This window comes from Corythoichthys intestinalis, chromosome 12, assembly GCF_030265065.1.
Source record: "Corythoichthys intestinalis isolate RoL2023-P3 chromosome 12, ASM3026506v1, whole genome shotgun sequence".
Lineage (NCBI taxonomy): Eukaryota > Metazoa > Chordata > Actinopteri > Syngnathiformes > Syngnathidae > Corythoichthys > Corythoichthys intestinalis.
This window is the reverse complement of record NC_080406.1, coordinates 40,652,980-41,229,695: the sequence shown is the minus strand read 5'-3', so window position 1 is coordinate 41,229,695 and position 576,716 is coordinate 40,652,980. Positions and strand designations below refer to the sequence as shown.

The 576,716-nt window shown below is 38.2% G+C and overlaps 6 protein-coding genes and 2 long non-coding RNA genes across 21 annotated transcripts; 6 read left to right on the top strand and 2 right to left on the bottom strand.

Moving 5' to 3' along the window:
- The first annotated feature begins 36,561 nt into the window (after window positions 1–36,561).
- On the top strand, window positions 36,562–49,420 carry LOC130927519 (uncharacterized). Its single transcript, XR_009066448.1, has 3 exons — window positions 36,562–36,640; window positions 38,258–38,349; window positions 49,313–49,420. It is a non-coding gene; the product is annotated as an uncharacterized LOC130927519 (long non-coding RNA).
- Window positions 49,421–70,721: 21,301 nt separating this feature from the next.
- Window positions 70,722–77,651, bottom strand: LOC130927517 (syntaxin-19-like). 2 transcript variants are annotated; one of them, XM_057853408.1, is made up of 6 exons: window positions 77,372–77,651; window positions 76,268–76,383; window positions 75,637–75,890; window positions 73,488–73,724; window positions 72,906–73,118; window positions 70,722–72,137 (listed from the first exon to the last, which is right to left on the bottom strand). In XM_057853408.1, the coding sequence occupies exons 3-6, from the start codon at window positions 75,859–75,861 to the stop codon at window positions 71,901–71,903; spliced, it is 912 nt and encodes a 303-aa protein (XP_057709391.1). In that variant the 5' UTR covers window positions 75,862–75,890; window positions 76,268–76,383; window positions 77,372–77,651; the 3' UTR covers window positions 70,722–71,900. The 2 variants fall into 2 exon arrangements, with proteins under 2 accessions (XP_057709391.1, XP_057709390.1); XM_057853407.1 differs by lacking the exon at window positions 76,268–76,383 and having other exon boundaries at window positions 77,372–77,649.
- Window positions 77,652–128,767: 51,116 nt separating this feature from the next.
- On the top strand, window positions 128,768–228,436 carry LOC130927076 (uncharacterized). Of its 2 annotated transcripts, none has more exons than XR_009066346.1 (4): window positions 128,768–128,891; window positions 215,925–215,990; window positions 218,319–218,471; window positions 228,358–228,436. It is a non-coding gene; the product is annotated as an uncharacterized LOC130927076 (long non-coding RNA). The 2 variants fall into 2 exon arrangements; XR_009066347.1 differs by lacking the exons at window positions 215,925–215,990; window positions 218,319–218,471; window positions 228,358–228,436 and adding exons at window positions 180,155–180,191; window positions 180,688–180,740; window positions 180,805–182,093 and having other exon boundaries at window positions 128,820–128,891.
- A 127-nt stretch (window positions 228,437–228,563) lies between these two features.
- Window positions 228,564–483,564, top strand: LOC130927075 (ephrin type-A receptor 6-like). Its single transcript, XM_057852597.1, has 17 exons — window positions 228,564–229,218; window positions 252,041–252,105; window positions 290,673–291,336; window positions 369,504–369,659; window positions 376,958–377,293; window positions 452,633–452,757; window positions 453,144–453,306; window positions 459,452–459,560; window positions 464,281–464,351; window positions 467,516–467,641; window positions 471,541–471,726; window positions 476,413–476,474; window positions 476,735–476,944; window positions 477,034–477,183; window positions 479,935–480,128; window positions 480,389–480,538; window positions 482,158–483,564. The coding sequence occupies exons 1-17, from the start codon at window positions 229,140–229,142 to the stop codon at window positions 482,270–482,272; spliced, it is 2,961 nt and encodes a 986-aa protein (XP_057708580.1). The 5' UTR covers window positions 228,564–229,139; the 3' UTR covers window positions 482,273–483,564.
- Window positions 483,565–486,446: 2,882 nt separating this feature from the next.
- Window positions 486,447–489,434, top strand: LOC130927115 (ADP-ribosylation factor-like protein 6). 3 transcript variants are annotated; one of them, XM_057852687.1, is made up of 9 exons: window positions 486,474–486,962; window positions 487,066–487,116; window positions 487,203–487,264; window positions 487,366–487,434; window positions 487,505–487,599; window positions 487,954–488,083; window positions 488,368–488,423; window positions 488,550–488,562; window positions 488,784–489,336. In XM_057852687.1, exons 1-9 carry the CDS (start codon window positions 486,840–486,842, stop codon window positions 488,815–488,817), a joined length of 633 nt encoding a protein of 210 aa, XP_057708670.1. In that variant the 5' UTR covers window positions 486,474–486,839; the 3' UTR covers window positions 488,818–489,336. The 3 variants fall into 3 exon arrangements, with proteins under 3 accessions (XP_057708672.1, XP_057708670.1, XP_057708671.1); XM_057852689.1 differs by lacking the exon at window positions 487,066–487,116 and having other exon boundaries at window positions 486,447–486,962; window positions 488,784–489,434; XM_057852688.1 differs by lacking the exon at window positions 488,550–488,562 and having other exon boundaries at window positions 486,475–486,962.
- LOC130927113 (F-box only protein 47-like) lies at window positions 488,928–495,887 on the bottom strand. Of its 4 annotated transcripts, XM_057852676.1 has the most exons (12): window positions 495,600–495,887; window positions 495,424–495,484; window positions 495,166–495,316; window positions 493,245–493,406; window positions 491,937–492,013; window positions 491,773–491,847; window positions 491,584–491,695; window positions 491,294–491,467; window positions 491,082–491,231; window positions 490,802–490,944; window positions 489,587–489,746; window positions 488,928–489,507 (listed from the first exon to the last, which is right to left on the bottom strand). In XM_057852676.1, exons 3-12 carry the CDS (start codon window positions 495,308–495,310, stop codon window positions 489,407–489,409), a joined length of 1,299 nt encoding a protein of 432 aa, XP_057708659.1. In that variant the 5' UTR covers window positions 495,311–495,316; window positions 495,424–495,484; window positions 495,600–495,887; the 3' UTR covers window positions 488,928–489,406. The 4 variants fall into 4 exon arrangements, with proteins under 4 accessions (XP_057708659.1, XP_057708660.1, XP_057708663.1 ...); XM_057852677.1 differs by having other exon boundaries at window positions 495,424–495,887; XM_057852680.1 differs by lacking the exon at window positions 493,245–493,406.
- LOC130927114 (claudin-14-like) lies at window positions 494,053–506,609 on the top strand. Of its 6 annotated transcripts, none has more exons than XM_057852683.1 (7): window positions 494,053–495,283; window positions 501,384–501,502; window positions 502,067–502,171; window positions 502,364–502,462; window positions 503,910–504,113; window positions 504,916–505,177; window positions 505,250–506,609. In XM_057852683.1, exons 6-7 carry the CDS (start codon window positions 504,944–504,946, stop codon window positions 505,751–505,753), a joined length of 738 nt encoding a protein of 245 aa, XP_057708666.1. In that variant the 5' UTR covers window positions 494,053–495,283; window positions 501,384–501,502; window positions 502,067–502,171; window positions 502,364–502,462; window positions 503,910–504,113; window positions 504,916–504,943; the 3' UTR covers window positions 505,754–506,609. The 6 variants fall into 6 exon arrangements, with proteins under 6 accessions (XP_057708666.1, XP_057708667.1, XP_057708665.1 ...); XM_057852684.1 differs by having other exon boundaries at window positions 494,053–498,547; window positions 502,087–502,171; XM_057852682.1 differs by having other exon boundaries at window positions 494,053–498,547.
- On the top strand, window positions 506,602–522,481 carry LOC130927112 (high-affinity choline transporter 1-like). 2 transcript variants are annotated; one of them, XM_057852674.1, is made up of 9 exons: window positions 506,602–508,796; window positions 510,202–510,421; window positions 510,493–510,606; window positions 517,754–517,909; window positions 518,138–518,286; window positions 518,383–518,526; window positions 518,667–518,820; window positions 520,677–520,894; window positions 521,114–522,481. In XM_057852674.1, exons 2-9 carry the CDS (start codon window positions 510,238–510,240, stop codon window positions 521,762–521,764), a joined length of 1,770 nt encoding a protein of 589 aa, XP_057708657.1. In that variant the 5' UTR covers window positions 506,602–508,796; window positions 510,202–510,237; the 3' UTR covers window positions 521,765–522,481. The 2 variants fall into 2 exon arrangements, with proteins under 2 accessions (XP_057708657.1, XP_057708658.1); XM_057852675.1 differs by lacking the exon at window positions 506,602–508,796 and having other exon boundaries at window positions 509,866–510,421.
- The last annotated feature ends 54,235 nt before the right edge of the window (window positions 522,482–576,716 follow it).

Below are 576,716 nucleotides of genomic sequence, written 5' to 3'. Positions count from 1 at the left end.
TAGTTTCATCATATACATAATCCAAAAAACATATCATCAAATGGATAAAATTTTAGTGACATGCAGCACACACATGCAAATGCGAGTAAGTCATGCTGCTAACATAGCAGGCATCGCTAACATCAACATCACATTGGGTCATGAGAAATATAGCTTTGTTTGTTGGATGGGGGAGGGATTACCATTACTGATTTGCTAGCTACTGTTTACTCCACTTATAAGGAAAATGCCAACTCAAGCTACACTAGGACAGATAATTTTCTCCAGGGTATTTTGCCACTATGTATATACCTGTCCACACTTATGTTTAAGGTGCGTTTAAGGCCCCCCCGCTTCTGCCTGCATTTGCGCAAACTACGCATGCATAGAAAGGAGCAGCCTCATATGTTATGTCATCACCCGCGCGGTTTACTTCTGAACTGAAAACTCATTACTCGCCGGCGGCAAATTTCCAAATTACTACCCCTCACTGTTTTTTTCTCATGAACGCAATTGAACGCATCACAGAAGAGCAAGAGTGAAGGAAGACCACGCTTGGCTTTTACGAGCAGTCGCCGAGTTGTGATTGAAATAAATCTTTCGAAAACAACAAAAGCCTGACATTGTTACTTGGGATGTTATAATCGATGCTCAGTTGCGCTCTTACCACTTGGAAAATAACAAATACAAGCATATGGTGTGGCACTGTGTATATTTCCTGGAAGCTGTAACCAGGAGTGCTTGTGCATAACAGTGGCGATCCTGGAAGTGGCAACAGTTTTGACAGGCAAAAATGTCATGGAAAAAAACTGATCGCGCACCTCTTTGACTAGGGGTACCACGGAGGTCACTTTTTGGGGTTTAATTTTCCTCTACGCATTTTTATATACTCATGTTCGGTTGGCATTGATTCGGGAGGGGCCAGCCCCACAGCTGGCTGATCGGAGACAATGCGGGAGACGAGCTCTGTAAAAAAACACTCATCTTCGCGTCATCCAGGAATGGAAAACCACAAATGGGCACTGAATTGTAACATGTTATTGAGACGTAGTTTGAAGGTTGAAAAAAATGTGTGGAAAAGAAAACAGCAGGAATGCCACGTCGTGATCGTTCGCCTCCGTTGTTTACAATGCCGTCATGCCGCACTAAAAATGGCATGATGTCAATATCTTAGGATCCGATCGTTGTACGGAGACAGCAGTCCATATTAGGCGGCAGGTAATGTTACCTGGCTATATTATCCGTATAACAACTAATCCAGATAATAGGTATACTAGTGTAACTGACATAGCGTATAGACCCTACTCACATGACGTCACAACCACGCCTCCGCGCCATATTGTCCATCAACTCGTCGTGTTGACGCATTACCGCTACGTAAATTCCTCCTATTATGGCGTGTTTTTCTGCTGGTTAACATTAATAATCAAAATAGTGAAGGTGTGTGTGGCGGTTGGTTGCAATAACAGAGAAGAGAGACTTAAAGTTATACCGTATTCCGAGAGACCCGGAGAGGAGAGCGAGATGGACTGCTGCAATTTGACGAGAAAACTGGGCTCCAAACGATTACCATGGATTATGTAGTAGTCATTTTATATCTGGTAAGATGCATTTAATATATATTTAGAGGGTTTTGGGCTGACAACCACAATTAAGATCATTGCGAGGCTAATCGCCGACAACATACAGTTTCAAATTCAAGATGCTTATTTCTTCCACCATCATTACATTTTGAATAATATTTAGCTGGTACCAAGTGACAGAAACTGGCCTCGTCTACGGATCATCAGTTAAACAGGTATGTCCAAACCTTTTGCAAAGGGGGCCAGATTTGGTGTGGTAAAAATGCGGGGGGCTACCTTGGCTGATTTACATAGAACAATATATTTAAACAAATTTTAGCAAGCCCTTCTGTGTGTCATATTTGCTTTATTATTTTTTTTAGTTCATAATTTCAACAGTCTCATCTTTGTGGCGTTCTCTTTCGACACTCGGGCTCTTGCGAAATACTGCTGCTGTGAAATTAAACTAGCTTCAAGTTGCTATAATTTCTCGCTGCGTATCTTACCTGTAAAGTTGTCGTACATGTCAGCGTGTCTTGTTCGGTAATATCATTATCGCGTCACATCGAACTCTTTGAAAACAGCGACTGTCTCTTTGCAAATGAGGCAGACACAGTTGTTGCGTGTTTTATTGAAGATATAGTCCAATATCCACCTATCCTTGAAGCGTCAGCCATCGCAGTCAACTTTTTTTTTTATTGATTGTCGCCATTTTAGAAAATTGGAAGTAAAGGGTCACACGGGGTAATGTTGCTTAGAGTGCTGCTCTTAAAGTTTTTCAAACTTTCGCGAGAATAGGCTGATTTTGTGTGGACAAGTTAGCTGTTATGCAACGCATCCAATGAGTTTACAGCGTCTGAAAGCACCGGGGCTTCATGAATTGCACTATAAATTGCACGACAAATTGAAACCATTGAGAATACGGATAAACAATGACGGACAATATGGCGGCCGGATACAGCGACACGTCATTCTGTGACGTTGGTGAGTAGGGTCTATAGTCCAACTACACGTTTAAGGCCATTATCTGTCCTAGTGTAGACGTAGCCTCATTAACTTCCCTTTGAATGAGGGGCTGGGAGAGACTGAATTATAGCAGTCAGTCCTCCCAGTTACATTGGACAGAATGTCTATCGCCGTAAATGGCACTAAAAGATGAGCAATCACAGCCAATCCTCCCAGTTAAACATTTGGTCAACTAGGTGGCTATATTGGAGTTGTGAATTGAAATAAGTTCTTTTTTAGACACGGGGCACAAAAGTCTTTTGAGGCCTCATGCTCCATCTCTGCAGTCCTTCCTCCAATCCCTATTGAACCTAGAGTCTCCAGCTGCGTGCAGCTGCCCAACACCACGTTAAAAACACATAGCACTCCACTGAGCTCCTCGCCAAACCGCAGTGTGGACCCAACTTTAGATGTAGACTCTAAAGTGGGTTACAGCACAGAACTGCAATGTCATATTTTACTCATCTTTGTTACACAACTTGTATTTCTGTTTACTGACATTATCGGACAAAACGTGAATGTTAACACAAAGAGAATTTTTTTTGTGTACTCGTGTACAGTATGCTGCAAGAATGCTCCCTGTGGTGTGCTCGTCCCCTAAGCTGTCAAAATTCTGTCTTCATCATACACACACACAGACACACGCAAAGATGAATGTTAGCTTTGTACTGTCTGTGCTCTCAAAGGAACCTAAGCACACACTGGCTCCTCGATCATTTTATCACCAAAGTCACACGAAGTGCTGCCCTTACAGCTCACGCACTTACAGAGGTCCCAGGACTGGCGTGCTTACACTGCCTTCTTGTCAACTTAACAAATGATGGTAGCGCAAAAATAAGTGGAAATATAATCACAACGAATTCCTCTGCATCCTTGGTGGCATGAGGAGGAGAAAACATTGTTTGTTCCTGAAATATGAAGTCCACGTCAATCTGTAGTATGTCACCAAATCAGGATTGTCATTGATTAATTACCTCAAACATTGCAAATTGCTGGATATTAGCAAAACATCATGGACATTTTTATCCTTCTACATTTGTGGCTCCATTTATATCAGCTTCATTTCCATTGCTCCTGTTCAAAAAAAAACAACATTTCGGAATGAAAAACTGGAAATGATAACACCTGGATTTCGAACAAGACAACAACAACAAAATACAGTGGTACCTCTACTTGCAAAATTAAATGGTTCTTGAAGTAGTTTTGTAACTTGAAAATTCTGTAAGTTGAAATGCATTTTCCATGTAAATGTCCCAATCCATTCCAAGCCCCCCAAAATTCAGACATAGATCTTTTATAATGCATAAAAATGCATCAAAACATGTAACAAGTACATGTTACAATTAGATAATTGCACAATAAAGATGAGATTAGAGTTGTACATAATGTAAAAAAATAAGAATAAAGTATAAAAGTTGATACACTCATGTGAAGCTGTCGGAACACGAGGGGTAAATGACAGGGACGTTTAGATACACACATCCACATACAGTAGATGACCTTCTCAGCCAATTGGATGCCAGGAATGCTATGCATTAGCCAATGGCAGAGCATTTATAAGTGTGTTACGTTTAGTAAACTCTGGGGGCTGCAATTACCATTCATACTGTATTTTTGCCTTTCGTATCCTGAAATTAATTTCGTAACAAGAGGCTATATTTTATTGTTGAGGCGTCTTAACCTGAACTTTCTGTATGTAGAGACGTTCGTAAGTAGAGGTACCACTTTACATAAACAGCCGCAAAATGTTTTCGCGCTTTCATGCGGAGGTTTTTCTGATAAAAGGCTTTTCGTCAAAAATAGGATTCAATGGAAACACTCATAAGTCGCAATTTTACTTTGCTAAAAATTTTTAAATGTCACACTTTATAAATGAAAAAACTGAAACGCTGTTATTGATGAACAAGATCTCCAATAGTCTTCTCGTCTAACATCAGTGACCTCCAATGATTGTGAGCTACCAAAAATATTGGTCTCATTGTTTAGTGCAATAATTTTATGATTTAGATTGAAAATTGTTTATTAAATGTTTATTCAAAGTAAACATATAGCCAATTAAAATAAAACAAAACTTTAATCTCCATATGCAGACACCTAAAAACAGCTCAGTAATTATTCAATCCTATTGGTGCTGACGCCCTACTAAGCCTACAAAATGTTGCCGTTACATCATCCGTTGTAAAACCAGTCAGGAAATAGTGCAGTAGCTAAAATGAAGATCAAGGTGAATATCTGTCTTCGTGCTTCTATTACAGTTCTGTCTGCTAATGTTAATGACGATGGAAGCAAAACTGAATGTCGGGCCCACAGCTGTTAACACCATTGTGCCTTTTAGAGCGCATCGATTTTCAGCGAAAGCTGAATGATACATCGCTCTGATGTCAGCACTTTGCCAACCCCAATATTCTCGCACTTCATTGCTTCTCATCTCACGTCACCTTACTTCAACTCGCCTCCTCCTAAGGTTTTGCCTTAATTTACAGCTAAACCCCCCACACCCACTCACTATTCCTCCATAGCTGTTGCATAAATGGCGGAGATAAGTGAAATGCTGTCTTTCATTCACAGTCAATTCTATTTTAATTCTCTCCTGTTCTTCCTCTCGTTTTCCATCACATACCTCTTTTCTCTCACTTTCTATTTCTTTCTCATTCTTCAGGTTCTCCTTTCATGCACATATTAAAGTCATACATCACCAGGTTCAAGCCCCACATGTGAGAACCAGTGACAGACTGATTTACTGCTGGGTTTCCGCTGTGTCTCTGAGTTTTTTGATTAGGGTCAAGTGCCAGGGATACAGGGACACACTTCTTGACAAGGCCTGTCTGTTGCCACCGGTGAATCTAGCACCTTTTTGACACCCCCAGCTCAACCTTTGAGAATTTCAAGGCCACCTGTTAATGTTACTTTTTACTCAAACGGCAGAGTTGTAGAGTTTCCGGTAAACAGTTTACCATCTGCTACATGGCCTAAGGGATATAGTGGTGATTCTGGCAGCGGGGAACTTTCGGGACCTTTTATGCCTGCAGAGAAGGACTATGAAATTATGGATTATAAAATGTATTGTAAATGCCCAAAAAAATTAATAATATCATCACCGTATTTTCTACACTATAAAACCACCTAAAATCTTCAATTTTCTCAAAAGCAGACGGTGCGCCATATAATCTGATGCGCCTTATAGACAAGTTTCCTTATGTCTGCAAGAAACTTCCGTTTTAGAATTTCTCCATCCAAAACAACAAAGGAGCTGGAGTAACATTACCCATCAAAATCTCTTAAAAAGACAATTTGGAAATACCACATCCATCTGCCATCATCACGACAGGGTAGGACAACATGTTCACGAAGACAGACGTGGAACCAAGATTGTGCCACCACAAAAACCAGGTGTTTTTGTAGCCATGTTGTCACTGTGTTATGGAAGGCATGTTCTTCCTATCCCTGCATTTTCATTTGTCCGGTGCTCACAAAATACTAAAGCTAAAATCTTGCGCATGAAACGACTTGCAGCCTTTGATATTGTTATTACGATGATGATTGTAATGCTGATGATCTTTAATAGTTACTACAACTACTCTATCTGCTGCTAGCCTGTTGCTAATCAGTAGATGTAGGGTGGCACAATTATGTCAACGCATAAATGCAAGTCATAGAAGTTTTTGTTGGTTTGTTTACAGGTGGAAAACGCTGTTAGGCAAAATAAGATAAGTTGATGTGCCTCACAGCAACACTTACTGTACGTTGATGGACATATATCGAGACTACATCATTCTACCTGGGAGCGGCTGAGAGGCAGGGGCCAGAGGCGGTGGCTCGCCTTGCGGCTGACCGTCAGCTCGATCCCGAGATCCAACTACAAGCTTTCTAACTGCAGCAACTTTTAGATACGCTATTGGAGCTGGAATTACCGAGGACAGCAGGAGAACGCCTGTCTGGAGGCCGCAATCTCGGATGAAAGTTTGGCGAGGCTCCGGAGCTCTGCTGTCTGATATCACATTCTTGTATGCTATTTTTCTAATAATTTTACAAATTCAGATTTATTGACCTGTTTTGCACATGCACCAATGGTTTTAAATAAAACAAGAAATGGAATCATGTTGTCAAAATGTTTTATTGCGATCAATATTGACAATAAATAAGAATGACATAGTATTTTTGTTTATATGTACATACCTTGTAGTATTTCCTTGTAACAACAAAATCCGTGTCAGCCCTTCTGCATTCAGCAAATGTAATATAATTTGTCATTTTACCTCATTTTGGTCACTCAAGTGGCCAGCGTATTAATCTATACCTCACATCAACACCGGCTGAGAGGTTGTTTTAATTTTGTCTACGAATGATCAACGAAGTGATAAGAACAATCATACTATCTCATCTATGTCTCATCTACATCGTACTGAATCAATTTTTGAAGATTCCGTGGTTTCCTCTGGCTTGATTTTGCAGTTCTATCTTCGTCAACACACTGCTAACTTCAACCGCAACTCATGAGGTCGTTTCCAAACTAGAAGTTCGAAGCATAAATTTTCAAAGATGGCGCCACCCATATTTCGCTCAGGAAACTTGTCTGTAAATTGATCAATATCATGTCATAATGGTTAATCATGGCATGACATTCCCTTTAATGCAACACCATCTAGTGGATGTATAACGCACCCCAAACCACCACCACCACCACTACTACTACTACTATCACTACTACTACTACTGCTGCACCTTATAATGCGGTGCGTCCTATATATGAAAAAAAAAAAAAAAAAATAGGCCATTCAATGTAGGTGTGCGTTATACTGCCTTATTTCAAATTCACTTTACTGAGATCACAGCACACGTTACAATACAACAACATCCAAATAAAGATCGAATATTGACAATGAGTTTCTGAAAACTGCAGCATAGCCCAGGTGTTAGACTCTACCTCTGCTCTATTAGTTCTGGTCCATACTGTTGTCCATGATGATTTTATTGACAATGGTGACGGAGATGAAGCTCACGGTTCGCTACTTAATTTTGGACTATATTGAAATAAAAATAAAAAATACTGCAAGACTTTTAAAGTATTAGTTTTAATAGGTACACTCTGGAATGGTCTGCAGCCACTTTTAAGAAAAGTAGCTTTATCTTTTATTATATTTATCAGAATCATTTTAACCTTGATCACTTAACACCATCATGTCACGAAGTCAGAAAAACATTCATGGGATGTTTAGTAGATTGATTTTGAACATTCAAATTGAATTGTGAATAAAGGAAATTGCAATCTGCATTCAATGGGTGTGGCACAGTCCAGTCAGGTGTGTGCTGTGCAAAGAAGTGAGGAATGTCTAGTCTAGTATTAAAATTCAACTGAATTTATGGTTGTTTTAACCTCTCAAACTCATAAATTATGCAACAAGACATATTTTCAACTGTTCACATGTGGGACTACATGCCAAATTAGGACATTTACAATGCATTCCAGTCATTTTCATGAAATCCAATTCATCACAATTAAGTCTCATGGGACGTCACCATCAAAATCCGGAATTTGAAACCTTTCATGCTTTTCATTTCAGTTATTAATAAATCCAAGTTTTCGACCAATTGCCATAATTTTTTATACCCTAAAACGTAGAATGTTCGTCATTTTTAAATGAATGTAAACAAGCCAGTTGTGCAATTTTTAGTCATGGAGCAGTTGAGTAAGTCCCTCTTCGCAGAAGAAACATGAAGTATATTTCATGTTAACAGCATTCGGGCCAGGAACCATGACCTAACCCCAACAGTGAACACGACACCAGATCACAGCACTAGCAACTAAGACAACAGAGAAAACAACAAATGACACAATCCCGCGTGCTGCCGAGGCTCCAAGGTCTGCATGCATGAATGCTTACACATAGCGCGTGAAGCAAGATTTCTATCACTTCTTCTTCTAGACACCCCTCCCCTTTGTCTCTCCTCCCTTATGAGTTTTCATGTCTGCAAAGGAGACATGACAAGCTCTTTCCGGCCTTTCCCCAAAGTGAGCCAGTTCATTTACCACAGTGCCTCTGTCAGCCAGCCAATCAGTCAATCAGCTGCACCGCACTAGTCCTGCAGGAATGTCGAGGATGAGTCCAGACCTTACTTAGAACCTTACTCCTTTTATTTGCAATGCAATCCTGCTTAGAAGGAGAATGTGGATGGACCGAGGAATATACCATAAAGCATGTCCTGGGCAAAGTTATAGAATAATTGTGCCTAACATTAGTCATGAATCAAAACTTTTGTTAGAATAGAGTTTGATAGAGGTCAAGGGACTTTTTTTTGCAATTTAACTCAGACTTCCATTGAATGAACATTCTTTCATTTGATGCCAGACATCCCACTTTAAATGAATCATATGTCTACCAGCGACAAACTAATTTAAGGTGCGTATGACACCAAAAAGCATGTTTATTTCATATTTCACGCGGTGTTTCATGCTCCTGAATGAAATGGACCGCTTGGATGTGTGTGGAAGTGATTGTTTTATATATTCAACTTTTGAATCCCTTGCCATGAAAATGAATTACTTCGGGCTCCAGTCTCAGATTTAGGACGAATGCGAATGTGACGTCACCCGGGTCAGCATCTCGCACTACAGCATTGCTTTATAGCATGCAGATGGACTGCAGATTCAGCTGATTTTGCAGATTAATTAATTTATTTTTTGCATGACGCCAGCCAAACGGCTGCAGGCTTTTGTAGCTACACCAGGGAGAGGCGTGTGAGCCTTCTGGGTTTCAGAAAGTTCCCGTTCACCCTGAGATCAACCAAAACAAGTGTGTGACATCTGTGGGACCATTGGACTTAAGAGGAAGTAAGTAAACATCGTGTTTTGTATTATGTCAAATACTGGGACATGGCACACGTTTTAATACGGAGGTGGCTTGCATTTTGTGGCTGACATGCTCCTTGTCCACCAAAAATGCCACTCGGCCAACGACCGGCGGCTTGTCGTACATCCCCCCGCCGGGAGAGTGCTATACTCAGCTTATTGCCCTCTTCGGGTGCCCGGGTGTTCTGTCAAATTTTCCACCCTATCAGAAATTGCAACTGTGTTAAAAACAGAAGCGAATACAGCAATTACAAAGTAAACACAACAAACTTTCTTTAAATAAAGGACTATTTACTCACGTTTGGTCATGAACGGACATGTAGAAAAGCTCTCGTCAGAAAAATCCTGTCATGTTAGCTGCTCTCTCACTGTTTACGTCTTTGCCGTGTAGTTAAGCATTAATTTACGCCATATGTTGTCCACGTGGCAGCTACGCGCTCCTCCGACATCGGTCAGTTTGTCCGGAGGTAATTCTTCAACTGCTTCCCCGGCAAACATGCTCTCCTGCCCGCAGCAGGGACGATCTGTAAATTGCTTGCCGCCGGGCGGGTTGCCGATCGGCGAAGACAATCGACAACCCCTCCGCCAGGTAGTTTTGAGTGATTTTTCACTTCGAAAGCCGAAATTAGATCTTGGAAACATCACTCGGTTCGGGTTAGCATGTCGGCTAGCTGTCACACCTCCTGGTTTGTTTACGCTTCCCTAAGCCGGGGCAGGGAAATGACAAAAAACTCTGGTGGTATAAAATATGGTTTGGGAGGTGCAAGAAGTGGACAGTTTTCACCATTATCAAGTAATTTTGCCATGTCGTACTAAATAATTGCATTTTTAATATTTCATATTCCATTTAGCACAAGACTGTTATTTGTCTTGACCAAACCATTTATTTAGAAATTGGGGACAAATACTTCGATAAAAAGAATATCCTGTAAAAATATTGGAGACTGAAACAATGACATTTTGCGGCTCTCTTCGTCACATTTTCCTCGTTCTGAATAATTCCCCCTCAATGGGCTGAATTGTAAATCAGATGAAACCGAGACCCTGCTGAAGTCATCCTCCTGTAGGGGACGCAAGAGCCCTATAATGGTAGGCGTGGCTAAACAGCTAATTAAAAGTAATTTCTCATCATCTGCACTTTGCCAAATAGGTGTATATAGTCGAATCGTCTCAAAATATGATTCTAATTCACATTAAATGCTATCATTTATCCTATTGTACACACTTTAAATTCAAAGCAGAAGAATGAAAAGAGCAACATGCTTGGACATCTATCATCCTCAGTGGCACTGACAGAGGTTCAAGGTGATAATAAGTTATAATAGTTTGGGAATTTGTTTTATGGTTTGGTTTTATTTAATTTTATAATTCATAATTTCGTATGCTTTCGTTAACAATAGAAAGCATGGTCCACATGTGTGGACACTTGGTCTCAATTATGATTATTTATTTATTTATTTATTTATTTATTTATTATCATTATTATTATTTTTGCTAGTAGTAATGATTCTTCCTATATTTTTCAATATTGTTATATTTTGTATGAAGTAATAAATGTATAAAGTAGTCTTAAAAATTCTAAATTAATAAAAGTAAAAAATTAAAACATAAATACACTGTGGTTAGGGTCTTGCTAACAGTCTATAGTTGTTTTTTTGTCTTTTTAATTTCATAGCATGTGAAAGTGTGACCCTTAAAGGGTTAATCGTTTCTACTTTCATTGGGAATAAACATTTTGTGCAATAGATCATATTACTTTTAATACATAACTGATCGAAAACAAATGGTGTATACTTTATCTAGTTGAGAATGTTGTATATAGGCTTGTGTTTGTTGGCTCTGCTTCTCCCTCCAATGCGAAATATATTTACAGGGAAAAATAAAGCTATTTACTTTCATGCTAATTCTGCCTGACATGTACAATTACCACTGTGTTTGGTTACAGCAAGGCCAGCTTTTACGGTCCTGTTGACTGTCAAATTTGGTTAAGTCTTTTTTTAAGCCTCGGCTTTCCTTTCATGGGAACCATCATGTTTGGTTATTTCTGGGTGTGTGCGTGTGTGCATCCAAGGAACATCCCCATTAATGTTTATCCTTAAATGTGCAGAGTAGGGAGAAAGCTGTATGTAGTTGTGACAATTTCTTTGTTTAGAATCATTATTTACTTGCGGAGTACTTTACTTCCATTACATTTAAGCAAATTATTTTACTTTTCTTAGCTGATTGGTTGTCAGAAACCTTAGGGTTATCTATTATGTTCTCACACAAATTTCTTGCCATTAGTGCTCAAGTATGAGGTTTTTACACCTACAGTATGAACAAATTAGTCTTTAAACATAACATGAATCCATTTGGAATGCATGAAAAAGCTGGAATACCTTGATAAGAACCATTCAAGCACGTTAGCAGACATGCTAACCACTGCGTCATGCTGGTTCCCTCATGGTTCTAATAAAAGTCACTTTAAATGTGGGGATTTTTGTTGTTTGTCAGTTGCCAAAACAAAATGACCACAAAAAAAGCAGCTGATTCGAAACGCTACTTTTACTCAAGAAGAAATATGACAAGTTCTGGAACCAACATAAGGTATGATTTGATGCTGCATTACTCTGTATTTCTCATGTAGCAATTAAAATAGATTACACAACTTGTGTCTCGATAATCTAAACAATTATTTTCTTTAGAATAAAGTTCACATAAACGTTGCGGGTAGAAAAGTAAAAGTAAATATAATTCTGGTTAGCTGAGAAGACCACTAAATCTTCATATTTTGAGAAGGTTAGAAAACATCGTGACATACTGTAGGTCAAAGTTCCGACAACGTAAACGTTAAACTTTTGGCTCACAGTTATGCGACTCAACCAAACAACCTCCCCTGCCTGGGTTGCTCAAAATTGAATTATTAGCTAAAGCTTGAGAGCATCTGTCATTTGAACATAAATATTATATTTATGACACCACTCACCTTTCCCCCAATGCAAATGTCAAGCTCACTTTTGAATTTATGACATTACGTTCAAAGCTTTTCCACATATTCTTTCACGCACCTTTTCTTTAAGTAATATGTATCATCCATGCAGCCACTGAACCAAGATACAGTAGTGCTGACTCCTAAATAATAAGTTTTAAGTCTTCATGGTGGTTCAACACTAATAAAAGCCTCGTGCATCTGTAAATAGAGTTTTCAGGAATTCAAAAGCCTGGTGAAAAAGGATGGCTTTTATTGCTACAGACACAAATGGTTGAGTTGTTCCCTCGCAGATATTATCATAAAGGGGAAATGACATTAACAAGCCGACCAATATCATCTGGCTTTTTATGCATTCTGAATCCCACTCGCTCTCCAATTACAGCCAGCCAAACAGTTCAGGGAAGTGGCTGTTGAAATTCACTAATGGCATGAATGAAGAGCATGCAGGGGACACACTGTATAGACAGACAGATAAAGTCATGAGGGCTGTCAGACATGTCACTATTGATTTTGTAAAATGACACTATTTCCTAATGGAGGCATTATGTTGTTAATAGTGAATTATAGCAGGCTGTTGTATGATGAAAGCTAACATTTAGGTAGTATGGAATCATTTTTACCTCGTTGATTGCAGACATACAGTATAATCCGGTATAACAAGTATAGTTCGTGTAGCCATTGTACATGGAATACATTACTGCACATACGAGTTTGTTGGTTTTGTTGATTTAGTTTTTCTCAATTGCTTTGGTCAGATCAGAATTGAAATTCTCAAAACTACTTGTTCAATCCTCTCAACATGTCGCAAAAGTAGCAAAACAACAAGAATTATCCGCAAAAGCCAGTTTTCTGTGCAAAATACAAATATGTCTATCGCTCAAAAATACATTTCTGTGTCAATTAACATGTCAGGGCTGTCAGAATGAGAAGTCCTCGTTTCATTGTGTACAGACAAGACAGTCAAATTGCTTAGTCATGCTCTCAATTGAACACTTACTCTGGTGGAAAGCTCTGATGCCAAATATGGAGTACGTAAGTTTTGATGAAAATTGCATGTTTCACCTTTGTGTGTGGGATATTGATTGCAAGAGACTGCACAAGATTCAGTTCACACTTTTACTGATTTTACAACCTTTACAGATCATGTCATTGCAATACAGAAAGCAAAAGACAGCACTGCGTATCACAAAGAAATTTAAGCAAAATTAGAAGACAATCGGCACAACTAAACTTCAAATGCTGTCAGGATTATTTACCCATTCTTTCTACACATATTGACATTCCTCTCTGTTTGGCCTCAAGTTTTCATCCACGTCAGAACGCATGTCCTCTCTTCCTATACAGTGTGGACAGAATCTTCTTGAATGCCTTACCCAGCTTCTGCAGGCATCTGCTGTGATGACACTGCTTGCTGCATTCATTGCATCCAGGAGAGTCATCTGATTGTGAGGCTGGCGATCATACATTTGCCATCTCCATGTGGAGAAAAAAATCTATGGGATTCAGGAATGGAATATAGTAGTAGAAACTTCATCACCATTCTGTTGTGGGTTGCAAACCATTCCCTGATTATGTTGCCGTGGTGGAAACTCACAATGTCCTATTATTATTAAATAATATTATATGAATATTATAATATTATTATTATTATTTAAAAAATTGGCAGATTAAAATAAGTTACGTAAAATAAGTAATGACAATTCTCAGATATAACACACATTTTGACATATTCTGACAACATGTTCACTCATTTTGTATGTAAAGGCTTATGCAATGAAGTAATGACTAGATGTTGTGGGTGGTGAGATTATTCAATAGAGACCCATGATAATCCATTTTGACCATCATGGCAGATGCAACTGATAATGTAGGAATCAGCAGAGTATTGTACAAAATCATTTGCATGGATGCACACAAACATCTGCAACTTGCTCAAAGCAATGAGAAACTGCTTTTTTGATGTGCACTAGCGATGCGATGTTGTGAGGATTGAACAAGTACTTTTGAGAATTGCAAGTCTGATTTGAGAAACGTACCAAAGCAATTTAGAAAAACTGCAATTATATCAGGGTATTTTATGTATATTAGGGCAACTTAAAATAAATCAAAGAATACAAATTTTATCAGTTAATAACAATGTCAAAGGATAAACAACATACCATTTGCAATCCTAATTATTGAGTTGACATGACAATGTTCAAATTATATTTTGTGTGAATTAGGATGAATGTATCCGGTCATATCAATTAATTGAAGTTGTCCATATAAAAATCCAACTTTCTTTGCAATCCTATGTGCTCTTAACCGGTGTAATTACCAGTGGTTGAGTGTGCAATTTTTCTGTTTTTGCAGTTGTGCTTCAATAAAAACTTAAAGTATCCTGACTTAATAATAAAAAAAAGTATTGTACATACATACGATAATTATTTTGACAATATATTGAACTGTTCTAAACTGAGATTTACCATTGATGACCAAGCAAATCACATACTGCATTATCCAAGCTACAAGTCACACTTTTTTCGTGGTTTGACTGGTCGTGTGATTTATAGTCACGTATGACCTGTGTTATATTAACCATTTAACTTGTTCTCAATTTTATTGTTATTACTATAGTGTAAAATGTTTGTTCTTGGTCGCTGATAACTCCCCTATAAACCCCCAAAAAGAAAGTCATATTCCAGTGTGAGTTATATGTTTGTTTGTTTTTTCTCTTGTGTTTGAGACTTTTGCTAATGTGCAATTTATAATCCAAAAATATACTAGATTAAATTAGGGTAATTGAAAAGGGAGACAAAAATAGACTAGGAAAGTCCTTATGTTTGAATGTGAGTGTGAATGATTGTTTGTCGATAAACATTATGTGCCATGTGATTGGCTATGGACGGGTGTACCCCATGCTGGGAAAAGGTCCAGTTTATCCTCAACCGTACTAAGAACTAGCAGTCTAGAAAATAGATGGATGGTTAATTTTCCAATAGTCAAGCATTGCTTTTAAGTATCAAAGTACTGTGCAACAGTGCAAAACCTAAACACATCACATATGTAAATCAATTTTGAATTTACTAAATTACATCCTATAAAGCCTTGCAGGATAAAAGGCTTTGCATCTTATGGTCGAGTGAACAAAAGACAAGTGTTCTGACGAGGAGTGAGCTGAGGGGCCAGACGCTGGATGTTGACGTTACATTCCAGCTTGGAGAAAATCTTGGCACACTCACATGGCACGCTGCCCACTTTCTTGTACTATAGAGGTATAGCTATCAAAGGCCTGATAATGATGTGATGGTCTACTAGTGCTTCAGCGTCGATGGATGGAAAATGTGAGGAGAGATCAGAGTAAAGGTTCAGTGTGATCAAACGCAATCCTCCAAAATGCTCCAAATCCTCCTCTTTCCCCTTCCTTCCGCAGAAGGTGGAGAGATCAGAATTTTTTTCTTTTTTTTTCTCTAGGTTTAACAGCTTCATTTAGATCCCTCGGTTATTGTCAAACGTATAAGTTATAGGAAGTGAATAGCAAAAGAGATGAGCATTTCATCCTAGCCGGAAAGTCTTCATCACATGTCCAGCTGACATCATAAATTGGAAGGAAAGTTGTCAGCATATGAGGAATATATCTGTAGAGTAGGTGGTGTGAAGGTCAACACTGGTTGTTCATCATGCATGACTTGCATAGTGGTTGGACATACAGTACAAATGCATCAGTAAGAAAATAAATAAATAAATAAAAACGAAAATCATAAGAACAAATGTGTGATTACAGGTTAGTGGGGCTTGGTGTTTGTTGAAAGATTCTCCTTCCTTTTTTTTATTATTAGTTTTTACCAAACCATGGTTAACTATTGTGGGAAAGTAAATCAAATTTGAGCATGAACATTGATGGTTGCGATTCGCCTACGAAGACCATAAAATTTAAAAAAGTTGAAGTTGTATGCATGGAATGGTGAATACATCTGGAACCTGGACTCTGGGAACATGTGTTAATTGCAAGGTGGGAAAGATTTTTCTATGGGGTATAGTATGTCTCATAATCAGAACTTATAATTATAGAAATTAGTTATAGTCATGAGTCATGATGATACAATCATGATCTACAGTATATAATTGGCCTCTATATTTTAGGCAAAAAAATGTTTAACAAACAAAAGGCCAAATTTTGGACACATTTTCCCATGAGAAAATTGATTTACTGCTAAAATAATGATGAACAAAATGCTTTTTTTCATTCATGGTTGCCAACATGCAGTACAATATATTATAATTTACCATTTATAATTCCATCACTCATGTGGTGTTCATGGACAACTAAATAATGTTGATTATTCTAGGCCTAGATGATGTCGAGATTGGTAGAACAATAGCACATATCATATGCAAAGAACTGGACACAAGTGTTTTAACCCAGTTCGGATGCAATCATCTAAATAGAAGTCCTAGCAGTATGTCAGACTCGGGGCTTAAATTGACGCTCCTCAAATTTCAAACTGTTTCGGTCACTTCTGCCGGGTATGAAAATCTCAACTGACAGTCAAAATCACAATCTGGATGAGATCAGCAAGTACTCATTAGAGCAAAGACCATCTGTTTACATCCAGGTAGGCCACGTTGCTTTGAGTCAGGCTCACCCAACATGTACAACCGGTCAGAAAAAGTCCTATCATACTTAAATCTAAAATGGCTGTTTTGCTAACTGCCTCTGTTAAGTTTAAATGTCACAAAGCAATGAATTAATTGCACTTTAAGTAACAGAAATGATTTGTATGTGTTCATAAGTGATGAAATGTGTGAAGAGTAGCACAGCCGCTAGATACAGTCTGATCACTAATGGCTTTGCAAGTGTTGCTCGGCTCCCAGCCCTGAGAGTGTGTCACATCGAAAGAATGATTGTTCTCTTTCTTGTTGGGTCGCAACCATTGGTGCAGTGGGATATTCTGCAAATCAAGTTAACGTAATTTACAAAGAAAAATATTCCTAGAGGGTATTCCCTGAAAAGAATGCAGTCGATTGTTCTTGTTCTCTCTCACCAATAACACTTGCTACTTTACTCCCGAATTCTACTTTATGGCAAGTCACTATTAGATGAAAAGTTCATATAAATTTGAGCAAAAATGCAATTATTTTACTTGTTTATCCGTAGATATTTGATCTCAATCTTGATTCAAGAATTGTCCTTAATCAAATTTACTGTAGGTGGAGAGGCTTAAAAATGTAAGACTAAGTCTAAACAGACTCCCTACCCGTTTAGAAACCACCCAACAATCTTTTATTTTATTGTAAAATTACTTTATTGTTAATGTAAAGTAGTAATCTATTTCTGTTCCAATTTAAGTTTTAGTTACGTGCAATCATACACTGGCCAATAGGTAGCGCATATTGTAACTGTAATTGACTCACTGCAGAGGGAGAAAACCTGTCCAAAATATGATCTTTATTCAGGTATTAGGTAATATCGCACAGGGTGTCAGCACACAAACCAACAAAATAATGCAGTACATAAGAAAACATAGGAAGAAAAAGAAAGAAGAAAAGAGAAAAACATCAAGAAGGCACAAACTATCAGTGCACAATAAACAGGCTTTTAAGCCAATGGCACCACATGCTTGACCTATATCCAAGGCTATTTGTAGGGTCTATTTTTTTTATCAGAATGTTATTTTCAAATTCATTTAATTGACACATGAAGTTATACAGCAAATTTCTTAATAATAAAAATAAATAAAAAAGGGTAATCCTGAACTAATAAATAATTGACTGGCGCTGTACTATTTTGGCACATAGAAAAACAGCCTCAAGACATCATTATTGACAAGTTTCCGAGGTAGCTCTGCTTTAGTTCCGCTGCTCGTAACTTCTGTTTTTACAATTTATCCACCCAAAACAACGGCGGAGCTGGAGTAACATTAATCACAAAAATCCCTTAAAAAAGACAATTTGGAAATACCACTTCCATCTGCCATCATCACGACAGGGGAGGACAACATGTTTATGAAGGCAGATGTGGAACCAAGCTCGTGCCACCACAAAGACAGGGTGTTTTTGTAGCAATATTGCCGCTGTGTTGTGGAACGTATGTTTTTCCTATCCCAGCATTTTTAAGTGTCCGGTGCTCAGAAGATACTAAAGCTAAAATCTTGCGCTTGACATAACTTGTTGCTTTTGATATTGTAATTAAGAATGATTTTAATTATGATCTTTAATAATATTTACTACAACTACTACTGTACAGCTATGGCTGCTACACATGCTATTTGCTGCCAGCCTGTTGCTAATCAGTACATGTAGGATGTCAACGCATAAATGCAAGTGATACACGTTTTTTGTTTGTTTGTTTACAGGTGGAAAACACTGTTAGGCAAGGGAGGACAAGTTGACGGGCCTCAAAACAACACTTAGTGTACATTGATGGACATATATCGAGACTAAATGCATTCTATCCGGGGGCGGCCGAGAGGTTGGGGCTGGGAGACGGTGGCTTGCCTCGCGGCGAACCGTCAGCTTGATCCTGAGATCCAACTACGAGCCTTTTAACTGCAGCAAGTTAAGATACACTATTCAAGCTAGAATTACCGAGGACAGCAGGAGAAAGCCCGTCTGGAGGCCGCCAAGGGTGATGTCGGGTGAAAGTTTGGCGAGGCTCCCTTAGGCTTCTGTCTGATATCACATTCAAGTATGCTCCACCTTCGTTAGTATTTTTCTAATAATTTTATAAATCGTGATTTATTGATGTTTTGCACAATCACCATTTTAAATAAAACAAGAAATGGAATCATGTTGTCCAAATGTTTTATTGCGATCAATATCTGCAATAAAAAAGAATGACATACTATTTTTGGTTTATATGTACGTGCCTTGTAGTATTTCCTTGTTACAACAAAATCAGTTTCAGCCCTTCTGCATTCACCAAATCCAATACTATTTATAATTTCACCTCATTTTGGTCTCTCAAGTGGCCGGCGTAATCAATCTACACTTCAGGTCAACACAGGCTTACAGGTTGTTATAATTTTTTCCACGAATGATCAACGAAGAACAATCATACAATCTTTAAGGTACAGTGTATCACAAAACTGAATACACCCCTCGCATTTCTCCAGATATTTAAGTATATCTTTTCATGGACAACACTGACAAAATGACACTGTATATCTATAGGTTTAAATCACATCCTTAACTTCCTGTCTGCAGCTGGTTTTGATTTAAGGCGTATGGCGAGATAGATTCACACTTGCGCTTCGAAGCTGGACACTTTTCAAAGCATTCCACTTCAAACCATATATATAGGTGCTTCCAGGAGTTCATGCACAGCACAGAAAGTTTCGGAGTCTTATCTACCTCGTGCTAAATCCCATTTTTGGAGATTCCGTGGGTTCCTCTGGTTTGATTTTGCCGTTTTAACTTTGTCAACACACTGCTTACTTCAACCGCAATTCATGTTGCCCTTTCTAAACCGGAGGTTCAGAGCAGACATTTTCCAAGATGGCATCGCCCATGTTTTGCTCAGGAAACTTTTCTGTAATCTACATTTAGCCTCTTCATGGATTTGGCCAAGTACCTGGTCCAGAGGTGAGCAGTGTAAAAGGCTGTGCAGTACGCCCTAAACAGTGAGGTTTGTGTGAAGGTAGCACAGCTTTATAGCTAACATGTGTGCACTCTATATTGTGTCATCTATGGAAATTATTTCGATTATACTGATATTTTTAAAATGTGAAAGAAAGAAAACATTCAGTTCTTTGTTTGATGTTAACACATCTTTGCAGCTAAACACATGTGTGCTCCCATCTTCACCACAGATTAAGCGATATACGCATGATGATGTGATGGGATGTCTCCCAAGTACTTAAAAGTTCCATATGACAAATGGAATTATTGTCTTTATGCGAATAATCAAGATTTACCAGAGCCTGTCCGAATATAAGTTGGCCAAATACAGCAGACATTAAGCAGGCAGTTGTCTTATTCCCTTACTGCATTATTCTCAAAACACAGTTAATTCCCCTTTGGCGTAATTGCATGTAAAATCCATTATCATCAGAGTTCACGCTAATCATATTGTGAGACTGGGCTAATGAGTAATTGTTGAACTTTCTGGTCAATATGTGGAGATGCAATCCTGGCACTACCACGGCTGCAGCTGCTTCCCCTTCTCCTGCTTGACCCCCACCCTCGAACCACTACAGATTGCTTTTCACTCAGCCCTGGAGTGGAATATAGAGGAGAGTTAAGTTCTTTTAGATGACATAGAATTTTATTCTTGTTACCGTACCTTGAGAGTTGGCAGTTCACTCTTGGAGATGAAAAATTGACTTCGGCATGGCTCGTACTGAGAGAGAGAAAGAAAGAGAAATACAAGCAAGTAGATTCAGGGGAGAGGGAGGGAAAAAGAAAGTGGAGTGAGAGTGGGATGTAGAGTTTCGTGTTTAAGAGTCAAAGTAGAGACAGCTGTCATGGAGTAGCTAGCACTTTGGAAACAGCCTCATCAGTCAAACAGAGCTGCACCTGCACCAATGTTTGCATGTGTCGCATGGGTGTGTATCGGCACATTTGTGTTAAGATAAATGATAGCGCAGAGTGGACTTTATTTATGTTACTAAGTGTTCAATTTAGGTCTGTTTCATGCCTTTTATTGTACTTGAAAATTCCCGGGCCTCCAAGTTTCTGGTTCCAAAATGACCTCTTTAACCATCTGACTAATGGACAGACTTACTTTATTGAGGCAATTCAACTTGGATGTTTGTGTGCTAACCATCTGACATCTCCTCATCCAACCATACTTGTCCCTTGGATAAAAAAAAAAACAACCCACACTGCTAAGTGAAAATGAATTATCCCTTCAGGGATTAGAATTAATTAAAATATGTTAGGTTGTCAAACTGCGCAAATGTAAACAATCTATTTTTCCATTATTAGTGTTGATTAGCTGTGCATATAGCGGTTTTCAATTTACTTGTGGGATTCACACATTCCAATAAAGAAAAAAACACAAGGAACGAGGCACATAAAAATGCCAATGAATGTCAAAAGCCAACAAAGCACAACGTGAATGTCCACAAGTAGATTTTGACGACATTTTATTGTCATACCCCAACAATTTGGTAGCTTTTAAGTAAAACTTTACACACATCTCTTGCCATCTGCCCCTAATGAATGTGGATTAACTAGCGTTCTGTTAATACCAGAGTTGAACTACAAACCACTAAACACTGCAATGTAATTCCTTGCTTAAACTAGTTCCAGGCCTGAGATGTACATGTGCAATTCCGCTCAGTCAGAATAAAATGTATCATATTACAAGAAGCAATCGCCATTTAACTACATGAATTGCTTGTTTAACCCTTTAGAGGGCACCAATTTAACTCATTGCCTGTCACTGACAGCGTTTGATGTCCAATCCATTTTGACTGGGAGAGGCTGGCAGCAAATGATCGCTGAATAATCACATCTGTAGTGGGGGGCAAATAGGTGGAAGTCAATCCGCAAGTAGAGTGCTGGCATAAAAACATGCCCTGGTCTGACCCTTGAAACTGAGTACTTCCAACATCACGGATCAGGAAATACTGAAAAAAATTGTTTTGACCTCTGCTGCCTCAATCATCCTCTTCTTTGCTGTCAGGTTTCATGTGAAATTAATAGGGTGCACTGTGATATAATGAAAGAACATGTAAGACTTATAAAAATAGCCATTCATTCTTAATCCATACTGCTTATCCTCACACTGGGGTGCTGGGGCCCATTCCAGCTGGCTATAGGGTACACCTAAGGGTGAAAGTGGGCCGTTCCGGTAAAAGATTCGGGGCCTGAATGGGTCGGAACGATTCTTTGATCCCGAAAATGTTACGGCAACTGTCAAAACCCTATGCTAAAAAAAATAAAATAAAATAAACTTGCCAGGCTGCCACACATGCATCTCATCTCCAAAAGGAAAAAAAGAAACAAGAAAACAAACATAATGTCTCTTTTCATTTTTATGCTGATGACCTGCAGTTGTATCTGCCCATGAGACCGAACAAACAAACTGCTCTCACTAAATTGATCAAGTGCATATCTGATGTGAAGCAGTGCCTAGCACAAAAATTCTTACAATTTAAAAAGAGCAAAACCAATTTATTACTTTTGGCACACCTAATATGATGAATGCCCTTAATCCCAACTCTGGCTCCCATTTTTAAGACACACGTTAAAAATCTCCGAGTGATATCTGATAGCAGGCTCGACTTTGAGAAACATTACTTCTGCTGTAAGAGCAAGTTTTTTCCAGCTCCGTCTCTTGGCCAGCTTCTTTGAGAAGTTCTGATGTCGAAACTTACACAGTTGGGAGACTGATCTTTTGCGGTTGCTGCCCCCAGGTTGTGGAATAGCCTTCCCCCTGAAATCCGCACCACTACGAGTCTAGGACTTTTTAAGTCTCAGTTAAACACACACCTTTTTAGACTCGCTTTTCCCCCAGATTAGGGTAGCCTGGTTTTATTTCTTAAGGGTTTTGAATGTTTTCGGATTTTAACTGTCTTATTGTTTTATTTTCTGTCTGACTTTTATCGCTTTGCGCTGTTTTTGTTTTATTTATTTTTTCTTAATGTCATTGTATAATACTATCCTGCCTTTTATTTATCATGAGCCATGTTTGTCTTTGCTGTAAAGCAATTCGAGGACCTTTCGGGTTTTTTAACGGGCTATATAAATAATTTTGATTGATTTGATTGAATCTACCAACGTCAGATTTACATACACAAGTGTTATTAACAACAGCATTATAATGTGCTACTGTAGTGTAATCCATTTTCACCGATATTTATCATTTATTTATTCCAAGGACGGTACAAATCTCTCCCCAGCCGCAACAGTTATCTGAGTCTGACGAGTTGCGTGCATGTGCACATGCGCGCAGCAAGCCACCCTGAACTCAGTTGTCCATTCAAAAATCAGTTCAGAAAATCAGTTTTTCATGTATGCTTTGTGATAGTATGTGTAATGCATTAGCTTAATGCATGTGTAAAACCATTTTTTGTGTTTATGTATTATAATTAACTGTGCCAAAAGCATTTTAGTCTGCATTTCAACTATTTTTAGGAGGTTTGTGAAAAAAAATCTGGCTCTGTGGCAACCTTCATGTCAGGGAGTTCTAGCAAGAAATTCGAGCTACTCATCCTACCACGGTGCTGGGTAATGACTGCCAGTTGGGGATCTGGCAGTCACAGTATTTGGGCGGTAGGTGGGTCCCACATTTTTCTCTATGGCGTGGCTCCCGAGGCGAGGCCTCCTCTTTGACTGGGCTGCCGGTGGCTTCTTGGCGCTCTCCGGCTTACGCCTTCCCCTCTCTTTTCTGCCGGGGTAACCCCGGAGGGTCGGTGGGGTGTCGCCCACTCCGGGTGGGGATCCTGTTCTGCCCCGGGCCTGGTGGGTCATTGGGGTCGCACGGTGTGCTGTGTCGGTTGTGGGGTTGCAGAGGTGGCTGGTGAGGAGGGGTGGCTGGACGGTGGTGGAGGCGGGCGTGGGCGGCGGTGGCGCATCCCCTCAACCCTGGGCCCTGGGGGGATGGCGCCAGCCTCCTTGCTGGAGCTGCAGGAGGAGTAATGGGCTGTGCTGGCTTACACCCCTGATTGGCTGTGGAGGGGCCGTGGCCCTAGGGCGGTCCCCGCGCAGCATTTCAACTTGTCTGCAAGATTATCACACCCTGATGATATTCACACATGACTAAGTGCAATTAGAAACGCTCAAGTGGAGAGAATGTCGGTGCCAGGATTAGCGCTCAGGCAGCATAGAATAGAACATATCCACATGTACAAGTGATTTGCATATTACTGGGTTCTACACCTCACATTGCTGATTTGTGTATGCTCCAACCCGCCTAATCACATCTCTCTCTGACACACCCACCCCCTCTTTCTCCTCGGCCCCCGCATGGTGTCCATGGGAAATTTAATTAGCTAACGATAGCACCACAATATTCATAGGTAGTGTAGGCGTTCAATGTAGTATTTCTGGTTGTTTTTTGTTCTTGTCCTCCTTTGTCTCCGTCTCTGTCTCTCCTCTTCTATTTTCCTTTCTGTCCCCCTCATAACCCCTTCGCTGCTTCCTCCTAATAAACGAAGCACAATGAATAATCACAACAGGAATTTATCATACTCCCATATGATACATTAAAACTGTTCAGATCAAAAGGACACTCAAATTCCCATTCTCATGTCATCATTCGTGTCAAATCAGATGAACAGGAAAGGTAAAAAATAAATTAAAAAATAAATTAAAAAATTAAAAATTTCTACCCGCTTTCACCCCTGGGTACACCCTGAACTGCCAGCCAATTTTGGACAATATAGTAACGGAAATAGTAATTAGTTAGACTGTATATGTAGAGAAGAGTTGTTGTTTTTTTTTTTTTTTAATTTAAAGTAGAACTTTTGCAATAAGAAAACACTACATTATGTCCCAAAGTTGGAAAATAAGACCAAAAAAAGTCAATTAGAAGTTTACCACTTGACTTTTAATGACAAAAAAACATATTGCCCATAGTAACTGTCACAACTGAACAGATGGTGTCTTTGTTTAACTGTATTGGATATCTTTTTTATTGGAAAGAAACTAAACTATGTATTGCTAAGGATTGTGTTAAGGCTGGATAAATTGTCCCCTTGGCTCACATAAAGGGATCGCACGGTGGATTAAAGGGCTCTATAGACCTGGTGTTAATGTTTAATGCATGCCACAGGGCTGCCTATGCGTATTACAGATGGGTCAAAGCAACTGTTGTGTTTCAGAAGGAGTGCTGTTTGAATGGCCTTTATACTGTACTTCGTGCTGGAAGGTTATATGACTATTGCACACAGTGGTGTCTGAGGCGGCTGGCATGATGTCTTATGTGTGAAGAGCCGGCTTGCTATGGTCATTAAGAGTCTTTGCTGATATGCGTTTGATCTTTAAGGCACGCTACGAAGGGCACTTGAGGATTTGTGACACGGATATGAGGTCAGTTGCTAGTATGAGGCATGATAGTAACCCTCGCTAACAAATCTATGATACCGTATAGCCAGTTGGTTCCCTATCACAGTTAACTATATCTCTTGCATTAGGAATGGACAGAACTACAACTTCAAGACAACACACACAGATTAAAAGCATTTTAACATTTTGTGTTATAGATCTTATAGAGTGAAGCTGAAGCAGTACTTCATAACATTGCAGTCAAATAACAAGCATAGATTTGAAAATACAAAATGCAAATAGTCTTTAAGCATAGTCATTACCCAAACATTTCCGAGTATGAATTCATGAAACTATTCCCCTCTAATGGAAAAGAAAAGCAATGCATTAGTTGAATGATATTAATGATGTTTGTTTGAGCAAATACCAGAACATGAACAAAATTGAAAACATTCCATTCAGAGTTGTATGTTTAGTGCGAACTGCCATTAGGTGATTTGACAATGTTTCCAAATATGTCACAAATGGCTTGTGTTTGTTATGGGACAAATCCTTGGCTCAATAAATGACTGTCATATGATTCATTGAGGTAATAAATGAAGGACCACCAGGCTAGAAACTAGTCAACAAGGTCCCTATGTACAGTGACTACATGAGATACATCATTGTTTAAATAGGAATATTTTTTAATTATTATTATTTTGGAAGACATTACATTTTGCTTGGACAAGAGACTAACATTCCTGATGAATTGTGCTATTGCAATCTCCTGGTGTTGTTGCATTGTGTATTTCTTTCTTTTTTCTTTTTTAAATTTTTTTTAAATCCTTAAGTCTTTTACTTAGTATTCTTTTATCTGGATCTCACTGGCCGACTCACAGCTTTATGTGCTACATTTGCAAAATCTTATCAAAGAAGAAAAGTGCTATCAAAAATTGTCTTTCAAAATGTAATAGTACTCCGAATTCTTGACGTCAAAGATTTGTTAATGAATATCCTTAATATAAAATATCTACATTAGGTTTGTGCCGTTTTGAAGTTTACCATGGTTATTTATGAGTGACGGTTAAAAACAATATAACGATTAGTAATTTGCTATTTTTTAACATTTATTTATATTGGTTCGCTTTTTATAGTTTTGTTACCATTTGTTTATTCTTATACAGTATACAGTGGTACCTGGACATACGATTGCATCGACATCCGATATTCCGATTCTTTTGAAATCCGATGTAAAGTTTGACTCGTCATTTGTCTCGACATATGACAACATGCTCAAAATACGAAGATTTAAGACAGCGTCGCAATTTCATTGTTTTCCCCGCAAGACGGACGCACGGCAGATTTTCTTATGAAAGAAATCAACATGGGTTTCAAGAAGGTTAGTGCAGTGGTGAAAAGAGGGAAAAGGTGACGCTTACCATTGAAATTAAGATGGAAATGATAGAAAAATATGTGCGCGGTGTGCCCGACAGTGGACTGGCTTGACAATACGGGCGGAATATGTCTACGATCTCGACGTTCCTCCTCCTACCTCCGTTCGCCAAATTTTATAAGTTAAGGTGATTATTAATATTGTAACATCGGCAAAGAAATCGCTGGATTCTTCAGGTTTATCATAATATATTTCAGAACTTGTGCAACACAACACGGCTACTGTCCGCCTTGCCGACACCAACGACAACATGAGAAGAGAAAGTAAAAACTCTACCACACCTCTCTCTCTCTGTCGTCAGTCACACGGTGCATTTAGGAACAGCATGTAAATCACAACCGTCACATTAGAACCTGATTTGTTGCATCATTATTATTACTATTATTATTCCAATTTCTATTCATAATTTATTTGTTTTTCTATGTGTAATTGCTATTTGTAATTATTCCAGCATTATTTATTAAGGATTTAGCATAACTTTTTGGACTGTGGAACGCATAAATCAAATTATAATGTATTGTTATGGGAGAATGACCATGACCATTTCGACTTACAAGCCAGGTCCTTGAATGAATTAAATTCGTATGTAGAGGTACCGCTGTATATATATAAAACATAAAAAAAAAAAAAAATCACAACTGCAATCTTAATACCATGATATAATATTTTTGCTCAAGGTTATTCTACCATCAGCATCTGATAACGTCCCATGCCTAATCTACATACAGTATTGTTGTTGTAGCTGTAAATTACTAGCCTTCCATTTACTTTCATCATTTCTTATTGATTTTTGTGGCAAATCATTCCTCTTGTATTTTGAATTAATTAAGAAGAGAAGAGCACATAGTATTTAATTACTTTTTTTGTTTTTGGATTCCCAAAAACTAATAATTTCAAGTCAAAGTGCTTTTTGTTCTTTTCCACCTCTGCCTTACTCGGTGGGTAGAGACAACAGAGTGGAAGAACCAAACGAGCACGATGTGCATCAGCTAACCTCAAAGGACCGAAACCAGGGACCTAAATATACAAACTAATCACCAGACAAGAGACAGCTGAAAAGGATCTGATTGGCTGATGTATGAAGCGCATGATAAACAACACCAGGTGAAACAGACAATCAGCGAGCAACACAAGGAAAACATGGCGTAAAATCCAAGCAGAACAAAACAAGATAGGAAACCAGTAATAGTCCCACACAAAACAGCATTTAATCCTATTGGTCAGATAAACATGATGAACAAACAACTGCTATTTAATGTAATGTCACGTTAATCCTTTTGAGCTTGGACTATAAAATCTACCAACACTGCTGTCTGTTCTGTTGTGTATTACTGTCCATGTGGCTTCTTAAAAACTTTGTGGATGTTTGCCCTGGCTTATATCATCCTCACCTCCACTTTTTTGCCACACGTTTGTACCTTTAACATTAATGTGTGACTGTCATAAATATATCATCCGTTCATAAACAGTATTAAAGATTACTGTAGAAAATAACATTTTGTTACAATGAGTCGGACGTCACTATTTTATTTATTTTTATTTTCAAATAATATTACCCAAATGTTTTGATAAGAATTTGACCCACTTAAGTTCAAACTTGCCCACATTTTTAAGCTCCAGTGGTGCTGACCGTTGACCTTAATAGGGGTTGTTGAGTAAAAAAATATTTATAATTTCAACACTGCAAATCTTCAGTCATCTGGCACTATAACAACTTAAAGTGAAAAGCAAAACTACATTTATTGCGTTTAATATTTCAAAGACACATAAAAACATGATCTTTGATGATGTCAGTGACATAGGTGCACGGAAACCCATTCCCCCCTACATGCCTCCCACAATGTCCTCGAACATCGCTCCTCAGATCCAGAACTATCACTAAATCATGACTAATCCAAAGTACAGGGCTCGATGGTGGGATAGTGAGGCAATGCGAGCCCCTGCTGACCTCTTTGGAGCAGCACTGTCCCGTGTATCAGTAAATCAGTCCGCCAACGCTTTCCCAAGGCTGCTGAGACTCTGAAGGTCAGTAACGGGAGGATATGACCTAAGAGGTTGTATAGGCCACAGGGAAAGTAGTTAAGAATCCAGAATCCCACTGAGAGACAGCGTAAGAGAGAGACAGATACAAGAAAGAGATATGGCACGTGAGCCAAGGACAAAGATGAGAGCTAGACATAGGAATGAACTTGTGGAAAAAAACATCCTAAAAAAAAAAAAAGGCATCCTACTGTGGGTCCGGTATATAAACACCCACAAACATGGAGGGTAATTTTGGTTATCATCATTTTACTACCCACAGGTCTTGTCACCACTGACACAGATGTCTTTCTGGCCAATTGTACAATGTAAACTGTGTTGTAAGTCAATCACAATTACTTGTTGGGATTTTTTTTTTTTTTTTTTTTGGTGGTAGTATCATTTTTATCACACTAAAGAGTGCATGGCTGTTAACTCATTAGTAATGTTAAGTAGTGAGTAATTTATAAAGTAAGTACAGTGGTATGAAAAAGAACCTGAACCATTTCTGCATAAAATCACCATCAAATGTGATCTGATCTTTGTCAAAATCAAACAGATGTAAAAACAGGGTCTGCTTTAACTAAAACCACCAAAACATTTATAGGCTTTCATATTTTAATGTGGATAGCATGCAATGACAGAAGGGGTAAAAATAAGTAAGCGAACCCTCTGCCTAAGACGACTTGAAGAGCAATTGAAAGCAATTTTTTCCCAAATGATTTAAGTCAGGTGTGTGCCCAATCACTGATTAGTGGTGTAACCCTTTAACACCTAAGCCTATTTTGGCCAAATTTGCATGCATTTGATGTTGCCTTTATATTTCAAAGAAAAAAATGTTCACAATGGCCAAGTTGGGTCCTTTTTTTCAGGACACCTTGAACTTCATGTCCAAATTGTTGTTTTCTTCACTGACCAATTATAATCATCATTTTGGACCCAAAAAGACAAAAATATCATTAAATCTTTTTTCAAAATTTGTAATGTTGATGTCCCACTGACAACCAAACATGCTCGACCAACCGTTTTGAAGCTTGATAATATTTATTCAACTTGTAAGGATAAACATTCAATCGAAAAAAATAAGATTGAATAGTTTTATGTTTGACAATTCAACACAAACAGCAGGTATGGTCATAGGCGTTTTTGGCCTTTACACATACTATGGTCAAAACAGGTTATATACAATGCAAAATAGTAAGAAAAGAATATATATATATCATCTAACACAAAAAGGGTTTGGAGGATATCTTTGTGAAGTTAGGTTTTGTACCCATCACCTTATCAAAAATATATACGTATATGCAATCAAGCTTCTCGAACACACATCTATATAAAAATTGAAAAGATTTTAGTGAAGAAAAAATATATATAACATTGAAAAAAAAGTATTTTCAAAAATATTGACAAGTACTTCAGCTCAATTCAAATTTTTCAGGAACACGTCCCAATAAAGTTTTTTTTTTTTTTTTTTTTTTTTTCCACACTTAATAAAGCTTCTTCTTGAACAGGTCACGGAGCTGCATCACACACAACGTCACACAGCCTACTCTTTCGCCGTTTGGCGCTGCTGTCACTTCTACTCGCCGAAATGGTGACTCATCTGAAGAAAACAACGACAAATACGGCTCGTCTTGTTCCTTGAGTTAATGAAATAATGCATTAGCTTGCACTAAATTTAGTTTTACATTCATTCTGCATGTTTTAATCCAACCGGCCGTTGCTTGCTTCACATGCCTCCCTTTCCTTGGTTCCTTCCTTTTCCTTAGTTGGCGCCTCGCTCGGAAATTTATTAAAAATGTTCAGCCTTCTTGACATCACAACGGCTCTTGGGATATGTAGTCTTTTGTGCTGCTTTCTGTTTTGAAAAAGGACAAGAAATGATGGAAATATGGAGATAGATACATGGTCCATGCAGCGTTTTAATGCATATTTATGAGTGCAATAAAGCTATAAAACTCAAATGACATTATCTCCCGTTTTACTTGGTCGATTGATTTCAAATAAAAACTGGTGTGGACATCAACTTCCGCACTTTCAAATGAGACCAACCAGCAGCACGTGGGTGACGTAATTACAGCGTGACGAAGCTTCAAAGACGATATGCGTAAACGCGTCGCTGCCGACACATTCGGTGTTAAAGGGTTAAAGCTGCCCTGCCCACCATAAAACACACACCTGGTAAGAAATGTCTTGATGAGAAGCATTGTCGGATGTGCATCACGGCTAGGTCAAAAGAGCTGTCTGAGGACCTGCGATCAAGGATTTTGATTTGTATGAAACTGGGAAAGGATGCAAAATCATCTCTAAAAGTCTGGATGTTCATCAGTCAACACTCAGAGATGTTGTCTACAAATGATGAAAGTTTGGCACTGTAGCTTCTCTCTCAAGGACTGACTGTCCACCGAAGATGACGCCAAGAGTTCAGCGCAGAATACTCAGAGAGGTAAAAAAACAACCCTAGAGTGTCTGCTAAAGAGTTACAGAAATCCCTGACACAGTTTAATATACAGTACATGTGCACAATTACTATTTGTAAAACAATTGTCAAGAATTGTTTCTTCGTCTGTCTTTGATGGGGGCAGACGTGCTTTTCTTCCCTTCTGCTGCTTGCTGTTATCTTCTTCTGCGTCAGTCAGTCTGTTTGCTTTTTTGTATTTTCTCTGTGGATCAACTCACTGGTCTCTCATACAAAAATGGATCTGATTAGTTGGTCCATCAGCGCAATTGACAAGATTTTTCATAAAAAAAACAGTGCACCAGGAGAGCTGTCTTACCCGGACGGCACCTTCACCGCTGGTTACATGAGAGGTTCATCACTGGAAATCAGTGGGTCTTACTGTCCTGTCTGTGGGTGAAGATATCGAGGATATTTGGCTGTTTGGCGTGATGGTTGTGGGGTTCCTTCTGCTTGGCTTAGGAGGTGTCCTGGTCTACCAAAAAGTTTCAAGGATGGCAGCTTTCAAGGAAATCAACAAATTGACCACGGATCAAACGGTGCGATTCAAGGCATTGGAAGATCGCGTCGAGGCTCGGACCAAGAACTGGCTCCATGGACTCACGGTTTGGTCTGAGGATGGGTGAGAAAAGTGGATACTATCTTGCTCCAGGTGACGGAACTGTCAGGGCAGGTGACTGAACTGTCGAGGCAGACCGCGACTATTGGCAATGACTTAAGGGACCTGAGATCTCGCCTACGCCATGAGGAGCGCGAATTTGACTGAAGACCAACCATATATACATATTAACATATTAAATTACATATTCGGCTTAATTTGATGATAATTTTCCTTTCCCTCCCCGAACTCCCTTATCTTACCCCACCCCTCCCTTCTCCTGGGGAGAGCCACGCAGATGTTCCTATCTTTTGCAATTGATCTCTTCCCAAGGCCGGTTGCAGGGCTCTGAGACTCTTATTTGTCTACAGACACGTACAAATACTGATACACTTGCGCACACACACTCTCACACATAACCCACCCCCCCTTCAGTCTGCCACCGCCTTTTTCTCACTATCACTGATCCCCCCCCTCCTCCCTCCTGCCATGACTGGTAGTTCTCCTTTTTTTCATACAAAAAATCCCTGCACATGACCTGTGCATTGTGTCATACCCATGCAATGTTGTATGATATATGTGTGTCTACTTGTAACTTGCTCTGTAATTTCTGAAGAAGAGAGAGAACAAAGTGTGCAGCGGCCCGATGCTCACTCATCAAACGGAATTTCGTTGCATCTGTTGTCATCTTGTGAGAGCTGGTGTCAATGACAATTAAATCTCTGAATCTGAAGAAAGGTGTTCATGGGAGGACTACACGGAGGAAGCCACTGTAGTCAAAAAAAAAAAAAAATGTTGGTCGTTTAATGTTAGCAAAAGGGCCTTGGCCACAGAAGTTTTGGCAAAATATTTTGTGGACTGAAAAAAAACAAAGTTAAATTGTTTGGGAGTAACACACAAGGTCATGTGTGGAGGAAAAATGTAATACAGTAGCTGACCAACATCAACACCTCATCCACGTCGTGACGCATGGTAGAGGGAGCATCATGATTTGGGGCTGTTTCGCTACCTCAGGGCCTGGACAACTTGCAATCATTAATGGAAGAATCAATTCAAAAGTTTGTCAAGATGTTTTGCAGGAAAACCTGAGGCCGTCTGTCAGACAGTTGAAGCTAAAAAGAGGAAGGATGCTGCAACAAGACAATGATCCAAAACACAGTAGTAAATCAACTTCAGAATGGTTTGGGAAGAACAAAATACATGTTCTGGAGTGGCCAAGTCAAAGTCCAGACTTGAACCCCCATTAAGATGCTGTGGTATGACCTAAAGACAGTGATTCATGCCAGACATCCCAGGAATCTGCTGAACTACAGCAGTTCTGTAGAGAAGAATGGGCCCAGATTAGTCCTGATCGATGTACCAGACTGATCTGCAGCTACAGGAAGCGTCTGGTTGAAGTTATTGCTGCCAAAGGGGGAGGGCACAAAATATTAAAGGTGACGGTTCACTTACTTATTTTTCCCCCTTCTGTCATTGTTTGCATACTATCCTCATTAAAATGTGAAAACAAATAAATGTTTGGGTGGTTTTAGTTAAAGAGGGCACTGTTTTTTTATCTGTGTGATTTTTATAATTATTATTATTCATTATTATTATTATTATTATTATTCATTATTATTTTTAAGATCACATTTGATGGTGCTTTTATGCAGAAATGTGAGAAATTCCAAAAGGTTCAGATACTTTTTCATACCACTGTAATTCAGGGGTTCACAAGATTGTTGACCCATCAAAGCTTAATTGTGCATTAACAAGAAATTATGTTTTCTGCTTTGCTGAAATAGATTTCCGGCTATGGGTTTTGGCATATCTTTGACATGATATAAGATCATTTTTTTCAATGGTTTAGAAAACATGCACAGTTTGAATTTAGTCTAGCTAAATGCTAACTGTTCCGTCAGTTTCCAATTCAAAATTGTGCACAAAACACATTTTAAAAATCTTTCTTAAAATGGAGAAATTTGGACAATCACCAATGTAAAAGAAGCAGGATTTTTTTCATTTTTACATCCATCATTTGCCTGTAGAACTCATTGAGGTTGTAGGTATCTGCAGCCTATTCTGTTTGACTTAACGAGAGAAGAGAAAGTCATTTAATGAACAAATGGTATTTTAATATTTTGAACTCAGCTTTCAACTTCTACTCCACTTTTGTTTACTTTGGATTCATTGAGACCATCTATAACAAATGGTTATCAACCAATGGCTATTCAACGATCCATTCAACACCCCCAAAATCCACCCTTTATTTTTCCCAACTTTTCCATTTGTGCATTTTCTCTCTTTGTTTATATAGCAGTGGAGCAGTTAAACCAGATCGACCCGCATAGCAACCAGCTAAGAGAACAGATGTGTTCCCAGATCTCGGAGCCATGTCTCATATGAAATAAATCTTCTTCCGAATTGTGCGTCTGCCATTTCACTGTCAGTATTTCCAGAAGATATGCAGTGTAAGATCCTGTCCTGGTCTAATGTGTATTTCCAGTGTCACTATGGAACTACGTCTGAATAAATAAACAATTGCGAAAGCATGAACGTGTCTCTCCAAAGGAAAAATAGCATTGCCAGGGGGCACAGATAACCAAAATGTATATTTGGAGGGGAACAAATATTTTTCTATTTAAGTCGCACAGTTCAAAATACTGAAGGATTCCGTAAAGGTTAGAATTACTGCTCTCTTGGTGGTCTATGTGTGTTCATAATAATTTCACAGTTGTTCTAGATGTGCTGCTTCATGATCAGTACCGGCCTCAGAAAGTATTCATTGCAAGCTGAATTTTATGATTGTTTACGTGAAATCATCTTTTGGGATATAGTACTGACCTTAAATCGAGTCCAACAAAATATTATGAATCCTTCCTGAGGCCATGTGTATGCCAATGCCAGATGTAACAAAATTTCCCAGAGGCATTCCTCAGATATCAAGTTTCTATGAACCAAGCAACCTATGGGAGAATAAGCTAAAAACAAAAACACTTTGCTGCTGGCTAGAAGGCATAAACACTTCATTTAACGATTATTTGCTTGGTTATTTGAAACAACAATAGATGAAAGTCTCCTTTTAAGACAATGGAGATAGGCAAAATGGGCAACCACCAGAGCAAAAAGAAATAAAAATAACATTCATAAAACACCAGCTGTGCCTGTCTCTCATTAGTTTTGGGGTTGCTGTTAAAATTGTAGCATTTATTCTTATCATTTTGTGGCAAAGAAACGTGGCAGACGGTTTTTGTGCCTTGAAATAATACAAATAATTAATAAACTAGTAATTAGATGTTTTTTGGAACAAGTAGTATTTAAAATAGTCCACCAACACACACACATACCACACTCATAATTCAGAGTGAGGACACTTCTGGCTCAAGAGTGAGGTGAAAATGCTATTTTCTTCTCATCTGAGATTTCATCCAAGGTTAGCGGAGTGAGAAAGAGTTTACCACATGATGTGTTATTACTCTGCCCCACAGTTACACTCTCGCCGAAAAGGTGGAATATTGAGTTCTCTACCTGTCTTTCTTCCACTGGGGAGTTTTGATACCCTAAAACAGGTGAAGTGATCTTTTTTGTGGACCACATTGTAGTTAGGGTTTGCTTCGGAGGGCCATTATGTTGGCCAACCCATATGAATATTTAACTTATTTGTCTTCCATTGGGCAGCACTAGACATCCAATTCATTTTGACTGACTTGACTACCGTAACTTTCGCACTATAAGGCACATCTGACACGAAAATGACATTTGTTCATAGATAAGCTGGACTATATGCTGCAGCTGTCCTCACTGTATTATGGGATATTTATACCAAAAGATATTAACACTTTATTTGACAGCTCATCATACGACTGTCATAAGACCAAATGAACCACCATGAACAACATGGTGCTTCAAGAATCTTCATTTGACCATCATTGCTCCCCTGGGGGAGAAAGTCAACCTCTGCTGCCACCTGCTGTTAACACTGTTGTTGTCCAACATGCCTCATAGCATGCATTGCAGCGCTACAGATATACATATATAACAATCAAAATTCATGTTCCGTGCTAATTATTTCTTCAGTTACTGATCCAGTTTTTTCCATTAATTGCTAGTTATGGTATTTGGTAAAACTTTATTTGACAGTGGCACAATAAGACTGTCATTTGACAATCATAATTATGATATGACACTGTCATAAGCATCAATGAATGCTGATATCAGATGTCATTTGGTGTAATCCGGCAAATTATTTCACTTTTGAATTAATGTAAAAGTGCTGAGCTGGACATAAATGGAGTTAGCGACATACTTTGCCAGATGACACTTAATGACAGTTGTCATTAGCATTCAGTAATGCCCATGATAGTGTCAAATAAAGTGTTATCTATTAATTTACCTATCAAGTTACTGATTATTAGGAAAAAAGTAGCGGCTTATAGTCCGAAAATTACGGTAATTGATTAGCAAATAAACTGTTATCCATTTTAATCGTCAGTAAACTGCTTAGACATTGTCGACCTTAAAACAGTTCAAAGTTTTTTCTGTATTTGAGCCCCTTAAAAATTTTTTGGGGTCATTTTTATTTCTGTCATGGTTTTAGTTTGGTTCTGTGCCCTAGTGTGTCCTGTCAATGTGATTACCCATTGATTTAACCTGCCATGGCCTGTTCCTTGTGTGTTGACCAATCCGCTGTATCTTGTGTGACCCACCTGTTCTTCATTGTTTCGTTACCCCTTCTATGTGAATTTAAGCTCCCTGTTTTCTTTCAGTCCTTGTTGCGTCATTGTCAATTTATTGTCTGTCCCAGTGTCTATTGCAGTGTCTAAGCCCTTCGTATTCCTGTGCTCTCGTACTGCTTGGTTTCTGATTTTCAAAGTAAGTTTTAATGAGCATCTTTGCTTTTAGGCTCCCATTGTCTTTTGTTTATACTTTGTTTTTGTTAACTTCAATTAAAGCATTTTTTTAGTTATATCCACCACCGTACCTTGCTTCCCTGTTGTTTTCCTGCAATTGGGTCCACCTCACCTGCCCGCCTAATTTTTCCCCCCCATAAAAAAGTGGTGGGGAAACAGTACTTTTTATATACTGTTTTTAATTTAAAAAAAAAAAAAAAAGTATTTTTTCCTTATTTGTTTCATTTAATCCTTTATTTGTCTTAGTCAAGTTTATTTAAAAAGAAAAAAACTAATCGTTGAAGATTTTTATTATTTTTTTTCCATTTCATTTCAACAGGGAAAGTCCATATTTTATTTTTCTAAATTTGTACTTACAATATTTTGTTACAAAGGGGAGAAAAAGTTTTGGATTATGTACATTTTACATTTTATCTTTGCAAAAACATGCATGTGATTTACTTACATAGGCCAAACAAAATTTTTGGGGGGGTATGATTATTCACCACACCGCCTGTAATACGTAGACGTCGGACAAAGTGGAATGTGAATGAATTCTGAACGGGATATTTGCCCTTTTTTGTGGCTTTGAATTATGGCTCAGGTGTAACATGATTCATGTAGACTACCAAAGAAAATGGACATGTAGTTGGATTAAAATGATTGATTAAACATGGCAAAAATAATATGTAATATATGTATATGGACCAGGGAGGGTATCCATGTACAGTACAGATTTGGGACCATGCCTTAAGCTTGGAAAGAGAATGAAACGGTAACCCTTTTGGCATTAAGGAGATTCAACAAAGCACAGGACTTTCTATTTTTAAGAAAAGACTATCTTGACCAGCCAACTACCTGTAGGGAGTGCAGATAGAGACAGATGGGAAGATGGAGGGTATAAAATCAATAAACACTCAACATAGAGCCAAATGCAATAAAATGGGAACTATGAGAGGAGTAAATGCATTCATAAGAAATACGCCTGGAAATAATGTGTTCTGTTTAACTCTCTGGCTGCGATTGACGGCGATAGACGTCCAATCCAATTGAAGTGGGCTTGCAGCAAATGAAAAGATGTTCAGTCACTGCTACCCTTGCTAACCAATGGATTGGATGTGTACTACAAATAAAATTATTAAAATTTACGGCAAGAGGAAAAGAGCCACTTGATTGGACGTTTATCGTAGTCATTGGTAGCCAAAAACTTTTATTTTTATTTTATTTTTTTGGTCAAAACCATCCCTATAAACACAGATGAGAACTGTAATATGCATGCCAGTCCATTAGTTGGTGCTAAGTCAAGAAATATGTACCAGCTGCATGTCCTAGAGAAAACTTTAAAACCCTTCGTGGGTGTACTGCTTGATGTTTGTTTGATGTATAAGATGACTTTGGCAAGCAACCTGACCCATATGTGCGTACTTCACTATGTGTGAGACTACATAAGCACTACTACAAGACTGTGCCCCATCATTATGCCAGTTTTGAGTGTAACCATGCATGCCAAGACTGAACGTTTTTCCATCCAGGATGTTCTTTCAGGTGAAAAAAAAAAATCCCAGTTTTAACAGTTTGTTTTTTCATCATATATGTCCAGTGTTTATCTGTGGATTTTGCATGTTCTTCCCGTGTCTGCGTGGGTTTTCTCCCGGTGTCCTTGTCTCCTCCCACTTCCCAAAAGCAATCATGGTAAGTGGATCAAACATACTTACGTATGCATGACTGTGAGTGTGGAAAACAGTGGTTGACTTAGTTTTTACACATGCAATGGTTTAGAAAGGTGTATTTACTTTACGATTTTATTTTACATAAAATGGAAAGGAATCAGGACTTAAACCTCAGAAGTCCCACTTGATTTTCGTCTTTTCACTGGAGTTCAAATAAAAGTCGAGTTATTGTTCCGCTGCCACAAGTGTGCTTAAAATTGAAATTTTATCCTGAAAATTGCAATGGTTTATTCATTTTCTTTCTGATCAAATAGTCTCTTCTGTTGGACTGAAGGGTAACCTTTTTTTTTTTTTTTTTTTTTTTTTTTTTTTTAACGTCCATCATTGCTTCAATATTCCTCTTACAAACTCCATTACATATTTGCTCTGGAAACTTTAATCATAACTGAGTGTGTGGTTTTGCAATTTCGTAATGTGAGGAGACTTGACTGCAAAGCTGCAGTCAGTCAAAAATTATTATTTAGCCGACAACTGATCCTATGAATCATGAGCAATTTGTTGTCCCTTGGCGGTTTGATGACCCTTATTCCTTCATTGGTGTGTGGAGTTTAATGTCTTCACACAGCAGTCTAGTCTCTGTAGGTGACTCAACATGTGTGGAGCATCTCACCGATAACAAAGAGGTTAATTAGTTCATTAAAAATACATGCACCCCCCCCCCCCCCACACACACACACAGATATAGTTCAAATGCCTTCATCTTTAACCTATTGGTTGCCCTGAATGATCACGGCTACGCTTCCCAGTCAAAATGGATTGGAAATCTAGTGCCGTCAGTGGCAGTGAAAGATGAGCATTTACAGCCAGTCCTTCCAGTTTAAATGAATTGGGCGTCTACCATCGTTAATGACAGCCAAAGAGTTAAAAGGTTAGAAACCCCCTTGATCTAAGCATTTAAGCGGAATCGTGTTCATTAAAGGGAAGACACACAGAATTTTATTTTTCCTAATGTGTAAGTGTTGAAAATTTTAAAAAAGGACACCATTTCCTGGAACTACGCAAAATAGCTATCATCAGATATTCTTAAATGTGAATATTAATTTAGCCAATCGACTGACACTATTAGAGTGTATCAGATTTTCCCGCTTATTCGTCACACATTGGCTACCCTCTGTCTCACAAGTGATTACTGGGATAAAAACAAGCTTTAATGGACCCAGGAAGTGAAATGGGCTTCATCTGAATCTCAGAGAAATGTGGACAACAGCAACAGATTGGACGTAAAGTGAAAATGTAAAGAGTGTATGCCTATTTTTTTACAATAGCTACTTTTGACCTGTTTTGCGTGAATCACAGTTTATGTGCTGAACACGCATCGCGTGACTGATGTCGTACTTGTTACACAATGACGGCCCTCATAAGCGATGTCATTTTTGGGATTTAAACATTAGTTTCTTCATTATCAGAGGTCTACACGATTTGCGTACTTACCATATTTTCCACAATATAAGGCGCACCTTCAATAAACGGCCTATTTTAAAACTGTTTTCATTTAAATGGCGCACCACATTATTAAGGGGCATTAGTAGTCATGATTGGGGTTGTGTTATGCATCCACCAGATGAAGCTGCCCTAAAAGGAATGTCATGCCATGATTAGCCAATATTGATCGGAAAATACGGTAAGTACTTTGTGCAACTGTCTTTTACCTGTTGGCAGGGGTGTCCACACTATAGAGCTCTACACGATTTGCATACTTAAGTACTTTGTGCAACCGTCTTTCACCTAATGGTCAATCATGGGTTGTGTATTGCTTTAAGGAACTATTTAAACTATGGTTTTAATTTTGTTTTAGGTTTTCAAACATAATGCAGCCCGCTGCCCAGTTTTTATTGGTCTGCAGCAAATCATGAAAATATCATGAACAAAACTTGAGTTCTGCCTTGTTTCACTTCTCAGCTTTAACACTAAATGTAGAGAGTCACTCAGTTTCTTTCACCTAACCTAACAAGGCAAACTTCAATGAACAAATTTGTCTTTTTAGACACTTTGTCCTACCTTGGCTGATGGCCTATACTGTATACGGTACTTCAATGACCATATTAATGGGTTTTCATATCAGAACATTAAAAAGTGATATCCACTGTATTGAGTACCTGTGATTGGCTGGTTCAGGGTGTACACCGCTTCCTGCATTGGCTCCGGCACTCCCACGACTCTTGTGAGGATAAGCAGTTCGAAAGATGAATGAATGGATGGATGTAGTGAGTAGTGTATTTTATGTCTTAGTCACATTTTTCAACTAGAAAAAAAACTCGTAGCTAGAGTGTGTTTCATCCTTTTGTTGTGATAAATAATACTAACGCAAGCACATTCGACTTATCAGATCCAAGTGTGCCTGATAGCATACATGGTGCTTATTCAAGCGTAAGCAAAATTATTTAAAAGTGTCAAGATGAGGCACCAAGGCATGGATGATGACATATACTGTAAGAGTTTCTAACTCAGGTTTGTTGTTTGTTGACCATGTCACAGTCCTATACATTACATTTGTTCTGTGCTGGTTGTTAGGTTGAATTAAAAAGTATTACCGATAAAATTGACAAAAGAGCTGTAAATTAGAAAAGAAGAATTTGTAATTGGAGAATTATTCATTTTTTAAATTCTTTGTCAGTTTTTGCAGTTAGATAAAAATATTGCTGCTCCTTCCTTAATACACAAGAAAATTGTGTTAGATTGATCATTATACACGCTAATCAACTCTTTCAGTGCCATTGACGATGGCGTCATGTGGCTCATTTCATCCTGTTATGTGAATTTATACTTGTTCTTCACTAGTAAACATCTAATTGTTCTAATCTATTCGTTCATTCACTGCTATTTCTCCCAATTCAAATGTATTAGACGTCTATGACTGTCAATAACACTAAAAGAGTTAATAAACACTATTATCTCACTTTAATCCAAAGCAGGATGTGGGGTAACAAGCTTTCAGTTATATTTAGGTTTAAAGAGCATACGACACGAGAAAAAAAGTCTTAAATGGCATTATTATGTGAATTAGAATCATATTTTGAGACGATTCGACTATATACAACAATTTAGCAAAGCGCAGATGACGAGAAATTTGTCTTTTAATCTGCCAGTTAGCCACGCCTACCATTATAGGGCTTTAGCGTCCCCAACAGGTGGATGACGTCAGCGGTAGACTGGGCTCATCGGTTTTACTATTCAGCCTATTGAGGGGGAATTGTTCAGAACGAGGAAAACGCGACGAAGAGAGCCGCAAAATGTCATTGTTTCAGTCTCTCTACTCCAATATTTTTACAGGATATTCTTTTTATCCAAGTATTTTTCCCCAATAGTTATATAAATGGCTTGAGAAGGACCAGTCAGCCCGTCGAGGGGGAACTATTCACAACGAGGAAAACGCGATGAAGAGAGCTGCAAAATGTCATTGTTTCTGTCTCTTTACTTCAATATTTTTACAGGATATTCTTTTTATCCAAGTATTTTCCCCAATTGCTAAATAAATGGCAAATAACAGTCTTGTGCTAAATGGAATATGAAATAATAAAAATTCATTTATTCAAGACGACATGGCAAAATTACTCCATAAAATGGTCAAAACTGTCGACTTCACCTTTACTGTCGCACCTCCCGAACGATATTTTATGACACCTAAATCGGACATATGTGTTTGACGTATATGTTTCCCTTCCCCGGCTTCGGCGAATGTAAACAAACCAGAAGGAGTGACAGCTAGCCGACATGCTAACCCGAACCGAGTGATGTTTCAAAGTCTTCGAAGCGGAAAATCACACATAACTAGCCTGGATTATTTGACATGACGACCCGGTTGTCGATTGTCTTTGCGGATCGGCATACCGCCCGGCGGAGAGCAATTTACAGTTCGTTCCCGGAGGAGGGTGGCTGGAGTTGTTGTGCAGCTAACGTGCTGCTAATGAGCATGAGGAGAGCTTTTTACATGCCTATCAATGATCAAACGTAAGTAGTCCTTTATTTAAAGGAAGTTTGTAGTGTTTACTTCGCTGTATTCGTATTTGACATAATACAAAACAAGATGTTTACTCTCTTCCTCGTAAGTCCAATGGTCCCACAGTAAATATCCACAGTGAATGGGAACCTTTTGAAACTCCAAAAAGGCACATACGCCTCTCCCGCATACAGAATGATTTTTCTGCAGCCGTTTGGCTGGCGTGATGCGAAAAATAAATGTATTAATCCGCAAAATCAGCTGAATCCTTCGTCCTCATACACAACAGTACACTGCATAGTAAAGAGGACGTCTTCTACCGTACACGTCACAGCGCCCTCCTCCTCAATGCAAGACCGAAGCCGGAAGTCACTCATTTTCATGGCGCGGGATTAAAAAAACTAAATAAATATAGTGATCGCTTCCACACACATCCAAGCGGTCCATATTATTCAGGGGCATAAAATACCCCGTGTATTATGAAATAAACATGCTTTTTCGTGTCACATGCACTTTAAAGTTAAAATGGTTAAAAGTAGAATATTTTGCATTTCTATTTGAAGCCATGCATAAGGCAAAATTGCTGAAGTATTATGTATTGCACATCATTGTCTAGTTTTATTCCATTCTGTCTCAAATTTTAATATGGAGGAACACTATAGTTTACCTTCTGCATGCTCAATCAGAAGTGTTGACAGTTTCTATTTTCACACTTTGTGGAAAGCGATTCTCAATGAAACACGTCTAAGCAATTGTTTTATTAGCAAGAACCTTTGGACCGGTTAGTGTATCTAGTGTCAAATAATACAGTTGAAGATAAATGATAATGTACTGTAGGTTTCCATCCAAACACATGGATTTGAAGGTAGGAATTGAGAGGAAAGACAACTATCTTTTTTTTTTTTTTTTACATTTCATTCAACCGCTATGAGTCACAACATTAGTAATAGATCCCTCTCTTTGGGAATTATTTGCTAGAATAATGATTTCTGCTGTATATTTACATATTTTCAAAATGTGGGTTTCAAATGACAACCAAATCCTTTAATTCATAACCTTGCAGTGTTTTATGTGTTCTACTTTTTAGATGTCATACAAATGAGGTGAAGTGGAGGACTGGGTTTTGTCAATTTTAACACAGAAATGTTTATTGTTTAAATGTATGTAGAAAAGTTCACTTGGACTTTTGTTTGGATCTTCTATGACTGATGTTTGGCAAGAAAGAGCACTGAGTGAAGATGTAGGCCAGGAACGTCAAACCGGTGGAACCAGGGGCTAGATTGTGTCATTCTGTGTGGCCTGCGAAAGTAAGTCATATGCATACTAAGGTTCTATGACAGCAAGTGACTTTAAAATGATAGCAGACCATATTTTGTACACAAATCCACCCAAACTCACATCAAAGGTTTAATGATTAAATTAGATCCTAATTAGTCATCAGCTCTCAACCTCCTTGCCCTTGCCCATTAAAAATATCCAAACAGAAGATGTTGTCACAACAGGAATGAACAGCATATTTTTGAAGTCTTTTAGCATGCTATTTTCTTGTTGCGGCGTAACCTTTCTGTCATTCTGTCAATATGTACCACCTAGCACAGCACTAGAAAGCTAGACATGATTATCAATTGTGGTTGTGATGTAAAAATTGGAATTACTGAAAAAACTCGACTTTCCCTGATGCATTGTTTTGAGTGGAATAACTATGATATGATAAAAAGAAAAAAAGAAAAAAACGGCTAGATTTGAGAGCCAAATTTTTCTACATGTAAAATTACATTAGTGCAGTCACTATCATGCATTGTGCAATACATTTTTACAATAATCTTAAAGGGACTATAAAGAGTTTGTCACTTTTATATTCGCGACTTCTAACTGCGGACTAAAACGAAACTGCCACCCGTGTCACCCTCATGCATGGCGGGCATGCTTGTACCAGCACAAACATAAAGCAATAAGCGTTTGGCCCATTAGCTCAGCACCAGAAATGTAAAAATAGCAAACGTGATTGTTTACTGATAGTAACAAGTGTTTTTGCTAAGCGGAGACGAGGCGAAGGCTCAGTCAAACAGTGCTGTTGCCGCGGGGGCTTGCATGGACATGCAAAGATGAGCAAAGATGTGCGTTAGCACAGACTGTTAGACTTGAAACGCTCTCTATTGAAGGAAAGAAAAATACTTTATGTGGCAGTCTCAGTTAAAATGTCAGGGCTCTGTGTACTCATCTGGGCACTGGTGGAGCATGCATGGAATAGAAAAGTATTTTAAATTGATTCTGTATGGGCCTTTTAAGACATTTGTTTTAATTGTGGTCCTACAGGAGGTGTTTTTGAATTTTCATCAAGAAAAGTGTTTTCATTTTTTTACCTATTAATTTCTCCCCCATTTTATCACAAAACTTTAATTTTCTTTGTTTTTTAATTAAATCCCAAAACATAAAAATGAATACTAAGAGCAAGTTTATGTTAAAAAGCTGAATGGATAAAACATAAAAAATAAATAAATAAAACATAATAAAAAAAATAAAACTGATAAAAGACGATATGCTTTTCCTTTTTTCAATTAAAAGAAAACACATTTTAATTAAAAAAAAAGACAAGTATTTATTTTTTTCCTTTTTTAACAAAAAAGATAATAAAAAATGCTCTAATAGGCTCTAAAAAATAATTTTGAAAATTTTTAGGTCAACAATGTCTCTATACAATGCAGAAAACTATGAAAAAATAGCTGTCAGTTCATTCGCTAAACACGTAATTGACGATTAGTCAGCTAACCCTGGCAGCCTCAATTTCACTGCCATTGATGGTACTAGTTGCATCAGTGCCTCTCTATTTCATATATTTTTAATAAATGTTTTTTAACACAATACTTGAACCTGAAGCTACCTCTCTCTGATATAAGCCATTAAATGGATATTACAGTTTAGAAATACTGATGAGAGATGAGAAAAGATTAAGTTAAATGAGCTTTTTCTAATTAAAGCCAAAAATTGGAATACTGCTCTCAGTGGTATACTCTGGCTCCCCCCTTGCTTCTGCCCACTTCTATTCTTTTCACACACAATGGTGGCGCAGAGTGTGAGCAGCAGGGCAGTAGGTCTCAAAGGCTTAATCTTGCTGCTTGCAAGGTACAGCCATAAAACTGACAGTCTAACTAATTATCCCTAAAATTACAACATCTTAATGTTCATGCTCATAGCCTTGTTGTGTGTATGTCTATGTGTGTGCATGTTATGAGGAACTGTTCATTAAGCAAGCAGCTGGAGATGGTCCCCTGCATGTACAGTAGAGTGGAGAACAGATGCGTTGTACCTCATTGTTCAGGTTCTTCGGCTTTATTAACATTAACCAAACAAAGAAACAAGCAGGAAGACCTTTTTTCAAAATATGTTGACATATTGTGAGCAGAAAAATACATTTTTTTAACACATTTATACCCCAAAACTTTAGTTTGTTGCCAGGTAGTTTTCTGACCCTTCGTGTTTTCATAGCTGAGATATCGTACCCTTATGTGAACCTGTGAAGGTATGTTTTAGCTTTAGTTTTCTATGACAGTCGATAGGCAATATGATAAGAACTGCACAAATAGTATTTACTACTGATTCACATCTGTGCTAAGATACAAATGCCCTGTCGGAAAGCAGACACAAGATTACTACAATAACATAAGATTTACTCTAATCTCATTCTGCTCCTGACAAAATATCACAATGATATGCCACGGCCGACCTGGTTCAAAATATCACAATGATATGCCACGGCCGACCTGGTTGTGATCATTACAAAAAAAAAAAAAAAATGTCAGACACTTTGGGTTTAGTCAGAGCATCACAGATCTACTGATGTATTATGTTTAAAAACACTGACCACTTCATGTTGTAAAAATATTAAGATTTTTATACATACTATATCTCTTTTTCATTTTACAGTGGTATAAAAAAGTATCTGAACCTTTTGAAATTTCTCACATTTCTGCATAAAATCACCATCAAATGTGATCTGCTCTTTGTCAAAATCACACAGATGAAAAAAAGTGCTTTAAAATCACCCAAACATTTATGGGTTTTCATGTTTTAAAGAGGATAGTATGCAAACAATGACAGAAGGTGGGAAAAATAAGTAAGTGAACAATCACATTTAATATTTTGTGGAACCCACTTTTTCAGCAATAAATTCAACTAGACGCTTCCTGTAGCTGCAGATCAGTCTGGCACACCGATCAGGACTAATCTTGGCACATTGTTCTATACAAAACTGCTGTAGTTCAGTCAGATTCCTGGGATGTATGGCATCTTTAGGTCACACAACAGCAGCTCAATGGGGTTCAAGTCTGGACTATGACTTGGCCACTCCAGAAGGTGTATTTTGTTCTTCTGAAACTATTCTGAAGTTGATTACCTTCTGTGTTTTGGATTATTGTCTTGTTGCAGCATCCATTCTCTTTTTAGCTTCAACTGTATGACAGACGACCTCAGGTTTTCCTGCAAAACTTCCTGATAAACTTTTGAATTCAATACATTCTTCCATTAATGATAGCAAATTGTCCAGGCCGTGAGTTAGCAAAATAGTCCGAAATCATTATGCTCCCTCAACCATGCTTCACGGTGGGGATGAGGTGTTGATGTTGTTGAGCTGTTCCATTTTTACTCCACACATGATGTTGTGTGTGTTGTGTGATGAAACTTTGGTTTCATTGTTCCACAAAATATTTTGCCAAAACTTCTGTGAAGTGTCCAAGTGCCTTTTTGCGAACATTAAATGAGCAACAATGTTTTTTTTTTTAGACAGCAGTGGCGTCCTCCATGGAGTCCTCCCATGAACACAATTCTTGGCCATATTTTTACATATAGTTGATGTGTGAGATATTGGACTGTGCCAGTGATTTCTGCAAGTCTTTAGCAGACACTCTAGGGTTCATTTTTGCCTCTCTGAGTATTCTGTGCTGAACTCTTGATGCCATCTTTGGTGGATGGCCACTCCTTGGGAGAGAAGCAACAGTGCCCAACTCTCTCCATTTGTAGACAACTTCTCTGACTGTCAAATGATGAACATCCAGACTTTTAGAGAGGGTTTTGTATCCTTTCCCAGCTTTATACAAATCAACAATCCTTCCGTCTTAAAACAGCTCTTTATACTGAGCCATGATGCACATCAGATGCTTCTCATCAAGACAATTCTTACCAGGTGTGTGTTTTATACTGGGCAAGACAGCTTTAAACCACTAATTAGTGAAGGGGCACACACCTGACTAAAATTTTTTGGTAAAAATTGGTTTTAATTGCTATTTAACTCTCCTGAGACAGAAGGTTCACTTACTTATTTTCCCACCTTCTGTCATTGTTTGCATGCTATCCTCATTAAAATATGAAAACCTATAAATGTTTGGGTGGTTTTAGTTAAAGCAGACAGTGTTTTTACATCTGTGTTATTTTGAAAAAGATCAGATCACATTTGATGGTGATTCTATGCAGAAATGTGAGAAATTCCAAAATGTTCAGAGACTTTCTCATACCACTGTGTGTCAATCTTGTTTTAATCAACATTTTATTAATTGATAATTGTATTTACGTCGACCAGTGACAAGCACATTTTAAATTCACCGCTGAAGGATGAAAGGAGCCACATGATTTGACGTCCATCCTTGTCAATGGTGCTGAAAAAGTTAAACAAATCCATTTTGAAAATATATTCACTGTAACAAGGCATTATTTTAATACACTGCAATTATGGATAATAAAGTGCTTACTGGAACATGGAAATTTTCATCTCAAATTTTTATTTTTCACTCAAAGCAGAAACTGTCACACTATTCTAGTAATGTCCTGAAGTCATTTAATGGCCCAGTTTGTTGGTGATTTCATTGAGCGTATGAATACTTAATAAGAATCAAATAAGGTTTAGGGGCAGATTTCTTTTGAAATTCCATCTCATTCCCCAAGAATTTTTTTTGTAAAATACTGTGCCTGAAGACAAATTAATCTGTCAGTGTGTAACTTGTATACTGTGGAAAAGAGAGAGTTGTGAATACACTCAAGATTGAAAAGAATAATGGTAGATTGAAAATAGATGGACATGTGATTGATGGATTTCAGGGGCCAGTAGAGGAGGACCACTGTCTTCAACAATGTTATTGCCATGGATGTGCCATTTCATTTTCTGGGAAAAGTGGTTCAACTAGCAAGTGAGATCATTCTGTAGAATAAAAGATAGAAATGTATCAGATGACGTGAGAAAATGTATTTGACTTTTTTTTTTTGTCTTTTGTTTTTTTTCGCTCTCAGAGTTTACTAGGTGTGTTATAGTGACACCGGGCCATTGTCGACTCTCAGCTCAAACAGTGTGTTTGACAGAGGTTTTGGGCAGAAATGGTCTCTTTGTGAATCTCGACAACCTAAGCCAGTGAAGTAAATGAATGTGGGAGCAGGTGGTTGGACAGCAAGATGAGGATGATTTGTTACAGGTGTGTGGTCGAATGTCTTGCTGTCATCATCACATTCTGTGGATGACATGGCACCATCTTTTGTTGACACGTCCTCTGACCAGAAGAAAGGGCAAGGAGAGGGCATGAAAAAAATTGTGTGAAATAGAAAATTACAATTTCCTTTACACTGGTCCTCACAGTGTTGGGGGGGAAAGTAGGAGGGCCCGTGCACATTCCCGAGTAAAATCCCCCCATCCCGTTATTAAGGCTGCATCATCACACGAGTGGTTAGATCAAGAAGCAAACATATAAGACTGAGTTGATTTACTGAATTTATTAAACAAAAAGAGCAAGCATTGAAAAAAAACACACAAAAAGAGTGGGGGGAAAAAAGTAACAACAGCACGAAAAAATAAAAATTTACACATGACAAAGGAAACCTACTAGAACAGGACATACAGTGTGCTTACAATAAATAAAATATGGATTAACTAACGGCAGGATTGAATAACACTGCAATGCACAAGAAAGTAGCAAACTGCAAACTCATCCTCATCTTCCTGTCTTCGCAGCATCTAAAATATCCTGCTTGAAGAATAATCAGCAGCAGGTGCTAAGCAGATCCAACCTGCTTACACACTACAAGGAACTTCAAGACAAAAGAAAAAATACACATCTACACACAGGAAATGAGGGGGAAAAAAGCAGGATGTGATGCGCATTCCCTGAAAATTCGTATAAAATGATGTAACCTAATGGATCAGTAATTTTTGCTACATTTTAATTTATTGGCTGCCATTGATGGCAACAAACGTTCAATCCATTTGTACTTAGCAGTGACATAAAAAGTCTACACAGCCCTGTCCAAATGCAGAATTTATGTAATTTAAAAAACAATAATTTCTAAACTTTTTCCACCATTAATTTGACCTACAACCTGTACAATTCAATCTATATTTTGATAACTTCTTATTATATAGAACTAATTTGATTAATTACATAAAGATGTGATCATGCTCATAATGCAGGGTAGGGCCTTAACACATCATCACATAGCTCTTATTAATTAAGTGAGTGAAAATGCTAGCTAATCTAATTATATGCATTAACATTTTCCAATGTCTGAGCGAGTGCAGGCACATTGTTGAAAGCTCTGATGGGGTTTGCATCTGCTGTGTGCTTTATGAAACACTTTGGCTGTCTGACCTCAACTGATTTGCTGTGACATCTGGATGCAATATGAGCTCAGAAGCATATAAACTGTATACCGTATACAGTACAAGTAAATATACATGAGCAGACAAAAAAAGAATATGAGCAAACAATTTAAACTTTTTTAATTATACAATTGTTGCTGCTTGTAAATGTTTGTAAATATGCTGATTCACAAAATCAATTCTACAAACAGTGGACCGGAATCTAAATTTGACAAGGTCAACTTTTGACTTGGGAAAAGACACAATTTTTAACAGATATTCCCAACTTTAAATAATGAAAACAAATTTGATTTATTCAAGGACTTTATTAGTTAAGTAGTTAACTCTAATACAAAGCCAATTGTCATTCAAGAACAACACAAATTTAAATACATAGGCACTAAAAAAAAAACAAACTATTATTAGTTTCACTTTTTAAAATTATTTTATTATTAATTCATTGGCTCCCAATTGACGGTGATGGGTTTTTTTTATACATTGACTACGCAGTAATTTTGTTTGTTGTTGTTACAACACTCAAACTAAGGAACCACATCAACAACTTTCCAAGTTATCTACTGGCTTTAATGTCCAGTTAGGGGCTTTGTAATGAATTGATCATGATTCATCGCATATTAGTTGAATTACTATTTTTGTCCCAAATTATTAAAAGCTACATTTTTTTCAACTGGAAGGATTTTCGTGGATGGATGAATAAAATTGCATGTCAATTCAAAACAATGGACAAGCAATCTGAGTAATTAACAATTATCTGTATTTAACGTGCCGTTTTTGAACTTTCTCTTTCCTCAGAGGATGCCCTAAACCAACAAAGTGCACATATTTCTTTTTTTCATATAAGACTCAGAAAAATGAATGATTATTTGAGGGGCCTAAAGCTCCTGATTAAGAAAGTAAGAAAAAAAATGGGTGTGAATTAAAAATTACTAACACATTATACTGTACATTTTTAGCAAGTTTTTTTTTTTTTTCTATTTTCTATATATGGCATAAAAATCTCAGGTGACTTGAAGTTCTGCTCTGAGACCCCCAATTTCAAAATTGTCTCATCTGCATGTGTGATACATAATTGGAAAGCTTAAAATCTCAATTTTTCTGGATGAAGAAAATTTTTGAACAGGAGGGCATTTAAAAAAAAAAAAAAAATTAAACCTCTAAACCCAAACTCGAGGTGAAAGCATGAGAGAGCATAATTAAAGACGCCATGATATTAATGCGATATTATTGCATGCTTACCTTGTTTTGAGCCAAAGACTCCATGTATCATGTCTCACCAAGTGTCAAGACACAGTTGTGAATGGCCACAGCTGGACTTTTTGGGTATTTTATAGGTGAAACATGATAATATAACAAGGGTCGCAATGCAGAAATAGCAGACATCAAGGAGTGGTCAAGATTTTCTTTTTTAAATATATACCTTTTTAAACTTTTTGTTTCCCAAATTTTTCTTTTTTGGGATCAATTATTTATCATCTAAAATATCGGGGGAAATGCGACAGTAACAAAAAAAAAAATAATAATAAAAAAAAAATACAAATAAGCGAGTTATGAGGTAGATATCCATGACCTATTTAAAGACACTATTTTTTCATTGTGACGTAATTTTTTTTTAAAAGTTTAAAATATGCGAGGGAATAATTTTATTTTTTTTAAATACTAAAAATTAGACATTAATTAAGGATTCTAAGATAAAAATGATAGATATTTTAAATGATAAATATAATTTTTTTTATGGCTGGGTTGAAACAAAAGTGGTTGCACGGTGTCTGTAAAGCAGACAAATCATCAAAAAAAGTTCTGGGGCTTAACGCGCAATGAAACTGCTAAGGCAGCATATAGACATATTGTTCTATCAAACACAACAGTTCTTTTGGCTTAAAATACAGTTTATTTCAAAAAGTGGTGCAAGAGCAGAAACTGCTTTTTCAGCTTTGTGTTTTTTGCCATAATCCATGTACAGTATAATTATATATATATATATGTATATATATATATATATATAATAAAATGTGCTTATTTGAACTAATGTGCAAACCAATTTATCAAGTGTACCAGAAATGTTTGCACTGATAAAGGTTCCATGTTTGGAACATAACCTGCAATTAAAATACCTTATTTTCTTTTGTAATTGATTAATCATATTTAATTAGTTCAAGTCCCACTCCTAGTTTGTTTATTTATTAATTTATTTATTTATAAATTACCTAATTGGTTGCCATTGACGGCAATAGGAGTCTAATCAAATTGGACTGGAAATAGCACTGAGCACTGGCATAGTCAATAGCACTGAGACATGATAATTCAATGCCAACCAAACTCAAGTTTACATTGGTATTTTAGTTTTGTTTTTAACAGAAATATGGCAAATTATCACAGATCACACAATAAAGACTAACTTGTTTTGATTGTATTTAGATTTCAAAACAAAAATGCAGTCTTGTGTAATAAATCTAAACTTAATTAAATGTGCACACACACGAGCAGATAAATTGATTACCTGCACTTCTAATGGTTTTAATTAATGGAAGAAGCAGCAGCTTCACACTCCCCATACGATTCCAGGCCACTGGTGTCTCTTCATCCATCAGTGGGAAGTAGACGCCCAACTGCGGTATTCCGTGACATCAGGGCTGTTTCCTGTCAAAACACACCTACAAGATCTCTTTCACTCCATTGCCGTGCAGTGTTTCAGAGCTTTATTGTCTCAAGCCGCTGCTATTTGGCTTTTTTTTCTTTTTAAGGAATTTAACTTTGAAATCTGTTTCTCACACCTCCTTTTATTGTTAATCCTATCTCAAGCTTGTGCATATCTGACCAATCTGATCTGCAGGGATAAAAGCACACATGGCGCATTTCACGTTTAAATCCAATCAACATGTCTGAACGAACGTTTTGTTGTGATGTTTTATTTCTATTTTGAGAGAAGCATTTCATTTTAAACCTCAGCAGCTGGCATCTACTTAAAGTGGTATAGTGATATCAACAAGACATGCTTTAATCAGAAGACCACCAATCTGCTATGTTACTGACCCAGAGTGCATGAAGCAGCTTTCCTGCTCTGCTTTTTTTGTGGTAAAGGGATACTTTACACACATTGTGGTTGCAAACCAAAGTTAGACAACAACTTTCAAGGATGGTAGCTTAGTAAGCAATCAGACAGTAAGTATTTGGCTTTTCAAAATGAAGTGGTGATCACTGAGAATCAGTTTGGAATCATTGGAATGCAGCACCTTATTCATTTCTTTTGTGCATTTGTTTAAATTTATTTTATTAAATCCTGGTCATATTGTATTGTCCTATTGTAAGATTATATATACATATGTATGTATGTACAGTGCCTTGCAAAAGTATTCGGCCCCCTTGAATCTTGCAACCTTTCACCACATTTCAGGCTTCAAACATAAAGATATGAAATTTAATTTTTTTTGTCAAGAATCAACAACAAGTGGGACACAATCGTGAAGTGGAACAACATTTATTGGATAATTTAAACTTTTTTAACAAATAAAAAACTGAAAAGTGGGGCGTGCAATATTATTCGGCCCCTTTACTTTCAGTGCAGCAAACTCACTCCAAAAGTTCAGTGAGGATCTCTGAATGATCCAATGTTGTCCTAAATGACCGATGATGATAAATAGAATCCAAATGTGTGTAATCAGGTCTCCGTATAAATGCACCTGCTCTGTGATAGTCTCAGGGTTCTGTTTAAAGTGCAGAGAGCATTATGAAAACCAAGGAACACACCAGGCAGGTCCGAGATACTGTTGTGGAGAAGTTTAAAGCTGGATTTGGATACAAAAAGATTTCCCAAGCTTTAAACATCTCAAGGAGCACTGTGCAAGCCATCATATTGAAATGGAAGGAGCATCAGACCACTGCAAATCTACCAAGACCCGGCCGTCCTTCCAAACTTTCTTCTCAAACAAGGAGAAAACTGATCAGAGATGCAGCCAAGAGGCCCATGATCACTCTGGATGAACTGCAGAGATCTACAGCTGAGGTGGGAGAGTCTGTCCATAGGACAACAATCAGTCGTACACTGCACAAATCTGGCCTTTATGGAAGAGTGGCAAGAAGAAAGCCATTTCTCAAAGATATCCATAAAAAGTCTCGTTTAAAGTTTGCCACAAGCCACCTGGGAGACACACCAAACATGTGGAAGAAGGTGCTCTGGTCAGATGAAACCAAAATTGAACTTTTTGGCCACAATGCAAAACGATATGTTTGGCGTAAAAGCAACACAGCTCATCACCCTGAACACACCATCCCCAGTGTCAAACATGGTGGTGGCAGCATCATGGTTTGGGCCTGCTTTTCTTCAGCAGGGACAGGGAAGATGGTTAAAATTGACGGGAAGATGGATGCAGCCAAATACAGGAACATTCTGGAAGAAAACCTGTTGGTATCTGCACAAGACCTGAGACTGGGACGGAGATTTATCTTCCAACAGGACAATGATCCAAAACATAAAGCCAAATCTACAATGGAATGGTTCAAAAATAAACGTATCCAGGTGTTAGAATGGCCAAGTCAAAGTCCAGACCTGAATCCAATCGAGAATCTGTGGAAAGAGCTGAAGACTGCTGTTCACAAACACTCTCCATCCAACCTCACTGAGCTCGAGCTGTTTTTCAAGGAAGAATGGGCAAGAATGTCAGTCTCTCGATGTGCAATACTGATAGAAACATACCCCAAGCGACTTGCAGCTGTAAATGGAGCAAAAGGTGGCGCTACAAAGTATTAACGCAAGGGGGCCGAATAATATTGCACGCCCCACTTTTCAGTTTTTTATTTGTCAAAAAAGTTTAAATTATCCAATAAATGCTGTTCCACTTCACGATTGTGTCCCACTTGTTGTTGATTCTTGACAAAAAAATAAAAATTTTATATCTTTATGTTTGAAGCCTGAAATGTGGCGAAAGGTTGCAAGGTTCAAGGTGGCCGAATACATTTGCAAGGCACTGTATGTGTGTATGTAATATTTACTGTATATATATATATCTTTATGATTATACAATAGGACCAGGATTTATAAATTGTATATATACACCGGTATATATATTTATATGGGGGAAAACACTCAGGTGACTTGAAGTTCCGCTCTGAGACCCCCAATTTGGCCAAATTTAAAAATTGTCCGATATGCACGTGTGATACATCATTGGGATGCTTAAAATCTCAATTATCTGGGGGAAGAAAAATTTTGGACAGGAGGTCATTTAAAAAAAAAAAAAAAAAAAAATTTAAACAGCAAAACCCTATATGGAGGTAAGAGCATGCGAGAGCAGAATTACAGACGCCATGACTTTAACTAGATATTGTCGCATACTTACCTTGTTTCGATCCAAAAACTCCATGTCGCATGTTTCACTGAGTGTCAAGACACAGCTGTGAATGGGCACATCTGGATTTTTGGGGGTACTTTATGGGTGAAACATGATAACATAACAAGGGTCGCGATGCAGAAATCAAAGACATCAAGGAGTGGTCGAGATTTTTTTTTTTCATATATTTACCCTTTTACAATTTTTTCAATTTTTCTTTGTTTGGATCGATTATTTATCACCTAACATATCGGGGAAAATGCGACAGTAACAGAAAAAATACAATTTAGCAATAGTTATGAAGTAGATATCCATGACTTTTTTACAGACACCATTATTTTCATTGTGACGTAATTTGTTTAAAAGTTTTAAATATGCGAGTGAATAATTTGCAAAAACTGAAAAAAAAAAAAAAAAAAAAAAACCTTTAAAAGGGCAAATACTCGTATTTGAAAAAGAAAATCTCGACCACTCCTTGATGTCTGCTATTTCTGCCTTGCAACCCTTGTTATATTACCGTGTTTCACCCATAAAATCCCCAAAAAGTCCAGCTGTGGCCATTCACAGCGGTGTCTTGACACTCAGTGATACATGCTACACTTTTTGGATCGAAATCAGGTAAGTACACAATAATATCTCGTTAAAATCATGGTGTCTTTAATTATGCTCTCTCATGCTCTCACCTTGAGTTCGGGTTTAGGGGTTTATTTATTATTTTTTTTTAAATAAACTCTTGTTCCAAATTTTTTCTTCCACCAGAAAATTCAGATTTTAAGCTTGCCAATGATGTATTACAGATGCATATAGGACAATTTTGAAATTTGGCCAAATTGGGGGTCTCAGAGCGGAACTTCAAGCATCCTGAGTGTTTTCTGCCAATATGTATTTTACTTCTACACTAAAAATGTATTCCCCCTCAGTTATGCGCCCACAGATATTTGTCCCAACAGTAAACTCACTATGGTAACAGCCTTATTTATTGTACTTATTTTAATTTTTCATTTTACTATTATCAGCCTCTCTGTGACCAAGGAAGATTTTTAGAATGATGCTTTTTTTTTTTATTTATTTTTTTTTTTTTTTTGGGGGGGGGGGGGTTGTTAAAAATAACTCTAAATAGTTGTTCCGCTTCCCCACTGAGACATGCCTACATCCGTTTAGTCTGTGGTGTCTACATTGTTTATTTGTCTAGAGGAGGAAGGTGACAACAATGATAATGTACAATGGCTTTGAGTATTGTATTTCTCAGATGACTAATGCTCTGATTGAGCATCCTGAATTCTCAGCTGCCATCTACCCAAAAGCCAAATGTAAACTTTTCTGACTCGGGACACAGATGAATCATAACCCTTTTGATATGTATCCAGGCCAGTTGTTTAACTGCAAAGTACTTTTTTTTTTTTTTTTTTTTTTCTGGAGCGGGGCACTAAGACGAAGGCGTGCTTACAATGCCTTCCAGCATTATGTGATGCACAGACAGCAGTATATTCCCCCGATTTTAATATATTCCGCGTATAAGTAAGAAAAAAAAAACATATAACTGCTTCAACCTCAAACTAATTACAAGTCGTAGTCTTTTGTGTCAACTCTCAAATAGTATTATTGTTTCCAAAGATAAATCCAACAAACAATATTCATTAAAACATGTCCCAGACTGACAGTGTATGTTCTAGAGAATATATGAAGTGGAAACACAACAATCCACGGAGAAGAAGAGCACACATAGCCCAAAAGACAATCATAATGTCTATATCCATCACTGAGACAAAAACCAGCACACTTCATGCTTCGGAGGCTTTAAGTGCTTCTGTATGGCAGGTACAACAATGATGCACAATAGTGTTCCAAAGGACATATTAATAAGGAAATATTCTGTGGCTCGCAACCTTCTTGCAGTTAAAATTGCCTAGGAGATTTTTTTTAAGTTGTTTCTCTGGGGGGGCAAAAAACAACACAATACACTCATTACGTCCTAAATAAAAATAAATTAAACTGAACTACCATATTATTTTTGTATTTTAGTTTTTTTTCTCTTTTTGCATCTTTTCTTCAAAATATGGTCTTGACAATTTTATGCAAATTTGCTTAGGGTTGCATACAGGAAGTAAAATATATCCCACTTCAAATTGTGTGTAAATCTGTCTCGGCTCACAGCTGGACACATGATAGCAATTCCTTGTCTAAGGCCGAATAGAACCTTTTTACATCATGCCTGTCAACCCTGCTAATATTTCTCTCACCCTAGCTGTCTGTCTATTAATACCGTTCTCTCCCACTTTTTCTTCATCTTTATCTCTCTATCAAACTGTGAGACAGTCTCCAGCTTTGCCTTACGTGACTGGGGCTCATATCAGGGAGAATAATTTATAAAAACATGAATAAGAAATGAGGTGGCGTTTCCAATGATTCAAATCTGGAATGGAAACAGTCTGAAATATTTGGACAGAGGTGGATTGAGTTGTCCGTGTTCACTAGTCTGTTGTTAGCAAACGTGTCAGTAAAACCAGCTGTCAGAAATACCCATGAGTAACAGGAGGTAGAAAGAGGATAGAAAGGAAAAAAATGTAAGGTGAGGGAAAAATATGGACAGAGGCAAAAAATAAGGTCTGTTTCAATGGATTATATGCTAATGAGTATTTTTAATTCATTCTGTCAAAAGTTTTACATTAAAGGAATTGAACATTGGTGTCCTATTTACACCTATACTGTATTTACATTTAAAATCTTTGTCTTAATCTAAACTGCTGACTCCTCGGCCATATGTTTTTTTTAGGATCGATACCATTACCGATTATTTGTAGTTATAGGAGCCGATCACTGTTTTTTGGAGTCAATATTCATTTGCAGTAAAAGTGTAAAAATTGGCACGAAAAGGATGAATAATGCAAACACTGAACTTCATTGAAATGCCTAAAGCATCTTTATTGAATCATATAAATAGAAAATAATAGCTCAAGAAGTCCCTGAATTTCCTACACTCAGAAACATCTCTTACAAAGTTGAATAAAAAGTTAAATAAATAGCTCTCTGATTTTTTTCCACAGCAAAGAAAGCCCTGATGACCTTGTGTAAGTATCCTTGAGCAAGATCCTAAACCCTAATTTGCTCCTGGTGCTGCGTCACCAGTAGGTAGATGAGGATATAGTGTGAGGCAGTACAAAGGTACAGTAACTCCATTTACCATTACCATTTAGCCAATCAGAGGATGGGGTGAATACAAGTGCAGGAGGGTGAGGTGTGGCTGCATCTGAGTCGAAATAAGCCTGTTTAAAATTGATTTTTCATATCGGCCGGTCGGAATAAAAAATAAGAATAAAAAAAGCCAAATACCGATATACGTCAAATTTTCAAATATTGGTACCGATAACTGGCCCGGCGGATAATCGGTCTATCTCTACTCCTGTGGCCCAATAAACAGAGTTCCGTTCAACCGTGTGTTTTTTGACCTGTTCAGCTGTTTGACACAGAGAATGGAAGTGTCCGGTTGGTCTGAACAATTTTAATGTTTCACATTGAGAGTATGACATACTTCCATTGTGATCATTCAACATACCTCATTTATTATGACAAAGCAGCGAACAGGAAGGGGTTATGGGGGAACAGAAAAAAAAAAGAAACACAAGAAAAGAAAGAAAAGCAACAACAAGAAACACATTGAACGTCTACACTAACTAATAATATGTTGGTGCTATCGTCAGCTAGATGTATTTCCCGTTGACACCATGTGGGTGGGCCTGTTGACCAGGGAACGAAGGGGAGGGGGGGTGGGGGAGACTATAAAATAAGTGACTGGGAGGGGTAGAGTGTACACAAATCAGCGCTGTGATCTGAACCCAGTAATCGTGTGAATATCATCCTTTACCTGATGTAAGCAGAAAATGGTGGAAGCTTGACACAAGCTTGATGTGAGGAAGCATGAGCAAATTTGTGCAAAGATGTGTATAGTGAACATGGCAATCAGATTATATCAATCTACAGAAAAACAACTATTTCTGTGTTAATTTATTACCACTAGATTCATAGGATATATATTTTCAAGTAATTTTAAGAAATATTTTCATTAATTAACCCTTTAACACCTGACATGTTGGCGGAGACACGTTTACCTATATCATCTTTGAAGCCTGCTCATGCTGCTGTTATGTCACCCACGTGCCACTGGTTGGTCTCGTTTGAAAGTGCGGAATTTGAGGTCCACACCCATGTTTACTTTAGTCAATCGACCAAGTAAAAAAGGAAATAATATCAAATGAGTTTTATAGTTTTATTTCCCTCATTAATAAACATAGAAACGCTACATGGACCATTTGTTTATGTTAATATTTCCATCTTTTCTTGCCCGTTTTCAAAACAGAAAGCACCACTAAAAACTACATATCTCAGAGCCATTGTGAGTTCACGTAGGAAGAAGGTTATCCGAAAAACTTTTAATATACTGCCGAGCGAGGCACCACCTAAAGAAAGGGAGGTGAAGTAGTGAGCGACGGCCAGTTCGATTGAGCGAGTGACTAATCAAAAACTGATTTTAACGCAAGCAAATACATTATTTAATCAACTTGAGGAAGAGGATGGGCCAGATTTATTGTCGCTTTCTTTGGATGAGTCGGTGAGTGAGAAGAGTGACAGCAGAACGCAAAGGACGGAAGAAATGACACCCCCTGGAAGTGTAAGCTGTGTAAACGCCCCGTGTCTAGTTCCATGATGAAACTAAGGCTAGGTTCATACTACAGGTCTTGGGCTACGTTCATACTACAGGTCTTAATGCACGAATCCGATTTTTTCATGTTTTTCCAACTCAAGTGAGGCATTAACTTGACGACCTGAACGTGACAAGTCGCACAGAACTGGACCATTTCAAATGCGATCTGGGTCACTTTCGTATGTGGTTCAAATCCGATCTGGGCCACATTTTTCCAGACTGTCGCGGCGGTCTGTACTGTCCAGTCTCTCAAATCGGAATCATCAAAAAGCGAGAGGGACGCTACGATAGCGGTGCAGCTGTGCGTTATTAGCGCCTAGCTTGCCTTGAACACGGCTTTTTAGGAAGTGCCGGACTTGACAACAGTCATAAAAAAAAATAAAAATGGGTTGAGGATAAGCCTGAGAATGATCGGTTTTCTGTCTGCTCCATATAAGCAATATTTCAACATTGTTTACACGGCCGAGAGTCGGGGCAAACTTCCCGTATGTGTGTGCAACATGCACGGACAGTGCGTGCATGCTATCGATCCATATACTTTGAATATAAGCCTAAACTGGGATTATTTATGTCTGTTATTTATGTCCTCTTTTTAAAAAGCAAAATATGATATCCCTGGAATGACGGATGACAGCCAGCATATGTGGTCATTTGTTTTGATGCTTCTGTGCATGCGGGTCGTCTAGCTCAGCGCGTGTCGGACTGCGAATTAGTGCGCATGCGTAATACTTGAATGGTCTCAATGGACAAAGGCAGTGAACGGGCACGCCAAAAAAACAAATATGACAAACAATCGGATCTGTGCATTAAGACCTGTAATATGAACCTAGCCTTGATGCACGAGTCCGATTTTTTCGTGTTTTTCCGACTCGAGTCGAGCATTAACTTGAAGGTCTGAACGGGACAAGTGAAGTGGACCGTTTTAAATCCAATCTGGGTCACTTTCGTATGTGGTTCAAATCCGATCTGGGCCACATTTTTTCAGAATGTGACCGGCGGTCTGAACTGTCAAGACTCCCAAATCGGATTTCATGCAGCAATTACGCCTGCAAAGAGCAAGAGGCACGGAGGACGGCAGCCACGTAGGCATTAGCGCCTAGCTTGAACTCTGCTTTTAAGCACGAAACGGGCTTGACCACAGTCATAAAAAAATAAAATGAAGAAAATAATAAGCTTTACAATTTTCGATTTTCATTCTGTGCGCCGAATGAGCAATATTGGCCGAGTCGAGGCAAACTGACGCACCCACGTCATTTCACGCACACACGTCAAGGCTCATGTGTGTGCGTGTATGCGTTCTATCAGTCCATATAAACTTTGAATATAAGACTAAACGGGGATTATTAACGTCTGTTATTTGTGTCCTCTTTTTGGAAATCAAAATATGATCACTCTGGAATGACATACCACTAGCATGTGTGGTCATTTGTTTTGATGCTTCTGCACATGCGGGTCTCTTTACTGAGCGCATCATGGACTGCGAATTAGTGCGCATGCGAAATACTTGAACGGTCCCAATGGACAAAGGCAGTCTGAACGGGCACGCCAAAAAAACGGATATGGCAAAAAATCGGATTTGTGCATTAAGACCTGTAGTATGAACCTAGCCTAAGTGGCATGCCTGCAGAAATTGAACTGAACCGGTTTACTGTAAATATTTTTGGTACTTTTTTTCAATGTTATATTTTTTTCACAGTCATTCTTTTCAATGTGTATATAGATGTGTGTGTTCCAGAAACTTGGTTGGATGTATGATTCTTTAATGATGGGTGCAATACCTAACCTCACAAAAAGATATCCTGCAAACCCTTTTGTGTTAGATGGTATATAAAAATATATATACAGTATGTTCACTATTTTGCACTGTTGGTTTACTCTATATAACCTGTTTTAATCATAGTATGTAGAAAAGACAAAAACGCCTAAATGACCATACCTGCTGTTTCTGTTGAATCATCAAGTATAAAACTATTCAGTCTCATTTTTTTCTGTTGCATGTATATCCTAGTAAGGTAAATACATATTATCAAGCTTCAAAACGGTTGGTTGTCAATGGGGCATCAACATTACAAATTTGGACAAAAAAGTTTGGGAATTTTTCGTCTTTTTGTGTCCAAAATGTTGATTATAATTGGTCAGTGAAGAAAACAACAATTTGGACATGAAGGTTATGGTGTCCTGAAAAAAGGGACCCAACCAGGCCATAGTGAACAATTCTTTCAACATCAAAGGCATGCAAATTCGGACAAAATAGCCCCAGGTGTTAAAGGGTTAACTAATTTAGATTTTTTTTTTTGTTTGTTTATCAATATGTTGTTCGTTAAGAAATTCTTCTGTCATCTGTCGAACAACTCTAAAAACAAGCATGTCAGTGTCGTTTGGAGACTCGAGGGATAAAAAGATGATGCTCAAAGATATCATTGCTCTCATGACTCAACTGTCAGGACAATTCATCATTTCAAACGTACTTAATTTTATTTATTGCCTTCGTAGTGAAACAGAGAGACTTGGGGAGAGACTGACTTTTTTAGATTTCGCCATGGGGTAGGAAGAAACAGCCACTGAGGACAGTTATGATATTCTGGAACTACAGTTTTTACGAAGGGGTTACTTCAGTGGTATGTGCATCAATGACCTTTCAGATGAAGCCATTTGGATATTATCTCTCTGATTGAGTCTGTTAAAAGTATTTTTAAAAAGAACCATATATTGAGTGATAGAAAGTAATCATCAGCTGACTCCCACAGGATGGTACAGTTGCTCCTCTGTATCAGCACATATTTCAGTAACTCTGCATGCCATAGTGTCATTTGTGAGGGGGATGGATTTCAGCACCTGTGTAGGATCATTCTATCATAGTGACCTCCTTAGATGGTACAGTGGACTAAACCTTTCTCCATTCGTGAACAGCTGTCAGCATAGAGATGTCATACAAAAGCTTATATTACTTTTGTAATTGTTCTGTATTACCAAATAGCTGGTGTGATTGAACATTTGGTGTGATCTTTGATATGCTAAAATATAACATTTACATACTATAAAACAGACATGAGACACGTACCCTCACTTAGTACAGCACACAGTACATTCTAATCAGGAGAGGTATGGAAAAAACATGTATGGCTAACTCAGTCATCAAAATTGCACTTCCATACAGCAGGTTTTATACAAGACTACCGGAGATTTGTTTCAAGCGTTTTTCTCACAACTGCTTCTGTTTATTGACTGCTAATGAGAAGATGGAAATTCTTATTGTTCACATGCAAGCGCCTAGTTGATTTAGAATCTCAAAAAGTGCAACTTATCCGAAGTGATAGTGATGAATGTCGTATCCGAAAAGATGTTTCCCCTCACTGTGGGATTGCTGACAAGATAGATTATATCCCATCACGTAGTTCCTGATGTCCACTGTGAAGAAAAGTAACACTGTCTCTAAAAGCCCTTAAAACCATCATCTGAAGAATGTTGCTGTATCGGAAAACCATCTGTTCTTTCGTCAAAAAGTCCTAAGAGTATTTATGAATGCTGTGGCAGCTGTGTTATTTTGATATCATGGGCTGATGTCTGTATTTTCTTCCACGGGATTCCTCCGTATGGATTTCATCCAGCATCCATGCAAACCAGGACAGTCACAGCAACTTCAGTGGGGAGGAACTAAGTGGCGTGCAAGTGAAAATGTCCCGAGGAAAAAGAACAATGAGACTGGATTTACACTATGCACTTGTGAATATACAACACCATGTAGAAATGAAATTGGGCGCCAAGACAGATTCTCTGGACAATCTAAGAAATACTTCAGAAAAAATATATGCAGTTATTTTTTTTTTTTTTGCAACTGGCCCAAATCTGCGTCAATCATCCAGAATTGCTCGACTAAGTGTCACTCTTGAATAGAATAAAATATATTACAAATAGCTAAACAGCTAAGTTATACAAGAGCTAATTAGCTAGCAGCCAACTAACTCACATTTTTGACAGCAAAAAGGTGCAGTATTGTGTGTGCTGCATTGTCACATGCATGCAATATAAATCCACCCTATCTAATGAGTCTGCACTTACTGTAAAATTATTTCATTCAAGCCACATTTCTTCCACCATTTTTAAAACTCTCAACCGATTGAAATTCTTAGTCGTCACACAACATGGCTATTTATTTCATTTCCCATAACTGTGCTGTTCACTGAATGCATTAAGTCGAATTATAGCTTTCAGTCATCTAGTGGAATCCCTCCCTTTTCCAATTCCTTCCTCTACGCGGAATGGCAATTTATATTCCATTTATTTGACTTTTTTTTTTTTTTTTTAAATATATATAATCTCATTAACTGACTAAGAAAGAGCCCCCCTCAGAAAAAAAAAACAAAAAACATTGTAAATAGAATTGCTGGCTCTGGATAAAACCTAATGTATTCACGATTAGTCCTTTTTTCTTCCGCACTTCCATCTCCCAAACACAGCTCAGTTAAATGTGTCAGGAGTCACTATGAAGGTGAACCTTCTCCATAAACGTACCCCAATCATCATAGACACGACTGAATGCAGTACAAAGCCAAAATGAATTTATAATAATGATTATTATAAAAATTGCAACTACATATAGAAAAGCTCAATACGTATCCCATCAATTTTGTTCATTAAATAGGGTCTACTTTATTTAACCCTTTTTTATACGGCAATTGACTATTTTTAGGAAGTGGGGATTGGGGGGGGAAACAAAACCATGGCGTCCATAAAATATGTATTATCTACTACGCATAGGCGGAATTTGACTTTTGGGGCAGGGGGCACAACATGTTGATGACCCCGAAACGCAGTGTCAGCAGTAAAATTAACTTACAAGAATATTTATAATAAGTTGAAAATTAGCATTTTTTTGTCTCTCATCATTTTTGAGTCAAATTGTACATCAGACTGCTTAGGACAGCTATAATTTTCACCAAGACTGTCATCCATTGACTATGGTACGCCCGCCGGTGGTGGCTCTGTTGTACAGTTAGCGTTAGTTGGGCAAATTGAAACTCTGCTCAGGATCTTGGCGGTGCTCTCTGGCGTTTCATGGGCCACATGTTCAATCCTTGGTTCTTGCTCAGTAGTTGTTGTCGCTTTTGAAAGCTTAGGTTTGAAAAAATTACGTATATTCATCTTGCTTCTTCGGTCCTCAGGTGGTTTTGGCTAAGCAAAGCAAATGACTGTCTGAGGTCTAAGTCACATGATCTGTTCAAAAAATAATTTTGACCCATTATAATTTTTTTTTTTTTTTGGTTCATTTCATTCATTTTTGTTGTTTGTTTTATTGCTTTACAACTTTTATAGACACTATTTTACCGGAAAATTTAAAAATCATATATAGGAAATTCAATAAATGCAATGACACTTTTCTGCCACCAGGGGGATGAATGCGCCCCCTTAAACTCTGCGTATGGTAGTACGGCTAAATACCTAAGTTAGCTGCGATTTACTTTACGTAGCACTGAACCACCTTCATAAATGAACACATAAATATGGAGCTACAACAAAGTATTATTAAAAATATGTGTATTAATTTTAATTTGATGTAGATGTGCCAAAAGATAAGGATTTTCTTACTAATGAAAGTGATTCTAAAATACAGCCTGACAAGATGCTTTCAGTAATGTTCATTTTAACGGCGGCGACGAAGCATTATCTACGGTATATAGAAATTAATTTAGCCACACAGCATCCATACATATTGCGTAATGAAAAGATGTAAAATAAAAAAACTTTAATCATGTAATATAATGAATTTTTCCTAGTAATATTAAGACTTTAATTTCGTAATATTACGTAAAGTTACGTAACGTTATTTGTTTCTCGTAAAATTATGAAAAAAATTCATGTAACATCCCAACTTTTTTCTCATAAATTTATCTAAAATAACGTAATATTAATTATGTTAATCTTGTAATATTACAACATAAGACTTTATTTTCGTAATATTGTGACTTTTTTCATAATATGGTGATTTTTATTTTCTGTAATAATGCAATATATGACTATTGTTGTAATAGTATTTTAACATTAGAACTTTATTTTCGAAATCCTTTTTTTTTTTTTTTTTTTTTTTTGCGCTGATACTATTTAATAACACTCAAAAGTTGTTGGTTTTTTTTTTCCATAGTAGTTAACCCATTGCATGCCATAGTTAAGATGAACATCCAATTCTTTAAATCAGGGATTACTGGCTGTGAATCTTTCAGTTCCATTGATGTCAATGAACGTTAGATCCAATATGACTGGGTCCCGGTCAAAATGGATTCGACTACCGCCGTCAATGGAAGAAAATGAGTTAAATGAGTATACTATAAAAGCTAATAGTTGTATTTTAAGTCGGAAACAAAATCAACTAAATTTCGTAATATCGATGTTTTGTTGTAATACTCACTTAAGCAAAACCATCTGTATGGTTTGATCTCTTGGAAGAATGCAAAGAGCCACAATTTAAAAAAGTATTTTCCTTGAAGACAGTCTTCATCAGCAGTGGCATTAATGACAATTAAGCTGACTCAACAAAATGCAGCAATACATTTTGAAATGATCTACAATATGAGAAGCTTCTCACAGTTTTATTGCTAGTTTGTTTTAGATATAGGTTGCCCATATTCTTTTAGTTATTAACGCCCCTATTTGTTCAACCAAATCAAGCCTCTGTTGATTTGGGGCAAACGAAGCAGTGGTTGTGTGAGACAAACAAAAATCTGGCCAGTAGTCAGGAGCTTTATGAAGACCCTGAGGTGGTTCCCGACTGGAGCCAAGCCACTGTAATCCATTACACTGTGACACTTAGTTGGGGCAGACTCAATTCCCATGCTGTAGGTCATATTTCACTAGAAACACACTTCACAACACAAAGATTATGAATCAATTGTTATTTAAAGAGTTCTCTGCACACAGTTACTAACATGTTCACTTCTGACCACATTTCATATGTATTCTTTTTTTTTTTTTTTTTTTTTTTTTAAGTGTTTCTTCTTTTTGAATCACTGTAAATACTTTGCTTAACATGTCACTCTTATTTTATTGGTTTACTCGCCTGAATGTGACTGGGAGAAGTCAAATAATATTTGAGGCTGAGAGTTCTCTTTTTTTTTTTGAATAGGAATATATTTAATAGCCATTAGAAAATGTGTCATCTACTCTACTGAAAGGCTAAGATTAAAATAAAGGCAAAACAGAATCATTATCTTTTTAAATATGTATTTATTTGTAAATATACATTATTTATTTACATTTTTTAATAAAAACAAAAAAGAGTGAAAAATTGTAAATAATTTCTTTTTAACAACAACAACAAAAAAACAGTTAATATATCTTTATTTGAAAATTTTAAAATGTATTTCTACTTTTAAAAAAAGGAAGGAAAAAATTCAATTCAAGATTCTGTGATTTCTGTACTACAACAAAATCATATACCGTCATTTTCGGACTGTAAGGCGCACCTGGCTATAAGCCGCCACCCACCAAATTTTACATGAAAATGGCATTTGTTCATAGATAAGTCGGACTGGACTACAAGCCACAGCTGTCCGGACTATATCATGGGATGTTTACACCAAAAGATAATAAAACGTAACACTTTATTTGACTGCGGCATCATAAGACTGTAATAATTTTGACTTGACACTGTCATGGGCATTAATGAATGCTTATGACAGATGTCCCTGAGTGTCATCCAGCAAATTATCTCACTTAAGCTGGACATCAATGAAGTTAGTGACAAAATTTCCTGGATGACACTGAATGACATTTGCCATGAGCATTCACTGATGCCCAAAGAGTCATGTCAAAATTGTGACGGTCTTATGACAGTCTTTTGAACAAACCAAGTTACCTATGAACCCAAATAAATTAACAAATAAGCCACATTGGACTATAAGCCACGGGTCCAAAACGAGGGAAAAAGTAGTCGGGGTTTTTTGCGTAAAACATGAATTTGATGCACATTTTACCTTTGTGGGCCTCAAAAAGCGATGTGTTGGGCCAGATATGGCCCCTGGGCCACCAGTTTGACACATATACCATAGAGTATCACAGTTTTGTAATGTGACGTGCTGGTTAAAGATATTTCATACTGTCTGGCCGAGCCAGGCAATTTGATACGCACATTCATGCACACAATACAATATATCTTAATGTTAACAAGACAATTACATTTGACTTGTAGACTACACACAACTTTCCACTTTTGATTATGATAGCAGGAATTGTGCTGAATGCACTTACCGTATCTACACTGGACCGACCGCACACGGTTTCCCTTCTCAGTTATCCAATCGAGTAAATAAAATTATAAAACTTTGGGAGCCATCTAATCAATTTCTGTGGGATTTGTCGACAGGGCAAAGTAGAACATGGAGTCAAGATCATATTTCGTGTTACACTGACTGGACTAAGCCGAGACAACATCATCTTATTTGCTCATAATAGCTTGTGAGCCATTTCACAAGGTCAAAATAATGACTTACCAAGACAAAAACGCATAATGCATTTATTTATTGTCTTTCAATTAAGGTCTTTTGGAAAATAAAGAGAGATTTTGTATTTTTACATCTGCTTATACATGCAGTATGTGTAAAGTGCATGCTAATTGCATTGCAGAGAAAATTACCTATCAGAGACCAGCAATTCATTTTTCCACCTTCATAAAGTGAGACTCCGTCCTCAGCGGCGAATTTGTTCCTCCGCATGTCAGTTAATTTTCACCTCACCTCTGGCCCAATGTGTGTCACAGATGTTTGCATAACACATGTTTAGGAAAGGCCCATAATAATTATTGGATATTAGCTCCCTCTACTGGACACATATCTTTCTTATGAGCAACCACTGAAGCATAGGGGACTGTGTGGGGGTTTCTAAAATTTTATATAGAGATACATTTCCAAAACAAAAGCTTTGTGTTCAGACATTTGAGTATTGAATAAAATGTTATATGACAGTTAACATTTCCAGAACCATAATATAAAACTGTATTTTATGTATATTCCCTGATTCATCCAATGCTCAGAATAATTCATCGTAGAGAAAGGTTTGAGCAAAAGCATTTTTTTTTTTTTTTTTAAGTGTGTGTGTGTGTGGGGGGGGGGGGGGTGCGTGGGGTGTTAAAATAAAACACATGATTCATATTCATTTATTGTGTCTTAACAAGTCAGACATTTCTTTTTTTTCTCTTTGTTATCAATGTATTTCAACGTAAAATAAACAAATGTAGTTGTCAAATTTAACCGTCTTAATTTGATGTGATTATGAATAGGATAAAACCTAAACGTCAGACTATAACAGGATACTGTAGTGGGGGGTTGAATAATTTTGAACTTAACTGACATATAGCCATTTGAACAGTTGTAATGGGTTTGGCCGCCAACGAGCAGAGCAAATTAGCAAGGTATTTTCAGTAGTGCTATGTTTGCTGCCACCGGGTTTTGTTGTGAGAGTAACTGTATGAAAGTTAATGATTTTTTGAACAACACCTTCACAGTCGTCATGTATTTAGCATAAATACTGGGAACTTCTCATAAGAATAGGGTAAAAACTAATAGAAAACAATGGGCACTATATGATACAAACATTTTCAATCTTTTAGTTTGATTCTAATGGATGTAAAACAGGCACTAATGTCATCTCAGTGTCTCGGTGGTAAAATAATAAAATTGAGACTAGTGGATGTTAAAGTGGCAAGTGGTGGGAAGACAATTGTGTTTCTGTGTGGATGAAACTGACTGATGGCTTTTGGGTTCTCATAGTCATACAATAACAATTGTTCCATACATAGTTTCAAATTTATTTCCAGCTATAAAACTTAATAACTAGTTTTAATAAATAAGACTGACATTCTGAATTCCAACTAAAGTGGTTGTTCCCAATCCAAGTGGTTTAAAGTAGTAAGTACACAAATCAAACTGTTGTCTGCATTTAAACAGGCGAGCCAATGAATACATTCAACTGGTAATTATGTAAGTGAACACTGGATGGCATTGTTGCTGCTCTAAATCCTGCTTTCCCTGTGAGGTCATGCAGCACACCATGGTAGGCGGCATAATAATATAATGTCATTTCCTTTCTATTTTACGCCTTACATACTTGGGACATTCATGTTTTTTTTTCTTTCAAAATGTCACTGCAATCAGTGGAAGGCTCAGGAAAAACACACCGTTTTATGACGGTGCTGAAATGCCAGTAAACATCTCACAGAAATCCCACCTGTTTCCTCTACTAGACCCAGGGGATGATTGTAAATTACAAGACCACCCCCACCCACACAAAAAACATTGATATGTAGTGTTTATTAGATGGCATGTGAATGGCCAATATCTGGTAGAAATGTCAAAGTGTCGTTTTAAATGTCAATCCTGCCAGTCTGCCCTAACATTTATGCTTTTCAAGCTTAAATTGAAATATGTTTAAAACAAAAAAAAAAAGCGCCATGTTTTATGTATTTTTTTTATTTTCAAGTGCACATCTTTACCCCGAGTTAACGGTTCTATTTGCACAGATGGTCTCGTGGGAACACAAAACACATTTGATTTCGTAATTGTTGAAAATCCTGTTTTTCCCGTCTCTCATTGCCACACCCAAGTTATCTGAGACACTAGACTCAGGGTATTGCTCATTTTTGTTTGGTTTACCATGAGAGGGGTGTATCTATCCATTGTTAAGAGTCAATTTATAAATATTTGCCATAAATTATTTTATACATATACATATAGAAATTCAGTATGCGTCTTGCTTGTTTTTTTTTTTTTTTTTTTTTTTAATCTATTTTTATTTAGTTTTGGCATCCAGATGAACATACACTTAAAGAGCAGCCCAACTTTTAATTACGTTGGTCAATATATGATAAATTTGAATCCATGATATTTTTTGTCTTTTTCCCTATAGCATAATCTAAATCAAATTACCATATTTTTCGGAATATAAAGACAAAGCGTACCAGACTATAAAGTTCACCGTCAAAGAACATGTTTATTTTCATACATGAAGTGCACCATATTACAAGTTCCATTTGTCATTTGTTCTTTATCTGTTGTCTTTCATTTATTTATTATTTGAATTCTGGGTTTGATGAATGTGTGTCTTGAGCACATAATTGGAGCCGTATAATCCTGTAAGCTCGTACAAATTAGGTTCAAGGTCATTGAACACAACCAGAATTCGTAAAGTGCACTGGACCATAAAGTCCACTGACAATTTTGGGGAAAAATCTGATTTTAAGTGTGCCTTATATTCCGAAAAAAATACAGAAAGCCATGCAAGGTTCCAGCGGCAACAATCTTAAATCATACACTATCTATAAATTGTGCAAATAAATAACATTTAAACATTTTTAAGTCAAATGTAAAAATAAGATGACCCTTTTTGTCGGGTTCCACTGGACTGAAATGTTCAATCCATTGCACAAAAGCTAATTCTGTTGATTTATGATGGACAAAAAAAAATTAATTCCTAATCCTAACAATATCAAATTTGAGCTTTAGCAAAGTGCTTTGTCACAAAAAAAAAAAAGCGCGTGTTCGAAAAAAACTTTCAAACAATGGCGAATGGAATGTGTGTTGAAGCAATGACAGTTGCAGAGGTAGAAGTCTTGTTTATGACCTCTCTCAGATGACAGTGAAGGTCTCCAATACACAGTCATGTTGGTGAAGAGCACTCAGTGAACTGTCTCTTCCAATAGCAGTCACTTCACACTCTCTTCAAAGAAATAAGTGCCTCAAATATCAATTCCTGGCCTCCCCCTTAATTGTTTTCTATGCTCTGCTGAATCTGTCTTCGCCGTTGCCGTGTTCAACAGCAAGAATTGCGGTACCATAACCTTCACTTTAATGGCACTCGATTCCAATGTTGTTTACTTCCAACAGGTAAGGGAGACACTTTAAATACCAGCCTCTAGATTCCAATTCGCCGAACTTTAAAAGCAGCATTTCCAGGGAGGGCAACAACAGCAGCAGAGCCGACGAAGGGGGTTCTTTTTTTTGTACCTGGCGGCCAACTTGAACTTCTCATTAGAAGCTGCCACATAGTCCTGGGTCCGTTCCACATTGGTCTGGATGTGCTCAATGTGGGTCCCTTGTTCCTCCACCAACATAAAAATATCCATGAAGAGGTCCTTCATCTCCATCATGTTGCTTTCAAGGCTCAAGAGTTCCTGAAGAATATTAGCACGTAACAGTGTCAGTTAGAATCAGGAAGTGTAAATTAATTAAACATGTTTTAGATAAGAATCCATTTGAACTGGGATGGCTGGAATTGAATGTTCATTTTTTTGTGGCATTGATGGCGATAGACGTTCAATTCCTTTTGACTGGGAGGGACTGCCTGGGATCGAACGATCGCTCTAAGCTCCTCCCAGTCAAAATGGATTGGCCGTCTATGGCCGTCAATGGCAGCCAATAAGTTAATTATTTAAATAACTGTAATAAGGAAACATACAGTATTTAACAAAACAAAACAACGAAAACTAGAATTCAAAGAACATTTATGGAGCGATTTGTCTGGTTAATTCCGATAACGAATGAGACTCCGGCATGCTAACTAGCTATGTGGCCCCGTGCGGTCGGCGTCCAGCTTTTTAGAGGGACAAGTGGCGCTTATTGTTAACTAATACAAATAAAAACCATATTAAAAAGAACAACTATATTTAAATAAATAAATAAATAAAACAAATTAAATCTCCTATTCCATTTCACATTACAAACATATCCTGCAAGTTTGATAATACCCCACCTCCTGTTAAAACTAGGTTTTATTGGGGGTAGGAGGTTGTTTTTCCTTAATTTCAGTGTTATAAGTGGTAATATGTCTATACTGTATGGTTAATGGAAAAACACTTCATTTTTAGAGCATACCTGGTTTGCCTGTCACTGATAATGGTGATAATAGTAAATGTAGGGTGCGAAGAAGTCGTTACTCTCACCTTGTGCCTCTGTTCAATCTCTGACAATTGGGACCGAGTGATTTTGACATCATTTAGCAGGTTTTCATTGAAAACTTCCCATTTTCCCGTGGCAACCATCTCATTCACCTCCTCTTCCGTCACATCCTTTCCCGAGACTTCTAGCTGCCGGATAATGAAGTGCTTGCAGCGCTCCTGCTTGGTCAACAGTCCTTCATTATACTGCCGCATTACCTGCATAAATATGACAGAATTAAAAGAAAAAAAAAGATTTTAAAAATGAGGAGGAAGGAAATTAACGAAGACATTTGGGTCCTATCTTAATCTCTTTTGTAGCCCTGGGCAGAAAAACAGTAATAAAGTGAATACATAGTGTAAATAAAAGTGATTGCCCAGTTTGGTTGTAACAACTTTAGTATTCCATGCTGAAAATCTATCTTTTTTTATCTTTGATTTATGCTACCCTCTTCACAAAATGGTATAAAAAGTAGCTAAAGATGTATTTTTTGGGGCTGAGACACAGTTTAGTCAAATCTTTTTGACGTCATGTACGAACAGAAAATAAGTTTCAAAAGCAAACAAAGGCCAGTCTCATTTCCCCACCTGCTGGAATTTGAGGTAGACTGATGTATGCTGAGAGCGTTGTATTCTTGTTGTAACAGCAGTAGGACCGTGCTGCTCTTCTGTTTTTTGCACTTGTTTGGAAAGCTTGTCCAGACGTCGGTGGAGGCTCTCAGCTTGGAGCTTGATGTCCCTCGTTATGCTGCTCTCTTTTTTCATTATACTGAAACGGCGCATAGTTGCAACCAACATCTTTTGTTGTTGGCCGAATTTAAGGACCTAGTTGAGATCAGAGATTAACAACTATAAGACATATCTTTTGATGAAGACCAGTACAATATCAAATATTTTTTGGCCGTGTATTGTTTACAGTGTCATTTATTCATGACAGTGATGTCTAATGGAAGGTAGAATAAATAAATGCTTTTCGATTATGAGCAATTAACCTGTGTGTTGACATAAGTGCCATTTATACGATACAATACGTCCAGCGTTTAATCACACAACTCCATATTTTACAATGATTTACATATATTTTTATTTCCGTATTCTGTACACTATTATTGCTATAATTTATTTACATGACGCAGACCCTTTTTTCAATTTCTCCCCCTAATCTTCATGGTTGGGCCAAAAATTCAAGCTCACTGAGAAAAAAAAGCCCCATTCATTTCCAATGGCAAAAAAACATCAATTTTCAAATTGCTACTTGTCCTAATTTTTTTTTTTTTCTGGGGGGGGGGGGATGGGGCAAAAATTCCCATAATTTACACATCAAAACATTCACAAAATAAATGCACGCAAAAGTCATTAGATAGTTTTGAGCAAAAATGTAAGATTCTGCCAAAATCTGACAAAACCTTCCCCATGTAGCTCCAAAGACGTGTCCATTCAGTTTCAAATGGCCCGAAATACGACGTAAGTGACCTAGAAAGGAACAGGAAGCGATTGCAATGCCCCTAAATGTACAGGGAATGATTCAAAAGTACCCTAAATTTAACAAGGGTAGCACTTCATAATAACTAACCGTTATAACTAATTAATACATCGTTACTAAACTGTGAAAAAATGTTTTTTTTTACTGTACGTGTTAACAGCTTGCTGTGATGTATGGATCTTAAATGTCCCTCATAAATTCAGTTTATCCCGTGTTAAGCACTAAAGGTGTCACAAACTCATGGGTTTTTACTAGTATTTTGTTGTTCTGCCATGTGTTGTATTAGTATATGTTTTTCTATATATTATACAAAATGTTCAACATTTCATCTTCTGTGTTTCTTAGGTATGTACAGCATACAGAAAGGCGTACATTTTAAAATATCACATCAGATTTCTCTCCCTTGAACTTGTTCAAGCTAATAGATGTTCTTTAAAATTCAATTGATGGTTAGCAAACTTTTGATGATTGATCTGTAAAGTGTGAGTTAATATAATATGTATCGTTATAAGCTTATATATGTTACTGGGATTTTATTTTTGATCTGTAAAGTGTGAGTTAATATATTATGTATAGTTATAAGCTTATAGATGCTATTGGGACATTATTCTCAAGTAGCACTTATTCCTCATTCACTAACAATTAAGAAATGAGGAGTAGTTGCAACTTTGGAACAACGTCCCAATAACATGAATTAACTATCAACTGATACTTAATAAGTCATTAGTTAGTAAGCTACCAATAACTTGTTTATGGTATTACTAATTTATAAAGTGTAGGTATAAATCATTGACATAGTTTACAAGTCCTGTATTACTCATTAACCATCAGTTTATTTATGACATATTAACTATGTATAATGCATAATTATAAATGCTTAACAAATTGTTAAGAAACACTTCACAAATCAACAATATATCATTAACAGTTTACTAATGATCTATTAACTAGTTATAACGAATAGTTATTATAAAGTGTACCCAAGAGTGTGACCCACAATGAAGTAATTGCCTGCCATTGATAACGGTAGTCATCAAATTCATTTTAACTGGGAAGACTGGCTGTTAATGCTCATCTTTCACTACAATTGACTGCTGAAGATGACCCATTTATTTGGACTGGGAGGGGTGAATCAACAATCATTCGTTTGCCCCAGGATTGGACTTCTCGCACCATCAATGGCAGCCAATGAGCTAAAAAACCTATTCCAAATGCTGCCTTGGCTCAAGGTTGAAAACCACAGCTCTTACTAACCTCGATTTCCAGTGCAACAATATCATTTCGGATTTGCTGAACTTCCGATAGAAAGTTGTCAATGACTGGCTCCTCCTCAAATATCACGGCCTCAGGTGTTATGACCCCGACGACCACAGACTTGTCAGTGCCATCTTCCTCCTCGGACAGAGGGTTAAAACTTATGCTTCCTGAATCAGGAGAATTCTGAGTTCTCTCCAGTAACTCTTTCAAGCGGTCTTTCATTGTGTCGGAAGGCTGGCCATGGATTGTTCCTGAGAGAAAAGAATGAGCTTTTGTCACTTTGTAATTTGATACTTTCTTCTTTAGGAGGACGTCCGATAAGGTGGCTCTTTTCATGCTTCTGTGGTAAAGTTTAATTTTTTTGTTACCAGTAGATATCCATTCCATTTAAACTGGGAGGGGTAGCAGTGATTGAACAAATGTTAATTCGTCAGCATTTCCAGTTCAAATGGCTTGGACGTCCATTCCTGTCAGTCAGACTATAAATATTCTATACATCTATATAATATTCAGATCTATACATGTAAGTTAATTTTTACCCATTTTCCCAAAAGACTTGTGTGGTTATCTAGCTAGAAAAAAAACAGTATTCATACTGCAACTTTGAAAACTTCAAAAAGCAACCTACTTATTTGCTTTGTGTTGTTCAACAATCTTGGAAATGTTATAACTCTTAAGAGCTGATATGCACATCTTGAAAATGGCAATATCTGCTGAAACTTGAAGTAAACACAAGAGGCACTCCTGTTTCCAACAAAGATCCAGTATTAGATTTGCAGAATTCATTTGAAAGGTGAAGTGCATTGCATTCAAGCATTTAATTAACCATGGCAGATTGAGAATCAGATTTTTAAAGGCAAGGGAGAACAAGTGTTGGTTTCTTATTTACATTTTGGATGGATTTTGAGCAGCAAATATTGTCAAAACGCATGCTATAACATTGTGAGATTGTGTATTCCTTGTAAAAGAAACAAGAAGAAGGCAGTCAATCTTATCGCACAACACTTGATTAACTGTGCGTGGGTCTAAAGAGAATTTAGGGAATTCCGCGATTGGAATTTTTCCCAAAAAGTTGTAGTTAGGCTATGTTAACAAATGGTTGTAGTGAAAAGAACCAGATAAGCTCTTAGTAGCTTATCAGAGCTTAAAGAGCATAGTGTAATTCATAGGTTTTGAGTCGAAAATCTCCTTCCCCTCCCTTTCCTTTCCTGTTTTTCTCTCATGCTAACAGAGAAGAGCCGATTAAGAAAATTATTCAGAGGATTTGGACACACATTCGCTTGTGCTTCTGCGTAAAACCTGAAAGAAAGTGATAGTTTGTTTCACTTGGGGAATTATTTCTGTAACTAAACATTGTCTGTAAAACAGAACTTCATTCTTGTTATACTGTGATGCAATATTCCTCAATTTTACAAAGGTAGAAGAGCTCCCTCCTCTCCCCTGTCTACCTGGTTGCAAACTTTATATGGATAGTTATGCTTGTGTAAGTGTGTAGTTTACAATGGCTTACACACTTCATATTCTTTTCAGATTGATAAACAAAAACTAAAGTGTACTTTTTCTGTTAAGAGTAAACACAAAATGTTTATGCTTTCTGAGTAAAAGACGAAAACTACATGTATATAGGTACTGTATGTATGTATGTACAGTATATATGTATGGACTGTATGTTTGTACAGTATGTATAGGTGTATGTATCTATAATTAAATCTGAACAGATGGTTATATTTACCTTTAGGCAGTCAGTATTCCATTTCAAGAACCCATTAAAATTGTCCTACCGAAAGATGTCGGAAAATATAATCCATAGTTAACACTCTAGGATGAAGTCATCTTTTATCCGTCATGTTTGATCCCTCGATAGCAGCCACCAGCTGCTCTGTAACACTCATAGGAAAAGTTACACTCACAAGCTGTGGAAGTTTTGAGGAAGTTGTTTGGAGTCTTCCTCAAGCACCTCCCTTCCTATTGAGGAAGGTCAGGATAGAACCACTAGGAAAGGGGAAAACTGCAGGCTTATTTGCCTATCTAAAGAAACAACAGATGACGTGATTACCTTCAGTTAAGGAACGGGATGAAAAAACATGGAGAGGAAAAGGAACTTCTAATCCCTCCCCTTATTTCTGGTCACGTAAATAGAGCACAGCAAATACAAGTAATGTGTACTTTGCTGGAGCCAAACAATAGGACTTCGGTGTCAAGCAGGGCGTTAGGTTTCTGATGCACAAAGTTGATTTCTATGTGAGATGTCTGAGTTCGCGGGATAAGCCCTCTGGGTCTGGGGTATTGTACTCCTTAGGCTCCAGTAAGTCCACTGAGTACTTTTGACAGATTTCAACTGACAAGCTCCCCAAAACCTCTGTGCCTTTTCAGCACGGGAAGCGACACACTCGGCTAAGCTGCTCCAAGGAGGGTGTCATGAGTTTGTGGATGAGATGAGTTTCGGGAGGTCAACAGTTCTGTCTGGGTCACGTTAAACTTTGAAGGCCGCTTGCAATATTTCATTTTTTTCCCCAGCCCACTGTGTGTTCATAACCTTGCAGCAACCGTGTTGTTGGTGTGGTTGCTAAATATGCCTCTGAGGCAGAACATAGGTTAAAGGGTCATAGAGTTAATTAACCTTAATGCATATTTTAGTCTGACTCTGAGGCCTGATTTACATTTTTTGCATCATAGTAGGTTGGCTTAATTGATTAATTTTTTGCCAGCACAATACGGACCAATTAAAACCTTTAAAACTTTAGAAATCATCATTTAGTTCATTTCTAGTGGGTGGCAACATTTGGCTTCAGTATGACAATTAAAAGACACATTAAATATATGATGACTCTGCCAAATGATGCAGGTGAAGATTAATTCCGCTATACCTCTGTGCATGTAATTAGCTTGTGTTGTTATGTAAACCATGAGTCAGTCATCCCTAAAGGCAAGATATTATGACAACAAAGCAAAACCAGTTTTCTGAGTTTCAAAATGTACTCTCATCAGCATCGTACGCTCTACATTGAATGCAAACCGTTTGCTCATGCCATGAGTCATCTCATGTGATCATCATTGAAAATGTATAAATTAGTAATTCAAATAATAACGCAATAAAGTAGCGTCAAAACCAGGGTTACAAAATGAGACTACTGTATGTATATTGTTGTTTTGTTTACTATTTCAAGAAAAAGTCAAGGTAATGCCAAAAAAGGAAGTGAACCACTCAACACAAATCCATTCACAAAATCCAGCCTAAGGACAATCTCTGATTATCTATTTTCCCACAAGGCTAGTTTGTTTAAATACACTGCTCAATAACCACGTTGCCACAACACTGTAAAAAGGTCAATGATGTCAACAGTGTATTTACATCTTCTAACAACTCATGTATCACTGCCACTGTAGAACAACAAATAATGTTTCTCTGGAAAAAGTGTTTTGTTTACCCCACCAATTTAGTGATGCATTTTCAAAATTGAAGTAAGATTGAATTAACAAAGAAATAATGGAAATAAGCAGTTCATTGGGATTCATTTCTTAAAGTAAGAAGCAATCAGGAAAATGTGTATTATTTTAAGTGCACTGAGTGCTTGAGAAAACATTGTATTACTGGATTTTACATTGTATGACACAATAGCAGACTAAGTGCGGTACATAATCTTACACAAAACGAACATTGAAGTATTGCATTTCAAATAACATTAGATTATACGATGTGAGATTAAAAATATAATATGTATTGCATGTTTTATACAGAACATGATGCAAAAAGATGGCATTATGGGACTCAAACTCTTAAACCTCATCTAAGTGTCATATGATGAGAGTAGGATGTTAGGGGAGATAAATGAGTAAGGTGCTATAGCTGGTTGGAGGGGCAAGGATAATGAGGACAAAGTCACCATCATTAAGCCAATGAGAGAGATTGATACTGAGGTTGTGGCCTTGCCTGGTAAAATGAAGAATTAAGAATCTGTAGAAATCCCTGTGTGTAATTTGAATTCATGGTTAATACAATGTAACTCTTTATAGGGCACCCACTGAAATCATTGGCTGCCATTGATGGCGCTAGACGTCCAATTTATTTTGACTGGGAGAGGGTGGTACTTTGCAACCACCCTAAGTTTGACTATATTTGAACAAACATTTTACTTTATATTTCTATTCATTCACAAAAATATACAAAAATAATTTTCAATAACAAAAAATATAACACAAATATAAAAACTGGTGCCCTTTCCACACATTGTATGTAGACATCACATTTTGTATACCAAGTGTTAATATTGCGGCATAAAGACCCAAAATATATATTTTTTTAATCATGAAAAACAGGCCCTTGGCCTATGAAGGTTCAAGCAAGGTAATCTTTGTTTTGCTGCCCATGTTACTATGCTAGAACACGGAGCATCTATTATGAGCAGCCTCTTTTCGTGAGAAAAGTAACCAAAACATTTTGTTGAGTGGATTTTAGGCGGAAGTTTTTCATGTAAACTCAGACAGGACAGGGTTAGTCTGTGAAAATAGGGGGCATGCACACACGCACACTCTTCTACAGGTATATACATAATGATCCGGAATTCTTTGAAAACTATGCATTAAATGCACATAAACCTAACCATAAGACTGGAGTTGAAATTACAACATTCTTCATTTCCACACTATGGCAATGACACGTTAATGGCAAGAAGGAAGAAAAGGGGGATGTCATGGAGACAGGTTAGTGGTGCAATTGAGCATCCCTGCATATCCCGAAGTAACACACATACATACACAAACAAGCTCATACTCATCTCCCACCAGCCGGCCAACCCTAATCGAGATAGAGGCAGATCGAAATGCCTCCAGATGACAAGTTGCGAATGGATTGGCTTCCATGCCCTTGTCATGTTGCTCCATCTGCACCAAACAGAGAGGAAGACAGATGGAGCCCATGGCAGAAGGCTGGGTGGTAAAGGAAGACAGGTAGGAGAAGGCAAAGTAATGCAACAAACAGACCAAAACAGTTTCCTCAAAATAATCCATTCATGCACGAATTAAGTTTTAGTTATTTATTCTTAGCGCTTTCACATGTGGGGTTCCTCAAGGGTCCATTCTCAGACAGTTTCTATTTAACATCTATAGTATATGCTTCCTTTAGCTCAGCTCAGATAATGGAACAGTGCATCTTCTATCACACCTATGCAGATGACACACAACTCTATATTTCAATATCCCCACATGACTATAGTCCCTTCGTCTCACTGAGAAAATGTATTCATCAAATCAATACATGTATGCGCTAGACTTTGCTCCGGTTAAATGCAAAAAAGACAGAAGTGATCATTATTGAGCCAAAAAAGGAAAGGGCAAAAATCAGTATTCACCCTAGCACAATGTCACTTACAGCTACAGAGCATCTTGGCATAGTTACTGACTCGGACCTAAACTTCGACAACCATCTAAAGTTTGTCATTAAATCTGCCTATTACCACCGAAAAAAATATAAGCCGAATAGAAATCAGTCAGGAAGCTGCAGCTGCCAGAGTCCGTATACAGTGGCGGACTTGGCAATTTTGGGGCCTATGGCGAACATATCCAGGGGCCCCCTTCATGGATCAGGGGTTAAAAAGGTGAGAAGGGTACGGAGGAAATATGTTATGGTACACTAGGGCTGTCCTAAACAACAATGTTTCTCCTTATTAGTCAGCCGACTAGTTTTACGATTAATCAACTGATCTAATAATTTTGTTTTTTTAGTAATTCAGCAATGAGATTTTTGTTGACGCTTATTAATTCACAAAACTATTTTGGAACACTTAAATTCTTTATTAAAGTACAAATAATCATGTAAATATCTATAATTAATCACAAACAATGAGGTTAAATGCTGATAGCATTTACTAGTGCAAAAGAATGGAAAGTAAACAGATTCAGAACACTGACTTTGCCTTTCCAACATTATTAAAAGAAAAAAAAAAATTATAGCAATATTATTATAGTATACCACTATATATAATAATAGTATAATACTTATAATAATTATTTATTGCCAATCATACTTGTCGTGAAAAGTGTCATTTGAAAGCTATTCTTAGTGTAGAATCTGTATTATGTAGTCTTTACTCAACATATTATAATATTAATTCTGAAGTAATATGGGATTAACTCCAGAAATCATTATTTATATGACGAACATGACGTGCTTTTGCTGTTAACCAGCTGTTGAGTGTTATTGTATAACTGATTGGAACTGTACTACATTGTTTCGCCACAGGGTGTGCTGTCGTGTATTTTATGTTCGGTGTGAAGAAGAAGAAAGTTAAAAGAGGCATTAAAAGCCTGTTGTCTACTTCTCCCTCACTGCACTTTGGCTCTCCTGGGGAGCACGTTCGCTCATGTGTTCGAAATAAATGATAGTCGACGTGCAAAGTAGCAAGTGAGCTGTAAAAATAGCGAGCTTAGTGGCGTGAAAACTGCGGGAGAGCTAAGTGAAGCTAACGAACAGCTAAGCGGAGCTAAGCGATGCTAAATGGAGCTAAATGAAGCTAAGCGACTGATACTCAGTCCGTCATCATGGAACAGTCCATTGTAGTGTGTGTGTGGGGGGAGAGATAATATAAATGCATCATTCAAATGGCTTTCTTTTTGGGTTTGTTATTTGTTTGTTTGGTATGCTGACATAATTATACATGATGAATAGTTGGGGTGCAGCTGGCTCCGGTGGCCCAAGCCGTTACTCGTTGGGGCAAGGGCACCTGGTTGGGGGCCCCCTACTAGTTGGGGGCCTAAGGCGATCATCTACTTCGCCTGAATAGTAGATCTGCCTATGTCCGTATAATATAATTATGGAATTGTTAAAATGGCCGCATGTGAATCAAAGGACGGACTATAAAATACCACTGCTGGTCCACAAAACACTGTATGGCCTTGGACCAAATACATTCTCAGTTTGACTCCTTCAAAGCATCACCTAGAACCGGTCTGCTGTGTGTTCCAAAAACAAGAACCAAGCCGGATGAGGCAGCATTCAGTTACTACGCTCCTCACCTCTGGATCAAGTTATCTGACTGTCTGAAGTATGTTTAAACTGTTAGCTCCTTTAAATCAGGGCTAAAACCTCTATTGTTTTGATTTTTGATATTGGATCGGGATGGGCAAATGAGGGATTCACCCCTCTCAATCAAAACGGATTGGACGTCTGACGCCGACAATGGCAATGAAACATGAGCATTCATAGCCTTTCTTCCTGGTTTAAAAGAACTGGACGTTTACCATCAGTGGCATGCTATGAGTTACATGTTATTAAAAAACAAAGCAAATTTAGAGTGTTATTTGGGGTCGTAACCAATTCTTATTTCTGTTTTTCTTCAAACTGATTTAATTAATTTAGTTTTGTATTATTATATTATTTTTCAATTTTTCATTCATTCATCTTCTGAAATGCTTCTCTTAACGATGGTTGCAGGGTATTTACAATTAAAAAGATAATTTGAAAATACAATAATGATTAATGATGTAAAAACATGTATACATTCATAAAATAATAATAGCTAACATTTTTATTTTATTTTTTTCCAAAAAACCAAAAGTAGTCACTTGCCTAAGCGGTGGAGCGAGAAGTAGGGCGCTGAGGCTGCTGCAGCACCCCCGAGTGTTGTAGTGAAAAAAAAACAAACAAACATTTTTGTAGATCAGTTTTGTCAAAACAAATAATATAAAAAAACACATTGAAACAATAGTTTATTTAACTTTGGGATTAAATATACAGTATATGTTGAAAAAGGTTTTGTTTGTTAACCTGACACCTTGCTTGCCATCGGGTCACATTGAATAAGGCGCTAGTGGAACGGAAAAGAGAACTGTTGACAGAGGAGGCGTTAACATGGAGCAAAAACATTTTTTTTTCTTTATAAAAGCAGTGAAATCTTCCAAAATTCAATTCGATGTCAAAAATGAAGATGAGTACAATCATAGTTCTATAATAATGCCCAGCGAGGAAAAGTTAGCTGCAGATTTAGACCGTGGGGTTCAGAAAGGAAATCTATCTTTAGTGTCTTCAAATAGGTAAGACATGGTTGCATTGTAGAAATATTTTTATTAGGGCTGTCAAAATTATCGCGTTAACGGGCGGTAATTAATTTTTTTAATTAATCAAGTTAAAATATTTGATGCAATTAATGCACATGCCCCGCTCAAACAGATTAAAATGACAATGTCATGTCCATTTGTTGCTTGTGTTGTTTTGTGTTTTGTGGCCCTCTGCTGGCGCTTGGGTGCGATTGATTTTATGGGTTTCAACACCATCCATGAGCATTGTGTAATTATTGACATCAACAATGGCAAGCTACTAGTTTATTTTTTGTTTGAAAATTTTACAAATGTTATTAAAACGAAAACATTAAGAGGGGTTTTAATATAAAATTTCTATAACTTGTACTAACATTTATCTTTTAAGAACTACAAGTCTTTCTATCCATGGATCGCTTTAACAGAATGTTAATAATGTTAATGCCATCTTGTTGATTTATTGTTATAACAAACAAATACAGTACTTATGTACAGTATGTTGAATGTATATATCCATCTTATCTTTCCATTCCAACAATAATTTACAGAAAAATATGGCATATTTTATAGATGGTTTGAATTGTGATTAATTACGATTAATTAATTTTTAAGCTGTGATTAACTCGATTAAAATTTTTAACCATTTGACAGCTCTAATTTTTATTTGTTGTTGCTGTTGAGCTTCTGTCATGTAGAGCGCTGTTGTTTATTTGTGTGCGATTGACCTGTGAACTTTTAATTTTCAAATGTGTTTGTGTGTCATTGCGCTTTCTAGCTCCGGGGATTTGCATTATAATACACAGGTACTATTATTTCCAATACAAAAGCTCCAACTCACACTGTACGTGAAATTGAATACTGTCTTTGCAGTAGCCTAGTAGTAGTATGTAAACTATCCAGCATGCGTGTGTACAGCCATTATGCGCGCTTTGTATGAGGAAAACGCGCTAGCATGAAATATTTTGACAAAAATGGCTGTTTTTGGATGAGAAAATCTAAAAAAGATACTCAGCATCCCCTGCTGCGGTGACTTCCTGTGCCCCTGTACCCAAGAACAAAAAAGTTTTATTTTCTTTTAAATGACCAAAAATAGTCACTTGCTCTACAAAGTGATAACAGTCTGAAGTGTCAAATTTTGAATCACTGTACATTTAAATGGGTTAAAAGACATATAAATGAATCATTGTTATTGTTATTTATTTGTTATCGTAACATAGTGGTGTGAAATTGGAAACCTGGATCATGAACTTTGCATTAAAAATGTGTCACTTACCTGTGCTAATTTGATCATTACCAGCTTCCTGTGTAAACATGTTCTGTTTAATCCATTTAAAAAAATTGCGGGAAATAACATAGAGCTGATAAAACCTTTATGTAGGTAATTTACTGTTGGACCAGTGTATTTTCTGCAAGGTGATGTGGTGGCAAATGCTGAAAGGCAGGTTAATGTTGTTTCCCCTCTCAGGCGGATTAATCACCTACCTACTACCTGCCAACATAATCTTTGTCAGGAGATAGGGAGACTCTGCCAACTGCTAAACTGCGAGACAGCAGGGGTAAGAGAGAGAGATGGCAGGGAAGAGAAATTAACCACATTAATTCTCTTCATACTTTCCATAAACAGTTTTGTCATCTTTGCTTTGTTATAACGCCAGTCTTTCTTTTCACCTGTCTCTGTAGGAATAGATATTTTATTATTTGCAAAACCAAAGCAAAAGTTTTGAACAGTGTGGGGAATTTTTTTGTTTTGTTTTGTTTTGTTTTGTTCCTTTTCGATTTATTGTAGGACATATCACAATAACAATACAATATTGAATCGTGTTCTAAATATTGTGCATGTTAGTGTTTTTCTTGTTGCCTTTCATTGAGCTTTCCAATAATCTACTCTACATGATGAACAGATTGGAGGTCAGATATTGGGATAGAAAAAGTGAATGCCAAGCACAGGCTTTCTAAGACTACATGAAATTGAGATCGAAGCCATCCCATTTGTTCCTGTTAGCTGGGCGTCTCTCATTGACATCTGCTGATGGGAGTTTGTCTTGCACGATGTCCTTCATTTCACCTCCCGAGGTCTCTCTCATTATTCCCTCCCCTATCCTTTCTTCCATACGCCTTTTCCTATGTTGAGATCATAAATTGCTGAATAGAAAGTCTTGTTTCCAGACCGTTAAACGCACCAGCCAATGCCAAGGGCCTTCCATCCCCTGTTGCTCCTTTGAAGGCACTTAGGTGAAAGGAAAAATTGCCTTCGTCACAGTGCAACTTCACCTATATTTGTATGTATCATTCGAGGAGAAAAACTAAACCTAAGCCTAACCAACATCCCTTCTCAAGGCCATATGCCACTGTTACATCTGCTGAGCAAGAAGGCCTGATGTATTGATTATATTCCGTAGTTTAAATTCTTCGGATTCATTGGCCTTCTGTTGTCTAATAAGCTCTTTGTCTACAAATGAGAGCACCAAACTATACCTCAAATTGTTGACATATTTATGATGTAATTCTATGTGTCCATCCATTTTCTTTGGCGCTTGTCCTTATTAGATATGTGGCTGAGTTAGTCCATCCTGGGTTGGAGCCCATCCCAGTTTGAGAATTGAACCAATCCTTCTGCGTAGGAGTGTGTGTCACTTGCCAACAATCAAACTATTGGCAGTTGAAAAACTCATCTTTGATACAGCAGCAGTTGTCAGAGTGCTCAAGAAATAGAGTTGAGTTGACTTCAGATAAGAGGTAGGGTATACATTTGAATGGTCTCCAACCAATTCCAAGATAGTTACACTTTGGGCAAACAACCATTTTCAATTCGACAACTTTGGGCTGTCTAGATTCTTCAGTTAACATTTGCAATATATATACAGTGGGGAGTGTATCAAATACTTGTTCTCCCCACTGTATATATATATATATATATATATATATATATATATATATATATATATATATATATATTAGGGCTGTCAAAATTATCGCGTTAACGCGCAGTAATTAATTTTTTTAATTAATCACGTTAAAATATTTGACGCAATTAACACACATGTCCCGCTCAGACAGTATTCTTCCTTTTGGTAAGTTTTACAGCAAGGCTTTTTGTGCTGTCCAACAGCGAACTCTTGTGGTCGCTTTGCGACATGGTTTATTGTTTTCTTGCCAGTTCAATATGGCTGCACGACGTCTCGGGCTGACGCCTACGTTGTAATGTTGTGCTTATATGATCCTTGGACAAGATTTCTCCGTAAGTATGGTTTTTGTAAAGAATGTACATATTATGTTAGTAAGCGAAATGTTATATTTTTTTGTATGAGACGCTTTTTGTTTGTTTAGTGAACCTGTATAGCGTGCTAAGCTAACGTTGTTGCTAATGCAATGCTTGTGTACTTTTTTTTTGTAGTTTTACGATGGTCTAAAGAGGACAATGGTTTGAGGCCATTTTATTAATAAATCAGACGAAAAAGGAAGAAGTCTAATTATTAAGGCGTCGTTCACTTGCTGTCTAGCTTTGGAAAAAGTAGACGCTTCGGAGTGAGGACAGCATAGACAGATTTAAATGACAGTAGAGTGAAATGCCCACTACAGTCCTTATGTACCTTATGCTGAATGTATATATCCATCTTGTGTCTTATCTTTCCATTCCAACAATTTATTTTACAGAATATATATATAATTTACAGAAAAATATGGCATATTTTATAGATGGTTTGAATTGCGATTAATTGCGATTAATTACGATTAATTAATTTTTAAGCTGTAATTAACTCGATTAAAAATTTTAATCGTTTGACAGCCCTAATATATATATATATATAGATGGATAGACGATAGAAGTTACAATTGAGTTACAAATTCTTTGATTTCTACAACATGTAGTGTTTTGTGTCTTTCTATGTCAAATCCTGAACATACAGAATAACCAATGGGTTATAGTATATCTAGGTTTTATATAGGTTTTAATGCACAAATCCGATTTTTTCGTGTTTTTCCCACACGAGTGAGGCATAAAAGTGGACCATTTCAAATCCTTTCGTATGTGGTTTAAATCCGATCTGGGCCACATTTTTCCAGAATGTGGCGGCGGTCTGAAATCTCAAGTCTCCCAAATCAGAATTCATGCAGCAATTACATCAACAAAGAGCAGTGTTGTTAATAATGGTGTTAGAGTATAACGGCGTTACTAACGGCGTTATTTTTTTTTTTAGTAGTGAGTAATCTAATTAATGACTTTACTCATTTTGGCAACGCCGTTACCGTTACTGAGGATGTAAATGTGTGCATTACTATGCGTCACTACGCTGGTTGAATGACGTGAGAAAAGTCTCACGGACTCACGGAGACAGGAGTTATGACACCGTTGCAAACGTGATGCTAGGTGGCTCCAATAATACCTGACTGTAGCCAATAGCCTACAAACTACGCCCACATGACGTGACGGTAGATATCACATGTACGTATATAGAGCTAGATGACACACATGGCTGCATTAGCACATGTATAGAGAACTAGTTGTGAAATGATAGACTCGCCGGCGTTGGTAAACAGCCGCCATCTTAAAGCAGTAGACTTCTCAGGAATGCTCTGTTGTAGAGAACCTTCGTAGCGAACCTAAGTAACTTTTTATCTAAAATACTCCTAAATCGGCAAAATCTTGACTTGAATCTATCTTTAAATGATGTAACATTTTAAAACTTTCACATATTGAAAGTAGACAGAAGGGAACTTATGGATTAACAGGAGCAATTTTAAAACTTTAACAGTTGATTCACAACATTAAATGACTTTCAAGCATAACAAAGCTGACTGATTTTTTTTTTTTTTTTTGAAAAAAAATCATGAAAGGTAACACCAGTTACTTTGTCAAGTAACTTATTACTCTTACATTCAGGTAACTGAGTTACTAACTCAATTACTTTTTGGGAGACGTAATTAGGAACTGTAAATACTTTTTCAGAGTAAGATTAACAACACTGGCAAGAGCAAGAGCGGCAGGCGGGATGGCAGCGATGTAGCTGTGCATTAGCTTTAGCCAGTGCTTAATTTTTAAATCATGAGATACCAGAATGCAAAGTACATATGACAGCGAAGGGATGACGAGACAGGCACAGGTGATGGAACATACGCAGAAAATAGTGCTGAAAACAACACGCAAATGACCACTTGCCATGCTGTGGGACTTACAAGCCTCAATTTCAGATAATGACCATGGTATAAATGTTATGACAACAATTTACAATTATTTAGGCTATCCTCTGCACAGTACGGGCAATTGCCCACATACCCACAGGTGGGACTTACAGTACACAGTCAGCAATTGGTTTCTCAACAGGTCTAACTTGTAAAACATAAAAAAAAAATAAATGAATAAAAAATAAATTTGAGATTACAATAAATAACACAAACCCATTTTTTTGCAAGTTTTATCCCGTCTTCTCTGGCCCCAAAGTTCCCACCGCTAAGCATGATCGCTTCAGCTGCCCTCATCGCCGGTTGTTGCTTTTCCGACTCATTTTCAACCATCTCCCTTTTTTTTGAGAAAGGACAGTAAATTCAACTGTCTTTTTGACATGCTGAAATACCGTTTGATCCTGGCTGCTTGCTCCTCAGATGCCGCAAATTTCCCAATTTTTTATTTTTATTTTTTTTCTTATGTCAGGGGCGTGATTTATTGGTCCAGTTTTTCAGTGCATCAGCAAATCTCCGACTCTTTCAAATGACGTTAAATTTTTATAAACACCATTGTTATAGACAACCCCAACGGGCCCCTGTCCCGTTTCAGTGTGACCAGCATTGCCAATTTGGCGTAGAAGAAGAAGTGGGCGAGCGTAAGGGGGAGAAAGAGGGAGCGAAAAGGAGAGTTGCGCGGAAACGCAGTGTTGACTTGCTAAGTGTCCCCAGCTGGTGTTCGTTTAGTTAATAAAAGTCTCCAGCGAACAGCCATCCGAGGCGTCTCTGTGTTTTTATACACTACACAACTCCCCGAAAGAAGAACCGGACGTAGGATCGACGGCGAACGAGCCACGGAAATCGCCGGTCCACATATTATTATTACATTATTTTCTATATACGAGAGGTGCAGGATCTGCCCAAATAAGTCACGGAACAAAGGGAATAAATTAACCCCTGGCGTTAACGCTTAGCTTGAACTCGGCTTCTACACAGGAGGCGGGCTTGAATGAAGAAAAGGATAGGCTCGATTATGCTAGATTTTCTTTCTGTGCGCCAAATGAGCAATATTTCAGTATTGCTTACATGGCCGAGTCGGGGCAAACTGACGTACACACGTAAGGCTTATGTGCGTGTGTCATGCACGCACAGTGCGTGTATGCGTTCTATCAGTCCATATAAGCTTTGAATATAAGACTCAACAGGGATTATTAATGTCTGTTATTTACTTCCTCTTTTTGGAAATCAAATTAATGATCACCCTGAATGACATACAGCCAGCATGTGTAGTTATTTGTAGGGCTGACGAACGACTAAAATTTTTAATCGAGTTAATTACAGCTTAAAAATTAATTAATCGTAATTAATCGCAATTCAAACCATCTATAAAATATGCCATATTTTTCTGTAAATTATTGTTGGAATGGAAAGATAAGACATAAGATGGATATATACATTCAACATACGGTACATAAGGACTGTATTTGTTTATTATAACAATAAATCAACAAGATGGCATTAACATGATTACCATTCTGTTAAAGCGATCCATGGATAGAAAGATAGAAAGAAAAATGTTAGTACAATTTATAGAAATTTTATATTAAAACCCCTCTTAATGTTTTCGTTTTAATAAAATTTGTAAAATTTTCAATCAAAATATAACTAGTAGCCCGCCATTGTTGATGTCAATAATTACTTACACAATGCTCATGGGTGCTGAATCCTATGAAATCAGTCGCACCCAAGCGCCAGCAGAGGGCGGCAAAACTCCATAACAACAAGTGAGCGTTTCACTGTACTGTCATTTAAATCTGTCTGAGCGGGACATCTGCGTTAATTGCGTCAAATATTTTAACATGATTAATTTAAAAAATGAATTAATGCCCGTTAACGCGATAATTTTGACAGCCCTAGTTATTTGTTTTGATGGTTCTGCTCAAACGGGTAAGTTTGCTCAGCGCGTGTCAGACTGTGAATTAGTGTGCATGCGTAATAATTGAAAGGGATCAATAGACAAAGGCAGTCTGAACGGGCAAGCCGAAAAAAAAACAAAAAAACTTATATGACAACAAATCGGATTTGTGCATTAAGACCTGCAGTATGAACCTAGCCTTAGTGCACAACAGTCGAACATTGTGAATCACTGCAGGCAGAGAACATACAAATGACCGATGAAGCATGAGCTTGGTGCAAATGTATGCTGAAATCATCTTTACATGTCTTTGACTAACAGGTGTGTGGCACATCACGACTCAACAATGAAAACAGAGAGGATGGAAATGCCAATCATTTGTCAAGTTTTTTGGGGGTTTTGTGAATAGTTATGAAAATGACCTAGTAAAACAATCTAAGTATGCCTTTTTGGGACTCTTTGCTCGCATCATCAACTTTTGTTTTGAGTAGAAAAAGATGCATAGCTGTTTTGTGTGTAGGTGTTGATTTTTAGGTGTGTGCAGTTTATTTGACCACACAATGCAATCTCTTTCTAAAATGAAGATTACTTCTCTAAGTCAAAGGAAGAGTGGTGTATTATTCCATTTAAGTTTAATGTGCCAGCTCTATTTAGATCTATTTACACCTCTCTGCATAAAACCAACTGAAAAATGATTCATACATTTTCTTTCAACTCTAGCACAGAAACACCTCAGTCTGTGTTTTCTATGGCTTTTCAAATCCCACAGATAGAGTACATTGTCTTTAAGCCTATTTTAATATTATCCCCCAAATAAAAAGGACTTCTGTTTGTATGTACCCTAGATTTGTATATCATCATGGCTTCTTCATTCACATGCCTTAGCTGTCCTGATTTGAAGACTGCTGGTGGTGGATTGTTGCTGTTCTTTTTGTTTTCAAGTAATCCTTTAAACCCTGTAGATGGTTTCTCACTGGGAAAAAAAATATTCTATGTTCCCCAAAAGAATAGTGGGTGAAATACAAATGTGTTCTAGGTCCTGTCAAAGCCTGGTAGAAATACTCATCAAGTCATGCCTTGAGGCTATTTATGCTTTTTCTAAGCTTGGCAGCAGAATGTCTGCAGTTCTGTGATTATTGATATGTTATTCTGTTGGAGTAAGTTGTCATGACCTGTACATGAACTCCTATACAAGACAGGTGAAGAAGACAATTGTTTGAAAGTGTTAACCTCAATTGAATACAAGTACCAGAAGACATTATCTGACAGTTAAAAATATTAATTTTAGTTTGCATCGAACGTTTAGAAAACAGCTAATTATTGAGGTTCTTTTAATAGTCAAACTCTATTCAAATGTACAGGACATATATTCCTTTTGTAGGATCATGTAAATTCACCTGCCCGAGTTTGAGCAAAGCAGTTTCATTTTCACTCCCAGAGGAATTACTCATTTCCTTTCAATGATCGGCCCACAGCTGTCATAAATTCTAGCGAAGAGTCTATTAAATTCATGTAGGACACAGGTAATTTAATTCATAAGACAGACAAGATTACATCAGAGTTGTAATAGCCTAATGATGAAGCATGGTGTTTGAGTTTCAGTTAATAGGATTGCTTAATAGATGACAGAGGCCAAACTATCACCCACTAGGCTACTAAGGAAACACAAGACATTTCCAATCATCTCCCGCCAGCATAAGAGCCAGGTCTAAGATTTACTGTCTGATTACAAAGGCTGGGAATTGCAATGCGACTGATACTTGCTGCAGTTCTCCCCAGGTGCTATATGAAGCGGTGGCAGGTGTGTGTATGTGAAAGAAAGACTAAACGATTTAGAACTAAAATCAGAAAGAAAGAAAAAACAGCCTTGTTGTGCCTTTAGGTGTACAATGGCTGTGGTCACTAGGGTTTTGTCTCCAAAGTTATTACTTTTCTACCATTGATCATAGACTCGCTTTACTTATTTTTGGAGGGGAGATTGGGTAGACCTGTTTTTTGTTTGTTAAAATTGAAACGCAAACTCTACGTAAACTCCCTGGTCATTGCTTTATACAAGGGGTGTCAAACTGGTGGCCCAGGGGCCAAATCCAGAGTGCAGGATTTTGTGTGCTCCGCAAATCTAAATAACTTGCATCAACTTCATGTTTTTCACGAGCATAAAAAAAAATATTTAAAAGTTGTTGTAGTAATATCAAAGAGAATATTTACTTTTTCCCCCAATTTAAACAAAATAATAGAATAAAATAAAACATAAAGAGAACAGTTAGTGTTTTTCCTTTGTTTTTAGTATGAAGATTTAAAAAAAAAAAAGAATACCAATTTTCCTCTTGCTTGAAAAATGGTGATAAATAAAATGAAAGAAATTGATAAATAAATACAGTAGTATGAAAAGTATCTGAACCTTTTGGAATTCCTCGCATTACTGCATAAAATCACCATCAACTGTTATCTGATCTTTGTCAAAAGTCACACAGATGTAAAAACAGTGTCTGCTTTAACTAAAACCACCCAAACATTTAGGCCTATAGGCAGGGGTGCACATATTTTTTTTGCCCAGGTTCTCAGAGGAGGACCTGGAGATGTGACTTGGTCCTCATTGAGCTTGAGAGCCGACCCGCCTGATGCGATAAAATTATGACAAGCTTTACTTAGAGCCAATTAACTTTAATTAATTACATTAAAAATTAATGCTTGATTAACATCAACTGGCACAACAAAATTGCCATTTGTTAGGTTTTGTGTTGGTTTCTCCTAGTGTGACTTGTCCCTTTGATTACCCATTGCTCTCACCTGTGTGTGATTTCCCAGTGTATTCTGCAATCTGCATCCACCTGTGTTACCCAGCTGTTCCTCGTCTCGTTACCCCTTGTCTGCGTATATAATGACCCAGTTTCTTGTCACTCCTTGTTGCGTCATTGTCTATGTCTGTCCTTGCCAAAGTCAAGACCCGTCCAAGCCCTCGCGTACCTGTCCATCCGTTTACGTAAGTTTTGTTGATCCATAGTCCTTTTGTTTAAACTTTGTGATTTTTGTTAGTTATTATTAAAACGTTTTTTTGAGTTCACTGCCTCCTGCCTTGCATTTTTGTTTCACTGATTTTGGGTCCACACAACCTGCCTTCCCGCGCATTCCCTGACAGAATGACGCAACCACTAGTGGACCCAGCGGGAAACAACCGGCACCAGCATGCTCGCCGACGGCTTTCTGCCCGTTCCCCTGATTTTGTGTTCCCTCGGCACTTTTTTTTAAACTCTGATTCTGACTCAGACCCGGATTTTGATTTTACACCTTCCGTTTCCCCAGAGTATTTTTCTTACCACCCTCCGCACTCTGTGTCCCATTCGGAGCTCGTCGCCAAGGACTCCTACCTGGGGTCTCGTTGGGCCATCTATCGTGGACCACCCTGGCGTGATCTGAGGAGTCGCCCAGGCTCATTGCGGCCTAATGGGGCTATTGTGCAGCCCCTGCCACCTGAAGGCGCTCGCCAAAAGCCTCGGCGTGGTCGTCGACGCCGACGGTGTGCGGCGGTGCTGACGTCATGGCTTCCCGAGGCTCCCGCACCGACTCCCCGCAGTCAAGTTCCTCCAGTGCCGACTCCCCGCAGTCAAGTTCATCCCGCGCCGGCTCCCCGCAGTCAAGTGCCACCCGCGCCGGCTCCCCGCAGTCAAGTGCCACCCGCGCCGGCTCCCCGCAGTCAAGTGGCTCCCGCGCCGACTCCCCGCAGTCAAGTGACTCCCGCGCCGACTCCCCGCAGTCAAGTGCCACCCGCGCCGACTCCCCGCAGTCTTGTGCTCCCGCCAGCAGTCTCCTGCGACTCCGGTGCTGTTCCGCCAGCAGTCTACTGCAACTCCGCTGCTGTTCCGCCAGCAGTCTCCTGCGACTCCGCTGCTGTTCCGCCAGCAGTCTCCTGCGACTCCGCTGCTGTCCCGCCAGCAGTCTCCTGCGACTCCGCTGCTGTCCCGCCAGCAGACTCCTGCGACTCCGCTGCTGTCCCGCCAGCAGACTCCTGCGACTCCGCTGCTGTCCCGCCAGCAGCAGACGACGACGACTCCAACGCTGTCCCGCCAGCAGCAGAAGACGACGACGACCCAGACGCTGTCCCGCCAGCAGCAGCAGACGACGACGACTCAGACGCTGTCCCGCCAGCAGCAGCAGACGACGACGACTCAGACGCTGTCCCGCCAGCAGACGACGACGACTCTGTTCCTGGTCCGCCCGACTCCGACGACGACTCTGTTCCTGGTCCGCCCGACCACGACTCTGTTCCTGGTCCGCCCGACTCCGACCACGACTGCGTGCCTGACTCCCTTCACGATGACGACAACGTTGCACCCCGCTTCCTGCCGCGGCTTGGCGGCACGAATGTCAGAGTCCTTCCTCGCTCGGGGCGCCCGCCTGATCAACCCGTGCGGTCGCCCAACGTCTGGCGCCCCAAGCGCCCGCCTGATCAGCCCGTGCGGTCGCCCAACATCTGGCGCCCCGGACGCCCGCCTGATCGACCCGTGCGCTCGCCCCATGTCTGGCGTCCTGGACGCCCGCCTGACTAGCCCCTACGGGTTGATGTTGCTCCCTCCTCCGGGCAACCTTCTGCCCACCGTGTTTGGACTTTTTTTTTTTTCCTTGAGGACGTCTGGGATCCGTCCTTTGAGGGGGGGGTACTGTTAGGTTTTGTGTTGGTTTCTCCTAGTGTGACTTGTCCCTGTGATTACCCATTGCTCTCACCTGTGTGTGTTTTCCCAGTGTATCCTGCAATCTGCATCCACTTGTGTTACCCAGCTGTTCCTCGTCTCGTTACCCCTTGTCTGCGTATATAATGACCCAGTTTCTTGTCACTCCTTGTTGCGTCATTGTCTATGTCTGTCCTTGCCAAAGTCAAGACCCGCCCAAGCCCTCGAGTACCTGTCCATCCGTTTACGTAAGTTTTGTTGATCCATAGTCCTTTTGTTTAATCTTTGTGATTTTTGTTAGTTATTATTAAAACGTTTTTTTGAGTTCACTGCTTTTGGGTCCACACAACCTGCCTTCCCACGCATTCCCTGACAGCCATTACTTTAAAGTGAAATGTAAAGAAATAAACATAAAAGCACCAATCCAAAATAAAGGGCATTATGCGGCTCCCACATTAACTCCAAGCGTTTGTAAAAGTGGGATGTCCTCCTCATAAGACCTCATTGAACGTGCATGTTTAGCTTTGTAAAATGCGAACAAAAACACGTTTGTCAGTGCATGGCGCTGTTTTCATTACCTTTATTCCGCCACTTGTCCATAGGGCGAGTGGGGTCCTGTCTGACATCGATAGTTTGCTTAATTGCCACATGCTCTGTTTTTTTCGTGCTTTTCAAAGTTTGGATGGCTGAAATTCCTTGACCCTACATAAAATGCTCTGCTCTTATCAGCAACATTGGGATTCTCACGGCACATTTTGTAAGCATTTCCGTGCGAGCATCATTTACTTCTAGCCACGGTACCTCCTGCAGCCACTTTTCAGCAAAAGTCATTTTTTTCCCGGTAGCTCCGGTGACGTCTCTGTCTTCTGTCTGTCTTTTGACGGGGGTGGGGGAACACGAAATAATTACTCAGTAGGGCCTGCCTCTTCGACATTTTGAGAAGTTATTTTCTCGTATCCGCCACAAATACAGTGGTCAGCCATCGGTACGCAAAAGCGTATAGAAGCCGTTGAGGGCCAGCGCGTTTGTCTACGTCCAGTACGCATGCGCGCATGCGGACCACTTATATGCACCCCTGCCTATAGGTGTTCAGATTTAAATGACGGTAGTATGCAAACAATGACAGAAGGGGGAAAAATAAGTAAGTGAACCCTCTGCCTAAGGAGACAAAAAGAGCAATTGATACCAATTTTTACCAAACATTTTAAGTCAGGTGTGTGCCTAATCATTGATGAGCGGTTTCAAGCTGACCTGCTCACTATAAAACACAAACCTGGTAAGAAATGTCTTAATGAGCAGCATTGGTTGATTGTTGATTTGTATAAAGCTGCGAAAGGATACAAAACCATCTCTAAAAGTCTGGATGTTCATCCACCAACAGTCAGAGAAAATGTCTACAAATGGAGAGAGTTTGCCAATGTTTCTTCTCGCCCAAGGAGTGGCCGTCCACCAAAGATGACGCCAAGAGTTCAGCGCAGAATACTTAGAGAGGTAAAAAAGAACCCTAGAGTGTCTGCAAAAGACTTACAGAAATCACTGGCACAGTGCACACATAAACCACATGTAAAACTATGGCCAAGAATGGTGTTCATAGGAGGACTCCACGGAGGAAGCCACTGCTCTCTAAAAAAAAAAAAAAAAAAAAAAAAAAAAAACCATTGTCGCTAGTTTATTGTTGACAAAATATTTTGCGGACTGATGAAATCAAAGTTGAATTGTTTGGGACTAACACACGTCATGTGTGGAGGAAAAATGGAACAGCTCACCAATATCAACATGTCATCCCCACCGTGAAGCATGGTGGAGGGAGCATCATGATTTGGGGCTGTTTTGCTCCTTTAGTCCCTGGACAACTTGCAATCATTAATGGAAAAATCAATTCAAAAGTTGATCTGGATGATTTGCAGGAAAACCTGAGGCCGTCTGTTAAACAGTTGAAGCTAAAAAGAGGATGGATGCTGCAACAAGACATTGATCCAAAACACAGAAGTAAATCAACTTCAGAATGGTTTGGGAAGAGCAAAATACACGTTCTGGAGTGGCCAAGTCAAAGTCCAGACTTGAACTCAATTGAGATACTATTGCATGACCTAAAGACAGCGATTCATGCCAGACATTCCAGGAATCTGACTGAACTACTGCAGTTTTGTAGTGAAGAATAGGCCAAGATTAGGCCTGATCGATGTACCAGACTGATCTGCAGCTACAGGAAGTGTCTGGTTGAAGTGCATCCAAAGGCGGTGCCACAAAATATTTAATGTGATGGTTCACTTACTTTTTTTTCCCCCTTCTGTCATTGTTTGCATACTACCGTAATTAAAATCTGAACCCCTACAAATGTTTGAGTGTTTTAGTTAAAACAGACACTGTTTTTTCATCAGTGTGATTTTGACTAATACCAGATCGCATTTGATGGTGATTTTATGCAGAAATGGGAGAAATTCCAAAAGGTTCAGATACTTTTTCATACCACTGTACATGAAAATAGAATATTTAAATTTGCAACTAATATTACTACTGTGAATTCTAATAATGACTATTAGACACACTGTTGAGTTGTTACTATGTTGATAGTATTCCATTTAATAGTACCTTCTCATTTGGCATCAGTTGCCCAAACACAGCTCTAAATACCAATAAAGCTAATGAGAATGATGCAGCTTCTATTTCAGCAGGATGATGAGCCTCGTTTTGGTGTCCTCTGTCTGAACCCTCTGTTTATCTCTGTACATTTCAAAGGAAGCAAGAGCTGCTGATTTGCATAATCTAGACCGTATTGGGCATGTGCTACTGTATTGGCAAGTGCGTTGACTTTTTTCTTGCATTCCCAAATCTAATTATCCCTTCTGGCCTAGGGACAAGGCCCACTCACTGGGCATGAGAAAGAAGTTGCTCACAAATGAAAATGAAACCGATATAAAGGCATTCGGTGTTTGCACAGGTTTTATCAGAACTAGGTCACTATTTTTAACAGTTCTATCCAGTTTTGCAAGAGTCAAAAGACACTTGCCTGTGTGCTAACAACTTTCTTTCCACAGATGGGGATGCCAATAGTTAGCGACCCAACGTACGACGGTTAGAAAAAAAGTGCCCAGATGCAAAGTCATTAACTAAAACCTACCAGATGGTCTTACCACGTAAGTAAGTAAATGTGATGCTTTTCAAAAACAGTCAAACGCTATTCTGTGCTGTGTCAAAGTTACAACTTAAAGTGCTAGGTATAGAACTTCCACTCAAAGAACTTGTAAAAGGGGACCCTACAGACGAAGTAAGTGCAAACTGGCAGAGACAGATATATGGTTAGTCATCCTTAAGCTGGAGCTTGGCAGCGATCCGACACACATGAGAGCTTCTTGAGAACAAAGTCCTATGCTTAGGTATGCAGATCAATTCCTACCTCTTTTTTCCTTCATCATAGCCTCCCTGTCATTAAAACTTTTAATTGACTCATTTGAACCTGCTCATGCACTGCCTCATTTGAGACATGCCTCCACCATGGAACAGATTGTCTCAGCAATGGCGCGTTCACTCACCGACAGGCCAAATCACAGTGCCTCATTCTTTCTTTAGTAAGCTATCATCATTTTTTTTTTTTTTTTTTTGTTTTGAATAGCATATTTTTTATTCCTGTCATTATTAAATTTATATGAACAAGGAATTTCGTATCAAGGTGGGAGTTTTTAAAATACCACTGGTTTCGGTCCTGTGTAAACTCGATAGATATATATTGAATATATGTATTTCTATTTTAAAGCAACACTATGTAATTTTTCAACATTTATAAAAAAATATTTTCATAACATTTGTGATGATATGTCGATTGACAACTAGTTGTCACCTCATATATATCTTGAGGGTGTCTGTGGCAGGAACCCTGACACACAAAAGAACTACAAATGCGCTGACTGCTTTGCGGTATACCTCACTTCTCCCTTTCCCCATACATTATAAAGATGGAAGTCGATATGAACGCTTTCGTGCAAAATCTGTAAAGATGGCAGTGCAACAAAAGAGACGAAAAAGTTTTGTCTGAGGAGGACAAAGGGATAAAAGGACACTCAAAAATAAAAATTGGCATGACGCCCCAACCAACCGAACTCGTCAGCGCTGACTAGTTCAGGTGGAGAGGGGGTTAGACACACGGTTGCTAACCATCATATGCTATAGACCCCAATCATGTGACGTCACAACTACGCCCCCCTGTCTGGTGCCGCCATATTGTCCGTCAGCTCATCGTGTTTACATATTACCGCTACGTACATTCCTCCTATTACTGCATGTTTTTCTGCTTGTCTAAGGAATCACCGCCTAGTAAACGAACCCACAAACCTTCCTGACAATCGTTAACATTGATTAATCAAAATAGTGAAGGTATGTGTGGCGGCTGGTTGCAGTAACAGAGAAGATAAACGGTCATTTTGTTGCTGTGTGCCCATTGTTAAAAGGGCAAATCTCAAAAGCAGCACGGTTTCTTTTATCTCGATCCATGATGCGTTTGTGTCGACAGCCGTTAGACAGCGGCGAAAACATCAATATGATGCCAACACGATCACAGACATCATTAGACGGAGACTACGAAGCACGTCGCCACAGTCGCGCAGCAAGAAGGTGAGCACAACAACAGGTGTTGTGCCGAAAAATAGCCGCCCTGCGGGAAATGTCCCCCCTGACGGGAGCGTCCACACGGAAACGACTTTCTTGTACCGTGAATATGTATTATTTTACTCTGCTTGAACTAATAAATGTCATACATGTGTGATTGTCATTGGGATATGGTCGTGAAAACCTGTAGACTAATACATTTCTGTTCAAAGATGGTTATGTGGCCCAGTCCACGATTTGTTACTAAAATACAGTACTAATATTTTGTGTAATTTAATTATTTAAAACTGAACTTACAGTCGTAAATCCATTACTGTAATGCGTCCATGAAAACATTTGATGTTTTCACGTCAATAAAGCCTTATAAATAAGCGCTCCCGTCAGGGGGGACATTTCACGCGGGGCAGCTATTTTTCGGCATACACCGGCCCGTTGTCGGTCATTTCATTTTACAATCGTGACAACGGTGATGCTCAGCTGACCAAATTTCGGTTTAGATTCGGGCTGGTGCCGATTTTGGGTACCCGACTCCTCATCGTGACATAAACTGGAGTATGATTGGAAATTTTGTGGTCTCAGGAAGAGCTCTTGACGCACAGGACGGCGGGAGGAAACATCGGTTTGGGCATCAAATATGGATCTGGCGACTGGATCGACCGAAGCTTTTCCAAAAACAGCTTTTATGCAACTCATCCAATGACTTTACAGTGTCTGAAAGCACCGGGGCTTCTGTAATTTGCAAGTGAATCCACCTTTAGAAACTACAAACAATGACAATACGGACACACAATGACGGACAATATGGCGGCACACTACAGCGATCACGTGATTGTGTGACGGATGATTGGGGTCTATAGACAAGTTTCCTGAGCGAAACATGGGCGGCGCCATCTTTGATAATTTCTGCTCTGAACTTCCGGTTTCGACGGAACAACATGAAGTGTGGTTGAAGTAAGCAGTGTGTTGACAAAGTTAAAACTGCTAAATCAAACCAGAGGAACCCATCAAATATCCAAAAATTGATTCAGCACGACGTAGATGAGACTGAGGCTTTCTGTGCTGTGCGTGAACTCCTGGAAGCGCCTATATATATGGTTGGAAGTGGAATGTTTTCAACAGCATCCAGCTTCAAAGCACCAGTGTGGATCTACCTCGCCATACTGTACGCCTTAAATCGAAACCAGCTGCAGACAATAAGTTAAGGATGTGCTTTAAACCAAGGATCTACCTAAAAGATGTATGTTTTTTCTTATCAGTTCGTTGATCATTCATGGACAAAATTATAACATGTCAGCCTGTGATGACGTGAGGTTTAGATTGGTACGCCTCCACTTGAGTGACCAAAATGAGGTGAAATTACAAATAAAATTACAGTTGCAGTATGCAGAACGGATGACACAGATTTTGTTGTTAAAAGGAAATAATACAAGGTATTTATATATGAACAAAATAGTGTCATTCTTTTTTATTACAGATATTCATCGCGATAAAACATTTGGACAACCTGATTGCATTTCTTGTTTTATTTAAAATGATTGGTGCATGTGCAAAACAGGTCAATAAATGCCAATTTATACAAATTATTAGAAAAATATTAACAAAGGTGGAACATAAGTCTAGCCTTTTATCATCAAAGTAGAACGTACGTAGTCTCAATATACTGTATGTCCATCGATGTACAGTTGTTGTGAGGCACATCGAGTGGTCTTCCCTGGCCAAACAGCGTTTTCCACATGGAAACAAATGAACAAAAAACTTAACACTTGCTTTTATGCGTTTACATAATTGTGCCATCCTACACGTACAGATTAGCAACAGGCTAGCAGCAGATAGCATGTGCTGCAGCCACAACAGCACAGTAGTTGTGGTAAATAAAATCAAACACTATCATAATTACAATGATTATCGTAATAACATTCTCAAAGACAACTAGTCGTTTAATGTGCAAGATTTTAGATTTAGTATTTTTTTAGCATCAGACGTATGAAATTGCAGGGATAGGAAGAACATACCTTCCATAACACCAGTGGCAACATGGCTACATAAGCACCCGATCTTTGTGGTGGCACGGGCTTGGTTTCACATCTGCCTTTATGAACATGTTGTCCTCCTACATCGTGATGATGGCAGATGGATGCGGTACAGTATTTCCAAATTGTCTTTTTTGAGGGATTTTGATGAGTAATGTTGCTCCAGTTCCACTGTTGTTTCGGATGGAGAAACTGTAAAACAGAAGTCGTGAGCAGAAATGCGGAAGTACCTCGGACACTTGTCTATTATTTAGCCACAATTAGATTCATTACCTCATTGCTATTCATCCTCCACACAGCCGCTGGAAACAGAAATGTCGTTTAATTCATCTGTGGACGACCAGTAGATCAGGATTTTCACAACACTATGTGCTCATACGATGGTCCTCACGGGAAACACAGTCTTCCTTAAGACAAAACACTACCACTTTAGTCCACCGGTGTCGCTACAATCAAACAAAACTGAAAAGTTTCATAGTGTTGCTTTAAATAGGTGTTGTAAGTAACTGTTATTTATTAATGATTATTTAGTATAAGGAGTTTGCATGTTCTCCCCGTGCCTGCGTGGGTTTCCTCCGGGAACTCCGGTTTCCTCCCACATCCCAAAAACATGCATGGTAGGCTGATTGAACACTCTAAATTGTCCGTAGGTATGAGTGTGTGAGTGAATGGTTGTATGTCTCCTTGTGCCCTGCGATTGGCTGGCAACCAGTTCAGGGTGTCCCCCTGCCTACTGCCCGTAGTTGGCTGGGATAGGCTCCAGCACCTCCGCGACCCTTGTGAGGAAAAGCGGCATGGAAAATGAATGAATGAATGAATATTTAGTATAATTATGACTTCATATAGGATTGACACATTTAAATTATGTTATTCTGGACATGTTTGCCCCTCTCTCATGTCTATGGTTATCTTTTTGTCTTTGATACTTGATATGTCTACTTTTCCTGATACATTCTAGCCTGGCGGCCCACCAGGCGTATGAAGGGTGAAACCCCACATAATTGATACAAGCCCATGTTCCATTTTTTTTGCAGTCACCAAACGTCCATCTTTCCTTTTTGTGCCCGGCATCTCCTTCATTAATAAAGGCTTAATCAAAATCACAATTCCTTTATGTAAATAATAACCTTTTGGAGCTGTCAAGAAATTAAATATCTCAACATACACCACAGAAGCAGGTCAGTGGAAGCGAGTGGCCAGTTGTTAAGTGTCCAAATTGTAATCCATCACAGACTGACTGTCTTGGCAAAGGCTTTGTCAGCCATCATTATACTAACATTTTACTATAACGCTGTGCGAGGTAGCTGCTTATAGTACTTTTCCCTTAATAAACCTTTAAATCAGTTGTGTTTAAAGAAAATATGACTGGCCCTTGACAGTCATGGTTATCTTACGCCTTTATATTTTCTCTGACCAACCATTTTCACAATGGTTTCTTTGCATTTTGGTAGCAACAATGAGACTTTCCAGCGCCCCCTGAGTGTCAGAGTTCAAAATGCTAACCTGAAAGTGAATGTGTCAGCATGTAATTTGACAGGGATTTCATGCATGCTCCAGTGAAAAATGCCCTCACTTGATAGAAATAGAAATATGTAAATTGTTCTTTCGAGGGATAAGCAATGCAAATGTTTTACTCATACAAAGGTAAAACAATATTTTTTATGATAATAGATACTGTAAATAATAACACCTGTGTCTATGTGTATGTTTGATGAAAAAAAAAAAAACTAATTGGTTGTCAGAATGATAAATTAGAATCATGTCCACGATAATTGTGCTTGAGAATAGCCTTATGAAAGCATTGCCTACTTAATGTATCAGCGAATTTATGAAGATCTTGTTAAGAGCATAGGCCAGTGTGATCATTGGATAGCCTTAAAGCAGACGAAATCCATAGAAACAAGAAGTCTTGGAGCCATTTTCATACCTTCTGCTCCTCCTTTGCAACCTGGACTTCGCACCAGAGATTAGTTTCCCCTGAGTCGTCTTCACTGCAGGAAAATGGCCTCATTAACTGCCAGTGAAGCCACATCGAGGGCAGTCTCACTCTCTCTGCGATTAGGCTGCACAAGGCCCTTAATCTGCCCTGTGCATAATGGACACTGGCTGTGAAATTGAAACTGTCCACGGTACAGTAGGTCAACTGTTGTGTAATATAAAGAACATCATTGTTATTGAGGGAATTATAAATATTTTTTTAATTGTACTACACTGTAATGGCAGCCTAGGGGCCAAATCCGGCCAGCTTGATGATTTTTTTTTTTTTTTTTTTTTTGTGGCCCATGAAAGTAAATCATGTGTATCCACTTTGTTTTTTTGTTTTTTTTCTCGCTAAAATCAAATTTATGTCAACATTGCATGCTTAAAAAAAAAATCTTAGAATATTTGTCAATTCCCCCTTTTTTAACTTAAACAAAAGAATAAAATTGGAAAAAAGAGAATATCTCTTGATTTTTGTCCTTTGTTTTTATTGATATAAAATAAAATGCATTTTTACCAATTATCCTTTGACTCCTTGACCAAATATTGTAAATAATAAAAAAAGAAAAAGTCAATATAAAAAGTCAATATGTACATTTTCCCATATTTCATCAAAACATCAACAATTTTAAAAATACATTTAAAAAGTTAATGTATTGTTTGCCATATCTTTAAATAAATAAATAAATAAATAAATAAAAATGAATGAAAACAATTTTGAGGTCCACAATGTCTCTAAACAATTTATTGAATATCAAAATACATGATAATTCATTTGTTATTTTAATCGTGGCAGCTCTACTTTGCATGCTATTGAAGGCACATGCAATCCATTTTGACATTCTATCCAAGGGCGTAGGTTTAAATAGGGACGGTATGGAAAAAAACTACCAACTTTTCAGGATCCTCAAATTGTCCCCACCAACTTTTAAGCAACCCTATTTGCAATATATAATGAGTACAGTTATATAGGTCAATTAAGATTTTCTTCCCATATGTTGTAATGATAGAATTGACCCTACCATTATTAAGTGAATTATTGTCATTATTTTCAGACTTACATTTACCCCTTTTTCAGTTGATGAATGAGCCAGTCCATGTTTTTTTTTCTCAAACGCACATTTGATTGGCTGATGACTTGACACCCCCCCACGCGCACTCTCACAGTACAGAATTACGTTACAAGTCGACATGCCACCTCCTCCGCCCGCTCCGAAAAGGAGGGGTATGTGAAGGTTTTTTTTTTTTTGACTAGCAGCCGCTGTACATAAAATGGAAAATCAATGTTGTGAAGGTGGGAAACGCACCACCAATTTTGCTTGGCTACTGAAAGTCCGACCTGCATCACAGTTTAGCATTACCGTTCCATCAAACTGTGTGAACTTGCTAACTAGAGTAGGAAGCTGCTTCAGAAGTGTCCTCCTGAATGTGTATTCTACTATGCTAACGTTAATTAAACTGAGAAATATACTGAACTCTGCTCAGCTTTTAGAAATGTAGTTGACCAAGGTTTACCCCCTTCTTCCTAGTTTTTATTTTTATTTTGCCTTTGTGGTCTTAAAGTGCGTATTACACCAAAAAGCATGTTTATTTCATATTTCACACTGTGTTTTATGCTCCTGAATGAAATGTGGAAGCGATCGTCTTAGGGCCCAAATATACCAGATGCATGATCGTTGCGGTTCCGGACCGGTTCAGTGTTGACTGCGTGCCACGCAGTACGTCAAAAACAGGTAAATAATACCGGCTGCGCACGGCTGCGGTCCGCCAACTCCGTTCCCTCGTGAGCGCTCGTGTGATCGCGCGCTGTAATGTGCCATTTAAAACAACGAAAAACACACGCGTCTATACTCATCAGAGAAGCAGAGAGAGAGCACATTTTTTCTTAATTTGCATATTGATATTTTAGTCTGTCTTTTATGTCTGTCTCTTAATTCCAGATTGACTGCATCATGTTGAGATCAGGGCTCCGTGTGTGGGGGGTAGGGGGGAGGAGCCCTATTTTGACCTTGGTTGTGTTGGTGGGTTTATATTTTTGTGCACTTTTAGAATTTATGGCACATAACATCTCACAGCGCTGTTATAAAAAACTGTTAAATAATCTGTAATATTTATAAAATGGATAGCGAATTATATACTACATGAACTAAAAAAGAGCGTACTTGTAATAATGGAGCTAGTCCGGGGGCAATCCGGAGCACTGACGCGGCCGGTATATGTTGAACAATAGGATATAATGGGAACGGATTGGCTCCAGCGCTATTTTTTACCGGAGTCGGACCGGAACCGCAATGATCATGCATCTGGTGTATTTGGGCCCATATATATTCAATTTTTGAATCCCGCGCCAATAAAATGAGTTACTTCCGGCTCCAGTTTTGGGTTTAGGACGAATGCGAATGTGACGTCACCATCAGCATCTAACAATACAGTATTGCTTTGTAGTATGCAGATTCAGTTTATTTTGCGGAATAATTTTTCGCCACGCCAGCCAAACGACTGGAGGCTTTTGTAGCTGCACCAGGGATAGGCATGTGAGCCTTTTTGGGATTCAGAAAGTTCCCGTTCACTTCGAGATCGTCAAAAACAAGTGTGCGACAACTGTGGGACCATTGGACTTACGACGAAATGAGGAATTTTTTAATATGGAGGTGGCTTGCACTTTGTGCCTGACATGCTCCTTTTCCACCGAGAATTCTACTCTGCTGACGACTGGTGGCTTGTCGCACATCCCCCCCCCGCCGGCAGAGCGCTATACTCGGCTTATTGTCCTCCTCGTGTGCCCGGTGTTCTGTCAAATTTTCCACCCAAACAGAAATTGCAACTTTGTGTTAAAAATGGCCGCGAATACAGCGATTACAAAGTAAATACTACAAAGTTTCTTTAAATAAAGGAATATTTACTTATTTTTGATTATGGATGAACATGTTCATTTTTTTGTTTGACTGTGTTGTGGACAAAAGTAGTAGTGTTTTTTCCTGAAGGAAGGCTCCATTTTTTATTTATTTATTTATTTATTTTGTATATTTGTTTTTTGTTATTTTTGCATTCCTGGATAGTTAAGAGATGATTAACAATTTTGTATTTCTTTGTATGTTAATGCATTAATTTGTGTTCAAATATTGCAATTTAAATTTGCTAATAAAATCCAGACATTTATTCTGGAAGTTTTCTAAATGTTTCTTTAGAAGAAGAAAATTTTTCGACTAGATTTTAGAAAAATTATCAGATTAAGACCTTATACTGTAAATTTGCAGTGGTAAAGTTAGTATAAGTCAATACAAATTTATTTTGCATTAATCATTTAGTCCATCAATTAATTAGGTTCTTATTGGTGAGAAACGTAGACCGTAGTTCATTCAGTCTGTTTGGTCTTATTAATGTCCCGTCCCATGCAAAAAGTATACATGCAGGTTGTGCTGTTATATCGTCCCTACCAATATTGAAACCAAACCTACGCCCTTGGCAATCCATTTTGACTGGAAGGGGAGAATGAACATTGGCTGGAACATTGGTATCACACTGTCAAATGAGTTGAATATACTATATTTATAATGGTTGACCAACATAATGGCCCTCCGAAGGAAACCCAAACAGCAATGTTGCTCCTGACAAAGATAAGTTTGACACCTCTGTTGCACTTCATACAGGACTTCCATGATTTAAATGAAGGACACAAGTTGAGATACTTAGTGTATCTTCACAATCACAATCCTCTTAGAGTAAAATATCCTTAGGCCTTGACAGTAATGTGCAGCATGCTGTGATCCAAACTTATCAGATAATAGTTCGTTTATGCCCCCTGAATCCTTGTGCCTTTCCAGATTGCTTAATTTGTCAACATGCCTTGGCCTTGCATACAATGCATAATTATAAAATGATTAATGTGTGCAGCACATTGCCCTATAGAACCTTCCTCGATGTGATAAAATACTGCGAAAGTTATTGGGCTGTTGAAGATGGTTCTTCAGGTTGTGTCACTCTGTATAGCAGTGACAGATTTGCTGTTGATCACCAGAAGAGTCTTACTCTCTCGATCAGAGTGCATCACAACGGTCACACTGCGTGATCGCAGATGAGTTATTGACCTCCCATAAAACAAAGGCTTCAGAGCAACGGCAGCAATACATCACATGCTCTGTGAACGATGATAAAAATCTTGCAAGACTTGGATGAATTAAGTCAAAGTCAAACTTCCATTTAGCTTTGGTAAATCATCCCTCGTTAATCTAATTCAAAATGTATGTGAACACCAAATACATGAAGAAATCAACGACTAATTTATAAAATACCAGGGTAGTGGTTGATTTGTTGAGATTTCACCTTTGTCGCCATTGGCTGCCGTTGATGGTGCTAGAAATCCAATCAGCTTTACCTGGGAGGTTAAAATGAACGAATGTGTTGCTGGCCACATTGTAGTTAAGGTTTACTTTAGCAGGCCAATCCATATAAATACAGATTTAACTCATTTGGCTGCTTTTGACAGTGAGAGACATCGAATCCATTGTGACTACAAGGGGGGAAAAACATTTGTTTATTCCCCCCTCCTAGTTAAAATGGACTGGACATCTAATGCCACCAATGACAGCTAAATGAGGGCTGCCAAGTTCATGTGAATATTCTATAAGCAGATGTCTTCGATTTTGATAGTCAGTAAACCTTTCAAAACAGGGGTGTCCAAACTATTCGCTACAGGGCGGCAGCGAGTGCTGGATTTCATTCCAACAAAACAAGATAACACTTTTTCACCAATCTGGTGATTTACAAGTTGGGCTGTTCGATTTTGCCAAACAAGAAAATCTCAATTATTTTCTCCCCAATCCGATTTTCTGATATCGATTACGATTTCTTAGCAAAATAAAAATAATGACAAAGCATTTGGGATGTCTTTTAATTAATTTTTTTTTTTTATTAGAACTGAAAGTGCCAGTGACTTTAACTTTAATACATACAGAACAATCCCTTGGGATTAAAGTATTTTATTTATACAACAGACACAGACAGCAGCTTTTTTCTTAATTAAAGTGATAACGAAAGAAAAAAGTGCATATACCATTTTAAACAAAATTAAACGTGAGAACGGGTAGTCAGTCAGTCAGTCTGTAAACCAAATAGTCTGTCAGCAAGTCAGTCTGCCGACCAGATAGCTAGCCAATCACTGCAAAACTGTCACTCAATAATAACAATATGCAAGGTGGCAGTCACCTTGTCTATACAAACACAAATATGCACCCGAGTGAAGGTAACAAACAGAATGATCCCTCAGGTTTATGAGCACCTTATCTTTACAAAAGACGTCAGGTCAAACACATTAGTGGGCCCATGAACAATGTGCATGTAGATTCAATTTTTAAAATGTAGACCTATTCATTTTGCCAAAATATGTTATCATATTAAAACAAAAAACAAGTAGCAGCAATCTTGACAGGAAAATGAGACAGAGGGACAGACACGCATATATGTTCATACTTGTTTTATAGTGCAATATGAACTCAGCCAGACGTGGCGCTATATCAATGTATGTCGTTGTGTTGTACATGAAAGTGTGCAGATGAAGTAAATGAGGAAGTGCTGGACATTTCAAGGATGCATGTTTTATTTGACAATCCACTGCAATCCTTCTATATGTACAACAATACTTTAAGTACATCATGAGATAATACCGTATTGGCCTGAATATAAGATGGCCCTGATTATCATCTAGCATCGTGAATGGGTATAATGTCTAGACCCCAAATATAAGATGACTCCCACTCTCTCAGTCTTATTTTAATGCAAAAAAACACCGTCTTATATTCGGGTCAATACGGTACACTTTGTGTCCAAAGTTGGCTGGGCAAAAGTAGCAAAATTGCCGGTAACCATGGTTGTTGTTGTTCTTGCTTAGATGGCGCACTCTCGTGGGAAGAAACGGAAATGCAGAGGAAACTACTGTGGCTAAAATAAGCCAAAATGGTGGGGTTTTGAAAATCGAATATACCGATTTGAAGAGTTTTAACATTGTTTTAACCAGAAAAATTGTTTTCGGTTCAAAATCAATTAAACCTTACTTACAAGTCTAATCAGTTGATTGCAGTTAGGTGCTGCTTGTTTTAGCAGAAACGTCAATGGTTAAACTGTCTGTGCCGATTGGAAGGAACAAAAACCAGGACCCACAGTGGCTCTTGAGGACCAGTGTAGATACACGATCCGCTCAGGGTGCACTATCTGCTCGGAGGGCCTATGCCTGTTGATGAAATCACAGCACCACTCATGTAGCATTTAGGGAAGGTGGGAAGTCAGAATTTTTCAACCTCCGACCAGGATGAATATACTGTAATTGGAACGCCACTCAAACTGTATGGGAGAGGAAGTCGGGGGAAAAAAATTACCACTTCACGAGTTGCTTTAACATGGTGTCATTCGACAAAATCGCACTCAAGACAACGTATTGATGACGCAATAATGACGTTAAATTAAGTTTTTTTGAGGCGCCATGTTTTTTATCCTCATACAGTAAATTAGCTTAATGAATTGATATTTTTTATATTGCCTTTCAGCAGGGTTGTAACTAAAGAAGTCCGGTACAGTGTGTGCAATTAATCTCATCCGTAATTTTTCCACCACTTGTCGACCGCTTATGATAAGGCAGGTTTGCTGGAGGTCAAAATGTCTTTAAATGGCCAAGATAAAAAACAACTAATTGTCGCGCTCAATCATCTTTGTTGTTTATATTTGCTTGGAACGCTTTGAGGTCGCAACTGGGACCATCCGAGTGGGATCAGTCCGACTACCCACCTTCCTTAAATGCAGCAAAAGTGTTCGGGTTGGTTTTCTATTGTGTCAGTCATGGACAATTTATATGAAGAAAAAATTTCCTTATTCAAGGTAAGTAACATACAACATCAGTATTGATGCCAAAAGCAAGCAAGCAAAAATAAACAAATAAATAAAGTAAAAAAAAAACCAAGACATTAAAAGGGTTGTGTCTGACGCAGGGTCAAAGGCCAGTGAATAAAACTGTTTTTTTTTTTTTTTTTTTTTTTTTTTAAACTTGTTTTCGAGATGGACGGTGGTGGGCCCTGATATTTAATGTCTGAGAGACAGGTGTGCACACATGTTTGCTCCTTTCTTTAACTTTCACATTTAATTGTTAAAAATCATCTCTGTGTGTGATCATCAATCGCTTTACATACACATTTTAAAACTGGCACTTTTAAGCGAATGCATTGCTACGACTCAAGAATACTACACACTTTTAAACAGGCATTTAACAGGAGAGCACGGCTCTGGGCGTGCATTTCGACTCTTCGGCCAATTATATCGCGGGAATAACCGAACGTCACTGTAAAGCATAGGCCCACCCGAGCAGATTGTGCACCTCTGGTTTGGACACCACTAGTTTAGAGATATTTTTTAACCTCTTATTAACAATTTTTTTCCATTGTTTTTTCTGGAAGAAAATGTATGAAACAGTGAATAATCTTTTTCAGTTTATTTTTAAATTGTTTTCACTTTTATTTCTTTATTTTTGAAAAGTCAAACATTGACTTTTTTTTTTTTTTTTCATTTTTAGCTATTATTTGCAATTTAAAAAAGAAAAAGGCAAAAATCAAGATATGTTTTCATTTTTTCAATTTTAGAAAAAACAAAGGAGAAAACCAAATATTCTGTTTTTTTTTTTTTATTATTTTTTTTTTTGTTAAAAAAAAAAAAAAAAAAGGTAGCAGTTATACGATTTTTGGACTATTGCAATTTTACATTTTATTGCAGCGAAAAACAAATTGATGCACCTGATTAGCGCTCATGGGCCACCAAAAATGATGCCTCGGGGCATTTTGTCCCCCGGGTTGCCAATTTGCCACCCCTGTTTTAAGTGAATGTGTAAAAAAAGGCATACACTGGCATAGAAAATGTCTTCCATGGAAAAATGAATGTGATATATGACCCAGGGTTATGTGTGAAAGATGGAAATGACGGGACAAATAAAAATGCCAGCCCCTCCATAGACACCATGACTGCATACATATAAATAAAGTTAACCAGGTCCATGAATCATCTAAGTATAGGACCTGAAGCCCTGCTTCGTTTACTCCTCACTGCCTTGACGAACGGCAATAACAGCTGCAAGACAGTGATCAATCTGTATTACATTTACAAACTACTAAAACAACACTCACCTTTTCTCCTTGTCACACAGTACAAAGCATGGTGGCTTGGTGCTGTAGCTAGGAACAGAAAGCATTAAACTAAAAGGTCATCGCTCAGTTATTAGGCATGGCGCTGTTTGCTAATAGCCCGGCCCAGAGAGGCAGCTATTGATCAGGACCTGTCCCCGCTCCAACAGGGAGGATTACACACATTTCATTTGTTCTATCTAATTGAGCAGGGTTCACCTTGTGGGGAGTCCTAGCACATGTACACACGCAAAGCACCTACAAGCTTGGTTTAATCCTAACGTGTGTATCCACGTGTATTTACATGTATACACAAACATACACATCCAATGAACACTATCAACAGCGGAAGAATTTTTTTTTTTTCTTTCAGTAATATTTGTTACCGCAGAGAAACTGTATAATTCTCAATAAATAATCACATGTTCCTTATTGTATAAATATTAGTTTATTTTATGTATAAACAGTGGTAATATAATCATAAACACATGCACCACTGTGTTGAAGGGATAATGGCACTGCCGTTGTTAGGCCTATTTTAGGGGGGCTTCAGACCCCAATAAAATATTTAACCCATTTGTAGACAGTGGTCACTACAGTAAAAAGCTATTCAAAAGTTGGCACTTAATATTTATTTATTATTATTATTTTTTTTTTAATTGAATGCTTTATTTTGGATATATGCAAATGAAAAACCCATTGAACTGTCTGATTTTCTTATGGCTAATGTTAAGAATGTGGATTAGAGACAGCCAAATTTATTAGTTTAGAGACAGGCAAAATGGATTGGATGTCTACAGCTGTCAAATGATGGCCAACATAATGGTCCTCTGAAGGAAAGCCTAACAACAATGTAGCAAATGACAAAGAAGAGTTTGATACCTCTGACTTAGAATATAAATTCTCAGTAATGGAACAGTAACAATGGTTATTTTGTTTTACAGGTTAACAAAGTGTGACTCTTTGAGGCTAACGTAATACCAGGCCGAAGTTTGAAATTCAAAAAAACTCCCACTTCTTTTTCTTGATCATCCAATTCACACGTCTCTCTGGATACTCTCTGTGTGAGCACTTTGCATAACGCAGCAGATGCACATCTCCATTATGGACCCCTGACTGAGCCACTTCCACAGTCTGTCCATCAAACTCTTGTTCTCTCTGATTCGCTGGCTGCTGCTGGGATGACAGAGGACAGTGAGGGCTGCAGTCCCCCTGCAGTGAACTCTTCTGCTTCCAGTCAAACTGACACTTAGTGATGGTGTAAAACCTGCATTTATCTTGAGGATAAGTCTCTGAAATGTGTTCATCGCTGCGAATCCAAGAAGTGTTAGTTCACAAAGGTTGAATGGAATGCAACCGAACTCCTTCTCGGTCGTTGAATGCATTTCACCTTTTATTCAATATACTGTCTGGATTTGATCCTTTTTTTGGTCATTTCTTTATCTCATTGGCTGCCATTGATGGCGCTAGACATCTAAACCATTTTGACTGGGAGGGACGAATGAACAAATGACCGTTTATTTCTGTTTTTTATTTTTTAAGCTTTTATTCAGTTGAGGCCATGTCTACACAGAGCAGGGTATTTTGCAAAAAGAAGAACTTTTTTTTTTTATCATCCACATGCACACGCATTCTTATGGACATTGATAATAAGGGTTCTTGAAAAAACCCCTACCAAAGTGAATATGTTCGAATTCTGCATTTGTATTGCCATTATATGAACACTAAAACGAAGATTTAACTGTGGAAACGTAACTGTCTGCGACCAATGTTTACATTTAGAGTCAACATGGACCCTTTCGCAGTGGGTTAAGAACGAATTATTAGACAGGGTCTTTTGCATCCATTTGTTTACAAACTCTAGCATTGCTCCATATTGAGGAACACATGTGAAGGACGGGATTATGGACAAATATTTTACGCGCATTGGTATGACTGTTCTTAAAAGCGAATATTTGCGGGTGGCTGTGGATGCCTTTTTTTTTTTTTTTTTTTTTTAAACAAATGTACTGGTGTAGGCGTGATTATTTTTTCAGGACGTAAAAAAAAAAAAAAAAAAAAAAAAACTGCTAGATTTAGACCTGGCCCAATGAAATTTAAAAAGACACAATATGTCTGACCAATTGATTGCAAACCAACCTCAGATGTGAGAGTTTTTTTTTTTTTTTTTTTTTTTTTTTTGGTGTGTGTTGTAGAATGATCCACAGATGGTCATTTTTTTTTGTATTTAGCTGTTTTGGTCATTGCTTTCCAGAGTTTAAAGTATTTTTCTCAGGAACATCTGTTTTGTGCAATATGCAAATTAACCATTTTTGTTTTGATCCAAAGTTGTTGCTCTCCAATGCCATGCATAGCATTTATATAGACGTTTCTGTGACTCTCCAGTGTAGAAGTTTCATGATGTCTTTTGGGTGAACCAGAATTTGTCTGAAAATGTGACTAGATTTCATTGCTTGGGATTTTGTAGTAGTAGAAGATCCTCTGTGTTTTCTCAGAAAACCCACAGGAACCACAACATTATTATTTTTGCAACATTTGGGAAGTTTGTGACCGAATCAACCCAGGAGACTGGGCTATTGTTTGGAACCTGATGATGAATTTGCATTCAATAAGGTTGAGACTTGATGTATATGTCATTACGGTGCAAATTACTGTTGATTACAAATGGCTATGTGAATTCTAAGACAACCAGAACACATACATTTTACAAGGTATATTGTAATTTATTTTTAAAATAATGTATCAACTTTGATTCTAATTCATTTAAATTATATACACACATTCATGCACATTTGTCTCTCCAGAAAGGGTACAGTATACATTCAGTCATTCATTCATTCATTTTCCATGCCGCTTTTCCTCATGAGGGTCGCGGAGGTGCTGGAGCCTAGCCCAGCTAACTACAGGCAGTAGGCAGGGGACACCCTGAACTGGTTGCCAGCCAATCGCAGGGTACAGTGTACAGTGGGGCAAATAAGTATTTAGTCAACCACCAATTGTGCAAGTTCTCCAACTTGAAAAGATTAGAGAGGCCTGTATTTGTTAACATGGGTAAACCTCAACCATTAGAGACAGAATGTGGAAAAAAAAAAGAAAATCACATTGCTTGATTTTTAAAGAATTTATTTCCAAATTAGAGTGGAAATAAGTATTTGGTCACCTACAAACAAGATTTCTGGCTGTCAAAGAGGTCTAACTTTTTCTAACGAGGTTTAACGAGGCTCCGCTCGTTACCTGTATTAATGGCACCTTTTTTAACTCATTATCGGTATAAAAGACACCTGTCCAGAACCTCAGTCATTCTCACTTCAAACTCCACTATGGTCAAGACCAAAGAGCTGCCGAAGGACACCAGAGGCAAAATCAGCCTGGTGCATAGACCTGCACCAGGCTGGGAAGACTGAAAGTGCAAGAGGTAAAACGCTTGGTGTAAAGAACTCAACTTGGAAGACATACCACTGATTATCTCCCTCGATCTGGGGCTCCATGCAAGATCTCACCCCGTGGCATCAAAATAATAACAAGAACGGTGAACAAAAATCCCAGAACCACACGGGGGGACTGTTAGGTCTAAACTCACTTTTGTAATTAATTAAAGACCTAGACAAGGACGGGAGAAGGATCAGACCAGGAACGGAGATAAGTTTTCACCGGCGGCCACCAGGGAGAGAGCTGACAGTGCTGTACGTTTACTGCAAAGTCAGTGAGTCTCTCTCAGCCCCTTCCCAGGGGTTGCGCCTTTTATTGACAAAGTGGGAGAGCATCAACACACATGCGTAAGTTTTACATTCCGAGAAATAGCTGTTTTCTTGAGAAATGGGTGCGGGCAGTTATTTGTTTCATTTTACTGAAATGTGCCCCACTGGGTCATGCTGACATCTGTTAAGTTTCATATTCTTTCTTTTGTAAGGCCTTAACGGCTGTTAAGTAAGACAGTAGTTATAGCTATTAGTTTTAAACACACATTATTAACCTTAGCATGCAAAAGCATTAAAGCACATCTTACAGGGACCTAGTGAATGACCTACAAAGAGCTGGGACCACAGTAACAAAGGCTTCTATCAGTAACACAATGCGCCCCCAGGGACTCAAATCCTGCACTGCCAGACGCGTCCCCCTGCTGAAGAAAGTACACGTCCAGGCCCGTCTACGGTTCGCTAGAGAGCATTTGGATGATCCAGAAGAGGACTGGGAGAATGTGTTATGGTCAGATGAAACCAAAATAGAACTTTTTGGTAGAAACACAGGTTCTCATGTTTGGAGGAGAAAGAATGCTGAATTGCATCCGAAGAACACCATACCCACTCTGAAGCATAGGGGTGGAAACATCATGCTTTGGGGCTGTTTTTCTGCAAAGGGACCAGGACGACTGATCTGTGTAAAAGAAAAATGAATGGGCCCATGTATCGAGAGATTTTGAGTGAAAATCTCCTTCCATCAGCAAGGACATTGAAGCTGAGACGTGGCTGGGTCATTAAGCATGACAATGATCCCAAACACACAGCCAGGGCAACGAAGGAGTGGCTTCGTAAGAAGCATTTCAAGGTTCTGGAGTGCCCTAGCCAGTCTCCAGATCTCAACCCCATAGAAAATCTGTGGAGGGAGTTGAAAGTTTGTGTTGCCCAACGACAGCCCCAAAACATCACTGCTCTAGAGGAGATCTGCATGGAGGAATGGGCCAAAATACCAGCAACAGTGTGTGAAAGCTTGTGAAGAGTTACAGAAAACGTTTGGCCTCCGTTATTGCCAAAAAAAGGGTACATAACAAAGTATTGAGATGAACTTTTGGTATTGACCAAAAACTTATTTTCCACCATGATTTGCAAATAAATTCTTTAAAAATCAAACAATGTGATTTTCTGTTTTTTTTCCACATTCTGTCTCTCATGGTTGAGGTTTACGCATGTTGACAATTATAGGCCTCTCGAATATTTTCAAGTGGGAGAACTTGCACAATTAGTGGTTGACTGAATACTTATTTGCCCCACTGTAGGAAAAGTACATCTTAAAATTAAAAAATAACTAAGTTACAATGTTTTTTTTTTTTTTTTTTTCATTTATTTATCCTTTATGCAGAAGCCACTTTTCACAAAGCAAACGAAAAGCAAAAACACAACTGGCAAGGATGAAGTATGTGATTAGAGTTGACATACACCCCTGAGATGATGGCAGGTAAACAGCTCTTTTCCAACATAGTTAAAATGTGTTAAATCAGCATTGTTGCTGGAGGGATGCCTTGGGTTGTTTTCTATTTTGTAGCATGAAATGAAAAGTAAGTAGGCTTGGGCATATCAGAAGGGAGCTAAACAAAACCAATCACAAATGCAAGCTGACCAATTAAGTAAAATATTTAAGTAAGACAAAAAGAGTGAGCGGCTCAACACATTCTCATTGTCTGGTGTTTAAATACGTACTTATAAAATATGTCTACTGTGGATATTTCTCTCCTGCAGGACAAACCTAACCTTTTTCCATTATGTTATATTGCATAATGATATACAAATTGAAGAAACATCCAATTCCATAACAGCACTAAAAACAAAACAGCTTTTGCATTGAAATTGGTTTGATGTTGAAAACACGATAGTAATAAAAGTAAAAAAGGGCCAAGATCCACAAATAAAACCCCAAACACAGCTGTGATAATCAATTGCAAATGTGTGAGTGCGCTTGTCTGTCGGAAGCAACAACCAGTGAATTGAAAGAGTGTCAGCTCAGCTGTAGTTTCAGCAGATGGGGAGGAAAAAGCAATGATAACACAGCTGGTTCTGTGCTGCAGCTCTCATTGATCACTAGAAAGTGCGGCATCATTTGTCCTGCAAGAGTCCTCTGTACATCATCCTACCTTGAGTTTACAGATGAAGATTTTAAAAAAAAGATCTTCTGATTAATATGTCAGCACTTTTTAATTGCTGTCGCACAGACTCCAGCTGCAGTTTAAAGGCACCATTCAAAGCAAACCACTTATCAGTGTGTAAAAAAAATGTATTGGGCAAATGTACAAGTGTATTAGGAAGTGGATCATATTTTTAGCTACTGTATTTAGATTAATCTGAGGCTCTTATTTCAGTGCCAAACGCTTATAAAAAATCTAAACATGTTTTTTCAATAAATGGCTCCTGGTTTCTTTTAAAGTATGGTGGCTGGTTTGTTCCTGTGGCCATGGTGTTGCCTGGTGGCAGAAACAATAATTTGTGTCTGATTTATATCATACATTTTGCTATTTTGAAGGTATTTCTTGACCAATCACTTAAAAAACAGCTGTAACACCTCTGCCAAAAATGCACCCTCCCGCCAGGTTTTACGACCATACTACTAGAGCCGGGTATACTGACAGATTCTGTGAATTATAGAATGATGATGAAGAAAACTTGAGCAAGTCATTTATGGCAACCTTCTTCATAAGTTACACATAAATCCCCCCGAATCCTGTCACCACTACTGCAGACAGAGTTGAGAAAATATCTTAAAGGATAGAAAGACATGTAGTTCTTAAAAGATAAATGTTGGTACTGTAGTTATGTTACAGTTATAATAATTTGATATTAAAACCCCTCTTAATGTTCTCTCTTTAATAAAATTTGTAAAATTAAAAAAAAAAACAAAAAAAAAACTAGTAGATCGCTATTGTTGTTGACATCACAGGGCGGTGACGTCACATGGCCACGCTGCCGTACTTCACAGTGTCACTCTTTAAATATGTAAGGTAGTGAAATAAATACACCACAAGGTGTCAATGGCGAGTTTTGAATTAATAAGAGCTCAAGCCAATTAGTGTGCTTTGTCCCTCGACTGACGCCGTAGTTTTCTGTTTAGTGCGGGTCCATTGTGATTTTGTTCATTTAAGTGTTGTCTTCACAACAAACAAGACTCTGCACAATGGCTCCCATTATCATAGTTTGTCTATTGTGACTAAATATTGCCATCCAGTGTATTTTTCGAGCTAAACGAGTTGCTAAAGTGTTTAAATAGAGTCTGACCAAAGTTTGAGTAAGTTTTATGTGTATTTTGCATATCTATTTTGATTGTGAATTTGTGACTGCCAGTTCTCTTTCCATTGTTGTTCAACTGTGTGAGATAGGGCCTCATTGATAAAGACTGAAGCACTTTTTGTGAACATTATTTTTTGACAGATATGAATATTATTTTTGTTGCATTTTCACTATATGATACTTATGTTTTCTGTTTGTTGTGAAGGATTTGCCGAAGCTTATGCCAATAAACGTGGTCCGAGCTATGAATCTGTGTCCACTCTCCTTTCTCTCTGCCTTACACCCCACTGTGGACTAAAGGAAAACTACGGCGTCGGTGAAGGGACAAAACGCACTTATTGGCTTGAGACCTAATTAATTTAAAACTCGCCCTTGACACCTCGTGGCGTACTTTAATCACTACCTTACATAATTTAAGAGTGACACTTTTTTTTTAAAGAGTGACACGTCGAATTCCGGCATCGTGGCCATGTGACATCACCGCCCTGCGATGTCAACAACAATGGCGACCTACGAGTTAAAATAATTATAAAATGTTATTGAAACGAAAACATTAAGAGGGGTTTTACTATCAAATTATTATAACTCGTACTTAAATGTATTTTTTAAGAACTATATGTCCTTCTATCGGTGGTTCCCTTTAAAATCATAAATGATGCATTTAGAATGGCCAACTGAATTTCTGCCTTCAGCACAAAGGTCAAGTGACATACACTCGGTTTGTTTTTCACTGTCAAACATCTTATATAAGTCTGAAGGCGTTGTGAAGCAGAAAACTCACCAAAATGTACAGGCGTACAGCTATCTATCTCGCAAACGGTCCCGAATGATTTTTCGCCTCACAGATATCTCCAGTGTGCAGCTATTTTAAAACACAGCCAGACGCCAAGTGACAAATACATCAAAACAAAATTCAGACAAAACATGACTGAACAATATTGTGAAATTGTTGTTGAGATCTTGGAAAGAAAATAGATGAAAAATATGGTATCAGAAAATTAATAGGAGCACTTATATTTCAAATGAAAATTTATACTGTATTTAACCGTTACTGGCACTCTTTTGATAGCAGGCTGATTGTAAATCATATTCAAGTACCCTGATTTGCCAACTTAAGTTTGACATTCGAAATGCTTCAACCAGTTTGCATGTTCTTAACTGCTCTTCACTATGTGAGTCATCAGAATAACCCCACTGTAAGGTCTTTTTGAACGGGTTATTTTAGAAATGTTCACACTGAATAGTTCTGACCTAACACCTCGGATGTTTGAGATGCTTTTTCCCAGCAAGAAATTTTGGGACTCATTCCCACAGCTGCTCCATTTTGAACATGCACGCCCCCATCCGTTCCACTTTCCCCCCACTGTTTCTCTGTATATTTGTTCTCACAGTCCGAGGGCATGCAGCTTGGGTTAATTAGAAATTCTCCACAGGAGGGAATGTGATTGTGAATCATTTGTATAGGACATGTCATAAACTAGCAACCTGTATCCTCAAAACTGCCTTTACGTCCAGCAAGTGTGTACGTATTGTTAGATAAATGAGACCTCCTCACAAATTGACATGATCTATGATCCCATGAAAAGCACAAATGGCCTGAAAAATTATATCCACTTCGAAGCTGTGTAGGAGGAAAATTGTACTTATTGTTCTAAAATCAGCAAAGTGACAGATGGTGTAGTAAATGTATGAATGCATTATCAGGTCTGCGGCTGGAGCAATGGTACACTGGATGTGAAACAAATTGTTCAGTCATACAATCACACAAAGCATTTGTTTTCGATTAGTCCTCTTAACCCTTTATATGGCACTCATTTAAAGGAGCCATATGTAAGATTGGTAGCCAAAAATGGCACTGCAGCCAGGCTCAATATACAGGTAGTCCCCGGGTTTCGACATACTCGGCTTATGTGATTTTGACTTTATGAAACTGGAGTCTCGTCCTCCATTTTGTCTCCAGTCGTACCTTACTCTACCTCAAAGTATCTTATTTGTTACTCTACTTTAATAACATGACGCGTTCTGTCTTCACTAAGTGTGAAGTTGTTCAACTCAACAGACAGCAAACAAGGCAGTTGTGGTTTTTGAAGCTTTTGACTTTCTTCACTTTTGACAATTTGTGAAGCTGTAACACACATGTGTACACTCATGTTCAAAACGACATGTATTTTAACAATAAAACACTTGACACAAAACAACTGGTGTGCAAACGTCCATCTAGTCCAATCAGTATGTAGATTTAGTAGATTAAATTAGCCTAATTTAACTAACATAAGTCCACTATCTTAAATGCTACAAATGCTAATATATTTTAAAATTCTCATAGCAAATCACTCACACACAAATCCACAAACTGTAGGTCTAAACTGAATTACAAATTCATAAACAAAAATATATTAGCTGAAACAACTTACAGCCAGTCCTTTATCCATGTCAGATGAGTCTTCTGCTCAGTCATAAGGTGACAGCCCAGCCAGACCCAGTGTTGCCGCAAGAGGGCAATGTATCCTCCATCATTAAACAAAATAAAATAGTTTTAGACTTATTGGATAGTTATTTTGGGATTCAGGGGTATTTAAACAGTTAATGTCGCCAGCGTAGGAAAGCAACTCGTTTGTAACCCGGGGAACTACCTGTATTGACATGCTGTAACACGTGGTAGGTAGGATGCGTGCATAAAAGTAACAAAAAGGGGACAAGATGCCATTTATGCACATTTATTAAAGAAAATAAATATATCTACTTTGACCACTCGTCACTCGGAAGCTCAGCGGTATGCACACACGCGCTTCCAGACAAGCTCCAACATAAAGGTAAGCAGCAAATATTCAACATAAATAAAGCAGCGCCACCGCGTGGTGGATGTCAGGAGGAACATCACTTAAGGAGGTGACTGTTACAATGCACAACATCCAGTGATGGGATTTTTGGCTCTTTTCTGTGATCTGGTTCATTTGGATCGGTTCAGTGAAAAGAGCCGACCCTTTTTGGCTCTCAAACGGCTCTTTTAACTTTAGCTTTTCTTTTAAATATTTATGATAAATTTAGCATATATTTTGATAAATGACTTGGTGAACTAAATATTGCACTCTACTGACTGCAAATAGCAACAATTATCAAGCAAAGAAAAGGGTTATTACTTATTTTATTGAACATTAAAAAGGCTCCAAACAAGAAACAAGCAAAAAAAAAAAAAAAACTTCAACAACAAACATGCTGCATCATAACAAAAATAGTGAGTAGTAACTGCAACAGCAGCAGCAAAAAAAAAAAAAAAAAAAATGCTACTCCTTGCTTTATTTTAAATTTGCATTCAAGAAAACTAAATACTTTAACTTGGACGGGCTGATCTGGCTCCTTCTCTCAGTAATTATGAAAATGTCTCCAAATGTTACTGTGTTTTCGGCTCGTCTTGAAGGCCTAGAAACCGCGTTCATGTGTTGTCCTTTCCACCTCCTGTGTCTGTCTGTGGCTGCGCAGACGCGACGGCGCTTGTGCTCAGCGTGCACTCCCTGCAGTATCTAGTACCAAGCCCCTCCCCCCACCCCTTTCTCTTCCTGTCTCCCTCTCTGACCACGGCAGCTGAGCCACTGCCAAACATCGCTTCAGACACGTGAAAAAGAGAGAGAGGGAGGGAGGGAGAGAGAGAGGGGGGGGGGGGGTGACAGAGCCAGCTCTCGAGGGAGGGTGCCGGCTCTCATCGTTCACTTCAAAGAGCCGGCTCTTTGTACTGGCTCGTTCGCGACCGACACATCACTAACAACATCTCCTTCCCCTTTGGGCTCCTAGATAAGCACTTCGCAATGGAGACTCCAGCTGCTTTAATGTACCAATTTTGCATTTCAATCAGAAAAGACAAAGGCTAGCCAAAATTATATTATGTTAGCAATGAAACCAATGGTCATGTGAACATACAGCATCTGCAGTCTACAACCTATGACTATTACATATCAAAGATTAAATGAGTACTCGCCACATTTTTCAAAAACATGGGTTTCAAATTGTGACATGGGTAAGTTGGTGAACGAATAAATGGTCATTTTAGTGAGGTAGGAGTTATAATACAAACAAATTAAAAAACATTACAAGAGGTACAATTACAGGTTAGGTTCTATTGTAATTATGGGAGGGGAACTACCTACTATTTCAATTACTGGCTAAATATGTACATGCGCAAAGACACTATCTTTGCCCTAATCAATGGATCCACATGCTAAACAACAAGCACAAACATGCCGACTGTGTGTTCATATTCCAAATGACCAGACGTGAAAGTAATAAAGGAAAACTCGAAAGTTGATTGGTGGAAGGTGGGACATGCATTGGAAACACAGAATCAAAACAATAACAACTTAAAGTAACACTCGGTAGCTTTTCGGTTTTGGTCAATTATAGCGACGCAAGTGGACAAAAGCTGTAGTGTTTTGCCTAAAGCAAGACTGCGTTTCCCATGAGGATCACCGCACAGTATTGTAAAATCCTGATCTCCTTGTCGCCTACAGAGGGATTAAATGACATTTCTGTTTTCAGTGGCTGTGTCAACGATGAATACTAATGAGGTAATGAAACCTGTTGTGGCTAAACAATAGCATATGAAGATGTTGAATATAAGAAACGAGATTGTACCATATTCCCCCACCGGGCCTCAGACCCCCACTAGAATGTGAGAGCCGGGCCAGTGTGTATTCTTGAGTGTCCTTTTATCCTAATAGCCTCCCCTTTTTTGTTCTTTGTCTCCTCGGACAAAGCTTTTTGTCTTTTGTCGCTCTTCCATCGTCGTAGAATTCACGCGAAAGCGTTAGCATCGACTACCGTCTTGATAACGAATGGGGAAAGGGGGAAGTGATGTATGCCGTAAATCAGTCAGCACATTTTTTTATGTGGCAGGGCTCCTGCCACCCTCCTCAAAGTTAATTAGTGCCGGTGAAAGCGATACGGACCCCCTCGAGATATAAAAGAGGTGTCATTCAACCAGTTTTCTGTTGTCATATCATCACAAATGTTATGAAAATATTTAAAGGTTGAAAAGTTACCTAGTGTTGCTTTAAACATGCTGAGTATCGACTTTTTAAAATAGTAAAATATTAACTTAACCATTGAGAACCGTTTTAGAAGTATTGCTGAAATACATGTTGCTTTAATGCCTATTGAAAAATTAGGGCCATTTAATGAATAATTGAAATGCAGTTCATGGCTCCTTTAACTCATTGCCTGCCATTGATAGTGCTAGACGTCTAATCCATTTTGACTGGGAGGACAGGCAGCGATTATTGGATTCATTGGATTCCTCCAATATTTTTTGCAGTGTTTGGCCTCTGGTTTTAACATATTACAGTACTGACCACACACAGTTGTTGACAAAGAGGACGCGCAAGTAGAGCATGTGGATAAATCAGTAGTGACTCCTGAATGTCAGTCGGCAGAATCATTTAACACACCGGTGTCAAACTTGCGGCCATTTTGTGTGGCCGACGAAAGGAAATCATGTTTCATTTGTCCCGCTATGGATATAAGAGACTAATTTAAAAATAAAATGTTTTTATTTTTAAATCAAATAAATATACATTTAAAATAATACAATACAAGAAGAATAATCACAGTCCTCCCCCATTTTTAAAGATTTTTTTTTAGATTAAAAATGTTAAATCAATAAATAAACAAAAGGTAAAATATGAAAAGTAGCGCAGTGTTTAAAAAATAAAAGTGAACTGGTATCATGCACCAAAGTTCACGGCGAATCGATTTTAGTAGGGTCACTATTTTACCATAGTTCTGCATGAGGAAAGCTATTGACTGCGGAGGGCGCAGTGGGGGGGCTGCATTAAAGAGAGGCGATGAGTGTGTCTGTCTCGTTATGATGGATGTTTGTGGGCTGCGGAGGAGCTAATTGGACCTTGATGAGACTGGTGTTGCAGAGAGAAAATTTACCAGGCTAAATTAGCACATTAGCAGGGTTAATCAATGCGTGAAGAGAGGTGTACTATTTCCCTATCATAAGTTCTATCTCTTTCTGTTTTCATTAATGTCTTTGTTTAACTGGCTGCCATTGACAGCACGAGATGGCTAATCCATTTTGACTTGGAGCATGTTCATTCACTGCCAACCTTCTCAGTTGAAATGGATTGGACTTTTGGTGTAATTAATGGCACTGAAACGTGAGAATTTACTGTATGTCCTCTCATTTTAGAAAAACAGGATGTCTGTTAATGTCACTAGAAGGCAATGAGTTAATCACCTTATTTGAGACAATTTGTAGGAGCCTCTAGACAGAAAACATACTGTACTTGTCAACCTGAGGCCATTGGCAATCTTACAAATAGTGAAGTATGCCCTCACAAATTAATGACTAATCTTACAACGTTATATATACCGTGCAATATGAAACAAAAATGAAATTCAATTTTCAAAATAATATGAATTTATTGGTAATATTGTAACATATAACCTGGTGTAGTCAAAGAACAATACCTTCAGCTATATCATGATTACTAAAATTTAACAGTTACTTATGTTATAAATGTATGTAGCACTTTTGGCAATTTCTATCATTTCTTTTTATTGCTGCACTTAATGGCACTTCAGCTTGCAATTCAGTTTGACTTGAAGGTAGTCGTTAGTGTGTCCAATTATAAATTAAAAAGGTCAATTACTTTTTGGGATAAGTAATTTGTAACTGTAATTAATTACTTTTTTAAAGTACGATTAACACACTGATTGTGATCAATATCTGCAATTATAAAAAAGAATGACATACTATTTTCGTTCATATGTACATACCTTGTAGTATTTCTTTGTAACAACAAAATCCTTGTCAGCCCTTCTGCATTCGGTAAATGTAATATAATTTGTAATTTCACCTCATTTTGGTCACTCAAGTGGCCGCCGTATCAATCTACACCTCACGTCAACACAGGCTGACAGGTTGTTATAATTTTGTCCACAAATGATCAACGAAGTGATAAGAACAATCATACAATCCCATCTACGTCATGCTGAATCCATTTTTGGAGATTCCGTGGGTTTCTCTGTTTTAACTTCCTCAACACACTGCTAACTTCAACCGCAACTCATGAGGTTTTTTCTAAACTGGAAGTTTGAACCAGATATTTTCCAAGACGGCACGGCCCTTATCTCGCTCAGGAAACGTGTCTATACATTTCAGTAAGTTTCAGTGTTGTGTATTGAAAATCCTGTATTCACATAGCTACTCATGATTGACACAGTCAGAGACATGTAAAAAGAAGATAATTATTGCAATAGTGTATTAATCCAAGAGTATTTGCTTTTATTAATCAGACTGATTAGACAAAGTCTTAGTCAAAGTCATTTGGGACACCTTCCAGTCGAAGTGGCCCACGAAAGGACATCATGTTCCTAATGCAGTCACAATAAATGAACATTCTGGTAAATACAGTAAATAACGCCTGCAACAGAGCTAATTAAAAAAAAAAAAAAAAAAAAAAAAACTTTATATAGGATATTGTTCAAATGTGTAGATGCATTCTACCTCATTTGCCTGATTGGTGTTTACTTGTCCAATTATGAACTGCCTTGTATGTTAATGTCAAGCTCCAGATGTCTAAATTTGTTGTTAATTTTGCTAGTTTATTTAACATCACGACATTTTCAAATAAACAGCTGGTCGATAATATTCCATTTAAACCTAGATCACTTTACTGTACTGACGTTTTTATTTGATGCGCATTACACAGACGTTTGCCATAGTAAATAATGAGCGCATGGTTATATGCATGGTTCATATATTATACATTTAATATATGATGAGTCAAATAATAGGGATAATGAAAACCTAAAGCGGTCCGTAAAACACGAGACAAGAGCTTCTGCAGTCTTTTAGTAAAAGAAATGAAACCAGAGTGGCCTTGCTCTTCACCATTGTCTCTACTGAGCCACCCAATAGTGTTGCAGTATTCTGATTTAAACTCTGCCTGAACCTTGAATTTAAATTCTTTTGAAATCCTCGGGAGCCCTGTCATACAATTTTAAATATGCCTATACTATAATAGCCGACTTTCATGTCAATCTGCATATCCTCTTTCCTGCCCACAGTGGCCCGTTTCATGAATAGATTTTGCTGAATATTCCATTTATTTCACACTTATTCATTGACTTTCTTTAATATTTGTACTATATGCGTATGCGAACTTAATATGGCAGGTAAGCATTTTCAGTTTAAAATACTTCATTTGAGTGTAGTCTACCTTCTGTGGTCTGTTCCAACTGTTCTCCGAAGATTATTAATTACAGTATAGAGGCTCATTTCCAGATTGTACTGGCAATAGTTTGCTCAAGCATTGTCAATATTCTTCAATTATATTATTTATTTAGTTTTTTTTTTTTTTTTCGGTAAAATTTGTAATAGTATAATTACTGATTTCTTTCATTTTTTTGCAACGCATTGTCTGCCTTGAAACACTTTTCTGGGGCATTAATTCTGGCCTTTTCCTAAACAATTTGAGAACGATCAGTAAAGAGCTGACACATATGTTTAGCTTGAATGCAGCTATTTGCAGTACCTTGATATGCAAATTTCAAAAGATGAGGAAGCATGCCCCTGGACTCTGCTAGCTTTCCGTAATCCTTAACTTCTTGCTTCAGACACTTTTTTCCAACCTCTTGTGCCTGCCTCGACTGTTTTATTCCCAAATGTGGATCAATTAGCCACATCAAAAAAAGCCTTCATCATTCTGAGGAACCATTGTTTGCCCTTCGGGAGTAACCTCAGAATTGAGGTGGACGGGTTGACCACGGATACGACATTTCTAAAAAGACATCGGTGAAAATCTGAGATGAAAAACGCGACTCCTTCGAGACTTTACACTTTTTTATTCTTATATAAAGACTGGTGTGAGTGAAAGTTTTTAGTTCAAGGTCTCCTTTATTTTCAATGTGCATACATTTATCATTAATATATAAATATTTCAATGTTTTTTTAACATAAATACCAGTTGTCGCTTATTTGCATCATTTATAGAAATATCTGTATTTTAGTATAAATATTTTATTTCCATGTATTATTATTTCATTCAACCTTTTCGATTTAGTATCTAACTGAAGGCAAAAACACAAGTAAAATATTTTTCAAATCTTAAATTTTGGCATCATGGGTCCATAAACAATTGATAAAATATGTTAATTTTCCAAGGAAATATTTATTGAGGGCAATAGAAGTCTGACCCATTTGAAATTGGAAGGTTGGCAGTGAGTGACATTCACTGCCAACCCTCCCACTTCAAATAGATTGGACGTCTGGAAGAGATAAACTCAATAAAATCCCTAGCAAAGGGATGAAAATTCAAAATATACACATGATTGGGTGTCTGAAATTTAAAATCAATATTTTCAAAAGCCTTTTCATAACAATACAAAGAATTGAAAATGAAGACAATTGTTTAAACGTTCAAAAAAATAACATTGTCCTGTAAATTTGTTTAGCAATGTACTGTATCAATTGGCCTGTCGCGATTGGCTGCAACTGCACTCACCACTTTTTTAGGTTGACCGTTGTATGAACCAGCTGCTTTTCATTTGCATAATATGGATGACAGCTCATCAGTGCACCAGCTTGGTAAGCCCTCTATTTCCATCCTAGTCTCTCCCACTTGCTGTCTTTGCTGCTGTCTCCTTGTTGATTCTCTCACACTGTCTCTGTCCTTACTGAGGGACGGTATAATGGCTGTGTTGGGTCCCTCATCCAGGTAGGAAGTATTTATTTGCGGTTTTAAGTCTGCACATTTTTCACACAGAGGACTACTTTAGGAAATGTAGGGAATAATTAAAAAACGAGGTTCATGTTGTGCAAGAGCTTCAGTCCAATCTTTAGACACCTTTGCAGGCAAAGACGACCTAAATCCCAGTGTGCTCACACTCCCCCATTTAGTCATTTAAATTGTAAACTTGTTGTTCGATACGTCAGTTGTAAATTTGTTTCAAAGATATGTTAAAAATGTTGAGGAAAACCTAGTAGAAAAGAGTCAAAAATTAAAATAACATGAAAATAAGTATTTCACGATCTAAATATATATGGCGGAAAACACTCAGGTGACTTGAAGTTCTGCTCTGAGACCCCCAATTTGGCCAAATTTCTGAATTTTCCGATATGCACGTGTGATACATCTTTGGAAAGCTTAAAATCTCAATTTTTTTTTTTTTTTTTTTTTTTGGGGGGGGGGGTTATCAAACATTTGAACAGGAGGGCATTTAAAATAATAATAATAATAATAATAAAAAATTTAAAAAATTTTTTTTTTAATTTAAAATTTAAAAACGAAACCGTAACTGGAGGTGAGAGCATAAGACAGCATAATTAAAGACGCCATCATTTTAATGAGCTATTATCGCGTACTTACCTTGTTTCAATCCAAAAACTCCATGTAGCATGTATCACTGAGTGTCAAGACACAGCTGTGAATGGCCGCAGCCGGATTTTTTAGGATTTCATTGGTGAAACATGGTAATATAACAAGAGTCGCGATGTAGAAATCGCAGACATCAAGGAATGGTCGAGATTTTCTTTTTCATATACTTACCCTTTTAAACTTTTTTGTTTGTTTGTCTGTTTGTTTGTTTGGATCGATTATTTATCATATCGGGGAAAATGCGACAGTCACAAAACAAAATACAATTAAGTGATAATTATGAGGTAGATATCCGTGACTTATTTACAGATACCATTTTTTTTTTTTTTATTGTGACATAATTTGTTTAAAAATTTAAAATATGTGACTGAATATTTTTTTTTTTTAACTAAATATTAGACATCATTTCATGATTCTAAGCTAAAAATGACAGACATTTTGAATAATAAATATAATTACTTCTTTTTATGGCTGGGTTGAAACAAAAGCAGTTGCGTGATGTCTGTAAACGGGGGATTCCAGGGTAAAATGGACAAATTAAAAATAGTTCGGGGGCTTAATGCGCCATGAATCTGCTATGTCAGCATATGAACATATTGTTCCATCAAACAACAGTTCTTTTGGGTTAAAACACAGCAGTTTATTTTAAAGAGGGGTGCAAGAGCAGAAACTGCTTTTTCAGTCTTGTCTGTGTTTTCTGATATATATTTTTTTTTAATTATTAAATTTATTAAGATCATGGAAGCTTCCACTTGGGGAAAATATATACATACAGTATATCCTGTATATACAGTACATAATATAATAAAAATATACAGTACTGTGCAAAAGTTTTAGGCAGGTGTCCTGCCTAAAACTTTTGCACAGTACTGTATATATATTTTTTTTTACATAACATTTATTAGTCAAAATATATGATGCGGATAAAATGGTCAATGGCATTTCACTTGTACTTTTCAATATTCCGCGTATTCATAACACTTCAACAGTCTTCGTATTTGCCTCCTGATAAATGTTTAATGAGCTACTTTTGGCTCATTTTCTTGCTTCAAGACACTTTGATATGCTGTCACTGAGCCTGAAGGTTGAGGGATCAATCCTCAGCCTGATCTTAATAGTAAGTCTTTAATTTGGAAAAAAAAAAAAGTTTTAAAGTATTTTATGTGACTAACAGTTACAAAGTAAAACAAATTATTGGAGGAAAATGAATTACTGTACATTATTAGTGGTTGTATTATCAGTAGGCATACTTAAAATGAGGTATTACCACAATATTCCATAGTGATTCAGTTTTGTTTTGTCCTGGGAGTATACTGTATTAAGTTTTACATGTTTATATTATGTTAAAATATTATTATTTTGATGTACTGCTATGTTTTGCGTATGGTAAAATATGAACACAAAATTGGTTATTTTATCATCTCCCAAATCTAACAGCTGTAATGGCACATTGCAATAAATCAATAAATTTAAAAATAAATAAATAAATAAATAAAACACCACAGTGTATGAAAATAATGCATGCAAGTAAGTCTATTGTTTAAATTATCCCTAATTCATTCTAATGAGGTTGAGCAATTATTTGTGATTTCAATGTTTCTATTCCCAATGCTGCACCTTCCAGTGACTGTATTAGTAGACAGTGTAAGTGTGCACTTTTATCTCGTAGGTGGATTTGTTGCATCAACGCTAACACCATAATTTAAAGCTATTGCACTTATCTGTCTTTAATAACAGTAGGTTGCTCTAAAGATCAAGCTTCCCATTGGTTAAAATGCATTTTATACAGTAAACACAGTGTGAAAATACACACACCACTATAATCTTATAAATGTGACATAGAAAACTTCAATATTTCCCTTTATCCTCCAATTTCCCCGACTTCATATTCCTCGCACAACCTCTCTTCAACCCCCTCTTTTGACTCATTCTTCCATTCTTTCCATCAAATCGAATTGATTTTAACCCTCCTGAGCATTCAAGTTGATTGACAAGTGGGAATTAGGCACGTGTAAACACTTCAGGCATCCATTTGCATCCCATCATCCCTGGCACCACGATCTCAAACATTCTCCACCCACACTGGCCCATCACCTATTTTCTGCTGTTTTCAACATTTTTCCCTGTTTGAGGAAGAAAAACAAAGATAAATGTTTGACTATTACAAACACACACAAATTATGTTTGACTGGAACAGGGGATTTAACCCTTTATAAGGAATTTATCAGATTGGCTGCCATTGACGTCCGATCCATTGTGGGATGAAAGCCCTGTTTATGGCACTTAAAAATTGCAGCCAGTTTGCCCAGTTTAAATGCATTGGATGTCTATCGTTGTCAATCATTAATAGTAAATGATATGTTAATAGCTTATTTATCAACTTAAAAGTGTTATTGGGTGCCATAACCAGAGTATATTTCTATTTTTGTTTTGTTTTTGCCAACATTTTATTGATTTAGAATTGTGTAACTGTAAAATACATTTATTTATATAGCCATTTACAGAATTCTAAACTAATAATTGAGACCTGGTGTCCACATGTGAGGGCATCACATTTTGGGTCATGTTGGCCACACTTAACGTTTAATATTATGGCCCTTATGACGCAAAATGTGATGTCCCCATACTGTAAGTGTATTCCAATTCTTTTGTAAGGCTTTTGAATACGGAAAACACTCGGGTGAATTGAAGTTCCGCTAACTGGAGGTGAGAGCATGAGAGAGCATAAGACACCATGACTTTAAAGAGATATTATCGCGTACCTCTTTTCGATCCAAAAACTCCATGTAGAATGTATCACTGAGTATCAAGACATGGCTGTGAATGGCCACATCAGGACTTTTGGGGGATTTTATGGGTAAAACACAGTAATATAACAAGTGTATATGCAGAAATTGCAGATATCAAGGAGTGGTCGAGAGTTTCTTTTTCAAATATTTACCCTTTTAAATGTTTTTGGATTGATTTTTTTTATCATCCAAAATACCCGGGAAAATGCGACGGTAGATAGATAGTTATGAGGTAGATATCCGCGACCTATCAAGAGACACTATTATTTTTATATTGTGATGTCATTTGTTCAAGTTTAAAATATGCGAGTGAATGATTTTATAAAGTTTTTTTTTTTTTTTTTTTTTACTAAATATTAGACATTAATTAACGATTCCAAGCTTAAAAAGGATGGACATTTCAGATAATAAATATAATTGCCTTTTTATGGCTAGGTTGGAACAAAAGTGGTTGTGCGGTGTCTGTAAACGGGGTCTCTAGGGTAAAACGGACAAATTAAAAAGAGTTTGGGGGCTTTATGCGCCATGAAACTGCTATGGCAGCATTTAGACATATTTTGCTATCAAACACAGCAGTTATTTTGGCTTAAAATACAGCAGTCTATTTTAAATAGGGTTGCAAGAGCAGAAACTGCTTTTTCAGCCTTATCTGTTCTTCCCGCCATAGATATACTAGTATATATATAATTATAAACTTACAAAAAATAGTTAGTCACTCTATAAAGGGTTAACTCTGTTGACATTTATTGTGTTTTGAAGTCAAAATAAATAGAATATTGCTGTTGAGAACACTGTATAATAGATTGCTTCCAATGTTGTGACCACAAAATGTGTGCAAATATGATGCAGACAAATTATGCACGATATGAACTCTAAACACAGCTACTTCTTCAGTAGCATCTGGATATGCGAATCATCCTGTTAATGAGGCGAGTTCCTAAAAAGTGAGAATTGGCTGAAAAATTAGGCCAGCTGAGTGCTAATGAGAATCCGACGTTCAACTTTTGACATTGGTTTTCTAGTTATCCATCAACATAAATAGGACAGTTATGTCCGACTGCTTCTGAACCCACTAGTGGATTAATTCTGTAGATTTGCATTTAATTGCGGTGAATTATATTTAATTAATAATAGCACTAGTAGATCATATTTTAGTACTCATTATTTTGTCAGCCGTTATCATTAGCTTACCCATGCAGAGGTCAGGAAAATATTGTGGGAATGAGCGAGGAAGGCGCGGTGATGAAATCAAAGCGATGTTCATTAAGTTTCTGTATCTTTCCAAAGCACTGAATCCCTCTCGCGCGAGAATGTATTTGCCAATCTTTCAAAAAAAGAAAATGAAAATGTCCACTTCAATGCATTTTGTGGTCGTAGCAATGTCTCCATTTTTGCACTGCACAAAGGTTGCTAATTTCAGCCTTATCAGGTTGATGTGTAAATCACGCTCTGGCACTCACATTTTTTTTCTCTGATACATTCCTTAATTGAACTCAAGGGATTAATAATTCCGGCTCTCACTATGACCAACTTTTTAAGAGTCCGGGTAGCTCCAAGTCCGAGCACGTTCTAATGACTGACAACCGAGCAGCAGCTAATGCAAATTAGACAGTGGTACTAGAGATGAACCCATGCGTCTGTCTTGGTGAATTTACACCACCGGTGCTCACAGTTTTCATTTTCAAATGTCCTTCTGAGGGTGTTGAAATATGTCAGAGGATTTATGTAAGTGAAAAATGTAGTTAACTTTATTTTATTGGGCAACTTGTTGACAACCTGCAGTTGGTAGCATCATGTTTTTACAGTCATCTGAACAAAATTCTATTCACATCAAAGTCTCATGGTGTGCGTCTCATAAACTTGACTATAAGGTAAACAAAGAGACAGAAGATTCGCATCCCTTTTCTGGCAAATGCGTGTTTAGACTGAGAACGTCTTGTTCTTAATGATATTCATATTTTATCATACTTTTAAATACATTTGTGAAATTATTTACAAATATACCTTCACCTCAGAAACATTTACTTCAAGGTTTGCACCACAAAGCTGTGTTTGAACTTGTTTTTGCATGCAGACCCATCCAAGTTTTTCAGCAGCATTCATAAGTGTCAAATATCAACTGGTAAAGGTAAAAAAAACCTCAGGAATACTAGCGCCAATTTTTCAGGAATGAACAAAGGTTTCAGAGCTCTGTTCAATTGAATATTGCATGATTGTTCAGATTTTTTTATTTTATGTTTATAAGTATATAGCGGAAAACTTGAAGTTCCGCTCTGAGACCCCCAATTTGTCCAAATGTCAAAATTGTCCTTATATGCATGTGAGATACATCATTGGAAAGCTTAAAAGCTCAATTTTCTGGGGAAAGAAAATTTTTGAACAGGAGGGCATTTAGAAAAAAAAAAAAAAAAAAATGTTTTTTGAACCCTAAACCCGAACTCGAGGTGAAAGCATGAGAGAGCAAAAGTAAAGACACCATGATTTTAACGAGATATTATCGCATACTTACCTTGTGTTGATCAAAAACTCATGTCTCACCAAGTGTCAAGACACAGCTATGAATGTCCGCAGCTGGATTTCTGGGGGATTTTATGGGTGAAACACAGTAATATAACAAGGGTCACAATGCAGAAATCGCAGACATCATGGAGTGGTTGAGATTTTCAAATATTTACCCTTTTAAACATGTTTTTTTTATTTTTCTTTGTTAGGATCGATTATTTATCATCTGAAATATTGGGGAAAATGCGACAGTAACAAAAAAATACAATTAAGTGAAGGTTATGAGGTAGATATCCGTGACCTATTTACAGACACTATTTTTTCATTGTGACGTAATTCATTTAAAAGTTTAAAATATGCGAGTGAATAATTTTATTGTCTCTTTTTTTTTTTTTTTTTTTAGAACTAAATATTAGACATCAATTAATGATTCTAGACTAAAAATGATAGACATTTTGAAAAATGAATAAAATTACTTTTTTTTATGGCTAGGTTGAAACAAAAGCAGTTGCGCAGTGTGTCTGTAAACGCTGGTCTCCAGGGTAAAACAGAAAAATTAAAATAGTTCGGGGGCTTAATGCGCCATGAAACTGCTATGGCAGCATATGGCTTATAATACAGAAATGTATTTTAAAGAGGGGTGCAAGAGCAGAAACTGCTTTTTCAGCCTTGTCTGTGTTTTCCGCCATATACCGGTACATATTTTTACATCTTGTCAGATTTAATTTTCTCTGATTTTTTTTGCTCTTAAATTGCTTTGAATATCTGCTGTTTTCAAAAGCTCACCCGCAGCAAAATAAGGACAGCTGAGGGCCTCAAGATTTTTAACATAAGTGTCTGTTTCGGTGCAATGAGTCACAAATGCCAGCCAAGCTTGATGACTTGCTCTGGGGAACCTCCTCAAGGCTTCAAAAGTATACTTCTGCCCAAAAGCAGTCCTGCTGTGAATGTGAAACGCAGGGACCATCCTGCAAGGCAAAAGCTGTTAGAAGTGTGAATGGTGCACAGTCATCAGTTATGAATTTATGAATAAATTTTGAAATGCATTAACTCATCTGTGTGGACAAAAGAAATTGCAGGATGTAGTTGAGGAAAGTCTGCTTCCTGCCAACTCCCATGCACCCTTGAGCAATACTTTGCTGAAAGTTTCTCTTAGCAGTCTGCATGCATATATTGGTGTGGTGTGCAAACAATAAAGATGTAATTTACAGCAGAGTTTTAATTGAATTACCACATTCAGTGGAGCAATTAAATGTATTAATTTAAAAAAAAAAAAAACTAAATAATAATGAATAAAACATTTGCATACTGCTGAATGCAGTGTTTTTCCTGCCCAGGGCATTTATTTACAATACTTTACAAGCTTGTGTTTTTTGTTGAAAATCCAGCATTACATTCCAACTCTCATCCCATGCGGAACAACAAGCATCATCACATCTGCACTTATGAGCCACTTAACGAAAATAACTATCTGCTCTAACAAGGATGATTGCAACCAAAAAATAGCCCCCTTGTGTATCATCTGCAATGTAAAGCTGCCATCTTATTGTCAACAGATGGCTCACAATACCCGATCTAGATAAATAGCAATTGCTCTGCCCCATCTGGTTTCTCCTGCTTACATTATTTTTGATGACATACACTCTCTCTTTGCGAGATGTCTCGACATCCATTTTGTTGCAAAAACACAACAATGTCACTAAGCAGTTTCAGTCTCCATTTTTTTTTTTTTTTTTTGTATCACGTATCATGTCAGATGAAAATCAGTACAACGTGGAGATTCTTTACGATGATTGTTGTTGACTGATGGCATCGAAATGTGTGTCTCTGTAAAAGTCGGAGCTATGACGAATCTTTGGGCTGCGTTCAGACTGCAGGCATATCTGATTCCTGATTTTGTCCTCAAATCTGATTTTTATGGCTGCCTGTTCACATTTTTAGCAAGAGTCCAAACAGGAATTGGGCCTGTTTAGACTGGGCCACATTACTGACCCATCTGACGGGCTGCTGTTGCAGCGAGGACGTCATCCATTGTTGTGTCATGCTTGATGTTAAAATATTGCGACAGTGGCAACAAACACCCAACGTATCTACGAGGTAGGAAACCAACGTTACTAAACCATTATATTAGCCAGTATTCGGCAGTTTACCTAGCTAAAAAACATTGATATTACTTAGGTTCCCTGCATTCCCATCATTTATATGCCCCTCCTCGCTGTCCTAAAAATAGAAAAATACAATGTTTACTATTTTTATTTTGTTTACTATTTTACTTGTTTTTTTTTTTTGTTTTTTGTTTTTTACCAAAAAAATGGATGTTCACCTAATTTTCCCCCACCTAATTGTTCTTTTTTCATATCAAAAATTGTAAATAAATGAAAGATAAAAAATAAGAAAAATATTAGAATATATTGAAAGAATATTTACATTTTTCATTTTTTGTATTTAGCAATCACAAAATAATAATAAAACAAATCCTTTGTTTGTGATATATGTCCAGTCATGTGGCTCTTTTCACTAGCAGACGTCCAATCCATTTGAACTGGGAGTAGAGGCAAAAGAACATTTGTTCGAGAATCTCAACAAAGACCACAAACTTTTAGATATTGTTCGCCTACCAATCTTGAAACTGTGACTGAAATGTTGCGTGATTGCTCATAATCTGATAAAAACTAAGAACCATCAATATGTCATATGCTACCCTGATGTTTCTCAAGTACTCGGAAGCAGAAAGTGGATGTATTAGAGTTCAGTAGTGAAGGCAATCGCTAATAAAGGTTTACATGTGCTACCTGGGCTTCTTTTTTTTTTTTCATCATTTCATGGATGACTGGGTAAGATGGGTAAGCATTGTACAGGTACAGTTAGATAGGCACACATTAGCTAAACTAACCATTGAAGCAGTTGTGTTTATAGCAACACAAAAGCTAGTTGCATTAACAAAAGCATTTGTTAGTGTTCAAGCAGAAACCTGATATCATTTGAACATACAAACACACAAGGGACACAAATGGACCTGTTTTATGGGAGTGTCCCCACCGAGCATTAATGAGGGGTCATAAACCCTGAGAAACCTCTATCTTCCAGAGTCCAGGGTCAGATCATCCAGTCTTAAAACCATGAATTATACATCAGTCTATCTGTCTGGCAGGTATAAATATTTCTGTTCCATTCTGACTGAAGTATTGTGATACAAGGTCACAGTCCTTCCACAGAGTCCCAACACAGTTTGACATCGGTGGGAATGATGATTGGCAGGGTAATGGGATACGAGGTGAAGCGCAGTAGGATTCCTATTAGGCACGCAGAATGATGTCCGACTGCAGAGGAAGGATAGATGCTGGGTGTGTATTTGTGTGCATGCGTGTGCCCAGAGTTTGTGTTTGGAGGTAGCTATTGTGAAATGAACTTATGACTGCTCTTCAGCATGACAGCCTTTTTATTAGTTTGAATGCAGCATAGGGTTGAAAATTCATTATACAGTAACAGTATATTCCTTGATTGACTTTCAAAATAATTTTTAAGAAGTGATATGGCTTACCTTTAACTTTTTGTTTTGTAATCATTTCAACTGTAAAGTCAGAATATGACTGTTATGTTGTGAGTGTTACGAGTCATTAGCAGTTCAAAGATAAATCAGGCCAGAGATGTTATGTGTTATGATGTACAAAATAAATAAAGATCTTAATGTAAGGCTATATGTACACTAGGAGGGACACATTTTTTGCCTTGTAATTCGCAAAATATTTTATACCTGACCGCACAACGGAAGGGCACTTGCAGTTATACAGACTACGCTTACGCAATAAAGAGCATTCTTGGGTGTGACATCATCGTTCACGCGGGTCACCCTGAACCGGAAGCTTAGAGTTTTTCGACGTTGTTCGATGTTTTCTCTGGACATATTCAAGTGTAAAATTTACAAGTTTTTTTCAGTTGTAAAAAGAGAAGCAGGAAAGCTGTGTCTGTACCATTCACTTCCATTGTTTACGATGCCGTAATGCCACACAAGAAAATGGCGATGGCATAGCATGACGTCACTTCCGTTGGCTCAAAATTTTACATGGTTAGCCGGTGGCTACACAAGACCGCATATCTGCCGTTTAAGAAATTAGCTGGCTCGCTAGCTCGTGTAATAAAATATTGGACAAGAGGTACATTAGTGTAGCCGACATGCCGTATAGTATAATAAATTGAACATTTAAAGTACCTGTAACACAAAAAAGCATGTTTATTTCATATTACACATGGTATTTTATGCTCCTGAATGAAATGGACCGCTTGGATTTGTGTAGAAGCGATCGATATCTTTATTCAATTTTTTTAATCCCTCACCATGAAAATGAGTGACTTCCGGCTCCAGTCCCGGGTTGAGAAAGAAGGCAAATGTGACGTCAGTGGTAGAGATTATCTTCACAATACAGCCATTACTAAATAGCATGCAGAAAGACTGCAGATTCAGATGTTTTTTTTTTTTTTTTTGCGTCACGCCAGCCCATTGTACTGCAGGATTTTATTGCTACACCAGGGAGAGTGGTGTGAGGCTTTTTGGATTTTCAAAAGATCCTTGTTCAATGCATTGGCCAAAACAAGCCCAACAACCGAGGAACCATTGAACGGAAAAGGAAGTGAGTCAGCTTCGTGTATTATGTCAAATACTGGGATCATGGCAAAAAGGAGGTGGCTTGTATTTTGTGGGTGATATACTCCTCCTGTTTTGTTGACATTTTCGGCGTTTCCCTTCTCTCCCTGGCGACAAGCCGTAACTTGCTCGTCACCGGCGACTGGCCGATCGGTGAAGACAATCAACCCCGCCACCCTGTGTGACATGAGTTGGGGTAGTTTTGTATGATTTTTCGTGTTTGAAAGGCGTGAAAAAGACTTGGAAAAGCCGCTCGGTTCGGGTTATCATGTCGGCTAGCTGTCTTGACTCCTGTTTTGTTTACGCTCTTTCCTCAGTCTCCGAAGCTGGGGCAGGAAAATGACAAGCCGGACAAACTCCGGTGGCATAAAATACCGTCAGGAGGTGCAAGAAGTCTGCAGTTTTGACCATTGTGCAGTAATTTTGCCCTCTCATACTGAATGCATTTTTAATATTTCATATTCCATTTAGCCCTAGACTGTTATTTGTCATGACCATATCGTTTACTTAGCAAATGGGGAAAAATACTTTGGTAAAAAGAATGTCCTGTAAAAATATTGGAGTAGAGAGATTGAAACAATGACATTTTGCTGCTGTCTGTCACGTTTTCGTCATTCTTAATCTTCCCTCTCAGTGGGCTGAATTCTAAATCTGCTGAAATCGTGACCCTGCCGAGATCATCATTCAGCTGGGGACGCTAGAGCGCTATAATGACAGGCGGGGCGAAACAGCCGATTAAAAGACTAATTTCTCGTCATCTGCGCTTTGCCAAATTGTTGTATGTAGTAGAATTGTCTCAAAATATAATTTTAATTCACATAATAATGCTATTTAAGATTTTTTTTATTTTTATCCTGTCACAGGCACTTAAAGGCCATTATCAGTCCTAGTGTAGATGTAGCCTAAAACCCTCTGACCAGTGCACGCTGCAGATTGGAAAAGTTTTTTTCATAATGACATTTTTCATTAGTTGGTCTCTTTCCATCCTCCCTGCACTTCAAACATTAACGTTTGCAGCAATCTGACACCTTCCTTAGGTCTGAGAAGAGACCAAAGGCCTTTGTTTCAACCCATGAGGTCAAAAACAGGTCAAGCCAAAAAAGGATCAAAGCATGTGTTCCCAGGCAGTGAAGGGGAACCGTTCCCTTTGATCGCCACCTTGCTGTGGACAGCACAGGGAACGGCTGCTTCTGACTTCAGACCACTGTTTACTTTACCTAAAATGTACTTTTCTTGAAGGCCATTTTATAAACACCGCGTAAAAGGATGAAATGTGCTTAAAGGCTTTTCGCATGATTGGATTAAACAAGATAGATAAAATGTTTTTAAATTCACAGCTTCTTTTAGAATATAATATGCTTTTAACATACTTTTTTCCCACAGCTTCAACTACAAACTGCATTCCCTTAAATTCCATTAAAAGACCGAGAAATGCGGATAATAAGCCAAAATGCCAAAGAACCATTAGCAGAGGACTATAACACTGATAAACATCCAATGGTATGTTACAGCATTTGAAGAATTTAGGCTATCCAAACAATCTTGTTTATGTTACGATCTTCACCATTACCATTTAAGCTGATCATTGTCTCTGCTCAGGATTATAGGATACAGTAAATATACTGTGTATATTCATTCATTCATTTTCCATGCCGCTTTTCCTCACGAGGGTCGCAGAGGTGCTGGAGCCAATCCCAGGTAACTATGGGCAGTAGGCAGGGGACACCCTGAATTGGTTGCCAGCCAATCGCAGGGCACAAGGAGACATACAACCATTGTATATATAATATGTGTGTGTGTATATACACAGTGCTACCTCTACATACAGAAATTTCGGGTTAAGACATCCCTCAACGGGATAATTTGGCTTCTTGTTATGAAAGAAATTTCAGGATAAGAAAGGAAAAAATGGCTGGTGCTCGCAGCTCCCAGAGTTTACCAACGTAACATACTTATAGCTGCTCTGCCATTGGCTATTGCCTAGCATCTTCCTGGCATCCAATTGGCTAAGAGGGACCTCTACTGTATGACTATACTCCAGCATCCTCTTCATTCTGCCCTCGTGTTCAGACACCTTTGAGTGTATTAACATTTTTTTTTTTTTTTTTAATTTTATGTTTATTGTGCAATAATTTTAACATGTACTTGTTACATGTTTTGATGCATTTTCATGCATTGTGCTAGATTTACGTCTGAATGTTGGTGGTCTTGGAAGGGATTAGGGCATTTATATGCTAAACGTGTGTCTACTTACAGAATTTACAGGTTACAACTTCCAGAACCAATTAATTTTAAAAGGAAAGGTACCACTTTATTTTTTTAAGCATGTGCTCCTTTCACCTATCTTTTTTTTTTTCTTCTTCTTCCCAGATAAGATTTGTGAATTGTCTGCCTCAATCGACTATAAGTCTGTAAGAGGACACTTCATGTCTACCTGATAGCTTGCGCCCAGTATTCAGGTGACAAATGATGTCACATGTACTTCGCATGATTGCACAGTCATGGTCAGTGTCAAGTTCCATCATCTGGTTCAGATTTTCTGGAGGTATTACTTTTAAACCATAGCTCAAAAAGTTTGCCTTGCTGAGCTGAGTTGCCCTATTAAAGCCTAATTAACATTTGTTAACAGTCCCATTTATTTATAAAGTATTAAAAATAACATTGTCACAGACTTGGAAAAGTTCTCTTTTTAGTGAAGCTCTTTGGCATTTTCCCTTCAAAGCTCAAAACAATGTACCTAAAAATGTTAATCCAACTGCTACTTTACATTACACTGGCATTGGTCATTGACATGAGTCATTTTGCAAAAGAAGAATCTCATTCCAAATGAGTCATAGGTCAAGATTGTGCGCCATCAAAATGTAATGCACTTTCAGTCAAAACATGCAGGTTAAACAAAAGAAAAATGGTAATCATGACTCTTTACGCGTAAAGTAAGGGAAAAAAACCGAATAATTAATACAGCCTTGAAATACAGTTTTATGTGTACTGTGACTACACTCGTCACTCAAAACACTCATCTCAAATGCAAATACATTATGAAAAATTATTTCATGTTAATTGAAGTGGTAAAATGTTTTCAGTGTCATTTTATTTTTGTCAAATCTTCGCATCAGGTTTTCATTTCATCTCATCAGACTACAGGACATGGTTCCAGTAATCCATGTGCTTTGTTGACATGTCTTCAGCAAACTGTTTGCGGGCTTTCTTGTGTACCGTCTTCAGAAGAGGCTTCCTCCCGGGGTGACAGCCATGCTCACCAATTTGATGTAGAGTGCGGCGTATGGTCTGAGCATTAACAGGCTGACCCCACACCTCTTCAATCTCTGCAGCAATGCTGACAGCACTTCTGTAACAAGTCACATGACATTTTGGAGAGAAAATGACAAGCAGTACTCAATTTTGTTGCCAGGGGTTTAGGTATTAATGGCTATATTTTGAGTTATTTTGAGGGGGAAAATAAATGAACTCTATTATATAAGCTGCACACAGACTACTTTTCATTGTGTCAAAGTGTCAGTTTGTCAGTGTTGTTCCATGAAAAGATATGCTTAAATATCTGCAGAAATGCGAGGGGTTTACTGACGTTTGTGAAACACTGTATATGCAGCGCCATACCATATGCTTTTATTTGTTATTTTCCAAGTGGTGAGAGCGCAACTGAGCATCGATTGTGACATCCCAAGTAATGATGTCAGGCTTTCGTTGTTTTATAAAGCTTTATTTCAATCACAACTTCAAAACAAAAGCCGAGCGTGCTCTCCCTTCACTTTCGCTCCTGCGTGATGCGTTCAATTGCATTCACGAAAAAACAGTGATCACAAAATAATGACAGTCTAGACGGTGTAGTAATTTTGAAATTTGCCGCCGGCGAGTGAGGAGTTTCCTGTTCAGAGGTAAACCGCGCGGGCGATTACATAACATATGAGGCTGCTCCTTTCTACGTATGCCTAGTTTGCGCAAATGCAGGGATACAATGCAGAAGCGGGAGGGATTAAACGCACCATAAACGTAGTGTGGACGGGTATAAAAATAGTCAGCAAAATATCCCAGAGAAAATTATCTGTCCTAGTGTAGACGTAGCCTTAGTAACTGATTACTTTCTTTCATTAACGAGCAATCTAACGTGTTCAATTTTCCAAGCCAGTAATCTGATTAAAGTTAGTTTCCTTAGTGCCTGTGCATTACTATTTTTGTTGCCTCATAATGTATGTAGAATGAAGAAAACTGTAGCCATGTACGAAGAGCATTTGGATATAAAATATTGAATGCTAACAGTAAAAGGCAGGAGGTATACCACAAACTGCTGCATTTGCTCACTGGAAATACAGCCATTACTTCACATATCCGTCCAGTAGGGATGACAAAAATATCTCTGTGCGTTGCAAACTTTGCGTTGGCTCAAAAAGACTGTCGACTGCTAAAAACTCGACATCCAAATCAACAAGGAAGCACTTGGAATTACAGCACAACACAACAAAACTCGAAACAAAGCCTACAGGTGGCGAGACAGCCAGCACTTCTACAGTTTGTAACCAGCCTTTATGTACATTTTATAGTTTGTAATCATAGGTGGAGTTTTACTTTTGTGGGGCTGGGGGCAAAACATGTTGATGACTCTGAAACAAAAGTCAAAAGTTTGCACACACTTCATCATTTTTGCGTCTTATATATTTTGACTACTATTGTAAATTCTTACTAAAGATATCCAAACTATGAACAAAGATGTGGAATCGCAAAAAAAAAGTGAAATGACTGAAACGGGTTTTACGTTCTACATTCTTCAAAGTATCCACCCAACTTTCTCTCTCGCTCTCTCTCTCTCTCTCTCTCTCTCTCTCTCTCTCTCTCTCTCTCTCTCTCTCTCTCTCTCTCTCTCCTCTCTCTCTCTCTCTCTCTCTCTCTCTCTCTCTCTCTCTCTCTCTCTCTCTCTCTCTCTCCTCTCTCTCTCTCTCTCTCTCTCTCTCTCTCTCTCTCTCTCTCTCTCTCTCTCTCTCTCTCTCTCTCTCTCTCTCTCTCTCTCTCTCTCTCTCTCTCTCTCTCTCTCTCTCTCTCTCTCTCTCTATATATATATAAAATTACTCACCGGCCACTTTATTAGGTACACCATGCGAGTAACGGGTTGGACCCACTTTTGCCTTCAGAACTGCCTCAATTCTCCGTGGCATAGATTCAACAAGGTGCTGGAAGCCTTCCTCAGAGAGTTTGGTCCATATTGACATGATGGCATCACACTGTTGGTGCAGATTTGTCGGCTGCACATCCATGATGTGAATCTCCCATTCCACCACATCCCAAAGATGCTGTATTGGATTGAGATCTGGTGACTGTGGAGACCCTTGAGTACAGTGAACTCATTTTCATGTTCAAGAAACCAGTCAGAGATGATTCCAGCTTTATGACATGGTGCATTATCCTGCTGAAAGTAGCCATCAGAAGTTGGATACATTGTGGTCATAAAGGGATGGACATGGTCAGCAACAATACTCAGGTAGGCTGTGGCCTTCCAACGATGCTCAATTGGTACCAAGGGGCCCAAAGAGTGTCAAGAAAATATTCCCCACACCATTACACCACCACCAGCAGCCTGAACCGTTGATACAAGGCAGGATGGATCCATGGTTTCATGTTGTTGACGCCAAATTCTGACCCTACCATCCAAATGTCACAGCAGAAATCGAGACTCATCAGACCAGGCAACGTTTTTCCAATCTTCTATTGTCCAACTTCGATGAGCTTGTGCAAACTGTAGCCTCAGTTTCCTGTTCTTAGCTGAAAGGAGTGGCACCCGGCGTGGTCTTCTGCTGCTGTAGCGCATCTGCTTTAAAGTTCGACGTACTGTGCGTTCAGAGATGCTCTTCTGCCTACCTTGGTTGTAACTGGTGGTTGAGTCACTGTTGCCTTTCTATCAGCTTGAACCAGTCTGGCCATTCTCCTCTGACCTCTGGCATTAACAAGGCATTTCTGCCCACATAACTGCCTCTCACTGGATGTTTTTTCTTTTTCGGACCATTCTCTGTAAACCCTAGAGATGGTTGTGTGTGAAAATCCCAGGAGATCAGCAGTTTCTGAAATACTCAGACCAGCCCTTCTGGCACCAACAACCATGCTGCGTTCAAAGTCACTCAAATCACCTTTCTCCCCCATACTGATGCTCGGGTTGAATTGCAGGAGATTGTCTTAAACCATGTCTATATGTGATTGGCTGATTAGACACTAAGTGTTAACGAGCAATTGGACAGGTGTACCTAATAAAGTGGCCGGTGTATATATATATATATCTACAGGTCCTTCTCAAAAAATTTGCATATTGTGATAAAGTTAATTATTTTCTGAAATGTACTGCTAAACATTAGACTGTAATATATTTTAGATTCATTACACACAACTGAAGTAGTTCAAGCCTTTTATTGTTTTAATATTGATGATTTTGGCCAAAAAGTCAAGAAAAAACAAAAATCCCCATCTCAAAAAATTAGCATATCATGAAAAGGTACTCTAAAGAAGCTACTAACCTAATCATCTGAATCAACGAATTACCTTGCAAAAGATTCCTGAGGCTTTTAAAAACTCCCAGCCTGGTTCATTACTCAAAACTGCAATCATGGACAAGACTGCCTGTTAGGGAGCATGAGAAGGAGAGGATCCCGGTGCAGACAAACAGGACTTGTGATGAGCAATGATTTATTAGCGACACCAAGGAAAAAGTGTTGTTGTAGCTTGCTCTGTTCGGGGTGGCTGAGCCGGCGTGAAGGCGAGGGAGCTCGGAGGGAGGCAGACGTGGAATCCGACAAGGGGCGCGCAGAGAACAGGTCCTGGGGCGAGAGAAAAAGCAAGTCGTGAGCCGGTGATCAGAGAGCGTATCAAAGTAATGCGAGAAACAACTGACGGTGGAACCAGACGAGTTGATCGGGCGACGTGGTGGTGCGTCTGCTGGGCTTTTAAAGCTGGCTGATGTTAACCGCTCTCAGCTGGCCGCTCCACCCGTCTGACCTGTAATCAGCCCAACTCCCCTCACCTGAGGAAGGCCTCAGGAAGAAGGAGTGGAGGCCCTAACACTGCCGACCTGAATGCTGTCCAGAGGGCCATCATTGACACCCTCCAGCAAGAGGCTAAGACACAGAAAGAAATTTAAGCTGTTCCCAGACTGCTGTATCAAGGCACCTCAGTGGGAAGTCTGTGGGAAGGAAAAAGTGTGGCAGGAAACGCTGCACAACCTGAAAAAGATTGTGGAGAAGGGCAGATTCCAGACCTTGGGGGACCTGCAGAAACAGTGGACTGAGTCTGGAGTAGAAACATCCAGAGCCACCGTGCACAGGCGTGTGCTAGAAATGGGCTACAGGTGCCGCATTCCCCAGGTCAAGCCACTTTTGAACCTGAAACAGCGCCAAAAGTGCCTGACATGGGCTACAGAGAATCAGCACTTGACTGTTGCAATGATCTAATGAATGATCTAATAAATCTAAAATATATGAAAGTCTAATATTTATCAGTACATTACAGAAAATAATGAACTAATTCACAATATGCTAATTTTTTTAGAAGGACCTGTATATACACATCTTAACACTGTTCGTGTTTAATCAACTGTTCAAGCTCAGTTGTTGTTGGTAGCGTTTGAAAGCTTAGGTTTAAAGAAATTCTAAATTTCCATCTGGCCTCCTCAGGTGTAGTTTTGGCTAAGCAAAGCAAAGGATAGTCTCTAAGGTGCTAGTCACATGATCTGTTCGCAAAATGATTTTGACGCATTATGAAATACGTTGTAGGATTCTTGTTCATATATTATTGTTTTATAACTATTATAGACATTTTAACAGCTAGGTCTTTATTTTAAAGGGGAAGTTCAGAATTTTTGACATTAGGCTTAATCTTGGAGTTTAATTAATTGGTTTATTGGTATATTTATATTAATTGGTATATTTATTTATTATAGGTTATTGGTTTAATTGGTCGTTGGAGTTAATTAGAACAAATTTCGTGCAGTTAGTCAGTTATTTGTCAGTTTCAGGGCTCCGGAGGGGCTAAGCTAACGCGAGTCAATGGTGGTTGAAATCAACTCCATCAACTAATTAAACCCCTGCTATCTTAAAGATTAAGCCTTATGTGAAAAATTCAATTACATGCGATGACATTTTTCTGTTCATTTTTATGTTGAGACAGCAAAAGGAGAAAAATTGTTAAAAAATAAGTTATAAGTTACTTTTGAAGTAATTTAGTTACTATGATAATAAAGTAATCAGTAAAGTAACTACTAGTAGATTACTTTTTTGAGGTGTAATCCGTAATTAAATGACTGTTTTAAGTAACCCATGAGAACACTGCTGATTAGTTAGCATTCTGGTTTGGTTCCATCTGTGTCAAATCATGGTGGCTGGAAATGGCGCTCGGTTTTGTCATGTTTGCTGTCGTGGTGATTGTTTTGTTTTCATGTTTCATTTTTAGTTGGATTATTACTTTGGAGGGATAAAAGTATCACCATATAATTTTTCTTCCCTGTTCACTTTTTTATTAGTGATGGCCAAATGAAACTGTGTGGAAACACCCCTTCTATTACTCGGAACAAGCCTCGTCGCATCGGCACTTTGCCTCTCATCACATTTTTTTGGGCACGTCGCGTAGCACACGCACTTTGACCGATTCTCACAATAACAACTTTTAAATGTTCTGAAATGAACGCGGTACAGGCTCTTTCGATTTTGTCCCTAACGTTTACGGGTATGGCAAAAATGTTGGTGGGGTAGGGTTTCAGCCATAAAAAATGTTCCAGCTATTTGGCAAAAATATTGAAGTTTTTACATTTCTAAATTTTTCTTGTCCATATTTTTTTTCAATACACATAATTTACACAACAACAAAAAAAATCAGAAAATCAAGGCACAAAAAATTTGCAGTTTTTGCCAAAACATACAGGTAGTCAGTGACATCTGGAATGCACCAAACTGTGCTGGAATTCACCGCAAATCATCAGGAAGAGACCTGTATGTGCCCTACATTTAACAAGGAAGTGACCCAAAATTAATTAATTGCCTGCTAGTGACAATGACAGAAATCCAATTCATTTCAAATGAGAGGACTATGAATGCTCATCTTTCAGTGTCATTGAGGGCGCTAGATGTCCAATCCATTTTTAACTGGGAGGAGCAACTAAACAAATGCTCATTCGCCCTTCCCAGTCAAAAATGAATTGGACCTCTAGTGCTGTCACTTGCAGCCAATGACTTAAAGAGGAAGTGACCCGAAAATGCCTAAAATAGGTAGTAACCCATGGGAGAAAGAGCGAAAAACCCCTGCGTAATTTCTCCAGAAATTGCATCTTCTAGTATAGCACCATAAATCTTATATTTTTACCATTTTAGTCTTGTAAATAGATTTTTTATGATACGATGCTATTTGTTATATTATGCCTGCTTGCAAGCACTTGGTCCTCCACCTTTTCCCTCCAATACTACAAAAAAAAGTAAGTTCTGTGACAAAAAAAAGACATCATGGCACTCTATCATGTGAAGACGTCACCAGATAGAATGTAAATAATCCAACAGTTCAAATATTATACTTACGTAACACAAAAGATTACATTGTGATGTTCCCTTTCGAACCGTACACTGTCATCGAGAATCAGTACAATACTCTACTGCAGGGGTGTCCAAACTTTTTGCAAAGGGGGCCAGATTTGGCGCGGTAAAAATGTGGGGGCTGACGTCCTTTACGTAGAACAATATATTTAAGCAAAATTTAGCTAGCAATTCAGTGTGTCACATTTGCTTTATTAATTTTTCTTAATTAATCATTTCAACAATCTTCCAACTAGCCTTTGTGGCGTTCTCTTTCGACTCTTGGGTTCTTGCAAAATACTACTGCTGTGAAATTAAACTTGCTTTAAGTTGCTTCAATTTCTCACTGCGTATCTTCCCTGTAATCTTGTCGTACATGTCAGCATGTCTTGTTTGGTAATATCGCCTCACATTGAAAACTTTAAAAAAAAGCAATTGTCTCTTTGCAAATGAGGCAAGACACAGTTGTTGCGTATTTTAGTGAAGAAATAGTCCAATTTCCACCTATCCGTGAAGCGTCGGCCGTCACTACTTTCTTTTTTGTTGTTGATTGTCGCCATTTTAGAAAATGGAAGTAATGGGTCACACGGAGTAATGTTGCTCAGCCCTTAAATACCTGCAACATGAAGCAATTATCAGAGAATCCCAAAATTTGAAAAATAAAGTCCTAATGAAACCTTTTTTTCAAGCGCTCTAATATCTATAACCCATGCTAAATCATGTTTTTTTTTCATGGAACCTGCAGATGCATGTGTTGACTTGCATCCATCATTTTATTTTTCAAAAAGAAATGTCAAAATTCTAAATCTCAAAATCATGAAATTTTAAGTGTATCAAATGTGATACATTTGGCGATAAAGGGTTAAAGTGCTGCTGCCTTTTAGTGGGTAAATGAGGAGCAGCATTTTGTGTGTAAGCTACTTCGTATGCTGGTTGCAGTACTGCTGACCAATTTATCAAGTCTGTGTGCGGGCCAGACGTTATTGATTTTATGACAGAGGCTGGGGGCCGGATGAAATTTGACCACGAGCCGCATTTGGCCCCCGGGCCGGACTTTGGACATGTCTGCTCTACTGTCATGCATGACATACTAATGAAGAATACAGTAGTACTTATTGTTGTACTTCTTTACGTCACCTTGTGACATGATGCATTATCATTCAAATTCCGTTGAAGGAAATGGAATTTATGCCTGTTAGTATATTGCTCCAGCAGTTATTGTGAAATCCAGTAATATGTTTATTCTTCAAAGTCTTCTAATACAGTAGCTTTTGATGCCAATTAAAGTTTTTCCATTAGTTTCCATTATAATGTTATCCTATTACATGGTTTAGATAATTCGGGTGTACAGATTGTTAGTTTGACTATAAACATCTAAAACGTATACCGTTTATATATCTGGGAACGTATACATATTCATTAATTAATTCATTACTTTATTAAAAAGGTTTGAAAATACAAAATAAAGATTGGTATAGCATCTTCGGAGTGCAGCTAATTCAAACCTAGGCTGTGTGTCTCGAGTGCCACCCTTCCATTTTTCCAGGTTGTATTCATTCACACCCAATTCACACATCAGAAACAGTTGTTTTGCTTGCACCAGCACTGTCACAATCAGAAAGTGTGACACTGAAGGAGAGGTGAGGCCAGAGTCCCAAAGATGGAGGAGAAACCTTGTTAAATTACTTTTTGCCACACAAGTGTCCACCATGTTTTTTGTGTGTCTTGTACAAGATTCATGTCGCGACTATTGCTGGTGTTTACAGATTTGCATGTCGCTGCCTTGCTGTCTATGTCCTTTATTAAAAAAAAAAAAAAAAAAAAAAAAAACTCAAGTAAATTACATTTCTCAACTGATTGAGTCAGTTATACATATTGAAGTTCTAATAGGTAACATGCTGAAGCTGCTTAGATCTTTAAAAACAAAAATTCTGAGAGTAAATTAATTATGCATGCATACTTCCCACAGGACTCCTTTCGAACTGACACATTTGTACAGCCTCCTGAGGACAATTTTCTCAAAGCGAACACTTTACAAGTGTTGATTTAGGAAGAGGGATATAACTCCAAAGCTTTTTAAAATGACTGCTTACAAGGATCATAATTCAAGTGTTGACAATTACTGTGTGCCAATTATTAATCATTATATACAGTTTTATTTTAATTTAAAATATATTCACATCTGTAAGTGAGTGAATTTTTCAAAAATCAGGTTTGGAAAAACCATGGACACTAGATAAAGTTAACTGCAAAACATTATTAGACGTGTACAATGATCAACTTGTTTCATGTGCAGAAAGGACTAATACTTGAAGTGTAATTTCCTTTTGAATCACTGAGCAATGTACTATAATGACAAATTGAAGGAAATGGATACATGGATTAAGACTGTCATCCGAAGTTAAAATTGAACCCTTCATTCAATTTGCATTTATATTAGGAATAATATAACAAGACACCTTTCTTAGTTTTAAATCAGGTTTTTAGAAAGTCTGTGTCATCTTATTTGGCAAAGTCCAGTACGGGCTTGAGACACTTTTTGGGCTAAACATAAAATACACTATCATCAAGTCAAATGAATGTATCTGTATACAGTATGTATACACTTTACATTATGTACAGTATGTATACAGTATATACTGTTTTGTTTTTGTTTTTTTGTCACCTGAATGGTTTCAAAATACATAGCTTAATTGCTTGATCATTAACCACGTTGAGATGTCTCCCGCTCTAGTTTTTTTCTATACTCTTTCCACCTATCTGCACACATCTGTCTCTCAGGCTTCACATGAGTGACTGAGTTGAAAGTGCAAATTATCCTCTCAGCATGTCCTTGCCCTTGTAGCCCATTTATTTGATTTCATCCTCCCATTCCTGCCTCTTTGACTTCACTCATTTTTCTCTTTCCAATTCAATGTTTTTTTTCCCCCTCGTAACAATGAACTGATTTATTTTCGGGACGTTTACATAGTGACGCTGCGACACCAAGACGCAACAAATGCGGAATGGCCTCTCTTTTACATGGTGACGGTGAAAACGGAAGGCGAAGACGCAAACTTTTGATTATGGCCTCCAAAGTGGAAAGATTCAATTGCGGGGATTGCTCCGCCACCATATGCATGGAATACTCTTGCTCCGATGACGGCAACATTCACATACATTACTTTGGCGTGTGCAGTTTCTGCTAGTAAACATTCAAAATGGCAAACATGGTGGCTTCGCGGCTTTAAAGTTTTTATAATATTTTTAATTTAAATATATTTTATATGCCTTTTAATGCAAAAGAAGAAAAACGCATGGACGCCATTCCTTCAAGTGTTTTGTTTTTTTTTTTTTTTGTGACAAGCAATGTCATACAATCATTTAAACACACAAAAAATATGAGATAAAAATTAAATATACAGGGAAAACAGTGAATAAAACTACAAAATATAACGGTAGGGGGAGGAAAAAAAAAACAACAACATTGCTTCGAGTGGGTGGCCGTGTTGTCTCCCTGGCTGAGGAGGTTGTTGTCAAAGAAGTACATCATTGGCTGTCGCTTTGTAAAACTACACTGTCATCTAGGGCCTGGCATGAATACATCGTTTTTATGCGGAATTGCATCATCGTTCGAATGGAGACAGAACCATGTAAATGCAAACATGACAATTTTCCGTATTCTTGGAGCGTCACCTTGTAAACGGCCCCTTAGTATCACTGGGATAAGGTTTCGTCAGTAGATTGGTTAGCACTCATCGCTTGTCACTCTGCTGAAAATGCATAGATATACCAATCAAATGGTTTAATTACTTATTAAATTGCTATTAGGATTTTTTTTTTTTTTTTTTTAAGGATCTTGTTTAACCTTTTATAGGCAAGTGAATATTTTAACGAAAGACTTGTAGTTCTTAAAATATAAATGTTTGAATTAGTTATAATAATTTGATACTAAAACCCCTCTTCATGTTTTCATTTTTATAAAAATTGTGTAACTAGTAGGTCGCCATTGTTGTTGACGCCACAATGCATTGTGGGCGGTGACGTCAACGGGCGGTTCTGCCGGGCTTTTAGTGTATGACTAGCGACATAAACGTCATCTGTTCAACCCTTTCAATTTGAACCTAGGACAAAAATAATGAGCATGAAAGCACTGTTATTTCACTAATGAGTAGCAAAAGCAAAATAAACTGGAAAGACGGAATGAGACGAGAGTAGACAAAACCGGTGTTCTGTCACAATGTCCTACACCGACGAAACATCTACAAAAGGCAAAATTGACACCCAAAGTATACCGTGCGCTTTCAGCTTATTTTGTTTAGATGCATACAGACAGAACGTACTAAAAATGCCTAAGAAAATGCTTAAACGTAGTAATATAAAATAAGAGACTAAATACGCGACATGACTGTGGTCAACAAATCAGCAATCTGCTTTAAAGCTACCATTAAGAAAACAATGCTTAATTGAATGAGATGGAATCACATGCAAAAAGTATTTTGGGGCAATGAAAATAAAATAATCATGATTTAATAAAAATAATAATAAAATAACAAAAAATAGTAAGTACTCTTTTGACTGATGTGCGCATTTGTAGACGTCTCGCCACGTAGGAAGGAATTGCAGAACACCAGTAGTGTTCGTCTAGTGACAGTGACAGTTGCAGATGCCGCACTGTTGCTGCATGCATGTAGCGTTCAAGACCGCACTGTTTAGTAAAATTAACTAACACTACAAGGACCATGTTATTTTTTTACATCAATAGTATATGTATTGTTTATTGATCTATTGGTTGCAATCAGTAACAAATTCTCAGATGAAAACCAAAAAAATCTGTTACGGTCCGCGAATGCAGAAGCAAGCAGAGAACAATAACAGAGGGATTGCGTAAACGGGTTTATTAAACACAAAAAAAACATGCGATCGTGAAAAGGGAGACAAAATAATGGTCCGTGACAGTAGGTCTGGATGAATGAAAAAATAAAAAATCAAGGGAAAATTTGTGGTGAGAGGCACACGAACGGAAAAACCAAGGCAAGGATGCAATTCGCAACGAAGGGGTCAAGAATACAAACTGTGAAATGGCAGCAAGTCACTATCTCAGTTAGCTGCCTAGGATCGGTTTAAAGACATTGCTGATGAGCTGGAATTGGATGCAGGTACAATGTCAGGAACTCCTCCCACAGCTCTGTCACAAAACAATATGGCAAGCAGCAGAATGTGACAAAATCATCCCGGTCATCATACTAGCTTTGCTTGTATAGAGCACAGTTATTCTTCCAGTCCAGCCTAACCGCATCATCACCCAAAGTGTGCATTGTGCATGTAAAACATGGCGCCCTCTGTAGGCCAAATCATGTACTAAATATTATAGATTTTTTTTAATCAATGGCAATAATACAACCCCTAGCAAAAAGTATGGAATCACCAGTCTCGGACGAGCACTCACTCAGACATTTTATCATGTAGAACAAACTCGGATAAAAAGCTTGAAAAAATAAGGAATTAGTTCAAAGGTGCAACTCGTTGGCATTCAGAAACACTAAAAGAATAAAAAAACATTGTGGTGGTTAGTAAGTGTTAATTTTATAGAGCAAGTGCAGGGAAATATATATGGAAATTACTCTATTCTGAGGAAAAAATATGGAATCATGAGAAACAATAAATAACAATCAAAACACATCTCTAGTATTTAGTTGCACCACCTCAAGAGTCTAGAATCTGTATTGGACAAGGTGATGATGCTGGAACTGTTTGGTGCTGTTCCAGTGGGATTTACAAAGATAACTGCCTGGAAAAGATTCTCTCAGTCCTTGATGATATGGGGCTGCGTGTCAGGCAAAGGCACTGGGGAGATGGCTGTGGTTAGTTTACAAGTTTACAATGACATTTTAGACAGCTTTCTTGTCCCTTCAATTGAAAATACAGTATGTTTGTCATTTTCCAAGATGACATTGCATCATGCCACAGAGCGAAAACTGTTAAAGCATTCCTTGGAGAAAGACTCATCCAGTCAATGTCATGGCCTGCAAGTAGCCCAGATCTCAACCCTATTGATAACCTGTGGTGGAAATTGAAAAAAATGGTCCACGACAAGGCTCCGACCTGCAAGGATGATCTGTCAACTGCAATCAAAGAGAGTTGGCACCAAATTGATGAAGAATACTCAAGTCCATGCCTCAGAGACTGCAAAGTGTTGAACTAATTCATTATTTTTTCAAGCTTTTTATCTGAGTTTGTTCAGCTTGATAAAATGTCTGACTGAGTGCTTGTCCAAGACTGATGATTCCATAGTTTTTTCTAGGGGTTGTATGTGTTTTTTCTAATAACATATTTTAGTAAAATAGAAAAATTGTGACTTATTAGAGCCAAAAGGTCTTTAAGTCCATGGTTCCCTTTAAGGTAGTTAAACACATATATTTTAAATAACCAACATTTTTATATTATATCTATAATTATGAGTGGGACTTGATTTAAAATTTAAATAATTGGTGGCTTGTAGTGAATTATTCCAGATTAATCACATTTTAATTTCATAGCAATATCTTTCCCCAAAAAACTACAATTCTTTATTATTTTGAAAGGATTTCACTGTGCAATACTACTTGAGTACAAAAGATCTGATGTTGAAGTGCCAAATATTTAAATGGTCAAAAACTTGCCATTAACAATGACAGATGTCCAATTCATTTGAACTGCAAGCACTAGCTGAGGAAGCTTATCATTCAGTGCCATTGACGGCAATAGACGTCCAATCGATTTTGACTTAACTGCCACCGTCTCTGAGTCAAAATGGATTGGGGCGTTCAATGTCGTCCATGGCAGACAGTGAATTAAATTAGTGCCCTACATAGAGTTAATGCATACTAGATTTTTCACGGCCACCAATTAAGATTTAATTTCTGCAGCTATTATATTTAATTATTTCCACGTTGAAAAGCAAATCCTGTTTTCAAAATATAATGAATACAGTTGTTTGTTATTTTTTTGCCGATGGCGTTGTTGCTTTCTTCTGTGTAGAATATAGTGAGCTGTTGGCATGGTTGCTTATTAAGTTATGGCAAGTCTGTGTTCCCTTTGTTTGATTATACTTTCCAATCACACAAAATAACATTTGTGTTGTTTATTAGTTTATCGTTAGACAGAGGGAGCCAGTCATTTATTGTGTGATGTTTAGCCTAATAGAAGAAACTGCCATGGGGAGGAGACTGCTTACACTCATTAGCATTGCTGTCACTGTCGCCACTCGAATAATTACTCACATTTTTATACCACGCTGTGCCTATTTCTAGCAGTTACCTGAGTTACCTTCAGCAATGTACTGTAATGCAAGTCAGGGCTGTCGAACACAGTGAGTCAGGACAGATTAACTGGCACGCAAGAGTCCTTTTTCAGTAGCGGTTCCCTTTGGAGACCGGCAATTTGAAGATGTGGGGGGGTGTCAATCATTTCTTATTCCTTTTTTATTGTCGGCTTCTATTAATGTTGAAGTTTCAGCATTAATCTTTGTGCCTGTGTTCTAGATTCTAGATTTATGAATATCAAGCCACCATTTACCCAACATTGACAAATACTGTTCACCTCACTCAGTTGCAGTTATGGCCCCACGACATTTGTATGATGTTTTTTTTGTTGTTGTCATTTGCCATTTTGTTTAGAACTGCGTCCGTAAAAAATATATTGTATTAAGATGGAGGTAGCATTTGACTTTCCCATAACTGTATGGCTCTTTTTTAACGGGTGGGCGAGCTTTTCCAGATATTGTTTTGTGAGGCTAGCGCTGTGCATTCTTAGTTTTTGTAATCTGACATTTCTAGTATGCGTGTTCTCAATTGTTATGGGATAATTGGTTGGCCCTGATGTGCAGTTTGCACTAAATGCATCCCTCTGTGAATACAAATGTGGCATTTGCAGTATGAGAAAACATGCAAACAGAGAGGCGCTGTTCTAAAGTGTGTTATATACTGTTGTAGAAGGCAAAAAAAAAACAAATCAAGTCTTTTTAATAGGACATTGCTAATACTGTATATGTGATTGATTACAATAATGTCTCACTGCAGAAATGAAAACAAGTTAAACTACTAAAAAACAGTGAATATTTGACAGTTAAATTAAAAAAAAAAAAGACACTTATTTAACCCATTGGCTGTCATAGACAGCGCTAAACCTCCAACCATATTTGACTGGTGGGCTAGTAGCGTTAGAATGCTGTCCACTGCACTGAAAGATGAGCATTCAGTCCCCTTTACCAGTTAAATAAATTGGACCACTAACCATGTCAATGGCTGGCAATTAGTTAAATACTATGTAGAAAAGAAAGAAAAAAAAAAACAACTTAAACTTAATGTGTTACTGGGGGTCATAAGCCGAGTGTAATTCTGGTTTTATTCATTGAACTAATTGTATTAATTTGGTTGTTATTAAAATTTTATTAATGTGTAATTTTATTAAAAATACATACCAATAATGAAAATAACATTTTAATTGAAACGTGGTGTTTACATATGAGGAAACATACAAATATAGACATTTTGTGGAAACACTTTATAATAGCCATTATAACTAGTTAATAGCACATTAGCAAACTTATGAAATGGTCTATTGCTGATTTGTGAAGTGTTTTAAAAGTTTGTTAAGCATTAATATTGATGGCTTATACATGGGTAATATGTCATAAAGAAACTGATGGTTAATTCGTAATAAATGACTTGTAAGCTATACTGTATGTCAATGATTTATACCTGCACCTTATAAATAACTAATATACCATTAACGAGCTATTAGTTGTTTACTAACTAATGACCTTTTAAGTATGGCTGCATCTTATAAATTAGTAATATACCATTAACGAGCTATTAGTAGTTTACTAACTAATGACTTATTAAGTAACAGTTGACATTTATGTTATTGGGACGTTATTCTAAAGTTGCAACTACTCCTCAAATCCTAATTGTTTGTGAATGAGGAATAAGTGCTACTTTAGAATGATGTCCCAATAACATACATATGCTTATAACTTTGTAACTATACTGAATATATTAACTCACACTTAACAAATCAGTTGTTAACAGTTTGCTGACCATCTACTAAACTTTAAAGAACGGCAAATAGGTTGAACAAGTTCAAGGTACAGAAATTTGATGAGATATGTACAATATTAAATTTTTGTACCTCAATATTACTCCACCCATAGGCCTTTCTGTGTTCTCTACAGAGAAACACCAAAGATGAAATGTTGAACATTTTGTTTAATGCTTAGAAACACACACATTGCGCCATCACATGGCAAACCAACAAAATACTAGTATAAATCCATGAGTTTGTGACACTTTTTGTGCTAAACACAGGATAAACTGAATTTATGAGGGGCATTTAACGTCCATACATCACAGCAAACTGTTAACAAACACTTAGCAAGTCAACAATAAATAATTTATTAAATTTTCATAATGATGTATTACCTTGTTATAATGGATAGTTATTATAAAGTGTTACCCATGTTGTCATTATTAATTTATAATTACATTTATTTTTAAAAATGCATATTACATGTAATTTTCCACCTACTGTCGCATAATATCAGTTGGACAACAGGCTACACGAAGCAAGGACAAAATCCAGGTAATCAAAGGGTTTGTGAAGTATGTCAAATAGTGAAAAAGAGTAACAAAATAACAATTTAAAAAATTAATTAAAAAAAAAAAAAAAAAAGACTGGTCTTTGCAATCTACTTCTGGGTCACTTTTGAATGCCAAACATTGCGATAAATTTTAGAAAGTGACACAAGTGTGCATGGCGTGTAAAATGGGCATCTTTTGAAGCAACTATATTACGTTATATGTAACAACAGCAAAAGCCTCATTTCTGCTTTGACATGTTTACCACCTTACCGCAAAAAGATGGATGTGTTTTATTACTGTAGCTCTTTGAAATTTACATTGTTGTGTTTTCATGCAGCCTTGTTTGGAAACATGCAATAGGTAGGCCATTAACATTGGCAGCAAGGAGAAAAGTGAAAGTAGAAAAATGACAGTGGGTGAGTAAAACAGGCCACCAAGGTCGTCTAAGGAAAAGCAAGGAGAGGTCAATGCAGGGTCTCAGAAGGCCCGGCGGCCATGGATGTTTCTCTGTGAGGACAGTCGCTGATAGGACGCAGGTAGCTCATACCATGCTGAGGTTTAAGGGGGCACCAAGATAACAGCCTGCCGATAGCATGAAGCAACTCAGCCGGACTGCAGATAAGAAGCAAGGACTTGTTGCCCTCGACTGTAACAAGACTTTTATTTATTTATTTTTTAAAAGAATTTCTGCAGTGCCAGCATCATCAACATTATGGGTGTTTTATTAACCTTAAAGATAAATTTACTGCTAAGAGCTATGTGCAGTGCATGTATCAAATATATTTTTGTGAGCGTGTGACATGTATGCCATGATTGATGAATCGTGTACTCCAAAGAATAATTTTACAGTACTAGTTACACCTGATGTATAATTTACTGCAGTGCAAAGGCTTCAGGGAGGTGAGTCACGCAATGGGGAAAGTATGCAAACCAAGGGCGTAGGTTTGCATAGGGACCGTAGGGACATAACACTACCAACATTTCAGGATGCTCAAATTTTCCCCGCCAACTTTTAAGCAAACTTATTTGCATTGTACGTTTCATTAGTTCAGTTAAGTAGGGAATTTAGATTGTCTTCACATATGTTGTAAGGATAGAATTGCCCCCTACCATTTTAACCCTTAAATACCTGCAACATGAAGCAATTATCAGATAATCCCAAAATTTGAAAAATAAGGTCCAAATGAAACTTTTTTTTCAAATTTGTAAAAAGAAAAGTCAAAATGAATAAGTGTAATAAGGGCTCTAATATCTATAACTCTTGCTAAATCCTGTTTTCTTTTTCTCATGGAACCTGCAGATGCATGTGTTGACTTGCATCCATTATTTTTTTTCAAAAAGAAATGTCAAAATCTGAATTAGTCTCAAAATCATGAAATTTTAGGTGTATCAAATGTGATATATTTGGCAATAAAGGGTTGAAGTGAATTATTTTCATCAAGTTCAGACTTCCATTTATCGCTTTTTACTTGCTGAATGTGCCGGTCCATTTTTTTCCCCCTCAAATGCACATTTGATTGGCTGATGACATGACCCCCTGCCACACAGACACACGCACACTCACACAACCTCCACCCCCTTCAAAGAGGAGAGATATTATAATTGTTTTTCTCGATCAGCAAAAACCACTACAAGTAATATAAAAAGACATCAAAGTGGGGGAAACACCACTGATTTTGCTACTAAAAGTCAGAATGGCATCAGAGTTAGCATAGCATTAATCTGTGTAACCTGCAGAACTACTGCGATCAGGCCAGCCTCCACAATGAACAACGAAGTCAAGCTAGCGACCCTCATTTGGATCATTGTTTGCATTATTTGCATTACAGTAATGCAATGCGATGGCTTCAGAGAGCAAGTTCCAAGAACGGGTCCACTTCAGTGGGACACTGACATGAACATGAACTGACATGGGGAAAAAAAATGAAATTAAATCACCGGTAGGATTTTGTATACTTTGGATACCAAATGTTGCTAAATGTATATGAAAGTAGGCTTAATATTTTATTTAATGCCTTTATTACTAAAAAAAAAAAAAAAAAAAAAAAAAAATCCACAAAATATTTTTTTTTTTCATTTGCACCCTCTGATAGTAAAATTTAAAAAATGGCAAAAATTCTAGCTATAAATGTTTGCATTTTAAATACAATCACATTATTTTCCATCTCTATTTATTGATGTCATATAAAGGAGATCAAAAATTTCACCACTTATCAAGTCTACAGATGTTTTAGTCATTAGGGGATTGTTGTTGGGTTTTTCCTTTTTTTTTTTTAATCTTATGACAAGCATTCAGCAAGACTGATGGAGATCTGTGGTCATATGTATCATATTTTTCTGACTATAAGGTGCACCACCAAAGTATATATATATATATTTTTTTTTTTACATAAAGCACACCTTAGTATAAGACATTATTGCATCAGTGTATTTCATTTGTTCTCTTTCCCCTAAATTTTAATGTTTTTATCTATTAAAATGATTTACATTGTTTTAATGATTGTTTTGATAAAATATGAACGTGTGTCTTGAGCACATTACTGAAGCTTTATAATATAATAGTTATTCTACCACTAATAGGTTTGAGATCATTAAGCACAACCAGAAGTCCAGATTATGAGGTGCAAACAATTTTTACTAGGAAATAAATAAATAAATAAATAAACATTGTTGCACCTTATAGTCCAATATATTATGCTGTATTATTATTATTTATTATATCTAATACGGTACTGTATATAATTTACTTACAGTATACCTGTATGCACGGGAATGATATTAATAATGAATAAATAGTTCAAACTGTTCCTCCTATGCTAAAATCATGGAAATGCACAAAAACTTAATACTGCAATTTTGGATTGTTTTAACACTATAGGGCAAACCTGACTATAAGCCACGAATTGTATATAAACCAGACTGGATTTTAAGTTTTATTTGTCCACAATGTAGTATGGGATAATTACAACAAAGAAACAGCTGTAAAAATCCAAACTATAAACCACAGGGCTCAAAGGGGGGCTAAAAGTAACCTCTTATAACCTGAAAATTACAGAAATAATACTTGGTAGGATATAGAAATTAAAGTTTAGTTAAAACAAGGCAAACCTATTCTTTGATCAGCTAGAAAAGCAAACGGCACAACAGTGTTGTTTCTGTCATTGATGAAGAAAACAAAAATATTTTGTCAACGAACACTTTTTTTCATGAAGACGACGAGACGATAATGGGCTAAGAATGTGTTTTGGAAGACTGAAACATAACGAGATTGATGCCATTCTTTGACAAGACGGGAACTTGACAAAAATGCGCAAACGTTTCCGTCACATGTTCAAAATGTGTGACATTTTATGTGCAGTTTGCCTGCATTGTAGCGGTGTCTATTTGTGTCACTCATGTGAAGTGCTGCGCCCCCCCACCTCCGACGCACCAATGTGTGATCTCCAGTCTCCATGCAGGCTTGCACACACAGTAAGATGTGTTTTCTTATCTTGGCCAGAGAGACGATGCAATGTTGCTTTAGCCTTTAAGGTCTGTGCTGAGTAATCATCACACACTAAATTTAAGTCGTAGCGTTAGCATAGCATCCCGTTTGTGTTTAAACTCCCGGACAACTGTTTTGTTTTTTTTGTTTTTTTTTACATAGAGTTCCTGGTGTCTAAGTGGGTATAATTCATTGAAAAGAATGTATTTTTCCTGCTTAGTGTGGACTATCACCAAGTGGGTATTGTCCTTGTAGACCAGGTTTATCCAACTCCAGTCCTCCAGAGCCCCTTTCCAGCTTGTTTTCCATGTATCCCTCCTTTAACACACCTGAATCAAATGATCAGCAAGCTCTGCAGGAGCCTGATAACGATCCTGATTATTTGAGTCAGGTGTGTTGGAGAAGGGAGAAATGGAAAGCAAGCTGGATAGGGCCTCTCGAGGCCCGGAGTTGGATAGTCCTGTTGTAGACGCTACAATATGTGCTCGTCTGTCAATATTCATTCAACATAGTTGGAAACATTGATTCATTTATTTTTGGAGTAATTTTTTAATTTTTATTTTACAGGCAAAAACTTATATTAAACGTCGACTAAAACTAGATGAAATTACATATTTATATATATATATTACACATATTTTGAGATGACTAAAATAGGACTAATAAAATTAAAACGGCTGCCAAAAACAACACTGTGCCACAAAAACAGTAGGTCAATAGAGAACAAATAAGATTTTTAACTCATGGGTGCCATTGACTGTGATCGAGGAACCAGAGTTGCTTTAACAAGAGCTCTTTTCACAATAACTACACCGTAACCAACAAATTGCCACTCATAACACTCAAACTAAGGACTGTAACTAAGGAAACGGATGAACAACCTTCCTACTGTCTGATCAGCTTCAGCATATTTTCATAAATTAACATTGGCTCGCAAACACCTTCCAGTACAAATGGAATGGAAAGCTATCGCCTTTGATAGAACTGAAACATAATCATCCAATATCAGCCCTCCCAGTTTAAATAGATTTGACGTCTACCGCTATCTAAAGCTATGACTATCTCAATATGTGTCACAAAAACTCATTTGCTGGCCTTAAGATTTGTTCACGTCGATGTATTCATCCTATGACCAACTTCTCCTTTTTGTTCCTCCTCATTCATGCTGAAAGCAATTTATCCATTACTTTTGTCACTTCTCTCACGCTGCCTCTCCCTGGAGTCACCTTTACTCCTCCTCTTCATCCTCATCCTCCTTCTCTGTTGTGTTTTATGACTGAAAGCTGTTATTCCACTTGACTGCAAACTGACTCCTCTCCGTACTATTTCATTCATCAGAATAATTAAAGCGGAACATTGGTTTCCCAGGTGATAATTAGGGTTTGATGAGTGAACCCGAACGGCACCAGGACAAGACGGCTTGATTACTCTCATTTGCTGGTGTCTGTGATATCGCAGGGTTATTATCCATCGTCTTGTCAAGCAGCAGATGACGAAAACAGCCATGAAATGGAGAAAGGTTAACAGTCAAGAGATGTGTGCAGATGGATGATATGAAGAATAGTTTGCTCACTTGTAGTTGGGGGAATGTTTTTGGTTAGTTACATCAGCATTACATTCCCTTTCCTGCAGAGCTTCAGGAAAAACAATTCTGTCCTTTCTACGAACTTGTCAGCACAATTAAAAATGTATTGTTTCCACTTCATTTTATAGTCTGTTGATTAATTAGCTTTATTAATATGTATACTGTTCACAACTCAATTTGAAAGCCAATTAAAGATTTATTAGTTCAACCTCAGAAAGCCAGACATTTATTTTTAAGAATAAGATCAAGTCAAACTTGATTTTACTGTTAAACTATTATTTCCCTAACAGCAACAACTGTAGAAACATGCAAAATTATTAAAATTTCATTGCATAAAAAATGTAAGAAGACAAAAACAAAAATAAAATAAACACTATAAAAATCTTGATTATTCCAATCTAATCTTTTTTTCAAGCTGTTAGTGCGAAAATTTAAAGACGAACACAATCACAGTGTGCATGATATCATATGTATGCTAACACGCTAAAAACACACACATAGAGGAAGAATTGTTCGATTCTCCTGTTCTATTTACCTCTACTTCACTTCACTTACTTAAACGCTGACATTCTTTACACTCCACACTCCTCTGGGGCGATTTGCCTTGCTATTCCAGCCATCCTTTCCGCCACCATGTCACAAGCATTCCATGGAGTCAACCCCAACACATGCCAACTAGGCTACACGTCATCACGTGCAATGAGTAAAAATGTACAGTATTTCTTCAACATTGATGTTCTGCTAGGTGGACAGTAAATTGATCTGATGACTCATTCAACCAATAAAAGGCTTACATCATTACTAGGGGTGCACGATATCCATTTTTGAAACGGATACCGATATAGATAACTTCCTGCTCCTCAAAGCCGATACCGATATCAATAACCGATAATAAATATATAATTTTTAAAATGTATAACCTGAGTTTTTGAACATCTGGAGGTTTTAAAAAAATAAATTGTAGTGGTGGATTCAACATAGATTTGCCTTTGATCTCATCAGATTTTTCATAATGACATGAACAAAACAGTGCGTTTCACTTCTGCACTGCCCGACAGCCAGCTAAGAACGAATGCACTTCCATAAACCACAAGGCTTGGTCTTTTCTTGCTTTTATGGGAAGACACTCGTCTTAATATTGTGAAAGTACAACAGAAACATACACATATTCAATACTCAATATACAACAAACTGCCCAATACACTTATATACACAGCTATTATATGTATACCATAGCACACTAGCTTGAGCTACTAAAGCATTGGCTGGCTTCTATCACACAACTTATGAAGTCCTGTACATATGACCCTTCACCACAGAAGTAAACATATTTTGCACATCCATATGTAATAGTAAACATAAAATACTTACATATATTTCCGAGGCGGAAACGTAACAGAAAGCATTCACGACTGTCAATGCTACCGCTAGACACCGCAATGTGTAAGTGATTGAACCAAACTATTGCAACAAAAAATAGGTGCATTGAATTATTCTGACCAGCAGGTGGGAGCAATGCCCCGCAAATGGTCAACTGATTTCCCATACCATTGTGTAAACTGCAAAGCCAGAACAGTACATATTATCGGTCCTATTATAAATGTTATTGGGTTTATCGGGATGACGTCATAATTCCTATTATCGAACCGATAATTATTGGGCCCCAGTAATTATTATTAGTGCTGCTATATGACAATTGTTTTAAAATTGTATAAAATGTTAGTGTTGTCAGTATTACTTGGTAACGCGTTACTGTAATCTGATTACTTTCTTTCAGTAACGAGTAATCTAACGCGTTCATTTTTCCAAACGAGTTATTAAAGTTTCCTAGTGTCTGTGCGTTACTATTTTGTTATTGCCTCATAATGTATGTAGAGTGAAGAATATTGTAGTCATGTACGAAGAGCATTTTGAATGAATGAATGCTAGAAAGGTAGCCGGTACATGTTTCCATGGTAACCATTCGTCTTCTACTTGCCATTTGGCCTCAAGTCGCAGTGCTCAGTGTTGTGGGACTGAGAAAGGCGTGGGCAAAGCACATTCGAGCCGAGTGTTGAGATGTGCAAGGGAATGTTGATCTATGTACATCCATAACTGAAGGTGAGTATTTTTCCGTCATTCTGGAGGAGATCAGCAAAATATTGGACCCCTACATGCGCGGGCGTTTCGTAGCTTTGCCGTTGCAACGGCGGGCAGTCATAGCTACAAGTTGGCAAGCTTTGTTTACATCATATTCATGTTGCACATTTATGCCGTAAGGTCATGTGTTCGTTTAGCATCTATGTGATGTGTTGTAAGTCCGACTGAGTGTAAAGTGCTTCGTTGCTGCCACGTTTTGTGGCCAAATTGACCGCGTGTGTGTACGGCGTACTTCCGGGTTGAGCGCGCACATCCGCGCCCACCCCCGCCTTTGTGTTTATTGCACTATGCAATTCTTTTTATTTTGTTGATTATTGTGAGGTCAATTTGCATTGTTTTACATTGGAACTGATATGCTGTTAACCTAATCCCAAATTCAGAATTTTTTAAATTAGGCTTAATCCTCGAGTTGGCGGGGTTTAATTAGTCGGTGGAGTTGATTTCAACAAATTACATGCAGTATGTCAGTTATTTGTTAGTTTCAGAGCTCCGGAGGGGCTAAGCTAGCGCGAGTCAATGGTGGTTAAAATCAACTCCATCGTCTAATTAAACCTCGCCAACTCGAAAATTAAGCTTTATGTGAAAAATTCTGATCTTCCCCTTTGAATTCAATTATCGGAAAGTCAATTACATGCAATGACATTTTTCAATTGTCATTCTTATTTTGTGGCTACAAAGGGAGAAAAATTGGTCGAAAGCAACTGATAAATTACTTTTCAAATAACTTACTTACTTTGATAATGACGTAATGAGAATGGTATATTAGGAAAGTCAATTACATGCGATGAGATTTTTCTGTAATTCTTATATTGCGGCGACAAAGGGAGAAAAATTCGTAAAAAGTAACTGATAAATTACTTTTAAAGCAACTTATTTACTTTGATAATGAAGTAATCAGTAACGTAACTGAACTACTTTTCTGAGGCGTAGTAATCAGCAGTGTTGTTAATAACAGCGTTAGAATATAACGGTGTTACTAACGGTGATATTTTTTTCAGTAGTGATTTCTTAATTAGTAGTAATTAATTTTAATTAATTATCTTGGCAACACTGTTACCGTTAATGAGGATGGAAAGATGTGTGTTACTATGCGTTACTGTGTTGGTTGAATGATTGAATGCGAGAAAAGTCTGAGGGAGACGGACTCACGGAGAAGACAGAGCAATGTAGGAGTGGTGAGGAGGCAAGGGAGTTGTGACGCCGATGCAAACGCGATGCTAGGTGGCTCCAATAATACCTGACTGTAGCCGATAGCCTACAAACTACGCCCACATGATGCTATGGTAGATATCACATATATATAGAACTAGATGCATTGATAAACGGCCGCCATCTTAAAGCAGTAGACTTCTTAGGAAGGCTCTGTTGTAGAGAACCTTCCTAGTAAACCTAAGTAACTTTTTATCTAAAATACTCCTAGACCAGCAAAATCTTGACTGTAATCTACCTTTAAATGATGAAACAGTTTTAAAAATTTCACATGTCGAAAGTAGACAGAAGGTAACTAATGCAATAACGGGAGCAATTTTAACAACTTCAACGTTTGATTCACAACATTAAATGACTTCCAAATATAGCAAAGGTTACTATCTAGTTATCACAATATCCGCATAACCGCATTAACCATCAAAGTGAAGTCTAACTGTAACTGTAGTCTTGAAACAAATCTGAATAAGGAAAAACATTGCAATAAAATAATGCAAACTGGTTAAACTAGTAGCTGAGCTCTGTCATGACAGAACATTGCTTCAATGATATCCGGCGCCATCTAGTGTCGTGAATGGGTAGAGTAGCTGAGATCTGTCATAACAGAACATCGCTTCAATGATATCTGGCGTCATCTAGCGTCGTGAATGGGTATAATGTCTAGACCGTAAATATATAACGACCCCCTCTTATCAATCTTATTTCAATGCAAAAAACACCGTCTTATATTCGGGCCAACACGGTCGTTTACTTTTTCAAGTAATCTGTGACAACACTGGTTATTTATTATTAATATTATTCTATTAAAAACTTTTTTTTTAATGCTTTATTTTTTTTTTTTACTACTCCAAGCTAAAAGCGCTATCAATTTCCAGTTAATTTACTTAAAATATTCCCTCAGATGTATTCACAAATCAATTACTCGATAAGTCCGTTCCACTTCAAGGTTATGACCTGGGGAGATAAAACCATCAAAGAGTACTTGTATATAGACCTTTTTAGTAATGACCATCACTTTGTTTTTCTGTGCAGTGAAATGTACATATACAGACCGTATGTGTACAAGAAATATTCAAGCCATAAATATTATTTCTTTTAACAATACAATATTTGAAACATGACTTTGTGTCCAGAATGGAGTGATAGCAGATAAACAACTCTTAGATGTCAAAAAATAAATAAAACAATGATAACAGCCAGGCTATTCAAATAAATCTTCAGTTTTCCTCTCTCCGGGCTTGACATTTTGGATGAACAGTTCCAAATGTCTTCATTTGTATTAGTCTCACTGTTGGCCCGGAGGCCAGGTCTGAGGCTATTGTATACAATTAAATAGACCTTTAGGTCATAAACATTTGTCATTTGTAAAATTCAATGATGGACAAAACATGACCATTTGGATAGGTTTTATCTAAATTCCACAGAGGCGAGCACTTTTTTTTTTTGTAAGATTTTATGAACCATTTCATACACTGCCAGGTCATGTTTGGACCTATTATGTTACTGGAATTCTTTGTGTGTATGTGTGCACACGACAGCTTTCCTACCATGTGGAAGTAAACTGCTCCCAGAGCTTCTTCCGCCCTCTTTTTAGGGCAGCTGAGTGACATTTCATGGGGCCGTGCATGGCACTTCCATCTCAATAGTAATCACTTCAAACTTTTGACGCTCCATTTGCTTCACGATTAAACAGAGAGGAGGCTGAATGAATGTTGCAACTAATTCGACGCTTTAATGAGCCTGGTAATTAGAGTTAAATGTTAATGAATACTAGCGATTGCGATTCTTTGTCCAAGCTGAATTTTCCTGCTAATTCTAAAGGACAAATGTTGCTAAGTAGTTGCATCCTGTGAGATAAATAATAATAAAAACATGTTATGGGTGAACAAATACCTGACTCTTTAAAAGCATTTTAACATAATACATTTTTTTTGTAATAAGCTGATTGAGTTGAAATGGAAATGATAAAATGTGTTGTAGTGCACACAATTAGGCATTGAAAGCTAATGTTCATCGCGCATACAAACAAGATTGTATTAATAACAAGTTAACCCTTTTTTGATTTAAAAAAAAAAAAAAAAAAATGATTTCATAATTTTTTTGTTTTTTTAATATTTACTTACACACAAAGACCTGACATCCAAATAGGAAAACATCACACAAAAATGGACTTATATTTTTTTTGCTTTTTAAAAATGTTTTGTTTGTTTTTCATAAACATCTTAAGTATATGTAGAAAATAACAGCAGTTTATCTTATTTACGATACTTTTTAAATCATAAAAGAAATTTTAAAAATATATATGGCGGAAAATATGCAGGTGACTTGGAGTTCCGCTCAGATCCCTAATTTGGCCAACTTTCAAAATTGTCCGATATGCATGTGTGATACATCATTTGAAAGCTTAAAATCTCAATTTTCTGGGGGAAGAAACATTTTGAACAGGAGGGCATTTAAAAAGAAAATTTAAACCAGCGAAACCCTATCTGGAGGTGAGAGCACACGAGGGCAGAATTAAAGATGCCATGACTTTAACGAGATATTATCGTGTACTTACCTTGTTTTGATCCAAAAACTCCATGTAACATGTATCACTGAGTGTCAAGACAGAGCTGTGAATGGCCACAGCTGGATTTTTGGGGGATTTTATGGGTGAAACATGGAAATATAAGGGTCGAGTTGCAGAAATCGCAGACATGAAGGAGAGGTCGAGATTTTCATTTTCATATATTTACCCTTTTAAACGTTTTTTTCAATTTTTCCATGTTTGGATCGATTATCATCTAACATATCAGAGAAAATGTGACGGTAAGAAAAAAACTACAATTAAGCGATAATTATGAGGTAGATATCCGTGACTTTTTTACAGAGCAGAAACTGCTTTTTCAGTCTTGTCTGTGTTTTCCGCCATATATACATTTTAAAGTTTTTTTCCCTTCATTTAATTGTAAAAGAAATGTGAAAAGGCAACTCAGTTTTTCATTTATTTTTTAATAAGAGAAAATTTACTACTAACTCGTTGCCTGTCGTTGACAACGATAGACGTCCGATTCATTTTAAACCGGGAAAACTTGCAGTGATTGCTCATTATTAAGTGCCATTGACGACACTAGATGTCCAATCCAATTTGAGTGGTAGATGTTAGCAGTGATCATTCACTGCCAGGCTTAACAGTCTAAATGGATTGGACATCTAGCCCCGTTAATGGCAGCCAATGAGCAATGTGAGTGCTCTGTATGTGGTTGAATGCTAATCATATTATGTTGCCAATTATCTCCGAATACCGTATCCAATATTTTACAATGATTAAACTGTACTGAAAATTATTGGAGGGAGTAGGTTAAGAGGATAATACAATGTAAGGCAAAAATAAATATAAAACACTTTGGTCAGTAAGTGAAGAAAAAAATGATGTGCATGATTATGCAGCCTGTGTGAATGCAGGGGAGACGGGGAGGGAGAAAGGAAGCGGTTCTCCCCCTGCAGCAGTCTGTCGGCTTGGCGTTCACGGTGGCTGAGCAGAGTGGAAGGCACAGCCAGCCCGCGGGGAGCACTTGGCACGCCATCAGCTCTGCACCGGGCACGCTCGCTCAGCCAGCGCAGCCCAAACACACAAGCGCTGGCAATCAAAACAACGCCAAACAAACACACAGCAGACACACTGAAGACATGCGTGTGAGTGTGTTGAGGCAGGGGGCCCCAGACACAGCAGAGAGGTGGTGGAGAGTGTTAGTTTCTGAATCCTCATCTTGCTCTAGCACTGGAGCCACAGACAGTAAACATGCAATCTATTAATGTTGTGTTTGTATTTTTTACTCGCATTATCTTAATTAAATGCCATTTCAATTCATGTCTGCCAATATTAATTATTTGTAATGTACGGAGCCCTACTAGTGCCAAGGTAGAAAACATTTTTTTTTCAAATGTAATCTGTACCCAAAATTTAATAATCTGAGAGTAAAGTGTACCCACATTTTACAGTAGGTATTACTAAATTAATACTGAGTGATATTTTTCCAAAATGTATGTTTTTTTTTGTTTTTTCTTTTTAATTTGAAAGAATTTTAGTGGATGAATGACTCAAATGATAGATCCTTGATAATTGCAAGTAATTGCATTTCAATACAAAAGAGTAGAAAAAACCTTTCAAGTTAAATTGCCTTTAATATTTTTATTATGAATGTATATATATATATATTTTTTTTTTTTAAAGGGGTCTGGAACAGTGGTTACAGTGTTAAATGGTAACATTGTTCACTTACTAAGGATCTGTGTTGATTTAACTGTTTCTTGAGTGGACCGTAACCCACAATTAAAATTCATTTATTCTTTAGTAATTATTTATTCTTCCATTCTTTTTCCATAACGCTTATGCTCATAAGGGTCAGAGGGGTGCTGGAGCCTATCCCAGCTAATTATGGTCAGGAGGCAGGGTACATCCCAAACTGGGTGTCAGCCAATCACTGGGGCACATACAGACAAACAGCCTTTTGTAATTGTTTAATTAAACACAATGTGTTACATTTAATTAATTCATAAAACATTTAGGCTTTAATGACTTATCATAAAGAGTTAAAGGAATTCACTTCTACAGTCTCAGGTGGTAATGAGACTAGCTAAAATCCAAACCATTTGATTTCATGCTTTTTATTGACTGTGTAAGAAGTGGTGCAGAAGAATTGAGAGGCACACAAACCGAATAATAATTAAAATCATCATTTTCATCAGACATCGTAATTAGTCGCTGTCAAGCATGTCACAGAGATTTAATAATATAGCTTTTGTGAGTGTTTGCTCATTATCAAAAATACAGGCTATCAATGATACATTATAAAATACTGTTGTTTGCTGGTAGTGTTAAAGGGATCCTCTGTTTTTAAGACAAGTAATTCTTAAAAGATACATGTTAGTATGAGTTATAATGATTTGATATAGAAAAATATTGAGTCGTAATACCTAATAATATAGCCCAGAGAAAAATATTGAAGCGTTATACCCAATAACAACACTAGAGGGCATGAGCGACATTTGAATGAAGTCAGAGACTCACAACTATGACGTCAGCGCATGCGCACTTCTTTTTGGAACGTTGGCTTTTCTGAGGGAGAAAAGTTTTGTTCGCCCCAGAAAGAAATTAGAAAAAGATAAAGAAAAGCAAATTGACGAATGCATCAACTGTTGCTGTGTGGCGTCTGTTGCTTGAAGCGAATTCAGACGGTCGCGTGGTGAAAAAATTGAGCAGAAACCACTCGGTAAGATGTGGAAACAATTCGCTAATGCTAAATTTGCATTCATGGCTAACTGCTAGCGCCTTAGTCATGTAAGCCAAAAGCCTTGTGTGAGAGGAAGAGGACCAGACGTCGTCAGTTAAGACTATTTGGTGAGATATTTTTTATTAAAATATACTGCTATTTGTAATGGTATAAAATATCAAAATCAAATCAAAAATGTATTTATATAGCCCTTTACAAAACCCGAAAGGCCCTCAAAGTGCTTTACAACAAAACATGGCTCAAGATAAAAGGCAGGAAAATATTATACAATGACATTTTAAAAAATAAAATAAAACAAAGAGCGCATCGCAATAACATTCCAGCAAGTAAAACAATAAAACCGATAAAATTGAAAAAACATTTAAAAAAGCCCTTAAACTAATAAAACCAGGCTATCCTAATCTTTGTAAAAGGCGAGTCTAAAAAGGTGTGTTTTTAGCCGAGACTTAAAAAGGCCTACATCCGTGGTGGTGCGGATTTCGGGGGGAAGGCTGTTCCACAGCCTGGGGGCAGCAACCGCAAAGGATCGGTCTCCCCACTGTTTAAGTTTTGACCTTGGAACATCTAAAAGAAGCTGGCCGGTCGAGCGAAGAGTCCTGCCAGAGTTACGAAAAGTTAAAATTTCCGATAGATAAGATGGAGCCTGGCCATTAATAGAATTAAAAACAAACAGTAAAAGTTTGAAATCAATTCTAAAATGGACTGGAAGCCAGTGGAGTGATGATAGCATGGGGGTAATATGCTCACGTCTAGGTGTACCTGTTAAAAATCGAGCAGCAGCATTTTGAACAAGTTGCAGCCGAGAGATCGAGGACTTTGGTAGGCCAACATAAAGTGCATTGCATTAGTCCAGCCTTGAACTTATAAAAGCGTGAATTGCTTTTTCAAGGTCATGGCGACTAAGAAAAGGCTTCACTTTGGCTAAGAGACGAAGCTGGAAAAAACTTGCTCTTACAACGGAACTAATCTGTTTTTCAAAGTTAAGCCTGCTATCGAATATCACTCCGAGATTTTTAACGTGTGTCTTAAAAATGTCAGCCGGAGCGCCAGAGTTGGGCTCAAGGGCTTTCATCATGGAAGGTGTGCCAAAAGTAATAAATTCAGTTTTGCTCTCGTTAAGGTGTAAAAAGTTTTGTGCAAGCCACTGCTTCACATCAGATATGCACCCTATCAATTTAGCAAGAGCAGTTTTTTTGTTAGGTCTCAGGGGCAGATAAAGCTGCAGGTCATCAGCATAAAAATGAAAAGCGATATTATGTTTTTTTATAATTGATCCTAAAGGTAGGAGATAAAGCGCAAAAAGAACAGGCCCTAAAATAGAGCCTTGCGGTACCCCGCAAGACAGAGAAGTTTGTGAGGAGGAAAATTCCCCAATCATTACCGAGAATGTTCTATGTTGTAAATAGGATTTAAACCATTTTAAAGCGTTACCACAGATACCTATGAAATGTTCTAAACGAGATACAAGGACTGAATGGTCAACTGTATCGAATGCTGCTGTGAGGTCCAGTAAAACAAGGATAGCCGGGTTTCCATTATCCACAGAAAGAGCAATGTCGTTATGTACTTTTAATAAAAAATATATTTTCTATTTGAAAGGAAAAGAAATGTAATTTCTGTTTTGGTTATGGAAAATGTACCACTTACAGTATTGCATGAAAAAATGCTTTTGAGAGCCTAAGTAACATTTTTGTGTTATGGAAATGTCATTTATTGCATACAAAATGCTTTGTAAATGACTAGAAGTATATTCTTGAGTGTTTACACTCAGTAGTGTTTGAAAAAGTTGTACAACAAAAATGAAACTGAAAAGATTGTAACTCAGGACCTGTGTTAAATATGGGTCAGGTTTTTTTTCTGATTGGAAAAAAAAGATCATCAGATTGGATTCCACGATGGCGAGCTAACCCAGAGTGATTGAAGAACCAAGATAATTGAAAATTCTGGAATAACAGACGGACTGTCTGTGTGGTAGGATTGTATCAGTCATCGGACTGATACATACATATTTTTTTCTTCCAAAGAGTGCACTCCAACGAACATTTGAAAAAAAAACTATTGCAATAGAAAAACTGAGACATTGAATCAGTTGCCACTGCAACTAATATTGGACAAATTTTGACTTTGACAGAACAATTGACTGAGACTCAAGACTATTTTTTCCTATTTTTCTCGTTTGTTGTTATCACTAGTTCGTTGTGTTGTTTAATTGTTAAAAAAATGTTTTTTTATATTGTTCATTAAAAATCTACAAAAAAGCATCCCAATTGCCTAAACCTGATGTTTGATGTGGTTATCGTATCCAAAACCAAATAAACCAAGCCTAGATTGCAGCTCCTATCGGTATACATACAGAAGGGTATAGATAGGGGCTACACAGATATTCAAGGTAAGCATATTGCGTTTTCAAACTTATCCCAATATAATTATGTAGACTGTTAGCATCCAGAGCTGTCGTGTGCTTACAGTACAGGCCAAAGAGCACACCTTGTGTAATCCATGTCTTCTACATTGTAACGCGTGGTAGCTAGGATACGTGTATAAAAGTACCAAAAAGGGGAGAAGCTTCCACTTATGCACATTTATTCACAAAAAATAATACTTTCACCTTGACCACTCTTCACTCGGGAGCTCAGCAGTACACAAACACGCGTTCCCTGACGAACTCCCAATATTGTTGTAAGGTCCACGTCAGAGTCACTGTCGTCACTGTAGCGTGCCATAGTGCTTTAATTATTTTGTATGATTTGGGGAAAACTCCCACGAAGAATAGTCAACAAAATAGATAGCAATAGTAATCCAAATCTGCGTTTTTTTACTCACTCAAAGATCCAGGAATTAGACCGATACCCTGGCAATGTCGCAGTTGCGATTAGGCCGTCGATTCCACAAAATAGACTGATCCGAAAAGCCGCTTTGGGACCGACGAATCAAAAAAATGGACAGATCTGAAACCAATATTGCAGACGCGGTGGGACTATCGGATCCAGAAAATAGACGGATCCCTTACTTGACTGAGGATCCAGGAAAAATGTTCTGGCGCTAGTTGTAACGTGTGGTGGGTAGGATGCGTGCATACAGGGACCAAAAAGGGGGAGAAGCTTCCACCTATGCACATTTATTCAGTAAAAATAATAATTCCACCTTGACCACTCACTTCACTCCCTTTGTTTCCATTTGACTGGAAATTGCATCCAAAAGCAGCACATCGTGGCATTTTACTTCTCGAGTTTAGGCAGCAATAAGCAGTTGTTGAACACGAAAGATACCAATGACGTCATCACTGCGAGCCCGCAAACCATGGCGCCAACTAACGGTCAAAACATGGACTAAATATTATAAAATATTGCCATTGATTTAACATTTTATCTGTTTCTAACTACATATTTTAGTACAAGAGAACAATTGTGGTTTATTAGAGCCTACATGTATTTAAGTTAGAGGATCACTTTAACAGTATTATTTTGTCAAAATGTCACAGACAATATTATCATCAGATAGAACTGCCTTTTAATGCACTGAACAGCATCCATTTTAGACAATGCTCCAATGAACCACATGAGTGGTCATTGAACCTTTTGGAAAAATAAAATGATGAAATCCAAGGAATTTTTAAGAAGTAAAATATGTAGAAATAATGTGTTGCTTAATGGTAGTCATCCATTTCCGACCTGCTAAATTATTGTTAATGAATATTGTGAGATCATCTTTGTCTTCACATATAGTAAGTAATGTAGACAGAAGCTCCTCGCATTAACAAATACCCTAGAAAGAAATTTCAATTAAAAATGTTTGGTGAACCTCCCTCAATGTCTTGAACACACCACTCCATCCCTCAATAATCTTTACAACCTCACAGTTAGACACCAATCCCATTTCAAGATGCTCCTCATCACCTACAAGGCCCTTTACAATCTGCCTCCAGGGATTCAGTATTTAATCATAAGCCTTTTGTGGGGCTGAGAGAGCAGAACAGGCTTTCAAATTAATAGATCATTCATTTCATTAATAAATCACAGTCTGAAGCAAGAATAACGTATACACACAAAGGGAAAGGATGAGCTTGAGGTTTCACCGTCACTTTCGATTTTGAATTACTTTTTCTGCCAGTCAGAAAATTGTACAAATTCTAAAGCTGTTCAGTTAACCCTTCCTAGGGCAGTCATTGACCTCATTGGCTGTCAGTGACAGTTCTAGATGCCCGATCCATTTAGACTGGGATGGGTGGCAGTGATCATTCACTGCTAGCCTCTCACAGTCAAAATGGATCGGATGTCTAGCACCGTCAATAGCAGCCAATGAGTGCACCATAGAGAGTTAAAAAGCCTGAATCACTTGAAAACAGAATGGATGGCTTTTAAACTTACAATTAAACTTCCAAATAGACCCTAGTCACGTGACGTCACAGCCACGCCCCCGCGCCATGTTGTCCGTATACTCGTCATGTTAATATATTAGCGCTTCGTAAATTCCTCCTATTATGGCATGTTTTTCTGCTCGTTAACATTAATAATCAAAATGGTGAAGTCGTGTGTGGCGGTCGGTTACAAAAACAGAGAAGATAGACGGAGAGACTTGAAGTTTTACCGTACTCCGAGAGACCCGGAGAGAAGACTGAGATTGACTGCTGCAATTCGACGAGAAAACTGGGCTCCAAACGACTACCACAGATTATGTAGTAGTCATTTTATATCTGGTAAGATGCATTTAATATATATTTAGAGGGTTTGGGGCTGACAACCACAATTAAGATCATTGCTAGGCTAATCGCCGACAACATACACTCAGATGTTGTGAATGAACTACCTGAAAATATATCATTATAAGGGGATAATCAGACAGTTGTCATACAATTAATTTACAATTTCACTATTGAGGTCAAAAGCCAAAAAAATAAATTCAACTAGGGACAATCTGGAATAGTGCTATCGCACTTCATATTTATTACATATTATATATATATGTAGTGCGAGTGCTATCGCTAAACCATATAAACATTAAAAGCCCTAGTTCCATTGACAAATGACATGAAATACATTAGACTTGACAGTGGATGTTAGCAAGAACAAAAGATTTTGAATTGAAAATTTCGTAACTCACCTTCCCGAGCACACGATAGATTCCTGCCGAATTTTCGTGGACGAGGACCTGTTTCACCCAACCAGCAACGAAGTATTTATAAGCCTCCAAGCTCTTAAAGTTTTTCAAACTTTCGTGAGAATAGGCTGATTTTGTGTGGACAAGATAGTTGTAAACATCAGAGTAGCTAGCAGATGTCAGGCAAAGACTGCGAAGACAGCGGGTCGAAAAACATCGATTTAGGCATCAAATATGGATCTGGCGAATGGATAAACTGAAGCTTTTCCACATAACGCCTTTTATGCAACGCATCCAATGAGTTTACAGCGTCAGATAACACAGGGGCTTCCATCAATTGCTCTATAACTTGCACGACTAATTGAAAACAATGAGAATAAGTCTAAAAAATACGGACAATATGGCGGCCGGATACAGCGACACGTCATTTTGTGACGTAGGTGAGTAGGGTCTATAGATATTTTGAGAACCCAAACATTGTTAGTCTGCAAGATTTCTTGGTAAACAGATTTATTAGAAAACCATTAAGTTCCATCTCAAATACACCATTTGTTGTCACTTTACTGCATGGAGCATTGAAGAGTCTTAAAAGCACTCAGACGAAGATACAGTATTTCTCAGAAGTCTTGGCAAACAGATTGCATCTGGAAAAAAAAAAAAAGAACTAATAAAACTGTTTCGCTTTCATTCTACAGCTTTCAATCCAATGAGCCAAGGCTTCACACACTGAAATGGCACTGAAATATGAGTATTCAATTTCAGTCCTCATTCTTATTTCCATGAAATTGACACTGATGACCAAAAATGTATGTGGATGCCAAGTCTCCATGTTTTTTTTTTTTTTTTTTTCAATTATTATTATTATTATTATTATTATTACCCCAAATAGTCACTTACTCTGTGAAAAATAAAACACAAATTTTAATTTAAAGAAAATGTCTGAACAGTTTGATTGATCTTACCATTATAAGGGTTTTTGAATTGATTATTTATTTTACATGACAAAAGCCCACCAATCAAACAGGAACGTGTACGTTTTGTTTAACGTATATTGCTAAATATAGCGTGTACCGTATTTTTGGGACTATAAGTAGCCGTTTTTTTCATAGTTTGGCTGGGGGTGCGACTTATACTCAGGAGCGACTTACTGTATGTGTGAAATTATTAACACATTATTATATCATTTCACATGTTATTTTGGTGTTTTGGAGTGATGGTTTGGTAAACTTGTTAGCATGTTCTTTATGCTATAGTTATCCGAATAACTCTTAATAGCTATGTTACGTTTACATACTGGCCACGTTCGCATTTCGTTGTTCATGCATTATGTAACATTATCATACTGTAAATTTATTCAGCATGTTGTTCTCTATTGTATTTTTATTCTAAATTGCCTTTCAAGACGACATATCTGTTCTATATGTTGGATTTTTATCAAGTAAATTTCCTCCCAAAATGCGACTTATACTCCAGTGCGACTTATGTATGTTTTTTTTCCTATTTTGTTGGGCATTTTATGGCTGGAGTGACTTATACTCAGGTGCGACTTATAGTCCGAAAAATACGGTACCTTGTTTTGTTTAGAAAAAAAGAATATATGGCGGAAAACACTCAGGTGCCTTGAAGTTCCATTCTGAGACCCCCATTTTGGCAAAATTTCAAAATTGTCCTATATGCATGAATGATACATCATTGGAAAGCTTAAAATCTCAATTTTCTGGGGGAAGAAAAATTTTGAACAGGAGTGCATTTGAAAAAAAAAAAAAAGAATTAAACAGCAAAACCCTAACTGGAGGTGACAGCATGAGAGAGCATAATTAAAGACACCGAGATTTTAACGAGATTGCGTACCACTTTTCGATCCAAAAACTCCATGTAGCATGTATCACCGAGCGTCACAACACAGTTGTGAATGGCCACAGCCAGATTTTTGGAGGGATTTTATGGGTGAAACATGCTAATATAACAAGGGTCGATCAAGGAGTGGTTGAGATTTTCTTTTTCATATATATATATATTTTTTTTTTTTTCAATTTTTCTTTGGTTGGATCGATTATTATCTCAAATAAGAATGCGGGAAAATGTGACAGTAACAGAAAAAAAACACAAGTTATAGTAATGAGGTAGATATTGTGACTAATTTACAAACACTAATTTTTTAATTTTGACATAATTTGTTGAAACATTTGAAGTATGCGAGTCATATATTCATTTGTTTTTTTTTTTAACTAAATATTACACATAAATTAATGATTCTAAAATAAAAATAATAGACATTTCAAATAATAAATATGCTTTCTTCTCATGGCTGTGTTGAAACAAAATCTGCTGCGTGGTGTCTGTAAACGGGGGTCTCCAGGGTCAAACAGACACATTAAAAATAGTTTGGGGACATAATGCACCATGAAACTGCTACAACAGCATATAGCCATATTGTTCTATTAAACACAACAGTTCTTTTGTCTTAAAATACAGCAGTTTATTTTAAAGAGGGGTGCAAGAGCAGAAACTACTTTTTCACCCTTGTCTGTGTTGTCCGCCATATATATATATTCAACTCTCAAGTGAAATATTTCTGTTCTTCGAGCAGGTCACTGTGCATATAAGATGCCTCAATTAAATGCAGTGGACCTCAAAAATGTTTTATAGTATATTTATATTTGAAAGCTTTTTTTAATTACCATGGAAGCATAAGGTCCCTCCCATGCCTGACACCTACGCATTACATCTTTACAGGGACAGAAAGGACAGATGGTGATTAGGAATTCCTCAGGTCAGTAAAAAAAATATTTGGCAATGTTACACAACCAGATAGCAACTCATTCCCTGCTATTAACAAAGATGGGCGCCCAATTCATTTAAACTGGAAGGACTGGCCTACTGGCAATCTCTTCAGCTCCATTGATAGTGCTAGAAGTCCAATCCTTTTGGACTGGGAGGGGCAAATAAACAAATTTATTCAGTTAAAATGGATTGGACATCCACCGCTGTTTCTGGCAGCTCGGAGCCACTTTTCCTTTCGTGTTTTCCATGTCTCCCTCCTCCAACACACCTGAATCAAATAATCTGGATCATTATCAGGCTTCTGGAGAGGTTGCTGATGACATAATCATTTGATTCAGGTGTGTTAGGGGAGAGAGACGTAGAAAACACGACAGGCTTGATGGCTTCGAGGTCCAAATTTGGTGACCCCTGGTATACAGTATTTACTTTACAGTAATCCCCTTATATCCAGCAGTCATCATTGTGCTTTATGTGTTTTGCCTTAGGTAGCTATCCATGGTGCTGAAGTCATGACATTTTATACTTACACAACTTTAAGGTGAAGGACATCCACTGATTAGTGTTTTATCCAAGCTATCTTTGAAGTATAATGTTGTGTACAGAAGGCTCCTGTCCTCGAGCCCTTCTGCATGCACTGTGTGCTGTGACCCGGTCAGCCTGTAGCGTGACCAAGAAGTGCCATGAGAACAAGGGTGAGAAGGTGGAGGAGGAGACAGACCCCCGGGCAAGCACGCATGCATGCATGCACGCACATAATGGACTTCATCAACAGTATTAAAATTAAAATGGTCAGAGAGTTGTTGCCACCTTGATCGCTTCTATAACCGCATTCACTCTTTTAAGTTTTGAAGGATCTCGAGTATGGGATTTTGTCTATTCACCCTAAGTGGCTTACAAGCTGTGTTTGAATTCATCACTACAACTTTTTGAGGTCATGGCTATCAAATTCTTTAGCTACAAACTCATTCAAGCTTGTCATTTTATTCACATTTCCTTTTAAAAAAAGGTTTCCTGTAAAGGTAGACTTGTTGTCCAAAATATGTTTTAAGGTGAAGCATCAGGATTCAGTAGCCCATGCAATTCAAAATTCACAAAAGGATCTACCGCAACATCTAATATGGTTGAAATTTCACTAGCGAGAGAAAAATTACAATCAGAATTGCCATAAAATGGACATTTAAATGAATATTCAATTGTCTACAGCGTGTTTGGATTCAATAGCACAATTTCATACTTTGGAAGGCATGTAAATGTTAAGAAAAATATTCTCTATGACATTTATTGACTTAGCCTGGACTGTAAAGCAGATTATTGACTGCACAGTCAGACATCTGAAGCCAGAGGCTTCTAACTGAGAAGGGCGAGCACATTTATTGATACTTTCAAGTTGCCACATCAGTACACTGATAATCGCATCCAATCAACAATAAAAGTTCACTACTTGCTAGCACTGCTGGAGTTCACCTATGCCATGGTCACATACAATGCCATGGTAATCCTTACTTTAATTGCAGTTCAGTTCTGGGTAACACTTTAGATTAATGTCCTAGGAAAAAGCATGAATAACAGTTAACAAGTGTTATTAAGTCCTTTATATAATGCTTATCAACATTAATATATGTTGATAAGTGTTCGTAATGGCCTTAATATCAGGCAAAAAGACCTTTATAAATACTTAGTTCATAGGTCATAGCGCCCTGGAATCTTAACCTATCCGGTGCGCTTGTGTCCAATCCGAATTCATTTTTTTGCCTCAATACAAATGGAATATTCTTTATTGTACCTCTCAACAATTAGTTTCTTGGTAGACTGTAATGAGTTACAGTTGGAAAAATATAACAGGTCCCAGGCGTGAATACACTTCAGGCAGCTTATGTTGATTGTCAAAAAATACGGGACACGAATGAATGTACAATAGAAACGTGTTGTCTTTGCAAGAATCATCCAATATTTTTTTATTAATCTCCAAGGCTGTTATTTTTCTTTTTTTCTCCATTTTATTTTCAAAGTTAATCTTTTTGTCTTTTCAAAATCAAAACAAATGTCTTTGAAATAAAGTCAAATTGATGAAGATATATATATATATATATATATATATATATTTTTTTTTTTTTTTTTACTGGGCTTTTATGTCATTTTTTTAACTAATAGTTTTTATACTATGTAAGGCCACTGGGCGCCTGATAAATGTAATGCATTTTGTATTTTAATGGACAATTTGAGTAATGTTTGTGTGTTTGGTTTTACAGTTACCTCGACTGGAGTGTAATAAAACCCTTGAAAACCATCAACATTGGTCCCTTTTTGAGGGGTTGTTCAAAATCTGCCAAAATAGTCAGTTTGTATATGCATATGCACATGATTGATCTAAATTTTTTTCCAATCTTAGACCTTGATCTTCAAATCACATAACAGTCTTAATTGTAACACTTCCGTGTGATATAACATTCATAAAAAATGTGTAACTTAACTGTGTTTCCATTACAGGTTTTACCGGTGTGTGTGTGTGTGTGTGTATACTGTATATATATATATATATATATATATATATATATATATATATATATATATATATATATATATATATATATATATATATATATACTGTATGGCGGAAAACACGGACAAGACTGAAAAAGCAGTTTCTGCTCTTGCTCTCCTCTTTAAAAGAAACTGTTGTATTTTAAGCCAAAAAAACTGTTGTGTTTGATAGAACAATATTTCTATTTGCTGCCATAGCAGATTCATGGCGCAATAAGCCCCAGAACTATTTTTAATTTGTCCGTTTTACCCTGTAAATCCCCGTTTACAGACATCGCGCAACCGCTTTTGTTTCAACCTAGCCATAAAAAGAAGGTAAGTAATCATATTAGTTGAAATGTCTATAATTTTTATCTTAGAATCATTAATTGATGTCTAATATTTAGTTGGGAAAAAAAAAAACACCTTTAAAAAATTATTCACTCACATATTTTAAACAAATTTCGTCACAATGAAAAAATAAAAGTCACGGCTATCTACCTCATAACTATCGCTTAATTGTATTTTTTTCGTTACTGTCGCATTTTCCCCGATATTTTAGATAATATCCGATACAAACAAAGAAAAATTGGAAAATAATGTTTAACAAGGTAACTATATGAAAAAAAAAAAATCTCGACCATTCCTTGATGTCTGCGATTTCTGCATCGTGTACCCTTGTTATATTACTGTGGTTCACCAATAAAATTCCCCCAAAATCCAGCTGTGGCTATTCACAGCTGTGTATTGCCACTCAGTGATACATGCTACATGGAGTTTTTGGATCCAAACAAGGTAAGTACCCGATAATATCTCGTTAAAGTCATGGCGTCTTTAATTCTGCTCTCGCGTGCTCTCACCTCCAGATAGGGTTTCGCTGTTTAATTTTTTTTTTTTTTTTTTTTAATGCCCTTCAGTTCAAAATTTTTCTTCCTCCAGAAAATTGATATGTTAAGAATTCAAATTATGTATCACGCATGCATATCGGACAATTTTGAAAGTTGACGAAATTGGGGGTCTCAGAGCGGAACTTCAAGTCACCTGAGTGTTTTCCGCCATACATACACACACACACACACACACACACAGTGGTACCTTGAAATACAATCGCTTCGTCACACGATCTTTTCGACATCCGACGTAAAATTTGACTCGCCATTTGTTTCTACATCTGACGACATGCTCGAAATACGACAATTTATGCCGGAAGACTGACTCAAGGCAGATTTTCTTGTGAGAGAAAACACGAGTTCCAACATTAGTGCAGGTGGTGGAAAAGAAAAAAGGTGACGCTTAGCATTGGAATGAAGATGGAAATGATAGCAAAAAAATGAGCGTGGTGTGCGCATCCGTGAACTGGCTCGACAATACGGCCATAGAATGTTGATCTATAGAATGTTGATCTCGACGGTCCTCCAGTCTTTGTTGCAGTAACATGGTCAAAGAAATTGTCAGCTTTGTCAGGTTTCTAATCATTTTATCCATCAATTTGTGCAACACAAAACTTCTAATGTCTGCCGAAGTTGACGCCAGCAACAAAACATTAAAAGAGAAAGTAAAATATCTATCGCACTCTCTATCTCACTGTCACGTCAGTCACACGGTGTGTTCAGGTACAGCACGCAGAAAATGTCTGCCACATTAGAACCCGATTTGTTTCAGTATTACAGGAGTTATATTATTCCAAATTTTATATATAATTCATCAATTTTTGCTATGTGTAATCGCCATTTGTAATAGTACAACCAGTATTTATTAAGGATTTAGTGTAGGTTTTCGGGCTTTGGAACAAATTTATGGAATTATAATGTATTCTTATGGGAAAATCCTGCTCGACATACGACCATTTCGACTTACAAACAAGGTCCTGGAACGAATTAACTTCGTCTGTAGTGGTACTACTGCATATAACTTTAGTTTTTTTTTTTTCCCCGAAAAAGCTTCCTAACTGAAATCTCATCTTGTGAGAGACTAAAAGATTATGGACACCTAAAATGTATGTGGGGAAGCGATCATGTGACTCTGTATGTCTTGTTCTGTGCAGTATAAATTCAGGGGGAAAAAAAGTGTTTCCGTTGCGATGTTACGATATATTTTAGACATTGAAATATCTGGAAAAACTTTTTGGGGGGGTTGTTTTTTAATTTTTGTTTTCAGGTGTTTTTCATAGCAACATTTTGGTTTCACATAATACTCTGTGTGTTGAAAACGCAGCTATTGACCCTACGTGCCAGTCAATAACTCGTTTTTAATGGGACTATTATAACCTTGTCATGCACTGCCACATAAACACCAATAACCCTTTTCAAAAACTGGAATGTACAATGATATATTCCTTTTGAAAGACACATTTATTTGTGTTCTCAGCATATTCTATTCACAAGGAATCTTGTCTTGCCTGTATGGTGACACGAGTCCCTGACCAGGTCTTATCTCCTATAGAGGTCATCATTTACTACATGAAAATAAACCCACTGTACAATTGTGAATAAAAGTACCAGTTTAGTCTGTGTGATTGCACATCAATTGTGGAGAAAAAAAGTAATGTAATACAGCTGTCCAGTTAGTGCTTCTAAAGCTTCTGTCATTCCCTGCTAACATCAACATGGTGATGTTGGAAATCTGATGTCTCACTTATGGTTGATGCCTCTAGGTTTGAATAACCTATATTGGAGCCTGTTGGTGTGATATGCAATAAAACCACCACTGTGGATGTAAGCAAGTGCACGTGTCGCTCAGCAGGTAGAGGCTTTGTCCGCTATTACCCAAAGGCTGTTATGTAGACAGATGCTTACACAGCATGGAACAAACATCCAATACACACTTAGCGAGGGACATGGGGATGTCTTGACACCCATCCAACTACTTTCATGTGTTTTACAATCATATGATAAATGTTTTTTTCTTAGATGACAGTGGCCACTCACACTCAACTCCACCTCTCCCTGCACTGACACAGTCACTCACACGAAGCACTACACTGGTAACGTCCCTTTTTCAAAAAGTCAAGATTGCAACTTGCTCCACTTCCTTGAAATTCTTTCTGCTTCTTTTTCAGCTTATGTTTCCCAATCCCCCCATAATTTAGTTACCTAGCACCAAGATGAGACAAGCGATACTCTGCCTGTGAGAATTGCAAATTAGCTTTGAGTTAGCGCTCCAGAAGATGGGAGGAGACAGGAGTCGAAGGCGGAGGAGAGATAAGCTGATGAGTATGTCGGAATTAGACCTCTCTCACAGTGAGATAGATACAATGCAGGCAATTTCTACAGGGAATTTTGATGACAAATTGCGGTGTTTTCATGTCATAAGTGACAATTTCCACTTTCTTGTAGGCTGAGAACTTACTGAAGAAACAAACACAACACTGAGCAGCTTGAAAGGTTGTAAAATTAAAATTACATCAACAGTTTTCAAATTTCCTACATGTTATCTTTTTTAGAAGAAACAAAGTGACTGTCAACGATCAACTTCTTTCAAGTCACGATAAAAAGAAAGTAAACAGAAGGCTTTTTCTATTTGAATCTTTGAACAACAAAAAACATTAAGTAAACACGCCTCCTTTTGATATTTGAGCGTTTCCGCTCATTCTTTTTTAGAAAGGCCAGATTAAATTTCAAGCATAAATAAATATTGTGAAAAGGTCACCTTCCGTCTGTTATTTGTGCAACCTCTAAAAGTAATTACATACAGAATTGTGTCAGCAAAGCTGTTTGTGTGCTTTCCTTGTCTAAACAGCATATCTCCCAGAGCTCATTTCATATACAACGTTGGACAGTGCTATTGTAAACAGGTGAAGTAAACAAGGTTAAAAATGTGTGACATACAGCTTCATTTACAAGTATTAATTTCAAAGTCACTGTGAGAAAATTTGGTTTAGTATATTCACCCCTTAACCCATAACCTCTCCCAGCGATATCTTAATAATACTGCGAGTTCAGGCTATCCTTTTGAATTACAGTAGACCTCGTGAACTTGGGGGCGATAATACATGTATTATAAATGACATAACAGGATTCATCCTAGCTGCTGCGGGATCGCGTGCTTGCCTCCTTTTAGGAGAGGCAGCAGAAAGAGGTCAAACGTGACATCAGGGGAAGGCAAGTGATGCCACAGAAGTGCCACTCTGCACTCTGAGGATAGAGAGAATGAGACAGACAGTGAAAGAGAGCGGGAAGGAAGAGAAGAAAATCTCCTGGGACAGCCTCTAAATGCCACAAGATTGTGGAACTTTAAATTCAGTTACATCGGCTTGTCCAACTAGAATACTTCTGGAATCAAACTTTAAAAAGTCAAAGCAGGGGGACCGTCTATTAAACTCACTTTGCTCCATATTCAATTGCCCTTTAATGCCATTAAATCCAAACAACATTTAAGGGTGGAAAACTCTGTCAAGATGGAAATTCTTAAGTACATACAGTACAGTGGATGCAAGGTCCCTGGAGGAAAACCAAAGGAAATCTATAGAGGTTGAGTAAGCAGCTCGGGCCTCTGCTGGGTACTTTCATCTGTGTTGACGCTGAGAGACGTTTACTACGCAAACTCCCACAAGAGATAGTGAATATAGAATGTTTGTTTCTTCCTAACTCTGCCCATATTGTAGACATTGCACCACTCTCCCGGGTCTTCCTCTACTCTTCCTTTACTCCAATGTAAGATAAGCTACACACAGTGGAGTATGCTTATTAGTATTTTGATGTCACAAAAAAGGATCCTATAAGTGAAGTGAAAAATGTATTTAGCAACAGTTATGAAGGGTCTACAATAACTCATTCACTGATATTGACAGCAATCAAACATCAAATGTTTCTGATTTTTTTTTTTTTTTTTTTCCATACTGTATGTAAACAGGTTTGGCAAGCATTGCTCAATATTTTGCAAGGCGTATTGCAATACGTCATCACAAATATTGGATCTTATCACAATATACTTCAAGCTACAATACCCACCCCTAATCACATTAAAGGCATTAGGTTAAAGTAAGCAATAAAGTACACTGAAAAAGAGAAAAAAAATAATAAAATAACTTACTGCATGTGCTGGGTAAATCCAAAATGCATGTTTAATATGATGTCTTTCTGGTGGTACCTTGCTTATTTTTCTATCTTCACTGGATAGGGGGTACTGTTACTGGTAGGAGTGAACCTTTTTGTCTGACAGAGCCATGACCACCACATATTTTTAAATGTAATTCCGTGAGAGCCATTCAAAATGTTTAAAACCACAAATACAAGTAATTTCAACGTTTTTACAGTAAAATAAGTCTGCATTCTTTTTAATAACATTGCTATGCTGTTGATAATCAATGATGAGTATTTCTTACCATTAATGCGACTTCTGGTGCTGCATGGTTCTGCTGATGGCTTTGTAGTCTGGTTGATACTTGGTGGGGTTAAGCTTCATGTACGCATTGAGAAATTTAAGGATGTGTCTCTCTTCATTTCCACGAAGCGCCACAAATCCTGTTTTTCCCACACCACGCACGGAGCACCATCAGTGCACATTGAAACAAGTTTGTCCATTGGTAGATTTTTTTTTTTTTCTAGGCGAACCCAGTGAAGGACTTAAATAAATCATCCCCTGTTGTTTTCCTTTTCATAGTCAAAATCTTGCAATCATGGTGAACTGGGATAAATTGCTTACGTCTGTTGACTCATCCAAAGCGAGAGAGAAAAAACGGAGCGGCAATTATGTCCTTCATTTTGATTCGACATCATCATGGTACGATAATGAACTGCTCTTGCCGACAGAGGCATGTCTTTTGTCCGTTTAATTATCTTGTCTTTATCCGAAAAGTTGTCAAAAATTTCATTGGCAACATCAAGTATGAATGCTTTGGCCCACTCCCCATCTGTGAATGGCTTTCTGTTCCTCACAATTGCTAAAGCGCCAGCAAAGCCAGCCGAATTCCAGTCACCTTGTTGGGTCCAAACACGGAGTTGCTGCTGACTAGCTTGCACTCTTGATAGTAGCTCTTGACATGTTTTCTTCCTGTTGTCCCTCGCAGGATATTTTGATGCAAATGTATGGCGGGTGTCGAAGTGCTGCTTTATATTTGACCTTTTCATGGATTCAATGTTATCATCTCCACAAAGGCAAGTTCCTCTGTCCAATCCTGCTAAAAAGTGCAATAAACCTAGCCTTTTTTTCTTTTTGCCATCTTCTCAAAAGGGTTTCTAAAATTAGCTGACAAACGAGGAATATGAAACTAAAAACTAGCGTTTACGCACATGCGCACATCGGCCCCTATTTTCAACAGCAAAATACGGTGACCCCATTTGAACAGTGTCTCAGCCTCATTTGCGTTGCCAATCCGATTTATAGATAGATAAATAGAGAGACACAAAGACTTGTATGTTTGCCACTTTCCCACTAAAATTATTGCGAAGCAGTTTTCTAGTCGTCAGTGATGGTCACCGTTTCGTGCAATGCTCAGAGGAGTATAACAAAATTATGCAGCCATCAAAAGAGCCAAATCTGGCTCGCGAGCCCTGGGATAGACCATTACGTTATTTCGGTCAGTGATATGTTTGGCAATTAATTTGTTATTTTGTGTTTTTTCTTTGCCCATTGAGGGGATTTTGATCCGTGTCTGTCATTATTTATTGCATTAATTGATTTTTATTACACATTACAATTTCTCATGTTTACGTATTTAATTTACTGTCGACTGTTTCTTTACGGGAGACATTTCACAGCAACACTGACACTGATATTAAAAATATGCAATGAAATCTTCCATAATCCAAACCTGTTTTGAAATAATACAGTGGCATAGTGTTTTTATAGGCATTTACTTATCAGTCTCACTGGTCGTCAGTTACTAATGAAAATTCAAATGTCGCGATCGAGTATTCTCAGCAATTTTTGGAGATTACGTCACGAATGGGAGCCGGATGTAGAAAGTCTTTTGACTTGGGTATGTGTCACTGGTTGAGCTTTCCGCCACAAAAAGCCAAACTATTGCGTTGTCGGTGGATGCAAGAGTGTTGCAAATTAAGATTTAGCGATCGCACATATACATTTCCAAAAAGGGATGCACTTCAACGAGTCTGGGTGAGATTTGTGCATCAAACCGAGAGCGATTTTCAAGAACCTGGACCAGGGGCTGTCGTGTGTTCGTGACATTTGAGGAGTGCTTGGAAAAATTCATTTTACTTCGAAATCCCCTGCGGTGCCATCCTAGAAACAAGACGGGAATCAGGACTCTGTAATGTAATGGGTACGATGCTTTCTCATCTTCCTATGTTGAATAGCAGGTCTAGTCCGGCCCCAGATGGGCTGTTTTGTCAGTAGGCTAGGCTAGGAGGCAGGTACGGTATTCCCATTCAAATAAGTGTTCCAGATAAGTCTTGAATCAATGAAAATGTTGCTTTATATTTTGTCAGTATTTGTGTTTTGTAAATATCATGTAAGTCTCTGTTTTGCAAATATGAATGTGTGCTTTGTGTAAAAAAATAAAAAATAAATAAATAACTTTGTATATTGTGGATGTTTCGTTTCTGTATATTTTCTAAATATTCATATTTTTTATCTTTGAATATCATGTCAAATATAGTCTATATTAACACAGAAAATGGTTGAACTTTTGGTTTTATGCAAGATCTCCCTTTGCATCTGTCTCTGAGGAGGGCTTAAAGCACATTGGATTCATGGTTTGCATTCATGGTATTCTCTCACAAGAAACTCTCCGACATTAGAATATAATAGTCTTTATTTGTCATTGCCAAGAGGTACAAATATCATACAAGAAGATATTATATACGATCATATACTACACTAAATACCAAAAGTCACACATCTTGAATATCAAGCTCCTGAGACCCATGCTTTTTTATTTTTGTTTTTATTTTTTGCAATGCATTTTTACAATGGCGGCCAAGTCTGGTATTCATGAGCTTCAATTCATCCTGTTTTTTTAATATTTCCCACCTCAAACATGTATGAATCGAATAATCAGTGTCTCGAAAGGAGGTTGAGTTCTTAGGAGATGAGCACAAATCTTCCAGAATGTTGACATTGATTTCTTCAACTTCACCATCAGCAATTGTGTCGTCTGCTGGATATTCTGCCTCCGGTGTTCTGTCAAAATGGACTACATCGGCAAAACGTCAACACGACTCCAATTTGACACAAAAAGTACTCCCGTGCGCTTTCAACTTGATTTGTTTAGATGCACACAGGCCGAAAGTACTAAAAAAACGGTTTAAATACGCTACGTGACTAATGTGATCAACAGATTAACACTGCTTTAAAACTACTACAAGAAAATGTAAAAGAATGAGAGGGAAATACATGCAAAAAGTATTTTTGAGGCAATAAAAAGGTAATAAAAAAAAAAAAAACTCTAACAACAAAAATAGTGAGTACTCCCTGCTTGCAATCGATGTGCGCATGCGTGCGGATACTTGCACAAGTGCACTGAGCATTGTGTAGATGTCTTGACGCGTAGAAGGAATTGCAGAACATCAGCTCATCCCATGTGTGGTGCAGCAATATTTGGAAGCATTCCACTATCCTCAACACATAAATCATTCTAAAAATCATCTTGCGCAAAAACGAAAAACATTTTCATTTGATCCAATATCTGAATTGCAGAATAAAAAACAAGTCCTACAAATCGCTGTCAATGGTGAATGTATGTTCTGCTGCGTAAATACACACTCCCGCCTGTGACGTAACAGCTGCTAGTAAACAATGTTTAACCACGCTTTTGAATTGGCAGAGTATCTTCGGAACCCCTGCGGCGTGGGCAAGTAAAATCAGCTTTTCTTCAGTAAGTACTCAATCCCTTTAGGAAGTTTTTTATGGGCTTTATAAATAAATTATGATGATCTTTAACACTTCAAAACTCCGTGGTGCATTGATATAAAACGTAATTTATTTCCACTTTATAGGGAAATTTGATAAACGTCATATTTTGGTAACTCTGAGCTTACAGAACTCTTGTTAAAGATGACTGTCTTAACAGGAGTCAAAGTTCAACCTCTCAGTGATGTGACAGAATCGACTCGGCCAAAGTGGAAAACATCATCTCAGTTTGATGCCGCCGATGATGTGACACAAGATGCACACGCGCACACATACAGTCTGCCGCTCAGTCATCGCCAAGCTGTCTCTTTTCACCATGCCCTCCTGGAACTGAAATACTGTTAATGGGAATTTACTGCAGGACCTTAGGACGACCACCCACCCTGATGCTCACTTGTGAGATAAACAAGCGATTGATGAATCAGCCGTAATGCACAGGCTTACTGGCATAGACAGCATGCAGCCCACAGTAAATATGTGCAGACAGGATCAAATTTCGACATTAGCTGCGAGAAGATGCATTTATTTGCCGCTCAGCCAGGCTCATAACAGTGCCGAACCTCAATTACCATGTCTGAGAGGTGTAGATAATACAAGCAATCGGCACCACTCTCAACCATTACCATCTGTCCAGTGTCTGTCTGAACTGCTGCTCTGATTTTTTTGTTGTTTGTTTTGTTTTTTTTGTAATGTCCGAACACATTGGATCTCAACACGAGAGCATTTACCAAAGGCTTCTTAATATTTATTTTACTGGTAAAATAATAAGTGGATCGTCTCTTAACAAACTAAAAATAATACTAAGCACAAGATAGCTGTGTTTTTCTGAGGCACATAATTGTATTGGCAATCAAGGAAAGTGTCCCTTCACTTGTGCAGCAAATTCATTTATCAGCAGCCATCCATCCATTTTACTGTCACCCTGGAATGGTCACCCGTCAATTAGAGTATATTGCATATACAAGTAAATAACTAACGGTGTACTCTGAGAAAGCAGACCTCTGCCTAGACTGCCTATTTTAAAGCATATTTCTGACTTCTTTGACCCTTTTCCTTTTCATCATATCCACTACACCACCGCAAATTTGAGTTAAATAGGCTAATCAAGTTATTTCGATATTCCTTTTCTGATCTTTGTGACCTTCGATGTCATTATCCCAACATTTAATCACCTCTTCTGTTGCATAAGACAAACATATCCTTCAAGTTTGATGCTAAATGTTTTTTCACTCTTAAGCAGTGTTGTTAATCTTACTTTAAAAAAGTAATTACAGTTACAAATTACTTCTCCCAAAAAGTAATTGCGTTAGTAACTCAGTTACCTGAATATAAGTGTAATTAGTTACCTGGCAAAGTAACTGGTGATAATTTTCATTTTTTTCTAAAAAAAAAAAAAACAACAAAAAAAAAACAGGTCACACAATGTGAAGTTTAAAGGGTTTTTGGGACAAATGGCCCTAACCCAATTTTGTTACCCTTATCTTAACTAGACACAGGGGTATTGCGGATATTGCGATAACTAGATAGTAACCTTTGCTATGTGTGGAAGTCATTTAATGTTGTGAATCAACCATTAAAGTTCTTAAAATTGCTCCCGTTATTATTACGGCGGCTGTTTACTAACGCATTTAGTTCTTTATACATGTTGCTAATGTCGCCGTCTCTGTAATTTGCATCTAGTTCTTAATATACTGTATGTGATATCTACTGTAGCAACATATGGGCGCAGTTTGTAGGCTATCGGCTACAGTCGGGTATTATTGGAGCCACCTAGAATAGTAGCATCGCGTTTGCAACAGCGTCACATTCCCTTGCCTCCTCCCCACTCCTGCTCTGCTCTCTCCGTGAGTCCGTCTTTCTCAGACTTTTCTCGCATCAGTCAACCAACATAGTAATGCAGAGTAACACACGCCTTTCCCTCCTCGGTAACGGCGCTGCCAAGATGAGAAAAGTAATTGATTAGATTACTCACTACTGCAGAAAGTAATGCCGTTATATTCTAACGCCGTTACTAACAACACTGCTCTTGAGTTATCTTGAAAATTAACAATCAGACATTCAAAACCAAATGCATAACCCCCATCTTATATAGGATTCACCTGCTGGCAGAGGTAATAACAACCATTCATATTTGGGTGGATATGTCAACCACTCACCCCACTGTTCCAACAACAGTAAATCATACATGGACATAAACTATTGGGTGGAAGGTGGTCTCCAAATGCTGACCTCATAGTACAAAAATCTGATTGACTTTGTGCACTTCGATTTGAATAGATTTTAAAAAAAATAATATTCCGTCATGTCAAGGACATACTACATTTAAGTTGAATGAGAAGAGGTGTTTTGATTGTTTGCGAATGGATCTGCAAACCTCCCACAAGGCAAGATTTATGCTGGACCCAAAGTTAAGTGGAAAATTTACCAGTTAGATATTGTTATATTGTTTAAACAACCCTAACTAACTCTAGGGGATATTTTTTTTTAAACACATCACCTCCGACGGCTGTCTCTGATAGGCTAATTTGGGCATAATATCATACTTAAAATTAAAGATGCACTAATATCGATACCAGCATCTGCGGGGGTGGGGGGGGGGGCTATCTGGCCCGAAATGGTGGTATCTGTATCGGTAAGTTCCAACAAAGAGGGCGCCAATACCATTTACCGGTCCATTATTTTATATATAAAGCATATAAAAAAGTACATAAAAAAGGGGTCATCTCCAAAACTCTTAAAAAGCATAGAAATGTATCTATTTATATATATTCTGTATTGGTTCAATACGGAGTGCAACTTTTAATTCCCAATTCGGAACGATTCCTATTTCAAAGGACGGCAAGCCTATTCAAAAGTGTTGTTGAAGTAAGTAAAGTAAGCTAAGATAAGTGCCTAAGTGTGTGTTGCTGCTGGTGCACAGAGACAGGATCCTGTGGTCAATTATTATTACTTATAATTTCATGAAAGTTGCCCTGTTTGGCCTTTGAGAGCCAAAACTCTCTAATAAGACTGGTTTTACAGACATTTTTACATTTATGACAAAAAGTCTGTTTTTATTTTTAAACAACAAACTCCCACTTTAAAATATCAAAGTAACAGATATGACTTTTATCTTAGAACCCTGTATAAATCTTTGTCTTTTCATTCCAAGGACACCCACAAGCACTATTATTGAGCACGGGGTCTTTGCAAGCCAGTAGCTTTGCCCCGTGCAGTGCTTATAGGCTGGTTCCTCTGCGAGCCCCCCGCCCCCTTTTCTTTTCATCCACCCACTGGACGCCAGCCTTGAATTGTGTTTTGATGTTTCCACAGCCCTACAATTGAGCCCTATTCAAAGCAGCCAAAACAGACATTTGTCAATTCATATGCATCACAGCACAGTCTCCCTCTCCCTCACCAACACTCCCACTTTCTCGCCCCTTACTGTGTCTTCCTCTAGTTTTATCTCCGCCACTGCGCCCGGGAACATGAATCCAATATGAGGATGTGAGTGACCACGAGCCCCCCCATTGCGAGTAGTGTCACATGCTATTACCATTATTTATAAAACTCTGTCAGGCTCGCTGGCGTTGTTGGCTTCACCCAGCCCTCGGCCCAGCACACTACAGTCAATATTTGCACGCAATCCTGAACTGTTGAGAGTTTCCATGGTGGTGAGAGCCTCCATTACATGAAATATTCAGGACGCATGGAGACTCCCGTGAGGCCCAGCGCAGGGTTTTTACTCCGATTTGATTATACGCCATGATTTTTTCATGAGCTATGACAGTCCTGTTGAATTAGAGTCAGCTTTGAATCCTTGTGATAGTCACGGAAACCAGAGTGAAGGAGGAGCAGGCACTTCGCTTACCCGACTCTCGACAAAATAACGATTTCATTTCAAACAAATAAGATGCACCTCCATGCGTTCAAGTTGCCAAGCAATGCTGTGGTGTGATGCTACCCTGTGGCTTTTTAAAGTAAATTGTTTCTTTTAGCCGTTTATTCGCAGCAAATCGCTCCCAATTGGACGGCGAGCACCGTCAATGACTACCAATCATCTAAATGAGTGCCCTACAAAGGGTTAAAGAAAAATCTTAATTACTATTTTGTCAAGTTTATGCAGTGTGAGAACAAAATTCATTCTCTCGGTGACGATATTATCTCATGGTAATATTTTGTTGTAATTTTTTTCAAACATGGACCGTGTAGAATGCCTTTGAAAGCATTGCGTGCATGAATACAGAAAGCAGTGTGAGTAGCTGAGGATGAGAGCACATAAGACATTATGAAGTATTTAACAGTGGTGCCTCAGATAGTCATGGTTTTATAAGCGTAAAATGATCATTAGGGGGCCTCTAATGGTAAAATCAGTCATGCTACCACACCCAGGCTGTGTTCAAGGAAGTTAACAATCTTGTGTTTGCACCGTGTGATGATTTTATGCTCCATAAAAAATGGGATCCATTTGATGTGATGCTCGTGAAGCAGAACCAGATATATTTTAGGCACCTTGCAGTGACTAAACACCTGATATAAAAACAACATTGAAACAACATAAATTAAAAGGCTGATGTCTAAGTACTTACTAGTAGAGAGAGAGAGCGCGAGAAAGAGAGAGGAGAGAGATATGTTTATTAACCCCCTGACAAAGTCAGACATTACCATTTTTTCTGTTTTGATGTCAAGTCTGTGAAAATAGAATCGATTTGAATGTCTTGATATATTACATTAAAAAAAAACAACTGATTTATTTTTTTTTTTTTTTTTATAACGTTACTTTGCTCGTTCTTGCATCACAATGCCATAAACCTTTAGAAAAGCTTTGGTTTAAGCTCTCTATCATCATGAGATTAAGGGCCATTTATCTATACAGTAACTGTAATGCTTGACCAAGTGTTGCAGCCTATAGACAAGTTTCCTGAGCGAAATATGGGCAGCGCCAACTTGGAAAATCTCTTCGAACTTCCAGTTTAGAAAAAACTTTATGAGTTGCGGTTGAGGTTAGCAGTGTGTTGACAAAGTTAAAACAGCAAGATCAAGCCGAGGAACCCACGGAATCTCCAAAGATGGATTCAGCATGACGTAGATGAGACGTAAATGAGATTGTATGATTGTTCTTATCACTTCGTTGATCATTTGTGTACAAAATAATAACAACCTGTCAGCCTGTGTTGACATGAGGTATAGATTTATAAGCTGGCCACTTGAGTGACCAAAATGACGTGAAATTACAAATTATACAGGGTGACCCAAAAAAAAGTTTACACTTAGTTGACTGCTTGTTTAAAAGCCATTGAAACATATCTAAATAGGTTGTCATGGTTAAGTGATACATTAAGGTCACTCAATGCAGCTGGTAATCTCTCGTCTCTACAATTCCTGTGCTTCTGCTGAAAATGAAGAAAACTTTAGCTGTACCTGAATTACTGCGTGCCGGTCTGACACCTACTGAGATTGCAGCAAATCTGGGAATATCCAGATGTGCAGTCTACAAAGTTAAAAAGAAGCTGAAAGATACTGGAACAGCCTCACGAAAACCTGGGTCTGGAAGTGAAGATCTGTGCGGACCAAAAAGTTGATTGACAAGGTGATATGTGGCCACCCCAGAGTCCAGATCTCAATCCCCTGGATAATAGCATATGGGCAACTGTGGAGGACAGTGCCTGTAAGAAGCCACAAACTTCTGTGGCAGCCTTGGAGAGGTCCATTGTTAGATCTTGGGAAAAGATGACAGCATCCTACATAAAGAAGCGTTCCGCAGGCGCCTTGAGGCTGTTGTGACACTTAAGGGAGGACACATTGAAAAATAGAGTGTACTGTACATGTTCTTTACAATAATGTATAATTTGTGATTCAATTCTAATTCTAAGATGAATAAACATGGCATTTAAGTTATATTATGGCAGTGTAAACTTTTTTTTGGGTCACCCTGTATTACATTGCCGAATGCAGAAGGGCTGACACGGATTTTGTTGTGACAAAGAAATAATACAAGGTATGTACATATAAATAAAAATAGTATGTCATTCTTTTTTACTGCAGATATTGATCGCTATAAAACATTTTGACAGCATGATTCGATTTCTTGTTTTACTTAAAATGATTGGTGCATGTGAAATACAGGTCAATAAATCACAATTTATAAAATTATTTGAAAAATAACATACGAGAATGTCCTATCAGACAGCAGAGCTCCAGAGCCTCGCCAACTTTCACCCGACATTACGGCCTCCAAACATGCTTTCTCCTACTGTCCTCGGTAATTCCAGCTCCAATAGCGTATATTAAAGTCGCTGCAGTTAAAAAGCTCGTAGTTGGATCTCGGGATCGAGCTAACGGTCTGCCGTGAGGTGAGAATGATGTAGTCTCGATATACAGTATTTCGATCAATGTACAGTAAGTGTTGCTGTGAGGCACATAAACTTATTTTCCCTTGCCTAACAGTGTTTTCGACATGTAAACAAATGAACAAAAAATATGTAACACTTACGTTTATCCGTTGACATAATTTTGCCATCTAAACTTACTGATTAGCAACAGGCTAGCAGCAGATACAGTAGCTGTAGTAAAAATTAAAGATCGTCATAATTACAATCATCATCATCATAATGTCAACGGCAACAAGTTGTTTCATCCGCAAGATTTTCGCTTTAGTATTGTATGAACACCATAAACATAAAAATGCAGGTATAGGAAGAACATGCCTTCCATAACACAGCGGCAACATGGCTACAAAAAAACCCGGTCTTTGTGGTGGCACGAGCTTTGTTCCACATTTGCCTTCATGAACATGTTGTCCTCCCCTGTCGTGATGATGGCAGATGGATGCGGTATTTCTAAATTGTTTTTTTAAGGGATTTTGATGAGTAATGATACTTCATCTCTGCTGTTGTTTTGTTTTGTGTTGTTTTGGATGAAGAAATTCTAAAACAGAAGCTGCTTGCAGATACAGTGGGGTAAATAAGTATTTAGTCAACCACTAATTGTGCAAGTTCTCCCACTTGAAAATATTAGAAAGGGCCTGTAATTGTCAACATGGGTAAAACTCAACCATGAGAGACAGAATGTGGGGGGAAAAAATTACCTTGTTTGATTTTTAAAGAATTTATTTGCAAATCATGGTGGAAAATAAGTATTTGGTCACTACCAAAAGTTCATCTCAATACTTTGTTATGTACCCTTTGTTGGCAATAACGGAGGCCAAACGTTTTCTGTAAGTCTTCACAAGCTTTTCACACACTGTTGCTGGTATTTTGGCCCATTCCTCCATGCAGAGCTCCTCTAGAGCAGAGATGTCTTGGGGCTGTCGTTGGGCAACACGGACTTTCAACTCCCTCCACAGATTTTCTATGGGGTTGAGATCTGGAGACTGGCCACTCCAGGACCTTGAAATGCTTCTTACAAGCCTCCTCCCTCCTCACCCCGGGGTCTCAAAATGATAACAAGAACGGTGAGCAAAAATCACAGAACCACACGGGGGGACCTAGTGAATGACCTACAGAGAGCTGGGACCACAGTAACAAAGGCTACTATCAGTAACACAATGTGCCACCAGGGACTCATGTCCTGCACTGCCAGACATGTCCCCCTGCTGAAGCCAATAAACATCTAGGCCCATCTGTGGTTCGCTAGAGAGCATTTGGATGATCCAGAAGAGGACTGGGAAAATGTGTTATGGTCAGATGAAACCAAAATAGAACTTTATGGTAGAGACACATGTTCTCGTGTTTGGAGGAAAAAGAATACTGAATTGCACCATACCCACTGTGAAGCGTGGGGGTGGAAACATCATGCTTTGGGGCTGTTTTTCTGCAAAGGGACCAGGACGACTGATCTGTGTAAAGCAAAGAATGAATGGGGCCATGTATCGAGGGATTTTGAGTGAAATTCTCCTTCCATCAGCAAGGGCATTGAAGATGAAACGTGGCTGGGTCTTTCAGCATGACAATGATCCCAAACACACAGCCAGGGCAACAAAGGAGTGGCTTCGTAAGAAGCATTGCAAGGTCTTGGAGTGGCCTTGCCAGTCTGCAGATCTCAACCCCATAGAAAATCTGTGGAGGGAGTTGAAAGTCCGTGTAGCCCAACGACAGCCCCAAGACATCACTGCTCTAGAGGAGCTCTGCATGGAGGAATGGGCCAAAATACCAGCAACAGTGTGTGAAAACCTTGTGAAGAGTTACAGAAAACGTTTGGCCTCCGTTATTGCCAACAAAGGGTACATAACAAAGTATTGAGATGAGCTTTTGGTATTGACCAAATACCCTTTTACCACCATGATTTGCAAATACAGTGATACCTCAGCTCACGAACATAATTGGTTCCCAGAAAGTGTGTGTAAGGCGAAAAGTTCGTCTTCCGAACATTTATTTCCCATAAGAAACCATTAAAATGAGAATAATCCGTTCCCAGGTCCCCATAAAACATAATTTTCTACTAAATAAGCCTTAAAACTACACAAAAATATACCTTATTTTATGTATAATAAATGTGCTATTGTATTATAATTAAAGAAATAAACTGTACTGTATAATAAAGTCGTTTTATTTACCTTTGTGATGGTAGTTGATGGCTTGATGGAATGGAGTGGGAGGAGGAGGGAGGGAGGGAGTTACTGTTTGGAAGGAGAGTGTTACCGGCAAAGTGCGCAGTTAGCGTAGACTCCAGTGCCGTGCCCCCCACATGCTTTTGGTTGTTAATAAAAGTGCCCACAAAAAGCCATCTGACGCCTCTGGGTGTTTGTATGCACGCCGCCACCTTTCTGGAGAGGAAATCCGGCGAACCGAAGACAACCGACGACAACGAGCCAACGTGACTCGCCGGTCCACTTCTCACTACGGTGGAAAGCTGAAAGCACCGCCAATTACCAGTCGAGGGCGAATTGGTAACACGAGTCACCTTCCATAAGGACTGTAGGTAACTCTTTTTCGGTCCCATAATAGCAAAAGTACACTCAATATGGTCCAAAATGTCTATCAAACACAAACCACGTCCGCACTCAACGAAAGGGAGGGGACGAACTGGGACGCCGTGAGCGTGCGTCAGCTTCTCGTGGCGCTGTTCGACCGCGTGGTTTGGTTCGTCCGCCGAAAACTAGTTCGTCAGCAGAGACTATATGCTCGCGAATTTAATGTTCTTGAGGCGAAAAGTTCGTGAGCTTAAGCGTTCGTGAGCTGAGATATCACTGTAAATTCTTTAAAAATCAAACAATGTGATTTTCTGTTTTTTTTTCTTTTCTTCACATTGTCTCTCATGGTTGAAGTTTACCCATGTTGGCAATTACAGGCCTCTCTAATATTATCAAGTGGGAGAACTTGCACAATTAGTGGATGACTAAAACTTATTTGCCCCACTGTATAAGGAAGTAAAGCGGAAAAACCTCAGAAACTTGTCAATTAGGCTAAATGTGTGCCAGAGGAGTGGTCTACTCTGAATTTGTCATCCGCCAATCATATCAGGGAACATAAGAATTGACAAGATTTTACACTCAAATGTATTGTCGTGGCCGATATGGAAAATTTCAGTAATTTGCAGTCTACATTTTAAAGGGTTGATAAGACTTCGATCATGTGCATTTAAGTAGGAAAAAAAACTTGTTGAAAAGACTTGGGCCTATTTTGTCCGAATTTGCATGTCTTTGATGTTGCCTTTATATTTTAAAGAAAAAAAGTGTTCACAATGGCCTGGTTGGGTCCCTTTTTTCATGACACCATAACCTTCATGTCCAAACTGTTTTTTCTTCACTGATCAACTATAATAAAGATTTTGGCCCCAAAAAGACAAAAAAAAAAATAATAATAATAATAATAAATAAACAAATAAATAAAAAAAAGAAAAGAAAAAAATGGGGGGGGGGGCAAATCTTTTAATATTGATGTCCCATTGACAACCAAACATGCTCAACGAAACATTTTGAAGTGTGACAAGCATTTGATAATTTAACAGGAACAGCAGGTATGGTCATAGGTGTTTTTGTCCTTTCTTCATACTATGTCCAAAACAGGTTATATGCAGGAGACCAACATTGCGAAATGGTGAACATATATACTGGTATACCATCTAACACCAAAAAGGGTTTTGAGGATATCTTTTTGTGAGGTTAGGTATTGCAGTCATCACCTTTTCATGTATTATACATATAATCAAGTTTCTAGAACGCACACATCTACAGTACATACAAATTGAAAAGATTGATTGTGGAAAAAAAATATATTTAAAAAAAAAAAAAACATTTTAAAAAATAAACCAGTTTGGTTCAATATCTTCGGACATGTCACTCAATTTGTCGTGGAACAAGACACGGGGCACATTTCCAGTGGGTGTCATTTCTTCTTCTGCCCTTTGAGTTCTGCCGTCACTCTTCTCACTGGCCAACTCATCCGAAGAAAACAAAGACAAATCTGGCCTATCCACTTCCTCGAGTTGATGAAATAATGCATTAACTTACGCTGCGTTAAATCTAGTTTTCGATTCATCCTGCACGTTTCACAAAGTCGGTCACTCATTCCAACCGGCCGTCGCTCGCTGCGTCACCTCCCTCTCGTTAGATGCTCGCTTAGCAATATATTACAAGTTTTCGGATGACGACCTTCCTTTGTGAACTCACAATGGCTCCTGTGATATGTAGTTTTTCATTTTGAAAAAGGACAAAAAAATGATAGAAATATGGACATAAACACATGGTCCATGCAACATTTTAACGTTTATTTATGAGGGCAATAAAACTATAAAACTCATTTGATATAATCTCCCGTTTTACTTGGTTGATTGACTTCAAGTAAAAACGGGCTTGGACCTCAACACCTGCACTTTTAAACGAGACCAACCAGTGGCACGTGGATGATATAATTACAGCGTGACGAGGCTTCAAAGATGATATGTGTAAACGTGTCGCCGCCGACACGATCCCAGGGTGTTAAAGAGTTAAGAAACTGAAGACAATTTCATTCATAGCGTAATTGTGGAGAAAAAGTACTGTAAATGAAAGCCAGTAATTCCCAGGTGTATACAAGACAGAAGTCATTTTTAGCCAGTTCTGTTTTAGGCAATGGAAATGCAAGTATCTCAGATTGTCATGCCTACTCATTATACATTGGCTACCCAATGTAGTATGCGCGACTATTGGAGAAACACGCTTTGATGGATCCAGGAAGGAAAGTGGTCCTCTTCTGAGTCTTATACAGAATAAAAGAGAAATACAGTGACAGAGTGAACAGGCGGAGAAACTACGTGTATAGAATGACTATTTTCTTACATAGTTTTTATCTATATCGAGTGCATTCGTATTAATATGCTGTATGCACGTGGCATTACTGATGTCACTGCTGTCACACAACAACTTGTAAGCGGTGCCATTTTTGGGGATTAAGCATTATTTTTTTTCCATCAGAGGTCCAGGAATTATACTACTTTGTGCAATCATATTCACATGAAAGTCATTTATACTCGGTGCTGTCTATTGCTTTAACGTTCCATATATGTTTACGGATGGTTTGTACAGTAGAAGCGATCCAGAGAACCGATGCAAACAAAGTCACTTCATTTAAGTTGAATTAAAAATTGTGCCTTCTCATGGAGTGGGAAGATAGCAAAAGTATAACCTAAATTAGTGTAGCTTTTTCACTGAGTTTTTAAATTTGGTTTCATAACAATGCAGAATGTTTTTATGGATGTGGTATAACAGCTTTTCCTCAATACTCGTTTTACCATTCAAACATCTTTTTATAGACAGAAAAAAAGAAAGGTAATCATTCACACAGAACCAATATAACATTTTAATATGTATGACATGCATCTGTTCTGAACAGCTTTTTTTTTTTTAAGAAATACATTGGAAAGACCATCGTGTTTTTAAATAATTATTTCAGGAAAATAGAAAACCTTACCCAAACAATTCCAATTATTTTATAAAAATAGTGACTTTAATTTTTTAGTGATAAGAAAATGATTAAAATGACATTATGTTGCCTCATAATTGTTCTCTTACTAAGCTTATAATTGTATTTTGTACAAATAACAGAAAGCATTATTTTTTTCTGTCACTGTATGTAAAAACAACAATTTATAAATTTTTGTAATATGTCCCGTTAGAATAACATATTCAATCAATATTACCAATATTAATTCATTGCCTACCGACAGTAAATGCTCAAATTTCAGTGCCATTGACAACCCCCTTTGAGGGGTGAATGAATTCATTCGCTTCTCCCAGTCAAAATAGATTGAACGTGTAGTAATAATAATAATAATAATACATTTTATTTATAATGCACTTTAGTGCCAACAATGGCAGTCAATGAGTTAAGAAACGCTCTCAATGAAGGCCCTGTTTACTATTCAATGTGGTGTTGCCGTGCCTCTCATATCTGCTGACACATGGATGCCCAAGGTCATTCTCAATACCTGCCTGTGGTTCAGCGCAAAACATGATTGTCAGTTGAGTCCAGCATTGTCAAATTGGCCTTTGAATTCACATAAACACATGGAAAATCACACTCACATTCATACAGTGTGTAAATGGGAGATAATTCGACTTTAAATGACTGAATCGGGGCTCAAAACAGTACTACTTATGTGCAATCCAGTCAAAAGAAAGCATTGATCCAAAAGCTGAGTGTGCGTGTGTGTGTTAGCAAGAGTAATGACTGTGCACACACACCCAACACATATTAGTGCTCAAAGGACTAGCTATTTATTTAAATGCATTAACAATTACAATAATTCAACTTCACTACTTATGTGAATATTGAATGTGTTTAATCCCAGAGGCTATTAGTGGCCCCTCATAGCTCTCTATGAGATTAATGTTAAATTTTTGCTTCAACTGAGACAACAACCCAAGACTTAACCCACTATTTATTGAACTATAAATTAAAAACAAAGTTTGACAAAATTAACACTTTTATATTTTTGGTTCGATTAATTTGGCATGACTGTGTTAGTTGTAAATTGAAGAAGATTTATTTGTTTTTGGAGTCTTAAAGAGCAATTGAAAACAATTGTTACCAAACATTTTAAGTCAGGTGTGTCCCCAATCACTGATGAGTGATTAAAAGGTACTCTGCCCACTATAAAACACCTGGTAAGAAATGTCTTGATGAGAAGCATTGTCTGATGTGCATCATAGCTCGGCCAAAAGAGTTGTCTGAAGACCTGCCATCAAGTATTGTTGATTTTTATAAAGCTGGGAAAAGGATAATAAACCATCTCGAAAAGTCTGGATGTTCATCAGTCATCCGTCCGAAAAGTTTTCTACAAATGGAGAAAGTTTGGAACTGTTGCTGTCTCTCAAGGAGTGGCCGTCTACCAAAGATGATGCCAAGAATTCAGCGCAGAATACTGAGAAAGGTAAAAAAAGAACCCTAAAGCGTTTGCTCAGGACTTAACAGAAATCACAGTCCAATATCTCTGCACACATCAACTATATGTAAAACTATGGCCAAGAATGTTGTTCATGGGAGTACTCCACGGAGGAGGCCACTGCTGTCTAAAAAAAACATTGTTGCTCGTTTAATGTTTTCAAAAAGGCTCTTGGACACTCCACAGAAGTTTGGGCAAAACATTTTGTTGACCAATGAAACCAAAGTTGACTTGTTTGCGAGTAACACGCAACTCCATGTGTTGGGGAGAAATAGAACAACTCATCAACATCAACAGCTTATCCCCACCATGAAGCATGGTAGAGGGAGCATCATGATTTGAGGCTATTTTGCTAACTCAGGGCCTGGACAACTTGAAATCAATAATGGAAGAATGAATTAAAAAGTTTATCAGAATGTTTTGCTGGAAAACCCAAGGCCGTCTGTCAGACAGTTTAACCTAAAAAAAGGATGGATGCTGCAACAAGACGTTGATCCAAAACACAAAAGTAAATCAACTTCAGAATGGTTTCTGAAGAACAAAATACACCTTCTGGAGTGGCCAAATCAAAGTCCAGACTTGAAACCCATTGAGACATTGTTGCATGACCTAAAGACAGCGATTCATGCCAGACATCCCAGGAATCTGACTGAACTACAGCAGTTTTGTAGTGAAGAATGCGCCAAGATTAGTCCTGATCGATGTGCATGACTGACTGATTTGCAGCTACAGGTAGCGTCTGGTTGACGTTATTGCTGGCAAAGGGGGGCCACAAAATATTAAATGTGATGGTTCATTTACTTATTTTTCCCCCTTCTGTCATTGTTTTCATAATATCTTCCTTAAAATATAAAAACCTTAAAATGTTTGGGTGGTTTTAGTTAAAGCAGACAGTTTTTTTCATCTCTGTGAGTTTGACAAAGATCAGATCACATTTGATGGTGGTTTTATGTAGAAATTTAACACATTCCAAAAGGTTCAGATACATTTTCATAACACTATATACTGTATATAATGTATGATCATTGTTGTAATTTTTTGTATTGCTTATATATTTATTACAATAATGATAAAAGAATGTTAATAAAAACAAAATTATTATAATTAAAATGAATGGAAACAGAAATACATTGGTTATGGCCCCTATTACCACTTTGTTAGGTGATATTTTTATTTTTAATTTCATAGTATTTCACTCATGACCTTCCATTGATAATGACAGACATCTGACTCATTTAAACTGTGAGGACTGGGCTGTGAAAAATCATGTTTCAGTGACATTGACGCCACTTGACGTCCCATTCATTTGACTGGGAAAGGCTGACAGCGAATAATCACTTTCAACCCTCCCTATCAAAAGGGATTGGACATCTACCACCATCAGTTGTAGCTAATCATTTAAATGAGTGTGCTATAGAGTGTTTGCATGTTTTTATTCATTTAATTTTGTGAGACAGACTAAGTACCACTACCTCGAGTGCTTGTTCTACATTTTTCGATGTTGATGTTATATATCCTCAATTAATCCAATGAATTATATTCATTAGACTGAGGTCTAATCCAAATTAACTGCTTAGAGATGCTCTTCGGCGTGAATCTCAAGTATTTTGTCATGTTGGTCATTGACCATCGCACGTCTTGCTTATAATGTTTTGACTGTGAGTCTGTGACCATCAGACCCAGCCATGCATACCTAAAGCTAATCTGTACTGTCATGAGAGTAGCTAGTATATGCATATTTACGGATACATTGTGTGTATGTATATATATATACTCTTGAAGGTCATCCTGAGGGTTTAATCTCAAAGTGTTGTTATGAAAAAAACATGCCCCTGTGGAACAAATCACTTCTATATGCTGCCCTTCTTCATAAAAGTAGAGCGACCTCATTCTAGACCTCCAAATCCTCCCATAGATGAATGTCACTTTACTACAGGCATTTTCCAAATACAATTAACCTTTATGATGAAATATCTTAAAAAAAATAATAAACCCTCTTTTGTTGACTTGACCTACATTTGCTTCATAGTGTCAACTGTCAATCAACACTGAATAAAAAACTGTACCCGTAATCATATCAGGTAGAAGCAGATAATTACTATAATTTATTATTAAAAGATTGTAGGCAGGTTTTCTTTCTCAATGGAATGGAGTGTTGAAATACAGCTGGAAAGCAATTACAGTATCCTATCAAAAAGCTATAAATCACATCACAACCTCCCCAAATCAGATCAACTAGGAACACGGCATGTTTTGGGCGGAAAAGAGAATTTGAGTTATGATTTGCTTTAATTGCCGCAAAAGTACAATAACAGACATGAACGCTGATATGAACTCTACTATTAATGCACGTTTTTAGAAATTGCCAAGGCGAACATGACTTGATGTTGTCTAAATTAATGTACGTGGATGCTAAAGAGAAGTGGAGCATAATTTGTCCATGCCTATTATTTAATAATTGCAAATACATCCGTGTGTGTTCTAATGTGTGTGCAACTGTGTGAGGCTAATAATGATGTGACAGCTGCTGACAGTGAGCCCAACTTGAGGCGTGCGAAGGGGTCATAAATAAGGCAGGAGTACTTCGGGCAGGCATACGCATTCGCTTCCTGTGAAAAGCTGCAATTACCATGTCAGCTATTGCAATGCTAACACGGAAGAAACAACCTGAGCTGATCATTTACTGCTTGTTCAGTAAGTAAAAAGGATAAGGAAACAGGGAAATTGTCAAAAAGGATGACGAGTCCTGAAAAAAAATAATTGTACATTATTATTTAAGTTTATCAACTAACTCTTTCAGTGCCATTGACAAATGTTAAATGTCCAATAATGTGGCTCTTTTTGTCCTTCTACTGTGGATTTAAATTAGTTTGTCACTATTTGACGTCCAGTCTATATGAATAAACAAATGTTCATTCACTGCCAGAGCTCCCAGCTTAAATAGATTGGACATATTTTGCCATCAAAGCCAGCCAATAAGTTCCATTTTTTAATATCATAGAATATTCAATCTTGATTTGCATAGACTACCCAGTTGCTGTATATAGTCTTGGCTTGTTTGTATTTCTTAATTCAAATGATTTGTCCTTTGTTGATTGATTACTACACATATTTACTTAAATAGGTATGAAAGTATACGGTGTCCAAATTCAAAATTGGCATGGCATGCTCTTAATTTTTGGACCATTCTATTTAGTGTGAGTAATAGTTAGTTCTCAGTCATACTAAGCAGACATTATAGCTCATCGGCTGAACTTGACCCCCGAACAGAAATAAAAATGAATGGGCACCTTACTAGTCCAAGTGTTTTAGTGTCAACCATGTATCAAAATATCTCTATTTTTAGTTTGAAGGGGGAACCATTGCTGCAGTCTTCTAACCCTCGCATTACTGTTTTTATCGAGAGTAATCTCTAATATAAGAATGCAAGATATGTGCATTCAAGCCTGTAATGGTGACATGATTCATTGACTTTGATGGTGTGGAACAAAGTAGGGAAAAAAAGTCTCTACTGCAAAGTGTCACATAAAGAAGAGGTCACTAAATGTTGTACCGCGGTCTTGGTCCAAACTCAGAAGCAGTCCCACTTGGATCTAACTTGCAGCCAGAATAGATTTGAAACCATAGATGTGTCTTTAAGTATTCATAGTCTTTACAGTTGTTGTTGGTGACCAGCGAAATGTAATATGCAGCTCTTATTTTATTCACACAATTTTTATCTGCATAATGCCTAGATATGTCTCTATTTTAAGTAGTCATAGTTTTTATGGTTGTGGTTGGTGACGGACGAAATATAATATTCAGCTTTTTTTTTATTCACACAATTTTTATCTGCATAATAATTGGCTTTCTACAAGACTGATTTTAAATAAAAATGTAACATATTAATCTTTCTTTTACCCAAACTGCAACTGAGAAGACCGATACGTCAAGCTTCTCAAAGCCTTTGGCAGCTAATAGCGAGTCTAATTGTTTAAGTATGTAATTGCAATAAAATATTGTGCAGTAAAAACTTGACTTGGATAAATTGGTAACTACAGAGAGATTCAACGATTATTCTTTTTGATCAACAGTTTTGAAACTGAGTGATGTAGAAAACTTCTTGGTTACTGATTGGTTGTTATTGTTATGGATAAGAGTTTAGGCTGTGATGGTCGTGATTCCTGTCAGTAATTAAGAAACCTACCGTCATTTTCGGATTACAAGAACACAACTGCCCCCCCTCCAATTCCATTTTAGGTCATCTTGAACTACAGTCATGTGAAAAAATTAGGATACCCCATTAAATATTAATTTCTTAAGAAATGTTCACATATCAATGTCTGATCTCGTTTTTCTGTATCTCTGGAAAAGAAAGTGATTTAATTGAAGATAGACAACAAAAAATAACATTGTTTTACTCATTAAACCAAATATATTAACAAAAAAAATGCATATTCTGACTTCTAAAAAGTTACGACAGCCTACCACCTAATAGTTAGTGTTACCCCCTTAACTTCAGTTAGACGCTTTTTGTAGCCATCTTCCAGTCTTTGACATCGGTCTGAAGAAAGTTTGCCCCACTCCTCAACGCAGAATACTTTGAACAGTGACTGACTGTTGAAGTGAGAGGGAACACAATGGTGAGATCAAAGGAGCTGTCTGAGCCCTCCAGAAAGAAGACTGTAGACACTTATGAGTCTGGTAAGGGATTTCAAAAGATCTGAAAAGAATATGAACTCAGCCATTCTACTGTCCGGAAAATAGTCTACAACTGGAGGACATTCAAGACAACGGCAACATGCCGAGGTCTGGCCATCCAAGCAAGTTCACCTTGAGAGCAGACCGTAAGATGCTAAAAGAAGTCGCCAAAAACCCTAAAATGTCATCACAGGTCCTACAGCAGGCTCTTGCTCCTGTTGATGTGAAAGTGCATGCCTCTACAATCTAGAAACGGACTTCATAAGTTTAACTTTGATGACAAGTGTGCAAGGAGGAAACCTTTGCTCTTTGTTTGCCAGAGTGAATGTAGACAACGACCAGGACTTCTGGAATAGTATTCTTTGGACAGATGAATCTAAAATTGAATTATTTGGACACCAGAACAGAGGACATGTTTGGCGTAAATCCAATACAGCATTCCAGGAAAAGAACCTCATACCAACTGTGAAGCATGGAGCTGGAAGTGTCATGGTTTGGGTATGCTTTGCTACAGCAGGACCTGGCCAGCTCACCATCATAGAATCCACCATGAATTATATAATGTATCAGAGGGTACTTGAGGAAAATGTAAGATTATCTGTGAAAAACTGAAGCTAAACTGGACCCGGCAACATGAAAATGACCCCAAAAATAACAGTAAATCCACCAAGGACTGACTGAAAAGAAATGGAGAGTCCTGGAATGGCTGAGTCAAAGCCCAGATCTTAATCCAATTGAGATGCTGTGGGGTGACTTGAAACGGGCTGCACATGCAAGAAACCTCTCAAACATCTCACAGCTGAAAGTATTCTTCATTGAGGAGTGGGGAAAACCTTCTTCAGACTGATGTTAAAGGCTGGTAGATGGCTACAAAAAGTGTCTCACTGAAGTTAAGGGAGTAAAATGGGGTAAAATTTATTGACATTGATATCTGAACATTTCTTAGTAAAGAACTAAATATTTAATGGGGTGTCCTATATTTTCACATGACTTTGTTTTACACTTGAAATTTTACGATTCATCTAATTTCCTCGAATTCTCTTTCCCAACCAAAGTATGATGTGTTCCCTGCTATCAAGCTAACAGCATGACATCCAGCAGGACACCAGAAATATAAAGTTTACGTACATTATTTATGATTGCTGCACTTAACATCGAGAGAGTTATAGAGTTATTTGACATCATACAGTATACACATACAGTGTCACACATGCAATTTAGTGTCTGCATGTCTGCACCTCCTATAAGCTCATACTCCAGACGTGTGCATGCATACAGAGGCCACCTGTCTGCTACCGACGGCAAATTTTACCATGATATTGTTTGTTTTTTACAAGGATATTAATTACTTTAATTGAATTGGATGGGTTCCCTTAATTCCAGAATTTACTGCAATGTAACAAACAAAAAAATGGGAATGGACATGATTATACCTTAGAATAAATGTCTAGTGAGGATTAACACGTTACCTTTACGCTACCTATTTCACCACTGAGATGTCACAACCATTCTACCATTCAGAGGTAACAATGTTTTTTCTCCACTAGGGGGCACCCATGCTCTTTGGACGGGTAATGAGTAATAATGTTCTGGTCTAAATTTGATGATTTTTGTGTCATCTTTTTGGCATAATAAAGTCATGTAATAGGCTCAGCAACATGGCAGGGATCTCCGAACATCGGACCGGTACCAGCCGGGGCACATTTGCTACCGGGCCGCAGAGAAATAATAAATAATTTGTTAACGAAGGCAGTCTGGCCTGTGTCTTGTGACTAATCTGAGCAGAAATTTGTGCAGGTTGCCCTCAAGTGGTTGGCCGCCATTAGTGGGATGTTTGCACACCTATCGCAGCCCAGCATCAATCAATATAAACAGTATAGTTAGCTGCTGTTGGCTGTGTGCTGCGGGCGGCGACATCTTTGGACAGCTTTTGGACCACCTGCTGAGCCAGCAGAGGAGCCTACAACCAAGTCAATTCTGCATAATATGTGGTTAAAAACTAGCGAACGAGGCAACAAAAGCAAATGCACTGACAGCATCTCAACTTGGGGCGAATCGTATTGCTAAAGCCAAGAAACCTTTCACGATTGGAGAAGAACTCATTATGCCTGCGACCAAGGATATTTGACGTGAAGTTTTAGGGGAGGCTGCTGTTAAAAATGGTTAAGGTTGATTCTTCGTATGGTGAGTTACATTTTCCCTGCACTTTATGTTCGTTTTTAGCCCTGTCGTGTTATTATATATTACTGTAATTTTCTGCCACACATTGCTGGTCCATGAAAAAAAGAAAAAAAAAGCCCATATCACACCGGTCTGTCGTACAAAAAATGTTGGGGACCACATTAATATAATAATAACAGTTTTTATAGTTGAAGTTGTGCTGGGAAAAAAAATACCATTATTTTTTTTAAAAAATGTATGCAGTTACTCTCAATGTTACTTATTACTTGAGTATTCTTTTAAACAAATTCTTTTTTTACCTGTCTTGAGTAAATTTTGGAAAAATACTTTTACTTGAGAGTAATATTATTTAGAAGTTACAGTACAATGAATTTTGGGCTACTCTATCCACATCTGCTCATCATGAATTTTATATGTCAGTTAGGTTATATGTGTCTCACAAGTAAAAATAGCAGCTGTTTAAAATCCAAAATGACACATTGAGATTAGCGCAAATTCTAAATTGTCCATATTGTACACAAGTAAAAATAGCAGAGGAGAGGTTTTCCGGGCATGTCCCACCGGCAGGAGGCCCCATGGTCGACCCAGGACACGCTGGAGAGACTATGTCGCTCGGCTGGCCTGGGAACGCCTTGGAATCCCGCCGGAGGAGATGGCTGAAGTGGCTGGGGAGAGGGAAGTCTGGGCTTCCCTGCTAAAGCTGCTGACCCCGCGACCCGACCCCGGACTAAGCGGAAGATAATGAATGGATGGATGGATAAAAATAGCAGTTGTTTAAAATCCAAAATGACACATTGAGATTTGCACAAATGCTAAATAGTTTATATTGTACAGTATTAACCCCTTTATAGACAATGGTGGAGGAAGTACTCACTTTTTTTACCTCAGTAAAAGTACAGATACAGGTGCAAAACATTTAAGGTAAAAGTACTGGAAAGTATGTAAGAAAAAAATACTAAAATACTTGTAAGTACTACTAAGTAAAAGTAGCAAAGTAATTGCTTTAAAAAGTAAAAGTATTTTTCTTCCGATGCAAAAATTTAATATCCATATATATTACAGTATATACATTTTATATACAGTATATATACTGTAGATGTGCATACATACAGAGAGACTGAGTCAATATTCAAAGAAAGAACCAGAAAATTCATTGATTGCTCAGTTTTATTTAAAAGTGCAGAATGGAAAAAGCAAGGAATAAAATTGACAGCACCGTAAACAGAAGCTTAACAAGCTCAAAAACTCAAAAAATTAGCTTAATGGCAGATTGCAAGCAACTATCAGGTGCATACCGTCACCCACTGTACAAGAGTGTGGTGGTTTTTATTGGTCAAATTTCTTGTTCACCTGCTTAAACTTGCTGGTACTCATGTTGCTGCCTCTAGTGCTCTGTTCCAGTATAGCTGCACGGTGTTTATCGATTGCTCCGGAGGCATGTAAATGAAACTATCGATTCACAATAAGGAAACAAACAAAGGTAACGTGTAACACAGGAGACAATTTGAAAGTTGTGGAGTAAAAAGTACAGATACCTGCTGTAAAATGTAGTTTGTTAAAAGTATAAAGTACTGCTTTATATTTGTACACAAGTACAGATGCACAAAAATGTACTTAAGTACAGTAACAAAGTACTTTTACTTCGTTAAATTTCACCACTGTTTATAGGGCACCGTTCAATTCGTTGGCTGCCATTGACGGCAATAAACGTCCCATCTATTTTGACCAGGTGAGGCAGGCATCAAATGATAGCTGCCAGCTCTCCCAGTCGAAATGGTTTGGATGTTTAGCACAGTTAACTGCACTCAAAGAGGAGCATTCACAGGCATTCCGATGAAGATTAGATACCGATGATGATGACAGTAAATATTTAATTCATTCCTTCTAGTTTAAATGAATTAAATGTCTATTGTAATCCACGGCAACCAATGAGTTATTTGTTATTGATTAATTATTTATTTGAATAAACTTGAGAGTGTTATTCTGGGGCATAACTTGAGTGATTTTTTTTTTTTTTATTATTCATTTTAATTGTATTAATTTATAATTGTATTTATTCATGGAAAACATATAGGAATATTACGATTTTAATTGTATTAATTTATAATTGTATTTATTCATGGAAAACATATAGGAATATTACGATTTAATATATATATTTTATTAAATAATCAAAATTTTATAGTATACCTACTAGTAATTTTAATGTTGTGGGATGTGGTACCCAATAGGGGATGTCCATATGTGTGGATGTCAGTTTAATTTTGTTTTTAATTACAAAAAAATAGTCACTTGCTCTATAAAGGGGTACCGTGACTATTATCAAGTCATAATAACTGTTCACGAAATAAATAATATATAAATATTTTGTTTGTTTTGCTATTTTAAATTTGCAAGCGTTCCCCCTCTTAACTGTCTCCCTTAACACACTTGTGAGGGACCTTGTTGTTTTTTTTTTTTACGTATTGTATGGGCAGTTGAGGTCATCTATCCACTTGAGAAGAGATTCATGAGAAATTGCGAGGAAATCCATGAAGAGTCTAGCCGTAAAAAGGGTTGTCAGACTCAGCGGTGCTCTCTTACCAAATTTAGACCCTATGATGGATGTGTCATTTTATACACCATTAATCCATCCATTTGTCAATTACTAATGGAAATTTGAGGGTTAAGGATGGGAAGGCAGGTTTCAGAATCTGTCAGGTGGCTGTATGCCACCGTGCATCTCTCCTGGCTGTAATTATAGTGTTTCTGCAAGTTAACTGAAAAGTGTGCGGGTGGAAATAATGTTTATTACCTTTCATTTTTATTTTCAGTACTCATTCTTGTCATTTCCCGTGGTGATTTATTTTGTGTTTTTATCATGAACAATACTGGCTGCATGCCATACATTGTTTCGTTGCCTAATGAGCATCCACTTCTTAACAAGTGCCTCGCAGATGCTTTGGAGTTATACAGTTGAAAGATCATAGAGATTTATTTGTTGACAGACAAGTTTTCAAGTAATAATGATATAATAATGGCAAGACATTTTTGCATGATTCTACCATAAAGCTACAATTGATTATACAGTGATTTCTCTTTAATTGAGTCTTTGGGGAGTATATTATTTGGACTGAGGCATTTCAAAGGTTCCCCTGTTTACTATTTTACTATTCAGTAATACTAACAGACATGTGACATGGCTGTAATGTAGCTTTTAAATAAAGGTAGGCCTAAACAGACACACTGTAAAACAACATGAAGTTGTGAAGTAAGAGATGATAAGGACCTAATGTCAGTCCTTGGATATGATCCCATTCACATCATTCCATTTCCCTCCTGTCTTTTTACTGATGGCCAAATATCTCTTCACCAGTTAGAATTACTGACATACTGGCTTACTGTCGTGATGATTCCCCCTCGGTATTTGCTCTGCTAACCCACCTAAACACAATGACCATCCAGATTAAAGCCTATGGCCCATTAGGCAGCTGGGGAGATGGGTAACCACGCACATGCAGGTGCAAAAATGATGCTGTCAGATTTGTGCAATTCCATGTTCTTATAGTTTTACTTCCTCTTACTTCATTTTTTATCCTATTATTAGTTATCTGACTTGTTTTTCATGATTTGGATGGTTTTGTGGCCTGCCTGTAATTTGAATTACGACGTGTTAACATTTAACGATCGATTTCTAATCATATGGCCTTTTTTGTTTTTTCATCTGCTGTGAAACTAAATAAGTTTTTTACTGGTCGATGTTTGATCCATTTGAATTGGGAGGAGTGGCAGCAAATGATTCGTTGTCAACCCTCCCATTTCAAATGGATGGGACGTTTATTGCAGTCAATGGCAGCTAATGAGTTAAAAAGTGGAAATGATTTAAAAGTGGGGAAAAAAAAAAAAAAAACATGAATTATGACTGAGTTAATTTGATTTACCAGGTTAAAAAGGATTTGAAATTGGCTAAGAACTAAATCAGTTATTGTATAAAATTGAAAATGGAATAAAACAGTATTTATTTAGTACTAAATATGTTTGGTGCAATGAATTGTGATACAATAATTGCTCAATTTTTTTTGTAGTTGCTTAATCATTTGTTACATTTGTTAGTAAATTTACTATTTAATGTTCAATTTTAGAAAACTGCATTTGTTGTTGTTTTTATTTGCATCCTAAATGTGTTATTTTTTTTCTTTCTTTCTTAAAGGTTTTTCACCTGATATGACAGCAACTACATGAAATACATGTATGGAAATCATCCACAATCTATTGTGTGAGTAAAATCCAGACCTTGGTGTACAAGTGTTACAAACCTACGATTTGTGGTAGCTGACAAAATAAATAACTTGACATATATGCCCCATATTTGTTATCATGAACTTATTATTATTATTATTATTTTGAGACTTGTGTATTTCTGACCTCATTATGTATTGTCAAACTTCCAACATTTCAGGATGTACTCCACCTGTTGCGTAATGTTAGCTTGGATAACCTCCAGCTGAACTACGACTGTAATGAAATAAAAATCTACTGTATGTAAAAACATCAACAGTGTCAGTAAACCTGTATGACTGATACAACCCCTAGCAAAAAGTATGGAATCACCAGTCTCGGACGAGCACTCACTCAGACATTTCATTATGTAGAACAAACTCCGAAAAAAAGCTTGAAAAAAATAATGAATTAGTTCAAAAGTGCAACTCCTTGGCAACACTAAAAGAAATGAATAAAAAAACATTGTGCTGGTCAGTAAATATGACTTTTATAGTGCAAGTACAGGGAAAATCACTCCATTCTGAAGAAAAGATATGGAATCCCTCCAATTTGAGAAGAAAATACAGACACACCCAGTCAATTCCCTTTCCTTAATTGGGCCCTGCCACAGATTAGATCTGCTCTTTAGTCAGCAGTTAAAAACAGTGCAGTTATCACACCTTGGAGGAGGGCTGGACAAAGTGGATTCACAAGAATCATGGCTCCAACAAGAGAGATGTCTCTTGAGACCAAGGAGAGGATTATCAAACTTCTTGCAGAAGGTAAAGCTTCACGTATGGTTGCCAAAAATGGGGGCTGTTCACAGTCAGCTGTATCAAAAATCTGGACCGAGTACAAACAGCATGGCAAGGTTTTAAAGGTTAAGCATACTAGTAGACCGAGGAAGACATCCAAACGTCATCACAAACAACTAAAGGCCATATGTTTTGAAAACAGAAGATGTACAACAAGACAAATGAAGAAGAAATTGGAGGAAGCTGGAGCCAAAGTATGTGACAGAACTGTGCAAAATTGCCAAAAGGAAATGGGATTTTCATACAGGAAAGCTAAAAAGAAACCGTCATTGACCCTTAAACAGAAAAGAACAAGACTGCAGTGGGCTAAGGAGAGGCAATCATGGACTCTGAATGACTGGATGAAGGTTGTTTTCAGTGATAAGTCAAGAATCTGCATTGGACAAGGTGATGATGCTGGAACTTTTGTTTGGTGCCATTCCAGTGAGATTTAGAAAGATGACTGCCTGAAGAAAACATCAAAATTCCCTCAGTCCTTGATGACATGGGGCTGCATGTCAGGCAAAGGAGATGGCTGTGGTTAAATCCTCAATAAATGCACAAGTTTACATTGAAATTTAAGACAGCTTTCTTATCCCTTCAATCGAAAATATGTTTGGGGGTAATGAAATCATTTTCCAACACGACAATGCATCATAACACAGAGCTAAAACTGTTAAAGCATTCCTTGGAGAAGGACTCACCCAGTCAATTTCATGGCCTGCAAATAGCCCAAATCTCAACACTATTGAAAACCTGTGGTGGAAATTGAAAAAAAAAAAATGGTCCACAGCAAGGCCGCACCTCCAAGGATTATCTGGCAACTGCAATCAAAGAGAGTTGGCACCAAATTGATTAAGAATACTGTTTGTCACTCATCAAATCCATGCCTCAGAGAATGCAAGCTGTCATAAAAGACAGATGTGGTGCTACTAAATACTAGAGATTTTTTTTTATTGTTATTTTTTTGTTTGTTTCTCATGATTCCATATTTTTTTCTCAGAATGGAGTGATTCCCCATATACTGTATATTTCCCTGCATTTGCTCTATAAAAGTAACATTTACTGACCACCACAATGTTTTTTATTCAATTTTTTAGTGTTTCTGAAAGCTAATGAGTAGCACTTTTGAACTAATGCATTATTTTTTCAAGCTTTTTATCTGAGTTTGTTCTACATAATAAAATGTTGAAGTGCATGCTCGTCCGAGACTGGTATTCCATACTTTTTGCTTGGGGTTGTATAAGTGCAGTACTGGCACTGACATTTGCTTGCAGACTACAAGCTTTTCTCGTCAGTTTTAAAAATTGTTCATGATCTGAACGATGGAAATTATTTGAATTCATTGAAATTCTGAACATTTTAGGAAAATGAAATAACTGATCGTTCATATTCCTGAGGTTTTAATTATCAAAAGCATTTGAGTCAGCCAGTATATGTGATTCTGTAATGACTGTTTCCTGTAGCTACATGAAGATGACCTGTTAGCGTTATAAAGTTTCATCCTCTGCCGGTTTTGCTGATGTGCTCTTGTTCCTACTTTTTGCCAGTGATGAGTACAAATGGACGGAGTTTGTTCTCTCGGTGCAAGGGGGAATAATAGCTCACAGTTAGGCCCTATACACAACAGTCACACCTCACTGGAAACCATTACGGCAACGGAAACCAAATCATTGCAGGAGGGCAGTGAGAGAGGACCTCTTGTAAGTGGGTTATCTCCTTCAATCATCATTCTTGTGAGACTAGAGTCTTGTCACCAGTTTCACCTTCCAGAGGGACATAATCTTCTTTTATTGACATGTCTTTTTTTTTTTTTTTTTGTACTTACCAAACAATGGGGACCTATTGGAGGGAAATTATTGCAGCGGAGGAATAATATATTAATGCTGGAGTAAAATCCTGAAGTTTGTATAAACCATCTTGGTCTATACCCAGATAGCAGACCGACGTTTAAAAGATGTTGAACTAACATCCCGTTGTAGATCTTATATCGTTAAATCAATGTTGACACCCGACGTTAATTTGTCATCACTTTAGCACCCTCGTTTATTGTTGTTCCAACTTTGAAATTCTTACAAAACCTAAACGTCATTTCGATTATTAATAATGTTGGAACAACGCTAAATCAATGTTATGTTTTCCTTCACTTTCAAACATGACACTATTAATGCTTTCAAATATGCCTATAGAGGTCTTGCTTTATTGACAAACAGAAGAAATAGCCTAATAAATAGTTAAAATAGACTAATAACATATTTTACGTAAATAACAAAAAATATATACATACACAGTTTATCAAAGAAATATTGAAATAGCAAATAAATAACAAAAATAAAACTTCACTGAATTTCAAATTATCTTGAATCACGTACAGAGAAAAGTTTACCAAGCGTTAACGAAGTTATTTCAAACTTCTCAGCTTAGCTGCCAGCCTTCTCACGCGTGTTTTTTTCAGTGAATCTACAAACGAAATGGCATTCACAATCAATTCATATCATGGGCTACATGTGGGAACGGAGCTAGCTAGCTAGCTTAAATGGAAAAATGACCGCACTGTCTTGATGTTCAGTACAATAATTTAGACTATGTAATATGTGTAATGCTGTGTAATATCTAGCGATTTTAGCACTTCAATTGGAAAAAGAATTAAGTTTGTCTGAACTAAATTCTACTTAGCTAACATCCAGGCTAAGTAGGTCTTTGATTTTATTCCAATCGTAGCAAATGCACAGTTTCTTACAATTTTGGCAACACTGTCACATTGTGTCAGGCAGAGAATTTTATATACAAGTAATAATCACAAATGTGGTTCATTCTACCGTAGGACATCGTTACTGTTAAAGGCACTGAAGAAGATCAACAGGCTTAAATATGGCTATCCTTAAATGAGGCCTTCGTTCAAGGTGATTTGCTGTCTTCCCGGTCAACCACGAACCCAAATACTTTTCGACCATAACTCCCGCTCATCCATAATTCAACTTTTGACTTTTCAGTCATATTTCCCGCTCAATCATAAATGAACTATTTGTCAACATGAGTTAATCAACTATAAAACAACGTTAACCCATCCATTGCCTGACATACCAATGAACAACGTTGTTTCATCATCACTGTCAGGTTTCATCGCTATTTGCGATATTGATTCAACATTGTTTAATGTTGAAAACTTCAATGTCAACCATACTGATGATTTTGATGGAAAATCAACGTTTATTCAACGTCGATCTGCCATCTTTGTAACAATCTAAAATGGAAATCATTCAAAACTTGATTTTACACTGTAAAAATAAAACTACCTATTAGTCAAGTTAATTAAAGATTTTATTTTTAAGTAGACTTAATTTCTCTAAAGTAACTTGTTATTTTGAGTTTTCCTGACTGAACTGATTAAGCTAATATTGTTAACTGGATTAAATGAGTTGCATGATCAATTGCATGATCAAATTTGTGTTAACTTAAAATTCTAGGGTGTTTAGCTCACCAGTCTGAGTGCTCTGCTGCCACTGTGGGGACCAGTGTTTTTTTGTGAAATTGAGATATTTTTTACTTAATTCCGTCACTTAAAAAAATAAACTCATTCTCTGCCATTAATGATAATAGACGTCCAATCACATCACTGTTTTCATCATTCGGCTGTGAATTTAAATGGGTTTTTCACTAGAAAGATATTCAGTCCATTTGAACTGGGGAGGTTGGGAGCGAATTCGCTGCCAGCCCACCCAGTTCAAATGCATTACACGTCTGTTACTGTAAATGGCAGAGAATGAGTTAATTCTGTCACTTTTTTTTTAAACAAAAATAGAATACAATTAAGAATATTTTTTTGTTTTTAAATGTTACACTGTTTTCACCATGTTTTTCATTTTAAACTTGGCAAATGTAACACGAGCACTCCATGAAATGTTTTCATTTTGTATCATTTATGTCCAAAGCAACAAGCAAAAAGCAAGTATTTGAGAATACTTCGTATGCCAAATTTTCGTTTGTGAGGCGACATCCCAACACCAACGCCAGACACAAACACATCGCTGCTTTGTGAATTCTATCATAACGTCCTCCTTTGCGCTTGCATGCGTTGCATGGAAAATGTCAGCTGGCAGTCTCAACCCATTGTGCAGTGATTGGTTGGCAGCTATGCATGGGAGACGGATTGTGATGTTGATGTATTTACCGTCACTGTGCTGACAGCGAGCTGTTCCTATATGCCTTGATTGACTGGGCCTCATCACAGCAGCCAGCATAGCTTTGTTTAACCCGGTGAGACGGCCGACGGTTTGCTTACTCACTCATGAGCCGTCCATGAAGATGAGGGGAAGACCTTCGATCTTGGCTGACATTGGTGGCTTGGGAGTCAGTGAAGTTCACCAGTGCACAGCAAGTGGATGTTGATCATTTTGGGGAAACAAGATTTGTAAATTCTGAGGCAACTATGACCAATATCATCGGTTGAATTTAGCATGACAGGTAGTATACACAAATAATCTAAATCCAATTTAACTCATTAGCTGCCATTGACGGTGCTTGATGTCTAATCCATTTTGACTGAGAGGTTAAAAGTGATTAGACTAAAAGTAAACCTAGCACAGAGAGAAAAAAATGAACAAAAAGTCCCCCATAAAGGTCATAAACAGTCATGTGAAAAAAGTAGGACACCCCATTAAATATTCAGTTCTTTATTAAGAAATGTTCACATTTGTTATTAAATTATTATTTCAATTTCTGGTCTTGTTATTCTTTATCCCTGGAAAATAATGTGACTTCAATGCAGTTACACAACAAAAAATAACATTGTTTTACTCATTAAACCAAACAAAAATGCATATTCCAACTGAGGAAAAAGTTAGGACACCCTACCACCTAATAGCTAGTGTTACCCCCTTTGGCTGAAATAACTTCAGTGAGACGCTTTTTGTAGCCATATAGCAGACTTTGACATCAGTCTGAAGAAATTCTGCCCCACTCCTCAACGCAGAATACTTTCGACAGTGCCTGACTGTTGAAGTGAGAGAAAACACCAAGGTGAGATCAAAGCAGCTGTCGGAGGCCTTCAGAAAGAACATTGTAAACGCCAATGAGTCTGGTAAGGGATTTCAAAAGATCTCAAAAGAATATAAAATCAGCCATTCCACTGTCTGGAAAATAGTCTACCTGTGGAGGACATTCAAAACAACTGCCAACATGCCCAGGTCTGGCCATCCAAGCAAGTTCACCCCAAGAGCAGACTGCAAGATGCTAAAAGAAGTCTCCAAAACCCCTAAAATGTCATCACGGGACCTACAGCAGGCTCTTGCTAATGTTGATGTGAGAGTGCAGGCCTCTACAATCTGTACATGCAAGAAACCCCTCAAACATCTCACAGCTGAAAGTATTCTGCGTTGAGGACTGGGGAAAACTTTCTCAAGACCAATGTCAAAGACTTGTAGATGGCTCCAAAAGCGTCTCATTGAAGTTATTTCAGCGAAAGTGAGTAACACTAGCTGTTATGTGGTAGGTTGTCCTAACTTTTTCCTGTTAGAATATGCTTTTTTGTTGATATATTTGGTTCAATGAGTAAAACAATGTTATTTTTTTGTTGTTCACCTGCAATTAAATTACTTTCTCGTCCAGAGATAAAGAAAAAAAAATGATCAGACATTGATATGTGAACGTTTCTTAATAAGGAACTGAATATTTAATGGGGTGTCCTAATTTTTCACATGACTGTAACTTTAATACGATGACAATACATTTTTAGAGCACAAAGCTATATAGAGACGTTTTTTACATAAACAAATGAAGTATATAATAAAAGCAAATTCTATTTATTATGAAAAATAGAAGTGACAGTGTTGTGTTCTGGATCTGTTTTTTCTTTTTTTTTTTTTTCTTTTTTTTTTTTTTCTTTTTTTTTTTTTTTTATTTTGCGTACACGCATTCTGGAGCAAAATGTGCTTCCTCTCGATAGAAAGCTTGCATCAGTCGCAGGTCATTTGTCCTCCAAAGGGATAATAATCCAGAACATCCAACAACAGCTAAAAGAAAACCATATTTGATCATTAATTATATAAATCCTGTTGAATAGCTGTGAATGCAGTTAAAACATGCAGACTGGGGAAGGCATCCATCAAACCTAAGACCCACTGTCTTCGATTTGACAGCTTGTGGAAAAGGACAGAGTGAACATACCTGTCGACGCAATCTCAGGCAGAATTACAACAACAAAATACTATTTCAGAAAGTTACTTTGCACTTTCATAACCTTTTTTGTTGGTTTGTTTCTTTGTTTTTTACTTCAGATGCACTTCCTGCTTATGATATTGCCACTTATAGAATAGCCCTTTATTGTCATTATACCGTTGTACGATGAAATTGTGGAGCATCTCCCTTTACAGTGCAGGACAAGTAAAAAATGTTGAAAGTGGCTTGCAAGAATAAAAGTATAACATCTAAATAAATATAAATATGTATGAGGTGGTCCTATGTTCAGGCAGTGCAAATAATTGAAGTGAACAAGTACTACTAAAAAAGAAGTACTGTGTCATCATTTTTTAAAACTAATTGAAATTTTTTAGGGATATTTCAAACTAGACAAAATGGCCAACAATATCAAAATAGTGTGCATTCCATACCAGCAGTTTTTTTTTTAAATAAACTTGTGATATACTGTGTTTCTTTATAGACTAAGGTTTATGTACCCTCATTTTCTGCAATCCTGGATGACCTGAATAGTTGTACACCGAATCAGTGCACATGATCACTTCGAATATGCAGCAAAGCATGGACATACCTAGCTGAAGTATTCCATCAATTATCCATCAATTACCGCAGAGCTTTGCATGGACTGTTTCTGCTATTTTTACCAGTGTTTCTCAGCAATTTAAAAGCAAGAGCATCATTTTTATATCAGAAAATTCTCATCATGAGACACCACTGAATAAAAACACTGAAATCATGATTATATCTCAATTTAACTCACAAATTGACTTACTTGTTAAGGCTTGTTCAACCCGTTCATGACATGTTTTAGCCAACACTTCCGCCTTCATCAGAGAGTCTCGTATAGACTTCCCAAAAGCAGAAGTGTTGGCCGAAACATGTCAGGTAATTAAAACAACCTACAACAAATGTCTGGGATAAAAGAAAAATTCAACTAATCTATAAGTGTAGACAAAGTGAACTCAATACAACTATTTTTACTATTTTTTTGAACACCTAAAATTTTGGGTTTGCTTCATAAAAGCAGCAAGGGTGCTAGGACCTGACTTCCTGAATCCCTTTTATATAAGGCATTAGTTCTTAACCTGGGTTCGATCGATGAAGGTTAAGACATGCAAGGCCCTGTTTTTGGACACTGACTAAATCCAAGGCAAAGTGACGTTTTAGACCAGGTTTTGGACTGGTTAGCCCCCAATTTAAACGTTTTATTCCAATTCTTTCAACCTGTAATCCTCTATCTGATAGAAGGAGAAACTGTTTGCTCAGTGGAAGGTTGACCCTCACTTGGTATGAGGAAGTACAACAGACCTACGGGTGGCGTGCACTGCATTGACATGAAAAACACCATTTGCGTCACATTGCTCCATGAAAATAATATGTGAGGCAAAGATGTGATAGAATGTGAATGAAACATGAAAACAAAATTACAGTGTGAAATTAATTGAGTTTTATTTCATTTTCCAACATGAAAAGCAAATCAAAATGCACTGATTATTGGACTTGTGAGAACATTCATGTTTTTTTTTTTTTTTTTTTTTACATCATGACTTCGTATACAAATTTGGCAATCATTTTGTGCAAGGTGTTTCATTAAATTTGATATCATTTTAGATGTAAACAATTTAGGATATATTCCTCCACATTTGATTGAAAAATTATAATATATGCACATTGGGCCAATCTTGGTTTAGTTGTCTGATGATTCTTCAGGCATAAATATAAAAACATAAATTCTGACCTGTTTAAAAACATGCCATCTAAATGAGAAGAAATTCAAAAGAAAATTCAATCAGGTTTTAGCTTGTTAGCTTAGATATATCAATTTTGAAGTTGGGGAAAAAAAATATTTTTCAAAATTCTATAGGTTCGGTTCATGCACATGTGAAACTCATGGGGTTCGGTACCTTTAGCAAGTTTAAGAACCACTGATATAAAGCAATCTCCATCTTTTAGATATAAACCTTCTTAGCCTGGATGAAACGGTATTATAGGAATACAATTATATATCACGATTTTGCAATTTTTGTTTAACTTTCAGTTATTCAAATAAATGAACAATAAATACAATTAAAGTAAAATGAAGCACCCTAAATCTATAATGCAACAATTAAAAAAAATATAAACGAAGATAAGATTTTTATAATGAAGAAAATGAAAATTTAAAGAATATAAAGGGGAAAAAATCAAGAAAACAAGGACATTCAGGGGAAACAATCAAATAGAACGCTGAATGCAATATAAAAACATGGTGAGTCAATCAGTCGTTCCAAACAGAGCTATTCAAGTCATCTGTTGAAAATTCTTCGTTTTAATACTGTAATATACGTATATCGCAATATATTGCAACCCCCAAAAAGTCGCAGTGTAAGTTTTTTTCCAATATCGTTCAGCCCTACTCTATACTGTAAAAGGTTACTAAATAGGTTTGTTGAGTGTTTAGTTGTCCTTCGACATTTGAAGAAACCAAGGGCGTAGGTTTGGTCTCAACATTGGTAGGGATGATAGAACAACATAATCTGCATATACACTTTTGCTCGGGACAGGACATTAATAAGACCAAACTGATTGGACGAATGGGGGTCAGGGCTACATTTCTCATGAAAATCAACCTAATCAATTGATAGGCTAAATGATCAATGCAAAACTAAGTCTGTATTGACTTATGCTAACTTTTATATGCATTGTTTTAAGTGATAAACCGTTTGATTCAAACATTTGTTTCAAAAACTACGAAAGAAACATTTTGAAAACATAAATTTCTGGATTTTATTAGAAAATTTAAATTGCAATAATTGAACATAATTTGAATTACATTAACATACACAATAAATACAAACTTGTTAATTATCTGTTAACTATCCAGGAATGCAAAAAAATAAACATTTGCCTTAAGACCACTCAACATTGTCCGTCTAGATAAATTATTTAAATATAACTGAAAAAACTTCTTAGTCAGGGAATAACAAATATAAATAGAAATGGAGCCTTCCTTCAGATAAAATACTACTGCTTTTGTCCACAAGCACAGCCAAATTCAACAGAAAATGAAAGCTCCTTTGGGCTGCTTTAAGGCCACATAAATAAAGTAAAAAATGACAATTGGGGAGAAGGCAAAACAAAAAAATAAATGAAAAGCTACAATGCTCAAGTAGGTTGAAATCAGCGTAGGGCTACTCCACCTTAAAACAAGTTTTGTTTTCTTGAGATAACTGTTGTTGTGATTTGGTCTAAACAAATAAACGTTGATTTGATTTTATTTGACTTAAAACACATCCATAATGGAACAGTATGGACATACCGGTGACAATGTTTTTTTTTAGGTAACCTATTGTGGTTCCTTGGTTTTATTCTTATTATAATAGTTATGATGTGTTCCGCAGCCCCTTTGAGCTCAATTTGACCCCCTTAGAATGCTTCATAATGCACCAAAGTCAGCAGGCAGGTCAAGACAGGTGCAATCTTTGATACCGTGTTAAGAAAAATTCCAAATACACTATGTAACGCCCCCTAGCAGTCATTCTTTGTCCCGCCGAAGCTTTGAGCCCTACTTTGACCCCCTCAGAATGCTTCAAAACTCACCAAACTCAACAGCAGGTGAACAGTGGTGAAAACTTTGATAATATCCAAATATGCATAAATTTGTGTAGGGCCCCCTCGGAACAAAACCAACATTTCATTTATTTATTTATTATTATTTTTTTTTAAGTGAAAGAGATAACAACGCAAAAGTTAAAACTTAGAACACATCAGTACTATATGAATGGGATACCATACGCGGTGCCCAGACTGCCGTTAGTACTATATCCATTTTTCTTTGGGTGGGCAGAGCGTGTCCGTGGGTGGGTACTGACCACCCCTGCCCCCCTCTGGTAACGCCCCTGGTCAATTCTATCCTTACGGCATATGGGAATACAATCTAAATGACCTATATAACTGAAGTCATTATATAATGCAAATAAGGTTACTTAAAAATTGGTGGGGACAAAATTGATCATCCTAAAAAGTTTGCAGTATTATGTCCCTAGCGTCCCTATGAAAACCTACACCCTTGGAAGAAACGTCATTTTATTACAGTACTTCTCAAATAGTGGGGCGCGCCCCCCTGGGGGGGGCGCAGAGCGATGCCGGGGGGGCGCATGTGACCTCGGGGAACATGTTTTTTTTTTTTTTTTTTTGCCGCCCTGGAATAAAGTGTACTTGCACATCCACTCAGTAGGTGGCAGTGGCGCTCTCATTTTCAGAGTGCGCGCAGTATTTTTGAACTAAGGAAGAGCACTCAGCACACACAGACAACAGATGTGAAGAGCAGTGTGCCACCGCCGTTTTCGAAAGCCGTTTTCCGACCAGACTCACTCACGCAGCGACCCACTGTCTTGTCCGGTTCTCACGTCGCCGCCCGAGAAGTGCCATTTTCGGCTTGGGATGGTCATGACGACCGCCCTCAGCTACGGTTCTACCTCGGCCGCCGTGAATGTGCTTTTTTCGTGCCGTTTGCCTTTTAATACAGTGGGTGATGATGAAAGACCACTGTTTACTGTGTCTAAAAATAATTATAGCAGACAGCCAGAAGCCAAATCAATTAAGACGCCACTTAAAGACATTAGACCCCAATCTCATTATTAAGCCGCTTGATTTTTTTCAGTGGAAACGTGCCAAATATTGCCAACAATCGTCATGCTTATTCAGTGTTATATCAGTAAGCCAGTGAGCATTGTTAGCATGCTAATTGCAAAATAACTCCACACCATTGCAAAGGAGGTAAATACTCAGTATTTAATACTGTGAGCAGCAAAAATAAAACTGTCCTGTCCAAGGACACTTTTTTTCTTCTTCTTTTATTCAGATTTGTTTTTTCGGTCAAATTTTTTGGCACATTGTCCTCATGAGTGAATGTTTCTAATCAATTTTAATTTGTTATTATTTACTGATTTTATTACATTTTATTTTTCTGTATCAAATGGTCAAAAATGTACCTTGAGTGTATTTTTTAGTTTGGATGTGATTTTTTTTTTTTAATTCAGGCAAATTGATGCATGTCAAGTCTTCTCTGTTACAAACAAAACAATGTTAATAAAGTTATACTTTATTATAAGTTGATCTATGTTACTTTTTATCTTTATTAGAAAAAAACAACAATGTTAGGCAGATGCGTATTTATAATAGTAATTTTGTAGACAAATGATACTATTTACAGTGGCGGCAGAGAGTTTGGGGGGGCGTGAAACATTTACGTCTTCCTTGGGGGGGCGTGACAGAAAATAATTGAGAAGCACTGTTTTATTAGAAGCCCTGCAAAGCAGTTTTTTTTTTTCATTGAAAGTGACATTATCCGAATCCAATTTTACTCTAGTTTAATTTTTTTTTTTTTTTTTTTTTTTTTTTTTAATTTTCCAGAATGTGTGCAGAGGACACGGTTGACATCCAAGATCCAAACCAGAGCCTGGATTCAAATACGAACTAAAGAAATGCAAGGCAAGTAGGCTTAACACTCTTTCATTGTGCTGCCCTGGTTATTTTCTTATTATATATGTAGTCATTTTTTATCTTGGTTATTCAGGTCTGGTAAATGATGCCACTGTCATCATATGGAAACACACTGCACAAATGTTCCTCATAATGGGCAGCTGACACACACAAACGCACCCGCGCACACACATTGCCTTGTCAGCTAACCCCCTCTAGTGCCGAGCCTCCTGTACAGATGCGGACGGTCTCCGTCTCCGCGTGCTTCATCTCCTCCTGCCCTCCTCATCCTCATCTCTTCAGAACCTCGCTCTCTGCTGCAGCGGTTCGGATTGGAGACCGAGTCCTCGGACTCCTCTAAACACGAATACGGACGCCATGTAGCCTAAGAGCAAAGATTCTTGCGCAATGTTTGAAGTGATCCAATAACTTAGAGCCGACAGGAAATATGCGAAGTTTGTCAGATTTTATTGTTCTTGACTAATATTTGATTTTTTTTTTCTTTTTTTTTTTTCTTTTCCTTTTTTTTTAACTTGGCACATTTATTGCTGCTCCACCTCGAAAGGATGGATGTCATGATGAGCCACAAAAGGAACCTAATTTAACCAGGAGCAGAGTGGATCAGTGCTTTTTGGACCTCCTTGTCGCGCTTTACCAACCGGCCACGTTAGCGCTCGGCTTCGCTGCAGCCGGTGACCGATGTTGCAGCAGATATGAGTGTTGGACCAAGATTTGTCCCTGTTGCACTTTTTCTTGGAATTGTCCTCACTCGCTGTGGCCACTGCAATCAAGGTAAGTCACGGACACGTGCCGTATTACTAGTGATTTTAACATGTTCATTGGAAACACGCTGCTAAACCATAAGGGAAAAAAGTATCTGGCAACGGCCAAAACTCAAATATGTCATACAGAAGAACCCAAAAACATTATTTTTCTAACTTTTTGTTTGTGCCAGTCAGTATTTTATTGGGTGTACAAAATAGACATAACCTATTGCAGCCACAGTGTTTCTATAAAGAATGTAAAAATTGAAAAAATGTTAAAAGACTGGCTTTCATTGTAAAACCATAGGTACTCTATATGGCCCTTTTCTCTTTGAAATACAGAATTTCCTTAACCCTTTACAGGGCAAGTGACTATTTTTGGTAATTGAAAAAAATAATAATAACAAAGACATATGTGAACATATGTTGACATTGTCAATTCGTCATTCAATGTATGTCATTTTTTAATCAATAATCACAATTGCATATTTTATGATTTTTCTATGATTAAATATATCTATAAAATAATAAAAGCTGTATAAAACATAATTGATGCAATTAAAATGAATACAAACATAAATGCACTCTGGTTATGGCCAACAATAACACTTTAAAAAAAAAAAAAAAATCCCCCATAGTATTTATCTCATTGGCTGCTATTGACAAGGATATACGTCCAATTTATTCATGGCTGTGAATGCTCACCTTTCAATGCCATTGACAGTGCCAGACATCCAATCCATTTTGACTGACTCTGCACTCAATGGGATTTGACGTCTACAGTGCCATTGATGGCAGCCAATGAGTTCAATGAGTGACTTCTAAAGGGTTAAATTAAATCTTCTTAAAACCTTACTTGAATGCCAACATAAAGCCATGTATTTACATATAAGTATTTGACAGACTACATTTTAACCTCAATTCAGTGTGTGAACTGAAATACTGTGACGCACCATCATTTTTGCAAACCACTATCAAGTCCAAGGCTATTACATGCAGTATGTTTTCACTTTTCACACTTTTTAGATTTATTGTCTGAGGAAAATGGAAACATGGAAACATCAGGCAGTATAATGACAAATAAAGCAATAAAACTATTAAAACAGCAAGTGATGAAATTTAATCCCAGTCTCGAATTCATCAGCACCTTGACAACCTGAAAACTGATTTGATTACATTTCAGTACACGCGAACACACGGCAGAACAAGCGAGGACTGAATGATGAAAGAGTGGCACAGTCGAGGTGTGTGTGTGTTTGTATTTGTGTGTCATCTTGCAAATATATTTCTGGCTGTGTGGGAAAGAAAACACCATAATTGGTCCTGGGCGACCAACAGGTAAAATTGTTAAATGATGACATCATTATCTCAGTTTGGATAATGTTAGGTATATTTGAGGTCCACATGGCGGTTCCATGTGTTTTGAGCTGTGTGAATCTGCAATTGTGCATGTGTGTAAAGGCGACGACGTATGGTATGAGTCAGAGTGTATCTGTGATTGCGTTCACACTCCCACATGTTTCCTCTGTCTTTCTGATGTCTTTTTATCGATTGTATATGAATGCCACTTTCCTGTTCCTTTGTTGGTCTTCATTTTCACAAAAGCAATCAGTGAGGTTAAAACTATCGATTATGTTCTTTCAAGTATACTATACTGTCAGAAAATAGTCTGTTTTAATCAATTCATTATAATTATTATTATTATTGTTATTATTTTACCTCTATGCAGACTGAAAGATTGCATGGTATTTGCTAGCTTCTGTCCTTCACTCTTCGATATTGACATTAAGACCTGGCACAATGGCTGTTGTCTTCTACCAAGTGGTGCGACTGAGCGTGAAAATTTGTTAAAGGTCTCATTGAGGCGTCAGGCGTAAATCTGTTTTTCAACATGTCGCTCTGCCTTAGTATTGATGTTCTTAAGTCTTAACCGTAGGAGTGCTTTGGATAGTCATGTGTCAGTTCCAAAATTATCCCGTAATGTCTCCATGAGGCATTTTTATTGGCTTGGACTTGTTAATGTGTGACTACAAATCAAAAGTATGTCTATATTCTTTCAAGGATGCTCCCATCAATGTTGGGGACGAGCATGATAATAATTCATTTGAAAGTTTCTAATGCTGCTGATTGCGTAAAAATGATTGTTGATTAATTGTTTCTTGAGGCAAAAGTGACAAGTGCACTGCTTGTCTGCACTGTCAGCACTGTTGATTCAGTCTCAATTATAGTCAGCATGGCACTGTTTCACAACCACCATTTAGCCAAGGCACACACTTTGCATGAAAAAAAATTCTTGGTATACCACCAGACAAAAATGGCATAAAAAGGATGCCGAATAAAATCATCTCTCGTATCAGTTAACTGTAAAATATGCGCTTGTTTGTTTTATTACAATGCTGATGTACTCCCAGGAAGCCATGATTTATTTGTCGTATGAATGCTAAACGGTGGATACACACGTTTATGGCACGTTCTTCCATCTAATTGACGGATTAATTGTTTTTCCTTTCACTTTCATGGCGTATGGTATACTGTACAATTACATTGTTGGTATAAGAGCATGAACAATGATGGATTTATAATTAATAAATTACAATTATTATTATACCAATTAAATAATATCGCATAGGTTCTCGGTCGATCTTTAACGGCATGGTTTTGGAAATTTGAAGCCAAGCCGTGGTGAGTCTGGTAACTCCTCCCACCAGCGTTATTTAGTTCAATATGATCAGCACGTGAATGTTTCAAAACATTCCGATAATGGTTATCCTCCAGTCCAATATTTTTTGAAAATTTAAAATATATTTTCTCACAATTCGTAACATATTAAGGCTGTTAAATTTCAATGTTTCTGTACTACCCCAGTTTTAGATTGTCATTGTATAAAGAAGGTTTGTGGTTCAGCGATTGTTGTTTTGACTCCGCGAATGATGACAAATTGTAAAGTTCTATTGTATATGACTAGATGAAACTGCACCTGTGTGGTTAAATAAAAACACAAAACAATATCTGAACAGTATCCCTTTCAAATGGAAATACAGTCCTTCATAAATTTACCTCAATTTTACCCTCGCTCAACAATGAAACTTCCTTCAGACTGTTTTAGATATAGGACAGAGGTAATCTGAAGATGAAGTCTTTTTTCTTCATTTGCGACCTCGCTGAGAATGCGATGGTTCTTGGGCGAAAGAATTTCAAGATTACAAAATCAAGGATCAAATGCATCCGTGGCCATAGTATGCGTCATAGGAAAGATCTAACAGTCTTTGGGGAAATCTAAAGACAGCCATAAATACATGTAGGGAATACATATAATAGTTCTCAAGCCGTTCAACACCACTGAAAAATGCACATTTGCAATAAGGGTGCATTTGGCTTTTCTTTAATAAAAATGGCACATCTAAACAGATCAAATTCAACACCTTGGATATTTTTTTTTTTTGGACAAAAAAATCAGTTCGCTTTTCAAGAAAGCTTAAAAATTTTTGAAATGTATGACATGAAAGTTCATTTGTGAATTTGAATTCTTACTGAAGGAGAGCGAACTTCCACTACCATTTCAGAATGTAGAGTACGTTAACAATTTAAAACTTTAATATACAATTTAATTTAAAATACATTGAATTATGACTTGTAGCACACCATATAAGATACTATTTTAGTCTTAATGTGTATCCCCGTCTTCGGAATGTTGTGACCTCACAGAACTAATCCTTTGTGACCCCCAAGTAACTGAAAAATGAGTACCGCACATTCTTCTCAACAGTGTTGCTCTCCTTAACATGCGTCCTTGACCTTGTTGTATGTAGGTGAAAGCTTTTAAACCATTCTTACTTCATCCTTTGAACACTAAATCACACACTAAATGTATGCATTTATTTAGCCCAGGGGCCAATATCCTATTTGAAACAGTGAGCTACTTCTTGGTGACTGACTAAGGTAACCATGAATACAGTGGTTAATAGACACTGACCATGCTAATATCTTTTCAATCAAATTTGGCTAGCTTGTTAACAATTAGGAGTGGGAACCTCTTGGTACCTCACGATACGATACGATTTGCGATACAAAGCTCACAATAACGATGATCTGACGATATAGCGATACAGCGATTTTCGATACATTGGTCAGGATATCATTCTAGGCTATTCTACAAAAAATAATTAACAGAAAAACAAGCTTCTGCTGTGAATTGGAATGAGTTTATCACTAGTAGACGTCCAATCCATTTGAAATGGGAGGGTGGCAGCGAATGAACATTCGTCCATTCGCTGCCATCCCTCCCACTTCAAACGGATTGAACATCTATGGCCGTCAGTGGCAGCCAATGCCAGGCAATGAGTAATTTTGGGCCTTTTAAGGTCATTTACCTGTTGATTTTCAGTTACTTCCTGTTGATTTGGGGGTATTTTATGGGTCACTTGCTGTTTAATTTGCATTACAGAACAGGAAGGGACCTGGGAATCACCCAAATGAATAGGCAGTGACTCAAACTCAACAGGAAACGACCTGTAAATGCCCTAAAATTCAACGCGATTGACCTGTAAATGCCCCGAAAATCGGACCGAATGACTGTGAATGCTCTGGTTTTGAATGAACGAACGTTCCAAGTCTAAATGGATTGGGCGTCGAGCACTGTCAATGGCAGCCTTTTTTTTTTTATTTATTTATTTATTTTTTTAATTGACACCTTTTTAAAACGATATCTTGATTCTTGACGGGAGCATATCAATAACCTTTTGGTATACAAAGTGTCACGATATATCAACATTTCGATATTTTGTCACACCCCTATTAATATTAATTAATTAGTTCTTAATTAATTAATATTAATTAATATTATTAATATTCTTGCCGTGTGTTTATTCTTTGTCAATTTTTTTCCTTATATTACAGTGTCTGTTACTAATAAAATTACATCTGGGTTTGCATGAATCGCTTTCAACTTTTGTTGATAACATTCTTAATTGCAAGTACTTAGTTGCCAGTCAGATTTTTAGGAATGAACCACTTTCACACTCCAGAGGCTGTATAAGTTCAGCACACCGTGAAGGTGAAGCATGATGTTGCATGTTTGGATCCGGTTAACTGTCAAGCGATAACCTGGCGATGGCTAACTCGTACAGACGGTCAGGGACACACCTGGCCCATAACGATCACCTACTCATCAACTGCCCAACGGCTGCAGCATGTCCAACTTTCCAAAAAACAAAGTCAAGTAGGTATACTAAACAAAAGCTATAGTGCAAGCCAGCTTCTCATGATTAGTGAAGCTCCTTGCGGTTTAAAAGCTTTGCAAACCAGGGGCAAAAATTGTACAACTACTTTTTCTAAATCATAATATGAAACTGCACCATACTAATGCACGAATACAGGGGTTTTAAACGCATCTTTGTCGGTGCTACGTAATAGTTAGGGTTACCTTCAAAGGTCCATTACGTTTGCCATGATGAAACGTCTAATCTACGTATTATCAAATGAATCAACAACTACTATATTTTTATGGTGGATGAATCGTTTAGAGACCTACATTCTATTTTCGGCAAATATTTCTGGCAAATATTCTCGTTTAATGTATATTATATATATACTGTATATGTATCGTTTAGAGACCCATATTCTATTTTCGGCAAATATTTCTGGCAAATATTCTCGTTTATTGTATATTATATATATACTGTATATGTATGTATGTACATACAGATATCGACAGTGAGGAGCAGAAGTATTTGCACCCCTTATGATTTTGCAAGTTCACTCACTTAGAAAATAGGTAGAGGTCTGAAATTTCAATTATAGATTTATTTCCACTCAAATAGACATAATCTAAAAATATACATTGATTTAAAAAAAATATATATTTGTAATTTACTGGGGTTCATAAGTATTCGTACCCCTGAGAATCAACAATTATTATGACAGTCAGAGTTATCAGTCTACCCTAAAAAAAGGCCACCTTTACCCCATGAGTAACCACCCGCCCACCAGCCGTTTGAGCTCATTATTGTAACCTGTGCATCCCACAGTCAGTCATAATCCAATTGATACCATGGGCAAGACCAAAGCACTGTCCAAAGACACTGGAGACAGAATTGTAAACCTCTACAAGGCTGGAAAAGGCAATGGGACAATTGGAAAGCAGCTTGGTGAGAATAAATCAACAGTTGCAGCAATTGTTAAAAATGGAAAAGGCTAAAAATGACTGATAATCTACCTCGGACTGGGGCTCCATGTAAAATCTCTCCTCGTGGGGAATAACTCATGATGGGAAAAGTGAGGGCTCAGCCTAGAACTACACTGTAGAAGCTGGTCATTGACTTGAAGAGAGCTGGATGCACAGTTTCAAAAGCTACTGTCAGTAGAACACTGTGGTCCAATGGTTTAAATCATGCATTGCACAGGAGGTTCCCCTGTGGGGCCGGATGTATGGGGGGACCGGGGTGGGCACGGCCCACCCAGACGTGAGTAGTGCCCACCCAATCAAAATGTCGGGAATATCTATTGTAGCGTCGCACTGGATATAGAGAACGCACAGAGAGTTGGTCTCACCTACTTTTTTATTGGAGGATTAACGGTTACTGTTGGCCGCAACCACGCCGAAAAAGCAATGAACAAAACAAGCTGTTTTTCCAACCTCGTTTGTTATCCACGCGCTTTCTGTCTCTCCTCCAGACACATTCTCGCAGTCGGACATCCGGGCATTAATGACGTCACCAGCCACAACAAAACGTCGCCATATTGAAATGGGGGCAAAATATGAGTCATAAGCAGTTGCTCTGTTGTGCATTGTAGTACAAATGCGTTGAACTTTTGTCTTACTTGCGGTCTTTTTTTCCGTCGGAATGACTATAAATTGCCATGTTGCGGGTTGTAACACAAGGAGGAGTTCGGAGCCGCATTTGAAGTTCTTCATTCTTCCTCATGAGAAGAAAAGGACAAGCAAATGACTGAAAGCAATCAATCAAGGAACAGTAAAAGAAGACGGTTCCGTGGACCATTCTCGCCAGTAGGAACCTAAATCCAGGCATATTCACGTTTGGAGCCGACATTTTATTACTGGTGAGTAAACTTTAATCGATTTTTTTTTTTTTGCCCCAATTAGCTGCTAGCATTCAATAGACTAGGCAATGGTTATTATTACCGAAACCGACAACTCGCAAAGCGTTATTTTTCTTTTGCCCTGAACTGCTCTGATTGGTCAATCGGTATATTATTGGCCTGGTGGGAATTGGTTATTTTGCCATGAGGTGTTCACGGCTAAATAACGCTTGGATGCGAATTACAGGTTATGGCAGAAATATATTTCTTAGCTCCACACAGTACATATTCCAAGTAATTGATAAAGGTCAACTTACTGGGTGACTTTATGAGGTAGTTGTAGATGTTTCCAAACTCCACTGCAGGCAATTCATTTGGATTGGTTATCCAGCTATCAGCTGCGACTTTGTATGGGCAGATTTGCAGGCCAGTACACGCTAATTTTAAGCTGTATCGCCTCCTCGCGTCTGTCGGCAGTGAATCGTGATAATAATAAGTCATGTTTAAGACGTTTTTATGAAGGAAAAGACGCAAAACACAGCAGAAATATATGAATTTCGAACAACGTTTGACTACCGATGTTTACCTGTGCGTGCCCCCATCTCAAAATGGCGACACGTTGCCATGCGAGATGACATCATCATGACATCACGCCGACTGCGAGAATAAGTAGATAGATGAATGAAAAAAAAACAAACAAACAAATAAACCCCCCAAAAATTAATACAGTCTCAACGGGACACAAGCCAGTGTCCTACTTGTGCCGGTCCCAAGCCCGGAGAAATGCAGAGGGTAAAAAAAAGCCTGCATTGGGGGTGCCCCCTCGAGATTTCTTAGTGCCCACTTTGATGGGTAAACCTAGATCCGGGCCTGTTCCCCTGTTAAAGCCAGTACATGTGAAGGCCTGTCTGAAGTTTGCCAGGGACCATCTGAATGATGCAGAGGGGTAATGAAAGTCATGTGGTCATATGAGACCAAAGTAGAACTTTTTGGCTCAAACTTTATTTGTCGTGTGTGGAGGAAAAAAAGGATGAGTACAATCCCAAGAACACCATCCCCACTGTGAAGTATGGAGGTGGAAACCTCATGCTTTGGGGCTGCTTTCTGCAAAGGGGACAGGACGACTGTACTGTATAAAGCAGAGGATATATCGTCAGATTTTGAGCCACAACCTGCTTCCCTCAGTCAGAGACTTGAAGATGAGTCGGGGCTAGATCTTCCAACATGACAATGATCCAAAGCACAGAGCTAAACTGACCAAGGAGTGGCTGCATAAAAAGCATATCAATGTTCTGTAGTGGCCTAGCCAATCTCCAGACCTCAATCCAATAGAAAATCTTTGGATGGAGCTGAAACTTCGTGTTTCTGTATGACAGCCCCTAAACCTGACAGATCTAGAGAAGATTTTTTGTGGAGGTATGGTCCAAAATCCTTGTTTTCACATGTGAAAACATGGTGAAGAATCTACAGAAAGCGTCTGACCTCTGTAATTGCAAACAAAGGCTTTGGCACTAAATATTAGCGCTGATTTTCTCAGGGGTACAAATACTTGTGAACCCCAGTGAATTACAAATAAATTATTGAAAAATCATACAGTGAGAGTTTACTAAAATAATAAATAAAATATTCTATTTCATTATTAATATTTTTTTATCTTTTACCTATTTTTGATTTTTAGTTGAATTTTTTTAGTTACAAAACAAAATGGGGAATTATTATTATTTTTTTTTAATATATTTATATGTTTTGTTTTTCATCTTCAAAATAAACAGTAAATATCCCCTTTATTTTATTTTATTTTATTTTATTATTTTTTAAATGTATTCTTTTTTTTTTATTAAAAAAAAAAAAAAAAAAAAAAAAAAAAAAAAAAGCAGTAAATATTTTCTGATTTCTGGAGTCCTCGATCAAATGGTTTACTATTGTGGGTGTCACACAAAATGAAGCTTTTAGTTTGACACATGTGCTTTCATACATTTACATATAGGAAACCAGCTACTTGGGCATCGTAAACTGCAAGGAAAAACAAGAAAACAATGAAGTACGAATAATCTCAATCATACCTTAAACTAAAATATCCATGCGGCATACAAGGCCATTTTTCTCAAAGTTGGATAACCTCCTACTGGGTCCTGACAAATGATTTGATTAAGTGCTTTGCATGGTGGTTGGAGTTTTAGGACTTGAGGGAATATTTAAAGCCATTCTGTAAGTTCTCATGAGGTACACAAGCTGTTAAGATTCTTTTTAGTGCATGAAAGTCATCTATTTGCATTTAGGCCATGCTTTCTCCTGAACCATTTCCTCAAAAATATCATTAATATCATTTGGCAAACAAATTAACTGTAGACCCTCAGACAGTACTGCTGTTTATTTAGAATAATACCAATTTACATGTAAAAAAAAAAAAAAAGAATCTATAAGATGCTGTCGACACATATGCTGCTATTTCAGGGTGTTTGTGAGGCATGCGAGGGCTCTAGGACAGACAAGAGATGTCATCATTCCGCTGGAGCTCCATTTATTTGTGAGTTGGCCGGCTCATGTTCTATTTATATCAAACCAGTTGAAGTCCCGGCGGACCGGCTGCTCCAGGCAGGTTCTGTGGGTGCCCTCCTGAAAGATAATTCTATAGAGGATACAGCAAGGGATTGATGGATATGTATTGTATATTGGGGCAGATCTAGTGCACACTGTTGAAGCAATGTCCTCTTTTAGAACTGTAAGTGTGGACACGTACAGTACAATGTATGGCTCGAGGGTGCGATGATCAATTTGGAATTTTTGGTAAACCCCTTTTTTTTTTCTTTTGGAGACTTTCGTATTGTAAATACATGCAACTAGCAGCGTGACAGAATGCGGGTGCCAAATGATATGCATGCACACTCAGACAGGTACGGAAGTAAATATGGTCCCTTCGATAGGTCTCTGCTATCAATCTTTTGTGCAAACTTTGAGGATGTTATGCTACCGGAGCCATAAAATGTTTAACCCGATAGTTTCACATGCGGTATCAAGAAGGTAAACGTGTTTACTGTGCCTTCGACCACAAATTGCTTGTTCACGTCTCTTTGTTTCGTCGAACATTTGTTTGTGTTGTGTTGTGTTGAACAGTGGTGATGTAGTTCACATGCTGATGACGCATAGGTTACATTTATCATAGATATCATGTATATACAAGGCTAGATATTTGATGTGCGCTGTGAGCAAATGGAGGTGTCGTCACTTGTTGGACATTGTGTGTTAGGGCTAGGGATGGGAATTGAGAGGATTTTTACGATTCCGATTCCATTATCGATATTGCTTAACGATTCGATTCTTTATCGATTCTCTTATCGATTCTAATTTGGGGAAAAAGAACAAACGTTTTGATTGGCTTCGAGTTTGTTTAATCAGAACTCACAACCTTACAAACTCACAACGAAATCAAAAGAGGCCCAAAGCCTTAATGTTAACTGTGGCAATAAGTGGCAAATACACAAGAATGTGTAACATTTTACTGAAACATTTATCTAATAGAAATAAAAAATATTGGTATATATTGGCAGATAGGTTGTTGTTCTGCCTTTGGCAATATGTGTTAAAGCAGTGGTCCCCAAACTTTTTCCTGTGACGGCCACATAACTTTTCCCTTCTCTGATGAGGGGCCGGGGTCAGTTTTTAACAGAAAAAGTGTGACGATTGCAGAAGTGCATAAATGTAAACAATTTTTGTTTTTCAGAAAGCCACAATCAAATAACCCTTTCTGGATTCTTCACGGAATGAAAGTAAATAAAATAAAAATAATAATATAATAATAATAATTAATAATAAAAACACTATTAATTAAATAGATAATGACCAAATAACCCTCTCTGAATTCTTCAAGGAAAAAGGCCAGGAAATAAATAACACGATTGAGAAAAAAAAAAATTCAAAATGGCCGGACCAAATGTGGAGGCGGGCCGTATTTGGGCCGCGGGCCGCAGTTTGGGCACCCGAAGAAATGCCGCATCCAAGCGAGTGAGCGAGCGAAGTGAGAGAGGGAAACACTTCTACGAGCCTACGTTCTTTGTTAATGTTAATATCTACAGAGGCAACGCCTGTATGTATCATCTTTTGTGTTGTTGTTGTTGTGTTTCCACTCGCGATCGGACACTTAAATCCAGTTGTGTAGTGGTTTGAACGATGTGCTAATGCTAGCGAACGAATGCTAACCATACTGTTATTAGCAGCTAATCATCGCTGATTTACGTTGATGCAAACCTGTTTGTTATTGGGGACGAAATTGATTTGTTTCATTTATATTCTTAGTTTCACTCTTCAAGTGATGGTTGAATAAAGTCAGCAAATTATACCAACGTCTTCTAAATCGTCATTTGGGAGTTTAGCTAGCTGTATAGCCAGAACTGAGCTTTAGCCTCTCTGTGAGGACAGCGCAGTCGTATTCCCTCCCGATGCAGTTACCTCCACCTTGCAATGACTGCAAGTCGCTTTGTTGTAATTTTTCCTCGTGAAGTGAAGACACACTTTCGAGCGTTTGAACCTACGTGCTGTCATTGTTATGTTTATGGCTGCAATGCTCGTGCTTACCCGTCGTAACCTTTCATTTTCACACTCTTTCCTGGTGAAGTGTAGTCAAACTTTGGAGCGAGTGGTTCTTGGCGCCATGCTAGTTTGATGCGTCTGGACAACAAGACACGTCACGACGCAATACGCGTCTTTAGGAATCATTAAAGGGATCGTTAAGGCTTTTTCATTGTGATGTCGAGGCCTCGAAACACTCGGAACCGGTTCCGAATTGGAATCGGATTTCGATTCCCATCCCTAGTTAGGGCCATTCAATAAACATAACATTTTAGTCAATGGAGCATGGACTTTGAAATAGCTAAAGCTTTCTCAATGTTTAACCAAATTTTAAATTTGTATGTCACAAGTCCAATCAATTTGAAGTGTGATGAATGAACATTTGTTGTTTTGCTACCAACCCTCTCATATCAAATGGATTTGACGTCATTCGCCGTCAGTGGCTCTCATTTCAAATGGATTTGTCGTCTTTCACCGTCAATGCTTCCCATTTCCAAATGGATTTGATGTCATTCTCCGTCAATGGCTCTCATTTCAAATGGATTTGATGTCTTTTGCCATCAATGCATCCATGGGTTAGATATATTTATATTTTCTTTTCTTTTTTTTTTTTAAACACAACATCCAGTCTGAATCATAGCCTTGTTAATATTGTTTGTCAAACTGTCAAGACTTTTCTGAATTAAAAGTATTTTAGTAGAGAAAATCACTCACTCTACAGCCAGAAAATTTTACCAACACAAGACGGCCGCTAGTTACTTACATCGCCAAAACTCCCTGTAGACATCTAACCTAACCATCTAATCTGATTTGAGAAAAATCGGAATTGGACTATTCATACAGCTTGATTAAAAAAAAAAAAAAGTCAGATATTTGTAGTACATGGGCAAAGATATCAAAATTGACCTGCAGTGGCACAACTAGTCCCATTTTTTTTGTAGTTTTTGTTTTCTACAAAAATTCTACTTAAATAAGAACATCTTAAATTATCCCCATGAGAATGGTGGAAACATTTACAAATGAGATGTAGTGTCCTCTCCTCGAACCATGAGTGCTGAGTATCATATTCATCGGATGCTTTTTATTCAAAGTGTGAAAGTGCCCACTGTGTGTGAGCAACCGAGCCAACCTTCAGTAATCAGGCCATCCCCTCGGGAAGGTACTGGGCAGGTATGAAGCACAAAGTGGCCTAATGATGCCCAATTAAACCATTGGACTTTGCCAGCTAGTCTGTTCAGCCTGGCAGTGGCCCTGACGTGACATTCGCAGGCATAGAAAGATAGAGAGAGGAGGGGAAATCATCCAAGTCCGACCGCCATGAAGCAAATTTCAAACCACACTCAAAGAGCAGAGAGGACAAAAGTAAAAGACATCCAACAATAAAGTTTTCATGCAACATTGAATGCTAAATCAATGATTCCTCATATCATAATGTTATAGGACATGTGTTTTCAAATGAATCAATGCCCATTTATGGGACATTTTAAAAGTTTAATGCCTGCTCACTGCTTGCTATTTTAAGGTTGTTATTTATTTTGTCATGATTTAGCTCTTGACTGTAAAAAGTCTTCTGAATAAAATGGTGTGTTTCATTATTTTTTGTTGTTGTTGCATATGTTTTTATTTATTCCAGGAAGTTACATTCATTAACACATGTGCAGTTCATCACTTTTCAGCTGGTTTACATTACAAATAAAAAAAGAAGAAAAAAATAAAACTAAACAAATTGAACGGAAATTGAACATTGAACTACAATAATTAGCAAACAGTCTCTAAAAGGAAGTGGAGAGGCGTTACTCCAACTTCAGTAGCACCTTGAAAAGTGATTACTTCTCTTGAATTCTGATTCCTAAATTTGATAGTAATAATAATAATGATGCATTTGATTTATATAGCGCATTCATTTGTTCTTTCATTCCACACTTGTTGGTGGTAACTTACAGTTGTGGCCACATCTGCCCTGGGGCAGTCTGACAGAAGCAAGGCAACCAATTTGTGCCATTGGCCCTTTTGGCCATGATTAGCCACTTATTCTCACACTATTTTCACACAGGCAAGTAGGGTGAAGTATCTTGCGTTTGGGATACATACCTTTCAACCCGAGGCTGTTGGCAATCTTACAAATGGTAACGTATGCCCTTACAAATTGGTGACTAATCTTACAACCTCGTACAGTGTATAGCGTGCAATATTAAACAAAAATAAAACTCAATTTTTAAAATAATATGAATTTATTGGTAATATTGTAACATTTAAACTGGTGCAATCAAAGAACAATCAATATCTTCATCTACATCATGATTACTAAAGTTTAACAGTGACTTTTGTTATTATTATATGTAGCACTTTTGGCAGTTTCTATCTGGCACTTCAGCTCGCCAATCAGTTTGACTTGAAGGTAGCTCGTTAGTGTGTCCAATTATAAATTAAGAAGGTCAACTGATAAAATTAACTCAGGGAAATTTCATTTTGCGAATTCTGAGAAGTGATCAGATATAGTTGCGGGCAAATTGTGTTTGGCACCAAATTGACAGAATAAAATCTCCGCTTTTGTCACTTTTCATTTTGCAGACTTCATCTTTATGACCAGTGTTGTTGATCTTACTTTTAAAAAGTAATTAATTACAGTTACAAATTACTTCTCCCAAAAAGTAATTGAGTTAGTAACTCAGTTACCTGAACGTAAGAGTAATTAGTTACTTGGCAAAGTAACTGGTGTTACCTTTCATGCCCCCCCCCCCCCCCAAAAAAAAAAAAAAAAAACAAGTAGTAACCTTTGCTACTGTATGTTTGGAGGTTGTTTGATCTTGTGAATCAACCTTTAAAGTTGTTAAAATTGCTCCTGTTTTTGCATTAGTTCCCTTCTGTCTACTTTCGACATGTGAAAGTTTTAAAACTGTTTCATCATTTGAAGATTGATTCAAGTCAAGATTTTGCCGATTTAGGAGTATTTTAGATAAAAAAGTTACTTAGGTTAGCTAGGACGGTTCACTACAACAGAGCATTTCTGAGAAGTCTACTGCTTTAAAATGGCGGCTGTTTACCAAAGCCGCCAAGTCTGTCATTTCGCATGTAGTTCTATATGCATGTGATATCTAGGCGTAGATTCTAGGCTGTCGGCTACAGTCAGGAAATATTGGAGCCACCTAGCCTAGCATCGCAAGCACAGCGTCACAACAAACACTCTTCTCTTTCCGTTTCTCTTACTTTTCTCACGTCATTCAACCAACGTAACGCATAGTAGCTCACATTGTCTCGTTGCCAAAACAGTGACCAAATCCGAACTGAGAAAAAATGGAATGCACGTAAAAAGTACAGATTTTGAACATATGGCGTACACATTTAAAAATCAGTGCTCGCTTGTACAAATTACGCCAAAACCGTACAACTTGACAAGCATGGGGATACAACAATAATTGGCAGAAGTAGGAGCTGGATTCAAACCCCTGATCCTTCAATCAATGGACGACTCTCAACCACGTGTTCCATTGTCTTGGAAAAAAAAAAGTGGTCAATCGCATCCAACAAATTGTTTTGCAGTTCCGCAATCTGTCAGTGTTTTGATCATACTTAGCGACCTACCAGGAGGCACTATATAATGGATGCTTCTTCCTCTTATTATATTGCTTTAAGGACTGGAATAACTCAACCTGCCACACTCGATTCAAACAATTTTAAACTCCAAACATTCCATCATATTAAATGCCGACGTTGTGAGTCACAGCATGTTCCGTCCTCGAATGCACCTCGCAGCAGCTGATTGGGTTCGTCAATGTCGCGTTGGGTGTTGCCAAGTTCAGAATGAAAAGACATTTTATACTGCATGGCTAACAAGACTAGATTTAAATTTCACTGTCAAGAAAAAAAAATCTTATTTGGAGTTAAAACTGACTTAACCCCTTAATGCCTAAATTTTTTTCCAATAATAAAAAAAATAATTGGGGTGTGTTTTTACTTTCAAATAGATGCTAAATTAAATTGAAAGTGTTAATTTGAATATAGCCCATAAAATAGTCATACATTTAGGTATGATGCCGATTAGCGACAACAGGCAATAAAGGAAAACAAATGGCAAAAAAGGCACATACCCATCTCAGGTCTGAACACACTTTTATCGCAACATCTATTTTCACTGCTTGTGAAATTCTGAAAAACAATTATTGTTTTTGTTTAAACACAGATGTACATCACATTTTTAATCAGACTAGAAGACATATGATGTAAATAAATAAATAAAAGATGATTTTTATCATAACAGGCAGGGCACTGGCAAATGTGCTGGCAACAATCACCCCTCTATTGTCAAACCATTTGACTGCTCTTATGCAGACATTGTCCACAAGAGCCTCTTGCTCTTCAAATGTCCCTCTTCGCTTCTTCTTCATCTATGAGTCTGCACTGAAACAGCACCCACGCAGGCGATTGTGCTGCACGGTCCCAAGTGCAGGTATGCCCTTTTTTGCAAGAGCAACAAACAGATCTACAGATGAGAACCAGTTATCAAAGAAGAGCAGGATGAATGACTTGTGCAAGCTTGAGCACAATGTTACCACTGGCTCCTATGTCTGGTTGGCCTGGTACCGGATCTATTTTCCCTGTGAATATGTCAAATGAGTGCACCAGACCTCTTGTGTCGCACAGTACAAAAATCTTGTATCCCAATTTGTATGGCTTTTTTTTGGATATATTGCTTTAGGCTCGATCTGCCCTTGATGTAGCTCTTGCAGATCTTGCAGGTGCAGCACTGGTGGTTGGAGGTGGATGAGGCGGATCATCATCATCTTCCTCACTGCTGCTAATGTCCACTGTAGAGTCATTGCTGCTGCTTTCATCACCTGGTGCAGAAAATAATAAATCACTTTAGGAAACACCAAACATTTTTATCTTTTCGGTGTGTTCACGTAGTTACATCCATAGATGTCAAACAAGCTCAAACTTGACACAAACTCACCTTCACTTGCTTTATTAGGATTGTACTCCTCATCGCTGCCCTCACTCTCACTGAGAGCACTCTCAACAGGAGGTGGTTTGGCCCGGTGTGCTAGCTTTGCGTAAAAAGCTGCTGCATTCATTTGTATTTCTGCAGAAAAATAAGGTAAAGAAATTACTGTTATAATTTCAAAACAAAATGTGTTGAAAACCATCAACATACATACATTTGCTTCTGTTTGGTAGTTATCAGCTCATGCTGTGTTCATTTTTCATTATATAGAAATAAGAAAAATAAATCAATAGCAATGACATTGTTTATGCAACACGTTATGTTTATTATGTCTACAGATGACAACAAGTGTGGCAATGTCTGAATAAAACGTGTCTAAAAGTGGAACGACATGGAGGCACCCGTGTGCACCGTTGCATATAAAGGATGCGTTCATTTATTTGTTCTACAGAAAAATAGTAACCACAAATGCCCTTTTTTATGCAACACATTACTTTTGTAATGTTTACAGATGATAACGAGAGTGATAGTTTATAGATAAAACGCGTGCGAGTGTTGCAAACCTTCGACAAACAACGCATTTACGTTTGCGGGGTGGCGGGGGAGGGGGGAGGTGCTTTTCCGATGATGCCGGCTGTAGCGATAGCGCTACAAACCAAAATCGTCATAGAGCTTCAAAAATACTCATCATAGAAACTCTATCTCATCGTGTTAGCAACACAAGTACACAATAAGATGGTACATATTTTTTTATTTTAGCTGACTTACCTTGAATTGAATGAATTAGTCAAGTTGTGCGCAGGACTTCGACGTGGCTTTCATCTTGAATATCACGGTCCGGAAAAGGAAGCGGTGTTGTCTCTGGTCGGACACGACTGAAACTAATGCTTGAAAAAGGTTCCTAGGCATGTGTTTGACATTAATGTACCGGCAGTGAACAAAGGCAGACGATATTTTGGCCGCTTTCAAAGCGGGAACGGTATGATGCCGAATCGCGACATTCGGCGTTAAGGGGTTAATTTGATCAAACTTCACATCAAAAGAAGTAATCTTACTAAACCACACAATGCGTTTGAATGGCCCAAAAAATTGTCGGCAACTCACACCGCAAATTGAACGATTTGATCCACAGAAGGCCTGCGACATGAACTGCGCGAACCTGTATAGGCTTCTGAGGCTCCACATACAATATGTTGTACTGCATGACTTTTATTAAACCATAAAAGTATATTGCGACAGGCAAGGTAGTGGAGGATTGCTACAGAGAGAGGACGTGTGTGAAAATAAAAGCCTGAGTGTGATATTTTAAAAGAGCTTCTATTCTCGCTATTAACTTGAATATGTTTTTGCATTTTCATCCGCAAGTACGTCAGAAATTTTAAATGTAATAACGTTCAAATGTAAGTTTTACTATAGTTCTTTTGTGCTCGGTCTCGCTCCCTTAAAACATATTCATTATCTGGACGTCTATTGCTATCAATGGCAGCTAATGAGTTAATTCATGAAAAAATATTAATGCTTTTAGAAGAGTTAGGTTGTTAATGTTTTTCCTTAGTTTCAATGTTTTAAGTAATAATTAGACACTATGTGGTCAATGTAAACAGCTCATTCCTAGAGTCACTCTGGTTGCAGGGTTAGCTCAGTGCGTTGTAAGCCTGGTGGGCTGTCTTTTGCTCCCTCGGCAGGCTAAAACAGTGAAAATGATGTAAAAAAATTGCTTTTTTAATCCTATTTTAACAATGTCTGGTGATACGGGTGGAAGCGTGATGACGGCATCTTATTGTTGTGGCTTATCATAACACAAAATGGTCATAATTTCAAAATTCCTGTCAATTTATATCATAACTAAGTTTTTTAATATATATTTATATTGCTTTTCCTACCACCATGTTTGGCAAGTTAGACAAACCATTCATCTATCGCCATCAATGGCAGTCACTGAGTCAAAAAGAATTTTTCGCATTTGTGAAAGCTTGGGTATATTTGTCAGTAACATCTAACTACAGACTTTGACAACAACCAAAATCCAAAACATAAAGAACATAGAGTAACAGCAAGACTGACATATTCTGAGGATCTGAATGTAACATTATTCATGCCACAAGAAGACACAAAACAGAAAATAGAGAAAAGTTGAATTATAGTGCAGATTTGTTGTGAACTAAAACTGAGCATGGTAAGGAAGACAAGGATCAATTTTAAAATGAGATACAGAAATAGCAAAATAATACCCAAAAAAAAAGACATGCTCTATTTTCCTCATTGTTTACAGAATTTATATAAATGTGGATGAGCTGGAGCTTCCATCTACATGAAAGCCAGCTTTACTGTGCAGAGAGTGAACAATCTTGTCTGAAAGCAGCAAAGAAAGTGGGACTGTGAAATCTTCAGCTTGGTATACATATGTCTTCCTCCTACTTGTGCACAAGACAGTTAATATGAGCTTCTAAAGTTTTTTTTCGCAAGGTGGTCTACGCAACGAGCAACGTAAAATCTTGCTGAGCAGATGCAGCACCACTCTGTCATTCAAGCTCCACCAGAGCTGGCTGGCTGATAACTGACATAAAAATGTTCCATTTTCCTCTGGGCTTGTCAGAGAATCTCCACAGAGATGTAAATGTCACTTCCTTTCTCCCTGAACACAGCAATTTATAAATGCTAATAATGTGTACATTGCTATGTAATGAAGTAATCTCAGTTGCCCTCCTATAGTTCCCTCTGTGTAATGATTAAATGAAAGGTGTTATACACAGGAAATGTTGTCACTTACAGAAATGTGCGTCAGTATAATTAGCATGATTCCCAGAGTGGAATTTGTAAAAAAAAAATAATAATAATAATAATAATAAAAAAAATAAAAAACACTAAAAATGCTGTGATTTGCCAGAAGTGAGTGTGTGTGCTTGTGTGATGCAATGCCATATTGTTGGTTGATGGTCACTCAAGGACAGTTGGTAAGCAAGTGCTGCTGTTTGTGATGAGATTCAACATTACTGTAGTTTAGTACTATTTCAAAATACTTGATTTAAGTGAATAGTATTAATTCACAATTCATTTTTTCCCCGATCCTTAACCCATTCGTGCATGAATTATGATTTATTTATTTATTTGTAACCCTTAGAGGGCAGTTATTTAACTCATTGGCTGGCACTGACAGTGCTAGCCGTCCAATCCATTCTGACGGGGAGTGGCATACTTTCATTCGCTCCTCCCAGTTAAAATAGATTGGATGTATCGCGCCGTCAATTAGACTGCAACATGAGCATTCACAGCCAGTCTTCCCGGGTTAAATGAATCGCCATCACTGGCATGTAATTAAGTAAAATACTATGAAAAAAAATCAACTTTAGAGTGTTACTTGGTGCCGTAACCAGTGTATTTCTGTTTTTATTCATTTTAAATTTATTTAATCGGCTTTTATTAACAATGTATACATTTATAAATGTATTTATAAAAACCCATAAAAATAAAAAATACAATAACGTTTAGTAATTAAGAATAAATAATGATTATATCAATGTTGTTTTTGGCAGCCATAATTTTTTTCTCAGTCTTAGTCTTTTGGACAAAAATACTTATAAGTCTAAGTCATATTTTAGTCATTTCAAAATGTGCTGGTCTTCGTCTAGTTTTAGTCAATAAAAACTCTAGACAAATTTTGTGTAGTTTTAGTCGACAATTCTCAAAATGTTTTTGTCTATAAACCACAAAGTTTTAGTCACAGAATAAACAAATGAATGAAATGTTTCTAACAATTTCGAATTAACATGACAGACGAGCACATAACTATAGTCTACTAAGATATCACACTCAGCTGGAAAACAGCACATTATTTGCAAGTAAATAAACTCACCTTGACGCCACGAACTGTACAGTATATAAAATGTTTTCCAAGACACATAGTCACCGCGCTACAGGAACGTGCGGGGGGGTGCGTGAGCACTTGGCCCTTTGCCCCTACATGCCCAAAGTGCCCCTTTTTACTGTTTCTTTTTTTTTTTTTTTTTTTTTTTTTTTTCTGTGCGTATGTGTTTTGGCAGACTGTGCAGGCCCGCCACAGAGTACGTTCTTGAACACCGAAAACACCTTTGAAAAAAAAAATTTTTTTCATTAAAAAAGCCGTGTGTGCCGCTAAGCCGGTGCATAACGCCCACCCCCTCCCCCTGCACGCTGTCCCTCTGTGACTTGGGTGTGTGGTGAGAAGCTTGAGGACATCCGGTGGTTGAAAACAAAGTGTTTCCCTATTAAACCGTGTAGGACCAAATACTGTAGTGAAAATTCTTACGCCAGGTTTATTGTGGGGATTTTTTAAAAATAATATGTAATTTTCTCTTATACAGTGGGGAGAACACGTATTTGATACACTGCCAATGGGTTTTCCCATTGGCAGTGTATCAAATACGTGTATAGTTTTCTACTTTATTAATGAATTACCCCCCTCCCCAAGGCTAGACCCGTGTGTCTCACTATAGGGAACCATATTTGTACGTTCTCTTCGCAACGTTATCTAGAAAGGTAAACATCTTAAAGTTCTCTAATAATGAAATAATAGTTTTGAAACAACTGTGCTGACGGTGGCTCAGTGAACCTCTAATTTGGTTTGTTTTCAGATGAACAACAAGTTCAGGAAGAAAGTTTTGATATAGGGGTTGAAGGGAGAAAAGAGGCAAAGACTGACTAACAGCCAGAAAGTTTTGATGACAGTGTTGATTTCTATTCAGTGTTCCCCCCCTCCCAATTAAAGTCTGTCACAGTCACAGCCGATTATACTGTAAAGCTGGTTAAGCCGTAAGGTGTATTAAATTTTTGTTCATGTGCCCCTTTTGATTTATGAGCACCTGCCCCTCCATCGGTTTCTGCACGGCCCTGCCGCGCCAAATGCTCGTGTGAACGCAATGCTAACTCTACAAGTTAGTTAGTTTAGTGTGTGAAGATCACTCAGCACAGACCTTGGAAGGCTAAAGCAACATGATAAGAAAGCAAAACTTACCTAGCAGCACCTGACACATATGTTTCATAAAAGGAGCCTGGAATGGGCACATTCTTACTCTCGGGGCGGTGAATAAGCATGTGTGTGAGGCGGGAGGTCGGGGTGGGGGGTACTGCACGTCACATGAGTAACACGACGAAACACTGCTAAATGCGTTCTAACTACACATACAATAAAAAAATATCACACATTTTGAATTTATGACAGAAACTATGGCAAATTTTCATCTTGTTCTCATGTCGACAGACGACCAGTACCATCCATCTCTATATGTTTTAGTCTCCCAAGACACATTTTCAGTGCATCATCGTGACGTCATCGTCATGAAATAATTGTTCGTTGACGAAATATTTTCGTTGTTGTCACTGTTAACGAAACCACACTGGATTATATACCGGAAATAATAATTGCTCGTATTTAAGTTTTTTTTAAATGACCAAAAATCATCGCTTGCACCATAAAGGGTTAAAGGTCTTAAGTGCCAATGTTTGAATAGCTGTCCCCTTCTGAATAGGAGATAGTTATTGTTTACTAAATTGTTGGAATTCTCTCTATTGTCAGCATTCTAATATTAATCATTCCCTTATGTTATAATATTTCTTGATATATTTATTTTGTTTTAATTAAAAAAACATTGGGAAAAATTGGTAAACATTCTCTTTTTATTTTGTTTTCATTTTTATTGTATGTATTATTTTAAAATTATCTAATTTTTGAAAAAAAAACAACAGCTTTCTCTTTATTTTTTAAAAATGTAAATCATTTACAGTAAAAATTGTAGTCTTCGATCTTTCATTGAGGATTGCATAAATGTTCAGTTTCATTTTGAAGAAAAAAACAAGAGGTCGATGCATATGATTTACTTTCGTGGCCCAGCCAAAATGATGCCCCCGGGTACCCATGGTTTAATGAAAGCCTTTCATTTATAATACATTTCTTACAACATACAGTATATGAATCGCAAGGCTTGACTCCAGCTGGATTTGTTTTTATCTCAGGCGCACACTAAAGGAAGCTGATATTGTGGCTGAAAATGAATAAAAACGGTGCATGGCAGGCAATGGAATGGACTGTTGACAGCAATTTGAGGGCAATCTATCAGTCCCAAAATTGTGTGGCAAGTGGCAACACTGTTGTTCCTAGCGTTTGTGTTACCACGCTGATAAATATTCATCCAAGAAAACTCATTTCTGTTATGATAAAATGCCTAAATGAACATGTTTATGACTGATATTTCAATTTCCAGTGTGAAAATGGAACTTTTGTGTGCTGACAGATGGATAATGGTTGGATTTTCCCCCTTTTTCATTTCAGTTGTGCTGCTGGATACAACGTCTGTGCTTGGAGAGCTGGGATGGAAGACATATCCTGTGAATGGGGTAAGAACTGTGTGACCAATTATTGTTTCTGTATTTACTCTCCACAATGTTACTTTTTTTGCGTGGTATTTGTTACAACTACCAGATCGATTATAGCGACGGTCACATGTACGTCTCTCTATTTTTGGTCAAACACCTCTGGCCTCATGGGAAATAAGCTAACTTGGAAACAAACAATGAGATAAGATCTCTTAGGAGGCTTTTATAATGTGGTTCAATATTTCCTTGTCAATTTCTTTTCTGTCATGTCACAACATATCACTTCACCTAAATGTGAGTCATTCGGAAAATAAATTGGGTGGCAATAAGTCCAATTGTCCAGCAGTGGCAGCTATAATAATGTCTCATTCTCAAAATAAATATATAATACAGTATACATATACAGCATCTACAAGAGAGCATAGCAATGCTGAGTGAATAAAATTTCACTGTGCATTTGGACCTCATTTCACCTTTGTTTGCCAGTGCTCCAATACAAGAGGAAAATGATTGCATGCACTGTGCCTAACACTGTATTTTTGACAGCCTACCACTCAATAAGGATATTTCCATTTTGCTCAGACAAGGTGCCTCAAGCACAACAGCAGCATCCTACCTCACTGAAAATTCAACTGGTGGAAGGTATTCGTTCGTTGAACTAAAAATGATCACGATCACGATGGTTTTCAGTTAATCCATTCAACCAGCAATAATGAGATGATGAGGCATGGAACCCCAACAGGGTCAAAATTAAATATATATATATATATTTTTTTTAAATAAATACCATTTTGATAAATAAGACAAATTTTGTAATGTGGCCCTTAAATTGAAAAATAACGGAATATTATGAGGAAAAGATTTTACAAAATAAAAAACGTTTTTTACAAAGTTGTTTTTTTTTTTTTTAATTTCATAACGCCTTTTCCAAAATAGCAAATATGGCTACAATATTTTTTGTTTTATAATGTCGTTTTTCAGCACAATGAGATTTTACAATTAATTTTCCTCCGTGTTTAGCAAAAGAATTGTCTTCTGTCAATCAAATACATAAAGCAGAGTCAGTTAAGTGATTGGCTGGATCGTGGACATACGCGGTGTTTCAGAGGGCCCCCGGTGGCCAAAAAGTGTAATTGCATGTAATTGACTTTCCTATAAATGATTTTAAAATTAAAAGTTTTCCGGTAAAATATTGTCTATAAAAGTTGTAAAGCAATAAGACAAACAACAAAATTGAATGAAATAAACAAAAAAGAAATTTTTATAATGGGTAAAAATAATTTTTCGAACAGATCATGTGACTAGCATCTTAGGACGGTCATTTGCTTTGCTTTGCCAAAACCACCCGAGGACCAAAGAGGCAAGATGGATATACTTTTTTTTTTTTTTTTAAACCTAAGCTTTCAAAAGCGACAATAACTATTGAGCAAAAACCAAGGATTGAAAATGTCGACCATAAAACGCCAGAGAGCACCACCAAAATGGTGAACGGAGTTTCAATTTGCCCCACTAAAGACGGTAATCGTACAACAGAGTAGGGGTGGGCGATATGGCCTTAAACATGTATCACGATAAATGGAGCAGATTTATCTCGATAACGATAAATGACGATAAAGTCGTCCAAGCGGACTGTTATATAATTTGAAAATCTGAATCAATGCATGAAATACAGATTAACAGTTTCTTGTTGATTTAGTTACCAGCATTCAATTTGATATATTTAACAAATGTACATGCAGTCTAGACATTAGGTTTATACAAATGAATTGTAAACAATAAGAATTCAAGTATGAGCATTTATAACAGAGTGTATGGCTTGAACAATGTACATTGTCAAAATCGATATGCCTGTGCAAACATGTCATTGTAACACAAATGACTTGCAGCTCGAACAGTACACTTCAAAAAGACAATTTATTGTTAATGGTTGCTGTGACATAATTATTCAATACAAGTGTTTACTTTATGGTTTGAGGGTCCCCCCCCCCCAGTGCATTTTTTAATAAATGCACACATACATGAACCCCCAAACAGACAGACACACATTAAAGCTATATTGATCTTCTGCAAATGAAACACTTAAGATTTTATGATAGCAATAATGACACAGAATTAAACACATACAGAAAAATAGCTGGGGCCATTTGTGCTTTATGCTGAATGCTTTACCATCACAAAAGCTATCAGAGAAATCACACACAGTCAGATACAAAATAACGCGACATAGTAATTGCTAGATGCAGTCCATGCCCAATCCACTCATTAAATTCAGCCGTTTCGACAAGGTTAGAGCCGCTATCCGACTCCATCACGTTCATTTGTAGCGTTAGCCGCTAGCGGCCGCTAGCGTTAGTGGCTAGCGTTAGCCTGTGGCCTGGCTACCGGTAGAAAGCACTGAAAGCACCATCTCCGGAAATTGTGAGAACAAGGGAGGACAGCTGGTGAAAGCCCGTCTGGATGCCACCAAGAGTCTATTAAATGTCGGGTGATAGTTCGGCGAACCTCCCTTAAGCCACACTCCATCACGTTTTGCTTGTAGCATTAGCTGCTCGCGGTAGCTTACCGGGCTTCTGTTTGATTGGCTTCCTGATGATCACGTGACTCCCTACGTAAGTACATTCACTGCTTTCTTAAAGGGGAATGAGCATAGACGAACAACACAGAGTCAAAGCGGGATGAAAAGACTATTTTCTTGTTTTATTAATTTACCGAATTTACCGACATGGTCAAAATTACGTCGGTCATCGTGAAGAATTTCGGTGACGGTAAATTTTCGGTTTACCGCCCAGCTCTACAACAGAGTCACCACCGGTGTCTTGCCAATGTAGTTACCTCCGTCAAATATTGTATCACCTGGGAGTGCGAGCACACACACATACTCATTAGTTGTGAGTTATGTCGACTTAAACAATTAATTGAAGCCAGAAAACAACCAGTTATCTATTTTAGACATCGACGTTTATTAGACTGGAGAAACTCCATACAGGACTTAATTCCAGTAATAACATTTATAGGTCATCCTACGAATAAACAGTGAAACACGGCCTTTTATTACATTCAGGTTTTTTTTTTTTTTGATGGATGGGCCATGTTTTAAAACCTCGTGGATAACTACTGTACATCGCCCAAACACTGGAATCAAGCAAATCAGAGCAGCGCAGTGGCTCCACCCAGGGGATACAATTTTTGATGGTGGTAACTACATTGGCACGACACCGGCGGGCATACCATATTCAATGGATGACGATCTTGGCGAAAAGTATAGCTGTCCTAAACAGCCTGATTTAGAATTCCCCTCAAGAATGATGGAAAACAAAAAAACGCTCATTTTCAACTTATTATAAATATTCTTGTAAGTTAATTTGATTGCTGATCATAGACTTCATAATATACACATTACGATGTCTATGTGCTGACACTCCGTTTCGGGGTCATCAACATGTTGTGCTCCCACAGCCCCAAAAGTCAAACTCCGCCTATTGTGGAGTCTGGTTGTTAACTTTTGGTAGCGCCGATGAACTGTTTGGTAAACATCCAGAAAACTTCCAAAACACACCGCTGCTGAAATCATTGCTCAGGCTGAGGTAAAGGCCTTTCATTACTGTCCAACAGGTTCGCAACTTATTTGAGTAACTCTGAAAGTGACGCTACCAAATGCTAGCGCAGCTAGCCAGACTCCACGATCCAGCCAATCCCATAAATTACTCTGCCTTATGTATTTGATTGACAGCACACGCTTCATTGTGCTGGAAAACGACAATATGAAATAAAAAGGACATTGTGGAAAAAGACATTATGAAAAAAAGATCTTTGTGAAAAACACTTTTTATCTTGTAAAATCTCATTTTGCCTAAAAAACATTATGAAATAAAAAGGCTATTGTGGAAAACTGCATTATGAACCAAAGAAAAATACTTTTTGAAAAATGCTTTTTATCTTGTTAAATCTTTTTCATAATAATATTACTTTATTTTAACAATGTAAAAGCCATATTTCACAATTTGTCTGTTCTTCATCAAAATGGTATTTATTTCAAAATGTTTTTATTTATTTTTTTACCCTTTTGGGGTTCCGTAATGAGCAAGTGGAACCTGTGGAAGGCGAAGGTCGTGTGTTCGGTTACAAACGTCTGTTTGTTTGTATTTTTGTGTTTAAAATAACTCATATATTTGTGATATGAAATGGAAGTGGCGTTTAAATTTTGGGGTCATAATGTCAAAGGTCATAAATGTGACAATGCTTTCAATTTGGCTGCTTAGGTAGAAGTCTGCTTTCATAGAGTGGTCATCTAGCATATAAAATTATTCCGTTGAATTTTGTACTTGCATATTCTTCAGTTTTTCATAAAGGCCTGTTATCCACATGTATGACATCAAATTTTGGGTCATTATCTCACAATATTAACCTTTGGTGTATTGTGGCCTATGTACAAAAGGTGATGTCCACATATATGGACGCCATGTCTCTTTTAAAATTTTTGTTTCGTTCTAGTTTGTAACATTTTTAACAGTGCTGCTCTGATGCTGCTCAAGTCAAGTCTTTTGTTTAGCAAAGAGTTTTAATATGAAATAATGTCCCTTCTGCAATACATGACATTTTTGTGTGCTTATATTTTATGGCAAATTTAGTACAATGTAACGTACCTAACTCTATTCCATTACTGTCTCTATCCCTGCAAAAGTTTGAATAGCTTTTAAGTGGCACTTAAAAAGTTTTTAAAAAAATACTCACTATAATATGCATTCTCTCTTCTTCAATTACTCCTGTTCTTTCATTTATTTTCATCCTCCTTATTCTCTTGAAACCTTGACAAAAAATGTTCCCCACCTCATTCTTTTATCTTTTTCTGCCAGGAACACATTTGTAAAATCTACTTCCCTTGTATTTTTCCCTTAAAAATCTTTGATTAAGCAAACTGTCATCCCTGCAAAGTGGCAATATTCATCATTTTGAAAGTAAACAAGATATACGATGGGCAACAACAATGTGCAAAAAGGCACGTTAGAATTTCTTTTCCTACATCTGTAAGACCACATACTCATGCTTTGAGTACCCACTTAAATGATCCTCTTCAGCAGAATCCTTAAAGTGCTCCTTTTCCTCTGTGCACTCGTCCCTCTCCACGCAGTAACCCATATCAGGGTTATGGGGGTGATTACATCATGTAGGTCGTGGTGACAGCCAGCCAGAGTATTGAGGAAAAGGCTAGGGGAGGCCTCTGCCTCCATGATTAAGCTGTCAGCCCTCTCTCCTCCTCACTCATCCACTATCCACGGATTTAACATTAATATTTAAGGCATCAAGGTGAGAGGGCCTGAGGGAAGGTGTGAAGATCTTGGGAGGTAAAATAGTTTAAATCCCCTTCTTTTCCTGGGACCCAGCAAGAGGAAGTCAATCCCCACCATATTAGACACAGCCTGGTATCAGGTCAGTTGAGTAAGCCATCTTGTAGCTGCCTGCCAGGAATGGACCACTTGTAGCTTGACGTTTCAAATGCAGCACAAGATTTAAAATGGATCTTTACATCTTTACAATAATAATGATGAAAATGATGTGTGCAGATAAATAAACAATAAAGGACTCTGTTACATTAGAAGAAACTATTGCAAAAAGCAGACAGAAAGCAAAGCTGCCAAGAAACCAACCAAGTTGTGGAAACAAACTGAGTGTGCAACTATTTAGGCTTAAGTTTTTCTTATAACAACACATTTCACTGCAAAAAAAAATCAGTCTTTTCAGGAATATGTGTGTAGTTTCTGTTAAAAAATATTAAAAAAAAAAAAAAAAAAAAAAAAGCACATTTAAAATAGGGACGTATTCACACCAGGAAAGGCCATGGCTGTGTTTCAGAAACAGTTTGAGTCAACCTCGCTCACTTGCCTTCAGCACTTACCCTCAGGGGAATCCCTGCCGCCATCATAATGGCTGTTCCATTTCTCTAAACAGCTGAATTGAACTTGGTGTGATCGACACTTGAGGGCTTAGTGATGGAGTCAACAACGATGGTCACTCCAGAGCTGTATATATCCCACAATGCATTGCAGTGGTGCAAGAAAAATATGTCCATGCCGTGACAATAATGAAGCTCAAACACCGTTGGCTGCTGTTTATTTACTACCAAAGAAGATGAAAATGAATTAAGGATCGATCATGGCATTTGTATTTTATACCAAATTGCCATTCGAATTGTAAAATTCATCATTATTGTTAAAACAAATAATAATACTAATAGACTGTCTGCGGCAGTTATGGCAGAACATATGGAATCACAGGAGTGCCAAAATTAAAAAAATAAATGAATAAATAAATGACTATTATACATAGAAATAAATGAATAAATAAAGGAAAATAAAAAAGTATATTTTGTCACCGACTTTTACTTTTTTATTAAAAATCACAAACTGAAAAAAACGACAATTTATGTCATCTGCTTTTACTTTTTGTCCTTGAAAAACACAAACGAAAAAAACAAGGCAATGTTTTTTCTTTGCCTTTTCTATTTTGCTTGTAGTTGTCTTTGCCTTTCTCTCTTGCAATTCCCTTTTGCCTTTGCTTTTAGCGAAAAGAGAGGTCTGTCAATCAAATGGTTTTGGGAGCGACTAACACTAAAACTAATTTTAATTAAACTTAAAAGTAGGTTAAATATATTTAAACAACAAATCTGTTTACAAATTATAAGGTAAAGAGAAAGAAATAAATAATCAGATAAGTTGGAGAGGATGGATGGATGGATGGATGGATGGACGGACGGACGGACGGACGGACGGACGGACGGACGGACGGACGGACGGACGGACGGACGGACGGATGGCCCAAATAAAATTAAATACAAAACTAACATTTGTGATAATTACCAAGTACCAACATATTGAAATCAAAATACATCTCGTTTTAATGAAATGAGTCTCTGTATATTTCGTGTGATTTGGAATAGGCAGTATAGCACTACTCTAACAACATGTGGTTGATCCGTGATTGTCTGGCCTGTTAGTGAACGAGGGCAAGCATATTCCATTTAACTCTTTCACTCCCCCTCCGCCCACTTTCCCTCCATCTCAGCCCCGCCAGGGCGGATGAAGACTAACCCACCTGAGCAGATTGCGGCGGAGGTGGGCCTCCATGACTCCCTCGGCTATTCCTCCTTACATAAATCTGACAATCACCCTAATCGCTGAATAATTGATCGACAACTTTACCTAAGTGTTATGTCCAATCAATGACTTTTGGGAAGAAAATTCACGTCAAGACAAAAAAAAAAAAAAAAAAAAAAAAAAAGCTGCTCATGTATCGCAATGAATAATGCCTACTCTACCATGTATTTATTGTGCATCCTTGGTTGAAGGGGACGGGACTTGATAAGCATATGCTTCTCCCGTCAGCCCTTGTCTTTTTCTTCGTTTTTTTTTTTTTTCTTTCGGGTTAATCATATCACATCCTGTATCTGTCAATGATACCGATGATGATGACAATAAATAAATAAAATAAATAAAACAAAAAATAAAATCTTCCAAGTGGCCTCCAGGTGACGTCATAGCGAGAGCTGAAGGCAAGTGAGCGAGGGCGACCGGCTGTCCACACCAAAGTTCGCTGGTTTGTATTCACACCAGTCAAACAAGGTACACTACAAACTTTTTTTGGTCTGGTCTGGACCAAACAGGGCAGGTGTGAACAAAGGTGGGTAGAGTAGCCCAAAATTTTACTCAAGTAAGAGTAGTGTTACTTCAAAATAATATTACTCAAGTAAAAGTAAAAGTGGTCATCCAAAAAATGTACCCAAGTACAAGTAAAAAAGTATTCAGTGAATAGAATACGCAAGTAAGGAGTAACATTGTGAGTAACTACTTATTTTTGTTTGATTTTGTATCAATGTTGTATTTTATTTTTTTTATTTTTGCATGAACTGTTGTTACAATGATACAGTACAATAACCCATCACATAACCTCATTAAGCCAAATAAATAAAAACAAAAAACAAAAAAATTGACTTCCGGCAATAGGGAAAAAAAAAAAAGACACAAATGAAGCATTATTCTTCCAAACAGCATTAGTGCTCTCCAGTGGAGAAAATGGCTCCTAGTTTGAGTAGTTCCTTCATAGTTACAATTATGAAATTAAAAGGAATTTTTCCTTGATCAATCGGTGCCAAATAAAAACTCGGGAGAGAAATCTAAATCCGCGTTTTCGAGTCATGTTGAGGGCATCGCTTTATGTCAAATACTTCATTTTTTACGGTGCTTTAAAGACGCAGGCTGGCATGATCATAGAACGGCAAGCATGCGTCAGATTGGTGTAATGGGTGTCATGTGATTATTGTTGCGACGTCTCATTTGTGAAATTTGTAGAGCTTGGCATTGCTGGCAAAAATAAGACTCTTGTGTAATCCAAAGTAGCGGAGTAAGAGTAGCTTTTGTTCTTTCACAAGTATACTCAAGTAAAAGTAAAAACTATGGCTGAGTAAAACTACACTTAGAAGTACTTAATTTTTCTCAAAAAGTTACTCAATTAAATGTAACGGAGTCCATGTAACACATTACTACTCACCTCTGGGTGTGAATACGCCCTAAGTTACAATGCCTAAAGAACTATCATTTCAGCCAGATGTAAAGGCTTATTTTGAGACGTTTACTTGTTCCATTAAGTTTTTTTTTTTTTTTTACTGTTGTAAGAATTATTGTTCCAGCATTCTCCATTCTCTGACTTTGAACTGATTATCATATGGGCCTATTACATGACTGTGTTATAACAATGGTCAGTGTAGTGAAAGTGTTTTTGAGGTGGTACTCGCCATACTTAGCATAAGAGGAACACTCTGTGTGTCTGTGTATGATATACTGTTTGCATATGCATATATATGTACATTGTTTTCAGTCATGGGTAATTTTGACGAGAAAAGAAGCCAAGGGTGAATATAGGACAGAGTGAGGTGAAGTAAAAAGGTTTGATCTGCCGTCTGCATGGAGCCACATTAAATCCCAGTCAGAATGGGCAAACACTCTGCTCAAATATGCATGAGTCATTTCCAATGTACTAGATGGGGGCAGGCCAGATAGGAAATGTGTCTAGTTTCATCATTAATTGAATGAATTAGTCCTGATGTAAGAAAATGGTATCAGACCTTAAGATATTGTCTTTGTTATCCAGTTGTGTGTAATTTGTAACTCCACATAACATGAAGGATTTCTTTAGTAAAGCAAGGCAGAAAAGCAGTGCTGAACAAACTCTACAGGACTGTCTCATAAAATTAGAAAACACAATATTCTAATTTCCTGAGACAGTCCAGTATATAAATAGGGTTTTCTCTCTGAATTTTTGAATATATACATAAATAAATAAAAATGTTCATTATTTATGTTAAATAAAGCCCTTTTGTTTTTTAAATCATTTTTCTATTTTTTACACTATTAAAACTATTCTCTATTCAGTTATCTTAAAAAGATATATATACACAGCGGTACCTCGACATATGATCGCTTTGACACATGATCTTTTCGACAACCGACGTAAAATTTGATGGCCATTTGCTTTCTACATCCGACGACATGCTCGAAATACTACAATTTATGACAGCGCCAGTTTCTTTGTTCTTCCGGAAGACGGACGCACGGCGTAATTTCTTGTTAGAGACATCAACATGGGTTCCAAAAAGGTTAGTGCAGGTGTTGAAAAAAAGGAAATGAAGATGGAAATGATTGAAAAATATGAGCGTGGTGTGCGCGCCTGTGAACTGGCTCGACAATACGGCTGTCTCGATGGGCCTCCTCCGACCTCCGTTCGCCAGTCTTTATAGGTTTAGATGACCATTATTATTGTGGTAACATCACCAAAGAAATCACCAGCTTTGTTAGGATTTTAATCATTTATTTCAGAACATGCGCAACACAACATGCCTACTGTCCCCTGCAATTGACGCCAACAACAACATGACATTAAAAGAGAAAGTAAAATCTCTACCGCACTCTCTATCTCACTGTCATGTCAGCCACAGATTGTATTCTGGTATAGCACGCAAAACACATCCGCTACATTAGATCCCGATTCATTACATTATTACAGGAATTATTCTTATATTATCATTGTGATTTTTATTCAAAATGTATTTGTTTTGCAATAAGTAATTGCCATTTGTAATGGTACCAGCAGTATTCATTGAGAATTTAGTGTAGGTTTTCGGGCTGTGGAACGAAATAATGGAAATATAATGTATTCCTGTGGGAAAATCCTGCTCGACATACGACCATTTCGACTTAAAAGCAAGGTCCTGGATGAATGAATTAACTTCTTATGTAGAGGCACCACTGCATATACTAGTATATTGCAAACTTCTTTTATTTGTATATTTTTATATTATCGATATTAATTGCATAGGCTTGAGTTTTTTGTTTTGTTTTGGAATAAATCACGGGAATGACAGGTAATGAATTAACAAAAATTACACTAGCTGTTTTGTGTGACTCAGTAAAGTAAAATAAGTGTTTGATCAGCAGGAGAAAAAGAACAGTCTCACTCAAGCTAGTTCCTCTAAACTGGGCCACTTAAATTTCACTTTCAAATAGGACATCAGTTGTTTAAAGATTGAAGGGTTTATGGTTAAAACTTTGCCCAAAAAAAAAACATGTACCCCTTCCAGTACCGCCCACTCATCTCCACTGCACTTCTCACATAGTGACGGTTAGCCCAAAACGCTGTACGGGTATGTTCTGCTGTCAGAGAGATGGCGAATGGGAGCACATTAGCTATCAGCCCCGGTGTGTCCCTGAAAAGAAACAAGCCAATTAAGGAATCCCTCGCTACTGCTTAAGCCCAGTTATGGCAGAGGTCACTGGGATGAACGCCACCGTGCTAAATCATCATACCTTTTTCAAAGCCTTCGTCGAGGGAAGCTGAGTGTTACAAAATTATCCTTCTTTTTTTTATCTTTTATCTTTTTTTTCTTTTTTTCACTCAAAATGCCATAGGAAAATCATGTCAATGTCTTTCAAAAAAATATTCTGTCTCTCAGCCTTTGTGAGATTACTTTCTCATGTCTAATCATATCAGGCAAGTTGGTTTAACATTGTATGACTTCTTGACAAAATTGCATTTGAAGAAATACCACACAATTTGACCAATTGTTAACCCTGAACTTGCTGCATGTACAGGACTGTCTCATAAAATTAGAATACGCAATATTCTAATTTCCTGAGACAGTCCAGTATATATATATATATATATATATATATATATATATATATATATATATATATATATATATATATATATTAGGGCTGCCAAAATTATCGTGTTAAAATTAACGCGGACGGTAATTAATTTTTAAAATTGATCACGTTAAAATATTTGACGCAATTAACGCACAAATGCCCCGCTCAGATTAAAATGACAGCACAGTGAAATGTGTACTTGTGTTTTTCGGAGTTTTGGCGCCCTCTGCTGGCGCTTGGGTGTGACTGATTTTATAGGTTTCAGTACCCATGAGCATTGTGTAAGTAATTATTGACATCAACAATGGCGGGCTACTAGTTTATTTTTTGATTGAAAATTTTACAAATTTTATTAAAACGAAAACATGAAGAGGGTTTTTAATATAAAATTTCTATAACTTTTTAATCTTATTTTCTTATTATCTTTTTAATCTTTAATTTTAATTGTTTGGCACCCCTAATATATATATATATATATATACATACACAGTGGGGAGAACAAGTATTTGATACACTGCCAATGGGTTTTCCCATTTCTCTATTCACTGTATATATATATATATATATATATATATATATATATATATATATATATACATATAGGGTTTTCTCTCTGAATTTTGGGTGGCGCGTCCCCCTCATCCTGAAAGCCAGTTGATGGGGGCACAGATGGCGCATCCTCTCGTCCCATTCCTGAAGGCCGGTTGATGGGGACGCAGATGGTCTGAGGGACCACCCTGGATCCCAGGGGGATGACAGCAGCCCCCCAGGCTGGTGGTGCGGCAGGAGGGGTAGGCTTCGCAGGCTCGCCTTCCCCCGATTGGCTGGGGGCCCTGGAGTGGCTGCCACGTGGCGTTTCCACTCGTCTGCAGGACTATCGCATGTCTGATGGGATACACGCATGACTAGGTGCAAATAGACGCACTCAAGTAGAAAAACTCTGTATCCGGAATAGCGATCAGGCAGCATAGAATAGGATGCCAAAATATCCACATTCTCAAGGGATTCACACAAATACTGGGTTCTAAACTTCACATGGCTGATTTTTGTACACTTCACCTCTCCCAATTACAGTGGTACCTCGACATATGATCGCTTCGACACGCGATCTTTTCGACATCCGACGTAAAATTTGACGCGCCATTTGTTTCTTCATCCGACGACATGCTCGAAATACGACGACACGACAGCAACGCAAACGAACTCACGGCGGATTTTCTTCTGTGAGAAATCAACACAGGTTTCCAAAAAGTTGGTACAGTTGGTGAAACAAGGAAAAAAGTGATGCTTACCTTTGAAATGAAGATGCAAATTATAGAAAAATATGAGCGTGGGGTGTGCATCCGTGAGCTGGCTCAACAATACAGCTCCACGGTCCTCTTCCGACCACCGTTCGCCAGTCTTTATAAGTTAAGGTGACAATTATTATTATGGTAACATCGCCAAAGAAATCGCCAGCTTCGTCACGTTTTTATAATTTATTTAAGAACTTATTCAACACAAAACGCCCATTGCCCTCTGCAGTTGACTGTGCTCTCAAGAAAACGAAAGTATTATCTCTACCGCACTGACTCACTGTGACGCCAGCCCCGCGGTGCATTCAGGTACAGCAAAAAGTGTCCGCCACATTAGAATCCAATTTGTTACATTATTAACGGAATCATTTTAATTTTATTATGATTATTATTATTATTATCATTATTATATTATTCTGATTTTTATTAATAACTTATTTATTTTGCTATGTTTAATTGCCATTTATAATAATTGTACCAGCAGTATTTATTATGGATTTAGTGTAGGTTTTTGGGTGTGGAACGAATTAATGGAATTTTAATGTATTCCTATGGGAAAATCCTGCTCGACATACGACCATTTCGACTTACAAACAAGGTCATGGAACGAATTAACTTCGTATGTAGAAGTACCACTGTACTTATCTTTCTGACCACCCGCCCCCCGTTTCTCCTTGGTCATCAGGCCGCCCACAATAGCACCAACATATTCATAGTTAGTGTAGGCGTTCAATGTATTTCTTGTTGTTGTCTGTGCTTTTTCTGTCTTTCTCGCCTTCTCTTTTTTTATGTCCCCCCATAACCTCTTCCTGTTTTCTGCTTTCTCCTAACAAACGAAACACGTTGAATAATGTTTAACAATAGGAGTATGTCATACTCCCATGTGATGCAGTAAAACTGTTCAGACCACAGGACACTCAGATTCCCATTCTCTGTGTCAAGCAGCTGAACACGACAGGTTAAAAATAAATGAATAAATATATGTATAGTGAGAGAGAGAGAGAGAGAGAGAGAGAGAGAGAGAGAGAGAGAGAGAGAGAGAGAGAGAGAGAGAGAGAGAGAGAGAGAGAGAATATTAAGTCTTTTCCATTTTGGGGGGGGGGGGGGGGGCAAAAACCAAATCCACAAAAATAAAGCTAGAATGTTTTGTTACTTTTTTAAATGAAAAGTACAAATAAATTAAAAATGAATACAAAAAGAGAGTTCTTTCCTATTTTTTAATAAAATATAGATTAAAAAATACATGTCAATAAATAAAAACCCTTTTTTAATTTAAAAAGTAATAGAAAATCAATAACTTGATAAGTCAATGAGTTAATTAATCATGTCAGCCATAGTTGACGGACAGAAGGAAAGCCTTGCGGCTAATGACAAAGGTGAGTTTGACAATCATGCGTCCCCAAATTGCGTAGGTCCAAGAAATTAGTCATTTTAAAACGAGCACTGATACTTTTCCATTATATTCTAATTCACAGTTTTCCTTCAGTTGCTATATCTTTGTACTCTGAAAGATCTTGTCATGTTTCAGCTATTAAGTGTGGTTGATTCAAACAGGATTTGTCTCTGCTGCTGCCTATATTTCCAAGTAATAGCCTTGCACCTAGCAGAGCAATCACAGCGCTCCATCAAGCGCTGACACATCCATTTGTCTCACTCTTTGTGGTCCGAGAGAAAAGCAAAGGAAGATACTCGCACGCCGTGACTTTTATTGTATTTTGATTCCTTGAAAGAACAAAATGCTCAATCTTCACCTGTTGTATTGTTTTAACGCAACACATGTCAAGCCACCAGCAAAACGCAATGTGATGAAAATCCAAGATGACACTTTCAAATGGGAGAGGAAAAATGGAAATACAGCAAACTAAGATTGATCGATGCCACACGGACATGTTAAAACAGCTGATCAATGTGATCAATGAAAAGCAAGCTTAGGGACGCACAGAAGATATATCATCTCTTTCAGTCACTGTTTGCCATAAATACAATTGTCATATTATCTTACTTTTAATAATCACAGGAATTATATCATCAAAGAAAGTTTTTTTCCTTTGTTTTGTTTTATAACACAATTTTAGATCTGTTCCCGTCATTTTCTATTATGCCCTAGCTCAATAAGGTCAATCTTGAGGCCAATCGAAAGATAAGCACCTTTGTCCAATCAATGTGGAGTTGTTTGCTGAGGGCTGGTACTTTTGCATGATGTCTCCCACATATTACACATGCCGTAATGGGTGCGAGAAACATCTTGTTTTCTTCTCAGTTCACTGCCCTAACTTCTTGTGCCCTACATGAGAAAGTAGGCCTGGGTGTTCGGGGTCAGAGTGTGTTGACTGTTAGCGGGATAACATTTCACTGAGGTTGAACGATCAGTCTGGCAAGCTTTCTAAAATGCACTTAACATATTATATAGGCAGAAGATGCTGAAAGCTGTGCTTGCGCTCTACTGGTTATACTATGCTGCTCCCTCCGGCCTAATTGATCGTATAGACCAGACAAACCCATATTGTCTGCACTCATTTCCAGTCAGTCTGGATGAGCCACTGCGTCCTTAAGTCAGGTGGCTTTGGCCAGAATAGATAGCACTCCTAATTTCACCAGATAGACAGATATGAGGCATTGACAAATACAGTGATCCCTCGTTTTTCGCGATTAATGGGACCAGAACCCAATGTGATAAGTGGATAAATGTCGAGTAGTCCCCCCTCCCCTAAAAAAATCCTTGTTTTTTTCTTTTTTTGTGTGTGTGTTCAACATATTTATTCAGATTTAGCATTGAAAAGATATACATATAAGACATGTTTTTTCCACTTTTTTCCCCAAAGTATAATTTTAATAAAACTTGTTTGTACATAGCAGAAAACAAAGACAAGGCTGAAAAAGCGGTTTCTGCTCTTACAACCCTCTTTAAAATAAACCGCTGTAATTTAAGCCAAAAGAACTGTTGTGTTTGATAGAGCAATATGTCTTTATGCTGTCATAGCAGATTCATGGCCCATTAAGACCCAGGAATATTTTTAATTTGTCCGTTTTACCCTGGAAACCCCCGTTTACAGATGTCGCGCAACCGCTTTTGTTTCAACCCAGCCATAAAAAGTTGGTAAGTAATTACATGTATTATTTGAAATGTCTGTCATTTTTAGCCTAGAATAATTAATTGATGTCTAATATTTAGGGGGGAAAAAAAACGACTTAAAAAAATTATTCACTCGCATATTTTAAACTTCTAAACAAATTACGTCACAATGAAAAAAATGGCGTTTGTAAAAAGTAATTATATGTATTATTCGAAATGTCTGTCATTTTTAGCTTAGAATTGTTAAATGGTGTCTAATATTTTGTCTAAAAAAATATGTTAAAAAAAATTATTCAGTCGCATATTATAAACTTTTAAACAAATTACGTCACAATTAAAAAAATGGTGTCTGTAAATACCTCATGGATATATACGTCATGACTATTGCGTAATTGTATTTTTTTGTTACTGTCACTTTGTTACTGTCGCATTTTCCCCAATACTTTAGATGATAACTAATCGATCCAAACAAAGAAAAATTGGGGGGAAAAAAACATTTAAAAGGGTAAATATATCAAAATCTCGCCCACTCCTTGATGTCTGCGATGTCTGCATCGCGATCCTTGTTATATTACCATGTTTCACCCATATAATCCTAAAAATCTGGCTGTGTCCATTCACATCTGTGTCTTGACACTCGGTGATACATATTACATGGAGTTTTTGGATCGAAAAGAGGTAATTACGCAATTATATCTCGTTAAAATCATGGCGTCTTTAACTATGCTCTCTCATGCTCTCACCTCCAGTTAGGGTTCAGGGATTTAATTTTTTTTTTTTTCATTTGAATGCCCTCCTGTTCAATTTTTTCTTCCCCCAGAAAATTGAGATTTTAAGCTTTCCAATGATATATCACACATGCATATAGGGCACTTTTGAAATTTGGCCAAATTGGGGGTCTCAGAGCTGAACTTCAGATGACCTGTTTTCCAATATATATATATATATATGTACATACATTTAAATAAATAGTTTTGAGCACTTCAAATGTAATAATTATAAGTTTTAAACATGTTACTGTCCCACCGAATTATCTTTAAACAAGAATAAAGTAGAAAAATGTTTGTCGTTATTAAATGCTTCACTGAGTGATTCCACTGAAATCCACTTAAGCTGCTCACTTACACACAATGAGTTGCCAGAGCAACTGTTTAACAAGTTAAACGATCATTGACACATGCGGTGCTTTGAAATTTCGGCTTCAAAGCGTCTCTGCCATGATCAAACCTCAACATCTGTCAATATTCGTTAACTTTAATAAGCAACTCCAGTGCACTATCTGACCAAAAAAAGCAGCAGAAGCGAGACTGAAAGACTACATGATCGGATTGAGGCAGCTCTATAAAATACTGCATTTATTTATTCATTTATTTTTTTAATTGAACAAAAAACTCCGCAATGGACTGATTGCGCGAAGTTTGAATCGCGAAGTACCGAGGGATAAGTGTACAGTGTAACACGGGTGTCAAACTCAAGACCCGAGAGCCAGATCCGGCCCGCCACGTAATTTTGTGTGCCCTTGGAAAGCAATTCATGTGCATCGACTTCATCTCCCTTTCTAAAATGGCAACATGTCGGGTTGTCACTTTTAAAAATGTTCAGATGTTGCAAATATTTTGTCTATGGTGCAGGGCTGAAAGTGGGCCAGAACGGCCTGGAATGCTGTTCCGGTAAAAGATTGGGGGCCGGAACAAAATATGACAGTAACAAAACCCCATGTTAAAAAAAACTATTAATATTTTACTTACTACTATTATTATTATTACTATTATTACTAAACCTATTAGGGAGAGACAAGGGGGGGGGGGGGGGGGACTACGAGATTATAGTCATACAATTGCTATGAGGAAAAAAAGTCGTATTATTATGTAGGTGTAATGTACCTGTAAGGTGATGCGCACTTTACGTACATGTACCGTAGCTGGGAGCGACGACAAAGCATTTGCATAAATCATTCTATTAATTATAATTTGATGTAGATGAAGCAAAATATTAAGGATTACCCTTGTTGTAAAACAGATTCTAAAAGACAAGATGCTTTCAATATTGTTGATTTTAACGGAGGCGGAGACACGTTACCTAAGTACGTAGCTGCTTTTCCAGCTACATTAACCCTACGTAACAATATGATTTTTATTCTCGTGCTATTAATTCAACATTTATTCTCATAGTAATAGTTTGACTTTTTTTTCTCGTACTATGACTAAGAGAATAAAACTTGTTAGGGAGGCGTGAGCAAGGAGGGGATCCCAAAGCAGACAGCCGGTTGTGAGGATGGATATTTTATTGGTGAACAAAATGATGACACGAGCGTCGAGGCAGAAGGCGGGTGACGTCAGGCTTGGAGGGCTTAGCAGGGAGGCGAAGCGGAGGCTCGGGGAGAGGCAGGCGTGGAATCCGACAATCGGCGCGCATAAGACAAGTCCTGGGGCAAGAGCAAAAATGTCAGCAACTAGTAATCAAAACGATGAATCAAGGAAATGCGAGATACAACTGACGGAAGTAACCAGACGAGTTGATCAGGCGACGAGGTGGTGGCGTCCACTGGCTTTTAAGGAAGGCTGATTGTTAGTTGCCCTCACCTGTGGCCGCTCCACCCGTCTCAACCTGTAATCAGATAAAAACATGTGCACCTGCCCCAGGTGGGTTAGGTGTCAGGAGGGAGGGGCGGAGGCCCTAACAAAAACTATTATTATTATATTACTATTTAATAGGGCAAATGTAGCTGAATAAGGAAATGGGGGAAAATAAAAATCAGAAGACGGGGTTTGGCATAACTGGTGTTTTTGTTAACTGTTATTTTTCAAAACATTAAAAAAAATACAGTTTTGAATGAAAATCAGTTTCTCATGTATGCCTTGTGACAGTAGGTGTAATGTAGTAGCCTAATGCATGTGTAAAAGAGATTTTTTGTGTCTGTGTGTGTGTTGTATGTTTAGATTTCACCCCGCCCACAAAAAAAATTTTTGGCTCCATAGCGAGTTCCAGGGAGTTCCGGCAATAAATTCTAGCCACTTTCACCCCTTGCTCTGGTGCCAGATAAATTGAATAGTTTTTGAACAGAACATTTTTACTGGAATCCAATTTTAAAGGCAGGTTGATTTAAAAAATAATAAAAAAAAGACAAAGATAATATAAATTAAAAAATAAAATCCAAAAACATAAAACATCAACAGGTGTCGTTTCTCCAAACTGATTTTAATGAGGACATTTTCCTCCAACAATTTTGACTTTTTTGGGGTTGTTTGTGTGTTTTGTTTTGGTTGCTATTGCCCCAGACTTTAATACAGCCGTCATAATTTTTTTTATAATTATAATATGAAGGAGCTGCGACTTAACTTATCAGTCGTATCGCGAAAATGAATGGAAATGTTATTTAAAAAAAATCTTTGTTCAGAAAAAATAAATTACATTCTTTTAAATGAGTAAAAATAATGATAAACTCAAATCAAATGGAATGAAATGGGGGGGGAGGGGGAATTAAAGCATGGGTTTAAAAAAAATTGTTTGGAGCCCTGGGTATCATTCAATTTGTTGTGTATACGTAATAAGACAATCATATAGTCACTCATTGGCACCCATTAACACACTAGCTGCCAGCCCTCCCACTTCAAATTGATTGGATGTCTACTAGTGACAAACACATTTAAAATTCACAGCGGAAGGATGACAAGAGCAACACGATTGGACATCTATCGTCAATGGCACTGAAATAGTTAATATGAGTTGCAGACTTAATGACCCTCTGAAGGAACTAAAAACTACAATGTGGTCCACGACAAAGATAAATTTGACACTCCTGTAGGACAACACTGATTTGTTTAGGCATCACAAGATTTGTTTTTCCCTCTGATACAAAATTGTAGTCGTTGTGACACACTGGCCCAAAGAGTCCAAGAGGATGATGGTTTGAAGCTCTGTTAACTCAGACTTACTGAAAAATCCTTGAAAGGAAGTTTTGTCTTCAGTGTGAATTTCCCCATGGTGAGATAGTATCCGAGTTATTCTGTTATCACCATTGTGTAGAGTTTGAGTCTCTTGGAACCAAATGTATTCTATTTAAAAATATCTGTCTGTGTTGTTTAAAATGTGTCAAAGTAGTGAATTCTACAAGGTTCAAAAGATAGAAAGAGCTTAAAAGACAAGATGAGAACAAGAGATTGTTCTCCTGCCTTGCTGCTGTAAAATGAAATGAAAATTTTTCGGAAGATGGCTAAAGTGTTTTTTTTTTTTGTTCGTTTATCTTCCTCATCACTTGAATTTAAACTCCAAGTAACTGGACAACCACAGGAATTTAATTGTTTCCTTCTTAATGATATTTCTCTCATTTCTGATTTTATCATCTTCCAAATGTGTGATTTGTGTAATTTCCCCTGAAGAAGTGGGTCTTTTCACACACCGACAATTCAATCTTCGGTTTCCTTTCAGCAGCTATTTATCTTTGACTCGCTCTGTCCTTGTTTGTCTGCCAACTCAACATCATCTTTTTTCTTTGTTTCTATTCCATCTGTCGCTTTCTTTCTGACAACCTCTTCTCAAATCTGAGTGGCAGGTGATAAAAACACAAAGACACTATGGTGTGGATTAGTTTGTGTTATCCTTTCAAAGCACAGCTGCATTCAGGTGCATATTAAAGATATGTAATAAACTTACCTTTATACAATATTGCAAGCATCACACTGTATAAAAAGGGAAAAAAATAACAATACAGTGGTTCCTCAACATACGATCGCTTCGACACACAATCTTTTCGACATCCGACACAAAATTTGAACTGAAATTTGTTTTTACATCCGACTACATGCTCGAAATACGACGATTTATGGCAGCGCCGCAGTTTGTTTTCCCTCAAGATGGACGCACGGCAGATTTTCTTGTGAAAGAAATCAACATGGGTTCCAAGAAGCTTAGTGCAGGTGTTGAAAAAAGGAAAAAAGTGGCGCTTACCTTTGAAATGAAGATAGAAATAATAGAAAAAATTGAGCGTGGTGTGCGCATCCGTGAACTTGTTCAACAATATGGCCGTAGAATGTCTACGATCTTGACAGTTGTCCTCCGACCTCTGTTCGCCAGGCTTTATCAGTTAAAATGACAATTATTATTGTGGTAACATCGCCAAAGAAATCGTTAGGTTCGTCAGGTTTTTAATCATTTATTTCAGAACTTGTGCAACACCACACACCTATTGTCCGCCGCAATTGACGCCAAAAACAACAGAACATTAGAACTGAAAGTAAAATCTCTACCGCACTTATCACACCCTGTCACGTGAGCCACGTGGTGCGTTCAGGTACAGCACGCAAAACACAACTGCCACATTAGAAGCCAATTGGTTAAATTATTACTGGAATTATTATTGTCATTATTCCGAGTTTTATAATTTATTTGTTTTGCTATGCGTAATTGCCATTTATAATACTACCAGCAGTATTTATTGAGGATTTAGTGTAGGTTTTTGGGATATGGAACGAATTAATGAATTATAATGTATTTTTATGGAAAAATCCTGCTCGACATACAATCATTTCGACTTACAAACAAGGTACTGGAACGAATTAACTTTGTATGTAGAGGTACCACTGTAACTCATTTGTTGCAATTGACGGTGAGCAATGAACAAGAGAAGACCACACAGTAACTTTGAGATTTTACAACACTGAAACTCTGGAAACACATAGCAATGTCCCTACTGTTCTAACAGCTTTAGTATTATTTTATGAACGGAAGGGGCTCTCTGAGAAAGCTAATCTCCCTAACCAGCCAAATTCAAAGCATCGCTGTATTTGGTAGCATGGGCAATCCACCTTTGCTGTCATGCCCCAAAATATCACTTTTTTTTCTTCTCATCATATGATCTACACTAAAATTTTTAGTTAAATAAGCAAGTTATGGCAAAATTATTTTTCGGAACTTTGTAACCTTTGACTTAATTACCCCCCAAACCTTATAACCACTTCTGTTTCATATTCATGTTATAAACATATGGTGAAAATTTAATAATAATCCCTTTATTCATGCTTGAGTCATCTTGAACGCAAACATACAAACATTCCGTACGTTGGCTGCCATCATTGTATGCCTTATTTCCCAAATTGTTTGCTATGAAACAGATGTAGCACATTCACTAGAACAATTAAAAATAAATTAAAATGAACATTTTAGAATAAGGCTTTTCAATTATTTTCTGTTATGCAACCGCCTGCCCCACCCAGGAAGACGTTCCCCCCTCAACTCTCTGCCGCCACTGCAAATATTGTCATTTGTCTAAAAAATTATTATTATAAGTATACCTCTTCATAACATTGTGTCCTTTTTTATATTAAACTAAAAAAAGTAATATAGATCAACTTGCAATAAAGTATAACTTCTTTAATATTGTTTTGTTTGTAACAGAAAAGACTTAAAAAAAAAAAAAAAAGTCGCATCCAATCTGTAAAAACGCACATTTTTGACCGTTTGATACTGAAAAATAAAATTGAATAAAATCAATAGATAATAATACAGTGCCTTGCAAAAGTATTCGGCCCCCTTGAATCTTGCAACCTTTCGCCACATTTCAGGCTTCAAACATAAAGATATGAAATTTAATTTTTTTGTCAAGAATCAACAAGTGGGACACAATTGTGAAGTGGAACAACATTTATTGGATAATTTAAACTTTTTTAACAAATCAAAAACTGAAAAGTGGGGCGTGCAATATTATTCGGCCCCTTTACTTTCAGTGCAGCAAACTCACTCCAGAAGTTCAGTGAGGATCTCTGAATGATCCAATGTTGTCCTAAATGACCGATGATGATAAATAGAACCCACCTGTGTGTAATCAAGTCTCCGTATAAATGCACCTGCTCTGTTATAGTCTCAGGGTTCTGTTTAAAGTGCAGAGAGCATTATGAAAACCAAGGAACACACCAGCCAGGTCCGAGATACTGTTGTGGAGAAGTTTAAAGCCGGATTTGGATACAAAAAGATTTCCCAAGCTTTAAACATCTCAAGGAGCACTGTGCAAGCCATCATATTGAAATGGAAGGAGCATCAGACCACTGCAAATCTACCACGACCCGGCCGTCCTTCCAAACTTTCTTCTCAAACAAGGAGAAAACTGATCAGAGATGCAGCCAAGAGGCCCATGATCACTCTGGATGAACTGCAGAGATCTACAGCTGAGGTGGGAGAGTCTGTCCATAGGACAACAATCAGTCGTAGACTGCACAAATCTGGCCTTTATGGAAGAGTGGCAAGAAAAAGCCATTTCTCAAAGATATCCATAAAAAGTCTTGTTTAAAGTTTGCCACAAGCCACCTGGGAGACACACCAAACATGTGGAAGAAGGTGCTCTGGTCAGATGAAACTAAAATTGAACTTTTTGGCCACAATGCAAAACGATATGTTTGGCGTAAAAGCAACACAGCTCATCACCCTAAACACACCATCCTCACTGTCAAACATGGTGGTGGCAGCATCATGGTTTGGGCCTGCTTTTCTTCAGCAGGGACAGGGAAGATGGTTAAAATTGACGGGAAGATGGATGCAGCCAAATACAGGAACATTCTGGAAGAAAACCTGTTGGTATCTGCACAAGACCTGAGACTGGGACGGAGATTTATCTTCCAACAGGACAATGATCCAAAACATAAAGCCAAATCTACAATGGAATGGTTAAAAAATAAACGTATCCAGGTGTTAGAATGGCCAAGTCAAAGTCCAGACCTGAATCCAATCGAGAATCTGTGGAAAGAGCTGGAGACTGCTGTTCACAAACACTCTCCATCCAACCTCACTGAGCTCGAGCTGTTTTGCAAGGGAGAATGTGCAAGAATGTCAGTCTCTCGATGTGCAAAACTGATAGAAACATACCCCAAGCGACTTGCAGCTGTAATTGGAGTAAAAGGTGGCGCTACAAAGTATTAACGCAACGGGGCCGAATAATATTGCACGCCCCACTTTTCAGTTTTTTATTTGTTAAAAAAGTTTAAATTATCCAATTGACAAAAAATTTAAATTTTATATCTTTATGTTTGAAGCCTGAAATGTGGCGAAAGGTTGCAAGGTTCAAGGGGGCCGAATACTTTTGCAAGGCACTGTACATTCAAACTGATTCGCAAAATTACTCATGAGGACAAAATGCCAAATAATTTGACAGAAAAAAACAAAAACTAATAGAACAAAAATGACAGTGTCATTGGACAGAGGGAAAGTTTTTGTTTTTGCTGCAGGCAGTATCAGCTCCTGTGAAATGGTGTTGGGTAATTTTGCACTGAGCATGCTAACTATGCCCGCTGGTTTACTTATGTTACACTGACAAAGCGGGATTGTTGGCAATATTCAGCATGTTTTCGCTGAAAAACAATCAAACGGCTCATCAATGTGATTGGTGTCTAATATCTTTAAGCGGCGTCTTAGTTGATTTGGCTTGCTGATGTCCACTGCAAACATTTTTAGACACAGTAAACTGGTCTTTCCTCGTATCCCACTGTAATAAAAGTCAAAGCCAAAAAGCTAAATGCTACAAACGCTTTGTCATATTTCCTCGGCTTAGCTCCTCATATCTCCAATGCTCTTTGTGGTGTTCTCTTGTTTAGTTTAAAATACTGCGCACACTCTGCAAATGAGAACGCCACTGTCACCTACTGAGTGGATGTGCAATTACACTTGTAGTACGGCAAAAAAGTACGTTCTCGGAAGTCATTTGAGAAGTACTGTTTTGGAGGAAACAAACCAATGACCTTTGCAGCATTTTGGGATGCTGAAATTATCTTGACCATTGACTCCAGTTTGACTACACTTGCAAGTTAGAAGTACTGATTTGAAGATCTACTGTACATAAATGTTTTTTAAAGGTCTGCTGCAAGGTAGAGTTGCTATGGGAAGCAAGCTAATATCAATTGTTCTTATTTTTTAAATGCCAACACCATTAACATTCACAAGAGGCCCCAAGGAACCTTTTTAATAAGATACATGGATCCTTTTTTGTTTGGAAAATACAAAATGGATCCCTCAACTTTTAATTAATGTTCCATATTGACCGCGCGTGTTTGTGCAGCAAACCTCTACCTAGGAAACCGGCTCTTATCTAAACTGTGTAGTTGCACCCGCTCCTCAACTGGGTTTGCGTGTGTGTTGCACCACTGTGAGCAGCCATCACTTTGATCTCACATCAGTCAGAGGCTGCTGAGCAGACATTGACAGTCTTGCCTCTGCATCTCTGGTAAAAATAGATATGTAAAACAACTGGCTCTTCCTTCCCAATTTCCCACGCATATGTTGTCAAAGTTGGCGGCGGAAGGGCAGTGCGCAGGGCGAAAGGTCTGTTGTCTGTATCCGGTAAGATGAGGAGTCACTCAGTTCAAATCGAATGAATAGAATAATTGTAACATAAGTGTTTTTTGAATAAGAAGATGATTTTCCTGGCTACATTATCACATGAGAAAATTATGCTCCTTCAAGTGAATCATTTCGGATGATAAGGTGAGTAAACACTCAGACATCAATTTTGTGAAAGTTTTAGGAAAAGTCCTGATGAATTGGCTGCTAGCCTGCCAGCTTATTCCTACACTTGGATGCATTTAACCTTCCACGAGCCTGGTCGCTTTAGAGTGCCTCGTTGTCTGCTTTGAGCACAAGTTACGCAGAGCAAGACTGAAGACGCTGCAAGGGATGTTGAAACATGAGTTACTTAGCTCAATGAGAGTATCCAGACCCATTCCAAGAAATTGTTTCAAACTTTCAAAAAGAAAATATGAAGATTTCGGGGAAACTTTATTTTTATGGAAATAAATAGAATTGGGATGGCTAGCCAATAGTGATTATCGGATCGGGGCAACACTACTATTAAATTACATGACTTTGTTTTACAGGCACTCTGAATTATTATTGAAATAAGTGTAATTCCTGAAAGTTTGTCTAATGAAACTTCTCTTTTCTTACTTTGTAACTAATGTCTTGCTAAGCCATATTTATAACCAAATTTGGTCCCTTCGAAGTAAATCAATATTAGGAAATAACTTAAAATAACAAGGCCTCAATCGAGGATCTGCATTTTTAGCAAAGATTTCATACTGTCATACTTCACAGCTTTTTAAATACATACGTGAAGCTGCAAAGCCAACTAATATTGAGGGGGGTATTTTGGCTACATAGAATTCAATAAAATCCTAATAGATTGCCTTGCTCGTTGCCCTCGGCTAGTGACACAGACTTAGGAGTGTCCGGCCTTCTGGTTTCTTTCCTTGTCTCTATTGTCTCTTCATAAAACTTAGACGTAGACATAGAGATACCCGCGGGACAGAGTTCAAATATTAGGTCTTTTCTCAAGAGGGAAACATGGGAAGCTTGTTGGCAGAAACAACCAAAAACATACTGTAAATGGACAGACAAAATTGAAAATGAAGCCAAGACTGTTTCATCTTATGTGTGAGATCTACCAGTATTGACTTAAAAAAGAAATACTTAGTAGGGGAGGGAACCTCTGGGTCCCTCACGATAGGATACAATTTTCGATACTATACTCGCGATAACGATTATCTCACGATATGATGATGCAAAAATTATCGACACACGGGTCAAACGTTCATTCTCTGCGACCCTTCCACTTCGAATGGATTGGATGTCTACTAGTGATACTCATTTAAATTCACAACAGAAGGATGATAGGACACTACAAGATTAGACGTCTTGGGAAGGGCAACAAGTGCTTCTTTTTCACGGCAGCGTCCGTAAAGATCTTGGGTAAGGCCGTTTTTAACTGGATTTCCAAGAGTACAAATTGCGCACCATCTTCACGTTATTTCTAAGTACTCCTCAATACCGATGGCCTCATTTTAGTGCTAAATTAGTACCGATACTAGTATCGTTGCAAAACTAGCCATCCATGGCAGCCAATGAGGTAATATAGACACTTTGTCATGAAACATTTCGGAGCAACTTTTTGGGTTCTTTAAATGATATACAATCATGTGAAAAAATTAGGACAGCCCATTAAATATTCAGGTAGAACACCCTACCACATAATAGCTAGTGTTACCCCCTTGGCTGAAATAACTTCAGTGAGACACTTTTTGTAGCCATCTACCAGTCTTTTACATCGGTCTGTGGAAAGTTTGCCCCACTCCTCAACGCAGAATACTTTCAGCTGTGAGATGTTTGAGGGGTTTCTTGCATGTACAGCCCGTTTTTATTCCAGAAATCCTGGTCTTTGTCTAAATTCATTATGGCAAACTTCAGTCAGGCCTTAATGTTCTTTTTGGAGAGAAAATGTTTCATCCTTGCACACCTTCATGAATGTTAAACTTGTGTAGTCTCTTTCTCATTGTAGAGGCATGCACTTTCACATCATCAGTTGTAAGAGCCTGCTGTACGTCCTGTGATGACATTTTAGGGTTTTTGGTGTCTTCTTTAAGCATCTCGCGGTCTGTTCTCGGGGTGAACTTGCTTGGACGGCCTGACCTGGCCATGTTGGCAGTTGTATTGAATGTCCTCAACTTGTAGACCATTTACCGGACAGTGGAATGGCAGATTTTAGATTCTTTTGAGATGTTTTGAAATCTCTTACCAGACTCATAAGCGTCTACAATCTTCTTTCTGAAGGCCTCAGACAGCTCCTTTGATCTCACCATGCTCTTTTCTCTCACTTCAACAGTCAGTCACAGTTGAAAGTATTGTGCGTTGAGGAAAACTTTCTTCAGACCGATGTCAAAGACTGGTAGATGGCTACAAAAAGCATCTCGCTGAAGTTATTTCAGCCAAAGGGACACTAGCTATTAGGCAATAGTGTGTGTCCTAACTTTTTCCTCAGTTAGAATTTCCAGTTTTGTTGATAAACCTGGTTTAATAAGTAAAACAATGTTGATTTTTGTTGTTTACCTTCAATTAAATCACTTTCTTTTCCAGAGATAAAAAAAAAAAAAAAAAAAAAAAAAAAAACAAGATCATTCATATGTGAACATTTCTTAATAGAGAACTGAATATTTGATGGGGTGTCCTAATTTTTTCCACAACTGTAACGATACAACCCAAGGAGGTACAAAGCATCACGATTTATTACCATACAGATTTTAGTTTGGTTTTGTTGGTTTAGTTGAGTTTGGTTGTGGTATCTTACATTGGTAGAGCAGCAACTGAGGCTTTTAAGAAGGCACATATTAGTGATTTGTTATCAGGTCCTCCAGGCTATCTTTACTACATTGCAATAAACACAAGGCAGCGCAGATTCTTCCACATCAACTAAATATAAGTGAAATGATTAATGGGCTGCATCTAAAATGTTTCCCTTTTAGTTGGAGGATTTATTGCATGTCATTAATTTAATGTCTTACATTCCCAATAATACTTGACATAATTGTAATACTCGTGCTCCCGTTGGGAATTATTTCCTTAGATTTAACACCGCAATCGAAATACAGATGGCGAGTGAAAATGAGGTCTTTGTCGATTAAGTGGTTTCATGTGGACGACTGTAGGTGCCTTAGACTCAAAGAAAAACACTTAATATCAGCTCGAAATATAGGTTCAAGCTCAGCAGTCATTAAAGGGTCATATGGGCTGAACTCTATCTTGAGTGCCCTTTGGAGGATGGCTGAGGCCTTGACCAACCTGGTGTCACTTTTGTGAGAACACTCTTGAGATCACCTGGGCGATGACTGATGGCTGTTCTGGCTCCACCCTGCTGGCTAGCCATTTACAATGATGGATGTAGGAATGAGAGGAGCGCAGGGTCTTTTGGATTTCATTTGCTCGCTGCTGTTCACTTGCCATTATTGATTTAAGGGTGTACTGGTAATAGGTGGAGGGACACAGCCTGTATGTATGTGCGTGTGGGCACCCTTGTGTGTTTGTGCTCGAAGTAGAATGTGATGTATTGATAAGCAGTATCCTAGATGCCATATCATCATCACATTTATAACAGACATAGGCACTCGATTGCCATGATGGATGTTAGGTACAGTGCATCGTTATGTTTTTTTAGATATAATCTTTTAGATGGTTTTCTTAGATATAATTTTTTTGATGGTTTTTCTTGCATCAAAATCACAATATGGTAATTTCTTCTGTATTTCCTTTAATTAATTCCACTAAAGAGTGTAAAGTTGGCTATTAGGCCCAGAAACATTTTCACAAAAGCTTTATAAAGCTAAATGGATTGTTTCATTGTCTTACTACTGAAATTGCATACAGTTTGTCTGTCTGACTTGACAGGGCATTGCTGGCCTTCATTAAATGTGGTCACTATATATTAAATCAAACTAATCCAAAGAATGACATGGTTAGGAATTTATTTCAGTCATCAGTAGTAACTAAATGACAAGATTTAGGGGTTGCCAAAAGTATCAAGAACTATCTATACTGAGGGATAAAGAGCTTGTTTTAGGTTTTTTTTTTCTGTAAATTGAGCTAACATTTGAGTGTGTTTCACAGTATTGCCTTAAATGTTGTTCTAATTGGTAACAATTGATTTAGTCATTTATTTGTTTGTTTTTTAACTACTACAAATTACCAGAAATTTGTTGTCATGGGGGAAATTTGATTTTCTCCTACTCTTGGTAGAATGGTAATTGATGATATTTAGGGCTGTCAAAATTATCGCGTTAACGGGCGGTAATTAATTTTTCACGTTAAAATATTTGACGCAATTAACGCGCATGCCCCGCTCAGACAGATTTAAATGACAGTACAGTGAACTGCCCATTTGTTAATTGTTTTTTATGGAGTTTTGCTGCCCTCTGCTGGCGCTTGGGTGCGACAGATTTTATAGGCTTCAGCACCCATGAGCATTGTGTAAGTAATTATTGACATCAACAATGGCGGGCCACTAGTTTATTTTTTGATTGAAAAATTTACAAATTTTATTAAAACAAAAACATTAAGAAGGCTTTTAATATAAAATTTGTATAACTTGTACTAACATTTATCTTTTAAGAACTACAAGTCTTTCTATCCATGGATTGCTTTAACAGAATGTTAATAATGTTAATGCCATCTTGTTGATTTATTGTTATAATAAACATATACAGTCCTTATGTACTGCATGTTGAATATAAATATCCATCTTGTGTCTTATCTTTCCATTCCAACAATATTTTACAGAAAAATATGGATATATACATTCAACATACGGTACGGTTCAACATAAGTACTGTATTTCTTTATTATAACAATAAATCAACAAGATGGCATTACCATTATTAACATTCTGTTAAAGCGATCCATGTATAGAAGACTTGTAGTTCTTAAAAGATAAATAAAAATAATAAATAAAATATATAAATACATAAATAAATAAAATATATAAATATTTATAAAAATTTATAGAAAATTAATAGAAGATAATAACTAGTACACGTTATAGAAATTTTATATTAAAACCCCTCTTCATGTTTTCGTTTTAATACATTTTTTTTAATTTTCAATCAAAAAATAAACTCGTAGCCCGCCATTGTTGATGTCAATAATTACTTACACAATGCTCATGGGTGCTGAAGCCTATAAAATCAGTCGCACCCAAGCGCCAGCAGAGAGTGGCAAAACTCCGAAAAACACAACAAGTACACCTTTCACTTTGCTGTCCTTTTAATATGTATGAGCGGGGCATTTGTGCGTTAATTGCGTCAAATATTTTAACGGGATTAATTTAATAAATTAATTACCGCTCGTGAACGCGTTAATTTTGACAGCCCTAATATATATATATATATATATATATATATATATATATATATATATATATATATATATATATATACACACATATGGCAGAAAACACTCAGGTGACTTGAAGTTCCACTCTGAGACCCCCAATTTGGCCAAATTTCAAAATTGTCCGATATGCATGTGGAAAGCTTAAAATCTCAATTTTCTGGGGGAAGAAATTTTTTGAACAGAATGGCATTTAAAAAAAAAAAAAAAATGAACTTAAACAGCAAAACCCTAACTGGAGGCGAGACCACACAAGAGCAGAATTCAAGATGCCACGATTTTAACAAGATATTAGGGCTGCAGCTATCGAATATTTTAGTAGTCGATTAATCGATGGACTAGTTAATATGAATAATCGAGTAATCGGATAAGGAACATGAAAAATTAAAGTATCTGAGCTGAGCTTCAAACGGTATATATATATATATATATATATATATATATATATATATATATATATATATATATATATATATATATACATATATATATATACATATTTATTATTTTATTTTATTTTATTTTTTTAATGAGGATCTCTGTACAACAAAAGAACAATTAACTAACTTACATAGGAAAAAGTAAACGGGGGTTTTCTGGGTAAAACGGACAAATTAAAAATAGTTCGGGGGGCTTAATGAGCCATTAATCTGCTATGGCAGCATATAGACATATTGTTCTATCAAACACAACAGTTGTTTTGGCTTAAAATACTGCAGTTTCTTTTAAAGAGGAGTGCAAGATCAGAAACTACTTTTTCAGTCTTGTCTGTGTTTTCCGCCATATATATATGTATATACTGTATCTCTTTAGTTACGTTTAAATAGCCGGTCCCCTAAGTGTTTGACATTATGACAAATCTTTCTATATATATATACATTTCTATATATTAAGAGTGTAACGGTTTTTGCAATCGGGCATCACGGTTCTGTGCACGCAATCAGATGGTTGGAGTAAAAAAAAAATCATGTTGGAGTTAGTCCTCCTTCACTCTAGGGGGCGGTGGAGGTTATGCGCCGAAACCAATAACCAACATTACAGGAAAAGATAACAAACTCACTACTAGGAAAGTTATGGCAAATGTAAATAGTGGAACTATCAAATGCTGTATTACAAACAATTTTTGAAGTGTATTTATTTTATATTTTTAAATCAGGTAGTTTTTATTCTGCTCTAGGCCTAGGGTGAAGTAATTGAAACACTGAGTATTTATTTTGCATTTTGCAGGTCAAGAGATGCATTTTCAGTTTTAGAACTATTTGCACTCTTTATTTTATTTTAGCCAAAATGTTGAAAAGGTAGAATCTTACCAACTCTGACCAAACGGTGACTATATATACACTGCATATACTAGTATATACACTTCTATTCTAATACTGACAAGAGATACTGTATCAGGGCTCCAGACTACTCCCAAATGGGGCATTCTAGGACTAAAATTAGAGCCAGTGCGAGTATTCTTTTCATCTAATCGCACATTCACGACCAGTAAGATTGCGTTTTTTTTTTGTTGTTGTTTTTTTTTTTTGTCTAACAAACTCCTTCACGGTTAAATCGACTAGTTTACGGTAGAGCTGAAACGAGTACTCGAGCAACTCGAGTAACTCGAGTTTAAAAACTGATCCGAGTAATTTTATTCACCTCGAGTAATCGTTTATTTTGACAGTTCTAAGCATCACGTTTTGCTAGGACTACTTTTAATGCGGGACAACGCGCTGTCACGTGCGGAGAGGAAAAAGGGGAAAAAAAAACTTACCGCAGCCGCCAGCCGCCACAAACGACGCCGACGTTGCTAAATTCTAGCCCGCACAATGCTACATTGGTAACAGGTAGCGTCTGGTGCGTCTCATAGAGATCACACGTATGTTGAACTAGATGCGAAATGACAGACTCGGCCGCGTCTGGGCAGCGTTTGTAAACAGCCGCCATCTTAAAGCAGTACAGCGCTAAGCGCTAATAAATAAGATTAACGATACTGTCGCTACTAGCTCACGTAACGTTAGCCCTGCGGAGGGCTAGGTTTCAATTAATTATGACCACTGTCGTGGCTAACGTGTCTTACATACAGGCTTTAACATAACATAGCATTGTGGAGTGATGAGGGTGTAAAATAAAAACTTAATCATGCTAACTATCAATTTTAGCTCGGTAGTCATTGCCAGATAAAACACCAAGTAGCACTGGTCCCTAATGTGCTCCAATATAGCCTGTATCATACATTTGTTTTGAACACTGCAAAAACTCAAAATCCTATCAGGACTTACAGTTTAGACTAACTTAAAACTTAACTAGAACTTAAAAATGGATGACACAAAGAGAAATTCAATTGAAACACGTGCAAAAAAATCCTAACTTTTAAGTGATGTGTGTTATCAAGCGTAACGGCATTTTTAGGTAAGATACATATATATATATATATATATATATATATATATATATATATTTTTTTTTTTTAATAAGATCTAAAAGTTTTTTGAGTGAAAGCAGTGAATTAGTCTTTTTTTTTTTTTTTAATTCTAGTTACATCTGAGATGCAATTGTTGGCTGTTTTCAACAATATACATCGAAAATAAAGACATTCATTGACTGAAAATGGTTCAAGATTAGATGAAATGTCTTGTTTTCTCATGTATATGTATAATTGCTCTTCACCTAAAAATATATTTGTTTTATCCGATTACTCGATTAATCGATAGAATTTTCAGTCGATTACTCGATTACTAAAATATTCGATAGCTGCAGCCCTAGTTTACGGTAATATAAGGAGCTGGTTTACCAAGGGGAAACACAACAAAAGAATAGGACTTCCAGGCCACTCAATTTCATTTCATGACTTTTTCGCATGTCAGAATTGTCGCCATTTCCAGGAGAGTGAGAGTCACAAAAAATCCGCCCCGAGAGGCTTCGCCTGCCTCGGCCACATTTATGCACAGGTCCCCCTGGTCGTCTCCGGTTGTGGTTTGTGCTTCCAGGAAATATACGCGGCGCCACACCATATTTCTATTTGATAATTTCCAAGTGTTGAATGTCCAACTGCGCAACAATTGTAACATCCTAAGTAACATCCATCCTAAGTAACTTCATCCATGTTACACCTGGGTCTCCCAAAAAAAAAAAAAAAATAAATACCCATGTTAACCTAATTTGTAAGTAGTATACTGGTTGATGTCAAAAGTGATAGAGAATAAAATATAGATAAATTTGTAGTTTTAAGCATTTATTATGAAAGCATATATCTGTTAAACAGTGAAAATTACAGGAAAACTTTGCATGTCGATTTACAGTGTGCGCCCCATAATCTTATGCTTGCGCTCCTAAAATTTTTAATTTAGGGGCCACTGTGCTCGTAGTAAAAAGTGTCAGTCTGGATCTCTGTGTATTTACCCCTGCCCTTATATGGCATATGGACACCTACGTATCTATCTATTCATCAGAAGGAAGTAAAGTGTATCATCTTTTTAACATATTAATGGTTTTCAGCTATACCATCTGTCAAGTACAAGGTCATAGGGAAACATGAGTCTTTGCCTACTGACATTGGGTGAGAGGCGGCTATACCTCGAACAGATCATCAATCTACTGCCTAGAAATCTTTAACTATTCACACATGCAGGATCTTTTGAATCCTGTAACAGAAATCTCTCCTTGCATCTACATGATGCTGATTAAATTTAGTAAAATGCTAGTAAAAAGAAAATCAAATAAATACATGAATAAATAAATATTGTTTACGATCAAATTAATAAAATAAATAATTACTACTACTACTACTACTACTAATATTATATACTACACATGCCAATGACACAAATAGAATATAATGTTTTGATCTCATTAATTTATTAAAAAACAGAAAAAAAATTTATACAACCGCAACTTTGTTACAAATATGTTTAGTGTTGTATTTCTTTTGACCATCCACACACACATAGAAACACACACACAACTCTTATTGTTTTTCTCATAAAGATACAGAGCGGACATCAAGTTCCCCAATGAGTGCTCACTCTTCATCTATCTCCCTAATACCCATTACTGTACAAGTATGTGTGGGTGGGCGTTTCCATGGATGTGCGTTCTAAAGGTGAAAGTTTTTCATCCATCACAGAAGGAGACTAGCGGTGAATAAAAATATCTCAATTGCAGTGACAGTAACAACACACACACATCAGTGGGTAGGTGTAGATCCCAAAGACAAAGACTGAGTGAAGAAAGCTCCAGGTCGACACATGAGTTATGGGAAAAGGGGGATGAGATAGAGTAGAGAAGCTGATGGATTAGAAAAAGAAAAAAAATACAAAGATGAACAAGAACACATCCATATGATACACAACTTTATATTTAACTGCATCTTTAAAATATATATGTTAATGCAACTTTATTAAGTTGTTAAATGCTTTTAACCCTTCATAGAGCATTTATGGAACTTGTTGGCTGCCAATTGCCACGTTTACATGGAGCCAAATATTCCAATTACAATCGGAATATTTGTTCAAACCGAATAAATGTGTTCCATATAAACACCTCATTCGGAATGAACAGGCCCAAACCGAATGGATTTTCATTCCGATTCACAGGGGTGGAATATTCCTTTTCCCAAACCGATTAGAAGTAAAATTATATCATGTAAACAGGGAAGCGGAATGGTGTCTGGTTGCGTTCTTTCTGCACATGCTCCGTACTGACGTGGTGACGTCACTTTGTGACGTAAGTAACGTCACTTGCAACATGGCTTCCAAGCACAGCGCACCTAATTGGAGTCCGGCGGAAAGATTGTATTTAATTCAAACTTTAAAAGAATTGAATATAATTGCTCGCTTAGACGGGCGTAAAACGAGGAACAGTGAACTATTTAAAAAAGTTCACGAGAGGTTACACGAAGCCGGAATAGACCGGAGCGTTGACCAGATTAGAAACCGGTGGAAAACCGGCTACTACAAGGCAAAAGAGCAAAACAGCAGAAGCGGATACGACCCCACAAACACAACAAGTGGGTTAAAGTTAAAACAGCAGCACTCCGACGATCGATCTCCATGTTTTGCAACATGACGCTTTGTTTTGATTAATCTGCGCATGTCAGACGGCAGTTGTCAAACATCCTTTCGGAATAAAGGCAGTCACATGTAAACGCTGGATCGGAATAGATGAAGTGACATGTAAACAGCTGATCTGAAATTTCCATTCGGAATGATTTGAATCGGTATGAATAAAAGTCAGCATGTAAACGTGGCTATTGATGGCACGAGACATTCAATGCATTTTGACTGACTAAGCATTCGTTCATTTGGCCCTCCCAGTCAAAACTTATAGTTTTGTTTCTCTCCTAGTTCATATTGTTTCCTATCCACATTATTGCACATTCATGTCACCTGCTGTTGTCTGCTTCACTTGCGTCTGACCAATCAGCCGCCTCTCGTGTCACCCACCTGCTTTTCATCTTCTCCTTACCCCCTGTCTTTGTATATAAGCTCTGAATTTTTGTTCAGTCCTTGTACAGTCGTTGTAGATGTCATTGTTGTGATCCTGCCTTACGTTCCATGTTGATGCCTTCCTCCCTGTTTGCAGGCTGCACAGGTGAGAGAGGGACCGGTCTCTTCAGGGGTGAGGCTAACTGGCAACACCTGTGGCTCATTAGTAGAGCCTTTTTAAGTGCAGGCCAAACGCACTCTAGTTGCCAGAAGATTCCAGCATAAGCACTTAGAAGCCTCACTCCTGAGCAGACCAAGCTTCCTGAATACTTCTTCTGTTGCGGGTTTTTCCTCTTTAGGGTGATTTTTTTGTTTGTTTGATACTCTGCATTTTTTAATAAAAAACTTAACCACCTCTGCAACTGGGTCACTGGCATTTCCTGATCACCTCACAATACTCATGTCTCATTTGTTTCCTGTGTCCTCATCTCTATGACTGATTTTATAGTAAGTTTAATTTGATTCTTTGCTTTACGGTTTGCTTTTGTTGTACTTTTATATTTACAGATACCTTTGTTTCTACTTTGTTTTGGACTTTTTGTAAAACATTTTCAATTTGCCACTGTTCAGTATTTGCCTTGTCTCCCTGCACTTGGCTATACATTAGTGTATGAAAAAGTATCTGAACCTTTTGGAATTTCGCACATTTCTGCATAAAATCACCATCAAATGTGATCAGATCTTTGTCAAAATCTCACGGATAAAAAAGCAGTGTCTGCTTTAACTAAAACCACTCAAACATTTATAGGTTTTCATATTTTAATGAGGATAGTATGCAAACAATGACAGGAGGGGGAAAAAGAAGTGAACCATCACATTTAATATTTTGTGCCCCCCCCCCCCCCCCCCCCCCCCCCCCCCCATGGCAGCAATAACTTCAACCAGACACTTCCTGTAGTTGCAGATCAGTCTGGCACATCGTTGAGGACTATTCTTGGCCCATTCTTTTCTCCAAAACTGCTGTAGTTCAGTCAGATTCCTGGGATGGCTGGCACAGCATCTCAATGGGGTTCAAGTCTGGAGTTTGACTTGGCCGCTTCAGAAGGTGTATTTTGTTCTTCTGAAACCATTCTGAAGTTGACTTACTTCTGTTTTGGATCGTTGTCTTGTTGCAGCATCCATCCTCTTTTTAGGTTCAACTGTCTGACAGACGGCCTAAGGTTTTCCTGCAAATCATCCTGATACACTTTTGAATTCATTCTTCCAATAATGATTGCAAGTTGTCCAGGCCCCAAGGTAGCAAAACAGCCCCGAATCATGATGCTCCCTCCACCATGCTTCACGGTAGCGATAAGGTTTTCATTTCGGTGAGCTTTTCAATTTTTCCTCCACACATGACATTTCCTCAGTCCACAAAATATTTTGCCAAAACTTCTGTGGAGTGTCTAAGTGCCTTTTTTTTTTTTTTTTTTTTTTTTAGACAGCAGTGGCTTCCTCCGTGGAGTCCTCCCATGAACACCATTCTTGGCCATAGTTTTCCACATATTTAATGTTTGCCCAGAGATATTGGAGTGTGCCAGTGATTTCTGTAAGTCTTGAGCAGAAACTCTAGGGTTCTTTTTTACCTACCTGAGTATTCTGCGCTTAACTCTTGCCATCATTTTTGGTGGACGGCCACTCCTTGGGAGGGAAGCAACAGTGCTAAACTCTCTCCATTTGTAGACAACTTCTCTGACTGTAGATTATTGAACATCCAGACTTTTAGAGATGGTTTTGAATCCTTTCCCAGCTTTATACAAATCAACAATCCGTGATCGCAAGTCTTCAGACACAGCTCTTTTGACCGAGCCATGATGCACATCAGACAATGTTTCTCTTCAAGACAATTCTCACCAGGTGCTTCTTTTATAGTGGGTAGGGCAGCTTTAAACCACTCATCAGTGATTGGACACACACCTGACTTAAATTGTTTGGTAAAACTTGGTTTCAATTGTCCTTAGGCAAAGGGTTCATTTAATTATTTTCCCCCTTCTGTCATTGTTTGCATGCTATCCCCAATAAAACATGAAAACCTACAAATTTTTGGGTGATTTTAGTTGAAGCTGAAACTTTCTACATCTGTGTGATTTGGCAAAGATCAGCTCACATTTGATGGTGATTTTTTTTTTTTGCATAAATGTGAGAAATTCCGAAAGCTTCTGATACTTTTTCATACCGCTGTACATGTTCCTCCCCTGTAACTTGTGATACTATATAAGGTTTAAGTAAAGGCTCATACATTTCTGTGAACACCAACCCGACAAATAATTCATTTTTTTTATTTGTGTGTTAAGAGAAAATGACAGAACATTTACATTGAATCCTTATTTTAGCCAAAGTATATTGTTGGTACATGTACAGGTACTGTGTCAACAAAAACATGTTATAATCTATTTTACACATGCTTATGCATTGACTTTAATATGTAATGTATATTAGCTTGACTCCACAGTTTGAATTGTAGCTATTAGCTAAAGCCTTTTACAATAACTTTTATGTATAGTACCTTCCAGATGAAAAGAGGCCAAGGGAGGAGAAAAGCATACTGTCTAACAATTTTTTTTTTTTTTTTTTTATGAAAGACTGCGGTCTCATAATAAGACTGATTTTTATAAGATATTAGATGATATCCTCAATCCCCCTCTGACACAGCTGTGATGTGCTATAATAAACTATTCTAAAGGAGAGTCGCTAAGGGCTCCGTCTGACATTGGTACATTGCTTTTTGGTTTGGGGGAGGGGTTATCCAGTTGTCCTTCAGCAACCCCTGGAGAATACAAGGCTTTTTTTTTTTGCGCGCACGAAACATACCGTAGCTGTTTTTATCATGACTATGGCTGGGAAGAATTTGAATATATTTTTTGTATTTTCTTTCATATTTATATAGTGGGACGCCATCACAGAGATGGACGAGCACAATCGGCCCATCCATACATTTCAGGTGTGCAGCGTGATGGAGCCCAACCAAAACAACTGGCTTCGATCCAACTGGATTTCTCGACAAGCGGCTCAAAAAATCTATGTGGAGCTTCGCTTCACCTTGCGTGACTGCAACTCCATCCCTTGGGTGTCTGGCACGTGCAAGGAGACCTTCAACCTCTTCTATCATGAGACTGATGAGGCACATGGTGTGAAATTCAAACCTGCTCAGTACACCAAGATCGACACCATTGCTGCAGATGAGAGCTTCACTCAGATGGATCTGGGAGATCGCATTCTGAAGCTCAACACTGAAGTGCGTGAAGTCGGACCCATTACAAAGAATGGCTTCTATCTGGCATTCCAAGATATTGGGGCCTGCATCGCTTTAGTCTCAGTGAGAGTGTACTACAAGAAATGTCCGTTCACTCTGAGAAACCTAGCCTCCTTTCCAGACACGGTGCCTCGTGTGGACTCATCTTCATTGGTGGAGGTCAGAGGGGCATGTATTGACCATGCTGAAGAAAGGGACACACCCAAACTCTTCTGTGGCGCTGACGGCGACTGGTTAGTCCCACTGGGGAGATGTGTCTGCAGTGTTGGGTATGAAGAGAGTGATGGCTCCTGCATTGGTAAGTTCAATCAAATTCTTAAAATTATATATAAAAAAAAAACATGCATGCCTGGTCCTGACAATGCTTGAGTGTTTGTGAAAATATCTAAGAACTGTGATCATTCATGCAATCAGTATATCAGAAGAATGGTGTAGCTCAATGACAAAACTAGAGAACTGTATGTACAGTATCCTTTCACGCAATAAGAATCTGACAGATTATTTTGTTTGTTTTACTCATCACCTTCTACTTATTTTTATTGCCCCTCTTGATATTCTTTGTTTCCTTCTTATTGCTTGATGTGTAGCCTCTGGAGATCAAGATGTAATTTTAGCAGTATGCCGGGCTGAAAAATGTGACTCAGTCTGTCTAACTGACTGACTGACTCTGTCTGTCTGACTCTGTTTGTCTGACTGACTGACTCTCTTTGTAAACCTCTCTGTGAAGCGTGTCTTTGTTTTCTCTTGGGTTGAATTAGTTTCTCTGTATGGGTTGATCAGGCATTTGTCCTGGGCATGCCATTTAGTTTTGTGAATTACCCACACTGACGTGATGGCAGTTTCATTCCCGTGTCATATGATTGAAAAAACACAACAGAGACTATCATTGAAGTTTAGTAAGAGATTTTCCAAAATTCCTCATTTAATTTTATGTATAGGAGTTGCACATCATTAAAATTCACTGCACTGGTATTCAGAACATAAACATTTGTCATAAAGATCTGGATCGCGACCAAAAGCTAACCAATTTGTTTGGCTTATACCAAAACAACTCATTTTTCCTTTCACTTGCTTTTATTGCACAGTCCATTGTTTACAAAGAGATAAGTGTATACCATCATCAAGTATCAATTTCGTTGGCGTAAAGGCAAAATAAATTGCAAGCCAGTGCCCCTAGAGATATGCTTTGTGCTCATTTGTGAAAGGTGTTTAACCAAATCTGCTTCTACAGTTCTTTATGATTGATCATGTGACACTGGTTTTCACAAAGCAGCATGGCAATCAACACATTGTCAGTATAAAGTGCTGCACAATCTGGAAAATGTGCACATGTGTGTAATATGTGCATGTCAAAAAATGGTAAGTACTGGTAAATGAAGACTCTATTGAGGGGAAAGCAGATGGCATTCTCTTTTTGTCTGAGTTGTTTTCAAGTGTGTTGTTTATTCTACAGATGATAAAGCAAACTGGTGTAGCTGCACCATCTGCTATTTATTCTGAACTGCATGCAGTTATGTGTTGATTGGGTTTTTGTATTAATGAAAAATTGTAGTAAAAAACAAATACCACACGTGCATATACTATGTAAAGGGATAATCTACAGCCAGCATACAGCAATAAGGTATGGCAACGTGATTCAATATGCAATGCTGAAATGTTATTGCTGTACCTTGTACTATGCCTTCTATCCATCTCCTGTCAGTCAATGTGCTTTTTTCCACAAGCTCAGCAAGTGAACTGAAAGCCGTGTTCATTGTTACCGTTTAAAGAAGGGCTGACGACTGAATCAGGAAGGCAAATGTCAATATGTCAAATTTCTGTTAATAATCAACTAGCTATTTCACTGCTACGTCTACTTAAGAGGCAAAATAGGTTTGTCAATTCATACATTCGATTTGGTAGAAAAAAAAAATATATATTAATAATAAAAAAGAATCATCCATGATCTGTTATGTTTAAAAGTGCTCTACTTGTGTATTTTGCATCTGCATAAGCTAATAAACAATATTTTTTTGTTCCAGTGCTGTTACTCCTAGCAGTGATTTGTTAAAATGTGCTCCCATTGATGTAGAATAATCCATGTACTAATTGCTAGACTGCAATGGAGCAAGTAAATTGGTTTAAAATAGCTGATAATTAGCCTATTTCCTTTTTAAATACTTACCATTATCAGGTCATCTTCACTCATCTAAGTGAGGTTACAATAAGTAATGTAAATAATGCCAGACCTATGAATAAGCGGCATGGAAAATGAATGAATGAATATATGTATATAATGGGGCAAAATTTTGTTTACCATAATTTATAACGAAGCATTAATGCCCTCCATTAGGCCATCATTCATTGATTTCAACTCAGCACTGCGTGTGTTCATTTTCTTTCTGTGATTGACATTGTCATGTGCTGGCAGTTAGGTCCTTCAACTTCTACAGTGCACTTGTTTAACTCACTAGCTGCCACTGACGGCGCTAGACGTCCACTCCATTTTGAATGTCAGCGAATGATCGCATAAAATGTCACCATTAGCTTTCAACTGTATCACAAAACACTGTGAAACCTAAACTTTTTACACACTTTTACTGCTCAAGTTTACCTTGGGAGGCAAGAAAAGCTTATGAGGCCCCGGGGAAATCTCTAATAATTGAGACCTTGCGTCCATATATGTGGACATTGCATTTTGGGTCACGCAAGCAGAGATGGGTAGTAACTCCATTACATTTACTTGAAAAACTGTTTGAGAAAAATGTACTTCTAACAGTAGTTTTACTAAGCCATACTTTTTATTGAGTAGATTTGTGAAGAAGAAACGCTACTCTTATTCCACTACTTTGGGTTACATTTTTCCTCTTTGTTCTACATATTAGATTTTACTTTTTTTTTTTTTTTTTAAATTTTCCAGCGAAGCCAACAGTAACTCTCCCAGTTTTACCAATGAGACGTCGTAACAATAATCACATGACTCCATTATCCCAATCAGACTCAAGCTTGCCGTTCCATGGTAACGCCGGCCTGTTTAATCATGTGGCGTCTTTAAAGAACCGTAAAAAATTAAGTATTTCACATACAGCTCTGTTGTCAACATGACTAAAAAGCGCAGATTTTAAACTCTCCCAGTTTTTATTTGGCACCGATTGACCGAGGAAAACCGGAGATTTCCGGAGATCTTTCAGTTTCATGATAGGAAATGTGTTTTTGGACGAATAATGCTTTATTTCTGTAGATTTTTTTTCTCTTGCTGGAATTTAAAGATTTTTTTGTGTATTTCTATGGCTCCATGTGTTTATGTAGTAGGTTATAGTACAGTATATTAATAACAGTTCATATTGATAACTTTGTGTTGAGAATAAAAATATACCTTACACCAAAAAAAATCCATCAAAAATGTAAGCAATTACTCACAATGTTACTCATGACTAGAGTGATGTTTTCACCAAATACTTGAACTTGAGTGCATTTTTTAGATGACTACTTTTACTTGAGTAATGTTATTTGGAAGTAACACTACTCGAGAACATTTTTGGGCTACTCTACCCACCTCTGCGCAGGCAACACTTGTTTATCAAGTGTTAAGTGTTGCGTTCTTCAGATTCGAAAAATACACAAAGCCGTGTGATCAGTCAAAGTTATTTTGATTAAATCTCGTCTTGCACAGGAATGTTAATTAGAATATCAGTATGTGCAATGGTTTGGACACACATAAATTGTAACACAACACTCTTGAGTGGCACTTTACATTCAAAACAGATTTGGGGAGATGGGGTGATTCTATTTACTGCATGTAGACAGTCAGGTCACACGTCTGTCAATACGTCAAACCTCCTGATTAGCAGTGCCTCATGTGCACACACAGGCACTCAGCTAAAGAGTGACGCAAAGGCTACATGCAAATCCAGTAGATGTCAAAGCAACCGCAACGGAAAATACTTGAAACTTATAAGAGCTAGCTCTCAGCAATCATAGTACACATTTTTTTTAAACACAAAGTGAGTTGGAGAGCTAAAAAGCTGTTTACTCACAGATTGCACTGCAGGGATACTCATGCTGTGACATTTTCCAAAGGAACATCTTCCATTTAACAGCCGTGGCCCTTCACACATAATTAGTAGTGAGGAAGAGAGGAGAACATGATTGTATACTATCAGGTAGCACACATTACGCCTCAAAAAAGTAATCCAGTTACTTTACTGATCACTTCATTATCAAAGTAACAAAGTTAATTTAAAAGTAATTTATCTGTTACTTTTTACCATTTTTTTCCCCCTTTGCTGCCTCAACATAGGAATGACATCAGAAAATGTCACTGAATTTAAAAATGTTTGAATTGAATTTAAAGAAGATATTTTTCACATAAGGCTTAATCTTCGAGTTAGTTTAATTAGTCGATGGAGTTAATTTCAACGATCATTGACTCGCACTAGCTTGGCCACTCCGAAGCCCTGAAACTAACAAATAACTGACAAACTGCACGGAATTTGTTCAAATCAACTCCAGGGACTAATTATACACCTGCCAACTCGAGGATTAAGCTTGATGTCAAAAATTTTGAACATCCCTTTTAAAATGAAGACCTAGTTGTTCAAATGTTGTCTTTTAGAGTTTTAAAGCTATAAAACGAACAATAAAAATGAAATGAACAAGAATCCTACTGTAGTAAGTATTTCATAATGGGTCATTTGCTTTGCTTAGCCAAAACTACAGCTGAGGATGGATATTTAGAATTTCTTTAAACCTAAGCTTCCAAAAGCTTCAACAACAACTGAGCTTGAACCAAGGATTGAACAAGAACAGTGTAAAGATATATATATACTGTATACAGTACTGTCAGTACAGGTCAAAAGTTTTGCGATGTGTTAGATTACTCGTTACTGAAAGAAACGTTACTTAGTAATGCATTACTGACAACACTGTTTATAGGGCACTTGACTATTTTTGGAAATTAAAATAAATATTTAACCTCATAAAGACCTGGGGTCCATTTCGCAAAGCATGTTTAATGAAAACTCAGAGTCCGTTAACTCTGTAGTGAGGGGAAATTCCGGGGGTTTTCGTCACAGAAAGAGAGGTTGATCGAAGATTAGAAAGTGGGTAAACTCAAGCATGTTTAACAAAGCTTGTACAGTTGTGGTAAAAAGTTTACATACACTTGTAATCAGTCTTTGTGGTTTTCCCTGGATGTAAACCTGCCAAAGCCATCTAGGAGGCATTCTACCCAATTGCAGGCAAATGATGTGGAAGTCTCTTCCATTACTGTCATATTCTGTAAATGGCGTTGTCATGTGGCCTCCGAGTATGATCAGTAATTTTATTTTATTTCAGAATTTTTCTCTCCACCTCTTTGAGTTTAGTTTTATGTTTGAATTTGTCATTTCCCAAAATATTTTTGATTCACATGAGTGCATTAAAATTTCTCATTCGTTTGGGGTTGAAAAACATGTGCTCTGTTGCAATAAATCATTGCAATAACTCGATAATGGCATTTTATGGTTGGCCGGCACAACTTAAGTCCAGGTGAAATTATTTCGATGTGATTAAAAAATCAGTTGTTGTGAATCAGTTGTTCTATTGCTAAGTAGTTCAGAGTTTATTGAAACTGCTCTGTGAAAGGAACCCCCGGCGTCCACATATGTGGACATTACAGTTTTTCAGGGCAAAGTATTCACATGTGGACACCATATACATTTTTTTAAACCACTAAATTATTTTTTACAGTTACGTTTTATATGAATTTTGATTAATACAGTTGTAATGAAAAACAAAATTAACAAAATTAAAATGAATAAAACCAGAAATATGCACGCAGTCAAAAGGTTTGAGACACTTCACCATTTAATTGGATGAGAAAGCATCTCAAAGCTTTTGACCGCAGGGATAGATTTTCTTTATAATTTAATCATTTTTTAAAAAAAATATATATTTTTTTTCCCCAATCGTTACCTTCCATTGACAGTGATAGACATTTAATACATATAAACTCTGAGGACTTGTTATGTTTCATTGCCAGTGACGGCACTAGACATCCAATCCATTTTTGATTGGGATTGCCTGGCCCTGATTGCTCGATTGCTGCCAGACCCTCCTAGTCCAAAATGGACTGGACATCCACTGCTGTCAATGGCAGCCAGTGAGTTAAATGAGTGCCCTATTAAGGGTTACACTACCTAAACATACTTATGTCTAATTCTCCTTATCCTTAGCTTTTCTGTGCCTGCTTACTGTACATTAATTTCTTTCCAAACATTATTAAATGAGAATATTTGTCATCGCACATGACACGTTTATAAATTACAAGTCATTTAGAGGAAGTTCAGATATACCCTCCTACTTTCATGAATGCAAATCGTAGTGTGTGACAGCATTTGAATGCAAGGCTTTTTGTTTGTTGTCTCTGCAGCGACTACATTAGCATTTACTTCTGTGGCGATGACAAAGAACGTAATTGAGAGCTCTTTGATTGTGTGTACAATATTTCCCCTGACTTGTCATTCAGCTCAGTGTACCGACTCGGGTACTCTGATGCGGCTTCAGTAATGGCCCATGTAAATAGCTTCGAGCATCTCTGTCAAAGACAAGAACGAGCACTTCTGTTGAAAGACGACATTGTTATGTCACACTGGCTGTTTGCTTTTAACTAAAGCATCACAAGGCCTTGTGTGTAGTTGTAGACAGCACCTTGATGATTGTAAAGTATTCTGATTAAGTGTATGGCAACACTTTTAATAAGGCAACCAAGCCAAACTGTCAAGAATTGTTATTTTGGGACTAAAAGACACACCTAACTATGAGCCTCACTCACCATATTTTGCAGCAAAACTGAATTTGTCCATATATAAACCACACTGGACTAAAAAATTCCAGGTGTCCACATTGTGTGATTGAGTATTTACACCAAAAGACATGAAACTAAGTTGTTGCTTCAACTCCTTCCAATGAAAATGGACTGGCCATCAAGCGCAGTCAATGACAATCAGACAAGTAGGAAAATAAACAGGTAAATAAGTACACGATAAAAATTAAAACAATAATGTTAAATGGTAAAGAACTAATGCAGTGCAATGTTGCTATAATGAAGTTGTATAATCGTGTGTGTCTTTTTGTATGAAAATAAACTCATTAAATGCAGATTTATTTATTTTTAAGTTTAATCTTTTTCCTTTTATTTACACCACATTTGAATCAATGAAACATTCACTCAACATCCAAGTAGTGTCAGAATATTGAAAGAGAAACTTTTGAATGTAAATGCATCAATCAAGACTTCACAGTGCATAAATTGAATGAAAAAAAGTTGTCTAACTTGATCCACTCATTACACTTTGGCACTAAATTGTTGTAAACGAATGCAAACATGTCTGCTAAGACAACAATTCTAGACTTTTTACAAAAAGAAGCACCGGTTTATAACAGTAGGCTACTGTGTGAAAATATATTATTTTCCTGAGCAGCTGTCCTGTATTCTGCCTTTGTTGTGCTTTAAAAGTGTATGAAAATTAGCTAGTTGTCATCGTGACATAAATGCAATTTTTTTTAAAGCTGTTTTTTATTTCAATACGAGGGAAGAAAACATTTAGTTTGACTGAAATCCAGCAGTATCATTAAAAAGTATTCACTGAAATCTTTCACTTACGTGGCGATATACGTTCAACACTTTATTCTTTGTGATGCAATCGGCATCAATCCTTTTTCTTTTGAATGCAAATTGCCAGCATTTCTGTGATGTTGTGCCGATGGCGGTTTCACAATTTGAAAGGAAAAGTATTGTATGACTTAAACTAATCATCATCAGGTTCAAACACAGGTCAGTTATAAATTGTGAAATGTTTTTGAAAAAAAACACTACTGAAATTGACAAAATTGGGTTTAACCCTATATAAATCACTCATTTAACTCACTGGCTGCCATTGCAATTTGTGTGATCCTTGCCATCCCTCCCAGGTCAAATTGAATTGGACTTCTAGCGCCATCAATGCCATTGAAAGAAGAGCGTTCACAGCCAGTTCCCAATGTTAAAATGAATGTGACATCTATCGTTTTCAATGGCAGGAAATTAAATACTATTAAAAAAAAATATATATATATATATATATATATATATATACAGTATATATATATATATATATATATATATATATATATATATATATATATATATATATATATATATATATATATATAAATATTTAAAGAAACACTTGTTAATTTTTCAGATTTTAGTGACGCCGGTGGACAAAAGCGGTAATGTTTTGCCTTAAGGTTAAGACTGTGTTTCCCTTGCCTGGTATACCATACTCACCGCTGTTCCAGCGATTGAGTCTGGCGACCGTCCGGTAGATCATATTCCGAGGGCGGAGCAAGCCACAGCAAACAGACAGCAGAGTGGACAAATCAGCGACGGGCAGACATGACGTTGTTAAAGCGACAAGTAATTAGTGTGAGCGGAGAATGGAGAAGTTTATTCAACATGGCCAGCGCGACCGATGTTGACTGTTGTCAATGACTTGTTTCGATGTGTTTTTGGTAATTTAAAACTGGTTTTACTGCCGATTGGAACATATTCTCGGCTCTCCCGTTCGCCATTTGTGTTGTAGAGAGGACTTTCGGTGCGCAAGAGTGACATTACTCGTTAAGAACACGTTACGCAAATAAACGAATCTGATTGGACGGTTGATTTTGTATCTTGCTCGAGAGGCCGTTAATGGGCTGGGTCCCAGACTATTTCTCACAGTGTTTGAAAAAAAAAAAAAATTTAATAAAACTAATTAAATAAAGATTAAAAATATATATACTGGACTGTCTCAGAAAATTAGAATACACAATATTCTAATTTTCTGAGACAGTCCTGTATATTGTTCTATGTAAAGGACGTCAGCCAAGGTCGGCCCCCCACATTTTTACCACGCCAAATCTGGTCCCCTTTGCAAAAAGTTTGGACACCCCTGCTTTAAATGGTGGATTAATGTACAGGACTGTCTCATAAAATTAGAATATTGTGTATTCTAATTTTCTGAGACAGTCCAGTATATAATGCAGACCCATGGAAAGGTAGTCAAGTCAATATGCACACACAGTAGGATATGTGCCTAAACATTTTTATAAATTACTATCACGACAATTGTCGTTGACAAATTATTATTCCCACTCAATTGTTATTCTCAGTCAATGTTCTAGATTGCACGCAAATAATAACCGAAATAATCTGACAAACTATTCAACTAGCATGTTTCCAAATGCAGCAGTCCAAAATTAAATTTACTATAATGCCTAGCGCAGCTTAGCTCACTGATAGCTACCCAATTAGCGAGTACCGTGAGCAGAGGCAAAATCAAACTTTGCTCTAAAAGTTTACAATCATCGGCAGCGCAACGATACAACACCAAACGGGATTTTACAGATCACGACAGTACAAAGCTCCGATAGAAGCCAACAGTTGGCCTTTTATCCGTATTTATCGTAAAGAACTTAACAACTGGGCATGCGCGAAAGGTGTATAGAGCCTCGTCTTTTAGAAATACTCCTTACTGTAATCTGTAACTGCCTGATCACTTGCCAAACTGTCATAAATGACGGTAATGCCCCATGATACAAGGGGTAAACAGCTAACAAAAACAAGATGAAGATCTACTCCTTCCCTTCCTACTAGTAGGAGCCACGTCAACATAGGCAGGCGCTGCCCCTGAGCGGCCGGACGGATTCTCTTCAAATTGGTCCTGTGAAAAATCATAAAAAATGGACATTTTCATGAATGTATAAAACCCAGCCGGACGCTACGGAGAGGATGTGAAACAAGGACTTGTCCGGGCAAAAGAGGACGTTTGGTCACTCTACATAAAATCAACAATAATTCATTCATTTTCCATTCCACTTATCCTCACACGGGTTACGGAGGTGCTGGAGACTATCCCAATCAATCAATCAAAAATCAATCACCCGGTCCCCTGCAGATGGATTAAAAAAGCATTTCTGTTTCCAGCAGCAGTGTGAAGGATGAATAGATGAATAGTAATAAGGTAATGAATCCAGTTGTGGCAAAACTATAGCATATGACGGTGAGCAACTGTGTGGCTTAGTGTGACTACCGTACACCAGTTCGGTTGGGGAGGGGAGTTGGCGTCACGCCAGCTAGTGAAAGCCGGGCTTTTTTTTCCCCTCCTCACACAAACTTTTTGTCTCTTTTGTTGCTCTGCCATCTTTGCAGAATTCGCGCTAAAGCATTCGCATCGACTTCCGTCTTTATAATAAATGGGGAAAGGGGGAAGTGAGGTATGCCGTAAAGCAGTCATCACAATATTATTTTTTGTGTGGAAGGGTTTCTGCCACCCTCCTCAAATTTAATTATTAACGGTGAAAGCAGTACAGACCTCCACAACATATAAAGGAGGGGTCATTCAGCTAGTTGTCAGTCGATATTATCACAAATGTTATGAAAATATTTTATAAAAGTTGAAAAGCTACCTAGTGTTGCTTTAAGTTGCTTTTTTTTTTTTTTTTTTTTTTAATGACCAAAAATACTCACTTGCCCAGCAATGGGTTAAAGTAAAAAAAAAAAAAGTTCTTGAAATAAATATTTTTTAGAAAAATTAGTGATGCACGATAATACATTTTTCAACCGATAACCGATAATTTCCTCCTCATTCCAACCGATAACCGATAATGTCAAGCCGATAATTCTATTAAAAGATTTTTGTAAAATTTTAAGTATACACAAAAGAAAATATTACTGTGCAAAAATATAATTTATTGCCCCTTTTCAACATAAAATATGAACAAGTTGTCAATTCCAACATCTAAACAATGACAGATTGTCTGACATTGTGTAATGGTAAACTTTTGGCAACAATTACTTACAGAATAAATACCTAAGTTGCACAAAAATGCCTTTAAAAGTAAGCCATTCCTAACATATAAAACATTACTACACTGCAAAACACACCTTAAAACTCGTCAGTTTTAAGTGTAAATCTATTAGAAATAAGTGAAATTATCTGCCAGCGCTTCAAGTGTATTTCTCTCAGATTTCTTGGAAGAAAAATAGCTATCTGAAAATAATCTTAACAGCCTTATTTTAAGCAATACATTATTATACTTAATCCTAAAAAAACAAAACTTGGAAGAAGATAAGATTTTGAATAATATTTGTGGCTATAGAATATTATTGTTATTTCATTACAACAGGAATGTGGATATTTAAATTGATAAGTGTTAATAAGTGCCAATAAGTTTTGATTATCTACTGTGACTAATTGAGCAGACAAATAAGTTAAATAATTTGTAAAGTGATTGCTGATGTTATAATCTTTGTTGCACACTGTGTAAATGATTAACTCAAAAGAGCGAGATGTCATGTACCCATTCTGCTGTGCCTAAACGGACGGAGTTGGAGCTCGCATCCCCGTGCGTGTTGTTTTGTGCCTGAGTTTTGTTAAGCCGAAAACAAAGGCAGCATTACAAAGTCACCTGACCGCTCGTCATTTTTCATACTGAATGCATTATTGACTGGCTGACTTCGTTTTCTGCATGTTTAAATTATCATCTAACCACTGTGCCGTCATGATAAGCTTGCTTACTGGACATCACTTGTACATCCAAATGTCCGTAGTGAAAATGATGTGATTGGCATGTTTTTCATGAAGAATGGTGTTCGTATAAACTGCATTATTTTTTCATCCAGGGCTTTGGCTCTTGGATCATTTCGGTTAAAAAAAATTGCGTTTCGTCTCGGCGGCAGCAGCTACGATCATACTGGATAATCAGTCCGCCACGGCCGGTTCGCCGCAGCGTATTCAGGGCCTGCCTCTGCTCGCACGCCGTGGGGGAACGCTCGAGAAACTGGGGTGTTCGCCGGATGTCCCGAAGCCGGGGAACCTACGGCGAGGCGGTGGCACCCTGCCGGACCGGCCAGAGCAGCGGGCTCCGACGGAAGACAGCTACTTGCCGACTAACGGTCTCCAGTCGTGCCGGTGTTTAGCCTTGGATGCGAGTTTAGCACGCGCCTTGGGCTGCATTCCCAAACAACCCAAGTCTGTATCGTCACAAGCCCCGTAGTTTAACTTAGTTTGTGTTTACAATAGCTTTAGCATTCCCGCTAGCAGCAGCCTTTTATTCGTTCCAAAAATTTTGAATGAGGACGCTTTCTCTCCGCCTCGTGGAACTTCTGCGGTGCATGTTTCGCAGATGGCGAGAGCGTCGTTTTTTTTAGTGACAGCCGCCATAATATACAACTGCTTATTGTCATGGAACTCCGCCTCCTCAACCCCTCCTCCCTCAGGGGCTTCAGAGAGGGTAGGGGTTGAGGAGGCGGCGTGCTGAATTCTTCGGTTGCGCACATTTGGAGGCTAAATCAAGTATATAATTATCGGATTGCATTATCGGTTGAATTTTTTATTATCTGGATTATCTGTGTGACGTCATAATTGCCATTATCGGCCGATAATTATCGGTGACCGACATTATCGTGTATCTTTAATAAAAATGCATTGAAATCACATTTGGTTTCACTTCAGGTTTTGGAATGGAAGTGGATAGGCCTACTATATACCGTTTGGTGAAATCGATATTAGACAGGGTTTATCAAAACTTGTGATCATAATTTTTATACATATCTTCATGAAAGCATGTCGTACCTAATAATTTGTGATATGTAGACTTCAGAGTATCAATTTCATGAATTAAACTTTGTGCTGCTTAACCACCATTAATCTTTAAATCAATCACTTGATTAGCATTAGACGCTCTAATGTTGTCACTCTTCAAGCTGTAATTGAGAACAAATGTGGTGAGTATTTAATTGGGCTTGTCAAGCAGGGAGGCGGGTTTGTTGGGCACCTAGAGATCTCTTCATCTTTTTGCATTTTAATTGTTTAAAGAATAAATTATGCAAATTGCCGATTTTTCGAGTCCTACTTGCGGCGTGAACTTTCGATGACTTCTGCTTGGCTTATTTCTGCCTTCACTGAGAGTTACTTCAAAGCTGAAAAGTGATCAAAGACAGTGGGAAAAATATTCCCCAGCGTAGCAGCACCCTGCATACATACATTTATACAGCTTCTGCCTGTCTCGACATGGCGTTCTCTCTCACTCCCGAAACAAAAGCATGTGACACCTTCTGATGTTCTGCATTTTTTTTCTTTCCTCAAGGATAGTCCTGTCAGATGCTGCAACATTTCAACTGATTTCCATCTTCTCTACTGCATGCGTGTGTGTGTTCTATTTTAGAACATCAGCCAAAGGACTGAATTAGTCATTAAAGTATATGTGTAGCGTCGTGGCCCAGATAGAATATCATAGCCCTGAAATGAGGGAGAAGACTTGTCATAAATGAAAGCCCACTTTGGGAGCTGAGACAGCTGCTACGCTGATTAAAAACCGAGGGAAAAACAGGGGTTGTTGAGGGGTCAGCATCAACGATGACTGAGATTTGTCTACGTGGTAGTTTGCTTAGCTCGCAGATATAACGTAGACTAACTCTTGTCCGGTAATTGAAACGTTCATGAACATGTTTGTGCTGCCATGTAGAAATGAATGATTTATAGGCAGCCCTCATTAGTAAGAGGTTGGCAATGGTGTATCGGAAAATGCTGTCATGCCGATCAAATGACGCTAATGGATGCTGATGACCTGATCGACAACAGGGCATTAAGGCAGCAGAAAATACATTTTCCTTAAGGGAAGACATTGGTAAGCATATTCAAATGTTTGAAATACTGAACAGACCACATGACGTCACTACCATCATCAGTGTTGTTAATCTTACTTTCAAAAAAGTAATTAGTTAGTTCCAAATTACTTCTCCGAAAAGTAATTGGGTTAGTAACTCAGTTACCTCAAAGTAAGAGTAAGTAGTTACTCAGTAATGTAACTGACATTATTTTTCACGTTGTACACCTTATTACATGATCCATTCTATAACGGCTTTCACATCAAATTCTGTATGTGTATATTAACTGATTGAATTCAACTGTCTTTTCTCATTCCAAAAAAAAAAAAAAAAAATCGGCCCTTTATGGAGTCAGTTTGACACCAGTGTGCTAGACGTTCAGTGAACGAATGTTCATTCGTCCCTGCTAGTCAAAATGAATTGGCGTCGAGCACCATCAAGGGAAACTCAAACATGATTATTCAAAGCCAGGCTTCCCACTTTAAATGAATTAGACGCCGATCATTGTTAAGGATGGCAATGAGTTAAATAAGATGCCTCTGTTTACCAGGATATAAATATAATACACTGTTTTTGTATTTATTATATAGAAATATTGCATTGAAATATTCATGTCAAGGAAGCGTTTTTCACAGATTGTCTGCAACAGTGCAAAAAATAAATTGTTTATATTCCCATTTAGAAATAACTAGTTTTTCTCTTTAATAGTTGTATCATTGATTATCGTAGATAGATGTTCCTACCCCATTCATCGAAAATTGCCATAATGTAGACAATCGTATCAGAAAGTAATCAGAGGTTGCCACCCCTAATCAGCACATAATGCTAGGAATTAGCGGAATTTACTACGTCTTACTCGGTGGTGAGCAGCCCGCAGCTCTAAAGCCGTATGCGACTCCTTAGCGTTGCGCTAGTAGCTCCCAGGAGCTTTATCAAAAATTTTTGAAAATGGAAAAAGATGAGGGAAATGTATATACATACATCATATATATATATATATATATATATATATATATATATATATATATATATATATATATATATATATATATATATATTAGGGCTATCAAACGATTAAGATTTTTAATCGCGTTAATCACAGCTTAAACATTAATTAATCGTAATTAATCACAATTCAAACCATCTCTAAAATATGTCATGTTTTTCCGTAAATTATTGTTGGAATGGAAAGATAAGACACAAGATGGATAAATACATTCAACATACTGGACATACTGTAAGTACTGTATTTAATAACAATAAATCCACAAGATGGCATTAACAATATTAACATTCTTTCTGTTAAAGGGATCCACGGATAGAAAGACTTGTAGTTCTTAAAAGAGAAATGTGAGTACAAGTTATAGTAATTTTATATTAAAAACCCTCTTAATGTTTTCGTTTTAATAAAATTTGTAAAAATTTCAATCAAAAAATAAACTAATAGCTCGCCATTGTTGATGTCGCCGAGCGGGACGTCACATGGGCTCCCTGCCGTTCTTCCACAGTGTTTTGAACTACGTAAGGTGGTGATTGAAATACACCACAAGGTGTCAATGGCAAGTTATGAATTAATTAGAGCTCTAGCCAAGGCAAAGTCTGAGTAATTTTGTGTATTTTACATAGGTGTTTTGATTGGGAACGCCAGTTCTCTTTGCATTGAGTGCTTTTCCTTTTGTGAACAATATTTTTTTGAGAGATAGAAATATTATTTTTGTTGTGCATTCACTAAATTATGCTGTCGCGACTTAACTGTTCCGCCCAAATGCATGATAGGAAGTTGGGCAACCATGACTGGTGGCTGCAAATGGTACATGTTCTTCATTGTGTTAAATAAAGTGTGTTAAGTAAAAGATCATCTCCTGTCATTGTTCCCCAGGTCGCTCGCCGCAATAGTTATATTTGTTGTGAAAGAGTTGCCAAAGCTTATGCCAATAAACGGCACCGTCCAATGAACGCCTGTGTCCACTCGCATTGCGCTTTGCTTTGTGCCACAAAGCAGCATGATTGTAATCTGTTTGAGGCAATACATGAGCGGGTCATTCTGCGCATGCGTTAAATGCGTCAAATATTTTAACGTGATTAATTTAAACAATTACCGATAAACGCGATAAATTTGACAGCACTAATATATATATTTTAATATGGTTTCTGTTGTAGGACAAATTTGACACAAACATTCATCATTTCATGTGATGCGTCATTCTCAATAGGATGCACTGTAGGGAAAATAAACATTTAATCATGAAGGATCATTATATATTTGTAGCTAACCTATTCATTTTGATAGTGGGCTAATATATTGTAGCTAATATAGATGCATACAGCATGTGTTGCCTTCATTCTAAGGCTTTTAATTTTTTGCAGCTCCAGAAATATTTTTTTTAGTTTTTGGGGTCAAATATGGCCCCGGTCTAATCTAAGGCACCAAAAAAGTAATAACTATGTGTATTGTTTTTCTGTTACTTTTTCCTGAAGGTAGGTCAGTTGTAAACAGATTCAAATGTTTCAAGCAATGAAAGAACAACAGGACATCACTACCATCATTCCATTCTTAACTAAAATGTGATTCATGCAGTCTCTCTCAGTTTTCCAGTTTGTCCTTTATCCTAGCGTTCTTTATGTTAGCTGACACCAACGTTGTAACTTGATCAAGAAAGCTGTCAAAATGAATTCAAACAGATATCATCCCGTAAATTCTGATCTTCATTGTGTTTCTACTTACGGGGGTTCAGCCAAAGTTCAGGCCTCAATCCAATCTGAGGGGAACGGATTGCCACCACAGTCTTCCCTAAACCTGACCCACTTTTGCTATCACTGTTTGCTGCTTTCAATAGCTGGATTAAGTCTATCCATGTGTGTATGTATGTGTGAGTGTGCACACGCAATTCTACCAGTGTGACTAACAAGCTTGGCAGTTTCATTCCGGCAGACTGAGACACCTACTGCTAGTTAAAGCCTTCTGTGCCCTGGGGTCATTTGCACCATCCCTTCGCTGCTGCTGCTCATATATGGAAGCATAGGGTGAGGAAAAGTCCAGTGGCATCTACTTATATGTAGGCCAAAATCCAATTTTTGTTCGCAAAGTTCTTAACAAATTGAATGCATTTAAATAGACTTATTAATATTAAAATAAAAACACGGGGAGAAATATTTTTTTATCTTGTGTGGTGACCTTAACACATGAACACGTCAATGTAAATTTACTTTAGCTCTCTGCTGCCATATTTCAATTTAATTTGTGAGGATACGGGGCACAATGTTCAGCTTTGAGGATATATATCAAATGTCCATTACAGATGATATTTGTAAATGCTACAGTTTTGCAGTTTGCTGACATAACTGTCTTTGAAACAGTTTTTTTTAATTTATTTATTTTTTATTATCATTGTCTGTCATTGATGGCACTCGAGTTCCAATCCAATTAAATGACCAAGATACATTCAATTAAATATATAACATGTCTTTGGCAGTGAAACATGATCACTCAATGCCAGCCATCCCAGTTCAAATGGATTTAATGTTTTTCGCTGTTTGTGTCAGTGAATGAGTTGAACTGGATTGCAGTGTTAGTTAATAGCTCAGAAAGCAAGCTCCAATATATTTTCTTGCGTATTGCTGTCGACAACTGACTCAAGTTAATAAAACCCTTTTAATCTGTGGCTGTAGAGACAAGATAGTAGCTAAATGTTACATTTTGTGGGAAAGTCATTTGTGGTCCTCCGAGTATTAAAATCAAATGTCACATTTTATACTTGTTTTAGTAAGAGTAAATCAAAGAAATGGCAGTGATTCATGAGTCTGAGGCAATAGTATTTTAATACACCTTATTTTAAATGGCAAAAACTAGCTTTAAAAAAAAAAAGAAGATATTTCTTATAAACTTGCAAAGCACTGCTCCGCTCACATGACATTTTTTGTGGCAACAGCAAACAAGGAAAACTAAAAAGCAGCCTTTGGCTGATGTAGTGCTGTTTCATCCTAAATGGAGTCCAGAAAAAGCACTGTACGGTCCACTTTGCGGAAAAAAATAAATTAATTAATAAATAAAAATAAAACCATCACTTCATTTTGCCACGGCACTCACCTTTCCAATGCTGAGGTTTTTGTTTTGAGGCAAAACTAGAGTAGCCTTTCTCCAAAGCCACCTTACATGTCACAGCATGTAAATATTTAATACAAGGGGACTGCCCAACTAAAATGCAATGGATTCAATACAGACGTGTGGCAAAAAAAAAAAAAAAAAAAGTCAGAGAGGGATGTTGGATGATGACAAAGTGATGACGGGAATGAGCCGTGTAGGGCATCGAGATGAATGGGTGATCTAACATTTAGTTGACATGTACAATTGCGATTTACTATAGTGTAGAAGAATGCTGTGATTTATGGTACTTATCAGGGAATGATGACTATATTAAGCTAGAATTAATAATAATGCCAAAGGTATCAATCTGGTGCTGTCAAGTGAGTTGAATGAGTGCCCTGTAAAGGGTTAAATTAGATCCAGTAAATTCTGCTAGATCCTAAAATTAAATGGTGATGTCATGCACTTTTGACATCTTTGTGCAAGGGTGTCAAAGTGGCGGCCCTGGAGGTCAAATATGACCCACTGCATATGTGGCACGACTGCATTTGGAATAAGATAAAATAAATAAAACTAAAAATTGAAATAATATAAAATATATACTTTTTTACCTTTGTTTTCTTAATTAAATGAAAAATGAGAATGTTCATAGACCCCGCCTTTTTTTTCTTTATTACAAATTGTAAAGAAAAGATAAAAATACAAGATCGATACGTATAAAAACATTTTGCGTTTTTTAATTAAAAAATATTTAATGTTTCCCACCTTTTTTAATGAAACAACAACAAATAAAAAGGAAACTAAAAATTGTTAAAAGGCCAAAAAATGGATTTAGACAAAAAAAAAAAAAATGTTAAAGGCTAAAAAAATTGATTTAGACAAGACAATTTTGAGGTCAATGTTTCAAAACAGATTATTGAAAATCTAATTATTTGGAAGATAATTTGCTAATTAATTAGTCAATTAATCACGGCAGATCTAGTTTCATCAGGATCAGGATTTTCCCATAAGAATACATTATATTTCCATTAATTCATTCCACAGCCCGAAAACCCACACTAAATCCTTAATAGCTACTACCTGCACTATTACAAATAGCAATTACGCATAGCAAAACAAATACATTGTATATAAAAATTAGAATAATAATACTAATCCTAATAATTCCAGTAATAATGTAACGAATCGGGTTGTAATGTGGCGGACGTTGTTTGCTGTACCTGAACGCACCGCGTAGCTGATGTAATGTGAGATAGAGAGTGCAGTTGTATTTTACTTTCTCTTTTAATGTTTTTTTGCTGGCTGGCCGCTGGAGTAAACTGCAGCAAAGAGTAGGCATGTTGTGTTGCACAAGTTGATGGAACAAATGATTAGAAACCTGATGAAGCTGGCGATTTCTTTGGCGATGTTACCACAATAATAATTGTCACCTTAACTTATAAAGATTGGCGAACGGAGGCCTGAGGAGGACCATCGTGATCAACATTCTACGGCCGTATTGTCGAGCCAGTTCATGAATGCACACGCCATGCTCATATTTTTTTTCATTTCCATCTTTTCAATGGTACGCATCACCTTTTCGTTTTTTCCTCCACCTGCACTAATGATAAGATAATTATTAAATGGTTATTAAATATTTGCTTTTACCAATGAAGGCTCATAATAAAGTATTGATTGCTATAACAGGATGATCAATGATTGATTGCAGTAAGAGACATTTTTGTGATTGATAACTATAGACATGTTTAATTCTTGATAAAACTGCCTTGTCATTCTTATCGGTTTAAACCAGCCCAGGTTCCACAGGTCAACTTCAAGATAGAGCCACAGACATTGAGATCTAAACTGTTTTGGGACATTTAAGAAATCATATTATTGCAATTTATTACTTACCAAATGCCATTGCTTCATGAAATGTATTTGATGATAGTTGTTAAGTTGTTATTATATATTTGTTTTTATCAATTGCTGCTGGCAATGAAGAAATGCTTTTGCTTATTGCTGCCCGCAATGAAGAAATGCTTTTGCTTATTATTATTGTTCACAAAGAAAGAATGTTTTGTCTTGCCTGGTCAAGGGCAGAAGAGGCCGCTTTGCTTTGCTGAAATGTGATGACACATATGTATATAATTCCACCTACATGAACACACATAGCCAAACAAAGACAAGAGTTCTCGCCAGCTTGCTTCCCCTTTTTCCCTTGTAGGGTGAGACACCCATCTATTGTTAGGGCCATCCCAAAAAAAAGCGAGGTGAAGGAGGGGCTAGTTAGAATGATTGCGGAAGCTATATAGTTTCCCCCTCTTTCTCCTTGCAAGCTTTTCAACTAAATTGAGTGCCTTCTCTCATTATTTTGGCTAATATTATAAATGTCTACCGAAGGATTTGTATTTGAACTTGACAAATAACCCTCTTGGAACCACTGTTGATTTTTCTCAAAAGAAAATCCGCCGTGCGTCTGTCTTCTGGCAAAACAAAGAAACTGCGCCGCTGTCATAAATCGTCGTATTTCGAGCATGTCGTCGGATGTAGAAAAAATTGGCCAGTCAGATTTTACATTTGATGTCAAAAAGATCGTGTGTCGAAACGATCGTATGCCGTTGTACCACTATATATACTGTATGTGTGTGTGTGTGTATATATGTATACATGTATATGTACGTATATGCCCCAAAATGTTGGTTAAACTACTTGTTATGAGGTAAAAGGAATTTAGGAGTGGAGGTTTCAGCATATGAATGATTCACTGCTCCTTTTAATCCAACGAGTATCAGTCTAAAGCCATCAACACATTAAATAAATGCCTTACATCTTTCAGTAAGACTTCAACATTGGCAGGCACACAGCAATATTTATACTGTGTGAGTGCATGTTTCTTGGCAAGGCAGTTGAATAATGGTGATATAGAGATAGAACTAATCTCACTGGTGTAAACAACTAGCCACTTCAGCATTCCGATTGTGTTCAGCAAGGAATAGCCTGGTAATGGAAAACATTGACAAGTAAATATATTTATTGAGCTCGTATGTGCAGAACGTTTATGTTCTTAATACTCATAAAATAATGTATGTAAATTCCCTATATTGTTTCTATATGAAGTTTTACGATATGAGGCAATGGTACTTTGTTTCGAACACAACAGTATTAGTCAAATAAGCTAAAACAACCCCCAATAATGTTCCAGTGGCTGTTTTTTGACAAGATGACCGTCAATAGTCACTAAAAAGAGTACTGAAATATTCATTATGTGAAGGTATGAGTGTGTGGGACTCAGGCCAACAACATGGGAGCCTGTGGGTATGTGTTTATGCATCCTTATTATCTCTTACCAAGTGGAGCTGGCAGGGCATTTTCCCTACTCCTTACATTAAAGCTGATGTATGCTCATTGAGCAACCAGGGGCAGAGACTGAAGACCTGATTTATATAGCAATAAAGCTTGTTTTATGGGGGATTGATTTGACTCTGCCTACGTCACAGCAGCGTTCGCTTTGTCTTTTATTCAGAGTACAGCATACAAAAAAATACAAGCTCTATGCTTTAATAGGTGACTATCTTTTATTTTTATGAGCTGCATGGCATAGTCTTTCCTTAATTAGGGGTTAGTTCTCATTAAATTTTAATTATTCATCTAAGCTATGTTTAAACTTTTTGCAACTCACTCACTCGGTGATGGTGTGAACGTAGGCGTTAGTAGTTGTTGTTTGTACTCACTTGGAGCAATAATTATCAAGCTTTTGTAAAAAGCAAAACTTACAACAATATAAATCTTCATTTATCGAATGTGTACAAACCAGGAATTTATGTGTGTTGATAAATCTCACCCGTACAGAAAAGCCTATAATTTAACAGATACTGCAAGGTAGCAGCAAACCACAAAAAACGAGCTCTACTACAGGGGTCGGCAACCCAACATGCTGAAAGAGCAATACTGGACCAAAAAAAAAATATGCCTGGGGCCGCAAAAAATTAAAATCCTTCTTTAAGCCTTATAATGAAGGCAACACATAATTTATGTATCTAAATATTAGCCTACTATCAAAATAACTAAGTTTGCTACAAATATATAATGAGCCTTCATGATTAAAAGTTTATTTTTTTCTGCAGTCCATCCTATAGAGCACAGGTTTCAAACCAATTCCATAAAGGGCCAGGTGGGTGCAGGTTTGCTTTCCAACCAATCAAGAGGACACCTTTTCACCAATTAGATCTTTTACATGTGTAATCAGTTAAACTTTGTCAGGTGCTGCTTGTTTCAGCAGGAAGTTCATTGGTTAAACGCTCTGCATTTTATCGGTTGGAACAAAATCCAGCACACACTTGGCCCTTTCTGGAATCGGTTTGACATCTGTGCTATAGAGAATGGCGCACCACGTGAATACTCTGTTGTATGATACCACCCGGTTAACTTTTACATTACAATATTAGTAAATTAGATGTATGTTTGGGTCATGTTTGTCCTCCTACAGAAACAATATTAAAAATATATATCTTTTTTTAATCATCATTTTTTGATTCACATGAGACTACAGAGCTGCTGGTTGCTGACCCTGATCGAGTGAAATCTATATAAGCAAATCATGTATTTCTTAGAACCATGATAACGGAGAAAATATGTTTTTTTAAGAAAATGGCCATTGTGTGACCAAAATGGCATCAGTCCCACCACATTCATATGCAGCACATACAGTACACACTGATACACTTGAAACAGGTAAAAAAAAGTATTTAAGAAAAAAATAACACTACTTTCTACTTTTTGTACCTCTGCAATATACCGGTATCTCTTTCTCCTTTCTCTATCTGAGACTCAGCAAGTGTGGTTCACTTTGTTGGTTCATTAAGCCGTGCTTAGCAGAAAGCAACCAATACGTATGTGACAAGTAGCCGGGGCAAGCTGAGATACTCGCATTTGATTTAGCTGAGATTGAATTACAAAAATCATAAAATATTTGGAACAATTAATTCATTCACTGCCCTTGACAGTGATAGACAAATCCATTTCAACTGGGATGGCTGGCATTGAGTGATCATGTTTCACTGCCATTGATAGGGACAGACGTCCAATCCTATTAGTAAAATGGAAATATGCAAATCATGTATTTCTTAGACCTATGATAACAGAGACAATACTGTGATAAAAGAAAATGAGCCATTGTGTGACAAAAACGACATCAGTCCCACCACATGCATACAGCTCATACACACTTGAAACAGGTAAAAAAAAAAAAAAACAACAACAACAACAAATATTTGGAACAATTAATTTATTCACTGGCCTTGACAGTCATAGACAAATCAATTTCAACTGGGATGGCTAGCATTGATTGATCATGTTTCACTGCCATTGACGGGGAAAGACATCAAATCCAATTTGACTAGGGGGCTGTCAATGATTGCTGTCAGCCCTCCCACTCCAAATGGATTGGACGTCGAGGTCAATGGCAGCCAATGTGTCAATGCCGATGTTACCAGCAAAAAAAAAAAAAAAAAGAATTTGACTTCATGCAAAATAGTCCTGACATTTAGCATCCTCGGTGCAATCTGTCTATCCCCCAAATTTATATGTCAGACTGTTGTGCATGACTGCATAGCTTCAAACCCTCTTGTCACAATGCCCCTTCCTTCTGAGTGTTAACAGTAGCAGGGACAGGATCATGGGCAGCGATTAACATTATGTGAGCTACAGGGCACCAGAAGACCCCAGGGTGTCAGACCAAAATCTCTGTGCCCGAGCACTGACTGTTTGATGTCTCTGATACACACTGCCGCGCACACAGTCAACGGCTCAGTGGAAAGGCCACTTAACTGGCCTCTGTGGGTCTATCTCAGTTTTTTTTGCCTCTTTTCAGTCAGCCCGCGTTAACGAAAATGGCACTGTGAGTGAAAATATGTGCTGCTGCTGTGGTTTTCGATCTGCTTGAAAACAGACGGAACATTCGTAGCCATAGTTTCACCAATGAAGTGGTGCAGTCCAAAATAATATATTGTAAAAATAATTATTTTGTTATTTGCAGTCTTCCCACATTAGGGGTGCCATGTGAAGTTATCCAACAAAATGTCAAAAAATGATTCTGAGTTCATTCTAAATAGCGATATGTCGGTATACTGTATATTTACCCAAAACCACCATACTCCTCATAAATTCCTTCTATCGTAAATGTTAATAATATATAAAAATATTTTGTACTTACCTCTAAAGATCTAATACTTCTTGAATTAATGCTGCAGAACAGTCCTGATAGTACCAACAAACCAGGTGATAAATCACCACAGACATAGTGCAGAAATAAAATTGATCAAAATTAATAAAATGAATGAGCCATATCGTGATCGATTTTTACATATATATATATATTTTTTTTTTTTTGGAGTCCTTGGAGGGTGTGCTGGAGAGCGCCCCCTCTGGGGACTCCCTCGATCTCCTGGGGGACTTCAACGCTCACGTGAGCAATGATAGTGAGACCTGGAGGGGCGTGATTGGGAGGAACGGCCCCCCCGATCAGAACCTGAGTGTTGTTCTGTTATTGGGCTTTTGTGCTCGTCACGGTTTGTCCATAATGAACACCATGTTCAAACATAATGGTGTCCAAATGTGCACTTGGCACCAGGACACCCTAGGCCGCAGTTCGATGATCGACTTTGTAATCGTGTCATTGGACCTGCGGCCGCATGTTTTGGACACTCGGGTGAAGAGAGGGGCGGAGCTGTCAACTGATCACCACCTGGGGAAGATGCTGGCCGGACCTGGCAGGCCCAAACGTATTGTGAGGGTCTGCTGGGAACGTCTGGCAGAATCCCGTCAGAAAGAGTTTCAACACCCATCTCCATCAGAACTTCTCCCTTGTCCTGGGGAGGTGGGGGACATTAAGTCTGAGTGGGCTATGTTCGGCAACTCCATTGTTGAGGCGGCCGATCGGAGCTGTGTCCGTAAGGTGGTTGGTGCCTGTTGTGGCGGCAAACCCGTTAGGTGGACACCAGCGGTAAGGGATGCCGTCAAGCTGAAGAAGGAGGCCTATCGGACCTTTTTGGCCTGTGGGACTCCGGAGGTAGCTGACGGTTACCAGCTGGCCAAGCGGACTGTGGCTTCGACGGTCACCGAGGCAAAAACTCGGACATGGGAGGAGTTCGGCGAGGCCATGGAAAACGACTTCCGAACGGCTTCGAGGAAATTCTGGTCCACCATCCGGCACCTGAGGAGAGGAAAGCAGTGCACCATTAACACTGTGGATAGTGAACATGGTGTACTGCTGACCTCACGTCGTGAGTCGGTGGAGAGAATACTTTGAAGCCCTCCTCAATTCCACCGACACACCTTCCTTTGAGGAAGTAGAGTCTGGGGACCCCGAGGTGGGCTCTTTGATCTCTGGGGTTAAAGTCACTGAGGTGGTTGGAAAGCTCCTCTGTGGCAAGGCCCTGGTGGTAGATAAGATCCGCCCGGAGTTCCTAAAGGCTCTGGATGTTGTGGGGCTGTCGTGGCTGACACGCCTCTACAACATCGTGTGGACATCGGGGACAGTGCCTCTGGATTGGCAGACCGGGGTGGTGGTCCCCCTTTTTAAGAAGGGGGACTGGAGGGTGTGTTCCAATTATAGAGGGATCACACTCCTCAGCCTCCCTGGTAAAGTCTATTCAGGCGTGCTGGAGAGGAGGGTCCATCGGGAAGTCGAATCTCGGATTCAGCAGTGTGGTTTTCGTCCCGGCCATGGAACAGTGGACCAGCTGTACACCCTCGGCAGGATCCTCGTGGGTGCATGGGAGTTCGCCCAACCAGTAGTCTACATGTGTTTTGTGGATCTAGAGAAGACGTTCGACCGTGTGCCTCGGGGTATCCTGTGAGGGGTGCTCCAGGAGTACGGGGTACCGAGCCCCTTGGTAAGGGCTGTTCGGTCCCTCTACGACCGGTACGAGTTTGGTCCGCATTGCCGGCAGTAAGTCGAATTCGTTCCCAGTGAGGGTTGGACTCTGCCAAGGCTGCCCTTTGTCACCGATTCTGTTCATAATTTTTATGGACAGAATTTCTAGGCGCAGCCGAAGCGTTGAGGTGGTCCGGTTTGGTGACCTCAGCATTGAATCTCTGCTTTTTGCAGATGATGTAGTGCTGTTGGCGTCATCAAGCCGTGACCTCCAACTCTCACTGGAGCGGTTCGCAGTTGAGTGTGAAGAGGTTGGGATGAAGATCAGCACCTCCAAATCCGAGACCATGGTACTCAGTAGGAAAAGGGTGGAGTGCCCTCTCCGGGTCGGGGATGAGATCCTGCCCCAAGTGGAGGAGTTTAAGTATCTTGGGGTCTTGTTCACGTGTGACGGTAGGAGGGAGCGGGAGATCGACAGGCGGATCGGTGCAGCGTCTGCAGTAATGCGGACTCTGCACCGGCCCGTATTGGTGAAGAAGGAGCTGAGCTGAAAGGCAAGGCTCTTGATTTACCAATCGATCTACTTTCCTACCCTCACCTATTGTCACGAGCTTTGGGTCGTGACCGAAAGAACAAGATCCCGGATACAAGCGGCCGAAATGAGTTTCCTCCGCAGGGTGTCCAGGCTCTCCCTTAGAGATAGGGTGAGAAACTCGGTCATCCGGAAGGGACTCGGCGTCGAGCCGCTACTCCTCTGTAGAGAGGAGCCAGCTGAGGTGGCTCTGGCATCTGGTTCGGATGCCTCCTGGAAGCCTTCATGGAGAGGTGTTCCGGGCACGTCACACTGGTGGGAGGCCTCGGGGACGACCCAGGACACGCTGGAGAGACTATGTCTCTCAGCTGGCCTGGGAACGCCTTGGGATCCCGCCGGAGGAGCTGGTTGAAGTTGCTGGGGAGAGGGAAGTCTGGGCTTCCCTGTTAAAGCTGCTGCCCCCGTGACCCGACCCCGGAACAATCGGAGGGAGGGAGGGAGGGAGGGTGGGTTCGGATGGATGGATGGATGGATGGATGGATGGATGGATGGATGGATGGATGGATGGATGGATGGATGGATGGATGGATGGATGGATGGATGGATGGATGGATGGATGGATGGATGGATGGATATCCCAATACTAATTCCAAATATAACTTTGTTCTATCCATTAATGCAGCAATTCATTGTTTTTTAATTAATTAATTAAATGGCGCATGGTTGTCATTCATACAAACAGAATAAGTCATGGCCCCTGCAAGCGACATTATTTCATTTCGTAGCCTCTAAATCATAATCGAATTGTTATGTGCCCCAAGATTCCCACCTCTAGTTTGCAGGCTCCATAACCGATTTTTGAAGTGGATCTTGATTTGCAATAAAAGTGTAAAAATTGGCATTAAAAAATGTAATAATGCACACACTTACCTTCATTAAAATGCCTAAAACATGTTTACTGAATCACACAAATAGAAAATAATAACTCCAGAAGAGCCTTACTTTCTTAGACTCAGAAACATCTCTTATGAAGTTGAATAAAAGGTGAAATAAAGAGCTCTCTGAAATTTATCCACAGAAAAGAAACCCCTGATGACCTTGTCTAAGTATGCTTGAGCAAGATACTAAAGCCCACGCTGCTCCTGGTGCTGCATCACCAATAGGTAGATGAGAATATAGTGTGAAGCGCTTTGAGGGCCTTCAAAAGGTGGAAAGGCACAATACTAGTGTTACTCGCTTTACCGTTACCTTTTAACCAATCAGAGAATGGGGTGAATACTCGTGCAGGAGATAACAGGCTAGAGAGAGAGGCATGGCTACATATGAGCCGAAATAACACAGTTTTTAATTGATTTTTTTCATATCGGCGGGTCGGATTAAAAAAAGTCTGATTCCGATATATACCGAAATTTTCAAATATTGGCACCGATAATCGACCCAGTCGATAATGAGTCTATATCTAATATTACTCTTTGTTCCATTTTTGTTTGGTAGTGTGGTGTATAGGGTTGGGCATCGTTTGAAATTGAACGATTCTGGTTCCATGTTTCGATTCCGGTTCCGAACGATTCTCAAACCCGAAACATTTCAGAGGCAGTGTCAAAAAAAAAAAGTCTTCTCGATTGTTTTTATTACATGAATTTAAAATGTATTATTATTTAATTATTTTTATTATTATTTATTATTAATACAATTAATATGAAATTTATGAATTATATTAACTTTTCGCAGGGCTATTTTTAACTTGTATATAAATATCAGTCTTTGAACTTGAATGTGATAAAGTTTCTTTCGATAGGAGTGCACTTTCACAAAGATGTTTATTTTTCAATAGCTCACGAATAAAACATTAACTCATATTCTTTTGCCATACACATACCTTAGCTGGGGCTACGACAAAGCATAAGCATAAATTGTTCTATTGATTATAATTTGATGTAGATGAGGCAAAATAATAAGGTTTCCTAATTTGTAAAACCATTTCTGTTGTGTTTACAGACACATGCAATGTTTATGTTGCGACAATACCAGTTAGGCCAGTGAGCGGCGCTGTAGGTGTATATGTATAATGCGGAGAAGAAGAGAGGAGAGCGTCTGGCAAGGATGCCATGTGATGTGATGCTACGTATGTTTTTACTGCTACGACCTTTTGAAAAAAGTAATCAAATGCTTCATATGGCTGCTTCTTCTCAATAAGCAACACAACAAATTCTGAAACAAAATCTTTTTAATACTGTTGATTATAATGGCGAAGTCTACTGCTTTAGGATGGGGGCTGTTTACTAACACCAGCGAGTCTGTCATTTCGCGTTTAGTTCTATTTACATGTGATATCGACCATAGCCCGACGTAATAATACAATTTATTCTCTTACTATTCCATCCATTCATCCATCCATCATCTGACAGCGCAGCGTGTCAAATACGTAACACTCAGCTAGCTATGCACTTGGCACTTCCACGTCCATGAAGCCAGTCGTGCATAATTGGTCGTGCAGCCACCTTTGCATGACATAGTTGTTTTGCAAATATTGCACTGAGCTGACAGGTCATTTTTTTCTTTTTGTAAAGTTAAGCCAAACTTTTGAGTGCCGCTGCATCGTGTCCATGGTTGTAATCAAGTTGCAATGCACAAACACGCGCTTCTTGTGGCTTCTTCTTCGTGGTTTTCGGGAGCAATTTTTTTCCGCTCAGCGGTCAGGGCATCGAAACATGGAATCGAAATTTTAAAATTTGAACGGTTCCAGGAGAACCGGAATGTTAGTGTAGTGCTGTACCTGTGAGATATTTAATGTACAGATTGAGAAGCCCTAATTGGCCAAATACACTGTATAATAAAGCTACATTAAGACCGCCCACATTAACACATTAACTCAGTGCTTCTCAATTATTTTCTGTTACGCCCCCCCAAGGAAGACGTAAATGTTTCGCACCCCCCCAAACTCTGCCGCCATTGTAAATAGTATCATTTGTCTATTACTATTATAAGTACGCCTCTGCCTCGCATTGTATCCTTTTTTTTCTATTAGAGAAAATAACAGATCATCTTATAAAGTATAACTTTATTAACATGGTTTTGTTTGTAACAGAAAAGACTTAACACGCATCAATTTGCCTGAATTAAAAAAAAAAAAATAAAAAAAATAAAAATCACATCCAAACTGTAAAAATACACTCAAAGTACATTTTTGACCATTTGATACTGAAAAATAAAATCAGTAAATACTAACAAATTCAAATTGATTAGAAACATTAACTCATGAGGACAATATGCCAAAAATATTGACTGAAAAAAACAAAACTGAATAGAAGAAGAGGAAAAAAAAGTGTCTTTGGACAGAAGGACAGTTTTTATTTTCGCTGCTCGCTGCTCCCAGTATCACCTCCAGTTTGCAATGATGTGGGGTTATATTGCACTGAGCATGCTAACAGTGCTCACTGGTTTACTGATATAACACTGACAAAGCGGGACGATTGTTGGCAATATTCGGCACGTTTTCACTGAAAAACAACCAAGCAGCTTATCAATGAGATTGGGGTCTAATGTTTTTAAGTGGCGTCTTAATTGATTTGGCTTCCGGCTGTCCGCTATAATCATTTTTAGACACAGTAAACAGTGGTCTTTCCTCATCTACCACTGTATTAAATGTCAAAGGCAAACGGCCTGAAAAAAGCGTATTCTCGGCAGCCGAGGGAGAACCGTAGGTGAGGGCGGTCGTCGTGACGATTCCAAGCCGACAATGGCACTTTTCGGGCGGACACGTGAGAACCGGAGAAGACTGTGGGTCGCTGCGTGAGTCCGGCCGGAAAACAGCTTTCGAAAACGGCGCACAGCTCTCCAGCTCTTCATTCATGAGTCTCTTCCGTGTGCTCTTGCTTACTTCAAAAATACTGCGCGCACTTTGAAAATGAGAGCGCCACTGCCACCCACTGAGTGGATCTGCAAGTACAATTTATTCTAGTAGCCATTGACAGCTATAGACGTCAAAATCATTTGAAATAAGAGGGCTACCAGCAATTAAAACATTCATTCGCTCCCACTTCATATGGATTGACATTCAACTGGTGATAAACTCACAGCAGCATCTACCATAATCAATAGAAGTGAAACATTTAACTATGGGTGATAAAATATTCACAAAATGGCATCTTTTCAGGAATCAATGTTACATCTTTTTTTTCTTTCTTTTTGTTTTTCTTTCTTTTTGTGTCGCACCAATATTTTGTAGTAATGGGAGTTGGCCTGCTCAATAGTCCATCTGTGTGTCTCCTGCTTCCTGAATTACTCATTTGCTTTTTTAATCTTCATGAATCCTGACAATGTCAAATTGGAACATATTAATAATGCCTTCAAAAAAATTAAAGAAATATAAGGGCCATGTTCCTGTCAGGGAGTCATCAGAAATCAAGTTTGGTCATAGCCTTCAGTGAACGTTGACCTAACCAGCTGAACTGAGACTGGTCATGTATAATCGGCAAAAGACATGTACTTAAGTTAATCCACTTCTTTTCTTACCCTGATGTGCCCATCACTCTGGAAAAGTGTACATTTGGATTTGTGACACCACTTAACCTCCTTTTCCATTGTTTTACAGTCCAAATGTTATGCTCGCCTGCTAAAACAACATGCTGTAGAAGTTTTAATCCCTTGAGCCCTTTTCACAATGTGCAACTCCAAATGCTCTGGATCACCATTAAACATAAACCTGGCGTGCATTGTTTTATTTTTTTATTTTGTTTTTCAATGTTTTTTTTTTTTTTTTTTTTCTTGTTTTTTTTTTTTTTTACTTCTATTGATTTAAAGTGCCTGTGACAGCATAAAAAAATCCAATGCCATTATTATGTGAATTAAAATCACATTTTGAGATACTCGACTGTATACAACAATTTGGCAAAGCGCAGATGACGATAAATTAGTCTTTTGATCTGTCGTTTAGCCCCGCCTGCCATTATAGCACTCTAGCGTCCCCAACTGGAGGATGACGTCACCAGGGTCACGATTTCATCTGATTTAGAATTCAGCCCATTGAGGGGACAGATTCAGAAATGCGACAGAGCAGCAAAATGTCATCATTGTTTAAATCTTTCTACTCCAATATTTTTACAGGATATTCTTTTTATCTGAGTATTTTTCCCAAATTGCTAAATAAATGGTATTGTCATGACAAATAACAGTCTTGAATATGAAATATTTAAAATGTATTTATTCCGTACGACAGGGCAAAATTACTGCATAATGGTCAATACTACCGACTTCTTCCCCTCCCGAACGGTACTTTATGCCACTGGGGTTAATCCGGCTTTTGTCATTTCCCTGCCCCGGCTTTGGAAAGAGCGTAAACAACGGCGGCCTGGCAGTGCTCGTCCCTGGGAATGAACGCCGAAAATAGCCCATTCTCGTTGGAAAAACCGGTTGACGTCGGAGCGGGGAGCTGCTCGGGGCCAAGCCAAGGGAAGCGCATTTTTGGCGGGCATGCATTTATCGGCCGGCGACCATGGTGTGCGACAAGACGCCAATCGTCGCCTGTGTAGTCTTCTCAGTGGTTTGTCACCCACAAAATGATAGCCACCTCCTTATTAAAACGTTTGCCATCATCCCAGTATTCAACATAATATAAAACATAAAGCTGACTCACTTCCTTGTCCCTCCTATGTTTCCTTGGTTTTCGGACTAATTTTGCCCATCGCGGTTAACAAGACCCAAGAGTGGAGCCGGGAGTCACTCATTTTCATGGCGCAGGATTCAAAAAATTGAATAAATCAATTGATCGCTTCCACATACGTCCAAGCCGTACATTTCATTCAGGTGCATAAAATACCACGTGAAATAGGAAATAAACATGCTTTTTGCTGTCATAGGCACTTTAAAAGTTCAGTTATATCTGCCACATCCTGGTTTATCAAAATATTAACAGTAAAAAAAAAAAAAAAGATTAAATGTCTCATGTGTTTTAGTTCTAGTATTATACCGGGTGGTCACCAACCTGCGGCTCTAGAGCCCTATGCGGTTCTTTAGCGCTGCCCTAGTAGCTCCCTGGAGCTTTTTCAAAAATGTTTGAAAATGGTAAAAGATGAGGGAAATATATATTTTGTTTTAATATGATTTCTGTAGGAGGACAAACATTCATATGATTCATTAATATTGTAATGAAGTTCAACTTTAATAGGCGGCATCTTACAACAGAGTAGTCACGTGGTGCGTCATTCTCTATAGGATTCCCTGCAGGGAAAATAAGCATCATGAAGGCTCAATATGTATGTGTAGCCAACTTTCATTTTGATGGTCGGTTCATACAGTAGATACACAAAGCATTTGTTGCCTTCATTATAAGGCTTTTAATTTTTTTGCGGCGACTCCAGACTTTTTTTTTTTTTTTTTTTTTGTCCAATGGGTTGCCGACCCCTGTTTATACTAACAAGAAAATTAGCAATCAATAGTTTTCTTGTTGAGCAAAGAAAATGCAGCACACAAAAAGATTGTTTGGAAACCTAGATTAACAGACAAGTAGAAATAACACAATAACAAAGTATTTTTCATCCAAGCTGTTTGGGTCATTTGGATCAGTTCATTACATATAGGACAGTAATACAATTGGCAGTTGTGGGCCTTAAGTGTGCAGTTGACAGCTTCCACATATCTGCAGTTTGCTCAACAATGGAGAGGAATGGTCTTTCATCACATGCCTGAGAGGACACAAGGGGTTCCAGTTATTTCACTGCACTGTGGGATGCAAGCAAAAAGTGTTGCAAAGTATCTGAAGAACAGAAGAGGGGAATTATAGAAGACGAAATGCAAAGCACTGGTGACAGAGGACAGAATCTAGGCATGAATTGTTTTCGTTGTTTAACCTTTTATAAGGCACTCATTTCACTCACTCGCTGCCAATGACGGCGCTACACGACCAAATCTATTTTGACTGGGTGGGGCTGGTGGTCATCATTCCCTGAGACCCCAAATTACTTTTAGCTCATAACATGTTCAACCAATATTTGCTGTTATATGCTGTTTATAAACACGCTAAGTCAGGGGTGTCAAACTGATCTTTGTTGAGGGCCACATTGTAGTTTGGGTTTACCTTTAGACGGCCATTATTATGGCCAACCCATATAAATATTTAACTCATTTGGCTGCAATTGAAAGATGTGTATTCACAGCCAGTCTTCCCAGTTTAAATGAATTGGGGTCTATCATTGTCACAGTCTGGCAGACAATGAGTTTAATACTATGACATTACAGAAAAAAAAAAAAACTGTGTTATCTGTGGGTGTAATTTCTGGTTTTATTTATTTTAACTCTATTAACATTTTCTTAATTTATCTTTTCATAAAAATATATTTTAAAATAATATGAAAAACAGATACAATAATGATACTGTGGGCGTTACTTGTAAAAATTGTTTTGAATTAAAGGGAAAAAATTATACCGTTGCACATCATTTGATTTTTGTTTTTGTTTATTTTATCACTTAAACATAGCCATATACTTGCATTAAAACATATCACTCTCTAAAACCCCAAACTTTCTTCTTTACACCTTTCATAATTCATTGCTTTTACCAGATCAAAAACCCTTCAGTGATCGCAAACCCAGAGGGAGGTATCTCCCTCTGGAGTGTCTGTTGCTAGGGACGCCAGACTGTTATAAGGAAAGCTCTCAGTAGGCAGATAATTATGCATATAGATCTGCAAAATGCCAGTATCTGTCCAGGGAATCCTCCTATGATGAAACAGCCATAGCTTTTAATGGCTTAACATCATTAAAAAAATATTGCAATTCGTATAGATTCAGATCACATACTGTAGGTAGTCCCCGGGTTACAAACGAGTTCCGTTCCTACGCTGTAGACGTAACCCGAATTTCCACGTAAGTCGGAATTAACCCTTTAAGTACCCCTAAATCTCAAAATAAATCTCCAAATGGTCCAGAAGTATTGTATTTTGTTTAATGATGGAGGATACACTGCCCTGTGGTAGCAGCATTTGGTCTGGCTGGACTGTTGCCTTTTATAAATGAGGAGCAAACTCGTCCGACATAGATAACGGAAGGCTGCACTCTGGTTTGACCCACATCAGGCTGTAAATTGTATCAGCTAACATGCAGTGAAAAAAATAAGTATTTGAACACCCTGCTATTTTGCAAGTCCTCCCGCTTAGGAATCATGGAGGCGTCAATTTTCATTGTAGGTGAACTGTTGTTGTGTACTGTTAGAGAGGTAATCCAAAAAGAAAAATCCAGAAATCACAATGTATGATTTTTTTTTACGATGTATTATTGTGACACAGATGCGAATAAATATCTGAAAGCATAAGCAAACAAATGTTATTATTTGGTACAGTAGCCTTTGTTTGCAATAGCAGAGGTCAAACGTTTCCTGTAGTTTTTCACCAGGTTTGCACATACTGCAGGAGCGATCCTGGCCCACCCATCAGGCAGGTTTCTGGGCTATTGGTGAGAAGCACAGAGTTTAGCTCCCTCCAAAGATTTTCTATTGGGTTTAGGTCTGGAGACCGGCTAGGCCATGCTAGAACCTTGTTATGCTTCTTACGGAGCCACTCCTTGGTTTTCCTGGCTGTGTGCTTTGGGTCATTGTCATGTTGGAAGACCAAGGCATGACCCATCTTCAATGCTCTGACTAAAGGAAGGAAGTGGTTTCCCAAAATCTCACATTACAGAGCCACAGTTATCCTCTCTTTAGTACAGTGCACTCGTCCTGTCTCATGCGCAGAAAAATACACCCAAAGCATGATGCTGCCACCCCCATACTTCACAGTAGGGATGGTGTTCTTGAGATAATACTCATCATTCTTGTTTCTCCTAACATGTTTAGTGGAATTATGACCAAAAAGTTATATTTTTCTCTCATCTGACCACAAACCTTGCTGTCATGACTCCTTTGTATCATTCAAATGGTCATAGGCAAAGTTAAGACAGGCCTTGACATGTGCTGGTTTAAGCAGGGGAACCTTCCTTGCCATGCATGATTTCAAACCATGATGTCTTAGTGTATTACCAATAGTAACCTTGGAAATGGTGGTCCCAGCTCTTTTCAGGTCATTGACAATTAAATATGAATATGAACATGAACATGACATTGAACTCCTGTCTTATCGTTCTGGGCTGATTCCTCACCTTTCTTAGGATCATTGAGAGTGGGAGAACTTGCAGAATAGCAGGGCATTCAAATACTTATTTTCTTCACAGTATGTTTCTGTATGCATTTCAAGTTTCGAGCCACAGTTTGTGGAGTTATGTGTGAACGATTTGCTATGAGAATTGTCTATACTTAAGCTTCCCTAGGATTTAAGCTAGTGGTCTTTGTTAGGCAATTTAGGCTAATTGAATCTACTAAATTTAGATATTGATCTGACTAGATGGACGTTTGAATACCATTTGTGTTAAACACCAAAATTTGTGTCATTTTTTATTGCTAGAATGTTTGTCATTTTGAATATAAGCCTACATACTAGTATGTGCGTTTCAGCTTTACAAATTGTCAAAAGTGAAGGAAGTAAAAATCTTCAAAAACTACAATTGCCTTGTTTGCCATCTGTCAAGCTGAACAACTTCACGTTTAGTGAGGACAGAACATGTCATATTAATAAAGTAAAGTAAAAAATAATAATATACTGTGAGGTACAATAAGGTAATGTTTACGCGACTAAATAAAAAAATGACTGGAGACTAATGGCGGACGAGACTCCAGTGTTGTAAGAGTCGAAATCGCGTAAATTGAGTACATTGTTACCCGGAGCTATCTCTACATTTTTTTTTTTTTTTTTGTGAAATACTTTTTTTTTTTTCGTTACTAAGTCCTTTGATGATTTTCATGATAACAATCAAATGTTTTCAATACATTCGACATCCAGTTTATGATTACCGTATAGTGTTTTTTTTAACCACTTGTTTCTTTATTTGACAAAGCATTTTCACGCTCTGTGTTGTATTATAATTTCTTTCATTTTTTTGGGAATACTAATTGTTCCCAAAAACAAAACAATAGGAACTGGAATTTGTATTTCAAGAATAAAACTGTCTCCCCTCTCTTTTCTAAACAATCATATTGATGTCTCAGTACTGTATTCAGAATATGCCATGTTGAAGGTTCAAGCAGCCCACACAAGTGTGTGCACGCTGACAGACACACACAGTATTCTGATGGGTCCGTCTGATAGTGCTGTCAGTGTCACTTGATGCTCAAGAAAATGAATCTGTTAGGAGATCCATCTGGCCATACAATTAACTGGTAAAGAGATTCTTTTTGCTGTTATTGTGTATTTTTTTTTTCTCACTTGAAGAGGTGGGATATGCTTATTGTTATTGCAGGTCTGACAGGAAATCATGAATGGGGTTCATGGCTTAAAATATTTGGAAAGGATTGTCTCTCATATTGGTGGATTACCATAAAGAGGCCTTTCTGTATATATATATATATATATATTTTTTTTTTTTTGTATTATCTTGCTCCCTAATTGTCTCATCGTAAAATAAAACTTGATAGCACTGCTCCTCTTGGGATTGTTTTTCCCACATGCTTTTCCTTGAAAACAAACAAGCAGGCTTTGTGACAGATGCTCAAGGTTACCTATGGAGTCAGATCATTTCCTCTTGAAATCGTTGGCATTATGTGGGCTTCCAACACATCTTTCTCACAATCTCACCGACGAAATAGGCCAATAGCATTAAGATGGTACATTTTTCTCTAACAGCGTCACTTCATGTGATTTTTGCTAAGGAAAATGAATCCGTCGTTTGTTTCGGAACAATCTGTAAATAATTAATTGTGCCTACAACACCTCTTTTCCATCACCAAAATCAATAAATGCCCAGGTCTTGGTGTTTTGTCAGCAGCATAACTAGCCACCAAATTTGCTGTACAGCAAGTGAAGGTAAAAGAATGCACTATAATATATAATGGCAGGATTTATTGTTATTTTGTTTATTCCCCCCACACACACACACACCTCAAAAGGCAACTTTGCAGAAATTCAGAAAATATTAATATTGTATGTCCACACAAATGTTGGGAACCATTTTTCCAAATACTAATGCATTTTTAGGTTTTTCTTCTTCATCTGTGCCTTAATAAATCCCAAATATTTCGGGATTGAGTCAGATATTTTGGGTTATTCGATTGTTTCTTGTGAAAATGGCATAAGACTTTTATATGACACCTGTCATGAATATGAATAATCGCTAAAGACTGATGTCATTAAGTGTCATTTAGTAATTTATGTCACTTTGGATGCAAAGTTGACATTGTGTCAGTCTTTGGGTTGGGATTAGTTCGGGGATTATTTTAGGGTTAGGACAGTGTTATGACTCATAGGCATTGAGTCATGTTTATGGCAGGTGTCGTATTAAGATAATGAGACTTATGACCCCGTCAAAGGAACTATTCAAATAAAGCATTATCGATACTTTCAAAGGTTCATTTTGGCACCGACACTCTGTTATAATTTCAGAATAATAACTCCATAAACTTTTTTTCCTTCAATAAACTTTTAAGGGTGAAATTGTAATATACAACCCCTAGCAAAAAGTATGGAATCACCAGTCTCGGACGAGCACTCACTCAGATATTTTATCATGTAGAACAAACTCGGAGAAAAAGCTTGAAAAAGTAATGAATTAGTTCAAAAGCGCAACTCTTTAGCATTCAGAAACACTAAAAGAAATGAAAAAAAAACATTGTGGTGGTCAGTAAATGTTACTTTTATAGAGCAATTACAGGGAAATATATATGGAATCACTCGATTTTGAGGAAAAAAATATGGAATCATGAGAAACAAAGAAATAACAATCAAAGCACATCTCTAGTATTTACTAGCACCGCCTCTGGCTTTTATGACAGCTTGCAGTCTCTGTCAAGAGTCAAGAATCTGCTTTGGACAGGGTGTCAAGAGTCAAGAATCTGCATCGGACAAGGTGATGATACAGGAACTTTTGTTTGGTGCTGTTCCAGTGAGATGTACAAATATGACTGCCTGAAGAAAACAAAAAATTCCCTCAGTCATTGATGATATGGGACTGCATGTCAGGCAAAGGCACTGGGGAGATGACTGTGGTTAAATCTTCAATAAATGCACGATTTACATTGAAATTTTAGACAGCTTTCTTATCCCTTCAATTGAAAATATGTCATTTTCCAAGATAACAACGCATCATGCCACAGACCTAAAAAACTGTTAAAGCATTCCTTGGAGAAAGACTCATCCATTCAATGTCATGGCCTGCAAATAGCCCAGATCTCAACCCTATTGAAAACTTGTGGTGGAAATTGAAAAAAATGGTCCACAGCAAGGCTCTGACCTGCAAGGATGATCTGGCAACTGCAATCAAAGAGAGTTGGCACCAAATTGATGAAGAATACTCATCAAGTCCATGCCTCTGAGACTGCAAGCTTTCATAAGAGGTGGTGCTACGAAATACTACAAATGTGTTTTGATTGTTATTTCTGTGTTTGTTTCTCATGATTCCATATTTTTTTCCTCAGAATGGAGTGATTCCATACATATTTCCCTGCACTTGCTCTATAAAAGTAACATTTACTGAACACCACAATGTTTTGTATTCATTTCTTTGAGTGTTTCTGAATGTTAAAGTGTTGCAGTTTTGAACTAACTCATTATTTTTTTTCAAGCTTTTTATCTGAGTTTGTTCTACATGATAAAATGTCTGAGTGAGTGCTGGTCCGCGACTGGTGATTCCATACTTTTTGCGAGGGGTTGTATTTTGTAGAGATACTATTAACAATTAAAGCAACACAAGGTAACTTTTCAACCTTTCTAAAATATTTTCATAACATTTGTGATGACATGTCGACTGACAACTAGTTGAATGACACCTCTTTTATATCTTGAGAGGGTCTGTATGGCTTTCACCTGCACTGATTAAGTTTGAGAAGGGTGGCAGGAACCCTGCAACACAAAAAAACTACAAATGGGCTGACTACTTTACTGCATGCATCACTTCCCCCTTTCCCCATTCATTACAAAAATGGATGTCGATGGGAACGCTTTCGCGTGAACTCGGCAAAGATGGCAGAGCAACAAAAGAGACAAAAAGTTTTCTCCGACGAGAAAACAAAAGAGGAGGCTACCAGGATACTAAAGAATAAACACTGGCTCGGCTTTTACTCGCTGGCATGATGACCACCCCACCCCCAACCGAACCCGTCAACGCTGACGAGTTCCGGTAAGGTGGGGGGCTTAGCCACAAGGTTCCTAACTGTCATATGCTGTTGTTTAGCCACAAGTCCATTCATTACCTTATTACTATCCGTCCGTCACACAGCCGCTGGAAACAAAAATGTTGATTAATCCATCTACAGGCAACCGAGTGATTGATGAATGATTTTAGGACACTGTGTGGGTGTGCGCTGGTTGTCATGGGGAACACAGTTTTCCTCAAGGAAATAACTGCCGCTTTTGTCCACAAGCGTCACTAAAATCGACCAAAACTGAAAAATTACATAGTGTTGCTTTAAGTGGATGGTTCCAAAAGAAAAATATTTATAACTAACTTATCATATGGCGTAGTTTGAGATCTGTCTTGCAAACAGTTTCTTAGCTTGGCATCAACAAGCTTTTCAGTAGTTTATTATCAAGATGCCAAAGGTTTATCAAACTACGTGACGGCAGATTTACAGTTGTGATTTTGTGTGTAAACATAATCCCACTTAAGTTTATTGCTCTGGTGCATTGGTGCCAGGATAACCCCTGAAAAGGGGAAACAGGCCAGCAGACATTTAATGAAGCTTACTTTGCTGACTGTCTGTCTGTTATTCAATAAGGTGAATGAGGAACCGAGGAAATGAGACTGCAAGTTCAAGTTTATTTATGGTCAGGACAATGGGATCCCTCCATTAGATTTATGGCCTTTTAGTTTAACTCTTTGACTGCCATTTACGATGATAGACGTCCAATTATGTGTCTCCTTTCATTTTGTGAACTTAAATGTTTATCACTAGTAGACATCAAATTCATTTAAACCAGGAGGATGGTTCGGTGCCAGCCCTCCTACTTCAAATGGATTTGACCTCCATTGCTGTTAATGGCAAGGCAATTTTATTTGAATAGCACCATTTAACACAAGGCAATTTAAAGTGCTTTGCCTCTCATGAAGATTCATAGAGATAAAATGATTTGTAAAAATCACATTAAATCAAAGAAAGTTAAAAACAAAGACAATCTAAACAGTAAATAGGAATAAAACTAGAAAAGGACTATTTAAAAAATTCTAGTAAAATTGGAAAAAAAAAATTGAAACACGAAATAATAAAAATAATAATTATAATGATGTCCAATAATTTTTGCTGTTGTTGGTATATACAGTAGGAATAATAGTTTCTTCCTGGTAGGCATGACCGATAACCGGTCTCAAGGTATACCGTGGTATGAAAACGTCACGGTTTCACAAACCGAAAATGTTTTCCCTCTTAACATCCCTAAGGTATTAGCTATTTGTTTATGTACCATAAATTCCTCGCTTGCTGCTGCAAGGCTCAACCCTCCCCCACTGGTTGTTGCTCAGTGTCAGTGAGTCAGCTGTGCTACATGATGGCTGGAGGAGGTGAAACTCCTGGAATCCCCCCCACCCCCTCATCCAAGAAAACAAAATCGCTTGTATGGGAATACCGTATTGCCCCGAATATAAAACGATGTTTTTTGCTTTGAAATAAGACTGAAAAAGTGGGGGTCGTCTTATATCCGGGGTCTAGACATTATACCCATTCACGATGCTAGATGGCGCCAGATATCATTGAAGCGAATGCTCAACTTGACTCCTTAGGCCAGTACTTCTCAAATAGTGGGGCGCGCCCCCCCAGGGGGGCGCAGAGTGATGCCAGGGGTGGCGCATGTGACCTCGGCGAACATGCTTTTTTTTGGCCGTACTAGAATAAAGTGTACTTGCACATCCACTCAGTGGTTGGCAGTGGCGCTCTCATTTTCAAAGTGAGCGCAGTATTTTTGAAGTAAGCAAGAGCACACGGAAGGGACTCATGAAGAGTTGGAGAGCTGTGCACCGTTTTCAAAAGCCGTTTTCCGGCCGGACTCACGCAACGACCCACTGTCTTCTCCGGTTCTCACGTGTCCGCCCGAGAGGTGACATTTTCGGCTTGGGATCGTCACGACGACCGCCCTCACCCACGGTTCTCCCTCGGCCGCCGAGAATGCACTTTTTTTCGGGCCGTTTGCCTTTTGGCTTTGACATTTAATACAGTGGTAGACGAGGAAAGACCACTGTTTACTGTGTCTAAAAATAATTATAGCGGACAGCCGGAAGCCAAATCAATTAAGACGCCACTTAAAGACATTAGACCTCAATCTCATTGATAAGCCGCTTGGTTGTTTTTCAGCGAAAATGTGCCGAATATTGCCAACAATCGCCCTGCTTTGTCAGTGTTATATCAGTAAACCAGTGAGCACTGTTAGCATGCTCAGTGCAAAATTACCCCACATCATTGCAAACTGGAGGTGTGCTTTTTTTCCCTTCTATTCAGTTTTGTTTTTTCGATCAAATTTTTTGTCCTCATGAGTTAATGTTTCTAATCAATTTGAATTTGTTATTATTTACTGATTTTATTTTTCAGTATCAAATGGTCAAAAATGTACCTTGAGTGTATTTTTACAGTTTGGATGTGACTTTTTTTTTTTAATTCAGGCAAATTGATGCGCGTTAAGTCTTTTCTGTTACAAACAAAACAATGCTAATAAAGTTATACTTTATAAGTTGATCTGTTATTTTCTCTAATAGAAAAAAAAGGATACAATGTGAGACAGAGGCGTACTTTTAATAGTAATATTATAGACAAATGATACTATTTACAGAGTTTGGGGGGGCGCGAAACATTTACGTCTTCCTTGGGGGGGCGTAGCAGAAAATAATTGAGAAGCACTGCCTTAGGCCAAAGCGAACCCTTATGGTTAATGGAGATATTGCAATTTTGTTGTTTTATTACATTTCAAAAACCAGAAGCCATTCATTTACGAATGTGATTGCACTTTAGTTTACATATTTAAATGTTCAGATACTAAGGTTTGAATGAGACAAAATACCATGCTTTTTCTTTCAAATATATTGTTATAATCATGTTTCAGATGTACTGTAATTTTTTTCTGTATAAAAATTAATTTGGTGTTTAAAAAGTCTTGAGTCTTGAAAAAGAGGGGGTCGCCTAATAATCAGGGCCGTCTTGTATTTGGGCCAATACGGTACTTCGGCTACAGAAAAGTTAGAGGAGGGCCAACCGATATGCTGAAGATGTTTGCGGAGGGTGGCTGCTGAGGAGGCAATACCTCCAATATGATTTCACATTTATGCAAAATTAAAGGTTAGTAAACACTATCATGAATGTTTCCCACCAGCTACGAGAGTTAACTCCAGTGTTTTTAGTGTGTCAAGTGGTGGTAAAGCATGTTTTTTTTTCTCTGTCTGGCAACTGTCTGTGTTGAGAAAGAGAGTCATAAAAATGTGCTTTTTATGGAAAATAATTCAATTATTTTTCTGATGATAATCATGTTAAGTTGTGGCTGTGGGTTAACGCTCACCTAAAGGACTGCTTTTTTAAATTTTATTTAGACCATTTAGCTTTTCTGTGTAATTTTTTAATTTATTGTAACTTAACATTATCCTTATGTTCTAATTTTCTAATGTGTTCTGAAAAAACAAAATCCTGCTCAATGTGGGGAAAAAAATTTTTACGCAGATATCTCTGAGTAACCCATTTTAGAGCTGTAATTGGAATACCATAATACCGTGATAATTTTGCTTAAGGTTATCATACAGTCAGAGTCTCATACCGGCACATGCCTACTTCCTGGCAGTGTGGCCTTTCAGTTCAGGATGACTCTTACCAACTTCATCCAGCATTCAAAAACATTTTTCTTTAATGCCTATTTTGGACCAAAGCAAGTCTTTAGGCATCTAGAAATTGCACCCAAGGATTAATCACACCTGTGAAATGCCACAATTTTTTTCCTATAAAATATAATGACATTTTTTTTATAGTTGGCCCATTTCCTAATTTTTTTCTGTTATATATTGTGTTAATAATCACATACATTCTCATTTAAATTCTATATATATTACATTTTCAAATGATTATTAAATATCTTTCATCTACTTAAGAAGCTAGCGAACTGTGTTTACATTTAATCATTGATCTAAGTGTAATTCCAAATCCTGCATAAAATCAGTTGCTACCTAAATGCTACTTAAAAATCCACATAGGTCTTATACTGCACAGTATTTAAATGCATGTGCATGTGGATAGGCTAATGGGTTTTAGCATCATCCACTCGCATCAGGCATTTTTTTAATATGTTTGAACTGCTGGAGGACTCCATTGGGGTTTAATTGCAAGGGAAACACACAGATATGTACTTAATTAAATCCCTTTACTGGGCTTTATTTGCATTTTATTTAGAGGTGGAGCAACGCATTTAATGATGTTGTGATTTACAGAAGAACTATTTTGTTCTGAATCAGGAAATATCAGCTTTTTTTCCGCCTGCATTTATATTTAGAATAGACAGGCTGGCTCGAGGGAGCCTTTGGCTCAGTGAAATTATTTGAGAGCAGTACAGCGAACAAGTTAAACTGATTTCAATGTATTTTTGTTGATATAGTGTCTGTGTGCGAGCGGGAGACCCTCGGGAGCCTTGTGAATGTATTATGCAGGCTTTGAACAACATCATAGCCGCATTATGACAAATACGCTCAAATCAAATAAAACGCACAGCCCTCCGGTGTGAAGTAAGTTTTGGTTGGGTATCATAAAAGAAAAGCCCTCCATTTGTTTGGGAAAAGTTTCTTGAACAGACGCCAACATTAGATGAATCAGTGCCACCGTCAGTGGCAGCCAATGAATTAATATATGAAACAGCATTATATCTGTTAGAACAGTGGGAAGGTAATGAGTTGTAACATGACAAAGTTACTGTGTGGTCAGTATAAAAACGGCTCATTTTTAGACAGCGTTCCAGTGGATCATTGAAAAGTCTTAATAGGCATTGAATTAATTATTATTTTTTTAGTCTTTTATTGGCATTAAAATCCTCAAGATCCAATTTTCAAAAGTCTTGAAAATACAAATGTTTAATCTAAATGAAATAAGAATTCAGCAAGTATGTTGCAATTCAGCAGGACTTTTGCAGGATCTTTTTTCTATTTTATGATAAGACTAAAACGGATGCAATTAAATGAGCTTACTTCCTGGTTCTCTGCGTTGTTGATGTGGCTCAACTTCCGAGTATGTCATGCAGTTGGCCATGTTTTTACAAACGACTGGACTACACTAAGCAAGGCAAATTTATTTTTAGCACAATATAGCACAAATAGTACAATTAAACACAAGGTAATTAAAAATGAGTTGGATCAGAGGTCCTCAACCACCGGCATAGTTCCGCGAGCCACTCTGTACCGGTCCGTAAGAGGGGGGGGATCTTTCTGTTTTCAGCCCCTCGCACATGAGTTAAGAGATCTGGAGCCAATGGTGCGCTGCACCTCAGGGTTGCTAGATCAATCTCAAAGTCAGTTTCTTGTAGGGGTGGGAACGTCTTAGGACTTTACGAAACTATTTGCAATACAAAGCACACGATAAGAATGATCTCACGATATGGTGATACAACGATTATCGATGCATTGGTCAGGAAATCATTCTAGGATATTCTACAAAACAACTAATAAACAGAAAAACAAGCTATTTTCATCCTTCTGCTGTAAGTTTATCGCTCGTAAACATCAAATCCATTTGAACTGGGAGGATGGCAGCGAAAGAACCCCTCCCACTTTAAACGGGCCCCTCGCACTTCTATGGCCGTCAGTGGCAGCCAGTGCCAGGCAACATGGTAATTTTTGGCTTTTTCAGGGTATATGTTGATTTTCAGTCACTTCCTGTTGATTTGGGGGCATTTTATGGGTCACTTCCTGTTGATTTTGTGTTACAGAACAGGTAGTGACCCAGGAATGAATGGGCAGTGACTCAAACTCAACATGAAGTGACCTGTAAATGGCCTGAAATGAACCAAAATTGATCTGTAAATGCTCCGAAAATCGGAAATGGTGACTTTGAAGGATCTGGTTTCGTACAAACCAAAGTTTATTCGCTTTTCCCGTTCTTAATGGATTGGGCGTCGAGTGCTGTCAATGGCCACCACAGAGTTAACTGAGACGCTATTATGGAGGAAGATTTTGGCAGCAACTTGTTGGTTCCTTATTTATTTATTTTCTTTAAACAATGACACCTATTTAAAACAATGTCTCGATTCTTGGCATGAGCACACCGATAACCTTTTGGGAAGCAAACTATCACAATATATCACCATTTTGATATTTTGTCACAACCCTAGTCTCCAACCCAATCCCAACGTAAATATAAGCCTCCCATTTCGGCAAGAAGCCTACCAATCTGTCAACACTGCTGCACCTGAGCACTCATTGCACATGCGCTCTTTACGCAACAAATATGGCAGCACACTGTGAGATCGTTTTGGAAACTTTCTTTTCATAGCAGTGCCTATGGCACTTGGTGTGCAATAAACAGTGCCATCGGCTCTCGGGAACAGATGACGCCATTCCAGTGATGCCTCATGTGCACCGGACATTAAAGGCTGAGCGATAGCAGTGGTGCAGCTTCCAAACATTGTTTATGTCTGTTGGGTCATTCCATAAATGCACTTTTTTGAGGTTCTCAATAGCATTGTTACGTTTGAAGAATGGCTTTCAACCACGTTCTTGCCAAAACTTGGTTATCCATTAAAATCTCTCCTCCTTGAAGTAGTAAAAGTCGCGGCTTTCGTGTTTGTTTGGTTTGCTGGCGTGTTGCACTTTGACCCCCTATGCCACGCCCAAACAATAACAGTCTTTTGGCTTTCTTTTAAAACAATGAAAAATATATGTATCTGTGCATGTGACTGGTGCCACGGCGAGCTATGTCTTTGGCCGCCGTGCTCACCCCACCTTCTTTGCCGTTGTGTATTTCCCTATTAGTTATTCATGTTCAGGGGCGCTGAAAGTCACTCACAGCAGAGGGTGCTGAGGATCTTCTTTAGTGTTTCAAATTAAAATTTGTCATGCTTACTTCGATAATACACCAGGTGTGTCTGCAGCGTGTCAGCGGTGCATTGACGCGTTCTCAGCGCTGCCTCCAATTTCCACAGGATGCGCTTCACAAGCAGAGAGTCTGTGGAGCGCCTCGATCGATTCACACAAGGATTGCAAGATCGCGCAAGAGTAGCGGGTATTTAAAGATACCAGTACAACAATTCACCTTTCAGACCCAGCGTGTAGATAATTTTTTTAAAAAGTCCTGTGCTAAAGAGGAAAACAATTGCAATGTCGAAGATTTTAACATGTATTTTACAAATGAAATGCCTCAATAAATACTTTTTTTTTTGCTTATGAAAGGTTTTAAAAAGCTTTATTGATGAATTTTCTCAAGTTGAAGCACCACGCAGAAATTGATAACGGATCCACTTTAGTTCAATTGACGCAGGAGGGTTGCGTCTCGCAAAAAAATAATAATTAAAAACTCTGCCGTTCATTTCGAGTTTGACGCGCTGAACCGCTTCTGGGACGTGTCTGAAACGCGGCCGCGCTGCAACTGGTGTGCATTCGCTGCTTGACTTTAACGGCCACATTTCACTGCGTTGATGGGGCTGCAACGCTGACGCGCCTGGTGTATTCCAGCCTTTAGGTGCTGTCTCCATACAAGGCGTGCGCAATGGTAGTACACACGGATACTGGATAGTTTACAGTAAGTACAACTACTAGGATACTACAAAGACAGCATTCTATTTCACCTACAGTGTATGTTGGAGTTTTATTATTGGAAATAAAAGTGGCCGTGTATTATAACGCAAATCAGTGCAACTAGACGGCGCAATGACATACAGACACATTTGAAAACTTAAAGGTCCAATAAACCTCCGTTTAGCACCCCTTTTTCACAAAACTAAAATAAATTGCATACGGATATCCAACAGCGCTATGCAGGACGGCACCTCAACAGCAACAACAGCCAATAATATGGCTACAATGCAAGCATGTCTTACCTTTTTGAGGACACCTAAGGTAGAACTATCATCATAGTTATCTTCAATTTTGACCTCGTTTTTGCGCCATGTTAACGCCTCTTCTTTCAGCACTTTTCCAATAGCGTCTTTTTCATCGTGACCCGGTAGCAAGCAAGGTGTCAAGTGGTGACCATGTTATTCACAAAGAAAAACTTTTTCAAAATATGTATCTTTAATCCCCAAAGGTATTTACTCTATTGTTTCTCTAAGTTTTTATGAATGTATTTATTTTTAAAAAATAATCAACCAAAAAATGTTTTCTCCCCAACACCAGGGGATGCTGCTGCACCCTCAGCACACAAGTTCCTGTGCCACTGTGTATGTTGGTTGAGAGGCTCCAACAAATGGGCTTTGCTGTGGTTTCCCGAGCATTGCGACGCCTCACAACCACGTTCTAACCAAAACTTGAAGATGTCGCCCTCCGCCTTGAAATAATAAAAGCTGTGACTTTCGTGCTTATGTTCCGTTTACCGTCGTCGTGCGCTTCACCTCTTCCCCACAACCCTAAATAATACACGGCTTTCTTGTGCAACACAAACAAAATAAATAAATGCACTTGTGCTTGTGACGTGAGAATGTCTGTCATTCGGCCTTCGTATCCCATACCTCCCGCGAGAAATAAGAAATGGCTTTACCGGTCTGTGATAACAAAAAGATTGGGGACCAATGGTTTTGATTAAAATAAAACACTACTTGACCCTTACGCTATTTTTTTTCCATATCAATTTTGGTTTGTTGTAGAGTTGGTCTTAAATTTAAATACAAAAGTCATTAAAAAGTCTTAGTCTTGAATTCTATGGCAGCCCCAGAGTTGATTCGGGATTAGAATTTGAGTAAGGCCACGTAAATGTATCTCCTGGTCAGGTCGTGCATTTGGATTAGATTCAATTTTCAAAATGTCTTTTCCAAATATACAGGACCTTAAAACTTGGTTCATAAAGAGATCCGTGTCATAATTTTAAAAAATGTTTCGTTGTTTGTTTGCTTGCTTGCTTGCTTTGTTTAGTTTTTTTGTATTGTCTCAGATAGGATCATACTTTCTGTTTAGGAGAAAAAATAGTTCCTATGTGTGCTATTTGATGTCGCTGTGCCTAAAGCCTCACTGTTCAGACCAATGGTATCCTGCAGTGGCGGTGACAGTTTTAATTTGAATCCTGGTGGTCAATGTGATTAGAGAACTGTAGGAGGCTTTTAAAGTGGATCAACTGCCGAGGAAGATGAGGACCAACGGATGAACAATTAGAAAAGAGGGCAAGTGATGGGAGAATGGTAATGAGGAATTTTTAGGGATGTGGCAATCACTGTATGAGTAAAAGCACTACATTTAGTATAGTATAGTGACATTTTGCTATCTAACTGCTAGTCTCTCTTTAAATATAGCCTGCTGCAAAAGGCATTTTGTAATAAAACAAAACCAATACCATCATGTCGCATGTCTGGCTGGTAAAGTGGCATCAAAAGTTCTAGTACAACTGCAAAAATAAACACTTTTGGCGTCAAAATCAATACTGGTATGGGTCCATCATGGGCATTTATTGGCAAAATACTTTGTTCCATAAAGGAACTGCTTTAAGAAATATTGTTGATGTGTTTTAGCTATACGATTTTGCAAATAATACATCATTCTATTGCATGTTATACGATAGAAATTGCACTGCACGTTATTATATTCTTAATTTCAATTATGAACAGAGGACAAGTCACTAGTTCATTTTCCAGTTGGCGGGATGCTGATGTATTCAGATATGATTTATTGATCATGTTGCACACATTTTTCTCCCCACTGTGTTCAGTTAAAAAGCAATAACACGTTTTACACCCTCTGTTCCACGTGAATGCAATAACACTAAACTAATTACATAAACTGGGGACAACAGTGTGATTTGTAAAAGCCACATCTGGTTGTCGACTAACAGCCAGAAATTATTGGGAGTAAGCAACAGCACAATATTTCATTAACTCATAAACACCTTACTTACTGTGCTTTGACTACAGACCAGGAGTAGCTTCGGTTTTAAGTGTTGTATTCTTGATAGTCCTTAAGTTAAATTCTATCATCCACGTCCTGACTCCCTCATAGTTATCCAGGTAATGTCTCCTATAGTATCAACAATATTTACAACATCTAAAACAGAGGTCAGTCTAAAATAAGCAAGACCTTGCAATGCGGCACCTTCTGGTGGGATGCCAGGATGCTGAGAGGATTGACATCATTGTAAATTAGACACCATTAGTCTCCCTTGCAGTCAGTAAGCAACACTACACATAAAGGCAGTCAGTAAGCAACACTGCACGTAGAGCCACACTTGCGCGCGAGAGTAAAATTAAAGCACTTAGTCTACTGTGTTGTTAATGACCCATTCTTTGTGTCAGATATAAAATTTCTGCAGCAGCAAAAAAAAAAAAAAATAATAATAATAATAATGCGTTCATGTGCTCATCGGCTGCCATTGACGATAATAAATAAGGTGGTTGGGAAGTATCAGGAAATGTTCAAATTCCAAATGCATTGCAAGGGAAACAAAAACACAAAAGCCAAATCCCACGATACGAATGCAAAACGCCCACAACAGAGGTAGACTAAGAGCTGGTATATGCTTCTGCGGTGGACCTACACCGTCAAAGGCAGACCTCATTTATCCGCCTTTGCCTGACATTGACCTCCACAAAATCCAGACTACTATGGACTGTGATTGGTCCGCTCAGACTGTTGTTTCCGATTCAGCACAAAATCACTGCCATTTACAAACATTCTTGCGCTTCACACAAAAATGGACCTAGCTGACAAGGGGATCATCCAAGAGGTCCGCAAGTACGACCACATGTACAATGTTTCGTCAAGGCAAGGCCAAATGGCAAGCAATTCTTGGAAGTAGATTGCTGAAAATACGGGGCTGGAGGTCAGCGAATGAATAAAAAAATGGAAGAATCTCCGAGACAAGTATTTTTGTGTTCGGAAGCGAATGGCCACATGTAGCGGTGACCCAGCCAGCCAAAAACTGCCAGCTTTTTATCACTTTGTTGTATATTTGGTTGGTGCACTTTATCATTTATTTGGTATGTATGTTTCCTGTGAGTCTGTGACTTATTTACATTTTACACTTCAAGGATATGAAGAATAAAGCACATGTTTGGTGTCAAAAGAGTTGTGTTGATGTTTACTTTTCAGCAAGAGACAATTCATACACTTGATACATCATCGCTGATTAAGAGTGATTTGGTGCTTTTATGATAACGTGTTTACCATTAAGGCTTCCAACGCAGTCTGGGAAGTTCCATAGGCGCTATGGCTTCCCGCTGGCTGGTTGTAGGACACGGCAAAGAAATCGGACAAAACGCTGGACAACGCAGCTTGCTGGCTTCCACCCGATCCTAGAATTCGTAATGTGACTGCCAGTCTCTGTACGGCATCACCAGTGGAACAGACCACCTCCGCAACGGTCTTCTGCGTTGCCTGCGCCTCAACATTTGTATGATCCATATTTGTTGTTCAATGTTCATGAGCATAAGATCCATATTCAAGCGCTCTATCTGCGTTGCCATTGTTGTCTAACCGGAAGAAAACTCAAGGAATTCGAAGAGTCCCCCAAAACCGCACAAACACAACACAAACACCGCTGTAGTGGCTTGGCGTTGAATTACGGAGCAACGCGTTCCCTTAACGCAAAACTGTGAATGCTCGTTTGCGACGTTGTGTCAACGCCATCGCTGCTCCATCACTGTAACACGGACGCATAATTTAGATTAAGCCGGCTTGCACTAAATACACACAGTAGATAACGCTTTGTGACCATCTCTGCCCAAGGCTTTTCAGAAATACAGGTAGTCCCCAGAATACAACATACCTGACTTATGCGTTTCCGACTTTACGACACCAAAGTCTCGTCCGCCATTTTGTCTCCAGTCGTTTTTTTAAACAGTCTCTTACTGTACCTCACAGTATCTTATTTTTTACTTTGTCAATATTACTTGTTCTGTACCTACGAAAAGGAAGTTGTTCAGCTTGACACAGCAAACAAGGCAACTGTGTTTTTTGAAGTTTATTTTTCTTCATGTTAGGAGGGAGGGGCAGAGGCCCTAACAGGACCCCCCCCCCTCTATGGGCGCCACCTGGCGCACGGCGGAGACGCCCAGGATGGGCACGGTGGAAGTCCCAGATGAGCGAACGGGACAACACCCATCAGGCCGGGATCCAGGACCGCTCCTCCAGGCCATAGCTCTCCCAGTCCACCAGGTACTGGAGCCCACGGCCCCTGCGGCGGATGTCGAGAAACCGTTCCACCCTGTAAGCCAGCTGCCCGTCGATCGACAAAGGAGGCGGCGGAGGTTGAACGGGGGGGACAAGGGACTCGAGGAGACAGGCTTCACTTGGGAGACATGGAAGGTGGGGTGCACACGGAAATGGGCAGGGAGCTTGAGGCATACGGCAGCAGGATTCACCGCTTTGTCGATCTCGTAGGGACCGACAAAGCGGGGGGACAGCTTCACGGACCCGGTCTTTAGAGGCAAGGACTTTGATGAGAGCCACACCTTCTGGCCAACAGCATAGGATGGCGCAGGCGTGCGGCGGCGGTCCGACTGAGCACGTGACTTATCTGAGGCATGTAGGAGTGCGGAGCGTGCCTGCTCCCAGACCCTGGAGCAACGATCTATATGAGTCTGGACCGATAGAACCGCAAGGTCTTGTTCCTGCATGGGAAACAACGGGGATTAGTAGCCCAAGGAGCAAAGGAACGGGGACATTCCGGAGGAGGCGTTTGGTAAGGAGTTGTGGGCATATTCTATGCAAGGAAGTTGGTCGCTCCATGTGTTCGGATGGGCCTGTGTAGTACAGCGGAGGGCTGCTTCGAGCTGCTGATTGGTGCGCTCGCATTGACCATTAGTTTGCGGGTGGTACCCTGAAGACAGGCTTAGACTGATGCCCAGGGCTGCACAGAAAGCCCTCCAGACCTGCGAGGTGAACTATGGTCCTCGGTCAGAGACTACAGTGCCTTGCAAAAGTATTCGGCCCCCTTGAACCTTGCAACCTTTCGCCACATTTCAGGCTTCAAACATAAAGATATAACATTTTTATTTTTTGTCAAGAATCAACAACAAGTGAGACACAATCGTGAAGTGGAACAAAATTTATTGGATAATTTAAACTTTTTTAACAAATAAAAAACTGAAAAGTGGGGCGTGCAATATTATTCGGCCCCCTTGCATTAATACTTTGTAGCGCCACCTTTTGCTCCAATTACAGCTGCAAGTCGCTTGGGGTATGTTTCTATCAGTTTTGCACATCGAGAGACTGAAATTCTTGCCCATTCTTCCTTGCAAAACAGCACGAGCTCAGTGAGGTTGGATGGAGAGTGTTTGTGAACAGCAGTCTTCAGCTCTTTCCACAGATTCTCGATTGGATTCAGGTCTGGACTTTGACTTGGCCATTCTAACACCTGGATACGTTTATTTTTTAACCATTCCATTGTAGATTTGGCTTTATGTTTTGGATCATTGTCCTGTTGGAAGATAAATCTCCGTCCCAGTCTCAGGTCTTGTGCAGATACCAACAGGTTTTCTTCCAGAATGTTCCTGTATTTGGCTGCATCCATCTTCCCGTCAATTTTAACCATCTTCCCTGTCCCTGCTGAAGAAAATCAGGCCCAAACCATGATGCTGCCACCACCATGTTTGACAGTGGGGATGGTGTGTTCAGGGTGATGAGCTGTGTTGCTTTTGCGCCAAACATATTGTTTTGCATTGTGGCCAAAAAGTTCAATTTTGGTTTCATCTGACCAGAGCACCTTCTTCCACATGTTTGGTGTGTCTCCCAGGTGGCTTGTGGCTAACTTTAAACGAGACTTTTTATGGATATCTTTGAGGAATGGCTTTCTTCTTGCCACTCTTCCATAAAGGCCAGATTTGTGCAGTGTACGACTGATTGTTGTCCTATGGACAGACTCTCCCACCTCAGCTGTAGATCTCTGTAGTTCATCCAGAGTGATCATGGGCCTCTTGGCTGCATCTCTGATCAGTTTTCTCCTTGTTTGAGAAGAAAGTTTGGAAGGACGGCCGGGTCTTGGTAGATTTGCAGTGGTCTGATGCTCCTTCCATTTCAATATGATGGCTTGCACAGTGCTCCTTGAGATGTTTAAAGCTTGGGAAATCTTTTTGTATCCAAATCCGGCTTTAAACTTCTCCACAACAGTATCTCGGACCTGCCTGGTGTGTTCCATGGTTTTCATAATGCTCTTTGCACTTTAAACAGAACCCTGAGACGATCACAGAGCAGGTGCATTTATACGGAGACTTGATTACACACAGGTGGATTCTATTTATCACCATCGGTCATTTAGGACAACATTGGATCATTCAGAGATCCTCACTGAACCTCTGGAGTGAGTTTGCTGCACTGAAAGTAAAGGGGCCGAATAATATTGCACGCTCCACTTTTCAGTTTTTTATTTGTTAAAAAAGTTTAAATTATCCAATAAATGTTGTTCCACTTCACGATTGTGTCCCACTTGTTGTTGATTCTTGACAAAAAAATTAAATTTCATATCTTTATGTTTGAAGCCTGAAATGTGGCGAAAGGTTGCAAGATTCAAGGGGGCCGAATACTTTTGCAAGGCACTGTATGTCCACCGGGATGCCATGTAGGCAGAGCACGTGTTGGGTGAGCAAGTCTGCTGTTTCCTGAGCCGAAGGGAGCTTCTTGAGGGGGATGAAATGGGCTGCCTTGGAGAACCTGTCAACCACTGTGAGAATGACTTTGTTACCTCTGGATGGCGGGAGGCCGGTGACGAAATCCAAGGCAATATGGGACCAAGGGCGGCTTGGTATGGGTAATGGGCGGAGGAGTCCTGAGCTGGGTTTTGTGGACGTCTTGCTACAGGCGCAAACTGTGCAGGCAAGGACAAATGATCTGGTGTCTGGTGTCTGTCATGGAAGGCCACCAGAACTGCTGACGCAGCACTGCCAGCGTCCTTCTGATCCCGGGATGGAAAAACAGGCGTGACAAATGAGCCCACTCCAGCACTTTCGAAGGGAGGGACTCTGGAACAAAGAGGTCGGATTGAGGACCCTCTTGGGGGTCCCGGTGCTCACCATGGGCTTCTTTCACCTTCCCTTCGATCTCCCACTCCATTGAGGCAAGGAAACAGGACTGTGGAAGAATGGGCGCTGGCTCCTCCCGTGGCTCGCTGGCTTGGAACTGACGGGACAGCGAGTCGGGCTTGATATTCTTTGAACCTGGAATATAAGACAGTGTGAAATTGAAGCGGCAGAAAAACATCGCCCACCTAGCTTGGCGGGTGTTTAGTCTCCGGGCAGACTTGAGGTATTCTAGATTTTTGTGGTCAGTAAGCACAAGGAAGGGCTGGTGTGTTCCTTCCAGATGGTGGTGCCATTCTTCCAAGGCTAGTTTGACTGCCAAGAGTTCTCTGTCCCCAATGCTGTAATTGCGCACTGCGGAAGACAGCCGGCGAGACAAGAAGGCACATGGGTGCACCTTGCAATCGGCGGGTCGCCGTTGTGATAACACCACACCCACGCCTATCCCTGAAGCGTCGACTTCAACAATAAATTGAAGAGACGGGTTAGGACGGGCCAGTATAGGTGCCGAGGTGAAACGGGCCTTGAGGTCACCGAAGGCGGAACTGGCAGCGTCAGCGCAACGGAACTGAGTGATAGTAGAGGTGAGCACTGTGAGAGGGGCTACTATCTTGCTGTAATTACGGATGAACCTGCGGTAGTAGTTGGCGAACCCAAGAAATCGCTGGAGCTGCTTTCTGTCAGTCTACACTGAAGAGGAGCTGGCCATCAAGTGCAGTGGTCCTCAGTGGCACGGGAAGCGGGTGCGTTGCCAGACCTAGTTGGGTCACGAGCTCGTGGTCGATGAAATTGTCGTCAGAACCGCAATCAACGAGAGCAGAAACCGTACACGATAGGCCCCTCAAGGAGAGGGTTGCTGTGAGCTGGAGTCTGCATGCAGAATTTTGCAACATATGGCTCACCAGTAATCCCTGTACTAGTGAGCCTGGGCGCACTGGGCAGCTGCGCAAAAAATGTCCACTTTCCCCACAGTAAATACATTGGCCTGCCTCATACCTGCGTGTGCACTCAACTTGGGAGAGTCTGGTGCGTCCCAACTGCGTTTGCTCGGCGGTCCCAGCAGGGGGCGACATCGCAAATGTAACATCCATGGCCTGGGCAGGAAGGGGGGCGGACTGCTGGAAGACTGGGGAAAAAACATGCAGGGCGGACTGCTGTTCGCTACGCCGTCTCCTGCGCTCACGTAATCGATTGTCAATATTTATGGCGAGTTTTACAAGGTCGTCCAGGGAAGAAGATTCATCCCGGGTGGCTAATTCATCTTTCAGTGACTCATCAAGAGCGCGGGTGAACACCTCTTGCAGCACCGCGTCATTAAAGCGGCTTTCAGCCGCTAACGTCCGGAACTCCACCGTAAACTCTGCGACGCTCCGGGTCCCCTGGCGAATCGACATGAGCCGCTTTGCTGCTTCTTTTCCACGGACTGGGTGATCAAATATTTTCCTCATCTCCTCGGTTAAAAGGGAGTACGTGGCACATACGGGAGAACCATTTTCCCACACGGAAGATGCCCAGTCTAGCGCAGCGCCCCGCAAGCACCCGATGAGGTAGGCGATTTTCGTCCTCTCCCCGTGGTATGTGGATGGCTGTTGTTCAAACACTAGGCTACACTGCACAAGAAAGGCGTGGCAGGCACCAAGGTTGCCGTCGTAAGGCGGAGGCGCGGGAACGTGTGGCTCTCGGGAAGCCGAACATGCCGGGTCGGTTACCGTCACGTAGCGTGGAGGAGCCAGATTCGTTTGTGCTTGGGACGTTGCTAGTTGTGCCTTGAGGGATTGGAGAGCGTGAGAAATGTCAGCTACCTTGTTGAAGAGGACTGTTAGGGCTTGGTGGTGGTCACGGAGGGAAGCACGTGGTTGCGGTGAGCCCGTGGTCTTGTCTGCGGGATCCATTGTGGCCAGATCAATCTGTTAGGTTTGCACGACGGGAGGGGATCCCAGAGCAGACAAAGGCAGAGTGACTGTGATGAAAAAATGTTTTATTTGTTGCCAGGTCCAAGAGCAAATAGGCAGGCAGGGTGCTGACAAGAATCGGGAAGAAAATCAAGCTTGAGGTTCCGACATGGGGCGCGCAGAGACAGGTCCTGGGACGAGAGCAAAAAATCATGAACCGAGAAACACAGAGAAAAGTATTCAAATGATTACGAGAAGCAACTGACGCTGGAAACGAACAGGTTGATCTGGCGACAAGGTGAGGCGTCCACTGGCTTATAAAGGTGGCTGATGATGATTGCCTGCACCTGTGGCCGCTCCACCCGTCTGACCTGTGAATTAGATGAATCATGCACACCTGCCGGAGGTGGCCCAGCTCTCAGGAGGGAGGGGCAGAGGCCCTAACAATTCACATTTGACAATTTGTTAAGCTGTAACACACAAACGTATACGGATCTTCAGAACAACACAAATTTTAACAATAAAACACTTGACACAAAACAATTGGAGTTCAAACGCCCAACTAGTCTGATAGCCTAATTTGCCAAACAAAAGTCTGCTAACTTAAATGCTACGAATGCTAACGTATTTATAATTCTCATAGCATCTGTGACATAGCAAATCGCTCACACATAACACCACAAACTGTAGCTCTAAACTTAATTACAAATGCATATACAAACATATATTAGCTAAAACAATTTACAGCTTTATGTGGGCCAAACCAGAGCATAGCTGTCTTTATAGCCATGTCAGACGAGTCTGCTCCTAGGTCAATACAATGTGAGAGTCCTGCCAGACCCAACGCTGCCACCAGAGGGCAGTGTATTCTCCATCATTAAAAATTTAGGGGTTCTAACAAGATTAATTGCGATTTACGCGGAAATTCGGGTTACGTTGCCAGCATAGGAACGGTACTCTTTCGTAACACATGCACTACCTGTACTCATCCAGTAGAGATTGCTGTATGATGCTAGCTGCTATCATTTTCATTCAGCAAAGATCGTGTAAGACGATAGCCACTAACGCGTTCCTGGAGGGCAGCGTTAGCGGCTTACACCATGCAACAATCACTACTGAATGACAACTTCTGAAAGGCCTAGTAGAGTAGAGATGAGCACAAAAGCAATATCTACCAAAGTGTATCTGTTACCGTTTATTGTAACATGTAAGTGTACTTCTGTTATGGTCATTTTGCGGTCATTTTGCAGTCATTTTGCGGCTATTGGCATTTGGTGTTTTTGTTTTTCTTTTGCTTATTGCCTAACGTTTTCTAGCCTTTGTAGACAGATGGACCAGATTTGCTCTAAAAATGAACTGCTTTTACATTGACCACACAGGAACTTTGATATATTAATACTTACAATACTCAAATTAAGGAGATCAGACAATCAGCAGTTTTAGTGTTATTTCATTGTCAGCGATAGACGTCCAATCCAAATGGATTGGGCGTCTATCGCCGTCAATGGCAGTAGAACATGATCATTCAGTGCCAACCATACCAGCTTGAACTTAGCTGATTGTTTTTGTCTGCGTAAATCTCGACTGCATATTCAACCAAAATGAAAAAAAAAAAATGACAAGAATACCAAAGGATTAAAGGAAATGAATCATCCATCAGCTTTCTCTTCTCTCTGCGATCATTCGTAATTGATATTTGAAGCTTCGTTTTGTTCATTGAAATTAGCTTTCAGAGCGTAGAGAAAACAGCTGAGCCGATGGAAATGGAATTGGTTGTGTGTCGGTGCATGACAGAGTGGGATTATACCAATGTAATGTCAGCCTTATTAAACACTATTAAACTCTATAGATCAGACAGGAACCAGAGAGGAAAAGAATATACTGGCTACTCATCTGTGTGCAAATGCCTATGCTTATGTGACATTAAATGAGAGAGGGGCCACATTAAATTTTATATTTAGTTCAAGTGAATGATGTGGTCCACCTCCAATCCACTAAATCTGAAGATAAATGAGAAGATATTGTCAATGTCATTGTTAGCATATGACATTGGGAGCTCTGACACTAGGTCTTGTATGATATTTAATTTGGTTTGGCTCAGCACGTCGATCCAATAACGTTATGCATAACTGGGCTTCTAGATTTCAGGTATTTAAACTAATCATATGTTCAAGTAAATCAGTGGTGTCAAAGTCAGTTGCAGAAGGGTGTAAAACTCAAAATAGGGCTGGTTGATTTTAAGATTGTAGATCGGGAAAACATAAAATAAAATAGGTCAATATTCGTGAACAGCGGTGACATACTTAACCGACCAAACATTGGAGGAGATGCAATTTGACTGTAGTTTGGCAGATAGCTAACAGTGCCTCAAAAAGAGCCCAATGTTGATTATTTTCAAGCCGTTGATTACAATTCTCTTCAGGTAACACAAAAGACGCGTAATGAAGAAAATTACAGATTGTGAGCAGTAAAATGTTTTTCAAACACTTACTACCTTAATGTTAATACTGTATATAATGGAAGAAGCCATTCACACAATAAGAAAAATAGGTCCGTTTTCCTCATTTAACAGTCAAAACAAGTATTTAATTTGTGAATACAATGTTTAACTACCTAGTCGTTTATGTTTTTATTGTGGGATCTTAAAAAAAATGTAATAAGAAAAAAAAAAAAACCTGATAAACCAAGCTTGAAACTATGGATGTCCCGATCCGATCACGTGATTGGAAATTGGGCCGATCGTGCCATGTTTCAGAGGGTCGGAATCGGGTGAAAAGGATCGTGTTTTAATAAAAAATATATATTTGTTTTTCTGCGCCATGCTTGTACAGCCTCTCAATCTCCCTCCTGCTGCTTTTTGTCAGCAGTGCCATGGAGTTAGCTAATTAAGTCCGGTCAATTGTGATGAAGAAGGAGCTGAGCCAAATGGCGAAGCTCTTGATTTACCAGTTGATCTACGTTCCTACCCTATGGTCACGAGTTGTGGGCCGTGACCGAAAGAACATGATCCTGGGTACAAGCAGCTGAAATGTGTTTCCTCCGCTGGGTGTCCGGGCTCTCCCTTAAAATAGGGTGAAGAGCTCGGTCATCCGGGAGGGGCTCAGGATCATGCCGCTACTCCTCCGCGTTGAGAGGAGCCAGCTCAGGTGGCTCGGGCATCTGGTTCGGATTCCTCCTGGACGCCCTTCTGTAGAGGTGTTCTGGGCATGTCCCTACGGTGGGGGGCCATGGGGACGACCTAGGACACGCTTGAGAGAATGGCTTGACTCTTGACTGGCTTGGGAACGCCATGGGATCCCTGCCGGAGGAGCTGATTGAAGTGGCCTCCGGGCTTCCCTGCTAAAGCTGCTGCCCCCGTGACACGACCCTGGATTAAGCGGCAGATAATAGCTGGATGGAAAAAAATACACAAGACGTTTCTCAGACCTGCTTAACTTATATAACCTCAATTGTTGAATTTTTGTATGTGTGTATGTAATTTTTTGATGTGCATATTTTTTACCTGTCCTGAACAGCTGCATGGAGAATAGGTATCTGAGTGTTCTTATGGTCTGAACAAAATTAATGTATCACATGGGAGTTTTATATGCTCCCATTGTGGTTGTTCATTATATTTTATTTATAGGAGAAAGCAGCGAAAAGGAATGGGTTATGAGGGGACAGAAAGGAAGGAAGCAGACAGAAGAGGAGAACAAACAACAGCAAGAAATACATTATTACATGCCTAACCTACCTGTATATAAATTGTTGTTTATTTTCTTACCATGCTTAGGTTCCTGGTTAGTTTCTGTGTTGCAGAGATTTTCAGGATGAAAAGTATGTGTCCATTTGTGAAGGGACTCATATATTTTGTTATATTAATATCATAGCAATCTTGGGTCAGAGAAGAGATGGTTGAAAGCACCTAAAGTGCCTGCGACAGCATAAAAAAAATCTTAAATAGCATTATTATGTTAATCAGAATCCTATTTTGAGACAATTCGACTATATACAAAAATTTGGCAAAGCGCAGATGACGAGAAATTAGTCTTTTAATCTGCCGTTAAGCCCCTGCCTGTCAATATAGCGCTCTAGCGTCCCCAGCTGGAGGATGACGTTGGCAGGGTCACGATTTCATCTGATTTAGAATCCAGCCCATTGAAGGGGAATTATTCATAATGAGGAAAATGCAACGAAGAGAGCAGCAAAATGTCTTTGTTTCAATCCGTCTACTCCAATATTATTACAGGATATTCTTTTTATCTAAGTATTTTCCCCCATTTGCTAAATAAATGGTATTGTCATGACAAATAACACTTGTGCTAAATGGAATATGAAATATTAAAAATGCAATTATTCAGTACGACATGGCAAAATGACTCCATAATGGTCAAAGCCGTCGACTTCTTGCACCTCCCTTACGTTATTTTATGCCACAGGAGTTAGTCCAGATTTTGTCATTTCCCTGCTCCAGCTTTGGAGAGTGTAAACAAACCAGGAGGCGTGACAGCTAGCAGACATATTAACTAGAACCGAACAGCGTTTCCAAGTCTTATTCTCGCTTTCCGAAGCGAAAAATCACACAAAACTAGCTTGGATCATTGCACACGGTGGCAGGGTTGTCGATTGTCTTCACAGATCGGCAACCCCGCCAGCGGCAAGCAAGTTACAGTTCGTCGTTCCCCTACTGCGGGCAGGAGAGCTAGCAAACCGGCCAATGTTGGAGGAGCACGTAGCTGCCTGAGCCCAACCCAAGGATAGTAGTCTATTGCCGGGCACACGAAGAGTGCATAGGGGGCTGGAAGTCTGGAAGATATGGAGAACCGCACGAGCATAAGCCAAGTATATCGCTCTCCCGGCGGGCACTCGAAGAGGACAGAGGGGGGTGAGCGACAAGCTGCCGGTCGTCGGCCGAGTGGCATTCTCGGTGGACAAGGAGAATTGTCAGGCACAAAATCCAAGCCACCTCCTTATTAAAACATCTGCCATGATCCCAGTATTTGACATAATACAAAACACTTTTTCTCACTTCCTCGTAAGTCCAATGGTCCCACAGTTGTCGGACTTGATTTGGCCAATTTCGGGGTGAACGGGAACTTTATGAAACCCAAAAAGGCTCACGCACCTCTCCCTGGTGCAGCAACAATACCCTGCAGCACATTAGGCTGGCGTGATGTGAAAATGAACAAATTAATCCGCAAAATCAGCGGAATCCGCAGTCCATTTGCATGCTCTAAAGCAATGCTGTATTGTGAGATGCTGACCCGGGTGACGTCACATTCGCATTCGTCCTCAACCCAAGACTGGAGCCGGAAGTCACTCATTTTCATGGGCGGGAAAAATTTAATGAATAAAACAATCGCTTCCACACACATCCAAGACGTCCATTTCATTCAGGAGCATAAAATTCTGCGTGAAATATGAAATAAACATGCTTTTTGCTGTCATAGGCACTTTGAGTTTAGCTAAAGAAATGACTCTTATTTGTGCAAACTCTTGCTAATAACTGAATGGCAATGAAGTTTGAGATAAGTGCAAATAGGTTGGTGGTCTCTAAACACAAGCCTAACCCCATTTACAGTCAAACGAATGACGCTTGCCTCCTGTATACTTTTGAGTTAGGCTGCAGCACCCCTGTGACTCTTGGGGGAAGTGGTACAGATAAACGATGGATGATGCTTAAGGCACTATTAATTATGTTCCCCATCTCTTAATGTATGTGTGTGTCAAATATGTTTACTGTCGGTGTCAAGAATCATAATCTCATGGTTTTCGCTGCTGTGGTCCAGTTTAGTGTAATATATAATTTAATTCAACTGTCCAGACTGGTTTGAGGTTGTTCATAATATTACTTAATTGACATCTAGCCACAAGCTCTACTTTGGTTACATGAAACAAATGGGCCACTGTGCTGTAATTCATAAAACATTCTTAAGGGTTTGTCCTCGAGGTTTCCTTGTCATAAAACATTTCCAATGATTCTCCTCCCCACTACATGACTTAAACAGTCACATTAGTTTGAATGTGTTACATTTGGGTCGGACTTTGGCACTTTTAGGTTTTTTGGGATTCCCTTGATCATAATGACACAACGGTTGTCCAATCCGCCTCCAACAATTAGCAGAAGATTTGTGGCATTTTACTTTATGGCTTGCGGTCATACATTTGAGCTGCAGGTCAGAGCTTTCAAACTGTCAGACAGAGTTGTAAAAATTCCTTTTTACTATCCTTCCCAGAGCGACCATCAGGAAGCATTTACTCTAGATAGAAAAACATGAAAGGAAATGTTTGCGGAGTGTCACTTTATTTTGAGAAAGGAGGCAGAAATTAAATGACACCGGCTTGGTTAATAGTTTGTTTGTGTTTCACTTTAGTATATCTTACAGCAACCATCAAAACAATTTAATTTCCATGAAATTGAAAGCTGTACTTGCAATAAACAGTTATATTATTGTGGCTAAGAGCTCTCTACATGTGACTGCTTGAATCTTTTATAGAGTCGCTAACACACTCAGCGCAGTCAATGGTAGAGATAATTAGCTCTGATTATCCTTGTGAATACGGTTTCTTTTTAAAATAAGCAGAATTAAAACAGTTTATTGCCTGTCTTACCTTTCCAATAATGAACAGGCACCCATTTTATCTTATCCAAACCCAAATAAATTTAGCAAACCACCATGCAACAAAGTTGTAGTCTAATTAAACTACATTAAGCTAGCACTATAAATCAAGAGTGAGTATGGGGAAGAGGAAAATCACCACAAAAAGTAAATTTTGAAGTCAAAATTCAAAATTTACAGATCTTTAAGATAGGCATTCTCAAATGTAAAATATCAACTCTTCACTGCCATTTAGAGTTACAGACATCAAATCAATTTCAACTGCAATAATTGCCGTTAAGGGATGACTCTTCACTGCCATCGACGGTGATAGCCGTCTAATCCAATATGACTGGGGCTGGCAACGGTCGAACAATCGCTGCCAGTGCTCCCAGTCAAAATGTATTGGAGGTCTATCACCTTCAATGCTAGCCTATGAGTTTAAATCTAATATGCACTACTAGCCAAAGTTTAGTCCTTCATCCAAATTACGCAAAAATATGTGTTTGACAGGTAGAGAACATTTTCTCAACCCATTGACTGCCTTTGTTGACTGTTTGTTTTTGGGTTTTTTTCTGTTTTTATATCCATCGTGGATGGAGAAAGATCCAAAATTACAAAAATTGTGTCGCTGTCCAATTAAATATCGACCCGGCTGTACTTTCAGCTCCTGGCTGCTGTTTGTGTCCTTTACCTGTCCTCATCCATCCCAACAAACTAAGACACTGGTTCAATACTCATTTACTTGCCTTGTGATCACCAGGCACTTTTGCAGAGTAACTCGTGATAGAGACTTGAATTAGGGAGCCATTGAAAACAGTGAGGTGTAAAGGCAGCACAATATCTAAATGACAAAAAAGAGCATCACTGCCCTATTCGTGTTACGTGTGAGAGTAAAGGACATTTTAGGTATGCGACAAAAAGTAGAATTTAGGAAATGCATTTCTCTCTGTGTTTACGGACTGTTGAATAACTTACGGGTTCACCACTATCGCCACAGCATTCGTGCATTCCATACTGCTCGGACAAGTGACTATTTCTGGTCATTTAAAAACAATTCAACCCAATAAGGGACTGGGATTGACATGCAGGCCACAATATTACCATTTGGTATACAAGTGTGGCCTACATGACCCAAAATGTAATGTCCACAAATGTGGACACCAGCACTCAATGATATATGGCGGAAAACACTCGGGTGACTTGAAGTTCCGCTCTGAGACCCCCAATTAATGAAAAGCTTAAAATCTAAATTTTCTGGGGGAAGAAAATTTTTGAACAGGAGGGCATTTTCAAAAAAAAAAATAATAATAATTTTAAACCCCTGAACCCTAACTCGAAGTGAGAGCATGAAATAATTAAAGACACCATGATTTTAAGAAGATATTATCGCGTACTTAACTTGTTTCGATCTAAAAACTCCATGTAGCATTTCTCACCGAGTGTCAACACACAGCTGTGAATTGCCACGGCCGGACTTTGGGGGGATTTTATGGGTGAAACACGGTAATATAGCAAGGATCGCAATGCAACAATCGTAGACATCAAGGAGTGGTCGTGTTTTTTTTGTTTTTTTTTTAATACTCTTTGAAACGTTTTTTAAAACTTTTTCTTTGTTTGGATCATCTAAAATATTTATCATCTAAAATATCGGGGAATATGCGGCAGTAACAGAAATAATACAATTAAGCGATAATTATGAGGTAGATATCCGTGACCTATTTACAGACATTTTTTTTCATTGTGACGTAATTTGTTTAAAAGTTTAAAATATGCAAATGAATAGTTTCATCAAGTCGTTTTTTTTGGGGTTTTTTTAACTAAATATTAGACATCAATTAATCATTCTAAGCTAAAAATGATAGACATTTCAACCAATAAATATACTGTAATTACTTACCTTCTTTTTATGGCTGGGTTGAAACAAAAGCGGTTGCACGGTGTCTGTAAACAAGGGTCTCCAGGGTAAAACGGGCAAATTAAAAATAGTTCGGGGGCTTAAGGCGCCATGAAACTGCTATGGCAGCATATAGACATATTGTTATATTAAACACAACAGTTCTTTTGACTTAAAATACAGCAGTTTATTTTAAAGACTGGTGCAAGAGCAGAAACTGCTTTTTCAGCCTTGTCTGTGTTTTCCGCTATATATTTTTTATCCAATTATCAATCATTATTGTGTTTTTATGAGTAAATGAAATGATAAATGAATAAGAGTTAATATAAACATAATTAGTACAATTATAATGAATAAAAACAGAAAGATACTGTGGTTATGGCCCCCATTTACTCTAAAACAGTTTTTTTTTTTTTTTTTTTTTTATTGAATTTGAATGAAATTGTATTTAACACATTACCTGATATTGACAACACTAGACGTCCAGTTAATTTGACTGAGAGGACTAGCTATTAATTGATCATCATTCAGTGCCGTTGTTGGCACGAGACATCCAATCCATTTTAACTGGGAGAGCTGGCAGCACACTGTAAATGGCGACCAATATGTGAATGTGCCCCATAAATGGTTAAGCTATATTTAAACCACTATCAAACAGATGAACGGCATTAACATTCACGCAGCATTTACGTTGGCAGTTTTTTCACAAACTAAACCTCACACCACAGCAGAGATGTGTTGTGAAGCAAACTAATCCTGGAGTGCAAATCAGAGCTTGCAATCACATCAGCTAATGAAGAGAGTGAAGAGGAGGGCGGATGTGTCGCAGAGAGGCCCTGTCATCCCAGTGTTGAGAGCATCGGTCCTGATTGCATGAAAAACTATTAAAGGGTCGGTTTGAGAGTGCCACTTCTCAAGAGATAGTATAGGATAGCAGAGATATTTCATCTTCTTTCGGGTTTGGCAGCTTCGGAAAAAAGTGGAGCTGCTGGAAGCAAAACAGATTAATCCTGTTGATTCAACAACAAACATTCATTTTGTTGTAGCTCGGAGCCAATTATAAAGGCTTTGGTGTTGTTTAAATAGAATCCTAATTATGAAAATCAGAATAGCCTAAGTCCGGGTTTATCAAAGTGCAGTACGAGTACTTCCAGTGGTACGCGGAAGATTGACTAAAGAATTTTCTTGAATCTACTACAGTGCATTTATCAAGCACAGTTCAGTTATATTCAACTTAACTCATTCACTCCCAGCCATTTTCACCGGAGCAAGGCCCTTCGCTCCCGGCCGTTTTACTGGATTTTGACTGATTTTGCAAGGCCCACAGAAAATTATTTTTATGTGCTATATAAACATGGAACCTACCAAAAGAAAGACTAGACTCTTTTTTTTTCAGCAGGAAAAAAATTAAGTTCATATCTTTTTCCATTCTTTAGAAATCAGCATTAGAAAATAGCTTAGTTTGAGCAACTTTCCAATTTCTGATGAAAAAACGGAGAAAATGTGCTTTTTGTAAACGCATACATTTCAAACATAACTTTGACTTTAACACAGCTATTTTTTGCTTTAGTTGCATCCCAAACATCTGAATAATGTTTTCCTTTTACAAAATAACACGAACAACCATACAAATAGAGCTTTTGATCACAAAGTAACAATTTATTCACACATACCTAACTGAGAGATGACGCTTGGTGGCCGCGACAGCGGGTTAAACTTTTACCTCATTGCCACCTGTCTCGTAAAGATGTATTTTTTTAGTCCTTCTTTTGTGGTGACAACTGCCTCGTTCGCCTGGGGAACTTGTGTTCCTGGGGGGGAACTGGTTTGGCCGTGCGCATTTCCGTGCGGGAAACTGGAGGGTGCGGGGGACGCAAATGGCAAGCCTGCGGAGCGGGCTCTGCTAGGCAAGCAGCTCGGTCACAACTATGCTGTACTGGTTGAAACAGGTTGGAGGGGCTTACCAAATGCGCTACTGCCCTCAGTGGCCAGTTTTATTGCTTTAAAACGGGTTTTGAGCTTTGTGCATTCTATCTAAGATACATGGGAACCTGTACATGCCGATTGTGGGGAAAAAAAGTGCAAAAGACGTATAAATACGTTTTTGGGACACTGAAACAATTAAAAATAGAACGTATTTATACATTTTTGGGAGCAAATGAGATAACTACAAAAGATTTGCGTTTAATATTTTAAAGTGGTTTCTTTTCAAATATTCAGGAACGACTTTAAGTGTGATACTGTTTACCTAACTGTAAATCCTTATGCACATTATCTTTATTGAAATGTAAATGTTTGTTTATTTGCTTATTAGGATTCATATTCAACATAGTGAAAACTAGTCATCTTGGGGTCCAAATTAAGCAAAGTACATTATAGAGAAATACAACAAGTGAAAAATAGCACAAAGACACGGTACAGGTAATCCCCGAGTTACGAATGAGATCTGGTTCTATGCTAGCGACGTAACCCGAATTCGGGAATTTGGAATTAACCCTTTTAGCACCACTAAATACCACCCGAAATCTCAAAATGACTACCCAAAAACATGTATCATATGTCACTGTACTGTCCTTGCCAAGATGTTGGAGCTACTGTAAGTCCTAGCTAGACAGCGAGCTACTAGAACTACCAAGGGTGTATCAGTTGATACAAATCACTTTTGTATCCAGAGAAGGATCATCTGACTCTAATCAGCATATCTTTTGTGAGCATTGAGGTCCTCATTAGTCATTCCCATTCACACTTCTTGAGTGTTTGCAGGGCAGGGCTGCCCGTTTGCGGAGGACTGTCTAACATTACAGCATTGAAAAAGAACAGCTGTCTCAATCTCTCTGAATATTTAGTTGCACTGTTTCTTGTACACTATGTATGGAGCTATAATTGTCAAATTGCTGATGATGGATGGCTGATGATGCACAACACATTTTTTCATCAGTCATCATTTTTTGAACAAAAAAGCTCTTTTATTCAATAAAGAAACATGTGAAGAAGACAACAAAAGAAACTATATACTGTACAAGGGACGGTGTAATAAAAAACAAAACATTTTTTATGCGGTGTCATGTGACACTTCGCCCTTTTACCAGGGCTAAGTGTTGGAGGTTGTTGCCAAGCAATTTTTCCTTCTGCTTCTTCTTTGCGCCCACACGAGAAAGAGCCAATTCCGTTGCAAGACCCACCAAGATATCCACCCGTTTCTTTTGCCTTCCGGTGCATGCCTGATACAACACATATGCATTTAGTGCTGCCATGTCGATCATATTGTAGTACACGGAGACAGGCCATCTCCGTGTTCCTCCGTGTTTGACAAAGCCAAGGGAGCAATGGATTTGCAAATATTCAAGATGATAATTGCAGCTATCCAGAGTGAAACCACCCCTTCACACCTAGGCAGTGACTCCACATGAGTGTGTAGGGGGGCTGTCTGCTTGATTGCTTGTTTAAGTGGTCTATTGTTTGACAAAGCCAAGTAGTCAATTTGGTATCGGGGTCATTTCACGCCTTTCTGGTATTTCTTTATAGTCCCCCCCCCCCCCCCCCCCCCAAAAAAAAGGGACTTCCCATGCTCCGAAATGACGATGTCAGACATAAGTGTGGTTTGGTGACTTTATTCAGCTGCTCATGACATCAACACTTGTAGAATGGAACTAAGGTAAAAATAAAATTGAATCAGTTTCATCTTCAATAATGGCAATTCAAATTTGCATTTATATCTAGCTGCTGATACAGCAATAACACTCCACACAAACGATTAGCTCTAACAGTTAGCGTCCGCACATCATCAAAAACAATCACATAAACTCGCCCCAAGTATTTGACCACAATTGAAAACACACAATAAACAGTATACAGTAGGTGTTATATACAGGTGTTGCCTCCGTGGATGCTTCACAAGCAACAGATGTGTGCGCAGACTTGCAGGCTTGCTTTCCCCTCTCTCTCTCACTCGGCTGAAAGACTTCTTCGTTGGAACCAATGCGTTCTTCTTCGTGTGTGCGCGTGCCCATGCACTCTTCTTCGTGTGCGCAGATATGTTCGTCTTCGTGTGTTCATGCGCTTTTGCTCGCATGCCATTAATACTACCTGTTATACGCTTCTCGTGCCAAGATAAAAATAAGCATCACAAAACAAAAGTCAACATAAAAAAAAAAAAAAAAAATTAAAAGACTCCGGCGTTGTAAAGTCAAAATAACGTACTAAGTTGGGTACGTCGTAACCCGGGGAATACCTGTAATTACATTTCCACCACCTTAAAGAAACAAAACCTAAAACAATATCCTTACAAAGTTTGCATTACTGCATTCACACAAAAGTATTCATAATAGTTTACATTTGTTAATCAACTTATTACATTAACTTAAAATTCCTACTAACAAGGAGTTGTTTAAATTTTTTTTAAAGCTCAATTATTAATTATGCTAATTACATGTATTGTTATTGTTGGGAGTGATTGTCTACTATTATGATTGGTGCCTGTAGCAGTGCAATGACGCCCACTGCAGACCGCAGGTACTGTCTGCAAGCAACCCAAAAAGGAGAAGGAAGTGAGAACGGGGATTGGAATCAGTTTAGTGTCACTCACAAAGGGTTGACTTTGACTTTTCATGTGCAAAGAATCTGCTCATGCTTTTATTTGCTGTTTTGCTTTTCCCAGTTCATATTCTGCTCCTTGCTTAAGTATGCTTTGTAAAGTGAATTAGAGGCTCTGCACATAGATCATGAACATTCTTCACAATGTTAGGTGGAGGAACAGTTGTCTTTAAGTTTTTGTTTTTGTTTTTTGTAGTTTTTTGTCATCGTTCACACTCGGAATTTCGTAGTTGTAGCTTGTGTTTTTTATGGGCTTCGACTGTTAGCATTATATCAAAATAATTAATCCGAACAGTGAATGTAGTGGTTTGAAGGGAGATATCATGAAAATGTTTACTATAGTTGGTTTATATTTAAAATTGTGTGGTTTAATAAGCTAAACACATTAAGAGTTCCGTGAACGTTGGCTACTGCAATCCCTCATTTTTCACGGTCAATGTGGACCCCCGTGAAAACCGAAAGTCCACTAAGTAGAGGCGGAGCTTACTTACATTTTTTTTTTTTTTTTTTTTTTTTGGAGGGGGGGTGTTCAATGTATTTATTCAGATTTAACAGCGCTAGGAAGAGATACATATAAGAAGTTTTTCCCTTTTTTCGCCCTAAATTTTAACTTTAAAACAAGAACAAAATTTATATGTAGAGGTATATTTATACACGGATTTTAAGCACTGGAAATGTTATAAATATGATATAAATGAGATATACTGGTTTATAAAAGAAAACAATCATTTGTACATGAATACATGCGTGTATCTTTTTTTAAATAAAATAGTTTTTTTTTGTTTTTTTTGTTTTTTTATTGAAAAGTATGTTTTATGTTATTCACCAGATACTAAATGTGTGTACATGTATGCGCACTATTACACGAGCCCAAAAAAGTATTTGATTTCATCTTGTGTGCTCTCTAACCGGAGCCCGTGTAGTGGTCATCACATCTGAGAAACTAGTCACAAGTAGAATCTTCCACACTTTCTTTATTATTTCTACAATATCTTATTAAAGTTTGTGATGTTAAATTAATATTGTCTCACACATATTTATTGTTGTCCACTGTCAACTGGTTTGATAGCATTCGTAAATTAGTAACATCCTTCAAATACTGTGTTTTAGTTGTTGGGTTGTGCCAAGTATACTTCATGCACTGTATTTTGTGGGTCAACCGTTGTTGCTTTTTTGCGATTGCGATTGATTGGGGGGCGCCAAAGCGTCTTGTCACCTAGGGCACCATGTAGGCAAGGAACGATACTAGATGCAGTGATGATTCGGCACCCACCCTCTTGTGGTCAAGATGGATTTGAGGTCTATCGCTGTCAATGGCAGCCGATTAATTAGATTTCTGCTAAATAATTAAAAAACCACTGACCTAAGTGTATAAGAAATGTTATGCAATATTGATTACAATGAATACAGCAGTTGTCATATGTTATAAAAGTAACAACGAACGCCAAAAAAAAAGGATTGGATGCTTTTTTTATGTGTACTTACCCGCTTGTGTGCTGCTATCTCTGTAGCGATCTTTTATCATTTTGCATTGCCTCCTCACCACACTGCTTTTGATTTCAAGAGCTGAACTATTCTGCAACATTTGTTGATGTGGTTCTGCAAGTAAATGCTGCAGAATTGTGCTCCTCTTGGAATTGTTCTTCTTCGCTGATCACCGAGAGAAGAATTCACCACCCATCGGCTGCAAAGACTGATCATGCTAACAACAAAACTGCATATTATGCATGCATTTTACCAGTTATGTCATAGGACTTGATTGCAAATGATGGCAAGCGGTTAATGTAACTGATATTGTATGAAATGCATGTTGACCTTGTAGAAACAATAAAATAATCAGTTTAACAAAGTGAGACGAATGCTTTTTTTCCCATTTCTGACAAGATAGCGCATTCATTGTCAAAGCAAGAAAAATATTTTGTCATAAAAGTTGAATGTAAATCGGTAAACTGTCCTGGGTTTCAAATGTTTAACTCTCAAAATAACTAAACAGTGGTATGATAATTTTTTTTTTTGTTTTTTGGTTGCCCATTGATTTGGATAATTTCTTTGATTTTAATCTGTTACTCGGAAAACAAAATATTAACAGTGCTCTTATTTGTCCCCTCGCCAGGTTAAACCGGTGCTATGATAGAAAATATAAATTGCATACACAGTTTAATGGTGTCTGGTTGTCCGTTTTTGTGATTACGATAGGCGAACAAACCAGTCCCAGTCCACATGCCATTGCTTTGAATTGCATTGTATTTTCCTGTTTGTTAAAATCATTTCAAGACTGTGCCTTTTTGCAAGACTCTACATTTAAGCATATTCATAAATGGATGAAATTATTTACTGCTCCCACCCCCAAAATAAATAAATGATAAATAAAATAAAATGGTGGCCTAACAATGAGTTCTCTATCAGCAGGCTTTTGGAGATTTGTGGGGGAATCCCTTGTTCTGTCATAAGATACTAAAATATGTGTTAAAATGCTAGGTAAAATTTTAAAGCATGTACGTACACTCACTGGCCACTTTATTAGGTACACCATGCGAGTAACGGGTTGGACGCCCTTTTGCCATCAGAACTGTCTCAATTCTTCGTGGCATAGATTCAACAAGGTGCTGGAAGCATTCCTCAGAGAGTTTGCTCCATATTGACATAATAGCATCACACAGTTGGTGCAGATTTGTCGGCTGCACATCCATGATGCGAATCTCCCGTTCCACCACATCCCAAAGATGCTCTATTGGATTGAGATCTGGTGACTGTGGAGGCCATTTGAGTACAGTGAACTCATTGTCATGTTCAAGAAACCTGTCTGAGATGATTACAGCTTTATGACATGGCGCATTATCCTGCTGAAAGTAGCCATCAGAAGTTGGGTACATTGTGGTCATAAAGGGATGGACATGGTCAGCAACAATACTCAGGTAGGCTGTGGCGTTCCAACGATGCTTAACTGGTACCAAGGGGCCCAAAGAGTGCCAAGAAAATATTCCCCACACTATTACACCACCACCACCAGCCTGAACTGTTGATACAAGGCAGGATGGATCCATGCTTTCATGTTGTTGACGCCAAATTCTGACCCTACCATCGGAATGTCGCAGCAGAAATCGAGACACATCAGACCAGGCAACGTTTTTCCAATCTTCTATTGTCCAATTTTGATGAGCTTGTGCAAATTGTAGCCTCAGTTTCCTGTTGTTAGCTGAAAGGAGTGGCACCCGGCGTGGTCTTCAGCTGCTGTAGCCCATCTGCCTCAAAGTTCGACGTACTGTGCGTTCAGAGATGGTCTTCTGCCTACCTTGGTTGTAACGGGTGGTTATTTGAGTCACTCTTGCCTTTCTATCAGCTCGAACCAGTCTGGCCATTCGCCTCTGACCTCTGTCATCAACAAGGCATTTTCGCCCACAGACCTGCCGCTCACTGGATATTTTTTCTTTTTCGGACCATTCTCTGTAAACCCCAGAGATGGTTGTGCGTGAAAATCCCAGTAGATCAGCAGTTTCTGAAATACTCAGACCAGCCCATCTGGCACCAACAGCCATGCCACGTTCAAAGTCACTCAAATCACCTTTCTTCCCCATACTGATGCTCGTTTGAACTGCGGGAGATTGTCTTAAACCATGTCTACATGCCTAAATGCACTGAGTTGTCGCCATGTGATTGGCTGATTAGAAATTAAGTGTTAACGAGCAGTTGGACAGGTGTACCTAATAAAGTGACCGGTGAGTGTATATGCATGATATCGTCATGCTACTGTGCTATTACTTAACACCAAGTGGAATGCCTTACAAATATGCAACTTCGGGCTGTGAATATATACTGGATGACTTCCAGATCCCATTAACCTTGGGCTGAGTGCCAACGGTTGACCGGTGCCCCAAAGGCCAGTGAGTCAGAAAACTATTTCCTTGTGCCCAGCTCAGATGTTCTTGCCTCAAAGGTGCACAGAAGAGCTGCCCTCTACAAGTTATCATAGCTAATTCATTTGTCAATCAAAAAGCTCCCTTGAGTTAGATTTTTTTTTTTTTTTTGGTCAGCATCACATCTGACAGTCAGGTCGCGGACATACAATAACATGTTCTATGTTTGGGATTTATGTATGTATATATGTATGTAATTTCAATTAGATTATCACTAGTAGCAATCCAATCCATTTGAACTGGATTAGATGTATGTTGCCGTCAGTGGCAGTGACTTACCACAATTTTCGGACTATAAGGCGCACCTGATTATAAACCGCCACCCACCAAATTTGACATGAAAATGGCATTCGTTCATAGATAAGCCGCACTGGACTACTAGTCGAAGCTGTCCTGACTGTATTATAGGTTATTTGCACCAAAAGATATTGACCGGTAACTTGACAGCGGCATCCTATCATTGTCGTAAATTCAAATGAACCACCAAATGAACCATCATTGCTTCAAGAAGCTTCATTTGGCCATCACTGTTCCCTTGGGGGAGACAGTCAACCTCTGCTGCCACCTCCTGTCAACACTGTTGTCGTCCAACATGCCTCCTAACATGCATGGCAGTGCTATAGATGTAAATAAGTATGAAAATTCATGTTCTGTGCTAATTATTTCTTCAGTTACTATTCCAGTTGTTTCATTAATTGCTAGTTATGGCATTTGGTAACACTTTATTTGACAGTGGCACCATAAGACTGCCATAAGACCATCATAATTATGACATGACACTGCCATGAGCATTAATGAATGCTTATGACAAATGTCTTTTTGTGTCATCCGGCAAATTATCTCACTTTTGAATGGATGTAAAGATCTGAGCTGGACATGAATGGATTTAATGATATAATTCATAATGTCATTAATGCTCATCCGCTGTCAAAGAAAGTGTTACCTATTAACCCAAATAAATTAACAAATAAGCCGCACTGGACTATAAGCTACAGGATTCAAAATGAAGGAAAAAGTAGCGGCTTATAGTCCAAAAATTAGGGTAGTTAAAATCAATTTAAACCAGACCACAAGACTGACAGGCCAACAGGCTTATAAAGTATTGGGAGCAAACCTGTTATTGTTAATGATACCAATTGTTTTTTTTTAATGTGTGGGGCAGCTAGTCTTAAATTACTCAGAATCAAATTATTCTGTTCTGATTAAATGTTCTTGGTATTCCTGTGGCAGCATTGTAGTTATACTAAATCATGTCAGCTCTCTTGACCAAACTCTTCTATTCTGGATATTTTTCTGTTCACCTCATACTGTGTTCACCCTCTCTTTCCGTTATTCTCCTTGCTAGAGAAGAAAACGAAACCTCTCTCCTGTCACCTCTTTAAAACAATCATCTAAAATATAGACATACGACATCTGCCATGATTTCACTAGGGATGTGCCGATCACATATTTTTGCACCCGAGTCCAATTTACCTGATGTTGAGTCCCGATCTGCTACAGATTTTTTTTTGTTTGTTTTAATTTGAACAAAAGTTCCTCACATGTTAAAGTACTGCAATGTTTAGAGTACTTCCTTTTCATCTTTTTTGGGGTGTGTTGCGGAGTATAAAACATATACTGTGTAGTTTGTATTTCTTTTTGCAAGGCCATTGTATTTCTGGATTATTTTTGTTACTTATTAGCTCTTAAAAATTAAAAAAGAAAATACACTTGTACTATCCAAAACTGAGTTTCCTTGTGCACTGCCCAACAGCCAGCTAATATTGAATGTCCTCCAATAAAACATGAGGCATGATTTTTTTTTTTTTTTTTTTTTTTTAAACTGTGAAAAACAATAATGCATGCATTCAAAATAACTCGAGAATACATGCGGGTATACAAATACCATATAGACACCACACTTCACTTGAGTTCCAAGCGCTAAGTATAGGTTAGCTTCCATAAAGCAGGACTTATTTACAAATTTAGTTCATTTAGCTTTTCCTCATAAACACACACATACTGCATATCAACAATTTGGCATAGATGTAAAATACTTAAAGACATATAATTTCATAGACAGAAAGGTAACAAAGCACTCAACAGTGTCAGTGGCACCAACAAGCTGTGGACTGTGCTACTGAATAAGCCTGTGCATCACAAGATGGATGCAATGAATTATTATGGCCGCAAGGTGGCAGTAAGGTACTGTAAAATGTCAACTGGCTCGTAACACTGGAGACTCTAGCCAGCAAGTTTTTTTGCACCCGATTCCAGTTCTCTGAAAAATGGCAGGATTTCCAGTCGCAAGATTGGATCGGGGACATCCCTAGATTTGACTATTAAATTTATTCACGGATGCTTTTTTAATTCATCGTTTTCAGGTGGTTTTATACTATTGAATACGTAACTTCCATTTTTGAATGGAACTTCACCTTTTTTGTTGTTGTTTTGTTTCAACACAAGACAGTCATGACTTTATTTTCCTAATTTGTCCATTTTAAATCAATGAACAGCCCATTTAACAATCTGTTTGAGTTCACTGTGCAATTACTGTACTGCTGTCTTCTTAAGACAGTCTGTGTGTGCTCGTGTGTGAGAGCGCTCAGTTGATGCATTGTCAGCCATAGTGTTGCAGCAGTGTGGCCATGGAGTAGAGTCTGACCAGACAAATTGAGGCAGAATGTTGTTACAAGGGTTTAAAAGAAACATCGCCTCAGTTCATGAAAGGTCGACCAGAGGCCCCATTAGGCTGACAGAGTCAAAAGGATCTAGTATAGGCAGGTCGGGGTTGACAGACAGATTGTGACTCAAGGACACAGTGGTATACGAGGTTAATGATGTCAGCAGCCTTGGCATGCCATAAGACATGACACTATTCATTGTGAAGCAATCTTGCGTTTGTGTGTGCATTTATGTACTGGTAATTAACTGCCTTTTGAAAGGCATGGCCAGTCTGATATTTAAAATAAGGTATTAACTCGTCGGGTGCCATTGGCGGTGCTAGATATCTAAACCATTTGCTGCCAGCCATCTCACTCAAAATGGATTGGATGTCTAGCGCCGTCAATGGCAGTGAAACATGATCACTCAATGCAAACCATTCCCAGTTAAAATGGAAAATATGTATATTACTGTCAGAAGCAGTGAATTAGTTAATTTAATCTGGAGAGATGATTCTGTAGTTTGTAGTTTGTGTTTATAGGTGGATCCCTTTATTGGGTGCTCATTTTACTGTAAATACTATAGAAGAATTTTAGAGTTCTATTATATACATATATATATATACATATATATATAGATATATAGATACATAGATATATACATATATATATGTATATTTTTTTGTTTGTTTGTTTGTTTGTTTGTATTCATTTTAATATTATTATTTTAACATTTATTAATGTATAATCAGGGTTTCCCCCAGGATTTTCTGAAGCTGTGGTGGTGGTGGGCTGCATCGAAGTCTGACAGCCCCACATGTTGTGCTGCGGTGAAATTGCTTCATATCATAATGAATGAGAATTTTTTTTTTAACATTTTTTTTTTTTCCAAGAAACATAACAAAGATCTATTTGAAAATTTTTATTAGCCAGGCTGATGAAATATTTCGAAATATGACTGTCTACAGTTACGATGGAGTATTGGGGCCAAATAAAAAATAAATAAATAAAATGACTATGAGATTAAATTTGCTACGAGGGGAAAAAAAGCATTATTACGTAGAGGTAATGTAGCTGTAAACCGCTACGCACTTTACGTACATGTACCTTTGATTTACCTCTGTTAACGGACCCCGGTCCATTGACAACTTAAATCTTTTCTAAATACTTCAAAATACTCACCTGAAATTACTAGCAGTGACATCAGCAACGAACAAATGCTATGCTCGGACGTGACGATTTGGGCAAAACACACGCCAAAAAGAACCTAAATGTCATGTCAATATTAAGGTCGTTTTCAGAGGTTTAAACCAGAATTATATTTATTAACTTAAAATACCTTTCAGTAGATTTTCCTCCCCACTCCGCACCAACATAGTCAGACCCACGCTTGCAACAGGAGAACCGATGTGCTTTTCAAAATAAAGTGTGGAAAGGAGCAATTTGTATTTGACGTGCTATTTCAGACGACTTCTGGCAAATAATGTGTAAACAATGAGCTATAGATATTCATTTAAAGCAGTGGTTCTTAACCTGGGTTCGATTGAACCCAGGGGTTCGGTGAGTAAGTCTAAGGGGTTCGGCGAAGGTAAAGAAACGCAGAGCCCTATTTTCTTACGCTGATTAAATCCAAGCGATGTGGCTTTTGAGATCAGGTTTTGGACTGGTTTGCTCCCAATTTACAGGCTTAATCCATTTATTTTAACTTCAAGTCCTTGATCTGATTAGAGGAAGAGCTAGTTTGCTCAGTGGAAGGTTGACTCGCACTTGTTATGAGGGAATACAGCAGACCAATTGGCAGCGTGGTCTCAAATGTTTTCCGGTTTATAAAACATGCTGTCAAAATGAGACAAATTTTGAATCGAAATTTACTAATTATTTGCTTGCTAGGTTAGACATATTGGTTATGAATTTGAAAAAAAAAATGCTTTATTATCTAATTCCAAAGGGTTTGGTGAATCCACATGTGAAACTTGTGGGGTTAGGTACTTTTAGCAAGGTTAAGAACCACTGATTTAGACGTAGTGTTGAAATTATACAAATCATAAATTAGAATGTATCTAAAAAAGAAAACATTTGTAAGGCATGGCAGCTTTTTTTTGTGTGTGTGTGGCACTGCGCCACAATCTGTAGGGGAAACCCTGTATAATTTTATTCATGATGACTATAATTGAGACGTAACATCTATTATAATTGACATGACATTAACATTTAAGTGCGGCCTACATTAATCAAAAACGTGAAGTCCACTAATTTTGACGCTCGTTTTTTTTTTTTTTTTTCGCCAAATAGTCAAATTCAACAAATAAACAATGACTCCAATAACCCCAGCAAAGTTTTTTGGGTGAATTGTTTTACATGTATAAAGTATTTACAAAGTCAACTACTTTGGAAGTATTGCTAGTTTAATTATTATATTTCACTGTTCATATAGACAGTAAAATATAAAGAAATAATCATATTTTACAATAATGTTTACTTATCTTGTTTGTTTGTTTGTTTGTTTGTTTGTTTGTTTGTTTGTTTGTTTGTGTTTTACACCATTCAGTGATAAAAACCCAAAAGTTGGTTCACTAACTTTTGTATTAAGACTGACTTGTATATTTTCATACCTCACTCACTATTTTTTGTACGTTGTCCTTTTTTTGTCCTCTGCAGCATGCCAGCCAGGCTTCTACAAGGCTTTTGCTGGAAACATCAAGTGTACAAAGTGCCCCCCAAATAGTTTCAGCTATGGAGAAGGTGCAGCAGTCTGCCGTTGTGAAGTGGGCTATTTCAGAGCTGGAAAAGATCCTCCAACAATGGCTTGCACACGTAAGTACCCTGTGCAATCTTAATAACGTGACGTTCTGCCTATGGCCATTATAACCGCTGTAAACCACATTGCTGTTTTTAAATCAGGATACATATTCAGGTCCCTCTTTTCAGCTGTAAGTGAGCTAATAGGGAGGAAAGTTAATATTCTACCACTTCATAATAGAGAACTGTGATTGACATTAAATACACCTAAACTTGTTAATACCCCTGCCTCTCGATGATCTTTGTGGTATTTAATACGTATCTGTTGTAAGTCAAAGTCTACTACGGATAATTAATTGCATGTGGATCGCCTGCCTCGTCTCCATCGTTGATTCACTGACAGTAATTACAAAGTAATATTTGCATTAAATTAAAGTTTAATTAGACTTATTCCCCTTTAATTAAAAACCCATTTAGCTGTCATTTAGATAGACGGGAACATCACTGAAATCTTTCTATGGAGGTGGAGTGTATTTGTGCAATGCTTTGTGGGAAAAAGGATTTTAATCTGAAAGGTGCAATCCTTGGAGAAGAAAAGTTTAAAAGAAATTAATATTACATGTCTAAAATTAATCAGCATTTGCGGGGTTTTGGCAGAGCTGCACAAAATCACATTGATGCTACAGTGTCACTGCAGTCTGGGCAGTGACTACTTGGTATACATCTGTGGCTTTCAGAATGTCATTTCTACATATGTATTCGCCAGTTCTCATTTATGATTAGATTTTTTTTCTTTTTATTAATCAATAGTTTTATAAAAGTATATTTTATTAATAAATTAAATTATGATTTTTTTTTTTAAATGCTGCTATATGTTTTTAAAAATTCATAGCATTTAACTCATTGCCTGCCACTGACAACAGATGTGAAAGTCATTTAAACCGTGTGATAAGTAGAATTTTCACCAGATAACTTGAATAGCTGTGTTTGAGATAGGCCTGAATGATATTAGAAAAAAATTAACATTGCGATATACAGTATATTGCCAAGGCTCCACACTTACTTTTTGCATTGGTTGCACCTAACTTTTTTCTTAAGGTGCACCAAATGTAGACGCACCCACAAATTTCATTGCATCACCTTTCACGCCATAATATTAATCACTCTCCATAATATTCATATAATTCCTTCATTTATTCATCTTCTGAAACGCTTATCCTCATGAGGGTCGCGGGGGTGCTGGAGTTTATCACAGCTAACTCCAGGCAGAAGGTGGAGTACACCCTGAACAGGTTTGCCAGCCAGTCGCAGGGCACATATAAACACACAACCATTCACACACACATATCTTCGGACAATTTGGAGTGTTCAATCAGCATACCATGCATGTTTTTTGGGGTGTGGCAGAAACCCGTGGAAAACCCACGCAGTCATGGGAAGGACATGCAAACTCCGCACAGGAAGGCCGGAGCCAGAATTGCTCCCACAATCCCAGAACTGTGAGGTGGATGTGCTAACCACTGTCCCACTGAGCTGCCTTCCTAATGTGAATTATTTTTAAACAAGAATAAAGTAGAAAAATGCTTGTCTTCATGAAATGCTTCATTGAGTGAGTCCACTCAAATTCCCTCTCGCTGCTGAGAACAGCCTCTCACTTCCACATTGAATGAATTGGCACAGCACACTTCAGACTGGGCTGCAAGTTTAACGATGATTAACACATTTGTGCCTTTGATCTTAGAGCTGCCAAGGCTTCTCTCGCCAGATCAAAGCTACAAACCTGTCAATCATAGTTAACGTTAAGTACCAAACGGCAGCTGCACTGGTGATCAAGAAAAACTGTTTGGTCGTACTGCTTAGCAGGAGTGAGGGTGAAATGCTGAAGCGCTGTATGAGCATGAGGCAGAAAAATATGAATATATTTTTTAAATTAAAGATCCAATCCTTTTCACCCGATTCCGATCTTTTTAAAAACGGCAAGATCAAGGACATCCAGGCTTGCTGTATATAAATGGGTTCCAGGATATTCACACTTGCTGCTTTTATGAAGTAAAACAAGTTTACATGTTAAAAACAAAAAACAAAAAAAAAACAAAAAAATTTGCATGTTCTGTGATGTGACTATCAGCATGTGCACATTGCGATGGTGATGTTTTAAAACGATATATTGAGCAGGCCTTGTGAGGAGTTACTGTGAATACTCATCTTTCAGTGCTGTTGATGTTGCTAGACCAAGTCAGAATGGTTTGGATATCTAGCAACATCAATGGCAGTCAATGACATAACCTTTAGTGACTGTGTCCAACCATGTTACACACAAAAAAATTGCGACAAATATGAAAAAAAATAAGTGCAAAGAAAACTTGAAAAACTGCAGAAAACGCAATAACTACTAGAGAAAATCACAAAAAACTGATTAACTACACAAAAAAAACTTTGCGTGGGCTTTGGACACACTATAGTGTGAATTATCAAGACTTATAAAAAAAAAAAAAATTTAAGTCTTTTCTGATATGATCTGTGTTGTCCTCAGGTAATCTACTCCTGACAACAACAGTTGATAAAGAGAAAAATCAGTTTCCCATTGGATGACACTGTAATAATACAAAAACATTTTTCAAAGTATAAAAACTAAGTTAAAATGTAAAAGGATTGATATAAAAAACACATTTTTGAGGAATTCCTGGAATATGAAATACTTTTTCAATATGAAGATATATCAAGAAAATGTGAACAGGTCATTTTCAACCCACTTATAAAGAATTGTATAGTTGCTCACAACTGTATTGCCCATGTCCATTGGTTGGTCTCACAGTTTGAAGTTCTTTGCAGTTAATATTACTATGAAAAGGACAAAGAAATGAACTGAGTAAAATTAAAGAGAAATGTTTAAAAATAAGGAAAGGGCCAGAATATCAAAAGAGAAGAGACAAAGGTGGAGGAAACATGGGTTGAGTAGACACTGAAGGAAGAAAGAAAGAAAGAAAGAAAGAAAGGAGGATACCGATCCCAATCTCCCTCTAGAGGAGAATAGAGGCTGATTGATGGCAGTAGGGTTGATCCACAGGAGGGCAAGGTGGGTGGATTCTACTCAGTGGAGAGAATAGAGTAGGTGAGATGACGGCCGATAAAGGCAGGGACAGATAAAGCCAGGGAAAGAATGGACATCCGCTGACAGAAGTGGAGGAGGAGCATCACTGTCTGCTGAGATTTCCAGCAAAGGTAGAGAAGGATGGAGGCTTGCTGAGGGAGAAGTAACATTGCATTGTCTTGGCAGACAGTGAGCTTGGCAGGAAAGGGGTTTTCAAATCTCGCAGGCCCTTTGACTCCACCCTGGTGACGGCTGACAGCCTGCTACAGCACAATGATTGCTCTGACGCACAAACATGCGTATCCAGGAAGCACAAAGAATAACTAAACACTTAAGTAAAAGGGAGGTGAAGGAATAATCTGTAGTAGATGGAGTTTTGCCGTTGAGCAGTTGACAATATGGTAACCTTTTTGTTGTAAACATTTTTATAATTGGCATTGCTTCTAGAAGTGAGTTGAACCTTGCCCCAAAGGGTCACAGTCCTGCTCTTTTCTCTTTGTATGATCAAAATGCAGGAGAGCATCCAAGGTTCTTTCTCCTTGGAATGGACAAGTGGCTGTGTGTAAAGAATGCCCTAGTGAGATTCCTGCAATTATAGAAATAAGTTTGTTTTTGGAGACGCAATTAAATTATTTTGTTTCAATTATTCCTCAACGGATTGTTATTATTGAAAAATCATTCCTGTGTCATTATCCTGTGTAGAAAATCCATCAGGTGAGAGTTTGTCAAAAACATTTGTTGATGTTGCATTTTTTTCCCTCTCCTTAATACATGGCCAAATGTATCGGGATTCATTATTGATAAATTCTCAATCTGGTGACACGGACATGGGTGCAAGTTACAGTGAGGATCAGAAGTATTTGCACTCCTTGTGATTTTGCAAATTTACCCACTTAGAAAACAGGTAGAGATCTGAAATTTCAAACATAGATGCATTTCCTCTTATAGAGACATAATCTGAAGACAAAATCCAGAACTCAAATTGCATGATTTTTCAATAGTTTATTTGTAATTTACTGGTGTTCACAAATATTTGTAACCCTGAGAAAGTCAGTGCTAATATTTAGTGCAGAAGCCTTTGTTTGCAATTACAGAGGTCAGATGCTTTCTGTTGTCCTTCACCAGGTTTTCACATATGGAAACAGGGATTTTGGCCCATTCCTCAACACAAGTCTTCTTTAGATCTGTCAGCATGGGTGAAGGTCGCGACGGAGCCAGAAATTTTATTTATTTATTTATTTATTTATTTATTTTTGAGGGGGGTAAACTACTGAAATGCAAAGAAAACTGTTTTGGTCAGTTATTTCTATAACACATACAAAAACTAATTTTCATGCAAATTTGTAAATTTTTTCAATGATTTGCAAAATAAAAGTTAACAAAAACAGCTTTAACCCCAACCTCCATCTCCTATTTTTTTTTTCCCTCATTTCCTCACATACTAAATGCCAAATCTCAATTTTTACAATTTAAGAACATAGGATGTATATTAAAATTGAAGATAATGTAAACATTTACATTTTGTTATATTTTTTAATAATAAAGATATAAGTAACATACATTCAGTAAAATAAGTACATATTATGGAGAGTGAAATAGAATATATTTTAAAGATCGCGCAAACATTGACTTTTTTTTTTAAATCATAAGGAAATGAATAAGTAGCCTAACATACATGAACAAATATAAATCCAAAGTGCACATTGACAGCTAAGATATTCTGAACCTCCCCATCAGAGCAAATAAAACTAAATATGATAAATAAGCCTCCTCAACTCGTTCCCTGCTCTTAAAGATTTGATCCATTTTCTGTTGCATTGCCCTTTTTTTGTCGCATCAATTCAACAAACTTTTTTTTTTGCTGTTCCAGAAAACATGGACATTTGAACCAATCAGAGCTAACTATCTCTGCCGATCACATGTCAGTATGCCAGCCAATTGAACGGATAAATGAGTCCTGGCGTTTTGCTTTGCTACGTGCACTCGTACATTGACATGACTCATCATCGTCAGACTCAGATAACTGCAGCAGCTGGGGAAACCTCCATGCCATCCGTGGAATAAAATAAATAATAAATATCGGTGGAAACGGATTACGCTACACAAGCACTTTATTATGCTTGTTGTTAACACTTGTGTATGTAAATCTGATGTTGATAGATTGCTTTCTTCTTGGAGATGAAATGCATGTTTGGCAGCTTAGCATTTTTTTTTTTTTTTTTTTTTACATAGCGTTTTGACAGTTGCCATCATATTTTCAGAATCAAAGCACCGTGTAACAGAACAGCATTCCGGCCCTTAATCTTATACCGGAACTGCGTTCCGGCCCTGAATCTTATACCGGAACTGCGTTCCTGACCGTTCTGGCCCACTTTCACCCCTGTCTGTCAGGTTGTGTGGCTGTCGTTGAAAAACATGAAGTTTCAGCTCCATCCAAAGATTTTCTGTTGGATTGAGATTTGGAGATTCCAGAACCTTGATATGCTTTTTACGAAGCCAATCCTTGGTTATTCTGGCTGTCTGCTTCGGGCCATTGTCATGTTGGATGTCCCACTCACGACCCATTTTCAATGTTCTAACTCAGGGAAGGAGGTTATTTCCAAAAATCTCCCAATACATGGCCCTAGTCAGCCTCTCCTTAAAACAGTGCAGTCGTTTCATCCCATATGCAGAAAAACACCCCCAAAGGATGATGCTACCATCCCCATGCCTCACAGTAGGGACAGTGTTCTTGGGAGGGTACTCATCATTCTTCTTAAGACCAAAAAGTTCCATTTTTATCTCATATGACCACATGACTTTCTCCCATGACTCCTCTGGATAATTCAAATGGTCATTGGCACACTTAAAACGGGCCTGGAAATGTGCTGGTTTAAGCAGGGGAACCTTTCATTCCTTGCATGATTTTAAACCATGAAGTCTTTAATGTATTACCAACAGTAAGTAGGGAAATGGTGGTCCCAGCTCCTTCAGGTCATTGACCAGCTCCTCCTGTGTAGTTCTTGGCTGATTCCTTACCATTCTTAGGATCATTAAGACCCTACGAGGTTGATCTTGCATGGAGTCCCAGTCTGAGAGAGATTTACAGACATGTTTAGTATCTTCCAATTTCTTATAATTGCTCCAACGGTGGATCTTATATCATCAAGCTGCTTGCCAACTGCCCCCTAACCCTGTCCAGCCTTGTAGAGGTCTACCATTCAGTCTCTGGTGTCTTTGGACAGCTCTTTGGTCTTGCCCATGGTAGCAGTTGGATTATGACTGACTGTGGGGTGCACAGGTGACAATAATGAGCTCAGATGGGTGGTGTGTGGGTTGTTACTCATGGGTTAAAGGTGGACTCTTTTTTTAAGGTAGACTGAAAACTCTTCGAGTGTCATAATTATTGCTGACTCCAGGGGTCCAAATACATGTGAACCCCAGTGAATGACAAATAAATTACCGTATTGGCCTGAATATAAGACAGAAAAGAAAAAGTGGAGGTCGTCTTATATATGCGGTCTAGACGTTATACCAATTTACGACGCTAGATGGCAGCAGATATCATTGAAGCGATGTTCTGTCATGATAGATCTCAGCTACTCTCAAGTTTAACCAGTTTGCATTATTTTATTGCAATGTTTTTCCTTATTCAGATTTGTTTCAGGACTACAGTTACAGTTAGACTTCACTTTGATGGCTAATGCAGTAATTTCAATTTTGTTTTATCAAAATAGATTGGTTTATTTACATTTCAAAAACCAAAAGCCATTCATTTAAGAATGCGATTGCATTTTAGTTTACATATTTAAATGTTCAGATATTAAGATTTGAATGAGGCAAAATAGCATGCTTTTTCTCTCAAATATATTGTTATAATCATTCGTTTCAGATGTACTGCAATTATTTTCTGTATGAAAATTCATTTGATGTTCAAAAAGTCTTTTTTTCAAACTTGAGTCTTGAAAAAGAGGGGGTCGTCTTATAATCAGGGCTGTCTTATATTCGGGCCATTACAGTATTACAAAAATTATACAATGTGATTTCTGGATTTTTTTTTTAGTTTACGTCTCTATGAGTGGAAATGCATCCATGATTGAAATTGCAGACCTCCACCTATTTTCTAAGTGGGTGAACTTGCAAAATCACACAGGTGCAAATACTTCTGCTCCTCACTGTATATGATGAGTACATCCCTAATTTAGACAATGTGACTCAATGTAAACCTATTAAAAATCTTCAAAGTTAAAATGTTTTCCGGACTATCTATGGAGTGATTTGTTCTTTGTCCTTCTCTTGGCAGGTCCTCCGTCCCCTCCCCGTAACTTACTTTTCAACCTCAACGACTCATGTCTGATGCTGGAATGGTCACCCCCCAGTGACACAGGAGGTCGCAGAGACCTCACCTATAATGTCCAATGTAAACGCTGTGGTCCAGAGCCTGACCACTGTCAACTGTGTGAGGAAGAGCTGCGTTTCCTGCCTCAACCGTTCGGCCTGACTACCGCTTCGGTCACCGTCACGGACTTCTCAGCACACGCCAATTATACCTTTGAGATCGAATCCCTCAACGGTGTTTCAGAAATGAGTTCATTTCCTCGACAAGTTGCCATTATCAACGTCAGCACCAACCAGGGTGGTGAGTGTGAATTTCCTTATTTTGCAATGAAGATTGTACTGTTTATATTTCACCATTTATTTGGGCACTTATTTAACTCATTGACTGCCATTGATGGCAACAGGCAACTAATCCATTTTGATTGGGTAAGACTGCCCACAAATCTGGCCCTCCCAGTTCCAGAGACTAGTTGTCCTCTAGAGACAAAATACCTTAATTTTTGGACTATAAGGTGCCCCTTACTATAAACCGCCACCCATCAAATATGACACGAAAACGGCATTTGTTCATAGATAAGCCGCGTCGGACAATTTAAGCCGCAGCTGTCCTAACTGTATTATGGGATATTTACACCAAAAAAATATTTACTGGTAACACTATATTTTACAGAGGTGTCATAAGACTGTCGTAGGAGCGTCATAATTATGACACGATACTGTCATGAACGTTAATGAATGTGTATGACAGATGTGATTTAGTGTCATCGGACAAATTATCTCACTTTTGAATGAATGTAAAAGACCCACGCTGGAGTTAGTGACAGAATTTGCCAGATGACACTTAATGACATTTGTCATAAGCAAGGGCGTAGGTTTGGTCTCAACATTGGTAGGGACAATACAACAGCATACCCTGCATGTACACTTTTTGCTGGGGATGGGGCATTAATAAAACCAAACAGATTGGGTGAACGGGGGTCAGGGCTACATTTCTCACGAATATGAACCTCACTAATTGATAGGCTAAATGAGCAATGCAAATTAAATCTGTATTGACTTATACTAACTTTCATGTGTACTGGTTCAAGTGATAAACCATTCGTTTCCAACCTTTGTTTTCAAGAACTACTCAAGAAACATTTTTAAAACTTCCAGAATAAATGACTGCATTTTATTAGCAAATTTAAATTGCAATATTTGAACATAAATTGTATTAGCATACACAATAAATACAAATTTGTTGATAATCTCCTAAATATCCAGGGATGCAAAAAAATAAACATTTGTCTCAAGATCACTCAACATTGTCTGTCTAAATAAATATATTAAATAACTGAAAAAACTTCTTAGTCAGGAATTAGCAAGAATAAATAAAATGGAGCGTTCCTTCGGGTCAAACGCTGGTTTTGTCCACATGCATCTCTAAAGTGCATCAGTGGGTTGAGAAATTATGGGAAAAAACTAAATCGGGATGAATTAAACTTTTTACATTGATAATGATCAATGTATGATTGTCTGAAAAAATGTTTTCATACGCTGCAAATAAAAATAATTTTGAAAAATAATTTAGAAAGTAAATACATACAATAATAATCTAGAAAGTAAATACATACATTAATAAATGGAATGCACTAATACGCATTAAATTTCAAAAGTGTAAAGTCACAACATGGTCTAGCCTTCTTTCCTTCTAAACTAGGCCGTTTACAAGAAAAACGTCAGTATGTGTTTTTTTTTTTTTTTGACTGTCAACACTTTCCTGTGAAACACAGAATGCGTCCTGGGACCTTTCTTTCTAGGCAGCTTCTTGCTCAAGTTTTTTTCAATTATTGTTGCCAGTTTCTGGCAGAGTTCACTTCATTTCTCAAAGTTTAATTAACGTTAACAGTAGTAAACACATACTGGAGGACACTTCTCTCTAAGCAGCGTCCTACTCCAGTTTAGCAGGTTAGCAAGGTCACACAATTTGATGTAATGCTAACTCTGACTCAGTAGCAAAATTAGTGGTGTGTCTCCAGCCTCCACATCTTTTTACGTTACTTACAGTAGCTGCAACTGGTCGAAACAAAACTCCTAAGATCCCTCCTCTTCGAAGGAGGCAGAGGAGGCGGCATGTTGTATTTCTGTGTCGGGGCTGGCTACTTGTGTGCGTGTCGTGTGGAAGGTGTGAAGTCATCAGCCAATAAAATGTGGGTTTGAGGGGGTGGAAAAAATGGACCGGCACATTCAGCAAGTGAAAGGGGATAAATGTAAGTCTGAACATAATGAAAATAATTCACTTAATAATGGAAGGGTCAATTCTGTACTTATAACGTATGGGAGGACAATCTAAATGACCTCATAACCGAACTCATTAGATGCAAATAAGGTTGCTTAAAAGTTTACAGTGTTATGTCCCTACCATCCCTATGCAAACCTACGCCCTTGGTCATAAGCATTTATTAATGCCCGTGTCAGCGTCATTTCATAATTATGATGGTCTTATGACAGTCTTATGATGCGCCTGTCAAATAAAGTGTTACCTATTAACCCAAATAAATCAACAAATAAGCTGCTCTGGACTATAAACAGCAGGATTCAAAATGAGGTGAAAAAGTAGGAGTTCATAATGCGAAAATTACGGTAATTTAAACTCACTAAGGATAAAAGTGGCATATGATTGGATGTATATAGTCAATTGCCTTGAGACCCTTTCTTCTAAATATATATCATACTGCACTGAAGCTCTAGAGATGTGATACTCTTAAGAAGATATACTAGCAGGTGTTTAATTATATAGTCTATAAAGTGTGAGATCGCATACTAACAAGATTTTAATTATGTGGTGATTTAATTAATTACGACTAAATACGATGATTAATTATCTTTAGTAGTTTCCTGTATGTTGTTGTTTGTTGTAAGATTGCAGTCATATGGCACGTCTTTACCAATACAAGGCGATGAGTCTATTGCCTCGGGTATAACTTGATGGCAAAGGAGCAGTAGATGATGGAGCTGCGTACACAGATAAGTGTTCCTCTCCACCCAGGAGGGCCTGTTTTAGTCCAGTCTATTTGTTAGTTTTCAGGAAAACTCGAACATTAATCTTTCTGTGGGATTTGATATATTGCCCAGACCCTGATCCAGGGAACACCTCATTAGTTTTTAATGGGGATATTGCCAGTGCAAGGCCATTTGATTGGTTGGTTCACTTCTCTGCAGGTGAATGACCAACTTTATTTTCTGTCTTTTTTTTAGGTTTGTCGGGGAAATCAATCAGCACTATGAATTTGTTTCTGCATTTTACTCTATGTTAGCAATAAGCATTGTTCTATTTTCGCAATGTAAAAAAACGGTACTTGATAATTGTGCAGGCGCAATTCTCCTGTTTTTGAGGATTTTAAAGACTATTCTGTACCACGTTGAGTGTTCCAGTGTACTAAGGGTGTGTCTTTGATGATACGCTGTGAGGATGACAGTTTGGTTATGAAATCCAGTCCAAAAGATCACATTTATTTCGTGCTATATATGCATACCTGTCAACCCGAGGTCGTTGGCAATCTTACTAATAGTGACCTATGCCCTTACAAATTGGTGACTAATCTTACAACGTTCTATATAGCGTACAATATGAAACAAAAATAAAACTCAATTTTTAAAATAATGCAAATTTTTTGGTAATAATGTTAACATATACTGTAACCTGGTGCAATCAAAGAACAATCAATTTCTTCAGCTACATCATGATTACTAAAATTTAACAGTGACTTTTGTTATAATTGTATGTAGCACTTTTGGCAATTTCTATCATGTCTTGATGCCTGCACTTCATGGCACTTCAGCTCGCAGTTCAGTTTGACTTGAACGTAGTTCGTTAGTGTGTCCAATTATAAATTAAAAAGGTCAATTGATAAAATTAACTTACAGATGCAATCTTTGAGTCAGGGAACATTTCTTTTGCTAATTCTGAGAAGTGATCAGCAATAGTTGCAGGCAAATTGTGTTCGGCAACAAATTGGCAGAATGAAATCTCCGCTTTCGTCACTTTTCATTCTGCAGACTTCATCTTTATGACCAGTGTTGTTAATCTTACTTTTAAAAAGTAATTAATTAGTTACAAATTACTTCTCCCTAAAAGTAATTGAGTTAGTAACTCAGTTACCTGAAGGTAAGAGTAATTAGTTACTTGGCAAAGTAACTGGTGTTACCTTTCATGTTTTTTTTTTTCATTATGTTTGGAAATCATTTAATGTTGTGAATCAACTGTTAAAGTTATTAAAATTGTTACCGCTTTTGCATTAGTTCCCTTCCATCTAATTTCGACATGTTAAAGTTTTTAAACTGTTTCATCATTTAAAGATAGATTCAAGTCAAGATTTTGCCAATTTAGGAGTATTTTAGATAAAAAGTTACTTAAAATCGCTAGAAAGTTTCACTACAACAGAGCCTTTCTGAGAAGTCTACTGCTTCAAAATGGCGACTGTTTATTAACGCCACCGTCTATCATTTCGCATGTAGTTCTATAGGCATTTGATATCTAGGCGTAGATTGTAGGCTGTCGGCTACAGTCAGGAAATATTGGAGCCACCTAGCCTAGCATCGCATTTGCTACAGCGTCACAACACTCTTCTCTCTCAGTGTCTCTGACTTTTCTCGCGTCATTCAACCAACATAGTAAGGCATCGTAACGCACATTGTCTCGTTGCCAAAACGGTGACAAAATCCGAACTGAAAAAAAAAAAAACTTAATGCACGAAATATGTACAGATTTTGAACGTACGGCATACCACTTGTAAGCATTACGCCGAAACCGTACAACTTGACAGGTATGTTTATGATGTAATTAAATTTTGGTGAATTTGATTGTGGAACGGCGTATGCATTGATCGCAGATGTATTTCAGATGCCTTCATGATGCTTTTCATTTGAAAGCTTAGCAACTAAGAATTCCATATATTTCATCAATCAATTTACATTCTTTTGAAAGCATGATTGTTGCTTGTACTGTGCATTCGGTCTTTATAATGTATAGTTGATTGGAAATGGCATCGCAATTTGTTTACCTGGACAAACATTTTCTCAAGCCAATGTTGTAAAAAACTGTGAAGAAATCAACAATAAGGTTATCCCCCTCCCTGCTTTCTCCTAATAAGAGTTTTTCTGTTGAAAGAACCATGTTTCCTGGGGGATATGGTATGGTGTGTAGAATGTACAGGCTTTTAATTTATAATTTGCAAACACAGTTTTTTGTGTGTGTGTGTGTGTTCTCCCGCCCCGTGTTCTTCTCCGGTGTACATTTTTCTGTCGTCTTTGTTCTCTGGCTCCATCCCACCCTCTGCTCCTCTGTTGTTAAGGGAGTTTGGGGAAAAACACATTTTCTCATACAGCCACAGCACATTAAATGCATTATTCTGTGTGTGTCCAGGGACAGCTTGGCAGTATTTGCAGGTAAACACAATGTCACACCTAGCCTTTTTATTTCATTAAGATTCCCCAAGTTCAATGCATAGACACACAGCGAGTCCCCTGGCTACAAGACAGCACTAATATACACTAGGTTAATATACTCAGCCGTAGCTTTTTAAAGTACTTTAGGGAGCTGGAGTTGGGTTGATAACATTTTTTTAGTAATTCTATGGACATGTTTGTTTTGATTTTGGCTTGATTGAAAAGCTGTTTGGAAAACAAAGGCTATTTGATCCCTTTGGAGTCCAGACCCGAGTCGCTTTTCTTACCCTTAAGTGGCTCAGAATTGCTATTTATTTTTATAGCATAGATATTTATATCAGCATTTATTTATACAATGTCCGTTTGCATAATTGTGAACAAAGTATGTTTTGCTTATTTATTTTTGCTACACAGGCTAAAACACCTTATTTATCCTTGTCATAGCAGAGTTGGGAGATAGTCCCTGGAGAAAATACATACATGCACAGTGAAAACGTGAAAACTCGAACCCCCGACCTCAGAACCACAGAGCAGAGTGCTAAAAAGTAGCTTGACTTAAAGAGAATGATAATACTAAGGGGCTGTAAGATATCAATAGAACCGTTATGTGGCAAGATAACAAATATTAATAAAGTTAACAAAAAAATAAATCACATTCATGAGCAATTATCGAAAATAGATCGAAAATTACGAACATTTCCGAAAGTATTCCGGAAACAGCCGAATGGGGCTTTGACGTCACAGCCAGGAAACAAAAGGTCGAGGCTGGTGCCATTGTTGTTTATCGACGAGAGAGTTGCGTTTGTGTTTTATCAAAAAAAAACTAAAATGGTTCAAACCTGTCATGCTATGTGGTGTACAAATAGCCATTTGTCGCAATGTAGTATCCATGAGTTCCCGAACGCGAGAAAAAGAGCTGGACTACGCAGACAATGAGTAAAGTTCGTCCGTGCAAAGAGGGCTAATTTTGCAGACCCAGCCTCCGGCACGATTTTGTGTAGTGCGCATTTTACACCTGAAAGCTATTCGAACTATTGACAAATGAAATCAGGTTTTGCTAAGAAATTGCTGCTGAAAGCAGATGCGGTGCCCACCATACACGCGCAGCCACATAAATGTCCCGAGATATCAAGAAAGAGGACGATGACTGGCACTGATGAGACCACCCCAGGCAAAGCAAAGTGAGTACTCTGTTATTATAAAAAAACATATCACGCATTGGATATAGGACTGGTCACATGTATGAATTATCGCTCGTAAAATATATACAACAAATCCTCTAATCCCATTCATATTTGTGTCTGTTGGCAGAGCGAAAACCTATGATAGCACAATAAATGATAATCATTCTATACATTACTTTATTTTGCGGTCAGCTTCACAAAAAGAAATGCAAAACAAACCATTCAGTGATTCTGTTGCTGCCGGTGTTTCATCAGTGTGATTGCTCCCCTCAATGATCCTTTCATTAGGCTGCATTGGCTTTCGTTTGGGCTCAAATTGATAACCCAAAACACCAAAGAAAGGTTCACAACTCTCCTCGTCACCATTAGAAGAATGTTCGTTACGTCGGATTCGTCGCTGCAAATAGAAACAAAATTGTCCACCATCATCGCCGCCATTCAGTACTAAGCACTGAGTACTAAGCATCCTTATAGTGACGTCACGCACACAATATGCTAGATTTCCGGGATGTCGGGCACCGGTCGTTTTAGCTTGACAATCGATCCAAATTTCTATCATTTTCTTGGTTTTGCGATGTGTGTAATTACACGAAGGGGCATGATATGAATCCAAAAGGCATTCGTTTATGGATAAATGACGGAATATTAGCATTTCCCCAGGTGTTTTCATACACTTTAACTTAGCTTAGTCCTCTCGTACTTTGTTCGCACACGTTTCCCAAGGTGCATCCACATGAAATTCTATGATGGGTGATTTAGAAAGGTGAACTGAAAACACCATTAGCATAGAGTTGTCATCAGCAGAAAAGAGGCAAGCATGTGAATTTCTGTGTGTTGTGAGGGCTAGCAAGAATTCAGTAATATGCACTGCAACCAAAGATAAATTAGTCTTAGTTATTAAAATGCAGATGGCCCTTTTGGTGAGGTTACCACATATGATTTGCCATACCTGTGATGGGGTTCTTTGGTTTGTGTATATGTGTGAGTGTGTATTTGCATTCTTTAGCACTCTCCACATGCATCAGGAACTATATGGCCTGTGATAATTTCCTGTCAGGCATAACCTTTTCTGTATTCTGTGATTCATATATCTTTATATACACGAACATCAATCTCAATGACATGCGCACTTTGCATGCACTGAGACCGGCCAGAAAAAGTAAAAATAGATCAGCCCAGCCCAGATGAAGCACTTAGAGATAATATACAGTATTTCATTGCAAGACAAACTACTCTGCCATATAACCACAATTAGTCGGCTAGGCATATACTGTATAGCTATTTAAATATGTCATGTAAAAGAAAATTATCCAAATAGAGGGTTTTAAAAAATGATTCATATGAATGTAAGGAGAAAGGAGATGGGCACAAACAATGAAAAGACAAAAGAAGGTGGAAGGGAGTATAAAATGAGAAGTAGGAGACTGGAAAGATAATTATATGTGGATGGCAGGATGAAAAGATAGTAAATTGCCTGACAAAGAGTTTGTCATTGAAGTGCTGCAGATAGTTTTTGTATCATGTAAGTCAATTACTATCGATCAAGGCAGTGAATTGCACAGTCTTTGTCCATTTGTATATTTCTGACTTTAGGACAAAAATAAAATATATATAAATAAATGAACTGGAAAGGTGTTTCAGCCAGTCAGAAGCTTGAAGTACACCCTGAAAAGATACAGTGGTACCTCTGCATATGAAGTTAATTTGTTCCAGGACGTAGGCGGAGTTTGACTTTTGTGGCAAGGGGGCAAAACTTGTTGATGACCTGGAAACGCAGTGTCAGCAATAAAATTAACTTACAAGATATATGCTTCGATAGTAGCTTAGCCCATGCTCGTACATACTGGCATCCTATTGCAAATAGCAATTACACAGAGCAAAACAAATAGATTATGAATAAAAATAGGAATGTTAATATAATATTAGTAATAATAATAATAATAACAATACCTGTAATAATGTAACGAATCGGGTTCTAATGTGATGAATGTGTTTTGCATGATGTACCTGAACGCAGCATGGCTGATGTGACAGAGTGAGAGAGGTCTTTTTATTTCCACTTTTCATGTTCAGTTGCGGTGGATAGTAGGCATGTTGTGTTGCACAAGTTCTGAAACAAATGATTAAAAACCCGACGAAGCTGGCGATTTTTTTGGGCGAACGGAGATTGGAGGAGGGCCATCGAGATGGTAGACATTCTATGGCCGTACTGTCGAGCCAGTTCACGGATGCGCACCTGATGCTCGTATTTATTTATGTTTTCCATCTTCATTTCAATGGTAAAATCACCTTTTTTCTTTTTCACTTCCTGCACTAATATTCTTGGAACCCATGTTGATTTCTCACAAGAAAATCCGCCGTGCATCCGTCTTGCGGAAAAACAAAGAAACGGCGGCGCTGTCATAAATTGTATTTCAAGCATGTCTTTGGACGTAGAAACACATGGCGAGTCAAATTTTACATCAGTTGTCGAAAAGATCGTGTGTCGAAGAGATCGTATGTTGAGGTACCATTGTACTATAATGATATTCAGGGTAATTTTATGAAACCACAACAAAAGTAAGGTTAGGTTAGGTTGGACTGAATTGTTACATTTTCTGTAAATAGTAAAATGTTTTTGTTTGAATGGTTGATTGGTTCAAACTATTAATTTGTGTAATGAACATATTATCATAGTATTTCCCAACCTTCATTGAGCCAAAGAACAGCAAACACAAAACATTTTTTTTTTTTATTATTGTATTGGGATGTATTGGGATTTGACCCACACTTGTGAGAGCAACTAGAACCTTATTCACATTTACAAAAACTTACAAACTACAAATATAGAAAATCAATTGATGATTTCACTGTCACGTGGGCTTTTGAAAAAGTAAACATACATCAAATACTGAATAAACATTGGCCTTCGTCTTTATAATTACATGTTGAAAAATATTTCCAAAAGACAGTTTACAAATTGTAGTCTAAAACTCCAAAGCTGATAGTCACAGACTTTTTGTACAAGGCCAGCAAGTTTAATATTTCTTTAGAATTTTGAGTTACTGCAGGAAAACGACCTGAGAGCAGTTTATGAAGGTATGAACTGCATATCTGGCTTTCATCATATTGACTGAAATATAGAGTTGTAAAAGGACGGTGGACAGATGGGTGACTGCTGAAAGAGGCGACCAAAGCGGAAAAAGAGATGTCCTAGAAACACGAGGGTCTTTAATCACAGGAAGCAGCTTGGTAATTGTGTATGTCACTGAAAGCAATCAGAGACAGGTCGAACTCTCAATTGCTCTGTCACATCTGAACAGCAACTCGAGACACTAATCAGAGAATCTTTTGTAGATGATGTTTAAAAAATAAATAAGTGGCTGAAATGCTTATAGAATGATGTGGGAGGATCGGCCGTTGGAGTGTTGTTCATTACATTCACTCTGACTGAGCCTGATTTATCTCAAAGAGCAAACGAGAAATTGCGTGTACATTCAATCACTTTTGGCAACAGTTGTAAACTTGAGGATGACTAACTGCATAAAGTGCATGTTTTGTTGTATTTTCAGCTTTAAATCTGATGTTTAAAACTGGTGTTTCAAGCAGTTTTGTTGTTTTGCTCTATGTGCCTTGAGATCGAATGGTGATCAACTCATTCAGGGTCAATTACGGCGGAAAACACTCAGGTGGCTTGACATTCTGCTCTGAGACCCCCAATATGGCCAAATTTCAAAATTGACGGATCTGGAGCATCTAGACCACTGGTTCTTATTTTTCATTTTAGACTAGGTTTTGGACTGGTTCCCCCCTAATTTACAGGCTTTATTCCATTTCTTTAAACTGCTAGTCCTCTATCTAATGGGAGACAAAACTAGTTTACTCAGTGGACAGTTGACTCGCACTTGGTATGAGTATGTATGTTAGACCTACTGGCAGTGTGGACTGTACAGATAATAAGAAATTTGTGTCAAATTTTACACCAAGAAAATTGTATATAATGCAAGGACATGAAAAAATGAGAATGTGTGTATGAATGTGTGAGATGACGTTTGAAGAAGTTTCGTATGATTTTCCAACATAAAAGTGAACAGCAAAAGTCAAAATTATCAGTAGTAAATGTGAAATTTGAAGACATTTGAATGGGAATTCACTTAGTTATTAGCTTGCTAGCTTAGCTATGTTGGTTTTGAAATTGAAAAAAAAAATAATTATGACTAAATATCAGGCGTCACGGTCCCAAAGTTGTTAGCAAATCCGTCTCACAGTTCTGAGATCAAGGGTTCTATCCCGGGCTCCAGCCCTGTGTGGAGTTTGCATGTTCTCCCCGTGCTTGCATGGGTTTTCTTCGGGTACTCCGTTTTCCCCCCACGTCCCAAAAGACAAGCATTGTAGGCTTATCGAACACCCTAAATTTTTTCCCTAGGTATGAGTGTGAAAGCGAATGGTTGTCCCTTTTCTTGTGCCCTGCGACTGGCTCGCAACCGATTTAGGAAGTACCCCGCCTACTGCCCATAGATACAGTAGCTGGGATTGGCTCTAGCACCCCATGACCCTCCGCTTGGAAAATGAACGAATGAATGAATGAATGAATGAATGAATGAATGAATGAATGAATGAATGAATATCGAAGGGTTTGAGAATGCAAAAGTGAAACTTGTGGGGTTTGGTACGTTTAGCAATGTTACGAACCACTGATTTTGACATTTTGTTCTATCAAACAAAACAAATATTTTGTCCTAAAATACAGTTCATTTAAAAGTCAGTTGCACGTGCAGAAACAGCTTTTTCAGCCTTGAGTATATTTTCCGCCTTATCAATTAAGTCTCACTTCAACTTTTAAAAGAAACTCTTGCATCATGTTTCACTTTGACCTGTTGGTTGTGCAGTTTTTTTTTAAGTTTTCATGCATGCTGAGTGAATTGGCAATTGGAACACGAAAAACATTGCTGTCAAACTTTACTAGATTGTTAAAGTCAAACTCCATTAAAGATTCTGTCTTATCTTCCTTGACCTGTGTTGGCCTTCTGCCTTATACCACAGCAAGTGCCAAGATCAATTTGCAGCTCTAGCTATAAATGAGTTGAACGCATGAAACTGTTGGCCTTCTCAGCCACCATGCTCCTTCTAGGCAACCCTTTCCCGCCATTCCACTATGCTCTAACTAACTATGACAAATTATCCCCGCACTTAATTACCAGCCAGGGAAAATCTCAATGATGTTTATTAGGTGCGGCATCATAAAGCGGTTTGTCCATGGCCCGAGACCAAAGCGCTGTGCTATGAAACACTAATAATAACAACAGCCATACAAATTAGATGAGTTGAAAGACTTGGAGCCTCAAGGAATTGGTCGGGGTGGGGAGAGAGAGGAAAGGGACAATCTTTGAATGAATCAATACTGATCACAACAGTGTTGAAGTGCTGAGCTCTAGTTCCCTGTAGCCACTTTTCCTCCAAGAAGTACACAGAAACAGGAAATTCTAGCGTATCCATCACGGGTTTCTTAGGTGGAAAAGAAAAATTCACCACCTTAACTGAGACAAACAGCTCTATTCTCATGAGCACATGTAAAACTACAAAGGTATTGAAATGAAACCTCAATGAGTTGTGATCTGCTCGATCAGATGTAAAATTCTGGTATTATTTTCACAGCTAAAACACTTGCTAGTGTTATGTTCCTTAGCATTGTAGTTCTTGTCTCACAGGCATGTTTATTTTCATGCTTTTGAGATAAGAACTAGACACGTGGCGTCGGCCTTGGGAAGTGGGCGGTCAAACATACGGATTTCATATGAGCTCGCTTATTAGAAGTTGATTTATCAGCCTCTCGGTAAGGAATTCATGCCCTTAGCACCAAAGCAAGAGCTCAGTCCTCCAGGATGCCCCATTTACCGTGTAGCACATGGAAATGTAAAGTGGATATTTAGTGTCCGACAATGAAAGGGTGGCTGTGGCTCAGTTGGGGTAGCGGTTTCTCTACTAAGCAAAGGGTTGGTGGCAGTGTTGTTAATCTTACTTTAAAAAAGTAATTAATTAGAGTTATAAATTACTTCTCCCAAAAAGTAATTAAGTTAGTAACTCATTTACTTCAACGTAAGACTAATAAGTTACTTGGCAAAGTAACTGACGTTACTTTTCATGTTTTACATGTTATTACATGATCCATTCTATAACGTCTTTCACATCAAATGTTTATTGTAACTGATTGAATTGAACTGAGATTGTAATGGTAAACAAATTTTAACTTACAAATGCTGTGAGGGAAAGAAAGCCTTTTTCCTGTTTATTGAACAGTGACTTATGTGTACCGTCACACCCCTAATATATATAGATATTTTTTTCAATATGCAGGTGAGGCTTGATTCAATTCAATTTTATTTGTATAGCCCTACAGTATATCACAACAAGGTTGTCTCAGAGGACTTTACAGAGTCAATTTGATACACAGTCAGATACAGTAGATCGGGGTGCTCGAGTCCAGTCCTCGAGAGCCCCTATCCAGCTTGTTTTCCATTTCTCCCTCCTCCAACACACCTGACTCAAATAATCAGGATCCTTATCAGGCTCCTGCAGAGCTTGCTGATGAGCTGATCATTTGATTCAGGTGTGTTCAAGGAGGGAGACATGGAAAACAAGCTGGATAGGGGCTCTCGAGGACCGGACTTGGGCACCCCTGCAGTAGATGAATGAGATGAGATCATGTCCTGGGCATCACCCATCCTTAGACCCTCCATGGCGGCAAGGGAAAAACTATAAAAACTCAGTGGGAAAAGAGAAATCTTGGGGAGAACCACAGTCAGGAGAGATCCACTCCCAGGAAGGACAGGCTATAGATGAATCAGGACTGATGATGGATAATAGTAGGAGTTCCAGTTTGCAGAGATGCAATGGAGTGAGGGAACATGAGTGGGTCCATCTAGCCAAATGAAGACGTCCATCCAGCCAGGCGTCAAGATAGTCAGGTGGCTGCGGCTGAAAAAGTAGCCCCCTCCCCCAGAGGGAAGGAGGGAAAGGGGACACTGAGTGACTAGTGATGAAGAGACTAGTCTAAATATTAGATACAACTAGATATTAGAATTAGAAAAGAGAAATAAAGTAAAGACAAGTGGTAGGTCTAGTGAAAAACAGGAGACTCAGTTGCTGTACTTTCCCCAGAATTGTAGCTCCTAGGGCATCGTAGACTGAACTGTGAGTCCAGTCAGTTTTCAACTAGCCTGACCATAAGCTTTGTCAAATAGGAACGTTTTTAGTCTAATCTTAAATGTACAGACTGTGTCAGCTTCTTTAATATTAGCTGGAAGCTGATTCCATAAGACAGGAGCTTGGTAACTAAAGGCTCTAGCTCCTACTGTACTTTTAGAGACCCTGGGAAGTAGACCTGCATTCTGAGAACAAAGTGTTCTGTTGGGGCGGTATGGAACCAGAGCATCTGTGAGATAAAATGGCCCCGTACCATTAATGGTCTTAAATGTAAGGAGGAGGATTTTAAATTTAATTCTTAACTCGACTGGAAGCCAGTGAAGGGCTTGGAGCACAGGGGTGATGTGCTCTCTTCTATTAGTTCCTGTTAAAAGTCTTGCTGCTGCATTCTGGACGAGCTTGAGACCTTTTAGGGAACTTTCAGGACAAGCTGTGAGTAAGGAGTTACAGTAATCCAATCTAGATTTAACGGACGCGTGAATTAATTTTTCTGCATCGTTTTTAGACAGAATATCTCTAATTTTGGCTATGTTGCGCAGATGAAAAATGGCTGTTCTCCAGGTTTGTTTAATATGAGCCTAAAATGATAGGTCTAGGTCAAATAGAACTCATAGGTTTTTAACTGTGGTGCTGGAGGCTACACTCACATTGTCCAGAGCGACTATCTGATCAGGTTTAATTGATAAATACAATTGCGTGTCGCCAGCGTAACAATGAAAATTAACGCTATGTTTTCTGATGATATGCCTAGAGGCAGCACATACAACGTAAACAAGATGGGCCCGAGGACTGACCCTTGCGGCACACCATAAATGACTCAGGAATACGGTGATGATTGCTGGTTTACATCAACAAACTGGTATCTTTTAGATAAATAGGATTTAAACCAGCAGAGGGCTCGAGACTAATCTATCGTCAGCAACGAGTAACAAGTCATTAGTTACTTTGACTAATGCAGTTTCAGTGCTATCATAAGCTCATAAACCAGATTGGAAATGTTCAAATAAACTATTGTCCTGAAGATGCTGACATAGTTGTTTAACTACCACTCTTTCAAGTACTTTTGAGAGGAAGGGTAGATTAGAGATAAGTCTGTAATTGGCTAAGATATCAAAATCTAGAGTAGGTTTTTCAGGAGAGGTTTAATAACTGCATATTTAAAGGACTGTGGCACTTGGCCAGTAACTAATGAGGTATTTATTATATTTAGAATAATATCAATAGTTAGAGGCAGAGACTCTTTAAAACGTTTGGTTGGGATTGGGTCTAGGAGGCACATTGATGATTTAGAGGACATAACGATTGAGGTTACATTGATTTGGCCTACGGTGGTGAAGTTATTTAATATTATAGAGGGGTTTATAGGAGATTCTGAATTTTCAGTCTGTGCTTTGTCAGACCTAATTGTTGGAAGTAATTCACTTATTTTGTTTCTAATGGTTGAGATTTTATTGTTAAAGAATTTTTGGAAGACATCACAGCTGAGAGTAGGTGGGATGGAGGGTTCTACTGAGCTGTCACTGTTTGTCAGCCTGGCTACAGTGCTGAACAGAAACCTAGGATTATTCTTGTTTTCTTCTATTATAGATGAGTAAAATCTGGTTTTAGTCGTACGCAAGGCCTGTTTATAAGTCACTAATCTGTTTTCCCAGGCAAGGAGAGAGTACTCTGTGCTGGAACGGCGCCAAAGTCTTTCTAATTTACGTGCTGTTTGTTTAAGAGAACGTGTTTCAGCATTATACCAAGGAGACGCTCATCTCGGCTTGACAGACTTAAATGGTGGTGGGGGCGGGGGGTGGGAGCAACTACATCCAGTGCAGTTTGTAGTGTGAGCAAGACACTATCAACAAACTCATCACAACAGCAGGACCAGACATATTCCCAGACATATGAATCTCTTCCCTCTTCAATATTCAGTTGTTTTGATTTTATGAAAGGTTTAGGGGAAGTGACTATTTTTGGTAATAACAAACCAAAATTATTATTATATTGTAGCATCTACAAGGACCACACCCACTTGGTGATGATAATGCATACTGAACAGGAAAACAGTCCATTATTTTCAATTAATTGTACCCACCTGAACCCCACGAACTGTATGGAAAAAGTTTCCCGAGCGTTTAAATTTCTGAAGAAATGTGAGGGGTATACTCACTTATGTGATACACTGTAATTAGATTAATCACTACTGACAAAAATAACGCTGTTAGTAACGCCGTTAAACTCTAACACCGTTATTGACAACACTGGTTGGTGGTTTCCAGCTCTAAGCGCCTCTAGTCGAAGTCCTTGGGCAACACACTGAAAAACTGTTCTTATCCTATTCCTGCCATGGCTGTACAAAAAATCCATTATGAGTGAGATCACATCCGTTTGTCATTTTTAACATTTTGGTTGCTATACATAATGATTAACATCGAATCCATTTTCACTGCTAGGACTTGCAGTGACCATTCATAAAATAGATGTTACTGAGATCAATATAGTGGCCTTACTCCAATTTTGTTATTTGTATCTCATTGGCTGACATAGATGGTGATAGAAGTCCAGTCTGTTATAACAGAGAGGGTGTGCGCTGATCATTAAGGAAAATCAAAACGATCAAACTGATCAAAATGAAAAAATAGCAACAAGTAAACCAAAACAAGACAAGGGCCCAACTGCTGATGATAGCAACAGCAAAAGGGCACAAGATTACAAATTGTCAATGGCGATTAGCAATGCATTATCTCCGTGACCTTTTCTTGGGTCTCCTCATCTAAATACGGTGCGATGCAAGAGGCTCCACCCACCGCCACACACCTAGATTCTGCAACACAAGAAAAAACGAAACCAGCAGCAGACGTGACACTAATTGCCTGCCATAGATGGCGATCAGTGCCTAACTCGTTTTGACTGGGTGGGCAGGCAGTGAACAAATTTGAGCTACTGAGAGCAAGAGTGAGCTAATGCCATTTTTATCATGTTTAACTCATTGGTCACCATAGACGGTGATAGATGTCCAATCCATTTGGACTCAATTGATTAATGGCATTGCCTGATAAAACAAAGTAATGTGTTTGTGTGTATAAAGTGTTCACCTGGTCTAGTTGTAGACACAACTTATCAGGCCTGAGTTCCACCCACGTACACACACACATGCACACACACCCACAGATGCCCCTTATGCCGTCTGTTAACGCAGATAGAGGAAAGAACAATTGAACAGGATAAATGTGTTTGACAGTTCCCTGCCTCCTTAGTGATTTATCAAAGTATTTTTCCTGCTAATGTGTTTTATCTCATTTTTCATTCTTTCTCTTTCCAATCCTTCATTTTCTCCCACATACATCTCCAATGAAGCCATTTGAGTTGTTAAAGTATAGTAAGTACAGACATTCCTTCCAATATTTTATCACAACATGACAGCAGAATGGCATTGATTTGAAGCTGTAGAGCTAAAGGTTAAATGTCTTGTTTCACGTTATCGAGAATTATTGTCTTCACTATCTTTAAAGTGCCTGTGACACAAAAAAAGCATGTTTATTTCATATTAGACGCGGTATTTTATGCTCCTGAATGAAATGGACAGCTTGGATGTGTGTGAAAGCGATCGGTATATTTATTCAATTTTTTTAATCCAGCACTACGAAAATGATAGACTTCCAGATTGAGGAAAAAGGCGAATGTGACGTCAGTGGACTAATCAACTCACAATACAGCCATTACTATCGTATGCAGAAGGACTGCAGAGTCAGCTGATTTAGCGCATTAATTCGTTTATTTCTTGCGTCACGCCAGCCCAATGTGCTGCAGGCTTTTGCTGCTACACCAGGGAGAGATTTTGTTAGGCTTTTTGGATTTCCAAAAGATCCTTGTTTACCGTGAAGAATGCCGACATTCTAGAGACCATTGGATGGATGACTAAGTGAACAAGCTACGTGTTTCATGTTATGTCAAATATTGGGATCATGGCAAACGTTTTAATAAGGAGGTGGCTTGCATTTTGTGGGTGACAATGCTCCCTCTCCACCGAAAAGGCCACTCGGTCGACGACCGGCGGCTTGTTGCACACTATCGTCGCCGCCAATGAGCGTCCATTCTCAGGCAGCCACACGCTCTCGTCTGCGGTTCTCAATTGTGTAGAGACTTCCAGCCCCCTCGGTCCTCTTCGTGTGCCCGCCTAGAGAGCGCTATACTCGGCTTGGGCTCGGGCAGCCATGCGCTCCAACGTTTGCCGGTTTGTGTACCGAGAATGCTCAATCTTCGGCATTCATTCCCCTCTGCGTCTCGGTGACGAGCACTCCCTGCCTGCTGGGGCCGCAGCAGAACGACAAGCTGAAACTTGCTTACCGCCTTGGAATGGCCGATCGGTGAAGACCACCAACCCCGCCGCCGTGTATGACACGAGTTGGAGGAGTTTTGTGCGATTTTTCGTTTTTGAAATGCGAGGAAAAGACTTGGAAGAGTCGCTCAGTTTGGGTGGGCATGTCACTCTCACGCCTCCTGTTTTGTTTACGCTTGTTTATGCTAGACCGCTATAACGACAGGCGGGGCTAAACAGCGGATTAAAAGACTAATTTCTCTTTTCCAAATTGTTGTACAGTGAGTCAAATAAGTATTTAGTCAACCACTAAATGTGTAAGTTCTCCCACTTGAAAATATTAAAGGCCTGTAATTGTCAACATGGGTAAACATCAACCATGAGAGACAGAATGTGGAAAAAAAAACAGAAAATCACATTGTTTGATTTTTAAAGAATTTGTTTGCAAATCATGGTGGAAAATAGGTATTTGGTCAATACCAAAAGTTCACTTCAATACTTTGTTATGTACCCTTTGTTTGCAATAACGGAGGCCAAACGTTTTCTGTAACTCTTCACAAGCTTTTCACACAAGCTTTTGTTGCTGGTATTTTGGCCCATTCCTCCATGCAGATGTTTTGGGGCTGTCGTTGGGCAACACGGACTTTCAACTCCTTCCACAGATTTTCTATGGGGTTGAGATCTGGAGACTGACTAGGCCACTCCAGGACCTTGAAATGCTTCTTACGAGACCACTCCTTTGTTGCCCTGGCTGTGTGTCTGGGATCATTGTCATGCTGAAAGACCCAGCCACGTCTCATCTCCTATGCCCTTGCTGATGGAAGGAGATTTTCACTCAAAATCTCTCGATACATGGACCCATTCATTCTTTCCTTTACACAGATCAGTCGTCCTGGTCCCTTTGCAGAAAAACAGCCCCAAAGCATGATGTTTCCACCCCTATGCTTCACAGTGGGTATGGTGTTCTTCGGATGCAATTCAGTATTCTTTCTCCTCCAAACACGAGAACCTGTGTTTCTACCAAAAAGTTCTATTTTGGTTTCATCTGACCATAACACATTTTCCCAGTCCTCTTCTGGATCATCCAAATGCTCTCTAGCGAACCGCAGATGGGCCTGGAGGTGTACTTCAGCAGAAGGACACGTCTGGCAGTGCAGGATTTGAGTCCCTGGCGGCACATTGTGTTACTGATAGTAGCCTTTGTTACTGTGGTCCCAGTAGGTCATTCACTAGGTCCCCCCGTGTGGTTCTGGGATTTTTGTTCATCGTTCATGTAATCATTTTGACGCCATGGGGTGAGATCTTGCATGGAGCCCCAGATCGAGGGAGATTATCAGTGGTCTTGTATGTCTTCCATTTTCTAATAATTGCTCCCAGAGTTGATTTCTTTACACCAAGCGTTTTACCTATTGCAGATTCAGTCTTCCCAGCCTGGTGCAGGTCTACAATTTTGTCTCTGGTGTCCTTCAACAGCTCTTTGGTCTTGGCCATCGTGGAATTTGGAGTGTGACTGACTGACTGAGGTTGTGAACAGGTGTTTTTTATACCGATTAAAACAGGTGCCATTAATACAGGTAACAAATGGAGCCTCGTTAGACCTCGTTAGAAGATGTTAGACCTCTTTGACAGCCAGAAATGTTGCTTGTTTGTAGGTGACCAAATACTTATTTTCCACTCTAATTTGGAAATAAATTCTTTAAAAATCAAACAATGTGATTTTCTGTTTTTTTTTTTCCACATTCTGTCTCTCATGGTTGAGGTTTACTCATGTTTACAATTACAGGCCTCTCTAAACTTTTCAAGTAGGAGAAGTTGCACAATTGGTGGTTGACTTAATACTTATTTGCCCCACTGTATGTAGTCGAATCTTCTCTAAATATGACTTTAATTCACATTATAATGCTATTCAATGTTTTGTTATGGTGTCACAGTCACTTTCAAGTGCTAAATAAGTAATGTTAAGTTGATTTATTTCTCTGACATATTATGCCGTGTTTTTAGTGTTATCCTGTCAGAAACATGGCATGATGATGAACAGTTTAGAAATCTACTGCCAGGCATGAAAAAAGTAACTAAGCAAAACATTCAGAGCCTTGCATTTTAGATATTCTGAGTACAGCAGTGAATAATGTTTTGGTTGGTGCAAATATGCGTTGATTCACTCTTTCAAAAGTCATGTGTGTTTTTTACACACATTTCAGCAAAGTAGCGCTTTCACAAACATTCACAAACACAAACATTATTATGTCATTTAAAACCATAGATCCTACATTACAAGTTAAGGAATTTTTTGGAGGGGGTAAGTGCCCCTACCATATCTTCAGGGAAAGGTTGGATATACAGTAAAAACATAGTCTGCTCTAGTGTTTGATGCACTTGTGAAAGTCCCTGTGGTTTAGCAGTGAGCAGTGAATGTTTTGTTTTTTGCAGTCTTTCCCCCCTTAGCTTAGACTGTTGCTGGGTTTCTTTTGAATAAATCCACACCTTAGCGTGTGACTCTCTGGGACAACAAATGACACAGAAAGCTCAGCACTCACATATAAGCAGCCACAGAACTAAAGATGCTCACTAGCTTTGGTGGGGGAATCTATGATTCTTTGAAGGTGTTCACCCTCAATGTGACCTTGCTCTCCGACAGGAACCCTATCCCACTTCATCTCTAGGGTGCTGTCCCCTGCTGCACTGTACATCTCTCTGCACCTGCAATCACGGCGGCCACCTTTGAAGCTGGACACAAAAACATGAAAGACAAAATAAAATGTGAGTGAAAAAGAAAAGGGAGGGTTAGACTCGGACTATTTTCAGAAAGAGTGTAGCAAGGGAAGGAATTGAAAATTACACTTACTATATGTGATGAAATGCTGGAGTATTTTTAATAATCAGAGCTGTTTAGACTTAGAGCAACCAATTAACCATTTTTGATGGAGAAAAACATGTAATAATCGGTCAATTTTCACATAACAATGCAAGATATAAGTAAGTATTTTACAACAAGTGACTTAAATGTGCGAGTGTGGTGAAACTCAACTCTTCTGCGATGAATGCAAATCTGCTTACTTCACCTCGGGTGGATTTTCTTCTTGTCTTAACTCTCCTTGTTGAGGTCAAGAGTTAATCCTCGGATTCTTGCTGAGCTCTGGTCTCATGTGGCATGCTATATTGTAACACCTCTGATAATATTTCATCTTTTGGAATTCTTTTTTCTTTTGATTTAAACTTTTTTTTATTTCACTTTAGGCCACTTTTGACAGAGGCACGAATTGTGCAACCTTCACATTTAAATTAAGAGCTTCAACAGCATTTCAACATGTTTGTAAACACTAAATGAAATGATATATTAATCCACTAAACAATTAATTACATTTTTAAAATCGTGCTATAACTGAATAAAAACACTGCAAAACAACATTAGACAGTTATAAAATTGATAAGTTACTTGCATATTACTGCATCTAATACTCTGATTCAAAGTGCTCCTTTATGGCAAAATGCTAATTTAACTAATTAGCATTTTAGTAATTAAAAGACATATTAAGCACTGCTCTGTGTAGACAACCCAGCACCTTTAATTGAGCGGTAATGCTGAGATAGTAACACTCACATATTTAAATAAATACAGTGCGGAGCAGAATTATTTTTACCCCTTGTGATTTGGTAATTTCACCCACTTAGAAAATAGGTTGAGGTCTGATATTTCATCATAGAAACATTTCTACTCATAAAGACATCATCTTTTAAAAAAAAAAAAATCCAGAAATCACATTGTATTATTTTTTTAAATAATGTATTTGTAATTTACCGTGGTTTGTAATTATTTGTGCTCGTGAGAATCAGCAATAAATATGAGAATGAAAGAGTTGTCAGTCAACCTTAAAGAAACTGTACCCTTACCCCATGAGTAATCACCCGCCCACCACTCGTCTGAGCTCAATATTATGACCTGTGCATCCCACAGTCAGTCACAATCCAACGGCAACCATGGGCAAGACCGGAGAGCTTTAGAAAAACACCAGAGATAAAAATGTTGAGCTCCACAAAGATGGAAAAAACTATGGGACAATTGAAAAGCAGCTTGGTGAGAATAAATCAACTGTTGCAGCAATTGATAGAAAATGGAAAAGGCTAAACATGACTGATAATCTACCTCGGACTGGGGCTCCATGTAAAATCTCTCCTTGTGGGGCATCACTCATGATGAGAAAAGTGAGGGCTCAGCCTAGGCAGGAGCTGGTCAATGACCTGAAGAGAACTGGATGCACAGTTTCAAAGGCTACTATCAGTAGAACACTAGAGTGCAATGGTTTAAAATCATGCATTACTCAGAAGGTTCCCATGTAGAAGCCAGTACATGTGAAGGCCCCTCTGAAATTTGCCAGGGACCATCTGAATGATGCAGAGGGGTCATGAGAGAAGGTCATGTGGTCAGATGAGACCAAAAGTAGTACATTATGGTGCACACTTTACTCGTTGTGTGTGGAGGAAAAAGAAGGGTGAGCACAATCCCAAGAACACCATCTCCACTGTGAAATATAGGGGTGGAAACCTCATGCTTTGGGGCTGCTTTTCGGCAAAGAGGATTGTATAAAGCAGAAGATAAATGGTGAAATGTATAGTCGGATTTTGACCCACAACCTCCTTCCCACAGTCAGAGACCTGAAGATGAGTTTTAGCTGGATCTTGACGATGACAATGATCTGAAGCACACAGCCAAGTTGACCAAAGAGTGGCTGCGTAAAAAGCATATCAAGGTTCTAGAGTGGCCTAGCCAGTCTCCAGACCTCAATCCAATAGAAAATCTTTGGATGGAGCTGAAACTTCGTGCTTCTCAACAACAGCCCTTAAACCTGACAGATCTAGAGAAGATTTGTGTGGAGAAATGGACCAAAAGCCCTTTTTCCATATGCGAAAACCTGGTGAAGAACTACAGAAAGCGTCTGACCTCTGCACTGATAGCAGTGATTTTCTCAGGGGTGCAAATACTTATGTGCCCCAGTAAATTACAAATACATTATTGAAAAATCATGCAAAGTGAGTTCCAGATTTTTTTAAAAAAAATTTAGATTATGTCTCTATAAGTGTAAATGCATCTATGATTGAAATTTCAGACCTCTACCTATTTTCTAAGCGGGTGAACTTGCAAAATGACAAATACTTGGGCTCCTCACTGTATATATCCTGTACATATAGACATAACTGCAGCAGTCTTAAACTGGACTTTTCCTTGGAGTTGCAACCTAAATCGTATTTGTCATTGCGGCATCATTGGTGATTACCATTGAACCTCAAGTGATATATAGCACCAATAAACTGAGCACAGGACAACACTGCTGCTGAATGGCACTATAAGAAAGTAAAGCTTGGCAAACGGACACCATATCCATCCATCATTCAGCACACTGATTACACAAACTGCATCATAAAACTCCAAATGTCACTATTTAACCTGAAACTACTACGCTATTGCACCATTACAAGAATTGCTTCACAAGTGGTTTTTATTGAGGCATGGAACACAAAACAGGAAATTTAGTTAGAATATAGTTGCTTTTACTGCTACCATACATCTTTTTTGATACCAAACCATCAAGCTACTGAGTAATATCCAGCCTTTCAGGTACAGTGGTCACTACTGTGGACAGCTATTCAAAAGATGATACCCAAGACATTTGACCCTTTATTGGGAAAAAAAACAACACAATAATAATTGCTAATACAGTGGTACCTCAACATATGATCGTTTCGACACACGATCTTTTCGACATTCGACGTCAAATTTGACTCATTTGCCATTTGCCATCTGTTTCTACACCCGACGACATGCTTGAAATACGACGATTTATGACAGCGCCGCAGTTTGTTTTCCCACAAGACGGACGCACGGCGGATTTTCTTGTGAGGGAAATCAACATGGGTTCCAAGAATGTTAGTGCAGGTGGTGAAAAAAGGAAAAAGGTGAGGCTTACCATTGAAATGAAGTTGGAAATGATAGAAAAATCTGAGCCTGGTCTGCACGTCCGGGAAATGGCTTGACAATACGGCCGTAGAATGTCTACGATCTCGACAGTCACCCTCTCAGCACCGTTTGCCAGCCTTGAAAAGTTAAAGTGACAATTATTATGATTGTGACATCGCCAAAAAATTTGCCAGCTTCGCCAGGTTTTAATCATTTATATCAGAACTTGTGCAACACCATATGCCTATTGTCCGCCGCAGCTGAACATGAAAAGTGAAAGTAAAAAGTCCTCTCTCTGTTACGTCTGCCACGCGGTGTGTTCAAGTACACCATGCAAAACACATCCGCCACATTAGAACAGGGTTTTTTTTTGTTTTTTTTTTGTTATTACTATTATTAATTTTTTTCAGATTTTTATTAATAATTTATTTGTTTTGCTCTGTGTAGTTGCGATTTGCAATAGTACCAGCAGTATTTATTAAGAATTTAGTGTAGTTTTTCGGGCTGTGGAACAAATTAATGGAATTATAATGTATTTTTTTGGGAAAAAAATCCTGCTCGACATACGAGCATTTCGACTTACAAACAAGGTCCTAGAACGAATTAACTTCGTATGTAGAGGTACCACTGTATTTCACTCATAGCATGCCACTGATGGCTCATGTTTTAATACTGACGGCGTTAAACCTCCAATCCATTGTGAAAATGTATTGGACATCTTGCACCCCAAATGCCACCCAATGAGGTCCATGAGTGCCATGTAAGTTTTTTTTTTTTTTTTTTCAATCATATTTCATGCATGAAAGATTTAAATCAAAGTTAGAACACGCAGTGCATCTTAGAATGCCAAATATAATTATAAAATGGTTTATATATTCTTCATATTAGCTCAGATAAAACCAACAGTTCCTGAAGTGTATTTTCAGACTGGGCGGCACTTGCATAGTGATGACAACAACATTCCTCACATATGGCCACATGACCTTTAGAACAGAAGTTGTGCCATCATAACTGATGTCAGTGCCACTGTAAACCGGTCCAGTCAGCAGATGTAATAGAGGCCTTATGTTGAAGGACATCAGAAACTACTGTGTTCAACAATGTAGGGGAAAAACACAATTTTTACATTTTAATAGATTAATTTAAAAAAAAACACACACACACAATGTGGGTATTTTAATAGATAAGATTCTGTGGGTCTTCATTGCCAATTCCTATTCAGTGACATGATCCAATTTTAATCTGTACATAAAATGTTACTGTGCTTACATTTACTGAACATCAGTCACAACCCATTTGTATGTAAGGCCAAAACTCAGGTAAACAACTATAGTCTGCCCCCGTTTTCTAAGAGAAACAACAATATCTGGAAACGACAATGCAGACGTGAACAATCGAGTGGAAAACTCTGTCACCTACGTGCTTGACAAAAGAGGCTGACGCAAATGTATTCCTCACTTTTTTTACACTATTGAAACACCCAAAAGCATCCAGTCTTGACTTGACATAATGCCACAAGCTTGCCAAGGAAAAAGTTAGTGCGGGAGTTATGTGACACTTCTTAGACAGTTGGCATTTCCTAGCAAATTAGTTTCTTCTCAACACTTAAAATGGGTTATGAATGCATAAAAACGACATGACAAACACCCATTGTATCAATTTGTGGACACAATACTGGACATAAGCTTGAACAACAAGATTTGTAACATCAACACCCTTGAGATATGATTGCTTCCATTTTGGGAAGACTTTTTAGATGTTGAAAACGATAGATGCCCAATTCATTTAAACTATGAGGACTGACTAAATGCTCATCTTTTACTGCCATTGATAGCAGCCCCTTGAAGGGCTGCTTCCAGTCAAAATTAATTGGACCAGTAGTGCCATCAACAGCGGCCAATGACTTAAGAGGACGGACACCAATTTCATCATGTGCATCTCAGCAGAACGAATCTTATATAATTAATTTTAAAAACTTAAATAAAAGCCAGTATTTCTCAGGAAGTGGCCGTCCAAAATGAATTGAATGGCCGCACTTCCTCGTGATGTCATAAATACTCACTTTCACATGCACCTTTGCTTCAATCAGTCAGTGTGTATGTGTGTGGCTATGTCACAAAATGGCTGCACTCATGAGCAGAGGCTTTTTTTTTGTTTGTTTGTTTGTTTGTTTGTTTGTTTGTTTGTTTGTTTGTTTGTTTGTTTGTTTGTTTAAAACATTATTTTCTTCATCTAAGCAATCCACCATTTGCTCACTTAAATACTTTGAGCAACTGTCATTGGCATGAAGGTCATTTATAGTAGTTGTTGTTGTCTCTCCTTAGAACACTTGCTAGGTCAGGGATCAGTAATATCAAAGGAGAGGGCATTCTGCTTAAACTGGGTGTCTGCATGGTTCATGAAGCCAAATGCAAGACTTTTTTTAAACCATAATGAATAAAATTTAAGACCCATTTCACATCGATACCGGCAAAAATCGTACAAAAGATTTGAAGGAAACTTGGAGGCCCGGAATTACTTGCAAAGTACATGAATTTATTCCCAGCTCTTTCACACTGTGATACAAAATGCATAACCTAACCAAAAACACTAGAACTTTTGCTTTTATTAACCAACATGTGAACCACAAATGGCATTTGCTTCCAGCATTTTATGACCACTTTGTGCTTTTCAGATTTGCATTGGGATTCCAATAGCTTGATACCTTGCACAAAATGTTGTATGCTTCATACGAGTTTCCCTCCACTAGATTCAACTATGCGCTGAACTGTACATTCTCAAGCCAGAAATCATTCAGTTTGCACTAACCCACGTACAGTAAGTAACTACTGTAAATCAGTTGTTTCAAGCACCCTCCATGATGACTATGCTAACTAAGCTGTCAACATGCAGCTGCGAGTGCACACCATACCTGCTTGTGTTCGATAAATTCTGACTGGGCAGCACCGGTAGTTCCGCTTTGTAGTTACGCAATAGCGTCATCAAAAATTTAAACATTTAAAAGCGAGACTGAAATCCATGCATGTTCTATATAAAAGTAACGTCAATAGATTTTTATGACCTTTCCAAATTGTATTTTAGACCTTCTATGAGCTTTTAGGAGAATTTTAGGCATTTTAAGGCCTTAAAATCAAACTACAGGTTGTCCTGGGCTTATGACGTACCCGATTTACATGATTTTGACTTTATGACGCCAGAGTCTCATCTGCCAGTTTTTCTCCAGTCGGTTTTTGTATGTTTTTTTTTTTTTTTTTTTGTCATGTAATAGTGTACGGTGTGTGTTTGAGCTCCATATTTTTCATAGACTAACAGCTGTCAAGTTCCCCAGTAAATGTTTGTTCCTCACTTGTTGTCTCACTAAGGTTAAACGAAAATTTAGATTAACTTTTTTTTCTCCGCGCATTGTTTTTGTTTTTGTACAATTCTTGGGACTATATGATTCATAATAATTTGTTTACAAGTTAAATTAAAATGGTTAAAAGTTTAATAGCAGTGAGCGAACACTCAATTAGGTTGCTTTCTGTTTTCTACTAAGAAAGTAGAGTGCGATGCAGCAAGCCATAATGTACCATGAGCAACTCAACCTCATCTAAGGCCCCTTTCACAGACACCGAAACACCGTTAAAATAGCGGGATTGAAACAGGCAGCCCTTGCATGTGAAAGCAATTTCCCAGGTCAGCTGACACGGCAATTAAGCGGACATTTCACTGGTCACGTCTTAGTATAATGTCCGGGAAAGTCCCAGGAGGAGGTACAGTATATGTGAAAACAAGAGTTAAATTCCTAGGTCACAGCATGATGGCTTATGAGATAAATATCATGGCGGGCCGATTGTCACTTCTTCTTTCTTCGCAGTAAGACGAAAAGCGTTAAACAGACATCGAAATTATCATTCTCATTATCATATTAACATAGCAAGCTGGAAATAGCTAAATTAACCTGAAAACATAAGAAATTAAATTTCTACTGGATTGTAGAGCCGAGGAAGAGAGTCCATCGTCCATGTTTGGAAATGTGTGGTTTATTTTGTTGCCGATGTTAGGGTCCACAACTACTGAAACAAGGTTGTATCTCAATGCAGAAAACAACAGATGGAGGCGTTCAAAGGTTTATAAAATACAGACAAAAACACAGGCGATCCTGGAAAAGCAGGACTAACACAATGGGTCGGTGACAGTTGGTCGACAGAGATCAATAATACTAACCTAAGCAGTAGGCAGAGAGCTCATAAGACAACAAAACAAATACACCCAAATACTAGCACAACATGGGGATTTCAAAACAAGGGCGGCAGAGGTGTCCAATGGCTCCCAGCAAGTCAATATCTCGGCACCCTTCTCTTGGATGGCCTGGGCTTAAATACAGTCTTAATGATATTGAATTGGCTACAGTTACGACTCCGGGAACGCTCCCACAAACAGCTCTGTAAAGAAACACAATTGTGACGACCAAAAATCACGTAATATCCGGGTTATAAAATCTCGCCAGCATCCCTCCCAGCACAAAGAGCCCCAGTGGGCAACATGGGACAAGTCTGTGAAAGTGTCCAACCCACGTCATTCCCAAGATATCTCTACATGCGTAAAAGCAATGACGCCAGTAAATCCCGTGTCACCTTACACGGGAATGTAGCGGGATTTGTTTGTGAAAAAGGCTTTAGTTGCTCAAATCAAGCTCTAAATAAGCGTCATAAGTCACATCAACTTACCTGCTTGTTCACTAGCAGGCAAAGTTTTCTACAGTGTGTCTGTGGTTTAAAAGTAAAACTACATTAAACATCAGTGAAACAAGAAGTCTTGTATCTCCACTTGTGAACAAGCCATACTCAGTGTACCCTTTTCACCATCCACCGGCATTGATGTTAAGTACAATATGTTTTGGGTTTTTTTTTATTTTATTTCATTAATATGATGTATAATACATGTTTTTGGATAGTTATTTTGAGGTTTAAGAGGTATTTAGGGGTACTTAAAGGATTGATTCCAATTTACACGAAAATTTGAGTTATGTCACCAGTGTAGGAACGGAACTGGTTCATAACCCGGGGACTTCCATATAGAATTTAAGACTTTTTAGATTTTTTTTAAGACCCCGTTGGAACTAATGAACCACATAAATGGGCGTCCACCACACTTTACAGCTGGTAAAGCCTCTATAGAGCAGGCGTTTAATCGTGTGCACTTTTCAGAAAAAACATTCACACTTAACACAAAGAGGTGTGGGTAATGAGCGTCCTAAGCTTTATTTCAGAAGCCGCATTTGTCACACATCTCTTCGTTCCACACAGGGCAGTAGGATTTGAAAAAGAAAGCTTAGATGTGAAATGGATTTACGGTGAGGATCTTCAGGTGGTGTTAGAATAAGAAGAGGGAACAGAAACAAAGATAAGAGAGAAGCAGAAAAAAAGGGGATGAAGAGGCAGAGAGAGAAGTAAGTTGTTTTTGCAGTAAACCAATTCATGACGAGTTAATCAGGTCAAAGGAAAATAAAGATTTCACACTTAATTGAAAGCAAACGGCAAAAATTTTGTCTATTAAAAATCATTTATTTTGTCGATCTTTTGGTTTTCTAACACAAAATCAGCTCTGCAGGCATAATCAGGGTATTTGGAATGAAAAGATGAAAGCTGTGATGTGGTGGCTAGTAGCTTACCTCGTAGATATTGAAGAAGAAAACGGAACAGAAAGTCATTAAAACATTTGTTTACCTTTTGTGCCCTTGGTTTACGGAGAAACTTTTGTTAAATGACTCTTAGACCTTTGCGGGAGTACACAGTTTTCACTTCTGTGTTTATTTCCATTTAGACACCTTATACATTATTTATTCTCACACGATTAAAGCATTAGAGTTTGCCGGTGGTCGCGGATCTGAATACATTCTCACGGAGAAAACGCATTACTTAGTTCTTGCATGTGTGTTTGGACATTAAATGGCCATCAATTCAGCGGTGTGTGCTTGTGCAACAGATGGATGACACGCATAACTCACGGAAACGCACACCGCATGCTTTGTGGGCAGTAAATCCCGACAGACTACACAGTCTTTTTAGCAGAAGGTTTCACAGTCAATGTGTCCTTGACTGTGACAGTCAACCTCTGCCGACTCACTCATCAGAAGCCACAGCACAACACTTTCTGAAATTATTATTTATATTGTCTAAGCTGGCTGCTTATAGTGGTGGGATGCAAAGTTAAAGGGTTTAAAATGTATCTAAAGGAAGCAGCAATTCAAGCGCTGATTCCAGGCAGTATATTGTATATTACTTATTTATCAGTTACTATGCATTTTTAATGATTTTATACATCCATTACAACAAACACGTGGCTAAAATGCATTTATAATTCACTGTGGCTACTGGATGAGATAATTGAGGAATCTGTGTTAGTGGAAATTCTTTGCTAATGGAGCTCACTTTGCACTGACCATAAACTTAATCACAACATGATTACGTTCAGGTTTGTTTATATCTGGACTAAATGACTTGTCATTGTGCTGTGTGTTAACCTTCAAGTGACCGAATGTGATCCCAGGCGTACATTTTTAGGAACAAGGCATTCCATTTTTCCATGTTTCAGATAGTTCAGCCATATACAGTGGTATGAAAAAGTATCTGAACCTTTTGGAATTTCTCACATTTTTGCATAAAATCACCATCAAATGTGATCTGATCTTTGTCAAAATTACACAGATGAAAAAAATACTGTCTGCTTTAACTAAAACCACCCAAACATTTATAGGTTTTCATATTTTAATGAGGAGAGTATGCAAACAATGACAGAAGGGGGATAATAAGTAAGTGAACCATCACTTTTAATATCTGGCAGATTGATCAAGACTAATCTTGGCCCATTCTTCTCCACAAAACTGCTGTAGTTCAGTCCGATTCCTGGGATGTCTGGCATAATCGCTGTCTTTAGGTCGTGCCACAGCATCTCAATGGGGTTCAAGTCCGGAACATGTATTTTGTTCTTCTGAAGCCATTATGAAGTTGATTTACTTCTGTGTTTTGGATCACTGTCTTGTTGCAGCATCCATCCTCTTTTTAGCTTCAACTGTCTGACGGACAGCCTCAGGTTTTCCTGCAAAACATCCTGATAAACTTATGAATTCTTTCTTCCATTAATGATTGCAAGTTGTCCAGGCCCTGAGGTAGCAAAACAACCAATAACAATATGAAAACCTATGAATGTTTGGGTGGATTTAGTTAAAGTATGCGCTGTTTTTTCATCTGTGTGGTTTTGTGACAAATATCAGATTACATTTGATGGTGATTTTATGCAGAAATGTGAGAAATTCCAAAAGGTTCAGTTACTTTTTCATTCTACTGTAATTCTTATTTTTGCCGCCTTTAATGGCAGTGAAACATGATCATTCATTGCAAGCTATCCCATTTCAAATAGAGTTGATGTCTAATGTTGTCAATGCACAGAAAGAGTTGAAAGATGTTTTCATTTTAAAAATACATGATTACACAAGGCTGAGATTTGTGTTAAAGTATTTGCAATTCATGTGTGTTTTACAACAGACCAGATTTTTCTAATTCAGTGCTTCTCAATTATTTTCTGTTACGTCCCCGTCACAATGACGTAAACGTTTCGCGCCCCCATACCCTAACTCTCTGCCGCCACTATAAATTATTATTATTATTATTATTATTGTTATTATTATACAATTTGTCTATAAAATTATTATAAGTACACTTCTGCATGATATTGTCCTTGTTAACATTAAAGAAAAAAAAGTAATATAGATCAACCTGCAATTAAGTCTAATAAAATTGTTTTGTTTGTAACAGAAAAGACTTAAAGCACATCAATTTGCCTGAATTTAAAAAAGTATATATATAAATTTATATAAAAATAAAGGTGTATTTTTTAACCAGTATATGATTTAAAAAAATAGAATTTAATAAAACCGATAATTAATAACAAATTCAAATTGATGAGCAACATTAACTCAGAGTACAACTGGCCAAAAAAACTAAAATGATCAAAACATTAAAAAATTATCATTGGACAGGCGGACAGTTTTTATTCTTGCAGCACTTTTATTGTACTGCATGACCAAGACGATATCTAATACTGCAGGCAGTATCAGCTCCTTTGCTATGGTGTTTTTTTTTTTTTTTTTTTTTTTTTTTTTTCACTGAGCAACTTGGTATGCGATCTTACATGATGCTAACAGTGCGGCCCGGCCGTTCGTTGCCATTAAATCGGGTTGCGGGTCTTACCAAATGCGCTAATGCCCTCCAGTGTCCAGTTTTATTGTTTTAAAATGGATTTTCAGCTTTGTGCTTTGGAGCTCAGTTGAATCAGAACCCAGAGATGTCTCTTATGAAAAAAAGAAACATAAAAGACGTATAAATATGTTTTTGTGACACTGAAACAATTAAAAATAGAACCTACTTATACGTTTTTGGGAGCAAATGAGTTAAGTGACGTCTTAATTGATTTGGCTTCAAGTTGTCCACTGCCAGCCTTTTTAGACACAGTGAGCATGCTGGTCATTCCTCATTTTCCACTGTATTGAAAGTCAAAACCAAACGCTACATACGCTTTGTCATATTTCCTCGTCTTAGCTTTTCATATCTCCAGTGCTCTATGCTGTGTGCTCGTTTGGTTCAAAAATACTGCGCAGACTCTAAAAATGAGACTGCCACTACCACCCACTGAGTGGATGTGCAATTACACTTTATTCTAGTACGGCCAAAAGTATATTTCCCGGGGTCACATGCATTTCAGAAGTGCACCAGGGTGCCATACCATTCAATGGAATTTAAAAAAGAAACACTGAGTTTTCAGAATGAGTGTTATAGCTGCTATTTTCTTTGTTCCAATTAGAATGAAGCATTTTGGATGACTTTTTGGTTTGGATGACTTTATGTAAGTCATAGAACTACATCATGATTCGTTAAGTCTAGGGATGTCCCGATCGCATATTTTTGTGCCTGATTTTGAGAGTCAAGAGTCAAGATCTGATACAAAAAAAGTTTTTTGTCCCATTTGAACAAAGGTTCCAAACATGTTACAGTACTGTACTGTTAACAATACTTCATCTTCTGCTTTTTCAGGGAGTATTGCAGAGTGTAAAACGTATATATTTTTGTTTAATTTGGCAATGCCATATTATTTGTGGATTATTTTATTACTTTTTAGCAAAAATAAATAAATAAATATTAAAAACCAGATCCATTTCGCCCAATTCCGATCCTCTGAACAATGGTGCGATCAGCCTGTGATCATGTAATCGGATAGGGGAAATCCCTAGTTATATCGTAGGTAAATTGTCTTTTGATGAACGTGTTTTTTGCACTGAGCAACTTGCTATGCCACCTTACATGATGCTAACAGTGCTCGTTGGTTTACTGATGTAGCACTCACAGAGCAGGAAATTTTTGGGCCATATTCAGCACGTTTTTGCTGAAGAAAATCAAGCGGCTTATCAATGTGATTGAGGTCTAATGTCTTTAAGTGACGTCCTAATTGATTTGGCTTCAAGCTGTCCACTGTCAACATTTTTAGACACCGTAAGCATGCTGGACATTCTTCGTTTCCGACTATATTGAAAGTGAAGCAAACACTATACACACTTTGTTATATTTCCTCGTCTTAGCTTTCGGGAGACATCTCCGATATCCTGTCAAATTGTTTTTTTCATGGTGTTGCTGAAGGGTTTTTCAATGCACTTCATATCTCCTGCTCTTTGCTGTGTGCTCTTTTTTGGGTAAAAATACTACACATACTCCGAAAATGAGAGTGCCACTGCCACCCACAGGCGTTTTTTGCCTGGGCAATGTGGGCGACCGCCCAGGGTGCAATCTATTTGGGAGTGCACAAGCGCCCTCGAGAAAAAAAAAATCGTGCCGTGCCGGACTAATAAATTATATTTTACAAAAAAAAAAGAGAGCAGGCTCTCTGTATTGCGCTTTTGCTTGTGCATGCACGCACATGAACGTGTGGCGCCGCCCGCTTTTTCTTCTTGTCCTCCCGCTGTAGCACTTGCGCACGGCCGAGGCACCGCCCTCGTTTTCATTTTCTCCTGTTCTGGCGCCTTGCGCGTGTACACAACTCTACAACTCCTCATCCTCGTGGTACTTCTTTTTCAATATGGAGCAGCAAGAAGTTAAAAACTGAAGACGGTGAATGGAAGAGGCAAGAATGCACCAGTAGGAGTGAGGTGTGGAAAGAATTTCAATTGATCGTGGAAGATGCAACTAAAAACTGTGTCGGCTTCGTCGAATGCAACAAATATATACCCAAAACTTTCCAAATTGGCAAGAAAAAGTGTTGTGCATCCCTGCAAGCACCAACCGCAGCAGCTGCGAGAGAGTTTTCAGCGCTGCAGGCCGCACAATAGATCAGTGGAGAACGTCACTGAAACCTGCCAGTGGACGCAATCTTATTCCTGCACGACGACGACCAGAAAATATAAACAGTGTAAGTAAGCCATAATATCCTGCTGTTCAAATTGCCATTTTTAGCCCGAGCCGGTATATTTATTTCCCTTATTTCACAGGAATAAAGAGCAGGACATGAGGCCACAAGTTGCAGACTGCAGTCAAGGCCAGCCCGCAGTTTAAAAGCTTTTATTTCATTTATATTTTTTTTAATAATTTATTTTTGGTATCGTTGTCATTACAATAAAGAATGTTATTTCAAAGCATTTGTAGTTTTTTTTTTTTTTTTTTTTTTTTTTTGCTGCTGTTCCCTCTCGTCAGAGAGGCGCGTCCATGTGAGAACAATATCCCACACACTCAGAAATATATTTAACAAACTTTCCCAGTGTTATTTCGTTGTATAAATGCTTTTATAATTCTCATAAAAATATGTAGACTATTTAGATATTGAGTAAACTTGCATTTTTTTTCTGACAACTGTGAATTCGTTACGAAAGACACTTATTTATGCACACAAAGGCAACGCAAATGTGATCCTTTTGAATCTTCACCTCTGTATGTCTGCAAAACCGCATTTTTTTTTTAAATATTAAACTTTCCCAGCGTTATTTCGTTGTGTAAATGTTTTTATAATGATATAAAAATATGTAGACTATTTAAACATTAAGAAAACTTGCGTTTTTTTCTGCCAACTCGAAGAAATGAAAATAAATTGATGCGGGTTTTTTTTTCGCGTCACTGCAACAAATTAAAAAAATTAAAAATCGGGTTTTTTCGGGCTCGGGCCTGGAAATCTAGTTATTTGATCGGGTTCGGGCCGGGTCGGGCCTCAATACCACCGGGCCGTGTCGGGTCGGGCTGGATTTTTTAGGCCCGAACTAGGCTCTAGTCAGAAGAAAAGGCAGGAGGAGACAGGAGGGGGATCAGCTGCTCGCAACTGAGTGAGTGAGCAGGACGAGTCTCACTCACTCTCAGAGGAAAAGCAAGGAGGGGGGCGGGGGATAGACTATTTTAATAAAATAACGTAAAAAACGTAACACATTCTTGTGTTTGATGTCGGGGGGGGGGGGTAGTTTGGATGTCGGGGGGGGCTGATGGGGTGGTTCGCCCAGGGCGCGAAAGTAGCCAGGACCGCCACTGCTGCCACCAATTGAGTGGACGTGCAATTACATTTTATTCTAGTGCAGCAAAAAAGTATGTTCCCCGAGGTCACATGCAGACCCCCCAGCATCGCTTTGCACCAGCTTATTGGAGAAATTCCATACCTTCTTACAAAAGATGATAGTCAAATACAGTGCCCTCCATAATTATTGGCACCCCTGAAAAAGATGTGTTTTTTAGCTTCTAATAATGTTTTTTAATTCAAATAATATGGGACCTTAATAGAAAAAAAGAAAAAAATCCAACCTTCAATACAAGTGCCTTCATTCAGTGGGGAAAAAATCTCACATAAAGAAAAAAGTATTTGACATCAAATAATGTGTGTCACAATTATTAGCACCCCTGGTGTTAATGCTTTGTACAACCCCCTTTTGCCAACAAAACAAGGTCTGCGGACTGAGATGGTCATGGGAGGAGCTTGTTTTTGTGTCTGGTGTCTGGTCTCAGTTGAAGCCTGGGACCGTGTGTATTTTTGAGTGAGACCGAGATTGAGCTTTTTGCCAACAAACACTCTAAGTGGGTCCGGCGTGCCACGAACGATGTGCATGCTGAAAAGCACCTCATACCCACTGTGAAGTTTGGGGGTGGGTCAGTGATGCTGTGGGGATGTTTTGCTTCCAACGGCCCTAGGAACCTTGTTAGGGTGCATGGCATCATAAATGCTTTGAAATACCAGGATTTTAAATCAAAATCTTTTGCCCTCTGCCCGAAAGCTGAAGATGGGTCGTCACTGGGTCTTTCAGCAAGACAATGACCCTAAACATATGGCCAAATCTACGCAGAAACGGTTCACCAGACACAAAATCAAGCTCCTCCCTTGGCCATCTCAGTCCCCAGACCTTGTTTTGTTGGCAAAAGGGGGTTTTACAAAGTATTAACACCAGGGTTGCTGATAATTGTGACACACATTATTTGGTGTCAAATATTTTTTTCTTTATGTGGGATTTTTTCCCCACTGAATTAATGCACTTGTATTGAAGTTTGGATTTTTCTCTTTTTTTCCATTAAGGTCCCATATTATTTGAATTTAAAAAATATATATTAGAAGCTAAAAACACATCTTTTTCAGGGGTGCCAATAATTATGGAGGGCACTGTATATTATAGAGTGATATAAACATGAATCATGAAGCAATTGTTTAGAAATGTTCCTATATAATGTCGTCAGGTTCAAAATGGACCGAACTTAGTCATATTAGTCGCTGAAATACGCTTGAGGGCTCAGTATAATAAATTACTTGAAAGTGTGAATATGAGGAAACCTCAATGAAAATAAACATTTATCATTATTGTGTACATTTGTAGTTGCTGCTTTTGTTCAGTATTTTTTTTTAATCCCAACATTTTCTAAACTCCTGTTTCCATGCCAGAAGAAGAATAAAGATCAACTGGATAGAGGTAATTGTTAACATGTTCAATAAAATGTGTAATTAATTTACTTTGTAACTGCTGAAACAGTGGAAGTGAGAAGCGGGTTGGTGGCATTGATAAAGAGGGAAGTAATATGACTTGATGCAAGATAAGTAATTAAAATGAATGCCTGAGTAAGAAAGACAGCCCTTTTTGTGATGGAAGAATGAAAATCAAGGGTTTATTAACAAAGTGGATTTTACTTTAGAATAGTAATATTTTTTTGTGTGATTTTCAACACAAAAAGTCATCAGAATCAAAAAGATTCGTTACGTTATTTACTATATTTTACTGATATGGAATCGAGGAAGGTAGTGGCTGAGAAGAATGAAATGTGAGGTCCAGACTATGAATCACTGGTGTGGAACAACGACTTGTCCATGTTGACAGGAAGTGAAAGGTGCATCCCTTTCCCAAAGCAGCTTATCTTTTGATCCCATGGGGGGCACTGTGCCTCTATATGTGAAGTGGGCTGTCTAGCGTCCAGTACTCTTTTTTTTTTTTTTTTCCTCCCCTGCAGGTGAGCTCAGGGCAATTTGTCTGATTGCTCGGTATAAATGGACATAATGAAATTAAGTGTTTTAATTTTGTAATAACACAGTACCTGTTAGCTCTTGTTGTCTGTATCACTTTAACTACCCACCCTCTCCTCTCCAAAAAAAGGGGAAACTGTCTGAACTCAAGGGAAATGAATGTGCCAACTTAACACATAGAAAAGATGTGAAGAGATGCGAAGAACGAGATGAAGGATGATAATTGGGTTCATCACCTTCTGGAGATTATTGGATGTGATGAATTCTGTGGAGATGCAAATGGACTCCTATGTTTCTCTATTAGGAGATGAATTTTTGCCAAGAGATGCTGAACTTAAAATGTACCTATTTTTCATAACATGAACTGTGTTGCTTCTTGGGGAAGGAAGTCATTTAAAATAAATTGACACTAACCTGAAACGGAATTAAATTTAAGAACAGAGCGCTGTAATTTTGCATTCCCTCCAACTTGACTTGAACAGAATGTGTTTGACCTTAGCGATTCCACTGTAATACTAATAAGCTTAAATTCTGTTCCTATTACCATCGCAGTGTTAAGATTTAAAACATCTCTATGAATGTGTAATTTTCCTTTTGATGTAATAGCTCAAAACTAAACAAATAAATGCAGACCATTCTAATGAAAAAGCAGTAAGACAACAGCGAGGGAAATCATCACACCTACACAGCTGAATAACTCTATAATATCTGTAATTATTTGTTAGATTAATTCCAGGCCCAAAACCGTTACAGATTGAAAATTTGTAGCTTCCAATTATTGTTGGAATACTTCCAAACAGCTGTACGATTAATTTTAATATTTAAGCAGAAAGGCACACATGCAGAAGAAGTTGTTTGTCCTTGAGCAACTTAACAGATGTTAGACAAGGACACAGTAAATAGGACACACAATAAGAATTGCGATGAAACACTGAATGAGGCATAACGTTACACCCTGGGACCCCAATGCTGCATTCAGAAATTAGGATTCAATAATGCAAGAGGCAATATGAAAGATATTGGTTCCAAGACCCAAGCTAATAATCTAATAAACTACACGGTAAAAAACATGTCCACGACCTTAGTGAAGCTAATGACGCATGAAGTGCTCATGTTTTAAGAGGAAACGTAACTGTAAGCCATAAAAGTGGAGATGGTGTTAGCATACAAATCCCACAATGCACTTGTGTCTACTCATTACATGAATCTGGACATCGGCCAAGTGCGTTATTTTACATCTGGTGGCTGAAATGGAAAACATCACGCTCTTATGTATGTGATATGTGGTGGCCGAAGAATGTCATTGCATGTAATTGTCTTTCCTATAAATGAATTTAAAGGGGAAACATTTTTGACATAAGGCTTAATCTTTGAGTTAGCGGGAGTTTGATTAGTCGGTGGAGTTGATTTCAACAAATTCCGTGCAGTTTGTCAGTTATTTGTTAGTTTAAGGGCTCCGGAGTAGCTAAGCTAGCGCGAATCAATGGTGCCTGCTTAACATACTAATAAAAAACAACATATGCACGCATGAGAATCACCACTGACTAGGGTTGGAAATCATTTGAATTTGAACGGTTGCGGTTTCGCTTCCAGTTCCAAATGACTCTCGATTACGATTCTTTTAATAGGCAGGTTAAAAAAGTTGCACAGTTTATATTAATTTCTTAATTTCTCGATTATTTTTTAAATGAATATACGAACGTTCAATTTACTATGAATTTCTCACAGAGCTATTTTTTTGTCTTTGAACTTGAACATGATGTTTCTTTCCACAGGAGTGCACTTTCACAAAGATGTTTATTTTTCAAACGCTCACGGGGAAAACATTTACAGATATTCTTTTGCCTATGTTTTAGTGTGTCTTATGCTCCAGGCATTTTTACATGTTATTGAGCTCCCAGTAATGAGCTAACCTGGTGCAGAATATCAAACAAACAAACATAATAAAAAACAACTTTTAAAACCAGTCAAGATAAGCAGTGGGTACAGCATAAAATCAGAAACTGTTTTTGTTGAGCAAAATGATCATATATGACTTCTCAGGCAGAAAGCGTGAGCGTTACAGACAGATGGTGTCTCATGCAGTGGAGAATACACGTTCACTGGGTGTAGATGAAGCTTGAATGCATAAATATGAAAAAGCCAAAAAAAGTATACATACAAAATATTACATAGGGGTAAGGTTGCCGTGAGCCTCTACGCATTTCACATACCTTAGCTGGGAGCTATGACGAAGCATTAGTATAAATTCTTCTGTTGATTGTAATCTGATGTAGATGAGGCAAAATAATGAGGGTTTCCATATTTGTAAAACCGATTTTAAAAAACAAGATGCTTTTAATACTGTTGATGTTAACGGAGGCGGTAACACACTACATAAAGAACATTAGCCCAACGTAATAATATGACTTATTCTTGTACTATTCCATCCATCCATCCATCCATCCATCCATCCATCCATCCATCCATCATCTACCGCTTAATCCGGGGTCAGGTCGCGGGGGCAGCAGAAGACAGACATAATTTATTGTTTTACTTTCCTTTTTCTGACCAGTTAGAGGACCGGCACAGCGTGTCAAATATGCGGCACTCAACGATGCACTACTCGGCACTTGTATTCCATGAAGCCGGAGGTGTTTAATCATATTGGTCTTGCAGCAATCTTTGCATGATATAGCTGTGTTGCAACTGTTGCACTGAGCTGACTGGTCATTTTTCCTTGTGAAGTTGAGCCAAACTTTTGAGCGCCACCAAACCATGTCCATTGTTGAAATCAAGTTGCAATGCATAAAACCACCTTTCCTGTGGCTTCTTTTGCTTGGTGTTTGCCAGCTATTTTCCCGATTGGCGGTCAGGATTCCGGGTAAATCAGAGTTTTAGTCCCAGATCCCATCGATGCTAGAAGCTCGATGCCCAACCCTATTGATGTCCCATGCAATCAAAAGTGTTGGCTATGTTTTCAGGATAAAGTTATTAAAATTTACCATTTCATGTCAATAATTGTAGTATGAACAGCACAATTTGTAATCCAGCAGCTCTACAGGGAACAGACTGTCTAGGCAAGCAGGGCACAGTTATATCTCAGAAGTGGCCGACGCACTCCTCTCTATTGTGGTCGCTTTACGCATCTAAAAAATTTTTCCTGCAGAATGAAATGAATTACGGCAGTTTGGTGTGACATTGTTTTGACCGTATGGATATTTCGGACAATGATCTGCATTTTGAATTCATTTGACTTTGTTAGATCTGTTTATATTGTTTTTTTGTTGGCATGCTAAGGAAGCACCATTGACTCGCGCTAGTATAGCCACTCCGGACACATGTAGTTCTTGAAAGATAAATGTTATTATGAGTTAAAATAATTTCATAATGAAACCCCTCTTGATTTTATTTTTTTATGCAATTTGTAAAATAAGTTTAACTAGTATGTCGCCATTGTTGTTGACGTTGCAGAGCGGTGACGTCACATGGTTACACTGCCGGCCAGGGAAAATACAACAAAAATAATCTTCATATCTCTCAAAAAATAATGTCCACAAAAAGAAAAGTGCTTCAATCTGTATTAATGAGGCCCTATTCTCACACAGTTAAACAACAATGCAGAGAAATGGCATTCACAAATTCACAATCAAATAGATACGCAAAATACATATAAAACTTGGGTCAAACTCTATTTAAACATCTTAGCAACTCGTTTAGCTCAATAAATGCACTGGATGGCAATATTTAGTCACAATATACAAACTATGATGCTGGGAGCCATTATCAGGAGTCTTGTTTGTTATCAAATGAATCTAAATCACAATGGACCCGCACTAAACAGGAAACTAGGCATCAGTTGAGGGACAAAACGCACTCATTGGCTTGATTTCTTATTAATTTAAAGCATGCCATGACACCTTGTGGTGTATTTAAATCACTACCTTACATAGTAGTTAAAGAGTGACACTGGGAAGTACGGCAGCATGACCATGTGACGTCACCGCTCTGCGACGTCAACAACAATGGCGAGCTACTAGTTTATTTTTTTTATTGAACATTTTACAAATTTGAATAAAACGAAAAAATTAAGAGGAGTTTTAATATTAAGTTATTATAACTCGTTCTAACATTAATCTTTTAAGAACTACATGTCTTTCTATCCATGGTACTCTTTAAACATTGAGCATTACCTGTTTAACAAGACTGTTTTTAGCAGCCCATACTACAATAGTAATTCTTCAAAAAAAAAAAAAAAAAAAGTTTTAACCTTTTTTCCCCCACACTACTTAATTCTAATTTCATTGATAAAAAAAAATTAAAATGAAGCAGCATTTTACAACAATAAAATAACAAGCTTTAAGGAAACTGATCAATTTATTTTCTGGAGAAAACTGCTATATTAGTGCTCTGCTTTTTTAAATTTTTTTATTTTTTTTTTTTATTTATTTTTTTTTTTTTTAACGCATCTTAATACCGTTTAACGCTATAACAGTTGGAATGTGAGCTTGCACAGCATGGATTCACTCACAAAGAAAAGACAAGAAGGATGCCATCATCAAAGTACTAAAGAAAGGCAGACATTACAATAATGAACATTGTTGGAGGTTGCAAGAGTATGAAAATACCCAACAAGGCTTATACTCTATGTTCATATTAATAACTATAAATATCCGTGACCAAAGACCAACAGGCTAATTAGCTAATGTTGCAATTGGTGGCCAAGATATTTTTTTTAGATCGAACGATCACTGATCTACCAAAAATGTTTTAAAAACTTAGGATCGCACAGCCAATCGATGATGCATCTTCATTTAAAGCCCTTAGTTTTGAGCAACATTTTGGGGACCTCAGCCCACTCATCTGACATTAGTGGCCCCTGAGGTTGCAAATGTTAATGGGAAAGGCCTAAAATTCTCAAAAAATACTTTTACATCTTGTAGAAAGACTTTCTATAAAGTAGCTGTTGTCACTCTAAAAGGTGAAGGTACTGTATTATGCAGGCCTACATGCAACAATTTAAGTGAAGAGATAGGCCAGTTCATTTGTAGATTATCTAAAATAGGTCAGAAATTGTACTCTATGTACTATAATTGTCTGGATTAAAAAACAGAGTTAGCTGTCCTAAAGATGTTACAAGCAAATATTGAATGTGTCCAGATTAAGTTACAGACATCTAGTTTGGTACAGACACAGAAATATATATTTTAAACACTCAATTTAAGCTTGAATGCCATTCCTTTCTCATTTTGGCAGAACATTTTCATCCCACAAACACTTCCTACAAGTGCTTGTGGGAACAGAAAAAAAGCTACAGTTAGTAAAATAGATGTAAAGGCAATGGGGGAAAAAATGTGTCTTTGTGTGAGTGAGTGATGGTGCACGCATCAATATGACTGTTTTCAGTGCTGCGCGTCTCAGCCAGCTGATTCTCACCCATCTGAGATCCCGAGTGAGGATTATAAAACCAATCAGCAGACAGTGATTGCTGCAGCTAGTCTGTGATTGGATCAGAACCCGACTTCTGCCGACGGTGCTGGAGGGGAGTGAGGGAGAAAGGATGCAGGGAAGAAAAGCTTGATAGCCCTGAAATGCAAAGGTTTAATAGAAGAGAAGCAGACCAGACCCAGACATAACAGGAGATCAAGAACTCCAATATTTCTCATCAGCCTCACTTTTCATTTTATTAGTGTTAGTTTTCCAAAAGTGGGTCACAGACCCATTGTGAATGTGCCATGGATGGAAAGTCAATTAAAAAAAAACTCCATGTGCCTGTGGCTTTTCTGTAGAAGATTTTAGTTTGCTTATATTAAAAAAATTCCCCTCCATTATCTGACTTTAGTATATTACTGGCTATTGTCGTATTGCTTTGAAATGTTTGCCCTTAAACGCTGAAGTTTATCTGAAAGATCAAACTGTCAAGCCATAATTATTTTTTCTTAGTTTCCCAGTTATATGCTCTTAAAAGCACTTTGCTTTGGCATTTGTATCTCTTTGGGTTTAAACAGGTGATATAAATTGAATGAAGCACTGCTCTTCGAAGATAATAAGGGCCTATCCTTGTAACAAATAGCAAACACCCACTTTAAAAAGGTTTTTAATTGCCTACAAATAGTTTTCTCATGACACCAGGCTGTAGGCATATATATTTTTGTTCAGTGCTTCAGTGTTTGAACTGATAAATTTGGCATACAACCTAATAAATAGAGCAGAGCATCATTTGAATTTGAACGGTTTTGATTTTGATTCCAGGTTTCAATTCCGGTTCCAAAAAATTCTTGATTTCGATTCTTTTAGTAGGCAGGGTCAAAAAAATTGCATAGTTTATATTAATTTCTTAACATCTCGATTATTTTTTTGAAATTATACTGTATGAACTTTCAGTTAACTTTGCTATGAATTTCTCACAAGGCTATTTTTAACTTAACATTTACACATATTCTTTTGCCTATGTTTTAGAGTGTCCTATGCTGCATGCATTTATTGTATTGCAACATTTGTTTCAGGCTAGGAATGGGCAAACTATTCCACAAAGGGCTGCTGTGGGTGCGGGTTTTTGCTGCAACCCATCAAGAGGACACCTTTTCACCAATCTGGTGTGTTATAAGTGCAATCAGTTGATTGCAGTCAGGTGCTTCTTGTTTCCATTGAAACCTCATTGGTTAAAAGCTCTGTGCTGGATCAGTTGGAACAAAAACCAGGACCCACTGCGGCCCTCGATGACCAGTTTGCCCACCCCTGTTTTAGGTGGTATTTCTGAAAGTTGATGTCAGGCGGGGAGTGTTCTGTCCCTTGATCTTAAATTGACTACTTTTTAAGTTCGATTTCTTTCTAAACTGATATATTGTTCATCAGTCCACAAGATGTCACTATTGTAACTCTGGACTCTATTTTTTTGTTTGTTTGTTTTTTGTTTTTTTTTTTGCTTTGTATGCTTGGCTTCCCCTAGTGGTGACTTACTGGAAGCAGCAGGCAAAAAGAATATTACTTTAGTTGGAAAAGAATCCTTGAGGTGTACAGACACTACACACCTCCTCTGCACTACACATCATTTGGCACTCTTGATTAAACAAAATCTGTAAGTTTGCACGTTTTAACAGAGGGTCTGATATCATTTCGGTGTGCTTATTCTGTTACTTTGTTGTCATTTATGTCAAGCGAAGCAACACGTTTTTGTGCTAAGCTAAATTAGCCACTTCCTTTGATTTGCTCATAACGGAGCTAGTCTTCATCTGGCTTCTCCTTCTTAGTGTTCGGCAGCTATTTTTTCCAGTCGGCTGTCAGGGATTGAAACTTGGAATCTTAATTTTAAAATTTTGAACGGTTCCAGGAGAACCAGAGTGATAGTCCAGGAACCCATCGATGCTTGATGCCCAACCCTACTCATGAAAGATATTACTTTATTTTTGCGTTGACAATTCAGGTAGAGAGGAAAAAGTCTCATTCAATGAACTTAAATTTTGTGACAGAAAATCTGCGGCTCTTCGCCCGGTTCCATCTTGCTCTTAAGTTCGTACTGAATCCTGTGTTTGTATTTTGTTTTGTTTTATGTAGCACAATGCACAAACTTCCCAAAAAAGAACATTCCGTGTAATTAACATGGTCAACATTACTTGGGACTTTGTCGATTTGTTTTTTACTAAATCTCTTGGCAAGTACAACACATTGGTGCTGTTAGCCATCTTGTTAGCGATGCGCTACTTGCCTATGTTGCCTAACAAAGCACAGAAAAACAGGAATGGATTACACAGACTTCCTTGAATAGACCATTTCCCTGAAGTAAAAATATTTCTGCTCAACAAGTGTCTGCATAACAGTGTGGACTTACATTTGTTTATGTTCTGAAAATATTGATCAATTGATCATAGTGATCAAAGTTCTAAATTTAAGACTCAACAACACAAGAAAGAACATCTCTCTTAAAGTATTCATTGGACAGAGAAGACAGGAGCTTTTACAGAGTTGAAAGAGGTCAATGGAGGAGGCATCACTCAATGATAGAGGTGATCTGTGACAACCCTAATCAGTCAGTGCTGTCCTTCCTTGTCTTCCTCATTCATATCTCATTTGACTGTAACCACCTCAACAACTGCCACATTAGGACTAGGGCAGCACATAAGACCTCCACACACCTGAAGGCATAAATAAAATGGAAGTTTCTCAGTCAGCTGTCAAAAATTCACATTTGTATAAATTAATGTACAGTGGTGTAACTGCTTCTTTGTATGACCGCATAGGCACTGCATAGTTGACCATCATATTGTTAGCCTAGTAGGATATTTACCTAAATTCCAACTATTTTTATTGATATTATACACCATGGGTGTCAAACCCATCTTTCACATAGGCACATAATAATTTTGGTTTCATTCAGAGGACCATAATTTTTTCTAACCAGGGCAAACACTAAGGATCAACAACTAATCCATATTCAATTGAAATGACAACTACTGTATTTTGATAGTCTCTCAATCGTTTGGAGCAGTGGTTCTTAACCTTGCTGAAGGTACCGAACCCCATGAGTTTCACACGAGCAATAACTGAACTCTTAGAAAAATCTTTTTTTTTTTTTTTTTTTTTAAATTCAAAATCGATATATCTCAGCTAGCAAGCTAAAACCCAATTGAATTTCCATTCAATTTTTTTCTCAAGCCAGCACGCTTTTAAACAGGCAAAATTTATGTTATTATCTTTACGCCTGCAGCATCATCAGACCACACACACAAAAAAAAAAACCATAAATCCTCTCACAAATCAAATGAAGTGTGAATTCATGACAAATAATATTGCCTTTCGATTTGCTTTTCACATTGGAAAATGATATTAAACTTTATTCTTTTCACACCGTTTCTATTTTTGTTTTCATGTTGACATTCTCATTCGATCACATCCTTGCCTCACATACAATTTTCATGGCGTAAAATGTGATGCAAATTTCTTTTTTTTTTTTTTTATTTACACGCAATACACGTTACCCGTAGGTCTGTTGTACTTCCTCATGCCAAGTGAGAGTCAACCTGAGCAAATCAGTTTCTCTAAGACGAGCAGTTAAAGGAATTGGAATAAACCCTGTAAATTGTGGACTAACCAGTCCAAAACCTAGTCTAAAACACCACTTTACCTAGATTTAGTCTCCAAAAATAGGGCCCTGCGTGTGTTAACCTTCACCGAACCCCATGGACTGACTCATCGAACCCAGGTTAAGAGCCTTTGCTGACATAAAAATTGTCCAAATCCTATTTTTTTCAGCCTCTTATTTATTCATTTTTACTCATTTACTCACTTTATTCATTTTCATTTTTATTTTTATTTTTTAGCCTGTCCTGTTCAGCTGCTTAACACGGAGAATGGGAATCTTAGTGTCCTATTGGTCTGAACATTTTTAATGTATCACATGGGAGTACCATATACTCTCATTGTGATGATTATTCATTGTGTTTTAGTTATGAGGAGAAAGGAGTGAGCAGGAAGGGGTTATGGGGGGACAGAAATGGAAATGGAAAAGGACAAAGAGACGGAAGAGAAAAACAAACAACAACAAGAAATGCATTAAATGCCTACAATAACTATGACTATAATAGCGCTGTCGTTAGCTAATTGTATTTCCGGTTGGCACCATGTGGGGGACCTCATGACCGAGGAGTAAAAGCAAGGGGGGAGAGTCAGAGAGAAATGTGATTACGTAGGTTGGTTAGAGCATATCACAAATCAGCAATGTGAGGTGTAGAACCCAGTATTATGTGAATCACTTGTACGTGTGGCTATGTTGACATCCTATTCTGCGCGACCTGATCTCTAATCCTGGCACCAATAGTTAAATTGTCTACTTGAGTGTGTCTAATTGCACCCAGTCGTGCATAAATCCCATCAGAGGTGGAATAGTCCTGCAGACAAGTGGAAATGCTGAGCGGGGGCCGCACCAGGGTCAGGGCAACCACCCCAGCAAATTGGGGACCATCTGTGCCCCCATTAACCGGCCTCCAGGGAAGGGATGATGGGATGCACCATTGCCCCCCCATGCCCGCCCATTTGGCCCACCGCCGCAATCCCCCAACCGACACAGCACACCGCGGGACCCCCACAGCTCACTAGACCCAGGGCAGAACAGGGTCCCCACCCGGAGTGGGCGTCACGCGGCCGACCCACGCCGCAGCACAAGGAGGATACTCGGTTAGAAAAGAGAGGGGGAGGCGGAAGCAGGAGAGTGCTGAAAAGCCGGCGCGAGACCGCAGCCCCCGATTCCCCTCTGATCCCCTCCCACCCCTCATTAACTTTTTTTAATGAAATTTTTAGAAAAGGGAAAAATGTTGAGCATTGATTTTTTTTAAATAAAAAAAAAAGTAAGAAGGTGTGTTTTTATTTGTTTTAAATATTTAAAAAGAGAAGGGATAAATGTAAATATCTGATTTCTGAAGTCTCCATTGTTTCATTGAGGAATGTTAATTAATAAAGATGCACCGATACCAGTGTCAGCAGGGGGGGTCGATCCGGCTCGAAATGGTGGTATAGGTATCGGTTAGTACCAACAAAGAGGGCTACGCTACCATGTACCGGTCCAGTATTTTAACAGTTGACCACAGCTTTTTTTTTCTCCTGACGGTCACTACACTCTCTGTTGTGTGATGACCTGTGATCACTTTGCATGCCAAGCAGCTATAGCTATTGGCAAGCTCCAGACCAATGATAGTGGGCCAATAGCCGCTAACCTAACCTCTTAACCAATGCCGGGGCAACTTTTTCATATTTAGGAAAAACAAACTACAAGAAGAAAATGTCAGCGGCAAGGAAATATTTGATCTTATAATCTCCGTCAAGTACAATAGTGGCATGAAAGATTTGCGGCCTGAAAGTTTCGAGAGGTGGAGTTATATCGGCCAGTTTCATTACCTCGAACCTAATAAAACATTTGAAGACGAAACGTGAACGAACACAAAGAGTTTGAGGCTTCAACATCAGCAAATGCTACCAAGAGAAAAGGGGCTGGACCTGAGCAACAAACCCTGGTCAGTTTACCTCATCTACTTTACTTTTATTGAACTTTTACTTTTACTGAAAGAAATGCCGCAGTATTTTCTGTTTCCAGAAATAGAAATAAGGGGCTCCCCTCTCGTGCCCAAAGCCATACAGACGGCGAAAAAAAGGGACATCCCCAAAACTCCTAAAATGCATAGAATATTGGTTCAGTATGGAATGCAACTTTTAATTCCCAATTCGGAACGATTCCTTATTTAATAGGACGGGTGGCAAGTCTATTGAAAAGTGCTGTAGAAGTAAGCAAAGTAAGCTAAGCTAAGTGGCTAAGTGTGTGTTGCTGTTGGTGCACAGACACACAGGGGAAGGCGAATGGAGTGACGGGATGCTGTGGTCAATTATTATTACTTATAATTTCGTGCCTGCGTGGGTTTTCTCCGGGAACTCCGGTTTCCTCCCACATCCTAAAAACATGCATGGTAGGCTGATTGAACACTTTAAATCACAGGTGTCAAACCGATTCCAGAAAGGGCCAAGTGGGTGCTGGATTTGGTTCCAACCGAAACAACTCAGAGAGTTTAACCAATGAACTTCCTGCTGAAACAAGCAGCACCTGACAAAGTTTAACTGATTACACATGTAAAAGATCTAATTGGTGAAAAGGTGTCCACTTCATTGGTTGGAAAGCAAACCTGCACCCACTTGGCCCTTTCTGGAATCGGTTTGACACCTGTGCTCTAAATTGTCCGTAGGTATGAGTGTGTGCGTGAATAGTTGTATGTCTCCTTGTGCCCTGCGATTGGCTAGCAACCAGTTCAGGATGTACCCTGCCTACTGCCCGTAGTTAGCTGGGATAGGCTCCAGCACCTCCGCGACCCTCGTGAGGAAAAAGCGGCATGATGGATGGATGGATGGATGGATGGATGGATGGATGGATGGATGGATGGATGGATGGATGGATGGATGGATGGATGGATGGATGGATGGATGGATGGATGGATGGATGGATGGATGGATGGATGGATGGATGGATGGATGGATGGATGGATGGATGGATGGATGGATGGATGGATGGATGGATGGATGGATGGATGTGTCACTGTACTGTTTGGCCTGACAGCCAAAACTCAGGGTTTAAAAATCTATATTCATTAATCATTCATTATATTTTTATTTTCTTACTGTTGGGTTGGGCTATTATTATACAGGTTTTGATGTCACGAATTTAGCACTATTTTGGCCTTTCAGAGCGAAAGGTGTATTTACCTAATTTGTCACTTATACCAGCTATGCAATAAAAATTGCACTGGATTCACTTTGTGTGTATACACACATGTATACTGTATATATATTCCAAACAAAGGGGTCTGTATCGGCCGATACTGCACCACCAGGTATCGGTATCGCGGCCAAAAAATGGTATCGGTGCAACACTATTAATTAAACTATTTTTTTTGTTAATTGAATGTTAATTAATTAATTAATGTTAATTCATTAATGTTAATTAAATTTTTCAACGAGCAACATGAAGTTGACTCACGAGATTTAATTTTGTTGGCCACAAAAAATGAAGTCACAGGTTTAAAATGATTGTGGCATTTTGCTATTAGACTGACAAAAATTTTGAATGTGGACAATAATTAAAATTAACAAAAAAAATCACATTTTGCCCTTCTAAATGATGACCGATGCTAGTAAACCTGCAGCATACTGGGCAAAAGTGTTCTGTGTTTGTGTCCGTGTGTGCGCACATTTGTGCAAACGTAATGAATTTATGCACCTGTGATATGTTAGCAGGTGCTGGCTCGCTGTACGTTTTGGCGGTCGGTCAAGCCACTTTTCCCATGGGAACACTTTTGACCTGGGGCATCTGTTGCTCCCTGCCCATTTTCTGCCCTTCAGCACCTTTTCACATGTGCTGATGACCTGTTGAAAAGCCACACTTGTGCACACGTGTTTTGTTTTAGTTAAGAATCTTTTCAGTCATGTAATAAATTGCCAGAATTGTAACGTTTGATAAATGTTTTGCTTTATCTGTGTTTCCTTGTGACACTATGTTGAAAAAGCAAGTACTGTAAGTCCGGAGCAAGGTGAGGTGAAAGGGGATAAATTAGGAAAGCTCTTCTCAGAAGGAAAGCCCTTATCTTTGCTGCTCCTCTTACTGTTTATTAAAATTCAGGTTGCGGCACACAAATACACAACTGATTATCATGTGCAAAATCAGATTAAGTGAGTGAGGAGCAAAGTCAAACAGTTGTCACAAACTTTTAGGGACAAAAAAGGGTTATCTGCTAATCAAATGTGGAAAATCTATTACAAAGCAAAGGACAGTTAGCACTGACCTCTTTTCTGTAATTGATTTTTCCCCGCTGTACGTTAAACATTACAGGAAGGCTGCAACAGTGGACTTCTTACAAGTTGAATCCTGTGTGGTCTTGGATGCCGAGATTCTTGCGCCTATACTGTTTCGCCAGTCAGCATAAAGAGTACCTGTCCCCAAGGATTGCTATTCAGCAGTGTTCAGAACAGGTGGAGAGTTTTGAAAGAAAACGAGATTAGCTGTTTCTACCCCACAAAATGATTTATGCCCAGACTTTTATCAGTAGGCTCCCCCCTGCAAAGATAATTTCCCTTGACTTCACCTCACAGCAGGAACTATTTTAAGCATTGGCTCATTAATGCAGAGTGATTGGATTCATTGTTCTGCACGCTGACGGATGTTCTCTGAAGTTTCACTGTCTCAAGTCCCAAATCTATCCTCTCTTCAATCTTTGGGTAGAATTTTGTTTCAAGAATGCAGTGCATTGTCTTTTGAAAGTTGGATGAATCAGCTGCAGTGGGGCTTTTGTCGCTTCTAATTGATGCTGCATTAAGCCTCACTTCATCAATCCGTTCATAATGGCAGTCGCTCAAACTTAAATATCTCTCATTGCTCACATTTCAACAGCCATTGAAGTCATAATCACATGGATTTTTGTTTTGTAATCGCACATCAACATGTATTGATTTATTCTATGTCTTACTTTAAAAGGCTTTTTTTTTTTTTTTTTTTTTTTTTTTTTTTTTGTACACAAATTGTCAGATCGAGCCACTTCTTCAAAAAGCATAGGAGTCAGTTTGGCTCACCACAGCATGTAGTAACAACATACAATGGTATTTAAAAGTATCTGAATTTTGGGGAAATTTTCACATTTCTGCATAAAATCACCATCAAATGTGATCTGATGTTTGTCAAAATCACACAGATGAAAAACCAGTGTCTGTTTTAACTAAACATTTATAGGTTTTCATATTTCAATGAGGATAGTATGCAAACAATGACAGAAGGGGGAAAATAAGTAAGCGAACCATCACATTTAATATTTTGTGCCCCCCCTTGGCAGCAATAACTTCAACCAGACACTTCCTGTAGCTGTAGATCGGTCTGGCTCATTGATCAGGACTAATCTTGGCCCAATCTTCTCTACAATACTCCTGTAGTTTAGTCAGATTCCTGGGATGTCTGGTATGAATTGCTGTTTTTGTTCATGCCACAGCATCTCAATGGGGTTCAAGTCTGGACTTTGACTCGGCCACTCCAGAACGTGTATTTTGTTTTTCTGAAACTATTCTGAAGTTGATTTACTTCTGTGTTTTGGATTATTTGTCTTGTTGCAGCACCCATCCTCTTTTTAGCTTCAACTGTCTGACAGACGGCCTCAGGTTTTACTGCAAGACATCCTAATATCTTTTGAATTCATTCTTCTATTAATGATTCCAAGTTGTCCAGACCCTGAGGCAGCAAAACAGCCCCAAATCACGATGCTCCCTCCACCATGCTTCACAGTGGGAATGAGGTGTTGATGTTGGTGAGCTGTTCCATTTTTTTCTCCACACGTGACGTGTGTTACTCCCAAACAATTTTCAACTTTGGTTTCAGCAGTCCGCAAACTATTTTGCCAAAACTTCTGTGGAGTGTCTTGGCAATAGTTTTACATATAGTTGTTGTGTGCACAGAGATATTGGACTGATTCAGTGATTTCTGTAAGTCTTTGGCAGAAACTCTAGGGTTCTTTTTTACCTCTCTGAGTATTCTCTGCTGAACTCTTGGCGTCATCTTTGGTGGATGGCCACTCCTTGGGAGCAACAGTGTGAAAATCTATTTGTAGACAACTTCTCTGACTGTCGATTGATGAACATCCAGACTTTTAGAGATGGCTTTGTATCCTTTCCCAGCTTTATACAAATCAACGATCCTTGATTGCAGGTCTTCGGACAGCTCTTTTGACCGAGCCATGATACACACCAGACAATGCTTCTCGTCGAGACAATTCTTACCAGGTGTGTGTTTTATAATGGGCAGGGCATCTTTGGGCACACACCTGACCTAAATTGTTTGGTAAAAAATGGTTTCAATTGCTCTTAAAGTCTCCTTAGGTTCACTTACTTATTTTTCCCCCTTCTGTCATTGTTTGCATACTATCCTCATTAAAATATGAAAACCTATAAACATTTGGGTGGTTTTAGTTAAAGCAGACACTGTTTTTACATCTGTGGGATTTTGACAAAGATCAGATCACATTTGATGGTGATTTTATGCAGAAATGTGAGAAATTCCAAAAGGTTCAGATACTTTTTCATACCACATTACTTTTCTGACGTAGCGTATAAAATAAAAAATAAAATAAAAATAATAAGGAGATAGAGTAATCCAGAGGTGCAAACACACGGCATGGGTGCCAGATCGGGCCCACAACATTATTCTGTGAGGCCCATGAAAATAATTCACTTTAGTGTTTCTTACCAAAATAAAAATTTAAATGAAATTTGATTGTTCATTAAATCTGAATATTTACATTTTTTTTCAAGTTAACTTAGTTATTTGAAATTCTTTAAAATGAAAAATAAATAAATAAAAAGAGAATATTTACACCCCCACCAAAAAAAAAAACGAAATTATTAATTTTATTAATATGTATTTGCAATAATTAAAAAATATTGAATAAAAAAAAAATTTAAAAAGGAAATAAATGAAAAATAGATACAGTTAATAAAAAAATTGAGAATATTTGCCATTAACTCTTTGTCTGCCATTGCCGATGATGACGCTGAACTGGGAGCCTTGCCACCCTCCCAGTTCAAATGGATGGATGTCTACCAGTGATAAACTAATGTAGCATAAAAATAGCCACATGATTGGACGTCTATCACCGGCAATTACATCCAATGATATCAGAGGCTCAAAAAAGAGGAATTCCACCATTTTTATACGAACAATGTCTTCAAACCCTTCCACGACAATCAAAATAGTAATGCGTTCAATAATCAATTACTTGTTGATTAGTCAATTTATCATGGCAGAGACAGCCAACATGTTGTGTTTTAGAACATTAGAAGAGCATTGGGAAAATACATAAGTACATTACAATGATAATAGAAAAATATATCTAAATATAGAAATTTAAATTGAAAAATACCTCTAAAAATTGGAAAACCCCAAATATCTAAAATAAAAAATAAAAAATAAAAAACATAAAAAGGGGTTTTAAAGTAAGATAAAAAGAAATTCAAGTTATTAGATTCATTTAAAAATAAACATTTTAATATAGAAAACAAAAATTAAATAATATAGAAATTTTTATTGCAAACATTAAAAAATTAATTAACACATTAATAATTTTTTGGAAGTGTTAAGTATCAATTTTTGTCTCTTTAAAAAAAAATAAATGTATACTTTTTAAAATCTTTATTTTTTTCCTAATTTACTTTTATTTCTTTTTATGTTTAATTTTTGGTTACGATTATCTCATTTTTAACCGTTTTTCAATTTAATTTAATAGTAAAATAATCCAAAAAAAATCTTTTTTTAATTCATAATTTTTTGATGTACTTATATATTCTGCCAATATTTTATGTGTATCTTTTACATGTAAATTAAAACATCAGGGAGTTATGTAACTTCGTAATTGTTCTTATCATTTGCCTGTGAAACTCTGAAACGCTTTTTCTTGATGGAAAAAGGCTAGTCCCTGCAGCAGATTGAAAATGTATTACAGAAAATGATGTACTTGAATCCATGATATTATACAGGAAGTTCTCCATTGACTATAGGCTGGTACATTGGCAGGTACTATTTCAACCAGGGAAGGAGGCCTTTGACAACAGGGCTATATGCCAATTACCCTGTTGGAAATAAGAACCACAGGAATGCAATGCCTCGCTACCTGCTGTGGGTTCTGCTGTAGCAGGTCTGCTATAGCGTCTATAAGAGGCTACTGTATGTAATCTTCACTGCACAGGCTCTTGACACTTTCCATAAGAAAGGTAGTTTCATCTTGGTGCTTGAAATACTTAATTCTGTTTTTAGCAAATTAGATTACCTGAGTGGTAAAATCAAATGGATTTTTTTCTTCCATTTGATCTTGACTATTATCAGTTTATTTCATGGGATTAGTTCAGTGCTTCTCAATTATTTTCTGTCACGCCCCCCCAAGGAAGACGTAAATGTTTCGCGCCCCCCCAAACTCTCTGCCGCCACTGTAAATAGTATCATTTGTCTATAAAATTACTATTATGAATACGCATCTGCCTAAAATTGTGTCCTTTTTTTCTATTAAAGAAAAAAAGTAACGTAGATCAACTTATAATAAAGTATAACTTTATTAACATTGTTTTGTTTGTAACAGAGAAGACTTGACGTGCATCAATTTGCCTGAATTTAAAAAAAAAAAAAAAAAAAATCACAGCCAAACTAAAAAATACACTCAAGGTACATTTTTGACCATTTGATACAGAAAAATAAAATGTCATAAAATCAGTAAATAATAACAAATTAAAATTGATTAGAAACATTCACTCATGAGGACAATGTGCCAAAAAATTTGACCGAAAAAACAAATCTGAATAAATAAAAAAAAAAAAGTGTCCTTGGACAGGACAGTTCTTATTTTTGCTGCTCACAGTATTTACCTCCTTTGCAATGGTGTGGAGTTATTTTTGCAATGAGCATGCTAACAATGCTCACTAGCTTACTGTTATAACACTGACAAAGCAGGACGATTGTTGGCAATATTCGGCACGTTTTCACTGAAAAAATCAAGCGGCTTAACAATGAGATTGGGGTCTAATGTCTTTAAGTGGCGTCTTAATTGATTTGACTTCTGGCTGTCTGCTATAATTATTTTTAGACACAGTAAACAGTGGTCTTTCATCATCACCCACTGTATTAAAAGTCAAAGCTAAAAGGCAAACGGCACGAAAAAAGCGCATTCACGGCGGCCGAGGTAGAACCGTAGGTGAGGGCGGTCGTCGTGACGATCCCAAGCCGAAAACGGCACTTCTCGGGCGGCGACGTGAGAACCGGACAAGACAGTGGGTCGCTGCGTGAGTGAGTCCGGTCGGAAAACGGCTTTCGAAAACGGCGGTGGCGCACTGCTCTTCATATCTGTTGTCTGTGTGTGCTCAGTGCTCTTCCTAAGTTCAAAAATACTGCGCGCACTCTGAAAATGAGAGCGCCACTGCCACCTACTGAGTGGATGTGTAAGTACACTTTATTCCAGTACGGCAAAAAAAAAACATGTTCCCCGAGGTCACATGCGCCCCCCCTGGCATCGCTCTGCGCCCCCGCCCCACTATTTGAGAAGTACTGGATTTTTGATTACGGCATACTTTTTAAAGGAAGCAAAATATTTGTATCAATCATCCTTAAATATGCTTTTATCTGTACAAAAGCTTTTTCTTTGAGGATCACCACCTCCTCCCTATTTTAGTTCCCTCTGTTTGGTGTTAAATTTAACTTTGTAGCAGACCACATCATAGTTTTGGTTTTCATTCGGAGTGCCACCATTAACCGACTAATCGACAACTAATGCATTAATTACAAATTAATTGACAACCATTTTGACGTTGGATTAATTGCTCAGAGCAGGGGTCAGGAACCTTTTTTGGCTGAGAGACTGTAATGAACACCACATATTTTTAAATGTAATTCCGTGAGAGCCATACAATATGTTTAAAACTAAAAATGCAAGTAATGTGTGCATTTTATGTAATTTCAAAACTTTTAAAGTACAATAAGTCTCTGAATTCTTTTTAATAACATTGTTATGCTGTTGCTAATCAATGATGAGTATTTCTTACCATTAATGCAACTTCTGGTGCTGCATGGTTTTGCTGTCAGCTTTGTCGTCTGGTTGATACTTGATGGGGTTAAGCTTCATGCAGGCATTGAGAAACTTAGGATGCGTCTCTTTTCATGTCCATGAAGCGCCACAAATCCTGTTTTTCCCCACCACGCACGGAGTTCCATCAGTGCACACCGAAACAAGATTATCCATCGGTAGATATATTTTTTCTTTAGCGAACTCAGTGAAGAACTAGAATAAATCTTCTCCTCTTGTTATCCCTTTCATAGTCAAAACCTTGCAATCACACTGGACTGGGATAAATTGCTTACGTCTGTTGACTCCTCCAAAGCGAGAGAAAAAAACGGAGCCAAATTTATGTCCTTCACTTGCGTTGCCTCAAGTTGATTTGACATCATGATGGTACAATCGTGGACAGTTCTTCGACAGAGGCATGTCTTTTATCCAATTTTTAATTATCTTGTCTTTATCCGAAAAGTCGTCAAAAGTTCATTGGCAACATCAAGCATGAATGCTTTGGCATACTTCCCATCTGTGAATGTCTTTCCGTTTCTCACAATTGCTAAAACGCCAGCAAAGCTCGCCGAATTCCAGTCACCTCAGGGGGTCCAAACAAGGAGTTGCTACTGACTAGCTTGCACTCTTGATAGTAGCTGTTGACATGCTTTCTTCCTGTTGTCACCCGCAGGATATTTTGATGCAAATGTAGTATGGCGGGTGTCGAAGTGTCGCTTTATATTTGACCTTTTCATAGAAGCAATTTTATCATTGGATTTTAGACACACCGCAGAACCTGCTTTCTCCACAAAGGCAAATTCCTTTGTCCATTCGTGCTGAAAAGTATGATACTCCTCGTCTTTTTTCTTTTTGCCATCTTCTCAAAAGGTTTTCTAAAATTAGCTGAAAAACTCTAAAAACGAGGGAAGTTTACTTCACGCACATGCGCACATCGACCGTTTTTTTTTTTCGACAGCAAAATCCGGCGACTCCACTTGAACAGTGTCTCTGCCTCATCTGTGTTGCCAATGGAATTGATAGGTAGACACAAGGACATGTATGTTTGCCACTTTCCCACTAAAATTACTGTGAATCGGCTTTCTAGTCGCCAGTGACCTTCGCAGTTTCGCGCAATGCACGAAGGAGTATCACGAAACTTTTTTTTTTTTTTTTTCCCATCCATCCATCCATTATCTTCCGCTTAGTCCGGGGTCGGGTCCAGATCTGGCTGGCGAGCCATAGCTTCCCGACCCCTGGCTTAGAGACACTGTTCACATAGAACTCTTTTAAGTCTCTAAATAGCAAATATTCTTTTATTTTTAATTTTGAAAAAAAAAATTTAATTACAAAATAAAAATGTGGAGTAAATATTTTCTTTATATTTTTGGGAGGGGTGGGTCTTTTATTTTATTTTATTTTTTTCTTAACCTAAAGCATACATACAATCCCATTCGTTACATTAGAACTGGAAGTTGTTTGGTTTCACTGACTTCAAGTGTTGGTGGCAGAAGGTCTTTATTAACACAAAACTGATTTCAGTGACGAGCAAGGCGTTTTCACGTGACAGTTGAACTTTCGTCTGAATCAGAGGCGGGTACTAACGCGTTACATGTACTCAGTTACATTTACTTGAGTAACCTTTTGAGAAAACTGTACTTCTAAGAGTAGTTTTACTAAGCTATGCTTTTTACTTTTACTTGAGTAGATTTGTGAAGGCAAGGCAAGGCAAATTTATTTATATAGCACAATTCAACACAAGGCAATTCAAAGTGCTTTCCATCACATGAAGATCATAAAAATCACATTTAAATCAATACAATGTAAAAACCAAGACAAAAGATCGCATTTAATCACAAATAGAATAAAGATAAATAAATAAAAATGAAACAAAAATATAACAAAAACTACTACTACTACTAATAATTGAAATCAGCAATGGAGATATGCACAAAAGGAATAGAAAGCAGGTAGATTGAAATATGTAGCCAGTTATGGATATGCAGTGCTAAACAAAAGCGTTTTTAGCCCTGATTTAAAAGAGCTAACAGCTTGAGCATACTTCAGACGTTCAGGTAACTTGTTCCAGAGGTGAGGAGCATAATAACTAAATGCTGCCTCACCCTGCTTGGTTCTTGTTCTTGGAATATGCAGAAGACCCGTTCCAGATGACCTTAGGGGTCTAGATGTCTCATAGGAATCTAACAAGTCAAGCATGTATTTTGGTCCAAGGCCATTAAGTGTTTTGTAGACGAGCAGTAGTATTTTATAGTCTATCCTTTGACTCACTGGAAGCCAGTGTGAAGAAAAAACGCTACTTTTACTCCGCTACTTTGGGCTACACAAGAGTTGTTACATCTTTGCTCTTTATTCTACATATTAGATTTATTATATTTTTTCCAGTGATGCCAAATACCTGTAGCAGCTGTGGTAGTAGCAAGTACAGTGTATCACAAAAGTGAGTACACCCCTCGCATTTCTGCCGATATTTAAGTATATCTTTTCATGGGACAACACTGACAAAATGACACTTTGACACAATGAAAAGTAGTCTGTGTGCCGCTTATATAATGGAGTTAACTTATTTTCTCCTCAAAAAAACTCAATATATAGCCATTAATATCTAAACCCCTGGGAACAAAAGTGATTACACCCCTTAGAAACTACGTACATCCCTAAATGTCCAAATTGAGTTCTGCTCATCATTTTCCCTCCAAAATGTCATATGACTCGTTACAGGAGTGCTGTCAGCATTGCTGCAGAGATTGAAGAGGTGGGGGGTCAGCCTGTTAGTGCTCAGACCATACGCCGCACTCTACATTAAATCGGTGTGCATGGCCGTCACCCAAGGAGGAAGCCTCTTTTGAAGACGGTACACAAGAAAGCCCGCAAACAGTTTGCTAAAGACATGTCAACAAAGCACATGGATTACTGGAACCATGTCCTATGGTCTGATGGCCTGACGGGCAGGCTTTCTTGTGTACTCAATATGGACATTTAGGGATGTACGTAGTTGCTAAAGGGTGTACTCACTTTTGTTGCCAGGGTTTTAGATATTAATGGCTATATTTTGAGTTATTTTGTGAGGAAAATAAATTAATTCTATTAAATAAGCTGCACACAGACTACTTTTTATTGTGTCAAAATGTCCTTTTGTCAGTGTTGTCCCATGAAAAGATATGCTTAAATATCTGCAGAAATGCAAGGGGTGTACTCACTTTTGTGATACACTGTAGCTCTATCGATTTCATCAATGAGACGTCGCAACAATAATCGCATGACTCCATTGTACCTGTCAGATGCAAGCTTTCCGTTCTATCTGCACGACAGTCTGTTCAATCATGTGGTGCTTTTAAAGCAACGTAAAAAATTAAGTATTTGATATAGGGCGCTGCCCTCAACATGACACGAAAGTGTGGATTTTAACCTCGCTCCCAGTTTTTATTTGGCACGGATTGATCACAGAAAGCCGAAGATATGATCCTTTTAATTTTAAACTAGTAATTATGGAGGAATTTTTCACTATTCAAACTAGGAACTATTTTCTCCACCAGAGGGCACTCATGCTTTTTGGACAAGTAATGCTTCATTTATGTTTTTTTTTTTCCTCATTGGAATTCAATGATTTTTTTTTTTTTTGTTGTTGTATTTCTTTGGGTTAATGTGATTATGTCATGAGTTATTGTACAGTATCATCATAACAACAGTTCATATAAATAACTTTGTGCTCAGAAAATAAATAACATTGTTTAAAAAATAATAATAAATCCAACAAAAATATAAGCAGTTACTCACAATGGTACTCATTACTTCAGTATTCGTTTCACCTAATGGTTTTTAACTTTTGAGTACATTTTTTGGATGACTACTTTTACTTTTACTTGAGTAATATCATTTTGAAATAATGCTACTCTAGAGTAAACCCACCTCTGGTCTAAATACAGCATAAAGGCCATTTCATACTAGCGGGAGCCCGTTGCGAAAGGGTGCGCGGAAACCAATTCATTGTGTACGTGGGAAGGGGCTTCTCAGTGAAAACAGTGGGTGCCATTTTGAACAAAGCGGCAAGTCTTGAGTGATTTTTTTTGCCGATGAGCAGGGCCCGAGCTAGAAACCTGTTATATTTTCACAGCGTTGCTGCGCTGATGTCAACAACGCATCCATTTTTTTTTTTAAACATTAAACTACTTCATTTATTCACATTTTCTCAAAATCAAAAGGTAGAATTTCAGTCGATAATGTTCAGTTTAAAAATAAATATTCCTGTACTCCTTAATCTTTCAAGTCAACGCACATGATTTACGTTCGCAGGCCACACCAAATGACGTGATGGGCCGGCCCCCAAACCACAGGTTTGAATTCTGTGATTTAGAAGAACTGAAAGAACAAACAAAAAGTGTCAGTGTGACAATTTGAACTTGGTGTAAACAACCATCAGAGTCAGCTGTCAGTAGCCAAATACTATGCTTCTTCTCATTAATTACTTTTGGAGAACTTGAGGTGGAAGACAAATGAGTATTGATCATGGCGGGCAGGTATTGGCCTGCTTTACTGGCCCTTTCCCACATGTCATTTCTTCTCCACATCCCCATTAAGTGGGAACAAGAGGGATCAGCAGCGAACTGGGACCTTATTAAAGACGGAGGAGACCCTCGAGTGTCCAAGACGCTGGCGAGCAGACTTTATCTGACAAGAGCTGTTGCATTCAGGATTTTCAACTCAAGGACCTTCCAAAGTCAAAATTGCCTTGTTATCTTCCATAAGTATTTTCTTTTCACATTTTAACCGAAAGTCACCACCACCACAATTTGTTTATTGTGTAACTTGATTTTGATTACCTGTAAACTTCCAGTACAAGCATGTACATACTGTGTACCGAGTTGTTTAGGTGGCTGTTGTTGTGGCCATCTGCTAGGTCAAAGTAATATAAGTAGCTTCCCTCCACGGTCACCCGCGAGACAGCCACCACAGCAGGAGGGGACTGCTGGTGTGGGAAAGTACAAGAAAGTGACTCAGATTTGATCCACTTGACAGCTCATAAGTGTTACTGAGGTCAGAGCCATTATTCTCTTGTGAATTGCAAGCAGACGCAGTGGGTGGAAATATTGTTTAGATTGTTGTTGTTTTCGTGCATTTTTTTTGGAAGCATGGACGTTTTAATAATCATGGTCCATTTAAATCTGGTTTGGAGTGGAAATTGTGTTTTCACCAGTGTTGCAACATTTACCTTTATACAAGGGCGTAGATTTGCATAGGGAAAGTAGGGACATAACACTACCAACTTTTCAGGATGCTCAAATCGTCCCCACCAACTTTTAAGCAACGTTATATATATATTAGATAATGAGTTCAATTATAGAGGTAATTTAGTTTCTTTCCATATGTCGTAACGATAGAATTGACCCTACCATTATTAAGTGAATAATTTTCATTATGTTCACACTTAAGTTGACTACTTTTCATTTGCCAAATGTGCCGAACCATTTTTCCCCTTCAAACGCACATTTCATTGGCTGATGACTAAAGTCTACGTTATGCTTCTGCGTTGCGGTGACGGCGTAGTGACGATGTAGACCCTACGGCATCAATGAGCATTGAGGTACCTCTGCGGCAAGGGAACGCGTTGTTCTGTATTTCACCGCCAAGCCACTCGAGCAGTGTTTTTCAACTGGTGTGCCGCGGCACACTAGAGTGCCGTGAGAGATCGTCAGGTGTGCCGCGAGAAATTATCTAATGTCGCATTTATATATATAAATATTGTAATGTCCGTAACTGTGCGGGCCCTTGAAGGGGCCATCAGGCTGCAGAGTGCTGACGTAGCCGGAAGCAAGCAAGGAGAGAGGGAGAACGGCCAGAGCCGTGAGAGCGGAGTTAGCCAAGCCAGAGAGAGAGGCGGGCTGCAGCCAGACTCCTCTCGAGTTAGCGGTCGCATGTTGCGGATGCCGCTGTTATTTTGTTTATTATTTTCCATTGTTGCAACAATAAAGTGGGAAAGTCGTCATCAACTCCTCTCCTTTCTATTTCCCCATTCGGGGCGATTGAAATGTTTTTTAACGTCGTCGGGCGGAGTTGCAGTAGTAAGGTCGGAAGGAGTAGGTAGAAAGTTCTCGGTCGTGTGCAGATGAGCGCAATATTTCTCGTGTCGCGTTCAAAAACTGCCATCAACGACCTTGTCCGCGACAATGTGGACCCCAGCACATCTACTGCACATTATTTGGTTAGACTCGTCATATGTCGAGAAACTCGAAAGTGTCCTTTCTATTTCATCCATATGTGACGAGCATCAATCCTCCCCCTGTGTTTTATTCCTACACATTGTCAAGGAGAGCAAAATGGCTGACGGCTAGAAATCCAAGCAGTTCTTGAACGCGACACGAGCAGCTTTCCTAAACGTCATTTCCAAACGAAACATCCGTCACTCCAAAACTACTCGATGGACTATTTTGTTCGCCTTCGTGAAAACACAGAGAAACAGGCAACTTTTTTGATAAAAACTACAAAGGTAAACGAGAAAGCCCTCGAAGCCAGTTCCTTTGTTGCTAAATCCAAAAAGTCGCACACCGTGACTGAGACATTAATTCTACCTGCCTGCAAAGCCATTGTCTGCGAGATTCTCGGCCCTGATGTGGTTAAAGACATTGCTCAAGTCCCCCTGTCTGATAATTCTGAGCTTTTTCAAGCATCACTGCTAAAAAAAAAAATAAAAACAGAGAAAGACTGAGAGCTGTTGAAGAATAAGGATATCGACTTTGTGTTCATCTAAACAGGCTCAAGTTTCACACTGAGTAAGTATACTGTACATACTGAGAAATTATTTTATAATTAAATATACTGAACAGAAATAATTTTGGATCATTTTTGGTTTGTAGTGTGCCGCGAGATTTTTTCCAATGTAAAAATGTGCCGTGAGTCAAAAAAGGTTGAAAACACTGCATTAGAGGGGTGTTGCGTCGTGTTTGTGCGGTTTTAAGACACTCGTGTCGAATTCCATGAGTTTCCTTCCTGTTAAACAACAATGGCAACAGATGTGGAATGCTTGAATGTGGATCTTCAGCTCATCATCATTGAGCAACAAATGTTGATCATACAAATGTTGAGGCGTAGGCGACGCAGAAGACGGTTGCGGATGTGGTCTGTCCGACTTTCGATGCCGCACATAGACTGGCAGTCAGGTTACGAATTCTAGCACCGGGTGGAAGCCAGCAAGCTGCTTTGTCCAGCGTTTTGTCGGATTTCTACAACCAGCCAGTGGGGAGCCATAGCAAATTTCTGGCAGCTATGGAACTTCCCAAACTGCGTTTGAAGCCTTGATAATAAACACGTTATCATAAAATCACCGAGGCGCTCTCAATCAGTGATGATGTATCAAGTGTGTGAACTGTCTGTTGTTGAAAATTAAACATCAAAACAACTCTTTTGACAACATACCTGTGCTTTATTCTTCATATACTTGAAGTGTAAAATGTAAATAAGTCACAGACTCACAGCAAACATATATACACAATAAATGATAAGTGCACCAACCAAAAAGCCAAGTATCACTTTTTTACCCGAGCAACGCCGGGCCATACTGCTATTGTGTATAAGATTATGTTACGGATCCTCCCTAAAATAACAATATAGCATTAATGCTTCTGTAGTTGTGTGTGTGTGTGTGTGTTTGTTTTTTTTTTTTTTTTTTTTTTTTTTTTTTTTTTACAAAGTCACATAACTAATAAAACCATTCGTTTCCATTTGCACGCGTAACGTGGTGTTATTTCTGAGAGTTCTAAAATTCTCCTCAGCCATTGTGCTAACACAAAGCAATCTGGCCACTTCTGAGTAGAAGTGTAAAAATTAAATTCATTGGTGTCCACAATGCAAAAGAAGACGAGAAAAGTATGTAGCTTGCGGTTTTCACACTGTGAAATGTAACGATGACATAATTTTGGCAAAAGTCTGGGCTCTATGATGAGATCTCGAAGAAGGGAGGGGAAAACTTTTTTTTTTAGAAAGAATTGCTTGCCGACAGACAGTCGACAGAAATGCTTGCACAAGCTTGACCTTCATGGATGTATCAAGGGAAAAGAAAATCTTGTTTTGACCAGTGAGGATGCAGTTAAACCTCTCCTTTTTTCTACTCAACAAACCAAAGAATTTTTTTGTCTTTCTTTCTGCTCAACTTCTAAACCTTGGGTTTACCACGTTCAATGATGTTGATATAACGTGTCCTGAAGTGACACCGAAAGAGCCAAACTACACAGGCTATCTTTGCTAAATTCCTGAAAAATGATGGAACTTTTTCACTTGAATGACTTGATCCAATGGGAACATATTGAATGTGGATGTAACTGTCCTGTAGAGAGGTCTGCGCTTTTGATGTGGTAAGCAGATAATTCATGTCATGCATTTCAACTTTCTTACACTCAAAAGCTTATTTGATCAAGTGCTTCCCAATCGGCACCAGAAGTAAGGTGAATAATATTAAACTTAACTAATTTGCATTAAATCAAATCGAAGTGACATGAATATAATATTATATTGTAAGACAGCCCATCACTCGCGCACGCACAGACATCATTTCCCCCGAGAAGATTCACTCTTAAAGTGTCCTTTAAAACAGCCTCACGACAAACCTGAATCAGACATTTAGAGAGAAGACCGAGAGACATTATCAATATGGCTGTTGTAAACAACAATACCTATATTGTAATGTGCTGATTTTCTGCTCACTCCTTTTTTCTATCAACAGTGAATCAGCGAAGTGTTCGGACATCGTTTAAACTCTCGCACTGCATCAATGGCGGCGCTATTGATTTTTCGTTTCTCTTTTTTTCAACCGTTAATGGAAGCCTTTGGGGCAGGAAAGCTAATTAAAATCATATGCAGGTCAAGCTCATTTAAAGACTCCCCATTAGTTTATGTTGAGCTTAACCACGCTTGACTGCAAAATCTATCCATTGGGCATTGTAATTGACTGGTGTTTCTAATGGCTTTCCAATGCTCCTGACTCTCATAGAGGGACTGATGTCCTCTGGCAGGTTTCAAGCTGAAGCTATGATAATACACGATCATTAGAGACAGATACCCTGTGTCTTCAAAGTGAAACTTTCACATGTCTGCATTTGCTAGTAAACATCATACCAGGTGATAACACAGGCACAAACTTTATGGTGGTACTGTCTACTCTCTGAACAAAAAAAAAAGGGGCCCCTTTTTAGTAGACTCAAATTATATTGCTGCTAATTACGACTCAGTCAGGTTGTGAGTTTTTTATCCTGGTACTCTAAATTTCCTTTCAAGTTCCATAAACATCCACGTCGATTACATTAAAGGATAAATTCTCACTAGTGTGAATTTGAAAATGCGCCATTACCAACAAACGAAATGACAAAAACCTGAATTGAAAACCTATTTTTGCGAACCGAAATAAGTAAAAACCGAAACAAGACTAACTACAGTGGTATTAAAAAGCATATGAACCTTGTGGAATTTCTCTCATTTCTGCATAAAATTACCATCAAATATAATCTGATCTTTGTCAAAATCACACGGGTGAAAAAACAGTGTCTGCTTCAACTAAATCCACCCAAACATTTATAGGTTTTCATATTTTAATGAAGATAGCATGCAAAAATGACAGTAAGGGGAGAAATAAGTAATTGACCCTCTGCCTAAGGAGACTTACAGAGTAATTGAAATTGGTTTAAAGCTGCCCTGCCCACTATAAAACACACCGCTGGTAAGAATTGTCTTGATTTGAAGCATTGTCTGATGTGCATCATGGCTCGGTCAAAAGAGCTGTCTGAAGACCTGCGATCAAGGATTGTTGATTTGTATAAAGCTAGGGAAGGACACAAAACCATCTCTAAAGGTCTGGATTTTCATCAATCGACAGTCAGAGAAGTTGTCTACAAATGGAGAGAGTTTGGCACTGTTGCTTCTCTCCCAAGGAGTGGCCGTCTACCAAAGATGACGCCAAGAGTTCAGCACAGAATACTCAGAAATGTAAAAAAAAAAAAAAAAAAAAAAGAACCCTAGAGTGTCTGCTAAAGACTTACAGAAAACACTGACACAGTCCAATATCTCTGTGCACACATCAACTATATGTAAAACTATGGCAAAGAATTGTGTTCATGGGAGGACTCAGCGGAGGAAGCCACTGCTGTCAAGAAAAACATTGTTGCTCGTTTAATGTTCGCAAAAAGGCACTCGGACACGCCACAGAAACATTGGCAAAATATTTTGTGGACTGATGAAACCAAAGTTGAATTGTTTGGGAGTAACACACAGCGTCATGTGTGGAGGAAAAATGGAACAGCTCACATACATCAACACCTCATCTCCACCGTGAAGCATGGTAGAGCGAGCATCATGATTTGGGGCTGTTTTGCTACCCCAGGGCCTGGACAACTTGCGATCATTAATGGAAAAAATTATTCAAAAATTTATCAGGATGTTTTGCAATATTTTCCCATTGAGGTGTTTCTTAACCTGAAAATTCTGTATATAAAGACATTCTTAAGTAGTGGTAACACTGTAATATGAAAAATATTTTTTTTTAAATTCACTCCTGAAACTAGTTAAAACTAAATAAATTAGAGAAAAAGTCTAAACGAAATAAAACTATACATAAGAATATGAAACTATTATCATATGGCGATGACATTGACTGACGATTAATTGTGCAAATTTGCCAAAGATTTTGTGCTGCAGAATGACGTTTACAAAAAGGACAATAAGTTCTGAAACTTTGCTTTGTTGTCATCATACCAGTCCTTTAATAACCACCAATCTTAAAAACATAACCGAATATATTGGATATTGGATGAATAATCGTCAAGCCTTACACCTGATTGTGACAATATTTGGCAGGATGTCGAGATGAAGAGTTGATGCTGAGGTGAACTTTGCCAATAATTCAGTGGTCAAGTTATTGGCAACAATTAAGAAAGCTTGGTTTTAGATGGAGGGCATTTAGTGGCATTTAAACAATCAATAAGAGCTTAGTTCAGTAAGAGTAGATTTGGCTGAGAAGTATGTCTGAGTGCAAGTGTGCATTTAGCACTTGCAAGCTAATTGGAATCTCTTGAGTCAGGAGGAATATTGCATTTAGTTTGTTTATTGCTTTCTGTCAGGGCCAATATACCAGCCAAACATCTTGCAGCCTTAAACCAAGTTATTCAACAGGCACATTCACATCAGATTTGATGAATTTTCTTTTCCCACAGAGGAATGAATTCAACATGATAAGGTTCTATAAAATGATAACATCTAGAAAGATGCAAATGTGTCCAGATGCTCCGTCATTTTGTATTATCACACATGGTACACTTTGAGTTTGAGCTGGCTAGAATGATTTTTACCATTAGATAGCTACATCCAAATAACCTAATATCGCGGATAAAAGTCATATTTACATCTTGACTTTTGTCTCTCGGTTAGTTTTCACATTTGTGTTGTTAATTAATGACTACAGATTCATGGAGTGTGCATACTGTTTAAGTTTAAAGTGTACCTGTCACTAAAGTTAAAAATAAAACATGAAGTTAAGTGTTTGAAGCTGAAATCAACCAGTGTTTGACATAATGAGTTCACTGTTATGATCTATTTGTCTCCGATTATGTTCCTTGCCTTGTTCTGCTTCCCTGTTTCTAGTTCTTGTCACATAATTAGGATTTTATCACCACCTGTCGTCATTAGCCCTTCCCTTGTGTTAACCATTCCGCTTCCTCCAGCCACTCAAGGTGTCCAGGTGTTCCTCAGTGTCTAGTCAATTTGTTTGTTCCTCAATGTCTAGTCAATTCGTATGTGGCTGCGTTTCAATCATGGTTTTATGTGCCCTCGCTCACTTGCCCTCGGCACTTGCCCTTGGGGGAATCCCCACCGCCATCTTAAAGTGATCCTCTGATTTAAATACATGTAGGCTCTAATAAACCACAATTGTTCTCTTGTACTAAAATATGTTGGTAGAAACACATAAAATGTTAAACCAATGGCAATATTTTATAATATGTAGTCCATATTTTGACCGTTAGTTGGCGCCATGGTTTGCGGGCTCGCAGTGATCACGTATTTGGTATCTTTCCGAATGTGTAGCGTGTTCAACAATTGCTTATTGCTGCCTAAACTCGCGAAGTAAAATGCCACGATGTGCTGCTTTTGGATGCAATTTCCAGTCAAATGGAAAAAAGGGGAGTGAAGTGAGTGGTCAAGGTGGAATTATTATGTTTAGTGAATAAATGTGCATAAGTGGAAGCTTCTCCCCCTTTTTGGTCCCCGTATGCATGTATCCTACCCACCACGCGTTACAACTGGCGCCCGAAGATTTTTCCTGGATCCCCAGTCAAGTAAGGGTCCCATCGCGTCTGCAATAATGGTTTTGGATCTGTCCATTTATTTTTATTCGTCGGTCCCACAGCGGCTTTTCGGATCAGTCTATTTTGTGGAATCGAAGGCCTAATCGCGGCTGCGATATTGCCATGGGTTCGTTCTAATTCCTGGATTTTCGAGTGAGTAAAAAACGCAGATTTGGATTAGTATTGCTATCTTTTTTGTTGACATTTCTTCATGGGAGTTTTCCCCAAATCATACAAAATAATTAAAGCACTATGGCACGCTACAGTGACGACAGTGACTCTGACGTGGACCTTACAACAATGTTGTTCGTCAGGGAATGCGTGTTTGCGTACTGCTGAGCTCCCGAGTGAAGAGTGGTCAAGGTGGAAATATTATTTTTTGTGAATAAATGTGTATAAGTGGAAGCTTCTCCCCTTTCTGGTACTTTTATACACGTATCCTAGCTACCACGTGTTACAATGTACAAGACCTGGATTAAACAAGGTGTGGTCTTTGGCCTGTACTATATGTAAAGCACACGACAGCTCTGGATGCTAACAATCTACATAATTATATTGGGAAAACGTTTGAAAATGCAATATGCTTACCTTGAATATCTGCAAATAAAACCGGAGTTCTCGAATCCCAACAGCATGCACTCTCGCTCCCAACCGGAGTTACCAACAGGACTCTCTCGTATCACCAGTTTTGCCCAACTTTTGTCTTATCAGGTATTTGCTGCACACATTTTTCCCTGAAACTCGTCTTGTGAATGACCAACAGTGCTGTCCTGCTCTTCACTTTTCAGATCTGGTTCAAATAGGAAGGGTAGAACTGACGACATGTTGGGAAAGCTAATGAGTGACAAGCTGGAATTTCAGCATTCGGGGCCAGTGACGTCACACACTGCGACGTAACAACAATGGCGACCTATCACTTAAAATAATTTTACAAACTTTGTTAAAACAAAAACATTAAGAGGGGTTTTAATATCAAATTATTATAACTCATACTAACATTTATGTTTTAAGAATTACTTGTCTAAAAAATAGAGGATCCCTTTAAGGGCTGTTCCATTACCCTAAACAGCGAAGTGAACTGGGTGAGATCGATTCTTTGAGGGCGAAGTGATCGAGTAAACAACAATGGTCACTTCAGAGCTCCCTACACTGCTGCCAAAAGTATTGGCACCCATGCAATTCTGTCAGATAATGCTCAATTTCTCACAGAAAATGATTGCAATTACAAATGATTTGGTAGTAATATCTTCATTTATTTTGCTTGCATTGAAAATACACAAAAGAGAATGGGGGAAAAAATTTAAATCATCATTTTACAAAAAAACTCAAAAAATGGGCCAGACAAAAGTATTGGCACCCTCAGCTCATCTGACCAGAGAACATTCTTCCAAAACATTTTAAGCTGCCAGTACGCTGTTTGAATGTTTTACCAAACTGCCTTTCAAATTGTAAAATTCATCATTGTTGTTAAAAAATAAAAATTAAAAAGTTAGACTGCATGTGGCCATTAAGGCAGAACGTATAAAATCAAGGGAGTGCCAAAATAAAAAACACGTGAATAAATAAATACATATAAAGCGAAATAATTGAATAAATAAAGAGTAAATTAACTTTTTTATTGACTTTCACTTTGGTCATTAAAAAAAAAGGGAAAAAACAATCATTTTTGTCATGGATGTATCTATTTCGCTTGCCTTTTCTCTTTTACTTTTAACGAAAGAAGTTGTCTGTCAATCAAATGACGTTGGGAGGGACTGAAACTAAGCTTCAAATAGGTTAAATGTGTTTAAACAACAAATCTGTAAACAAATTATAAGGTATAGACAAAAAATAAATAAATAAATAATGAATTGCCCAAATAAAATTTGATACAAAACTAATAATTCTGATAATTCCCAGGTACCGATGTATTGCCATCAAACGCGGAATACGTCCCCGTTTTATTGACATGAGTCGCCATATATTTTATGTGATTTGGAATAATGGTGACACCAGGGGGTGGCCAGGCCTGGCCACGGCTTCCCCCAATGAATTTGTTAGCCATCCCACTGGTCGCCCCACTCGCTAGTATAATGTCAGATTGTAGTAGATGCGGAATTCAAAATGTTGACTGGACTATTAGGGACTATGCTCATTAACACAATATAATAGTATACAAAATACAATATACAATATAACACAATCAACCAAAGTATCTCGGTAGGCGTGTCCTGAAGTCTTTCTAACAGTTTTCTACTGGCCAGTTTATTACTACAACATAGTAAAAACCTGAAAGTATGGCTTTTATTTTTTGGGTGTGCCACCCCAAGGTTTTAAGTTTCCCCATTTGGCCACCCCTATGAAGAATTTCTATAGGTGCCACTGATTTGGAATATCCCCTATAGCGATACTCCAAAAACTTGTGGTTGTTCCATGATTTTCTTGCCTGTAAGTGAACGAGGGCAGGTGTGTTCCATTTACTTCCTATTTCTTTCACTCCCCCTCCGCCCACTTTCCCTCCAACCTCCAGGTGGCCTCCTGTGACGTCATAACAATCGCTTAGATGATTGGAACGCAGCCTGTATTTAGCCCCCTTGCTGCCGTTTAGGTTACTTCATTTTCTGTTCTTTCATTTATGTTGTACAATTTATCTCCTGACTTACTTTAAACCTACGTGTCTTTCCCAAATTAAATGAAGCATTTTTGTGAATTAACTTTTTGTTGCTCTTCATTCTGACGGTAGCAGATAAAGTATAGGGGGGCAGCGAATGGGAAAAGACGGATGAATGAAAGAAACAAAGGTGGTCACTTTGAGCTTAGATCACCTGCAGAGGGTCCCTGGGCGCCTGTTTAACAAGCTCAAAGCACTGCAGTTCTCAGCTGGTATTTGCCAGTTCCAAAACTCCAGGTCTCAGCCTCCTGATCAAAACCTCAAAGATTCAGTAATGATCCCTCATTTTCCTCTTGAACTCAAAGCTTTCTTGCCATTATAACAAGCATCGAATTCTCATGTTCCTCTAAAAATAAAATCATCTCCCAGTGTCTCATGTCATCCTTCGCTTGGAATACCCTTGAGAAAAACAGGACTACCCTTTATTGCCACATAATGAGTTGGCTCTGTAACACCATGTGTAATATATAATAATGACTCTCAGGACAGCTACATCTGCTGACCTCTCTTGGGAGACGAGCACAATTATTTACCCAGCGAAAAAAGTCATTGAACAAAGCAAATGCAATTTAGTACAAGAAAATAAGAGGCATCTTCCTCCACTTGTTTTCAATTACACATTAAGTGTTCTAATAGGATTCTAAACAAATGTTGTGTACATGGTTTTCCCTGAAGATCGGAAGGACTGAAGCTCATTGTGATATCCTCACATTAACTCATTGGCTGCCACTGATCACTGCAAGTCCTCAAAGTCCGAATGGCTTGGATGTCCAGCGCTGTCAATGGCACTGAAACATGGTCGTCCAATGCCAGCCATCCATGGTGAAATTGATCGTCTTTGGCTTTAAATAGCAGTGAATGAGTTAATTGTGTGCATAAATTTGATACAGGTTACAAAGTGGGTAAACATTTATGTATCTTTTTCATCACAATATTAACTTTTGGTATACAAGTGTGACCTACATGATCCAAAATGTTATGTCCATGTATGTGGATGCAACGTCTTGCATATATCACATATACATCTTATTACATATATATTTTTTGCTTCTTTGTTTTTTTCATTCATTCATTCATTCATCTTCCATGCTACGTAAGGCATGTAACGAGGGTCGCGGGGGTTACTGGAGCCTACCCTAGCTAACAAATAATCTTATTTATGTATACATGTAGTCCCCGGGTTACGAACGAGTTCGGTTCCTACGCTGGCGACGTAACCCGCATTTCCGTGTAAGTGGGAATGAACCCTTTAAGTACCCCTAAATACCCACCAAATCTCAAAATAACTATCGAAAAACATGTATTATATGTCATTATACCGTCCTCGCCAAGACGTTGGAGCTAAGTCCTAGCTAGACAACGAGCTAAGCTCCGAAAAGACGATGACAGAAGCCAGATGGGTTTTGCTGACTTTATTCAGCTGCTCTTGATATCAACACTTGCGGAATGAAACTAAATATAAATGACAATAAATCTGTTTCGTCTTCAATACCAGTAATTCAAATATGCGTTTATAACTAGCTGCTGATACAGCAAAAACAATCCACACAAACGATTTGCATGTATCAGTAACCGTCAAATCAAAAACAATTAAATAAACAGGTATTTGAACACAATTGAACAATAAACAAAACAAAAGCTGTTATATCCAGGTGTTGCCTCTGTGGATGCTTGACAAGCAACAAATGTGTGTTCATGCTTTCCCCTCTCTCTGTCACTCGGCTGCGGGACTTCTTCATTGGAACAAATGCGCTCTTCCTCATGTGTGCCTTTGCGCTCTTCTTCGTGTGCGCAAATACAGTGGTACTACGACATACGATCACTTCGACACACGATCTTTTCGACATCCGAAGTAAAATTTGACTTGCCATTTGTTTCTACATTCGACGACATGCTCGAAATTTAACAATATGACAGCACCGCAGACGAACGCATCGCGGATTTTCCTGTGTAAGAAATCAACACAGGTTTCAAAAAAGTTGGTACAGGTAGTGAAACAAGGAAAATGTGACGCTTACCTTTGAAAATGAAGGAGGTGTTACTCTAACACACGTAATATAATCAATCAGGGAATAGTATAATTTCTCATATTTACTGTAGGACTGTTTCTATTACTCTATCACACCTAATATAAAATAAATAGCACTTATACCATAGTTTAATGAAAAGAAGCAGAATATAGGGCATAAAAGATACACAACGCCATCTTATCACAGGAGCCAAACGTGTGCGTCATGAGCAGGATTGACGCACCAACTCTCGCAATCAGTTCTCCCGGGCACTCCAGGACAAAGAGCAGGGCGATCTGTCCTAAAACAAGTAGCATCGGAGAACGCCCGATATCCAACTGATAACACAACTGACAAGACTCCAAGAGCTCTTTTTGACACTGAGGGGGCTGAATTCACATCCCCGTTGCCCGAACAACAGTAACTCCTAAATCCTCCTGTCCAATCCACATATAGTCCCAAACACACCCTTCTTCCTTCTTGACACCCTTCTTTCTGCCTACGGCCCGCCCTGCGAGAGCTTTCAAAAGACTGAACATTTAGATAACAACTGTCGCTTCTCGGGGACATTTCGATGTATCCGTTGTTTTGCTGACCCTGGATTCAGTATTGCCTCTCCGTCGTCTGTTTTGCTTTGTTTTTTGATCACTGTCAACGAATAAATTGTCAACCTGTTTTCGGTGAGCCTTCTTTAAACCTTTCAAAATGGAGTCAGTGCAAAGGGTTAACACCGGAGTGGACGCGTGGAGTTTGGCTTCTCCGGACGACTTGCTGGAGCGGCACCGTCTGGTTTGGCTGTCGCTGTTCCGGGGGGCCGAATTCCTTCAAAATGAAGATGCAAATTATAGAAAAATATGAGCGTAGGGTGCGCATCCGTGAACTGGCTCAACAATACATCTCCACGATCCTCCTCCGACCACCAGTCTAAGTTAAGGTGACAATTATTATTGTGGTAACATCGCCAAAGAAATCGCCAGCTTCGTCAGGTTTTCTGTTGCAAAATCGCCTTCTGTAGGTTGCAGTTGACAGTGTTCTCAAGAGAACATTGAAAGTGAAAGTAACTCTAAACCTTCCCGCTCCCTCTCTCTGTCACGTCAGCCACGCGGTGCGTTCACGTACAGCAAAAATTGTCCGCCACATTAGAACCCGATTCGTGACATTATTACAGGAATTATTATTATTACCATATTATTATTCCGATTTTTATTTATAATTTATTTGTTTTGCTATGTGTAGTTGCCATTTGTAATAGTACCAGCAGTATTTATTCAGGATTCAGTCTAGGATTTTGGGCTTTGGAACGAATTAATGGAATTATAATATATTCCTATGGGAAAATCCTGCCCGACATGCGACCATTTCGACTTACAAACACGGTCCTCGAACGAATTAACTTCGTATGAAGAGGTACCACTGTACATTGTTCTTCGTGTGTACGTGCGCTCTTACTCCCGTGACATTAGTACTACATGCTCTACGCTTCTACGCCAAAATAAAAGCATGCATCACCAAAAAAAAAATAAAAAAAACGGGACTCCGGCGTTGTAAAGTTGAAATCATGTAAGCCGGGTATGTTGTAACCCGGGTACAACCTGTATATATTGTTTATGAAGAATTAAATTGTTGTTTTTTTATTACAGAAACAGAAATGAATAAATACCAGAAATATAGTCTGGTTATGGCACCCAGTAACACTCGGATGTTGATTTTATTCATTTTTGTTTAATTTCATAGTATTTACCTCATTACCTAACTTTGCCAACAATTGACGTTCAATTCATTCAAACTTGGAAGACTGACTCTGAATACTCATCTTTCATCCATTTCAATTAGGAGGGCTATCAGCGATTATAGTCAAAATGGATTAGATGGTTAGTGCCGTCAATGGCAACCAATGAGTTAAATGACATACCATACCTAGAATGCCAAGAACACATGTATATGCAGGGAATACTATGTACCCAATAGTGCCATGAACAGGATTTGAGGGTACAGTACTTGTCTAAACATCTTTTGTTTTAACGCAGGTCCATCACTGGTGGGGTATCTGAAGAAGGACTGGGCCTCTCCCAACAGCATTGCTCTTTCCTGGCAGCAGCCCAAAGAAACATCATTGCCCATCCTTGACTACGAGATCAAATACTATGAAAAGGTACCATTTTGGTCCACGTCCAGTGAAAAATAAACGCTCAGTAGCCTGATCAAACAAATACTTTGGCTACCGATTAAAGAATTTTAGTATGGTCTTATTTTTGGTCAATCAATAAACAATTTTCAGTCATTTGAAGGGGCCAGGAAAAAAGGAACCATATGCAGTATCCAGAAAAGACTCGATTTGTGCAGAAAAAGGTGCTATGAATTTCAATGAGCTCATTTTGCTCGCTGGGATTTTTTTTATTTTTTTTTGATATGTTTTATACTCCAGCTTTCGATTCCTACTTCTCGCCCAAAGTACATTAGTATGGAACATTCAGCACCTAAACGTTGATGAGTTAAATCCTTCATAAATTGACAGCTTTTAACTTCTTTCCAACATAGGAGCATGAGCAGCTGAGTTACTCTTCAACAAGCACCAAGGATCCTAGTGTGATCATCACAGGCTTAAAACCAGCCACCTGGTACGTCTTCAGTGTCCGAACCCGCACGCCATCTGGATACAGCTCCTACGCCCCCAGATATGAATACAAAACTACCGGAGAATGTAAGTTATGATATTGCTCCTACAGTTATAATAGTCTAAAAACATTTTTCTGAAATGGTCTGTATTTGTGTGTAAAGCCAGTCCTCTCCACCTTCGGAACATTCATCAAATCTGACACATCAGATGGTGTACTTAATAAATCTATCTAACCGATTGCATTCTTTGGGAAGTTTAGCTTTGTTTTGGTCACTTTGGACATCATATAAAATTTATTCCTTTGTAAAACAACAGGTCTGTTATTTTTGCAACTTGCACTGAACTACTGCACAACAAAGCAAGAAAAATAACATTAATATACTGTTAGAATACAAGTTGTAAAATTTCAAGGCATCAAAATGATGATTTTTTTTAAGTCGGGCAAATCAATTTCTGTAACTAAAGCAAAAATATTGTGTCTAGTTTTGCAACAGCACTATACGCATGCACCTTAAATTCCAATTCACCATAACCTTTTAAAGGGCACACATTAAATGCATTGGCTGCCATTTACTGTGCTAGATTCAGAGGTGGGTAGTAACCAGTGTTGTTAATAACGGCGTTACAATATAACGGCGTTACTAACGGCGTTATTTTTTTCAGTAGTGAGTAATCTAATTAATTACTTTTCTCATCTTGGCAACGCTGTTACCGTTACTGAGGCGGGAAAGGCGTGCGTTACTATGCGTTACTAAGTTGGTTGAAATAAAAAAGTCAGAGAGACGGACTCACGGAGACAAGAGAGCACAGCAGGAGTGGGGAAGACGCCGTTGCAAACGCGATGCTAGGTGGCGCCAATAATACCTGACTGTAGCATACAAACTACGCCCACATGATACGGTAGATATCACATATTATAGAACTAGATGCAAATGATAGACACGGCTGCATTGGCAACATGTTTTAAGGACTACATGCGTTAGTAAACAGCAGCCATCTTAAAGCAGTAGACCTCTCAGGAAGGCTCTGTTGTAGAGATCCTTCCTAGCGAACCTACTTTTTTATTTTATTTTTATTTTATTTTTTTTTATCTAAAATGGTCCTAAATCGGCAAAATCTTGACTTAAATCTATCTTTAAATTATGAAACAATTTTAAAACTTACACATGTTGAAAGTAGACAGAAGGGAACTAATGCAATAGCGGGAGCAATTTTAACAACTTTAACGGTTGATTCACAACTTTAAATGACTTCCACACATAGCAAAGGTTACTATCTAGTTATCGCAATACCCTTGTGTCTAGTTAAGTGGAGGGTAAAGAATTGGGCTAGGGCCAATTGTCCCAAAAACCCTTTAAACTTCACATTGTGTGACTTTTTTTTTTTTTTTTTTTTTAAATAAAACATGAAAATTATCACTAGTTACTTTACCAAGTAACTAATTACTCTTAAATTCAGGTAACTGAGTTACTAACGCAATTACTTTTTGGGAGAAGTAATTTGTAACTGTAATTAATTACTTTTTTAAAGTAAAATTAACAACACTGGTAGTAACGCGTTACATGTATTCCGTTACATTTATTTGAGTAACTTTTTGAGAAAAATGTATTTCTAAGAGTAGTTTTACTAAGCCATACTTTTTACTTTTAATTGAGAAGATTTGTTAAGGAAAAACCTTCTCTTACTCTGCTACTTTTGGGCTACACAGGAGTCGTTACATTTTTCCTCTTTATTCTACATATTAAATGTTGTTATCAGTTTTGCTAGCGATGCTATTGCAAAGAGTAGCACTACTATTTTCACCAATTAGACGCCGCAACAATAATCACATGACTCCATTACACCAATCAGACACAATCTTGCCGTTCTATGATCACGCCAGCCTGTTCAATCACGTGGCGTCTTTAAAGCACCGTAACAAATGAAGTATTTGACAGAGCGCTGCCCTCAACATGAATTGAAAGCACAGATTTAAAACTCGCTCCCAGTTTTTTATTTGGCACAGATTGACCGCAGAAAACCCGGCATATGATCCTTTTAATTTCATAATAGTAACTATAAAGGAACTACAGTATTCACTGTTCAAACTAGGAACTATTTTCTCCACTAGAGGGAAGGGCACTCATGCTCTTTAGGCAAATAATGCTTCATTACTGTTTTGTTTTGTTTTTTCCTCTAATGCCAGAATTTAATGATTTTTAAAAAAAAATGTATTTATTTGGCTTAAAGTGCTTATGTAATCGTTATTATTGTAAAGTATCATTATAGCAAGAGTTCAGATTGATAAGTTTGTGCTGAGAGAAAAAAAATACCAATGTTAATTTTTTTTTTTTTTTTTAATTCAAAACAAAAATAAGCAGTTACTCAAAATGTTACCCTTTGAGCATTCTTTTCACTGGATACTTTTTTACTTGCACTTCAGTAGATTTTTTGGATGACTAGTTTTACTCTTACTTAAATAATATTAAAATTTTTGGCTACTCTACCCCCCTCTGGCTAAATGTCTAATTCATTTATACTGGGAGAGGTTGGCAGTCAATGGCGGGCAATGAGTTAAATATTATGGAGAATGGGGAGGGCATTTTATATGTTTTAGTTATTTGGCTATAAGAGTTTATTTCTGTTTTTTACTCATATCAATTTATTTTATAGAAACATTTTTATATGTATACATGCAGCAATTCATTAAAAATGTATTTAAAAAATATAAAACATATGAATACAATATTCATAAAAAGAAATAAAAAACATGATTATAATTGAAACCTGACGTGCGTGAGTGAACTCATTTTGAGTGCTGTAGGCCACACTTTTATATCAAATATTAATAATGAGGACTACTTAACCCAAAATGTGATCCATGTATGATCTTTATGAGCTTAAGTTTGTTTTGTTTTGCTTTTTAATTACCAAAATATTCATTTAGTTAATTGAACTTCCAGATTAGTGTTTATGCTTCCATGTCTGTATAGTGCCTTGTCATGTTGCTTTTTGTGTCTCGGTCATTAAACCCATAACATCGGCTTTCGTCCAGCAAGATGTATTGATAAGATCGTATTCATCTTCTGAAATTGTGTTTTTATTGGATTATTGTGGATGTGTTTTGTCTTATGGTCTAATTGTGGTCTGGTACAGTTTGACCAAGAAATATTTTGCCTCATGACAGAACTGCATTTCAGCGGTAGTAAATAGTAGCAGTAAAAAAGCATTTGCTTTGCAACATCAAAACCACAATCTAAACCCCGCCGTTGAAGACCGCATTGTAAAGTTACTAATGAAGACGAAAAAGCTTGTAAACGTCAAATATGTGCCGTCCTTTTGATCAACATATTGAATACAGTGATAAAAGGTGTCTGACAATACAGCCTCGATGTTTAATGCATTTGAAATCAATATTTGTTTGAGTCTTGTTGCGACGACGCAACTGCTTTATTGCAATTCTAATCATAAAATACAAAGAGTCCAGCTGCCCTTTTATGTGGGGTCAGGTATTGTTGAGGGGTGCTTTGGCACAGTCTCTCTCTCTCCCATCCAAAGCTGCAGTGCAGGGCTTTATCTGTGGATCATACAGCGCTTGGCCAAGCCTTTGTAGTGCCTGGCCTTTTATCTGAAAGTGAAAGCAGATTTGCCCCCTGACGCTCTTTCTGTCTCTGTCAGTCTGTCTGTCAGTAAGCGACTCATACTTTTGTTTTTCCATCAGTCTTTGTCACGTCTACCTCACTCTTTCAGTCGTATTTGTCTTTATCGCGCCGCTGTCATCATGTTTCCTCATCGCTCAGACTGCATCCTTCATTTTGTCCCCAACTCAATGTCATTGTCTTCTCACACACATACACCTCATTATGGCAGTGTCAGTCTGGTCCTTCCTTACGAGTGTGAAGAACACATGAAGCTGTGACAGTGACTGGTGTGGGCCCTTAAACTTTTTCTAAGAATGTAATGATAAACAGGGCTAGCTTGTTAACCAATTATAGTGAATGAGACTATTTTTAATGGTTTAAAACACTATTTTGGGTCATGTAGGCTTTTTTTCATCTTATTGCTGTATTGATATCTTGTTGCTGTTTGAATGAGTTTATCACCAGTACACGTTCAATCCATTCGAACTGGGAGAGTGTCACCCACCCACTTCAAATGGATTGGACGTCTGTCACTGTCAATGGCAGCTAGCGAGTTAAGATTTTGATACTGTACAAGTGTAGAATGTGATGTCAACAAATGTGGATGCCAGGTCTGAATTATAATTACTGTATACTGCAGTGGTGTTACCAGGATGCCAGGTGTGGGTGGGCGTTAGTCTTACCTGGGGGGGCTACTACACCTTAAAACATGTTTTGTTTTCTCCTTGAGATAACTGCTGTTGTGATTTGGTCCAAACAAATAAAAGTTGATTTGATTTGATTTTGACTTAGAACACATCCATAACTGAACAGTATGGACATGCAGGTGAAACGAGAAAGATGAGGTAACAACGCAAAGGTTAAAACTTAGAACACATCAGTACTACAGTATATGAATGGGATACACGGAGCCCAGACTGCCGTTAGTACTACATCCAGTTTTCCTTGAATGGGCAGAGCGTGTGCCCAACCCTGGTAATGCCCCTGGTATACTGTATTTTTTATTATTAATAATAATAAATTTCCTTTATATAGTTTATGAATAAATAAAATTAAAAATGAATAAAATGGTTAAAAATTCAAATAAGTCACAAATCAAAATACATTCTAGATGTGTCACCCGATAACCCTCAAAAGTTGATAAATAATTAACGAAATAGCATTAATAATAATTAAAAAAATATTCAATCAATAAACATTTAAATACAGAAAATGATTGCTGTTTTCCTATTTCATTCTTTATTTCATTCATCTTCCAAGCTGCTTATCCTCCACGGGGGTTACTGGGGTGCTGGAGCCTATTCCAGCTAACTATGGGCAGTAGGTGGGGTACACCCTGAATCGCATCCAATTGCATCCTTTTTTTTATTTTTTTTATTTTTTTAACTATTTAAAAAAGATAAAAAATAAATATGAAAGTATATTTAGCTTTTCCATTATTTTTTTATATTTAAATATAGAAAAAAAATGTTTAAAAGATAGAAAGAGGGCTGAGGGGGATCGAAGGGTAGCACTCTATAGGCTGGCACGCCTTTATGGGCCGGCGACCATGGTGTGCGACAAGCCACCAGTTGTCGGCCAAATGGCCTTATTGGTGCACAGGAAGCATTGTCGCCCACAAAATGCAAGCCACCTCCTAAACATTTACCATGACTCCAGTATTTGCTATCACATAAAACACGTAGCTTACTAACTTCGTCATCTGTCCACTGGTCTCTTAATTGTGAGACTTGTTTTTCCCATTCTTCGCGATGAACAGGATCTTTTGGAAAATCCAAAACGCCTCACACCACTCTCCCTGGTGTAGCAACAAAAGCCTGCAGCACATTGGGCTGGCGTAATGCAAAAAAATGAACGAATTAATCCGCAAAATCAGCTGAATTTCATTTCAGTCATTTCAATTTCCATTTCAGTCAGGAGCATTAAATACCGTGTGTAATATTGAAATAAACATGTTTTTTTGTGTGTCACAGGCACTTTAAAACAGGAGTTAGCAATGACTTATTGTTTTTTGATTATAACATAAAACTTGACATCCTCACTTGTGTTTCACATGCACTCACACGGATACTGTAAAAAATCACATGGACCTCTCTCAAGGGGTGTGTGACCAAGCACCCTGATCTGCAATTCATATTCATTAAACATGAAATATGATCGAAAGAAGTTGGGTAATACCAATCATCTTTCAATTATCGGGCCGATGTTAGCTGTGTGACCAGACACCAAAGATGGGGAGAATCATGAATATCAAATGGGTCCAATTTAACCAAATGATTATGGACTGAATCACAATTTAATGAATGAATAATATTAATTAAACAGAATAAGGCCTACAAATCATTTCGGTAATAAGACTGATGGAGGGCATTTTGCATCACAAAGAACTGATCAAACATCTCTATATCTCCCTATGGTTTATTTATAGTACACGCAGGGAGAACATCCATGTTTCGTTTTCAGTGTCGTATTTTTGATGTGTATTTCCTCTGTCCTTCCCCGTCTTCTAATTTTCCCTTTTCCCATGCATTATTATGTTCTGTCTTCTATATTTCTTACTTTGTGCGACCGGTCTTGTTTTGTCCTAACCGAAAATGTGTCACCTCTAGCATCAGATCTGGCCTCTGACCAAGGTCAGGTTTTGGTCATCGTCACGGCGGCAGTGGGTGGCTTCACCCTCCTTGTCATCCTCACCCTTTTCCTCCTCATTACTGGAAGGTAAGATTACTGCTCTGCTCCTGACATCAATTTGTGTAATACAATGGATTTATACAGTATTGATATACGTATATGCTCGGTTGAAATAATGACTAATCCTACTTTCTGCTTTAAAATGCTTTTATGCCATATTAAGACATGGCTTATGCTGAAAAAGCTTTATCCCGACATGATCATTTTAGCTTTTGCTCTAAAATAAAACCTCATATGAATCAGTATAGCTAAGCTTATCATCGAACTATAAATTTTAGACACAGATAATCCAAGTAAAATGAATTAAAAACAATTTTGTAATTGTGATTTTATTAATTAGGAAAAAAACATTAACATTACAAACATTTTCCTTCATTTATGTGGGGTTTCCTTAACCAGGGTTTGCCCCTCCCCAGGTTATAACTGTGCTAAAAAAAAATTCAAGACTGCTTTTTTAGTCCTCTACATTTAAGTATTATTAATAAATCGCTTATGATAACACATAAGTCATGATTTCAAAATTCCTGTAAACTTAACATTTTATTTTTATGTAATTATTTTCTTTCTCCAAAAAAAAAAACACAACAACAAAAAAACTAATAGTTTATAACATGGACCAATTGATATTAAATATGATCTTAATCAGTACTAGGAACTCTTGATGCCTTATAATAAAATAAACAATAATACCAAAAAAAAAAAAAAAAAACAATGAGGAGGGGAGAGTGAGATAGCAAGGTTATTGTTTTAAAAAAATAAATCCACCATGCTCCCGTTTTTTAGCTCTTTCATGAATTATATTGTATTGCTCATCTTCTCTATGAGAAGCCCCACACTTGAAAAGTTCTTTGGCCCCGTGCTATCTTATTAAACAGTCCTACTCAATAAATAAGTACACAAAAAAATCTTAACATGTGGGCTGAAACTCACTCGAGACAGGGCTCAATAATATTGCACTTGCTTGCTTGTGACCAAGAATTGAGTGGCCAAGTCATGGACGCAGGAGGGCAGATGAGTTTGGCGCTTTTTAAACCATATGAAAACTAAGTATAGTATTTGTTAGGTCGAAAATAGAAAGAAAAATCCACCGAAACCCCATTCGAATATAAACACAGGTGTATTAAAATATAGCTTCTCAACATACTACATTGCCACAAGCTGCATGTATATTACAGTATATGCATCTTCTGTCTGAAGCTGGCGATGTTATCGATGCATTGGCTGCCGTTGATGATGCTAGACCCGGTTTAAATGAATTGGACGTCTACAGTTGTCAATAGTTCTCCAATCAGAGTTCAGAAGACAATCATGATCAGATTCATTGTTTTCATGGACACTAAAAATATTGCTCCAGTTAGAATCAAACTTTTCACAAAATATTAAATGTGATGGTTCACTTACTTATTTTCCCCCCTTCTGTCATTGTTTGCATACTATCCTCATTAAAATATGAAAACCTATGAATGTTTGGGTGGTTTTAGTTAAAGCAGACAGTTTTTTCATCTGTATGATTTTGACAAAGATCAGATCACATTTGATGGTGATTTTATGCAGAAATGTGAGTAATTCTGAAAGGTTCATATACTTTTTCATACCACTGTACATGCCATGTACGGTACAAGCACCCCTACCTAATGTCACGGTTTATGACCCAAAAATGTCTTTCAAGATTTATGTTATTCTGTGTTTACCTATTGCAATGGGTGAAATCTATTACTTGGCACGAGATATTTGGATGACGATAATAATGAGGGTTCTCCCGCCAGCAGTTTTTCAAGCTTGGCTGGGTAGTCTTTTTTCCCCTCATTACACAAACACATACTGAGCAGCATACCACTTGATCACAATATGTAGTCCTCTTACCCTGTGTAGCAGGGACATTTGGTCTTTTTTTTAATGTAGCTGAGCAGCTTGAAAACAGTGAGAGCTTTCATGGGGCTCTTGTGGATGGAGCTTTGCAAAGGAGGATTTAAGAGGAACTGAAATGTGAGGAGGACTTTTCTGTTCTAAAAGTTTCCTGAAATTTGAATTGTTGCTTTTGAAACTGTGCATGACACATGAGAAAGATGACAATCAGCCTTTTTGTAGACTGTCCTTGAATTTCCGCAACAGCTTCGTTTTCATTCTTGAGTGACCTCTGCTATGATGATGTGACTGTTGGGGATGTCGACGCAATAGAGGAGTGGTTTGACTCCCTGTTATGCTTTGATTAGCGCTGTGGGCAAAGTGCTTTAATTGAAGTTCCTGTTTTTGAGTGCTTATGCAAATGTGAGTGTGTCTTGAAAAAAAATCTCTTCTCATAACAAGTATTCATGTCAGTGTCTGCGTGTGCGGCTCGGACATGAAAGCCAGTCAACGAGAGAGTGGACCAGGCGGATAAAAAGGATCAGAGGAAAGGACTGGAAACCACTGATAACGGCACATGCCGCCATTTCTTTAATGAACAGCTTGACCCCATCAACAGAGGTCAACAATGGCTTTCCAAATCGCCCTCTTTTTCTTCTCGTCTATGTCACCTGCCATGTTATCTGCACTGTCTATCAGTGTCCAGGACCCCACAGCCTTAACTCAGTCAATGCACATGCTGGCAACCTGTGGCGGAGAGCACCCTGATACAACCTCTAATCTGGTCACCCAGATTATGTAAAATCTGCACAGACACACTCACACACAGCTCTGACACAGTAGTACTTCCCCGAGAATGGTTGAAGCAATGGTCTTACAGCCTTCACAGTACACCATCATCCCTTCATATGATGAACTTCAGAACCCAAAAGCTCCACGTTAGCTTGAAGGATAATAGCCTTGGCCAGATAATAGCCTTGTACAGCCATTTCTGTCACTATGCCAATAAGGTTTTCCTACATTATAACAGGGTTTATGCAGGTCATTAAAAAGCATTAAAAGTCATTAAAATGGATTGTGTCAAAATTCAGGCCTAAAAAGCATTAAATGTTTTAGGCATGAGAAATTATGTAAACATTTTCTTTTATATAATTTATTAGGGTTGTCTGATATTTTCGGGTATCCGATAATATCAGCCTATAAAAGCATATTAAAATAATATCGGATAATATCGACATCGGTTTTTCATTATCAGTTCTGGGCCAATATGCACGTTGCCTTCAAAATGAATGTAGAAGCCTTCTGCCTTTGTTCACAGGCTGGTCACAGCTTAGCACAGCAGTTCTGCTTATTGAGCATTAGAGATGTCTCCAAACTAAGATGCTTGGGATATGTTATGTGAGCAGACCTTTTGCATTCATTGTGCGACTATTAAATGGACAATAAAGGCTTGAAAATGAATTGTTTTCTCATTACATACCTCATTGACCGCATACAGTCATGGACAAAATTATTAGCACCCCTGGAATTTTTTAAGAAAATGCAGTTTCTCCAAAACATGAACGCAATTACAAATGTTTTCAGTATGAATGTGTTTTTGGGGGGGGATTTGCATTGGAAAAACACAAAATGTACACAATTTTACACAGAATGCAAAAAAATGGATTGGACAAAATTGTTGGCACCCTCACCTCAATATTTGGTTGCGCATCCTTTAGAAGAAATAACAGAAAGCATTCGCTTCCTATAAACATCAACAAGTTTCATGCACCTCTCAGATGGACTGGCACTGGTCTCCAACCATTTCATGGTGTTATTTGAGTTATGTTTGGGTCATTGTACTGTTGGAACACCCATGACCTCTGATGCGGACCCAGTTTTCTGACACTACACCATACATTCCAGCCCAAAACATTTTGATAGTCTTCATATTTCATGTCTCCTTGCACACTGTCAAGACACCCAGTGCCAGTAAAAAGAATGAGGCCTACAAAGAAAAGAACACAGTGCCTATAGTCAAACATGGTGGAGGTCCAATGATGTTTTGGGGTAGTTTTGCTGCCTCTGGCACGGGTGCCATGACAGTGTGCAAGGAGTCATATAATCTGGAGACTATCAAAATTTTTTGGGCCGCAATGTAGTATGTAGTGTCAGAAAACTGGGTGTGTCAGAGGTCATGGGTGATCCAAAATGAAATGACCCAGAACATACCTCAAATAGCACCAAGAAATGGCTGGAGACAACGCGCTGGAGAATTCTGAGGTGGCCGTCGATGTGTCTGGATCTAAATCCCATTGAACACCTATGGAAAGATCTCAAAATTGCTGTTGTAAGAAGGCACCCTTCAAATCTGAAAGACCTGGAACAGTTCACAAAAAAGAGTGGTCCAAAATTCCACCTGAGAAACTTGTTCATGGTTATAAGAAGTGATTTCATTATGTTCTTTCTTCCAAATGATGTGCAACCAAAATATTGAGGTGAGGGTGCCAACAATCTTGTCCAGCCTATTTTTTTAATTTTGTCTAAAATTGTGTCAATTTTGACTTTTTTCCTCAGCTGTTTTGTGTTTTTCCAATGCACATCCAAGAAATAAACACATTCATACTGAAAACATTTGTAATTGCATTAATTTCTGTGAGAAATGCTGTATTCTATAAAAAAAATTCCAGGGGTGCCCTCTCAGTTTGATATCGGCATTGGATTTTTGGAGTTGGACAATATCGGTTATCGGTTAAAAAGTCTTCATTGGACAACTCTACTTACAATTTGTGTGTGTGAAACAATCTGCAGTTGGGAATGGGCATTAATTTAGTTTCATGTGGCATTAAAAGTGGCATTAAATGACATTTGCTGATACCTGTTTAAGTAAACATAAACATCATTCAATCTTTCTATTTTGCAGGTGTCAATGGTACATCAAGGCCAAGATGACTTCTGAGGATAAGAGGAGGACCAGTTATCAGAATGGACATGGTAAATGAATTAAAAAAAAAAAAAAAAAAACACGCTTTCCCAACTTTCTCCAACATCCTAAAAATATACATCTTAGGTTCGTTTAAGACACTAAATCATCTATAGGTGTAAATCTGCGTGTGAATGTCTGTTTGTGCCGCGCAATGGGCTGCCAACCAGTCTGTGGTACCAGGTTTACCTATGAATTTAGCTCACCCATGACCCCTAATAAGGACATGCACAGTAGAAAATGGATGGATGAATGCTATATGTTGTAAATTCTCCCAGCATCCAGTATATTGCATCAATACGCCTGGTGATTTTCCCTTGTCTTTATAAGTCTTTTCCAGACACGAGACACAAATTAAAATGAGACCAGGGTAGTGGAAATATGATAATGTACTGAGGGAGGGTCAACCTTGGATTAAAATTGAAATGGGAGTTGTGAAAGGAGGATGATAATAAAGGTAAGGAGACAAGAAGATGGCAAATGGAAATAGTTTTTGAGATAGACTCAGAGTGTGTTGAAGTAAGAAAAGCAATACACTTGCTGGCCATTTCAATAGGTACACATACATTTTCAAGTGAATTTCAAATATGGGGAAATATGATTTTTCTATAAATTCCACAAATATTTTCATTAGTATTACCATCTAAAAAATGCAATAATATAGTCAGCTAGCAAGTTCGTTAGTTAGCGCTGCGCATCTCACATTGAGCCACGTTGATGAACCTAAGCAAATAGTCGCACAGTATTCAGGTCTTATAATGGCTCGGTCATTGATGAAATACAGTACATGAATATGAACAGGTTACACCAGATGGCGCTGTCATGGGGTGAAGCACATGTGTGTTAAGGGCTGATTAACGCTTCTGCATTCCGTTGACGGCAGAGTTACGGCGTAGACCCAACGCCAATTGAGCAATTGAAATTCTGCGTCAAAGGAACGCGTTGCTCTGTAATTCACCGCCAAGCCAAAAGAGGGGTTTGTTTTTGTTTTTGTACTGTTTTGGAGGACTCTTGTCGAATTCCTTTAGTTTTCCTCCTGTCATAGACAGCAAGGGCAACGGAGATGGAACCTGTGCATTTGGAGCTGCAGCTAATCAGTATTGAACAAAACAAATGATGAGGTGTAAGCAACACAGCAGATGTTTGCGTAGGTGTTTGAATGTTTGAATGGCGGTGTTGTTTTGCTGAACTGGAAACAACGTTCTGAGCGGACCAATCACAGTCCTTTGACGTTCACGTCACGAGTCAGGATTTTTTTGGAGGCCCACGTCCGACTACGGCATAGGGTATAAATCGGGTCTGCGTTAACAATGTAGGTCTGCCGTCAGCGCAACGCAGTAAGGTTGCAGCTATCGATTATTTTAGTTTTATTGTGGCCGATTAATCAATGAACTAGTCAGTTCGAATAATCGAGTAATCGGATAAGGAACATGAAAAATTAAAATACCTGAGCTCAGCCTCAAACAGTACAAAAAAATAAACAAATTAGGATCTATGTACAGCAAATGAACAACTGGCTAACGTACATAGCAAAAGTCCGCTAGCTTAAATGCTATGAAATGCTAACTTTTTTTTTCTTTTTTTTTTCTTTTTTTTTTTTTTTTACAATGCTCTTACCAAATGGTTCTGACATATTCTCACAAAAACAGCTAAATATACCTATAAACTTAAGTACGAATGCATTAAAAACACATTAGTGCAAACAAAAAACTAAGTTGGTCTTAACAGGGAGCAGTTGGATTCACCCATGTGAAATGAGACAGACCAGAGGGCAATGTATCCACCCAAATCAATAAAACTAAATGCAAACACTTTCCAAATAAACCATTACAACACCACTTTAATTAAACGAATACTCGAAGGAGCAAAATTTAATTTGAATCTTTTTTTTAATCGATTACTCGAGTTAATCGATTAATCGTTGCAGCACTACAACTGAGAAGCATAAGGCTACGTCTACACTGATTGATATTGGCCTTAAACATGTAATTAGTCAGACTATACAGCATGTCGGCTACACTAATGTACCTCTTGTCCGGAGATTTTATTACACAAGCTAAAGGAGTGCATAATTTCTTGATCGGCGGCTAAACCGCCGATTATAGACAGGCTATCTGTATAATAATCGGATACAACAGAGCACGCCATCACCATTACGCATTATGGCAATGTAAACAATGGAAGCGAATGGTACAGACGCAGCTTTCCTACTTCTCTTTTTAAAACTGAAAGAGCTTTTAAATTGTATGCTTGAATATGTCCCTGTGAAGACATCGAACAATGCCCAAAAATTATAAGCTTCCAGTTCAGAGGTGACACGCGCGGATGATGACGTCACACACGAGGCTTCTCATTTTTGCACAGGCGTAGTCTGCGGATATGCTGGTGTCCCTTGTAGGAGCGTGGCGTTTATAAACATACCTTAAACGTAACGCAGGTATAAAATTTTGTCCTAATTAAAAGGCAAAAATATTATCAGTCCTAAATCAGCTTTCTGGCTACTCATGAGATTGAAAATGAAAATAATGCCTGACAAAACTCACATATCCACATTAAATCACACTTAAAGTTAACGTAATGAAGTTGCCAGTGAAGGTACAACAGAGAACCTTTTGAGAATATTATCAGTGTTCAAAATGGAGTGTAGCTTTGTAAGAGCGGGACAATGTCCTAAGGGTTTTGCAGTTGTTGCTTCATGCATCAGAGACAACTGATAGCTATTGTTTTTTGTGATACTGTATCGACCACCCGAGGCAAAGCGCAGCTTGTGTCTAGCTTCCCTTCTCCAGGCAGTCTGGCTCAGCTAAAGATTTAGTGACTTGCTCAAGGACACTTGTGCAGCATGGGTGCTTGCATTAAATAAGGCCTAAACAAGTTAATAAAGTTCAAGATGTTTCTAGATTTTATCAGATGATGATGATCAGATGATAATTTGGCAAGAATCATGTCTGCTTTCCTGCAGAGATTTTAGAGATTACATGCTTTTCCACTTTGGTGTAATTTCAGTTTTTAATTAAAGGCGCTTAAGACTCAAGAGATTAATTCGTTTCTTTTAAATGATGATCATCCCTGTTTAATTAAATTCATCCCTCGACTTAATCAACATATTAAAGATCAAAACAATTTAGAAAAAAAATCTACCACTTCATGCCACTTTGTCATTCAAACTCTGCAGTTCCTTTCCCTGGGATTAAGACATATGTGGACCCTGACACCTATGAAGACCCTGCGCAGGCCGTCCATGAGTTTACCAAGGAGATTGATCCATCAAGGATCCGCATTGAAAGGGTGATAGGGGCCGGTAGGTACATTTCAGTTTCACTGCTTTATGAAAGTATTTGCATTGCAAATTATTCCACATTTGCTTGATGAGCCATGATCTGATTTTTTTTTTTTTTTTTTTTTTTTTTAGCAATGTACACACTAAAGAGAATGTCTATTAGCATCCAGATTTTTTTGCAAGTACTGCATTGAAAATAATTTCAGAGAATGGGGAGGTGGGGGAGTATTTCTTTTTTGGGGGAAACGGACACAATTTAAATACAGTACTGAGGCAACCGCTCAGATGAATGTGAATTGCAACACTGCCCCCAGGTGGAGCTGAGCGGTACTTGCTGGTGGTGTCAAAGTAATTTACCCCGGCAGTTTACATACATTTACTGGGCTAAAAATAAAAATAAATAAATAATAAAAATTTAAAAAATGCACAAGTATGAGTGAAAAAAACATGTATATTTTTAATTTATTACCATACTTCATTGGGATAGATTTATTAACAAAGGTACAATATATTTATAACTGATAAATGGTTAGAACAATGAGTTGAAATTGGGTAATGACTCTACATGTGTGATAGCCATGGCACACTGCTTTGTGTTTATATGGGAAGTGACTATTTATTCTATTTCACGAATGTTATTATATATATTAGGCTCGAGCGTATGACGTGGCACTCGCGAGGTTTCCGCCGCTCTCGCCATTGTGGAAGCGAGAAACATAAACTGAGGCATTTCAACACAGGTCGCTCTTTAAAAATGGTTGGAAATTATTGTGCGATAAAGAATTGCAACAACCGATCGAATAGAAAGGAGAATGTACAGCTCGACGGAACACCATTGAGTTTCTTCCGGATCCCTACATGGAGAAAAGGCGAGGGAAAGCTCGTATCTGAACTTACCAAACGTCGAAGAATGGCATGGGTGGCCTCGATCAGAAGGAAGGGCATAACGTTTGATTCTCCAGTTACACACTGAGTTTGCTCTATGCACTTCCACTCCGGTAAGTTAATTTCGTTTGTTTACGCAAATTTCAGTAACTTTACGCCCTAAGTCGGCCTGTTGTTAGCTATTGCTACAGCTAAACATCTAGCATGCATACATGTGCATTGTCTTCATAAGACATAATTCCTGTCGTTGCTAAATGAAAAAGCTGTAATATTTTGACGTGAGAGAGTGGCAAAGAATTTGTACACAGGCTACATTTTATGCAGCAAAAGATTTGTACATCCGTGGTCACAGACTAATGTAAACACACATTGCCTACCTTTGCTAGAAAGATGGTGTTGCCGTTTGCTATGGTCATAAAGTGAAGATCCTGCACCCATCCGCAGCAAAACTGTTCGTAGCTTTGTAGCGATTTGTAGTTTCGGAATTGCTGATGAGTGTTGTAACATATACCAAACACTAAATACAGCATGATGTCCATTTCGCGTAGTGGTGGAAGCTTGTCGACATCTTTATTCCATTTGTGTTCGGCTTGCTCGTGAGGGTCAACATTGTTCACATCCTTAAAATTGCTCACATATCTGTCCTTCGCCGTGGTAACAAGTTTGTCTCTGTTTCGAACTGGCAAGTTTTCCCTACATTTTTCCATCTTTGGCACTCGTAGTTGAATTGTATTTGCCGTTAAGTTTAAATGTCCCGTGATGCAGACTTGCTTCCGCAATGGCTGTGTTGTCGCAAATCTCGCACGATCCCGTGCTGCTGTGACGTAAACGCTCGAGCCTAATATATATATATATATATTTTTTTTTTTTTTTTTTTAAATATCTTACTAAAGGGCATCTGAATACTTCAATTCATGAGCATTTTACTCAGTTAAATTGTATTGAATGCATCATTCCTTGTCTCAAAACCCACATGACCAAAAATGTTTTTTTAATTGACCGCGTAGTTTTTGAGTTACTGCCATAGCAACCTGGGACGCACCTCGTTGCCGGCCGCTTCCTGATGACATCAATTCCTGAAGACCTCGCCAGCACTCCAAAACGAAAGTGCAGCACAACGCTATCCTCGCCATATATTGCAAACATTTTCTGGGTTCTATTCGCCATGCAATCTCAATGTGTAGCGATAATTTGCTCACAAGAAAGCACGAGACTCTATGAGTGGCCCAAAAAAACCTTTTCTGCAAAGATTTGGACATCCTTTGTGAGAGTCAAGCGGAAGAACTTTTTCACGGCTCCTCGATCGCGTCTTTGTTTTCAACATTTCAGCGACGATGTTAGGGTGCGGTTTTAGGGTACGCTGGGTTGTCGCGTCTGCTGTGGCGAATAAATCGTCGTCATCTAACACCTCAGGTTCAATTGTACTGCAGATAATCTGTCCTGGGAGCCTTTGTTATCGTTAGCATCACAAAAGAGCCATCCTGAATGGTTACTTTTGGTGGAAATATCAGTGATATCGTTGCTGCTACAATGCTCGCTGTGGATAGTCTTCTGTTGCGCTCAGGAATTTACGTCACACTTCCGGGTTTGGAATGGGACTATTAACAGAGTTCACAAAACCTAAAAAATCAAATTATCCTTGCAGTTACATGTTAAAAATGACATGGTTGTTTTGACGAACTCATCCAAAGTTTATATTTGTAAAATAAATTACACCGAAATCAAAAAAGCTCTTCAGCTGCTCTTTAAATAATACCTACATCTTTAAATAAATGAATTCATAAATGATCTTTTTTTTTTTTTAACTCATGGCCCTTAACAACACTTACCCGTATTTTTCGGACTATAAGTCGCACCGGAGTATAAGTCTCATTTTTAAGGGGAAATTTACTTGATAAAATCCAACACATAGAACAGATATGTCATCTCAAAAGGCAATTTAAGATAAAAATACAATATAGAACAACATGCTGATTAAGTGTAAAGTATGATAATGTTACATGATGCATGAACAACGAAATGCAAACGTGGCCGGTATGTTAACGTAACATAGCTATTAAGAGTTATTCAGGTAACTATAGCATAAAGAACATGCTAACAAGTTTATCAAACCACCAGTGTCACTCCAAAACACCAAAATAACATTTCAAATTATTAAGGCTGTCAAACGATTAAGATTTTTAATTGAGTTAATCACAGCTTAAAAATTAATTAATCGTAATTAATTGCAATTCAAACCATCTATAAAATATGCCATATTTTTCTGTAAATTATTGTTGGAATGGAAAGATAAGACACAAGTCGGATATATACCTTCAACATACTGTACATAAGTACTGTATTTGTTTATTATAACAATAAATTAACAAGATGGCATTAACATTAACATTCTGTTAAAGCGATCCATGGATAGAAAGACTTGTAGTTCTTAAAAGATAATGTTAGTACAAGTTATAGAAATTTTATATTAAAACCCGTCTTAATGTTTTCGTTTTAATAAAATTTGTAAAATGTTCAATGAAAAAATAAACTAGTAGCTCGCCATTTTTGATGTCAATAAATACACAATGCTCATGGTGCTTAAACCCATAAAACACACCCAAGCGCCAGAAGAGAGCGACAAAACACCAAAAAACACAAGTAACAAGTGGATATGACACTGTACTGTCATTTTAGTCTGTTTGAGCGGGGCATGTGCGTTAATTGCATCAAATATTTTAACGTGATTAATTTAAAATATTAATTACCACCCGTTAACGCGATCATTTTGACAGCCCTAAATGATATAATAATGTGTTAATAATTTCACACATAAGTCGCTCCAGAGTATAAGTCACACCCCCAGCCAAACTATGAAAAAAATACGGTAAGTTGTTTTTCATAGTATTTAACTGGGTGTCTTAGAAAGGGCTAACTCACTGGCTGTCATTGCAGGCAAAAGACATTCTATGCTAACCCTCCCAATCAAAACGGATTGGAGGTCTTTCGTCGTCAATGGCAGCTAATGAGTTAAGATGGTTGTGTTTTCACTACAGGTGAGTTTGGAGAAGTGTGTAGTGGCCGCCTGAGAACACCAGGGAAGAAGGAGATAGCAGTGGCAATAAAGACATTGAAAGGTGGCTACGTGGAACGTCAGAGGCGTGACTTCCTGCGTGAGGCTTCCATCATGGGGCAGTTCGACCACCCAAACATCATCAGGCTTGAGGGCGTAGTCACAAAAAGTAAGCAAATCTGTCTTTTCACAATGTTTTTCAAGCAGCTTTTTTTTTTTTTTTTTTTTTTTTTTTTAATTTGAAACAAAATGTAGGTTGAACTGATGTATTCAATATTGTTAAAATCTGTTTTCAGTAAAGTTTCTCTTTTATTTTATTTATTTATTTATTTTTACCATTTTTTAAAATCTCAGGACTATTTTTCCTCATTTTCTCTCTACTGATGAATCACCTGTAAGCTGTTTTGTTTTGGCCATGAACTCCATATACCTGTAATGTGAATCACATACATAGTAGATTATCCTCTGGTGCGCTTGTGGCTGTGTTGTGCCAAGTGGCATTTTTACGGAGGGCTGAATTTTATGCATGCAAAGTGTGTGTGTGTGAATGCATGGAGCGTTGACTTGTTAAGGACCTCTGTTTTACGGGGCTCACCCAGCGCAACATATGGTTGTTTTTACACCGGTTGTATAAACTGAGGCATTTCTTTGAATATAAATAGGTTCCTTGAAGAATTGCAGCCCCTCGCTAAGACAAAAAAAAAGACAATGACTATGACCTGACTGAGTTTGCTGCTCTTCTCTGATACAAATAGGTTTTGCAGTTTAACCCTTTATACAAAACTCATTTAACTCATTGGCTGCCACTGACAGTGTTAGACGTCCAATTCATTTTGACTGGGAGAGGCGAAAATTTCCCCTCCCAGTCAAAATTGAAGAAAGAATTGGACGTCCAATGCCGTCAAAGGCACTGAAAGATGAGCATTCACAGCCAGTCCTCCCAGTTTAAAAGAATTGAAAGACTTATTCTCTAGTGTATTTCTGTTTTAATTGTACATTTTTTTATGTATAGAATTTTATGAATTAGTTTTTAGTAAACATGTATCACTTTTTCATTATATTTACTCATTAATAATACAAAAAACATAATGATTAATGATTGTGATTGATGAAAATGACGTTTGTCATGGAGAAATATGAATAATGACTGCAAGCGCAGAGTATTGGATAAACTGCACCATATTAAAATGTTGAAATCAGGAAATAAAAACTACCTCAGTTTTTGGGTGATGAATATTTTTAAATTTTACCATTTTGAGTTTAATACATTATACGTGTATTAATCCCGCAAAGGGACGTTTCTATATTTTGACTATGACGCAGTCAACAGACATGCAGGCATGCAAGGAAATATGAGTTCTGAGGTCAATTGCACTCAGAGTACACAAACAGTTCTGTACCATCAGACTCAATTGGTGCTTGGCAGTCTGATTCGTCTTTCTGTCTTTCTCCCCGTCTCATCCCTCCCACCATTTTTGAGTCCCTCCATCTGTTGTTGTTCTTTGGAGACTAATTAGAGCGAGTGTTGTGCTGTGACTGACAGACATACCTGCAATGAAATAATAGGTGACACGCTAGAGTGTGATAAACAGGTGCATTTGTTTTATTTTTTATTTGTTTTGCTCATGAACTGTACTGTAGAACTTTTATGGTCCAGATTCTGCTAATTAGTCCTGCTGAGCCAAACCAGGCAAACTCAAATAATAAAAATTTTTTAAAAAACAGAAGTGTATTCTTTCTCTTTGCTCAAATTCAGTTGTTCACAGGCTTGTAATGGGTTAGCTCGAATTATTAATCCTTTCAAGGACAGTGGTCACTCCAGTGGGCAGCAATTCAAAAGTAAACACCTAAGACTTTAACCCATTATAGAACAAGCGAGTTTTTGATAAATTAAAAAAATATATGTAAAAAATAATAATAATAATAATATTAGCAATCATTATTATTGCACATATGTTAATTATTAATCATTGTATTTTTATTATATTTCTTCTAATATAAATGCATTTATTAAGAAAATGTTAATCAAAACTAAATTATCAATGAAATGAAAACAAATAGAAATAGAAATACAAACTGGTTGCAGCTCCGTTTTTTTTTTTTTTTTTTTTCAAATCATATTTACTCATTGCATGCCATTGATAACGATAGATGTTCAATTCATTTAAAGAGCAAGGCTGGCTGTAAATGCTCATCTTTCAGTGCCATTGATGATGCTATATGTCCAATCCATTTTGACTGGGAGGGAAAAATGAATGAATGTCCATTCTCCCCTCCCAGTCAAAATGGATTGTATGTCTAGAGCTTTAAATGGCAGCCAATAAGTTAACAAAAATAATAATCATCATAATTCATGCATTAAAAAGTTCATCCCAAACCAGTTCATTTGGCCAGGTAGATGGAATACCTCTGTTTAAAGTAACTAGATTATTAATGAATCATATGTACAGTGGTATAAAAAAGTATCTGAACCTTTTGGAATTGCTCACATTTCTGCATAAAATCACCATCAAATGTGATCTGATGTTTGTCAAAATCACACATATGTAAAAACAGTGTCTGCTTTAACTAAAACCACCCAAACATTTATAAGTTTTCATACTTTAATGAGGATAGCATGCAAACAATGAGAGAAGGAGGAAAAATAAGTACGTGAACCCTCTGCCTAAGGAGACTTTAAAGTGCATGTGACATGAAAAAGCATGTTTATTTCATAATACACGCGGTACTATATGCTCCTGAATGATATGGACCACTTGGATGTGTGTGGAAGCGATCGCTATATTCATTTAGTTTTTTTAATCCCGCGCCACGAAAATGAGTGACTTCCGGCTTCGGTCTTGCATTGAGGAGGAGGGCACTGTGATGTGTACGGGTGAAGGTGTCTTCTTCACTAAACAGCCGTACTGTTGTGTATGAGGACTAAGGATTCAGCTGATTTTGCGGATTAATACGTTTATTTTTCGCATCACGCCAGCCAAACGGCTGCAGAAAAATCTTGCTTTATGAGGGAGAGATGTGTATGCCTTTTTGGAGTTTGAAAAGGTTCCCATTCACCGTGGATTTTTAACAAAACAAGCCCTACTACTGTGGGACCATTGGACTTACGAGGAAGTGAGTAAACATCTTGTTTTGTATTATGTCAAATACGAATACAGCGATTACAAAGTAAACACTACAAACTTTCTTTAAATAAAGGACTACTTACGTTTGATCATTGATAGGCATATAAAAAGATCTCCTCATGCACATTAGCTGCACGTTAGCTGCAAAACAACTGCAGCCGCCCTCCTCCGGGAAACGAACTGTAAATTGCTCTCCGCCGGGTGGTTTGCCGATCCACAAAGACAATGGACAACCCAGTCGTCATGTCAAATAATCCGGGCTAGTTATGTGATTTTCCGCTTCGAAGACTTTGAAACGTCACTCGGTTTGAGTTAGCATGTCGGCTAGCTGTCACACCTCTTGGTTTGTTTACATTCTCCGAAGCCGGGGAAGGGAAATGACATATGTCCGATTTAGGTGTCATACAATATCGAGAAGCACTGTCTGATGTGCATCCTGGCTTGGTCAAAAGAGCTGTCTGAAGACCTCTGATCAAGGATTGTTGATTTGTATAAAGCTGGGAAAGTATAGAAAACCATCTCTAAAAGTCTGGATGTTCATCAATCGACAGTAAGAGAAGTTGTCAATAAATGGAGAGAGTTTGGCACTGTTGCTTGTCTCGAAGGAGTGGCCGTCCACCAAAGATGATGCAAAAAGTTAAGCACAGAATACTCAGAGAGGTAAAAAAAGACCCCTAGAGTGTCTGCTAAAGACTTACAGAAATCCCTGGCACAGTCCAATATATCTGTGCACACATCAACTACATGTAAAACTATGGCCAAGAATGGTGTTCATGGGAGGACTCCACAGAGGAAGTCACTGTTGTCTAAACAAAACATTGTTGCTCATTTAATGTTCGAAAAAAAGCACTGGACACTTCACAGAGGTTTTGGCATAATATTTTGCGGACTGATGAAATCAAAGATTGTTTGGGAATAACACACAACATCATGTCTGGAGGAAATATGGAACAGCTCAGCAACATCAACACCTCATACCCACCGTGAAGCATGGTGGAGAAAGCATCATGATTTGGTGCTGATTTGCTCCCTCAGGGTCTGGACGACTTGCAATCATTAATGAAAGAATGATTTCAAAAGGTTATCAGGATATTTTGCTGGAAAATCTGAGGCCTCTGTCAGACAGTTGATGCCAAAAAGAGGATGGATGCTGCAACAAGACAATGATCCAAAACACAGAAGTAAATCAACTTCAGAATAGTTTCAGAAGAACAAAATACACGTTCTGGAGTGGCCAAGTCAATGTCCAGACTTAAACCACATTGAGATGCTGTGGCACGACCTAAAGACAGCGATTCATGCCAGACATCCCAGGATTCTGACTGAACTACAGCTGTTTTGTAGAGAAGAATGGGCCAAGATTAGTCCTGATCAATGAGCCAGACCGATCTGCAGGTACAGGAAACGTCTGGTTGAAGTTATTGCTGGGAAAGGGGGGCACAAAATATTAAATGTGAGGGTTCACTTACTGTACTTATTTTTCCCCCTTCTGTCATTGTTTGCATACTATCCTCATTAAAATATGAAAACCTATAAATGTTTGGGTGGTTTTAATTAAAGCAGACACTGGTTTTTCATCTGTGTGATTTTGACAAAGATCAGATCACATTTAATGGTGATTTTTCGCACCACTGTACTAAGAATGTATTGCCAGTTTTTAAATTCCTCCATATCTGTGTGAATAGGTGGACTCTGATATATTTCACAAATTTGTGCATGTGCATTTGCAGGCAGGCCTGTGATGATTGTGGTGGAATATATGGAAAATGGATCATTGGACTCATTTTTGCGGGTACGTATTGGGCATGGTCACGCTAATATTTAGCTGTGTGTACCCTATTTTAGAAGTTTGAGATTCAAATAAAGATTACAATCCATTTTTCAATAAGTTTTTGTTTTCACCTCTTATTTGACTGATGCATTTTTTTGTTTTGATCTTCCCTCCTTCATTTTTGCCCCCAATTTTGCACACTGTCAATGTCTTCGGTCTATACTATCCATTTTATTTCAATTTACTGTCTACTTACTTTCATATGTGTTTTGCCCTCCTAGCAACACGACGGTCATTTCACTGTCATTCAGCTGGTGGGCATGCTTCGTGGCATCGCCTCAGGGATGATGTATCTGTCAGACATGGGCTATGTTCATCGAGACCTGGCAGCTCGAAATATCTTAGTCAACAGCAACCTGGTGTGTAAAGTGTCAGACTTTGGTCTGTCCCGAATCCTGGAGGATGATCCTGAGGCTGCTTATACTACTACGGTAAGGTCTTTCCTGTTTTTTGTTTTGTTTTTTTGTCGTACAAAGTGATTTATGCTATTTATTTATTTTGCGTTTTTATGTGTGATCAGGGTGGGAAGATCCCAATTCGATGGACTTCTCCCGAAGCTATCTCATACCGAAAATTCTCCTCAGCTAGTGATGCTTGGAGTTATGGGATTGTCATGTGGGAAGTAATGTCCTATGGAGAGCGGCCATATTGGGAGATGTCAAATCAGGACGTAAGTATCGTGTAGTATAAAAAAATAAACGTACAGAAATTGTACATAAAATGGATTGAAGGAAGTTAAAAATACGCTGACACTTGATTTGACAGCTTTCCAGTTTTTTGTGTGACTTTAGAGACCAATTTCCCTCAAATCTGGTTCTCTTCCATTAGTTCTGTCTCATTAAATACCGTTGGCACAGATAGGGGAAGCTGGGGCAGAAATGGAACATGAGATAATCACCTAGCGTTGATCATGAACTGTCAGCTGAAGAGAGAGCGTAAAGGTCAAAGGCTTTTCAGGTTTTGATTCTGTCGCGGCGAAGTTTAAAGCTGTGTGCCTGAGTGACCCGGCTGATCCGGGAGCTGTGGTCAGGGATTGGAAGGACCATAGAAGCATATCCATCCTCTCTCAGATGAATGTGAAATGTGCACATACGTATAATCCTTTCAGACTCTCTCTCTCGCTCTCTATCACACACACACATACATGCACATACATGCACCTGCAGTGCAACCGTGCAAGCAAAAATGCCTTCTTGGTTGTAGGATTTAGGTAGGATTTATGCTGTTTGGGAATTCCTTCAAAGTCCAACCTGCAGTCTTGCAGCATCAACTTGTCAATCTCCACTGGGTATTCAATGCTGTGTCAGAGCTTTTGGTGGGATAACAGATTTCATCTTGTTCTTATATTCTAGAATGTGTGTCAAACTCGCAGCGTGGGGCCAAGATCTGGCCCGCCACGGCATTTTGTGTGGTGTGTGAAAGTAAATCTTGTGCATTGGATTTAATGTTTCTCGCTAAAATGAAATGAAGCCTATATCAAATCAGACAAAACATTTACTGTTTTTTTTTTCCCTTTTTTCAACATTTTTGTAAAGAAAAAGGTGAGAAAATGGAGATTTACTGCTTTTTCCCCCTTTTGTTTTACTAAAAATAAAAGACAAAATAGTGTTTGCTGTTTTCCCCTTTATATTTATATTAAAAAATATTAAAAATGTTTTAAGAGGCCCAAAAACGAACGTTTCTAAATGATTCATGGAATAGTTGGCGATTCATTTACTAGCCGATTTTCAAATACCGTCATTTCTCGAATATAAGGCGCACCCGTGTATTATGCGCACCCCATATTTACTTGTAAAATCTAGGGGAAATTATTGTACCCGTTTATAACGCGTACCCTAATTTTAGCACCAATAAATAGAAGAATACAAGAAAACAGAGCTCGTGTACAGATACAGAAATGTCATTTTACTGACTTGTGAAACACAGCACAAGCATAGCATATTGGTAGTTCAAAACATTACCATAAACTGACAATATTTATGGTAATAATATGATTTGACAACTTCTCCAACTTATCAGAATCTGGGAGAAAACAAAACAGATGTGACTTTTCTTTTAAAGGCTGTATAACTTGCTCGTTTCATCATGATGAATAAATGTTTCTTCCATGGATTGATATGGTAAAATGAAAGTGAGAACGTAAGTCGGCAATCCGAGAGAGCTCATCGCTGTCGACACGACAGTAACAATAGGAACTATTGTTATTTGGGTTTGAGCTTCCTGAGGGACAGATATAGTTGAGGGACACACACAGGAAGTCTGTGTTGTTGTTACGTTTGTTATGGTCCGAGTTGCGGAGCGGCAATAAAAGTTGACTCAAATGAGTTCAAGAAACTAAATTCTGTGCTTTATGAAGAGTGAAAAAAGCAGAATTTAACACAGACAAAATCATTCGGCCGATCAGAGTGAAGTATTACCGAAACAAAATGGTGACGTCACGTACCGTAATGGTCGGCAACCGATCACCGCATACGTTTCTTCAACACAACGTGGCCGTGTCAGTAAAAAAAAAAAAATCGGTTTATATATAAATACACACATATACAGTATATATATATGTATAGATAGATAGATAGATAGATAGATAGATAGATAGATAGATAGATAGATAGATAGATAGATAGATAGATAGATAGATAGATAGATAGATAGATAGATAGATAGATAGATAGATAGATAGATAGATAGATAGATAGATAGATAGATAGATATTTCTGTCTCCATCCATGTACCCGTTTATAATGCGCACCATGATTTTACAAGTTCATTTTGGGGGGGAAAAGTGAGCGTTATATTCGGGAAATTACGGTAGTTGACTAATCATGGCAGCCCTAGTTTCACTGCCATTGACGGTGCTGGACGTTGATCCATTTTGACTGGGAAGGGTTGGCAGCGATCAAATGATACCGCTGCCAACCCTCCCAGACAGAATGGATCGGACATCTAGCAGACTCAATGGCTGTAAATAAGTATATATACTTTATACTATAATATAGCCTACTGTGTATATACTGTATGTGTGTATAGCATATACTGTGTATACATATATATATATATATGTGTATATATATATGTGTGTATATATATAATGGCCTTTTGGCCCTCCAAAGGAAACCATAGCACAATGTGGCCTGCGACTAAGATGACTTAGACACCCTGTTCTACATTAAGGTTACCTAAAGGATTCAATGTTTTATCGTGATGCTTTGTTTTTGTTTTCATTTTTTTCCCCTCAATGTCATTGTATAATACTTTGCTGCCTTTTATTCATTGTGAACTATATCGTTGTTGTAAAGCACTTTGTGGACCTTTCGGGTTTTTGTAAAGGGCTATAGAAATAAATTTGAGTTGATTTTTTTTTTTTTTTTAACCTAAGCTACTTAACTGTGTAACGTATCCTATAATTCTTGTCTTTGTCCAGGTAATTCTGTCAATCGAAGAGGGCTACCGGCTTCCTGCACCAATGGGTTGCCCAGTGGCACTCCACCAACTGATGCTGCACTGCTGGCAGACAGAAAGAAGCCATCGGCCTAGATTTGTAGACGTTGTCTCCTTCCTAGATAAACTTATCCGCAACCCCAGCAGTTTATTACCACTAGTAGAGGACATTCAAAGGTAGGTATTGTCAGGTATAATGGTTTGTTACTGGGCAGTACCTTTTGAAATCACTGTATGTTTACCTTTGATGTTTGTTTACCTTCGGTTAAATGTGAATGATGAATATACAATTCTAAAAAGTCTAGCAATAATATTTTCTGAGCACTTTTCTGAGCACTGAAATCTGTCATGCTGGGAAATTAATTATGTTCCAAATCCAAGAGATGCTGACAAAAAGGCTGCCAGTATCTAATTTACTGTGTTTCTGATTATGTCAGCCTACCAGAATCTCCTGGGGAGGAAATGGACTACCCACTGTTCATCTCTATTGGCGACTGGCTAGACTCCATCAAAATGAATCAGTACAAAAGCAACTTCATGGCAGCGGGCTACCACACGTTGGATTCTGTTGCGAGGATGAATATTGAGTGAGTAGCTAAGCCAAAATGAAACCACAAACCTGAGGTTACTGCTATTGGCGGCTTTGTTTATAATCATTGAAGTAAAAAAAAAATAGTAAAATTTTTTTCTTTAACTTTACAATGTTAAAACATAAAAAGTTGGCAGAACTTGAAATTTCAAGTAAACTTTTGATGAAGAACTAAATCAAATTGAGTTATCAACCTAAACTTAATATTTAAGTAAACTGGATTTAAGTACTGTAATTTTTGGACTGTAATGTGCATCTTACTAAGCCTCACCCACCAAATTGAACAAGCAAAAACTGCATTTCTATTAGAAAATGTGCAGGTTGAAGGAATTCACACACACCCCCTCCCCCCCGCCAAGCCGCACGGAAACGGCGAAAGCCGAACGGAAATGGTGCTCCTCTGCTTACCGCTTCCGCGAGTCAACCAGGAGGGCCAATATTCCGCGCGTTCCCTTCCTGTGTTAACCTTTTGTACTGACTCCATGTTCCAAAAGTTGAAATAAGGCTCACCGAAAACAGGTTGACAATTTATTCGTCGACAGTGGTCAAAAAACAAGGCAAAAACAGACAACAGAGGAACAATGCTAGATCCAAAACAAGGCTACATAGAAAAGTTTCCGAGCAGCGAACCGTTTGTTATCTCAGTGTCCAGTGTTTTTGAAGGCTGCGGTGGAGTGGGCCAGGCCGAAGGTGTGGCTGGGTGTTGTTTCGGGATAATCCCTCTGTGGGCGGTTTTGGGCGGTTAGGTTTGTGCGTGGATGGGACGTGGTTGCCACAGCGACCGACGCTGGTCTTGACATCCCAAGCGCCCGCTATCAACTTTGTTATCCTGGCTGAGCGAGACGCTACTTGTTTTAGGACAGAGCGCCCTGCTCTTTGTCCTTGGAGCGGCTGGGAGAACTGATTGCAAGAGTGGTGCGTCAATCTTGCTCGTGACGCACACGTTGGGCTTCTGTGACAAGATGGCGTTGTGTATCTATTCTGCTTATTTTCATTAAACTATGGTGTGCTATTTATTTTATATTAGGTGTGTTAGAGTAGCACAGTCCTACAGTAAATATGAGAAATGATACTATTCCCTGATTAATTATATTACGTGTGTTAGAGTAATGCAAACAGTTATATGGTGTGTGCAAGAACGGTAACTATTCCCTTTAGGGTGTCCTCATTGTACTATGGGATATTTAAACCAAAATACATGCAGCTCTTTAGACTGTAAAAATCCACAAACGATAAGATAAGATGCAGGGTTCAAAGTTGGGGTGGATGAATAGTCTGAAAATCACGGTACTTTGAACTCAATATTTGAAGTCAACTGGACCGTTAAGTAGCTTCAACTCAAAATTTTAAATGAACTAAACTTGAGATATGTAATTTTTATACTAATGCATGCCAGACAATAACACACACACAGCAGTACCGATTGATAGTCTAAAAATTATGTAAATATATAATGAGTTATTCCAATCAGGATTCGAACTTCAAATTTTGATTTATGGCTACTTAAACTCTTACGTTAGCATGGCTATTTTATTTTTTACAGTGCGGCTACATTTTATAATTATAATAATTGTGTCTGTTAGTGTATCAATCTACACGTGTCCTCTCTCTGCCTAGAGATGTGAGGCGTATCGGTGTGGATCTGATAGGCCACCAACGAAGGATCATCAGCAGCATACAGACCCTCCACCTCCAGATGCTGCACGAACAGGAGAAAGGCTTCCATGTATGAGGCGCCCTTTCACATGACCTGGGATGGACACATTGTCGGCATTGAAGTCTAGTTAGGACTGTGTGAGACACACTTTGAAAGGAAGTCACTGGACTGGACAGACTGCCTCCCGAGCTGGTAGTAAAGGACTCTTTTTCTATTACACACGCCGTACCTAGTACACCTGGTCTGACCAGACTATTTTTAGACCTCCCAATAGACTTTACAGTCTGGTCCTGGCACTCACTTAGGGGAATGTAATGCCTTGTTACAGCTGCGGTATTTTATGCGTGGAGGTTAATTATCTTAGACGTGTAGGTTCACGGACATAATCTACTGAATCTTTGGATTTTTCTTTTCTTGCTCATGTAGCAGCTCCTTGGTGTGCAAAAATGTTTTATCCTCAGAAGCAGAAAAAAAATAGCCTCACTACTTCTCATTTTGTAATATGATCATTTATCATGAAAGTATGTGCATTACTATTCTCTCTCGCTCTCTCTCCAGAGAGCCTGGTACACAAATACTTGAAAGTGGGGAGAAGCAAGTCAAGGAGAATTCTTGAATGTTAAAGTGTATAGACAACTAATGGTAATTATTATCATAATCCTATATCTATTTATGTGCAGATCTATATGTTCAAGCCCCAGGAAATATGAATCTTATTTTAAATCATATTTATTTATGTCCAATGAGCAATAATCATGCAGTCACCTCAGTGTCTCACAGAGAGATGAAAAATTGTGCAATGGAGATGTAAAAATGTGGAACTAAACTGGATCGGTTGCCTTCAAATATTAAAAAAAAAACAAAAACAAAAAAACAGTCAAAACTATTTGAAATGTGGATAATAAGAGTTGAAAATAGTCACAGCTGTCTTAAGATATGAATGTTCACTTTATTCATAAATGTCGATTATTATTTCAGATTAACTTATTTATAGTGTGGCTTTTCAGAATTATGGAAAAATTCTTTCGATTAAAGGTATTGTTCAGTTGCACACATGTAATTAATGGCAGTACGGTCGGAACTAATGGTGCATGTTGAGTGCAAAGCCACTGGCTTCGTTTTACAGTCGGTCTGCTAGGCCACTGTGTGCTTAACTTGTGATCATATAAAGGTTGTGGAATATGTGGCAATATAGAAAAAAAGTGTACATAAAAGTAGTCTGAAATGAAAACGGATCTGCTGTAGTTGATGTCATGTCGTCGGATAGATGTTTGCCATTAAAGTTATTTATCTTCAGTCTGGGAAAACAATGGTACACATGCAGTGGTATATAATATATAAATGTATAGAATAAAAATGAACGTAAGTGAGACTTCTTGACGGAATCTCGGAAGTCAGCAAGACTGGCAGCTTTTCAAACGTATGACTAAGTTAGCAGAACATAACGAACATAAACAGCAGCATCTTAATTTTTCTATACCGACAATAACATGCTCACACATGTATGCCTTACAGTCCGTTCACATTTAAGCAAATATATTTTAGTGAAATGAAAGGACCTATCCCTTCAATTAAGTTGTAGGCCATATCCATAAGCGTGAAATTATATTGGCTATAGAGCGCTGTTCCATTCTGTCAACGATTGCCTCCAGCCATCAGGTATGAGAAAGTTGTAAGAACACAAAAACAACAGTATGTACGTTACAGCACATGTGATGCACTCTCACTGGCACCAACTCATCTACAGTCAATGGAGAATATCAGATGCTGTTTGTTAAGCATGTTCTACTGCTGAGCAATGTTAGAACGTTCTTTTGTACAAAGTACAAGTATATTAATGATTATAATTCTTGTATTTTATTTTTTTATAATTTCCAAAGAGATGTTGTAGATCTTGCACACTGTAAGAGGCAGTTACTGCGGTTATTTATTTGCAAAATAAATTTGAAAAGCTCAACAGGCTGGCTCTTTTTGTTGTTGTTGTTTTTTGTTTTAAGGGAGAATGAAAACAAAGCAGGGTCCTTGTACTAATTAATTGACCAAATTTGTATAATATACTATAGCAAGAACAAAGTGAAGGCAACACAATAAATGTAACATTTTCTTATTTTTCCCCGTTCTTTTGCTGGGACTTCAAGATGCTATATTTTTGGTCATGATCTGGATAAAATACTAGAAAAGAAAATGTTCTCTATTGAAATTGTAATAGCAAAATGGCCATAACTACTCAGTCAACTGTGAAGCATCCCCAATGGTGAGGTCACGATTTCACGAAAGCAAGTTATGCTTCAGCGGCAGACCTCCGCCATCAAGGCAGACCCGATTTACGACCCTCCGCCGTAGCCTGACGTGCACCTTCAGATTCCTGTCTGTGCGTCACGTGATGCAAATGGACTGTGATTGGTCCCCTCAGACTGTTGCTTCCAGTTCAGCGCGAAATCACCGCCATTTTCGAACACTGTTGTGCTACACACAAAAATTGACCTGGCCGACGAGAGAATCATCGAAAACGTCCACAGGTACGACAACCTCTACAATGTCTTGTCAAGACATTATACAGAATGCCAAACGGTAAGCGATTCGTGGAAGGAGATTGCTGAAATTACAGGGATGGAGGTCAGTGATTGCATGAAAAAAAATGGAAGAACCACCGAGACAAGTATGTTCGTGTTCGTAAGCAAATGGCCACACGAAGCAGTGACACAGTCAGCCAAAAACTGCCAACTTTTTATCACTTTATGTTAGTGGACTTTATCATTTATTGTGTACATACGTTTGCTGTGAGTCTGTGACATTTTTACATTTTAGCCTTCAAGTATATGTAGAATAAAGCACAGGTTTGGTATCAAAAGAGTTGTTTTGATAAATAATTTTCAACGACAGACAGTTCACACACTTAATACATCATCACTGATTGAGAGTGCCTCGGTGCTTTTATGATAACGTGTTTACCATCAAGGCTTCCAACGCAGTTTGGGAAGTTTCATAGCCGCCAGAAATCTGCTATCGCTTCCCACTGGCTGATTGTAGGACATAGCAGAGAAATCGGACAAAACTCTGGACAACGCAGCTTGCTGGCTTCCACCCCCCAATGATTACATTCGTAAACTGCCATTTCCGTTGGCATTGTCGTGTAACCGGAAGAAAACTAGAAGTCGGCAAGAATCACCCAAAACTGTACAAACACAACGCCACACTCCTCTAGTGCCTTGGCGGTGAAGTACAGAGCAACCCGTTCCCATGCCGAAGAACTATCGAATGCTAATTGACGCCGTAGGGTCCACACAGTCGCTACGCCGTCACCCCAAAGCAGAATAATTACTCCGGCTTAAATGTAGCTCTCTACAATGGTGCCACGAGCGGGTGGCCACACCCCCCCCAATAAATTTGCTGGCCACCCTACTCACCAGTATAATATCAGATTGTAGTAGACGTGGAACTCAAAATGTTTTTTGGACTGTTATGGACTGTGCGCATGATATCATTAGTAATACTATATATAACACAATACACCAAAGTACAGGAGTTGGACAAAATAATGGAAACACCTTAAAAAAAAAAAAAAACATTAATATGGTGTAGGTCCGCCTTCTGCGTAAATTACAGCCTCTATTCTCCAAGGTATTGATTCATACAACTTGTGAATTGTTTCCAAAGGATTTTTAATCCATTCTTCAGTTGGAATACCCTTTAACTCTTTTCAAGATGATGGCGGTGGAAATCGACGTCTTAATTGAATCTCTAAAACTGACCATAAATGCTAAATAATGTTGAGGTCTGGGGATTGTGATACGAAATGCTCAACTTCATCAGAATGTTCCTCATGCCATTCTTTAACAATTATGTTCAATAAATATTGTGCCAAAATGATAGGTGTTATTTTGTCCAACCCCTGTAAATCAGTAAGGGTGTCCTTAAGTCTTTCTGATAGTTTTCTTCTGGGCTTTTTACTGCAATAACTTAATAAAAACATGAAATTATGGCTTTTAGTATTGGTGTGTTTTAAGTGGCCCCATTTGGCCACCCTTATGAAAAATTTCTAAAAGGTGCCACTGGCTGTTTTTTTTTTTGTTTTGTTTTGTTTTTTTGTTAAATTCAGTGATTTTGGTAACAAGCAATTTTAATTGATAAAATGAATATCAAAAGCAAAGCAGCCAAGAGGTGAAGCTGTTTTACCTCTCATGAGCTCCAGCGTGACCTTTTAAAAAGTTAAATGCCTTGATTACAAACCTTAAACTTGGGTTTACGCCAAGTCTTTGCAGAAAAAGTAAATAGGGACCGTCAAGAATACAAGACACAGGCTGTGAGTGAGTGCAAGATGCAGCAGCTGCTGTTGCTGTTGTCAAGCAAAACAGAGCATTACACTAATGAATCAAATTCATCAGGAAGAAAGGTGCACACTACCATGATCAGGTCGCCGGGTGGTTTGCAGATCTTAATTCGTTCTAATAGGATTAGTCGTCGCAAGCTGGGATACACATGCAGCATCTCAGCATGTTACAGCCTTCATTCCAAATACTAGGAACACTCTTGTTTGTCTCAGATTGTGATTATTTATTTAATCGGCAAGTTATATTTCTAGTAATCTGACAATTAATGGGTCGATGCATTGTGAAGAAAAGTGAAGAAACAGTTGGGATTAATGGGGTTGCTGGATAAACTGTCAGGCTGGCTCGGCCTGAGGAAGAAGGAAGTCAATGTTTTATGTTTGGGACTGGACAACAGTGGTAAAACTACCATCATCAACCAGATGAAACCACTTAATGTAAGTACTCACAACTGATCTGAAACTCCTTGAAAAGAGCAACGGCAAAGGTCATCTGTAGTGCGGTTTTCTTTGCAGTCGTTCATTGATTGCTTGTTTTCAGCGTTCAAATTGTTTAGGCCCATTCTCAGAAGAGTGGAAACATGTTAGTCAGGTAAAGTCTATCTTTGAGTGCACTACTTCCTTGTTGACATAAACGTCAATACTTGTGTTTTGTGTGTTTGTGTCTGGTGCATACAGACACCAGGACAAGAAATAGTTCCAACAATTGGCTTCAACATTGAAAAGTTCAAGAATTCAAGGTATAATCCATACAAATATATTTTTTAACTAGTCAGCATATTTTTCGTGTGAGTCTGATGTGGTTGTGTTCCCTCTTCCTCTTTCCTTGCTGCATAAGCAGTCTTTCTTTCACAGTATTCGACATGTCTGGCCAAAGTAGATACAGAAACCTGTGGGAGCACTATTACAAGTATGTACACACACAACTGCCCATTTCCTGCAGTCATTACAATACCTTTTTATCCTCATTTCCTCATCAGAGAAAGTCATGCCATCATTTTTGTGATAGACAGCAGTGACAAACTGAGAATGGTTGTTGCAAAAGAGGAGTTAGACACTCTTCTCAACCACGCAGGTGCGCTAATAAATCCCTACAATACTCTGTTATTTAACTGCCACTAGTAGTAGGCCTTTACAGTATTAGTAATCACTGGGTTTTACTGGTAGTATCAGTCTGTGCGCGTGTGTGGGTGTGTGACATTTCCGAGTTGCAAATACAGTATATCCTCTCTTCCCCCTGCTAGCGTGTAATAGCGGCAAATATTAGTTTCTCAAAGCTGTGACTCTCAAAAGGCTGTAAAACCTGTATGATTTTGTTCATTCTGAATGACCTTTAGACTTGAAGTTTTCATATTTCCATGTTATTCTTTTGTCTTGTATTGTATCTCTATGCTTAAGATTCAATTGTTTTGAATGTTTTGCCATGCAGATATTTGCTGTAAAAAGCTGCCGGTGCTGTTCTTTGCAAATAAGATGGATCTACGAGATGCCATGTCATCTGTCAAGGTCTCTCAGATGTTGTGTTTGGAGAATATCAAAGACAAACCATGGCACATCTGGTAATATTTTAAATATTGTTCTTATTAGATACAAATTTTGAAAAGAAAGTGCCCTTGGAATGAAATGGCTGAATTTAGCAATCTAGTTAAATATAATTGGCAGGGACAGCAGCATAGACTTGAACCTGAGTGACTCTTTTATACCTGTTTGCCACCTTGTTCACTCATTAGACAGATGGAAGGCAGATGGATGAAGCGCTAGTCAGGTTTAAATGTTGAAGTTGGGAGAGTGAACGTGTGGTTCGTGATGATTAAATCCTCAACCTGCTCTTTTTGTCCCTCAGCGCTAGCAATGCTATCGAGGGAGAAGGCTTACAGGAGGGGATGGATTGGCTCCAAGGTAATGAGGACATTGAAAATGTTATACTTTTGTGAATTTGTGCTAATAATCTGCATTTTAAAACATAATGTCACAAGTATTCTGACTGCATTCTTTATTTCGAAATGTCTTTTTACATACTCAAAGAACAAATTACACAGTAAGTATGTATGAATATGTTGATATGCATTGTGATTGTTGTAGTTGTGTTGTGGATTTTATCTTCCTTGTCCATTTATGAAATTGTTACTGTAACTAGGAATGATGTCTATGTTTTAACTGTTAAAGAGTTTCCAATTGTTTTTATTGGATTGTTGGAATATTGTCTATATTTTTAACTGGAATTATGGTCATTGGTGTGGTTTTTTTCTCTTTAACTAGGTCATATCAAAACAATGACCACCTGAACGAGTGAATTGCCTATCAAGACGGACAGAAGGATTTTCCAGGAGTCTTACCTATCACGATTTATGTTTATATTTGTATAAGCAAACATTAACTAATTTCTATGTATGATCTGACAAATTTATTTACCTACATATTACCCGTTATGCTAATTTTTAGTAAAACCTCTCATATTAAGTGCTAATGTTGCAGTACTGTCATATGTAGGATTTTTTTTCTTTTTTCTCTTAAATACACCAAGGAATTATTTAATTTTTCATACATTTTGGCATATTTCTTTTTTTTTTCTACACACATTTTTTCATGAGAAAATTTTTTTTTTAAATCGCATCAACTTGTTTTCTTGTACAAAGTTATTTAATAAGACAACTTTGAAATCCAAATTTTCTGCCCCTGAGAGGGTGTCAAACATAAAAAAAAATTGTCCAGTATGAAACTGCTAAACTGAACCCAAGAACAGACTGCATTACAACCTCACTAACAGAGTGTCAATGCAAATAAATAAATGTGTCAATAAATATATATATATTTTTTAAATATTAAATATTTTGTAATGCAGCAAAGAAATACAACCTAAGCAAAATCTATGCTTTCTTCCCTTATTCAAGCAACCCTTCCAGGATATTTGCATGAAATCTTCCAATGGCAGTCAAGAGTTGACTCGCGGTCAATAAAGTTTCCCCATTTTCATCACGGTTTCCTGGAGTCATATAGTAAATAGCATTAAAAGATTTCTGATGCGGTATCATTGGAAGTAGAGGCAGTCTGACGCAACTTACCATTTGCGTACGTGGCAAGATACTGAGCCATAACGTCTGAGCACTTGTACTCCAGAAGGCGAATGAAGGTGAGCTTTTGCCCAGATATGCTGAAGCTCCTGTGCAGCTGCTTCACCAAATTCACCACCCAATTCATTTTATTGTAGTCCTTTTCAAACACCTATGCAGAAAAAAACAAGTTTGATTGTAACGGTAAGTAATTATAAAAACAATGTCCACCTTTGTTGGCACTACAAAAAGTAGTGTTGTTTTTCCTTACTGTAACTGGCTCATAACTATGAGGCCAGGGAAGTCCTGATTTTTATCTGTTGCATGAATGGCAAAAAATGAATATATAGGTTTGATGCACTGTCTATCACCTTATGAAAGAGCTAAACTACAGCATGGTTACCCCAGTGCTTTATAAGCCTGGTGGGCCTTTAGGCCAGTTTTATGACGGAAACCCTGTATGGTATACAGTGATCCCTCAATCGCCGCTGTTAATGAGGACCAGAACTAACCGCGTAAAGTGAAAAACCTCGAAATAGTGTAACTCGCCCCCCGATTTTTAACATACAGTTTGTGCGTACATTTATAATATCAATAAGTGTATATAAAACACTACAAATGCATATTTTATCATTAGAACATTAAAGAACAGCTTGAAACATGTAAAAAAATAACATACATAATAAATAAAAAATACTTACAGTACATTCATTCTCTCACTCATGATATGTGTGTGGGGGAGTGTAAGTGTACACACATATGCAGATGTAAATAAAGTGTACATAAATATGTTTTTAGAACTCTTTCATATAATATACAGTATTTTTCTAATTTGCGATGTACTGAAGGCACGAAAGTTGAGCCGCGAAGTAGCGAGGGATCACATTTCCAATTAAATTAAAACAACTACAAGTAAGGCTATATCAGCCGTGAGTTGAATTGAACAAGCCTAGATTTTATCAATTGTGCTAAAAGTGCGTAAATCTGTCGATAAATCAAGATGAGATTAGCATTACTTCTGTATTAATAATGATTGGGACTTTGTTCAGTGGCGTCCTATAGGGGTATAGGGGGTTTGTAATGTTAAATAAAGGAAAGATTAAGAATAAGTGGTGACAAAATGTACAAAATTAGGTCATATTGAAAATAATATTCCTTTGATGTACTGCAGTAGAATAAAGGTGATTCGGGGGATCAATGATGCAAAATTAATACCTAGTTACCTACCAGAATAATGAAGACAATTATTGTGGCAACAGATGTGATCTGTCCAGATTGGACCTTGTTGGCCAAGATAATGTAGCACAGTTTATGGCCACATAGCACCAAGAGACGAGCAATATTATGCACGTGCCATTCCTGAGGAATTACTGTAAAAAACACAGTAGGAACCAAATCAGCTAATTTTGTTTTGGTGCGAGAGTACCACTGACAATACTGTTTGCCAATCCAGTATGTAGCTCACCTCACATCCAAAGTCAGCGCAAAAGAAAATGGAACGAGTTACCAGTGATCTCTTCGAAGATGGCCAGGGTTGATTGTATGGAAGATTTTTTATTTTGGGGGTTGTTGAAGACCAAAATGATGGACTTGGCCAGGTCAACCAAAGCATTCCGAGGCAGCACCTCTTCCACGAGATCCTGCCAACTGATGGGGCCTGCAGGGAGGAGTAAACCCAGCCCACAGACCAAATGACGGGCTGAGTGAAAGTTTACTCACCTGTAGCCAGTTGTGGTCCATATAGGATTAACAGTAGGTGTGCCTGGCTGACCAAAGGCCAGGGCCTCAGGAGCTGCAGGAGCCAAAATCGACATTCTGATGGGTGCGGTGACAAGTCCAGCAAAACCTTACGGCAGAAGTAGCGAAGCTCTAGCTCTTCATTGCATTTCAGCCCTGCAGACACAGTGAGAAACCCAAAGATGTCATGGAATACATTTATTTTGTAGGGGAAAAAGTTCTGAATCAGGGGCCCATAATTTAGGAGAAAGTTTTGTTTTTCATGCTCATACCAGGTTTCCCATTGGTAGTGACTGCCTCAATTTTACGGAGCAAATTGGTGACTTCACACAAAAAGGAGAATACTTTTTGGCACTCCAGATCATCCCACCCAGCAATTAGGGTCTGTAAAAGAAATCAATAGAAAAATAAAATTTGATACCAGTTGTGTGTACCCATTTATGTATTATTTGAGAGGTCACCTGCAAAAAAATTCCATATCTAAAGAAACCAATGCAATTTGGCTGTGAGCAACTATCCTGTAAGAAGCATGGAACCTGCAGAAACATTAAGAATTGGGAAAAAAATCATCTGCAAAACATTGCACAAATATCTCACTATACTGTACTCTTCTTATTTTTCCTACCTGTGAAAACGTGTACATGACACATTTCAGCCTTTCCTTTGTAGGTAGCAGCATTGTACAACGTTTGAACAATACACCTAAGACGAAAATGAATAATACTAATTTAGCAACACTAATAAAAAGTTAGGGATACTGGGCTTTTAGATGAAATTTCAATTTGGCCTCGAAGTTCACCTGGAAGCCCAATATCATTAAAAGTATTGTGCAGTATATAAAGATTAGAGCTGTCCCGATTAGTCGACATAGTCAACGTCATCGATGATGTAAATGCATCGACGAGCGCACCATCCCGTCGACGGTTTATAAAGGGTTTAAAAAATATATGCGTGGAAAGTTAAGAATGGCAGACGCTCCGGATTCAAGTGGGGAAAGCGCCACAAAGCCAAAAAGCGCAAGAGAGTGACGAAAGCATAGACTTATTTCTACGAAACAAGGAGTGTACACTGTACACCAAGCTTGCATATCACGGGAACACGCTGGCCGTGAATGAACACCTGAAACGCCGTCACCCAGGTATAATTTTGGAGGACGACAGGAGACCAAAAGCTGGCGGATCGTAAGTCCATATTACGACATTTTTTATTGAAGTTGCCTTCATGTGGGTCGTACGACAGAGTATTAGGGGCTAATGTCGAGCTAATGTAGCTGAATAAGCAGCTACGTACTTTATGTTGCGCACTGCCGCCTCTGTTAAAATCAACAATATTGAAAGCATCTTGTGTTTTGGAATCGGTTTTACAAATAAGGAAATCCTTGTTATTTTGCTTCATCTACATCAAATTATAATTAATAGAAGAATTTATGCTAATGTTTCGTCGTAGCTCCAAGCTAAGGTACATGTATGAAAAGTGTGTAGCGGCTCACTTTTTTTCCGTCGTAGCGTAGTATCAATGTGCATCATTGGGTTTTTTATGTACTTCACTCCAGTAATACGTGACATTCATTTATCTACTCTGCTGGTGCTCACTCTTGGAACAATATCGGCATACCACAAAAAGAGAAAGTAAGAATTGTTTTGAATCCTGACGGAAAAGTGAAGTCACAGTGTTCTGAATCTGTTTACATTCCATTCTTTTTTTGTTTATTTGTAAAAGAAATAGAGAATTTAAGTGTTCCAAAATGTTTTTGTGAATTAATAATCCCCAACAAAAGTTTAATTCCAAGGTTAGTTAAAAAAAAGAAAAGTTCATTAAAAAATGATCAGACTAGTTGACTAATCGTTAAAAAAGTCTGCAGACTAATCAGGAGAAAAATAACTGTTTTTGACAGCCCTAATAAAGATTGATCAAACTCTCCACAGCTGCTTACCCAGGTCTCTGAAATGTCCACTCAAACATTCCTGCTCAGGGCAACTGATGTAATGGTAGCTATGGTGCATCATTTTGTTTTTCCAGGCGTGAGTGCTGATATAGTCCACCACACATCTATTCATTTGTGTGGACGCTAAACAGAGCTTACTGACCTCCAGCACTAGCAAAATGAAACAAAAAGTACAAATGATCATATATCAATTCATCCATGTTCTTTCCTGCTAATCCTCATCAGGGTTGCGGGCCTATAGTCTATCCCTGCTGATTTTTGAGAGAGAGGTGGGGTACACGAACTAACTCAAAAGGTTATCGATATGCTGCGGGCAAGAATCGAGATACTGTTTTGTTTTATAAAGATGTCACTGTTAATAAAGGAACCAACGAGTTGCTGCCAGTTTTCTACAATATCAAAGTTTTTACCTTGAATATTGTCTATGTTAACTCTTTTTAGCCCTTTTCACACACATTTCCCGGGAAATTCCTGTGTAAGGTGACGCGGGATTTACTTGCGTCATTGCTTTCACACATGTAGAGATGTCCCGAGAATGACGCAGGTTGGACCCTTTCACACACTTGTCCTGTGTTGCCCACAGGCCATCTCTGTGGGGGGAGGGCTGCTTGCACGATTTCAAAAACCGGACATTACGTCATTCTTGGTCGGCATCGGCTGTCACAATGTTGGTCAAATCATGTTTTGTTCCAGAGGGAGCGTTCCCGACGTCGTAACTGCAGCCAATTCAAGCTCATCAAGACTGTGTTTAAGCCCAGAAGGGTGCCAAGATGTTAATTTGCTTGGTGCCACCTCTGCAGTCCTTGTTTTGAAATCCCCTTCGTTGTGCTGGTATTTGAGTTTATTTGTCTTGTTGTCTTATCGGCTCTCTGCCTACCGCTTAGGTTAGTATTACTGATCCCCGTCGACTTACTGTCACGGACCCATTGTGTTATTCCCTCTTTTCAGCGATCACGTGTATTTTTGTCTGTATTTAATAAACCCTTCAACGCCTCCCTCCGTTGTTTTCTGCTTTGAGGAACAACCTTGTTTCCGCAGTTGCGATCAGCAACAAAATAAACCACACATTTCCAAAGACTCTCTTCCTGGACTCTACGATCCAGTAGCAATTTAATTTTGTTGTGTTTTCAGTTTAATTGAGCTATTTCCAGCTTGCTATGTTGATAAGTGCGATGTTTGTTTACCGCGTTTCGTCTTAATGCGAAGAAAGCGGAAGTGACGATCGGCCCACCACGATATTTACGTCATCAGCCATCGCTCTGTGACACGGGAATTTAATGCTTGCTTTCACATAAGCTTCATCTCAAGACTTTCATGGGAATTAGACTAAGACGCGACCAGTGAAATGTCCGCGTAATCTCTGTGTCAGTTCACCCAGGAAATTGTGTTCACATACAAGGGCTGCACGTTTAAATCCCGCGATTCTCGCGGCGTTTCGGCATGTGTGAAAGGGGCTTTTGGCTGCCATTGACAGCACTAGAGGAGCAGTTCTTCTTGACTCGTTCATTTGATCCTCCCAGTCAAAATGAATTGGATGTCGAGTGCTGTTAATGGTACTCAAACATGAGCATTCAAAGTCAGTTGTCCCAGTACATTAATTTTTTTATGAAAATGTCGCAATAACATGTTGCTGTATTTAGTTACAGAAATAATGCACTGGAATATTTTTATAGTCTGTGAGAAAGACCCACATTTTTGACAGATTGTCCTTGACAGTGTAATAAAATGGACTTCGTATATTTATTCATTTAGAAATAGCTTGTTAATGTCTTTAATTGTTGAGTCATAGGATATTGTAGATTGACTTCCAGACCCACATTTCAATAATTGTTGAACCACCATATTGTGAGATAATCGTTTAGCTTTGACACATATTGTGAGTTTCATCAACTACACAGCGGCACCTTACCTGATAGGTTGTCCAAAATCATATGAACCAACTCCAGTGGAAGTTTTTGGAAAAAGTTTATCTCCTCCATCGTCTGACTGCTGTTCACGACAGTTCCACGACGACGACGACTATGCGCGTACGTTCCTGGTCTTCCTTTCGCCATTGTTCACTGTTAAATGCCATATTTTATTAGCGTATCATTGTTTCAGACATAACTATATCTAGCATTATTCGGTGACCTCTTTATTCGTCTGAAGTAGGCGGGGAAATACTTACAAATCGATGCTCGGATATTAGCTAGTTCACGAAATGGCTTAAATGTGTCATATATTATGTACTGAAACGAAAACATCGGTTTATTTCCACTTAATTGTTAATCACACACTGTTTCAACCTACTTGCTTAGCTGTAACACGACTAAGCTTTATTGTTTGCAATGAAAAGAAACTCACCAATTTGTTTAGCTTGTTCCACGATAGGCTATAGCGACCCTTGGCAGTGGCGCGATTTTTAATATTGCGTTTATGGAGCGATGTTATGTACTCTCTCTGGTAAAGTCATCCAAAGTACAACGTTTACCAAAGTAGCTTTACATGTATAAATGACACATCTGTAACGAAATGAACTGGTAAACTAGTGGTAATTGTTGGTCTCGGTTAATCTTACAGCAGAGAGCTTTTTAAAAGCCTAGTTTGGCTCTACGGAGAAGTGTACAAACTATAAGACCGTATTCACATAAAGCTTTGTGGTTCTTTTAAAAAAAAAAAAAAAAAAAAAAAAAAAAGTAGCTAAAGACACAAACATTTCATCACCTTTTTTTAACGTTTTCAAAAAAATCATGTGTTTCCAGGAAAATGTGGGGGGAAATGGCTTCGACGATTATTTTAACGTATCAATTTATAAACAGTTTGAACACTGCCACTTCACGTGAATATGGGAAAAGTGAAGATATCCCTTCGTGTTTGACAGAAACTTTTGTTTTAGATTAAATGCGTATGCACATTACTGTATTATATTTACGTTAGGTTCCATTTAAAATATATTGTCCTGATTTATTTAAAAAAAAAAAAAAAAAAAAAAAAAAAAAAAAAACATGAATAGGATAATAAGTGTATGTATATGTGTCAGGATGTATTTTTATTTGTATGTACAACTTTTGGCATTGGTGTCACACTTTGAAAATCACTGCACCATATGAATAAATATTTTGGGACACCTGCCCATTTCGTTCCAAAAACTGGACCATTAAATAGAAAGAAACATGGATCAACTTTTTCTCTAACAACTACTGTAAATCACTTCACTTCAGGGGGAATAAAAAGCCTATTGGAAAATTATGAAAGAAGGTGTCTGAAATGGGATAAAATAGGCCTACACATTAGTTGTGTGCGTCTAGGCATGTACCGGTATGAAATTCTGACGGTATGATAACCTAAAGCTAAAATATCACGGTATCATCATATTACAATTACAGCTCTAGAATATGTTACTTTGAGATATCTGGGTTTTAAAAAATTCAATTAAAAAAAAAAAAAAAAAACACCTATTCCATTGAACAGGATTTTTATTTTTCAAAGCATATTCACAAATTGGAACATAAGTTTAATTTTAAAAGGTAACTAAATATTCTGATTAAAATTAAAATAAATGCAGTCCTAGACCCACAGCCACAGCAAAACATTATTGCCATCAGAACAATAATATTTGAATTATTTTCCATAAAAAGCACTTGTGTATAACTTATATCATGTTTACATTATACACACACTCTTTCTCAACACAGACAGTTGCCAGAGAGAAAAAAACACCATGTTTTACCACCGCTAGACACACTTAATACACTTGAGTTTACTCTCGTAGCTGGTGGGAAATGTTCATGACAGTGTTTACTAAATTTTAATTTTGTATATATGTGAAATCATATTAGAGGTATTGCCTTCTCGGCAGCCATTCACCACAAACATGTTTTACATGTCTTTTGGCCCTCCTCCCCTTAGCCGCGGCCGTCTGTAACTTTTTCTGTAGCTGAAATTCCCATACCAGCGGTTTTGTTTTCTTCGATGAGGGAAAAAAATTCAGGAGTTTCACCTCCTCCAGACAGCGTTTACCACAGCTGACTCACTGGCACTGAGCAACAACCGGTTGAGGATTTTTGAGCCTGGCCGCTGCAAGCGAGGGATTTCCCCATGCATTTTGGGACATAGAAATTAGCTAATACCTTAGCGACGGTATGACAGAAAATTTGCGATTTTGAAACCTCTATGTTTTCATACCACGGTATATTTTGAAACCGGTATTCGGCACATGTCTATGTGAATCACAGCAGAAATAATCTTTTCTTAATTAAATAGAAAGACACAAAATTTCATTTTTTTAGTGGAAAAATGTCATTAAAAGCTAATATTTCCCGGAAGTAGGCAAAATAGCCGTTTTTTGACATTTTTAAATGCCAGTAATATTTTAGCCAATCGAATTCAAGTATCTCAGGTTGTCCTGTCTACTTATCATTAGGAGTGGGAACCTCTTGGTACCTCACGCTACGATACGATTTGCGATACAAAGCTCGCGATAACGACTATCTCACGATAACGACACACATGGTCACGACATCATTCTAGGATATTCTACAAAACAACTATCAAACAGAAAAACAAGCTATTTTCATCCTTCCGCTGTAAATTTAACACTAGTAGAGGCCCAGTCCAGTTGAACTGGAAGGGTGGCAGCGAATGAACCCTTCCCACTCCAAACGAGTCCCTCCCACTTATATTGCCGTCGGTGGCACCTAATGCCAAGCAACAAGGTACTTTTGGGCCATTTCAGGTCATTACCTGTTGATTTTACAGTCGTTTCCTGTTGATTTTGGGGCATTTCAGGGTCACCTCCTGTTGATTTTGGATCACAGAACAGGAGGTGACCCAGAAATTAATTGGCAGTGACTCAAACTTATCAGGAAGTGACCTGTAAATGCCCTAAAACGAACAGAAAGTGACATGCAAATGCCCCAAAAATTCAAAAGAGTGACTGTGAATGCTCTGGTTTCGAACGAACGAGCTTTCATTCGCCCTTCCCCATCTTAATAGATTGGGCGTCAAGTGCCGTCAATGGCAGCCATAGAGTTAACTTAGTACGTAAACTGAGCACTTAAGAAATCGGTTCTTTAAAACAGTGACACGTGGACAGTCAGCAAATCCTTCTAGATGCTTCGCTGACGAGAACCAATCATCGGCCCAAGCTGCTTTCCATTATTCCAAACGCGCGCACTACGTGTACATGGAGTGCTCGGAGAGCCTTTGGTTGCTTTGCAAAGCTGCGAAAAAAAAAGCAGGCCTTATCCACACCGGGGCAGACCAGAGCGCAGCATACACACTTGCCTGTATTTTTCAGCAGATTGAATTTGGTGAGTAATGGTTTCAATCGTTTTCACATTTTGCGATATAAAAAAAGTTACTGCCATTCGTTGCAGCTTGCGTTGAACACTGCCAGAGCTAGCCAAATCTCTCATGAAAAAAAATAGCTCCCGTTAAATTGGCATCAAGCGGTACTATTTAGCGGTAATATAGACGAAGAAACACACTGTTGAGTCAAATTAAGCGGCATGCTCTCGGATGGAGGGGGGCGCCTCGTATCGCTCCCGTCGTCCGCCTGAGACGCGTTATTTTCGGCTGTGACTTGAGCTGACGGCCGGTGTCGGCACAACACCGGCCCGACGAGTGGTGGGAATGACTCTTGCTAAGCTTTTCAGGAATACAGGGATCCCTCGTTTTTCGCGGTTAATGAGGACCAGAACCCGCCACAATAAGTGAAAACCGCGAAGTAGCGCCCCCCCCTCCCCATTTTGTGTGCGTGTTCAATGTATTTATTCAGATTTTACATTGGAAAAAAGATACATCTATATAAGACATGCTTTTTCACTTTTTTCACCAAAGTATAATTTATAAATGGTTTTCAAGCACTTCAAAATGTAAGAATTATGATAGGTTTTAAACATGTTACCGCCCCACCGAATTATTTTTAAACAAGAAGAAAGTAGTAAGAAAATGCTTGGCTTTATTAAATGCTTCATAGTGAGTCTACTCAAACCCTCTCAGGCTTTGTTAAACGGTGATTAACACATGTGCAAAGTTTTTCTTTTTATATATTTTTTTTTGTTTGAAGCAACTTATTTGATTGAATAATAAAGACACAAATGTCCTAGCCAAAATGTGGCCCAAACGCAAAACATTACTTCAAAGGAAAAATTTGTTTCAATCAAGAAAAATAGTTTTCAAATTTTTGTCTCAAATTTATTTTTGCAATCAAAAACAATTTTTTTTATTGAAGTGACTTTTTTGGGATTAAAAGTATATACTGTATTTTGATTGAAGCAACTTTGTTTTTTATAGAAGTAACTTTGTTTTTTGATTGAATAATAAAAACACAAATCTACCTCCATCGTTATTGAGAGAGAAAGAAATTAAGAAAGCTTTAAAACTAAAAGCCACCGGGGAGTCCGTTTTTTTTTATTTATTTTTTTTTATTTATATTTCATTACATAGACATGCCTCGTAGGGAAAGGAGATTGAGGGATAAAAAAAGGAGTTGGATGAGGCTGCTAAAGGCAGTGGATACCTCATCAGCTGGGTGAATAGCAGACCTGGTAAGAACAAGTTTGCAAGGATAGTCGGGTATTAAATACAATTATAAACACAATTACAATGTTATTTTTCTATAAGATTTTATGTCATTGCTTTATTAATCATTAGGTGCTAGAGTTGTTAAGTATGGGTAATAATGAAATAATAGTTTTGAGAAAACTGTGCTTTTGGTGGCTCAGTGACCATCTGATGTGGTTTGTTCTCAGATGAACAAGTTGAGGAAGGAAGTTTCGATGCAGAGGTTGAAGGAAGAAAAGAGGCAGACTGACTGAGTCACAGCCAGAAAGTGTTGATGACAGTTTTGATTTCTATTCACTGTTGCCCCTTCCCAATTAAAGTATGTCACAGTCGCAGCCAATTATTATCTAAAGCTGGTTAAAATTGAAGTTATGTTGTTTTAAGGTGTATTAAATACTTGTTCATGTGCCCCTTTTGATCTACGAGCACCCGCCCCTCCACCGGTCTCTGCACGGCCCTGCTGAAACACAGTGTGGGTCGACAGAGCTCAATATTTTGTTGGGGTGTACAGTGTACTGGAACATATTTCCTCCACACCCTTCTCACCTTTTTAACCCCTGACCCATTTTCATGCCTGATATCGATAAACTTTGGGGATGCAAAATATCACGGTATATCACCATTTGTCACACCCCAACTCATCATGCATTAACTACCCACTAAGCCTGAACGATATATCGTTTAAACATCGCCATCGCGATGTGCGTGTGCGCAATAGTCCCATCGCAAGCACGTGCGATAGTTTTTCTTTTTTTTTGATCCACATACGCCTCACTTTCTGGTCTGCGCACAGCCTCCTACCCTCCCTCTCCCAGCCTTTTGATCCTCTCAGTCACTGCGGCACAACGATGGCTTTGATCTGGCCAAAGAAGCAGACTTCACACGGGCATCTGTCAATCATCGTTTAACTTGTTAAACAGTTGCAAGGAAGCCGCGCTGGAATGAATGTGTGTACTGTGGGGACGTTGGAGACATTTAAATGCCAGAAGTGATCATAAGGAGTTTGAAATTTCTACATGTCACTTCAACGGTCACAGCTAAAGTAGATAAACAGAAGCATTTAATAAAGCCAAGCATTTATCTGCTACAGTACTTTATTCTTGTTCAAAAATGATTTGGTTGGACAGTTATGTTTAAAACTTATCATAATTATGACATTTGAAGTGCTTAAAAACCATTTATTTATATACATTTTTTAAATCACTTTGGGGGGAAAAGTGAGAAAAAAACATGTCTTATATGTATCTCTTTCCAATGCTAAATCTGAATAAATACATTGGGCACAAAAAACACACACACAAAAAAAAAAAAAAAAAAAAAATGGGGGAGGTGCGCTACTTCGCGGTTTTTCACTTATCGCGGCGGGTTCTGGTCCCCATTAACCGCGAAAAACAAGGGATGACTGTACACTGTGGTGATGGTGAGTCATCTAAAGTCTTTCCAAACAGCTATTTAAGTCATCTTGTGAAAATTTCTTGAAAAAAATATTTATACATTTTTTTTTTATATCGCAATATAATATTGCAATATATCGCAAACCCAAAAAAAATCACAGCAATTGTTTTTTCCAATATCGTTCAGGCCTACTACCCACTGTAGTATGCATGGATATAACAGAAAATGGCTTCAATGGACCCAGGAAACAAAGCACGTCTGAGACAGACACAGAGAAAGGAGAACGAGAGCAACAGATTGAACAGGTACAGAAACAAAAGTGTGTGCCTATTTTCATAGCCAGTTTTTATGTTTCGAGTGGATCAGAGCTTATTTGCTGCATGCGTTTGATGTGACTGTTGTCACATTCATGACACTTTGGCTTTACTTGTAAATTTTTATTTTTTGGATGTTTAAACCTTATTTTCTCTATTACTAGAGGTTTAAGAAAGGCACAACTTGCACAATTAAATATTCTGTGCAACTGTATTTCACATGAAGGTCGTTTACACGAGGCATTTTCATTTGCTTCAAAATCCTTGAGTTCATTGCATATTAAGTTGTCAAAGACTTGTCACGCAAGACAATGTACTGTATGTGGCTCGGGACACCCAGATACATTGTTATCCTTGAGTACATTGCACAACAGCTACGCTTTGTTGCTAATCACTGGATTATTCCTTCGAACTAATACTATTAGGTGTTCCACATTTAAATTGTGTCTCCCACACCACAGACACGCGTCGCAGAAGATCATTACCTTAGAACTGAGCATCTACAGTGAGCTGAATTCTTGGAAGAATTGATTAAAATGTCTTGTTCTCCAACAGGTTGTGTGCTTTGCTTACAGATGGATGACAAAGAGCAGCTATGTTCTTAACGGGAGACAAGAGCGCAGATTCTGCTTTTAATGACAGTGCGGGGCCGACGTCAAAGTATGTATAGCATTGATATGATGCATGTGTTAAAAGTTCACGAATATGTTTGATCATAACATGTACAGTATGTACGTATGGATGTAGTCACTACCAGTACTGTAGAAAAACTGTTTTTGCTGTTTGTTACAAGAAGACATTGCAAAATTACTATAATTTCTAACACTATGTGTTTACTACCTCTTGTCTAAGGCCAAAGCATCGATTGTTTCTCGACCAAATGCACAATCTTCATTCCTGTGACCACAGGTTTATCTCTCATACTAATATTACCACGAGGCCGGTATTCAGGTGTGTTTTTACTGCAGTCCTTCATTCACTTTTGTCTAATGATTTCACTCTGCAGGAAACAAAAATAGTGAAACCTAAAAAGTATTACAAACATACCTACATAATCCTTTCCAGGATGTGGATCGACATCTGATCAGTTCATATTTCAGAGTAAATTTTCCCTCTACAAAGAATGGAGGTCAAGTCACTTTATGTCTAAAAGCTTATTTATTCCAGCCTCAGGTTTACACAAGTGACCAAAGCAACACAGTATTTAAATGTCTTTTGCTAATACTGTTTTGTATAATACACTGCCCAAAGTCTCAGGAGAAGTAAACATATTATGGTCATCAGAATGGTCATCAGGTCTTAAGAGATTCCACTGTTTTTTGGGGGTTTTTTTTACTCAACCGTCGGGTGACTATATTTGATGGTTAAAAAAAATAATAATAAAGACCTGGCATCCACATAGATGGACATCCCATTTTGGGCCGTGTACAGTAGGCCACTATATTGATATGTGGTGTGGAAGTGTGGCCTACATGACCCAAAGTGTTGTGCCCACCTATGTGGATGCCAAGATTATTTATATATGTATTTATATTATTATATTATTTCTTGATTATTATACATTATTATTGTTTTTTTTAATCAATTTTAATTTGTATGTCTTTTGTAATTTATTAGAATGATAAATTAATAAAATGTTGATTAAAAAGCTGAATTACCTTTTTTTAAACACAAATAAAAACATAAATACTCTGTAGATATGGCCCCCAATAATACTTTAAAGTTGTTTTTATTTCTTATAGTGTCATTGCATGCCATTGACAACAATAGACATCCAATTCATTTAAAATGGCAGGGCTATCACAGATAATTTGCTTGCCAGCCTCTCCCAATCAAAATAGATTGGATGTCTAACGCCGTCAATGGCAGCCAATGGGTAAAATGAGTGCCCTATAAAGGGTTATTGAACAGATACCAAAAACAAATGCTTTGCTTCAATAAAGAGACAAGTGTATTACCGCTTGCCAGGACAATACACTTTATAAAGGATTTATTATCTGTGAAATGAAACTGTTAGCAAAAAGGACACATGCCAAATTTAGCTAGGCATTGTTGTGAAACGGTTGTCTTTTCTCAAGATCCATTTCCCCTTGACCTTTAGTTCACGACACGCAGCAGGAAAAAGACGAGGTAAATGCTTAACTGAGAGAGTTGAGCTGCTGTTTTGTCAGTCTTAGTGATAGGTGAACTTGTGCACATTAAAAATTGCACAACTGGTCAGACTATTAAAGAGGCTAAGGAATTTTCAAAGTGAGCGTTTTATATCTGTACAGTACTCCAAGCTTGGGTGGTTTCTGTCAATGTTTAATTTCTTCTCTCCGGAGGGGCGGTGAAAATGTTAGCAAATAAACTACTGCGGCATAAGCTCCTGAGAGAAGCTGAAAACTGCTCTCATTAGTTACAGATGCAGACACCTGCCAGTCAGTGGAGACTGATGCCAGAATAGTTTTAGCTCCTTCACTTCACACTAAAGGAATGGCTGGGAGTCCGTGACAAAATGTAAGCTCTCTGGAATTGACTGCTTCTGCGGGGAGTGCCCTTCGCTTGAAGAATAAACCAAATCTGCAGCCTGAGGGACTCGAGAATGCATCTGTTGTTGAAGGTATACAATATTTAACTCAGTGGCTACCATTGACGGCACTAGATGTCCAATTCAATTTGACATTCGTTCATTTTCCCTCTCCCAATCAAAATGGATTGGACTTCCAGCACCGTCAATAGCAATATATGAGCATTTGCGTACAAGGCTTCGCTGTTCTAAAGACTTGCACAGCCCAAACCGTTTGACCGAATTTTCACACGACGCAGGGAATTTTTCGAACGACCCCCAAAGAATTTCCGTTTGCCCATTAACGTGATTTTTTTTTTTTTTTTTTTTTAATGTTTGTTTTTTGTTTTGTTTTTTTAAATAAAAAAATTTCAAAACGGTACTTGTAAGGGTAAGGGGCATAAAAGTTGTACACAGTATTTGGCAAAAATGTAAGGTTTCCCGGTTCGCCAAAAACTGTCCCAATCATTTCTGATTGGATGCCATTGACAGCCATGTACGTCCAAATTTCCCATTCATTTTCAATGGCAGGAAAACAAAGTTTCTTGTTATTTTTTACCATTTACCATTACAGCCTGTTGACATTTTGTGAGCTGATATCAACAGGACGTGTCCCCCAAATGGATATCAAAAGCACATGTCCCCCAAATGTCCCCAAATCAACAGGAAGTGACCTGATATCAACAGGACTTGTCTCCAAAATGTCCCCAAATCAACAGGAAGCGACCTGATAGAGCTGTATCTTTAACATATGTGATAAAATATTTACATGCAATATTTACATTTATTTAGTTCTCATATGACGTGATCATGAATGCTCGACTTTTAAAACTATATCCATGTGATTTTTTTACAGCTCGGGAGTCTTTCCAAGTGAATGAAACATGGCCAGCTCTGCTGTTCAGCTCCTTGGTTTTATATTGAGCCTGCTTGGGTTTGTGGGAACTTTAGCTGCCACTCTACTCCCACACTGGCGAACATCAACCTATGTTGGCTCAAACATTATCACAGCAACAGCCTATATGAAAGGTCTGTGGATGGAGTGTGTGTGGCACAGCACAGGTATTTATCAGTGTGAGGTGTACAGATCTTTACTGGCGCTGCCGCAGGATATGCAGGTACAACTTTTCTTACAACTTGAGTGAACATGAGTAAGAATTTTGTTTTGAAATGTCTTTTCTCATCATTAGGCCGCACGTGCACTTATGGTGCTCTCCTGCGTCTCCTCCACCCTGGCAATTGTGGCTTCTGTGATGGGGATGAAGTGCACCTACTTTGCTCAAGGCTCATTAATTAAGTCTCCACTCGTGATGAGTGGAGGGATATGTTTTCTCTGTGCCGGATTACTCTGCTTGACCACTGTGTCCTGGACCACCAATGACGTGATCATAGATTTCTATGACCCCTTACTTCCAAGTGGCATGAAATACGAAATTGGCCTGGCGGTGTATCTCGGTTACGCGTCAGCCTGCCTCAGCCTGTGTGGGGGAGTGGTACTGATCTGGAGCAGCAGCGGTGAACGGTCACCGAGGTTTCCCCAAAGGCAGATGAGTCAGCCAACATCCCCTCCTCCTTATAACAACAATTTCACTCCAGCACCCCCTTACAATCCTGCAGAGGCACTAAAGGACAATCGCGCACCGTCACTTTTCTCAGTCTCCAGCAGTGGTTACAGACTTAATAATTATGTCTAATGTCTGTGGTGATGCTTGCTTGCGATCAGCACACCTAAGCATAGAATAGAACTAAAAAAAAAATGCCAAAAAATGTCAAGTGAACTTGTCCAATCACACAGACACTCAATGCAATGTGGCTAAAGTACCACTAGATGGCGACATTTATCAGTGAATAGAAACTAATGACAACCTGGATATTTGTAATACACACTAAATTGTTCTCTTCTTATATTATAACAAGTATTCGCATTCAAAAAATGACAATGCACATACATCCTGAATGTAATGTCTATTAGAGGAATGCATCAGAAACACTATAAATCGTTTATCATTCACATCCTTTCCAAACATGATTGATTGCATTTATGCAATTGTTTTAAAAATATATATGTAAATTAATCTGGATGTTGTGTTCTCCCACAAAGCATCTAATTGGCTTCGCACAAGCAAATTTGTATGTACTGTATAAGGAAAAACTCCCAATTAGAGCCCCAGTGTGAGCCCGTCAACCTGCACAGCAGCTACTGTGCCTGTCATAACATTGTAGCAGATCAGCCATCACACTTCTAAGCATATATTTCCTTTGAGTGGGTATTAATTAACAATAACTTATTTTGCAGTTGGGTTTTTATGTTTGTTGTGTTTTTGTTTTTTTATCCAAAATAAGTGGTCTTGGTGCCTGTTTTTGCCCATCAATGATTGATTGATTGTATTAACGGTCTTAATCAAAATTAGGCACTATCTGTTGTAAGAGTTACGGTATCATCCTGGCAAATTTGTTTCAGATGTTTTCTATACTAATTCTTGAACTAAACTAGATTACCAAACAATTTACAAAGGTAAGTCTCCCCAACTACCCACTAATTTGATTTAAGAAAAAAAAAAAAAAAAAAAAAAGACATTTGTAAGTTAAATAACTAAATCAACCTCCATACAGTAAAATCTAAATTTTAGTCACATGTGTTGTGTTGTGTTGTGTTGTGTTGTGTTCTGTTGACTCCCATAAAAACTAAAGAAAGCAACTCCTTCCTTTATAGGCAACTCTCTATCTTCAGCTACCCTCAACTAGTCTTTTATGAGCAATAAACCCAGGTAAACTCAATCGGAACTTAGTTTTGACATACATTTCTCCAATAACATAACTCCCCCTTTGAGAAAAAGGAAAGTAATTTGTTGGCATCAAGATTTGAGTTTTAATAGGCCTCAAAATCATATACAGTATCAATAATATACTCAATGACATGTGAGTCACCATTTTTACAGCCCAGTTACATTTACAGACTTTGTCTGCCACCACATCAGACTCCTTCACCTTTTCTGTTGATATCCGCGTCAACGTGTTCAACAGTCATATTTGACTTTGGAGACAAAGCAAAGTCACGTCACAAAATCATGCGTGAAATCTGAACTCCACAACCAGGGCTGTCAACAAACTTACCGGGGCCCGGGGACAAGAGACCATTATAGAGCCCCCCGCACCCCCGCCACCGGCTTGTCACGACAACATACGCAGTACTTTTAACGCTTTGCAAGCAATGACAGTGTAAATTTTCAAATTATTTAATTTGAGATTGACAATTAAATTTAACAGACTGTAATGTGATGTGACACAATATAAACAAACAATTTCCATCTATTGTCCCTTGTAGGCTACAACACAATACAACTTAGAGTGCTATGTCTGCCTGCTAAGCAACAGAACAGTCTCCCATCACCTTCTCCTCGGCTCAACGCGAGCAGCATGTCTTGTCATACAGCAGCTCAAAGGCTACAAGCGGCCGTTGACACTCGAATCGGGCTTTGGTCACAGTGATCGCAAATGTAAACGTTCAGTGTTAGCGGCTGTTGTTCACTTACCAACATCACCGTCCACAGCCAACTCTAGCCCTAATTCTCTGGCTTCTTGTCCCCCTTTTAAAAACTTTATTTTTTCTCATTCACCTTTATGATCTTCATCTTTTTCTTTTCTTTTTTCTTTCCTTTTCTCACACCCGATTCATGACGAGTCGCCATGTTTAGAGTTTACAACAATGACAGATTGTAATTTCCCTCCCGCTTCAGGGCACTTACATAGTATAGCCTTGAGTGCGCTAGAACGGGGTCAAACCATTCTCTGCTAAGACGGGGGGGTTGCAAAAAAGGAAAAAATATATATTTGAAAAATTTAATATATTACTTTTTATATATCCAGTATAACATAATCAGACAATGATTTAAATAAAAAAGAAATGTAAAGTAAAATGAATTAAGGGTCATTCAGGGGCCCCTATGGTCATGAGGCCCGGGACATCATAAGCGACGGGCTTGTCCACATCACAACTGAAGTTTTTATGGCAATATGTCATCACCTGTTGCACAAATAACATACTTACCAAGAGTCAAGCTATTGTCTTCTCATCATCTGTACCACCCCATAAATCCACATGACATTCAGAGATCGTAACTTGAGTACCACACCCGAGATTTAGTGGTGTGGATTTAAAACGAGTGATTCACAGTTGCAGACCTGCAAAGTACCCTATAAATTGGAACCATGGACTCGCAAATCATTCAAATTAACAATTTTATAAGCAGTATCTTCCCAAATATTTTTGAAAAGTAACCAAATGTACATATTATCAATTGCCAATATGATGTTCATATATTGAAAAGCTCTGCAGGCAAGCCTGCACGTCATGCCACTCTCTATTAGTTGCTATTTTGGTCCTCCCCTGGAAGACATTTATCCAGCATCTACCCACCCTGACAGCATCCAATAAACCCACCACTCCCATTCATCTCCACACCCTCGACGAACCACCCCCACCCACCTTTCCACTCTCTAGCCCGTTCCCCAGCTCTCCCTCTCTCTCTCTCATACACACTCTCATTTCCCGCAGATGTGCCAGAGATTTGGAGACTTAAAATCACTGTAAGATAATTCTGTTTGGAGTTTCAACACTACAAGGTGAAATATTCCCTCAATCCAACAGGCGTCTTTTTTCAATTAAAAAAATTGGATCCCACTTTTGATTGCTTTTAGCTGTGGTTACCAACTCAATTGTGTTTCTCCAAAGAAAAGGTGAGAATGTTTTATTTTCATATTTTGAAATTCCTAGGCTATTATGCATGTAGCCATAGTAATGTTGATTTAAGGACAGATCAATACAGTAAAATCGCTCCCAAGAAACCATGGTGTCAGCCCAACAGGGAGCCTCAAGGTCTGTTTCTTGGGATGCGGCGCATTGAGTTCAAACGATGACTCTATATTAACTTCTCGCTTCCCTTTGGTCGTTCACATGTCGCATTTTACTTAAATAAAACGTACAGAGTTTTAAAAAATAATAATAACAATAATAATAAAAATTGTAGAGAACATTCCTTAATGAGCTAAATAGTATATATATATATATATTTTTTTTTTTTTTTTAAGCCTGATCTGCAGCACATTAGAGTTCACATCTTTAAGTGCATATTTTGATGAGTATATTGTACTTAAACCTTTAAAAAGAGGTTTTCATAGAAAATAAATGTGGCAAATTGAGTGAAAACAGTAACCTGTTCTACTTTTCAAAACGGGTTGTGAATAATGTGCAATGTAGTTTGTGTCGAATGTTTCAATTTTTCATGTATACCAAATAATCAGAAATATTTAAAGAAAACAATGTGTTTTATTCAAGTGATCATAGGATTATTGTTATGAGATCTGGAAATGTGTATAATGTTTACAACTAGAGAAATCTGTACTAACAGATGTGTTTGTCATTTCAAAATGATTTTTCTAAGGCACCATAATAGAATATAGTAATTTTGTGTCATTGATTCCAAACGGCATGATTACAGCCATATTAAGACAGATTTAAGTCAGACAAATGGAAATATAAAAAATAATTCAGAACATTATAAACCTATTCTCGTGCCTACTTACAAATATAGCCTGAAAATCTTACTTTTTACCTGAGGACTGTAAATTTGTTGTATTATGTTTTTGTGAATATTATGTGTACAGTGGGGAGAACAAGTATTTGATACACTGACAATGGTGTATCAAATACTTGTTCTCCCCACTGTAGATGGAGGTCCATTCATTTGACATTTAAATTGGTATTTTTTACCAGCATATGGCATCACAAATCTTGCATCACAAAGACTGTATTCTCTTTAATATGTCTCAGAGAACAACTGAGAACAGTATATATGGCACGAAAGCATAGCATTCAGTGTCAGGTTGTCAGCTTTCCAGTATACGTTTGCATGCCAACTATCCTTTACCGCTTGACCTGATTGTTTTCTTTGCCTGTCAACATCAGTAAAATCCTGTGTCTGCGATACGCAACTGGTTCCTCCGTCTCGTACCTGACATTTTTAATTAGCAGGATTTATCTCGAGATACTTTTGGGGATGCTAAGGAAGGGACGCTTGGTGGTTTTTCCCAACTATTAAAGTTGAAATACCTCTGCTTGTTTCTTCCATTTCTTTAACTGTAGTGTTTCCTCAATGAGCACTTGAGGACACGGAACAAGATGACCATCCACGTCGAGGGTCTGGTGGCCATTGTAGTTTTTTATCTGGTGATTCTCTTTGTGGGCATTTGGGCAGCGTGGAAAAACAAGAATTCAGGCGTAGGTGATGGTGGCGACCGGAGCGAGAGCATCATGGTTGGTGGCCGGGACATTGGCTTGTTTGTGGGTGTATTCACAATGACTGGTGAGATTTCTCAAATTTTTACCACGGAAACAACTATAGCTTGTTGATATGTATTTGGTCTTTTCTTTCAGCTACTTGGGTGGGTGGGGGCTACATCAACGGGACAGCTGAGAATGTCTATTTACCTGATTATGGCTTGGCTTGGGCCCAAGCACCCTTTGGATATGCTCTCAGCCTGGTACTAGGTAAGAACTACTGTAGGAGTGGGAACCTCAGGGCACCTCACGATACGATACGATTCGCGATACAAGGCTCACGATAACGATTATATCACGATACAGTGATTATCGATATATTGGTCAGAAATTGGATACATGACATTCTACGATACAACTGTTGAAACGGACAAAAAAAAAAAAAAAAAAAAAAGATATTTCAACATAGAAAAAATACTGTTTAAGTCATTTATTAAACAGTGACACCTTTTCTGTGCAACATTGCTGTAAAATATAAATCTACTGCAAATTGTGCCCCTGCACATATAGAGGAAACCAACCATGACCACTGATATCGCTTGGAGAGATCATGATGAATGGCACCCTTAATTTCTTTAAAGTTTTAAATCTTTAAAAAAATAAATAAATAAAAAGTGCCGTAGGTGTCAGCAGTTGAGCTTGGAGTGGGGCAATGATAAAATTGGTGGGTCTTTTCTTCGTATATGACCTTTGTTGCTTGGTTTGACCACTTCCGCTATCTGCTTCAGCATTTAAGATGTCAGACTTGCTCAGTCACAGTATCCCTCACCTTAAAAACAACAAAATAAAACAAAAAATATTAGCTACTTCATATCGTTTGAGTTGAAATCCTGATTTTTTTTGTGTTGGAAGTATTGAATTAAAAAAAATATGAATTGAATGTATAGAAATTAAAAATTCAATAATTACCTATTTTTAATATGTAGGCTACATTAATTATCATGCACATCACTTTATATATCTTGGAACCTATTCAAACCATTTTTATAGCTTATTGTATCAAAATGACAGTAATAACAGTTTGTGTTGTAAACTAGATGGAAATTGGTTCTCAAATAAATCGGTAAATTCATGTGGGCTTGTTCGATATTCATTTTCATCCAGTTTAGGGTCCTGGTTTATTTTATATCATTCAACACCAAATGTCATCAAAATAATACATGTAAATTAAAAAGTCAATTACATTCCAAAACTTTCTTACCTCAAGTGATGAAAGCGAAGCTCACAAACACCAGTGTCCACTACGTCACCAGCTCCCAGTGAAACTTATTTTTCTTAGACAATTCTTGCATACAGCAAAGTCCTTGTTCACCTTACTTCCTTTCTTGTTGGTGTAAAATCTAAAGTGTGTCCCCATGTGTGATTTGTAGCAATATTTTTCTCATTTTTTCCTCCACCATTCTCACGGAGCTTTTTTATTTTTTCAACCCACTTGAACCTTCCTCTCTTCTTCTCTAGACAACTTGTGCGCACTTTACCCTCACCGCCACTCCCGAGCGCCCCTAGTGGACCGCCAAGGAATTGCTCAACAAACATTGAGCACTTTACAGCATCCATACTCCATTGTATGGCCAATATGTTAAATAAAAGTATCGATTCTTGGCGGGAGCATATCGATAACCCATCGGGTTGCAAAATATCGCGATATATCGCTGTATCGAGATATTGTCACACTCTTAAACTACTGAGCATCTGAAATTAGGCTTGCTCCTTATTCTTTTACCATATGTATATATGTGTATATATACGTATATACACAGCTGTTGTACAACTGTAAAAGTGTTATGTCAAAACATAGGTGGAGTTTGACTTTCGGGACAATGAGTGTTTTTTGTTTCCCATCATTCTTGAGGGGAATTCTAAATCAGGGTGCTTAGGCAATACTTTTCGCCAAGATCGTCATCCATTGAATATGGTACGCCCACCGGTGTCGTGCCAATGTAGTTATCCCAGTCAAAAATTGTATCCCCTGGGCGGAGCGATATGGAGGTAGATTTGTGTATTTACTATTCAATCAAAAAAAAGTTGCTTCAATTAAAAAAAAAAAATGCTTCAATCAAAATATATATTTTCAACCCCAAGAAAAGTCGCTTCAATCAAAAAAAAAAAAAATATTTGAACGCAAAAATCCAAAATAAATTTTAAACTCAAAAAAATACATGTGAAAGCTTTTTTATTTATTTATTTATTTGTGTTTGGGCCACATTTTGGCTAGTACATTTTTGTCATTATTCAATCAAAAAATAAGTTGCCTCAAAAAAATATATATTTTCAAAAAGAAAAATCACTTCAATCAAAAAAAAAAAAAATTCAATGATGGTGAAAGTTTTGAATGTGAAAAAATGTTTGAGATTGAAAAATTCACATTTGAACACTTAATTTTTCATCGAAAAAGTTTTCGTTGATTGAAGCAATCCTTTTTGTGTTTGGGCCACATTATGGGTAGGACATTTGTGTCTAAATCATTTAATCCCCTAAAAAGTTGCTTCAAACAAAAAAATATATTTTCAATCAAAGACAAAAAATCCTTTGAATTTTTTTTTTTTATTTAGGAAATGACCTTCTAAGTTGCTAGTCACATGATCTATTCGAAAAATAATTTTGACCCACTATAAAAATATATTTTTTTGTTCATTTCATTCATTTTTGTTGCAGTTTAACTGCTTTACGACTATATATATATATATATATATATATATAGGAAAGTCAATTGCATGCAATGACACTTTTTGCCCCCGCCCCCCCCTTGAAATCCGCTTATGGGTCAAAACACACTTTAAACACTCCAATGATTTTGATAATAGATTTTAGTAACTTAATAAAATACACGGCCTTGTTAGCTTGCAAGCTAGCTGCTGGCCAGTGCCTGTTGTTGCCGTGTGGAAAGCCTCTGTGGGATAACTATCAGCCAACATAGGCTTTAAATGGGTATATTTTCACGTCTCAAACGTAGGGGCAAGTATGCCATCCATCCATCCATTATTTTCCGCTTAGTTCGGAGTCGGCAGCTTTAGCAGGGAAGCCCAGACTTCCCTCTCCCCAGCCACTTCAGCCAGCTCCTCCGGCGGGATTCCAAGGCGTTCCCAGGCCAGCCGAGCGACATAGTCTCTCCAGCGTGTCCTGGGTCGACCCCGGGGCCTCCCGCCGGTGGGACATGCCCGGAACACCTCTCTAGGGAGGCATCCGGGAGGCATCCCAACCAGATGCCCGAGCCACCTCAACTGGCTCCTCTCAACGCGGAGGAGTAGCGGCTCGACACCAAGCCCCTTCCGGATGACCGGGCTTCTCACCCTATCTCTAAGGGAGAGCCCGGACACCCTGCGGAGGAAACTCATTTCGGCCGCTTGTATCCGGGATCTTGTTCTTTCGGTCTCGACCCACAGCTCGTGACTATAGGTGAAGGAAGGAACGTAGATCGACCGGTAAATCGAGAACTTCGCCTTTTGGCTCAGCTCTTTCTTCACCACTACGGACCGGTGCAGAGTCCGCATCACTGCAGACGCTGCACCGAGCCGCCCGTCAATCTCCCGCTCCCTCCTACCCTCACTTGTGAACAAGACCCCAAGATAGTTGAACTCCTCCACTTAGGGTAGGATCTCATCCCCGACCCGGAGAGGGCATGCCACCCTTTTCCGGCTGAGGACCATGGTCTCGGATTTGGAGGTGCTGATCTTCATCCCAACCGCTTCACACTCGGCTGCGAACCGCCCCAGTGAGAATTGGAGGTCACGGCTTGATGAAGCCAGCAGCACCACATTATCTGCATAAAGCAGAGATGCAATGCTGAGGCCACCCAACTGGACACCCTCAATGCTTCGGCTGCGCCTAGAAATTCTGTCCATAAAAATTATGAACAGAATCCGTGACAAAGGGCAGCCTTGGCGGAGTCCAATCCTCACCGGGAACGAATTCCACTTACTGCCGGCAATGCAGACCAGACTCTGACAGCGGTCGTACAGGGACCGAACAGCCCTTACCAAGGGGCTCGGTACCCCGTACTCCCGGAGCACCCTCCACAGGACTCCCCTAGACACACGGTCGAACGCCTTCTCCAAATCCACAAAACACATGTAGACTGGTTGCACGAACTCCCATGCACCCTCGAGGACCCTGCAGAGGGTGTAGAGCTGGTCCACTGTTCCACGGCCGGGACGAAAACCACACTGCTCCTCCTGAATCCGAGTTTCGACTTCCTGACGGACCCTCCTCTCCAGCACCCCTGAATAGACTTTACCGGGGAGGCTGAGGAGTGTGATCCCTCTATAATTAAAACACACCCTCCGGTCCCCCTTTTTAAAAAAGGGGGACCACCACCCCGGACTGCCAATCCAGAGGCACTGTTCCCGATGTCCACGTGATGTTGAAGAGGCGTGTCAGCCATAACAGCCCCACAACATCCAGAGCCTTTAGGAACTCCGGGCGGATGTCATCGACCCCCGGGGCCTTGCCACTGAGGAGCTTTCCAACAACCTCAGTGACTTCAACCCCAGTTCCCAGACCCTGCTTCCTCAAAGGAAGGTGTGTCGGTGGAATTGAGGAGGTCTTCGAAGTATTCTCCCCACCGACTCACAGCGTCCCGTCTACGCCCACTATACACAGTGTTAATGATGCACTGCTTTCCTCTCCTCGGACGCCGGATGGTGGACCAAAATTTCCTCGAAGCCGTCTGGAAGTCGTTTTCCATGGCCTCGCCAAACTCCTCCCATGTCCGAGTTTTTGCCTCGGCGACTGCCGAAGCTGCAGTCCGCTTGGCCAGCCGGTACCTGTCAGCTGTCTCCGGAGTCCCACAGGCCAAAAAGGCCCAGTAGGCCTCCTTCTTCAGCTTGATGGCATCCCTTGCAGTTCGGGGATTGCCGCCACGACAGGCACCAACTACCTTACGGCCACAACTCCGATTGGCCGCCTCAACAATGGAGGTGCGGAACATGGCCCACTCGGACTCAATGTCCCCCACCTCCCCCGGAACAAGAGAGAAGTTCTGCCGGAGGTTGGCGTTAAAGCTCTTTCTGACAGGGGATTCTGCTAGATGTTCCCAGCAGACCCTCACAATACGTTTGGGCCTCCCAGGTCTGGCCAGCATCTTCCCCCGCCATCGGAGCCAACACACCACCAGGTGGTGATCAGTTGACAGCTCCGCCCCTCTCTTCACCCAAGTGTCCAAAACATGCAAGTCGATCATCGAACTGCAGCCTAGGGTGTCCTGGTGCCAAGTGCACATATGGACACCCCTATGTTTGAACAAGGCAAGTATGCATATTGCGGAAAACACTCAGGTGACTTGAAGTTCCGCTCTGAGACCCTCAATTTGGCCAAATTTAAAAATTGTCCGATATGCACGTGTGATACATCATTGGAAAGCTTAAAATCTCAATTTTCTGGGGGAAGAAAAATTTTGAACAAGAGGACATTTTTAAAAAAAAAACTGCGAAACCCTAACTGGAGGTGAGAGAATGAGAGAGCAGAATTAAAGACACATGATTTTAATGAGATATTATTGTGTACTTACCTTGTTTCGATCCAAAAACTCCATGTAGCATGTATCACCGAGTGTCAAGACACAGATGTGAATGGCCACAGACGGAATTTGGGGGGATTTCACAGACAAGGAGTGGTCGAGATGTTCTTTTTCATATATTTCCCCTTTTAAATGTTTTTTTTTCTTCTTCTTAGTTTGGCTCAGTTATTTATCATCCAACATATCGGGGGAAATGCTACAGTAACAAAAAAAATACAGTTAAGCGATAGTTATGAGGTAGATATCCGTGACTTATTTACAGACACCTTTTTTTTTCAGTGTGACGTAATTTGTTTAAAAGTTTAAAATATGCAACTGAATAATTTTTTTAAGTGTTTTCTAACCTAAAAATGACAGACATTTTAAATAATAAATATAATTACTTACCTTCTATTTATGGCTGGGTTGAAACAAAAGCGGTTGTGCTACGTCTGTAAGTGGGGGTTTCCAGGATAAAACGGACAAATTAAAAATAGTTCGGGGGCTTCATGCACCATGAATCTGCTATGGCAGCATATAGGCATATTGTTCTATCAAACACAACCGTTCATTTGGCTTAAAATACAGCAGTTTATTTTAAAGAGGGGTGCAAGAGCAGAAACAGCTTTTTCAATCTTGTCTGTTTTTTCCGCCATATGCATAAGAAATATTCTAGACAAAGTAGCATCCATTTTTCAGTGTAGCCTGGTTTCAAGTATTCATCAGATACACCTGTAGTGTTTGAGAGAATTTTTTTATTCTTCACTTTTATAGCCACATTTCACACGAGTTTACATGGCGGTTTTTCATTATCAAATTTTTCATATTTTTTTTAACAATACTGTAAACAATACTGTACTCTTCACTGTGGTGAAGCAGATAACTAGATATTTTCACTATAAGCGGAGTTTGACTTTTGTGGCTGGGGCAAAAATGTTGATGACCCCAACACGCAGTGTCAGCAATAAAATTAACCTACAAGATATACGCTCGGATAGTAGCTTAGCCCATGCTAGTACATACAGTGTGCGAGCGTGCGCATTTTTGTGTCTTACCTAGTGGAGAATTAGACGCCGCATCCGTTTTGACTGAATATTCCAGCTAGGAGCATTTATAATCATAAGTTGAAATTGAGCGTTTCCCATCATTTTTTAGGGTTAACGTCTTTAGTGGAGCAACTGAAACTCCGCTCACTATTTCGGCGGTGCTCTCTGGCGTTTCATAGTCCACTTCTTCAGTCCTTGGTTCTCGCTCAGTAGTTGTTGTTGCTTTTGAAAGCTTAGGTTAGAAAAAAGTACGTTTATCCATCTTGCCTCTTATGTCCTCAGGTGTTTTTGAGGGTGGGGGGCTATGCAAAGCAAATGACAGTCTCTAAGGTGGTAGTCACATTATCTCTTTGAAAAATAATTTTGACCCATTATAATTTTTTTTTTTTTTTAACTGCTCACATCATTCATTTTTGTTGTTTGTTTTATTGCTTTACAACTTTTATAGACAACATTTTACCGGCAAAGTCTTAATTTTAAATTCGTTGTTTGGAAAGTCAATTATATGCAATGACATTTTATGCCACCGTGATTTTAACTTTGATGCTGCTTGTTGAGGCTTGTCTGTGTTTTTAACTGATTGGTTGCCATTAACAGCGATAGATGTCCAATCCATTTGAACTGGGAGGGAAGGCAGTGAATGGTAGCCTCCCAGATCAAATTGATTAAACGTCTACTACTGACAAACTAACTTGACTACATGATTGGGCGTCTTATTGTCAATGGTACTGAAATGGTTAAAGCAGCGTTATTGTACAGTCGTGACAATTTTTATCAAATACACCTTTTTAAATTATTATTATTTTACTTGTTACAGGTGGTCTTTTCTTTGCCAAGCCCATGCGATCTCGTGGCTATGTCACTATGCTGGATCCTTTTCAACAGCTCTATGGCAAGAGGATGGGGGGGTTGCTTTTTATCCCTGCTGTTATGGGTGAAATCTTCTGGTCTGCTGCCATTTTATCTGCCCTGGGTAGGTCATTTGTGAGTGCTTTCTAGGCCAGTGACTCCAAAACACTTTTTTTTTCTATACAAGTAATGTATTTTGATCATTTATACTAGTATCACATTTGTGATACTGTATTTGTATTTTATCTTTCATGACAGTTCTATAAAAAAAGAAAAAACAAATGAAATGATTAAATGTATTGAATGATTGAATGAATGATTAAATATATTATTTATGAATATTGACCTATAGGAGCCACCTTGAGTGTGATCGTGGACATAAACATCAACATGTCAGTGGTGATCTCAGCTCTGATTGCTATCTTCTACACTCTTGTGGGAGGACTCTACTCAGTTGCCTACACTGATGTAGTGCAACTCTTCTGCATCTTTGTGGGTTTGGTGAGTTTCACAATAAAAAACTTGACAGGCATATGACAATAACAGATTACTTATATTATAAATGTAATATTTCCATTCTATGTTATCTGAACATAGTGGATCAGTGTGCCTTTTGCGTTATCCAATCCTGCCGTGTCAGACATCATCGTGACAGCCAGGGAGGCAATCCACCAGTCACCCTGGCTGGGGAAGGTTGATCCTGCTGACAAATGGCTCTGGGCAGATAATTTCTGTTTGCTGGTAAGTTACAGCTGTCATCCAGAAGATCCTCATTGAAACCACTAAATCTATCAGTGTTTGTAGATTTGATGTTCATATGGGGGCAGGAGCACTTGATGAAACTTTATTAGAAGTAAAAACAATTGTATTTCTGTTTCTAGATGTTGGGGGGGATTCCCTGGCAGGTCTATTTTCAACGGGTTCTTTCTGCCTCTTCAGCTACCTACGCCCAGGTCCTTTCCTTCCTCGCTGCCTTTGGTTGTTTGGTCATGGCTGTTCCTTCTATCCTCATAGGAGCAATAGGGGCATCCACTGGTAAATATACACTGCCATATGTGCTGGGTCCTTCGTTTGCTTTCATCTACACTCATGCAGTACGTAGGGCTTCCCCAAGGATGGGGCGGATGTTCGGCTAAAGTAATCTGATCCACTATGGGCAAAATGAATGAAGTCTTTTGTTAAAGTCAATAACCATGTGCAAAAGAGTTTGGCCATAATGGAGGTCTGCATATGTAGATGTGCTGGAGCTCAACTTGCCAAGGTTGTCATTTTGTTCTTCAGACAGCAGATAATTTTCATCAAAATTAACTACAATTATGTTGGTTGAAGCCAAACACTGCATTGCGTGTCATCATATTTGTCGTTTTTTTTTCACAAAAACATCCAAATTAGCGCAAATTAGGCTGAATTGTTCACAACGAATCAATCTGTTGATTAATTTGCTCATAGGGTAAACGTCCAATCCATTTTGAATAGGAGAGGTTGGTAGCACTGCAGTGTTTGAGATCTATGCCATACCTTTTCAAACTCAGGAAGACCATACGTATGTCAAAACCATCAATCATTACTGAACCATCACAAGATAATCCACACATCCCAACCTTTATCGAACAAGGACATTTGAATCAAAGGAAACCGAATGCCATACTGGGTTGTTTACAGCATCCGAGCTTTTATCAGATGTGTAAATGTAGACGCCTACTGTGACTCCAGGGTAAACAAGCAGCAGAAGCATCAGGCTACAGCAAGTGCGGAGCCATCAGACCGTACACATTTAGTGAATATTACATCTGAAGACGAGCTAATTAATCTGGTCTATCTGAAGCTGTTGTTTGTACTATATAACCATGCAGCGTTAATCAGTCACTGCTTGTTTGAGGAAAATGTACACCTCCAGAGAATGAATTTTTAAAACCACCCAAAGAAAGTATATCACATACTCTAACAAGGAACCAGGTCTTAGAATAATCACTTAAGTATTAAGCAGAGTCAAACGTGAATCCAAGTGACCCGAACACAAAAAACCTGAAAGATTTATTGCAGTCACTTAGAAATACGCACTCAAGTTTATGTTTATTCCACTCTCATGATGTTTGATTTTGTTCCGTATTCCCCCACTGACCTCTTTTTTCTTTTTTTTTTTTTGTCTCCTCGGACAAAACGTCTTTGCTCTGCCTTCTTTGCAGAATTTTCACGAAAGCATTCACATCGACTTTCATCAGAAGTGTTTTATGCTGTAAAGCATTCAGCACTATTTTTTTTTGTATGGCAGGGTTCCTTCCACCCTCTTCAAAGTTAATTAGTGACGGTGAAAGGGATACAGACCCCCTCTGGCCATAAAAGAGGAGTCATTCAACTAGTTGTCAGTTGACATGTCATCACAAATGTTATGAAAATATTTTTTAAAGGTCGAAAAGTTCCCTAGTGTTGCTTAAATGAATTGACAACTATTTTCATAGTTGTTGAATCATTTGAATGAGGTTGACCTATTTATTTTTTAATTATTTACATTTTTTAATTAAAAACAAAGTAAAAGAAGAAATAAGGAAAAAAATATGTTTTTTTTATTTTTTTCATATTTAGTTTTTACTTTTGTTTATTTATATTATTTCAAAAAAGGAAAATACAGTAAATGTTCTTTTTATCTTATCACTTAAAAAAAAATACATTAATTAATCAACTAAATTATTTAAAAAAAAAAAAAATATTCTCTGATTTCTGTAATCCTTGACCTTTCATTGAGGACTACAGAAACGTAAATTTTATTCAGTGAGAAATATGAAGCCGATGCACATGACACTTTCGCGTGCTATACAAATAGATTTTTTGACCTTGCTGAATCCTAAAAATCTAGTGAGACATAGATTTCAAATTTCCATCCTTATCTCCAGACTGGAACCAGACATCATATGGGGCCCTCCCTCCAAAAGATCGGGATGAATCCGACATGATTCTGCCCATTGTGCTTCAGCACCTCTGCCCACCTTACATCTCCTTCTTTGGACTGGGAGCTGTATCGGCTGCTGTCATGTCATCTGCAGATTCCTCCATTCTCTCTGCCAGCTCCATGTTTGCCAGGAATATCTATCAACTTGCCTTTCGACAGTCGGTAAGACTACGATTTGTCAATTACTGGAGCGTTTGGTAGCAGTAATGTATCGGCAATTATATAACCATTCCATCGTAAGCGTTACTTGTTAATTGGTCTTGAAATAATTAAAGGACATTAAATTTATTGTGTTTGATAGAGCAGTCATATCGTCAAAATATCTCCATTAGTATTTATTTGATGAATGCAAATTCCAATGGCTCTGTAATTATTTTCTAGGCATCGGATCGTGAGATCGTCTGGGTGATGCGTCTCACAATCTTCGTTTTCGGAGCCCTCGCCACTGCCATGGCTTTGTTAACAGGAACAGTGTACGGGCTGTGGTACCTGAGCTCGGACCTTGTCTACGTCATTGTCTTTCCCCAACTTCTCAGTGTCCTTTTCGTCAAAGGAACCAATACCTATGGCTCGGTGGCTGCCTATGTCTTTGGTCTTTTGCTACGAATTGGCGGAGGAGAACCCTATTTAAAACTTCCGCCCTTCATTTATTATCCTGGATGGGTGATCCAGGAGAAAGTCCACCACCTCTCTGGTGATGTAGAGCATTTTGTCCAGCAGAGATTCCCATTCAAGACAATGTCCATGGTGGCATCCTTTTTGGCAAACGTGGTATTTTCCTACTTGACAAAGTACCTATTTGAAAGTGGTACGCTGTCACACAAATATGACTTCTTCGATGCTGTGGTCTCTAAGCACAGCAAGGAGATCATGGACAAGGCCACACTGGTAAGCCATGATAATATCATTCTCTCAGAGATGGCGCCTGTCAAACAAGCACTGGGTGCATCCCTGGCGGCAACCTTCACCAATAGAGAGGTCCTAAGTAATGATGAAGTGTCAAGTCCTGAGGAGTTTCAAAATGAAAACTAGGCGCTAAAAGGCACAACTGAAGGGAAACTCACTACTGCCACACTAGGAGTCAAAGCGGTAGGGATCTGCAATGGCTTCCAAATGATCCTACATGTTTTATTTCATGATAATTTATGTTAAAGGACCTCATGAATGTTTCTTGGTAAATCCAGGTTGGAGGCTACAAAGGTAAGACCTGATAATTAGAATTGGAGATCAGACATTGGAAAACAATATTCTGGTCTACAGTTCCAATTGTAAAATGGCAAATTTCAGTGACATTTATGTATGTTGTTTCGCTGTCTGTAATGTTATTGTGTGTAGCAGAGAATATTCCATGAACCAAAAAATAGTGTCAAAACAGAATGATAGGTTTTCTCCCCATGAGTTTAAGCATGTATTGTAGTGAAGGATCTTTCCTTGATATAAGAAGTATATGATGCTGCCTTTGTTTTGGACTGCTTTGCCAAGAATTTGACAGGTTGTCAAGAATAATGTATCTTGAAAATATCCCCACTACAATCATCAAGTGCCACTAAAAGTAATTAAATACGTTTATGAAGAATAATGAAAGAAAATAATTCGAGAATAGTGCAATAAAATACCGGGACAAATTGTCTTTGTCTTGCAGACTGTACACAAGTTATGTCAGAAAAATTCCAGGACTGATTTCACTCAACATGTATATCAAATTCAAACTTTTCACCTTCATTGCCGGAGAGAGGATTTACGAGTAGTTCCCCCCAAAAAGTAGAAAATCCATTCAAAAGGTGCATACAGTGGTATGAAAAAGTATCTGATCCTTTTGGAATTTCTCACATTTCTGTATAAAATCGCCATCAAGTGTGATCTGATCTTTGTAAAAATCACACGCATGTAAAAATAAGGTCTGCTTTAACTAAAACCACCCAAACATTTATAGGTTTTCATATTTTAATGAGGATAGCATGCAAACAATAACAGAGGAGGGGAAAATAAGTAAGTGAACCCACTACCCAAGGAGACTTAAAGAGCAATTGAAACCAATTTTTACCAAACAATATAAGTCAGGTGTGTGCCCAATCACTAATGAGTGGTTTGAAGCTGCCCTGCCCACAATGAAACACACACCTGGTAAGAATTTTCTTGATGAGAAGCATTGTCTGAAGTGCTACATGGCTCGGTCAAAACAGCTGTCTGAAGACCTGCGATCTGGGATTGTTGATTTGTATAAAGCTGGGAAAGGATACAAAAGCATCTCTAAAAATCTAAATGTTCATCAATCGACAGTCAGAGAAGTTGTCTACAAATGGAGAGTTTGTCACTGCTGCTTCTCTCCCAAGGAGTGGCAGTCCACCAAAGATGACGCCAATAGTTCAGCGCAGAATACTCAGAGAGGTTAAAAAAAAACAAGAACCCCAGAGTGTCTGCTAAAGACTTACAGAAATCACTGGCACAGTGCAATATCTCTGTGCACACATCAATTATTATATGTAAAACTATGGCCAAGAATGGTGTTCATGGGAGGACTCCACGAAGGAAGCCACTACTGTCTAAAAAAAATAATATTGCTCGTTTAATGTTCGAAAAATGGCATTTGACCACTCCACAGAATTTTTGGCAAAATATTTTGTGGACTGATGAAACCAAAGTTGAATTGTAACACACAACATCATGTGTGGAGGAAAAATGGCTAATCTCACCAACATCAACACATCATTCCCACCGTGAAGCATGGTGGAGGGAGCATCATGATTTGGGGATGTTTTGCTTCCTCAGGTCCTGGACAACTTGGTCAATGGAAGAACGAATTCAAAAGTTTATCGGGATGTTTTGCAGGAAAACCTGAGGCCATCTGTCAGACAGTTGAAGCTAAAATGAGGATGGATGCTGCAACTAGACAATGATCAAAAACACAGACGTAAACAGACTTCAGAATGGTTTCAGAAGAACAAAATACACGTTTTGGGGTGGCCAAGTCAAAGTCCAGACTTGAACCCCATTGAGATGCTGTGTGTCCTAAAGACAGCGATTCATGCCAGATATCCCAGGAATCTGACTGAACTACAGCAGTTTTGTAGAGACGAATGGGCAAAGATTAGTCCTGATCGATGTGCCAGACTGATCTGCAGCTACAGGAAGCGTCTGGTTGAAGTTATTCCTGCCAAAGGGGGGGACCACAAAATATTAAATGTGATGGTTCAGTTACTTATTTTTCTCCCTTCTGTCGTTGTTTGCATACTATCCTCATTAAAATATGAAAATCTATAAATGTCTGGGTGGTTATAGTTAAAGCACACAGTTTTTTCATTTGTGTGATTTTGACAAAGATCAGATCACATTTTATGGGGATTTTATGCAGAAATGTGAGAAATTCCAAAAGGTTCAGATACTTTTTCATAACAATTTATAATATAAGCATGGCAGGTAAGGCTAGGCAAGTGCATAAATTAAGGAAATTAATTCAAATCTAATTAAAATCTTATCTTGATGACTTCAAAAGAGATATCTAATGTGATGTCAGTCCTGGAACTTTGATGTTTTTTATTAGTACCGTATGTCCATTAAGAGTCACTGGAAAATAGAGTACTGTGCCGAAGTCTTGGGCACAATTACAGTAGATACCGGAATATTGTTTCGTCAGTTTCCTAATGAAAAAACAGTACAGGAAACTAGAATGTCAAATGTTAAAGAGGAGAAAAGTGGAACCTCATGTTTATGGTCATTTGTCCATCTGCTTGTCAGTTAATGATTCATGCAGCATAGTGCCTTTGTGATTCTAAACTGTTCCATTGATTCTTTTTCCATTTTTTTCTTTAAACTTGCAAGTTCTTTAGTTCAGTACGGAATGTCAACTTGTTCTGTGGAATTTACATAGAGTACTTTTTCGAGTAGAGCAATAATATTTTTAGTATCCATGATGTACAGGCAATACTAAATGTACAAATTATAGCCAATGGGAGTTTACCTGTATTTACAATGCTCTCAATATATTAGACATCAGCAGATGTGAGAACTGCAGTAAAACAAGTAGACATGAAATTATATTTAGTCAGAAAGCTCTTCTGTAAAAGAAGTATGTATTCTATTTTTGAAAGTTTTATTTTCCATATTCAGTCATGTGATATAGTAATGATACTAATGCTCATTTCACGAGAGAATGTGGTAGCACTACAATATTGGAGCCAACCTCCACATGACAGACTGACATTTTGTTTCAAATTGCTAAGGTTAACAAAGTAGTTTCGAAAAGGATGAAAGCAACATCAAAGTCTGGGCTGAAATTTAAATTGTGGGTCAAAAGAAATAAAAAAGATGAAAGAATAATAGAGTTATCCAGAAAAGTAGTGATGACGCACAGAACCTCTTCGTGATCACAGACAAATGATTCATTGGTAATTTCATCCTGGCTCTTTTTTACCATGAGTATGAACTGCTTTGTTACACTCAGTTGTTATTATTTCAAAGTCAGATATGATACATTATAAATGTCAGACAGAGTCTTGTTACTGTACTTCCGTTTGTCAATGATACTTTGCTTACCTTCGACCCGTCTGCCACTGCACATTAGCTGAGACAGGAAAAGATTGTTTCTCCTGCAGGGTTGTTTGTCAGCACTGGTCATTATTGATCCAAACTGGCTATCAATTAGGCCGCAGGACACTTGGTTAATGATGTAAAAAAGACACAGAAAAAAAGGATGGTTTGTAGTATATTGTACACATACACTCTTCAATTAAATTTCACATTATTTGGCGTCCGTTTCAGAACATGTTTTTAGTTAGTGTAGTTTAAGTTAATCCCTCTTATCCTGTTCAGAGAAGGGTTTTTTATTTTGTTATTGTTCTCGTCGTCCTCGTATGTCGCTTGCGTATTTGTCTCTTTTGTTGTACTTTGCTGATGTCTTCCGTGACTTTTGTGTACACTTTCAGCAGGTAGTAGCAATGACCGAGTTAGAAATGCTCTGACTTATTGATAACCTAAATCTGCTTCCACCAGAGTAGCAAGGTGTTGTCGGTCACTTCCATCAATGGTGCATTCATGCAAGCCACACAGCCAGGGACAATTTGATCATTCCTTTTCAAATTACGAGATTCATGTAACACAATCAAGAAGAATTCAGCTTCAAAAAGATCTAGTGCTACACAAAGATGACTCAGTGTAAATTAAAATGATGCTGTATTTTTATGTGATGAGTGTACACGGGAAAATAAAAGTCTCTAAATGGTTCATTTAAAATGTTTGTTAACATGGAAAATACAGATGAATATTTATCCTTACGTTGTGTATACATGTAAAGACGTGATCATATGTTGTAGGTTTAATAAATTATTTTGCAGACTCAAAATGTCTAAACTGTATGTATATTTTCCGAATTTCAATACAATAATTTACTGTTTTTGGAACACTGAATGCACCATAATCCTAATTTGTGTCTATTGACACCTTTACCAAGTGGAAAGGTGTCAAATTTACTGGGGGGATAAATTTTGCCTGACACTTAGGCTAGGTGCAGAATGCAGATCTTGGTGCACAATTCCGATTTTTCTTCATATCTGTGTTTTTGGCTTAGCTGTTCAGATTGCCTTTTCCCATTGAGTCCATTCATGTATTATGCATCCACACGAACTCATAGTCCGACACGTGCTGAACAAACTGACCCACATGCGCAGAAGCATCAAAACAAATAACTTCACATGCTGGCTTGTGTCATTCATTATGTCAGGGTTAGGAAGAAAGAAAACCGAGCATTCAAAGCAATGTTGTTACAGATTACTTACATTTAATTACTGATTACTCCTCAAAAAAGTAATCTTGTTACTTTACTGATTACTTTATCAAATAACTAAGTTACTTTAAAAGTAATTTATCAGTTACTTTACAAATGTTTCTCCCTTTGCCGCCTCAACATAAGAATGACAACAGAAAAATGTCATCGCATGTACAGTAATTGACCTTCCGATAATTAAATTTAAAGGGGAAGATCAGAATTTTACACTTTAGGCTTAATGTTTGAGATAGCGGAGGTTTAGTCGATAGAGCTGATTTCAACCACCATTGACTCACGCTAGCTAGGCCACTCTGGAGCCCTGAAACTAACAAATAACTGACAAACTGCATGGAATTTGTTGAAATCAACTCCACCGACTAATTAAACCCCGCAAACTCGAAGATTAAGCTTAATGTCAAAAATTCTGAATTTTGGGTTAGGGTAAACAGCATATCAGTGCCAATGCAAAACAATGCAAATTGACTGCACAATAATCAACAATACACAAATAAATTGCACAGTACAATAAACACAAAGGTGGGGGTGGGCACGAATGCGCACGTCCAACCCGGAAGTACGCCGTACACATACGCGGTCAATTTGGCCACAAAACGTGGCAGCAACTAAGCACTTTACACTCAATCAGGCTAACAGCACATCCCAAAAATGCTAAAAGAACATGTCACCACACGGCATAAATGCACAACACGAATATGATGTAAACAATGCTTGCAAACTTGGAGCGATGACTGCCCGTTGTTGCAACGGCAAAGCTACGAAACGGCCGCGCATGTAGGGCGTACAACCTATTGCTGATACCCTCCAGAATGAAGGAAAAGTACTCACGTTCATTCATGGATGTACACAAGTCAACATTCCCTCGCACATCTTAACACTCTGTTCGAATGGGCACCCGCGCTGGCAGCCTGGCCAACGCCTTTCTCAGTCCCAAAACACACGTGTGACTCAAGACAAAAACAGGAAGTAGCTGTGAGCAGTTACCATGGAAACGAACATGTACTGGGAATCTTTCTAGCATTTTTCTATTCAAAATGCTCTTCGTACATGACTACAATATTCTTCATTCTACATACATTATGAGGCAATAACAAAATAGTAACGCACAGACACTTAGGAACTTTAATGAGATTACTGTTTTGGTAAAATGAACACGTTAGATTACTCGTTACTGAAACAAAGTAATCACAGTAACGTGTTTCTTGGTAACGTATTGCTGACAACTCTGATTCTCAGGCTTTTTTTTTTTTTCTTTTTTTCTTCTTATGACTGTTGTCAAAACCGCCTCCTGCTTAAAAGCCAAGTTCAAGCCAGGCGCTAACGCTAATGTACAGCTCCATCAATGCCTTCTTACCTGCCTCTCTCCCTCTTTGCTGACATGAGTGCTGCATGAATTCCGATTTGGGAGACTTGAAAGATCAGACCGCAGCCACATTCTTGAAACATGTGGCCCAGATCGGATTTGAAATGGTCCACTTCTATGCGACTTTTCCTGTTCAGATCGGCGAGTTAAATTGTAAATGGTAATACCTCATTTGAGTCGGAAAAACAAAAAAATCACATTTGTGCATTGACCTAGCCTTAGTTTTGCATCGCCCTCAAAAGCAAATTATCTGAATCGACTTCCAGTTTCTTCCTTGAATACTGTATCCCAAATTTCCAGATTCTTATCTTTTTTCAATATGTTGTGTGTCAGGTAGTGCGGTGCAGGCAGGCGGTGTGTGGACCCAAATGCAGGGAAAGGGAGACGAGGCAGGTAGACGATGCAAAAACGATTTAATTAAGGCTAGCAAAAACAAAGTATCAACAAATAATGTGGAGATCCCAAAAAATGCAGCAAACGAAACTCCGGTCACTAACAAAGGCTGGATATCAAAAACTTACTGAGACGAACACGAGGGCTTGGACAGGACTTGAAAGTAGCGTTGACATAGACATTGACGGAGACTGACATTGACAAGCACATGGGCACTGACATTGACAATGACGCAACAAGGACTGAAAAGAAACTGGGTGCTTATATACACACGCAGACAAAGGGTAACAAGACAATGAGGAACAGATGGGTGACACAGGTGGACGCAGATTGGAGGATACACGAGGAGCGGTACACCAGGTGAAATCAATGGCAATTACAAGGACACACTAGGAGGGAACCAACACAAAACCTAACATTGTGAAATTGCAAGTATTTTGATAGCAACAGGGCTATAAAAATAAATCGACAATTCTTGATTGTCAATGAAACATTTGAAATTGTTTTTAGCTGAATATTGTTCAAATCCTTTTTGAGCCTCTTAAATCATTGCTTGCCATTGACAACGATAGAAGTCGAATTCATTTTGACTGGGAGAAGCGAATAAACCAATCGATTGGACATCTAGCACTGTCCATGGCTGCCAATGAGTCAGTGGTAAACAATTTTGAATTTGTTTTTCGGTTTTTTAGTTTTTCACAAACTATAAAATGGGAAAACATAGTTGTTCTTTTTTTTATAGATTTAGATTATTTAAACATTAAATATTTTTAAGAGGACTGGTTTGACAATCCCTCAAGGCAAACTGTTCCACAACAGTAATGATAAGAACTCATTTTTAATGAGCATCGACTCAAAATTCAATTTAAGTGCTTCAACTGGTAAACCATTCAAACATATCCACATAATAGAGAAAAGCTGAGGCAGAGAATAGCCATTAGTGTACCTGTCAACAAAATCTGCCACCGCGTCAAGTGTTTGCCTGCAGGTGACAAGACAAGATTGCTGAAATTATATCAAAATAGCATGCTAAATGTTGCAGCTATCTTAGACAAAATGAATCCGCGGGCACTAGTAGATGGAATGGCTCCAATAGCAGGAATTCAATAGGCCAACTTCCACATTTTCTCTTGTTTATAAAGTGACTCTATTTCAAAGAATTATGTGCATACATTACGCGTCCATGTGGTTTATCACCACAATCCTTCATCTGAACTCTCATCCAGTCAAGTGTATTGAAAATAACTCCATTCTTTATTCTCAAAGCAAAGCCTCAAGCTTTGCCACTGCAATCTGTCTTTTTTGCTGCTTCATGTGTATTTAAAATGGCAGTTCATTCCCTGGACATTATCATTATTATCAGTCGTGTGCAAAATTGGGCACAAACATGCATGCGTTCAGCCCTGCAGCATTGCTCATGATTTATTCTCACAAAGTAGCAAAAAATGTGTTGTGTACAATGAAGATCTTATATCAATCACATGCATTATGAAGCATTTTAAGTTATACCACTGTTATTTTGACCTAAGCCTTAAAGATACAGAATGTGTACTATCTCTGTGTCTAATATAAGGGTCTTACAATTGTGGCACGGGGGCATATTGCGGCCTGCAAGATGTTTTTTTGTTGTCCCTCTTTTTGTGGTGTCTTGATATGTATTTGTTGTTTGTGCAGTCTTGTTTTTTTTCCCTTTAATCGCTACAGAACAAGCTTAGCAAAGCTCAGACTAATGCCAATTTTCATCAATGTGTGTCAATCTGTTTTAGCCAAAGTGACTTTAATATCCCACGTCACTTTGTTTAGAGATCTAATAATTATCCCAATTCTAATTTTTGTGCCTCATAAAATAAAATATTTTCTTATTTTGGTAATTTTAAATAAAGAAAATTAAATAAATAGTTGCCTTTTTAATTTTTTTAAAATATTTTACTTTTTGTTAAAAAAAAAACATTTAAAAAAACAGCAACAAAACTGTAAATATTTACTTTTTAATATTTCAAATGTTCTTCTTCTTTTTTTTTATTTTTATTTATTTTTTTTTTTTTTTCTTCTTCACGAAAAACAGAAGGTCGATGTCCATAATTTACTATCGTGGGCCACACAAAATGATGGGGATGAAAAGATGGATCTCTTTGAGCTTTGGGTTTTTACTCCTCTGATTTGGAAGATTGGATTACTTTTTTTTTCATTCATTCATCTTCTGAACCGCTTATCCTCACGAGGGTCACGGGGGTGCTGGAGCCTATCCCACCTAGCAAAGAGCATGAGGAACTAGTTGCCAGTCAGTCACAGGGCACATAAGCTAGGCTCATAAATCCGATTTTTTTCGTGTTTTTCCGACATGAGCGAGGCATTAACTTGGCGTCTGAACTGGACAAGTCGCATTGAAGTGGACCATTTCAAATCCGATCTAGGTCACATTCGTATGTGGTTCAAATCCGATCCAGGCTACATTTTTCCAGAATGTGGCTGCAGTCTGAACTCTCAAGTCTCCCAAATCGGACTTTACTGTGTTCAGCAATTATGTCAGCAAAGAGCGAGAGAGACAGGGAGGACGTCAGCAATGGAGCTGTGCATTAGCGTTAGCGCCTAGCTTGAACTCGGCTTTTAGGGAGGAGGCAGGCTTGACCACGGTCATAAAAAAATATAATGAAAAAAAGGATAAGCCTGAGAATGCTCGGTTTTCTTTCTGTGCACTAAATGAACAATATTTCATATTGCTTACATAACTGAGCCAAACTGACCGTATGTGTCATGTACGCACTGTTTTACTATCAATCCATATAAACTTTGAATATACAGTGGTATGAAAAAGTATCTGAACTTTTTGGAATTTCTCACATTTCTGCATAAAATCACCATCAAACGTGAGCGGATCTTTTTCAAAATCACAAAGATGAAAAAACTGTCTGCTTTGACTAAAACCACACAAACATTTATTTATTCATTTATTTAACCAGACGCTTCCTGTAGCTGCAGATCAGTCTGGCACATCGATCAGGGCTAATCTTGGCCCATTCCTCTCTCCAAAACCGCTGTCGTTTAGTCAGATTCCTGGGATGTCTGGGATGAATCGCTGTCTTTAGGTCATGCCACAGCATCTCAATGGGGTTCAAGTCTGGACTTTGACTTGACCACTCCAGAACGTGTATTTTGTTCTTCTGGAACCATTCTGAAGTTGATTTACTTCTGTGTTTTGGAACATTGCCTTGTTGCAGCATCCATCCCCTTTTTAGCTTCAACTGTCTGACAGACGGCCTCAGGTTTTCCTGCAAAACATCCTGATAAACTTTTAAATTCTTTCTTCCATTAATGATTGCAAATTGTCCAGGCCCTGAGGCAGAAAACAGCCCAAATTGAGATGCTCCCTCCACCATGCTTCACGCTAGGGATGAGGTGTTGATGTTGGTGAGCTGTTCCATTTTTTCTGCCACACATGACGTATGTTTCTCCCAAACAATTCAACTTTGGTTTCATCAGTCCACAAAATATTTTGCCAAAACTTCTGTGGAGTATCCAAGTGCTTTTTTGCAAACATTGAATGAGCAACTATACATTTTTTTAGACAGCAGTGGCTTCCTCTGTGGAGTCCTCCCATGAACACCATTCTTGGCCATAGTTTTACATATAGTTGATGTGTGCACAGAGATAATAAAAATTGGTTTCAATTAAGTGTCCTTAGGCAGAGGGTTCACTTACTTATTTTTCCTCCTTCTGTCATTGTTTGCAGGCTATCCACATTAAAATATGAAAAGAATAAATGTTTGGGATGTTTGAGTTAAAGCAGACACTGTTTTTACATCTGTGTGATTTTGACAAAGATCAGAACACATTTGATAGTGATTTTATGCAGAAATGTGAGAAATTCCAAAAGGTTCAGTTACTTTTTCATACCACTATAAGACTTAACGGGGAATATTTATGTCTGTTATTTGTGTCTTCTCTTTTGAAATCAAAATATGAATACGCTACAGTGATGTAAAGCCAGCATCTGTAGCCATTTGTTTTGATGCTTGTGGGTCAGTATTGCTCAGTGCGTGTCGGACTGCGAGTTAGTGCGCAGGCGTAATACATGAACGGGCTCAATGGAAAAAGGGAGTCTGAACGGGCACACGAAAAAACAGATCTGAAGAAAAATCGGCATTGTGCATCAAGACCTGCGGTTTGAACCCAGCCATAGAGACAACCATTCATGCACACACAACGGGCAATTTGGAGTGTTCAATCAGCCTACCATTGGTTTTTAGGCGGGGATGTGGGAGGAAACCGGAGTACCTGGAGAAAACCCATGCAGGCAAGGAGAGAACATGCAAACTCCACGCAGGGAGCTGGAGCTGTGATTTTATCAACAATCAAAGAACTGTGAAGTGGATGTGCTAACCACTCATTCATGTAACGGCCGACATCTCCGTTCAGAAGAGCGCAATCCTAGGGAAAGCTAAGATCCTAAAATACAATCATAAAAGAGTCTCCTCATTGCAGCTAGTGCATGCCCTTGCTTCAGTCCTTCACCATCTGAGCGCAAATGACTGCAATGGGAGCAAAACACATTTCTTCTAGAATATAAATAGATTTTCTTGGCTGTAGAAATTGGCAGTCATCAATCCACTTTCACTTATTCTAATGGCAAAGTGACCACAAAGGAGGATTTTATGACAATGAGTGTAGATTCAAAATGATAAAAGGACAAGGATTGACTTAATAAAAGTCCATGATGGCGTGGTTGTGTAAGTTTGGTGTGGCTGGGGAAAAATTCCCATACAGCACTGCTCAATTTTAGGAAGCATTCGTTAGTTTTAAATATTTCAGTGCCATTGACAATCATAGATGTCCAATCATGTGGCCCTTTTCATCCTGTTAACTGAAACGAGTTTACCAGTAGCAGACATCCAATCTATTTGGATGACCAAATGAATTACGTCTAGCGCTGTCAATGGCAACCAATGAGTTAAGGCAGTACAAGAATACATTTAAACAAGAAAATGCAAATTCCGGAGAAATTGTATAGGGATGCTTTGTTCTCGCATAGGTCACTTCCTGTACAATTTCATTCAGTTAAAGTTTATTTTGATCCATTTTTACGTCACTTCCTTGTGAACTCATTGGATGGCATTGCTGACGTTCGTTCATTCGCCCCTCCCGATGAATTGCATGTCTGTCGTCAATAACAGGCATTGTGTGCATTTTTGGTCACTTCTTTGTTAATTTTAGGGTACTTACATGTCACTTCCTATATATTCTGGGGCATTCTGGGATCATTTTCTGTACATTTGGGATCATTTCCTGTTGATTTTAAGGGCATTTCCGGGGTCACTTCCAGTTCGTTGGTCACTTTCTGTTGGTAATGCATCACTTTCGGATGATTTTGGAGCATTCCCTTATCACTTTCTGTACATTTTGTATCATTTCATGTTAATTACAAGGGGATTTTTTTTAGGTCACATCCTGTTCATCGGTCGCTTCCTGTTGATTTTGGCGCATTTCCAGGTCACTTCCTTTTGATTTCAAGTCATTTTTGGTCGCTTTGTGGACAAAAACTGTTTGACAGAATTTATTTATTCTATTTATTTATTCATTTATTTATTTATTTTTTTTTTACAACAAAGTAGTTGTCTGATAGTCTACATCTGTATAGCAAGTTCATTTCGTGGCAGTGATTGGTTTGGCTGCTAAGTGCAAATAAACTTTACAGCAGATGGAGTTTAAACACACACACAACCAGAGAGTTCCCAGATTTTATTAATTCAATGCAGACAGGCACATAAATTTTGATCAGATTTATTATAGGTAAGGTTGTTGGGGGAGTGTTAAAGCTTGTAACAGTGCCTGGAAAAACACGCACATCAGAGAGTGAACACATGACACTGCTGTGTGTGTAGAGGCGTGGGTGTGTGCATGTGTACCTTACAAATACATGCTCAAACTGATTATTCCACAAATATTCCACATCATGTCTATGAATAATTACTTCATAAAATATTCCTGCATGATATAGAGAATAATTTAGAAAGCATTGTTTATAATCGATTTTATGACATACACTGAGTTTCTTTTACAGTACATGAAATTAACATATTATTACTTAGTAGTACTATAGTAAGCTGCAGCAATCGATTGCTGCCAGCCCCGCAGTGAAATTGGATTGGACGGCCATTATTGCCATTATTGGAAGTTAACAAATTAAATGTAAATTCAGGCATCAGACAGAAAAAGGCTGTTTTATTGAGCTTTGTGTTTGACCATTGGTTAACTAATGGAAATTTACACTGCTGGCCAAAAGTATTGGCACCGTGCAGATAATGCTCAGTTTCTCCCAGAAAACGCTTTGGTAGTAATATCTTCATTTATTTTGCTTGCAATGAAAAAACACAAAAGAGAATGAAAAAAATATATTAATCATTATCATTTTACACAAAACTCTACACTAATACTTGGTATCACAACCTCTACATAAAATAACTGCAAACAACTGCTTTCGGTATCCCTAAATGAGTTTCTTACAATGCTTTTGAATGAATTTTAGACCATTCTTCTTGGGCCAACTCCTCCAGGTCTTTGAGATTTGAAGGGTGCCTTCTCCAAACTGCCATTTTCAGATCTCTCCACAGGTGTTCTATGGAATTTAGGTCTGGACTCCTTGCTGGCCACTTTAGAAGTCTCCAGTGCTTTCTCTCAAACCATTTTCTAGTGCTTTTTGAAGTGTGTTTTGGGTCATTGTCCTGCTGAAAGATCCATGACCTCTGAGGGAGACCCAGCTTTCTCACACTGGGCCCTTGTTATGCTGCAAAATTTGTTGGTCGTCTTAAGACTTCATAATGCCATGCACACGGTCAAGCTGTGCAGTGCCCGAGGCAGCAAAGCAACCCCAAAACATAAGGGACCTCTGCCATGTTTGACTGTGGGGCCGTGTTCTTTTCTTTGAAGGCCATGTTTTTTTTCTGTAAACTCTGTGTTGATGCCTTTTTACCAAAAAGCTCTACTCTTGCTTCATCTGACAAGAGAACATTCTTCCAAAACGTTTTTGGCTTTCTCAGGTAAGTTTTGGCAAACTCCAGCCTGGATTTTTTATGTCTCTGGGTCAGAAGTAGGGTCTTCCTGGGTATCCTACCATAGAGTTACTTTTTATTCAGACAGCGACGCATAGTACTGGTTGACACTGTTGTACTCACGGACTGCAGGACAGCTTGAACTTGTTTGGATGTTACTCGAGGTTCTTTAACCACCATCCGCACAATCTTTCGTTGAAATCTTCTCATCAATTTTCTTTTCCGTCCTCATCTGGGGAGGTTAGTCACAGTGCCATGGGCTTTACACTTACTGATGACACTGCACACGGTAGACACAGGAACATTCAGGTCTTTAGAGATGGACTTGTAGCCTTGAGATTGCCCATGCATCCTTACAAATTGGCTTCTTAAGTCCTCAGGCAGTTCTTTGGTCTTCTTTCTTTTCACTATGCACAATGTGGCACCCACAAGGACACAGGACAGAGGTTGAATCAACTTTAATTCATTTTAACTGGCTGCAAGTGTGATTTAATTATTGCCACCACCTGTTATGTGCCACAGGTAAGTAGCAGGTGCTGTTAATTACATAAATTAGAGAAACATCACATGATTTAACAAAGGGTGCCAATACTTATGTCCGATCCATTTTTGGAGTTTTGTGTAATTTTTCATTTTTTTCCATTTTCTTTTGTGTTTTTTCATTGCAAGCAAAATAACTGAAGATATTACCACCAAATCATTTTTAATTGCAATCATTTTCTGAAGGAGAAATGGAGCATTATCTCACAGAATTGCAGGGGTGCCAATACTTTTGACCAGCAGTGCAACATCACTAATCTATTGGGAGTGATCCATGTCAAGCAAAAGTGACTGGTGTCCTGTGCCAGCTTTGCAGCTTTCTTTATAACAACTGATCACTGCAATGCTTTCCTCTATTGAACTGTGGTAAGTAATGAAAATGGTGCGTCCGCCTTTGGTTCTCCATATTGATCCTGTCAGTGGTAAGTAACTCTGCTGCAATTAAGCATTATTAGTCCCAAGGGAAGGAAAGCGGACGTTGTAAATGTACTGAACGTTATAAAAAAGCAACTAGTTTTTACAATACAGTGGTACCTCGACATATGATCGCTTCGACACACAATCTTTTCGACAGCCGATGTAAAATTTGACTCGCCATTTGTTTCTACATCCGACGACATGCTCGAAATACGACATAACAGGTGGTGAAACAAGGAAAAAGGTGACGCTTACCATTGAAATGAAGATGGAAATGATAGAAAAATATGAGCGTGGGGTGCGTATCCGTGAACTTGCTTAATGATATGGCCGTGGAATGTCTACGATCTCCAAGGTCCTCTTCTGACATCCATTCGCCAGTCTTTATAAGTTAAGGTGAAAGTTGTTATTGTGGTAACATCGCCAAAGAAATTGCCAGCTTCGTCAGATTTCTCATTTATTTCAGAACTTGTGCAACACAACACGTCTACTGTCCGCTGCAGTTGATGGTGTTCTCAACAAAAACATTAAAAGACAAAGTAAAATGTCAATTGCACCTCTCCCTCTCTCTGTCAATTCAGCAATGCAGTGCGTTTAGGTACAGCACGCAAAACACATCCGCCACATTAGAACCCGATTCATTATGTTACTACTAGTAGTGCAACGGTTTCCGGTTCAAAGCCGAACCATACGGTTCGCCCTGTACGGTTCAATACGCCTTTATGAACCGCGCCTTTTCGGTTTTGCAATAAATTTATTCCGAACGCATGTGGAATGAATTGGTCGAGCTCTGTGTGCCTGTGTGTGACGTGAAGCACAGCTGTGGAGAAATTCCCGCCCCGCAAGTAAATGCCCGATCGCTGTCAAGCACCTGTGTAATAGAAGCCGAGTAACGTGTAATAGAAGCCGAGTAACACCTTCTTTCGCTTACGAGCGAAGTGAAAGTGAAACAAGAAAGAATACGAAAAAGCTATGGCGAGCGGAGGAGTGGAGAGACCGAATTTTGAGTAAGCACCGGCTTCTTTCAAATCTGCGATGTGGCAACATATCGGTTTTCCCATGGACTACAATGCGGAGGGAGAGAAAATATTGAAAAAATAAAAAATAAAAAAATTTGCAAACATTGCACAGCGCTTGTTCCCAATGCTAAAGGCATCACTTATAACATGACTCCAGCATCTCAGCCGGCATCACCCACAGATATCACTTTCTCAGAGCAGGACAACCCCGAAGATGACACCAGTGAAAACACACGGCGGGCTTCGTAAATTTATTTGCAACGCTTGACCCGCGTTACATTGTTCCCTCGCGGACATATTTCTCCAACAACTTAATCCCCGACATTTATGAAATGGCACGCAAAGCCATCAAAGATGATTTCGCTAAAGCACATAGTTTCGCCCTGACCACTGATAGTTGGACATCCCGTGCTACAGAGTGCTACTACCTAACTGTGACGGTCCACTATATTTCATACCTGTCAAGTTGTACGGTCTCAGCGTAATTTGTACAATTGATTGTACACTTGAAGTGTACAACTGATTTTTAAATGTGTACGCCGTACGTTACGTTCAAATCTGTACGTTTTTCGTTCATTACGTTTTTTTTCCTCCGTTCGGATTTTGTCACCGTTTCGGCAACGAGACAATGTGCGTTAATATGTTGGTCGAATGACGCGAGAAAAGTCAGAGACACGGAGAGGGAAGAGTGTTTGTTGTGACGCTGTAGCAAACGTGATGCTAGGCTAGGTGGCTCCAATATTTCCTGACTGTTGCCGACAGCCTACGATCTACGCCTAGATATCTCATGCATATAGAACTACATGTGAAATGACAGACTCGGTAGCGTTAGTTATCAGCCGCCTTTTTAGAGTAGTAAACTTCTCACAAAAGCTCTGTTGAAGTGAACCTTCCTAGCGAACCTAAGCAACATTTTATCTAAAATACTCCTAAATCGGCAAAATCTTGACTTGAGTCTATCTTTAAAGGATGAAACAGTTTTTAAATTTTCACATGTCGAAAGACAGAAGGGAACTAATGCAAAAACGTGAGCAATTTTATCAACTTTAACGGTTGATTAACCACTTTAAATGACCTCCAAACATAGCAAAGGTTACTATGTTTTTGTTTTTGTTTTTTTGAAAAAATGAAAAAAAAACAACATGAAAGGTAACACCAGTTACTTTGCCAAGTAACTTCTTTACTACTGTGTGTGTATTTAAGTAGTCAGTCACTACACTAGCCAAAGAGCTAGGAGGCATTTTAACAGTCGAAAATGTTTACATTTTAAGTGTTTATTTCATTTTCTTAAAAGTAAAATAAAGGTCGATTTTTTGTTTGTTTTTTTTTAATGCAAAACGCAAACCGAAACCGTGATCCCAAAACCGAGGTTCAAACCGAACTGTGGGCTAACTGAACCGTTGCCCCCCTAGTTATTACAGGAATTATTATTTTTCTTTTATTATTCCGGTTTTTATCAATAATTTATTTGTTTTGCTATATGTAATTGCTATTGTAATAGTAACAGCAGTATTTATTAAGGATTTAGTGTAGGTTTTCAGGCTGTGGAACAAATTAATGGAATTATAATGTATTCTTATGGGAAAATCCTGCTCGACATACGACCATTTCGACTAACAAACACGATCCTGGAACAAATTAACTTCGTATGGAGCGGTAACACCTTGTTTTTAAAGTCAGCTGCAACATTAGTTGGAAAATGACCAAGAAATTCATACTTTTTCACAGAAAAAACATACTCGCTCTGTCTTCCCAACACCGGTTTTGGTTGTACTCGTTTATGATTCTCTGCAGTTTTAAGGGGCACCTGTTGCAGCAAGCAGGCACTATTGTTGATTAGAAGTGACACAGGCGGCAGGCTTACAGGGCCGAAACATTTATCTGGCTAACAAAGCTCTGGCAGAGCTCCTCCACTCGCCTCTCCTAATGCTTTACGACGCTGTCATTTACAGATGACTTATTACAGGAGAAATATTTCGCTTGCCAATATCCCCCTCTATCACACTCAAACACACACACGCACAGCTGTTAGGAAACCAGTATGAGGCAGGCTGACAGAAAATAGTGATTGCCTGAGTACAGATGCTTCTTCATCTATGACTGCAGAAGCTGTTTTAGTTGTACATCCAACATGCGTGTCTGACACGTGTAACTGACATTGTGATTGGGCGCATGTTTTACTCTGTATGGAAATGTCTTGTGAATCCCATGGCCTCATAACTTCTCACTAATTGGACACAGGCATTACTTATTAAGAATTAAGATGAATAATTGATTCAATGACAAGAGAAAGTGAGACCAGCATGAGCTAATTAATGTTCACAGCATAGTTAGTGTACACACTTGGCTTAACCTAACTGCCTTTCTTTTGAATGTTTGAATGATTTCCTGTGAATCATTCCAAGGAAAGTAGCTATATTCTAAAGAAAAAAAAGAATCCTGCGTGGGATGAAATATTTTGACAATCAGCCAAATGAATGAAGAAGTAATGTTTCCCCACTAACTATTTCACTCCCATTGACGGCAACAAATATCTGTCGCTGTCAATGGCAGCATATGAGTTAAAACGTAGAACTGTCATTGAATAATGTGTTTTTGCAATGTAGCAAAATATCAAAAGCTATAGACAAGATACTGCTTCTTACAATACTACTGTAGTTCCAGTTTGCCCCCTACACAGGAAGCAGCCAACGCTAATTACATTTGCCCTCCTGAATGGGGAATGATAATTAAATCTAAACATGAGCTAATCAACTTACCAATTGATTGGTCCTGTGGGTAGGAACACCCCATTCAAATGTAGAGGAATGGTCAGGATCAGTCACATTACTTATATTCTTATAGTGTTATTATTTAATTACAGTTGCATTGTTCTTTGTGTCCTTTGTTAGAATAGATTAAATGAGATATTGAATAAGGCTTGAGGGAAGTGAATAATGAATGTGTCTTTACACAATGTTTTCTTTTCTGATTTTTTTTTTTATACTTATCTGACTTTTGTACTCAGCTTTATAACAAGGTTCATGTATTTTTGTTTTCCTGTGAGATCCAATCGTTGACTGCATATTGAACTTCCATTTTAAAAGTGCATGATCCATGTCACTTTAAAGTAGGTTTTGGTTGGGGGCAGGTAGACTATAGATCATCTGGCATATCCAACTCTGGTCAGGGTCATTATAAAGCTCCTGCAGAGCTTGCTGATGGGCTGATCATTTGATTCAGGTGTGTTAAAGGATGGACACATGGAAAACAAGCTGGATAGGGGCTCTGAAGGTCCGGAGTTGGATACACCTGGCATAGAGAGCCTATAGCTCATAAGCAGTGCTTAATTTGTAAATCATAAGGTTCCGCAATGCAAAGTACGTATGACAGCGCAGGGATGACGAGACAGGCACAGGTCCCGAAACTTACGTAGAAAATAGTGCTGAAAACAACACGCAAATGCGCACTTGCCATGCTGTGGGACTTACAAGCCTCAATTTTAGATAATATCCATGGTATAAATGTTATGACAACAATTTACAATTATTTAGGCTATACTCAGACAACACGGGCAATTGCCCACATAACCACAGGTGGGACTTACAGTAACGTACACGCTAACTTGTAAAACATTAAAAAAAAATAAATCTGCGATTACAATAGATAACACAAACCCATTCTTTTGCAAGTTTCACACACACCCCTTCTTCTCTGGCCCCAAAGTTCCCACCGCCTTACAAATTGTGCAGCCCAAACCCAAATTTCCGATAAGGGTACTGGCCTGTTGCTCCAGCAGTTAGTGGTCCACCTGGCTGACTGCTGGCGCTGTAGCTGGCCCCCACTCTGGGTGGCGATGACCAGCTGCTACCACGGTAGAAGCCTCCTGCCCCGGCTTGGCTGGCTGTCCATGAAGCTGGCTAGCTGCTGCGGCGCTAGCCTGCTGCTGCACCCGGTCCTGCCTGTTAGCGTGATCGCTGCAGCAGCCCTCATCGCCGGTTGTTGCTTATTTGACTCGTTTTAAACCATCTCCCTTCTTTTTGCAAAAAGACAGTAAATGCAACTGTCTTTTTGGCATGTTGAAATACCGTTTGATCCTGGCTGCTTGCTCACCAGATGACCAAATTTCCATTTTTTTCCTTTTTTTCCTTTTTTTTTTTTTTTTTAATGTCATGGCGTGATTTGTTGGTCCTGTTTTTAGTACATCAACAAATCTCCGACTCTTTCAAATGACGTTAATTTTTTTTATAAACAACATGCAATTCTTGGGATTTTTTGTGTAAATGAATTTATGCATATTATTATTTTATTTTATACTGTAATGTCCATAACTATGCCCGGTCCCTTTGTGAGACGCTGGGTCTGGAGAGCTGTGAGGTAGTAGGAAGCGAGGCGGAAACGGGCAAGTAGCAAAAGTTAGCGGTCGAATGTGGCGGCAGTCCCGTTATTGTTTGTTGTTTTCTTATTGTTGCCACAATAAAGTGGAGAAAGCCATCAACGACTCCTCTCATTCTTTTCCCCCATTCGGGACTATTACAATACATTTTTTAGAAACTTTTTTTATATTATTATTATTTTCAATACCCAAGAGGTGCCAGACCTGCCCAAATAAGTCCCGGAACACAGGGAGGCCAAAATCAAGAGGTGCCGGATCTTGTTCCGGCAGGATCCGGCACAAATTAAATCCTGCATAAGCATAAAACCTGAAGACCGAGAACTTTGAAAAAGAACACACATTCACCAGAATGACTGAGACAGACTTGTTTCTAAACAACAGTATGCTCTTATTACTAAAGTTGTCCAATACAGTATTAGTAAAATGAGATTTACAGTATGTTATATCGGTGCACCTTTTTCTGAGCTTTATACGACAATATAATACCGTACATATAAAGTTTTAGAGGATGTTCGTTACTTGTTTAGAACTATTAAAGCTGTAACTCTCTAAGTTAGTTGCAATTGTATGAACAAAAATTAATATTCTAATTTACTTGTGATTAATACACTAGATCTTGATGGAGTTTCACTTTGTGTAACAAGAGAGCTTGTGTAACTAACCACGTATGTAAAGGTCAATATTTTTTTTTCTTGCTCCAATTAAAATTCCTATCTTTAAAGCTTCCTTTTAAGTCTGTACTAACAATTTTATCTCTGAAGTCAACCTCACCTTGAACTGAAGTGAACTCACTTCAGAACTGAAGAGTGAGACTCCCACATACATAGGCATTCCTGTTTTCTCTTTTCATGAAAGGCAGTTTTATCCTCCCAAATTTTCATTTTGGATTATGAGCCTTGAAAAAAATGTGATATCAAGACTGTGCACTGGCACGTTCTTTCAGAGCAAGTATGATGTGCTTATGAACTTATAGTGTTTGATGGGGTTGAAGTCAGGATTATCAAGTGCTTCCCACCTACAAACAAAAGAGTGCATTTAATCCTTTGTAGGCAAGTGACTATTTTTAGCAAACTTGATTTAACCCCAGAAAGAACAATTTTTTTATATCAATAAATAAAATTCATCAAACTAACACCTTCAGACCTGCATTTTTTCTGCTGGACAAAAAAAAAAAATCTTCGCTGATTTTTACTCTACTCAAATGCCAGAACAAGGTGCAATTTTTTGGTCGGGGATATTTCATGCTTTTATTGGTTAATTTCATCTTAAGGTTACATTGCTTTTAAATAGAAATGGGCACTTTCGTTTGTCTTTTTGAAGTTGCGTTTTGTCTCAGCCATTTTCAAAGAGCTAATAGTAGCAAAGAGGGCGTAAACCTCATGACTATTATCAAACTTGCAGGATATGTTTGTAATATGACACGGAAGGGATGATTGAATTTCGGTGTAATGAAATATAGGTCAGTAAAGGAATTTTGCATTAACTTGATAACGGATTAGCTTAATTCAAATTTGCAGGGTAAGAGATATGATGAGAAGAGAGGGACAAAGGTCACAGAGGTCAGTAATATGGCGATGCACCAAGTTTAGAGGGCTCCACCAGTGTTTTATTTATTTAATTTTTTTGTCATAATTTTTAACTCATTGACTGCCATTGACAATGATAGATATCCATTTCATTTAAACTGGGAGGACCGGCTGTGAATGTTCATTTTTCAGTGGGATCATTCGCTGCCATCCCCTCCAAGACAAAGTGGTTTGGACATCTATCGCCGTCAATGAGTTAAATGTGTGCCATAGTATAAAGGACTTAATTTTGGCATTAGGCACGATCATGCATGAACATAAAATGGTTTTTGCCTCACTATTCGAAACAGATCTTCCCAGACAAATGGATTGCCTCATCAAGTTAAAACTTTAATCACATTGTAGGCATTTGTTTAACCATGATATTCTACTAAATGAACAATAAACTCCCCAAAATTGCTCTCTCACAGCAAAAATGCATGATTCATTGAGACAGTATGATAAATGCCACAATTAGCATGCAAACTTCCAGAGCCACCATTTCATCATCGCGCTGAAATGATAGCCAAAGAGCAAGTATTAAATAAAACAAGTGGACAAAGTACAATTGATCGCCCCACTCTTGAAATAGGGAGGGAGCCATTGCCACTTATTGGGAAAAATAGTTTTTCATCAGTATGATGGATACTGCACTTATGACATTGTGACACATACCCAAATCAGAGTATAAACGTATATGCTTTGGTCCTGTCAAGTCCTTGAAGCACTCATAAAGAATAACGGCACGTACTGTATGTAAGCAAAGATTTTTAGTCCAGCTTTGTTTCTATATTAGCTTCACAGTAGCGACAAATGTTGAAACAGTGAATGGTTGAAATGAAATGGGTTCCTTGAGAGAGACAGAGAGGCTATTTGTCTCCCACCCCAAACAAGCCCAACCTAACTAGGAGATCAATACTGATATATTTAGGCTTCTAACTGCTCCGCTAATATATTATCGATGTCTGGGTCTCAGGGGATTGAATTTGGGCAGCACATAGTTGTTCATCTTGATGTGAAGACATATGCGGTCACACAGATGTGGGAAAAAGTGATATAAAGAAATTGGTACATGGTGCGAATATAACAGTGAAAAAAAAATGTATTAAAAGTACAAGGCACAGTGAAAGTGAGTAATGATAGGAGTTATAGACTCAGATTGGACTAGAGTTCCATGATCAATTTGTAGGCTTTAATTTGAGATGGAGTCTATATATAGAGTCCGGTTTGAATGATTATACACAGCCTTAAAGTGAACTGTGATATTTATCACTCAGCAGCCACTTGACCTTTGACATCACTAACAGGGTAACTTGTACTTAAATTTTCACTTGATAGAAATGACCTTGATGATTTGAAAGCATATTGATGCAAAGCTAACATCTATTAGATCTACAGCGACACACTGCAACGGAATTTGATACTAAAGCCATATTGAGAACAGTATTATAGTAAACATGTTGTTGAATTAATAACTCTCACGTTGGTCATTTAATTGTGCTTTATTGGTTTTCACAGCCAGCAGAATTACTATGGACATTGCATATAAAATTGCTATGTTGTAACGTTGCAAGTATAAATTAAGTTGTCTGGACAAAGAATGTATTTGGTCAGTTGCGAAATGTATTCATCTTAACTCTTTGTGCCCTCATTGAACTTGTTGACTGCCTTTAATGCCGCAAGCTGCATGCCTCTCTTCAGTCAAATTGGATCTAGCCAGCGCCATCAATAGAATTGAAAATATACACAGCCAGTCCATTTTAAATAATTTGGATGTCCATTGTTGTCAATGGTTGGCAACGAGGTAAATACAATGAAGTTAAAACAAAAAGTTATTGAAGCAGTTAGATTATCATTATTTGATTTTTATTAGATTATTATTAGTTTTTATTCATTTTAATTTGGATTTTGTTTTCTATTACTATTAAAAATTGTGAGGAAGTATGGGCAATCTTAAGGCTACAAGTCCATCTCTAAAGACCTGAATGTTCCTGTGTCTACTATGTACAGTGTCATCAGTAAGTGTAAAGCCCATGGCACTGTGGCTAACCTCCCCAGATGTGGACGGAAAAGACAAATTGACGAGAGATTTCAACGAAAGATTGTGCGGATGGTGGATTAAGAACCTCGACTAACATCCAAACAAGTTCATGCTGTCCTGCAGTCTGAGAGTAAAACAGTGTCAACCCGTACTATCCGTCGGTGTCTGAATGAAAAGGGACTCTATGGTAGGATACCCAGGAAGACCCCACTTCTAAACCAATGACATAAAAAAGCCAGGCTGGAGTTTGCCAAAACTTACCTGAGAAAGCCAAAAACGTTTTGGAAGAACGTTCTCTGGTCAGATGAGACAAAATTCAGAGTTTTTGGGAAAAGGTATCAACATATAGTTTACAGGGGGGAAAAATGAGGCCTTTGAAGAAAAGAACACGGTCCCCACAGTCAAACATGGCTGAGGTTCTCTAATATTTTGGGGTTGGCTTGCTTCCTCTAGCACTGGACTGCTTGACCGTGTGCATTATGAAGACTGATGACTACCAACAAATTTTGCAGCATAGTGTATGGCCCAGTTTGCGAAAGCTGGGTCTCCCTCAGAGGTCATGGGTCTTCCAGCAGGACAATGACCCAAAACGCACTTCAAAAAGCAGTATAAAATTGTTTGAGGGAAAGCACTGGAGACTTCTAAAGTGGCCAGCAATGAGTCCAAACCTGAATCCCATCGAACACCTGTGGAGGGATCTGAAAATGGCAGTTTGGAGAAGGGATACCAGAAGTGGTTGTTCGCAGTTATTTTGTCTAAAGGTTGTGCTACCAAGTAGCTGAGCTTTCAATTTTTTTTTCATTCTCTTTTGTGTTCTTTCATTGCAAGCAAAATAAATGAAGATATTACTACCAAAGCATTAGTAATTTTCTGGGAGAAATTGAGCAGTATCTGACAGTATTGAAGGGGTTCCAATACTTTTAGCCAGCAGTGTAAATAAGATTATATTAAAAATAAGTGGATATCACATTCTGGGTTATGTATGACACAATATTAACATTTGGCATACAATTGTGGCCCATATGACCCGAAATATGATGTCCACATATGTAAACACAAGGTCTTCAGGAGATTACTTTTTCTTTTGTTTGTTTGTTTGTTTGTTTGTTTGTTTGTTTGTTTTAACCCACTGACTTCCATTGACAGAGCTGGACGTCAAATCCATTTTAAGTGGGAGGGCAGCATTGAATGAACATATTTGCTGCCGACCTACTTCAAATGGCTGTGCCATCTATTAATGACAACATATAAATTACATAACAACATAACAATAATATCAATAATACAAATTCCCAGCAGGAGGATGAAAAGAGCCAAGATGTCTTGTCATTGTCGATGACACTGCTAAAGTTAATTACCAAGATTAGTCACCTGCCCTACAAATGGTTGATTAATCAAATAAACAAGCATTAGTGTCATGTCAATTTGATATAAAAAGCCATTTAATATGATGAAGAATCACATACACATTTAGTTTTTTTTGGTTTTTATTAAAATTAACTTATTTACTGTTCGGATCGCACCTCAGAAACAGGTGATGAAGCGAGGATTTTCACAAATGAAAGGAATTTTACTTCAACACAATCTTCTTGTCTTTGGTAATTGCTCTTCTTTGCATCACGTTTACTCCTGCTCATCACCATCATCTTGCAAGGTAAGTTGTTGCTATTACAAAGAAAATATATCTATCAACTCACATGATTTCACAATAAAATGTTCAGCAGTGGCAGTTTACCTGAAGGTATCTAATCTCTGAAATAAGAATTTGGTTTTCCTCTTCTGCTTGGCTGACTCTCATCTGCAACTCTACCTGTTGGAGCCACGTGTCTTGTACTTGTTGTTGCCTTTTTTCTTTTTTCATGGCTTCCTGGTCTTGCCAATTATACTCTTCTCTTGCCAGAGTTGCATGTGATTTGGGAGAGTCCTCTTTCCTAACATCTTTGAGGTGAGCAATCTGAGGTTGGCTCTGCTCCTGGAGGCCAGTAAACTGCCACAGGCCTTTATTCATCCTCCTTGAAGAAAGAACTGCTCCTATTGCAGTTGACCGGGCCTCCATTAGAGCCCTCATACTGGCACTTAGGGCAAAGTTGGCAGGTTTCTGATTGCCAGATGTTGGCCTTTGAGAGTTTAGGTCACATATGATATCACTACAAGATAAATAGCACAACAACGCAAAAGATAATTACAATTATCTGCCCTGTGTGGATACCAACTAAGATAATGGAATGTCGCGAAACAATAAAAATGAGACGTTACCTCGCTTGTTCTGCTGACATTTCCATTCATGTCAGGTCAGGCACATGTGTGGAAATCCCAAGACTGAAACGCCTTCCTAATTATTTGAATCTGAAGCTGTTACAATCAGAGCTACTAAGAGACTTGTTGTAAGCATATATACAGCTCGCTTGTAATGTTGGGAATGGACTGTTTCATCACAGTTTATAAAGAGATTCTTTGATGATTTAATTTAGAGATTATGCAATACAATTCAAGGCATTATGTATTCACCCAATCCCCCTTTTTCCTTTTTTCCTTCTTCGCTAAATACAAAGAAATACATCACTTTGTAATGTAGTCAAACAGATAGGACCTTTACAGTTTGCGTTTGTTTTAAAAAGACTCACATTAAATTTCTATAAAAAGAAACAAATCTACCATATATATATATATATATATATATATATATATATATATATATATATATATATATATATATATATAATTATTATCAATCATTATTCATTTGTATATTTTTATGAATAAATAAAATTATACATAAATAAAATTCTAATAAAACCAAATTAAAATGAAGAAAATAGAATTACATGCTTTTATCAGTAATAAAATATTTTCAGTTTTAAATTAATAAGAGAATATTTACATTTCCCTTTTTTTTTTTTGTTGTTGCTTTTTTTTTTTTTTTAAATATGAAAATATTTACAGTATATATATGACAGAAAACATAGACAAGGCTGAAAAAGTAGTTTCTGCTCTTGCACCTCGCTTTAAAATAACTGCTTCATTTTAATCCAAAAGAACTGTTGTGTTTGATAGAACAATATGTCAAAATGTTGTCATAGCAGTTTCATGGCGCGTTATGCCCACGAAATAGTTTTAATTTGTCAGTTTTACCCTGGAGACCTCCATTTACAGACACCGTGCAACTGCTTTTGTTTCAACCTAGCCATAAAAAGAAGGTAAGTAATTAGGGCCCGAGCACTAAGCGTGCGAAGGCCCTATTGTTTTGCAAAGGATTATTTATTTATTTATTTATTTATTTTCAGGGCAAATGAAAACGGCCAATTTGGAGGCCTGAACATGCACGAAAAGTCACCAAAATTTGCACATACGTGCAGAAAATTGTAAATTTCGATAATTTTGCAACGTTGCAAAAAAATATAACAAAATGGCTCAGTGGCGCCCCCTTGAAATTTTAAAATTGGCCTATAACATTAGGGTCTGTCAGCGTAGAGCAATGAAATTTGGGGGGTCTAACCTTGTCCAAAACCTCTCCAAAAAAGCATTTACACCTATATTCCAAACCCAACAGGAAATTGGTTATTTTGGATCAAATATGAATTTTTTATCGATTTACAGGGTGCACATTTGAGACCTTTTCGCCGAGGGAGTTAGTTGGATCATCTTCAAAATTGGTGAGACTGTTCAGGAGACATATGAGATCTGAAGTTTTTAAAATGGTGCGTTTTCATTCACGGGTCTGACCTGGGCGTGGTGCCAAAGTCAGCCATTTTTTCGGCAAAATGACAAATTCAGTAAATGACTAATAGTTCCTTGACACAACGTTCAATCTTTTTCATATTTGGCATGTATGTGCGGCATCCCACCCTTAACACGAGTGCATTGAAATATTACTCATTAGGTCAAGCGCCCCCTAGTGAGAACAGGAAATGCCTTTTTTTACGAGACAGGTTCCTCCTCCAAGGGAAAAAAATCTGTTGACCTCAAACCTGCATCAGGGGAGCCTTAAGACCTGTGTTCAGGTGCCTGATGAAAAATATTGAGGTTTCGTTGAGGCGGAGGGGTCCAAACAGGAAAGTGAAAATGACTGTCAACAATTTGTCACGCAAAAAACTTTGAACAGTCATAACTCAGCAGATATACAACATATCTGCGCCAAACTTCCCGTGCTTGTTGAGAGTCATGCCCTGAAGGGTCTTGTAGGGGTCATTTGCATCAACTCTACAGTGCCAACTAGTGGCGACAGAAAGGATTTTTAAAAAAGGCCTTTCCTATAGGGTTTTTTCAACGTAGAGCAATGAAATTTGGGGAGTCCATACCTTATGCAAAACTGCTCCAAAAAGTCTCTTGCACCCATTTTCCAAATCCAACAGAAAATCGGGTATTTTGGATCGAATGTGAAATTTTTATCCATTTGTAGTACAGTTTACATTTGGAGGCCTGAACATGCACGAAAACTCACCAAATTTTGCACATACATGCCGCTTTGCGTGTATTTCGATAATCTTGCAACGTTACAAAAAAATGTAACAAAAGGGCTCAGTGGCGCCCCCTTGATTTTTCAAAAAGGCGTTTCCTATTAGGTTTTTTTAACGTAGAGAAATGAAATTTGGGGAGTCGATACCTTGTGCAAAACTGCTCCAAAAAGTCTCTTGAACCCATATTCCAAACCCAACAGGAAATTCGGTATTGTGATCGAATGTGAAATATTTATCAATTAACAGGGTGCACATTTGAGACCTTGTAACAGAAGGAGTTAGTTGGATCATCTTCAAAATTGGTGAGACTATTCAGGAGACATAAGAGATCTAAAATTTTCAAAATGGTGCGTTTTTATTGACATGTCTGACCTGGGCGTGGACCTAAGTCGGCCATTTTTTCGGCAAAATGACAAATTCAGTAAAAGACTAATAGCTCCTTGACACAACGTTCAATCTTTTTCATATCTGGCATGTATGTGCGGGATCCCACCCTTAACACGAGTGCATTGAAAAATTACCCATTAGGCCAAGCGCCCCCTATTGGGAACAGGAAATGCCTTTTTTTACTAAACAGGCTCCTCCTCCAAGGAAAAAAAATATATTCACCTGAAACCTGCATCAGGGGAGCCATAAGACATATGTTCAGGTGCCTGATGAAAAATACTGAGGTTTGGTTGAAGCAGAAGAGTCCAACAGGAGAAGTGAAAATGACTGAAGCCATTTCGTCTCACCACAAGTTTTGAACAGTCATAACTTCTACAACATATCTGCGCCAAACATCTCGTGCTTGTTGAGTCATACTCTGAAGGGTCCTGTAGGGGTCATTTGCATCAACCCTACAGCGCTAACTAGTGGCAATAGAAAGTCACTCATTTTTCTAATATATGTCCAGTTCTTTTCAGGTTGGTCATTATAGTTTCAAGACCTTTTGAAATATTTATTTTACGGCCCATGTCCACATGTCTCTGTCTGTTGCCGTGACGACCCTTTATTCGCTCCTTTTTTGTAGTACTCTGTCCAATAGGGGTTTTTATCTCTTAGGTGTGTGAATGTAAAGAGGCAACGTTCAAGCATGTTAGGTTCTAATGAGATGATTAGAGAGGACGATCTGCCACCACCCTGACCTGCACACTGTCCGAGTTGCGTGACGTCTGAGTTGCGCTAGATTGTGAGGGCCCGTTCAGTCCTGCTTGCAGGCCTAGTTATATTCATCATTTGAAATGTCTATCATTTTTAGCTTAGAATCATTAACTGATGCCTAATATTTAGTTTAAAAAAGAAAACGACTTTAAAAATTATTAACTCGCATATTTTAAACTTTTAAACAATTATGTCACAATGAAAAAATAGTGTCTGCAAGTAGGTCACGGATATCTACCTCATAACAATCACTTAATTGTATTTTTTTTGTTACGGTCGCATTTTCCCTGATATTTAAGATGATAAATGTTCGATCCACACAAAGAAAATTTTGAGGTAAAAAAAAAAAAAAAAAAACGTTTAACAGGGTATAATATTTGAAAAAGAAAATCTCGGCCACTTCTTTTTGTCCATGACTTCCACGTTGCGATCCTTGTTATATTACTGTGTTTCACCCATAAAATCCCCTCATTGTCCGGCTGTGGCCATTTACAGCTGTGTCTGGACACTCGGGGATACATGCTACATGGAGTTTTGGATCAAAACAAGGTAAGTATGTGATAATAATGATGCTTGCTCATGCTCGCACCTTGAGTTACCGGAAATCCACAAAAAGACGTACATTGCAGTCAAACGCTAATGCGAGAAGTATGAGCTGACAGGCTGACTGACTAGCGTGCTGTCCATTATCTTTTCGACCCTTGTTGTCGGTTGGATTGCTTATTATTGGATGGTATCGATGTATTAGATACATTAGATGCTTAAATCATAAAGCCTGGGTCCTAGGCTTCAAAGCTAAATACAATAAATACCGTATTGTCTCGAATATAAGACGGTGTTTTTTTGCATTGAAATAAGACTGAAAAAGTGGGAGTCGTCTTATATTTGGGGTCTAGACATTATACCCATTCACGACCCTAGATGGCGCCAGTTATCAATTAAACGAATGCTGAACTTGAGGAATAATGTTCTGTAATGACAGATCTCAGCTACTCTCAAGTTGAACCAGTTTGCATTATTTTATTGCAATGTTTATCCTTATTCAGATTTGTTTCAAGACTACAGTTACAGTTAGACCTCACTTTGATGGTTAATGCAGTTATTGCAATTTTGTTGTTTTATCACAATAGATTGGTTTATTTACATTTCAAAAACCAGAAGGCATTCATTTACGAATGTGATTGCACTTTAGTTTACATATTTAAATGTTCAGATATTAAGATTTGAATGAGGCAAAATAACATGCTTTTTCTCTCAAAAAAGTTGTTATAAGGGTTTGTTTCAGATGTCCTGTAATTATTTTCTGTATACAAATTAATTTGGTGTTCAAAAAGTCTTTTTTCAAACTTGAGTCTTGTATAAGAGGGGGTCGTCTTATAATCAGGGCCGTCTAATATTAGGGCCAATACGGTAGATAGTGTTATGTACTCACATTTAAATGTTCCCTTTATACATATGGAGCCTTTTTTTTTCAGTATCTCGCATTTACATTCTTTAATCATAATTGAAAAAAATTTTTGAAAGTCCACTTCAAAAATTAAAATATTATGGAACTGGAATTTATCCCCTAAAATTCGCCTGGAAATGTTTTTTCTTTGCACAGTTTAAAATCAAGCCAAATCAAAACATGTATGCAGCAAAGTTATCATTAACTATACAGCTAACTCCCTGTTTAGCCATGTTTATTTACAAAATAACACACAGGGCTAAATTAAGTCTATGTTTACTCACACACTAATTTCCTTTATTTTTGTACGTCCACCCACATGTCTTAGTGCATGCCGATTGATTATCAACACTTGAGTAGATAAAGGGGATCATCTTGAAGTGTTCGTTATTTATTGTGTACCAGGATGAGTGTCCAAAACCTTTTTTTAAATGGGAAAATTTCAAACCTCTCAAAATGTCTATTTTTCACTCACCTGAATTGACCTAGTTTTAGGTGTAAAAAAAATGCCCTCCTGTTCAAAATTTTAAGCTTTCTTATGATGTATTACACATGCTTATTGGACAGTTTTGAAATTTAGCCAAATTGGGGGTCTCAGAGCGGAATTTCAAGCCACCTGAGTGTTTCCCCGCAATATATATATATTTTTAACTGAATAAATAGGAGAACATTTACGATGCTATTAGCTCATTGCCTGCCGATGATAACGATAGACGTCCAATTCATTTAAACTGAGAGTACTGGATGGCTGCCAACCCTCCCAGTCAAAATGAATTGGACGTCTAGCGCCTTCAAAGGCAGCTATGGTTAAATTAGTTTCTTACTAGATAGAACAAAAGAAGAACTTGTTAAACAACAAACATTTACATTCATCCACATAAGAATAATAGTCTTTTGAGCATACCATTTGTGAGCATTTGTGTCTCTCAGCATTTACATACCTCATTGCACCATTTGAGCATTTCTTGGCTGGAACAAGTGCTAAATTATCGTTTGGGGATCATTAACTTTGCTGGTTTTCCCATCTCCCTTTAGAGTACTATGAGGCTTCTGTAATTCTACTAATGAAGTGCCTATAGTGTTCAGCCTCACCATTCTGACAGTGACTGATGCGGTTTAATTGCTGAAAAAATGGCCTATGGTCCCCAATCTAATGCCTTAGCCAGCATAACTGTGGCTCTTGGTAATGGAGATCATGATAATCATCATCCATGGTCTACTTAAGTACATCCTGTTAGATGTCATGAGGGAGCCATAATGATTGCTTTGCTTTGTGCAGAGTCCGTTTTTTATTTCTACTGGACCAAATGAGGTACCATTTTTCTGCATAATAATTTATATATAGGGAATACATGTTTTCCCGATACATGATTAATAGATCCTTCTAACCTTATGAATCGGTATTTTAGAATGAAAACAAGCCAAACATATTTTGCAATACATTTGTGCTCATCTTTCACTTGCATTGACAGCGCTAGACGTTGTCATTGGCAGCCTATGAGTTCAATGAGTGCCCTATAGAGGGTTAATATGTAATTGCATTCCATGTGTGCATGAAACCAGGCTGCTCCAATCTTCGGGGTGATGTTGCAATATAGTATAGTATTTGCGCTGAGCGATAGGCTGACCGTATGCCAGCGCTTCCATTAGCGCTGATTGAAAGTAAGAGAGCACACGTGAAATACATTCAAGTTGAGATTCTTCCTCTCTACAAGCGATGTCAGATACTGTACATACACACAGCTTCAGGCAAGCTTCAGATGAATGACGGCTGGAGAGAGACGATTGGAAAGAAAGGATGATTCATTATTTTAGTTATTAAATGTTTTTTACTTGGTGAACCCAAATGTTACATCACTGTCAGCAATAAGCAACTGGGTTGTTTCAACTGTTGTTAATAACATCAGCACTGGGCTTCTGATTTGTGGTGTAAGAGATCCATGCGTCCGACTTGGCTGTCACATCAAGGCTGGCCCTTCCAAGCTAAGTGAATAACACATGAACATAGCTTTTAGAATGACACAGTGACACTGATGAATAACGTACTCAACAGTGACCTTAGTGGAATCCTGTTTTTTTTTTTTTTTTTATAAACTGTTGGCCAAAAGTATTGGCACCCCGGCAATTCTGTCAGATAATGCTCAATTTCTCCCAGGAAATGATTGCAATTACAAATGCTTTGGTAGTAATATCGTCATTTATTTTGCTTGCAATGAAAAAATAAAACATAATGGGAAAAAAATTTAAATCATTATCATCTTGCACAAAACTCCATGAATGGGCTGGACAAAAGTATTGGCACCATTTTGAAAAATCATGTGATGCTTCTCTAATTTGTGTAATTAACAGCACGTGTTACTTACCTGTGGCACATAACTAAATCACACTTGCAGCCAGTTAAAATGGATTAAAGTTGACTCAAACTCTGTCCTGAGTCCTTGTGTGTACCACATTGAGCATGGAGAAAAGAAAAAAGACCAAATAACTGTCTGAAGACTTGAGAAGCAAAATTGTGAGGAAGCATGGGAAATCTCATGGCTACAAGTCCATCTCCAAAGACCTGATTGTTCCTGAGTCTACCGTGCGCAGTGTCATCAATAAGTGGAAAGCCCATGGCACTGTGGCTAACCTCCCTAGACGTGGACGGAAAAGAAAAATTGACGAGACATTTGAACAAAAGATTGTGCGGATGGTGGATAAAGAACCTCGACTAACATCCAAACAAGTTCAAACTGTCCTGCAGTCCGAGGGTACAACAGTGTCAACTCTCACTATCCGTCAGCGTCTGAATGAAAAGGGACTCTATGGTAGGATACCCAGCAAGACCCCACTTCTGACACAGAGCGATAACAAAGCCAGGCTGGAGTTTGCAAAAACTTACCTGAGAAAGCCAAAAAACGTTTTGAAAGAATGTTCTCTGGTTAGATGAGACAAAAGTAGAGCTTTTTGGGAAAAGGCTTTAACATAGAGTTTACAAGAAAAAAAATGAGGCCTTCAAAGCAAAGAACACGGTCCCTTCAGTCAAACATGGCGGAGGTTCCCTGAAGTTTTGGGGTTGCTTTGCTGATTCTGGCACTGGACTGCTTGACCGTGTGCATGGCATTATGAAGTCTGAAGACTACTGACAAATTTTGCAGCATAAATGAAGATATTATTACCAAAGCATTTGTAATTACAATCATTTTCTGGTAGAAATGAGTATGATCTGACAGAATTGCAGGGGTGCCAAAACGTTTGGCCAGCAGTGTAGTAAAGCCACCAAAAGACTGGAAAATATGTGCTCTACCTACCTGGGGACTGCAAAAATGTTGTTTACATTTGTGGGTTAAACCTGTTAATTAAATATACAAAAAAAATAAGTACTGTGTAGATTATATTTTTTCCCATTCAGGCTTTCTGCCAGTGAATTAAATGCGTCTTTCGTGCCTATAACTCATATGCAACATTCCCTCAAACATTTGTACAGGATGTGCCAAAAAATGTTGTGTAAACATGAAGACATAAGGGCACCGACTAGATGAGTACACAGGGAGGAGGACGAGCGTACTGGTAATCAAGGTTGAACGTTTACTTAAAGACGGATACAGGTTGTGCTCGTTGGCCTTGATAAAGTGTCGATCTCCTGCTGAGAGACCGAACTATTTATAATCAACACACTGGCAGCCTACAGGCAGGGAAGGGAAAATGTTGCTCATGCTGTTCTTTCTTCTCCACCACTCTATATTCCTCACTACTGTTTGTCAACTTAGCACAATGGCAGGGTTAGAACTTGAAACAGACAAATGTTGAAGAAAGGTCACGCTTAAAAAGTGATTTCACGAATGTTCATTTTCTTTGTAGTCAATGACCATAGCCCTAAATGTCAGCTTCACTCTATGGAGTTGCTTGATCTGATGCCCAGATCACATGCTGGCATCATCAATAATGGACAGACTTCAGGCCTAATCTGGAAAACTCTTACAATGTCTCTGATTGCTGCATAAATCTGATTACATTTGGTCTACAGACTTATAAATATGTTCACGTTCACTTTACTGTTTGTCTTAACAATTTTATGTTGGTTATTCATTCACACTCTTTAATAGTAATAATACTAGTGTTAAGTAGTCTTATTGGTAAAATAATTGACATCAGCGGTATCGGCAAGTGCTAAGAAATAACGTGTCAATGCTGAGTAACATGTACCATAGACTTCATAATGGTATTGACGGGACATGGGGCGCAGGGCCGATTAATACGGGGCCTATCGCCGTCAAAGCTGACCAAGTGGAAACACAGACAAAGAGCTTTTTCCATTGAAAATTCTTGTGAATAAATTCAATTCTTGGTTAAAAGCAAAGAAACGGGCAGTTAACATTTATTTTAAGTAAATATGTCGAATGTGCTGCTCATCTTTTAGTCACTGTGGCACTGCCTTGCCAAAACAAAGAGCTTTTTATGTTGAGATTTTTATGGATAAATACTTAAATCCCTGAATTCTTTATCGATATGGACGTAAAACAGTTTTGATTATTGGTTAAAAGCAACAACAGCAACAAAAAAATGGGCAGTATAATTTATTTTAACGTAATTATGTCGAATGTGCTGCTCGTCTTTAAGTCACTGTGGCGCTGCCTTACCACAACAAAGAGCTTTTTACATTGAAATTCTTGTGAATAAATGCTTAAATCCCTGAATTCTTTATAGATATGGACGTAAAACAGTCTCGATTCTTGGTTAAAACGAAAAAAAAAAAACAGACAGTATAATTTATTTTATGTAAATATGTCGAATTTGCTGCTCATCTTTAAGTCACTGTGGCGTCGACTTACCACAACAAAGAGCTTTTTACGTTGAAATGTATGTGAATAAATGCTTTAATCCCCGAATTCTTAATAGATATGGACGTAAAACAGTCTCGATTCTTTGTTAAAAGTGCAAAGAACCGGGCAGTTAGCATTTATTTTAAGTAAATATTGCGAACTACGATGCTAATGCCGTAGCGGCTAATTTCTCCCATTGATTTTTTTCACAACGTTTCAAAATGCATGCATGGTACGAAAAATATAATAATTACCTTGAATCCTCGAGCAAATCACTCCTGAGACAATCCTTCCTTTTTGTATGTGGTACAGCTTCCGTACTTTTATCCTAAATCCGGCGTTGAATCGCTGCATGTGTCGCTGCGACCAACTGCGAATAACTGAAGTGGTTTGTGGGATGGGCCCCCTGCTTGAAGGCGTTGCACAGTGGCTGGCCAAATTGACCCGTCAATACAATTTTGAGATCCATGCATGTACTTTTTGAGATCTAGCTTCCAACCACTGGTCGGCCTACTCAAGATGGCCGTCAGGGTCGAACGCCATTTTAAAGGGATCCACAGATAGAAAGACTTGTAGTTCTTAAAACATAAATGTTAGTCCAAGTTATAGTAATTTTATATTATAACCCCTCTTATTGTTTTCGTTTTAACAAAATATGTGAAATTATCAATCAAAAAATAAACTAGTAGCTTGCCATTGTTGACGTCGCCGAGTGGTGACGTCAAATGGGCTCCCTGCCGTTCTTCCATAGTGTCTTTAAGTACGTAAGGTAGTGATTGAAATACACCACAAGGTGTCAATGGCGAGTTTTAAATTACTTAGAAATCAAGCCAATGAGTGTGCTTTGTCCCTTGACTGATGCCGTAGTTCCCCCTTTACTGGTCCATTCATTGTACACGCCTACACGGTCATTTGAGTGCTGGCTTCACAACGTACGAGACCTCTGATAGTTTGTAGATTGTGACGAAATATTGCCATCCAGTGTATTTGTTGAGCTAAACGAGTGCTAAACGAAATGTTTGAATAGAGTTTGACCAAAGTCTGAGTAAGTTTTATGTGTATTTTGCATTGCTATTTTGATTGGGAATGCCAGTTCTCTTTGCATTGTTGTTTAACTGTGTGAGAATAGGGCCTTATTAATACAGATTGAAGCGGTTTTATTTTTGTGAACATTATTTTTTTGAGCGATAGGAATATTATTTTTGTTGTGCTTTCACTAAATGATACTTATGTTTGTTGTGAAGGAGTTGCCGAGGCTTATGTCAATAAACGGCGCGGTCGAATGATCACCTGTGTCCACTCGCCTTTCTCTGCCTCTTAGCTCTCAATGTGCAAAAAACAGCGTCATTGTAATCTGTTTGGCATTAATACATTTATTCGTTTTTCGTGTCGCCGGGAAGCATCTGGCAAGATGAGCAACAATCTGGACATCTGCTTTTAGGTGAGAAAAATAAGGTGAGACGCCATTAGAAGTGTCGGCAGAGGCAAAAGTTTTCGTGCGTTACGATACACGGCCCCGGGTTATCAGCAAAATTAATCAAACTGCTGTGTTTCACTGAATACCCAAATCATATGTAAAGCAAAACGCAGCTCTGGATGCTAACTATTTCCATAATAACATTGGAATAAGTTGGATCACACAATAGCTTACTGGGAAGATCTGCAAACAGTTTTCACATCAAACACTCTTCCTGCTCTTGTCACTAGAGCAGGGGAGGGCTGTCACTAGCGTACTTTACACATGAACGCTACTCGACTCATCCTGTTTTTTCTGGTCATTTTACTGTCCTTCACATTAATGTTCCACTCGGGTTCAAATTGGAAGGGCAGAACCGAGAACATGTTAATGCCGTTAAAGGGTGAGGCGTTTTTTTAACTTTATTATCAACAAATACTAATATACAAACATGGGGTGATTAATTCACATACTATAGTGACACAGTGGAAGTCCAGCAGCGTGGCCTTGTGACGCCATTGCCCTGCGACGTCAACAATGGCAACCTACAAGTTAAAATAATTTTACAAATGTTATTAAAGCGAAAACATTAAGAAGGATTTTAATATCAAATTATTATAACTCATAGAAACATTTATCTTTTAAGAACCACATGTCTTTCTATCCGTGGATCCCTTTAAAACAAAAAGAGTGCTTGTTGTCCTTCCCAAAATTATGATAGACATTCAATTTTGTGGCGTCCAATCATCCTTCTGCTGTGAATTTGAATGAGTTTATCTCTAGCAGAAGGCTAATATTTTTGAAGTGGGAGAGTGGCAGTGGATTAACTTTCGCTCAAGCCAACACAGTCTAGCTTAACTAATGGCAATTAGCTAAGCAGTGTCTGACCAAGCCACGATAGTAACTATTTTACATTTGTGTACAGGAACATCTGTGCCGAGTACGGACTGGAGTCAAGGTGGGCGACACCTCCGAAGGTGGTCGAGAACAACCGAGCCAAGATCCTGTGGGACTTCCAGATCCAGACAGACAAACTGGTGATGGCTAACCAGCCTGACATAGCGGTGGTGGATAAACATCAGAAGACAGCAGTAGTGATAGATGTAGCGATCCTGAGCGATAGCAACATCAGGAAAAAAGAACACGAAAAGCTGGAGAAATATCAGGGGTTGAAGGAAGAGTTGGAGAAAATGTGGGGAGTGAAGGCAAGAGTGGTGCCAGTTGTGATCGGGACACTAGGGGCAGTAACCTCCAAGCTGGGTGCATGGCTCCAACAGATACCAGGAACAACGTCCGACGTCTCCATTCAGAAGAGCGCAATCCTAGAGACAGCTAAGATCCTGTGCCGGACCCTCAAGCTCCCAGGCCTCTGGTAGAGGACCTGAGCTTGAAAGGAGAAACCATACCGCCCGGGTGGGCGAGACAATGATTGATTTATACACACACACACACACATATATATTAGGGCTGTCAAACGATTAAAATTTTTAATCGGGTTAATTACAGCTTAAAAATTAATTAATCGTAATTAATCGCAATTAATCGCAATTCAAACCATCTATAAAATATGCCATATTTTTCTGTAAATTATATATATATTCTGTAAAATAAATTGTTGGAATGGAAAGATAAGACACAAGATGGATATGTACATTCAACATACGGTACATAAGGACTGTAGTGGGCATTTCACTCTACTATCATTTAAATCTGTCTATGCTGTCCTCACTCCGAAGCGTCTACTTTTTCCAAAGCTAGACAGCTAGTGAACGACTAATAATAATCAGACTTCTTCCTTTTTCATCTGATTTATTAATAAAACGGCCTCAAACCATTGTCCTCTTTAGACCGTCGTAAAACTACAAAAAAAAGTACACAAGCATTGCATTAGCAACAACGTTAGCTTAGCACGCTATACAGGTTCACTAAACATAAACAAAAAGCGTCTCATACAAAAAATATAACATTTTGCTTACTAACATAATATTTACATTCTTTACAACAACCATACTTACTGACAAATCTTGTCCAAGGATCATATAAGCACAACATTACAACGTAGGCGTCAGCCCGAGACGTCGTGCAGCCATATTGAACTGGCAAGAAAACAATAAACCATGTCGCAAAGCGACCACAAGAGTTCGCTATTAGACAGCACAAAAAGCCTTGCTTTAAAACTTACCAAAAGGCAGAATACTGTCTGAGTGGGACATGTGCGTTAATTGCGTCAAATATTTTAACATGATTAATTTAAAAAATTAATTACCGCCCGTTAGCGCGATAATTTTGACAGCCCTAACATATATATATATATATATATACTGGACTGTCTCAGGAAATTTGAATACACAATATTCTAATTTTCTGAGACAGTCCTGTATATTGTTCTATGTAAAGGACGTCAGCCAAGGTCGGCCCCCCACATTTTTACCACGCCAAATCTGGTCCCCTTTGCAAAAAGTTTGGACACCCCTGCTTTAAATGGTGGATTAATGTACAGGACTGTCTCAGAAAATTAGAATATTGTGTATTCTAATTTTCTGAGACAGTCCAGTATATATATATATATATATATATATATATATATTTTTTTTTTTTTCCCCAAAATACATTGTATCAGTACAGTATTGACCGATATCACACAGAGAGCTAAAAAATAGTATCCGTCCAGCACTCGTGTTAACTCATTGGCTGCCATTAACGGTGCTAGATGTCCAATCCATTTTGACTGGGAGGGGGCGGAGATCATTCTAAATGAGCATTCACAGCCAGTTTACATTTCATATTTTGCTCAAACCAGATTGAATAAGATTGTATGTGTATATCATGTTTTGCTCAAACCAGACTGAATACAATTGTATGAGCATATCATGTAATAATTAGGGCTGTCAAATGATTAACATTTTTAATCGAGTTAATCACAGCTTAAAAATTAATTAATTGTAATTAATTGCAATTTAAACCATCTCTAAAATATGCCATATTTTTTCTGTATATTATTGTTGGAATGGAAAGATAAGACACAAGACAGATATTTACATTCAACATACTGTACATAAGTACTGTATTTGTTTATATATAGATATACTGTATAGATAGATATATAGATAAATGTGAGTACAAGTTATAGTAATTCAATATTAAAACCCTTCTTAATGTTTTCGTTTTAATAAAATTTGTAAAATTTTCAATCAAAAAATAAACTAATAGCTCACCATTGTTGACGTCACTGAGCGGGACGTCACATGGGCTCCCTGCCGTTCTTCCACAGTGTCTTTAAGTACGTAAGGTAGTGATTGAAATACACCACAAGGTGTCAATGGCGAGTTTTAAATTAATTAGAGATCTAGCCAAGGCAAAGTCTGAGTAAGTTTATGTGTATTTTGCATAGCTATTTTGATTGGGAATGCCAGTTCTCTTTGCATTGAGAGCTTTTATTTTTCTGAACATTATTTTTTGGGAGATAGGAATATTATTTTTGTTGTGCTTTCACTAAATGATACTGTAGCGACTTAACTGTTCCGCCTAAATGCATGATGGGAAGTTGGGCAACCATGACTGTAAGTGGTGGCTGCAAATGGTGTATGTTCTGCGTTGTGTTCCTTAAAGTGTGTTAAGAAAAAGATTATCTCCTATCATTCTTCCCCACGTCACTCACCTCAATAGTTATGTTTGTTGTGAAAGAGTTGCCAAAGCGCATACCAATGAATGCCTGTGTCCACTTGCATTCCTCTGCCTCTTAGCTCTCAATGGGCAAAACACGGCGTCATTGTAATCTGTTTGAGGCAATGCATGAGCGGGTCATTCCGCGCATGCGTTAAATGCGTCAAATATTTTTACGTGTATAATTTTAAAAATTATTTACCGCCCGTTTACGTGAAAAATTTGACAGCCCTAGTAATAACCAAACTTTTCACATTAATTACAACATTCTACATACAGTGTTTTATTGGCAGCACCCAGACATTAAAGGTAACCTTTTGTTACCTTACAACACAGAGGCTTTATTAACCATTAGCCTATTATGTAACAAGCCGTTATAATTAACTGAAAGCTCCGGACATGCTGACATATTGTTCATCTTTGGGAAGTTTAAGCATCGTCCATTATTTCGGAAACGCACTCTCTTGAGGTCGAAACTGAAAAGAACAATCAAGGGTTCAGTTCCAACAATAACACGGTGAAATGCCAAAGCTATATGTTAAAATGTCAGCTCCATTAATGGTGCTGCCAGTCGACGGAACAAAAATGTCAGGAAGGAAAAAAATGCAGGTTCCAGTGAAGGAAAATGGGAAGTTCTTGAAATACATGCAAATATTGAATGTCATGATCTTTCAGTTCTTTAAACAGCGTTAGTATTTTTTTGTGTACTGAGGCAATTGATTTATACCATCTTTGTTGAGAGCTAAAGATTCTCAATGAGTGGCTTCAATCACACACTACAGGTACAGCAAAGGAATCAAACTCAAGGCCCGAGTGCAGATCTGGCTTGCCACATCATTTTACGTGGCCCGAAAGTAAACGATGTGTATCAACTTCATGTTTCTTGCGAAAATATTCAAATACATATTTTGAAGTCCTCAATAAAATACGTAATGGACAACAGAAATCTGAGAATATTTACTAAATATTCCCCCTTTTTTCTTATTCAAAACAAAAAGTGTTTTTTTTTTTTCAAATTTTAAAAATAAGATAATATTTACTGTTATTATTTTTTCTTCGAATTAAAAAAACGAATGAAATAAATAAAAAGAAAATATTTATCGTTCTTTTCATATTTCTCTTAATTTAAAAAAAATCATGAAAATTAAAAACATACAGTGGGGAGACAAGTATTTGATACTTGTTCTCCCCACTGTAAATAGGCTTTGACATTTTAAAAAAAGGAGCTTGCGCTGTTTTTTTTTTTTTTTCTTTTTATGTATATACAGTGGTACCTCTACATACGAAGTTAATTTGTTCCATGACTTTGTTTGTAAGTCGAAATGGTCGTATGTCAAGCAGGAAATTTCCTTAAGAATGCCTTATAATTCCATTAATTCATTCCACAGCCCGAAAACCTATAGTAAATCCTTCCTAAATACTGCTGGAACTATTACAAATGGCAATTATACATAGCAAAACAAAAACTTATAAATAAAAAAATCTGAATAATAATATAATAATGATAATAATTTCTGTAAGCATGTAATGAATCGGGTTCTAATGCGGGGAACGTTTTTTGCGCGCTGTACCTGAATGCACCACGTGGCTGACGTGACAGAGAGAAAGGTGCGTTAGAGATTTTACTTTCTATTTTAATGTTTGTTGTTGGTGTCAACTGCGGCTAAAAGTAGGCATGTTGTGTTGCACAGGTTTTGAAATAAATGATTGAAAACCTGACGAAGCTGACAATTTCTTTGGCGATGTTACTAAAATAATAAATGTCACCTTAGAGCGGAAGTTCAGGATTTTTTACATTAGGCTTAATCTTCGAGTTAGCAGGGGTTTAGTTATTTGGTGGAGTTGATTTCAACAAATTCCGTATACTTTGGCAAAGTTAATTGTTAGTTTCAGGGCTCCGGAGTGGCTAAGCTAGCGCGAGTCAGTGGCACCATTATAGCATGCCAATAAACAACAACATATGCACACATGAAAATCATCGATGACTCATGGAATCAATTGTGTTGGCTATGTTTTCAGGATAAAGTTATTCAAACTTACCATTGTATGTCAATAATTGCAGTATGAACAGCAACATTTGTAATCCAGAAGCTCTGCAGAGGAGCAGGTTGGAGTAATGTCACATCCTGTTTTTTTCACCGCTGTTTTTTTATGTCGCAGCCAGCAGCAAGTGACCAGTTTATATTTTTTTCTCATTCTTCCTAGGGAATTTGTGGAAATTTTTCTTTGCCCGTTTCTTCTGTATGTTTCCACAGCCTCTAAATGCACATTTACCCATTTTGCCGGGCGTCAGTCAGCTCAGCAGACTGATGCTGCATTCGAGGAAGGTGGGAAGTCAGAGTTATGCCTTCACTATTTGATCGTTTATGAGAAGTCCGGGTTGCTGGAAGTCAAAATGACTTTTGAAGGCCATAATAAAAAATAAAAAAAACTTGGGGCGATCAGCCAACTTTGCTGTTTACATTCACTTGGAATGCTTTAAGGTCGCAACTGGTACCCTTCGTAGCAGGATAAGTCCGACTTCCCACCTTCCTGGAATGCAGCGTGAGAATGAGTGACCGAAGTATTCTTCTTTATTGGGGTCGTATTACGCATCTAAAAAATAGTCCTGCAGAATGAAATTAATTACGGCAGTTTGGTGTGACATTGTTTTGGACGAATTGGTGTTTTGAAACAGTGATCTATGTTTTTAATTTATTTGCCTATGTTGGAGCTGTTCGCAGATCTGTATTGTTTTGTTTCTTTTAATTGACATGCTATAATGGTGCCATTGACTCGCCCTAGCTTAGCCACTCTGGAGCCCTGAAACTAACAAATAACTTTCAAATGAAACAGAATTTGTTGAAATCAACTCCACCAACTAACTAAACCCCTGGTAACTCAAAGATTAAGCCTAATGACAAAAATCCTGAGCTTTAACCCCACATAGCTCCTGATATTGCATCATTAATAGATGAATGGGCATATAGTGTCAAAGTGCCTTGATGGTGGAAACACATGATACAAGTGAAAGTCCATTTTACCCATTTTACCATTGAAGAATTTTTAAACAGAATACACAAAAAAAATATAAGATTTGCAATTAACTCATTGGCTGCCATTGACGGCGTTGGACATACTATCCCTTTTGACTGGGAGGGATGAATAAATGTTAATTTGTCCCTGACACTGAATGATGAGCATTCAAAGCCAGCCCTTCCAGTTTAAATGAATTGTATGTATTTCCATTGTTTTCACTGGCAGCTAATGAGTTAAGAGTTTAAAAAAGAGCATTTGGACATTTATTTAGGTCATCAAAATAACGATTCAGCATTTTTTTTTAAAAAATGTCATTTCATTTGATAATTGATTAATTGTCATAAGTCGATACTTTGCAGCTCTAGCTCAAGGATGAGTTTGACACCCCTGCTCTAGTGTGTCAGACATAACAACATAACCGAAACACCATCATACCTTACCTTTCACTGATTGGTAGGAAGTGGAGTGCTTTCTATAAGAGGGGAAGGCCCAAATGAGGTCAAGAGCGGATGACAAATTTACAGTTCTACACTCTTCAGTGAGGTTTTTCAATCAAAGGTTGAACCCTTTATTTTTTACAGCCTTCCACCCTAAATAAAAGAACACACTAATAGTCTGACAAGAGCTTCCAACAAATACTTTATATAAATTGGAACTTTAGACTACTTCAATGTTTAATGAAATAAAAAATAAGAGGCTCTTGTTTCCAGGCCATTCATCTCCACCATCCCTGACTGACAACTTTGGAGTAGGGGGGAAAAACACGACAGCAAAATACTGCTCGATGCCCATGGAGGGAACAGAGGCGGGGCTGTGATTGATGGGTCTGACCCGGGCATGGATACAAAGATGGCCTCTTTCAGAAGAGACAGAGAGTCAGCAGAGCGCCTGCCCCCACTGCCCACTGCATCCAAAACTTGTCAGGATGAGAGGCATCTCGCTAAGCTTCCTCTGTCAGTTCTTCTATCATTCATGTCAAAACCGTCTCCATATTCAGTAGATGAAATTGGCCCTTACGTGATGGGAATATAGAGGCAAATCTACAGCATCCACCATTTTAGCAACATTTGGTTTGTCGTAAAGGCGCAAAAACTCCTTTTCAGTCCTGTTAATAATTTCCCAACTCTTCCCAGTCAAAATGGATTGGGTGTCTTTCGTCGATCATGACAGCCAACGAGTTAATTACCTCCACCAGTATGTGAAACCAACAAAAAAAAGTTATTTATTCCGTTCCATATGTATTTCTGTCTGCCTGTCTGTTTGACTGTATGTTTGTGTTCAAGATAACGCAAGAACAAATAGGATTATTATCAAACTTGCAGGATGTTTTTAATATGAAACCAAAGAGGTGATTGAATATTTCAGTAGTGAAGTCAAAGTTCACAGAGGTCAGAAAATGAATTTGGCAATACTTTGAAAACGGATTACCCTGTTACACTGAAATTTGCGGGATAAGTTCCATGATGAAAAACAAAGGGTTAAAAGTCACAGAGGTCTGAAATATGGTGATGGTTTGAATTTGGCTGCTTAGGCGCAGGTCTGTTTTCTCAGAGTGCTTATAACATATACAGAGATTTAAAGAGGCAGACAGCCAATTCAAAAAAAAAAACAAAAAAAAAATCCAAATTGTGCATTACATATTACAATTCAAGAAAACTTCGGGGGGAAAACTATAGAGGCACAGTGGATTTTAATTTTCACTTAGGGCAGTAATACAATAGGAAAAACAACTAACAGAAATAATATAAGGAACATGACTGAGGATCCATCAAGGATAACTAACTGAAGTATTGTAATGTACAAATATTTCTTGTTAATTGTTAGTCGAAGCGTATTTGTGAAAGAATTACAAGAAATATTTGGAATTTCACAGGTAACAGCATAAGATTGATCACAAAGGACAGAACTTTAACGGATTCAAATCTCGTTATTATGACTTTTAGACCAATGGCAACTGTGTGCTTGTTTTTTTTTACAAAAATTTTTTCAAAATCATCACAAAATTTGACACAGCACAAAAACAACAAATGCATTACTGTATCTGGTTCTGATTTTTTAGATGCTCCTTTTAAGCTCAGGACAACACCTATAAATAACAATGTGAACGAAAGTTGCACAATGTATTTAAATATGTAAATTACTCATTTGTTACACCTCTGATAATAGCGAAAACAATCTTTAAATACAAAAAAAATGCTCCGAGTGTAGCCATTTTGTGATGTCTGTTATATACTTCCTTAATTTAAGTACATATCAGGCCGAGACTTGAATGGAACAACACTTCTTTATTCAGCGTGCTTCTCAGCATATGTGTCCCCAACACAGCACAGAGATTCCTTTTATACTGTAATACCACTCCCACAGGAAGTGCACACTATGGCAACAGCAGTGTGACATAAATATGTTACAATTTCACTTATAGACAAGTTTCCTAAGCGAAAATTGGGCGGCGCCATCTTTAACATTTTCTGCTATGGACTTCCGGTTTAGACAGAACGATTGTATTGTATGAATTGCGATTGAAAGAGACAAAGTTTTAAACTGCCATATATGTACATATATATATATATATATATATATATATATATATATATATATATATATATATATATATATATATATATATATATATATATATATATATATATATATATATATATATATACAGTGGTACCTCTACATACGAATTTAATTCGTTCCAGGACCTTGTTTGTAAGTCGAAATGGTCGTATGTCGAGCAGGATTTTCCCATAGGAATACATTATAATTCCATTAATTCGTTCCAAAGCCTAAAAACATACACTAAATTCTTAATAAATACTGCTGGCACTGTTACAAATGGCAATTAAACATAGAAAAACAAATAAGTTATAAATAAATAAGTCAGAATAATATAATAATAAGAAGAATAATTAATAATTATTCCTGTAAATAATGTAACGAATTGGATTCTAATATGGCGGACACTTTTTACTGTCCCTGAACGCACCGCGAAGCTGACGTCATAGTGAGATAGGTCGGTGCGGTAGAGATAATACTTTCGTTTTCTTGAGAGCAGTCAACTGCTTAAGACAATGGGCGTTTTGTGTTGGATAAGTTCTTAAATAAATGATAAAAACGTGACGAAGCTGGCGATTTCCTTGGCAATGTTACCACAATAATAATTGTCACCTTAACTTATAAATAGTGGCGAACGGTGGTCGGAAGAGGACCATGGAGCTGTATTGTTGAGCCAGTTCAGGGACGCGCACCCCAAGCTCATATTTTTCTATAACTTGCATCTTCATTTCAAAGGTAAGCATCACTTTTTTCCTTGTTTCTCCAACTGTATCAACTTTTTTTGAAAACTGTGTTGATTTCTCACACAAGAAAATCCACCGTGCGTTCGTTTGCAGTGCTGTCATGTCGTCGTATTTCGAGCAACTCGTCGGATGTAGAAACAAATGGCGGCTCAAATTTTACGTCGGATGTCGAAAAGATCGTGTGTCGAAGTGATCGTATGTAGAGGTACCACTGTATATATATATATATCAGGGGTCGCTTTAACCGAATATTTTCCGTCGTTGACCGGTTTTTTAAAACGGTGACGGAAAAAACAAGTCCGTCCATCATTTTGACAGGTTGCAATTCACACCCCAGACCACAGGGTGGCGAGTGAGCATATTAATTAGCTATTGTCTCTCTTAATGCATGACTTCGTTGGCTATTCTGTCAGAATATTGTAGCGTCACCGGGGTCTGGCGGCGGCACCGTGATTGACACACCAACGCGAGGTTCTTATTGGTGCACCCGGTGTGCTAGCGCGTCATCCAATTGGTGGACTAGATTGCCGCCTGTGTATAGACCCCAATCACATGACGTCACAACTCCGCCCCCCTGACTGGAGCCGCCATATTGTGTGTCAGCTCGTCGTGTTTACACATTAAAGCTACGTACATGCCTCCTATTACGGCGTGTTTTTCTGCTCGTTAACATTAATAATCAAAATGGTGAAGGCGTGTGTGGCGGTTGGTTGCAGTAACAGAGAAGATAGACGGAGAGACTTGAAGTTCTACCGTATTCTGAGAGACCCGAAGAGGAGAGCGAGATGGACTGCTGTAATTCGACAAGAAATCTGGGCACCAAACGATCACCACAGACTATGTAGTAGTCATTTTATATCTGGTAAGATGCATTTAATATATATTTAGAAGATTTTGGGCTGACAACCACAATTAAGATCATTGTGTGACGTTGGTGATTGGGGTCTATATAGTTGCCTCTTTTTCTTTGGGGGCGTAGTTGTTGTTTTGTTGGTGTTGTTGGCGGTAAGCAGAGTAAAAAGAGGGAGAAAAATACCACGACTTCCGTGTCTAATTTTTCGCCGCCAAGCAAGCGTTACAATATTAATTAAAAATGAATGAAAACTAAATACTATTGAATATGTCATCATTATCATTTTAAAAATTTAAGTGACGGGTAAAAATAGATTATGACCGGATTTTTATGACCCTGTCAGTCAAAATGACAGACAACGAAAATGTCTAGCGCAACCTCTGATTGTTAGGGCCTCGGCCCCTCCCTCCTGAACCCTGGCCCACCTTGGGCAGGTGTGAGTGTTTTATTGATTTGCAGGTTGGACGCCAGACGGGTGGAGCGGCCACAGCTGCTGGCAATGACAATCAGCCATCTTCATAAGCCAGTGGATGCCACCACCGCGTCGCCCGATCAACTAGTCTGTTTACCACGTCAGTTGCATATCGCGTACTTAATTATTTATCTGATCTCCGGCTCACGACTTTTCTCTTCTCGCCCCAGGTCCTGACTTTGCGCGCCCCTATCGGATCCCACGCCTGCCTTTCTTCCGAGCTTCCACACCCCGCGTCGGCTCAGCTACCCCGAGCAGAACTACTTACGCCCGCCACGTTATTGTTTGTGCTCGCCAATAAAATATTATTCGCCACAACCCCTGCTTGTCTGGATCCCCTCTCGTCGCACACCCTAACACTGATATATATATCTATCTATATCTATCTATATCTATCTATATATTTATTTATATATATATACACATTCAACATATTGTACATAAGTACTGTATTTGTTTATCATAACAGTAAATCCACATGATGGCATTAACATTAACATTCTTTCTGTGAAAGGGATCCACGGATAGAAAGACTTGTAATTCTTAAAAGATAAATGTGAGTACAAGTTATAGTAATTTTGATAGTTTGTATATTGTGACTAAATATTGCCATCTAGTGTATTTGTTGAGCTAAACTTAATGTTTATGAATAGAGTATTATTTTGCATAGCTATTTTGATTGGGAATGCCAGATCTCTTTGCATTGAGCGCTTTTCTTTTTGTGAACATTATTATATTTTTGAGAGCTAGGAATATTATTTTGTTGTGCTTTCACTAAATGATACTGTAGCGACTTAAATGTTCTTAACTGCTGAAATGCACGATGGGAATGTGAGCAACCATGAGTCACAGTTGTTGCTGCAAATGGTATATCTTCTCTGCGTTGAGTGCAATACATGGGGTTAAGAAAAGGATCATCCCCAATTATTTTTCCCCATGTCGCTTGCCACAATAATTATTACAGCTGTGGAAGAGATGTCACCGCTTATTCCATTAAAAGGCGCGGCTCCAATAAATGCCTGTGTTACCAATTCGCCCTACTTGGTAATTGGCGGTGCTATGGACCGGCGATTCATGTTGGTTCGTTGTCGCCGGTTGGCTCAGTTTGTCCGATTTCCTCCTGAGGAAAACGGCGGCTAACATATAAACACCGAGAGTCGTTGGATGGCTTTATGTGGGTACTTTTATTAACAAAACAAAAGAATGTTGGGGACGCAGCACTTTAGCCTGCGCTAACTGCGCACTTTCTCTACTCTCTCGCTCCCTCTCTCGCTCGACCACTTTCTTCCTCACTGCTCAATCTGACAATGCCGGTCATATTGAAAATAACAGCGGCCCCCTTGGCGGGTGCCGGTAACACCTGCGTCCACTCCACTTGCTCGTCTCTGCCCTTAGCTCTCAATATACTTCAAATGGCGCCATTGTAGTCTGTTCGCGGCAATGCTTGAGTGGGTCGTTCCGCGCATGCGTTAATTGCGTTAAATATTTTAACGTGATTAATTTTTAAAAATTATTATTGCCCGTTAACGCATTAATTTTGACAGCCCTAATATATATGTATATATATTATGTATATATGTATATATATATATAGATGGCCAACCAGCCTGACATAGTGGTGGATAAACATCAGAAGACAGCAGTAGTGATACATGTAGCAATCCCGAGCGATAGCAACATCAGGAAAAAAAAACCTGAAAAGCTGGAGAAATATCAAGGGTTGAAGGAAGAGTTGGAGAAAATGTGGGAAGTGAAGGCAAGAGTGGTGCCAGTGCCCAGTAGCTGAGTGCATGGCTCCAACAGATACCAGGAACAACGTCCGACGTCTCCATTCAGAAGAGCGCAATCCTAGGGACAGCTAAGATCCTGCGCAGGACCCTCAAGCTCTGGTAGAGGACCCAAGCTTGAAAGGAGAGACCATACCGCCCGGGTGGGCGAGACGACGATTTTTTTTTTTTAATATATATATTAAGGGTGTAACGGTACATGTATTTGTATTGAACCGTTTCGGTACGTGGTGCTATGTTCGGAATGGAGGCATACCGTAACCCTTACTTTTCGAGGCTGTGAGTCGATCGGGTTAGTTTCTTTGTGTAGATTATATTTACTCCATCTTCTCTACTATAATGAGGACCAACACGGTACGACAGTATAACCCAAAAACATCAATGGCGCGACAACGTGGCCGCCGCGAGAACGCAGTGAGACACGGGCGTTAAAGTCAATCAGCCAATGCACACCAGTCGCAGTGCGGCCGCGTGTTAGACGCGTCCCAGAAGCGGCTGAACATGACGCGCGCGAAAAGATTGGCAGAGTTTATTATTTGATGCGAGACGCGACCCTCCTGCATCAATACTACTACTGGTAGCTAGGATCAGGCAGAGCGGAAGTCAATTGTGTAAAAATACGGTGGATCCTCTTGAGTGGTAGATCAGGGCACAGTTGACTTGTCTTTGTTGATTTACTGCTGTCTTCTCTGCTATAATAATAACCAAACACGGCCCCGTGTTCAATACAAAACCCTCCTACCACAACAAAACAAGTAGGAACTAATATTCACATAGGAACTAAAGTTATGCAACATAAAATATACAATATAAATGAATACTATATCAAATATGTAAAATATAAACACATAATAAAATAAATAATAGCCCATTTAAATAAAATAAATTGAAATGAGCTAAAACACCTGTAATTAAATAATAAGAATAATACACAGATCCTGCTTACACAATTAAATTGATTAATTTCTGTGTGGCGCTTTAACTTGAGAAAATCTACCAATAAAGCTTTTAAAAACCATTCATAAGAAAAGAAAATGATCCATTGAGGCATTTCATTTGTAAAATACACGTTAAAATCTTTGTCATTGGGATTGCTTTTCTCTTTAGCACAGGAATTCTTTTTTCTTCTCTCATTCAGAAAGAAAGTTGACCAATATGCGGGGTCTGAAAGGCAATTTGTTGTTGGATTATCTTTAAATACCCGCTACTTTTTGAGCAGAATTCTAGCTTTGTATAGGCTAATGTTCCTATTGTTGAAAGCACAAAGGTGTGTAATAAACAACTAGCACATTTATATTTTGCATTGTTTTCTTACTGAACCTAAAATGAACCAAACCGTGACCTCAAAACCAAGGTAAATCGAACCGAGATTTTTGTACACACAAAAATCTCGGTTCGATGTACCTCGGTTTTGATAACAACACACACAACACACAAAAATCTCGGTTCGATGTACCTCGGTTTTGATATATATATTGATATATATATATATATATATATATATAAATACATGTACCGTTATATATATATATATATATATATATATATATATATATATATATATATATATATATATATATATATATATATATAAATACATGTACCGTTACACCCTTAATATATATATATATATATATTAAGGGTGTAACGGTACATGTATTTGTATTGAACATGACATATATATATATATATATATATATATATATACAGTGGGGAGAACAAGTATTTGATACACTGTCAATGGGAGAACCCATTGGCAGTGTATCAAATACTTGTTCTCCCCACAGTGTATTTATATATATATATATATATATATATATATATATATATTTATTTATTTATTTATTTATTTATTTATTTTATTTTTTATTTTTTAATTATTATTATTTTTATTTATTTTTTTTTTCCAAAAGAAAAAAATCACTTCAATCGAAAAAAAATAAATTCAATCATTGAAAAAAAGTTTTGGAATGCAAAAAAATATTTCAGACCCAAAAACAATTTTTCAACGAAAATGTTTTCTTTGATTGAAGCAATCCTTTTTGTGTTTGGGCCATATAGGGAATGGGACGTACTACGTCATTGTTTGGACGCGCCTCCATGCTGGCAATATGATTCACTTCCGAGCCGGCAGAGTCAATGCGGATTGTAACGTGTGGTAGTGCTAAGCTAACTCTTTCGGTGTTTTAGAAAGAAAATATGGGTGCTTATTGTTGCGTTACCGGGTGCAACAGCGTCTCCTACGACAAAAAAAGGGGATAGGAAAAATGGACTCACTTTTCACCGTTTTCCTGCATGGAGGACCAAATATCAGATCACGAAGGTACGACGGATGGCTGGATTGCAGCGGTTCGTCGGAAAAGCATTTACGATCATATTTCTGCTGGAATGAGAGTGTGTTCCTGTCATCTCTACTCTTGTAAGTTGAACGCTTTATCCACTTTTGGTTTCAATACGTTTTTGTTTTTTTACACCGTTGTGTAAATCTGCCTCGGTAGCAATGCTCGCCTACTACGACTCACCTACCTGTTGTGTTCCTAGGTAAACCTGCTGACAACACATCCCGATTGGTCACCATCTCTCTTCTTGGATCATTTGACAAAGAAACTTTGTTCAATGGAGTGGTTCCATTTGTCCTGTGTCGGACTCAAACAAGCCGCTGCAGCAGACGCCATCTGGGTCTGCCCTTCTCGTCGATGAACTGCGGGCTTTTAACTTGTGAAAATGCAAGAACTTTAATGCACATATTTATTCTGCCTGGCTATTTAACTATGGCCAGTGACTTTTTTTTTTTTTTTTTTTTTTTAACCACTTTGACAAAGACACGTTTCATTGTAATGTTGAATTTATATATTCTATTATCATTTTTAAATTATAATATTCTTATTTGCACTTATGTAGACTTTAGACTGTCAATTCAAATAGTGTTGGAAAAGTTGCAATACCTAAAATAGAAATGCAAGAACTGTAAAGTACATATTTATACACCTTTATTTACCTAAGGCCACTGGATCAGGGGTGGGCAAACTATTCCACAAAGGGCCGCAGTGGGTGCGGGTTTTTGTTCATACCCATCATGAGGACAGCCTTTCACCAATCCGGTTTCGTACAAGTGCAATCAGTAGATTTCAGTCAGGTGCTTCTTGTTTCCACTGATACCTCATTGGCTAAACTGTCTGTGCCAAATAAGTTTGAACAAAGACCAGGACCCACTGCGGCCCTCAAGGACCGGTTTGCCCACCCCCGTTTTTAACTGCTTTGAAAAATACAGGTTTTGTTGTGATCTTGTATTTATATAGTATATAGCTTTTTATAATGTATTATGTATTATAATATTTGCTGCCCCCTGCCAGAGTGTGGGCCATTTTGTACTAAAAGGATTTTAAACTGTCAGTTCAAATACTATGTTGGAGACTAGTACTTGCAATACTTAAAATGGAAATGCAAGAACTTTAAAGCACATATTTATCCTGTCTGGCAATTTACCCAAGGCCAGTAAATAGTGTTTTAAACTGCTTTGACAAAGACACGTTTATTGTGATCTTGTATTTGTGTATTACTTATAATTATATAATATTTGCTGCCACCGTCAGAGGGTGGGCCTTGTTTGCACTAAATAGTCCATCTGTGGCTCAACAAGCAATTGAAAAGCTGAAAGAAGCAGGATTAACCGTGGAAGAGGAACACATCACCCACTGCTTTCTGCTCCCGGCTGGGGGCAAGGGCCCTGCGGCGGTGGTCGTGAAGCTAACTGACCACACAAAAATTAAATTGTGAAATCGCCATGCAAATTAATGACTTTTTGAACAATAGGCGCTAGACTGTCATTGGACTGATCATGAGCTGTTGCTTGTGCGACCTTGGTGGAAGGGGGACGGGTCCCGATAAGCTTTGGCTTTTTTTCCGTTCCCTTTGTCATGTCTCTTTTCATCTTCTTGGAGAAAACAAATATCTTTCTTTTTCTTCCTTTCTTTTCTTCCCTTATTACATGATTTAATGCTGATGATGATGATGTTGATGTGATGATGATGATGACAAATGACAATGACAATAAATTCAAATTCAAATTTAAAGATTTTAAACTGTCAATTCAAATATCGTATTGGAGAAATTGCATTACTTGAAATAAATCTATTGCAACTTATCAGTCCCAGTTCTTGTCTACAACACTGTCCAAAAATTGTCAATGCATATTCCAAATAGAATAACAAAATTAAGTCACCTGACTTTGTAATTATTACACCTGTTTATTATGAAGACCTGAAGTAAACAACAAGCAGTTACAGTTTGTCAAGAAGTTGTTCAAGTCATGTTTTGGTATTCATATTTTATTGACTTTTCACAACAACACTTGGGATCGTGTTTGTAAGAGCAGAGCAAACTGAAGTTTCAGCGTGCACTCTTCGCCTTTCCAACCTCTCATAACGCTCCGATGTGGTGTGCTTGACCTCAGAATAACCCAAGAAGAGATATGGTGACCAATCGGGATGTGTTGTCAGCATTTCATATGCAGGTTTTCCTAGTAACACAACAGGTAGGTGAGGAGGAGGAGAAGGTTAGCATTGCTACCGAGGCAGATTTACACAACAGTAAAAAAAAACAAAAAAAAACGTATTGAAACCAAAATGGATAAATCGTTCAAATTACAAGAGTAGAGATGAGGGGAATATACTCTCATTCCAGCAGAAATATGATCAAGAGAAATGCTTTTCCAACGAACCGCTGCGCCCCAGCCATCCGTCGTGCCTTCGTGATCTGATATTTGGTCCTCCATGCAGGAAAACGGTGAAAAGTGAGTCCAGTTTTCCTCGCCCTTTTTTTAGTCGTAGGAGAAGCTGTTGCACCCGGTAACACAACAATACACACCCATAATTTCTTTCTAAAACACCGAAAGAGTTAGCTTAGCACGACCACACGTTACAATCCGCATTGAGTCTGCCGGCCCGGAAGTGAATCATATTGCCAGCATGGAGGCGCGTCCAAACAATGACGTAGTACGTCCCATTCCCTATTATAGGTAGGACATTCGTGTCTAAATCATTCAAT

What these genes read in the sequence shown, in the direction of transcription:
- LOC130927517 (XM_057853408.1), bottom strand. Translation starts at nt 75,861, where the DNA reads ATGAAAGACCGCTTGAAAGAGTTACTGGAGAGAACTCAGAATTCTCCT. An exon ending in TTGTTGCACTGGAAATCGAG is followed by an intron (nt 73,725 to 75,636) that starts GTTAGTAAGAGC and finishes GATCTCAACTAG; the next exon opens with GTCCTTAAATTCGGCCAACA. An exon ending in TCTACCTCAAATTCCAGCAG is followed by an intron (nt 73,119 to 73,487) that starts GTGGGGAAATGA and finishes ATATTTATGCAG; the next exon opens with GTAATGCGGCAGTATAATGA.
- LOC130927075 (XM_057852597.1), top strand. Translation starts at nt 229,140, where the DNA reads ATGAGTGTTGGACCAAGATTTGTCCCTGTTGCACTTTTTCTTGGAATT. An exon ending in GAGTGATGGCTCCTGCATTG is followed by an intron (nt 291,337 to 369,503) that starts GTAAGTTCAATC and finishes TGTCCTCTGCAG; the next exon opens with CATGCCAGCCAGGCTTCTAC. An exon ending in CGTCAGCACCAACCAGGGTG is followed by an intron (nt 377,294 to 452,632) that starts GTGAGTGTGAAT and finishes GTTTTAACGCAG; the next exon opens with GTCCATCACTGGTGGGGTAT.
- LOC130927115 (XM_057852687.1), top strand. Translation starts at nt 486,840, where the DNA reads ATGGGGTTGCTGGATAAACTGTCAGGCTGGCTCGGCCTGAGGAAGAAG. An exon ending in GAAAAGTTCAAGAATTCAAG is followed by an intron (nt 487,265 to 487,365) that starts GTATAATCCATA and finishes CTGCATAAGCAG; the next exon opens with TCTTTCTTTCACAGTATTCG. An exon ending in GACAAACCATGGCACATCTG is followed by an intron (nt 488,084 to 488,367) that starts GTAATATTTTAA and finishes TTTGTCCCTCAG; the next exon opens with CGCTAGCAATGCTATCGAGG.
- LOC130927113 (XM_057852677.1), bottom strand. Translation starts at nt 495,310, where the DNA reads ATGGCGAAAGGAAGACCAGGAACGTACGCGCATAGTCGTCGTCGTCGT. An exon ending in GATTTTGGACAACCTATCAG is followed by an intron (nt 493,407 to 495,165) that starts GTAAGGTGCCGC and finishes TCATTTTGCTAG; the next exon opens with TGCTGGAGGTCAGTAAGCTC. An exon ending in TCTTGCCACGTACGCAAATG is followed by an intron (nt 489,508 to 489,586) that starts GTAAGTTGCGTC and finishes ATATGACTCCAG; the next exon opens with GAAACCGTGATGAAAATGGG.
- LOC130927114 (XM_057852683.1), top strand. Translation starts at nt 504,944, where the DNA reads ATGGCCAGCTCTGCTGTTCAGCTCCTTGGTTTTATATTGAGCCTGCTT. An exon ending in CGCTGCCGCAGGATATGCAG is followed by an intron (nt 505,178 to 505,249) that starts GTACAACTTTTC and finishes TCTCATCATTAG; the next exon opens with GCCGCACGTGCACTTATGGT.
- LOC130927112 (XM_057852674.1), top strand. Translation starts at nt 510,238, where the DNA reads ATGACCATCCACGTCGAGGGTCTGGTGGCCATTGTAGTTTTTTATCTG. An exon ending in GGGTGTATTCACAATGACTG is followed by an intron (nt 510,422 to 510,492) that starts GTGAGATTTCTC and finishes CTTTTCTTTCAG; the next exon opens with CTACTTGGGTGGGTGGGGGC. An exon ending in AGCAATAGGGGCATCCACTG is followed by an intron (nt 518,821 to 520,676) that starts GTAAATATACAC and finishes CCTTATCTCCAG; the next exon opens with ACTGGAACCAGACATCATAT.